The sequence below is a fragment of the Nycticebus coucang genome, chromosome 2, assembly GCF_027406575.1.
Source record: "Nycticebus coucang isolate mNycCou1 chromosome 2, mNycCou1.pri, whole genome shotgun sequence".
Taxonomy (NCBI): domain Eukaryota; kingdom Metazoa; phylum Chordata; class Mammalia; order Primates; family Lorisidae; genus Nycticebus; species Nycticebus coucang.
The window spans coordinates 135,701,816-136,278,531 of NC_069781.1; the positions used below are offsets into that span (position 1 = coordinate 135,701,816).

Below are 576,716 nucleotides of genomic sequence, written 5' to 3' on the forward strand. Positions count from 1 at the left end.
TACGAGACATGATCACCAAGATCCTCCGAAATATTCTCCTTCTAGCCTGTCAGTCAGGGTTCGGTGTAGACTGGGCTTTGGTGGGTAGGGTGGACTGCAGAGGGCCTTGAATAACAGGTTGGGCAGAGTGTCATTTATTCTGGGGACATGGGTAGCTCGATTCCCCCAATCAAACCCCATCTGTGCCCTGATAAAATTCCTGCATTGGCACCATGCCCACAGTCTTCTGAGTTAAAGCAGTTTAATGAGGAAAGGTGTCCAGCGGCATCCAGCTGCTCCTGGCCGGTGGTCTATCTCTGCACCCACTGTCCCCACAGTCAGAGATCAGAGACCAGGAATCCATAGTGGTGGTCCATAGGACAGGCAGGTGTGGACAGTAGATGACATTGGAAGCCCAGGGCCTGCTAATTTCCTGTTGCTGCTGTAACACACCACTACCAACAGTGGCTTAAAGCAACACAAGTTTATTGTCTTAACACCCTGGAGGTCAGAAGTGCAAAATGGGTCTCACAGGGTTAAAGTCAACATGAGTCTGCAGGTCCGGTTCCCTCTGGAGTCTTTTCCTTTCCGGCCTATAGAGGACACCTGCATTCCTAGGCTTGTGGCCCCTTCTTCCATCGTCAAAGCCTGCAGGGTTTGCATCCTTTCTGTTCTTCCTAACCTCACTCTAGGAAGGGCCCTTGTGATTGTGTCAGGCCCACCCAAGTAGTCTAGAATAAGCTTGTCACCTGTCCCAGCTGTAATGTCCTTCCAGCACCCCTGAGCCAGGCTACAGCTGGAGAAATGCAGGGCTTGAGGAACTCCTGCGTGGGCAGGAGCCACCACCACACCTCCTGCAAGGGCAGCAAAATGTGGTCAAATTAAACGGGACTGAGCATTCCTTCCACCTGTGTTTTGTCAGTCCTCATAGTATTTCCCTTCAATCATTTAACTTTATAAAGTAGAAATAGTAAAATAATAATCACTTCATCACAGCCTTTAAAAACTTTAATCAGTCCTCATAGACCTGCAGTCCAGTTGACCTGTCACTGCCCACATAGCTGTCACCCAAGGCAGCAGCCACAGGGTGCTGGGGAAAGCACTGTGACACTCAGCCCACCAGGGCCTGACCTCCAGCCCCACACGCTGCTAGGAAAGGAGTCTCTAGGAGGTCAACCCTGCTGGGCTATCACTATGCGGATGGACCTGGGACAGACCTGGGACACAGGAACAAGCTAATGCACACTGCAGCTCCCTGCCCCAAGGGGTCTGCCGGATTCTGAGCTAGAAACTCACTTGTTGAGTTGTGCCCTGTGGGCGCTCTCAGAGGAAGGTATGACTAGTTTTAATTTAGGGGCACAGAGGATATGAGGCTTAGAGAGGTAAAGTGCTTTCCTAAGGTCACACAGCTAACAAGTCAAGGAGGGACCCTGGTCTGACTGGCCCACTGACCACAGCTGCCATAAGCTCTGGGTTAAAGGCTAATTCTAACCTGTCTGGGGAACTCCTGTCTATTTTCTGGTATCATCACAGGGCTGGGCCAGTAGGCTGGTAGGCCACATGGCCTAGGGCTGGCTGCTACATTACAGGGCCAGATCACCAGCCAGACTGTGGGCCTGTACCTGGAAGCCTAGCATGTCCTCCAAGACAGAACCAGCTGCCTGCAGGGGGACCCAGTCTGAGGCACTGTGACGTTCAGGCCTCCCCTTTGGGCCTTCCAAGCCCCCAACCCTTTCCCCCACCCAGCCATGACTCCCCATGTCCAGAGACCAGCGGCACAGAAAATAAAAATCTTTTGATAACAAATGTTAAGTTTGTTCTGTCTCTGAAACCCACCCCTTTTTCTATGCATATAAGTATGTAAACATAACATAACTATAAAGAAAAATGTTTTTGTAAAATGTGATTGTACCTTGACAGGAAGGGAATTTAAAATATGGATGATAAAGACAATAAAAGGAATAAATGAGAAAATAGAAAGACAAAACCAAAACTCAGATGAGGGCAGAGCTTAAGGAAATGAAGGAGACAATCAGGGACTGTAAAGATGCAGTAGAAAGTATTAAAAATAGGTTAGACCGATTAAATATGGAAGGACAAGTCTTTCTTTGAGACAGGAAGAAAAGAGCTGGAGAAGAACTGCACCATGAACATGATCAGCGCCAGCCCGGACCTCCATAAGAGCTGCACCTTGACTGCAATTGGCGCCCTCCTGGATCTCCATAAGAGCTACGCTGGACCACTATCAGTGCTTGCCCGGACCTCAGTAAGAGCTGCGCCACGACTGCTGGGTGCCTGCAGGGCCTCCACACACCCTGACCAGGAACTGCGGGAGCCACGCAACCGCGCATCCTCCCTCCTGGACCCTCCTGACCTCCACACCAGCCCCTTGTCTGGCCAGGAACTCTGGTAGCCGCGTGAGCTCCGGAGCCCTCCGTGCCTCTGCCCGGAGCCCTTCTCCTGGCCAGAGACTGCTTTAGCCTTGGGCTCTCTATGCCAAAGTCACTGGGCGCCAGGCATTCCCAGAACCGTGTGCACCACAACCTGCCCAGTTACTGGATCCGGGTGTGTCACACTCCGGAGCTGCTTCCACAAGCAGAATTCCCTGGCTGGGGCAGCCCCAGAGGAACCACACAGGGTCACTCCCTACAAAGATCCAGCAACAATAGAGTGATCCCGCTGGGGTCTAATCTTGGAGAGACACCTTCCCAACTCTGAGGATGGCTAGAGGCAATGGTGAAAAACAATCATGAGGTGAAATCAACAGAAAAACTCTGGCAATATGAATAATCAGAGTAGATCAACTCCCCCAAGGATCAACGGGGCAGACACAGCACAAGATCCCATGCACAAACAAATAGCTGAAATGTCAGAAATCGAATTCAGAATCTGGATAGCAAATAAGAACGAACTAGAATTCCAAGCAGTAACCCAAAAGATGTCTCAAGAATTCAACGAATTCAAAGACCAAATGACCAAAGATTTCGACACATTGAGACAAGAAGTTGCACCCCCTCAAAGATCTGAGAAACACGTAGAATCCCTCAGTAACACAATGGAACAAGCAGAAGAAAGGATTTCTGACATTGAAGACAAAGCTTTCGAATGCTCCCAAACTCTCAGAGAGGAAGCGAAATGGAGAGCAAAACCGGATAACTCCCTCAGAGAGCTCTGGGATAATTAGAAGAAAACCAATATTAGTCTTATAGGGATCCACGAAAGTGACGAAGAGGAAGGCACAGAGTCTCTTCACAAGGCACAGAGTCTCTTCTCCATGAGATTATGAAGGAGAACTTTCCAGACATGCCAAGAGATTCTGAAATTCAGATAGCAGACAATTTCAGAACTCCAGCACAACTCAACCCAAATAAGACATCCCCCAGATACATCATAATCAATTTCACTAAAGTTAATATGAAGGAGAAAATTCTGAAAGCAGCCAGACGAAAGTAAACCATCACCTACAAGGGGAAGAATATTAGAATAACTGCAGATCTCTGCTGCAACCTTTCAAGCTAGAAGAGGATGGTCATCGAATTTTAATCTCCTAAAACAAAATAACTTTCAACCCAGGATCCTGTACCCAGCTACACTGAGTTTCATTTATGACAGAGACATTAAACACATCAATGACATTCACATGTTCAAGAAATTTGCCATAACTAAACCAGCTCTCCAGGATATTCTCAGACCTATCCTCCATAAAGACCAGCGTAATCCTCCACAACAAAAATAAACCTACCCAGAAAATTTTGATCAAATTCCAACTTCCACAGTCGCAAAAGGATTAAAAATGTCCACCGGACTCTCGAAAGGCTTATCAATGTTCTCAATTAATGTGAATGGTTTAAATTGTCCTTTAAAGAGGCACAGGTTGGCTGGCTGGATACAAAAACTCAAGCCAGATACCTGCTACATACAAGAATCTCATCTTACATTAAAAGACAAATATAGACTCAAGGTGAAGGGATGGTCATCTATACTCCAGGCAAATGGAAAGCAGAAAAGAGCAGGCATCGCTATCCTATCCGCAGACGCAATAGGCTTTAAACCAACCAAAATAAGGAAGGATATGGATGGAAATGTCACATTTGTTAAAGGCAATACTCAATACGATGAGATTTCAATTATTAATATTTATGCACCCACTCAGAATGCACCTCAATTTATAAGAGAAACTCTAACAGACATGAGCAATTTGATTTCCTCCAGTTCCATAGAGTTGGAGATTTTAACACCCCTTTAGCAGTGCTGCATAGATCCTCCAAAAAGAAGCTAAGCAAAGAAATTTTAGATTTAAACTTCACCATTCAACATCTGGGCTTAAATGACATCTACAGAACATTTCATTCCCAACAAAACTAAATACACATTCTTCTCATCAGCCCATGGAACATACTCCAAAATCGACCACAACCTAGGCTACAAATCTAACCTCAGCAAATTTAAAAAAATAGAAATTATTCCTTGCATCTTCTCAGACCATCATGGAATAAAAGTTGAACTCAGTAACAATAGGAATCAGCATACCCATACAAAAACATGGAAGCTAAACAACCTTATGCTGAAGGATAGATGGGTTATAGATGAGATTAAGAAGGAAATCACTGGGCGGCGCCTGTGGCTCAGTCGGTAGGGCACCGGCCCCATATACCAAGGATGGCGGGTTCAAACCCGGCACCAGCCAAACTGCAACCAAAAAAGTAGCCAGACGTTGTGGTGGGCGCCTGTAGTCCCAGCTACTCGGGAGGCTGAGGCAAAAGGATCGCTTAAGCCCAGGAGTTGGAGGTTGCTGTGAGCTGTCTGAGGCCATGGCACTCTACCAAGGGCCATAAAGTGAGACTCTGTCTCTACAAAAAAAAAAAAGGAAATCACCAAATTTTTGGAACAAAACAACAATCAAGACACGAATTATCAGAACCTCTGGGATATGGCAAAGGCAGTCGTAAGAGGGAAATTTATATCAGTGCCTTCCTCAAGCACCTCAAGCCTTCCTCAAGCCTTCCTCAAGAAAACGGAAAGAGAGGAAGTTAATAACTTAATGGGATATCTCAAGCAACTGGAGAAGGAAGAACATTCCAACCCCAAACCCAGCAGAAGAAAAGAAATAACCCAAATCAGAGCAGAATTAAATGAAATAGAAAACAAAAGAATTATACAACAGATCAATAAATCCAATAGTTGGTTTTTTGAAAAGATCAATAAAATAGATAAACCTTTGCCCAACCTAACCAGGAAAAAAAGAGTAAAATCTCTAATTTCATCAATCAGAAATGGTAATGATGAAATAACAACAGACCCCTCAGAAATTCAAAAAATCCTTAACGAATACTACAAGAAACTCTACTCTCAGAAATATGAAAATCTGAAAGAAATCAAGCAATACCTGGAAGTGCGCCACCTACCAAGACTTAGCCAGAATGAAGTGGAGATGTTGAACAGGCCTATATCAAGTTCTGAAATAGCATCAACTAATCAAAATCACCCTAAAAAGAAAAGCCCAGGAACAGATGGCTTTACGTCAGAATTCTACCAAACATTTAAAGAAGAACTAGTACCTATACTACTAAACCTCTCCCAAAATGTAGAAAAAAAGGAATATTACCCAACACATTCTATGAAGTAAACATCACCTTGATCCCCAAACCAGGGAAAGACCCAACAAGAAAAGAAAATTATAGACCAATATCACTAATGAATATTGATGCTAAAATACTCAATAAGATCCTAACAAACAGAATCCAACAACACATCAAAAAAATTATACACCATGACCAAGTGGGTTTTATCCCAGGATCTCAAGGCTGGTTCAATATACATAAATCTATAAATGTAATTCAGCACATAAACAAACTACAAAATAAGGACCATATGATTCTTTTTTTTTTTTTTTTTTTTTACATAAAATTTTGACATTTTTATTTAGAAGTTTCTTTCATGTTTTCAACAACTCTATTAAAATGTCTCTCTTTAATTTGTGATGTATTACTTCTTTGTAAAATAATATTTTCTTTTTTTTTTTTCTTTTTTTTTTTTATTGTTGGGGATTCATTGAGGGTACAATAAGCCAGTTACACTGATTGCAATTGTTAGGTAAAGTCCCTCTTGCAATCATGTCTTGCCCCCATAAAATGTGACACACACTAAGGCCCCACCCTCCTCCCTCCATCCCTCTTTCTGCTTCCCCCCCCCATAACCTTAATTGTCATTAATTGTCCTCATATCAAGATTGAGTACATAGGATTCATGCTTCTCCATTTTTGTGATGCTTTACTAAGAATAATGTCTTCCACTTCCATCCAGGTTAATACGAAGGATGTAAAGTCTCCATTTTTTTTAATGGCTGAATAGTATTCCATGGTATACATATACCACAGCTTGTTAATCCATTCCTGGGTTGGTGGGCATTTAGGCTGTTTCCACATTTTGGCAATGGTAAATTGAGCTGCAATAAACAGTCTAGTACAAGTGTCCTTATGATAAAAGGATTTTTTTCCTTCTGGGTAGATGCCCAGTAATGGGATTGCAGGATCGAATGGGAGGTCTAGGATGAGTGCTTTGAGGTTTCTCCATACTTCCTTCCAGAAAGGTTGTACTAGTTTGCAGTCCCACCAGCAGTGTAAAAGTGTTCCCTTCTCTCCACATCCACGCCAGCATCTGCAGTTTTGAGATTTTGTGATGTGGGCCATTCTCACTGGGGTTAGATGATATCTCAGGGTTGTTTTGATTTGCATTTCTCTAATATATAGAGATGATGAACATTTTTTCATGTGTTTGTTAGCCATTCGTCTGTCGTCTTTAGAGAAAGTTCTATTCATGTCTCTTGCCCATTGATATAAGGGATTGTTGGCTTTTTTCATGTGGATTAATTTGAGTTCTCTATAGATCCTGGTTATCAAGCTTTTGTCTGATTGAAAATATGCAAATATCCTTTCCCATTGTGTAGGTTGTCTCTTTGCTTTGGTTATTGTCTTCTTAGCTGTACAGAAGCTTTTCAGTTTAATGAAGTCCCATTTGTTTATTTTTGTTGTTGTTGCCATTGTCATGGCAGTCTTCTTCATGAAGTCTTCCCCCAGGCCAATATCTTCCAGTGTTTTTCCTATGCTTTCTTTGAGGATTTTTATTGTTTCATGCCTTAAATTTAAGTCCTTTATCCATCTTGAATCGATTTTTGTGAGTGGAGAAAGGTGTGGGTCCAGTTTCAGTCTTTTACATGTAGACATCCAGTTCTCCCAACACCATTTATTGAATAGGGAGTCTTTCCCCCAAGGTAAGTTCTTGTTTGGTTTATCAAAGATTAGGTGGTTGTAAGATGTTAGTTTCATTTCTTGGTGTTCAATTCGATTCCAAGTGTCTATGTCTCTGTTTTTGTGCCAGTACCATGCTGTCTTGACCACTGTGGCTTTGTAGTACAGACTAAAATCTGGTATGCTGATGCCCCCAGCTTTATTTTTGTTACTAAGAACTGCCTTAGCTATACGGGGTTTTTTCCGGTTCCATACAAAACGCAGAATCATTTTTTCCAAATCTTGAAAGTACGATGTAGGTACTTTGATAGGAATGGCATTGAATAGGTAGATTGCTTTGGGAAGTATAGACATTTTAACAATGTTGATTCTTCCCATCCATGAGCATGGTATGTTCTTCCATTTGTTAATATCCTCTGCTATTTCCTTTCTGAGGAGTTCATAGTTTTCTTTATAGAGGTCCTTCACCTCCTTCGTTAGGTATATTCCTAGGTATTTCATTTTCTTTGAAACTATGGTGAAGGGAGTTGTGTCCTTAATTAGCTTCTCATCTTGACTGTTATTGGTGTATACAAAGGCTACTGACTTGTGGACATTGATTTTATATCCTGAAACATTACTGTATTTTCTGATGACTTCTAGAAGTCTTGTGGTTGACTCTTTGGGGTTCTCTAAGTATAAGATCATGTCGTCAGCAAAGAGGGAGAGTTTGACCTCCTCTGCTCCCATTTGGATTCCCTTTATTTCCTTGTCTTGCCTAATTGTATTGGCTAGAACTTCCAGCACTATGTTGAATAGTAAAGGTGACAGAGGACAACCTTGTCTGGTTCCAGTTCTAAGAGGAAAAGCTTTCAGTTTTACTCCATTCAGTAAAATATTGGCTGTGGGTTTGTCATAGATAGCTTCAATCAGTTTTAGAAATGTGCCACCTATGCCTATACTCTTCAGTGTTCTAATTAGAAAAGGATGCTGGATTTTATCAAATGCTTTTTCGGCATCTATTGAGAGGATCATGTGATCTTTATTTTTGCCTCTGTTAATATGGTGGATAACGTTTATGGACTTGCGTATGTTAAACCAGCCTTGCATCCCTGGGATGAAGCCTACTTGATCATGATGAATGACTTTTTTGATGATAAGCTGTAATCTACTGGCTAGGATTTTGTTGAGAATTTTTCCATCTATATTCATGAGTGAGATTGGTCTGAAGTTCTCCTTTTTGCTTGGGTCTTTTCCTGGTTTTGGTATCAGGGTGATGTTTGCTTCATAGAATGTGTTGGGGAAGAGTCCTTCTTCCTCAATTTTTTGGAATAATTTCTGCAGTACAGGAATAAGCTCTTCCTTGAAGGTTTGATAGAATTCTGGAGTGAAGCCATCTGGACCAGGGCATTTTTTAGTTGGAAGCTTTTTTATTGTTTCTTTGATCTCAGTGCTTGAAATTGGTCTGTTCAGGAGGTCTATTTCTTCCTGGCTAAGTCTAGGGAGAGGGTGTGATTCCAAATATTGATCCATTTCCTTCACATTGTCAAATTTCTGGGCATAGAGTTTCTGGTAGTATTCAGAGATGATCTCTTGTATCTCTGTGGGATCAGTTGTTATTTCCCCTTTATCGTTTCTGATTGAGGCTATTAGAGATTTTACTTTTCTATTTCTAGTTAGTCTGGCCAATGGTTTATCTATTTTATTTATTTTTTCAAAAAACCAACTCCTTGTTTCATTAATTTTCTGAATGATTCTTTTGTTTTCAATTTCATTGATCTCTGATTTGATTTTGGATATTTCTTTTCTTCTACTGAGTTTAGGCTTAGATTGTTCTTCTTTTTCCAATTCCATAAGATCTCTTGTGAGATTGTTGATGTGCTCTCTTTCTGTTTTTCGAATGTAGGCATCTAAAGCGATGAATTTTCCTCTCAAAACTGCTTTTGCAGTATCCCACAGGTTTTGGTAGCTTGTGTCTTCATTGTTGTTATGCTCAAGGAAGTTAATGATTTCCTGTTTTATTTCTTCCTTCACCCATCTGTTATTCAACAGAAGATTGTTTAATTTCCATGCCTTTGGGTGGGGTTGAGCATTTTTGTTAGAGTTGAGTTCCATCTTTAGTGCCTTATGGTCTGAAAAGATACAAGGTAAAATTTCAATTCTTTTGATTCTGTTGATATTTGTTTTGTGTCCCAGGATATGATCAATTTTGGAGAATGTTCCATGGGGTGATGAGAAGAATGTATATTCTTTATCTTTGGGGTGGAGTGTTCTATATACGTCTATCAAGCATAGTTGGTCTAGGGTCTCATTTAAATCTCTTACATCTTTGTTTAATTTCTGTTTAGAGGATCTGTCCAGCTCTGTAAGAGGTGTGTTAAAGTCCCCTGTTATGATGGTATTATCAGATATCATATTGCTCAGACTGAGTAAGGTCTGCTTCAAGAATCTGGGAGCATTTAAATTGGGTGCATAAATATTTAGAATTGAAATGTCTTCTTGTTGTAGTTTTCCCTTGACCAATATAAAGTGACCATCTTTGTCTTTTTTGACTTTAGTTGCTTTAAATCCACATGTATCTGAAAATAAGATTGCAACTCCTCTTTTCTTCTGAATTCCATTTGCCTGAAAAATTGTCTTCCAACCCTTGACTCGGAGCTTTAATTTGTCTTTTGAAGCCAGGTGTGTTTCTTGCAGACAGCAAATGGATGGCTTGTATTTTTTAATCCAGTCAGCCAATCTATGTCTCTTCAGTGGGGAATTCAAGCCATTAACATTTATTGAGATAATGGATAAGTGTGGTAGTATTCTATTCGTCTTATTTGGTGAGAGTCCATTGCTTAGTTTTATCTTTTGCATCAGTGCGGAGGTTAGGTTCTGTCCTTTGGTTTCTGAGTTCTTACTTTGCTGCTGATCCATTGTGGTGGTCAGTGTGCAGAACAGGTTGAAGTATTTCCTGTAGAGCTGGTCTTGTTGTGGCGAATTTCCTCAATGTTTGTATATCCGTAAATGATTTGATTTCGCTGTCAATTTTGAAGCTTAGCTTAGCAGGGTACAGAATTCTGGGCTGAAAATTGTTCTGTTTAAGTAGATTAAAGGTAGATGACCATTGTCTTCTTGCTTGGAAAGTTTCATTAGAGAAGTCTGTGGTAACTCTGATGGATTTGCCCCTGTAGGTCAACTGGCGCTTACTCCTGGCAGCTTGCAGAATCTTTTCTTTTGTCTTGACTTTGGACAGGTTCATCACAATGTGTCTTGGAGAAGCTCGGTTAGAGTTGAGGCGACTCGGGGTCCGATATCCCTCTGAAAGCAGTGTGTCAGAATCTTTGGTGATGTTTGGGAAATTTTCTTTTATAATATTCTCTAGTATGGCTTCCATTCCTCTGGGGCATTCTTCTTCCCCTTCTGGAATTCCTATAACTCGTATGTTGGAACGCTTCATAAAGTCCCATAATTCTGACAGTGAACGTTCTGCTTTCTCTCTCTTCTTTTCTGCCTCTTTTACTGTCTGAGTTATCTCAAGAACTTTGTCTTCTACCTCTGAAATTCTTTCTTCTGCATGGTCTAACCTGTTGCTGATACTTTCCATTGCATCTTTAAGTTCCCTAATTGACTGTTTCAGTTCCTTCAGCTCTGCTATATCCTTTTTATATTCTTCATATCGTTCATCTCTTATTTGATTCTGTTTTTGGATTTCCTTTTGGTTATTTTCCACTTTATTAGCAATTTCCTTCATTGTTTCCATCATTTCTTTCATTGTTTTCAACATGTGTATTCTAAATTCCCTTTCTGTCATTCCTAACATTTCTATACTGGTGGAATCATCTGCAGTAGCTACCTCATGGTCCCTTGGTGGGGTTGTTCTAGACTGGTTCTTCATGTTGCCTGGAGTTTTCTGCTGATTCTTCCTCATGAGTGATTTCTTTTATCTGTTTGCTTGCCCTAATTTTCCTTTCACTTCCTCTTGCTCTTTAAGTTCTTGTGCCTGTGGACTAAAGGTTACAGGACCAGAAGGGTGAGAAGGTTGAAGAGCAAAAAAAAAGGGGATGAAAGAAAGGAGGACCGAGTGATAAGAAAAAAAGAAAGATAGAGAAAGGAGAGGGGGTGGGTATAAGGAATATTGACAAAAAGAAGAGAGGCACAGAAAGAGGGAGACAGGGCAATATAGGTGTACAGTAGGGTACTTTGACACAACCTTAAAAAACCCCACCTTCTGGGGGTGCCCAGTTGCGTGGTTCCCTTGAGGTCAGCAGCTGTTTGCTAACCTGATCAGACACAGTACCCCACCTCCACCAAGTAGAGAGGAAAGACAAAAATGCTATAAATCAAACCAAAAGAAGCAAACAGAAAACTTTACAGGGATAAAATTGGGTGAAAAACCAAATTATATCGGTAGAAACACTAGCAAAAATGAAGTTGAAGTTATTAAAAAAAGCAGCAATGGGAAATTATAATTAAACTAGGAAAATTGAGAAAGAAAAAGGGATCTGTGTGGAAAAGATTGAAATTAAAAAAACAAAAGAATATCAGCAACGTCAAAATAAACAAACAAAAAAAACAACCAAGCAAAAAAAGAAAGAAAAAAATACACAACCAAAAACAAAGCAGTTTGTATATGTTATTGAATATTGTCTGGGCAACACGTGGTCTTCTGGGGTATGAGATGTTAGTCACAGTTCAGATACGACTGGAGGCTGCTGATTACTCAAACCCCAGCAGGTAGACACCCTGAATCTCTCTCTCTTCAGCCTACTTAAAAGGCACTTCGAACTTGTAAACTTGTTGAGCAGAAGCTTTCCCAGCTTTCTTGCTAGAATGGCTGCTGAAGTGGCTATCCACTTACTCAGTGTGCCAAAACCGGTCTCACTCTGCCCCTGAGGGTTAGGGCTGCAAGGCGGCTCAGACCCCACCCTTAGGCTACTTGGTTGCTGGGTTACCAGCTCCCACCCGTTTCTAGCTCTGCGACCCTGAGGGCGGAGCTTGCCGGGGCAGATCGCTGACAATGGATCCGTGTGACCCACCGCCAAACACTATTAGCTCCGTCTGGCTCAGCGGCTCAGACTGGGGCCCTAGACAACAGCCAAAGTTCTCGCACTCCCGCTCAGGCCTTCCCCAAGGCAGTTCAACTCAGTGCCAAGTCCAAGGACATCAAAACAGTTCACAGGTAAGGCCTTTCTGGTTTGCAGTCTCGCTGCTACTGAACTTACAGTTGTGGGCGGGTTTAGACGGATTGAACACACGCGACCACTTGCCGGTTTTCCACGGATTTAGTCCTCCTCTTGGGGTCCAGAAGTCTCTCGCTGACTCCCTGTATCCTCATAGGAGTGGTGATAGGCAGTTCCCACCAGCCAGAGACGCCTGGAGTCCTATCTCCCCAGACTCACGGTGCCCAGATGCAAGGAAGCTGTTACTCGGCTGCCATCTTGCTCCGCCTCCCGACCATATGATTCTTTCAATTGATGCTGAAAAATCAAGAAAATTGGTATAGAAGGGACATTTCTTAAACTAATAGAGGCCATCAACAGCAAACTCACAGCCAATATCGTATTGAATGGAGTTAAATTGAAATCATTTCCACTTAGCTCAGGAACCAGGCAAGGTTGCCCATTGTCTCCATTGTTCTTTAACATTGTAATGGAAGTTTTAGCCATTGCAAGTAGGGAAGAAAAGGCGATCAAGGGTATCCACATAGGGTCAGAAGAGATCAAACTTTCACTCTTCTCAGATGATATGATTGTATATCTGGAAAACACTAGGGATTCTACTACAAAACTTTTAGAAGTGATCAAGGAATACAGCAATGTCTTAGGCTACAAAATCAACACCCATAAATCTGTAGCCTTTATATATACCAACAATAACCAAGCTGAAAAAACAGTCAAGGACTCTATTCCTTTCACAGTAGTGCCAAAGAAGATGAAATATTTGGGAGTATACTAACAAAGGACGTGAAAGATCTCTACAAAGAGAACTATGAAACTTTAAGAAAAGAAATAGCTGAAGATGTTAACAAATGGTAAAACATACCATGCTCATGGCTGGGAAGAATCAACATTGTTAAAATGTCTATACTACCCAAAGCAATATATAATTTTAATGCAATTTCTATTAAAGCTCCATTGTCATATTTTAAAGATCTTTAAAAAATAATACTTCGTTTATATGGAATCATAAAAAACCTCGAATAGCCAAAACATTACTCAGCAATAAAAACAAAGCTGGAGGAACCACGCTACCAGACCTGAGACTGTACTATAAATCGATAGTGATCAAAACAGCATCGTACTGGCACAAAAACAGAGAAGCAGATTTCTGGAACAGAATAGAGAACCAAGAGATGAACCCAGCTACTTACCGTTATTTGATCTTTGACAAGCCAATTAAAAACATTCAGTGGGGAAAAGATTCTCTATTTAACAAATGGTGCTGGGTGAACTGGCTGGCAATCTGTAAAAGAGTGAAACTGGACCCAGACCTTTCACCATTAACTAAGATAGACTCTCACTGGATAAAAGATTTAAACTTAAGATATGAAACTATAAAAATACTTGAAGAAAGTGCAGGGAGAACTCTTGAATGACTCAGCCTGGATGAATATTTTTTGAGGAGGTCTCCCCAGGTAATTGAAGCAGTATCAAAAATACATTACTGGGACCTGATCAAACTAAAAAATTCTGCACAGCCAAGAACATAGTAAGTAAAGCAAGCAGACAGCCCTCAGAATGGGAGAAAATATTTTCAGGTTATACCTCTGATAAAGGTTTAATAACCAGATTCCACAGAGAACTCAAACATATTAGCAAGAAAAGAATAAGTGATCCCATCTCAGGGTGGGCAAGGGACTTGAAGAGAAACTTCTCTAAAGAAAACAGACGCATGATCTACAAACACATGAAAAAAAGCTCATCATCCTTAATCATCAGAGAAATGCCAATCAAAAGTACTTTGAGATATCATCTAACCCCAGTAAGAGTAGCCCACATAACAAAATCCCAAAACCAGAGATGTTGGCATGGATGTGGAGAAAAGGGCACACTTCTACACTGCTGGTGGGAATGCACACTAATTTGTTCCTTCTGGAAGGATGTTTGGAGAATACTTAAAGACCTAAAAATAGACCTGCCATTCGATCCTATAACTCCTTTACTAGGTTTAATCCCAAAAGATCAAAAATCACAACATAACAAAGACATCTGTACCAGAATGTTTATTGCAGCCCAATTCATAATTGCTAAGTCATGGAAGAAGCCCAAATGCCCATCAACCCACGAATAGACTAGCAAATTGTGGTACATGTATACCATGGAATATTATGCAGCCTTAAAGAAACATGGAGACTTTACCTCTTTCATGTTTACATGGATGGAGCTGGAACATATTCTTCTTAGCAAAGCATCTCAGGAATGTAAGAAAAAGTATCCAATGTACTCAGCTCTACTATGAAGCTAATTTATAGCTTTCACATGAAGGCTATAACCCAACTATAGCACAAGAATATGAGGAAAAGGGCCAAGGAAGGGGAAGGGAGGGTGGAGGTTATGGTGGAGGGAGGGTAATGGGTGGGGTCACACCTACGGTGCATCTTAGAATGGGTACAGGCGAAACTTACTAAATGCAGAACACAAATGTCTACATACAATTACTAAGAAAGTGCCATGAAGGCTACGTTGAACAGTTTGATGAGAATAGTTCATATTGTACATGAAAGCAGCCCATTGTACCCCTTGATTACACTAATGTACACAGCTATGATTTAACAATAAAAAATAAAAAGAAAAATAAATAGGTTAGATCATGGAGAAGAAAGAACCTCAGAGATACAGGATAAAGTTTTTGTGTTAACCCAGGTAGTCAAAGAGGCAGAAAAGAAGAGAGAGAAAGCAGAACAGGCACTTAGAGAACTATGAAACTCCATGAAGTGTTCAAACATATAAATAATAGGGATCCCTGAGCAGTGGTTCTCAACCTTCCTAATGCCATGACCCTTTAATACAGTTCCTCATGTTGTGGTGACCCCCAACCATAAAATTATTTTCATTGCTGCTTCATAACTGTAATTTTGCTACTGTTATAAATTGTAATGTAAATGTCTGATACACAGGATATATTTTCATTGTTACAAAGGGGTCACGAGCCACAGGTTGAGAACCGCTGCCTGAAGGGGAAGAAGATTGTCCCAAATGTATGGACACCCTACTGGAGACTATCATAAATGAAAATTTCCCAAATTTTACTAAAGGTCTTGACACACTCCTTTCAGATGGATATTGAAATGCAGGTCATCTCCACTCAAACAGAGCTTCTCCAAGACACATTGTAATGAACCTGTCCAAAGTCAAGATGAAAGAAAAAATTCTGCAAGCATCCAGGAGTAAGTGCCTACAGAGGCAGAGTGACTAGGATCACAGCAGACTTTTCAACTGAAACTTTCCAAGCTAGAAGAGAATGGTCATCTACCTTCAACATTCTTAAACAAAACAATTCTCAGCCTGGAATTCTGTATCCTGCTAAATTGAGCTTCAAAACTGATGGAGAAATCAAATCTTTTGTGGATACACAAACACTGAGAAATTTGCCACAACAAGTCCAGCTCTGCAGGAAATACTTAGACCTATTCTCAACCCTGACAATCACAATGGACCACAAGCAAAGTAAACACCCAGAAGGTAAAGGTCAAAACTTAGCTTCCAAGATGGTGCAAAGGATAAAACTACACAATTGACTTTCACAAAATAAGATGAATAGAGAACTCTGCTACACTTATCAATTTTCTCCATAAATGTCAATGGATTGAATTTACCACTGATGAGGCACAGGCTGGCTGATTGGATAAAAAAAAGCACAAGCCATCCATATGCTGTCTCTGGGAGACACATCTAGCATTGAAGGACAAATCAAGAGTCAGGGTTAAGGGATGGAAAACATTATTTCAAGCAAATGAAAATCAGAAGAAAGGAGGAGCTGTAATCTTATTTTCAGATACAAGCAGATTTAAAGCAACTAAAGTTAAGAAAGATAAAGATAGACACTTAATACTTGTCAAAGGAACAATACAACAAAAAGACATTTCAATTATAAATATCTATACACCCAACTTAAATGCTTCTAGATTTATGAAATAGACCTTGAAGGGTCTGAGCAATATAATATCCCATAACAACACAATTCAGGGGGTTTTAACACCCCTCTGACAGAACTGTACAGATCCTCTAAACAGAAACTAAATAAAGATTCAAAGGACTTCAATGTGACCCTAGAACAAATGGAATTAATAGACATATACAGAACATGCCCTCCCAAAGCTAAGGAATATACATTTTTCATATCAGCCCATGATACATACTTTAAAATAGACCACATCCTAGGATATAAATCAAACCTCAGCAAAATTAAAAGTATAGAAATTATACCTTGTATCCCCTCAGACCACAAAGCAATAAAGGTGGAACACAAGTCCAACAAAAACATTCATCCCCACACAAAGACATGGAAATTAAACAACCTTATACTGAATGATAGTTGGGTTCAGGAAGAGATAAAAGAGAAAATTCTTAAATTCCTTAAACATAACAACAATGAAGACACAAGTTACCAAAACCTGTGGGATACAGCAAAAGTAGCCTTAAGAGGGAAATTTATTGCAACATTTGAAAAACAGGAAGAGAGCACATCAACAAACTCATGAACCATCTTATGTACTTGGAAAAGGAAGAATATTCTAATCTCTAACCCAGCAAAAGAAAAGAAATAACTGAAATTAAATCAGAGATTAATGAAATTTAAAACAAAAGAATCATTCAGAAAATTAATGAAACAAAATGTTGGTTTTTTGAAAAAATAAAATCAATAAGCCTTTGGCCAGATTAACTAGAAACAAATGTAAAATCTCTAATAACCTCAATCAGAAATGACAAAGGAGAAATAACAACAGATGCCACAGAGACAAAAGAGATCATCTGTGAGTACTATAAGAAACTCTATGCCCAGAAGTTTAACAATGTGGAGGAAATAGATCGATACTTGGAATCACACCCTCTCCATAGACTTAACCAAGAAGAAATAGATCTCTTGAATAGACCAATACCAAAAACTGAGATCAAAGAAACAATAAAAAAATCCCCCAATAAAAAAGCCCTTGTCCAGATGGTTCACACCAGAATTATATCAAACCGTCAAAGAACTTATATCTATACTGCAGAAATTATTCCAAAAAATTGAGAAGTAAGGTATCTTCCCCAACATGTTCTATGAAGCAAACATCACCCTGATACCAAAACCAGGAAAAGACACAACTACAAAGGAGAACTTCAGACCAATTTCCCCAATGAATATAGATGCAAAAATTCTCAATAAAATTCTAGGCAATAGACTACAGCTATACATTAAAAAAATCATCCATCATGATCAGGTAGGTTTCATCCCCGGGATGCAAGTCTGGTTTAACATTAGGGCACCAGCCACATACACCAGAGCTGGCAGGTTCAAACCTGGTCCAGGCCTGCTAAACAACAATGACAACTGCAACAACAATAACAAAAAATAGCCGGGTGCTTTCGTGAGCATCTGTAGTCCCAGCTACTTGGGAGGCTGAGGCAAGAGAATCACGTAAGCCCAAGAGTTTGAGGTTGCTGTGAGCTGTGATGCCACAGCACTCTACCAAGGGCAACATAGTGAGACTCTTTCTCAAAAAAAAAAAAACCAAAAATCAGAAGCAAAAACAAAGACCATATGATCCTCTCAATGGATGCAGAAAAGGCATTCAATAAAATTTAGCATCCTTTTCTAGTTAGAACATTTAAGAATATAGACATAGGTGGCACATTTCTTAAACTGACTGAAGCCATCTAGGACAAACCTGCAGCTAATATTATACTGAATAGAGTAAAACTGAAAGCTTTCCCACTCAGAACTGGAACCAGACAAGGTTGTCCTCCATTGCCACTACTATTCAACATAGTGCTGAAAGTTCCAGCCAATTCAATCAAGCAAGAGAAGGAAATAAAGGGCATCAAAATGGGGGCATATGAGGTCAAACTCTCACTCTTTGCTGATGATATGATCTTATACTTAGAGAACCCACCCCAAAGGCTCAACCACAAGACTCCTGGAAGTGATCAAAAAATATAGCAATGTCTCAGGGTATAAAATCAATGTCCACAAATCAGTAGCTTTTGTACATGCAAATAACAGCCAAGATGAGAAGCTAATCAAGGACACAATTACCTTCACGGTAGCTCCAAAAAAGAGAGAGAGAAAGAAAAAAAAAATAAAAAGAAAAGGAAAGAACAGAAAGAAAAGAAAAAGAGAGAAATACCCAGAATATACCTAACAAAAGAGGTGAAGGACCTCTGTAAAGAAAATTATAAAACCCTAAGAAAAGAAAAAAGATTTAGGGGGAAAAAAAAAAAAAAGAAAAGAAATAGCAGAAGATAGTAACAAATGGAACAATATACCATGCTCATGGCTGGGAAGAATCAGCATTGTCAAAATGTCCATACTTCCCAAAGCAACCTACAGATTCAATGCAATCCCCATTAAAATACCATGATTATACTTCCAAGATTTGGAAAAAATAATTTGTCGTTTTGTATGGAATCAGAAGAAACCCCATATAGCCAACACAATTCTTAGTACTAAAAACAAAGCTGGGAGTATTGCCCTATCACATTTTCATCTATACTACAAGGCTGTAGTGATCAAAACAGCATGGTATTGGCACAAAAATAGAGACATTGACATTTGGAACCAACTAGAAAACCATGAGATGAAACTAACCTCTTACAGCCACCAGATCTTTGATGAACATACGCTGGGGAAAGAATCCCTATTCCATAAATGGTGTTGGGAGAACTGGATAACCACACATAAAAGACTGAAACTGGACCTGTACCTCTCACCACCTATAAAAATTGATTCAAGATGGATAAAAGATTTAAATCTAAGGCATAAAGCAATAAAAATTCCTGAAGAAAGTGTGGGGAAAGCACTTGAAGATATGGGTCTGGGGATAGATTTTATGAAGAAGACTTCTGGGGGCAATTGGAACAACAACAAAAATTAACAAATGGGACTTAATTAAACTGAAAAGCTTCTGTCCTGCTAAGGAAACAACAACCAAAGCAAATAGACAACCTTCAGAATGGGAAAAAATATTTGCATATTATGAATCAGACAAAAGCTTGATAACTAGGATCTACAGACAACTCAAACTAATCAACAAAAAAGAGCCAACAATCCCTTATATCAATGGGCAAGAGACATGAATAGAACCTTCTCTAAAGAAGACAGACGAATGGCTAACAAACATGAAAAAATGATCATCGTCCCTAATCATCAGAGAAATGCAAATTAAAACCACCTGAGACATCACCTAACCCCAATGAGAATTGCCCACATCACAATGTCTCAAAGCTGCAGATGTGGAAAGAAGGGCACACTGCTGGTGGGACTGCAAACTAATACAACCTTTTTGGAAGAAAGTATGGAGAATCCTCGAAGAACTCAAATTAGACCTTTCATTTGATTCTGCAATCCCATTACTAGGTATCTACCTAGCAGGAAAAAAAAAATCATTTTATCGTAAGGACATTTGCACTAGACTATTTATTGCAGCTCAATTTACAATCGCCAAAATGTGGAAACAGCCTAAATGCACACCAACCCAGGAATGGATTAACAAGCTGTGCATTATACCGTGGAATACTGTTCAGCTATTAAAAAGATGGAGATTTTACTTCTTTTGTATTAACCTGGATAGAGGTGGAACACATTCTTCTTAGGAAAGCATCAAAAGAATGGAGAAGCAAGAATCCAATGCACTCAATTCTGATATGAAGGCAGCTAATACAAGGGGGAGGTGGGGAAACGAGCAAGTGGGGAGGAGAAAGGGGGATGGAAGGCCACAGTGCATGGCACACCTCTTGGGGGTAGGACACAATTGCAAGAGGAACTTTATCTAACAAACGCAATCAATGTAGCCTAATTCTTTATACCCTCAATGAATCCCAAACGATTTTAAAAAAGAAAAGCGTCTTCTGCATCAGACCAATATAAATGTAAATAGTCCATGACAGTCAGTCCTCTTGCCTTCCTTTTTCCTACTTCCTATGATTCCAACAGTTGCCAACTTACTGCACCCCATTTTTTTTTAAACAAATGGTTGTCAATATGAGCATGATTATTTTTTAGAGCTTTATGGATAGGCTATATCCCCCAGTATCTACTAAATGCCTATATTTTATAAAAACAGCTCACCATTTCTTTCTACTACTTTTTGGACAGGGAAAAATGCATACCTTATACTCTGCTTTGAACTTGAGCAGAACCAGACAAGCAAAGAAGTTTGGTTGCAGCAGGTGACTGGGTGTTTATGGCTTTCTTTTTTGCTTTTTAGCCAAACTACCCATCATCAAGGGAGCTGATTTTTGATGAGCTGATTTAAGTCAAGGTTTAGGAAGCTAGACTGAAAGTCAGATGAAGCAAAAACAAGTAAACCTATTAATGATCTGCAAACATGGGGTTTTATAGCTTCCAAAATGTATCTAATGGCTCTAGGTTTTGTAAGACATAGTCTAAAGGATGATGGCAAAACCAACTTGGACGGCAAGAAATAGACCATATTAAACCCAGTAGGTTCAGAAGTATCTGAAAATGCAAATGGCTGCTGCATTTGTTAATGAGGCTGCTATTTTTCAAGGCACTCTAATGAGGCCACTCTATTTCATAGCACAAAGTAACTTCCTTGTTATTGTTCTTTCTCTTCTTTATTTTTTCCTTTTTATCACTTTCTTCTACTTACACATTTTTACCTTTTTTTTTTTTTTCTGGTAGGCTCCACTCAGATACTGTAATTGGGCTAGAAGGACAGATTAGGAAATGTGCGTGGTTATACTAAGCTGGTTATTTATAAAGAGGCATCAGGGATCTCCTGGCCGGGTTCCCAGAGGTGAGCGTGGTCATGTTTGGAAAGGCTTGGATAAATGCTATTACAACCATAACACCAAACATTATTGATCACAGGTTATCCTAGAAGACATAATAATCATAAAAACTTCAAAATATTGTGAGAATTATCAAAATGTGACACAAAACCACAAAGTGAGCATGTGCCATTGGAAATACGGTGCCAATAGACGCCCTGGACTCAGAGTTGCCACAAACCTTCCATTTATAAAACATACAACATCTATAAAGCTCAGTAAAGTGAAGCACAAGAAAATGAAGTATGCTTGTACATAAAAAAAAGATATTCTTTGCTATATTGTTTATATCATTAAAAGATTGGAAGTAGGGCGGCGCCTGTGGCTCAAAGTGGTAGAGCGCCGGTCCCACATGCCGAAGGTGGTGGGTTCAAACCCAGCCCCGGCCAAAAAAAAAAAAAAAAAAAAAAAAAAAAAAAAAAGATTGGAAGTAGCCCAATAGGGGATTGGTTCAATAGATTTTGGTATATCTCCACTACTGAATATTGTACAGATGTAGGAAAGAAAGAGGAAATTCTCCAATACTGACATAAAAGATGTCTATAGTTAAATGACAAAATGAAGGTTCAAGATGAGGTGTAATGTGCAATCTTGTTTAAAAGACGGACACAAAAAGGAACAATGTATTTTCTTACTAATGCACAGCAAAACTTTGGAAGGAAGGGGATACAAAGCTAATTGAGAACCAAAGCCACCTACCCCTATTCTCAGCCTGACACTAACAACAGAAACCACCCCTACTGTCTACATGACTTCTTCTACCATCACTGTTATCGTTTCTTTACTCTACTGCAACTGTCCTGAAAAGGAAGTTTTCAAGAAAATGGTCTGATTGTTCATTATAACAACCTCTACTGGCTTGGCACCTGTGGCTCAAGCGGCTAAGGCTCCAGCCACATACACCTGAGCTGGCGGGTTCGAATCCAGCCTGGGCCCACCGAACAATGATGGCTGCAACCAAAAACAGCCAGCCGCTGTGGCACGTTCCTGTAGTCTCAGCTCCTTGGGAGGCGGAGGCAGGAGAATCTCATGAGGCCATGAGTTGGAGGTTGCTGTGAGCTGTGATGTCACCGCACTCTACCCAGGGCAACAGCTTGAGGCTCTGTCTCAAAACAAACAATCAAGAACCTCTACTAAGTCTTTCATTGGACAGGATCGATTGTTTGTCCTCTTATATTCTTGGAATCCTTTGCTCTCAAAAGCTCCACCTTGATTTCACCAATCCTGGACTATTGTATTGTGATTCTTATTTGGTCCTCGTCCTTATTTTGAAAGACCCACCTTAAACCATCCTTGCAATTTTCAATACATTTCTACTTTACTTTATGCCATCTGAGACACTGCTAAGCAGATGTGACATTCTAAGCTCGTCTTGCCCACAAGCTGTGTTGGTGATATTAGGGCAATCAGCTTTTGATATAATGAGAAATGGGTACCCATTGGTGGGTGTATGTGCGTAAGGGAACTAGACAGGTGATGGTAGAAGAGTGGAGAAAAGGTATGGTTTGTTTTGCCATTTGTATTTTTCTTCACTGAAAATTTTTTATATTGCTGAATCATGTGAATTGATTATCTATTAAAAATTGAATTAAAAAGCAAATATTTTGCATGAAAAAAAAAATCAGAGGCCTGAGACAGATGATCACTCTCCCAGCTGTGTGTGGATACGAGGAGAAGGCGGCCCTCTGCAAAACAGGAGGAGAGCTCATCCCAGGCACGGACTCCTCTGCCTCCAGAGCTGTGGGAAGTGAATGTTGTTTGCGCTGCCCAGCCCGTGCTGTTTGGTTTTAGTAGCCTGAGCTGACTAATACCTACAGACCAAAGTACGAAACCACAGGGTAAAGGTTAACCCCAAAGTAAGGACGAGATGACTCAGAAGAGCCCACGGGGGTTTCAACCAGGCCTTCAGTGTGAGTTTAACTTAGAATTTACAGGCTCACTTAGGTTTACTTCGAGGCACTTGATTGTACTTTGCAGATACTGTATTTTTTATAGACTGAAGGTTTGGGCAACCTTGCGTAGAGCAAGTCATTTTTCCAACAACACGTGCTCATTTTGTGTCTCTGAGTAACATTTAGGTAATTCTTGCAATATTTCAAAATTTTTCTTTTGTTTTGATGTTTTGTTGTTGTTGTTTTTTCCAGACAGAGTCTCACTCTGTCACCCTAGGTAGAGTGCTGTGGCATCATAGCTCATAGCAACCTCAAACTCCTGGGCTCAGCCTCCCCAGTAGCTGGGACTATAGGTGCCCACCACAATACCCAGTTAGTTTTTTAGTAGAGACAGTGCCTCACTCTTGCTCAGGTGGGTCTTGACCTCCTAAACTCAAGGGATCCATCCACCTCAGCCTCCCAGAGTGCTAGGATTATAGGCCCGAGCCACCACACCCAGCCTTTTTCATTATTATTATACCTGTTTTGGTGATCTGTGATCAGTGCTCTTTGATGTTATGGTTGTGATTGTTTTGGGGCACCATGAACCTTGTCCACATGAAACTGTGAACTTAAGCAACAAATGTGTGTGTTCCAGCTGCCCAACTGACTGGCCGTTCCCCCATCTTTCTCCATCTCTCTTCTTCTCCTTGGGTCTCCCTAGTCCATGAGACACAACAGCATTGAAATTGGGCCAGTTAATAAGGCCACAGTGGCCTCTAAGTGTTCAAGTGAGAGTCTTCGAAGAGTTGCACATCTCTCACTTTAAATCAACAGCTAGAAATGATCGAGCTTAGTGGAGAGGAATATCAAAAGCTAAGACAGGCCGAGGGCTGGGCTCCTTGCACCAAGCAGTTAGCCAAGTTGTGAATGCAAAGGAAAAGTTCTTGAGAGAAAAATTAAAAGCATACCATTCCGATGAACATGCAGGTGATGAGAAAGCAAAATGGCTTTAGTCAGCAATAAATTCAGCTGATAGAGGGAAAGCTTCAGTAGTCTCGATAGATGATCACACCAGCCACAAGGTTCCCTTAAACCAAAGCTTAATCCAGAGCAAGGCCCTGACTCTCTTCAATTCTGTGAAGGCTGAGAGATGTAAGGAAGCTGCAGAAGAAAAGTTTGAAGCTGGCAGAGGTTGGCTCATGAGGTTTAAGTAGGAAGCCATCTCCTTTTTTTTTTTTTTTGCAGTTTTTTGCTGGGGCTGGGTTTGAACCCGCCACCTCCGGCATATGGGGCCAACGCCCTATTGGCCATCTCCTAACATAAAAGTGCAAGGTGAGGCTGCAGGTGCTGATGCAGAAGCTGCAGCAAGTTATCCAGAAGATCTAGCTGAGATCACGGATGAAGGTACCCACACTCAACAACACATTTCCAACATAGATAAAATAGCCTGAGGCCTGCTGTGGTGGCTCAAGGCTATAATCCTAGCACTCTGGGAGGATCCCTTCAGCTCAGGAGTTCAAGAGCAGGTTGAATAAGAATGAGACCCTGTCTCTACTAAAAATAGAAAAACTAGCCTGCCATTGTGGCAGGTGCCTGTAGTCCCAGCCACTTGGGATACTTGGGAGGCTAAGGCAGGAGGATCGCTGGAGCCCTGGAATTTGAGGTTGCTGTGATCTGACCTTGATTGATACCATGGCACTTAAGCCTGGACAACAGAGTGAGACTCTGTCTCAAAAACAAACAAACAAAAAAACCTAAACAACAATAACCTCCCACTCCCCCCCAAAAGCCCAGCTAATATTGGGAGAAAAATGCCACCTAAGACTTTCACAGCTAGAAAGGAAAAGTCAATGCCTGGCTTCAAAGGACAGGCTGACAGTCTTCATTAGGGGCTAATGCAACTGATAATTTTTAAGTTGAGAATAATTTACCATTCCAAAACTCCTGGGTCCTTAAGAGTATGCTAAGTCTACTCTGCCTGTGCTCTGTAAATGGAATAAGAAATCAACAGCTAGAAATGATCGAGCTTAGTGGGGAGCTGATGATGACACGCCTGCTCATAGCATGATTTACTGAATATTTTAAGGCCACTTTGAAACATATTGTTAAAAAAAAAGATCTCTTTCAAGATATTACTGCTCACTGACAATGCACCTGGTTACCCAAGAGCCCTAACAGAGACATAAAGGTGATTAATGTTTTCATACCTGCTAGCACAACATCCATTCTGCAGCCAATAGATGAAGAAGTAGACTTTTAAGTCTTACTATTTAAGAAACACATTCCATAAAGCTCTAGTTGCCACACATAGTGATTCTTTTCATGGATCCAGGCAAAGCCCATTGAAAACCTTCTGCAGGCTGGGCCAGGTGTGGTGGCTCACACCTGTAATCCTAGCATGCTGAGAGCCTGAAGCAGGTGGATCACTTGAGCTCAGGAGTTTGAGACCAGTCTGAGCAAAAGCAAGACCCCATCTTTACTAAAAAACAAGAAAAAAAATTAGCCAGGTGTTGTGGTGGGTGACTGGAGTCCCAACTACTGGGAAGGGTAAGGCCGGAGGATCACTTGAGCCCAAAAGCTCAAGGTTGTGTGAGCTACATGATGCCACAGCACTTTACCCAGGGTGACAGAGTGAGAGTCTGTCTTTAAAAACAAAACAAACAAACAAAAAACAGAAAAAAAATCTGGGCTCAGCGCCCATAGCACAGTGGTTATGGTGGCAGCCACATACACCGAGGCTGGAGGGGTTGAACCCATCCTAGGCCAGGTAAACAACAATGACAACTGCAACAACAACAACAAAGACATACCAGGCATTGTGGCTGGCACTTGTAGACCCAGCTACTTGGGAGGCTGAGGCAAGAGACTCGCTTAAGCCCAAGAGTTGGAGGTTGCTGTGAGCTGTGACGCACAGCACTCTACTGAGGGTGACAAAGGGAGAGTCTGCTCAAAAAAAAAAAAAAATCTTCTGGGAAGGATTCACCATTCTAGATGCCTTTAAGAACATTTGTGATTCATGGGAGGAAGTCAAAACATCATCAACAAGTGTTTAAAAGAAGTTGATTTCAACTTCTTCTAAAGGGCAAGAGGCTCGAGACTTCAGTGGAGGAAGTCACCGCAGATGTTACAGAAATTGCGGGAGAACTAGACTTGGAAGTGGAGCCTGAAGGTGTGGCTGAGTCGTTCCAACTTCCCTGTAAAACCTGAATAGATAAGGAGTTGCTTCTTACAGATGAGAAAAGAATGTCATTTCCTAGATGGAATCTCCTCCTGGTGAGCATGCTGTGAACATTGCTGTCATGATAACCGAAGAGTTAGAACATTATGTAAACTAAGTTGGTACTAGGTAAAGCAGTGGCAGGGTTTATAGAGGATGGCTCCAGTTTTGAAAGAAGTTCTGTGGGTCAAATGCCACATGATGCTACGAAGAATCTATCAGAAAGAAGAGTCGGTCTACATGGCACACTTCACTGCTGCCTTACTTTGAGAAATAGCCACAACCACTCCAACCTTCTGCAGCCACCACTCTGATCAGTCAGCCGCCATCAACATGAAGCAAAAACCCTGCACAGCAAAAAGATTGCAACTTTTTGAAGGCACATATGATCAGTAGCAATTCTTAGCACAAAAGTATTTTTCAATTAAAGCATGTACATTTGGGCCAAGTGCAGTGGCTGACCCCTGTAATCCTAGTACTCTTGGAGGCTGAGGCATGTGGATCACCTGGGCTCAGGAGTTGGAGACCAGACTGAGCAAGAGCGAGGCCCCATCTCTACTAAAAATAGAAAAACTAGCCAGGTGTTGTGGCAAGTGCTTGTAGTCCCCAGCTACTCTGGCGGCTGAGGCAAGAGTATCACTTGATCCCAGGAGTTTAAGGTTCTTGTGAGCTACGACACCATGGCATTCTACTCATGGTGACATTTATTTAGACATAATGCTATTGCACATTTAATAGTGTACCACATGGTATAAACATAACTTTTATAAGCACCGGAGACCCAAAAGACTAGTGCACCTCAAGTCACTGTCATATTTGTTTTATTGATTTGTTTTATTGGGGCAGTCTGGAAGCAAACCTGCCACATCTCTGAGGTGTGTGGGTGTCACAACTGGGTGATGGCAGCAATAGCATTTGTTTTTCCTTTCTCTGTGTTTGCTCTAGGTTTGAAATGTTTGACAGTTTGACAGTTTGTGACATGGCCCACAGATGTCGCTCCTGCGTGTCATCTGAGCTCATCCAAGCAGGCCTGGAGACTGACTTCGCAAAGTACAGATTTAAGTGTTTGCAGATGGCTATGACCTGGCTGTGACCAGATGCTGCTGCCTGCACTGAACAGACCTTTGCCCCAAAGCAGGGGAACTGCCAGGGAGTCTGGCACTGGAGCGCAGCCACTGGCTTGGACACAGCCAGCCAGTAGCAGGAGTAAAAAGAGAACTGCTCCTGCCGGAGAGAAAAGGGAGCCAAGCTTCTCTCTACGAAGCCTCTAAAAGAAGAGGGGTTTCATTGATCTGAGACTACAGAAGGCTGCTGCCCTGAGTGCCAGCAGGAGTCCCTCCCTACCCTGGTACCTGGAGGCATCTTGACATTGTGCTCTTAGGGAGGCACTGGAAACTTTTGTCTTCATGTAGATAATAAAGAAGTGTTTTCCAATCTTTTTTAATCCCATGGCACACTTGAACCTATAGATAAACTTCCAGGGCACACTTAAATTACGTGGACCAAAAAAAAAAAAAAAAAGTAAAAAAAGAATATGTTTGTTGTGCTTTGAACTTTTTTGAAAATAATTTAATGAATAATCTTTATAATTTTTCGCAGCACAGCTAAGATCCTCTCACTGCACAACAGGGTGCCATGGCACACAGGTTGAAAATCACTGCAGTAATAGGCCAGGTGTGGTGGCTCACGCCTATAATCTTAGCAGTCTGGGAGGCCAAAGCAGGTGAATTTCTTGAGCTCAGAAGTTCCAGATCCTATCTCTAAAAGGAATAACCAGGCACTGTGGCAGGCCCCTGTAGTACCAGCTAACTGGGAGAATGAGGCAAGAGGATTGCTTGAGCCCAAGAGATTAAGGTTGCTGTGAGCTATGATGCCACAACACTCTACTGATGGCAACATATTAAGACTCTGTCTCAAGAAAGAAAAAAAAAAAAGGAAATCACAGCAATAAAGAATGCATGCTCTGTATACAGCTGGTCATAAAACTAACTGAGAAAGTACCAGTGAAAATGATTTTAAAAATGAAACAGGGTACACCGTAAGGGCATATGGCCCACATCCTGGGTGGGGGACACAACTACAACAGGGACCTTACCTAACAAATGCAAACATAACCTAATCGTTTGTACCCTCGTATTAATCTGAAATTTAAAAAAATGAAATGGCAAAATACGTTTTTTTAAGGAATGTTGAGTCACAGTGTTCAAGGACTTTGGAAGTAATCTGATTATTGTTTTTATTTTTAAAATTTAGGAATTCTGTTCAAAGTAATACATATGAACAAGGTTTCAAAACTCAAATAATAATAATAATAATAATAATCATAATGATAATAAAACCCTAACATTAGAATGTCTCTCCTTCGCCCCCTCCCACTCCTGACTTCCTCCAACCAGTTCTAGCACCCAAGGCTACATTTTTTTTTTTTATTGTTAAATCATACCTGTGTACACTAGAGCAATCAAGGGGTACAATGTGCTGGTTTCATATACAATCTGAAATATTCTCATCAAACTGTTCAGCGTAGCCTTCATGGCATTTTCTTAGTTATTGTATGTAGACATTTGTGTTCTGCATTTAGTAAGTTTTGCCTGTACCCATTCTAAGGTGCACCGTAGGTGTGGCCCCACCCATTACCCTCTCTCCACCCTAACCTCCCCCCTCCCTTCCCCTTCCTTGGCCCTTTCCTCATAGTCTTGTGCTATAGTTGGGTTATAGCCTTCATGTGAAAGCTATAATTTAGCTTCATAGTAGGGCTGAGTACATTGGATATTTCTTCTTCTATTCCTGAGATACTTTGCTAAGAAGAATATGTTCCAGCTCCATCCATGTAAACATGAAAGAGGTAAAATCTCCATCTTTCTTTAAGGCTGCATAATATTCCATGGTATACATGTACCACAATTTGCTAGTCCATTCGTGGGTCGATGGGCACTTGGGCTTCCTCCATAACTTAGCAATTATGAATTGGGCTGCAATAAACATTCTGGTACAGATGTCTTTGTTATGTTGTGATTTTTGGTCTTCTGGGTATAAACCTAGTAAAGGAATTATAGGCTCGAATGGCAGGTCTATTTTTAGGTCTCTAGTATTCTCCAAACATCCTTCCAGAAGGAACGTATTAGTGTGCATTCCCACCAGCAGTGTAGAAGTGTGCCCTTTTCCCCACATCCATGCCAACACCTCTGGTTTTGGGATTTTGTTATGTTGGTTACTCTTACTGGGGTTAGGTGATATCTCAAAGTAGTTTTGATTTGCATTTCTCTGATGATTAAGGATGATGAGCTTTTTTTCATGTGTTTGTAGATCGTGCATCTGTCTTCTTTAGAGAAGTTTCTCTTCAAGTCCCTTGCCCACCCTGAGATGGGATCACTTGTTCTTTTTTTGCTAATACATTTGAGTTCTCTGGGAATTCTGGTTCTTAGACCTTTATTGGAGCTATAACCTGCAAATATTTTCTCCCATTCTGAGGGCTGTCTGCTTGCTTTACTTACTGTGTCCTTGGCTGTACAGAAGCTTTTTAGTTTGATCAGGTCCCAGTAGTGTATTTTTGATACTGCTTCAATTGCCTGGGGAGTCCTCCTCATAAAATATTCACCCAGGCCAATTCCTTCAAGAGTTTTCCCTGCACTTTCTTCAAGTATTTTTATAGTTTCATGTCTTAAGTTTAAATCTTTTATCCAGTGAGAGTCTATCTTAGTTAATGGTGAAAGGTCTGGGTCCAGTTTCAATCTTCTACAGGTTGCCAGCCAGTTCCCCCAGCACCATTTGTTAAATGGGAATCTTTTCCCCACTGAATGTTTTTAATTGGCTTGTCAAAGATCAAATAATGGTAAGTAGCTGGATTTATCTCTTGGTTCTCTATTCTGTTCCAGACATCTACTTCTCTGCTTTTGTGCCAGTACCATGCTTTTACAGTCTCAGGTCTGGTAGAGTGATTCCTCCTCCTTTGTTTTTATTGCTCGGTAATGGTTTGGCTATTCGAAGTTTTTTCTGATTCCATATAAAATGAAGTATTATTTTTTCAACATCTTTAAAGTATGACAATGGAGCTTTAATAGGAATTGCATTAAAATTATATATTGCTTTGGGTAGTATAGACATTTTAACAATGTTGATTCTTCCCAGCCATGAGCATGGTATGTTTTTCCATCTGTTAACATCTTCGGCTATTTCTTTTCTTAGAGTTTCATAGTTCTCTTTGTAGAGATCTTTCACATCCTTTGTTAGGTATACCCCCAAATATTTCATCTTCTTTGGCACTACTGTGAAAGGAATAGAGTCCTTGACTGTTTGTTCGGCTTGCTTATTGTTGGTATATATAAAGGCTACAGGTTTATGGGTGTTGATTCTGTAGCCTAAGACATTGCTGTATTCCTTGATCACTTCTAAAAGTTTTGTAGTAGAATCCTTAGTGTTTTCCAGATATACGATCATATCATCTGTGAAAAATGAAAGTTTGATCTCTTCTGACCCTATGTGGATACCCTTGATCACCTTTTCTTCCCTAATTGCAATGGCTAAAACTTCCATTACAATGTTAAAGAACAATGGAGACAATGGGCAACCTTGCCTGGTTCCTGATCTAAGTGGAAATGATTTCAATTTAACTCCATTCAAAATGATATTGGCTGTGGGTTTGCTGTAGATGGCCTCTATTAGTTTAAGAAATGTCCCTTCTATACCAATTTTCTTAAGTGCTCTGATCATGAAGGGATGCTGGATATTATCAAAAGCTTTTTCTGCATCAATTGAAAGAATCATATGGTCTTTATTTTTAAGTTTGTTTATGTGTTGAATTACATTTATAGACATGAATCCTATGTACTCAATTTTGATATGAGGACAATTAATGACAATTATGGTTATGGGGGGGAAACAGAAAGAGGGAAGGAGGGAGGGGGGTGGGGCGTTAGTGTGTGTCACACTTTATGGGGGCAAGACATGATTGCAAGAGGGACTTTATGTAACAATTGCAATCAGTGTAACCTGGCTTATTGTACCCTCAATGAATCCCCAAAATTAAAAAAAAAAAAGTCACACAAGACAGAAAAAAAAAAAAAAAAAGAAATGTCCCTTCTATACCAATTTTCTTAAATGTTCTGATCATGAAGAGATGCTGGATATTATCAAAATCTTTTTCTGCATCAGTTGAAAAAATCATATGGTCCTTATTTTTTAGTTTGTGTATGTGCTGAATTACATTTATAGATTTACGTATATTGAACCAGCCTTGAGACCCTGGGATAAATCCCACTTGGTTGTGGTGTATACTTTTTTTGATGTGTTGTTGGATTCTGTTTGTTAGGATCTTATTGAGTATTTTGGCATCAATATTCATTCGTGATATTGGTCTATAATTTTCTTTTCTTGTTGGGTCTTTCCCTGATTTGGGGATCAAGGTGATGTTTGCTTCGTAGAATGTGTTGGGTAATATTTCTTCTTTATCTATATTTTGGAAGAGGTTTAGTAATATAGGTACTAGTTCTTCTTTAAAGGTTTGGTAGAATTCTGACGTAAAGCCATCTGTTCCTGGGCTTTTCTTTTTAGGGAGATTTTGTATAATTGATGCTGTTTCAGAACTTGATATAGGCCTGTTCAAAATTTCCAACTCATTCTGGCTAAGTCTTGTCTGGTAGGTGGTGTACTTCCAGGTATTGGTCGATTTCTTTCAGATTTTCATATTTCTGAGGGTAGAGTTTCTTGTAGTATTCATTAAGGATTTTTTGAATTTCTGAGGGGTCTGTTATTTCATTGTTACCATTTCTGATTGATGAAATTAGAGATTTACTCTTTTTTTTTTTTTCCTGATTAGGTTGGCCAAATGTTTATCTATTTTATTGATCTTTTCAAAAAACCAACTATTGGAATTATTGATCCATTGTATAATTCTTTTGTTTTCAATTTCATTTAATTCTGCTCTGATTTTGGTTATTTCTTTTCTTCTGCTGGGTTTGGGGTTGGAGTGTTCTTCCTTCTCCAGTTGCTTGAGATGTCCCATTAAGTTATTAACTTCCTCTCTTTCCATTTTTGTGAGGAAGGCTTGCAGTGCTATAAATTTCCCTTTTAGGCCTGCTTTTTCAGTATCCCAGAAGTCTGATAATTCATGTCTTGATTGTTGTTTTGTTCCAAAAATTTGGTGATTTCCTTCTTAATCTTGTCTATAACCCATCTATCCTTCAGCATGAGGTTGTTTAGCTTCCATGTTTTTGTATGGGTATGTATGTTTTTGTAAGTTTTGTATGTTTTTGTATGTTGTTATTGAGTTCAACTTTTATTCCATGATGGTCTGAGAAGATGCAAGAAATAATTTCTATTTTTTTAAATTTGCTGAGGTTAGATTTATGGCTTAGGATGTGGTCGATTTTGGAGTATGTTCCATGGGCTGATGAGAAGAATGTGTATTCAGTTTTGTTGGGATGAAATGTTCTGTAGATGCCTGTTAAGTCCAGATGTTGAATGGTTAAGTTTAAATCTAAAGTTTCTTTGCTTAGCTTCTTTTTGGAGGATCTATCCAGCACTGCTAAAGGGGTGTTAAAATCTCCAACTACTATGGAAGTGGAGGAAATCAACTTGCTCATGTCTGTTAGAGTTTCTCTTATAAATTGAGGTGCATTCTGGTTGGGTGCAAAAATATTAATGATTGAGATATAATCATATTGAGTATTACCTTTAATAAATATGAAGTGTCCATCCTTATCCTTCTTTATTTCAGTTGGTTTAAAGCCTATTGCATCTGCAAATAGGATAGCAACGCCTGCTTTTTTCTGCTTTCCATTTGATTGGAGTATAGATGACCATCCCTTCACCTTGAGTCTATATTTGTCTTTTATTTTTATTTATTTATTTATTTTTTTTTATTTTTGGCCGGGGCTGGGCTTGAACCCACCACCTCCGGCATATGGGACTGGTGCCCTACCCGTTTATTTTTTTTTTTTTGTAGAGATAGAGTCTCACTTTACTGCCCTTGGTAGAGTGCCGTGGCGTCACATGGATCACAGCAACTTCCAGCTCTTGGGCTTATGTGATTCTCTTGCCTCAGCCTCCCGAGTAGCTGGGACTACAGGTGCCCGCCACAGCACCCGGCTATTTTTTTGTTGCAGTTTGGCCGGGGCTGGGTTTGAACCCACCACCCTTGGTATATGGGGCCGGCGCCCTACTCACTGAGCCACAGGCGCTGCCCTATTTGTCTTTTAATGTAAGATGCGATTCTTGTATGTAGCAGATATCTGGCTTGTGTTTTTGTATTCAGTCATCCAACCTGTGCCTCTTTAGAGGACAGTTTAAACCATTCACATTAATTGAGAATATTGATAAGGCTTTCGAGAGTCTGGTGGACCTTTTTAATCCTTTTGCAACTGTGGAGGTTGGAATTTGATCAGAATTTTCTGGGTGGGTTTACTTTTGTGATGGAGCATTACGCTGGTCTTTATGGAGGATAGGTCTAAGAATGTCCTGGAGAACTAGTTTAGTTATGGCAAATTTGTTTAACATGTGAATGTCATTGAAGTATTTAATTTCTCTGTCATAAATGAAACTCAGTTTAGCTGGGTATAGGATCCTGGGTTGAAAGTTATTTTGTTTTAGGAGATTAAAAGTCGACGACCATCCTCTTCTAGCTTGAAAGGTTTCAGCAGAGAGATCTGCAGTTATTTTAATATTGTTCCCTTTGTAGGTCAGGGTTGTCTTTCGTCTGGCTGCTTTCAGAATTTTCTCCTTCATATTAACTTTAGTGAAATTGATTATGATGTGTCTGGGGGATGTCTTATTTGGGCTGAGGCGTGCTGGAGTTCTGAAATTGTCTGCTATCTGAATTTCAGAATCTCTTGGCATGTCTGGAAAGTTCTCCTTCATAATCTCATGGAGAAGAGACTCTGTGCCTTGTGAAGTCACTTTGTCGCCTTCGGGGATACCTATAAGACGAATATTGGTTTTCTTCGAATTGTCCCAGAGCTCTCTGAGAGAGTGATCTGTTTTTGTTCTCCATTTCTCTTCTCCTTTGAGAGTTTGGGAGTGTTCAATAGCTTGTCTTCAATGTCAGAAATCCTTTCTTCTGCTTGATCAATTCTGTTGCTGAGGGATTCTACTGTGTTTCTCATATCTTTGAGGGCTGCAACTTCTTGTCTCAATGTGTCAATATCTTTGGTCATTTGGTCTTTGAATTTGTTGAAGTCTTGAGATATCTTTTGGGTTACTGCTTGAAATTCTAATTTGATTTTATTTGCTGTCCAGATACTGAATTCGATTTCTGACATCTCAGATATTTGTTTGTGCATGGGATTTGTGCTGTGTCTGCCCCATTGATCTACTCTGATTATTCATATTGCCAGAGTTTTTCTGTTGATTTTGTCTCATGATTTTTTTTCACTGTTGCATCTGGCCATCCTCGGAGTTGGGGAGGTGTCTCTCCAAGATTAGATCCCAGCGGGATCACTCTATTATTGCTGGATATTTGTAGGGAGTGACCCTGTGTAGTTCTCTGGGGCTGCCCCAACTAGGGAGTTCTGGTTGTGGAAGCAGCTCCGGAGTGTGACACATCTGGATCCAGCAACAGGGTGGGAGGTGGTGCGCAGAGTTCTGGGAGTGCCTGGCACCCAGTGACTTTGGCACAGAGAGCCCAAGGCTCCAGCTGTTTCTGGCTAGGAGAAGGGCTCTGCGCAGAGGCAGGGAGGGATCTGGATGGCACACGGCTACCAGTGTCCCTGGCCAGACGAGTGGGCCGTTGTGGAGGCAGGGAGGATACAGGAGGGAGGAAGCGGGGTTGTGCGGTTCCCGCAGTTCCTGGTCAGGGCATGCAGAGGTTCGGCGGGCACAGCTCTTATGGAGGTCTGGGAAGTGCCAAGCACAGGAGTTTGAGGTTGCTATGAGCTGTGACACCACGTCCCTCTACCTAGGGCAACAGCCCAAGGCTCCACTGTGCCTAAACCGGTCTCACTCTGCCCCTGAGGTTTAAGGCTGTAAGGCGGCTCAGTCTCCGCCTTTAGGCTGCTCAGTCACTAGGTTACTAGCTCCCACCCGACCCTTGCTTTGGTACCCTGAGGGCGGAGCTTGCCAGGGTAGTTTTCTCACAATGGCTCCCTGCAGCCCACAGCTGAATACTATTAGCTCCGTCCAGCTCAGCAGCTCAGTCTGGGGCCCTAGGCAATGCCCAAAGTTCTCCACACTCCTGGTCAAGCTCTCCCCAAGGCAGTTCAACTGAGCGCGAAGTCCAAAAACACCGAAACAGTTCACAGGTAAGGCCTTTCCGGTTTGCAGTCTCACTGCTGTTTGTACTTACGGTTGCCGGCGGGATTCGGTCGATTGAGAAGGCTACATTATTTTTTAAAAATCATTTCTGGTTTTAAATATTTCATTGGTTATTCCTTTAAGCCTTAATGAAACGCTTATCTTTTGCTTTGTGATTTATGAGTGTTTGACAAAACATGATGGTTTCTTTTTATTTATTTATTATTATTATTTTTTTATTATTGGGGATTCATTGAGGGTACAATAGGCCAGGTTACACTGATTGCATGTGTTAGGTAAAGTCCCTCTTGCAATCATGTCTTGCCCCCATAAAGTGTGACACACACCAAGGCCTCACCCCCCTCTCTCCGTCCCTCAACATGCTGGTTTCTTAATATGAAAGGTGAATATAGTTGGCCCTTGGCCAACGCAGGTTTCAGCTCTGTGATTTGACTTATGTGTGGCTTTTCTTCTGCCTCCACTACCCAGAAACAGCAAGACCAACCCCACCTGTCCTCCTCCTTCTTAGCCTACACAGCGTGAAGACAACAAAGATGAAGGCCTTCATGCTGATCTACTTCCCCTTAATGACAAGTAAATCAATGTTCTCTTCCTTATGATTTTCCTCCTAACATTTTCTTTCCCCTCTGCCTTCCTCAATTGTAGCAAAACAATGTATAATACATCTAACAAATAAAATGTGTGTTAATCAACTGTTTATGTTATTGGTCAGGTGTCCAGTCAACAGTGGGCTAAGCAGTTAAGTTTGGGGAGAGTCAGAAGAGTCACGAATTTTTTACTTCTGTGGGAGTGTTAGCATCCCTATCCCACAATGGTTGTTCAAGGTCAATTGTAATTACCTCCATCTCCCTTCCCTACTTCCTTCCACCCCTTGCTCCTCTGTTTGAGAGGAGTGTTCTAAGGCTACTGTAGGTGTGCTATGCACCTTCCCATCACACTCCTCCTAATGTCTGCTACTACACTTTCATCCTGTGTCTTGACTCCCCTTCACAGGAGAGTAAGGGACTGAGGGTAGGGCAACCCATGCCTCCACTCTTCCTATCCCCCACTACCTGCCCCAGGCCTCCTCAGGCTTTACTTTTGCAATTTTGTCTTTGTCTGTTGCAAAAAAGGTCCCAAAGGTGAGAGCCTCTGTACCCTCAAGGCTGAGCATGTCACTGTTACGTGTTACTGTACAGCTAAACCATGGGTCAGGGACAGGTCCTTTCTGTGAATCTAAAGACATTACCTTCTCCTCTGACTACTGGAGGTAGCTAGTCTTAGCATCAAGAGAAAAGAGGATGACCCCATTTTACATTCTATCCATAGCTGAAAATTCTAACACATTTTAGTTTGCTTTAGTGTTGAAGCTTAATTTTGTTACATACTTTTTTTCTCTTTAGCTTTTAATTGGCTCTCTTCCTTTTTGTTAACAGAATAATAATGTGCTTCTGCCATCCGTTCAGTTTTACCCTGTTTTTGTTCCCGAGACCTCCTTCCCTGACCCCTCCAGCCCCTCCATTTGGCTCCCTGTCCCTGGGCCTGCTAAGGCCTGGGACCCCCTTCACCATATCCTGGACACAGTATTCCAAACCTCAAGTCTTTCCTTTTCTTAGCTTTCTTTCTCATTTTGCTGGAATACATCCTCAAGTAACCATCCAAGAAAGGATGCATGGGAAGTGGGTTTTGTTAAATTTAATTAGTCCTTGGAAGTCTGAAAGCATCTTTATTCTGCCGCATAATTGATTGATAATTTGGCCCAGTATAGAAAACTAGGTTCAAAATTACCTTCCGATTACCTCCCTACATCCATTGCCACTGATGGTTTAAGTTTGATGTTATAGAGTTCTGGGCCTTTGCAGTGAACATCTTATTTTACCCTGTTTGAAATCTGATAGCCCTGTTCCTCTACACTTTCATGCAGATATTTCCAAGGGCAGGTCTTTGTCCTTCCTTGTACCTTCCGTGAACCACCACTCTAGCTGAAGACACCACAGTCTCTTCCGGTTAGGAATGTTTCCTTCTAACATCTTCCTGGCAGGTGCCCTCCCTCCACATTCTTTCCTTTTGGGGATTCATACTAGCTGAAGCAGACACAGATAAGGATATTCCTTATCTCTTCTTTCAGGATTAGCCCTGTGTTTATTTTTCCTCTTTCCTCCTCTTCTGCTCCTGGAGCCAGAACAAGCTGTTTGACTCGAATCTTACTCATCCTCTACAAAGACCGTATGTCCTGTGTGTTGAAGGCTCACCTGGCATCCTCGTCCCCAGGCACCCCGAGGCTTGGTCCCTTGTCCGGACCCTTAATAGGCTGCTCAAACGGGAAAGGGTACACCATACACAACTCCACGGATCTTCTCCAGTAGGGGGCGTGCTGGGGGCGCAGTGTGTGGTGGGGCCTTGGGGTCCCGGGGACACTCAGGGTGAGAGGTCAGGGTGGGGAGGTGGAGAGGATGTAGAGGAGAGGAAGGGAAAAGCGGGTGTTCCTGGGCTTTCCAAAGCTCCAGAGAATTCTTGGAATTCACCACCACCTTGCCAGAGAGGAAGGTTTACCTTGGACACCAAGAAGGCTCCGGATTCCCGTGTGGGCTGATAAGCCGAAGTGGCACTGATGGCAGCAGGGCCAGAGGCAGCGGCAAGGTGACCCCCAGGCGAGGCGGGATCCTGCTGACCAGCCGCTCCCTCTGAGCTGGCCTGGCCCTCGCTGTCCAGGTCGGACGAGCCCTGCTTTCCCTCACAGCACCACTGACCGCGGTGCAGCATTCTGCAGCCACCCCCGGCGGCAGGAGAAGCCCGAGAGCAGGTGGCCTGCCACTCCCGGGGGGTATCAGTGCGGGCGCCCTGCGGGCCACGCTGCCACCGCTGGACTCTGTATTTCTGACCCTCCCAATGCTTTTCTGCCCCCCTGGTTCTGAGAACGCATCAAACGCACTTTGATTCTGGCCATCACGTGCACTGTTCTTTGCAGTAGTAATTTTAAGGTGCTTTTACTCCTGCGAAGTCTTTAACAGACCATGACCCAGAGAAAGAGGGAGAGTCGCCAGCCTTCTTCTTTACAGGGCAGGACAGAGTTGTGGAGGGTCACGGGTCACGTGAGTGCGGGACAGGGCGAGCGAGCCTGGGGTCACTCGGTCGAACTGCCCAGCTCCGGCGTGGCCACGCCCCTTCTCCGCCCTGCCCTCGCCCTTGTAACTGGAGTCCCCGGGTTTCTGTGTCCTGTGACTAAGTGACCTCTGCGCATGTGAACGCACTGCCCTTGCAGGGTTTATGAGGGACACCGTCTCTTCCTGCCTGTCCCCCTCAGGCTGTTGCTGCTCGGCTACCCCAACCCCTGGGGCTCCTTCCTGGGGCAGAGGGACAGGAGGATCCCAGGAAATATCTTGGGCCCTAGCGGGGACGCAGAGCACAGTGACTTGGGTGATGTTTTGGAAATTCAGGGAAGCGTGCTCGTAGTGTTTTAGCAGCGCTGCCTTCCTTACTGGCCCCAGACATGAACCCTCCTGGGGACCTCTACTTATTTCCATCACTGCCTCCCCAACGGCCCCAAAACACCCGCCCCCTAACCTAGATGCTTCCAGAAGGTCTTTGTGCTGCAGACGTGCGTGTTGCTTAACAGTTATAGATGCGTGGTCGGGCTGCAGACCCTGCCGCACACCAGGGCAGAAGCAAATTCCATGGGCTCCACCTTTGCAGCAGGTCCCACTCTGCACCACCCACAGTGGTGGCTCTGGGGCAACGGCCATCTCCTCCCTGGACTAAGACTGCAGTCACCACCTATGTATTCCCAGCGCCACCTCTCCAACGGAGGGGTCCTTTTCAGAGGAGAACTCTCAGCTGGCTTCCATCCTCACTACCAATGGCCTCTATCTCCCACCTCACCTGGCATCTGCTTTGCCTCACCCCTGCCTTCCAGACAGCCTCCACCCTGCCGGAGCTACCCGGCTTGTCCGCAGCTTCCTGTACAACCCCTTCCCCAATCCCCCAACCCTGTGGCGGTAGCCTGGCCTGCGCCCAGCCTGGTCCAGATAGCCAGGCATGCTCCCAGTCTCTCCAGGCTCTGCTCTCATGCTGCTCATTAGAGGCCTTACCTGAATCTCGCTAAAGCTTGCCCACCCCACCACTCCCAGCCCCTCCCGGTGTCACCCTGGACCTAGGATTCCCTGATCCCCTACAGGTCTCAGTGCCGGGAAAGGGGTGCCAGCTAATGAGTCCCCTCCCAGAACCCTGTGTTCCTAGATTGTACCAGTCGTTCACTAGTTCGCCCACCCCCCACGACGCCCACCGGGCTCAATCCCCCTAGACTGGCGTCACAGCTCAGTGGGCAGCCCTTTCCCAGCCAGGCTTCAGCTGCCTTGGCCTTGAAAGGTGATAATAATGAGTTCCTGCTGAGATTGTGTTTGTTACCACCCAGGCACCATTCGTTCTAAGTGGTGGGTCTATCTGGACTTCCTTCCTTCCCACTGCAACCTGGCCCATGAGGCGCAAATAGAGGCTCTGTGGGGAACTAGGAGACTAGTACACACACACACACACACACACACACACACACATTTTAGCAAAAAGAAGCCCTGTGGGCGGGGCGTGGTGGCTCACGCCTGCACTCTGGGAGGCCGAGGCAGGTGTATTGCACTGAGCTCAGAGGTTCCAGACCAGCCTGAGCCACAGTGAGACCCCATCTCTACCAAAAAAAGAAAAAATGGGTGGGCACCTGTAGTCCCAGCTACTTGGGAGGCTGAGGCAAGAGAAATGCTTAAGCCCAAGAATTAGAGGTTGTGTGAGCTGTGATGCCATAGCACTCTACCAAGGGCCACAAAGTGAGACTCTATCTCAATAAAAACTTTAAAAAATAAAATAAATAAAAGAAGCCCTGTGGATATGGGCAGCTGGGATAGGGGTAGAAACAAGACTCCTCCTGGTGCATTTTTCTACAAATTTGAGATATAATTTTCACATCATATGATGTAGCCGTTGAATGTATACACAGTGGAACCTTCATGAGTTGACCACTCAAGGGGCTGTAACAAACTGGTCAATGTGCAGAGGTGGTCAGCCTCAGGAACGAGGCCTACTATCCTGAGACGTACATGGTATACATGTCAACTTTGGAGGTGACCAGCTATGGGGGTTCTACTGTAATTCAGTGGATTTAAGTAGATTCACAGACGTGTACAACCATCGCCACAGTCAGTTATGGAATATTACCTGAAAAATAAACCCTGTACCCTTTAGCTTTCACCCCACTGACGTCACACTTCCCAGCCCTGGGCAACCGCTAATCTACTCTCTGTCTCTATGGGTTTGCTTCTGAATGTGTTAAATAAGTGGAATTGTACAATGTGCGATTCTTTGTGTCAGCTCTTTCCCTCAGCATAGCTTTTCAGGGTTCACCCATGTTGCAGCAGGTCTCAGCGCTTCACTCCCTTTCAGGGCTGAATCATAACCTAGTGTATAGATGTATCACTTTTTAAAATCCATTCATCCATTGATAAGCGTTTGGGCTATTTCTGCTTTTCGGCTACTGTGAATAATGCTGCTATAAAACTTTGTGTACAGATTTTTGAGTGGACATATGTTTTTATTTCTTTGGGGTATGTACCTAGGAGTAGAATTATGGGGTCATGTGGTATCATTACCAGTTTAGCTGTGAGGAACTGCCAGGCTGCATCCCTCTGCACTGTGTTGAACCCCCACGGGCACTCTCTCAGGGAGCCTACTTCCCTCACCCTCCCCAACACCTGTTACTGTTGGACTTTTTGATAATAGCTATCCCATCAGATGAGAAGAGGTATTTTATTGTGGTTTTGATTTGTGTTCCCCCGATGGCTGAGGAGAACATATTTTATCTACAGTTTTGACATGCAATTTAATAAAATAACATCAAAATTAATTTGATAAAATTACATAAAAATTGAGGCACTAGGGAGTCCCCAAGGTATCAAGAATTGGGTCCCCCAGGTCATGCTGCTGCTTGGGGATGAAGCCAAGGTCCCAGCCCAGGAAGTCTGCCTCAGAGTCCCCATTCTGAGCCTTGATGCTCTGCCTCGTGGACATTCACCAGCTTTTCCTGGCTGCTGTCTCCTCAGGGGCCCTGATACAAGTGTCTGAGGACAGGGGACCGTCCTCTGACTTGGTTAAACCAGCCGTCGCAGGCCTCCTCCTTCTGTTGCCAGCCAACTTCTCCAGCCTGGGAGGAAGGCATTTGCTCTTTGTCTAGGACACGGAGACTGGGCACTCCCCACACCTTCTTTGCCTGGGTATTAATGGTCAGGCTGAGAACCCCCTCCCTACAGCTCTTCAGGACCCCTAAGAGACTGATGCTTGGGGATACCTCCTTTTCTTGTCCACAGCTCAACAGTGGAAGCACTGGAGGGAGGGATGCAGGAATGTCCCTATGCAAGTGGAGCAAGGAGGGGATTTTTCTGGGAGAGCCCACAGCTGGTGAATAGGGCTTGCTCTCAACTCAGCTTTTTACTGGGACAGAGGACTGGGATATCCCTCTCCTGTCCCTGCTGGTGGACATCTGGCCGGGGAAGTCTGGTACGGCCTGAGTAGGAAGCGATGACCAGGGCTCAGGGGACTAGCATGACCAAGCAGCTACAGTCAGGTGTCCCTGGTGGGGGGGGTGGGGGAGGAGAGTCAGCCAGGTGCCATTTACACACCTGTTGGCTCTGCTAACAGGACATCCTGGAAGCAAACCCAGAACTGAAGCAAGTGGCAAATAGACCGAGGGGATGCAATTAGGTGTGCAGCCACTAGAGTGGGGACAGCGAACATGTGTGTTTTAAAAGCAATAGGAATTAGGTAAAATGGGATGGGTATCCAGGGACTGGCGTGGGAGGCCTCAGCCTCTCCTTCCATGTGGAAGGGATCCACAGAACGACAGAAGGAACTCAGCCTGTTGTACTGATACATAAGTATGTGAGGTGCATGTCAGGCCTATGAAAATGAGGTCAACTTAAGGAGGTGGTCAGTGTAGGGAGGTGGTCAGCTATGCAGGGTATACTGTAATTCAGTGGATTTGAGTATATTCACAGACGTATGCTCAGCCTCCCAGCCCTTAAACACTTTGTCAGCCCAGAACCTACCGCAGCATTCCTTGGTACCCTCTTGGTGACAAAATTGTAGAATGATTCATCCAGGTGCTGATGAGAATCAAAGCAATAACTTTACCATGGTTAAATATGTGTGTTTGTTCTTTTTAGCATTTGTCATGTTGAAGATTATCTGCCCTGTTAGATTCATGAAGCAGCCTTGTAATGAGACTTTAAAATTATAATTGGATAATTAATTTAGACTTGAGATTTTAACTTGAGATCTAAGTTCTTATACTGGAACACTCAGAAAAATCGAGTCACCATATTTTAATGTTATTAGATTTGTAAATAGTACTTAAGTACTTGGGAAGGGGTTTTGTGTTTTGGTCATTGAGATTAGTGAAGTGCTGTACTTAAAAAGCAAATTAAAAGTTAATTGTACAAATAGAGTTTACTATGTTTAAAGAGATTTAATTAACAGAATATGTGGATGGATCAAACATAAATCAGCGTCTCTCCCTCCCTTTGTGAAATGATGTTTAAAAGTTGCTAGGCTTTTTCATAAGAGCATAAGAAAGTTGAATTTAAAAGTTTAAGGAAGAACTGGGCCTTTACATTTATAACTTCAATGAATTGAATGTTAATTTTAAAACTTTAAAATTTAAAATAAGATAAAGTCTGAATTTCGTGGACAAAAACACACCCCTGGAAGATGTCAACACCTTCCCATTGAACTGGGGTAGAGTAAAGGTTGAGGGCTTTAGGGAATTCCTGAATTCCCTGACAACAGGACTGAGCAGGAGCCCTAGGGCAAGCAGGGCCACTCAGCTATCGGCTTGGCCCACAGCAGTGTACTGGGTCTTAAGTCCATCCCCATTGCAGCTTCAGCCCATAGGGACATTTAAAATGTCACCCTGCTTATTAATCCCACTAATGTGCCCCTGTCACCCTCAAAATAAACCCCACCTCTGCACTCTAGCTCTGATGGTCCCAGCACCCTGAGTCCGCTGCCCTTTCTGTCCATCTGTCCCCCATCAGCCTCCCCACTCATCTGCTGTAGAATCCTCCAGGGGCTCTGGTCTAGGTGGTGCGCGTGCTGCTCCCCCCACAGTCCGCTCTTTCCTTCCCACCTCTCCCCTCCTCTGCAGAGCCCCGACCCCCCAAGTCTAGAGGAACCCCTGTTGCTTGCTCATCTTCCTCCACTCTCATTTCCTTCTCTCCTCACTGTCCTCTGGTTTTTGTCTTTTTTGCTGTTTTTGGGTGTCAGATGTCTCCATGTGGAGTGCGAGCTGATGCCTCCTCCGGGCAGATGCAGCACCCAATACCCTACCTGGCAGGGGGCAACACGCGTGGGGTGAGTGGGTGAGGCACATCAGAAGCACCACATTATAGGCCCGAAAACAGCCCCCAGGCTCACTGGGCCTCTCTGACTCATGCAACCTTATGTGCCTGGATATGCAGCAGGGGCTGGGGGGATGGACTCAGGGAGACCACAGGGACACCATAGGGATACGAGGCATATTCCAGAGGAAAAGAAACCAAGACCCAGGCAAGGCACAGAGTTGGCACCTGGTGAGGAAGGACTGTGGTCTGAGGGCTTCCGGGGAAGAGCGCTGGCCTGATGTGGCTGAGTGACGTATGTGAGGGCCAGTTTGGCTGGTTGTGGGGACACAGAGAAGGCGAGCAAGATGATGGGGCCCAGTGAGGGACTTGGGGATCCACCCTGGGGTTGGGCAGTAAGGCAAAGCAGCCCCTGTGGCCTTTTTCTGCCAGGTCAGTTGGACGTGGGCCCAGGCTGGGCCGTGAAAGGGCCTCCCATTAGCAGTGACATGTGAGTGGCTGGTCCGGGGCCCCCACCCCGCACATGACCTTTCTGTTCCTTATCTCTCCGGGGGACAGGGGTTTCAGGGTCCCCAGTTCTGTCCCTGCTCACACACTTGGTGCTGCCTTTGAAGAAAGCAGAAAGGTAGGAGATCTGATGCCCGGGACCCACCTCTGGTGACAGGGCATGTTCAGGCAGATCAGGAGTTCCAGGGATCGGTCTGGAGTGGCTCTGAATGGGAGAAGCTCGTGGGTGTACAGGAAGTGACAGCATGTTCGGGGGCAGGGGACGTCTGAGGGTGGGAGAGGGAAGGTATAGGGTCTCACACCACACCAGGCACCAGGCTCTTCTGCAGGGTGTATTAAAGCAGACTATCAGGTTCAGTAAGTCTGGGAATGGCCTGCTTATTCCAGAAGCTTCCTAGGTCAGCATCGCAGCTGGTTCTGACAACACCGTGAGAATCAAGGCTGTAAACCAAGGCTACGTCCCCTCCTCCCATTTTGAAACCGGCTCCACAAGCCCCTATATGTTTTCTACAACCCCCCTCTCTTAACTAACTGCTAGAACAGAAATAATGGACTCCAACTCCTGGCCTCAGGAGAGCCTCCAGCCTTGGTCTTCCAATGTGTTGGGATTATGGGCACGAGCCACTGTCCCTGGTCTAAAACAATAGGTTTTCTAGGAGCTAAGATTTTGAAGGGCCTGGGGCAGACTTCCTAACACCAAGATTCACCATCCCCTACCAACCGCCCCCAAGGTACGTGGCCCTTGTGAGAATCCTTACACCTGCCCTAAACCACGGGGCCCATGTTATACCTTAGTCAGAGATGGATTTGAGGTGGCTTCTCCCATTCTCCAGGGAAGACATCTGTCATATTAAAAATTCCTTTCTTCCTTGGCGGTCTTCATTGTCTCAATAATTAGACATTTTTTATGTTAAAATATTAAGTGGGTACAAATGTTTGTGCAGTGAGTGACTGGACACAGACTGAACTCCTTTGTGGTTTCAACAATTTCATGCAAACAGAAAGCTGTTTTCTGCAGACATGAAAGGTGATGGGCGAATATGTTCCAGCTCCATCCATGTAAACATGAAAGAGGTAAAGTCTCCATCTTTCTTTAAGGCTGCATAATATTTCATGGTGTACATATACCACAGTTTATTAATCCATTCGTGGATCAGTGGGCACTTGGGCTTTTTCCATGACTTAGCAATTATGAATTGGGCTGCAATAAACATTCTGGTACAAATATCTTTGTTATAATGTGATTTATGGCTTTCATATGAAAGCTATAACCCAGTTATAACCTAAGAATATGGAGAAGGGGGAGAGGGAGGGGAGGGAGGAGGGAGGATGGGTGGAGGGAGGGTGATTGGTGGGATTACACCTGAGGTGCATCTTACAAGGGTACATGTGAAATTTGGTAAATGTAGAATATAATTGTCTTAACACAATAACTAAGAAAATGCCAGGAAGGCTTGGTCAACCAGTGTGATGAAAATGTGTCAAACTGTGTATAAAACCAGTATATGGTGTCCCATGATGGCATTAATGTACACAGCTATGATTTAATAATAATAATAATAATAATAAAAAGAAAGGCAATGGCGAGACTAGTGAAGTCTGCTGGGTGTGGCTTGGAACGTAATGTGCCCCCTGCTGTTCCTAAACACCCCAGGCCTGGTGGTTGTCCTGAAGTCACAAGGACCTTGGGGAAGGAGCTGGAGTTTCTGAGTGATCCTGGGTGGCCCCCGAGGGAGTGGTCCTTTGTCTTCTCCCTTTGTCTCAGCCTGGCCAGGGTCTTGGAGGTATGAGTAGCTCCATGCTTGTTCTCCAGCCTTCCCAGCCCACAGGAACACTAGGTGGGAGTGAGAGGCTGCACCTTGGAGATCTCGGGCTGTGAGGGTGACTCTGGGTGCTAGAAGAAGAAGGGGACCAGGTGACAGGGTGTGGTGGGCCTTCTTCCCAGAGGGACCAGGCTGAGCCAGGGGCTGTAGGGCCAAAGGGGGGGCTGGTTGGATGGAAAGGCACTCTCATGAAAGCTGCGGGCCATGCATGGGGACAGAGGAACCTGTGCTGGCCACCCTGCGGACATCCTCCCTCCTCCAGTCTGGATGGAACAGAGGTCATTTGCCATGCAGTTTGCAACTGATGGGGGCAAGGAGCTGCAGGGTCAGGCGGGAGCCCAGAGGTGGATTGGGGGAGGCACTGGGCCCCACCTATGCCCTCCTGAGCTGACCTGGGAGGCGAGCAGTGTGTCCTCCCTCACCCTGGGGCCCTGCGATGCTCTCAAGCATGGGGCATGGCACTCTCTTCTCAGTGACTGCCAAGGCGCTGGCCAAGAGGTTCAGCTGCCTTGGAGTGGGAGGGCCCTGGCATGGTTATCTGTCCTTGAGCGAGGCAGCACCCCACGACCCACCAGCTTATATGTTCTGGGAGGTTCCTGGTCCTGTTTTCCCTTTAGGGCCCAGGGTGCTTCTTTCTTTAACATCGCTGAACCTCAGTTTCTCTATCTAAAAAGTGAAGATGAGTTTGTTTAAGAACTAAATGATCTGTGTACAGAGCCAAGCCAATCCATCAGTGATATTATTATTATTATTATTATTATTATTACCAACCATACCTGGTGGCCACACCAGAAATATTAAAGGGATGAACTTTACGGATGAGGAAGTGGAGGGAGGCAGTTTGCTGCAGACTGTAGGATCCCCGTCCCCCATCGCTTCTTCCATCTTGCTTTCCCTCACCTCAGCCTGATGAACTTCAGCCTCCCTGGGAAAACATCCCCTCCCAGCTGCTCTCTCCACCCCGAGTTTAGCTTACACAGTGTCTGCAGCAGGCAGCAGCAATTAGTCTAATCAGGTGTCTGCCGTGTGTCTGCCCTCTGCTCTGCTCTGGTGGCTCCGCTAATTTGCCTAATCCCTAGTCTCTAGGAGAAGCCTCTGCCTGGACAGGCTCCCACCACAAAGCCCACGGTGCTCAGGCTCAGTGGGTTGGTACTTGCTGGTGATCTCAGTGCTCCCCCAACCCCTGAGCCCTAGGGAGCCCAGGCTTCGGAGGCAGGACCACTTCACCAAGGAAAAAGCCTAAGTGTTAGGGGACAGGGCTGCACTGGGACAGAGCAAGTCAAACTCCAGTTGCATCCACACATTACAAAGGGGGTAGCGGGGGGAAGAGGCAGCGGAACCAAAGCCTCTGCTGGCATTTATGTGCCCAGAGCGTGGTGGGCAGTGGCAGAGCTGCTCTGGCACCACAGCCAACCTCACAGCCTGTACCCAGGCTTCTGTGGGCGCCTGTTCTGGGGACACGTCAGTGCTGCTGCCCCTGCCACCTTCTCTCTTGGGCCCCAACAGAGAAGGAGCGATGCCCCATCCCAGGGCATGAGTTTTGGGCTCTGGGGCCACCAGGCCCCTCAAGGCACCTTTCCCCTCCAGGCCATAGCCTCTAGTCCTCAGCAGGACCCCCAGCCCTGGAGAGACCAAGCAGGAAGCCAGGGCTGTCTGAGACAAGAAGCAGGAGGAGTCTGCTGTGGGCGGGAGGAACCCCAGCCAGGCCTGGAAGCGACTAACACTCACCCCCACAGCTCCCTTTGATTTGCTTGGCTGGGCGGGGCACATCAGCTGCCAGGTTTTCCCTGGAGACTGTGCCCAGGGAAGTTCAGTGTCACTCTGGCCAGAGTGTCCCTGGCAGAGTGGGAGCCCCCCGACCCTGCCTTCGCGGAGAACACGGTACCAGCTTCCCTAGAGTTTGGCAGGAGATAGGGAAGTAGAGCAAGTCTCCCCCCACCCCTAAGGCCTGGGGGGGTCAAACCCCCTTGGAGAGGACCTGGACTCTTCCTCTGAAAGCCAGAGGCCCCTTAGCCCCACCTATGTGGGGGACACCCACTGGCAGGGTATCTCCATCCCTGAGTTTCCTGCAGTCATCTGTGCCAAGCCACCACGTAATTCCCTTGGTTTCCCAGAGCCATTCTGCCATGCAGGTGCTAAGGCCACCTTGGCACCCACTGGTCCAGGTCCAGGCCCAGGTCTGCCCATGCTATTCTCAGACCAGGTCCCTCCGTGGCTGGGTGCATGACCATGGCTGGCTCACCTTAGGTGAGTGCACCAGGGTGGGGTCACTTGGGTGTGGAGGGGCACCAGCCTCTGGGAGGGAGGGTCCTGTGGCTCAGGGGCTTTTTGGGCAGGTGCACACCTGCCCTGCCTGGTGTACTGGGGTGAGAAAGATGGAGAGCCTGGCTCTGGGCTCTGGGCTTCTGCCACATTGGGCTTCACACCTCAGGGCCACGTCCTCTCCAAGGCCTCTTCCATGGACGGCTCCTCAAAGCTTCAGCTGTCCTTCTTTGAACTTGGCTTCTGCCCTTCACTCATGGGCTTCTCACTGTGGAGGCAGACTTACACCCCAAAACTACCATCAGCACCCACTGAGGCCTCCCCTAGGGGCTGCCAGAAGCTGAGTCCTGCTGTCTTCTTCCATCCTCACTACTCCTGGCCCCTACTGCCCACCCCTGCCTGACCTCCCTCAGTTGGGAGGGGGCTTCCTGCATCCATTTACTCCCAGGAATCCATGAAGTGAGGGCAGCGGACGGTGATGACAAAGCCCTGCCCTCACTTTCCTGCTTGCATTTTAATTGGGGAGGGGGCAAGGAACATCAGGCGAAGGGCATGTGTCAAGTGGCAATCAGGAAATAGGAAACTGACAGACAGAGGGGGACCCCAAATGGAGAGGGTGGTCTGCAGGGGGCTCGGAGAGGCCTCCTTGAGCAGGAGACACATTTGAATAAAGGCCTGAAAAAGACATGTTGGACAGCCTTGTTAGGGGTCTTCCAGGCAGAGAGAGCACAGATGCCGGGTCCTGAGATGGCAGTGTCTGGTGCCCAGTGTGGGTAGGGGCCAGGGCAGAGGGAGGGGGAGGGGGAGGCTAGGGTGGGGCAGGCACCCCTAGGTAGGTTTCTGGCAGGGGTGAGCAGGCCCCACGCTGGGTGTTAACCCATCAGTCTGCCACACAGGAAGTGGAAGCAGCGACCAGGAGAGGGAGGACCCAGGAGAGCCATGACCTTGTCCTGGCTGGGGGATGCTGCAGGTGGGTGGGGGTACTGACAGTGGTTGGGTGCCGACTGCCTGTGAAGGGACAGCAGGTTGGGTGTGATGGATGTGGCGTTTGAGGGGGAGGGGTATTCGAGCTACCTCCGAAATTTGGGCTCAAACACCCAGAAGGGTAGAGTTGCCATCAACTTTTTGAAGTCTCTGGGGGAGACCTTCTGAGGGAGGCACTGTAACCCTTCCCTCGGCAGGCAGAGACAGATCTTCTGGCCTGCAAAGTTATACTCTTTGCACAAAGTCACTGCCCATTCACCTGGGGACCTCTGATGTCACATCCAGAGCAAAGCTGTCAGGTGGCGCAGGGAAGGGCCAAAAGCCCAGATATGGGTTCAACTCCTGACTCTGACGCTCCCAAGTTGTTGACCCTGAGTGGGCCTGTGGCCTCTCTGAGAGGACCGCACGGTGGGGAGATGCCTCCCTGCTGGCCTCCATAAAAAAGGACAAGGTTTAGATGAGGTCAGGAGGTTGGGAGGAGTCTCTGGCTGACCACCCACCCCACAGGGCCACCTCTGGGGGTGGGGGACAGAAGCAGTGTGCTTGGGACACCTCAGATGTCCTGGAGATGAGGCTGGGCTGAGACTCCAGGCTGAGGTTCCCCAGGTGGTTCCAGGTGACCAAGACCTGGAAAAGCAATTCCATCTGGGGGATGAGTGATGGCTTAATTTGGAGAAGACACTCAAGGATCCGCTGAGTCCGAACGAATATCCCCATCTGGAGCAGGGCATAGCGCTCGTGTTCCCCCTGATGGTCAGCAGCCCTGGACCACGTGGCTCCCACACTTTCCCACCCGCCAGGGTGGAGAAGGCCCCATCTCCGGCAGTAGCTGCACGGAGGCCAGCGTGGGGCTTGGGGAGGCAGTCCCTGGTTCTCTGCTTACCATACACATTACTGCAGCCCATTAGTCTGGAATTCTCTCTGTGGGGCAGGCCCTCCTTCCCCCGGCCTGAGGCGGCTGTTCTGGCTCAACCAGCAGCAGTAAATGGGCCTTATCAAAACACGAGATGCTAGAATGTGGGAGAAAAATACTTTTAGAAATGTTTGCATTAGAGGGACTGGCCAGAGTACTTGTGGATTGTTTTCTTCTTTCAGCGGCAGCCTTGCTGTCGTCAGTTGCTACAGCAGAACTGATGCGCTGGGCGAGATCCCTGGGGACCCGGCAGGAAAAACGGATGAGGAAGGGTGTTCTAGCCAAGGCCCTGGGAAACAAGTTGTTTTCCATTTTCTTTCTCTCTACAACTCCGTTGCCAGTTCAAACTGACTGTCTCTCTCCATCCTCAGAATGTTTGAGTACAGATACGTCTCTGATTCTTTTAGTGTCTTTTCTACTCTGAACCAATTTGGGGCAAGATCTTTTGCTCCAGTCTGGGTTACCCTGGACAACAAACGTATTCAAAGCTAAAGGCTACAATGAAACTGGGTGTCCAGCAAATAATTAATGAACCACTACTCCAGAATTCTCGTCTCCAGACTGAGGACTGAGGAAAATAAAACCACAAAGGCGAAAAGGCCACTGAAGAGGCTCCTTCAGCACAACACCTCTCCCCCACTCACTCACCCGCCCACATGTTCCCTTCTTTGATAATGGAACTGTTGACTTTAAGTTGGGCACATGGCTATGTGCACCAATTCTGAACAATGGGGAGTGAATGACAGTGAATGGCAAACTCTATCCCAGGAAGCAACTTTAAAATGAATGGGCAAGCCCTTCCTCTTTCTTTCTCTTCCTGCTGGCTGGAATGTGAACATGATGGCAGGAGCTGCCGCAGTCACATTGGACCACGAGGTAATCTTGGAGATGGGAACTTCCATAACAGACTTGGACTCCCTCCCTCCTATACTGAGTAAACTGCCATATTGTGTAAGCCACTGTTGTGTTAAGGTTTCTTTAACCTATAGCCAGAGATAATCCTGAATGATTCACCACGCTCAGAGTTTACAGTCAACTATGCTTCTCATAAAAAAAGTTAGTGATTCTAAGTGATCTTATTGGACTGGAGCACCATAGCTGAGCGAAGGCAATTCCTTGTCAAGGAAGAGTCCCCTCCTATACACGGACGCATTCTCATGCATGTATTGATAACTGAGTGTCCCAGAGGCTGCATCAACTTAGGCACCCTCCCCTTTCCAGACTCCCTGGAAATAGCGTAATCTCAAGCAGAGCTGGCAAAGAGAGTATCAGTATGCCCATGGCTTTTGTAGGGAGAATGGGGACTCAAGACCCCATTCTTGGCAAGGGAAAACACCCCCAGAAAAGGGGAAAAATAGGGAAATAAGCTGAGCCGCTGTTTCCACAGGTCTTAAAGGACCCTGCCTCCAGGACAGGACCCCAGCAGATTTCATGGACTTCCAGAAGATGAGAACAGGCATGACTATGCTGATTTGTAAACCAAGGCAGAGGCAAATACATCCCAGTAAGTGTGCAGGAAAGACTGAATGCTGCACGGAGAAGGGGGCTTGGACAGAGGTGCTCCCCTCTCTGCCCACCCTGGAGAGGCGACAAGCTTATGGTTCACAGTTTGAGAACAGCAGGCTGGGGGCCTTCTCAGAGGTATAGAGGGAGGGATTGTCCACAGAACAGCAGAGTGAGCTCTTTCTTTCCTTGCCTCTAACCGTGCCTAGACAAAGAGGCTAGCAGTGCTGTTTACACTAGGATAGAATTAATAATAAGCTTGTGCAAGAGAACAAGGGTCTGTGTCCCCTCAAAACTCATATGTTAAAATCGAACCCACAATATGATGGTATAAGGAGGTGGGGCATTTGGGAGGTAAGAACAGAATCCTCATAAGTGACATTAGTGCCCTTATAAAGGGGAGCCTGGAGAGCTCTCCCACCCCTTACTCTATTTAAGGACAAAGCAGGAAGATTATCCACTCTGAATCAGGAAGCCATCACCAGATGCTGAATTTCCTGGCACTTTGATCTTGGACTTTGCAGCCTCCCAAACTGTAAGGAATAAATTTCTGTTGTAAATAAGTCACCCAGTCTATGGTATTCTGTTACAACAGCCCAGATTCACTAAGACATCTTGTTAAGAAATTGAGTCAACTGGGGAGAAGTGTTAATTTCCCTCATTAGTAAGGTCTTTTTGTGAAGATGAGGAAGCAGGCACCCTCTAGTGAGGACTGCCAGGTAAGATGACTCATGGCTCTGTGCGGAAAGCCTGCCTTCCCAGGCAGGGGTGAGGCCTGCTGAGTAGACAGACCCAGAACCACAAAGGGGACCCCCGCCAGCTACCTGTATGCATCAGCCTTGTCGTTCATTTGTATATGTAAACAGGCAACCAAGGCTATAATCACCATGGAACAGAAGAACCAAGATGAGCAAACATAACCGCTGTCCCTGGAAGCAGGAGATAATCAAAGGCAATTTGGGATCTCCAATCCTCTGGGATGTTTGAGGAGATACTGCATCCATGAAACAAGAACAGGAACCTGGAAAAAGGAAAAATCAGAGAATAAGAAAAAGTTCAGAGATTAAAAATATGGTTGTCAAAATAAAAAAAAAAGATTAAGAGTAGGATTGGAAAATGTAGTCAAAGTAAATTCCTAGGGGGCGGCGCCTGTGGCTCAAGGAGTAGGGAGCTGACCCCATATACTGGAGGTGGTGGGTTCAAACCCAGCCCTGGCAAAAAAAAAAAAATCTGCAAAAAAAAGTAAATTTCTGAACTGTAGGGCAGTAAGACAAAAAGACGGGGAGTCTGAGCGGACAGTTAAGAGATGAGCAGTGTCCATGCAGGGTGCCCCAAACGTGTCTCCTAGGAGTTCAGACAGAACGAACAGAAAAAACAGAAAGAATGGAGGGAAGCACACTGTATTGTTGCTGTAAGCAATGACCACAGGCTTAGTAGTTTAAACCAGCACAAAGTTATTTTCTTACAGCTATCAAAGCCAGGAGTCCCCAAACCAAGGTGTCACCAGGACTATATTCCTTCTGGAGGCTCCAGAAGAGAAATTGTCCCCTACCCTTGCCCAGCCTCTGAAGGCTGCCTCAATTCCTTGGCTCATTTTCCAAGCCACTGAGGTGGGCGCCTTCCCATCTCTCTCTCTGACTGTGGCTCCTGCCTCCATCTTAGCCTCATCGTCCTTTGCTGCTTCGGTCATGAGACCTTCTCTGACTTTCATCCTTTTGACTCCTTCTTTTTCTTTAATTTTTTTTTTAAATTTGAGAATATTAGGGGGCACACAGGTTTTGTTTACATGCTGTTTTTGTACAAGTTGAGTCAAAGTTATAAGTGTGCCCTTCACCCAGATCGCGTGCACTGTACCCAACAGGTGTGAATGTACCTGTCCCCTCCCCCATCCTGATTTTCCTTGAGATTTATTTCTATGCATGCACTTCAGTGTCGATCAACTAATTTTAATTTGATATTGAGCACATGTGCTTGTTTCTCCGTTCTTGTGATGTTTCAATTAGGAGAATGGTTCCTGTTTCACCCAGGTCTCCATAAAAGATACTAGATCGCCATTTCTTTTTATGACTGAGTAGTACTCCAGGGAATGCATATATCACAACCACATTTTTAAAAATCCATTCATGTCTTGGAGGGCATGTGGGTTGTTTCCATGTCTTTGTGAAATGTGCTGCTATAAACATTCAAGAACAGGTGTCTTTCTTTGGCCGAGGCTGGGTTTGAACCTGCTACCTCCAGCATATGGGGCCGGTGCCCTACTCCTTTGAGCTACAGGAACTGCCCAAGGTGTCCTTTTTATAAAACGACCTTCTTTCCTTTGGGTATATATCCCGCAGTGGGGTTGCTGGGTCAAATGATGGGTCTTCTTTAAGTTCTTTGAGGTCTCTCCCTGCAACTGTCCCTGGAGGTTGTCCCAGTTCTCAGCCCCACCATCAGTGTGTAAAAGCCCCTCTTTCTCCACATGCACACCACCGCTGGCCTTCTTGTCACTAGGTTGGGGTCACAAAAATAATTCAGGAAAATCTCCTCATTTCCAGATTTAAGTCTCCCCTTCCAGGAGAGAATATATACTCATAGGCTCCAGGATTAGGCCATGACAGCTTTCTTTGGTGGGCGGTTATTTTGTATTCTACAGTAGGAAAGAAAGAAATGGTGAGTGCATAATTCCCCAGAGCTGGAAAGGGGGGGATTTTTTTTTTTTTAATTTAAACTCCTTCATGTTATTTAATAGAATGAGAAAACATCAACATCTTTTTAGGTACACAGAAGGCTTTTGAAAGTTAACTTCCACGAGCTTATTCTGTGGAAATATAACATGAAAAGTACTCTGGCCATGGGAATGTGGAAATTAAGAAAAATAAAAATAAAATTTCACAAACTATAGAACTAAATCAATATTACAATGAAATGAAATTCTACACAAGGAATACAAAGATGAATCAATAATAAGAAATCTGTTAAAATTGGCCACGTTAATAAGTTAAGGGACACTTGTGTGATTATCTCCACAGATGCTAAGAAAGCCTTTGAAAACATTTAACATCCTTTAGAACTTTGAATCTTGAAAAAACAGATGGATTCTCCTCACCATTATGAAAAGATACATCTATCCATACCTCAACCAGTTATTTTCTTAATGGGGAAACATTCTTAGCAAGGTCAAAAACAAAGCAAGAAGTTTAAAAATTCTACTAGAACTTAACACATTAGCAAAGCAATTAGATTAACAGAAAACAGCTCTCAGACCTGAGGAAGAAGTACCTAGAACCCTCTCTGCAGATCGCAAGGCCGTGTGCCTAATAAAAGAATTCTACTATTAAGACAGGAGGTTGCAAAATAAACAGGTTGCAATCAGTAGATGTTGTATGTTGCATATAATTATATAACAGGTACATATGAAGTTACAAGTTAAATGTGTCCCACCAGATACAGGGCAGACCAAGGAGACTCTTGAGAAAGGGTCCCAGTATTGCAATTACTTCTCCCCTGGCCTTCCCCATTCCCACTCCCACCTCCGAGGGGAAAAAAGCCTTAAACTGTGGGAATGGAGGAGGGTAACACACAGGATCATCCCCAGGAGAAGAGGGAATAAAAGTTCTAGCAAAATAGTCCCCATCCTAAACGCAAAGTAACACGGGAATTCGAAGTCTATTATGAGGACAGCCATTGCGCATTAAATCTCCAACCTAGGCCGAGTTCTGACTGGATTCACAGAACTCCTCCATTAAAGACCTAACAGAAGGAAGGGCAGGCTCATTACCAAGCACAGAAGTTATTCATCTCAACCTCTACTGTCTACTGTCTATCTTTGTAACAAAGATTAGGAGCTGACACAAGAAAGCAAGAGCTGTTAGAACTGTCTGACAGGGAACTTAAAATGATAATGATTAATATGTTAAAGGCTCAGTAAGATCAGATGGATACTGCATACAATTTTGGAAGGCTCACCCAATTATGAAAAAAAAATTCTTTCCAAGTACACATAGAACATTCTTTAGGCTAGAACGTACGCTAAGCTATAAAACATACCTCAATACATTTAAAAGGATTGAAGTCATACAAAGTATGTTTTCTGATCACAAAGGAATAAAATTAGAAATTTATAGCAAGAGAATAATTTAGCAAACTTATAAATATGTGGAAATTCTACAAAATACTTCTGAATAACTAGGGGGTCAAAGAAACAAATTAAAAGGGAAATCAGAAAAACATCAACGTGCATTAAAATGAAAATACGATATCCCCAAACTAATGGAATGTGAACATAACAATACTCGGATGGAAATTTATAACTATAAATGCCTCTATCAAGAAAGAAGAAAGTTCTCAAATCAATAATCTGACCTTCCAACTTAAGACACTAAAGCAGAAGGAAGAAAATAATAAACAACATTAGAAGATACATTAATACAATAGAGAATAAAATCCAATGAATGTAATAGAAAAATAACAGAGAAAATTGGTGAGACCAAGAGCTGGTTCTTTGAAAAGGCCTGTGAGATGGACAGATGTCCAGATAGCTTGACCAGGAGAAAAAAGAGAAGGCTCATATTATTAGAATCAGAAATGAAAGAAGGGGCATTACTGCTGATTTTACAGAAGTAAAAGGGATTTTGTTTTTATATATTTGAGTGTCCTGCTATTAGGTATACATACAAGGTCTGACAATTAAGTTCATGAACTCATCCTAGAAAAAGTGCTACATACCTCATTGCTGAATATTACTAGGGTGACCTTTGAAGTACTGTCCTTGGGAAGCTATGCACCAAGGTCAGGACCTAGTCCACCCTTAAAGCAATTTTGGAACTCTTTTTCTGGAGTGGCCATCGAAGCTATCATCATATTACCCTTGAGGTCCTGAATATCATCGAAGTGCTGTCTTTTCAATATTTCCTTTACCTTCAGGTAAAGAACAAGTCATTGGGGCCCAGGTTAGGTGAATTGGGAGGATGTTCCAATACAGTTACTTGTTTATTGGCTAAGAACTCCCTCATGGACAGTGCTGTGTGAGCTGGTGCATTGTAGTGATGCAAGTGCCATGAGTTATTGGTGAAAAGTTCAGGTTTCTTTTTTTAACCTTTTAATGCAGCTTTTTAAGCACTTCTGAATTATAAACTTGGTTAACTGTCCACTTGGTACAAATTCATAATTAACAATCCCTCTAATATCAAAAAAGCATCAGTAACATCATTTTTACTCTTGATTTGGATTGACAGAATTTTTATGGCCCAAAACATTGTCTCGCTGCCCTAAAATGTTTCAAAAAACTTTGACTCTCCTTTGCTTTTATTCATTGGTGAGCTCCTTGGGGACCATTTTTGCACATACCTTTCTCATGCCAAGTTTTTCAGTTAAAAATTTCCTGTTTCTCTATCAATGTTTACTTGGTCTACTATGCTTTTCATAGTCAGCCAACAATTTTGATGCACAATTCAGTGCATTTCCTGGCCACTCTGACCTTTCTCCATCAGTGATCCTTTCCCTCCTGTCACAAAAACATTTAATCACTTTGTAGGCTGGTATTTTCTTCATGGCATTATCCCCATACACCTTGACCACCAAGTCTCACATTTCACTTCCACTCTTACACAGTGTAACAAGAAAATGCAATGCTTGTTTGTTGCTCTAATTCAAGCTCTAACATTCCCATGAGGGTACACAGAAACATGCAATGATAAATGAGTACTACTCGTTGAGACGCCACCACACATCAACACAGACACAGCTGTGGGACGCCGATATACCAAGGTTATGAAACTTACTGCACTGTTTGTACAGCTGCCAACTTGAGCACACGGTGGTGAGTTCAAGAACTTAATTGTCAGACCTCGTATAGAACAGCAGAAGGGAAGCGAGATCTTGGAAATAAAGCTTCACACAGTCAGATGACGTTCGATGAGGGTGGCACCAGAGCAGCACAATGAAGAAAGGACAGTCTTTCAGCAAATGGCATTGAGAAAACTGGATATGTACATGTAGAAGCCAACATTTAACTTATATACAAAAATTAACTTAAAATTGTAAAAGACCTGAATGGAAGAATTTAAACTACATGTAATACTCATAGAAGAAAATATGGAGAGAAAGCTTCATGACATTGGATTTGGCAATAATTTCCTGGGTATGATATAAAAAGCACCAGCAATAGAAGCAAAAATAGACAAATGGGATTATATCAAACTAAAAACTTCTGTTATATCAAAGGAAACAATAGACAGAGTGAAAAGGCAACCTACAGTCGAGGAGGGAATACATGTAAACCACTTATCTAAGGGGGGCTGAATATTCAGACGATATAAAGAACTCTTACAAACAAAAAAACCCAAACAATGTGATTAAAACATGGGCAAAGAACTTGCATAGAAAGCAAGAAAATATGTGTGAAGAAGAATATTACCTGAATGTATTAAGAGTACAAATGTCTTAACTCAACAAAGAAGTAAGTGAGGTGAAGGTTATGTTAACCAGTTTGATGTAAGCTTTCCAAATTGTACATAAAATCAGCACATTGTACTCCATAAATGCATTAATATACACAGTTATGATTTGATTAAAAAAAAAGTAAAGTGTATCTACAAAAGCCCCACAGCTAACATCATACTCAATGGTGAAAAAATTTAGGGGTAAACTTGAGTGGGTTAAGGATTACCCAGAGAACTGGTAAAGCATTTACTTCTGAGTGTGTCTGTAGGGACTGACGTGAGTCGGGAAGACCTGCCCTTGGTGTGGTGGGCACCACCCAATTAGCTGGAAAAGGCAGAGAAAAGATGAGTTTCTCTGTCTCCTGGAGTTGGGATATTGTTCCTCTACTGCACGTAGACCTCAAAACTCCAGGCTTTCTGGCCTTTGGACTCTGGGACTTACAGCAGGGGTCTCCCAGGTCCTCAGGCCTTTGGCCTTGAACTAGGAATTATACCATCGATTTCCCAGATTCTGATACTGTCAGATTTGGACTGAGCCATGCCACTGGATGGCATCCCAGGGCCTCCAGCTTGTAGACAGCTTATCATGGAACTTCTCAGCCTCGTTACTGCATGAGCTCTAATCATTCTCTCATGTATTTATCTCTCTCTCTCTCTCTCTCTCTCTCTCTCTCATCTATCTATCCTTTTGGTTCTGTCTCTCTGGAGAGTCCCAACAAATACAATATACAAATGGCCAACAAGCATGTCAAAAGACACTCAGCGTCACTCATCAGGTAAACGAGTTCTTTGGTTCTTTGTGTGTTTAATGACATCTGCCCTCTCAGCCCACCCCATCGTCCCCTTCTGCTCTCTCTGCAGGGCCCTGCGTGGCCAGATCCACTTCTCGCTGTGGGCCTGTCCATCTTCCTGCCTCCTCACATTCCTGGTCGTTTCCATTGGATGCTGGCTATGTAAATTTTACCATGCCCCTGCTAAGTATTTTTGTATTTTTATAAATAATCTTGAGCTTTTATTTTTGTCCTGAGATGCAGGGAAGTTTCCGAGAAACCATTTGATCTTGTTGCGTCTTGCTTTTAGGATCTGTTATGAGGATTTGGGGCAGTGCTCAGTCCAGGGCTAAGTCTTAGATACCCCACCTCCCCCCGAGTACTCTGCTCAGCGAGCCGGAATGTGTGTGGTCCCACACAAGGGGGCACATGGGGGAGCCCAGGGCTGTCTCTTGCCAGCTCTTTCCTTTTTAGTCCTCTGTCCTGAAAACTCCAGTCACTTTGACCTCCCTGGATGGTCAGGTCTGTCTCCTCTGCAGAGGAGAGTAGCCCATTCTAGTCTACTGGGTTCCCTCCCCTGGCCCTCTATTCAGCAGTCTATAAATGCTCTCAGGGCAGGAAGCTGGGATTATTATTAAAGGGCTCACCCCATCCACATCCCAACACCCAGGGACCCCTGTCCTTCCTTGTCTGATGTCCTGTTGTTCTCATATTTTGGATGGTTGTGTTGGTTGCTCCAGGAGGGAGGATAAATCTGGCTCCTGCTGCTCTGTCTTGGTGGGAGGGGAAGGCAGAGAGGGTTGGCTTTAACCTGGAAGTTAACTAGGTCCACTAACTCCGGGAGAAATAAAAAATTGATAATGCAGATGGGAGAACCAGCAAGTGATGCCCTTGAGTGGACAGGGGCAGGATTGGGTCTACCAGGAGAGGTGTCCATACCCTGGGGAAGGGAACCTCCTATTTGCAGTAAAGGACAAAAGCTTTGGGCAAAGGGAAATCTGGTAGAGGTCTTGGAATTTCTCTGAAAGTGGAGCGCTAATGGACCAGGTTCCATGGTGACCATGGCATGGAAGCCACCGGGACTCCTGTTGGTCTGGCTCAGCTGCCCAAGCCCAGGCTGGATGCTCTGGAAACCCCTATGATCACCATGGAAATGAGCCCCCACTTTTCACCTGCTGAGATCACCTTACAGCGCTTGCTTTCAAGTGCGCCCCTTTCCTCGGCCCCAGTACTGCTGGTCTGCCAAGGGACTGGCATACTCCTGGAGACCCTGCTCTGCAGGCCTTTTTCTGTCAATCGGATCTGAGAATATCCCTTTTGTTTGGGAAAAGCCAGAAACACTCAAGAAATCTCTGTCCTGAAATTGTCAAGAACAATGTGCCTTTGTCTGGAAGATTCAGGTGACCTCAGTGGTGTGATTTGAATACATTTGTCCCCCTAAAACTCAGTTTGAAACTTAATCCCTAATGTGGCAGAACTGAGGCCCTGGTAAGGTGGCTGGGCCTGCCCTCGTGAGTGCATTGATCCGTTCAGGGGTTAATGGATTCCCAGGAGTGAGGGACTGGTGGCTTTACAGGAAGAGGAAGAAAGGTCTCACTCTGAGCTTGCAGGCTCAGCCCCTTCACCATGTGGTGTCCTGGGCAGAGCCCCCACCAGCAAGAAGATGTCACCAGATGCAGCCCTGACCTTCGACTTTTCTGTCTCTGTAACTGTAAGAAATAAATTCCTTTTCTTTACAGATCACCCAGTTTCAGTATTTCCTTTATAAATAACAGAACATGAACAAAGATACCCAGCAACCCTGCTGGCGGCAGCAGTAGGATTTCCCAGGAAGCAGCTTGGACCCCTCTCCCTTCCCCTCTGGACATTGGCCTCTTGGGACACTGCGTGCTGTCTGTATACAAGCTGGAGTGCAGCCCCCATCAGGGCGTCTGGCCTCACTGCCTGGTGGTGGCCAGGCTTCTTGTGACTTAGGGCTTTCATAAGACACAGGACAGGGGCTTACCTATGTCACAGCCCTTCTTTCTGCACAGAAATGTGGGCTTGGACTACAGAGGCTTTGTGGGCCCTGGGGAACATCCCCCACACTGAGAACTCAGCCCCGTGAGGTCTTCCTGCACCTGTGGTCAGGATGCAGCCTGTCCCCCACACTGCCTGGTGTCATGGGCTCATGGGCTCTGTGCAGTGGATGTTGGTCCCAGGTCAGTTCCTGGTAGCTGAGGCCACAGCCACCCCCGCCTGCTCTTCTTGCCCCTTGCTCACCTTGTCCTGCAGAGGTGCCTTGGCTTCCATCTGCCCTCATCCATGCAGAGAATCTTTTGGCCCCAGACCATTGGAGACATCCACGTCACATTTCCTTTTTGAGCACCTGTTGTCTGATGCAGGACAGAGTCTGCAGGCACTAAGGGAAATGGAGAGAAGATGAGTCCCACTCTGGAGCTATTACCACCTAGTGGAGGATAAAAGGTCATTGTCGTCATCATCATCGTCATCATCATCATCATCATCACTAGTGGAGTCCCTCAGCCGGTCTGATGACAATGACGGAGCTGGCAGTGTGTTCCAGAGATATTCTTAGCATTCATGACTTCCTCTCACCTGGTAGCTCTCAAGGTCCCCATCTAGGATCAGAGAGTTGGAGTGGCCGGCTCCAGCTGGACATGCAGCCCCAACACGGTAAAATGCCCATCAGTGCCAACAGTGGGGGAGGCGGACTTTGCAGGTGGGGAGACAGGGAAGGTGAACAGAGGAGGTGGCATTGGGCTGGCTCTGGGGATGGGCAGGCCTGGGACAGAGGTCAGGGAGGCAGGACAGGGGGCCAGCAGTGCAAAGAGAGGTGCAAATTTGATGCTTGCCTCCAATAGAGCCTGGGTCTGGGCACGCAAAGGCTTGGACAGCAGGAGGCTGTGGGCACAGGTGGGCAGGCCCAGAACCAGGTCCTGTGGGTAAAGCCTCGTGGATTACAGGGGCGTGGAAGGGACTTTTGTGTTTGGGATGATGTGCCTGGAGCTACCCTGGTTCCACAGGGCTAGACCTGCTGGGGCCTGAAGCTGGTCATGACCAGAAATCAAAAACAGGTTTTTTGGTGAGTCAGTATCTGAGAACACACAGAGGAACAGGCCTCCCAGACTCCATGGCTCCCCTCCGCCCTGCCAGCCAGCCCTGTGCCCCGACCATAGCCCTCCCTGCATGCTGCCCAGCAGCAGCTGTCCTGGGCCTGCCTGGTCCGGCCCCTGTGCCTTGGAGCAGCAGCTGAGGGATGCCTTCCTGCTGGGCGTTCACCAGCAGCCGTGTCTAGACTGCCCACCCTGCTGGTGCCGCGGGGGGCCGGGTGGGAGCCGGGGGGCAGGGGTACTGGCCAGAGCTGACTCTGAAATCCTGTTCCAAACCACAGCCAGGGCAGGCTTGTCGGAAAATATTCCTTTCCTCAAGACTTTGCAGCTCCGCCTCCTTGAATCACCCAGCCACTTCCTTCCTGTGTGGATCTTACATACTAGGGGACAGGGGACAGGGGACAGGGCAGGCTCCGAGTGTGTGTGTTTGTTTCTTTTAAGTTTTTGTCTATGTTTTGTTCCTTTGGTGAGTTGTAGGCTACGATGGTGGGGGTGGACCCGAGGGGCCTTTGTCACTGTAAAGGACACTGGGGACGGCTTGGGCTTCTCTGCAAGTTAAACCCCTTTGGTTGGGAGAAGGACGAGAAAGGGTCCCCGTAGGGCCATACTTCAGACCCTTCACACATGATGTTTTTAATCTCAAAACGACCTTAAAGAGACTGGTGATCCTTTACTGGCAGACGAAGAAGGCGGAGGACTGGGGAGGCCAGGGAACTTGGCAAGGTCACGGAACCAAGGCTTCCTGCAGCCCAGGTCTAGCTCCACCTGGACATCCGCAGGCAGTGTCCACAACCCCTCTAGCGCCAGCCCCCGCCTTCCCCTCCTGCCCCGAAGATGTCTGTCAGTGGTTTCCTGAGAAGCCCAGGGGCTTTGGGCTTGTTACTTTTTCTTTCTCTTGAAGTAAACAGAATAAAAGAGTTGCTCAATCATCTGTGGTTGTGACCCACAGGAGGTAATACAAGTTACATGAGACCCCCCTGCATATATATATGTGTGTGTGTGTGTGTGTGTGCACATGTACACATGTAAACATGTAAAAGTGTCTACACCTGATACTATTTTCATGAAAAAAACACCCTCGTGTATATAGTCACTTTACTTGTGACACATTCACATCACTGTATGTAAGACTGTAGCCATGTATAGACGTGTATATACACACACATACACACACACGTGTATATCTGTCACCGATACCATCTTCATGTAACAGCATTCACCCAGTATGTGATATGCTCCATTTCCTCCGTCATGGCTCAGCTTCTGTGCAGCCCGCAGTGGATCACAGGCCAAGTCTGGGAAACCCAGAACAGGGAGGAGTGGAGCCTGTGGGGCTGCTATGGTCCCACCTTCCATCCCACACACTGCTCCACCCAGAAAGCCACATGTCTGCTTGGGGCCTGCTAGGAAGTGAGAAAGGGAGGGAGGGCGGGAAGGAAGGGAGGGAGGGAGGGTGGGAAGGAAGGAAGGGAGGATGGAAGGGAGGGAAGGAGAAAAAAGGGAAGGAAGGGAAGAAAAAAGGAAGGGAGGAAGGAAAGGACAGAGGAAGAGAAGGAGGGAGGGAGGAGCACCTCGGTCTCAGGTGACAGGGCCTGCCAGAGCAAAACTGTGACCCAGCAGCTCAGAACCACCCTGTGACTCTGGGGTTTCTTAGAGAGTGAAGTGTTTCTGGGGTCCCAGGCAGGAGGAACTCACTTTCTCCCACTAGTGTTGCTAGGATTATATCAAATAAAAATACAGAATAGCCAGTTATATTTGAATTTCAAATAAATTCAAATTTATTTGAACTCCTCATGAGTCACAGGTGAGCTCCTAATTCCTGTAGGATTTCTGCCCCCCCGCCCTCCACCTCAGGTCCCTCCCACCCAGGACTCCACAGGACAAGGACATAGAGGGGAGGTGGGGATGCTGAGCCCAGTGCACTACTCAGCTCGGCTCCACTAAGACAGGTGTGGCCCGGGCTGTGGGCCCTTGACTCCAGGCCGAGTGACAATTTTCTGTCTGGGACAGAACCAGATGAGCCCTTTTTGGTAGTTACTGCCCTGGAAGGCCAGCACAGGCAGGAAAAGAAGCTAAACATCCAGAGCTCAGGCCATCAGGCTCCAGGGACTCAGCTGCCCCTCACTGGCCATGTCACGCACTGCTACAGGCCTAGGCCTCAGGGTCAGCAGGTGACCCCTGGGGCAGGGCTAGGGGGAAGGCTGCCCAGTAGGCTGCCCCTCTGCAGGGTGCCCCACAGACATGTGGGCCCCAGGTCCTGATCTCCGGGGCCACCCGAGGAGGACTGTTTTCCTCTGGGCACTTACATGGAGTGTTGGCAAGGGCAAGAGGGAGTGGACATTTATCCTCCTTTCATGGAAAGACAGTCACTGCAGAGGTTAGAGGTTGGCACCCTCAGTGTAACACCCCAAAGCCACAGTGGGTTTCACACAGTCCTTGCTGGAGTGGCTTCTGCCCAGGGACAGGACCCAGGAGAGCTGGTCATTAGAGTGACCTGGCAGGTGACTGGGCTAGGAACGGGGAGGAGCAGCTGGGTGGCTCTTCTCCACTGCACCCCATGCCAGGTGTGGTCTGGGTAGCCCTGTCGCCATCTACAGCTGCCCCGGTGTGGCCTGCTTCAGCCCTTCTCTCTGCTGGGGCTTTCTCCTGCTAGTGTTGCCAAGATTATAGCAAATAAAAATACAGAATAGCCAGTTACATTTGAATTTCAAATAAACATTCAGAGAAGATTCTAGGATAAGCATGTCCAAAACGCTGTCTGGTGTCCGGCATTTTATCTGGCAACTTTGCCTCCCAGGTCTTGGGCTCCGTGGCTGGGCCTGTGAACCTGCAGTCTGCACAGAGGGGGCTGAGGTTGACAGCCCAGGTGTGTCGTGCCGGGCGTGTGCCAGAGAGCCTGGGTGCGACCTGGACATGGGAAGAATGAGCTAGAACTGCCAGACCCCACTGACCCAGTAGAGAGAAGCCCCGTGTGCTTCCCAGAGCCCACAAGTCCTCAGCGGGTGGGCTGGGATCTCTCAGGGCCTTCTAGGAAAGCCCCGTGAAGGCGTCTGTTCCCCAAACGGCCCTGAACCAGCTCCAGATGCAGCTCTGGCTCGTGAGTCACAGGTGCTCTTTCATGCTCGGAGGATCTCTGTCAGTGGCTCCCGTGCCTCCCACACCAGAAGGGATGGGACTCTCCTGCAGTCCCAGGGAGCCTCATTTCTGTCATGTCCCAATCCCTGGGCTCACAGGACATGAGACTGAAGGGAACGGGGAATATGACCCTGAGAGGCCGGTGCTGGGGACAGACACCCCTCCCCATTAGAAGGGCCTGTGTCTTTTCTGCTCCCACCCTAGGGCCAGGTAACTGGCAGTTTTCACTAACAGGTTGGCCTTAAGGGGAAGGGGAGACCCCTCAAATTCTACCCTGAGCTGAAGGAGGAATACTGGTGGTACTGCCAATTTAGGAGAATTCTATGTGGGGTTTTTACAGCCAATGGCCAACTAGTAATGGATGTTTTCATTTGTAATGATTTGAAGATACGGTCAAACTAGCTTCAACAGAAAGGAAATTCACTGGCTATCTAACTGGGTCTTATCTCTAGGTACGGGCCACTCATGTTGCCTCCATAATCTCTCAATCTCTCTCTCCTCCCTCCCTCCACAAGGCTACTGACCGGACTGTGGGTTCCTGGAGGGCAGGCGGGCAGCGCAGCTTCGCCCCAAGCATACGGACTCCTACGTTAGCAGAACTGTGGCTGCTTTAGACCAGCGGGCAAGTCACTTGGGACTAAGACACCCAAACCCACGGTGTGGGGACACGGGGAACCAGCGCCCAGCGCAGTTCCCCTGTTGTGGCCCACGTGGCCGCAGGAGCTGGACAGGGCAGCCTGCGCTGGCCCTGCGCCCCACGCTCCCTGGAACCGCGGCGGAACGAGCGGAAAGGGCGAGTCAGAGTTGGCGCCCCCTCAAGGAGGCGGTGACCCGCCAGGGAGCGCCAGAACCTCTTTTTTATTATTTATTTATTTATTTTTTGCAGTTTTTGGCCGGGGCTGGGTTTGAATCCACCACCTCCGGTATATGGGGCCGGCGCCCTACACCTTTGAGCCACAGGCTCCGCCCAGCCAGAACCTATTTTTAAACCTGGAAGCTGTCTAGGGACCAGTTTGCACAGAGAGCCCTTTAAATATTTTTTTTTATTTTGCAGTTTTTGGCTGGGGCGGGGTTTGAACCAGCCACCTCCAGTATTTGGGGCCAGCGCCCTACTCCTTTGAGCCACAGGCGCCGCCCAGCCCTTTAATTTTAAAAGGAGTTGGTGAATGAAAGGAAAAGCAAAGGCATCAGTGTGGGGTATTGTTGGCCGCAGAAGGGCTGGCGGTTTTTCAAATGGGCAGGTCAGATAATTTTTTTTACGCATAGTGTTTTTACATACGGTGTCTCCCATCTGACTACAACCCCAGGGATATACAAATATTCATTCTGTCATCAGAAAAGAAGCCATATTCCGTAAGATAATTTGAGGAGGTTTATTCTGAGCCACTTTGAGGACCATGACCCGAAGTCACAGTTGAGAAGCCTTGGGTGTGTGGACTCAGTGGTGTGGAGGTTTTAGTTTGGTCTTACACATTTTAGGGAGAGGGGGATTATAGGTGAGGTCAGAAGTGAATACGTGGAAACATGCACTGGTTTGGCCCCAAAAGGTGGGACGTCTGGAAGCAGGGAGCTCACGGGTACAGGTGGGTTTAAAGATTCTTTAGCTGACAATTGACTGAGTTAAGACCAGGAGTCAGGGGTCCTCAAACTACGGCCCGCAGGCCACATGACGCAGTGTGATTGTATTTGTTCCCGTTTTGTTTTTTTACTTCAAAATAACATATGTGCAGTGTGCATAGGAATTTGTTCATAGTTTTTTTTTTAAACTATAGTCCCGCCCTCCAAAGGTCTGAGGGACAGTGAACTGGCCCCCTGTTTAAAAAGTTTGAGGACCCCTGATAGAGTATGGGAGACTCAGGTGGTTCGTTATGTCTGTTGAGGCCCTGTGGGAAGGTCCTGTATAGCTTTAAGCCTGTAGTGGGCGTCTCTAAGAAGGAGAGGGGGCATGATGGGGCACGTCTGATCTCTTTTCTCAGGGCTACCAACTCAGTTTTAGGGATTTTTTTTCGTCAAGAGGTAGTCCAATAACTCAGTTGCTGAGTGGAGAGAACCTTAAGATTTATTTTAGTTCACAATTCTTAGCTTAACAACAGCCTTTTCTTTGTTTCTTTCTTTTTTGAGACAGAGTCGCACTTTGTCACCCTCGGTAGAGTTTCATGGAGTCACAGCTCACAGCAACCTCAAACTCCTGGCCTCAAGCTGCTCTCTTGCCTCAGCCTCCCGAGTAGCTGGAAGTACCGGTGCCCAACACAACGCCTAGCTATTTTTAGAGGTGGGATCTCGCTCTGGCTCAGGCTGGTCTCAAACCTGTGAGTTCAAGCAATCCACCACCTCGGCTTCCCAGAGTGCTAGGATTACAGGATCATGAGGCACCAGGCCTAACAACAGCCTTTTCAGTGAGGTATGACATGCATTAGTTAAGGCTCCCTTTCTCTGCCTCAGGCTTCACACTTTTTTTGTTAATTTATTTTCCTTATTACTTCCCTTGTCATTCTGGCTGTGCAGCAAACTACTCCAAAACGTAGTGAATGACATTTATTTTGCTCATGAATCTGCATTTGAAATGACATTTATTTTGCTCATGAATCTGCAAATTGGACAGGCTCGTTGGGGGATCTTGTTTAAAGGCCACACCCTCTCCCAGGAGGTGTTCTTCCAACCTTTCTACCAGGCTTGGCTCTTAGGGGTTGGGGGTAGGGTGGGGTGGGGTGGTGGTGCCAGAGCCAGTGAGCCACGCTGTGTTTGGTAATTGTGCACCCTGTAGGAAGGGTTGACCAGGAGGCTGAGACCTACAAGAAACAAATGACCCAGCCTATAGTCATCCAAGATTATTCAAAGCAGTCAAATTACATAGAAGGGGACATGCATAGAATGGGACAAATTGGTAACAGAGGCTTCTTTACAAGTGGTTCCCAAGGCATTCTTCAGTACCAATGCCCTTTTTACGTGACCTTGAACAACTCCTGCTGGGCCCCAGAAGATGGAGAAAGACAGGAAGTGAAGAGAGGCCCTGATGCCAACAGCTGGGAGGGGAATCTTAGTCCCCATACCACGTGGCTTCTCAGAGAAGGCCTTTGTTTTATTTATTAAGAGTAGATACTTTTTCTCAGCAAATTAATTTACTACTTTTGTTTTTGTCTTGACATGTGTATCAGAGTAGATTTTTTTCTCAGCAAATTAACTTACTACTTTTGTTTTTGTCCTGACATGTGTATCTTTTAAAACATGTTCCTGGGCGGTGCCTGGGGCTCAACAGAGTAGGGCACCGGCCCCATATGCCAGGAGGTGGCAGGTTCAAACCCAGCTCCAGCCAAAAACTGCAAAAAAAAAAAAAAAAAAAGTTCCTCACATCTTATTTCTGTTTTTTGAACTTCTTCTGTTGACTACTCATCTCATTTCTATTCATTCCTTCTCACTTAGTAAAAAAAATGGCCTGTGGCTATGGCCTGTGAATTTTGCTGGGACATTTCCTCATTATTTCTATGTAATTGCAGTTTCATTTTTCTCTGTGAGCTGGTATTTCTTTAGGAAAGTGACTTTAAAGTTTCAGAGGGTTCGCATTTAAAAATCAAGGTGTGATTGACATATGGGGTATTTTTTAATTAAACTTCAGTGGTAGACTTGTGGATTCATTGCACTGAGATTTTAGTGCCTTTTCTACTTTTTGGTACTTATTGATGTTTTCTTTGTGCCCCAAATACAAAATCAATGTTTATACGCATTGCTTGAATGCTGGAAAGTGCTATTTTTTATATACAATTGGATGTTGATATGTGTCACTAGCCTATGGCCACAAAGAAAAATGCATCCATGATATAGCCCAATTCTGAAGGCATGATGAGACCCCCAACCCCAAACTCTGTTACTGCCTCTCCAGAATATGGTGCATTCTCTTTGCAGTGGTGGAAAGATCAAGGGCTGTCGGTGCTGCTGTGGTACCCCGTCACCGTGCAAACAAAACAGCCTGGACACGGATAGAAGTACAAATGCTTGCAGGAGGTGGACTTCCCATAGGTGCAGGGAAGCCTTACACAACAGGTGTGGGGGGCCCAAGTACTAGGACCACGTGCTTAATGATCCCCACATGCTCTTTCCCCAGGGGCTCGACTCCCACCCTGTTGTGCCACAAATGTCCAAGGTTCAACACCTGCTTGCTAACAAGCCACCCATCTTATCTCATTAAAGCACTCAGTTGCTTGAGGGCTTGTCTCTGGGCTGCAAACCATCTCTATGCCAGCTGGGAGATCGTCCCGCTCCCAGCGCCTCCCTCAAGAACCGGTGACCGTTCTTACCAGCCTGGTGCTCAGTCTACTACAAAGGGCTCCATATCCAGCTTTAAGCCACACTTTGTCACTTGGACCAAGCAGAGCTTCCTTTGTGTCCCAGCCTGGCCTGTAAGACTTCCATGACCTTATAGCTCAGAAATTTACTGGGTTGCTCAAGAAAACCTTATTTCTTAATTTTGGGCCTTTGGTCTTAATCCCCAGGGCACAAAGAAAACATCAAACCCAGTCTAAGGGGCCCGAGAGAGAACCTTTGCCATAGTGTCCCCTCTACCCCACCCACCCACCAGTGTGTATCTGGTCACCAAAAGGCTGCTCCCCTAAGAAAAGAAAGAGTTCATGTGACATCCAATGTTAGGAGATGAGCGCTGATGTCACTGGCAGTATCTGCCCGACTGGCATTATTGTTGATTAGGCTGCTCCAGGCCTCCGCGTGACGGCTGTTGTTCAACATTGTTTCTACACTGTTCAGGGCTTCCATGTGCCTGGTATTGTTCAACATACTGCCTTTAAAAGTGTGACGTGTCCCACTGGGGCTGCATTTTTGCCAAACTTTTCACTTTATACATTTGAATGGAATTGATATTTCACATGTAAGAAGAATCGTGGAAGTTACCATGTCATGATTTATTTATAAAATAAAATTATTTTCTTTGCCCTATTTTCATAATTTTTGTTTTGGATTCTGTTTTCCTTTTTTTTGAAAAAGTTGCGATCGACTTTTCCCACATGCTTGTTTGCATTGACCTGGTACAGTTTTGTTCAGCCCTTTGCTTTCATTAGCAAATACACACTGAGCACCTGTGTATACCTCATGGTGTCTCCGGACGGGGGTCCACAGACTGACATGGGGACACAGTCCTTGCGTTCATGAATGACATATCATGCCTCATTCTGTTTTGAGTGGGTCTCATCTATACAACATGTATTTGGACATGGTTTTTTGCGTAAAGGTAACACATTATGTCTTATTATAGAGGTATCTGAGCTATCCACATTTTTCTTCATAACTGATACTTTCAGGATTGTTTTTGTTGTATTGTTTTATATGTTATGACTTTTATGCTTATTTATTCTTTCCTCTGTTTTCTGTCTTTCGGTACCTGGATTTTGCTTTTTTGTTTGTTAGATTCTCCTGTGTTTTGGATGGCATCTTCTCTGATTTTATCCTGTTAGTCGGGTTCTTTTAGAATATTGACTAAAGAGAAAGATTTATTCAATCTGAAGAGAAACTGGCGTATATTAACTATGTTAAAATGATAAATTTAGAAAAGGTTTCTCCTTATCCGGTCTCTTATTCAGTCACTTCTTGATACTTAACAGACTGGCCTTTACATCCACACCACTGGCATGGCACTATTGCTATGATGTTATGGACTTTTGGTCTCAAGAATGATTCTCAGCATTCACATTCAGTATTTTAATCAGATTCACAGCACCTGGACAGGTTGCTCTCTTAACTGGTTCATGTGGTCTTTATCAGCCTTTTTCAGAGTATCTTTACCATTCTTTTGATCCTTTAAGATGTTTTATATATTATTCAATTGGGGTTGTGCCTTCAAGAATTTGTAGTGGCATATTTTCTGAGCAAGCTTTTGCATATCTAAGAATGTCTTGCAGTTAACTTTTTCACGTGAGATACAACTTAATTAACTATATAATTCTTGGGTTATAATCATTCCTTTGAAAGTTTCTTAGAAGTCGCTCCACTGAATTCTGTTATGGAGAAGATTGAGCACCATCTGATTTTTATTTCTTTGTACAGAGACTTTTATTTTTTTTTTTTTTACTGCTTAAATGTTTGAAGGATGCTGCAGGTGAGAAAGTAAAGTCATATAGCCACTCTAGAAAGCAGTTTGGCAGGCCTTTTTTTTTTTTTTTTGAAACTATCCAGCTTTTTACTTCATTGATTTTTTTCTATTCTCTTGTTTAAATTTCATTGATTTTAAAATACAACAACTATATTGATATATACCATTTGTATGCCATATAACTCACCCATTTAAAGTGTTCAATAGTTTTAACATAGTCAATGAACTGTGCAACATCACCACAATTTCAGAACATTTCTTTCACTCCAGAAGGAAGTCCCATGCCACTGAGCAGTCACTTCCACTTTTCCCATCCTCCCCTAGGCCTAAGAGAACCACTGATCTCTTTAGATTTTTCTATTCTGGAAATTTCACATAAATGGAATTATAGAGTGTGTGGTCCGGGCTTCTTCAATTTAGCATGTTTTCAAAATCCATCAAGTAGCATGTGCCAGCATTTCCTATCTGGATATACTCCATTTCATTTACCCACTGATTGAGGAACATTTAGTTTGTTTCCATTTATTTTGCCTAAGATGAGTAATGCTGCCATGAACATTAGTGTACAAGTTTTTGTGTAGGCATGCCTTCCTTTCTCCTACGGATATACATACCCAGGAGAGGAATTACTGTGTCATGTGGGAAACTCTGTGTTTAACTATTTGAAGAACTACTACTGTTTTCCAAAGGGATGGTATTATTTTACCTTTCCCCAACAATGTACAGGGTGTCCATAAAGTTCATCTGTAAAATTGCACACGGACTGTGTGGACACCCTGTATAAGGGTTCGATTTCTCCACATCCTTGACAATGTTGAAGGATGACTTTTTCATTCTAGCCTTTTTCAGTATCCCACTGTGGATTCAATGTGAACTTCCCTGATGATGAATGACGTTGAGCAGCTCTTTCTGTGTGTGTTGGCCATTTGCATATCTTTGCCTAAATGTCTATTTAGATCCTTTGCCGATTTTCAGTTGGGTTATTTGTCTTTTTGTTGTTGAGCTGTCATGGTTCTTCATGTCTTTTAAACACAAGCCCCTTATCAGATATAATTTGAAACTATTTTCACCTCTTTGGTGCATTGTATGTTACTTTCTTCTTGGGATTCTTTGAAGCTCAAAAGTATTTATTTTTGATGAAGTCCACTTTATCTATTTTTTCTTTTATTGCCTTTGCTTTTGGTGTTATATTTCAGAAGTGTTTCCCTAACATAACAGTGATTTTATTCCTAGAGCTTATGTATTTCATTTTGAATTAATTTTTGTGCATAGCATGAAGAATATGTCCAATTTAATTAGTTATTTCCTTTGCAGCTGCACCAGGTCATACCACATTCTAAATTATTAGTGTTAGTTACATACTTATACTAGATTAATTACAGTATATAAACATTTCTCCTATAGAGTTCTGGTCCCTTTAACCCCTTTTGTGATGTTATTGTTATATAGACTACATTACTGTTATAAACCCAAAGACTTATAAGAGCCTTTGTTACTTTATATAATTTTTATAATTTTATATCCTGAGACACTACTATATTTTGTGATCACTTTCAGGAGTCTGTGATTGAGTCTTTGGGGTTCTCTAAGAGCTGGGGGTAGAGACAATGGTATAATTCTCTCCAGGTGACAGTCCCACTGTAGGATCTGGGTGACAGATGGATGGACATGGGCAGTAGCCTCAGGTTTTCTCAGCTTGTCTCTCCCTGGGCGGGGGGGGCACTATTCTCAGTGTCACTGTACCTAAGGTAGAGCCATCAACCTAGGATGGGTGGCGGAGCATCAGGGCACCCACCTCTTAGTCACACTCAGCTAGAACTTAGCCTCAGGCAGCTGCCACCCTAGAAAGATACCGTAGCTCCGTGTTTTTCAACCTTTTTTTTAATCTCACGGCACACTTGAACCTATGTTAAACTTCCACAGCATACTTATGTCGATCAGGAGGAATTCTGGGAAGATGGCTGACTAGTAGCAGCCCTCAGCAGAGGCTCCTGACCAGAGGGAGAAACCCTGGACAGAATCAGACTCTACGAAGCCAACAGTGAGGAGCTGAGTCAAGAAAGAAGTTCGGCAAGCTGTGACTCCAAGGAAGAGCATTAAAGAAAACAAATTTCAGGTACAAAGCCTATCAACTAAAGGATGGGAGACCCCTCCCCCAAGCAGGAGGCCCACCATGGGCTCTCTGTAAGTGAGCAGGGAACAAAAGACCTCACATTTTACCTCACTGGAGAGAGCCACTAAACAGAGTCTCTTTCTCCAGGGGGATCCCACTTATGAACCTAGACACCACCCCGCTGGGCATAAAATTGAACAAATGTTTTTCCCCATAATTCCAAACTCCCAGTCCTTTCTTTCCCCCTCACAAGGTGGTCTGAAGTTCTGTCCCCTGCAGAATGCAGAGTGTTTGGTCTTTTACTGAGAGATCTGGGCATAGTGTGGACTGCTAAACATCAGGACGGAATCTGTGACTAGTGGGGAAGAAAGAGGGCGTGGGAAGAAAGGGACACACGGCAGGAGGAGGAGCAGTCCCCTGGTTATGACTTTGCCTGGCCAGTGGTGGTGTTGACCCTCAGTTTGGGCTGTGTCTGGTGGAAGGACGTGCAGAACCCCTTGCTCTGACAGTACCCACAAACAAAAGGGTTGTTGCCTGGTATGGACTGAGTTTGGTGGGTGGGGCTGGTCCCTGGCTGGTCCCTGGTCCTTGGTGTGGACCAAGACTGGAGGGCAAGAACGTGGTCCCCTGATTCCAAAAGAGCCCCTGACCAGAGGTTTTCCATGTGTGGACTGAGACCTGACATCAAGGGCATGGTTCCCTGACTCCAACCAAGTTGGCAAGCCTCCAGATATGAACTGAGACCTGCAGGTGGGGACATGGTCCCCTGACTCCAACTGGGCTGGAGAGCAGAGAAGCAGACACCAGTGTGGACTGAGTCTGAGGGTGGGGACATGGACCCCTGGCTCCAATTGTGCTGTTGGAGACCCTTGGATCCCTCTCTCTTGAGCAGGGTTTGTACCACCCAAGACAATTTGATTGGAACTCGTGTCTGGGGCTGTTTACCCAGGGACATTCTGAGGTTGGCCTTCAAAGTTCTGTAGTGGAAAAGACTGAAAGGTGGGGGCTGGGTGCCACAGCTATCTATATCTCTTCACAGCCTAGATTTAAACCTAATACCATGGCTTCTTAGGATAGGGTAGAGATTGGCTGATTTCAAACAGAGCCAGCTCGCACTATCTCACCAAGTTGGTCCTCAGAGTCTCCAGCCAAAAATCTGAATGGGGCTTTTGTAAGGTTGTAGGGGATAAGCCACAATTACAAAGCCTAGTGCTTTGGTAAGGGGCTGATTATCTCTACTATCTGGGAACCCCAATTCAATCTCACTCTACCAGTTCTAATAACCAAATGGTGCAAAATGAGCATGCTGTGGAACCAACGAAAGAATTCTGGCAACATGAAGAACCAGAGTAGATCACTATCCTCCAAGGAATGACAAAGGAGATACAACTGAAGATGTCATGCATGGACAAATGGCAGCAATGTCAGAAATAGAATTCAGAATATGGATGGCAAATAAGATGAATAGAATGGAAGAAAAGTTAGAAATTGAAATCCAAAGAGTAGTTCCAAAGTTGTCTCAATAAATTAATAAATTCAAAGACAAAATCACCAAAGATATGGACACAAAGAGAAAAGAGATAGCAGAGCTCAAGGAAAATGAAAAGCTCCAAAATACAGTAGAATCCGTAAGTAATAGAGTTGACCAGGCAGACGAAAGGATCTCTGAAATTGAAGACAAAATTTTTGAATGTTCCCAAATGCTCAAAGAGGCAGACAAATGGAGAAAAAGAACTAATCGTTCCCTGAGAGAGTTGCAAGATCACTCCAAAAGATCAAACATTTATCTTAGAGGAATTCCTGAAGGAGAAGAGGATGGTCCTAAAGGTACAGATTCCCTATCCAAGAGATTATGGAGGAAAATTTCCCAAGCACTGCAAGAGATACAGAAATTCAGATAGTAGACAGTTTCAGACCCCCAGCAAGACTCAATCCAAATAAAGCATCTCCTAGACACATTGTAATTAACTTTGCCAAAGTTAAGATGAAGGAGAAAATTCTGCAAGCAGCCAGACGTAAGAAAAGCATCACCTACAAAGGGAAAAATATGGGAATGACTGCATATCTCTCAGATGAAACATTTCAAACCAGAAGAGGATGGTTATCAACCTTCAATCTCCTAAAACAAAATGACTTCCAGCCCAGGATCCTATATCCAGCTAAAACTGAGTTTCATTTGTGATGGAGAAATAAAATACTTTAATGATATACACACATTGAAGAAATTTGCCATAACTAATCAGCTCTCCAGGATATTCTCAGACCCATCCTCCATAATGACCAGCACAATGCTCTACCACCAAAGTAAACTCACTCAGAAATTTTTGAATAAGACCCAACTTCCACAGTGGTGAAAATGTCCATTAGACATTTGAAAAACATGGCACCCAAAACACTACCAGGCTTATCAGTTCTCTCAATTAATGTGAACGGTTTAAATTGTCCTCTAAAGAGGCACAGGTTGGCTGACTGGATACATAAACTCAGACCAGATATCTGCTGCATGCAAGAATCTCATCTTACCTTGAAGGATAAAAATGTACTCAGGGTGAAGGGATGGACATCTATAATACAGGCAAATGGAAATCAGAAAAAAGCAGGGGTTGGAATTTTATTTGCAGATACAATTGGTTTTTAACTAAGAAAGATAAAGAAAGATAAGGATGATCACTACATATTCCTCAAGGGAAACACCGAACATGAAGCGATTTCGATAATTAACATTTATGCACCCTATTAGAATGCTCCTCAATTTATAAAGCAAACCCTAATGGATATGAACAACTTGCTATCTTCCTGCACTATAATCGTTGGAGATTTTAACACCCCTTTGACAGTTTTGGATAGATCCTCCAAGAATAAACTAAACAAAGAAATATTAGACTTAAATCTGACCCTAGAACGAATGGACTTAATAGACCTCTACAGAACATTTTACCCTAAAAAAACTGAATACACAATCTTCTTATGAGCCCACAGATCATCCTCCAAAATTGATCATATCTTAGGACACAAGTATAATCTCAGCAAATTTAAAAGAATAGAAATTATTCCTTGTATCTTCTCAGACCACCATGGAATAAAAGTTGAACTAAACAGCAACAGGAATCTTCATACTCAAACAAAGTCATGGAAACTAAATAATCTTAGGCTGAATGATAGCTGGGTCAAAGATGACATTAAGAAAGAAATCACCACATTTTTGGAACAAAGTGATAATGAAGACACAAATTATCAAAACCTGTGGAATACTGCAAAGGCAGTCCTAAGAGGGAAATTTATAGCATTGGAAGCCTTCATCAAGAAAACAGAAAGAGAGGAAGCCAACAACTTAATGGATCATCTCACACACTGGAAAAGGAAGAACATTCCAACCCCAAACCCACCAGAAGAAAAGAAATAACCAAAATTAGGGCAGAATTAAATAAATTGAGAACAAAAGAATCATTTAGAAGATCAACAAAACAAAAAGTTGGTTTTTTGAAAAGATTAATAAAACTGATAAACCTTTGGCCAACCTAAGCAGAAACAGAAAAGTAAAATCTCTAATATCATCTATCAGAAATGATAAAGGAGAAATAACAACAGACATTTCAGAAATTCAACAAATTCTCAATGGTTACTACAAAAACTCTATTCCCAGAAATATGAAAATATGAAGGAAATGAACCAATAGCTGGAAGCATGCCACCTTCCTAGACTCAAACAGAAAGAATTAGAAATCTTGAATAGACCTATATCAATCACTAAAATAGCATCAATGATAGAAAATCTCCCCAAAAAGAAAATTCCAGGACCAGATGGCTTCCCATCTGAATTCTATCAAACCTTTAAGGAGGAACTCGCACATATATTATACAACCTTTTCCAAATCATAGAAAAAGAAGGAATATTTCCCAATACATTCTATGAAGCAAATGTCACCGTGATCCCCAAACCAGGAAAGGATCCAACAAAGAAAGAAAATTATAGACCAATATCATTAATGAATATTCATGCAAAAATATTGAATAAGATCTTAGCAAACAGAATTCAACAACACATCAAAAAAATTATACACCATCATCAAGTTCATTTTATTCCAGTGTTACAGGGTTGGTTCAACATATGCAAATACATAAATATAATACATAAATATAATGCATCACATAAATAAAATAAAATACAAAGATCACATGATCGCCGTAATTGATGCAGAAAAAACTTTTGATAATATTCAGTGTCCTTTCATGATCAGAACACATAAGAAAACAGACTTAGAAGGGACATTTCTTAAACTGATAGAGGCCATCTACAGCAAACCCACAGCCAATATCATATTGAATGGAGTAAAATTGAAAATATTTCCACTCAGATCAGGAACTAGGCAAGGATGACCATTGTCTCCACTGCTATTCAACATAGTAATGGAAGTCTTAACCATCACAATCAGGCAAGAGAAGGTGATGAAGGGTATCCAGATAGGGTCAGAGGAGATCAAACTCTCACTCTTTGCAGATGGTATGATCCTATACCTGGAAAATCCCACTGACTCAACTATAAAACTTTTAGAAGTGATCAAGGAATAAAACAGCATCTCAGAATACAAAATCAATACTTACAAATCAGTAGCTTTTATATATACCAACAATAGTCAAACTGAAAAAAATAGAAAATTCTCTGATAAAGACAGGCGCATGTCCCACATGAAAAAATGCTCATCATCTTTAATCATCAGAGAAATGCAAATCAAAACCACTTTGAGATACCATCTAACTCCAGTAGGAGTAAGCCACATAACAAAATCCCAAAACTATAAATGTTGGTGTGGATGCAGAGAGAAGGGAACACTTCTACACTGCTGGTGGGAATGATAGCTAATATGACCTTTTTGGAAAAAAGTTTGGAGAACACTCAAGGAACTAAAAGTAGACCTAACATTGGATCCTGCAATTCCTCTACTAGGTATATAACCAGATGATTAAAAATCATTTTATAACAAAGACATTTGCACCAGAATGTTTATTGCAACTCAATTCATAATTGCCAAGACATTGTGGTATATGTACATCATGGAATACTATACACCATAAAAAAGATGGAGATGTCACATCTTTTATGTTTACCTGGATGGAGCTGAAACATATTCTTAGTAAAGTATCTCAAGAATGGAAAAAAAAATTTAAAAAAAATCAATACTACTATGAAATCTACATATAATCACCTACACATTCATATGAATGGTAAAACATAACCATAGTCCATAAAGTAGAAGTGGGGGGGTGGCGGTGGGGGAAGAAGGGAGGGTATTTGGGAGTACCTCACCTAATGTGCATGATGCAATAGTACATTTCAAAACTCTTACAAAAAGAGTATAATTGTGATGGATGTGTTAATCAGTGCAATGTCAGCATTTCACCTTGTATATCAAATCAGTAGACTGAACCCCATAAATGCATCAACGTATACAATTATGGTTTAATAAAAACAAAAAAATTATGTTGATTAAAAAAAGTGAGGGATGGCACCTGTGGCTCAAAGGAGTAAGGCGCTGGCCCCATATACATGAGGTGGTGGATTCAAACCCACCCCTGGCCAAAAACTGAAAAAAAAAAGAAAGTGAGAAAAATAATATACTTACTGTGCTTTGAACTTCTTTTGAAAATTAATGATTTAAAAAAAATTTCACAGCACACCTAAGATCCTCTCATGGTACACCAGTTGAAAAATCACTGCTATAGCTCTTGAAATGAGTGTGAGGAAACCCTGGGGTTTTGGATGCACCTACTTGGAATAGAGTTTCTGCCTTGCTGAGGTGGGAGAGGGAGAAGGGAGCAGATCTTAGATACCACAGACTCTCACTCTTCTCACAGAATTAGAGTAGATTCTACTGAATATTTTTTTTTTTTTATTATTCATTTGCTGGATACCATTACAGGGTGCTTTAAGTTGTTGGCTTTTAAAATGATTTTTACCAGTCTCACTGCAGAGTGGGTGCAGGGAGCCCCTCATGTTCTCATGCCAGGAGCTCTCCTCTTTTCTAATGTTAAGCATTTAGCAGTTACAAATTTCCTGCTCAGCACTGCTTTAGCTGGGGCCCACTAATTTAGATACATTGTATTTCCCTTTAGGCAAGGTTGTCCAGAGAAACAGAACCAATAGGAGATAAGGTAATCTTTCTTCTCTGGTAGGAGACATGTTCTAAAAACCCCAGTGGATGACTGAAACCAAGGAGGGTCTCAGACCCTAAATGAACCATGTTTTTCTGTTTTGATCTGATAGCCAGGACAGCGATCAAATGATTAATTGGGCAGGCATCATATACAGCATGATTCATGAATCAAAGGATGCTCACTTCCCAGGCAGGATGGAGTGGGATGGTATGAGACTTCATCATGCTCAGAATGACATGCAATTGAGCATTTATGAATGGTTTATTTCTGGAATCTTCCACTTGTGTTTTCAAACAGCAGTTGGCCATGGGCAACTGAAACTATGGAGAACAAAACTGTGGATAAGTTGGGGACTACTGTGTGTTTAAATTTATCACAATGTATTAGTTCATGCAATTACAGAGGCTGAGAAGTCCCACAGTCTGCCATCTGCAAGCTGGAGGCCAGGAAAGCCAGTGTTGCAGTGCAAACGCCTGGGAGCTGGAGGGCCAGTGGTGTGGACTCAGTCCAGGTCAGAAGGCCTGAGAACCAGGAACACTGGGGGAGTGGGAGATCCACATTCCAGCACAAGCCGGTGGCAGAGTCAGCTCAAATTTCTCTGCCTTTGGGTTCTACTCAGGAACCTCACTGGATTGGACTTTGCCCCCTCACGCTGAGGAGGGCCACCTGCTTCACTCAGTCTGCCGATTCAAATGCTAATCTCTTCCAGAAACACCCTCACAGAAGCACACAGAAATAATGTTTAACCAGCTATCTGGGCATCCTGTGACCCAGTCAAGTTGACACAGAATTAACCAACACATTTTTCAATCAGTTCCATGCTTTAATGGTTTTTCTTTGAGATTTCCTCTTTGATGCATGGGTTATTGATTTATTATTTATTTATCTTGTTGTTGAGACAGAGTTTCACTCCATCACCCTGAGTAGAGTGCTGTGGCATCGTCATAGCTCACAGCAACCTCAATCTCCTGGGCTGAAGTCATCCTCCTCCCTCATCCTCCCAAGATCAAGGCACCTTGGGACTATAGGTGCCTACTACAATCCCTGGCTAGTTTTTCTATTTTTAGTAGAGACATGGTTTTGCTCTTGGTCAGGTTGGTCTCAAGCTCCTGAGCTCAAGCAATCCACCCACCTGAGCCTCCGGGAGTGCTGGGGTTATAGGCGCGAGCCACCTCACCTGCCAGATGCATGGATTATTTAGACATGGATTATTTAATTTTCAGTGTTTATAAAATCTGCCTGTTGTGTTTTTGGTACTGATTTCTACTTGGATTCCATTGCTGTCATGGAACATATCAATACTTTCTATGATTGTATTCAAAATTCCAAAAATAAGTTTTGAAGGAGTAGACAGTCATCTCCACAATTCCCTCGCTGTTCAAATGTGCAGGTGAGACCGAGACAAGTTCTGCAGGAGCAATTTCTAGGTCCAGAGGAGCTGGAGCTGTCACTGTGTCTTTCCTCAGTACCCACCCCCGACAACCTCAGATGAAGATGGAACCCAGGGGGATGGAGTCCTGACCTTGTGTAGGGTTACCATGCAGACACGGGGCACCAGACTCCAGTTTGCTTAGGTCTGGTCTGACATACACCAGTCGGTGACAACGGGAGTTGAGGGAGCCTCACAGCAGCTCTGCGTCCTGGGGAGGAGTATTGCCACAGCTGCCCTCTAGGTCTCTAGGGGGGTTCAAGACACTCTGGGGAATCCCACAGGAAGTATTCCCTTTGCTAGGGTAGCTTCATCCCAGCAAGCATGTGGGATGTGGGACCCAGAAGACAGGTTTGTAAACAGGCCAACACTGGGAGGGATGAACCCAAAGGAGGAAGGGGCTATGGTTGAAGAATCAAGCTGCACATTTGCTCCACCTTTCCAGGACCAGGGAAATGAAGCCTCATCCCTCTCTTGTGCTCACCTGCTGCCTCCTGCTCCTTGGGACAGAGGATAGAGAAGACTGGATTCGGCGTCTCCTCTGGTCCTCTCAGTCTGGTCCTGGGCAAGCAAGCATCAGGGGAACCTCCTCAGTCTCATTTTGATGGCTAAGTCTCTTCCCAGCCTCCTCCTTCCCAAGGTGGTGCTCCCCGTAGGTAGACACCTGTCACTTCCTCAGGTCCCCACTGGGGTGTGGCTGAGGTCAGTGGCTTAGTGGCTGGTTTCTGGCCATTCTCAATGTGGAGCCCTCGGTGGGTTCTGCCCACCTCCACTCCCCATGGTACCAGCGATGTCACTCAGCATGTGTTTACACAGGTGACTTGGTGATCTCTTCTGTAAGACTTTACCCTACAAGTGAGCTCACAGCTGAGTGAAGACAATGACAAAGGTGTTCACTGCTATGGTGCTTTTGACAAAAGTCAGGAAACCTAATGCCCACCAAAGTGTCATGGATTCACATAAAGGCATACCAGAAAGCAAGATTCTGAAGATCAAGGTATTTGGATATGTGTACAGTATGCTCCCACATGGGTGAAAGCGTTCACATAAACATCCTCGTCCATGCTGACCTATGCTTGGGCACCCGGAAAGACACATGTCACACTGCAGGCTGCAGCTGTCTTGGGGTGAGTGTTCCAATTCTCTGCATCACTCGTTTTCTTTAACTAAATTTGGATTCCATCCCTTTTAAGCCTATATTCCCTATCCTTCTATTATATATGTTTAAAATTCATGCACAACTTTATAAAGTTTCTCTTTGGGAAAAAAATGAGCCTGGGAAGAAAGTATGAATTACAAGTTTTACTCAAGACTCTCCATTTTCACCCTACTATTTGAAAGTCTTGTTCATGAGCAGCTTGGGAACTTCCTCCTTATTTACTGTGGATTCCAGACAAACCCAGACTCTGGCACTGTGCAGCCCAGCCAGCAGCAGCAGCTGTGACCTGAGGAGCTGTCTGGGCTGGCAGTGTGTGACTCACCTGGGACCTACTTTCCCCCACCTGTGCAGCTGCACGGGAAGATACTGGACACCCAGAGACTGAAGGGATCCCCCCAGGGTGCCTTTTGGCTGGAGAGGAGAGCTTCTGGCTCTCTGCCTGAAACTGTGAGACATGAGGAACTGGCTTTTTTCTCCCCTTGGGCTTTGTGGGCAGACACCCAGGGGCAATGATAAAGAAGAAAAGCAACCGCTGGTGCAAGCCTTTCCCCCACCTGGTGGCCTGGTGAGCCATGCAGAACAGGCCCAGCAGCTCTAGGGCCCTGCAGGCAGGGGTGGAGGTGGGGGGATTTGGTAGGTCAGAGGGCCTCAGGGCAGCTCTAGTCCCATCTTGTCCAAGTCTTTATGATGCCAGCACAAGTGGCTTTTATCAGATGGACCTGAGCTGAAGCAGGGAGACATGAGCTGCAGCCAGGCCCAGGCCACCTCGGGGGTCTCCCCGTCTCAGGCTGTGCTACAGCCTCCTCTCTGTTCCCTGTTCTGCTTCCCAGAGCCAGAGACGCTGGAGCCTGGGCCCAGCTGCTGGAGCCCAGAATCAGCCATTTCCCCCCAAAGACTGTTTCCTTTCCTTGGAAACTGTTACCAGAAGTCAGAATCTGGGTGTGGGAGTGCTTCTTTCCACTGGGGTGCTGCTGTTGTAGCCGCTCTCAGTGGAGAGACCTAGGAAACGTGTGCCCGCTCACCCACTTCCACGCCCTGTGTCTCTGGTAATTTCTCTGTATCCCTCTGACCCACACTGAGGCCCCAAGGACCCATTCCTCCCTCCCTTGCTGCTATGTACCCCCCTCTCCAGCAGTGGGACAGCAGCTCCCACCCCCCCAATCTGCCTGTACCTCTTTGTTCAAGCCCAGTGTACCTGTGAGGTAGTTTCACAGTTATTAATCATTCACACTCCTCCACGTGACCTGACCATGCTACTGCAGCACTGTCCTGTCTGTAGGATGTGTCCAGTTTAACATTTAAATGGTCAGTTCCTACTGCCGACCCCCTCCCAGAAGCCACATCACAGGTTTATAATACAATGACAGTTTCTTATCCCAATTCTGCCTTCCATCCTAGGATCTCCCAACCTCCTTGTTGATTTTTTTGTAATTTGCATACATTACTCTTTGTGATGTGTCCTGTTCTGTAGGTTTTGACAAATGCAGAGATTCTTGTATCCAGTACCGGAGAGAACAGTTCCATCACCCTAAAAGTTATCGTTAATTTCCTTTGTAATAGTCGATCATTCTCCCATCCCCTACACTTTGTAACCACCACCATGTGTTCTGTCCTTATAGATTTTGCCTTTTGCATAATGACACAGGAATGGAATCATACAGTGCATAGCTGTTTGGGATCTGGCTTTTGTCACTTATGCTAGGCTATTCAAATAGACAGTTTCAAGCTCACCAAAATTCTTAATCATATGTTTTATCTTCTTGAAGAAATATCTTTATGTGGTATCTTCACTACCTGGAGCTTGTGTGGGTCTATTTCTAATGCCTATTGTTTCTGCTAGTTTTGGTTTATGTCTTCTTAAATGCCTGGTTATCTTTTATTTTGAGTTGGTGATTGTATATGAAAAACTGTTTGTAGAAATACTTCGAAGCATAGGATGTTTTGGGTTTTTTTCTTTTAGTTTTTTAATAGACAATTCTTGATTGCTTCCTGCTTCCCCTTCAATTCTCTTTAACTCAGAAATTGAGGTCTCCCGGGCCACCATGATGACTTAAGGTAGGCCCTCTGAGGGTAGGCCCTCTTAAGGTCCCTCTGAGGGTTCATTTTCTTGTTTTCTCCTAGAAGGTAAGTGGCTCCAGTGGTAACTGGAGCTTCTATTCCTGATGGGCCCTGAATGCTGATGGTTGTCTCCTTAACCCTACAGATGTTCTTCACGTTTCTTTGCCACTTTTTCAGCATCAGCAATCACTTCTAGACCAAAAATGGACCTTATAACTGTGTTGCTAATCTGGCATCTTTAGCAGATGTTTCCTGTATTTCTGGCAGTTTTTCTAGTTGCTGGCTGGATAGATGGGTGCATGGATCAGTGGGTTGATTCAGATGCCTGAGCTCACCTTCCTGGCAGAAGAGACCTCTGCACTTGTCTCAGGCAAGTCCTCCCACCCACAGTCACAAGGAAAGGGTTGGGATCTGGATCTGTTCTTCACTCTGGACCACCGAGACCCATTCCCGAGAGATCCGTGAACTGAATCTGAGGAATGTTCTTGAAGAGATGCCCCAGGCATTTTGATGCCCTGAGGCTGTGCTGCTTGTGTGCAGGGCCAGCATTCTAACTGCCCTCAGTGGGTCCTGGCCTGCCGCCAACTTACCTCCCTCCTGACATTCCCAGTGGCCCCCTCGGGGCTTGTTTCTTTTTTTCCAGAAAATATATCAGTAATATTTAAATTTGTTTTATACTTCATGATGCAAAATTAAATATTTGAATGTCTACATGGAAAGGAATGAATATTTCCACTATGTTACCATGTACAGCTTTATATAACACTATAGAACACTATCTCATGAGCTCAAAGTCAGAGCAACAATGACAAATTCATTTCTTAAAGGCTTGGCAGGGAAACACAGCAGAGCATCGTAACTGTCACCCTAGGGTCATTTGGCAGGGGCAGCAGTAGTGTCCTGGATGACAGCCAGGTTCTGCCTGGGGCCCCTTCCCTACCCTGCCTCTCTGTTCTTTGCTGTTCATCCTTCAGCCTGATGGGCCTCAGCACCCTCCAAAGCAGTGGGTGTCCCTGACTCCCCATCTGCAGTGACCGAGCAGCTACTGCACAGCTGATGAGAACGGAAGTGTCCAGGGCAAGAAATAACCATGAGCACCAACCGAGCAGGAACAGAGAGGGGGAAAGGGTCGTAGAGCAAGGTCCAAACCCTAACCCTCAGGCCCCCTGAGGCCATAAAAACCACATTTAAACCATTGTTCCTGGGGTGGAGGTGGGTCGTGGTTAGTTTTTCCATCTACTGCACCTGTCTTGGTGATATTTTTCTCAGGGGGCAGTGTGAAGGCACCCAGAAGAGGATTTTTTAAAACATGGTGTGATATACAGGGTGGACATACAGTTTCTGTGTGATTTAAACTAGTTGTAACTTTAAGTTGCACTCAAACTTTATGTCCACCCTACATATATGAAACTAACGATGTTGATTATTCTTAAAGAAATTGTTCTTGAAGTTGATGTGCTTGGCATCATCACTCATTTCTATTTTTCAGCAGGCAAATGTATGGATTGAGTGTTTCTCTCCAACCTCTAACAGGTGGCAAAGGACCAAGGACTTTATTCAGTTTATTTATTTCATCAGTTCTAAACTAAGTGTCAAACCCGGCCTGTGACTACGGTCGGACATGCCACAGTAAGTTACGGATTTCAGGTTGCAGGTTACAGATCAAAAACCACAGTAAAATCTACAGCTACAGAATTGAGCAAGTGGTCAAGATATCAGATCTGAAAGGTGAATTAAATCACTGGGTGGATGGAGGCAACTTAAATGTTTTTGGTTTTTTCTTCTTCTTCTGTAAGAACAAAGAAGTGAACCACCCTGATGTGGCTTCTCTGGTACTTTAGACATTTAAGGAGTAAAGAGCCCAACGGATGCCTCACAGCACCCCCGCAAGGCCTTGGACCCCATGGGGCGGCCCTGACCATGGCAGGCAGCATATGGCCACCCCGGGCTCCAACACTGTGTGGCTGTTTTATCCTCCCTCTGCCCCACATGGCAAATACATTAGGGTTAAATGTGAAGGGCAGAAGTAACATATTTGCTGTGGTAAAAATGTACAATTATTAAACAAAGATTTGTAACCAGCACCAAATCCCAAGAAAAAGTGACTGAGATGTTCAGATGCTCTGAGACAGGCATGATTCACACCTTACCTGACTCTTAACATTTCTCTCTACTGTCTTAAAATTTATAGAGAACAGAAAGCCCTCTAAGACTCACAGTCTAAGAAAAGAAAATGACACTCACAGTTTTCTTATCATCCTGTCGGGCTCCCCCACCCCACAATTGAAACAGAACTTCACAGGCCCTAGCAAAGAGCAAAGCCTAAATCCTCAGTGAGCAGCAAAGCCGTTTTTTGTTTTTTTGTTTTTTTCTTTTTTTAGAGACAGAGTCTCATTTTGTCACCCTTGGTAGAGTGCTGTGACGTCACAGCTCACATCAACCTCCAACTCCTGGGCTTAGGCGATTCTCTTGCCTCAGCCTCCCGAGTAGCTGGGACTACAGGCGCCCACCATAACGCCCAGCTATTTTGTTGCAATTTGGCTGGGGCCGGGTTTGAACCTGCCGCCCTCGGTATATGGGGCCGGCGCCCTACTCACTGAACCACAGGCACCACCCAGCAAAGCCGTTTTTATAAGCAGATGAGCCAGCCACCTCCCATCTGGGCTATCTGAGGATGGGAGCCACCCAAGCCTGATTTCATCAGCTTGGAGTTGGCTGCATCCAGAGGTCGGCCTCTTCTAGATGTGGCACCAGGGAGGGACAGTGCGGGCAGATGCAGTGCTGGGCAGGTGTGGCGGTCGGTGTGGAAGGTATAAAACGATGGTGCCCAGACACAGGCTGCAGAGCAGACGATCAGGCCAGATTTATATAAAGGGGGAGAGTAACTGCCTGGGCAGTACCAATGTGGCATCTGCACTCAGGGAGACAGTTAGAGACCCCTTTTATTTGGGGTTATAGGCGGTGGGCTAATTCCATAGCTTGGCAATGAAGTCTTTAGGTGTGAACTTCTCAGGGGGTGGGCTGGCCAGATCCTTCCTGTCTTTGTCTGAGGAGGAGGGGAATGGGGAGGGAGTGTATGGCTGCATTAGGCCCCCCAACAAGCACTGTAGACAGCAGGTCCCAAGTGGAGAGGACACTGCCAGCCGCATACCCCAGTGACAGACTTCAGCCCCCCCCCCCCATGCCGCCCCGTGGCTTCCTTTCTGGAGTCCATCTGTCAGTCACCACATCTGCCGTAGGTTGTCTTGGGCCCAACCCCACAATGTCTCTGTCGTCTTGAGTAAAAAACCTCTGGAGCCAGTGGATCTTTCTTTTGCTCTGGGCCCTTCCCCGGGGCGGTCCTCCTTCAAAGGCCACCCAAGGCTGCACCAGTGACCAAGACAGTGTTCCCTCCACTCACTTGCCCACGTACGTGCAGCAGGCACCACAGCCTGGGATCTGTTCCTCCACTCACCTGTCCAAGTGTGTGCGGCAGGCACCACAGCCCTTGAATCTTTCTTCCCCACAATGCTCACAAGCAGGTCTTGAGCTTCACCTGCCTGCTTAGGGCAAAGGATTTTTTGCAAACTTGGGAGCTCCTACAGCAGCTGTTCCTTGGTCTGGCAGGAATTATTCAGAAACCTTGCTGGGCCCTACTCCTGACCTGGAGGTGCTCATCATGGTCTCCAAGGCTGACAGTGGACAGGGCTTCTGCCAGCTACTCCTCCAGGACTCCTTCCTGCACCCTGCTGTGCTAGGCCCTCACGAGGGGCCTCACAGGTGCGGCACCCACCCAGCCCCCGGGGAGCCCACCATGCTGTGACTGAAATCTGGAAAATAAAAAATACACCTATATCTCAAATCTGGACTCTGTCCAGACAGAAGAACAGAGGATGGGGGAGGACGGTCCCTTGGGCTGTCACGACAGAGCAACCAGGTCCCTATGGCTCAGACTGCAAATCCTCAGAGGTGAACCAGGCTGGCACAGATGGGAGTCTTCTCTGCTTTACATCACAAAGGGCGACAGCTTTTCTCCTTTCCTGACCCTGGCACTTGTCGGACGCCTCCTGAGTAACCACCTGGCTGGTATTCCTTGCCCACATTTGAGGCAGATGGTGCCGCCACCATGTTGCAGTCACCAAACTCAGGCAGGTTCTGTGGCCCCTGCATTGTCACATGGGTGCGGGCACTGCTCAGGGCGCTGGCCCACGGACGAGAGTGAAATACGTGCAGCACATTGCCTGTCACAGGTGTCTAGTGCTGCCCAGCTCTCAGGTGCAGCGAGGCAGGGACAGACCCGAGTGCAGGGACGGCCACTATCTCTTCCTGCAGGGACAGCCTGCTAAGGGACGGGCGCCATGCTGGTCACACTCCACTTGCCCTGGTGGCCTCTGCCCTGTGATGACAGTGGGGAGGTGCAAGGGCCAGAGGGCCTGTCCTTTTCTGCCTATCTCACTCTGATGATTTCCAGGGCTGGCCTGTCCTCTCTTAACTCTAGCTTCCTGGTCCTCTGTGGGTGTGGTCAGGACAAGCCCAGACTTAGGGGCCAGGCCCAGCTCCTTCCTGCAAGACCTGGGCAGATGATCATCACTGGGAGCCTTAGTTTCTTCATCTATAAGGCCGCCAAGGTCAGGGCAGCAAGAGTAGCCATGTCAGGCCAGCCTGGGCCCCCACCGGAGCTCCTAGGAGCCTTCCCCAGCCCTAGCCCCGAGGGTGAGCAACCACTCCCCGGCTCCCCTCGACCCTGCCCCTCCTCCTACGTCACCTGCGCTAACTTTCCTGCTTCTCTCTTATGAGGGAGGAAACTGGCTCATGTCATCCCTGGGCAGATCCCCAGCACTTAGTGCACTGGGCATGAGGCTGCTGGGTGAGCCTTCACCCCTTGTCTATTTGTCTGGCAAGGTCAAGGCCCCGTGCAGCTCTCTCCACCCCGTCAGAAGTCTTCCTTCCCAGCTGAGCCCAGTGCTTCGTGGAGCTTCTCCCAGGCACACCCAGCCACTCCCTGGAAACTGCGCAGCAAGAAGTCACCTTTGATCCTGGGCAAGGGGCATGCCCAGGCTGGAGCTGCTCGCCCAGCTCACCCAGGCTCACAGAGTGAGGGCAAAGGTGCTGACCACACCACAGATGGGTCTTTGTAGGCACTGGGGCTGATCCCGACATCCAGGAAGCAGATGAGACACACTGGAGGCTGACTAGGACAGAGGAGAGAATGTGAGCTAAGCAAGAGAAAGGGAACAGAGGGAGGCAGGAGACAGGGCAGGATCCTGCGGGGAGGGACCACAGTGCAGGTCCGTGCCAGCACACCACAGGGCATGGTGGGATTCTGTGCTTCTGTGCAGGTGCCTAAAGCCCCGTGGGCAACTAGCAGACATCCCTCCGCCTGGGCTCCAAGTAGGGGGTGATGTAAGGCTGTGGCGCTGCTGTCTGGGCACCAGAAAAGTTCAGGGTCAAGGCACATTCCTGTCTCAGGTGACTAAAACCATTTGCTGGTGGGATGAGAAACTACACAAGCACTTCAGAGCATTGTTTGGCAATTTCTAATCAAGTTAGCTATATACTAATTTGATGCCTGGGAATTTCACTCTTTGCATTTATCTAGAAGAATCAAAGGCCTATGTCCAGTAGATGTTCACAGGAGCCTTATTCCTAAACTATAACTGGCTCCAGGAACAAATCTCAAAGATCCCTGTATGTTTTTTATAATTCTCTCTCTTAACTACTTGAACTTTTAAGTTGTTTCTAAGAAGTGATGGGTTTTCTGCAGGGCATAGGAGTTGAGATTCTGAAGTCCTTTGGGCAGAATTCCTGTTGCCAGGACTTATCAACTCCTCAAGCTGCCCCCAAAGCAAGAGGACCCTCCTTAAAACCCCCTGGTGTGGGGACCGTAGTGTCACTCTACGGCACCCCACCCACTTCTGCTACCCGGAGGGCACCGCCCACCAGCTCCCCCACCCAAGTGGCCATAGTCCTGCTCCTGAGACCTGCCCCTGGCCAGCGGTCAGCAGCTCCACACTCCAGCTCCCTGCCCAGCTCCTGCAACCTGGGGCTGGTGGCCAGAGGACAGAGGCCCTCTGGCTCCTGCAGCTGGTGCCACCTGTGCACAGCAGTACCCCAGACTGTAAGCACCACCCCTGACAGTGGCAGTGCCACCCCTGACAGTGGTGATGGCTCCATGGTCCCTCCCACTGGGGTCAAATTTGGGAGAGACACCTCCCCAATTCTATGGAACATGGAGAGAACCTGACCTGACCTGCAGGGGTTCCAGAGGTGGAGTGTGGCCAAGGTAGAGGTGTGGTCTCTGAGGGAGAGAACCACACTCCTCAACGATAACCCCCAACTGGGTACAGACGCAGGTGGAACACTCCCCAATTTCTAATGATCACCGGAGGGAATGAGGCCTGAACTCCTCCTGCCTGCAGGACGCACAGTGAGATGCCCAGTTGGAGAGGCATTGTATCTTCTTTGACCTAGGTGCAAATCCCTGGTGTACTTGAGTATCAGAGAGAGCTGGGCTGCAGCCCTGTGGGGTAACCAGTGACTTGGGGGTGACCGTGATGCAAAGTGGGAAAAGAGGCACCAGCCCCCCGGAATAATTCTTTTGCTGGGCAGGCTTTTCTGACTCCACGGATCACCAGAGGGAGTTACATTCAAGCTGCCAGTGGACCCCTGCTGTCCCATTGCCAGAGACCTTTTGAACTCTTCCACTTGATCTGTGTTTGTGCTGACTAGGACAATTGGTTTGGAACTTTTGATCTGGGCCAATCATCCAGGGACTCTCCAAGGTTATACCCTGGTTGTGTTGTAGAGGGAGTGTCTGATTCTCCTCTCCTAGTTATTGCCAGTGGGGGGCAGGGTGTCTTAATTGCTTGTATTCCTCCACAGCTGAGATTTCAACCCAAAGTCACTGATCCACTAGGATTGGTCAGAGTCTAGCTAAATACAAGACAGACCTACCTAACCACATCATACCAAGCCAATCCCCAGAGTCTCGGGCTGTAGTACTGAATGGGACCTTGGTAAAGCTGTAGGGGAAAAGCCGCAGTCACCAGTCCCAGCACTATGGTAAAGGGCTGATTAATTATATCTCCGGAGCCCTCAATTTAATTCCACTTTACCAGCCTCTCTAAACAAATGGTGAAAAATAAACATGGGCAAAATCAGCAGAAAAACTCAGGCAACATGAAAAACCAGAGTAGATCAACTCCCCAAAGGTACAATAAAGGAGACATAACAGAAGATCCTATTCATAAACAAATGGCTGAGATGTCAGAAATAGAGTTCAGAATTTGGATAGCAAATAAGATCAACAGAATTGAAGTAAAATTGGAATTAGAAGTTCAAGGAGTAATTCAAAAGTTGGCTCAAGAATTCAATGAATTCAAAGATAAAATCACCAAAGATTTAGACAAATTGAGGCAAGAATTTGCATCCCGCAAAGACCTGAGAAATATAGTAGAATTCCTCAGTAATAGGATGGAGCAGGCAGAAGAAAGAATCTCCAACATTGAAGACAAAGCTCTTAAACACTTCCAAATGCTCAAAGATGAAGAGAAATGGAAAACAAAGATGGATCATTCCCTGAGAGAGTTGTGGGACCACTCCAAAAAAGCAAAATTTGCCTTATTGGAATTCCTGAAGGCAATGAGAATGATCTGAAAGGCACAGATGGTCTACTCCAAGAGATTTTAGAGGAGAACTTTCCAAACATGGCAAGAGATACTGAAATTCAGATAGCAGACAGTTTCGGAACCCCAGCATGACTCAATCCAAATAAAGCATCCCCTAGACACATTGTAATTAACTTCACCAAAGTTAATATGAAAGAGAAAATCCTGCAAGCAGCCAGACGTAAGAAAATCATAACCTACAAGGGGAAGAAGAATGACTGCAGATCTTTCTGCTGAAAGTTTTCAAGCCAGAAGAGGATGATCATTGACCTTCATTCTCCTAAAACAAAACAACTTTCAGCCCAGGATCCTGTATCCAGCTAAACTGAGTTTCATTTATGATGGAGAAGTCAAATACTTTAATGACATTCACACATTGAAGAAATTTTCCATAACTAAACCAGCTCTTCAGGATACCCTCAGACCACCCTCCAAAGTGACCAGCACAATGCTCTACCACCAAAGTAAACTACTTAGAAATTATTGATCAAAACCCACCTTTCACAGTGATGAAAGGATTAAAAACATCCATTGGTCTTTCAAAACACTTGACACCCAAAATACTACCAGGCTTATCAATACTCTCAATTAATGTGAATGGCTTAAATTGTCCTCTAAAGAGGCACAGGTTGGCTGATGGGATACAAAAACTCAGGCCAGATATCTGCTGCATACAAGAATCTCATCTTATCTTAAAGGATAAATATAGACTCAGGGATGGACAACTATAATCCAAGCAGATGGGAAACAGAAAAAAGCAGGGGGTGCAATTTTATTTGCAGGTACATTAGGCTTTAAACAAATAAAAATAAGGAATGACAAGGATGGTCGCTTTGTATTTGTTAAGGGAAATACTCAACATGATGAGATATCAATTATTAACATTTATGTGCCCAACCAAAATGCTCCTCAATTTATAAGGGAGACCCTAAGAGACATGAAAAATTTGATAACTTCTAGCACCATAATAGTCAGAGATTTTAACACCCATTTGGCAGTGTTGGATAGATCCTCCAAGAAGAAACTAAGCAAAGTAATTCTGGACATAAAATTCGCCATACAACAATTGAATTTAATAGACATCTACAGACCATTTCATCCTAACAAAACTAAATACACATTCTTCTCATCAGCCCATGGAACATCCTCCAAAATTTATCACATCTTAGGTTACAAGTCTAACCTCAGCAGATTAAAAAGAACAGAAATTATTCCATATATTTTCTCAGATCATCACAGAATAAATGTTGAACTCACAAATAACAGGAATCTGCATACTCATACAAAGACATGGAAACTAAATAACCTTATGCTGAAAGATAGTTGGGTCAAAGATGAGATTAAGAAGGAAATTACCATGCTGTTGGAACAGAATGATAATGAAGATACAAATTATCAGAACCTCTGAGATACTGCAAAGGCAGTCTTAAGAGGGAAATTTATAGCACTGCAAGCCTTCTTTAAGAGAATGGAAAGAGAAGAAGTCAACAACTTAATGGGACATCTTAAGAAACTGGAAAAGGAAGAACACTTCAACCCCAAACCCAGTAGAAGAAAAGAAATAACCAAAATTAGAGCTGAATTAAATGAAATTGAAAACAAAAGAATTATTCAAAAGATCAATGAATCAAAAAGTTTGTTTTTTGAAAAGTTTAACAAAATTGATAAACCCTTGGCTAGCATAACCAGAAATAGAAAATGAAAATCCCTAATTTCATCAATCAGAAATGACAAAGGTCAAATAACAACAGACACCTCAGAAATCAAAAAAAATTCTTTTTTTATTTTTTTTTATTGTTAAATCATAGCTGTGGACATTAGTGCAATCGCCTGTACCCATTCTAAGATGCACCATAGATGTGGCTCCACCCATTACCCTCCCTCCACCAAAACCTCCCCCCTCCCTTCCCCTTCCTTGGCCCTTTCCCCATAGTCTTGTGCTATAGTTGGGTTATAGTCTTCATGGCTGAGTACATTGGATACTTTTTCTTCCATTCCTGAGATACTTTGCTAAGAAGAATATGTTCCAGCTCCATCCATGTAAACATGAAAGAGGTAAAGTCTCCATCTTTCTTTAAGGCTGCATAGTATTCCATGGTATACATGTACCATAATTTGCTAGTCCATTCGTGGCTCGATGGGCACTTGGGCTTCTTCCTTGACTTAGCAATTATGAATTGGGCTGCAATAAACATTATGGTACAGATGTCTTTGTTATATTGTGTTTTTTGGTCTTCTGGGTATAAACCTAGTAAAGGAATTATAGGATCGAATGGCAGGTGTATTTTTAGGTCTCTAAGTATTCTCCAAACATCCTTCCAGAAGGAACGTATTAGTGGACATTCCCACCAGCAGTGTAGAAGTGTGCCCTTGCCTCCACATCCACGCCAACATTTCTGGTTTTGAGATTTTGTTATGTGGGTTAGGTGATATCTCAGAGTAGTTTTGATTTGCATTTCTCTGATGATTGAGGATGATGAGCTTTTTTTCATGTGTTTGTAGATTTTGCGTCAGTCTTCTTTAGAGAAGTTTCTCTTGCCCACCCTGAAATGGGGTCACGTGTTCTTTTCTTGCTAATAAATTTGACTTCTCTGTGGATTCTGGTTATTAGACCTTTTTTTTTTTTTGAATACTTCTTCCATGATTTTTTTCTTTTTTTTCTTTTTAATTAAATCATAGCTGTGTACATCAATATGATCATGGGGCACTATACACTTGGTTCATAGAATATTTGACACATTTTCATATCAAGAATGGAAGAAAAAATATCCAATGTATTCACCCCTACTATGAAACTAACTTAGGACCTTCACATGAAAGCTATAACCAAGTTACAACCAACCTAAGAACAGGGGGAAGTGGTTATTAGACCTTTATCAGAGGTATAACCTGCAAATATTTTCTCCCATTCTGAGGGCTGTCTGCTTGCTTTACTCACTATGTTCTTGGCTGTGCAGAAGCTTTTTAGTTTGATCAGGTCCCAGTAGTGTATTTTTGATACTGCTTCAATTGCCTGGGGAGTCCTCCTCATAAAATATTCACCCAGTCCGATCCCTTCAAGAGTTTTCCCTGCACTTTCTTCAAGTATTTTTATAGTTTCATGTCTTAAGTTTGAATCTTTTATCCAGTGAGAGTCTATCTTAGTTAATGGTGAAAGGTGTGGATCCAATTTCAATCTTCTACAGGTTGCCAGCCAGTTCCCCCAGCACCATTTGTTAAATAGGGAATCTTTTCCCCACTGAATGTTTTTAATTGGCTTGTCAAAGATCAAATAATGGTAAGTAGCTGGATCCATCTCTTGGTTCTCTATTCTGTTCCAGATATCTACTTCTCTGCTTTTGTGCAGTACCATGCTGTTTCGATCACTATGGATTTATAGTACAGTCTCAGGTCTGGTAGTGTGATTCCTCCTGCTTTGTTTTTATTGCTCAGTAATGTTTTGGCTATTCAAGGTTTTTTTCTGATTCCATATAAAATGAAGTATTATTTTTTCAACATCTTTAAAGTATGACAATGGAGCTTTAATAGGAATTGCATTAAAATTATATATTGCTTTGGGCAGTATGGACATTTTAACGATGTTGATTCTTCCCAGCCATGAGCATGGTATGTTTTTCCATCTGTTAACATCTTCGGCTATTTCTTTTCTTAGAGTTTCATAGTTCTCTTTGTAGAGATCTTTCACGTCCTTTGTTAGGTATACTCCCAAATATTTCATCTTCTTTGGCACTACTGTGAAAGGAATAGAGTCCTTGACTGTTTGTTCGGCTTGCTTATTGTTGGTATATATAAAGGCTACAGATTTATGGGTGTTGATTTTGTAGCCTGAGACATTGCTGTATTCCTTGATCACTTCTAAAAGTTTTGTAGTAGAATCCCTAGTGTTTTCCAGATATACGATCATATCATCTGCGAAGAGTGAAAGTTTGATCTCTTCTGACCCTATGTGGATACCCTTGATCGCCTTTTCTTCCCTAATTGCAATGGCTAAAACTTCCATTACAATGTTAAAGAGCAATGGAGACAATGGGCAACCTTGCCTGGTTCCTGATCTAAGTGGAAATGATTTCAATTTAACTCCATTCAATATGATATTGGCTGTGGGTTTGCTGTAGATGGCCTCTATTAGTTTAAGAAATGTCCCTTCTATACCAATTTTCTTAAGTGCTCTGATCATGAAGGGATGCTGGATATTATCAAAAGCTTTTTCTGCATCAATTGAAAGAATCATATGGTCTTTATTTTTAAGTTTGTTTATGTGTTGAATTACATTTATAGATTTACATATATTGAACCAGCCTTGAGACCCTGGGATAAATCCCACTTGGTCATGGTGTATAATTTTTTTGATGTGTTGTTGAATTCTGTTTGTTAGGATCTTATTAAGTATTTTAGCATCTATATTCATTAGTGATATTGGTCTATAATTTTCTTTTGTTGTTGGGTCTTTCCCTGGTTTGGGGATCAAGGTGATGTTTGCTTCATAGAATGTGCTGGGTAATATTTCTTCTTTTTCTATATTTGGAAGAGGTTTAGTAATATAGGTAGTAGTTCTTCTTTAAAGGTTTGGTAGAATTCTGACGTAAAGCTATCTGGTCCTGGGCTTTTCTTTTTAGGGAGATTTTGTATAGTTGATGCTATTTCAGAACTTGATATAGGCATGTTCAACATTTCCACTTCGTTCTGGCTAAGTCTTTGTAGGAGGCGTGTTTCCAGGTATTGGTTGATTTCTTTCAGATTTTCATATTTTTGAGAGCAGAGTTTCTTGTAGTATTCGTTAAGGATTTTTTGAATTTCTGAGGGGTCTGTTGTTATTTCATCATTACCATTTCTGATTGATGAAATTAGAGATTTTACTCTTTTTTTCCTGGTTAGGTTGGCCAAAGGTTTATCTATTTTATTGATCTTTTCAAAAAACCAGCTTTTGGATTTATTGATCTGTTGTATAATTCTTTTGTTTTCAATTTCATTTAATTCTGCTCTGATTTTGATTATTTCTTTTCTTCTGCTGCATTTGGGGTTGAAGTGTTCTTCTTTCTCCAGTTGCTTGAGATGTTCCATTAAGTTATTGACTTCCTCTCTTTCCATTTTCTTGAGGAAGTCTTGCAGTGCTATAAATTTCCCTCTTAGGACTGCCTTTGGAGTTTCCCAGAGGTTCTGGTAATTCATGTCTTGATTGTTGTTTTGTTCCAAAAATATGGAGATTTCCTTCTTAATCTCATCTATAACCCGTGTATCCTTCAGTATAAGGTTGTTTAGCTTCCATGTTTTAGTATGAGTATGCAGGTTCCTGTTGTTATTTAGTTCAACTTTTATTCCATGATGGTCTGAGAAGATGAAAGGAATAATTTCTATTTTTTTTAATTTCCTGAGGTTAGATTTGTGGCCTAGGATGTGGTCGATTTTAGAGTATGTTCCATGGGCTGATGAGAAGAATGTGTACTTAGTTTTTTGGGGATGAAATGTTCTGCAGATGTCTCTTAAGTCCAGATGTTGAATGGTTGAGTTTAAATCTAAAGTTTCTTTGCTTAGCTTCTTTTTGGAGGATCTATCCAGCACAGCTAAAGGGGTGTTAAAATCTCCAACTACTATGGAAGTGGAGGAAATCAAGTTGCTCATGTCTGTTAGAGTTTCTCTTATAAATTGAGGTGCATTCTGGTTGGGTGCATAAATATTAATAATTGAAATCTCATCATATTGAGTAATACCTTTAACAAATATAAAGTGTCCATCCTTATCCTTAATTATTTCGGTTGGTTTAAAGCCTATTGCGTCTGCGAACAGGATTGCAATGCCTGCTTTTTTCTGCTTTCCATTTGCCTGGAATATAGATGACCATCCCTTCACCTTGAGTCTATATCTGTCTTTTAATGTAAGATGTGATTCTTGGATGCAGCAGATATTTGGCTTGAGTTTTTGTATCCAGTCCGCCAACCTATGCCTCTTTAGAGGACAATTTAAACCATTCACATTAATTGATAAGCCTTTCGAGAGACCGGTGGACATTTTTAATTCTTTTGCAACTGTGGAAGTTGGAATTTGATCAAAACTTTTTTGGGTGTGTTTACTTTTGTGGTGGAGAATTATGCTGATCTTTATGGAGGATAGGTCTAAGAATGTCCTGGAGAGCTGGTTTAGTTGTGGCAAATTTCTTCAACATGTAAGTGTCATTGAAGTATTTAATTTCTCCGTCATAAATGAAGCTCAGTTTAGCTGGGTACAGGATCCCGGGTTGAAAGTTATTTTGTTTTAGGAGATTAAAAGTTGATGACCATCCTCTTCTAGCTTGAAAGGTTTCAGCAGAGAGATCTGCAGTTATTCTGATATTCTTCCCCTTGTAGGTAATGGTTTTCTTTCGTCTGGCAGCTTTCAGAATTTTCTCCTTCATATTAACTTTAGTGAAATTGATTATGATGTGTCTGGGGGATGTCTTATTTGGATTGAGTCGTGCTGGAGTTCTGAAACTGTCTGCTATCTGAATTTCGGAATCTCTTGGCATGTCTGGAAAGTTCTCCTTCATAATCTCATGGAGAAGAGACTGTGCCTTGTGAAGCTGCTTCATCACTTTCGGGGATCCCTATAAGACAAATATTGGTTTTCTTCAAATTATCCGAGAGCTCTCTGAGAGAGTGGTCTGTTTTTGCTCTCCATTTCTCTTCTTCTTTGAGGGTTTGGGAGTGTTCGAAAGCTTTGTCTTCAATGTCAGAAATCCTTTGTTCTGCTTGCTCCATTCTGTTACTGAGGGATTCTACTGTGTTTCTCAGATCTTTGAGGGATGCAACTTCTTGTCTCAATGTGTTGAAGTCTTTGGTCATTTGGTCTTTGAATCTATTGAATTCTTGAGATAACTTTTGGAATTCTAATTTGATCTTATTTGCTATCCAGATCCTGAATTCAATTTCTGACATCTCAGCTATTTGTTTGTGTACGGGGTCTTGTGCTGTTTCTGCCCCATTGATCCTTGGGGGAGTTGATCTACCCTGATTATTCATATTGCCAGAGTTTTTCTGTTGATTTCGCCTCATGATTTTTTTCACCATTGCCTCTGTCTGTTCTCAGAGTTGGGGAGGTGTCTCTCCAAGTTTAAACCCCAGCAGGATCACTCTATTGTTGCTGGATCTTTGTAGGGATTGACCCTGTGTAGTTCCTTTGGGGCTGCTCTAGCTAGGGATTTCTGGTTGTGGAAGCAGCTCCGGTTTGTGACACACCCGGATCCAGCAACAGGGCTGGGGGTGGTGTGCATGGTTCTGGGAGTGCCTGGCGCCCAGTGACTTTGGCACAGAGAGCCCAAGGCTAAAGCAGTCTCTGGCCAGGAGAAGAGCTCTGAGCAGAGGCAGGGAGGGCTCTAAAGGGCACACAGCTACCAGAGTCCCTGTCCAGACGAATGGGCTAGTGTGGAATCTGGGAGGACACAGGAGGGAGGATGCAGGGTTGCGTGGCTCCCACAGTTCCTGGTCAGGGAATGCTGAGGCCCGGTGGGTGCGGGTCACTCTTCAGGGGTCGCTGCACAGCTCTTATGGAGGTCTGGGCGGCACCAAGCCCAGGAGTTTGAGGTTGCTATGAGCTGTGACGTCATGGCACTCTACCCAGGGCAACACCCCAAGGCTCCAGTGTGCCAAAACCGTCTCACTCTGCCCCTCAGGATTAAGGCGGTAAGGCAGCTCAGTCCCCGCCTTTAGGCTGCTCAGTCAGTAGGTTACTTTGACCCACCCAATTCTTTCTCTGAGACCCTGAAGGCAGAGCTTGCCGGGGCAGTTCTTTCACAATGGCTTCCTGAGCCCAGCTGAGTGGCTCAGTCTGGGCCCCCAGACAATGCCGAAAGTTCTCCACACTCCTGCTCAAGCTCTCCCCAAGGCAGTTCAACTGAGTGCCAAGTCCAAGAACACCGAAACAGTTCACAGGTAAGGCCTTTCTGGTTTGCAGTCTCACTGCTGCTTGTATTTATGGTTGCCGGCGTGATTAGGTCGATCGAACACACGCAACCACTTGCCAGTTTCCCACTGTTTTTGTCCTCCTCTTGGGTTCCAGAAGTCCCTTGCTGGCTCCCTGTATCCTCAAAGGGATGATTATAGGCAGATCCCACCCGCCAGAGATGCCTGGAGTCTTGTCTCCCCAGACTTGCTGTTCCCAGTTGCAGGGAAGCTGTTACTCGGCCGCCATCTTTAATGTCTCCCCCCCAAAAAATTCTTAATGAATACTACAAAAAACTCTATTCTCAGAAGTATGAAAATCTGAAAGAAATTGACCAATACTTGGAAGCATGCCACCTTCCTAGACTTACCCAGAAAGAATTAGAAATGTTGAACAGACCTATAACAAATACTGAAATAGCATCAACTACACGAAATCTCCCAAAAAAGAAGAGTCTGTGATGAGATGGCTTCATAGGAATTCTAGCAAACCTTTAAAGAGGAACTAGTACCTATATTACATAACTTGTTCCAAAGCATAGAAAAAGAAGGAATACTTCATAACACATTCTATGAAGCAAATATCACCCTGATGCCCAAACCAGGAAAAGACCCAGCAAGAAAAGAAAATTATGGACCAATATCTTTAATGAATGTAGACGCAAAAATATTCAATAAGATCCTAGCAAACAGAATCCAGCAATACATTAAACAAATTTTACACCATGACCAAGTTGTTTTTATCCCAGGGTCTCAAGGATGGTTCATTATACGTAAATCTATAAATATAATACATCACATAAACAAAATAAAAAATGAAGACCATATGATTCTCTCAATCGATGCAGAAAAAGCTTTTGATAATATCCAGCATTCTTTTATGATCAGAACATTTAAGAAAATAGGTATATAAGGGACATTTTTTAAACTAACAGAGGCCATCTACAGCAAACCCACAGCCAATATCGTATTGAATGGAGTTAAATTGAAATCATTTCCACTCAGATCAGGAGCAGGCAAAGTTGCCCATTGTCTCCACTGCTTTTTAACATTGTAATGGAAGTTTTAGCCATTGCAATTAGGGTGGCAGAGTCACACAATGGAGCACTGTGTGTCAATGAACAATGCTAACCACTGATGCCACAACAATCCAGGTGAGTCTCAGAAACATCGTGTGAGCAAGTAAAACTGCCATCGACAGCACAGACTGTGAGTCCATCTGTGTGAGGTGTAAGAACAGACAGAATAAATCCAAGGTAAGCAGAGCCTGGGCAGTGGCTGCCCCTGGGTGGGGCGCCTGGGGCAGTGGGAATGCTCCCCACCTTGACCGTGAGGACCAGGGGGGATACCTTTGCCAAAACTCAACAAACTGTACATCTGATATTTGTGCATTTTCCATTATACATAGAAAATATAATTCTATATTCTATATGGAATTTATTTATATATGTAAATATATGTAATTATTCTATTTTCTAATTGATTTTATTGAGATATGCAAAATATAACTCAAAAGAGTTAATTTTATTAGAAAACACTTCAGGTTTAAAGGCAACATTCTTTAGTCCAGGAGCCATCAGGTAGGGTCACAGAAAGTCATTGAGTTTCTAGATCTGAGCTCCTTAACAAGTGCAGAGCACCCTGTTTACATGTGAGCCAGGCCCCTTTCAAGAAACGACCCTAGTAAGGCTGAGTACATTGGATACTTTTTCTTCCATTCTTGAGATACTTTGCTAAGAAGAATATGTTCCAGCTCCATCCATGTAAACATCAAAGAGGTAAAGTCTCCATCTTTCTTTAAGGCTGCATAATATTCCACAGTGTACATATACCACAATTTATTAATCCATTCGTGCGTTGATGGGCAGTTGGGCTTTTTCCACGACTTAGCAATTATGAATTGGGCTGCAATAAATATTCTGGTACAAATATCTTTGTTATAACGTGATTTTTGGTCTTCTGGATATATACCTAGTAGAGGAATTGTAGGATGGAATGGCAGGTCTATTTTTAAATCTCTAAGTGTTCTCCAAACATCTTTCCAAAAGGAATGTATTAGTTTGCATTCCTACCGCAGTGTAGAAGTGTTTCCATATGAAAGCTATAACCCTATTATAACCTAAGAATATGGGGAAAGGGAGGGGAAAGGTGGGGAGAGGATGAGTTGAGGGAGGGTAATTGGTGGGACCACACCTACAGTGCATCTTACAAGGATACATTTGAAACTTTCTAAATGTAGAATACAAATGTCTTAACACAATAACTAAGAAAATGCCAGGAAGGCTATGTTAACCAGTGTGATGAAAATATGTCAAATTGTATATAAAACCAGTGTTTGGTGCCCCATGATTGCATTAATGTACACAGCTATGATTTAATTAAAAAAAAAAAAAAAAGAAAGAAATGACCCTGCCATGTTCTTACCCCAGGGTGACTGTGTCCGGCAAAAGGCTTGTTCTAATAAACGTCTCCTCCTGCATATGGATGGGAGGAAAGGAGTATCTTGATAATTCAGGGGCTACTCTGCCCTGGCTCTGAGATGTCACTAATTTTGGGGAACTTATAAACCCTCCCCTGACCCACTTGTCAAAATGGGGACTGAGGGCATCAGATGATAAAAAGAATTTAGCCCCAAGGGTGGATTTCCATGGCACTGGTTTGTCTGTGGGCTCCCAAGTTTCTGAGCATATGGCTGGAACAGTTACCCCTGCACTGGCTCTTCCAAGGTGAAGTGAACCCTATTAATATTTTGGTAGGAAGTGGAAGGAAAGGGAAAGTTTTGGGATTTCCCCTCCTTACCATGACAGTAAATTGAAGGTAATTCATTCTGAATCTTAGGGCAATTGCAGAGATTAGTGTCACTACCAAGGGTGGAAGATCCTATTGTGTCCCTGTGTCCCTGTGTCACTGGCCTGTGCGACCCCTACAGAAGACAGATGCACCTTGGAGAAAACTGGCAGATCACAGCAAACATAACCAACTGGTGATCCCTCTTGAAGCAGCTGTTCTAGAGAAAGCTTCCTTTCTGGAGCCGCAGACACAGCCCCAGGCAACTGAGAATCGGCTCTTGATCTCTTTGCCAATTTGCAAGGACCAGCAGAAACAGTCTGCTGGTGTCGGGGCATGCACACGGCACAGCTTCCCATTCTGTGACAGGGATACGTCGGTTTTCTTGATGTCTGCAGAGATGCCATAGAGAACCACATTGGGTCACACCACGGGGTAGCGAGCACATCTATTGCCTCAGGAAGACACAAAAGCGTGAGACTAACCCCATAAATATTCAGGGCCCCCCCCACCTTGGTGAGATTTCTGGGGATTGTAGGGAGCATTTCAAGACATCCCAACAAAGTGAAAGATAAGTTGTTATACCCCCAAATGAGGCATGCTGCTTGCTGAGGTTTTGCATTTTGAAGGCATCCTACTTGCTATTTGAGTGCACCATCCCAATGCGTCTACCAAAGAGCCTTCCAGGGTACCATTTGCAGCTGGGGACCTCTGCGCTCATCATCTAACAGGTCTAATGCTGCCCAAGCATTTGTGGCCAACAGCAGTTTGGCAGAGAGCCTCAACAGGGGCCGGAACAAAGCCATGCCTTCTACTGTCACTGTTGTTCTTCCTAAGAAACAGCTCCTGGTATACCATGGCGTTCTGGTAGGACCTGGACAGATGGCCAGGGGTCATCCACTCTGTAGTCCTGAGCTGGCTATCAGGGATAGGCTGTCATCAGACCCATCCCTCTGTAGGGTGGGCGTATACAGCTGCAGCCTGTCACTAGGTGGAGGGGAGCTGAGAGCGTGGGCTGGAGAGAACCCAGAAGGCACATGTCATTGTGTGAGCAGGCGGCACAGACCCCCATGCTTGGTCCTCCTGCTGCTGTCGTCTCCTCTCCCGCAGGCTACGTCTGTGGCTCATGGGAAGTTGCCCACAACCAGATGGCCCAGGAGAGCTGCCTTCACAGGGTTCTCTGGGATATGCTGGAACCAGCTGAGTGGGGCACAGAAGCTTTACAAGGCCCTTGTGCACTGTCCTTGAGAGATGACGGGAAAGGGAGACAGTCCAGTGGATGAAGCTTGAGCAGAGCAAATGGCATCTGCTTCTCTGGACTGAAAGAGCCAGAATAATGGACCCACAGCAGGGCTTCTCAACAGTGGACAACCCAAAAGACGGTCAGGAGAATGGACCCAGAGCAGGGCTTTCCAAAAGTGGACGACCCGTGCACATCTCCCAGGGACATCTAGCCATGTCTGGAGACATTTCTGTTTGTCCCAAAGGGTGGGGAGTGCTGCAGGCATCTCGTGGGCAGAGGCCAGTGTATTAACCAAGGTTCTCCTGAGAAACGTAACAGGCTATGCAGAGGGTAGATCCTAAAAATGTCTATACATTTGTAATACTCAAGTCCTGCTTGACTTCTGTTACCATGATTTGTATTCATCTTCTGTCATTGATATGTACTGAGCATAATTATTTTAATTCCTTAACACATGTATACACTTATTGCTGCCCTCTGTGCATAGATACGTGGAAGGAGCTTTATTATGTGGGATCATTGAGTTCCTGGGATTATGGAGGCTGAGATGTCTCACTATCTGCCATCTGCCCACGAAGCCCAGGACAGCCAGTGGCAGGGTTCTGGTCCAAACCCAAAGCCCAAAGAACCAAGGGAACCAGTAGAGTTAAGTCCTGATCTGGGTGCAAAGGCCTGAGAACCAGGAGGAGGGCCGGGGGAGACGGGCAGCTGACCTCACGCAGAGGGAGTACATTCACACTTGCCCTGCCTCTTCTCAGGGTCTGGATGCTGCCCACCCACACTGCTGAGGCCAGCTCTTCATTCAGCCTTCAGTTCCAGTGCTAATCTCTTCTGGAAACATCGTACAGACAGAAATAATGGTTTACCAGCTATCTGGGTATCCCTTATCCCAGGCAAGTCGACACATAAAATTAACCATCACAGTCAGCCAGCGATGCTGCTGACATCTTACAGAGCACACAGGACAGTCCTCTACAGAGAAGAATTATCTGGCCCCAAATAGCAACAGCACCATTGCTGAGAAACCCCAATCTACGCTGGATGGTGAGGACTTGGAAAGAAAAGATTCACAGACTGATGACAAGAAGGCACGGCAACATACGTCTGTATGAGGAACGCAGGGGAAAGATGTGTGCGGCTGGGTCTCTCAGAATGTATAAAGAGCACAGAGACATTTCGGTGGTATGTTCAGGCACCCCAGAGGCTCCCTGTGCAGAGAAGGCTCTTAACACTCAGGTGGACAATCTGGTCCACACTTCCACCAGCCATCCTTGCGTTTACTCAGTGGGCCATGGTCCGTGACAGGCTATGGACAAGCACAAAACCACACATTTCCTTGCACCAAGGCCAGCCTGGAGGCCACCACTGCTGTGCCTGAGTCACCTTCCGACAGTGGACACCTCCGTGGAGCCTCCCCTTTGATGCATTCCTGGTGCAAACCAGTTGGAACCCGGTGGCCTGCTGACTACTCTGCACCCCTTTCCTTAGGAGGGAAAACAATTCTTCCTCACCGGAATAGATGAAGCCTGGAGTCCCATCTGCCGTCCTTGCCTGCCGTGCTTCTGCCAAAAGCTGCCACCACAGACTTCAAGAAGGCCTGATTGGCCATGATGGCATTCTGTACAGTGTGATTAAGACCTGCAACTTCACAGCAGTGAGATCAAGCACATCATCTTCACTAACTACACATCCCAGGGACCCAGAAGCAGTCAGCCCGTTAGAGCCATGGACCCACCCCTGAAGATTTGGATCTGATACTAGCAAGGAGATACCCCCTAAAGGCGGGAGCTCCACCTTCCAGATGGAGTTTGGGATTTGAATCAGCAAGTGCCATATGTCCACCATATGGAGGTCCCGTGGCCAGAACGCATGGTCTGGGGAGTGAGAGGTGGGCGTGTACAGCTCCTGTCACCGTGATGCCTCACACCCCCGAACATGTGCACCCCCCTTCCCCGCACCTTAGTGCTCCTCTGCTTTGAAGCTCTTGGTTTCCAAGAAGAGCTTCCAATAGGCAGCTCAGGGAGCTCACCAAACTGGAAGCGGAGGCCTGACCATTCAAGCTCCTCAAGCTACTGAACCAACACAGATGAGGCTGTTACTGCACTGAGTCTGTGAACCTATCATTAAGGGATGATTAAGTTGCTGCTACACAGGGGAGCTTGAGGGGACTCTTTGGGGTGCTTTAAATTCTGTCTACATCCAAACAGTTATGTTAAAGGTAGGCTGGGCACAGTGGCACATGCCCGTAATCCCTGCTACCTGGGAGGCTGAGGCAGGAAGATTGTTTGAGCCCAGGAGTTGGAGGCTGCAGTGAGCTATGATGATGCCACTGCACTCCAGCCCGGGCAACAGAGTGAGACATTACCTCAAAAAATAAATGAACAAATGAAGTTAATAACAAACAACAGCATCCAACCAAAAGGACTTGTGAGGACTCAGAACCTTCAGGAATGAAAGTTTGGATTATCTACTAGGCAAAGAATCCCAAGGTCTGGCTGGGAGGACAGGAAGCATGGAATGAGTATGGAAGAAGACAATTATGAGTAGCAGCCACTCCCAGTTCCGCGGGGATGGCTGCAGAGAGGCTTGTTTTCTTCCCTGCTCCATGGCACGTGTGCACATACGCCTGCACACACATCTGTACACACACAGACATGCAGTTGTCCATCTGCAGGAGGCCCCCACACTATACATATTTTAAGAAAGGAAAAAATTGTATCAAAATTGTGACACTCAGGCTGGGTGCGGTGGTTCATGCCTGTAATCCCAGCACTGGGGGAGGTTGAGGCAGGAGGATTGCTCAAGCCCAAGAGTCTGAGGATGCTGTGAGCTGCACCAACACCACAGCACCCTACTCAGGGTGACAGAGAGAGGCACTCTGACTCAAAAATAAAAAGTGGTAACACTTAAGTCACATTTGACTTCTGCAATTACAAGAGATACAAGATACAGCATATAAGGTAACACAGGTTATCAGTACATATTGAGTATTACCGTTTTAATACACTATTTTTCCTTTCTTAAAATGAGTATGCATTTTTTGGTGCCCATTTCATGTGTGTGCACATGTGTGAGCATGTGTGTATGTGTGTGTGGTGTGTAAGCATATGTGTGGACATGTGTGGTGTGTGAGCATGTGTGAGAGCCTGTGTTTGAGCCTGTGTGTGGTGAGTGAGCATGTGTGTACACATGTGTGGTGTCTGAGCATGTGTGTGCACGTGTGTGGCATGTGAGCATACGTGTGCACGTGTGGTATGTGAGCATATGTGTGCATGTGTGTGTGTGTGGTGTGTGAGCATGTGTGTGAATGTGTGTGGTGTGTGTGTGAGCACATGTGAGAGCATGTGCACCTATGTGTGGTGTGTGAGCAAGTGTGTGTAAGCATATGTGTGCGTGTGCGTGGTGTGTGAGCATACGTGTGTGGTGTGAGAGCATGTGTGAGAGCATATGTGTGTGCCTGTGTGTGGTGTGTGAGCATGTGTGTGCATGTGTGTGGTGTGCGAGCATGTGTGTGGTGTGCACGTGTGTATGGTGTGTGAGCATGTGTGTGGATGTGTGTGGTGTGCGAGCATGTGTGTGGTGTGCACATGTGTGTGGTGTGTGAGCATGTGTGTGCATGTGTGTGGTGTGCACGTGTGTGGTGTGTGAGCATGTGTGTGGATGTGTGTGGTGTGCAAGCATGTGTGTGGTGTGCACGTGTGTGGTGTGTGAGCATGTGTGTGCATGTGTGTGGTGTGCGAGCATGTGTGTGGTGTGTGAGCATGTGTGTGAATGTGTGTGGTGTGCGAGCATGTGTGTGGTGTGCACGTGTGTAGGCAGCTGAGACACACAGGGACCCACGGCTGCCTTCTGCATCTGCTGTCTGCCAGCACTGTCCTAGCCCCAGTTCTCCACTTGCCAGCTACAGACTGTCTTATCCACCACGTGGAAGCACCTGCCACACAGCACATGCTCAAAGATCCTGGGATCGCATCCTGGGGATCTCACCAGCCCTGGACACCTCCTCCTTGGGCACCTGCTGGGCAGAGCTCCCTTCTTAGGGAGTCTGAACTTTGCTCCATGGAGCCCCAGCCTCTTGGTTTGTGGCTTTTGACACACTGGCCTCTTTGCTCTGCGACAGCCTGAGGAGCTGCTCCCTGACATATCACCCCGATATCTCCTTTCCATAATTTTCATTCTTCCAATCCCTGCTTGGCCTGTTCTTGGAGAACTGAATTCTCTCTGTTAGAATAGCATGGGGGACTTCTGTTTCCCTGAGTGGTACACATATTCCTCAGTTGGATGGGGAACTTTGAAAACCTTCTCTTGAGTCCCTCATTGCACAGAACAGAAACCTGGGCCCTGAGGGGAGAGGTGCCTTCTCAAGGTCAATTTGGGGGGACTTTCCACCCTCCAACCCGGGGTGCCTCCCACCAGCCTGCAATCTTGAAGCACATTTCCAGGCTTCCAGGGGAGTAAACTGCCTTTCCTGTGTGATTCTCTGCCTTTCCTCAAAGAACTCAGAACTGTTTCATATTTCTTTATGTAGAACATCAAAGCCAGAAAGGGATGGTGACTCATTGGCCTTCAAATGGTCCCAGGAGGTCACAGACCCCAGAGGACAGCCAAGCACCTTCCTGCTCAGTCTTCCAACTGTGCCAATTTACTCCTCTGACTCCACCTGCCTCCGAGTGAGACGAAGCCTCGAGTGTCACCTTCCCCTGAACCGTGAGTTCCTCCTGGACAGGGGCCTGGCCCTTGCCCATTTCTTGGGAGAGCGGAATCATGAAGTATGATCTGGGTCTGGGAGAATCCCAGCTTCAAGCCAACCTCGCCAAACCGTACTTTTCTTGTCTACAAGATGGGGACTTGGAAATCGAATTCACAGGGTAGCTGCACAGATGGAGTTCCACTGCTGCCCCACTCGGGTTGGCCATCTAGTGCGTGAGGCCCTGTTATTCGTCATTGCCTCCGTCACCGTCCCTGGCGCCCAGTATAGTGCATGGCACACACAGGTGCTCAACCCATGAGCACTGCCTCTCTCTCACTGCCTCTGCTCCACAGAAGAGCACGCTCAACAAAGATTCACGACAAAGGCCGCCTCCTCCAGTTTGCTCCCAGCCACATCCTCCTGCTTATAGTTGCAGCCTCTGGGAGAGATGTGAAAGAAAACCCTGCCTGGTTTTCACCCAGATGGAAAGTGTCATGGCCATTTAAAAATGGAGAGAAACCATTTCTCTCATATGAACAATACTGGCATAACGGGCTTGCAGCTCATCTGGTTGGGAAAACACTTCTATTTTTAATTTTTTAAACTAGTGTGGATGCATGCCTGCGAGAATCCTCTTCCTCTTGGCCATAAAGCCTTTCCTAGATGGTATTTTACCAAGAACATAAGACTGAGCAGACAAATAATCAGATCAACCAATGCTTTACAAACACGTTAATTTTATTAAGTAGGCATCAAAGCTTCTCTCTGTGTCAAGTAATGGAGAAGCCGTGTCACACAGATTACAGAGCTAGTTTCTACTTGAAATAATCTTTCATAAAAGAAAGAAATGAAATACAGTTCTTCTATAAAAAGTGCAGTAGTCATTACTGGAAGTTTTCCAAAATGAAAGCAAGATTTACTATATATTGCAAAAATTGGTTTAGTGCTTTAATACTTCACAAAGTAACAACCCAACCGCTGAAGACAGCTCTTACAACGGGTTTCTTCTCCAAGGATGGACCAAATTAAAAAGAATATTTGCATTGAATCAGAATGAACATTTGCAGGTAGAAAGGGTTCTGAAAAGGGTCAGAGTAACATTTTTGCCTCAATGTTTTCCTTTGCCCACAGTAATCAAGTGGGTGAAAACAAAGTAACATTTCCTCCAAAAATCAGTCAAATAAACTCAAAAAGCAAGAAAGAAGAGGAACATTCACTGACTTCCGTAGGCACGTCTTAGAATGGGCCAAACACCAGGTGAGGATGGTTCCTCATTGTAACTAATCTCAACAATCTTCATTTAAAATGAGACCAATTTATCAAAGAGGATGTGAATGGAGTTCCTGTTCTGTAGATGGGGTGGTGATGGACCAGAGAGGAGTATAAGCCTGCCCCAACCATGCCTTTATTTGTACAATTAAGAGCCTAGCATTTCCCACCTGGGGGTCCCAGAAGACAAACTCCTGCTGAATGGTGCATGGTTCAGTGAGAGGTGGGCTTGGTCTCTGTGAGTACCAGGACTAGAGGCCACCACTGATCTCCAACACGGGCTCATGGTGAGTTTACTAGTTTCGGTCACAATATAGAGGAGACAAGTTGCCCTACTCCCACCTGCCAAATCATCATTCCAAATCAGAGGTTTCAATTCCAATTCCTCCAAGTGGGAAGAATGTGTGCAAAGAGCTGGACAGCTCATAGGGGCCTGGGAGACGTCCATGGGTGCCTGCCATGGAGAAAGGTGTGCACGGGCCACGGGGGCGGGTGCTGGCACGTGCGTGCCCTCCCTGAGTGCTGGCGGCAGCGTGGCTCCAGTCTGTTAGGGCTGCCATGGAAGAGACGCTATTTGGCAATTCAAACACAGGGATGTATGTGTGTGTGGACCTCCTTCCCGCTTGCATGATGAGGGACCCAAAATATGGCATCCAGAGGTTTGACAGCAAAAACACAGAGGAGGATTAAGAAGGACAAAGCCTTTTAACCAGGCCACAGGAGGACAACGGTCCTATAAGTATTTTGTGTAACAGTATTTTGCCAACTCTTAAAGGAAAACACATTTGGCCAAAGGGCCTAGAAGTAAACACCAAGATTAGGTAGTTGTGAATGTCATCCAGTAAGGGCAGGAAGTTAGAGGAGGGCCGAGACCACCCATGCTGTGAGGCGCAGGAAGCGTGAGGTTGAGGTCTGCAGCGCCAAGGCTCTGATCTTACCATGCACGTCCAGCAGGGACTGAGGGCAAGAGCCACGGAGACTCGGCTCGCTGGCCCTGCTGCTTCCAGATTTGTCAACACAGCCTTTCCCTCCTCACCAGTGCGTGTGACCAGCTCCTCTTCCTCTGTGGCTCTGCTTTGGTGACTCAAGAATGAGTCCTTTTAGTGGTCAGGTGGACCCCTCTCCCTGGGCTGGGCCATCCACTGCCACCCGTGTTTGAGCTTCAAAGGACAGGAGACACTCAAGGACCAATTTCAAAGCATTCTCTGGAAGGTTCAGGTCCACAGCGACCTCATGGAAGGGTGTGACAGAAGTCCACCCCCATGCACAGCTCCAAGAGCTCCTGTTTCCACTGCAGCTTGTTCCAGGATGCTCCCCTGTGAGCAGAGGAGCCTCACATCTGGGAGAAGGGCTAGCCCCAGGGCAGGTGTTTCCAGAGACAGAAACCACTGCTGCCATCAGGCACGCTCACTGCCACATCAAGCCATCCTCTGCCAAAGACTGGAGCAAGAACCAGGCTCTAGCTCAAAGTTCTCCACGATAGGGGGCAGCAGTGGAATCTAGATTAGGTGAAGGCTACAATGGACCTCTTTTCCGGCCTTTTATGTGTGTAATAGCTAACAAATCACTGATTTCATTTCCTTTTTTCAACGAATATTTATCAGGCCGACTATATGTCAGGCACTGTTGTAGGCACCAGGATACAGCAGTGAGAAGGACACACAAAAATCCCTGCCCACACGGAGCTTACATATAATAAGTGAATAAATGACTAATTAACATGTCGCACTTGGATGGTGGTAAGTGCATAAGGACAGGATGAGCAGAGAGGTGGGGAGGTGTCGTCCCTTTAAATAAAGAAGTCAGGGAAGGCCTCACTGAAAGGTAAGGACTAGAGCAAAGACTAGAAGGTAGTGAGGGGCAAACCATGTGGCTCTCTGGGGGAAGAATATTCCAGGTAGCAGAAATGGCATGTGCAAAGGTAGCAGAAATGGCATGTGCAAAGGCCCCGAGGCAGGAGGGTGCCAGGTGACTAGAGACAGCAGGAAGGCCGCAGTCTCTGGGAAAGCAGTCAGCAGAAGGAATACTGGCTTGGGAGTGGTCTTTGTAAGACTTGGCTTTTACTCTGGGATAGGAGCTGTTTCTTTGCTTACAGTGGTCCTCTGGTGTCAGGACATATTCTGAAACAGCTGCCTTCTCTAACTTGTCCTTACTAAATTAACAGGTTGAGTCTTGAGTAAATTCAGCCTATATTTATCCTTAAAACCAACTGTTACTCCTCACCTTAAACTAACACATTTTACATAATATGTGTATGCATCCTTGAGATGCTCTCTGGGAGAAATAAAAAGACGTAAGTAATGTGTATCATTTTGTATATACATAATTAGGATTGCTGGGGTCCCTTTTTTTTGAGACTAAGATACTAAAAACGTAAATTTCAACAAATTATTTGGCAAAATAAGTAGGAACAGTGAGCTTCCTAGCACGGTCTGAAGTCACGGCTTCTGTGCTGCTCCCGTCATAGCATGTCTTCAGCTCAGCCCTGTGGAGCAAAGTTCATACAGCACAGATTGCACACACCTGCTGTTCCCGAGGGGTCCCTGAAAGGCATCGCCCTTGCTCTTCTCTGCTGGGGGTGGCATAGGAAGAAGCCCCCTGTGTAACTGCTAACAGACCATTCTGCTTATGGCCCCAGAGCTGTCATGAAAGACTTGCAAAACAGCAAGTGTTTTGCTGGAAGTGCAGCGGGGTCTGCTGGGCTGAGTGTGGGCACTGTCTTCGTGTGTGCTGGACCGTCTCGCTGCTGGATGCTACAGGATGAGCTGCTCCAGACCCTCCCCCATATCAGCGAGGCAGCACTGGCAGAAATGCACTCTGGACCAACAGCCTCACCAGGGCGCAGTGGACATGGGCAATGGGATCCAAGCTGAGTGCCCGGTCACTGTCCTGGACAGCCACAGTAAAATGGGCCAGAAAATTGGGAGTAGAAAAGAGGTGAGAGTCAGGAGTTAACAGGGAGGTGTTGCCTGGAGGTCTGCAGACAGCCACCACTTTAAGGCTTTTTGGAAAGGGCTGCCTGTTCCTTGGCACCTGGTGTGCCCGTCATCTCTGGGCCTTTCATTCAGTGTCTTTGCAGGTGACAGCAGCTCTAGACCCTCATCCAGAGCAGGCTGAGGGGGCAGAGGCCAGAGCCAGTGAGGTCTGCCAGACAAGGCAGGGCTCACTTAGCTATGGAGACACGTTTTCTTCCCTGTTATTAGAAGCATTGGAAGAAAAGAGAAAGAAAAGAATCCTGGAGGAACTTAATTTGTAAAGTCCACACCAAGAAGAGGAAAAGAATAATCATGTTATGAAGAAAGAAACCCCAAACATGCAGTAAATGCCTTCAGCTTTTACTCCAGATCTCCCAGTAAACGAAAGGACTCACAGAGAATGGGACTACACACACGGGTTTGGCAAAGTCTTTTTTTTTTTTCTTGCACATATTTCTCAACCACTGATAGGTACAGCCTTTTTTTTCTTAACTAATGTGAAATATATTTTGCTAGGTTAAGTTTATTTTTGCAAAGTAGAGTAATTTGCAAAAGAGGCTTGTGGACATGAAGGGTGGGGGGTATCTATGTCCCCATGACCCCTCTCCAGAGACACAGTGGACATGTAAAGGAGAATTTCCACACCCTGAGGTGTGCACCTGGGCAGCACAGGGAGTCCTTTTACCTCAAGCCACCCGATTCTTGACAGTAAGCTACTGGAATTAATAAATTATTTGGAAAAAAAAACAACATTCAATTTGCGAAGTAACTGATTCCAATGTCACAGGGTGGGAACAGGTAAGAAAAAGTCCACAGTAACTTAGTGAATATAAATTATTCGTTTAAGAGAAAAGGTGCAGTACCAAAATCCATGAACAGAAAAAAGGAAGTCGACCTTTCAATGAAAAAAAAAAAAAGACATTTATACATTCCTGCTTTCAGAGGGTATATGAACAAACAGCAAAAAGCATTTAAATCCCAAGAGCCCACGGTGGAGCCCTTTTCCACCTCAAGTTACGCTTCTAGGGGACAACCCTGTGACAATAAAGGGTGCAAAATATTGCTCTGTGGCATATCCTGAAAATAATATAAAAATAATTTCTATAGTACAGTTTAAACTTGGCTTGCAAAATTTCAACATAACACAGCATAAAATCTACAAACAGAATACACTGAAAAACACCTTCTCTTAACAATATATTATTTTTTTTAAAAAATCATTTATCCAGGTAACCCATGTGTAGGAAATGGGAAGTCGGCTTCTGAAAAAACCTCCACAGGGGTTTGGAAGTACCTGCGGTCCTTCTAGAAACTTGCTGTCACCGAGGGACATCTGTCCTTCTCAGAAAGGAAAGTTTGGCCAGATCAGATGGGGAAGGCCACTCACACTCTGGACTCACCCTGTTCCCTCTTCATTCCTGTCCCACAAAAGGTCCCCACATTATAAAATATGAGGGAACCGCTTGGCCCACATGTAAGCAACACAGTTTCTAACAGTTTCTACCCAGCCTGATGAACTAATTTGGTGTCTGACCAGGGTTCAGGTCTGCAGAGCTCTGAATGTGGATGGAGCATGCTTCTGGAACACAGGACTAGTGCATTTAAAATAACCACAGACTCTCTGGCTTTTGTATTTTTAAAAACTACCTAGAGGAAGGATGGATCCAGATCTCTCACAAAAGGAAATGGCTATTCTTAAATGATACCGACTCAGCGGTTATGTGTCAGCCAGGAGCAGGCACTGACAGCCAGCCAGGAGCAGCTGCCCTGTGACCAAACCAAGCAGCGGGGGCCTCTGGTGTGGCCAGTGGCTGTGTCTCAGGCTCTCCCTCAGGGTCTGTCTTATGGTCAAATGGCAGTAGGATGGAGGTAACTTGGAAATGCAAGGACAGAACAGGTCACAGGTCCCCACTTTCTAATATGTCTGCTAGGTTAAGAAGGTTTTCTTCTATTACTATGAACCATTTTTACTTTCAGTTTGCCCATTCTGTTCTTTTTTAAACCTGACAAAGAGCATGAGAAAGAGAAAAGGTTTGCATAGGCAGTTTTGGAAATTTCTGATTGGCTGTTTTAACATTATAGAAACAAACACCAATTGACTCTATGCCTAGTTGACTTGTGTATGTGGGTTTGGTTTCTGAATGCACACGAGTGTTTTTAAGGTTGGGCATCTGAGCCTTCTCTAAATCGGCAGCGTGAGGGGTAGCTTATGTCTACACCTGAAGCAAAACCTTCTGTGACCCCACAGCGTCAGATGACAAAGCAGCTGCTTAGCGTGACATTAAGAATCAGTCCAAAAAGCTGCCACAGACCCTCTTGGATGAGAGATTTGTTAAAAACCACTTTTTTTTTCTGGAGTAACAAAAGAAATCCCGGCAGTATCAGGGACATGGATGTTAGTACAGTAATTACCATACAGTGAAAACACTGGTCAGCAGGAAAAGTAATACGTTCAAAAAACTTCTTGAAGATTCTATTTAATAATTTTAAGGAACCATTAATGCAAAAACCTGAATAAATTACTGAAAATGCCACGTGCTGTGGAATAATTAAAAACAAAAAGAAATTACTCATAGGTAACACTATTTGGTTATAATTCTTAACAAGTAAAAAGAAAAAAATCCTCTCTTTTTTAAACTTTTTTTTTTTTTTTTTGCTTTTGCTGCTCTTTAGGCAAGGGGGGTAAAGCATCTTTTCTGGAGGAGAAGCTGGCTCCAGTGACGAGATGGTCTGTCTACCTCCTGCATTTTCTGAGGATACACTCAGGGCAGATCTGGGCACATCTCCTTTCCTTCTTAGGATTATTCCAGGCTATTCTAAAGCTCTCACAAGGTTCAAGTGTTCTCTTGCGAGTGACTATTTCACTCAGCTTATCCTTAGTGAGGCAGGTTTGGCTCCGCAGTATCCTTGGCCAAGAATGGTATTTTCCAGAGGTAATCTCGGGAGGAAGAGGCTGCATATTGCTGCTCAGAACAGGGTAGCTAAGGACACGCTTTTGTTTTTTCCTCAAGAAATATAGGAGGCACCAAAAAAGAGATCGCTCAGGGATCAGGCTGCTCCCTCAACGTCGTCAGGGAGGCAGGGACAGGGTCATCCTGCCCTGGGCATCCCAGCGAGGTTCTTGACCTGGCTGAACCCAGACAGATGCAGGTGTGTGTGTGGGGGTGGCTTCCTTCAGCCCCTTCCTCGTGCAGCCTAGTGGGGGCTCACACAGTGACCAAAGGGTCGACTCCTCACCTGTCTCCTGGGGCACCAATTGATGGTCACCTCTTACGAGCCCTCCAGCGACAGTCCACTGTGGAAATGTCTTCAAAGGAGAATGTGAGGAGGCTGTCCTACTCATTCATACACGGGCAAATCCAAATTGTGAGGGCAGAACCTTGGTTTTTGGACCCGAGGTGTCTTTGGAAAGCTCCTGTCACCTAAGCTGCCTGGTACCGGCACCAGGAGAGATCGCTATACCTCACTGTGCCCTGCGAGGTAGGTTGTGCGATGCCCTCTCTACGGACACCCGCGGCGTGGATGGCAGTGTGAATGTTGCTCGAGCCAGGGGCTGCGGGAGGAGGCTTCCGCTTATGAAATGGAGACGTGTATTTCTAAAGGGCCACAGTGACCACCAGAGTGCCAGAGGGTGGCAAGGTGCCTGCCCTCTCTGAGGACCCGGGATGGGAAGCAGGTGGGTGCTCGCGGAGGGGCTTCCACCAGTCCTGGTGCACGTTCACTGCTACATCCCGGGTGGTACCAATCACGCACAAGTGATGGTTACCTGGAAGAGGTCAGTCGCTAGATTAGGAAAAAAAGGGGGAGGAAAAAAGCATGTAAAACACTCCCTTCTAAAAACAAAGGGCTGTGAATTTCTTTATTTCTCTTATTGAGGAACAAAAATACTCTTGCAATGGCTATTGAGTTTCCACAGGTACGAGGCAGAGGCTAGGCTAGCACACCCACTTCCAACAGTATGACTTGTTTCCTATCCGTCTACTACCTGAGTGGCGTCAGTGTAGGTTCAGGCACCATTAGGAACGTTTGACCAAACACGTACACGGCACTAACAGAGGAGGCGCCGGCCTTTCGGTTGACCAGGGCGTGTAAAAAAGACACCCACAGAATGGAACAGAGATCCTCCGGGACGCCGCCGCCCCGCAGCGCGCTCAGGGCCGGGCCCCGCGCACGTCACGCCGGCGCCGCAGCTCCTCGCGGTAGCAGTAGGAGCAGAAGTGCTCGGTCTCGGCGCGCCCGTAGAAGGCGCAGTTCTCGCGCTGGCAGCGCCGCTGCGCCGGCCCCGGGCCCGCGCGGCCGCACTCACCGTTCGAGCGCGCGGCCGGCGCGTCGGCGTCGGCGAACTCCAGGCCGTCGCGCGCGGCCCCAAAGCCGTTGGTGTAAGTCTGCGACTTGGGCTCGGCCGCGCTCCCGGGCACGGCGCGCGCCAGCGACTCCACCGTGTTGACCGTGCGCAGCGCTGCGGAGCGCGCCGGGCTGTAGCTCTGCGACGACAGCGAGCGGTTCTGCTGCGGGTAGGTGGCGCACGGCCGCAGCGCGCCCACCGCCGGCGCGCACGCCTCGTCCCGCGCGCCCGCGCCCTGCACGTGGATGACGCTCTGGCGCGCAGGCGCCGGGGGGCTGCGGCCCGGGACTTGTCCGCCCGCGCCCGCCCGCCGCGCGCCCCCGCCCGTGCCCGGGGAGGCCGCGCCGCCCGCCGCTGCCCGCGCCGCCCGCGTGCCCGCCGCCGGCCCAGGGCTGGGGCGTTCCTTGAACTTGAGCACCAGCTGCGTGGGCTGCCCGGCCGCGGGGCCCGGCGACGCGCGCTCGGGGCCCGGCGCGCCCTCCACCTCGGGCCTGCGCGGCAGCCTCTTGGCCGTGGACGCGGCGGCGGCGGCTGCGGCTGCTGCTGCTGCTGCGGCGGCGGCTGCGGTGGCGGCGTCGCGGCGCCGCTGCTCCTGCTCGGCGCTGAAACGCTCCTGCGCGCTGGTCAGGTAGTAGCCGATCATCTCCTCGTGGAATTGGTGCCGGTGGCTCGTGAGCAGCAGGCCAGCGAAGATGAACTTGCGCTCGCCCTGCATGGCGGCGCGCAGGATGTTGAGGCTCAGCTTCACGTCCGTGCTGTATTTCCAGGCGTCGCCCCGCAGTCCGCCGCCCTTCTCGGCCGGAGACGCGCCCGCCGCCTTGTCCGTGGGCGACGGCGTGGTCTTCTCCGACGGCGAGGTGCTGGCCGACGCCCCCGACTCCTCCTTGCTGCCCTTGCGCGCCTTGGCCCGCTTCTCCTTGCCGCGCTCAGCCGCGTCCCCGTTCTTGCCGTTGGCGGAGTTGGCTCTGCCCATCTTGCCGTGCACCAGGCCGCTGAGGCCGCCCATGTTTTTCTTCAGCTTGATGCCCAGCGTCTTACTGAGGCTGCCCAGCTTGTTGGCCACCGAGTCCGCGCGGGTCTTGTCCTTCTCCTTGCGCTGCTTCTCCTTCTCTTTCTCCTTGCCGTTCTTGCCGTTATTGCTGTTGGAATTACTGCACACCGAGTCGCGATCCGAGTCCAGCGAGTCGGCCAGGGACTGCACATCCTCCCCCGCCGAGGCCGTTGGGGACTCTGGCTGTGCCAGGGGCGCCTGTTGGGAGAGAGGGAGTGCAAGGAAGGAAAGTGGTTTAGAGAAGAGGTATCCTGGGTAGGCCGAGGAAGACTGACCTCCTACGTGACTGTGACTTCACTACGCGACTGCGTGCCTCGCTGTGGTGCAAGCTGCCTGAGGAAAAGCAGCAGACACGGGTGGGGCCGTGGACCTTTGATCTGCGTTCTCTGTCCCCCTCTCTCCCTGTCTCTCTCTCACTCAGGTGCCCAGTAGCCTAGAACCCAGAGTGGAGGAGCGAGGCAGCGTGTGGATACCTCACCTGGCTTTGAGCCTCAAAGCCTGGGCACAATTTAGAAAGAATTACTCGGCCCAGACACGGCACTGCTGCCTGCTAGACCGGACACAGGTGCCAGGCAGGCCGCTCCCTAAGGTGGCAGCTGTTGGGGAGAACACCTTACTAGAGCAGAAGTGTCTTTCCTACAAAGGCGTTTCGCCTCCTCACCCCAGCCAGGGGATGGAAACCTAACGACTTCACCCTCTGGATGTTGGAACAGTTCCTCCCTAGATTTAGTGACGACATAGCACCGTAGGGTCCCCTTCTTAGTTTAGCCATGTAGAGGGCTGAGAAGGGGTCTGAAACAGGACCAGGCTCGGCAGAAAAAATGTTCTCCTTCCCAGAAAAGTTATGCAGGGGGATGGGGTGGGGGGACACCAGGCAGGGACTGTCTCTCTGTACACTTGGATGAGACCCACTGGTCGGGGTCAGCCAGCCAGAGGAGGGCAGGTGGCTACAGAGGACAGGCAGAATCTACTGCTGTTTAGTGCAGGTACTTGCCGGGGAGAGGACAGAATTTCTGAATGAGCACCCCCGGACAAAGGGGAGGGTCCTTGCTTCCAGCAGCTGGGTATGGCAGGAACTATTGCTCACACCTGAAAGGCTTTCCAGGCCGCCTGGGTGGGGGTGGGGGAGGTGTCTCTTGCCCCTCCCAAAGGTTTTATTTTCATTCTCCCCTGCCAAGCCACTCCAAGAGATAGGGACCTTCCTGTAACCAGGTCACCAAGAAGTAAAGGTGGGCAGAACAGGCCCTCAACACCTCCCATCCTGAAATTTCTTCTTTCTCCTTCCCACCTAGGTGTGGAAGGAGCAAAAGGTCTCTAGCTGGGGCAGCAGAGACACCAACAGCTAGAAATGCAGGGGCTGTGCCCAGGAAGGGGGATGTGCTTGGTGCTAGGAGGTGCCCATTGTGAGCACAGTTGAACTAGGAGCCCCGCTGGGAAGGATCCTCACCAGGGCTGCTTACTGAGAACCTTGCATTTGACTTGGAGGCCACCAAAGCCTGGCCAGGGCCCTGCTCATTGCAGGGCAGAGTCATTGTCAACCCAGGAGCCTTCTGATTCTGGACCTAGAGCTGCTGCTGTCACGCTCCATGCAGTGGCAAAAAAACATCCACTGCACTGCTGGCATACTCCAGGCCTTTGGAAGGCAGGACTCAGACTCTGTTCCCGACAGGCTGTCACTTATGCCATCAGGAAAGTGGGGTACTAGTACCTGGCTTCTGGAGCCTTGTGAGGATGGAGGCTGAGGTCTGAGAGCTTGCTGTGTGGCACTGACTGTGCCAGGAACCGTTCACTACTCACATCACTCCCTGAATGATTCCTTGTGAGCCCTGCTTTTATGTCTAAGTAAACTGATGTCTAGGAGGACCAAAATTATTTGTAAGCAACTTTTTACAAGTCCTTTTCCCTGGCAGTTCACTATTGAGATTACAAAACATCAGTCAGACGTGGCATTTGCAAGCAGGGACAGCACCCACCCTCTGGCGGTGGGGGCAGGTACCTCCTGGGTTGGGTGGGCCCTCTCCTCGTTGCCCTGTCTGCTCTACCTACCAGCCCACGGCCTTCATGTGCACGTGGGGAGGAGGAGGGGGCATGAGGAATTGCAGTCTTGGTTCCCTGGCGTTTCTGAGGGACCCACACAGTTTATAATTAATTCCGCTCTGTGGCAGCACATCGTGTTCCGATCTCAGCAGAAAGAGTTGGGTGTTGTGACTTGCCTTTGGTTTATTTTCTGAGTGGGTGTGTTTATTCCTCTTTGCAGAAATTTGGGACAAAAATCCTCTAGCTGGAGTGTGTACTCATGAGCACCCACACCTACACACGCGTGCACGTGTGTACCCGTGTCCAAACAGTTACTTCAAACCAGAGCCAGTGTCCCATGTGCAGCTGGGACAGCTAGGACAGGGGGGTGGGGCGAGCTCCTGGGCTGCAGATGTAGCTGGGAGTCGGCAGCTAGAGCACGCAGGCTTTTGGGAGCCTGTGGGAGGATGCACTCTGGCCAGGCTCCGGCTAAGTGGCCTTGACCCCACCCCCAGGTCCCACTCCTGTGTATGCCAGGCTCACCCGGGTCTCCGAGGGGATCCGGATCCAAGTCACATTCATGTAGCTGTGTAGAAGGTTCAGCTTGGCTTCCAGTGACAGGATGAGGCTGGTGAGATAAGAACACCTAGTGAACTGGGCTCTGAGCTGGCCCTCAACCCCCCCGCCTGCATGCCCGCTGTCCCAGGAGGAGTGAGGGGGTCTAACCCTGCCCAGGAAGCCCCAGCAGCCGCTCTCCCTAGACCACGGTGAGGAGTGGCTGCAGAGCAGGGTCTTACTGGGCCAGCCGGGCATTGTCGTTGTCGTCTTTCCCCCACTCCCAGTCCTTGCCGGGATCCACTGCAAAGTGCAGAGGCAGCAGCTTGTGCTCAGAATCCGTCAGAGGGATCACGGCTGGAACAGAAGAGGAGAGGGAGCGGTGCTGGGAGCCCCAATATCCCCAGGGGGTAGGAAGGGGACTCCAGTGGCAGATAGCTCAGTGGGCATCAGGATAGGAAATGCTATTGTTGATTTTGTGATTTCTAGGAGGGACCTGGATGGGCTTCATGTGAGCCACCCACCTTGTCCCATAGAAGGATGAGTGAGTTTGCAAGTCAGGTGAGCAAGGCTGTAGCTGACCTCTCCTGGTTTGTGATTTCTTGCAGCATGTCTGTATCAGTGCCTAGGATCCCGGGACCCACCCAGTAGGGGCCCACAGGGAGATGGTCTGTGCTGTGGACAGATAAGCAGGTTGGCAAATATCTCATGAGGTCAGGTAGTGATAAGCCCCTAAAGGGTCAGCAGCAGAAAAGGCAGTGATGAGGACAGCTTTCTAGGGTGGGGCAGAGGAGCCTGTTGATGAGGTCACATGTAGGTGGGGACTGCAGTGAGGGGGAGGATGCATCATGAAATCTCCTCAGTGAAACATAAACCCATGGGAAGTCTGCTCACTCCAGAGGGCTGGGGTGGAGGGGGTTATTGACAGGTTTGTTTGGGATCTTCTAGGAGCTTCTATGGGACCCAGTGAGAGGGGGTCCCTAGTGACATGGCTGGGCTGGCTCTTCCTAAGGGCTTTGTCAGAGGTGAGCAGGAAGAAGTGGGGAGATGCCACTCCCAATGATGCCTTCCAGGCAAGCAGCAGCCTCCGCTCTGGGTTCCACTTGGCTCCCCTGCAAGCCCCACTCCTGGGAATCATACCATAGCGGAGAAACACAGCCCCGGGCCCCTGGTCCCCTGCCATGCTCCTTGGCTGGAGCCCAGGACCCACGGCAAGGGTGCCACAGGCAAGAACAAAAAGGCAAATAAATACATAAAATCTAAGGCTGAATAGCATTGACGTTTTGCTAAGAAATTGGAACAGTTGACTGAATGCTGCCCTCCAGTGGTGTTAGAGAAGATGCAAGTGCAAATAATTCCTCTCCTTGCTACCTCCCCCCACGCCCCCACCCGCCACCCCCGCAACCCGCACCATGTAAGGGAAACACAGCTTTGCTTAGGGGTTTTCATTTAATTTGGGTTGGCCCAGGGCCTGGTTTGGAGGTCAGGGGAGGCTCAACCTGCTTTGGCTGCAACCTGCTAGGGGCTTGCCTCAATGTGGTAGCCTTCCCAGGGCTGAACTGCAGAGCGGACACACCCAGGGAGGGCTGCAGGGCTGGCTCCGGGACAGGCCTGTCTTGGGTGATGTCCAGCAGCCTGTCCCATCATTCTATGAGTCACCACCCGGTCAGGGGTTGGTCTGGCTTCCTACCCGTTGTGGGATGGTGGCAGCAGAGGCTCTCCCCCCTCAACACTGTTTCCCTGACTTTTTAGCTTAGCACAACTCCTTGGAGTTTCTGGCCCCCATGCATAGATGGGCCAAGCTGGAGCGTGCAGGGAGAGTACATTTTACATAAGCATCCCCTGTGATTCTCAAGATCAGGCAGATTTATAAAATACTGTTCTAGAACAATAATAATTTGTTAGAAGCCGTTCCTGTGGGTGCAACTTGGGCTTTTCAGGTCTGGTCAGCCACCCACTTCCCAGGATAGAGCTGCCATGGAAAGCACCTGCCTGGCTGCGATCATTTCCCAGCCTCCCCCTCCCACCCCAGCATGCACAAGGGAACAGGTTCCCAACTCCGCCCATGGGCTGTGAGTAGAAGCCATGTGGGCTGTCCTGGGTGACATGGTTAGGCATGGGGGTCCCTCTCCCCACTCTCCTCCTGCAGCACCTGCAGAAGATGGCGGTGCTATACGACAGCAGGAGTGGCCTCCTCATCTCTGTGTGGAGAAGAGCCGCCTGCCAATCAGGAACACCTGTTTGACACTCCATTCGCATAGGAACCAAGCTTCTGTGTTAAGCCCCTATGATTGTGATTTGTTTCAGATAAAACTACCTGAGCTAGGACAGTACCATAATCCTGTCCCCCTCACCTTCAGGCTCCTGGGAACTCCTGCCCTCCACAGCTGAGCTGGAACTGACCTCCTGGGCTGCCCCTGGCTTGAGTATGGACCTGACCGTGCGAGTGTCTGCCCACACACTGGGTCCTGGCAGGCTCTCAGCCTGGGTCTTGGTGGGGTGAAGGTCAGGCACTGAGAGAGGCTCTAGGGATGTGCCTGGTCCCAACAGGGGAGACACACAGGGTCAGCTGAGGCCTGTGGCTGCAGAGGCCGGAGAGTACAGGCTAGTGAGGCTGAGGAAACAGGCCCTCTTTGGGAGTATCCATGTCTTTGGATGCCTGTGCCTCAGCCCATACAAATGACATTTCCCTACTGCTAACCTGGCCATACCCAGTAAGATGGGAAGCCGTGCAGTGGGTGGCCCTTGGTGACACATGCCATGAACAGTACATGCTTTTCAAAATAAGCCTGGAAAGGTAGGGCTTTTGTTGTTTTGTTTGTTTGCTTTGAAAACACTCTCTTGTCTTTTAGCCAGGGAACATGCCACCTTACACTAGCCTGAACATATTTTGATGATTTACTTGCCAGAAAAGAATGGAGATTTCTAATTCTCTTTGGGATGTGAAAAGCTGGAAGGGCTTGTTCCACCACAGAGACAAGAAGTCAGACAAACTGCAGATTCACAACATCTGCTTAACCCATCAGAGGGCTGAGGTCATTGGGAACCACTAGCCCCACATCTAAGGAAATTCAGGTGCACCCAAGGAGAGACAGACATGAGCCTAAGAGGGGGTTGTCTTGGTAAGACCCAGTGAGAAGAATTCAGCTAAAATTGTCAATTTGGTCAAGGAAGAGTATTAGCTAGTTAATAATATATTAATAGGAATCTGGGGGCTGAAGATATAAAGGAAATTCACATGCATTTGCAGGCTCCTCTCCACGGGAACCTAACCTCCTGTTTCTAAAAGAGATTGGCAAGAATGCTGAGAAAGTGTCCTCCACAGATCTTTCTCTCCTATTTCTACTGAGGAACAAAAGCTTAAATTGGAGAGGGTAGGGTGGCAACACACTCTGGGTGCACCAGGGGAAATGTTCTCTGCCTCTGCCTTAGGCAGGCAGCTGTGTTCCTGGATCTGTGGAGGGAGGTGACCTTCCTCAGTAGTCCTGACTAGACTGATTCAAATCCAGCTCTAAATCTAGAAAAAAGAAAGGAATGTCTCTTTCCAAAATAAAAGTGATATACCTCAATCTTCACTGTCCTGCTCAAGATATTTGGCTTTCAACCAAAAACTATGAGGAATAAGAAAAAACAAAAACGCTATATATTGACAAGAGACCAAGCAGCTGACAGAATAAGACTCAGCTATGACACAAGTGTTAAAACTAACAGACAAGGAATTTTAAACAACTGATTAGTAATTTAAAGACTCAAATAGAAATGGTAGATACTATCCAGGATTTGATGGTTAATTTCAGCAGAGAGAAGAAATCTATAAGAAAGAATTAAATGAAAATGCTAGGGGAAAAAAACTCACAATAATAATGGTGAAGAATGACCTTGAGGGGCCAGTCAGTAGACTTTACACAACTAAGACTAGAACCTGTGAACATTAGGCCATAGAAATTGCCCAAACTGAAACACAAAGAGAAAAAAGGTGGTGAGAAACAGAACAGTGCACCTAAGAGCTGAGGAGCAATATCAGATAGTCCAAGTTCTATGTAAAGATAAATCCTTGAAGGAGAAAAGAGAAAAAAAACAAAAGGAAAATTGACTAGGGATTTTCCAACATTAGTGACAAATACCAACACAGACCCAAGAAGCTAAGAGAACACCAAGGAGGAAAAATAATAACAAAAACATTCCTATACTTCTGAAACCCCCAAAGAGAAAATCTTTACAGCAGCCAGAGGAAAAAAATACATTATATAGAGAGAAACAAAGATAAGAATTACAGTGGAATTTTCATGATAAAACAGGTAAGCCAAAAGATAATGGACTGATATCTTTAAAGTGCTGAAAGTAAAACCTGCTAATCTTGAATTCTATACCCAGCAAATATATCTCTGAAACCATGAAGGAGACATAAAGACTTTTGCAAAAAGTCAACAAATTCATTGTGTATAAGACCTGTCCTATAAGGAAATATTAAAGGAAATTCTTCAGGTGGAAGAAATAACCTACCAGCAGAAACTTGGATTTACACCATTAAGAGTGATGGAAATGGAATCAATGAATGTGAAAATAAAATTCTTTTTTTCCTTACTTTCATTGCTCTGATAAATAACTGTTTAAAGCAAAGAGATCATCAGTGCATTTTGTGTTTATAGCAGATGTAAGATGAGAGCCAGGGACTGGGAACACACGGTCATAATATCCTGACACAACACATGAAGTAGAATCAATACTACTACTTGAAAATAGAATCTCATTAATTAAAGGTGTGTATTTTAAACCTTAGTGTTTAGGAAACTACTCACAAATAGAGGTATAAGAAGTCAATAATAGTGATAAAACGGAGCCACTAAAAAACAAACAAATAGAAAAGGGCTGGCAGTGTGGCGAATTTTAATCCGGTCATCATTAATACTATTAAATGTAAAGGCTCATATCATATCAAAAGATAAATTATCAGATTGGATTGAAAGGTGAAACCCAACTGTGTATTGCCCATTATAAAGACACGGATAGCTTAAAAGATATTCACTAATAAAAATCAAGCTAGAGTAGCCACACTCACAGCACACTAAGTAAACTCTAGAATAAGGCTGTTACCAACACACAAAACAGGAACGTTACATAATGATAAAGGGGTTAATTCTCCAAGAAGACATAATTCCATATATGTGCATGCACCTACTTAAGTACTGTGTATGAAGCAAATACTAAAAAAAAGATAAACATTATAGTCAGAAATGTCAGCACTTTGCTCTCAGTAATTGGCAGAGCAAGTAGGCAGGAATCGGAGGGATCTAGAAGACCCGAGATACACTATCTGTGAACTTGAGCTAATCGACATTCATAGAACTCACAAGAGAAGGATACACATTCTTTTCAGGTGTATGTGGAATATTCACTGACCTAGCACACACACTTAGCCAATCTTAGCACATTTAAAAGAATAGAAATAAAAATATGTTCTCAGGTCATATAAACCAATACAAAAATTTCAAGAATCCACAAATATTTGGAATTTAAGCAACCTGATTCTAAATAACCCCCGAGACGGAAGACACCTCACGGAAACAAAAGAATAGTTTGAACAGAATGAAAATGGAAATAGGACACATCAAAATTTGTGTGATGTAGCTATAGCAATGCTTTAGGGGACCCAAATTAGTAATCTAAACTTTGGCCTTAAGAAACTAGAGGAATAATAGAAAATGAAACACAAATCACAGAGGGAAATAACATCAATAGAACTAAAACCAGAAACGTAGTAGACAAAAATCAGTGAAACCAAAAGCTAGTTCTTGGGAAAAGACTAGGAATGGATTATCCAAACTGCTGCCCCCTAATCTATGTTTTAAGTAGTTAGGAAAATTGGTAGCCTAGGCTTTTTAATAATTTCAGTCATTAATATTCCTGCTAGTCAGTACATGCTTATCATATTCAGAGCAGATCGAACTTCCTATTGCAAGACAGTTGTAGATTGCCATGCAATTCTGAGATGGAATTCAAGGAGGTGGTGTGGGCACATCTCCCAGCCTCTCCATGTTAACATCTTGCTAACCATAGTACAGTATCACAACCAGGGTACTGACTGTGACATCCTCCGCTGGTTGTATTCACATGACACCAAGTTTTGCATGCACTCATCTGTATCTGTGTCTATTTAGTTCTATGCAATTTTGACTTAGATAATTTAGACTTAGATAATAACCTCCATCGAGACACAGAACAGTTACATCACCATATGGGTCCCTGACATGCTTCCCTTTTATGAACACCCACCTTGCTCTGCCACCCTTTCTCTGTTCTGAATCCAGGGCCACCACTAATCTGTTCTCACATCTCTAGAATTGTGTTGTCTCAATAATGCTTGTAACCAGAAGCATATAGTATGTAATCTTTTGGGACTGGCTTTTTTCACTCAGCACAGTTCCCTTGAGACACATTCAGGTCACGGTGGGTGTCCTAGTCCTTCTTTCTACTGTTGAGCAGTGTCTCAGGGTGTTGATGGACTACGGCTCATTCAACCATTCACCTAGGAAGAATGTTTGGGTTGTTTCTAGTCTTTGGCTATTACACAGCTACCATAAAACATGTACGTACAGGTTTATGCATGAATGTAAGTCCTCCCAATGACGTGGAATTTGGCCAATGCAGAGGGAAAAGGGACAAGGGAGTAAGAATTCCTGACTCCTGCTCTGGGCTGGGAAGTCTGTGCCCTTGTGAAGCAGGCTCCAGATGCTCAGGCAAACAGTTGCCATTATTTTTGTGGACTCAGAGCCCTGTCTACCAAGTCCTGCACTACTGGAATGGCCAGAAAGCCACGTCCAGGGGCTGACTGCTTCACTGAGGCTTGTGGTACAGCCGTGCACAACATTTACAGAATGAAATGGAGATTATTTTATTACAGACTGGCTTCTTTTTATTTCTCCTGATGTCAGTCAACTGACTTTATTCCAAAATAGGTAATATTACCTATTCATGAATTCCATTTCAGGGTGACAAAGAGCACACAGGACAATGTCAGTTATAAAGAGCAGGGGAGTGGGGTCTGTTGGGCTACATGATTTCCAGAGTTCTTCCCATGGTTTCTGAGTGTCAGCCAGCCACGGGGGACCTCTTCTCTTGTTAATTGGTTTGATTTTTTTTAACTCATACGTCTGCTCAGTGGCTAGTGTGAACTGCTGTGAGCTTGGCCTTGAGGGAACACCCAGCTCTGTGTTATGGAGGGCCTCCCAGAAGCCATCTGAAGACAAGGCTGCAGGGGGGCCAGTGGGGAGAGCCTATGGGCACCAGGAGGCTGATTCCTGCAAAAGGTGATTCCTTTGTCATGGGGCAAAGGACTAATACCCTCCCCTAGAGAAAGCAAGTGACCGTCATCTGTGGAAACTATCAAGAAAGTATATTCAAGTTTTATTTCAAAGTCCTAAAATGAACTGGCAGAGCCTTGCCCACTCAGCCTGCCGAGTGGTGACCAGTCCCACCAGCTCCTGACCTGTCCCAAGCCCTCCCTGCTCCCCATGTGCATGCTTGGATTTGAAGAGGCTAGTCATGGCATCAGCCATGGTCAGTGTGGCTATGGGAGCTATAAGGACACCCAGGTCCCTCCAGAGGGTGCTTCAGCACAGGGAAGGCAAGTGTGAAGAATGCTTCATGCATGTTAAGTCTCCAGGCGCTTGGGCACGTGCAGACCAGACGCTATGGACCACATACAACGAGGAAAGGAGTGGTGGGAGGAAGGGAGAAGCACCTCATAGCCCAGAAGGCATTTTTCTCTCATTTCCAGGATCTTAAAATGCTATTCCTCACCCACAATAACAAAGTGCTTTGCCTCTCTGGGCCTTCTGTCACAGAGTGCTCCCCTACGTGGCACCCTTTGGGTAGGGCAGGTTGCCATGGCAGTTGTGTGGCATCCTGAGCCTCCCTGTACCTGTGGCTCCCATCTCCTGCCCCCTCCAGGCTGGTGACTTTGCAGTGTAGACAGCTCACGCCAGCAGGCCCGAGCCTCTGACTGTGGTCTGAGAGTGTCTTATTTTGTGATTTAGAGGATGCCGGGTTCTATCCTGGAAACTGCGGGATTACTGTGCTTTCTCTGTCCCTTTCCTTGCTGGGATGTGGTGTGACTTGAGGGCACAGTCTGGGCCTTTGACCTCTCCCCAGTGTCCCCCTCAAGGCACCCATGGAGGACTGGAGATGTGAAGGTCCCAGAGAGCACAGAGGTATGTGATGAAGAGTCTGGCTGCAGCACCTGCCCTGAAGATGCTGTTGGGGACTGTCTAGTGAATGTGCATCCTGGTCACGCAGTGGTGCCGGAGGCGGGGACCCACATCTCTCCTAGGAATGAGTCAGCTTTGAGAGCCCACACCAGCTACCCTAATGGTGCCTGGGGACCAGCTCCCATTTTTTGGAAAAACACTTTGAAACCACCCACATCCTTTGCAATATTCCCCTGAGAGGGGCTGAACCGTAACACCCTCCACATTCATCCTTTATGGAAGATATTCATCTTGAAAAAACCAAAAAGCAGAAAGCAGCATCTGGGAGCCCTGGAAGGGAGCCCTGTGCCTATGTGAGAAGGGGCAGATGTCCGGACCCTGTGCTCAGCAACGGGAGACTCCAGACCCAGGATCATCGTCCATCTCTGACCACGCACACTGCCTTAGGGACTGGAAAGAGGGCTCCCAGGGACTGAGAAAGGCCCCTCTTGTCTCTCCAGAGCTGCAGTGAGCTCTGGGAAGAGCTAAGAACCCACAAAGGAGGCATAGGCTCTACTGGACAAAACTCGGAGAGACAACAGAAAAGACAGCCACGCCTCCTGGGCCTAACGATGAACTCTTCCTTGGCCAGTGAGATGTCTGTAAATAATAAAGAAAGGCCACTCCCAGCACAGCTGGCTGCTGGCTGCAGCCTCTGGCCTGTGCCCCCTTCCTGGGACTCAGGTCCCTCTCAGTTTCACATCAGCGCTGGGAAGGGGTCAGTGATGCCCCACATTGCCCTCACTCCTGGCTTCTCCTGTACAGCCCCGGCCTTTCTCCCCAGCTCCTGGTCATGCCAGGAAGTAAATGTTCTGGGCTGTGCCTCGCTGGGCCAGAGGGAGGCTGCGTTCCACTCCCTGGGCTGTGTCCTCCCCTGGGCGTCTATAGGAAGGGACAGCATCTGAGAGTCCTGTGTGGGGCAGTTCTGCTGCTGTATTTACTTCTCCCAATGCCTGCTCAGTGTAAAAGATCAGAACCAGACACCTCTGAGCTTCCTGCCCTGTGGTGGGCCTGGACAAGTCACTTCCAGTTCCCTGGGACCACACGCAGTGGAATAATTTTGGACCCTGAGACTTCCTTTTGCCTGTCCTTCAGTCTCCACGGGGATTCTCTGCTCCTACCAGAAACAAGAGCAGCAACAGGAAGGCTTTCCCTCTCTACTAGGTCTCACATCCATCAGTAGCTAACACGAGAAAACATTAACTGTTCCAAACAAAATCCCATTTCCCCAACAAAGACATCAACTAATCGGTGTCCTGGAATGGTGCAGCGCGCAGCTTGTGGGGTCAGCCTGGCCAGTCGAACAGCAGCACTGAAACGCGTACTTGTAGGAAACTCAGCTATAATGATTTTAAAGGAAATATTGGCCTTTTGATTTGAAAGCTCATTCTAGAACAGGGGTTGGCAAACTTTTCCCATAAGGCACTAGTGAGTAAATAGTTTAGGCTTCGCAGGTCATAGTCTCTGTGGCTACTACTCGACTCTGCACTGTGGAGCAAAAGCAGCCAGGGACTGCTTCAGTGAGTGAATGTGGCTTTGTAAATAAACCTTTATATACAAAAGTAAGTGGTGGGCTGTAGTTTGCCAGTTCCTGGTGTTGAAGAGGTGTTTTCTTTTCTTTTAACAAAAATTTATATCACTTACATCCATATAAAACTTACAGATGTGTGAACAACAGAAAAACCTATTTCAGGGTGCTGGAATTATGCATTTTTTTTAGTATTTTAAATTAAACATGGTCTTTAACATTGATATTTTCAATGTTTTATGCAAAACCCATCTCTGCTGGGTGTGCACAGGCATGCTTCAAGGGGAGCTCTCCACATGCCACCTGCCCGTGCTCTCCTATGCCCACCACCCATATCCCACTGACGGCTCTGACCCTACCCCGTACCCTGTGCCCACTGTCTCTCAGGAGCTGAGCATACCTTGTTCTCTTTGCTGGTCTCTCTGTTCCATGGACACGAGGGCAGAGAAATGCGCTTGATCATAAGCCAGAACCAGAGGTGAGCAGTGGCACCTGTTGGGAGGGACCTCCAAGGGCAGGTAAATCCCCCCGAATGGGATTGGCGCGAATGCTGCAGACAGATGAGGGTGAGGCGTGAGGAGCGGGAGGGCGGAGCTGGGAGGGGCTGGCCCCCACCATCCCGGGAATGGAGGGTGGACACACACAGTGTTGAGGGATGGGCTGAGGGCCACCACAGTGATCTGCCCCGTGACACCTGCAGTCCTGAGACCCGCACAGGTGATTGGAGCCCTGTGGTTGGGATGACACCGTCCCCTGAGATGGTCAGCAGGCACAGCCTGGAAGCCCAGGTTTCCCTCGATGTACTTTTCCTAGTGCTCATTAAAGCATCTGAGGACAAAACTATACCTGAGTTTCTAGGAAATGTGCTTGTTCTATATTTTAAGAACCTCTTCTACAGAATCCAAAGAAACCAACAGGGGCCAGCCAGAGAGCTCCAGCCAGGGCCAAGTCATATGTCAGATGGGGAGTGAGAAACAGGGACTGGATCCTCTAGTGATTGTTCCCCCACAATCTTGCTAGTTTTCCTACTCATAAAAAAGAGGGAAGAACAGCCTAAACCCTCCCTGGAATAGAGTAACTTCTGAAAAAATCTGCTCTAAGCAGCATCTGCTCTTTGGTCATAAAGAATCTGGCCTTGTGGCCCCAGTGTCAGTGGGTGGTTCTCTGCTTTGAGTGGAATGCAGGAAGAGTAGTTTCAGTGCCACCTTTGATGACTTCTCTACCCTCACTTTGTTTAAACTGGCCAGTGTTTCTTTGTCCACAAGAAAAGCCTGCTGAGAGGTGGCAGGGGAAGGCCCACCTGCATGAGGGAGCCAGGCAAAATGGAAGGACCTGTGGGCACCCCCACACCTGGAGATCTGGTAACCCTGGGAGCTTGGCCCTGGGCTTACACAGTAGGGTCCTAGTGTGAGTCCCGGCTTTGCACCTAGGAGCTGTGGACCTCAGCAGGCCCGTGTCCACCAGCTCCCTGGCCATGTCACAGGCTGGACGGACACTCCAGAAGTTTTAGGCCCAAGGGAGGACAGGCTTTTAGGGAGCAATCTCTGCCCAGGGATGAACCCCTTCGGGGACATTCCCTAGGCACTCTGGCCTTCAGTTTCCTCATCTGTAGTGTGGGGAGAGTAATGTCCACCCTGGGAGGTTGTGGCGATGGCCAGAGGAGGGAATATTTGAGGAGGTCAGAAGCACCTGGTTCTACCCCTGCCTCATTCTCGGCTGTCTGTGATTCCACCACAACCTTGCCAAGTGCCTCTACACTTTCCATCTTTAACACTTATGTAGCCTGCAGAGGGGACAGGAGGGCTGCGTGGCTCTGGGACATGGCCCAGGGCTGTTGGGGGGGTGCAAGTGCTCTGGGCACATGGTGGGGGTAGTCTTTGCCCTCATGAGGCCAGATTTTTCATGGCCACCTTGCTGCTGACACGCAGGGGCTGGGGGGCCAAGAGCACTCCCTGCTGCCATTGGTGGTGGTGGGGAAGAAACACACCAAGTTGAGGAGAGATGAGGAGAGAGAACACAATCTTTGTCATTGCAGAGCGATGTTCTGTAGCCTTCCAGGAGCTCACCCTTTAAGTTACACCATATGTTCTTTAACTGGGACGCTACGTTTCTGTGTCACGAGTAGAACACATCTCTTTGTCTCTTTGAGGAACTTACCTTCTCCGCCTGAGTCTCTTAACATTGTATCTGCCACGACGACGATTGGTCTTCTTAATATATGGGCTAAAACGAAAACGTGGAACTCCTCCAGGCTCTCATACACAGGGTCCTCAGAGTTGTCCACGCTAGGAGACAAAACAGAGGGAGCCCTTCACTGGACTAAGTTAGGATGGAGGAGGGGAATAGTCTGTGTGGGCCCTGAGCCTCCCCTGCCCTGGGTCTTATCTCTGTGGACCCCAGCAGCCACACCATCCAAGGTCACCTCTCATGACATCTGCCAATGGCAAAAGTACAAATCCCAGTCCCCACCCCCACCCTGGGTGGTGGTGGCCTCAGAGGCAACCTGCAGGGGAGGCAGAGGTCACCCCGAAGCCTGTGGCAATAAACCTGCTTCTCTGAAGGGTGGTGGGCGTCCCTCTTCCCTTCAGTGCCACATATGGCAGCCTAGGCCAAAAACCTTGTTCTTCAGGGACTCAGGGAGGCTGAGAGACATCCGATGTGCTGGTGGGGTCATTACCACCCAGACCCAAGGAGCTCTCTAGGAAATACTTACCCTGAGGGAAGAGAACAGTGAGAGCTGCCCGGATTTCCACCCAATGCTCAGACCCTCCCCCGGCTCAAGTTTGAGGCCCAGGAAAGAGCAGGCTTCAAGGGCTGCTTTCACTCAGACTAAGATGTCTGGGCAGAAGACCATAGCTGTGATGTCCCTCCGCAACAGGGCCCCCCCAGGATAGGACAGCTGGAGCTCACAGTGTGGTGGGGCCTCACTGGGCCCATAGTGCCTGCAAGTGGAGGTGGTAATACCCAGCCATGACACACCTTCCCCCCACCCCTGAGGGGGCTCTTGGGCTTGTCCAGATGAGTTCAGGGAGCTCATAATGACTGATCAGGTGGAGCCAGAGCCAGAGCCAGAGCCAGAGCCAGAGAACTGTCTGAGAATGCAGGCTGCTGGGGACTGGTGCAGGAGCGCCACAAACATTCCCAGCTTACCCCCTGCTCCCATTACTACTATTGTTTTTAAATTAAATCATAGCTGTGTACATTAATGCATTTATGGGGTACAATGTGCTGGTTTTATATACAGTTTGAAATACTTACAAGAAACTGGTTAACATAGCCTTCACTGCACTTTCTTAATTACTGTGTTAACACATTTATACTCTACACTTAGTAGATTTGACATGTACCCTTGTAAAATGCACCTTAGGTGAGGTCCCACTGATGACCATCCCTCCCTCCTCTTCTTCCCCCTTCATCTTGGGCTGTAGTTGAGTTATAGCTTCCATATAAAAGTGTGGGTGATTATATATTGGTTTCATAGTAGAGCTGAGTATATTGGATACTTTTTCTTCCATTCTTGAGATACTTTGCTAAGAAGAATATGTTCCAGCTCCATCCATGTAAACATAAAAGAGGTAAAGTCTTCATCTTTTTTAAGGCTGCATAATATTCCATGGTGTACATATACCACAATTTATTAGTCCATTCGTGGGTCAGTGGGCACTTGAGCTTCTTCCATGACTTGGCAATTATGAACTGGGCTGCAATAAACATTCTGGTGCAAATATCTTTGTTGTTAAGTGATTTTTGGTCTTCTGGATGTATACCTAGTAGAGGAATTCTAGTGCAAATATCTTTGTTGTAAAGTGATTTTTGGTTTTCTGGATATACACCTAGTAGAGGAATTGCAGGATCGCATGGCAGGTCTATTTTTAGATCCCTAAGTGTTCTCCAAACATCTTTCCAAAAGAACCATATTAGTTTGCATGCCCACCAGCAATGCAGAAATGTTCCCTTTTCTCCACATCCACGCCAGCATCTATAGTTTTGGGATTTTGTGATGTGGGCTACTCTTATTGGAGTTAGATGATATCTCAAAGTAGTTTTGATTTGCATTTCTCTGATGATTAAGGATGATGAGCATTTTTCATGTGTCTGTAGGCTGTGTGCCTGTCTTCTTCAGAGAAGTTTCTATTCAAATCTCTTGCCCACATGAGATGGGATCACTTGTTCTTTTCTTGTTAACACATTTGAATTTTCTATGGATTCTGGTTATTATACCTTTAAGGCTATAAACCCTGGGGGACCCCATCACGATGGATCACCTGGGGATTCCTGGTGTTACACCACTTATATTTTTTTCTTGTTTATTCTTTTATTCGTGATTCACTTTGCCTCATTTTAATAGTTCAAAAAAATTGGCAGCAATTAAAAAACTTAGAATAGTTACAGATAAAGTAAAAATAGCTTTTATTTTGCTAAATCATTTGAAAATAAATTGCAAAGCTGATGCCCCATCACCGTGGAAGAACTAGGTGTGTATTTCCTACAACTGGAACATTCTCCTATGTAACTACAACACGGCTGTCCACATCAGAAGTTCACACAGACGCCTCTAATCATCAGACCCGATGCAAGGGGTGCCAGTTGTCCAGAGGTTCTAGTTCAGGATCACCTGCCTCACTTAGTTGTGGTCTCCCCTGAGTCTCCTTCACCCTGGATCACTTCTCAGGGTATCCTTCATTTCTGCAGATCTTGGCACTTCAAAGATTACAGGTCAGGGATTCTGGATTCTGCCTGTAATCCAGGTTTCTCTGTTTCTTCACAAGAGCCCGGACTGTGTTGTGCTGAGTCCTCCTTGTGCCATCCTACCAGGTCGTGAGGGCCACAGATGGTCCTGTCACTGGCATGTGGATGTGGGTTGCCCCTAGAGGTCATCTGCTGGGCCTTGGCCCTGCAGAATCCCTCAGTCCCCCTTTGAAATTTGGTGGGAGGACACAGATGCGCAGTCCTAACTAAACCTTTAGGCGGTTTTTATAATAATATCACTATGGATTCTTGGTTTGCTATTAATATTTTATTCCAAGGGGTTATAATCCATCAGTGCAATTATGTGGGTGCTCAAATACACGTTGATTTGGTCAGTGTGACTATTTCAGCAGGATCTATGTCCTAATGACATCTTCTCATCGTTTTCGAGGACACTTCCTTGCTTCCTGGTACAAGAAGATGGTCCAAATTCACACTCAAATTTGCATCTTTATTTTCATCTCTTTTTCTTTCTCTACATCTATCTATCTATCTCAATACTTACAGAAAACTTTGAGTTTAGTGGTACCTCCAATTTTAATCCAACCCCACAAAATTCATTCTGTTTGTAAATACTTTCACCAACAATGAAAAACTTCCTTTCCTTTCACCTTCAAGTCTCCCTGGGTGTAAGCAATCTCCCACCTTTGTGGCTGCCCTCCCCTAAGGTTTCCCTCTTCGCCCTGCCTGGCTCTGACACCCCGGCTATGGCCCTTTGCACCCTCCTATGCTCCACCCCACTGCAGGTGACTCCCTTGCTTTGCCCCCACCTAATGGCTTTAGGATGAAAGTTTTATGAAGGGAAGGGTAAGGAAGTGGGAGAGGAATGTTTTAAACATGTACGGTTTGACTGTGTCTACACATATGCACACACATATCATTATCTGTACATAAGCTCCTGGGTGGCATTCTCAGACATCCGAGGTCACTGTCCTGCCCTGAGAGCCACGCTGCTGTGCTTGGCGGCTAAGTTCTTCTGGAAGTTGCTTGTTGATCCTTGTCACACAGTATGCACCAATGAAGAGCCAGGCAAGCAGATGGTTGGACAAGATAATAAGCAGCATGGAGGAGACAAGACGGAGTTAGAACCTACACCCTCAGAGACAAAGACCCTCCCATTAGAAATGGGGCGCACGTCCCTTCCCCGAGTCAGGGAATGGAGAGGTCAACACTGGAGAGAGATGAGCCGCTTAGGAGTCAGATATCAATGCTAGGAAGAAGGAAGGGCAAGGTCAAGGGGAACCCTCGCAGCCCAGAGTTCAGAGTCATATCTCCTCTCCTTAATGGAACACTCTGGTATTTGAACAGCTAAACAGAAGGGGATCCACAGTAATGACAGTACAAAGGCTAAGTATCAGGTACCAGTGTACTAGCAAGGCTTTCTTCTCATACAAAATTTAGATCAGGGTCGTTGTATTTCAAACTGAAAAACCAGCAAATATTTATCAGACACTTACCATATATTGCTTCTGTGAAAGGCACTGTAGAGACCCTAAGGTGACTCTTATGCTCTTGTAACTTCTTCCCATTCATCCATCTTCGTCCAGCGATATACCCATCCACCTCTTTCCCTCCCTCCATAGATCAATACACTCACTCATTCATCCACCCATCCATGTTGTTTGTACATCTATCCAACCATCCATTCATCAATCTTCTGTCCAAGCATCTGTCCATCCATCCACCCACCTGTCCATCCATTCATCCATCTATTCATCCATCCATCCTTCTACCCATCTATTCATCCACACATCCGTCTATCCATTCATCCATCCACCTGTCCATCCATCTACTGTCCATCCACAATACACTCACTCATTCATCCACCCATCCATGTTGTTTGTACATCTATCCAACCATCCATTCATCAATCTGCTGTCCAAGCATCTGTCCATCCATCCACCCACCTGTCCATCCATCCATCCTTCTACCCATCTATTCATCCACACATCCGTCTATCCTTTCATCCATCCACCTGTCCATCCATCTACTGTCCATCCATTATCCATATATCCATCCATCTATCTTTCCACCCATCTATTCATCCATCTATCCATCCATTCATCCACCTGCCCATCTATCCATCCATCCATCCACCTGTCTATCAAACCACCCATCCATCTACTCACCCTTCCATTCATCTATTCACTCACCCATCCATCCATGTACCCATGCACACATCTATTTATCCACCGACCCATGCATCCATTTGTTTGTCCATCTGTCCATCTACCCATGTCTATCTATTGTCTGTCTGTCCATCCACCCATCCATTCATCCATCCATCCATCATCTCCTCATTCCCAGTTCTGTGCTAAGGCCAAAGCATGGAGTTGGGCCATACACCACATGGAGCCTTATGGCTGGACATGGGCAGCATTGATTGGGTGGCAGACTCAGCTGGGAAGAGGTGAGGGAGGAGAGCCTGGAGCAGCAAACTTTCTCCACTCCAGTTCTGGTGTTGAGCATGGGAGCCAGGTGAGTGACTAAGAACCTTCTCTGTAACCTGGGAGACGGCAGAGAGGTTCCAGTTCTAACCTGGGGCAAGTGGAGCATCATGATGTCCTTCCCTACTTGCTTCTAGCTATTTTCACATGATTTAGGGAGGATCCTGGTTCTGTTCTGGCCCCTAAACACCATAGCTATGCCCTGCCCCAGTGCTTCTGGGAGCCTCAGTGTTGAAGGTAGGCAGAGAACATGGGCTCAGTGGCTCCTAAGGCTCCCCTGGGGAATGACAGGAATGGCACAGCAGTGATTATGTCTGGGCATTAGACACAGAACACCACACTCAAAGGGACCAAGTCAGTGGCCAGTGATAATAACTTAGAGGTTTCTCTTCTGCCTCTCACTTTGACACCACTTCTTTTAAACTGGCCATTCAGGCATTTACCCTTGAACTTCCAAAGGCCCACACCTTATTGCACTATTTATACTTCCAGGTTCCCTTCTCTCTCTACTTTCACTGTCCCTCCCTGTTCCACCTGACTCTTCATTTCTGCCTCCTATGATCTGGGGTTGGAAGACTGTCCTCCTGACTTATGGTACCTCTCTACCCAGGATCTGTTAGCAAACATCTTTCAACTTGTTTCCTACTGTGGTATATACTAAATTTGTGTCTTCCACTAGAAGGAAGGAAGGGACCAGGGCCCACTCCAGGGCAGGTGCCAAGGAGAACACGGGGATAGGCTCCAATATCAGAGTAAAGGTCTGGCAAGAATAAACTAGACACGGATCCAACAAGAGGACATCTGCTGGTACAAACACTTTCCCTAGGTGAGGAACCCTGGTCACAGGTGGGACAATAAGGCAAGTGGCTGTCTGCCAGGTTAAAGAAGTAACCATGAAAAACACCCATGTCCAGCTCCCTTTCATCTCCCATTAGGGCAGGGTTGTTAGTCACTCTGGTATAGGAGCCCCAAATTTGTTGGGATGGATATAGAGGTTAGACATGTCCATGATGCTGATGAGCTGTGAATGCCTTACGAATGCCTCTCCCACACAGCCCTGTGCCATTGGGAAGGAACCCCTGCCTGTGCTGGTCTGTAGATTTCCTTTGTGCAACTGTGCATTGTTGCTGCGGGGTGTTGCCCTGTCATTCTAGACCAAACTGTCAGATTCCCCTGCACTGTCTGACCAGTGGTCCCCAGCGTGGGGCAGGAGTGTTTTTCCTGACGCCTTCCATAGAGACACCCCGGGGTCAAGTATGAATGTTATTGTTTGGTACACAGTGCACAGGCAAAGTCTCCATGGCAAGCTGAGAAAAGCTAACAGGGACATGGTGTTCTACCCCCACTTTTTGGACAAAACCTGGGCACTGGTATTGGTCCTCAGAGCCCAGGACCGTAAGTCAGAGGTACTGTAAGTCAGGAGGACAGTCTTCCAGGAGAGCCTCCCAGTTAGTGCTGTTTGGAGAAGCCAGCTGTAGGCCACATGATGTTGGTGTTGGGACCAGAGGATCAGTTTGAAGTAAGCCCTAATCCATGAAAGAGCTGATGTTGTACCTGAACAGGTACACTCTGCCAGAGTGAGCCCTCCTGCCCCTTACTTTGCTGCAACTCCTTGTTCTGTCATCCCTCGTCACTAACCCCATGGCATGTCATGAGTCTGATCCCTGGCACCGTGTGGCTAAGATTCGAATGGGCAAATATAAATGTCCTGAACACCTGTCCCCTGTTCCCCAAAGACACCATAAACATTACTTAGACAAATGCAGAGCTCTGAGGAAGCTGCAGGAGCTGGACCCCGTGCAGCTGCTGACCAATATGCACAGCTCCAGTGATGTGTCCCAGGGCTCAGGAGCCAACCTGAACGATAATTTTAAAAAATTGATTGTGCTGGTGGATACTGCCCCTGATCCCTCCAAAGTTGATTAGGACACTGTGAAATTGGAGTCAGCAGCACATGAATCTGGGAAAAGGTGATATCCTCCTCTTCAGGTGTTTGCAGTAACAAAACCAAGCAACCCAAGATAATCAACAGGACTGAGACACAGGAGCCACACATGGAGAGCTTCTGCTCACCACGGAGCCCGCCTCCTACCCCTAGGAGGAGCCACGTGGAGAGCTCTGCTCACCACAGAAGCCGCCTCCTACCACTAGGAGCTCCTTCCTTATCAGCCAGCGACAGAAACTAAGAACCTTAGGCATTAAGGAAAGAAATAGGAAACTGGAACTTCACTGAGCGAACACCAGGTCTACCAAACATAATGCTAGCTGCCCTGCTAGCTACTTAATGACTTATGAACAAACAGGGAGGAAATAAAAGACATAAATAGTTATATGGATTATATATATATATATACACACACAATATTTTAATATATAACACAGATAAATTATGTATAGGTATTTATAATTTCCTTAATTTGAACCAATTAGAAATTTAAAATCCATATGCTAATTTATATACTGAAGAATTTATATAATGAAAAAGATTACCAAGGGCACTGACTGGCTTTTATGCCTCTTACAACATAGGTTCTAATCTAATCTAATCTAATCTAATCATAACATTTGTTAAAATGCACTAATTCACAAAAACTCATGAACTTCATACTAGGGATCAAATTTTAGTTATATCTGGTACCCCACTATATTTAATTACTCAACGCATATAATCTTGAGAAGGTCGCTAAATAGAAAATAGAAAAAGTGAGTATGCCTTACTTTACCTGCAGCCTTCCCTACAGCTCCCCATAGTCATACACCCATTGCTGGAAATATCCTATGTTAGACAGAGATGCTGACGTATAATTAAAAGGAAAGTTTTTGATACTTGCAAACTGGCTTGATGCAAAGGGACCTCATGAAACCCCAGTTATGATAGTTAAGATGGCCTGATATAAGTTACAGCACAGCATCCACAATAAAAATTATTATGTAAAACCTAATAAAGGGGTGATTATCAACACTCTTCTCCATTTAACAGCATGATTTTTTTTTTCCTGTTCTCAACTCTGGGCAAAAAAGGGATGCCACCTGGTGATTGATTACTACAACCTCTATGCTGTGGTCCTGTCATCCAGCAGAGCCCCATACCCAAGACCTCATATCATTAAATTCCTGATTCTATTCAATAACTAGTCAATATTTTGTGGTGATAGATTTGGCTAATACATTTTGTTCAGTGCCGAATTTCAACAGCCTGTCATTTGCAGTTTCTTCCATCTCCTAAGGGACAAAACGCACCTTGTCCAGGCTACCCCCGGGAGCCCTCCCAACTTTGTCTTCACAGACAGAACTGCAGATGAGATCCGCCTTCTCTGGAGCACAGCATGCCATGACTCTGAGAATGTCCCCTTCCAAGGAGACGGATTTGACACAATCATTAAGAACATCTAAGCCTAATACTGTGTGGTGGCAACATAATTCCCCAGTTACTAATTTTACTTCTAAATTAAAATCAGCACGAACTTTTGTGAGTGTCCTCAAAATTTCTCGTAGAGGCTCTGGTCACTGTTGTAATGCCTTCTGTAATCTCTGGGTTATCAAAAATGGCCATCAGTTGACCTGGAGCTTCTGATGCAAGAAATTGTCCCCCTGGACCTCTTGCTAGACACCATTAAAACAAAAGGTGACAGGCTACCTACCTGGCTGTCTCACAGGCCCTGAGGCTGTCCATCAGAAACAGCCTCCCATGGAGCTCCACACCCTAAGACAGGATGAAACTAAACCTGACCTCTGGAATAGTCACCTACAGGAGGAGGTGACTTCCCTGTGCTCAGCGCCTTGCCAGATGCCAGGGTGTTGGAGGTGGTCGCCCGTCCCAGACTACTGGCCACCCGGAGAGCCCCTGGTGATTCCCGGAGTGAACAGTAACGGGAGTGTCAGACCCCGTGGACAGCAGTGCTGACCGTCCTACGTGGTGGAGCTTGGTGGAATGTTGCCGTTTCCCATCACTTAGCTAAGATGTGCCTGCTAAACAACAGGATCCAAGAAACAACACGTTGGCCAAACTTTGGGCAGTCCTCTGAGCACTGGGTGCCCTGGCCAACAAATAACATCATCTTCACCTTTGTTATAAACGATTAGGTTGTTACCTAAAAATTATCCCTCTTGAGGTAAAAAAACTGTGGGACTCTCTAACCTCACAAATCACCATCACAGGTCACACACATCAAGGCCATCATGCAAGGCCCTGCTAGGACATTTCTTATTCTTGACAGATTTATAGACATTGCTGATAATAACAAAAGTACACATTCCATTTACAATACTGAGAATGCCCAACTCTTGAGAGGAGATTCACCAAAACTTTCATGTCCTTGGTAGGTCCCCAATAACTGGGAGATACAGTAATGTCTTCAAACAAATACACCTCCAAAGTTCTTTCTCCCAGGCCTTAATTTGTTTTTTAATGATTTTTTTCCCCTCCGGAGGCAGCCTTAGTCACTCTGGGGTGTTGAGTGCCATACTGTCATAGCTCACAGCAACCTCAAACTCTTGGGTTCAAGTGATCCTCCTGCCTCAGTCTCCCGAGTAGCTGGGACTACAGGTACCTGCCACAACGCACAGCTATGTTTTAGAGATGGGGTCTCTCTCTTGCTCAGCTGATCTCAAACTCCTGAGCCCAAGCAATTTACCCTCCTCGGCCTCCCAGAGTGTTGGTATTACAGGCATGAGCCACCATGCCCAGCCTATATTTTTAAATAAATTTTTGACCTTACTCTCATTCCATAAAGGCTGGAGGCTGGATCGAGGGAGGAGACACACTCCTGGGACAGTCCCATGGGCCAGGCAGCTGCCTACCTCACGTGGGGCCCATTTGGACCTAAATCTCCACCCCAAACAAAGCCTGTCAGGTGAAGCTGTGCACTGCTGTGTCAATTGTGGGTCTTATTCTCCTGGTGTGGTGCTTTCATTGGTTTATATATAATCTAGAGGCCCGAGGCTTACAGAAAACTGTGGCTTCACCCGAGCACAGCAAATGCAGAGGCTCACATCAGATGGAGTGGGTACTCACTTGAAAAGATTGCCACATCTCAGATGACATGGCCGTGGCCTACAATCTCACCACTGGAGATGACATTGCTTTGGACATCTCCCCAGCCTCAGACCTTGACATTGGAGATGATTTTGCCCCTTGCACTAAACCTCCACTCTAGAGCACCCCTGGACTGCCTCTCCAGAGGCACACGTGGTCAAGGGACATGTGTTTTTCTTCCTGAACTTACTCTTTGCTCATCCCATGATCCTGGTACCCTCCCTGCCCTCTGTTCAAACACACACCCCCACACTTCCATATCTGAAGGGATGTCTGGCCAAGTACAAGCCGACCCAAAAACCGTGGTTCAAATGCTATAGGTAATTCATGACCTCACGTGGGTTTACTACAACATTCCTTCCCTCACTCTGGGTAAAGGGATTGATCTGTTTACCTGACTCAACCTCACAAAGTGGCCTGAATGGCTGCCCTCAACATTTCAGATCACAGTGGATGAGTCTGTCCTGCCTGTCTATATAATTATGCTCATCAGATGCCTTGCTAGGTGTCTACCCAGGTTTCCCTGGTAGCCTTTAATGTCCCCACTATCAAATAGTACCTGTCACTATGCGCGAGGTCAGTGCCTAGGCATCCCGGGGTCCCTGGTAGTAGGAACAACGCAGGAAAGGCTGCAGCGGGGCACTGATGGAAGTAGGACACCATAGCCGCTGGCTAGAGATGAGAACCTGGTGGGATCTCTCCCACCTAGCAGGCCAGCCTCCCCACTTTCCTTCAGGGTCCTTCATTTTACTTATTTATGTATTTATTGCAGTTTTTGGCTGGGGCCGGGTTTGAACCCGCCACCTCCAGTATATGGGGCTGGCGCCCTACTCCTTGAGCCACAGTGCCACCCCCGCAGTGCCCTTTAAACCGACTCTTCTGGTGGCTTCGTTCTCTCTCTCTCTTTGCGCAACTCTTCATTCCAGCCTCACGTGGCCCTGGGTGGGGCCCTGCCCTCCCAAGCCATTGTGCCCTACCTCTGTGCCCAGGGTCTGTAAGTAAAAATCTTTAACCATTTCAAGTGTGGGCCTTCCCCTGAGAGAGCCAGGGGCTTGCCTCAGGCTGGGTCCCCCTGGCCCCGATGTTGGTGAAAACAGAAGGTCGGGCTCCAGCACCAGAGTGATGGCCTGGCAGGAAAAAACTAGGCACAGGTCAGACAAGATCCACCAGGGTGTCTGCCAATATAAACAAAGTTTTGGTGTGTGGGACTCCCCGGTCCTGGGCAGGACAACTAGACGTTAGGCCTTTGCCAGGTGAATGACGTGTCCTGTGAAAGGTTGGCTGTGAATACCCACAGCTACGCCCCTGGACTTCCCAGCAGGGCGGGGTGGTGCCGCTCTGGGGCTGAAACCCCCACTTAGCTGGGGGCTCTCAAAGGGAGAGGTGGATGAGATCACGTCTGGGACCACACTTTGGAGCCGTGACCTGCATGTGTGAGTTACTGTAGCCAGAGTCCAGTGGTGGAAACCAGCTCCAGGAAAACAGAAATTCATTCCCGCTTTTTACCCCCAGGCTTCACATTCTCTTCCTGTGAGCGTGAGGAGAAAAGGCCAGATCTGGGACTGGGAACAGAATCTGGCCTCTGGGCAAAGCACAGTCCAGAGAGTCAGTGTTTACTGCAGAGACGGCTGATACGCGGGATCATGGCTTCATCTTCAAAGACGCGCTGGCCTGGAGCCCTTCCTCACGTGCCCAGTGCCACGCATGCTGGCTTCTCCAGGACAACCCCCCCCACCTCCCGGTGTGCACCTGAGGAAGGACAGCCGTCTTCCTGGTGAAAACCCCTCCAGGAAGGGGGGGGGAAGTGCCCTGAGCCGAGGCTGGACTGGGAAGCCCCTCCTGGCAGGACTGGGGAACAGTGGCAGACAATGACTTGGTTGCAGCTTAAGCTGCAGCTTCAACCCTCAGAGACCACCCTCAGAAAGAGCCCCTGTCCCAGCCAGTGAAGCCAGTGTGGGGGCGGCAGTGTGGGGACAGGCCTTGCAGAAGGGAAGCCCCCCAGCCACACAGTCGGGGTCTTGCATGCAGCCTCCTGGGCCATCCCCTCCTCCAGGTGGGGTGACCATACCTCCCTTTTGCTTGGACTTTTGAGTGGTTAACGTCCACTTTCTCATTCCAAAACAAACCAGTTAGGACAATAAATTACAGTCCCTTCATCTATGGGGACATAGTTACCAATTCTTGGTATAACTTTCATTTGAATACCCAAGTGCTTGCGTGCCTGGACAAATATGCAGGGGCACAGAGTCAGCTGGCACACGCGTCCTCCACTGCAGGCAAGAGGCAGTCTCATCTTTGCTTTCCTCTTCCCAGTGGGTCCCTGAGATACCTCCAGGGTGGCATGCGGGGGGCTCCTTGCCACAGCTGCGAGGGTCTCCCCAAGCACAGACCTCATGGGCAGCCCTTCTGAGTGGTGTGACTTGTCCCATGTCCAGGCAGCCCTGCTCTGCAGAGGGGGACTCAGGAGGCCGACAGGGGGCCCTGCCCAGACGGAGGCCTTCACAACAGACCGTCCAGAGGCACAGTGTGGACCGGCAGTGGCTGTGTCAAGAGCTACGGCCTGGGAAGCCAGAGTGGAAGGAGCAGGTCCCCCTGGAACCCTGAAGAGACTGAATAGGTGTTGGGCTCTGAAAGGAGCTTCTCAGCAGTGACCAGTGTGGCCTGAGGGAGAAGACTCGTTTTTCTGCTTGGAATCAATAAGTTGAGGTCATTCTTATAATGACCATTTATTGATCATCTGCAGAGGGTCTAGCACTACACTGTGCGTGCACACTCACTGCTATGGGTGCACACAGTGGGATAAAGCTGGAGTCTTCACATAGGACAATTAGGGAAGGCTCCGACTTGAGAATCGCTCACAGGTAAAGTGTCAGCTTTGGTCTTATTTTCATTTAGAAATGTCTTTAAGATTGCAAGAGGGACTTTACCTAACAATTGCAATCAGTGTAACCTGCCTTATTGTACCCTCAATGAATCCCCAACAATAAAATAAAAAAAAAATGTCTTTAAATATCCAACCTGGATCCCACACCTGCAGAGTGAAGACACTTTGCTGGAACAGAGGCCTTTTCTGCTCAGGGTGCCAATGAACGTCACAGGGCCCTAAGGAACATGCACAGGACGCCTCCTCCCCACGCAGGGCTGCCCATGGCCTGGGACTGCCAGACTATGGTGTGGGCACTGCCCAGGGATGAAATGCCACTTGCTTTTGACTCAGAAGACTGAAATTTATGCCTCTCAGGCTGGGTGTTAGGAAATCATTTAAGATTGCAGCTATTCCTGAAAAAGGCCAGTAAGAAAGGAACGCAGTGAACGCATTGCCGGTGAGAAGGCAGGGCAGGGGGCAGGTAAGGACAGCTGGGAGCTGGGACGGAAGGTGCCCCACCCCGCAGCTCAGCTCTGCTCCCCTCAGCTGCTGTGTAATTTGTCTTAGCAAACAGAAAACAAGCATGAGGTTCTTTTAAAAGGTAAAAGGACGCAGAAGATCATTTCCAGCAAATAATCATATTGTTGATTCCCACTCCTGACACCTGCTTCGCACATGCAGAGGGTGTGGTGAGTGTTCCCACTCTGAGTTCAGAGTCTGGCTCTGTCTCCAGGGACTGGGGGACACAGGGAACGAGCCTGCGCTGGGCCTTCACAGCACATGCTGCAGGCGGCAGGTGTGCCCACCCCAGGCTTAAGCACGACACAGTCTTAATAAACATTACTTCTGTGGGGTAAGAGAGCCCTTTGAAGCACTTTGAACTCTGATTTCACCACCCCACACCCACAGCTTCCGAGCATGTGGTGCTCTGTTCTCAGGGTGGCAAGACCTTCCCTCCCCTGCCTGCCTCTTTGCCACATGGCAGTGCCCCTCCATCTGTCCAGAGACAGAGCCTTTCTCTCCACCTTGAGGCTGGTTAGGCTGTGTGACTTGCTCTGGCCCTGGACGCGAGTGGATGTGATACAAGAAGCCTCTGCTTGGGGTGCACCTGCACCCTGAGAGCTGCCCAGGCCTGTGTTGCCTCTGCAAGGACAGAGGTGCTGCGTCTTCATTGCTGTCTCCCCAGCCCACAGGGGTGGCCTGTTTCAGGCTGACCCACTGCTGAGGTTTTGTAGACTTCATTGTATGTGAGGGTTATAGAGCCCAGTTAAAAGAGGAGACAATAATTAGAAAAGATTTTGACTTCTTGGCTCCTGCATTTATCTTTTGTGATCTTGGAACAGTCACTTAATCCCCTCGGGGCTCAGTTTTCCAGTCTGTGAAGGGGGCACTCCAGGCTTGCAGGTGTAGAGTGCCCATACAGGGCCTGAGCCTGGTGCCACTGTCCCCTTCCCCGCCCCGTGCCCCTTTTCTTAAATGGGAACATGCCCACCCCATCCTTGGTTGTCTGGTTTTCCCTCTCGTGATTCTTTTCTCCTGTGACATGGCCACCAGAACTGCGGATTCCAGATCCAGGGGACTGCACTGTCACAGGATGGGTCAATATCTGGGTCATCACAGAGATTCACAAAGGGACCTCAATCCTTTAGTCAGATTATGGTTAATCGCTCAGATCCTACCATTTGATGCTTTGTAAGTAAGTATTTTCACTGGCATTTTTTAATAACAAAAGAAATTCATGCTCATTATAAAAAGAAAAAAAATACAGAAATGTAAAGAGTGAAAAGCAAGACCATCTCGTGGGAAACGGACTAAAAACAGAAAATGGTTGTGTAAGGGGACAAGTTTCACGGAGCCTGGGGACCATCATCGTGAGTGGTCCCCTGCTCCCAGCAGCTCCTAAGATACCCCCATGTGCATTCTGGGGGCAGGGACTTTGTGCTTATCTATGCGTGCAGACCATGGTCCCCAGGACCCATGACCCATGATCCAGGATCTCCCACTCAGGAGCCCTGAATGCCGGAGAAGTTGGGACCCACGACCGAGAAGCCTCTCCTGGGGGTGGGGAAGAAGCACCTGGGGGTACCCAAAAGGGAGGAAAAGGGTGGGCAGGTCATGTGAGAGAACAAAAAGGCCAGTCTTGGGGGAGCGGCCTGACAGAGCCAAACAGTCTTGGCTTCCTTCTGTAATTTACCTGCTGTCATGGGGACTGCCCAGTGAAGGCTGCAGAGTCTGGGCCAGACAAACCCGAGCCCTGTGTGGGAGGGTCATGGGGGAAGGATTTGAGCCCCTGGAACCATTTAAAATCCATTCAAAGTTCACGAGAGCTTGGACACCATGCCAGACAGAGCTTCCTGGCCCCAATCTGTGCAGGTGACGGAGGAGGGGTGCTCCTGTGGCCCAGGTGTGAGTCCCCACCCACAATGGGCTGCTGTCTGGCCCTCGCCACTCCCCACTCCGCCCCATCCGTGGGAGGAGGGCACCCATGGCTCTGACATCCAGCTCCCCACACCTGGCCTGTGTCACAGCAAGGGGCACTCAGACGACCAGGTCATGTCTTGGGAAAAAAATAACATCTTCTACCCACTACTGTTTGCCCCTGACTTGGGAGCATTTTCATCATTATAACCAAGATGATGGGAGGGGACATTGCAAGGTCTTCAGGAGTCCAGAGAGGAGGGGAGGGCGTCAGAGCACAGGCAGAGTGCGGCAGCTGTGACCGGACAGACAGAGGAAGTCTTAGAAGGTCCCCACCATCAGCTCAAGGCCCTTGGCTCCCTCCTCCGCTCTGCGCTTAAGGTGTGAGGGTAGGAGAAGGGATGGAGAGAATAAGAAGGCTGCCATCTGTCATCCAGGAGGCCCTTGCTGTTGTGACTTGTAAGGGGGAGACAGGGGTAAGATGCCCCAGGTCCCCTCTGCCCCATTCACATCTGAACCCCCAAGAGGCCCAGGGATCAGGCACCAGGGGCCAGAGCCATAGCCCTAGAAGTCAGGCAGGCTGACCAAGCACAGACTGTGGGCCCAGCTGCTCCCGGACAGGGCACTCTGGGAATGTGTATGTGGTGACGGTTACCCATTGTCATTGTCACTACTGCGACTGTCTTTCCTTTCCTCCCACTGGGCAGAGACACGGGGACTGCATGCAGCCTGCCAGAACCTATGGGATGTCTGCCGTGTGGCAGGAGCTGGAGAGGCAACAGAAGAAAAGATGTCAAGGGGCAGGGAACCTGTGCCCTCAGGGCCACACGTGGCCCTCCTGATCCCCGACTGCAGCCTCTCACTGAATCCAGGTTCTTTATTAAAAGGATGTGTTCTGTAAAACTTGGATTCTGTCAAAAGGCTGCGCACAAGGATCCGGAAGGCCACAGGTGGCTCCAAGTCCCTGTGTTCCCCACCTGTGCTGGAAAGCAGAGTTTCCAGGAGTCTGCAGTCTTCAGAATGCCTGTCCTCAAATATCCTAAGCAAGACAGACTGCCGGCGATGACATGCCACCCCATGAAAACACGACGACAACAGAACCTTACAGGAATTGTGCACTTGGGTGTATGGCTTTCTGAGGGTCTCATCTTTGGATATTGTCCCAGGTGCTGCTGGTCTGGGGGCTCTGTTGGAGCCCGTCCCGCAGCTGGGGGCCACCAGGCCCCACTGTGGTGGGCCGGTGAGCACCCGATTGGCTGCTGAGAGCCTGGCGGTAACCCAGAGCTGCACCTGTTCTCTGGTCCCTCCATGGGGCTCTTTGGTGTCAATCCTCACATTTGCCCACGTTTGGCGAGACCTTCTAGAAGCAACTGTTTTTCTTCCAGGTTCAAAACAGTGTGAGCCCCAGAATACATCATGGCCAGGGCCTCCACGGCTGCCTCATTTGACCACATTCTTCATTCCATATGTAGGTCACTACGGAAGTTTTGAGACAGACTCTGTTATGTTCCGTTATTTCACTTCCGAGAAACATAGTCAACAGCGTCCTTTCTGATTCAACTTGCTTGTCTCATTGGTGTTGCTGTGAGGGCTTCCTTTGTATTCATGTGGATTTTATGTTCCTCAATTTTTGTGCATCTCAAAACTTTATTAATGACTTATGTATTTATTTGCGGAAAAACCCAAACTCAGCAGCCCAGGCCTGCAGAGCCTGGCTTGGCAATGGCAGTGTGTGGGAACGACCACCCTCACGCGCCACCCCCGGAGTTGGCTGTGTCTTGCGCCCCCACCATGGCCTGCCACTGTCCACTCTGCATGGCGAGGTCTGAGGAAGAAGACCTGGGGACAGCCTGGGAGCTCTGCCTGTGAAATGCCTGTGGGGGCTGTGCACACTTCCCCCAGTGTCTGAGTGGTGCCCACAGCCCTCTGCGTGTCCATGTTTGGAATCTAACGCTCAAGAGACGGAGGCATTCTGTCTTCCACAGCTCAGGGAGGAGCCTCCAGGCTCTGCCCACAACCACCCGCCATGCCGCCAGCAGCCCTGGTTGGCCAGCAGCTCAAGGTGACCTCTAGAGAGAGCATGGAGTGCACTTACCCACCACCCGTGCCTCCGTTCTTGCCGAAGTGTGTGCGTGGCTCGCTGGAGGCCAGCTTCAGCAGCTCTGTCCACTCCCGCTCCCATTCCTCCTCTGTGTACACCAGCCCTGACTGGCACAAAGGGGAGCAGCAGGGTGGGGATGGGCCCCATGTCCTCACCCTCCCCACTGGGATAGGCCTGCCCAGCTTTGTCAAACTCACCAGAACACTCTTTAGCATGCTGGGCACACCTGTCAGCGGCCACTGCCTCCCCCAGCCCCCTTGATATGGACAATATGTTTTTAGAAACCATAATCCTAATTTCAGAGCTGTTTGGAGTCTACCCACCAACAAGGGTCATTCCCATGCTGTGGGAATGCACCAAAACTCCTGGGCATCCCCTAGCTCAAGGCTGACCATTGAAAAGTTGACAGGGATATGGGGACAATTTCGGTCAGAAAGAAGCAAAGTCTTTACCTGGGCAAAGTGCTAAGATTTACCATGGCTAGTGATGACTGAGGTTTTCTTTGGACTGAGCTCACACATGGGGGCTGGGGCCCTGGGCTGCGCTGACGGTGGGGAACCATGGACTTCATAGTTCAAGCTGGGGCACTTCTGTGGGTGAAGGAGGGCAACTTGCATAACTGTGCCTTCAGGGGGTGTACACGGATGAGTGGTTGAACCACTGGGCATCTTCATCGTTGGGCCTTAGGGTCACTCGCTGGACTCCAGCAGGGCCTGAGGTGGGACCTGGAGAGTGTCAAGGCCCCAACCAGGCAGCAGGTACCAACCTCTTTGTTCTGTTGCGTCTGCTGCCATCTCCACCTCCGCTTCAGGGCTTCCCTTTCAGCTCCTGTCCTCATCATGGTGTATAGAGCTTTCCGCAACACCAGGTCCCGGTCATGAAACCCCCACATTCCTGTAGTCAGGATGTGGGGAGCAGGGGAGAGAAAGGACACAAGGAGGGGACAAGCAATAGATGACTCAAGCTACCCTGACCTGCTGGGCTGGTGTCCCATGTCTGCACGCACAAAGCTGTCTCTTTCATCCGCTGTTCATTTTATCACTAGCTCATAATTCCCCTCTATTTTAGCTCTTCCTGAGAGACCTAATGGTTACCATCTATGTCTCACATCGGGGAGACTTTTGCAGATGTGTCCCCACATACGGCCATTAGCATCCTAGTTTCTGCCACATCTGATGTTGGCAGTCCTGGGGCATCTCAGCTTCCAGAGTGTCAGTGGACATCACTGCACACATCTGGCCCAGGAAGACAGCCCCATTATCTTTGAGCATGTGCCCTGGATGGCTCAGATGTGGTCAAGAAACCCAAACCATGCGTGCAGTGCTGAAGAGAGGGGCAGCTCTGGCCACAGGGAACTATCCATTCATTCATTCACCCCATTCATTCACCCCATTCATTCATTCTCAGCAGTGACCAGGACACACTTAGCTCCTAAAATCTCATGGAACACACTTTGTGAGGAATGAGGCAGCCGTTAAGTTAATACACAGCCTCTGCTTCTGGGAGAGTTGGAGTGGTGTAAATGGAGACTTCATCCCTTGGAGTGAAGCCTCAAACAGGTGAGAGAGGGAGCTGAGTGGCTGTCCCAGGCATGAGGAAAGGCTGGGGCCAGGCCTAGATGCACTTGAGAAAAGGCAGGCGGGATGGGGGAGAGGTGGGGCTTGGTTGGAACCTGGGAAAGGCTGCAGAAGAGGGGCCTTTCTCTGGAGCTGCCTGCTGGATTTAGGGCTCATGTTGACTATGTACGCTTGGATGTCCAATAAGCAAGGGCTGCTGTGGGCCTCCTGGCAAGCGAGGCTTTTTCCTTTCTCTACAATGATGGGGGAAGGTTGTGGCCATTGCTGTTCCCTGCTTAGGTCAGTTTCAGCTGCCTTCTGGGACTCCTTGGGTAGTCTTGGCTTCTGAAGGGAGGGTCTCTGTGTCCTATATGTGTCTGCCTGCAGACCTGACCCAGTCATTTCCATGTGTGTCCCTGATCCTAGCTCAACGGCAGGCCTGGCCAGCAGTTTCCAACAAGCACTGCTGGTGAATGGCACATGGCCACTTTGGGCAGTCCTGGTCATGGGGAGTTTCGGTTTGTGAGCACAAAATGCAAACCAAGCACTGGGATAAAAGGCATAGCCAGTTAGGAGCTCTGGGCTCATTGCTGTGTGGGGCTTCTCAGGGTAGCTGTGGCCTGGCCTCTCCTACAGGAGGACCGAGGCCAGCCTGAGGGATGCTCTCCCCTTCCAGGCAGGCCTGGCTTGCTTGTGCTCACAGGGACAACGCCTGCCATGAGAGGACAGTGCAGTGTGCAGTGTGGATCCACCCCTGTGGGCTGACGGGGACAGCATCTTAAGAACAAAGGCGTTTCCACACCTGAGAGCAACAAGATTTTTTCTTTTGGTAAAATAAGTTCTATATTAGGGGAATTATAAGAATTAACGATTATGACAAAATACAATCTAACTACTAAAATCATGTTCAGAGAATAACAATAGCATGGAAAATTCTCAATTAAATTTTAAAGGGAAAATGTTGGCTTCCAACTGTGAACGCAGTAAGATCATCATTTCACTTGAAGAACGGACCAAAGCTTGGAACAATAGGCCACACTGGTAGAAGTGGCACAGCTTGGGGGTGAAATTCTTGACTTTCATTTCCCTACCTGATGAGCATGGAGCACCTTTGTAATGCCAGCAAGCAGACCCTGCTCCTTTTGATGCGAGAGGAAGCAGGCGAGCGGCTATCTCTGCCCTTCTCACGGCACAGGTCCTGCCTGTGGAGTGTTCCTCTGGCCCTCAGGCAGCCTTCTCCTCTTGGCCCTGCTGGGACCTTCCCAGACTCTGGTAGGTGTTCCTTTAAGCCCTTTATAGTCTCCTCTCAGTCCAAAGATAGGCCTAGGGACTGGCCCTGGCTCTGGGTCACAGATCAAATTAAGTCCACATTGCCTGGGGAATCACATTTGATGGATGAGGACCACGTCCTTGTTTGAGGGTCCTGTCTCCTGGAGAGACTCCACCCTTTAGGGCTGAGGAAGAGCAGCTAGCCCAACTAGCCCTGATGTCACCTGTCAAAACTGTCTCACCCTTATACCTTAAGGCCCGGCCTATGAAGGGAAAATTGAGCTTGAAGAAAATCTACTGTGACCCCTCAATCCAAATATTGCCATCCTCGCCTCCTGGTGTAGTTTTTTGTGACCGGGACACTCACGTCTCCAATGGAAGAGGTTGCTGACTCTCTGCTGAATGTTCCAACTGTGCTGATTTCTCCTGTGATTTACCCAAGCAGTACCTTCGTCTGTGTCCCGGTCAGGGCTGGGAGATACTCCTCTGAGCACCCCACATACAACAGTGAGCCCAGAGCTTATAACCTGTTGTACCTTTTGTGCCCAACCCCATTACTGGCTGCTGCCATGAAAGTAGCTCCACATCTTCCCAGCCTCATGCACCACTCTCCAAACTTCCTGCTTGGACTGCCCCTAGCTCAGCCCTGCCTCCGAACACCCTGTGCTCTCCTGCCTTTATGCTTAATGCATGTGGTCTCCCCACCTGGGAAGTATTCTTTTCTATTCTCCTAAATCTTCAAATCTCAGTAAAGGTCCCACCTCCTCCAGAAAGGCCTCTTTGGTTGCTCCAGGCCATGGTTTCTAGTTCCCAACCCTGAAGCTCAGGGTCAAGCCCTCCTCCTTTCAGGACACACCTCTTCTCATGTATGCCCTGTCCCTCCATCGAGTGTGAGCTACTTGACAAAAAGGTCAGGATTGTTGTGCTCCGTGTCTTAGGGACTCTTCCAGATGACATGGGTGGTTCTACTTTGCATATGTCTGCCCTTTAATAATGCATTGAGCAGTCTGGAGCCCTGCCACTATCTATCTGTGCTGTGGAGCTTACCCAGAGAGGCGGCATGTAAAAGGCAGTTCCCATCCCCTGTAGTGGCCAGAGGAAGAAGCCGTTTACAGCTCGTGCACACAGTGGACCACCAGTTGAGGCGACCTGGAACAGAAGCTCCCTTTAGAACAGAATTCCAGAAAAGACAGGAATCATCGGGAGTGCATTTGCTAAACAGGTACAAACATCAGTGAAATACTTTCTAGAGGATTTCAGGAGAAAGGCAGAGCATGATAGCTACTTTTTTTCTCAAATAAAATACAGATTTCTCTTCCCCCGAAGATAAGGAATGGTCAAATTCTCCTTTCACTTAGCAAGAGGATTAAGAAACTCAAAACCAACCCCTTGGTTTGCTCCTTGAGTCTTGTAACATATTTTACAAAAATTATACAATTTCTTTGAATACTGTTTCTCCTCTTGAAAGTTATTTTTTCCTTCAATCATCCTTTTTTTGATGCATACATACCTTTGAAAGTACAGTTTACATTTCATTTAATACATCAAAACCATTATAGCTTCTTAGGTGTAGTCATGTTACATTTCGTTAACACTTCATTTATTTCTAGGAAGACAGAATAGAGGTAGTTTTCCCTATTCTTCCTACTAAGTACAACTACAACCCCCAGCCATTATGTATAAAATAATAGAGGAAGCCCCTGAAGAGTTAAGAGAAGGCGGTGGACTGGCTGGAGCGATGGGACCTGAGAAACAACATAATGGGATGGTCCCTTGTTTCTTTTTTGCCCTGCATATCTCAGACTAGATACCAGAGAGACTGGCAACCTAGAAATACCTGTGAGAGCAGATAGAAAAAAAAAAAAAAAGGAAAATGAAAAGCATGTTCCCTCTAGACAGAATACCTGGAAAAGGGTAGCTAAGCGAGACTAGAAGAGCTTAGACATTAACCACTCTATTCCAGTCAAACACTAAAGAAAAAAATTATAGCCTCACCACCATCCCTGCCAAGAAGGCCTGGAAGGGAGCCCAGACTTCTGTTCTTGTTGGCTGTAACAAGGTGTTCACTGCTGCCTCCCCCACTGCCTGGGCAATGTCAGAGAAGGCTTAGTGCAGAACCAGGACTTCTACCCTGCCAGGAGGTAACAAGTACCTCACCCACCCTCTGTCAGCAGAGGACATAAAAGGATCCTGGACTTTCACACTCATCGAGTGGTAATGACACTACCCACCTCCTCTCAGCTAGGGTGGTATCATCAGAGGCCCAGGTAGGAACCTGCAATTCTTCCTCTTCCCAGTAGTACCAAGAGCCCATCCTGTACCAGACAGCATCTGAATCACAGCACAAAACCTGTACTTCCACTCTCCTCTGGAAGATGTGAGGCAATGGTTCCTGCATCTACCAGAGTGATATCAGAGGAGGTCTGCTAAAATACAAGATTTAAATAAGATCCAGAGTCCTATAACTTAATACTCAATATGTACCCTTTTTAATAAAAAAATCACTTATACCAATAACTGGGAAAATTTCACATGGAATAAGAAAAGACAATCAATAGACAAAAAAAACCTGATGTTAGAATTATCTGACTGAGGTTTAAAAGCAGTCATATTAAAATTCTTCAACTAGGAATTACAAGCATGCTTGAAACAAATGAAAAAATAGAAAATGTCAGTAAAGAAATAGAAAGTTTCACTAAAACAGGAGAAGATACAAGTAAAAACCAAATGAAAATTTTGTAATTGAAAAATACAATAACTGAGTTTAAAAACTTAATGGACATATTCCAAAGAAGAGTGGTGAGAAAAGAAGAAATAATCAGTGAATATAAAAGCAGAATGTAAGAAATTATCCAATTTGTGTAATAAAAAGAAATTAGACTAAAGCAAATAAACACTAACACCCACAACTTCAGGAACATGTGGGACTACAACAAAAAATCTGATATTCATATCACTGGAGTCTCACAAGCAAGGAGAAATAGAGTGGAGTTAAAAAGTATTCAAAGAAATAATCACCAAAAATTTCCCATTTCTTACAAACAAACAAACAAATAGATTCAAGAAGCTGAGAAAACCCAAAACAGAAAAAACACATGGAAATTCATGCCAAAATATATATAATCAAACTTCTGAAAACAGAAGACAAAGAAAAGCTTTAAAAAGTGACAAAGAGAAAAAAATACTCTACTTACATAGTATATGGGAAAAACAACTCGAAAGACAATGGACTTTTCATATTTAAAAACTCCCATAAAACTAGGAATAGAATCGAACCTCCACAACTTGATAATAAAAATCTATAAAAACCATACAGTTAACATAACAATTAACAGTGAAAGACTGAATGCTTTACCCCAGGATTCAGAAAAAGGCAAGATAACCCATTTTCACTGTTGCTATTCAGCACAATACTAGGAGTCCTAGCCAGCAGAATAAGTCAAGAAAAAGAAATAAAATCTGTATTCACATATCAGAAAAGAATAATGAACACTATCCTTATTTTCAGATGCCATGATAGCATACACAGAAAATCATAAGGAGGTTACCCCCAAAATTATAACTAATAAGTAATTTTGTCAAGGTCATGAAATATAAGATTAACATACACAAATCAATTGTATAGTCATCCTTCAGTATATGTGGGGGATTAATTCTAGGACTTTCAATGTATATCAAAATCCATGAATACTCAAGTCCTATAGTCAGCCATGTGGAACTCATGTATACAAGAAATCAGCCTTCTGTAAACATGAATTTTGTATCCTATAAATACTGTACATGTACTGATCCATGTTTGGTTGAAAAAAGTCTTTGTATAAGTGTACCTATGCAGTTCAAACCTGGATTGTTCAAGGGTCAACTGTATTTTACATATTAGCAATGAGCACATGGGATTTCAAATTAAAAAATATACCATTTACAATAACTCAAAAATTTAAATACTTAGGCCAGGTGCAGTGGCTAACACATGTAATCTTAGCACTGTGGGAGGCTGAGGTGGGTGAATTGCCTGAGCTCATAGGTTCAAGACAAGCCTGAGCCAGAGTGTAACCTCATCTCTAAAAATAGCTGGGCGTTGTGGCAGCACCTGCAGTCCCAGCTAGTTGGGAGGCTGAGGCAAGAGAAGCCCAAGAGTTTGAGATTGCTATAAGCTGTGATGCCACAGCACTCTACCCAGGGTGACAAAGTGAGACTCTGTCTCAAAAAAAAAAATTAAATACTTAGGTATAGATTTAACATAACATATTCAGTATTTGCATGCTGAAAATTCTTATGAAAGATCACAACTATAGCCCAGGATGAAGGAGAGAAATGGAGGGGGAAGGGAGGGGAGGAGGGAGGGTTTGATAGAGGGAGGGTAAATGGTGGGACCACACCTATGGAGCATATTGCAAAGGTACAAGTCAAATCTATTAAGTATAGAACATAAATGTAGTAACATAATAATGAAGTAAATGAGGTGAAAGCTGTATTAATTAGTTGGATGTAAGCACTCCAAATTGTATAAAAAATCATCACATTGTACCCCACAAATGCATAAATGTATTCATGATCTATGTGTAAATGACTTAATAAAAGGGAAAAAAAAGTTTAAAAAAAAAGAAAATTTTGATGAAATGTTGATAAAAGAAATCAAAGATCTAAACAAATGGACCTACCATGTTCATGGATTGGAAGACTCTTAACATAGCAAAGACATAAATTCTCTTCAAATTGATCCATAGATTAATGCAATCCCTATCAAAACTGTATCAAGTCTTTTTTAAAGGCAATTATTAGCAATCTAGAATTCTGTACCTTAGGTAAACCGAAAGAGAGAATTTGTTACCCTTAGACCTACAGTGAAAATATTAAAAGCAGAAGAAAAACGATCCTGAAAGGAAGGAGAGTCAATAAAAGTAATAAAGCAATTTGAAAGAGCAAATATGTTGGTAAATATAAATAAATATTGACTATTTAAAGCATTTGTAGATTTGTATTTATATTTATAGATTAAATTATATGTAGAATTAAAACATGTGACAGCAATAGCACAAAATGTGGAAATATGCAATAAATGACACAAATCTAAGGTTTTTACATTGACCTTAAGTAGTAAAAGCCAACTAAAGGTAAATTCTGATAACTCAAAGATGTATTTTGTAAACTATAAGGTAACCACTAAAATTAAACAAGTTAATAGAAGGGATAATGGGATGATAACCATCCTAGATAATTCAAATGAGTACAAATGAAAGAAAAAAAGAAAGACAACAACTTCAATAGAACAAACAGCAAGATAAGATTTAGATTTAAACCCCAATATATTGGTATATTATATGTAAATGAATTACATACTCCAGTTAAAGACAGAAAGTTTCCCTTAGCATGATGAACAAGTTCCAAAGATTCAAGTGTATATGTACAACGTGGTGTTATAGCTAATAGCTGCTGATGTAGCCACCTAGTTTACGGCATTTTGTTATCACAGCCTGAACAGCCTAAGACAGGTACACATGGAGAGAGCCTGAAGGAGGTAGAGTCAGAAATCTTTTTCAGTCTAATTTTTAGAAGGCCACCCCACCACTTAGCTATACCAGGTGCCCATGGACTGTGGAGAACCTGGAAAGGCCACTGATCACCTCCTATATTGTCCACTTAAAACTCACTAACAGAGTCGATCTTACATGTTCTTACCACCTCCATGTGGGAACCATCACCACACTATGTGAGGTGATGCTTATGTTAATTAGCTTAACTGTGGTAATAATTTCACAATTCATCTGTATATCATGCCATCGTGATATACCCCATAACCATACACAATTTTTATTTGTATATTTGCATAATTTAATTATACCACAATACGTCTGGAATAAAAATAAATAAAAATTTAAAATGTTGTAGGTACACGAATAAAACAATAAAATTTGTCATCTCTGTTTAAAAAAAAAAAAGACTATATGGGGCGGCGCCTGTAGCTCAAAGGAGTGGGGCGCCAGCCCCATATGCTGGAGGTGGCGGGTTCAAACCTGGCCCCAGCCAAAAACTGCAAAAAACAAAAACAAAAACAAAAAACTATATGCTGCTAACAAGAAACACATAAATATAAGGCACAGAAATTTAACAGTAAGTAGGTAGGTAGAAAAAGATATAGCACTTAGAAACTAAGCAAAAGTAATGCTGGCAAGGTTCCATTGATACTGGATGAAGATGACATAAGGAATTACTGACAATACAACAACAACTACTCAATTCATTTGGAAAATATAACAATAATAAATGTGTATGCACCTAAAACTTAGCCTAATAACACATAAAGCAAATATTGACAGGATCAAAGAGTAGATAAACCCACAATCAAAATGAAGAGATTTTAACAGAAATCTCTTAATAAATGATGGAATTAACAGACTAAAAAACCAGTAGAGATTAAACATAATGAAAGACCCAAGTGACAGACACACAACACTATACCAGTACACCGCAGAATAAATATATGTTCTTTTCAAATCATGTGGAGAATTTTCCAAAATAGGAAATCATCTGGATTTGAAATCATTCAGAATGTGTGCTTTGACCACAGTAAAGATAAGCTAGAAATCAATGAGAGGTAACTAAAAAAGCAGAATGCCCCAGCACCCTGCCATATGTTGGGAATTATGCAACGTCCTTCAAAGAACTCATGAATCTAAGAAGAAATCACACAGGAAATGAGAATATATTTCAAACGGAATGATAATAAATAAATATATGAGCTATCAAAATTTGTGGGATATAATAAACCCATGTTTATAGGGAAGCTTATAGTTTTGAATGCATATAAAGAAGGTGCTAAAAATGTATACATATTTTAAGAAAGAAAAAACAGGTATTAAAATCATAATACTCAATATACACTGATAGCAACAGATGAATACAAGCTTTGTTTGAGCACCTCTTGTAATTGCATAAGTCAAATGTGACTTGAGTATTACCATTTTAATACCTTTTTTTCCTTTCTTAAAATGTATATAATTTTTTTTGGCACCCTCTGTATTAAAAAAGAAAAAAGGCTCAAAATAAATGTTGCAAGTGTCCACAAAGCTAGCAACAGCAAATTAACAAAAAAAAAAAAAAGAAAGAAAGAAAGAAAGAAAGCAACATGTAGGCTAAAGTAGAAAAGGAATCTATGGTGTAGAAAACAACCATACAATAGTGAAAATCAAAGCCAAAAGTTGGTCCTATGAAAAAAGAAATATAACTCTTCACCAGACTTACCAGAAAAAGAGAGAAGTGCAAATTTTCAATACCATGTATGAAAAATGAAACATCATCACATTTTCTACAAATAAAATCTTTATGTAAACATAACATGCATCTTATACATTATTTTATAACACATTTGGAAATGCTAAATAAAATGGACAAATTGCTTAAAAAACGCCATTTACCAAAACGATTCAAGGAGAACTAGAGAATCCGTAAGATTCTCTGTCCTTTAAAGGAACTGAACATGTCATTAAAAACCTTGCCCCTAAAGAAAAACACCAGACCCAAAGAGCTTTATCTATGAACTTCTCCATACATTTAAGGGGAGAAAAGAGAACAGGAAATCTGAGAACTTTCCCCAGTTTGTTTTATGAGGCCTACACAATTTTGATGCCAAAACTTGATGGGGACATTATAGGAAAGGAAGATTCTAAGTCTGTCTTTCATGAATAAATCTGACAACAATGACAAGCAAAATTGCTAAATATGAAATATTTAGCACCTAAATCCAGCAGTATACAAAAATTTACCACATCAACAACTTTGAAGTTGGATTTATTCCAGAGATAGGAATTGGATTAATATTCAAGAATAATCCACCAACAATCCCCTGCTTCCAGGAGTCAAAGGGTAACCGATGGGAAACCTGCGTGTCTGCTATGAGAAAACTGATAAAATCCAGAAATCATCTTTAGAAGGGCAGTTGAGAATTAAAGGCACTAAGAAACCAGAGATATCCAGAAGAACAAAAATCTTTTTACCACAAGGACATTTGCACCAGAATGTTTACTGTAGCTCAATTCGTAATTACCAAGGCGTGGAAGCAATGGAGGTGCCCCCAACCCACGAACAGATTCACAACCTGTGGCGTACTTATATCCTGGGATACTATTCAGCCACAAGAAAAGATGGAGATTTCGTATCTCTTGTGTTTACCTGGATGGAGTTGAAACACATTCATCTTAGTAAAGTGTCTCAGGAATGGAAAAAAAAAATTCCAATGTACTCAATACTAATATGAAGCCAATATATAAACAACTACATGCCCACGGGAAGGAAAAACACCAGTATATTCTAGCAAGGGGAGGAAGGGTGACTGGGAGGGTCTCACCTAACGTGCACAACGTGAGGGTGTTCAGCATGGTCCCTGGGTGAAGGGCTCAACTACAACTTGAACTTTACCTTAGAATCGAAAACAATGTAACCTGAACATTTGTACCCTTATACTAATCCGAAATAAAACAAAACAGAAAAACCTCAGAGAGGTGAGCCAGCATTTGCTGCTGCTTCTACACTGGGGTATCTGCAAAATCTAAGCAGGGGCAGAAGGCTGAGAACAAGGAACCAACGGTGGTGCAGAGCCCAGTGGGGGCTGCTTGGAGGAGAAAGAGAATCCAGTAAAGCTTCTGGCTAGACTTTGGGGGGTCTTAAGATGTTGTATCTGGTAAACACCTAAGGTCCTTTGCCAAATAAGGGGTAGTGGCTCAAAACATGGCAGAAAGTCTTAGAAAATGCAGCAGAGTTTGGGACCACCATAGGGCCCCACCCAACACAGCATGCCCTTGGATGAGGATGGAGATACTGTCTCTGCTGCTCATTCTCCACTAAAGTAGAGGCACTGTCTCCCTCTAGGACAAAGGTTGGGCAGGTTTGCTTGCAGTCCATTCTAAAAGCTGAGGGTTTCACAAACTCGGGGCTCCTCCGCTGTGACACAAACCCTCTGAGGGTACCAGAGCTGCCTGTTGTACTTCCGCATCACCCCCATGAGAACTGGGGAGCAGGAGGGACAGACGTAGGACTAAGCTCCCTCTCCCACCGGCTCTGGGTAATACCCTGCTTTGTTTCTGAGGAGTCTTGCATCTTTTCCCAGAGTCCAGGAAGCCATGGCAGGCAAAGAGTTGGCTTGCAAATATGATCTCAGACCCTTCACAGGGGGCAATCGCTGTGGACAAGGATGGGATGCCGACGGGGATGTGGCTTTCAGGAGAAGGGACGCAGGGCCTCCTGGACTAGGTTAGAGGATAGAAGATGGTTTCCCGGGATCCCAGAGGGGACGGTCTCACCCAGGTGGTGGGCGAAGGGGCAGTGACTAAGGGCCCCCACTGTCCGGTCTGTTAACAAAGGTTTAGAGGCTGGGCAGTGAAGCACATCAGATAGATGTGGTCAGAGTCCCCTCCCCCATCCTGTGAGAAGGACCAAGAGGCCCCCCAGCAAGGACATAGGGCTTTGGGTGGACCAAACACATCAAAGTTTATTTGCTTCAGCTGTGCAGCCAGGGTGTTTCTCAAAAGTGAGATTCAATGAGCCCTGTTTACTGGCTGGGGCTGCTCCCTCCCTCGGCAGCCCCCAACCCTCTCTTCTTCTTTATCCCAGCATTAGCTGCTTTCCGGAAAGGTCATCAGGGATGAGGTTCAGGTGTCCCTTCTCCAAGAGGGGCCAAAGTCCACATGTACCCGTCCAAGTTGGTAGGGGACTGCACTGGGGTGGGGGGCTCTAACTTTCATGGCTGCATTGGATAAAGGCACTCACAGCCCACCCACCCCATTATAGGAGAAGGGGCATCTGAGTCCACAGATGGGGTTCAGGCAGGAAACAGAAGCTAATGTGACCTTGTGTGTGGTGCCCTTTGGCCAATCCAACGGACTCTCGTTGCTGTTTCTATGGCTGAACGTCCAGTGGCAAGTGAGGTGTTACAGGCGTGTAATCCTGTCACATACGTCCCAGGGAGAGTCTCAGGATCAAGAAGAGCTGAGTGTAGAATGAGTTGGGAGAGGTACTTCTCAATATGTGCCACCGATGGGGGGTGTGTGTGTCAAGATTCACTGTGAACACTCTACTGTCGGATGTCCATCCTGCAGATGGTGTCCTGTTGGCTGGCATGTCAGAACCTCAGCTTCAGGGGCCCAGCTACAGTGGTATCACATTCTGACTTCTGGGCTAGCTGGCAAACACCAGAGAAATTCAGGGACTGTTGGCCAAGTGTTGGGATTGGTAATGCTCAAGCCTCTGACAGTCAGGGAGAACCTGCTGGCTCTTTGCTTCCTCCCCCCTAAAGCAGGCTCAGCATCCCATTAGACACTGGATTTTGGAGGAAAAAAGATGCCTCACTTGGGCATTATACTGGTTCCTTAGGCCAGCCAGCCTGTGGGTCAGCATCCTGTGAGTGGAGCCAGACCACCAGGCTTCACTTTAGATATTTACAATCGTATTGTAAATATCTGATATGCAGGATGTATTTTCATTGTTACAAAGGGGTTGCGACCCACAAGTTGAGAACTGCTGCCCTAGCTAAACTCAGTAAAGGACCAGCTGTACAAATACTGCTCTGGTGTATTTTTCTGCCTTTGAGGCCTTACATCCCTCATGAGCCCTGTGCCCTACGAGTGTCTGTGACTCATGGCTTTGCTGATTGGACCCTCTGGCAGAGGGAGGCAGACTCCACCCAGAGATGCCCCTTGGAGTTTCAGGCTTGTCATCTCCCTGATGTGGCTACTAAATTCATCCCTTTTGAAAAGCAGTACCTGGCCAGCAACTGGGCTCTTGCTGACACGGAAGCCCTGGGGCCCTGGTGACTCAGCCTCAAGGACCGACAAGATGGGAGGAGACCACCAAGTCTCATTTGTCAAATGGAAATGGTGTTTCTAAGAATACAGCTGGCACGGTCCCAGCAGCATCTTGGGTTTACATAAACAGTAGCAGCTAACCCCTCTGGGAAACTTTATCCCCTGTCCTACCACCTGCAGTAAAACCACTGGCCATGTGGGGCCCTGGGTGCACAGAGTCACCTAAGTCCCTGGACCTGCCTCTAGGTGCTTTGGCTAAGCTGACACCTGGTGGTGTCTGCTAGGCTGTGGCAGCTGTGCAGCCCCACTGCCAGCTCTGCAGAGCTGCAAGGGACCCTGGTGGCTGTGTTCACCGGGCAGGACTCAAGGCTACCCTCCCAGCTCTGGCCAACACTTCCCTTGAGGAAGCTTATTATATTTTTGCTGACAGATGGGCTGCTGTCATTGTCCTAGTGATTTGATCCACCACCTGGAAAAATACAGACTGGAAGATGAAAGACTCTCCTGTGAGCTGAGAAACCAAAATAGATCCCTCCTTTTTAACTAAGATGGACCCTAAGGTTTAGAAAGCAAAAGTTACCTATGGCCCAGGGCCAAGAGTTCAGGGCTTGGCTGGTGTGGCAACTGCCTAAGTCCCTGTGTCTGCTAGAAAAACCTTACCCCAGCTCAGTGCTTCTCAACCTTCCTGATGCCTCCTAATGCCTTTAATACAGTTCCTCATGTTGTGGTGGCCCCCAACCATAAAATTATTTCCGTTGCTATTTCATAACCATAATTTTGCTACTGTTATGAATCGTATTGTAAATATCTGATATGCAGGATCTATTTTCATTGTTACAAAGGGGTTGCGACCCACAAGTTGAGAACTGCTGCCCTAGCTAAACTCAGTAAAGGACCAGCTGTACAAACATAATTTCTGATAAGTGACCAAGCGATCGCAGACATCAAGCCAGTTTTAGGCAGCTTCCCAGCTTATAGAGCTGTGTGAACTGCCTTTGTGTCCTGTAGCTCAGCTTTTGACATGAAGAGCCAAATTCCACCTTGTTTAAGGCTAAAACCCCATCCCAAAGGGAACACAGGATGTATGTTACATGCCCTCATACATACATGTAGCTTCCCCAAACCTGCTGGCCGTACACTAGGTGTGATCCAGACCCTGCGAGGTGCAAAACCCAACCTGCCCTTTCCCTCTTGAAGACAGGGATGAGTCCATGCCAGGGACGAGCTCTTCCCAGTTTGCAAACTGGTATCACAAATAAAGCTGTCTTTTCTATTATTTAGCCATCTGGTGGTCTTTTGGATAATACCCCTCTTGGGGCCACACAATGTGACAGCAAGTTGTAGCCTCTGATCAAACTATCTGGGTCACTGGCATGGATGTGCCTGGTGAGGGCCCATCCCCTGATGAGGCTGAGTGGAATCAGTGGTTTGTGGAGCCTGCACCTCTCAGACAGCCACCATTGCTGCCTGGACACCCTCCCACCCTGCTGCAGGTGGTAATGCTCCCACCATCCAGAGGTGCCACATTTCCCCTGGCCCATCTGTCTCATGGTGGAGGATGCAGTGCTTGGAGGCTGGCTCTACTTGCTCGGGACAGACTGACTTTGGGGCTATCGGCACTGCTTCACCAGTACTGACACCTTTTCAGGTACCAGAGTTGCAGTTCTGGCCATACTCTCATGACCTCTGGAAGAAGTGCGTGCTATGCTTTTGGGTTTCCAGGCCATCTTCAGTCTGACAATGGTGTGCAGTTTCACAAAAAGCCGCGTAACAGGGGGCTGACAGTGGGGGTGATCGATGGCCTCTCCAGGTTCCCCCTTGTCCACAGGCACCTGGTTCAGCTAGGTGTTCAGGTGGCTGCTTCCCTTCCCCTCCCCCTGAGCACCTGTCGCAGTGATAACGGAATGCCACAGACGGGGCAGCGACAACAGCAGACATTTCTCCCATCTGGTTCTGGAGGCTAGGTGACCAGATCAAAGTGCTGGCAGATTTGGTTTCTGACAGTGGCTCTCTTTCTGGCTTGCAGAGTTACCTCCTCACATGTCCTCACGTGGTACAGAATGAGCAAGCTCTGATGGCTCTTCCTCTTCCTGTGAGGACACGAGTCCCCTCGTGGGTCCCACTCTCAGGACCTCATCTAAACCTAATCACCTCTCAAGGGCCCATCTCCTAAACCCACCACATTGGAGTTAGGGTTTCAATGTGTGCACTTCGTAGGGGCAAATACCCAGGCTATACAGTCTCTGGTAAGTGTTTTCACTGAAAGCGGCTGTCCCAGAAAGGGATCCTCCCCCTCCACCTGTTTCCTAGGTAACAAGATGAACTGAGGAGGGGTTACCTAGTCATGTTTGGAAAATTCAAATTCCACTTTGATCACTTCTGGCCACATCGATGGTTTCTTTTCCCTAACGGCAACCCCAGGCTGGCCCTATTTGGAATGCCCTCAGGGACAGCCCAGCTGACAGGGGCTCAAGGGATTCAGACTTAATTATGGTTCACTTTTATAAAAATAGCAACATTTGGACAGATGATTGGATGACAGACGCAGATTTTAGAAGGTCTGTAAACCCCTATGAGAGTAAATGCACAGTAAACCATACTGAAGCATAGAGTAAAACAGTTGAAAATTAAAGAGAAAGCTATCAAAGCAGAGAAGAAAATGGATAATGTGGGAACTAACACAGAAGTCTACACACAGTGGCATGGAAACGTTAAATTGCCGAGAGAAGATAACCTCTGATGGAGAGCTCTGTACACAGCAAAATTGCCCTTCAAAAATGAAATCGCTAGAAATGGAAGGTAACTTCTCAGTCTGATACGGGTGTTTTACAAAACCCTCTAGCTAACGTGGTACCTAATGGTGAGATGCTGAGTGCTTTTAACCTAAGGCAGGAGGCCGTACAGTACTGCTGAAGGGTGGAGCCAGTGCAACGTGAAGAGCACAGGAAGGGCATGCAGGAGAGATGGGAATGAGCAAAACTGAATTTACTAGTAGACAGCATGATTTTATGCAGAAAATACTCAGGAATCCTCCAGAAGATTCCCGGCCCTAATAAGTGAATTTAAATTTAGCAAGACCTCAGGACATAAGACTGATATCCGAACATTACTTATATTCCTTTATACCAACAAGAAACAATGAAATTAAGAACACAAAATGGCTCGGTGCCAGTAGCACAGTGGTTACAGTACCAGCCACAGTACACCAAGGCTAGGGTTCAAACCCAGCCGGGGCCTGCTAAACAACAATGACAACTGCAACAAAAAATAGCCAGGTGTTGTGGCAGGCACCTGTAGTCCCACCTACTTGGGAGGCTGAGGCAAGAGAATCTCTTGAGCTCAGGAGTTTGAGGTTGCTGTGAGCTATGATGCCACAGCACTCTACCAAGGGCAACATAGTGAGACTCTGTCTCTAAAAAGCAAACAAACAAAAACAAAAAACAGAACATAAAATATTTAGGCATATATTTAATGCAAGACATGATATCTAAACGGAAAACTACAGTATAAAACATTTCTGACAAAATGTAAAGAAGAGTTAAATAAGTGGAGAGATTTATCATGTATCTGAAGATCAGACTTCTTACTGACATGACTGCAAACTGTTCACACATTGAGCTACAGTCGTAACAGAACCCCAATCAAATTCCAGAAAGTTACTTTTTAAGAAATTGAGAAATTGATTCTAAATTTACAGGAATATGCAAAAAAACTACAGCAACCAAAATAATGTTAAAGAAGAACAAAGTTGGAGCACTTATAGTCCCTGATTTCATAACTTATTTATAACTCTATAGTAATCAAGATAGTTACAAATCCTTTCTCAAATATATATATGAAATCAACAGTGTTGATTTCAAAAACACATATAGATGAATGGAACAAAATATAGAGACCAGTACAGTCACACAGTTATGGACAAATGATTTTCTGTAAAGGCTAAAAGGGCTTTCAATGGGAAGAGGAAGGTATTTTTCAATACATGGTGCTAGAATTATACTTCCAAACACCACCCCAAACCTTCAATACCTACCTCACACCATAACACAAATTAATTTGAGGCATATCATAGACATAAATGTAAAAATAAATTTATAAAGATTCATGGACCGAAATATAAAAGGTAAAACTATAAGATATCTCAGAAAAAAGAATTGGGATAGGCCAAGGGAAAAAGTAATACAGTTGACATCATCAAAATAAAACAAAGTCTGTCCATCAAACGACACTATTACAAAATGAAAAGGCGAAACTCAAACTTGGAGAAAATACATGCAAAATATATATTTGAGAAAGAATTTGTAACTAGATATATTAGGAACTACAAACTAACAAGAACCAGATAACCAATCCTGATAAAAACAGGCAAAGATGGGCAGCACCTGTGGCTCAGTGGGTAGGTGGCTGGCCCCATATACCGAGGGTGGCAGGTTCAAAATCAGCCCTGGCCAAACTGCAACAAAAAAATAGTCAGGTGTTGTGGCAGGCACCTGTAGACCCAGCTACTCCGGAGGCTGAGGCAAGAGAATCGCCTAAGCCCATGAGTTGGAGGTTGCTGTGAGCTGTGACGCCACAGCACTCTATAGAGGGCGACAAAGTGAGACTCTGTCTCTAAAAAAACAAAAACAAACAAACAAACAAACAAAAAACAGGCAAAGATATTTCATTGTGAAGGATTTACAAATAGTAAGAAAAGAGTCCCAGTGTTTTGATCATCAAGGCAATGCAAATTAAAACCACAGTGAGTCCTCACATCACACCCTCCCAGACCAGGAATATTAAAGAGACTGATAACAGCAAACGCTGGGGACACGAAGCAACTAGAACTTCCATACTTTGCTGTTGAGAATGTAAATGGCACAATGATTCTGGAAAGTCTTTTGGCAATTTCTAATACACCGACATATGATCCAGCAATTCCATTCCTGGCTATTTACCAGAGACACATGAAAACAAAGATACTCACAGCAGCCTCATTTCTCCATAAGACTAGTTGCTAACAAATCTCAGATTTCGTCTCTGAAATGATTAGCCCTTAATAATTAACTTGGGCTTTGTTTTTCTAGCAAACATGTGCCAAGACATCTTCACTCATTCTTTCTTAGGAAGCTTCTGGAGGATGTAATTCACCAAAATGAGGGTGAAAAGCAGGGAAATACAGAAATAGGAGGGAGGGATGTGGGACCAGCAACACAGGAGAGGGGCAGAGGCAATGTCCCGGGTGATGCTCACAGGAGACTCCTTCCACCTGGACGGCAGGTGCAACTGTGCTCATGGCTGCTTTTCAAAAGAATGTTCCTCTGAAAAGGATATATAGGCTGGCTCATCTGAGGACAGCGTCTTGTGTGCTGTGTAAGTGACACAAACAGCATCTTACATGTTGCTTCTTAATAATATTAAAATTATCCACGTTTATGAGTGGTTGTATCAAGTTCGTATGTATATATGTTTTTTAATCCGGGGGATTAAATATAACATTACCTCTAAGGGCTTTCAACTCTAAATTTCTAAAAAGTGAGAATGTTAATAACAGATATTTCCAAGAAGTTGCAAACATGTATTTTAGTAAAAGATTCTTTGCTTGAAAAAGAGAATATTATTAGGACTCGAACAATCGAAGGGACAGCATACATGTATTATTTACATTTCTACATTTCATCTAATATTGTCCAGAATTAATTTTAGTTAAAGGTGTTACTGCTTTTAGAACAGAAATTAACTATGAAAGATAAAGACTGCAAATAATGCTTGAAAGTTAAGGCCTCCCCAAGTGTATTTGAGTCAGAGAGTTACCGCCTCACATGCCATCATATTAACAAAGTTTAATGTAATAAAACTTGTCAGTTAAACTTGGTTTAAGCCGCTCTCAAATGATTTTGGTTAAGACTCAATAATTCTACTTTAATGATAAGTGGTCTTATTGATATAAAATAACTGTGCTCTTAATCCTAAATGAAACACATACTAAAATTAACATAACTAGCATCTATTATATGAAGATGCTGATACTTATACTAACAAATTGGTGTCTTTTTACCACCTGCAAATCATCTAATTAAAACTAAACGAGAAATGCAATTAAGGGCCTTAATTGATAGCACACTGCCTGGCCTAGTGGGGACATCATTGGAAATAGCGTGCAATTACTTAGTAACTTTTTCTCCAGGCTGTGAAATAGCCCTTATAATCGGACTTTTAACAAAAGTCTTCATAAATGCCCAGACTGGGAGTTATTAAAACTGGGTTGCCACGAAGTAAAAGAAAATTACAGGATTCTTGCTTACAAAGGCATAAAACTCAACAGAGTGGCTGTTACCACCCGAGAGCCTAGGATATTTAATATTAAAGAGGGCTGGCCTTGTTCATCCTCTGGACTAAATCTCAGCTGCCACCAGCTGCCAGCAACAGTCACCTGGTTCGCCACTTGCCAGCTTTTCCCTCCTGTCCTTGCAGACAGAGCCCCACTTCCATCTAGTGTTTTCAGCCAGGCCTCCTTCCCTGCCCTGTAGGGTGAATGTTGATAGGCCCAGGACTACCTATGCAATCCTGTTCCCCTTGTCAGGGATTGGTGCTGCGGTGGCCCTGTGCTGTCACCTGGTCTCAAGACAGAGGAGGACATCTGCTGGGGCAGCTCCCAGTGTAATCGGTCTTGCAAACTGACCTTCCCAAAATGACCTTCCTCCCGGGTTTTGGTTTTGTTGTTGGTCTCTCCCCAATACCTCAGACTTTCAGACCAATCAAACCTAACAGGGTGAACACTGCACTCTTGTGTACGTGACTTCTGCACAGGACCTCCTGATGACCAACATACATCACCAGCCGCTGACTTTCAGTGAGACACCTGCAGATGCCAGGACTACAAACCCCATGCAACCTGACCTGCTTTCTGTAACTCGCTATGAAAGCTATTGCCATTGGTTAATCAGGAAGGTGGGTTTGAGAAATATCTTCTCTCTCCTGGCTGCCTCGGCCATAATAAAAAACCCTTTCCTCACTGGAAATACTTGACTGATTCAGTAATTGGTTTTCTATGTGGTGGTGACTGGACCTAGGCCAGAGCCCATTTGGGTTTGGCAACGCCAGGATAGCAGTGCCCATCCTTGTAAGGGACAGAATCAGGGGCTCGCTCTTGCTGCCCCAATAATGTTCCCGGAGGCACCTGACCCCTGACATTGCAGCCCTGAATGGAGCTAGTGCTGACCCACTGAGGAAGGAAGGGCAGGGATCAGGGTGAGCCTGGGTCCTCAGTCACTCCAGGGAGCTGCCAGGCGGCCATGGACTTCCCTGTGTCCAGAGAGTTGTGTGGGATAATGATGGACTCATGGCTGAAGCTCCGGCTGCCTGTGTTAGTATGTCTGACTCACCATAGTACCCACAAGGAATCAAGCAGCTGTGTGTGTGTGTGTGTGTGTGTGTGTTGTTCCTCACCCCATTTTACAGGTGAGGAAATTGAGGCACAGAGCGAGAAAGTGATCAGTGCCCATGACTGCTGAATCCTGATAGGGTCTCCTTGTTCATCCAGGGCCAAATCAGATCATGAAAAAGGCCTAATCTAATTTTGTTGGTTATGGTTGAGTTTGTGACAAGCTAATTTTAACTTCTCTAATGTGTATGATTTCAAAAGCCTTATTACTTAATTAGGAGCAGGAGTGGAACTCAAATTCTGTAGCACACCATCACCCAGAACCAAGTGAAATATCAGCCCTCAGCTATAGCTGCACCAGCTTGTTCCTTTCAATTTGAAAGAAAAAAAATAATGAAACTGGTGAAGATCAAGGTGAAGTTTCATTTACATGCCTCCCCTATTTCATTCTCAATCCTTCTTCCCTAGGTGCCATCAACATGAATTCAGTAATTTTTTTGTTATTATAACATGAAGACAATCTTAAAAATATAAATTCAGACCTTCAGATAAATGGTACCATTATACACTGAAAAATATACTGTGTACAATGTTCATTCTTCTGCCTCTGGCTTCTGGGGGGCTTTGGCTCAGCTTCTCTCCCATAGGAGAGGTAGTGATGTTTCTCTCTGACTGCTGACTTGCTTCTCTGAGTCAGAGAGTGAACATCCAGTGGGTCTGTGTAATAAGCAGGTGCTCCCAAACCATATTATTCCACTCCCTCCCACACTCCTCCCTCCCTCTTTTCTTCCTTTCCTTCCCCGTCGGCTGTCTCCTCCTAGTCCCACTATGGGATTGCAAGTCTCCGGTGTAGTAGGCCCCCCACTTCCCGACTCCATGAAGTGCACGGGTCAGAAGTGCCTCTCCTTGTTATGAGCCAGAATCATGCGGACCCTAGGTCTACCTCTGGGAAAGAGAGTAAGGAATTAACCCCATTGAGTCATTCCAGAATGGATCCTGGGCACTGCATAGGACAAATGGCTGGGATGCTTCAAAAAAATCATTTTTGTGAAAAACTAAACAAAAGATAGGGCAATCTTTAGAAGAGTAAAGAGTCAGGGTGACCAAATGCAATGCATAAACCTTCATTGGATTTTGGAATGCCAAAAAATTACAAAGGAGATTTTGTGGCTAATTGGGAAAATCTGAATACGGACTCTATATTAGTTAGCATTATTAAGTTAGCGCTAATTTTCTAACGTTGTTGTAGTCATGTAGAAGAATGTCTATTTTCAGAAGAGAAATCCTTTAAGGGAAAAAGTTACCTGCAATAAACATTCAAATGGTTCAGATAAATATATATATGTACACACACAAAAAAAACTATACTTAAGAGAGATAAAGTAAATGTGACAACCCTGAAAACTGGTGATTTTCTGGTGTAAACATAGGTACTAATCTTTTGATTTTCCTATAGATTTGAAAATGTTCAAAATAAAATGATACCATGTGGTTCGTTCTGCAGTTTTACACTTATACAGAAACACACTCTATTCTGGTGCCAAAGACAATTTCTATGTAAATCAACTCATCTGTCTTGATTCAGTTAAAAAAAAATTACTTGAATTCAGTTAAACACACTATGGGGAATTTGACTGGTGCTGTTCCTAGTTGGACTAATTTTTTCTGCTTTTGCGATAGATTGAGTTGGAATTTTTACAGTTTGGTTATAAATTTCCCAATTTTTCAGAGGCACGGGGCACTGAAGCTGCCAGGTGACTTCTCTGACGTGTCTCATAAAACCCCTGCTGCACCCCCAGCAGACAGCCTGATAAATCATCATATTTTCCACAGCAGACATGCTGATCAGTCACTATGCTTCTCACAAAGGAGGCAAAACACCTGATTATTCTTTTTTCCCTCAATTCGGAGCTCTGTGCAATAATGACCAATTGTTTCAAGCTCACAATGGGGATGAAACAAATGATTCACCCATAATGCAACCAGCATATCTAAGACTGTCGACGGTTTAGAGAGGCAGCCAGCACAGGGGCTCCAGAGCTAGACATCCTGGGTTCAAATCTCAGTTTCATTATTTCTTAGCAGTGTGACAGTGGGCAAGTTATTTAACCTCTCAGTCCTCAATTGTGAAAAATGGGACAGTAATAGTACTCACCTAATAGAAGTTTTTATGAACGTTAAGTTACTTAATATTTGAAAAGCAATTGTGATAGGGGCTTGCATTCAGAAAGAACCACGTATGTATTATATGTATACAGGTTGAAAACTCTGGCTTAGACAGAGGAATGTATTTGTGAAGATACATATAAATGAATGAACCCAAACCTTTGGCTTAAAAAGTACCTTTGCACACCAGGGTCCCTTTCAGGGTAAACATAATTTCATTGACATTCTGGAGGGAAGACCAAGGGGCCCTCCTCTCATACACAGTGCCCAAAGGCAGGCTTGCTGGTGTACTATGAGGAAAGTTCAGAAAATGAGAGCAAGTGCTTAGCAACCTTTATAGCAATGAGTATTGCAACACTTTTTTTTATATGTGCATATTTGAAGATTTATTCATTTAATGCCTGTTAAATGTGATGCAAGAAGCCAAACTCTTTCATGGCTGCATTGGCGGTGTCCCTCAGGACCATCCCCTGCCCCCCTCACGTAGCCTCCATCCTTCACTACACTTGCAAAGGGTACCTTCTGCTCTTGGCACACCCCACTGCCTTGCCCATCTTGCCCTGAGCTGTTTCTGTTTGCTCAGCCTGTACCCAGAATGCCCTTCCATTCTGTCAAGTTCATGGCAAAACCGATCTCCCCAGAGTAGCAGTCAATGCTCCCTCTGTGTCCAGTGTCTATTTGTTTTCTGTTATGATGCTCATCAGCTCATGTCCAAGGCTGTAGATCCACGGACATCCGTGAGGAGGGGAAATGGGGAAAGGGATGTTTCATTCCAATACTACCTTGCCTAGAGTTTGTTTTCAACCAATACTTATTTTGGTAAATTACAAATGCTAAGCTTGTCACAAAATGATATAAACTCTAAAAGAAAGTGTGCTGCAATATTTTTATTAAATTTTATAAAAGTTGACAGTGAATTTGACTTAAATTGGTCCTTCAATAAAGATAGCTTGAAAAGTACTGCCCAGAGGTTGCTCAGAAATGCAAATTAACCTCTTGAATGGAGTAGGCATCTAAATACAGCATGGTAATTTTTTTGCCTATATTCATTGTCTAGGTTGTAGTGTTAGGATAAACAACATTAAAAGAAAAAGTTAAGCCTGGGTTATTGTACCCTCAATGAATCCCCAACAATAAAAAAAAAAAAAAGAAAAAAAAGAGAAAAAGTTAAGTATGGCTGAGGGAAAAGAAGTTATATAAAAATTTTAGAAAGACCTGACCTTATGGGTGTTAAGCCTAATGGACCAAAGGTAACAATTCCTTAAAATCACTGGAAACAGTGCTTATATTCCTACAACCTCTCAATGATTGTTGCTTTTGTTAGTGAAATAACAACATTTTTAATTATCCTTGATTTCCATGTAACATTTAGCAAGAAATAATTTAAAATAATATTTATGTGCACTTGTGGAAAAAAGAAGAGAAAATGGGAACGGAAGGCTTTGTCCACAGCCGTTCAAAGAGAGAAGTCCTCTTCCCTGGCATGAGTGGGAGGGGCCAGATTTAAAGAGGAAAAGATGTAACAGGAAATAAAAACACCCTTTCAACAATCCTTTGAGATGTACGTCCATACCTGAAAGAAAGTGTAATAAATCCCCAATGACCAAAACAGAAATATAGAATGGAAAGTAGTTAAAAGTCTGCATCCACCCTGCAACTGCCTATAGGTGGAGACATTTTGCTTGTTTAATCACATCACGTGAGAGCCTGCAACGTGGGGGTTTGGGACCAGAGATACCTCTCTCCTTCTACATAAAGTTAGGACCCTCAAAAACTATCTCCTGAATGCAAGGCTTAGACATAATTTTCCCTCTGGCAAAGGAAGCTTAGAAAAAAAAAAAGTGTCTCTTCTAACTTGAGCTTAGCAGAGGAAAGTAAAAAGTCTCAGAAATGCTCCAACTAGTGATATGGCACTGCTGAAGATTTGAGCTAAAACTGATTTGTACCTTGGAACTCCTAAGCCAAGAAATTAACACAAAACTGTTTCTAATCACCAATAGCAATTTCTCTTGGGAGACTGGTATAAACAAACAAACAAATCTCTCTCTTTAGAGGAGTATGCCCTCAAAACAGAGCACACAAGATTCTCACAGAATATGTTCTACATATGAGCTACAACTCAGAATTATAAACACAAGAGGAAAGGAGCCATTGTAAAGGCCACAGACACAAAATCAAAAGTTTATGGATACCTATGAGCTTAAGGTTAAAAACTGTCAGAGATTATAAATAAATACGTTTAAAATATATAAAATAATAAAAAATGACCAAAGAATAAGAGTCAGATTTGGAAATTGAGAATAGAACTTAAAAATGAAAGATATAAAAATTCAAATTAAAAAAAATCAGAATCAGTTTAATATCAGATTAGATACTATTGAAGAGAAATATGAATGTACTTCAATATAAATCAGAAGAGATTATCCAGAAAGCAACTAAGAGGGAAACAGATAGAAAATATAAAAGAGAGGTTATGAGAGGTAAGAATAAAATGGAATAGAATAAAAAGATCTGTCATTATCTAATCAACATTCACAAAGGAATGAGCCAGAGGCCATACTGAAAAGGTACTGAGGATATAACGATTTTCCAAAAGAAATACATAAAAATAAATTCACAGATTTAGTAAGTCTAAGACATTCCAAGCATAAAAAAGAAAATAAATTTATTCCTCAACATATCCTAGTGAAATTGCAGAACATGAAAGACAAAAGGAAGATCTTAAAGCAGAGAAAAGAGAGAAGATCAGTGGTTCTCAACCTTCCTCAAGCCACGACCCTTTAATACAGTTCCTCATGTTGTAGTGATCCCCAACCATAAAATTATTTTCGTTGCTACTTCATAACTATAATTTTGCTACTGTTATGAATCGCAATGTAAATATCTGATATGCAGGATATATTTAGGCGACCCCAGTGAAAGAGTCGTTCAACCTCCAAAGGGGTCGCAACCCACAGATTGAGAACTGCCAGAGGAGATTATCTTCAAAGGAGGGGCAGACTGACAGACCACTTCTTGAAAGAAACAATGAAAACAGAAGCCAATGGAAAAATGCCTTTAAGTTGCTGAATGAAAATAACTGCCAACCTATGATACTATGCTCAGCAAAAATGTCTTTAAAAAAGGTGGGCAAAACAAAGAAAGTTTAAGACTAATAAAATCAGCAGATATTCACCCAACGAAATTCTAAAGGATGAATTTCAAACAGAAGGAAGATCTGATATGCAGGAAGAAATAAAGAAAAACAAAAACAGTGAACATATGGGTACATGTGAATGGACTCTGACTGTATAAAAATGTCTGATGAGACTAAAAGTACAAAACTAAAATAAATGACAATAAGTTATAAATTAGGACTGAACAGGAGTAGATAAAATTAAATTAGCCTAAGATGCCTATATGTCTAGGGGGCAATAGGTTAAGATGTTGATTAACTTGAGAAGTGATTTGGATATATGTTGCATGCCAGGGTAACCTTTCAATAATAAAAAGAGAGTATACAACTTCAAAACTAGTAGAAAAAAATGAAATGATTAAATAATATTTAATTGATTTAAAAGATGATGTGAGAGAGAAAATACCCCACACAGAAAAAGGACAAACAATAGTTATACTAAAAAATAAATGTACCTGTTAAAAGACAAAGGTTGGCAAAACACTTTTAAGAATAAATTAACTATGCGTTTTATAAGAGACACATGGGGAAAATACAAAAGTGCTAAACATGAAAATATAGAAAGTAGTAAGTGGTGCATCATGCATATTTTAGCTATCGGATAAAATAAACTGAAAGGCAAAAAGTAATTACTACAATTAAATAAGCACCCTTTATAATGTTCAGCTATTCAATTCATGAAGAAGATATCAGTTTAACTGCTGTTATCAAATAACACAGGTTTATATTTATACATGATTGAAAAGTCAAAGGAATAAAAGGAGTTATAGACAAGTGAACAATCATAATGGAAGATTTATTTTTTTTTTGAGACAGAGTTTCAAACTGGGTAGAGTACTGCAGCGTCACAGCTCACAGCAACCTCAAACTCCTGGGCTTAAGTGATTCTCTTGTCTCAGGCTCCCAAGTAGTTGGGACTACAGGTGCCTGCTACAATGCCCTGCTATTTTTTGGTTGTAGTTGTCCTTGTTGTTTTAGTTGGCCTGGGCTGGATTCGAACCCGCCAGCTCCGGGGTATGTGGCTGGTGCTCTAGCTGCTAAGCTACAGGCACTGAACCCATAATGGGAGATTTTAACATGTCTTTCTCAGTAACTGAGAGAATGAATAAAAAATGAATTAGTAAATATATTAAAGATTTGAAAAACATTATAAATTACCAGATGGACATACATGAAATAATGTAGCCAACATAGAAGACAAAGATAACATTAAAAAAAGAAGAAATTACTTTCAATAATTCATGGGTCAGAGAATCAATCAAAATAAAAATTTGAAAATATTTTGGAAATATATAATAACAAAAATATTTCAAAATTTATGGGCTATAGCTAAAATAATGAAAAGAAAATTAATAAACCTAAGTGCTCATAAGAGAAAAGAAGAAAGGCTAAGAGTTGGTGATCAAGCATCCCTATCAAGAGGTTAGAAAAGGAACAGAAAATAAATCCAAACTATAAAGAAGAAAATAATATAGATCATGTGTCAGTAAACGCTGGTCTGTAAGAGGTGTGGAAGAAGGGAGGAGAGAGAATAAGTATGTTACAGAGAATGTACGTGACCCGCAAAGCTCAGATATAACTCTTAAATGTTAAGAAAACCTGAGGATTCATTGCCACCAGGCCTGCGCCTGAAAACAAAACTCAAGTTATACCATACCAGTATGATATAACAATTCTAAATGTGCATGCACAGCAAAAGTTGACAGATTAAAGGAGAGAGAGAAACTAGAATCATAGTAGGATGCTTTAATACACCTTTTCCATAGCTAGTAGAGTCAGGGGACAAAGGCTCAGTCAAGGAAAGAGAAGATTGGCTTGGCACCCGTAGCACAGTGATTATGATGCCAGCCACATACACTGAGGCTGGTGTGTTTGAACCCAGCCCTGGTCTGCCAAACAACAATGACAACTACAATAAAAAATATTTATTGTAGCTGGGTGTTGTGGTAGGCGCCTATAGTCCCAGCTACTTGGGAGGCTGAGGCAAGAGAATCGCTTAAGCCCAAGAGTTGGAGGTTGCTGTGAGCTGTGACGCCACGGCACTCTACCAAGGGTGACAAGGTGAGACTCTGTCTCAAAAAAACAAAAAACAAATAAACAAACACACACTACACTTGAGAAGGACAGAATTCCAAGTGGCCATGGAATATTTATAAAAATTATCTGCTGGGTCATAAAGCCAATATCAACAAATTTGAAATGCTTGTAATTATTCAGTGCACATTCTTTGCCCACAGCAGAACTAAGCTAGAGGGAAAAAAAATCATCTCTAGAGAGAGTCCCATTTTGTTGGACATTAAGCAATGTATTTCCAAGTAACTTATGTCCTGAGTCTCAAGGACAGACAAACCAATAGAACAGAAAAGCCTAGAATCAGAACCACACACACAGGTCACTGGCTTTATCTTACAGTATAATGGAGAAAGGATGGTTTGAACCTGGTCAGGATGACAAATGCATGGGAAGAAAACTGACTTTCCTGGGCCGTGCCTGTGGCTCAGTGGGTAGGGCGCCGGCCCCATACACCAAGGGTGGTGGGTTTGAACCTGGCCCCTGCCAAACTGCAACAAAAAATAGCCTGGCGTTGTGGCAGGTGCCTGTGGTCCCAGCTACCTGGGAGGCAAGAGAATCGCCTAAGCCCAAGAGCTGGAGGTTGCTGTGAGTTGTGACGCCATAGCACTCTACCGAGGGTGACATAGTGAGACTCTGTCTCAAAAAAAAAAAAAAGAAAGCTGACTTTCCTTATATACCACACCATACACGTATAAAAGTCAATTCTAGGTGGATTGCAGATTTAAATGTGAAAGGCAGGAGAATATCTTCAGGACCTTGGGGTAAGTGAAGGTTTTTTTTTTTTTTTTTGTAGAGACAGAGTCTCACTTTACTGCCCTCACCCTGGGTAGAGTGCCATGATGTCACAGGACTCACAGCAACCTCCAGCTCTTGGGCTTCTGCGATTCTCCTGCCTCAGCCTCCCGAGCAGCTGGGACTACAGGCGCCCGCCACAATGCCCGGCTATTTTTTGGTTGCAGTTCAGCTGGGGCTGGGTTTGAACCCGCCACCCTCGGTATATGGGGCCGAAGATTTCTTAAACTGAAACAGAGGCTCTTGAAGTACAGGGGGGGAAAGAGATGAACTGTGCTACTTTAGTTACAATCTTCTGCTCATTAAAGTGTATCAGTGAGGAAGTGAAAACTCAGCCAGCAGAGTGAGCAAACATTACCTGCGGTAGCCATGGGACGAAGGCCCCAGATGCAGAATATGGAAGGAATTCCCACCAATCCATCAAAAAGGCAAACTTAAAAATAGGCAAAATGCCTTAATAGGCACCGAACAAGAGGATATCCAAATGACTAGTAACATGAAAAAGTACCCAGTTGTATTAGTTGTCAGAAAATAAAAATTAAAACTTCTATGTGAATATCACTACGTTTCTAACACAATGACTAAAATGAAAAGATAAAAAATGTAGAGCAACTTTTTTTTTTTGAGACGGGGCTTGCTGTGTCACTTGGGCTGGTGTGTGGTGGCACTAACACAGCTCACTGCAACCTCAACTTCCCAGGCTCAAGTGATCCTCCTGCCTCAGCCTTCCGAGTGGTTGGGACTATAGGCACTGCCACAATGCCCAGTTAAATTTTTTGTTTATTTTTATAGAGACAGGGTCTCAGTATGTTACCCAGGCTGGAAACACCCAGCCTCAAGTAATCTTCCCACTTGATCTCCCAAAGTACTGGGATTACCGGTGTAAACCACTGTTCCCAGCCAAGAGCAAGTCGTAATAGTGAAAGAGCAAACTAGTCCAACCACTTTGGAAAACTACTTGGAAAATTGTTATAAAGCTGAACATATGCAAATCCGATGATCCAGCAATATCACTTCTAAGGGTAGTAAGCCCTCCGTCTCCATGGGTTCCAAATCAAGAAGCAAACAACTGCCCATAGAAGTTACTTAGAAAAAAAATTCTGTTAAGTTCCAAAAGGCAAAATTCAATTTTCTGTGTGCCAAGTAAGAACGGTGAACCCACAAGAATGAAGTGACGTGTAGGAACTCTGTCAGGTATTATACGAAATCTAGAGATGATTTAAAGTATACAGGAAGATGTATATAGGTTATATGCAAATACTATGCCATTTTATATAAGGGACTTGGGCATTTAAAGATTTTGGCACTGTGAGAGGGCGGATGTCTTGACACTAATCCCCTATGGATACTGAGGGTTAACTTATATTCCAAAATATTCGTGTGCATATCAAAAACAGGTATAAGAGGCTCGGCACTTGTAACTCAGCAGCTAGGGCGCCAGCCACATACACTGGAGCTGGCAGGTTCAAATCTAGCCCAGGCCTGCCAAACAACAATGACAACTACAACCAAAAAATAGCCGGGCAGCGTGGCACCTGTAGTCCCAGCTACTTGGGAGGCTGAGGCAAGAGAATCGCTTAAGCCCAAGAGTTTGAGGTTGCTGTGAGCTGTGACCCCACGGCACTCTACCCAGTGTGACAGCTTGAGACTCTGTCTCAAAACAAACAAACATACAAACAAACCCCCCAGTTATAAGAATACTCATAGCAGCACTATTTCTAGTAACCAAAAATTGACAGTAGTTCAGACATTAGGGACCCAATGTGTCCCCAACTCATACATTGAAACCTTAATCCCCAGTGTGACTGCATTGGGAAATGGGGCTCTAAAGAAGTACCTCAGATGAAATGTGGTCCTTGTGTGGAGCCCTGATGTAATAGGGCTCGTGGGCCTATAAGAGACAGCAAAGTGCTCTCACCCTCAAACTTCCGCATAGAGAACAGTTTGGGGCTGGTGAGAATGTGTGCTATGGGAAAGGGCAGACAGGCCACCGCAGCCTGCCCAGGCAGCTGGGCCCAGAGATGGCAAGGCTTAGTGGTTTGATGCAAGCAGCCTTCCGGAAGTCAAGACTCCCACCCAGGTGAGAGCATTCCAGGCGCTGCAAGTCAGAATCACTCTGGAAAGGCGCCCCAGCCAGGTCAGTGCTTTGCAACCTCTGAAGATGCAAAAAGGGACGAGTGCTATGCTGACATCTCCAGCTGAACCCAGAGTGGGGGCTCCAGGTGATGCCGATTTTCACACAAGGAGGGCAACAGGGAGGGTTTGAAAATCTTTCACAGTTCAACCTTCCTATTCCCTCCTTGGACAGAGCGGCCATGCACCTTGCCCACAGAATAACTTTGCTTAAGAACAGGAAAAAGACATGGGAACCGGCATTGTGAACACCTTCGAAACTTGGATTCCCACAAAGAAGAAGAGTGCAGGTGAGCTCCACCGAGGGAGGCTGGCAGCTTCACACGTGAGGAGTGATTAGTCACTTATTCTGACTTTTCCAAGCAACAGGCCTCTGATTCAGACATGATAATGGGACCAATTAACTTGAGCTTTTAACAGATGGTTACCACACTGTTTGAAATAAGATGTCATTTTGCTCATCACTCCCCGAGACACCTCAATGAAAGAAAGAAAACGTGACAGTTCTCTAGGAGAAAGATGAGTGAATTCTGGCTCTAAAGGTGACCCTGTGATTCCTTTTTTTTTTTTTTTTAAAGCTCGAAATTAGTGTCATTTATTTCATTCATTAAAAATCATTACAGAGTACCTACTGTGTGCAAAGCACTGTATACACAGCACCAAATAAAATAGATATGACCCTTTGCCCTCTTAGAGCTTTCAGTAATTAAGTAAGCAAATTATAAAGCAAATCACCATGGTATAAGATAATAAATGTTACTGACAAAATGAAAGCAGAGAGGGAGGATATGAAGTACCCCTCTTTCCAAATGTGATGTAACTAAAACTAATTCGACGCATCAACCATGGAAGCTACAGAAGCAAGATCTGTTTTAGAAAGAGGTGTAGACAGATGGGGCGTGCCTGGCGTATGCAAGAAAACGTGTCGAAGGCATTTACCTAAAGAAAAGAAACCAAGGAGCATAATAGGTGTCGGTAATGTCAGAGAAGTAGTGGGAGGAAGCATGCATGATCACGTAAGTCCTGGATAGCATTATAATAAGAGTTTTCACTTTTACTTTGAATTAGATTGAAGTGATTCCTTTTAATATCACTAGAGTGCACCCACCCACCTCCCAGGCTATCGGACCCCCCCTCCTGGCATCACTGTGTCTTCTCCTGCTTCTGTGAGAGTTCCCTTCACCAGCCCCTGGTGCTTTCAGCTGGGCCTGCCTCCTGTCTTTGGAGCCTCCTCCCCCAGGGCTGTGTGGTCCTTTACTTGGTCATCCTTGATACTAACTGTAGTGCTTGGCACAACAGTTGCTCGATGGATGCTTACTAAATGAAAGAACGATAATGATTGAGACAGTGACTTAATATTTGGTCAAAATATATATCATTATAGCAAAAATTAAAAAAAATCACTCTGTGAAAATAACAAATGAGTAAAGGAAGCCATTTGTTCAATGTTTAGTATGGACCCAGCCTGTGCAGACATAACTTTAGTTAATCTTCACGGCAGCCCTTCCAGGTAGCTACTTTATCACTATATCACAACTGAGAATCTGCAGCCCCTTGAGGGTGACTGGACAGTGACCACACAGTGACCACCATGCACCTAAGAGATGAACCCCAGAGGGACTGCAGCAAACCATGGGGGAGCTGCACAGGGAAGGAAAAGGGGGAGGGGAGCCTCTTCCTGACCGTCCTCTGCATTGGTATGGCACAGCTGCCCTGAGAACTGCGGCCTCAGCAATCAATTCCCAGAGCACAGGTTCCTTTGACTTACCCGCACATTTGACACCACTGATCACTCCCTCCCCCTCGAAGCGCCTTCCCCAGGCCTTGGGGCACACTCCACCCCTTTCTCCCTACTCCCGGGTCATGCTTTCTCCATCTCCCCTGCTGGATCCTTCTGTCCCTGACCCCTTGTCACTGCAGGGCCTCAGCTTGCACCTCTGGACTGCTTCTCTGTTCTGTCTGAACTCCAGACTAGCACATCCAACTGATGCTCAGAGGTGGGGGGTGGGGGCACAGTGGATGGTCTTAGGAGCAGCTTATCCGTCCATCCCACCAGGCCCACATACTGACACCACGTGCACCTACTCAGCCCAGATCTTTCCTCAGTGCAAGATGCATCTGCTCTTCAGGCAGCAGAATCACAGCTCTGCCTGATGGTCATGGCCTCTGCACCCGCCTCCCCTCCCCTCCCCCCACCGTGTCTCCATCTCTCAGGTACCATCATCTGCCCACATGTTATGGGCAACCTTCTCAGGGCCATGCTGGACTCTTCTTTGTCTGCCACAACCCCGGTTACTCCATCAGCAAGGCCTATGCTTCCACCTTCAGAACACAGCCCCCTTCAGCATCTCGCCGCTCTCGCCCCCAACACCCTGGCCACCCCTCTCCCCCAAACTGGAGCAGCCACTGCCTCCTGCTCTTCCCACCTCATGATCCACTCTCACAGAGCAGCCAGGACATGTCCAATACCAATCAAGACTAGTGACTCCCTGCTCAGAACCCCCCAGGCTGCACATCCTACCCCATAGTTAAGCTAAAGGTTTCAGGAGGACTCCCAGCCCCCTGGCTCCCTTTCTCCTGCCTGCACTCCACCGGCTCCTGTGACACTGGCTTCCTTAAATACACTGAGCTTTTGGCACTAGGCTCCCTCTGCCAGGAATGCCTGGGCCCTGATGCTGATGTTGCCATCACTTCCTCTGTCCCTGCCTGCCAGCACCATCCCCAAGACGACGCCTCAGCCCCTCCCATCTGCCCGTACCCTCTACCTTGGCAGTTACCCTCTCTGGGGCAGCTACGCTGCCTTACTTCACCTTTACAGATTACCTGTGTAATGGCTTTCTTCCTAGAGGAACTAAGTCTCCATGAGGGTGGGGATGTCATGTGCTTGGTGAGCAGAGGAGTCCCAGACCCAGAGGGGGCATTCAGTGGGAGTGAGTGCAGGGTGACACTGGGGCCTCTGTCTCCATTTGGCAGCTGTCACATAGCTCTGACTTTTAGATGGAAGACAGAGAAGCTCCCCCACGCCAAATAACGTGGCCGACCTCTCCCAGCTGATCCCAGCTCTCCCAGCCTATCCAAGACCGCGGCCTGAGTGGGGCTGACTCCAGAGCCAGTTGGCCTCCTCAACATCTTACGGCTTCTCGGGCAGTCTTGCCCCACTGCAATCATCCCCTATGGAAACAGACTTGTGCTTATACCATAGCTCAGAGGTGTCCCTAAGTGCTTTCTGTCGGGCAGTCTTGCTCCACTGCAATCATCCCCTACGGAAACAGACTTGATACCATAGCTCTGAGGTGTGCCTAAGTGCTTTCTGTCGGGCAGTCTTGCCCCACTGCAATCATCCCCTATGGAAACAGACTTGATACCATAGCTCTGAAGTGTCCCTAAGTGCTTTCTGTCGGGCAGTCTTGCCCCACTGCAATCATCCCCTATGGAAACAGACTGGATACCATAGCTCAGAGGTGTCCCTAAGTGCTTTCTGTCGGGCAGTCTTGCCCCACTGCAATCATCCCCTATGGAAACAGACTTGATACCATAGCTCTGAGGTGTCCCTAAGTGCTTTCTGTCGGGCAGTCTTGCCCCACTGCAATCATCCCCTATGGAAACAGACTCGATACCATAGCTCTGAGGTGTCCCTAAGTGCTTTCGGTCGGGCAGTCTTGCCCCACTGCAATCATCCCCTATGGAAACGGACTCGATACCATAGCTCTGAGGTGTCCCTAAGTGCTTTCGGTCGGGCAGTCTTGCCCCACTGCAATCATCCCCTATGGAAACGGACTCGATACCATAGCTCTGAGGTGTCCCTAAGTGCTTTCTGTTGGGCAGTTTTGCCCCACTGCAATCATCCCCTATGGAAACAGACTCGATACCATAGCTCTGAGGTGTCCCTAAGTGCTTTCTGTCGGGCAGTCTTGCCCCACTGCAATCATCCCCTACGGAAACAGACTCGATACCATAGCTCTGAGGTGTCCCTAAGTGCTTTCTGTCCGGCAGTCTTGCTCCCTGCAATCATACCCTACGGAAACAGACTCGATACCATAGCTCAGAGGTGTCCCTAAGTGCTTACTGTCAGGCAGTCTTGCCCCACTGCAATCATCCCCTATGGAAACAGACTTGATACCATAGCTCAGAGGTGTCCCTAAGTGCTTTCTGTCGGGCAGTCTTGCCCCACTGCAATCATCCCCTACGGAAACAGACTCGATACCATAGCTCGGAGTTGTGCCTAAGTGCTTTCTGTCGGGCAGTCTTGCCCCCTGCAATCATCCCCTATGGAAACAGACTCGATACCATAGCTCAGAGGTGTCCCTAAGTGCTTACTGTCAGGCAGTCTTGCCCCACTGCAATCATCCCCTACGGAAACAGACTCGATACCATAGCTCGGAGTTGTGCCTAAGTGCTTTCTGTCGGGCAGTCTTGCCCCACTGCAATCATCCCCTACGGAAACAGACTCGATACAATAGCTCAGAGATGCCCTGAGTGCTTTCTGTCGGGCACTCTTGCCCTACTGTAATCATCCCCTATGGAAACAGACTCGATACCATAGCTCAGAGATGCCCTAAATGCTTTCTGACATCTATTCTTCAAGTTCCTGGGTGTGGGCTACCTTCTAAGTCACACAAAAATGCCTCTGCGCTTTACGCTGGAGAGCCACACACCACCCCGCCCAATGGGGTCAGCTTCCAAACGAGGCACCAGAGGCCACTTCCCAAACCCAGAGACCCTGGCCTCTGAGTCCTGTGTTTTCTCATGTGTGAAAGGAACAGGGACACCCTGTGGAGGGCTGGGGGGAGGGGTTCCTGTGTTCTCAATGACAGGGTAGGAATGAAAAGCACCTCCCTTCCTCTCTCAGGAGGTCAGCTGGGCCCTCCTGAGACTGTCATGGGTTGGGAGTGGGTTGTACCCACCAAGATCTTAAGGTGTAAGGAAAATGAGTCTCCCCAATATGTGGGTTCTGTGGGAGTTCAACACTGGGGTCCCACCGATGTTGAAAGCTTGCAAATAGAGGGGCTGTCCATGGGCCCTGGAAGGCCAGGCAGACACGTTGAACACCCTCACCATGCAGGGCCCCAGGAGGGCGGATTCAAGACCCCAGGACAGAGACTGACAGCAACACTGACCAAGCAAAGGCCACTATTTGCCACTTTCTGAACCACCTGAGCTTGGGGATCTATGCATAGTCCCCAGGGAAGGGATGTCTTCCATTGAGGCCTTAAAGCAGAGATGGCATTTCCTGCCAATCCCAGCTAGAACTGTCCCTGAAACAAGTGGGTATTTTTCGCTCTATAAATATTTTTGAGGTCTACATGTTAATCTTCCATGTGTAAGTAAATAATATTGCATATAAACAATCTATTCATAACCATCCCGAGCATTTCCATCCTGAACTATTAAAAAGAGGAATTTGCACTTTGCACCCAGCTGCCCTGAGTGGCTTTCTCAGACCGTGGTTTCGTGATGCGACTGTCCTCCCCACGGATAGCCCCAGCGGAGTCTCGGGGCCACAGCCTGGCAGCACTGGGAGATGCTGGCATTATTCAATGGCCAGATGCCTCACCCAGATTGGGTGGGGACTTCTCAGGACTCGCTTAGCTTCAGCTAGGGGTCCCCACCAAAATCCAGGACCAGGAAGGCCTGAGAGGTCGTCAAGCCCGGTGACTTTGCAGCCCATGAGAGGATCTTAGGTGTGCCACAACAATTTTTAAATATCATTAACTATTATCAAAAGAAGTTCAAAGCACAGTAAGTATATTCTTTTTATTAACCTTTTTTTTGATCCACATAATTTAAGTGTGCATGGAACTTTAACTAAAGGTTCAAGAGTGCTGTGAGATAAAAGAGGTTGGAAAACACTGATGGAGCCCAAGCCCCTGCTTGAGAGCTGAGAACAAGAGAAGCTTGGAGAAGTCAGACAGACAGTGGGCTACAGTTAGGTCTATTCCCAAGCACAGGGGCCACCTCGCCCACTCAGGGACAAACTCTGCTGCCTGTCTTTCAGTTCTGTCAACTCCGAGGACTCCTCCTCACCTGGGTTGGAGCCTGATCCCTGATCTCTGCTGCCAGTAATTTCTACAAATGAGCTGTAATCGAATCAACCTCTTAACCCAGTAAGTCTGGGTTTTTAAAAGGAGTCTCTCAGCATGGATGGTTGAAATCAAATAGCATCCATTTAAAATGTAGTCTAGAAGGTAAAATCTAAGTGATAAAAATGAATATGTAAAATATGGAAAAAATAACAGAAAAGACATTCAAAAGAAGTAAGGTGTTTGTTAAGCATGTAAGGCCTAAAGATGAAGGTCAACGTGGTGGGCTGTACCTAACCCCTGAGCCGGGCTCTGCCGTCTAATGAAGAAGAGCATTTGGGCACTGGGGGCGGGGCGCTAGGGCACAGGGGGTCTGAGCTGCCTTAGCATTCAACAAAGAGGAACTCACAAAACCTGTTTCTTTCTTAACCCATACTAATTTTCCCTTCTGTATGAAGAGTGAATCTTTTACGGAAATGTTCCCCATTTACCCCACAGATCTACTCCTTACCCTGACCCACACTGCTCTGCGCCCACATGGTGACCCGCAAGGTTCATGGTAGTGAGCTCCCTGCAGCCTGCCCTCTGCCAGTCAGAGGTGCAGGTCAGAGCCTGGAGGGGCTGAAGAATGTTCTCAGAGAACTTACTTTTCTCCCGCATCTTCTCTCTCCCAAAGCCACTCCCTGTGCCAGTGGCTGTCACCTCACTTTCATCCTTTGCCTCTTTGCCAGGCCCTAAGGGTAGCAATGGTCCCAGGAAGGGTACGGCCCTTGCTGGTGTCCTTAAAACCTCCCCACTCCTAGGCAAACAGTCCCATCTCTTTAGTCTTGGTTTGCTACCTATTCCCTACTTCTGAGAGCCTGACTGCCCATCCACCAGTGTCAGGATCATACCAACCTTTTTTTCTTTTGTTTCCTTCTGAAACACTCAAAAATGCTTGGCAATTGTCACTGGGCCTTGGCCGAGAGCTGAAATAAGCTCTACTCCCTAATAGGGCCTTGTTGGCGGAGTCCTAAACAGAATCCTCTCATGCCTGTGCCAGGCACAGCCTTCCCCACCTGCTCTCCTGGGACGTTACACATGGGAGCATCTCCACGGGCCAGGCCTTTGGGGGTGGCGGCTCCACTCCATGGCAGACAGTAAGAGCTGGCTGAAGGGTGGGTCAGACGGAAAGTGGAGCAGAAGTCCCCCTGACTGAGGTCATGCTCCGTGTGTGTGCTGACAGCCCATGCAGGCAGGTGTGGCCCCCACTGGAGGGGACAGTAACAGAGTCTCCTACGTGTGTCTGAGGAGCCCCCCAATACGTGATGTCACAGCATTTGTAATGCAGGTGATTGTAAGTGAAATGGGCATTGTCTAGGCAGAAACTAAATCTGCTTTAGATGTTTGCTTTAGACTAAGTATTTTCTTCTTAGAAACTCTAAAGAAGACCAGGGTGGCTTGCTCCTTGAATCTCTTTCTCACTGGGTGGTGATGGGACATTCTGGAGGAAGAAGGAGACTGAAGTCAGGTTTCACGCTCCCTCAACCTTGCATGGCCGGTGGGCACGTGTCACTCAGCACTCAGAAAGCTCACTGGCCATCAGTCTTCTCATCCTTGCAGATGGGGAAACTGAGGCTAAGGAGGTAACAGGACCTGGCACGCCCAGAGAAGTGACAGAGGTCTCCTATTTTCTCTAAGGCTTACAGAGTGTCTTACCTTTACTTCAATACCAGTGGAGGAGTTGGGTGGGGACAGAGGGAAGCACAGAGGTCTCGGTAGGGAGGACTGGGATTCAGGAGCAAGGGGAAATACCCAAGAGACTTCAGCATCACCTGCTCAGGGCCCTCCCGTGCCGCCGGTGCTGGGCTGGAGCACAGTCTTCAGAACTCCAGTTGGGTGCAAGCACCCAGAATCTGAGTGGAGTGCTGTCCGGGGTCTGAGACCTGGGTGCTTCTACTCACCAAGTCGGGCCAGCTTGAGCATTCACTGAGCCCAAAGAGCACCAGCCGGCTGGTGGGAGCCACTCACCTGCCTGCTCCAAGGCGACCATCGTTGCCTGCTCGATCAAGTCCCGCTCGATGAAGCTCCGGAAGTCCTCACTGTACACGCTCAGGTCCGGCAGCTGGAAGGTGTAGATGGGCATCTCCAGGGGGAACTGCTCGCTGTTGCATTCGCTTGCCACATGGGAGCGGGCCAGGGAGACGATGGCCGAGCTGGCATGGGAGATCCCCCGGGAAAGGCGTTTTTCTGCAGGGGGCGGAGGAAGGATGGCCATAGGGACTCAGTGGTGCAGGCCTGGCTCTGTGTGCACACCTGCACACGCACACGCACACACACAGGGCACACATGTACATGCACATGGCAACACACACGTGCCTGTACGTACACCCACACACAGACACAGGTGCATGTACAGTGCACACATGCACCGCCTTTATACGCACATATGCACGTAGCATTTATATACACACATACACGAGAGTACAGACAAGTACACCTGCACCCATACACTGGACACTACAGTGTATACACATATGTGCACAAAGACACAGACTGTACACGTGTACACACATACACTACCCACATGAACACACATACACACGTGTTTATAATACAGTACACAGATACACACTGTATACACACATTCTCGTGCAGACCACACAGTGCGCACATACACTGCACACACACAAACATGATGCACCACACACACCCATATACACACGAGCACACACCATACCCACGCGCACACCTGTACACATACACACAAGCAAATATACGACACACCACATATACACACACGCACACCTGTACACATACACACACCCGTATCCCTCCACACTGCCCCATCCTATAAGCCTTTTCTACCCCACAGGCCGTCCTGCTGCTGGACTAACATCACCACCGCCCGGAGCATAGCATTCCCGTGATTCATTAAAGGACTTGGGAAGAGGCACACTGCGAGCCCACTGCACAAGCACACACCAGCCGTGGCAAGAAGCCTAGGGCTTTTGGGTCTGGAGTTGTATTTCACTCACTCTGCAGAGCTGCCCTGTCCTGCACTGCACAGTAAGAGGGAGCCAGCGCTGCCTCTCTGCACTTACGCAGCTCTGCACTGCACGGTACGAGGGAGCCAGCTCTGGCTCTCTGCGCTTAACGCAACTCCGCACTGCACGATATGAGGGAGCCAGCGCTGCCTCTCTGCACTTACGCAGCTAACGCAGGAAGCAGTCTGCCCAGTGTGCTCACTGTGGCTCACAGTCAAACGCAGGTTATTTCTGCTAAAGTTACTGTGACAAACGCACCCCACATGACCCTCCCCAGGACACACATCTGAAGTCATTTAATGTAGTTCTTTCCGACTGGATGTTCTTTTGTCACAGCAGTCTCATAAATGATGGTCTACTCTGCTCTTATTCTTCTGGGGCTTTCTAGCCAAGGCATGAGAAATGGAGGGAGAATTTCTTTCAGGAACAAGGTGTTACCTTGCTAGGAAGCTGATCACCACAGAGTGGATGTATTTTGTTCTCTTGATGCTGCAAAAGCATGCTTGTTTTCTTGAGCCCTGTGTTTAATGGCTAACATTGAACATAATACAAGAATTCTTCAATATATAATGTTAGGAATGGGCGATTTTTTTTTTTAACAGTATTTGCAATAATGGAGAATCCCTTTAGCAAGGCAGTAGCTCTCATTTTGCTCAGGAAAACACAGACCCTGGTGTTTGAATATGAACATTGTCCAAAGCTGTGGCAAATTCCTAAGTATGTTCACACCGGTTCCAAGGACCTCACTTGGTGTCAGATCAGCCTGCTCCCTGGTAAAGTCTGTGCCCCTGCCATGCCCCTCTGAGCCACACTGCTGACCCGCACATCACGGCCATACAGAAGACCCCAGCCCACACGTCATCAACAACCGGACCTTCCTGCTTCCCTCATTTGCAACAGTGCCAGAAAGAAATGGCATTCCAGAAAAGAAATTTTGTTAGACTGAAAAGCAGAGTGTTCTGATCCTGTGGCAAGTTAGTTTTAAATCCAGAGGTAATTTTCGGGAGCCTCATGGATTTTTGCCCATTGAAATGAATGGAAAGCCCTGGGGTCAGACCATATTTTCAAAATGGACGATTCCGATTCACCTTTAGTTTCATTCTGAGGCCAATAGGATTAAGTTCTTATATTTTGAGGAAAGGCAAAAAGGGAAGTTGAACCGCACAGGCCATCAGTGAGAAGACAGACGTGTGCTCACAGCTGGGTTTCTATGTGTGCATTGTCCAGGGTCAGCTCCACGGCTTCCTGCACTGGGTCCAAGTCCTTGAGGGCAGGAGCAAAGGAGAACCCACGTCTCTGCCTCTTGCAAGCCATATTGAGGTCACACACCTTGATACAAGCTACCTTTCTTTGCCTGGAAAAGAAGAAATGGTCGCATCCTTTGGGATTCCATGGAGATGGGCATCAAGCATTAGACCATGGAGCTGCAGTGTACACTGGCTATCGGGGTCAGACCACAGGCTGCTCTCAGTAGTGGGAATCAGGGGCATCCACGCCGGCTCTGGGCTTACCAGCTCATCACCACCTATTTGCCAACCCATGAGATGCTGCTGGGGCCTTCAAATGTTGCGATTCATAGAACAAGGCCATGCCATTAAGCAGTTCCAAAATCATGAAATAGTTGGAGTCTGAAGGAAAAATTCATTTTTAAACTAAAAACTGATCATGTTGAAGGTCAAATAAGGAGAAATATATGTAATTAACTTAACAGTTCCTCAACATCACCTCTGTGGGTACACATGTATAATCTCCCTAGCACACACACACCTCTCACTATCACACGCATGCACACACACACACACACACATTTATAAACACATACAGACTGATTCTTGGAACATGAACTTGGTGACTTTTCTTTTACATGTATAAGTGAAATGTTTTGCAGGAATTACCATGATCAAAGTTGTGCCCCAGAGAAACACAGAATAAAGAAAAACAACCCACACTTAGTGGAAGAATGAATAGAATTTCTGAACCACTGACAAAGCCAACTCAAATGTGAATGGGTTAAGCCAGGGAGGTGTATTAACTATATTTCTATACTTTTTATGCTCTTGGCACCCAGGACCTCCTGGACTGTGGAGAGCTTGCCCCTCACAGGGCTAAATAGTTCTTAGAGATAACAAAAGACTCTCCTAGGAGCCCGCCTTTCATGGCCCAGCCAGCCAAGCCAGAGTCCATACTCTGAATACCTCCTCCACCCCGCAGGCAGCAGATAACAAGAGACTGCCCAAGGACCTACGGCCACTAAAATATTCCAACTAGCCAAGGCAAAGGTCACAGAAACCACAAAAAAGGCTCCGGCCCACTTTCCCTGTCTCCCTCTGCCTGCCAGGTCCCTGCTTCTAGGGAACCAGGGGTAAACCTTTCCCTTCGTCACAGTCATTTCTGTGTGTGCCTTACGGCACCTGATCCACTTTAAACAGGTGGGCAAACCTTTCCCTAAAGGGATGGATATAAACGTTTTAGTCTCAGTGTCACCTCTCAACTCGTCTGTGTAGTGCTAACACAGCTGCAAGTAACACGCGCAGACAGGGTGGGGGTGTTCTAGCAATACGTCATGTAAAGAATGGGCAGTGGCCAGATTCTGATCTAGAATATGAGATATTTCTCACAAGAATGGAGAAGCAAAAATCCAATGTACTCAACACTAATGTGAAGCCAATAGATAGATGATCTAATACATTCCCACATAAGAGAAAAACTCAGACCAATTTGGGGTGGAGGGTGGTGGTGGTGGGAGAATGAGGGAGCAGGGGGAGGGGATGGGTGTGCTCCCACTTAATGGGCACAATGTCGGTGTGTATGACACACCTCCTATGAGTGCGACACAATCATAAGAGAGACTCTACCTAACAAATGCAAACATTGTAACCTAATTCTGTGTACATTCACATTAACCTGAAACAACAACAAAAAGAAAGTAAAAAGAAACAAATAGGACATGGGATACTCCAAATGTCCATCAACCCAGGAAGGGATAAAGTGCCGCAGGTGTGTACCATGGAGTGCTCTTCAGCCATAAGAAAAGATGGAGGATTTATATCTCTTATGTTTATCTGGATACAGCTGAAAAACATTCTGCTTAGTAAAGAATCTCAAGAATGGAAAAAAATACCCAGTGTACTCAACACTAATATGAAATCAATATATAGACAACTTCATGCCCCCACAAAAGGTAAAACACAAACATAGTCTAGCAATGGGGGGACAGAATGGAGGAGGGGGGACAACTGGAGGAGTCTCACCTACTGGGCACAACGTGAGGGTGTTCAGTACACCCGCTGGTGAGGGGCTCAACTACCATTTGAACTTTACCTTAGAATTGCAAACAATGTCATCTAAACATTTATACCCTTATATTAATTTGAAATAAAACAAAAGAGAACATGGGATACTGGGTTTTCGATTTTAGTACACCATGATTTTAGGAAGAACTCAACTGAGGGATATGAAAATCCAATTCAGAAATTATTATTCCAATTTTTTAAAAATAAATAGGATCACTCACAAGGCTCAATTAATAGGATTATGCTACAATGACCCTCCCCCTTCTAAATGATACCTGAAAAAAGTCAGATAGTAGCAAGTGACAGCTACACTTATCAGGTCCCGGTTTCTGTGAACCTCCCTTGATGCAGCGAGGAGGGTCCTCCCAGTCCCCTCAGCCAGAGGATGAGATAATACGTTGGTCTGTTTGCTGCCAGCCCCAAAGAGCAGGAGCTGCCCTGGTGTCCTGTCTGGATTGCTGCTGTAGGGAAGACACCAGGCACCTGACTGGGAACTACTGAAGGAATGCACAGTTGGGGAGGCCTGAGAACAAGGCTGGAAGAGGGGGTGCCTCTGAGTCATGTGACACCCACCCAGTAAGAAGGACAGGACAGTTAGCAGGCCACAGTATCCTCTCTCTGAGCCCGCCCTGGGGCTCCCTAGGGGCAGAAGACGAGGCCCTATGGACAGGGACTGGGGGCATTCTGGCTTTGCCTTTCCTTTTCCTGGAACCCCCTGCCCAGGTCACTGCCACCCCCATCATCCTAACAGAGTGGGCCCAGGGCCAGCTGGAGAGACATCAGATGATACTGGAGTGTGGGGCGGGTGGGGGGAGTCCAGTGAGGAGCACAACCTTCCTGCCTCTGTCCCACACACCCCAGGAGCCTGACACTTACACTGGAGGAAGCAGCCCCAGAAATAGGCCGTTTCTACAAGAGAGGTGCTGGGAGCATCCCTCAGAGAAAAGGCCGACTGAGGGAAGGGAACACGCAGGGAACGTTTAGGACCCACATTAAGACGATCAAGGCTCTCCAGCTTGAGGACACCGACCAGAGCCCAGGCTCCTGTGCCTGTCACCCACTGGTGCCACTGTGAGGACAGCTGAGGACAGGGAAACCAAGGAGACTGCCCAGGAGGGCAAGTGTCAAAACGTCCTGAGGCTGGGGCAGCTAAATAAACAGGCCAGGAGGACTAGACTCAAAAAGGAGCCTGAGCAGCAAAGGGAACGCCGAGTCTCAGGATGGGAAGTAGCAATGACGACAAAGAATGGACTTGGAGAAAAAAAGAAGCGAAGGGGACCAGCAGCACGTTCGTGGGAGAGTGAACAGGGGTCTCAGGTCGTCGGGTCAGGGGGATCTCTCTGTACCCCAAGTAGGAGCTGCAAGAATGCAACAGGAGAAGGGGCAAAGCATCCAAGGAAAATAATTTTTACCTAGAAATTTCATTCTGCCAAACAAAAATTTAAGTAGACGATGTAAACCTTTGTAGGCACTTAAGGCCTTAGGAGATTCACTAGGAAGAAAGGTCTTTTTGGAAGTAGTCCTTGAAGGAGTTTTCTGTCAGCAGGCAGAAATGAACACATGTAAATGAAGACATTAGCTACTGTCTAAATAAGCAAAAGGTAACAAAAATAATCTAAAGACGATGAGGGCAAGGAGAGGAAGAGAGGGAGAATATGAAAGCACATGAAGACATGTATTTTTCAGGGTAAAATGCAGTTGTTGGTAAGCTTTTAGAAATAATAGGAAGAAAACCAAAATACTAGTTTTAAAAGAATAAAAGGAATTGCAACATGAGTAAAAGTAGAATGCATAACTTTCAAATCAGTAGAAAAATTTTATTAGCTAATTACAAGGAAGATAGGAAAAAAGAATGGATTAAGTTCACTACTCAAGAGATAGAGAGTCTTGGATTGAGTAATAAAATAAAATAACAACTGATGATAAATTACCTATAAGAATCACATTTAGTATGAAAGCATAAAAAAGGCTGAAAATAACAGTATAAGAAAGATATTCTGGGTATGAGTAAACCAATAGAAAATCAAGGTAGTGGTTTAGTATTAAAAACAAATTTCAAGATAAAAAAACACTATATCAGATGTTTTGACAAAGAGGCATCCTATGTATTGGTAAAAAAGAATCCTAGTAAAAGATAACCTAAGAATTATGAATATGCATACACCTAACAACATAGCTTCAAAACAATACAGCAGAAAGGACAGAACTAAGAGGAGAAACAGATAATGGTTACTTAAATTTCTAACTCAATTGTGGCTTTTCTAGAAAGCAGAAGGAACAGGCAAAAATATTCCAAGAGACACTGCAAACTAATACAACCGTTAAGGAAAGAAGTGTGGAGAATTTTCAAAGAACAGTCAACCTTCCGTTTGATCCTGCAACTCCATTATTTGTTATCTACCCAGAAGAACAAAATTATTTTATAACAAAGACATTTGCATCATAATGTTTATTGCAGCTCAGTTCATGATTGGCAAGTCACAGAAGCAACCTAAATGTCCATCAACCCATGAATGGATTAAACTGTGGCGTATATATACCATGGAGTACTATTCAGCCATAAGAAAAATGGAGACTTTACATCTTTTGTGTTTACCTGGATGGAGCTAAAACACATTCTTCCTAGAAAAGTATCTCAAGAATGGAAAAAAAAAATCCAATGTTCCCAATACTAAGATAAACAATTACATGCCCACAGGCATAAAACATAAATAAAGTCTAGCAAGGGGGAAGAGAGAGGAAGGAGAGGGCGAGGGGTGTGGGGAGGGTGCATGGCACAGGGAGGCAGGGGCCTCCCTAACGTGGGGTCTCACCTAACGTGCACACTGTGAGGGTGTTCAGTAGCCCCCCAGGTAAAGGCTCAACTACAACTTCAACTTTACTTTGGAAATGAGAATGTAACCTACAAATTCATACCAATACATTAATTTCAAATTTAAAAAAAAGAAAAAAAAAGAATAATCCAAGATGCAGATTCAAATACAGCTTGAATGACAGGCTGAAACGTTTTCATCATAGAAACGTTTATTCATCACAGTTGAGGAGAAAACACAACAGGACAAGAAACTGAATTAACTGCGTAAATAGGAAGAAGAATATTAAATCACTTCAGATGATAGGACTGTATGTGTGGAAAACCCAAGTGATTGTCTTAGAATAAACTATTAGAACTAATAAGAGAGTTTATAAAAGATAAAAGATAAATAAATAAATAATGAATTTATTTTTCTCTATGCCTGAAGTGTTAATAGGATCTGGATACATGGAGGGCTGTGTGCAACGTTCTTCAATGGAAGAGCAATATTACAAATTTCAATTATTCTTAAAATGAAATTTAAAAATCCAGTTCAATTCCAACCAAAGTTATAATTTTAAGGTTTATATGGCAGAGTAAGTACTCAAAAAAAAAAAAAAGCACATCAGTAGAGGGGTTTGCCGTAGCAGAGAGTCATACGATACGAAACTTCTAGAGTTGGGTATAACAGGTGGGCAGCCACACGGGTGGGCAGAACAGAGCCCAGATCCAGGTATGTTCAGGAATGTAATCTATGGCAAAGTTGGCTGAACAGATTTGGAGATAATGTTACTTGGGAAATAATCAAAGAGACTAGAGCTTTTTGTTCTGGAAAAACCAGGACTCCAGGAGGAATGCTGGTTTTTAATCATGTGAAAGGCTGCTGGCTCATAGGGAATGAACTCGCTCTTCTGCTATTCTGAGGGCAGAGGTAGGAGCCAGGAAGGGAAACTGCCAAGGACGTCTCCTCAGGTGTACAGACTGATGCAGCTGGAAGGTAAGGACCCCGCCACTCTTCATACCACCTCACCTGCCCACCAGCCGTGGCTCGCCGGCCTGGTGCAGCCCCCTGCCCAGGCTCCTGCCCCACGCCATACCTTGGGCAATGTCGTCCTGCCTCTGCAAGCAGGGCCGCTCCACCTTGTGCCCAGGCTGGGGCGGCTCTCGCTCCGGCTGCTTGGGACACCTCCCTTCGTTGAACACATGTGGCAGGTTGGCTGTGTGCACCTGTCGGAGCTGCTCATAGTCGCTCAGAGCGGCCGTCAGGTCCCAGTTTTTGCCTACAGACAAGAGAAAGCAAGAGATTACAGTGTGAGTGCATGAAGGACGGTCTTCTTGTAGAGGAGAGCTGTGACAAGAAACGTTTCCCATTCCCACATGAAATAACGAACTTCCTACCAGTAGCTCTTGTGTTTGAAAGGGGTAAAAAGGCCTTCTGCGTGATCTCTGATAGTAGAATTTCACATCCATATCTGATGTCCATCTGATTACACATATTTCTAAACATTGCATCCCTAATTATCAATATCATATCTCCCTTTGAAAATCAAATTGTAGAGTTTGTTTACCCTCTGAGGGGAGCAAAACATAAAGTAAAATAAATAAATAAATAAAAAATAAAAAGAATTCCTAAAGTTTCTTTGGATCTTTGCTCAGAATTTCACTTTTTCTCTTAAGTTTACTTAACATGGGGAGTGCAGAAGCTTGGGAGGGCTTCTCTGTTGGAGCCCTTTGGAGGAGGCAAACTGTGGCAGGCAGGCCCTGTGATGGGGGGCAGGCTAGACTGGGTGCCCAGTGTGGGTGAACACTCAGCAGGACTCCCCACCCTCCCCAGAGCTGGAGCTGACACTTCACAGCTGACACTTCACACCGGGGGCTAACTGGGGGAGCACAGGGGCTCTGGTTCCTGACTCTGAGAGTCGGTGGACGCCTAACAGTAGAAGGAGCCAGCACACATTGCATTTCATTCAACTAGGCATTGTGTGTCTTTTGCAAACCTAGAATTAAAAGCTCAGCCTCAACTGTAAGGAGCAAATGAAATCTCACCCTCTCTTGGTTAGCTCTGCACTGCTGGTATTAACTGCCCTGATTACACTGTGAATGCTGCTGTACGTACAGTAGGATGAGGTTTTGAACGTATAAAACAGTATCTGAATATCTTCCTTTTTTCTTTCTTTTTCCCATTGAAGACTTGATATTATCAATCATGACATTCATTTTTTTCCAGTCATGACATTTAAATCACATCACATAGTTGCTTTACTATTCAGTCATGTTTTCTCCTCCATAGTCAGCTAGCAGAGACTATAATACAAACATCTCTGTGTCATCTAGGTAGGTAAGAACAGCAAACTAAAACCATCTGGGTTACCCACCCAACACGAAAAAGCGACAGTGGAATTTTGTAAGTGATACCAGGAGGGGCACGGCTATAATGGAGCCTCTGTCACTATTAGAAATACCAGTGGAGAGGTGGGTGGGGGCACTGACTTGGTTTAGTCAAACAAAACTAAGTAAGAAAATTAGAGCATCACTCTCATTCTTATAACAGTAACAGTCAGGGTGCAAAACGGCATGTACGGACACTACCTGCATGGCCCATACCTGCCATTTGGGGGTCTAAGTGGCAGTAACTATCAAATGGGCATTCGTGTCCCAGGCCCAGAAGGATGGGCCCTGCCTTCAGCTCAGCAGCTGCAGCGGCCTCATGTGCACCTCACTCTAATGCAGGGCTTGGGGTCACGGGAAGGGAGGCAGAGGAAGAGCCCTCCGGACCCCGCTCCTGTCATGAGACATCGCTGTGTGTCAGACAGCGCTGGACCCCTGGCCTCTGGCCATGCAGAGGGGCAGGGCAAAAGAGGAGCAGCCTGAGTGCAGCAACCGAGGGTCCTAAGTAGAGCAGGGGAGGCGGTGTCCTCAGCCACAGGAGGAGCAGGCATCGTCCTGGCATGTCACAGATGGAACACGAGGCTTGACGTGGTTCTAGCAGTGGCCTGCCATCACTTGCTGGACACACCCCCATGTCTCAGTCCTCTTCACGGAGCTGCTGCCCCACTGCAGGACTGCCAGGCACGAGACCCTGCTCCTGGGAGCCACCCCACTCCACCCCACTGTGCTTCTCCCAGACCGGACAGCTTTTCTGCTGCTCCTGGGAGCCAGCCCACTCCACCCCTGGACAGCCTCCCTGCTGCTCCTGCCCAGTCCCTGTGGCAGACCCCTCCCGGGGGCCCATCCGCTGTTCCCACCGTGAGCCCTTTCAGGCCACATTGAAGGCAGGAGCAGCTATCACAGGGAAGCCAGGGGAGGGCCTGGTGTGGCAGCCCGCACAACAGAACAGTCTGTGTCCCCACCACAGGCACCTGTCAGAGGTTCAACTGTGACACAAAGAAGGCCATTTATGAAGGGCTGTCCAGCTATCCTCCCAGGGACTCTCACTCTGCCGACCTGCTGGACCCCTCTGGATGTCCCATCCTGCCTTGGGTACACACTCCCTTTGCTACACACCTGCCCTGTGTCCCTAGCCAGTGAGCATCCTGGTCTGTCCTCTCCCACTCTGGTAGCGACAGGGATTCGGTAAGTGTGAGGTGGGAATAGGACGGAGGTGAGCAGGGGCTGTCCACAGTTACTTAGCTCCCAATGGTTCCCTTCCTAGGTTCTAAAGATGGTCCGAGGGACTCTGTATACTAGCGTCTATGTGCATGTAAAGGGTCCCAGAGGCCACTGGAATGAGAAGAAAACAGGACGGGCTGAAGAAATCAGGCATGTCCATCAGTTCTTTTCTACCCTGGGAGACTCCACAGACCCAGGACTACAAGTGCTCGGTTACGGAGGCTTGGGCTGGAGACACTGGGAGACGATGTGGCACTGGTGAGTGTGGCACAGGCTGTCTCTAAAACCAGGAAACCTGGAGGATAGTGAGGGGTGGGGCGGTGGTGCGTGGTGGCCTGGACGAGGGCTCTGTGCTTGGGGCCTCGCGCAGCCTCTGTCTTTCTCATTGTTATAAGTTCCTGGAGCCCTGACAGACGTCGCATCAGGGCAGCAGGAAAGGGAAGGGCAGGGAGGCAGAGCAGCGCCAGGCCCCCCCCTGGCATCCCAGGTGGGGCCCCTGAGGTGAGGATGCTCTTTCAGGGGAAAGAAGTGCAGCCTGGCAGAGCAGTCAGGAACACCGGTTTCAGAGCCTGGTTTCCAGCCCTGGCTCCCCTTCCTAACTCATTCTCCCAGAGTGATTGTCTCGCCCCATTGTGCTAAGCCCCAGATTCCCTTTCTGTACAAGTGGGATAATAAAACCCATATAACGAGAATTCTTATGAGGGTTAAATTAGACAGTGAGACAGTGTTTGTAAAGTTCTTAGTAGATGAAAAGCACGTGGTAGTTATCACGGTTCTCATTAATGACAGGGGTTTGCTTATGCCTAATTTCTATCACTCAAGGTTAAAATCCAGCCAGTAAGTGGTATAGCTAAGATTCAAATCCAGATATGCTTTGAATCAAACCTGAGCTTCTGGGAATACTGTCCCTGTAAAGCTGACCTAGCTATGGGTGCCCCAGCTCCTGGTTGCTGACACTTCCCCCTGCCCCCCCAGCCCAGCACAGCCCGGCTTGCCCCTTCTCCTCTTCACCAGGCCCCTCGCTATCCACCACCCTCCCCACCCCAGCAGCGCTCTCAGCTGATGGGCTCTTATTCTCTTCCCATGGACTTACCTTTACTGTGTGGCATTCTCAGTCAAGTGCCACTAATGCCATCGCCCGGACACAGGCAGCCATCAGCCCACGGAGGGCGCTAGCCATCCTGCCTCTAACATGGGCATTTTCACACCTCTTCTCCTGCTTCTTGGAGACCCTCCTGTCCCCTTTTCCTGCCATAACAACACAGTAGTTCACCTAATTTTCCTTCTTGTTCTTTTCTTCTCTTAATTTATACCCTTCCTTGAAGACTCAAGTCCAACGCTGTGAAGAATCTTAAATTTCACAGCCAATATATCTATCAACAACAAGGACCAACTGACCACCCAGTGTCCATTCAAACCCTGATTTACTATGGGCAGCAATGCATACAGCTAGGATTACTTATTTTTTTCTGTTCACTCTGTTCTTTCTTCCAGCGACAGTCCCTCTAAGTAGCAGGACTGTTTAGCCATACAAAAGACGTTAAAGACTGAGAAAGTTGCCTGTGAAGTTTTCCTTCCAGGCTACACCTCAATCTTTGATTGCCAAAGAAAGCAAGTTATTGGATTATAGGCAGGCATGGGTTACATGGTAAGGCCCAAAACCTTTAAACTCCCTAAATAATTTGATTTTTTTCAAAGGGGTAGTTTGGGAGTTAAACCTCACACTGGAGGGGGAAGTGGGGCTTTGATTTGCATAAAAGTATCACAGCTTTAAAGGGAAACTAGTATCACAGGGACATGGACTCACAAGAGGAACTGACTAAAGTGTTAGAAATGAGGTTAAATTATAAGTGAGCTGGGGTGGTGCCTGTGGCTCAAAGGAATAGGGTGCTGGCCCCATGTGCCGGAGGTGGTGAGCTGGGTTCAAACCCAGCCCCAGCCAAAAAACTGCAAAAAAAAAAAAAAAAAATTATAAGTGAGCAAAGGGAAAACAGCACATATAACATGGGTAAGAATCACAAAAATAAGTAAAGTGGAAAATATACAACAGAAAAAGACATAGCATTAAGAAGTAGCAGATATAGAGTAAAAGAAATTTAATATCCTCATAATTATGGCCCCAAATAAGGAATCTGGAATAATGGAAAAAAGAATTTAAAAACTTCAATTGAAAATGCAAACTTCCTTAAAATAAAGATTTGATTCTACATATTTTAAGGGCAAAATGTAGACAGAGGGTCCCCCCAAAAATGCATATACAGTTTTTCCTTTTCTTAAAATACGTATACATTTTGGCACCCTCTGTCTAAGGAAACTGTTCTAGTATCGTCAATACCAATTTATATCCTTGTAAAATTATGGTCCTTTAAAGATAAAGAGAATCCTTGGACAATTTAAGCAAATCAGGTTGGTAACATACTTCCTGGCAGCCAATATTCAATTTTTTTTCAGCCAGAAAAAATGGGGCCATCTCTACAAGGTACTGAAAGAAAGAAAGCAGAGTGAGATAAGAAACTTTGTGCCTCTGCAAGCTCTTCTTTCATGTATAAAGCCTACAGACAGACCATTTTTAAACATGGGAGAATTCAGGAAACTTTGTTCAAATGGACATTTCCTGAGAAAAAAATCACTAGAGAATGAACTCCAGCCAGTCAAGAGATGAATGGAAGTTTGGCCAAGGACAGTCAGGCAGCAGCAAACTTACTTAACTGCACTTCTAAGAAAAATCAAAAGTAGAAACACAGAGATGGAAGAGATTGTCAACATTCTGCTAAGTGCTGTCATAGGTGGTAGTACAAAGATAATGTTTCAAACTGATACATATATAGGTCAAATACATACACCTATATATGTAAGCATAAGACAATAAAATAAGACACAAGATACAGTATTTGTTAAGCTGGATGGTATAAGAGAGAGAGGTGACTGGAGGAAGAACTACAAGCTAAGTTTACTGAGACCCATCACAGGGAATAAACTGATATTAACTAAAGAAAAAGGGAAATAGTATACTATATAAAGGCAAACTTCACTCGATAATAAACGTAAGTTTCTTTTCTAAAGACCAGAAAAAGCACTATTACATAACAAACTGAATAGAACATAGTGAAAGACATTTAAATTATTTGCACATAAAAACTAGAAAAGATCAATTGCGATACCAGAGGGACAGGACTTGGGGCTCACTTCTGACCCAGGGAAACAGGGGGCAACATGTTGAGTGTCTTGTTTAGAGAGCACATGCAGTGAAAGGAAGACGGGCCCATGCCGCACAGCTGGTCTGGTTGGTTGAGGTCCAACGTGACCTTCACCTCACGTCTCGTTGCTTCGTAAATTCAGGTGTAACCTAAAAGTCTGTATCTCGAGTAGTTGAGGGCAATCGATTTAGGAGATTAATTTTTAAATTAGAAATGTTGTTTTGGGTCATGCGTTATGGTGATTACTATTTAAGATAAAGGTTAATTATTGTTTAAGATAAGGATTAAGATGGTGTTTGCTTTGAACTTTTATGTATAAAACTGTGGTTTTGGGAATGGAAGGGCATACCAGTTTTGGAGAGGCTACTCTCACTGTTCTCCAGAATGTCTGGCCTTCTGAAAACAAAGCTGGTTGGACCAAATCTCCATCTCTGCACATTGGCTTAACCATGACAGCTGGACAGACTCTCTTTGTCCACTAACATTTGATCATTTTTGTTCCTTTGTTTTCCACTCTTTGACACTCCACCTTGGCTGGAAGCAGAGATTTCCTGGTCCTGTCTGATTTTAAACTTTTTACTATGGAAATTTTCATAAATACCCAGCAGTAGATGAAAGATTGTAATAGACCTGTTTGTATCCACTGCCCAGCCTTAGTAATAATCAACTCACAGCCAAGCTTGTGTCATTTCTATTCCCACTTGTAAACATGGTCAGTCTTTAAAGTAAAATAATAGAAACATTATAACTGATAGTTTTTTGGTAAGGACTAAAATGAATCTCTCTCTCTACCTGCTTTTTTCCTCTTTTTCCTGCTAGCAGCACCTCCCTCTCCCCCTCCCCCTTTTCTGTTTTCATAAACCACGGAGGAGCCCAGCAGAAAAAAGGGAATGGAAACTCTTTCTTTTCATATTTCATCAACTCCCTTGTCTTTCAGAATTTGTTCCTTTAGCTTCAATAGATTCCTGAGCGCCCCACTAACAATGGGGTTATGTGTCAGGCCTCAGGTTCAGGAACACCTGGAAAAATGTCTGTCTTCACCCTTGCTGGACACAGCATTTGAGAGCACATGGAGAGAGAGAAAGACGGAGTCACACCGCTGGCACGGTCCGTGGAGGTCCAACGTGACCCTTACCTCATGTCTCCCATTCTTGCTGTTTTTGTAAATTCAGCTTTAACTTAAACGTGTGCATCTTGGCGGCACCTGTGGCTCAGTGAGCAGGGCGCCGGCCCCATATGCCGAGGGTGGCGGGTTCAAACCCAGCCCCGGCCAAACTGCAACAAAAAAAAGATAGCCGGGCGGGCGCCTGTAGTCCCAGCTACTCGGGAGGCTGAGGCAGAAGAATCGCCTAAGCCCAGGAGTTGGAGGTTGCTGTGAGCTGTGTGATGCCATGGCACTCTACCAAGGGCCATAAAGTGAAACTCTGTCTCTACAAAAAAAAAAAAAAAAAAAAAAGTGTGCATCTTGAGTAGTCTAGGGCAATTGATTTAGGAGATTAACTTTTAAATCATAATGTTTTGGGTGACAGATTATGCTGATTATTATTTCTCATGGGTAGCGGCTTATGCCAATTATTATTGTTTAAGATAGGGATTAACATGGTTTTTACTTTGAACTTCCATGTACAAAACTGTGATTTTAGAAATGGAAGAACAGACAGCCTTGGCGAGGCTACACTCACTGTTCTCCAGGACTGCTGACCTTCTGACAAATCAAATTTGGGGACCCTATCCCTGTCTCTGCATATTGGCTGACTGGCAGCCAGACCTTACATTCACATCTATAATACCTTATGAATTTGGCGGCAATGATCTAATTCTCTTTGCCCCGCTTAAGTTCACCCAGCCACACCTGTGGACATTCTCTCCTTTTCTCTCAAGGGTGCCATGCCATCTCCCTGCTGTCTGCTCTCCCTCCCTTTACTCCCTTTCTTTTACTAAGATAAAATAAATTTATACTTTTATATCCCAGTCTTGGTCTAAAGAAATTCTTTCCCAGTCCTGTGCATAGCACCTGCTGAGCTTCTTGCCCTTACACTACCCATCCCCAGACGGATAAAATCACAGCATATTATCCGTCCATGTGTATTTCAGTACACTGCCACAGTAAAAACATCTTATCTAATACGAATTAACTATAATTCTTTAATATCATCAAATATCCAATAATTCATCTTTCCTAGATTGTTTTATAATTTTTCTTTTTTACTGTTTGCTTGGCTTGAAGCAGCATTCAAATAATACTATTACTCTTTGATGGGCCTCCTAAATCTTTTTTTTTTTCTTTGTAATCTATAGCACAGATTGGCAAACTACAGCCCATAGGTTAGCTGGCTGCCTGCTTTTTTTTTTTTGAGACAGAGTCTCACTCTGTCCCCCTCGGTGGAGTGCCGTGGTGTCAAAGCTCACAGCAACCTCAAACTCTTGGGGTTAAGCCATTCTCTTGCCTCAGCGTCCCAGGCAGCTGGGACTACAGGCACCCACCACAACGCCCAGCTATTTTTTGTTGCAGTTGTCATTGTTTAGCTGGCCTGGGCTGGATTCGAACCCGCCAGCCTTGGTGCATGCGGCAGGTTCCGTAACCACTGTGCTATGGGCCCTGAGCCGTTTTTTTTTTTTTTTAAGTTTTATAAGAACTGTAAAGGAAAATAAAAATCTCAGGATCCTGCCCACTTCAAGTAGCAGGTTGAGTCACGCAGCACCCCTCCCAGATGAACTGCCGGTACAGACATTATGCATCTGCTGTTCCCGGGGAAAGGTCGAGGGCCCACAGATCATCCGTAAGGAAATTCCTTGCTGGTCTCCCATCAATAAGGACATGCAAATTGTACATGTGGGTCTGCAGGAGAAGCCTAATTCCTAACACTAAAGTCTGCTGGATTCCACATTAATAATGTCGATTACAAGTTTATCCTCCAGGTTCAGAGACAGGACAAGATCAAAACGTCTCCTGCCTGCCTAGGGACCTCTGCGTAATTGATTCCCCCTCTACTTCTTTTTTCTCTTCAAACATTCATCTTATCTTTCATAAAACGGAGCTTTCCTGGGCTCTAATAGGAGCCTCACTGCCCACCCCCCAGGCCTCCTCCTTTCTGAGTGCCCTCTCCCTTACATCCCTGCATCCCTGTTCTGAGAGGACGGGTCACAGTCGCTTCTGTGCTTTGTGCTTTTCCTAGGCACACCCTCACACTTAGGCTTAATAAACCTGCACTGATTGTCCCTGATGCTGGATCGTGGGAACACAGCTGTGTCTAACTGCCCAGGCAGGAGGGACGTGGAGGCCAGAGCCCTTCGTTCTTTCTTCCCCACCTCCCTCCATGTGTGCTCAACCACCGGCAACATGAAAGTTTTGCTTAAGTGGGAGTCCTTTGTCTGTAGCAGGCTCCTATTTAAAAATTTCAGTTTGAAATAGAAAATATTTTACATTGGGCCGAGCATGGTGGCTTACACCTTTAATCCTAGCACTCTGGGAAGCTGAGGCAGGTGGACTGCTTGACCTCAGGAGTTCAAGACCAGCCTGAGCAAGATCATGACCCTGTCTCTACTAAATACAGGAAAACCAGCTGGGCATTGTTGTGGGCACCTGTAATCCCCACTAATTGGGAGGCTGAGGCAAGAGGATCCCGTGAGCTCAGGAGTCTGAGGTTGCTGTGAGCTGTGATGACACCACAGCACTCTACCCAGGGTGACCCAGTGAGACTCTGTCTCAGAGAAAAAAAATTTTTTACACGTTGATTTTAGTTTGCACAGTTACTTTTCAACCTTAAAAAGTGTTTAATTACAGAGGCGGCGCCTGTGGCTCAGTTGGTAAGGCACCGGCCCCATATACCGAGGGTGGTGGGTTCAAACCCAGCCCCGGCTGAACTGCAAACCAAAAAATAGCCGGGCGTTGTGGCGGGCGCCTGTAGTCCCAGCTACTCGGGAGGCTGAGGCAAGAGAATCACTTAAGCCCAGGAGTTGGAGGTTGCTGTGAGCTGTGTGATGCCATGGCCCTCTACTGAGGGCCATAAAGTGAGACTCTGTCTCTACCAAAAAAAAAAAAAAAGTGTTTAATTACATATGACTCAATCTGAGCCATGATTTCTGAGGGCCTCCTGCCTATGTCTGCTGTTCTCTTTTTTTTCTTCGTATTCAACCTGATTCAGCTTAGTCCACATTCTGAGTGCCCACCTCAGAGTAGCTCATTTATTAGGGCTCTGGGGGACATGAAAGGGCAGTTTGACCCATGTGTAGACATCCGCTGAGACTGTGATGCAGGTGGCTGGCTTTCCAAAGAGGAAATGTTTAATATACAGCAGCCACGATGGGACGGACTTCTGAGTAAAACCAATAAAGTAGGCCAATGATGGCACCTGGCGGTTTGACTTTCCCCAGTAGAAAGGAAATGAGGGAAATAAGATCTACTTAATTGATCAGTGTGACAAAAGGAAACTCACCACAAATGATCTTAATGGGTCTGTTTGTTTTTGAGAGTATTTAAATATACACATCTATCTAAAGGGAGACTGTCTTCCTGAATGGAGCCAGGCCAGACGAGGTGGCTTAGCAATCTGATCCTGGAGAGGTTTTCCCCCTGATTTTATTTCAGATGTGTGCAGTCCAAAGGCAGTGCTCGCCCCAGTGGGGCCAGGACAACGGGAAGAGCAGCTGACAGTTCCATTTCAGTATTTCTACAGCCTCTGATAAGATAGTCCCAGCCCTGGCCACCACATCTTCTACTTAGGAGTCACGGTCACCAGACCACCTTTCTGTTTCCATTCATGAATGTGGGACTTGCCTATAGCATTCATCCAAAAGAAAAAGTCAGAGCACTGAATTCTGGTGACTTGATGGCAGTGCTAAAGACGATATTGCTTGATAAGCAGGTGGTTAGGAAGGTTCAACCAAATATACATTACATAGAAACCCAGAGTTCTGGGGAAAGGCAAGGAGTAATCCGTTAATCCTTCCTCTTCCTAGAAACTTCTGCCCCCCAGATAGCCACGTGTCTCACTTTCTCACTTCCCCAAATATTTGCTCAGATCCCCACCTTTTTTTTAGCGAGGCCTTCCCTGATGACCCTAATTTAAACCGGCACCCCCCACCCTCTGTCCCTTCCCTCGATTCAGTTTTCTCCACAGCATTAACTGCTCAACTTGGGGTTGCCCACTGTCTCCATGTGGGGAGGACTTTTGCCTGGTTGCTTAATGCTGTACCCCTAGCAGCCAGCTCACTCTGTTGACAAACTAGGTGTGGCAGGTGTTGGGAACAACAGCATACAAATCCATGTGTGATCTTGGCTTGAGATGCACCGTGGAGGAGAAGGCAATTTCAACCTGGAGCTGAGTGTGTGCAGGGGAGTGGGTGGTGGCGGCAGGGGGCACAGAGGTGGATGCGGTGCTGGGGGTAGTGATGGTGAAAGGATGGAGCGGGTTCTACAAGGGGTAGAACAGGCAGGTGCTGGAGGACCCGGTGGAGGAATTTATTCTTCATCAAAAGACTTTGGAACAAGAAGTCACCGGACCCAAATTTGTTTCAGAGGGACCCTTTAGGGAACCTGCAAAGGGCTGGCATATAGAAAGCACAGCAGGCAGGACTGCCCTCGTCCTGGACGAGATGAGTAAGAACTGCCACCCTCTCCCCTGCTAGGCACAACCCTGACCCCTGGGCAGAGCGTGCTGAGCAGCTGCTGGGCTCAGCAGCGGTGGGGGAAGAGGCCAACATTGCAGAGTGCCACTGAACCACTGGCAAGGGGGACGCTTTGCCCTCCCCTTCCCCCAGTGTAGACCCAGTGCAGGCCCAAACCCAGAGCTGGCCTACGTTCCAGGAGAAGCCTACCAGCTCTGGCTCAAGAAGCAGGAAAGGGGTCTCTGACATTCATAAAAACAGTATGGAGATCCCTCATTTATCTTTTGCTTTTTTTCTTCTAATTTTTTTTTCTCAGTTCCCTGTGGCCTAGACCTCAAATAATTCTGTAGCCCCAAGGGGGAATAGCCAGAAATTAAAGCTATCAAGATAGGGAAACTTCCTTTCCAGTCAGAGGAGCTGGGGTCCCGGGGTCCCCAGAGGCTGGGGAAAACCCTAATGCTCTCTTTTTCTCTCTGGCTTCTGGTTGCTGGACGTGATGTAAGTCAAGTCACGTGCAGCAAGGGGCGGCGTAAATGAAGCCCCCAACAATGCTGGCTGGCTGGGGGGCTGCCAAGGTGGAGCCCTGGGACCCAGAACTGTTGAAAAGGTTGCAATGAGGCAGGAGTTCGTGAGAACAATCCCTTATGAACTGTTGGGCTTACCCTTGAGCTCTCCAAGTATGGATCTGACCATAAATGGATGATGTACATAGACTTGGAGCACTGAAATACCATCCAAGAAGACTGCCAGAGACCCAGGCTGGCCACCAGGTGGCACCCATGAGCAACAGAGCCAAATGGCCCCGGTAGACTTTTTGTTGGAACCACACACAATCCACAGAGGTCTTAGGGAACTTGGAACGAGTGGTGTGAACACAACTGGGGAGATTATCTTCTAAAACAACAATAACAATATTCCACCATGAGATTTTTAACAAATGGAATCTCAAAATGATGTACAAAGTGCCTAAGATGCAATTCAAATGATTGGCACATGAAAAACTAGAGAAAGAGTCACACAGATACTGGAATTATTTGATAAAGACTTCCAAGCAGCTCTTACCAGTCTTTTCCAACAAGTGAGTGAGTATACTTTTGAAAAATATATAGAGTCTTGGACAAAGAACCAAATGTTAGAAATAAAAAAGTTCAATTAAAATAAAAAGCTCATTGGATGGGCTCAATAACAGAAAGGAGGTCACAGAGGAGAGAATCAGCAAACTTATAAAGAGATCAACAGAAATGTATCTGAACAAGAGACATAAGAAGGGCTGACAAAGGAAATTACTAGAAGCACAGGACCTGAAACAGTAACAAAAGGTGTAACCTGTGTGGTGCCTGAGTCTCAGAGGACAGGGAAACCACAGCAAGAAATGGCTGAAAGGCTGGTTTACAAGCAGGAGGCAATTGATGCAATCTAGTATTTTAATGGTATAAAGCAAAACAAAACAAAACAAACAGACAAAAAAACACACAAAAGTCCTTGATCTACATTGAAGATATTAAACATCAATGCATTATAAAATGCTCAGAAAACTTGGATTAGAAAGAAATTTCCCCTACCTAATAAAAGGCACCTACAAAAACCGAGAGCCAGGATTCTACTTAACTGTAAGAAACTTGAGTGCTCTCTCCTCAGATGAAGAACAAGGTCCCTACTCAACCTTTTACTGGAAGTCTTAGGCAGGCAAATAAGTCAAGAAAAATAGAAAGTCACACTGAATGGAAAGGAAGACAAAAAACTGTCTCTAATCAGAGACAACATGATCATATAAGTAGAAAATCCCAAGAACACACACACAAACATGCACACACACACACTCAACAGAATCCTCTGGGAATAAATGAGTTTACCTTTAGCTTCAAGATCAATACAAAAAGACCCAGAAATGGGTCAATACAGAAGTTTTGAGACATGGCCAGCTGAGGTAGCTCACACCTGTAATCCCAGCACTCTGGGAGGCCTAGGCAGGTGGGTTGCCTGAGCTCAGGAGTTCAAGACCAGCCTGAGTAAGAGTGAGATCTTGTCTCTACTAAAAATAGAAAAACTAGTCAGGCATCGCGGTGGGAACTTATAGTCCCAGCTACTTAGTAGTCTGAGGCAAAAGGATCGTCTGAGCCCAAGAGATTCAGGTTTTTGTGAGCTATGATAACGCCATGGCACTCTACCCAGGGCGACAGAGCGAGACTCTGTCTCAGAAAAGTGAGACAGACTGTGTCATGGCCCATTATTTCCAAGAAACACAGTTGACAGCGTCCTTTCTGAGTCTCCTGTGCAAGTTTCACCTTGCTCAGCTTATCAATGTTGCTGAGAGGATTTCATTTGCTCTTGTCCATGTGGCTTTTATGTTTCTTGATTTTTGTGTATTGAGACTTTTTAAATGACTCATATACTTCCATATACTAATAATGAACTGAAACTGAAATTAAAAAAAATACCACATGCAAGAGCTAAAAAAAACCTCTTAGATATAAATCTAACAAAGATGTGTATAGGATTGATATGCTAAAAGCTATAAAAAGTTGATAAAAGAACTCAGAGAAGGCCTAAATACCTAGAACTATGGGTATAATTCATGAATTGAAAGATACATCATAGTTAGGATTGACTTAAAGATTTAACCAAAATCCCAGCAAGACCTTTTATAGATTGAGGTAAACTAATCCTAAAATTCTTAAGGAAAGGCAAAGTAGGTAGAATAATTCTAACACTTTTGAAAAAGGAGAATAAATTGATAAGAATTCCATTGCCTGACTTTAAGACTCACTACAAAGCTATGGTAATAAATCTGGTTCAGTGTTGGCAAAATAACAGACATAATGATCAGTGGAACAGAACCAGCATCAAGAAATAGATTCCCACAAATATTCTCAGTTCTTTTCTGTCAAATGTGTGAAGGCGATTCAAAAATCCATGAAGGAATGATTATATTTTCCACAAAGGATGTTGAAACAATTGGATATCCACATGCGTAAAAATGAACTTAAACTATAATCTCCCATGATTATACAAAAATCAACTCAAATGGATCTACATGTAAAACATACAAGTAGAAAGCTTTTAAGAAACTACACATTGAAGAAAATCTTCATGACCTAGAGTGACGAAAAAATTCTTAAGATAAGTCACCCAAACCATGATCCAGAAAAGAAAAAAAATAAGTTGGACTGCCTCAAATTTAAAACTTTGTTCTGCAATAGGTGCCTGCTAAGAGGATGAAAGGTCAAGAGCAGACTGGGAGAAGACACTTGTAAACTGCGTGTCTGGGAAAGGACTTAGAGCACACAAGAGCTCTCAAAACTCAAGTGTAAGAAAACCACTCAACCCAGAAAAGGCAAAAAGAGACGTCTCATGAAAGAGAACATACAGGTAGAAAATAATAATAATATAAAAATGTCAACATCATTGGATATTAGGAAAATGAAAATTGAAACATTCAGAAATACCACCATATACCTATTCGGACAGCTAACATTAGAATTAAAAAACAAGACAGAAATACCAAGCACTGGCCAGGATGGGGAGCAGCCAGAACCCTCAGACATTGCTGGCGGGAATGCAAAAGGGCACAGGGCTCTGGAAAACAGGCTGACAGTTTCTTACAAAGTTAACGTACACTTACCAGGTGATTCAGTGATCCTGTCCCTTTGAATTGACCCTAAAATAATTAAAGCTATATTTGTAAAAATCCTGTTCTTAAATGCTCATAGAAGCTCTGGTCATAACTGCCAAAAATTGGAAAAAACTGACGTGCCCTCCAACAGATGAATGGACCAAAAAAGTGCAATGCATTTTGGGGATGGAATATTACTCAGCAATTAAAAGGGACAGGCTATTGACATATAACTCAGATGAAACTCAAAAGAATGATGCTGAGTGAAAGAAGGCAGTTTGCCAAGATGAGGCTCTCTATGACCCAATTTATGTGACTTTCTTGTGGAGACAAAACTAGTGATAGAAAACAGAGTTAGCTAAGGGATAGAATGGGAAAGGGTCCAACCATAAAAGATAGCAGGACAGAGAATGTGGAGGTGATGAAGGGTTTCTGTGTCCTAATAGTGGTAGTGATAACACAAATCTCTATCTGCATTAAAATTCATAGAACTAGACACAAAAGGTTGATTTTTCTGTATCGTAATTTGAAAAATAAAATTAAACAAAAAGAAAAAAGATGAGAATGCTTGCTTCCTATTTAAAACTGTCTAGAAACTAATACCAATGTTAGCGCTAGTTACAATGACAGATGATCTGTCTACTTTGAACATCTGCTCTGTGCCGCACACTTCACCATTTCTAATATTTGCAATAACTTAGTAAGGTGAGTTAGGCTCAACTCATAGAAAAAAATTCAAGGTTAGGGGAAGTAAAATAATTGTCCCTATGTCTCATAGCTGATAAGGGGCTGAGACTGGGCTCAGACTCGGATCTCACTGCCAAACCTCATTCCAAACCCACTTCTGTCTGGCATGGTGGCTCACGCCTATGATGCTAGCATTTGAGAAACCTAGTGGGGACGCCTGCTGGAGGCCAGGAGTTTGAGACAAACCTACTTCCCCACACTGCTGCCCACTTTAATAAACAACCACTGTGGAAACTGGCGGGGAGACATTATTTAATACAAATAGCAGGAAGTGAGAACTGCATTTTGATTCCCCAAAACCACAAAAATTCTCTGAGCACATTTCAGTCTAAACCCTTAGTTGGTTTGAAATTCTCGGAGGATGAGGGAAAATTAAGTGCTATGCTATTGCCATTGCTGTTTTCTCTTAATCCTCCAAGAGGTGGTTCTTTAACAGTCACCTCCACTCACACGGATGCACCAAAATTCACATTTTTCCCTGAGTGTCTTAAAGAAACACTGTTACTTACGATGCTTGATCAACTATTCACTAACTCCACAAACTGCAGTTTATAGATTTGGGGTTTTTTGCTTTTCTTTTGTTTTTTTCTTTGCGTTTTTTTGGCCGGAGCTGGGTTTGAACCCACCACCTCTGGTATATGGGGCCTACGCCCTACTCCTTGAGCCACAGGAGCCACCCCCGTTTATAGATTTGAAGCAAAGAGTGATTAGAAAATTCTTTCTTCTAAAAAATAAATAAATAAAGGAAATTCTCTCCGCTCACATATCTGACTGTCCCGAGAAGCTGCAACTGGCTCTTCCCTCCTGTTTCCCTTGTCCAACCACCATCAAACATAAATAAATAAAGTAAATCCATTTTAGAGAAAAGAACTTTAATCTTTGGTCTATTTTGATTACAGCTAAAAATCTGCAAACATCACACATATGGATACAGACTTTTTTCATGTAGCAAATGATCTTTACGTGACAAGTGGGGCGATGAATGTTGGCTTCCTGCTCGTGTGTTATTCCCAACTGTTTCCCGACTAGTTGGTATTTTTTCACCAAAATATTTGGCCTAAAGTATTTTTGTCTAAGGTCTCCAACAGAAGCATTTTCTTAAATTTTTCATAATTTCTGCTCCACTAAACATTTTCTTAGAAAAATAGGTATTGATAAAGCTTGACTCAATACCTTTACGATTTAATATGAGGTGAAGCCCAATTAGTGTCTGATGCAATTTTTATTATAGAGTTGGGTGATCTATTCCTATTTCATGCCCCAAATAAAGATAAGAATAACAAAAATAATTTCATCATCAACACTTTCTGTCACTTTTGAAGGAGTCCAAATACTGTCTAAGCACAACTGTTGTTGGTCAGGTAACAGAAATCTTCTTTTCTGGAAGGTGGTCATGCCTGAGGATGGTGTGGGGGGACAAGGAGGAGGGCTTACCTTCCAGCAGGTCTCTGGCCAGACCAGGTTCTGCCCCTGTGGACCGAACAAAGTCTGACAGGACTGCGTCCATATCAAGAGTCATATGATCATGTAGGAGTGTTGCCCAGCACTCGGCTGAGGTGGGATTCGGAAGCAGGCTAGAAACCATCCATCTGCAGGAAAGGAGAAGAAAGGCCACTTACCAACCAGTGGAGACAGGTGTGAGTGTTGCCATTCACAGAGACTCACTGGAGACAGGTGTGACAGCCACCATTCACAGAGACCCAATGAAGACAGGTGTGAGAGTCACCATTCACAGAGACCCAGTGGAGACAGGTGTGAGTGTCACCATTCACAGAGACCCAGTGGAGACAGGTGTGAGTATCACCATTCACAGAGACCCAGTGGAGGGAGGGAGAAGTTTCCATCTGCTGCCTCACATTGTTGAACTTGTTTGGGCCAACTCCTTTATTCTTCATGCAAATTATATTATATTATAAAAGCCAAACTAAAATATAATCCCTTTCCATATGCCATGTGAGAGAAGGGATTATGGTCTGAGTATTTCTATCCCCCTAAAATCCACCATGTTGATACTTAAGCCCCCAGTGATAGTGTTAGGAGGTAGGGTGTCTGGGAGGAGATTGGGTCATGAGGGTGGATGCCCTATAAGTGGCATTAGTGCCCTTATAAAAGACCTCCAGAGAGCTCCCTTCCACCATGTCAGGACACAGTGAGAAGGAGCCAACAATGAAGCAGGAAATGGGCCCTCACCAGACACCAGCTCTGCTGGCGCCCTGATCTTGGACGTCCACCCTTAAGCACTGTGAAGAACACATTTCTGTTGTTCATAAATCACCCAGTCTACAGTCTTTTGGTATAGCAGCTCAGACAAACTGGGCAAGGGATTGTCACCCACTCTAGTGCTTCTAACCTTATAGTCTATCGATTCTAATAACAACCAATGGGGGAACAAATGAATAGATTTTTAAAAATGTTTCGAACACCCGTGTGTACTTAATTTGGAGTCACTAGATTTCAAATCTTCTTCTGAGATGTACAGATGTGTAACACTTCCACAGTGTAATGTGTGTTACCCTCTACCTGCCAGTTATGCCTTTATCAGTGCACCATCCCCTTGCCCTTGATCCTCACCCCTCACCTGGATATAAGGAAAGACTCCAGGTTAATCCTTAGTTGATTAAAATACCAGACTTGTTGAAGATGACTACTAAATGATCTGAGTTGACACGTTCACAGCAGCAAGCCAACAACATTCTTAAGTTAGATTTCCTAAACTGAATAAATCCCAATCAGAGGGGAACACTGGGGACCTGGCAGCTTGACCACAGCTGACTGCAGCAAACTGCTTCTGGAGAAAAGCTACATGCTACAGTGACTCCCAGGTGAACTGTCTGGGGCCCTCTGGCAGGAATTCAGTCACACTAATAAAGAGCAAGAACATAGCACGCTCCCTGAGTGGAGGACTCAACTACAAGGTGAACTTTACACTAGAAGTGAAAACGATGTAACCTAAACATTGGTACCCTCACATTAATTTAAAATAAAAAATTTACAGAAAGTATTCATGTACATGAAAAAAAGAGCAAGAATAGCCTTCTGTTCGTATAGATAAGGGGTCAGCAAATCATGCCCCGTGGGCCCCATATGGGCCTCCACTAGCTTTTGTATATAAAGTTTTACTGAAACACAGCCATGACGGTTCACATTGTCTCTGGCTGTTTTGCACATGGCTGGGTTGAGCAGTTAAACCAGAGACCATAAAACCCACATGACAGGAAATATTTACTTTCTGGACTTTCACGGAGAAAGTTTGCTGACCCCAGTATAGATGATGGGAATGTTTTTACTAGCAATCGTGCAATTAATTTTGCACACTGTGGGGCAAGTTTGCACCCCATGGTATTAATGACGATCCTTTTTTCACTTTTTGGAGAGGACAGCTGGGTGGGCTTTGCTCGGTGGTGTAGATTCTGGGGCAGTGGCTCGTGTGTTAGGGCTGGGCACTGCAGCCTCCTCTGAGCTCAGCTCTGCTGGCTGGCTGTGACGCAGTGCTCCACCCTGCAGAACCCTCCTGTACCTCCGTGTAAGAAGGAACACAAGCTCACCTAATGCACAAGATCCTGAGGACCCAGGGCGTCAGGCGGCAAGGTCTGTAACCTTGGGGACCTTCACTTTGATTATCCCAGCTGTAAACAGCTCTTACTTGGGTATAATGTTTTGTTGGTATGGCTGGAAAATGAGAAAACTATCTGACCTGATGTATGTGGTACCAATTAGGAAATCGCCTTCTTCCTTCCCTCCATGAACCGGGGCCTCGGCCGGGAGAGTCTCTCCTTTTGTTACTGCCACCTGGAGACAAATCAGAGAAGAAGAGTGTATTACTCTCCTTACCCTCAGACAGAGGCTGAAGCCTTTGCTTCTTGTCACAGGAGACTGCCACTGGGTTGGGGCCCACTGCCCACGGCATGTCCTCTGCTGTCCTGGGCAGCACAGGCCCCTCTGCCTGCCAGTTAGTGGCCACCAGCTCCCACGCAGGGGGTGGGACAAGGGTGTCTTGATTCTCCTCGTTTTGGCAAGCAGTTCTTTTTCTTTTTTTTTTTTTTTTGTAGAGACAGAGTCTCACTTTACTGCCCTCGTAGAGTGCCGTGGCGTCACACAGCTCACAGCAACGTCCAGCTCCTGGGCTTAAGCGATTCTCTTGCCTCAGCCTCCCGAGTAGCTGGGACTACAGGCGCCCGCCACAACGCCCAGCTATTTTTTGGTTGCAGTTTGGCCGGGGCTGGGTTTGAACCCACAACCCTCGGTATATGGGGCCGGCGCCTTACTGACTGAGTCACAGGCGCTGCCCAGCAAGCAGTTCTTTTTCAACTGAGTGCCACTTTCTCGGTGCAGAGCTGTTTTCAACTTTACCAGTGAATACCACATCAATCCCCTTAACCTCAGCTATTATGGTAAAACACACATAGCATGAAATTTACAACTTTAATCATTTCCAAGAGACATTAAGCATATCACATTGTTGTGTAACCAGTATGACCATCTCTCTGCACTTCTTCATCTTCCCCAAACTGAAACTCTGTCCCCGAGAAATGCTAACTCCCTTTTCTCCCCTCCCCAGACCCTGGCACCCACATTCTACTTTCTGTCTGTGATTCTGGCCACTCTAGGGACCACATATAAGTGGAGCCACACAGTATTTGTCCTTTTGCAACTGGCTCCTCAAGGTCCATCTATGTTGTAGGATGTATCTGAATCTCTCAGCGCTAAGGCTGAGGGCTGTTCCAGTGCATACACAGATCACATTTTCTTTATCCTCTTGGCCATCCGTGGACACTGAGGCTGCCCACCTATGGCTACAGTGGACACAGTCTCAGCCCAGGGTGCTGTGCTGTGGACCTGACGAGCTTTCCCCACTGTGGGAGGGAAGACTGCGCTCCGTCTCCTCTGCAAGTTGCCTTTCCTGCAGAAATTAAAAGGTGGGCTACAGATGAATTTTTTACATAGGAAAAAGCCACTGGGCACCTCCACTTCAAGACCTATTTTTTTGTTCTTTTTTTTTTTTTTTTTTTTTTAGAGACAGAGTCTCACTTTATCACCCTCAGTAGAGAGCTGTGATGTCACAGCTCACAGCAATCTCCAGCTCTTGGGCTTAGGCAATTCTCTTGCCTCAGCCTCCCGAGTAGCTGGGACCACAGGCACCCACCACAATCCCGGCTATTCTTTTGTTTTGCAGTTTGGCCAGGGCCAGGTTCAAACACGCAGTGCAGTGTGGGGTCAGGTGGCTGGCCCTGTCATCATTCCCTCAGGGAAAAAATGACCCCACCACTTATTGTCTGTATACACCTGTGTGCTATTTCACCTCTCTGTGCCTCAGTTTTCTTGCAATAATAATAATAATAACACTATCTCATAGTTATATGAAATCTTAAGGAATTCATGTATGAAATGTACAAGTGTACTATACAGCTCAATAAATGTTAATGATTTACTGAACCAGTGAGTGAAATCTCAAGTGGGATGCCGAGACATCCCTTACCTTCCTGGTTCTGAGGGACAGACTGCTGCCGCCAGCCTGCTCAAGGCAGAAGGAAGGGCCTTCTTAGAGCACCATGGCTTAGGGTCACAGAGGCTCAGTGCTAGATGGGGCTCCTGCCTCCCAGGCCATCCGCCCCGAGACCACCATGTCCATGCATCCCAAAAGCCCCCAGTCTTCCTGAGTCTGCAGGCCACTGTCATGGGGCTGTGTGAGAATTATGAGCCCCCCTCAGATGTGCAGACAGGTGCAAGCCTCAGAGACTGACCGCCAGACTGCGGAGAGGCAGAGGGGAAGAACTGATCTAATCAGAGAGAACACAGCTGCAGGACAGGGGTCCCGCAGGAGAAAGACCAGAACTGCTCAGGACTGATTTTCCATGAACTTCTTTATCAATAGTGCCCCAATAAAACATGCCTGCGTTATACCGGGTGTCCATAAAGTGCGTGTACAATTTAAAATAGTCGGCCACTTTAAATTGCACATGAACTTTATGGACACCCTGTATTAGCCTGCAGATATAACCAGGATTGGAGGCTGACAGATGGGAAGAATGGAGACCCAGATTGAGGGTTGGAGGCAGAGAGGCTTGTGGTCTGACCTTGGGGGACAGGCAGAGGGAGATTGTGGTGACTGAGTGACTGGAGTTTGCTCTCTACCGCAGAGCAGCAACCAGGGCTGTCTTCTGCTGCGTGCACATCTCTCAGCTGCCTGAGAGCCTGCGTCCACTTTTATCTTACTCTCCTGGTCACAGTGCCTGGCAGGCAGCAGGGTCAGGGCTCAGGCGAGTGCCCGCCACAGTTACGGAGCTTAAGCAGGCGTAAAAGCATTCAGGAACGAAGAATAATATTTTAGTTAAAAAAAATTAAATTGGTGCAAAAATATCCTTGATGAACAATGTATCAGTGTTTCACATAAAGGCAGAAGCAGTGTGACCGTTCTTCCTTGCTTCAGGCTCTGCTGAGCTGGCAGGCCAGCTGCTGACTGGGGGTGGGGGGCTGAGTGGACACACAGCACAGCTGGAGACACTGACGCTCAGAGAGGGCAAGTGAACGGGAAGCAGGGCCCTTGGCCAGGTCTGCCTAGTGACGCAGTCTCCTGGACATGGAGATGAAGGATGAGGGAAGAGCAGGTCCGGGGTCGAGCACAGGCATGGGGAGCTGATGCCCTGGCTGGGCGTGAACCCCGGACTCCCTGGGAGGGTTGCTTTGTTTCTTGCAGCCTTGCTTTACTCCTCTGAACAATGAGGGTGAGAAAAATCCTGCCTCTAGAACTGCTATGAGGATAAAATGAGAGACACAGAAGGGTGGTGCTTGTGGCTCAGTGAGTAGGGCGCCAGTCCCATATACCATGGGTGGGTTTGAACCTGGCCCCGGGCAAACTGCAACAAAAAAATAGCCGGGCGTTGTGGCAAGCGCCTGTAGTCCCATCTACAATGAGGCTGAGGCAAGAGAATCACCTATGCCCAAGAGCTGAAGATTGCTGTGAGCTGTGATGCCACGGCACACTCTATGGAGAGTGACAAAGTGAGACTCTGCCTCTAAGAAAAAAAAAAAAGGAGAGAGGACACGGAAGAAATGTGCTATCACTATTATTTAACACTGACTTATAATAAAATGACTCAACAAATGTATTGTTCTGGAATTGGGAATCCCTCTACCCCATGTCCCACACTCTCAAACAGCCCTGTGGGAAGGAGGGTGGCAGGCTTCAGCCTCACCTCCCCGGGCGCACCACGGGAGCAGCTCACAGACATACGGGCTCTGTTGGGAAATGAGCTGGATGTCGGGACTCAGATGCCAACATTTTTCTTTCTTGATGTCTGCTTGGTTCATCCCTTGCCAGCTGCCATTGTGGCCTGAGGCAGTGTGCTGGACTTGGGGACACAGGTGTCTATGGATGTCACTTTAGGGAAACACACTTCCCAGGGCATCTTCCTGGTTCAGAGGGAACTTAAGGGAGCAGGGGGCCCTCCAGTGGAGGGGCTGAGTTCTGGGAAGTGCAGCTCTGAGGAGCATTCCCCAGCACAGAGCACTTACCAGGGACAAAGCTTGGTCACGTACTTTACCCAAGCCCCACAACACAAGCCAGATATGAAGACGCGTCTGAGAGTAATTTTGACTGTGACAAGGCATTTTCTCCAGAAAATTCAACCTGCAAGCCCTGGATGAAGAGGGGGAGGGCTTCTTACTGAAGAATAGGACAGCTCTGGCCAGACAGTGAGGCAGGCCTACCTGAAAGTCACTCTGAGCTGCTGCAGGGCCCCCTTGGCCTTTATCTTTTCGTTGGTGAAGCTAAACTCTCAAATGCCCCACGTTGAGCCTTCCTGGGGCCTGGGGAAAGCTCCAGCAGCAAGGGCCAGCAGTGCCAGGAGCCACTGCTTGGGCCCAGGGCTTGGAGGAGCTGACGTGTGGGTGCTGAGCTTGCCACCTGCCCATCAGGTGCCCAGGGTGGGGGCACACGCTTTAATCTGAGGGCCACTGCTGTGCCCCATGCAGCTTTCAGAGCACAGGTGGACACTGGGTGGCTTAACTGCCCTAAGAAAGTAAGATGCTAAAATTTGTAAATGGCATGTCAATGCCCTAATGGCTATCCTCATAAGCTTAGATTTTTTAGGCTGAGAAGGGAAGCACAGAACGAAACCATGGCGTATATTTAAAAAGTATTTTTCCAGTGAAAAATGTTTAAATGTGTATAAACATAGGCAGAAGAGATAATTAATGCCCGGGTACCTGTCACCTGGGTGTAATTAGCAACTCTTTGCTAACCTTGTTTCTCCTCTGTCTCTAACAAGTATCCTTCCCACATTATTTTGAAATAAAATCCTAATAATGTATTATTTCATCCAGGAATATTTCAATATCTCTGTAAAAGACTCTAATCACATTACCACTGTCATGTCCAAAAATTAACCATTCTTTAATGCAATTAATATCCAGACAGTGTGAAAATTTCCAATGCTCTCAAATGTTTGAGTTAGTATATTTTTAGTTTTAAAGTTCACTTGAACCAGAATGCAAATAAGATATACTCACTGTAATTGGTTCATACATCCATTTTAATCTGTATGTTTTGCCTCCATCTTTTTTTTTTTCCTTTCTGTTTGTGGGAAAACGTGATCATTTTTCTTGCAGAGTTTTCTACGTAGGGTCTGGCTTTTAAGGACTGTTCCTGCCCTGCCATGTCACTCACTCCTCTGTCCCCTGTATTTCCTGTTCATTAGCACTTGGATATAGGACTTGATCAGACTCAGGTTCAATTTTGGGCAAGTTTTGGGTCTTTTTCCGTGAGGTGGTGCCAAGGATCTGAAAGTGACAGACATTCACCAGACCCAGCAGTGCACCTGTGGCCTGATTCTGCTACTCCCTCTCCATCTAATAGCTGTAATCCTTACACGAGGGCGAACTTCCAGTCGTCTGTTTCGGCACCCTGTGGTTGACTTCTAATAAGATAGGCAAGATAAGTGCTTTATTTATGTCTTTTCAATTCATCATTTTACTTGGACAAGTTGGTTCTCACACGTCCTCCAGAGGTGATCAATCTGTTCTCCTTTTTTGCATTCACTTCATCCAGTGCAGACACAGTTACACATTTACTGATGCTCAGATCGCCTCATTTTGGCTGGTGAGAGCCGTTAGCCGCTCCTGAGTCCTGAATTTGCTTTGACTCCGTCTAGTGTAGCTGACAGTTTCTTTTCTATCAGGTATGACAAGACGTTTCAGATTCCTCTTGCATATTTACTGCTCCAGATCTGGAATCCAACATCTCTCAAGAAACCGCGCGTCTTTTTTGGTGAGAATGGTTTTTCTTTTCTTTCTTTTTTTTTTTTTTTATTAAATCATAGCTGTGTACATCAATATGATCATGGGACATCATACACTTGGTTCATAGACCATTTGACACATTTTCATCACATTAGTTTACATTGCCCTCCTGGCATTTTCTTTGTTACTTTGCTAAGACATTTACATTCCACATTTACCAAGCCTCACATATACCCTTGTAAGATGCACCACAGGTGTGATCCTTTCAATGCCCCTCACTCTACCTCCCTCCCCCCTCCCTCCCCACCCTTTCCCCCTTCTTCCTATTCTTAGGTTGTAACTGGGTTATAGCTTTTATGTGAAGGTCCTAAATTAGTTTCATAGTAGGGGTGAGTACATTGGATACTTTTTCTTCCATTCTAGAGATACTTTACTGAGAAGAATATGTTCCAGCTCCATCCATGTAAACATGAAAGAGGCAAAGTCTCCATCTTTCTTCAAGGCTGCATAGTATTCCATGGTGTACATATACCACAATTTATTAATCCATTCGTGGATCGATGGGCATTTGGGTTTTTTCCATGACTTAGCAATTATTAATAGGGCTTCAATAAACATTCTGGTACAAATATCTTTGTTATGATGTGATTTTTGGTCTTCTGGGTATATGGCCAGCAGAGGAATTACAGGATTGAATGGCAGATCTATTTTTAGATCTCTAAGTGTTCTCCATATCTCTTTCCAAAAGGAATGTATTAATTTGCATTCCCACCAGCAGTGCGAAAGTGTTCCCCTTTCTCCACATCCACGCCAACATCTCTGGTCTTGGCATTTTGTGATATAGGCTAGTCTCGCTATTGAGTTAGATGATATCTCAAAGTAGTTTTGATTTGCATTTCTCTGATGATTAAAGATGATGAGCATTTTCTCATATGTCTGAAGGCCGCGTGCCTGTATTCTTCAGAGAAGTTTCTCTTCAAGTCCCTTGCCCAGCCTGCGATGGGATCACTTGTTCTTTTCTTGCTAATGCGTTTGAGTTCTCTGTGGATTCTGGTTATTAAAGGCTGCCCATTGTCTCCATTGCTTTTTAACATTGTAATGGAAGTTTTAGACACTGCAATTAGGGAAGAAAAGGCAATCAAAGGTATCCACATAGGGTCAGAAGAGATCAAACTTTCGCTCTTCGCAGATGATATGATTGTATATCTGGAAAACACTAGGGACTCTACTACAAAACTTTTAGAAGTGATCAAGGAATACAGCAACGTCTCAGGTTACAAAATCAACATTCATAAATTGGTAGCCTTTATATATACCAACAACAGTCAAGCTGAAAAAACAATTAAGGACTCTATCCCATTCACAGTAATGCCAAAGAAGATGAAATATTTGGGAGTTTATCTAACAAAGGATGTGAAAGACCTACATAAAGAGAACTATGAAACTCTAAGAAAAGAGATAGCCAAGAATGTTAATAAATGGAAAAACATACCATGCTCAAGGCTGGGAAGAATCAACATTGTTAAAATGTCCATACTACCCAAAGCAATATATAACTTCAATGCAATCCCTATTAAATGTCCACTGTCATACTTTAAAGATCTTGAAAAAATAATACTTCATTTCATATGGAATCAGAAAAAACCCCAAATAGCCAAGACATTACTCAAAAATAAAAACAAAGCAGGAGGAATTACTCTACCAGACCTCAGACTATACTACAAATCGATAGTGATCAAAACAGCATGGTATTGGCACAAAAACAGAGAAGTAGATGTCTGGAACAGAATAGAGAACCAGGAGATGAATCCAGCTACTTACCGTTATTTAATCTTTGACAAACCAATTAAAAACATTCAGTGGGGAAAAGATTCCCTATTTAACAAATGGTGCTGGGTGAACTGGCTGGTGACCTGTAGAAGACTGAAACTGGACCCACACCTTTCACCATTAACCAAGATAGACTCTTACTGGATTAAAGATTTAAACTTAAGACATGAAACTATAAAAATACTAGAAGAGAGTGCAGGGAAAACCCTTGAAGAAATTGGGTTGGGTGAGTTTTTTATGAGAAGGACCCCCCGGGCAACTGAAGCAGCTTCAAAAATACACTATTGGGACTTGATCAAACTAAAAAGCTTCACACAGCCAAGAACGCAGTAAGTAAAGCAAGCAAACAGCCCACAGAATGGGAGAAGATATTTGCAGGTTATGTCTCTGTGAGAATGGTTTTTCAAGACCACAATCTGGGTGCTTGGTGTGCCCACTGCCAGTGGGATAGTCATTGTTTAATAGGACTTTTAGGGAACAGAACTAAAATTTACCTTTGTTTTAAGGCAAAGTACATCTTGAGTTCATTCTAGTATTTCCACTTGTAATGGGAGACTTCATAGTTTTTACTTAACCTTATCTATTTTTGCACCTGAATTCCCCCCACCCTACCCTGTTTCCCCGAAAATAAGACAGTCTCTTATTTTAAGGTGTGCTCCCAAAGATGCGCTAGGTCTTATTTTCAGGGGACGTCTTATCTTTCCTGTAAGTAGGTCTTATTTTCGGAGGACGTCTTATTTTCGGGGAAACAGGGTAGTTCTTACTAATACCACGCATATCATACACTTTCTCATTCAATTTATCCTACCAAAATCAAAGATACTGATTTCTGTATGTTAAATTATATGCTGCTTTTTTGCTAAATTCTTAATGTTTGCAATGAATTTTCCATTGTTTGTTTGTTTTCTAGGTATATGATCACATTGAATGCAAGAATATTGTGTTAACTCTTTAATTTTCATATCTTCACTCTATTTTTTCTCTTCCAGATTGCACTGATTAATACATTAAATATAATGTTAAATAATATTAGAAGTAATGGTCATCTTTGCTTTGCTCCTCACTTAGTGGAAATAATTTTGGTTGTTTTCTTGTGGAGTAAGCTGCTGAATGTTGACTTTTGGGGTACCCCCCACACGTTTTAAAAGGCACCCACAAACATCTTCTACTGAGGGGTTTACCATGGATGGATGTTGACTTTCATACTATGTTTCTCTTAAAATCTATTATTATGATGAACTCTATTAATGGACTGCCTAATATTGAACCTCACAGCTGCAGAATAAATCTCCCTTAATTATTTACTGGTGTTTCTCATTTTGTGCTTCTGATTCAATTTGCTAGTTTTTATTTAAAATTCTCATATGAATGAACTAGATTGATCTATGGTTTTTATTGTTATGGGCAATCTTTGTCGGACTTTATAGTCAATATTATATACATAAAACAAACTGGAAGTTTCCACTTCCTATCAGTGCTTTGGATTAACCAAAGTAGCCCTGGGGTCATCTGATACATTATATTTTCCTAGATATCTACACTTTTTATCTTGGTTTTCAGATTCATTTGAATGGAGCTAAACAATAAAAGAGATTCTTTCCTCAGGACTAAATCCTCTGTCTCAATGACAAAAATAAATGGAACTTCCTTGCTGAGTGTCCACGGTAACACTGACTGGGCTTGGTACGGTATGAGTGAGTTAGATCTCATGCAGACAGCTCCACAGGAAAGTGGCTTTGTTCCATTTTACTAACGCCCAGTGACAGTAATGATTCCCATACAGACCCACTTTTATCCCAGTGTCACCGTTCTTCTACCACACAGCACTGTCCCTTTATAACAGAACAGAGTGTCTTCGAAAGTTTTCAGGTCAAAACATTTGGTGCCTTTTGAAATCCATTATGGGCATAGATGTTCAGTAGCAAAACACTTTCTGCACCTTTTCATGATTTCCTCCTGGTACTAAGAGATGGAAGTGTCTCCTAAAATCTGCATATTTGGGAGCAGTAGAAAGCATAGGATCTGCTGAGGTTTTCTCTCTCATGCACTGAGATGATGTGCTAATCAGTGATGTATCAAATTCTTTAAGGGCTGTTACTATGAGAGCAGGTGGCTCAGCGCCCACAGCACAGTGGTTACGGCGTCAGCCACATATACGGAGGCTGGTGGGTTCCAACCCAGCCCGGGCCAGCTAAACAACAATAACAACTGCAACAAAAAATAGCCAGGCATTGTGGCAGGCACCTGTAGTCCCAGCTACTTCGGAAGCTAAGGCAAGAGAATCGCTTAAGCCCAAGAGTTTGAGGTTGCTTTGAGCTGTGATGTTACTGCACTCTACGGAGGGCAACAGCTTGAAACTCTGTCTCAAAAAAAAAAAAAAAAGTAAGAGCAGGTGTATTGCTGTTGTCACAGCCATAGACCCATGAACCTGAAAGTTACCAACTGTTCTTTACAAGCCATTTTCTGCTTTAAACTCACATAAAGACTACAGATAGACTTCTCCATTTACCACAGGTTATGTGCTGTTAAGTTTATCATAAGTTGAAAATATAATAAGCTGAAAATGCATTTAATACCCGACAAACCCATTGAAAAGTCCTAAGTCAAACCATCATAAGTCAGGGACAATGTGTAGACAATTCCTAAAGAATCCCCAAGGAATAATAATCACTAATTTTAAAGGTAAGACTTGAACATAGAAGTGAACTTGGTAAGGCCACGGAATGTGGCAGTGCTTGTTTTGACTTGTAGAGAACGTTGCAGCTGTATAACGTGTCCATGTCCTGGAATGGTCACCTCTCAAGGGGACCTCAGTGTCAGAGACATTATCTCATTCTTGCAAATCCACAGCAGAGCTTTCCGGCACAATTCTAAACCTCCAGCACTGGAACGCTCGCAAGACTCCCTTGCTCTGAAAGATTTGTTTTTATTCTCTAGGCTCACAAATCTACTTGTCACACTGGCAAAAAATACGTGTCTGAATCAGACCAACGTGCCACTCACAAGGGTTTAACAAAAATCCAAACAACTCACTAATCAGGTTTATACCTCTACTACTGATTTTAATCATTTTACACAGTCCTTCTCTATGACCAAAAAAAAAAAAAAAAAAAAAAAATAGCATAATGGGTTAGGGCCCAGGGGTCCTCAAACTGTGGCCTGTGGGCCACATGAGGCAGTGTGATTGTATTTGTTCCCGTTTTGTTTTTTTACTTCAAAATAAGATATGTGCAGTGTGCATAGAAATTTGTTCATAGTATTTTTTAAAAAAACTATAGTCTGGCCCTCCAACGGTCTGGGGGACAGTGAACTGGCCCCCTGTCTTCCCCACCCCTGCCCCTGCTGTCACTGTGGGGTAGGAGGGGTGTCTTGAGCAGTGAGCTGCCCCACCCCAATCTTTCTACCTCCTTTCTGGCCTCTGTGAGGGCCACTCTAGAAGGCAGGGTTCATGTCTGATTTGTCTTAATATAACCCAGGCTGGAATATAGCTGATAATAAATATGCTGAGTGAATGAACAAAATTAAATTGAAAACACTAAACTAAACTTCCTACGCCACTGTGATGGGTGGACATGAAAATAACCACAATTCAAGTCAGACTGGAATCAATACCCAAATATTGTTTACAAGAAAATCTATTAGCGGCTTGGCGCCCGTAGCCAATGGTTAGGGCACTGGCCACACACACTGGGGTCAGTGGGTTAGAACCCAGCCAGGGCCTGCTAAACAATGACAACCTACAACAACAAGAAAAATAGCTGAGTGTCGTGGCCAGCACCTGTAGTCCCAGCTACTTGGGAGGCTGAGGCAAGAGAATCACTTAAGCCCAAGAGTTTGAGGTCACTGTGAGCTGTGACGCCACAGTACTCTAGCGAGGGTGACACAATGAGACTCTGTCTCAAAAAAAAAAAAAAAATCCATTAGAATGGGAGAAAGCAATGGCTCCCTGTGCTGGCAGAAGGAAGGTGAGTTTGTGGGGATTTAAAGGGCATTTCCACGCTGGGGGAGCAGCATGGGTGGAGGGGCCGAGTCCAGGAGACCCAGAAGACAGGGCTGAGGGCGGCGCCTGTGGCTCAAGGAGTAGGGTGCCGGCCCCATATACCAGAGGTGGTGGGTTCAAACCCAGCCCTGGCCAAAAACTGCAAAAAAAAAAAAAAAAAAAAAAGTCACACTCAGAAGACAGGGCTGAAGGCTGGACCTTCATGCTGTGGCCGGCAGAGGAGATGGACAGTATTGTGAGGCAGGGGAAGCCCCTGAGAGTTTCTGCAGAGGGACTGACAGCATGACACATGCTCCAGGAAAACAAACAACGGCATAAAACCTTGGGAACAGGGTAACCCAGGCATCCAGAGCATAGGAAAACGGGAGAGGCATCCACTCAGGTTCCTCAGTGTTGACCTCCTACCTTCCTGAGCCTACTAAGGACAGAATCCCGGTTCAACAGGGGGCTGTACGGACCCTGGATTTCAGGGCAGACAGACAGGATTCCCTAATACCCGGGATGAGTGATAACTGGCGAAAACCAGGCACTGCTAAGGTCATTCCCCTTGCCCTGGGATTCACCAATCTGCACATGGCCATGCTGGACAACTCAGTTCACCTGATGGGAACCAAAGCCAGTCCAGTGGCTCGGGGTTACGGGAAAGTGTTTGCTCACATGATAGAGAAGGACATTTTTAACATAGTTCTTTAAAAATCCCTCTCTAATATTAGTAATAAATTGAATATAATCACTACAGAATTTTTCATGAAGTGGAGAAACAGTTTCTAAAATTTAGAAAAACAAGCAAAAAATTCCAAGATGACTCTGATGAGGAACGAGGTAGAAGAAGTTTATCTTACTGCTCTTCATACATAAAAGCACGTGGTGGAAGCATTTGTAAACACAGATGTAAAACTGACAACGAACAAATAGCAAACAAATCCAAACGGCTGCAAAAGACTTCAAAAGACAACGATGGGCCCTGGAGCTGCTGCAACCACTTGGGCCCTAAGAAGGGAGGCTGTTAAGGTGGAAGAAGGCCAGTGCATGGGGTGCTCTGGGGATTAAAGCAGTGTGGTTTAGGGGCAGACAAAAGCGACTGGACCAGTGGGAGAGAACAGCAAAGGCAGGTGTGTGTGTGTGAGACAGACAGACAGACAATTTGGTACATAACGGAGGCAGATGCCCTCAATGTCCTATCCCATAGCCATTCTCCTTCCCCATCATCAACACATAATTTACTCTTTCTTGTGGTTGCAATGTACTCAGCCCTGCCTAACAGGTCACGACTGGTCTAAGTGAATCAAAACAATTCTGATCTCTGCTTCATGTGTTTTTCTTACAACTAAAAGTAACCATGTGGCCACTTAATTCCCCTTTCCTGAGCCTCCACTATGGCCCTTACCTGGATATTTCTATATCATATTTCTGGTCTTCTTTACAGCTTGATATGTCCACGTGACTGTAGGTCAATGGAATGTGGCCCAGAGGGGATGTGCATAATCTCCAGGCCCATCCACAACCTCCCACTAGGTCCCTCTCTCCCTATTATCTCTCACTAGGGAGCTCAGTACAGAGCAGTCAGTTAAGTGTCTGCGGCCCCAGGAAACGGTGGGACCACCTGATGTAGGAAACTTGGGTCGTCATGTGGTCTTGTGAAGCTGGGCTCTCCTGCTGCCTGCACTGGTCTGACCACAGCAAGAAATAAAGCCTCCTGGTGTTAAAGCACCAAGATGTGCAGGGAGGGGGATGTCTGTTTCAGGATTTAGCTGGTCCCAGCAGAGAAAGCTTTCTTAAAAGCTGAAAAGCAAAAGCCCATCGAAGAAAAATTTGATAAAATGGATAATAGCCAAGAAACAAAGATAAATGAGAAAAAATACCATAAACATTTCAAAGTTATATAACAAAATAGGAGATTTTGGAAAATGGATAATAAAGAAGGGATAGTCCCTCAGAATATACAAAGGGCACCCCCAAATAAATAAGATAAAGGCACACGGACCAACGACACAGCAGCGTATCATGTGTATGTGGGATTTACAGGAAACTTGAATGTCCAGACAACCTTAGCAATACTGAGGGACAAGCAAACAAAACTACATGGAAAGGTCACCAGTAACCACCCCTGGCCACTGCCTCACACAGCAGGCTGACCTCTGAAAAGATCAAGTCTGGGGGAGGCGAAATAGCAGTTTTTCTCTTTTCTTTTTAAAATTTTACTTTCCTTACCTTAGTGACAGAATGAAATGGGGATTTTTTTTTTTTTTTGAGACAGAGTCTCACTATGTCACCCTCAGTAGAGTGCTGTGGTGTCACAGCTCACAGCAACCTCAAACTCTTGGGCTTAAGTGATTTTCCTGCCTCAGCCTCCCTAGTAGCTGGGATTACAGGCGCCTGCCACAACACCCAGCCATTTTTTTTTTTTAAATTGTAGTCATCATTGTTGGTTAGCAGGCTTAGGCTGGGCTCGAAACCGCCAGCCCCAGTGTCTGTGGCTGGTGCTATAACCACTGAGCTACAGGCACCGAGATGAAATGGGGACTTTTTTTTTTTATTGTTGGGGATTCATTGAGGGTACAATAAGCCAGGTTACACTGATTGCATTTGTTAGGTAAAGTCCCTCTTGCAATCATGTGAAATGGGGACTTTTTAACACTGCTAACAGGGCTAGTGGTGAGGTCAGCTGAAGACCGATATTTTCAGTATTTAATTTTTTTTATGTGTATATCCTGTAACTGCGATTCCACTGCTCAGTATCTTCCCTGGAGACAACCTCGTTCATGTGCATGGAGAAGCACCTGTAAGGATGTTCCCCTCAGAACATCTAGAAATATCAAGAAATGACCGTCCATCAGAGAATGGTGGGATCAAAGGTGCTATAGGTCCCTGTGAACCACACCACAGCAACGATGTGGAAACCCGTCTAACACTGAGAATAAGCACGCGTTACAGTGTGACTGAACAATACTAGCTGGAAAAATACCTCACATTTAGGAAAAAACAGAAGACATGCTGGTGGTGGCCTTGCAGGCCTTTCCCGGGAGGGACGAGCGGCAGGCTCACTTGTACGCCATGGCCTTCCTAGCGCTTTGCCCTGTGCTCATATAACATACCACACACAGTTCAAGTATGATTTTCCACAGACGCTACTAAGTAAGATAAACAGGCAGTGATGGGAGCGTGAGACTGAACGAGATACAGAGTGTGGCGGGGGCTGTACAGGAACCGTGGGAGAGGTGGGGAGGGGAGGCTCTGAGCTACGCCTTAGCCCTTCTCTTTGGGAAGTCACTAAACCCCTGTGAATCTGCTTCCCCATCTATACATGGGGACGACAGCACAGCTTTCTTAAAAATTTGTTAAGCTCCGATATGCTTATCTATCTATCTGCTGGTCTGCCCCTCTTCTACCTTTAATCTGCATTCTGTCTCTCCCTCTTCAATCCCCTACCTACCTACACACCCATCTCTCTCTCTCGGTTGTCGGGCTATCTGTCTCTGTCTGATTACATCTTATCTGCCTGCTAACCTACCTACCTATCATCTATCTGTTATTCATCCACCAGCTGACATCTAATTATCTACCCATCATTTACTATCATCCCTCTGTAATTTATCTATCGTGTTTATTATCTGTCTGTTTTTCTCACTGTCAGTCTGTCTTCCTTCCTTCCTGATTTTCTGTGACTATCTGTCGTGTGTCTTACTACTGAGTAGAGTCTAACTATCTATGCTTCTGTCATTTCTATCTGTGCCCATCCACCTGTCCCTCTACCCTCCCGCCCACGCATACAGGTGTTTCCTTGTGTCCACTGTCAGGATGTCTGTCAGTCCTTGTGGCATTTATCTGCCTGCCTGTCTCTCTATCCCAGGGATTCTCCATTTTCTTATCTGTCCATCTGTGGACCTCTGTGTCTGTCTGTCTCTCAGCCTGTCTTTCTCATCTGCAGATCCATCCACATGCCTACAAAGGCCCCAGCTGGTCCAGTTACTCACAATCTGTCTGTCTCTCTCCTTCCTTCCTTGCCCTCCTCCCTCTGAACTTCCCTGTCTTTTACTACCTACCCTGTTTCCCCGAAAATAAGACAGTGTCTTATATTAAGTTCTGCTCCCAGAGATGTGCTAGGTCTTATTTTCAGGGGACGTCTTATCTTTCCTGTAAGTAGGTCTTATTTTCGGGGAAACAGGGTAATGACTGTGTCTCCCTGACAGTCTAACTTCTGCCTACCAACTTACTTACCTGCTACTGCAATAACTGTTAGTCTATTCTCTCCTTTTTCACTTCCTTTCATCCTTCATCATTCCATTTCTATAATCAAGTGTCATCATCTGAGCCCTTGCTTGGATAATCCTTGTAGACAAGAATTACAGGTCCTATGTTAATACGATTGTGGTGGCAATTACATAGCACACTGCCGGTTGAATACAGAAAGGTTAGGTATGATGATAACAGTTGTTATGATCTATGCATTTATTTGCAAACATATCCTTAAACTAATAACCTTAGAAAACTAATAAAACCCTCTGGAGTTCCATTTAGAACTTGTAAGTTTTTTCTCTAAATAACAAGGAAATAAATTTAATTTTAACACTAATATTATAATCAATGCAATTTTCTTTAATTCTGAAATCTGTTTGTAATCCTAAGCACACATCAAGGTTATCATTTGTAGGCTCAGCGCCCATAGCTCAGTGGTTACGACACCGGCCACAAGAACAGGAGCTGGTGGATTTGAACCAGGCCTGGGCCTGCTAAACAACAATGACAACAACAACAAAAATATCTGGGCATTGTGGTGGGTGCCTATAACCCCAGCCACTTGGGAGGCTGAGGCAAGAGAATCGCTTGAGTCCTAGAGTTGGAGGTTGCTGTGAGCTGTGATGCCACCGCACTCTACCGAGGGTGACATAGTGAAACTCTGTCTCAAAAAAAAGAAAAAGAAAAAAGGGTTATCATTTGTAATACCAGAAAAAAATAGTTTATTATACTCTAGTGGCTTGATTGTAAATAAATGAACATGAATTATGTTTGTGTTTGTATGGGTAACTATGTCTCTTTCTTTATATTTACTTTTTTATGTTCTATATAGAAGGAAGAGATTTTTTAATTTCAGACTAATATAAGAGCACATATGATTGGGTTGCATTGTGTTTGTTAGGTGAAGTTGTGGTTGAGCCCTTCATCCAGAAGTGTGCCGCGTACCCATCAGGTGAGAGCTCTCCGAGGTTCCTCCTCTCTGCCCCTCCCTACTTCTTCTTCTTCTTTTTTTCTTTTTTGTATTTGCAGTTTTTGGCCAGGGTTGAGCTTGAACCCGCCACCTCTGGCATATGGGGCCAGCACCCTACTCCTTTGAGCCACAGGCGCGTCCCGTTTTTTTTTTTTTTTTTGTAGAGACAGTCTCACTTTATAGCCCTCGGTAGAGTACCATGACGTCACAGGACTCACAGCAACCTCCAGCTCTTGGGCACAAGAAATTCTTTTCCCTCAGCTTCCCAAGTAGCTGGAACTACAGGCACCCACAACACTCAGCTTTTATTTTTTATTTATTTATTTATTTATTTATTTTTTGTAGAGACAGAGTCTTACTTTACTGCCGTAGGTAGAGTGCCGTGACATCCCAGGACTCACAGCAACCTCCAGCTCTTGGGCTTCCACGATTCTCCTGCCTCAGCCTCCTGAGCAGCTGGGACTACAGGCGCCCGCCACAATGCCCGGCTATTTTTTGGTTGCAGTTCGGCCGGGGCTGGGTTTGAACTCACCACCCTCTGTATATGGGGCCGGCGCCCTACTCAACTGAGCCACAGGGGCTGCCCACTTCTTGAGTTTACCGTGTCTCCCTCTCACGCGGCCATGTAGTTGTTCACCTACTAGCTTCACGTTAGTACTGAGTATATCATTTCACAAGGTTGGTTCTATAGTAAAACAGATGACTGTGAAGCACAAGTTTACAGGATCAGCTGTTTGAGGCAAAAAAGAAACTGCATTTTTCAGCACAGCAGCATCTGTCCACACTCCCCTGAGGAAATAACGGTACAACCAACCTCGCTCGAACATTAAGCACTGGCTTAAGGCCAGAGAGAAAGCGCTGCAGCCCAGAGGAAACCCTCACGGCAAGGGAGAGGCAGCTGAGCTTAACAAGGAAAATTCCTTCGCGACCGACCAAAGATGGGGTGCTTTCTGAACTGCACGCGGTCCCCACAAACAAGCTGCCTCTGATTTCTAGTCTCTGTAATCAGTGGCCAGGGATGCAAACGGAGCTGCAGAGAAGGGGGCCCTAAATGGAACAGAAATGTTTTCTCATTAATTTCTTTTTTTAATTTCAGGTTAATGTGAGGATGTAAAGAATTAGGCTCCGATGTTTGCATTTGTTAGGTAAAGCCGCTGTTGTAATTGTGCCCTTCCCACCCACACTGTGCCCATTAAGTGAGAGCACACCAATCCCCTTCCCTCCTCTCCTCACCCCCCTTCCTCCTTCTCCCCCCGCGCCCCCCTTCTTAAATTAAATTGAGTTTTTCTATTGTCTGGCTTCATATTAGTATGGAGTACTTTGGATAATTGCTTTTCCATTCCTGTGGTACTTTACTAAGAAGAATGTGTTTCAACTCCATCCAGGTTAATACAAAAGATAGAAGGTCTCCATCATTTTTTATGGCTGAATAATACTCCATGGTGTGCAGATACCACAGTTTATTAATCCATTCCTGAGTTGATGGGAATTTAGGTTGTCTCCACATCTTGGCAAGTGTAAATTGAGCTGCAGTAAACAATCCAGCAGAACTATTTTTGAGGGTCATTGAACTTAGAGCCTCTGCTTCTTGCCACTTTGGCCTTTCCAGAGGTGAGATCCCAGAAGGCCAGCAACCCTACGAGAAGAGTCAGGGGGTGTCAGCAGGAGGGAAGTCACAGTCTTTGTAACCTGATCTCAGAAGTGACACCCATCACTTCTGCTGTATTCTATTAATTAGGAGCATGTAACTGTGTGGAGCCCACAGCCATAGGCAGGGGACAACATGAGGGGATGTCAGGGTCCAGGAACGGGAGCTATGTCAGAAGCCATCTTCCACAGACGCTCTTCTATTTACAGGATCGATGCTGGAGCTCCAGCTAATCACATGGGCCGAAAAGCAGCACCTTCAGATGGTGCCATTATACATGGTCCCCGGTAATCTGTCAGCTATCGCATGTTAGCTAAATATTACAGAAAAATTTATCCCAAACTGGCAGAGGGATGAAGCTAGGCCTGAGCACAAGTCCAAGGCAATGGACAACTCAGCCCTGAAACATCTGGGTTTCAAGGGGACATGAACATAAGGAGCCTTTTTTTTGAGACACAGTCTCACTCTGTTGCTGGGGCTAGAGAGCTGTGGCATCAGCCGAGCTCACAGCAACCTCAATCCCAAAGTCCTGGGTACAAGCAATCCTCCTGCCTCAGCCTCTTGAGTAGCTGAGACTGTAAGAGCCCACCACAATGCCCAGCCAGTTTTTCTATTTTTAGTAGAGATGGGGTCTCGCTTTTGCTCAGCCTGGTTTTGAATTCCCCAGCTCAAATGATCTTCCTACCTCAGCCTCCCAGAGTATTAGGATTGTAGGTGTGAGCCACTATGCCTGGCTACATAGAAAACTTTTAAATAATCAATTTCTAAAACCTCAAATTCCATATGTAATCTGTCCTAAAATTTGTCTGTGGGGAAGACACCTGCCCCGCAATTTCCGCTTTCCCATCTGCTGCTCTGCTGCGGGTGGGAAGCTCCCAGCTCCACACAAAGTGATTCCTCAAGTCTGATCTCTCTTTCATTCACCTTGTTAAGAGACTCTTTTCTGTTATATTTTACTTTTTAAGCACTAATGTTTAGGTCAAGTATGCACTAATAATAAACCATAAATTATGAACTGTAACGTCTTATCACATACACACATTTTTATAGGCCTGTATAAAGACATATGTATATACACACAAAGAAATATGATAGGCTGGTTGGTAATGACTTTCAAGAAAAATTGTAATAAAGCTCAGTGGGGGATATGGAAGAGAAATTCGAGGTGCAAACAAAAAGTGTAAAATTTCAAGGTGAAAGGAGCCCTTGCCAATGTAGTTTGAATGAAATGAAGGAGAATACTTGTATTCCACTTTGTACATTACAAAGTGAGAGATAGCACTTGTGCCATTTTAAAGTGCCACTGCTTATGAATGTAGTACGCTAGAAATGACATCTTTGCATCCATTTAAATTTATGATACACAATGTTAGATGTCCACTTTGATGTGCAAACTTGGGAACACAGGATTCCTGGATTAGCTAAGGGACAGCACTGAGTCACATGGGGACCTGTCCTTTGAAGGAAATTCTTCCCACACAGTTGGCTACTCCTGCAGTCCCTGGAACTCTCCTGGGCCCTGGGTAAGAGTCCTGTGGTCAGGATGGGGAGGCCAGGAGAGGGCCCAAGAGCTGAGGAAGGACAGTATGGGGTGAGGAGATGGGAAGTTCCCATGGGGCCAGATGCCAACCTGCCAACCAACCACCCAGCTGGGTGGCAAGATGTGGCTGGTGGCACAGGGCATGAGCTCAAAGGAGTCTGAAGTGCCTGACAGAATGTTGGCACATGGGAAGTGCTCAGCAGACAGAATGGGCTCCTCATTCTGGGTGCCCTGACATAAGAAAACCACAAAAAGGTGGCTAAAAATGTTAAATCACTGCTATCTGGGCCTGCACTTGGGGGCACAGCCTGATCCATTGCAAAATGCCTCCAGTTTGCAGCCTCACAGCATACTAGAGGTTCATCCTGATGACTGAGGAAAAAGTTGGGGGCAGGAGAGGGAGCTGTGCCCTAGGCCTCCCACCCCCGAAACTTCTGTAATCACTGAGGCTTCCAGCATTCTCAGCAGGGGCCGCTGCCCTGAGCAGCCCTCGCAGTCATGGGCACTCCCATTCCATCCATGTTTCAAAGCTGAGGGAACTGAGGCATGGAGACCCACATACACCCCACATTTAGCCCCACATCCAGGGCCCAGAGTGTCCAGGAGCTGAGCTTGAGCAGATTCTTGGCAGAAACCACTTCTGCTCATACTTGGCAGGATGCCAGCTGGGGAGGGCTGGTGGGAGACTCAGCCTCTGTCCTCCTCGTCCTCCACGAGGAAACTCAGAAGGGGACTCAGCTGCCACCACCTCTGCCCACAGAAAGGCAGGTTTAAAGGATTTTCCATTTAAAGAAAATGTCACAGCTCTCTAACAAACAGCCCCTGAGTGCCCCTCGGGTTTCAGCTCATGCTCAGCCCATGACAACTGTGGAACCCTGGAGGGCCAGGAAAGGGGTCCCCTGTGTGGCTCCTTTGTACCTGGTGATTTTAAAAGCATAAATACAAGCATGCAGAAAAGGGGGGCTGAACTCATTGCTACACCCTTAGATCCTCTGAGTACAGGACCACAGGGACACACCATCCCAAAACCACACCAGGAGAATGACTCAATATGAACTGCTGGTCCTACTGGGCAGATGGGAAACCGAGGCTCCAGGAAGCTCATGGACATACCACAGCCACCCATCTAGAAAGCAGGGGGTCGGCCCTCGAGCCAGGACCCTGGAACCACAAACAAAGCAATGGCTAATGTTGCACACAGGCTGAAGGGCAAGCCTGACCCCACCAGCACTGTGGGCTGTCCCTCAGCCAGTGTGGCATCAGTGATCAGAGCCTGATTCCCCAGGCAGACCTCCTGCTTCCAGCCCCTGGTTGTGCCACCTGGCACTGGTGCAGTCCTCCTGGGAGCAGCTGCAGGACAGGGCTGCTACAGAGCAGGGGACAGGAATGGGAAGAGTGAGACAGGCGGCTGTGCCCAGGGCTGCATGGAGGGCGCCTTCTTCCTTGGTGCCACCCAGGTCCTGCAAGCCTCCCGGGAGAGGGTTTCTCTGCAGTGGGCGTTTCCTCAGCTTCAAGCCTTCTCCCTCTGGTTTTCAGCACCCAGGCTGGGGGTGTGGTATACACTCAAGACCACATAATGCGTGTTTCCAAGGGGTCGGAAATGCCATAGCATGTTTTATCTGTGCATTCAGATGAAACCCAAGTGATCTCCTCAGCATTCATGCAGAAGCAGAGATTTGATTTTTACCTGCACTTTATGCATCTTGTTAACTATTAGGTCATGTCTGTACCTGGGAAAACAGAAAAGGCATAGAACCATCCCCAAGGAGTGGATCCAGAGGACAAGGAGCCAAGAGGGTCCCTGACACCCAGAGGGCTCAGAAGGAGCCAGAAGGAGGTGGTGGTGAGACTTCAGGGAGGGTTGGGGAGGAGCCAAGCAACCTGCTGATGTCACCACCAGGTCTACAGCTATCACCCTTTGTCCTGGCTGGCTGGGCTGGCATCACCCTGGCAAGCAGGGGAACCAGTGACCGTCCCTGACCCCTGTCCCAGCTGGATGCAGGGTGCACAGTGTTGATAGTCACTGTGTGTGAACGCCAGCCCTTACCTGCTTTTAAGAATTGTGGGGAAGAAAACTAAGCAAGTAAAATTTTGAGAGGAAGTAATTTTAAGTTGCTAACACATTTACCAGAGGTAAAGTTTTTTTTTTTTTTATAATTTATTTTTATCTACAGCTTCTTGTATTTTCACAAGCTTTTATTGGTAAAATATCCCAAATATTCTCAAAGAAGATTCAGTGGCAACGGAGTGCAGCTAAAACCACAGGGACTTGATCTAAACAGAAAGACATCTAATAATCTCTAAATAAAAAATCCAGTTGGTTACTGGCCATGGAAAGGCCAAACTACCCACAGACCAGTGAGGTCTAGGCACGGTGTGGGGCAAGGGGGCAGAAGCAGCCAGCAGGGGAGTACCCTTCGTGGTCTTATTCCTCCATGGATGGAGGTCTCCTGATTTCCAACCGCCAGGACTTACACCTGGGATGACTCTCTCAGCTCTCAGAGCCTCTGCACTGTCACTCAGGTTCCTTAGCACGTTTGCTATCTACCCACCCTCCCGTGTCTGATAATAATTAACAGTTAATACTTAGTGAGGACCGGCACAAGGCTCCTCCTGCCACCAGATGCCTCATGCAATGACCACTAGCAGTCTCCCAGGATTTATTTATTCATTCATTCATTCCTTCATTTATTTTTGAGGCAGTCTTACTCTGTCAACCTGGGTAGAGTGCCATGGGGTCATTATAGCTCACAGCACCCTCAAATTCCTGGGCTCAAAAGATCCTCCTGTCTTAGCTTCCCAAATAGCTGCCCGCCAAATAGCTTTGTGCACCTGCCAAATGTCCAGCTAGTTTTTCTATTTTTAGGAGAGATGAGGTCTCTTGTTCTGGTTGGTCTTGAACTCCTGAGCACAAGTGATCCGCCCGCTTCAGCCTCCCAGAGTGCTAGGATTACAGGCGTGAGCCACGGTACCTGGCCTGGTCTAGTTTTAAATGATAAGAACACTGAGGGTTTGCAAGGTGAAGTATTTGCTCAAGGTCATCCAGTTGGTGAGTAACAGAGATGAGATTCATGTCTACCCGCCTACCTAGATGTCCTAATTTCCTGACTTCCTCAATATACACAGTGGCCATAAGCTGCACGCTATTTTAAATTGCACACGAACTTTATGGCCATCCTGTATAATCTCTTGTGTGATAATCTCACGACCACAGTAAGTATGACAAATGAAGGACTATGTGACAGGAGAGTCAGTCAAAGGTCCTGATTAACTGATGCATTAAAAAATCACAATAATATACAATCATCCACAGATGCTGGGAACACGGGGTGAAAATTAACCAGGGAAGAGATTATTCCCAAGGTTTCAAAGCTCTCCTCCCCCTCATTACTTATTTTATTTTTTTTTAATTTTTTTATTAAATCATAACTGTATACAATGATATGATTATGGGGCATCATACACTCACTTCATAAACCATTTGACACATTTTTATCACAGTGGTTAACATAGCCTTTCCGGCGTTATCTCAGTTACTGTGCCAAAACATTTACATTCTACATTTACCAAGTTTCGCAAATACCCCTGTAATATGCACCACAGGTGTGATCCCACCGATTCCCCTCCCTCTACCCACCCCCCCCTTTCCCACTTCCCCCTATTGTTAAGTTGTAGCTGGGTTATAGCTTTCATGTGAGAGTCCCAAATTAGTTTCATAGTAGGGCTGTGTACATTGGGTATTTTTTCTTCCATTCTTGGGATACTTTACTAAGAAGAATATGTTCCAGCTCCATCCATGTAAACATGAAAGAGGTAAAGTCTCCATCTTTCTTTAAGGCTGCATAGTATTCCATGGTATACATATACCACAATTTATTAATCCATTCGTGGATCGATGGGCACTTGGGCTTTTTCCATGACTTAGCTATTATGAATTGGGCTGCAATAAACATTCTGGTACAAATATCTTTGTTATGTTGTGATTTTTGGTCTTCTGGGTATATGGCCAGCAGAGGAATTACAGGATTGAATGGCAGATCTATTTTTAGATCTCTGAGTGTTCTCCATATATCTTTCCAAAAGGAATGTATTAATTTGCATTCCCACCAGCAGTGCAGAAGTGTTCCCTTTTCTCCGCATCCACGCCAACATCTCTGGTCTTGAGATTTTGTGATATAGGCTAGTCTCATTGGAGTTAGATGATATCTCAAAGTAGTTTTGATTTGCATTTCTCGGATGATTAAAGATGATGAGCATTTTTTCATATGTCTGAAGGCCGTGCGCCTGTCTTCTTCAGAGAAGTTTCTCTTCAAATCCCTTGCCCAGCCTGCGATGGGATCCCTTGTTTTTTTCTTGCTGATGCGTTTGAGTTCTCTGTGGATTCTGGTTATTAAACCTTTGTCAGAGTTATACCCTGCAAATATCTTCTCCCATTCTGAGGGCTGTCTGCTTGCTCTGCTTACTGTGTTCTTAGCTGTGCAGAAGCTTTTTAGTTTGATCAAGTCCCAGTAGTGTATTTTTGAAGCTGCTTCAATTGCCCGGGGGGTTCTCCTCATGAAATACTCACCCAGACCAATGTCTTCAAGGGTTTTCCCTGCATTCTCCTCTAGTATTTTTGTAGTTTCATGTCTTAAGTTTAAATCTTTAATCCAATGAGAGTCTATCTTAGTTAATGGTGAAAGGTGTGGGTCCAATTTCAGTCTTCTGCAGGTTGCCAGCCAGTTCACCCAGCACCATTTGTTAAATAGGGAATCTTTTCCCCACTGAATGTTTTTAATTGGCTTGTCAAAAATCAAATAGCGGTAAGTAGCTGGATTCATCTCTTGGTTCTCTATTCTATTCCAGATATCTACTTCTCTGTTTTTGTGCCAATACCATGCTGTTTTGATCACTATCGATTTGTAGTAAAGTCTGAGGTCTGGTAGTGTGATTCCTCCTGTTTTGTTTTTATTTCTGAGTAATGTCTTGGCTATTCGAGGTTTTTTCTGATTCCATATAAAACGAAGTAATGTTTTTTCAAGATCTTTAAAATATGACAGTGGAGCTTTAATAGGGAGTGCGTTGAAATTATATATTGCTTTGGGTAGTATGGACATTTTAATAATGTTGATTCTTCCTAGCCATGAGCATGGTATGTTTTTCCATTTGTTAACATTTTCAGCTATTTCTTTTCTTAGAGTTTCATAGTTCTCTTTATAGAGATCTTTCACGTCTTTTGTTAGGTAAATTCCCAAATATTTCATCTTCTTTGGCACTACTGTGAATGGGATAGAGTCCTTAACTGCTTTTTCAATTTGACTGTTGTTGGTGTATATAAAGGCTACCGACTTATGAATGTTGATTTTGTAACCTGAGATGCTGCTGTATTCCTTTATCACTTCTAGGAGTTTTGTAGTAGAGTCCCTAGTGTTTTCCAGATACACAATCATATCATCTGCGAAGAGCGAGAGTTTGATCTCTTCTGACCCTATATGGATACCCTTGATCGCCTTTTCTTCCCTAATTGCGGTGGCTAAAACTTCCATTACAATGTTGAAAAGCAATGGAGACAATGGGCAGCCTTGTCTGGCTCCTGATCTGAGTGGAAATGATTCCAATTTAACTCCATTCAATATGATATTGGCTGTGGGTTTGCTGTAGATAGCCTCTATCAGTTTAAGAAAAGTCTCTTCTAGACCAATTTTCTTGAGTGTTCTGATCATGAAGGGATGCTGGATATTATCAAAAGCTTTTTCTGCATCAATTGAGAGAATCATATGGTCTTTGTTTTTTAATTTGTTTATGTGCTGAATTACATTTATAGATTTACGTATATTGAACCAGCCTTGAGACCCTGGGATAAAACCAACTTGGTCATGATGTATAATTTGTTTGATGTGTTGCTGGATTCTGTTTGTTAGGATCTTGTTGAATATTTTTGCATCTATATTCATTAGTGATATTGGTCTATAATTTTCTTTTCTTGTTGGGTCTTTTCCTGGTTTGGGGATCAGGGTGATGTTTGCTTCATAGAACGTGTTGGGTAGTCTTCCTTCTTTTTCTACATTTTGGAACAGGTTGAGTAATATAGGTACTAATTCCTCTTTAAAGGTTTGGTAGAATTCTGACGTGAAACCATCTGGTCCCGGGCTTTTCTTTTTAGGGAGGTTTTGTATAGTTGATGCTATTTCTGAACTTGATATGGGTCTGTTCAACATTTCCACTTGATTCTGGTTAAGTCTTGGAAGGTGGCGTGCTTCCAAGTATCGGTCTATTTCCTTCAGATTTTCATATTTCTGAGAATAAAGTTTCTTGTAATATTCATTAAGGATTTTTTGGATTTCTGATGAGTCTGTGGTTATTTCGTCTTTGTTGTTTCTGATTGATGATATTAGAGATTTTACTCTTTTTTTCCTGATTAGGTTGGCCAGAGGTTTATCTATTTTATTGACCTTTTCAAAAAACCAGCTTTTTGATTTATTGATCTGTTGTATTATTCTTTTGTTTTCAATTTCATTTAATTCTGCTCTAATTTTGGTTATTTCTTTTCTTCTACTGGGTTTGGGGTTGGAATGTTCTTCCTTTTCCAGTTGCGTGAGATGTCCCATTAAGTTGTTAACTTCCTCTCTTTCCGTTCTCTTGAGGAAGGCTTGCAGTGCTATAAATTTCCCTCTTAGAACTGCCTTTGCAGTGTCCCAGAGGTTCTGATAGTTTGTGTCTTCATTGTCGTTTTGTTCCAAAAAATTGGCGATTTCTTTCTTAATCTCATCCCTGACCCAGCTATCATTCAGCATAAGGTTATTTAACTTCCATGTTTTTGTATGGGTATGCAGATTCCTGTTGTTACTCAATTCAAGTTTTATTCCATGATGGTCCGAGAAGATGCATGGAATAATTTCTATTCCTTTAAATTTACTGAGGTTAGACTTGTGACCTAAAATGTGATCAATTTTGGAGTAAGTTCCGTGGGCTGATGAGAAGTATGTGTATTCAGTTTTTTTGGGATGAAATGTTCTGTAGATGTCTGCTAAATCTAAATATTGGATGGTTAGGTTTAAATCTAAGATTTCTTTGCTCAGCTTCTTTCTGGAGGATCGATCCAACACTGCCAAGGGAGTGTTGAAATCTCCAACGATTATGGAGTTGGAGGAAATCAAGTTACTCATGTCTGTTAGAGTTTCTCTTATAAATTGAGGTGCATTCTGGTTGGGTGCATAGATATTAATAATTGAGATCTCGTCATATTGAGTATTACCCTTAACAAATATGAAGTGACCATTCTTGTCCTGCCTTAGTTTTGATGGTTTAAAGCCTACTGTATCTGCAAATAAAATTGCAACACCTGCTTTTTTCTGATTACCATTTGCCTGAAATATGGATGACCATCCTTTCACCCTGAGTCTGTATTTGTCTTTTAAGTTGAGATGTGACTCTTGTATGCAACAAATATCTGGCTTGAGTTTTTGTATCCAGTCAGCTAACCTATGCCTCTTTAGAGGACAGTTTAAGCCATTCACATTGATGGAGAGTATTGATAAGTCTGGTGGAATTTTGGGTATCGAGTTTTTCAAAGGTCCAGTGGACATTTTTAATCCTTTCGCCAGTGTGGAAGTTGGAGTTTGATCCGAAGTTTCTGAGTGAGTTTACTTTTGTGGTATAGGATTGGGTTGGTCATTGTGGAGGATAGGTCTGAGAACATCCTGAAGAGCTGGTTTACTTATGGCAAATTTTTTCAACATATGAATGTCATTGAAGTATTTAATTTCTCCATCATAGATGAAACTCAGTTTAGCTGGATACAAGATCCTGGGTTGAAAGTTTTTTTGCTTTAGGAGATTAAAAGTTGATGACCAGCCTCTTCTTGCTTGAAAAGTTTCAGCAGAGAGATCTGCAGTTATTCTAATATTCTTACCTTTGTACGTTATAGTTTTCTTTTGCCGGGCTGCTTTGAGAATCTTCTCTTTCATGTTAACTTTAGTGAAGCTAATTATGATATGTCTGGGAGATGGCTTATTGGGGTTGAATCGTGCTGGGGTTCTGAAGCTGTCTGCTATCTGAATTTCAGATTCTCTAGGCATGTCTGGAAAATTTTCTTTCATAATTTCATGTAGAAGGGCCTCTGTGTCCTTGGCAGCCACTTCATCATTCTCCGAAATTCCTATAACCCTTATGTTGTTTTTTTTCGAATTATCTGAGAGCTCTCTGAGTGAGTGATCCGTTTTTGCTCTCCATTTCTCTTCCTCTTTGAGAGATTGGGAGCGTTCGAAGACTTTATCTTCAATGTCAGAAATCCTTTCTTCTGCTTGCTCCATTCTGTTACTGAGGGATTCTACTGTATTTTTCATATCTTTGAGGGCTGTAAGTTCTTGTTTCAGTGTGTCTAAGTCTTTGGTGGTTTTGTCTTTAAATTCGTTAAATTCTTGAGACAATTTTTGAATTTCTCCTCGAATTCCTAATTCCATTTTATTAATCTTGTCTGCAAACCAAATTCTGAATTCGACTTCTGACATCTCAGCCAGTTGTTTATGAATGGGATCTTCAATCACATCTGCCGTATCTTTTCTTGGGGGGGTTGATCTATTCTGGTTATTCATGTTACCAGAGTTTTTCCGCTGATTCTGCCCCATGGTTTACTCCCTTTGGTTTTTCCCCTGGGGTTTTATCGAGGGCCCGTACAGTGTTGTGGCCTGAGAAACTGGGGCCCTGTCTGGTGTGGTGGAGCAAGGTGGTTCTGTCTTGTTTCAGCTGGTTTCTGTTCGATCCTATTGCAACTTCTACTCTGGCTTGAAGTCTCAGCTTTTGTTTGCGTCCTTGTGATCACAACTTGCCTCAGCGGTGTTGATGTGCGTTCTTCAGCCTTCTCTCTTGGTGAGGCTCAAGTCCACCAGGATACTTACTAAATTCCTGTCCCTTAACTCTCCTTCTGGACGGGAGCCTTTGTTGAAAGCTGGCTTCCTCATTACTTATTAATTACAAGGAATTTAAAAGGTGACTTTTCAAAGGGACCACCTTAGCAAACTTGTCATCGCCAGTAACAGGGCAAATGATGTGGCAATGCCTACTGGTGAGCTGGAAAGAGACATGGACAGAATGTTTATCTGAATCTGGATATGAGGAAACAATCAGATAAATCCAGATAGTGGGACACTCTACAACACAAGTGGCTTAGATTCTTCAAAAACATCAACATTGTGGGGCAGCGCCTGTGGCTCAAAGGAGTAGGGCACCCATATGCCAGAGGTGGCAGGTTCAAACCCAGCCCTGGCCAAAAACTGCAAAAAAAAAAAAAAAAAAATCAACATTGTGACAGATAAAGACAAAAGCAGGGCTTGGCTTAGGTTGAATGAGACATCTCCAAATTTAGGGCATGATACTTAATTGAATTCCAGATGGGGGAAACAGCCAAGATGAATGCTTTGAGGGACAACGAGGGGCATTCGAATAGGAAGAATACATTTGACAATATTGTCAATGTTCAATTTCACAGTGATAAGGGTATTATAGTTTTGTAGACGATAGCTGTGTACTTAGGAGATGACATCAGAGCATGTGATGGTGCCCACAACTTTCAAATGATTCATACAAAAGGGTATATGTGAAACTTGGTAAACGGTCTGTGAAGCTAGTGAATGATGCCCCATGATCATATCAATGTACACAGCTATGATTTAATAAAAAGAAAAAAAGACTTAAAAAATAAAAAAAAATAAAATTACATGTGTAGCTAGAATAAAAAAAAAAAACCCACCACACATACAACACACACCCTAGTACATATATGCAATCTGTGTGAATGTGTGTAAACGACCATTAAATATGGATGAAGAATTATGGGTAGTCCTATTCTTTCAACTTTTCTGTAAATTTGAAGTTTTTCAAATAAAAAGTAAGCAAGAAAGTAAATAAAAATGTTTGTTCCAAGAGTCAAAGGCAAAGGAAGCACTATGCTGTGTTGTTAGCCACATAAAAGTTTGATTTCGGGGACAAGAACTAAAAATGAAAATAATTAGTATGTGAAGATGATGGGACTATTTTTCTTTTGTTCACATTACTTTAAAAATCAGGTCAGGCACAGTGGCTCATGCCTGTAATTCTAGAACTCTGGGACGCTGAGGCAGGTGGATCCCCTGAGCTCAGGAGTTCGAGACCAACCTAAGCAAAAGTGAGATCCCCATCTCTATTAATAAAAGACTTGTGGTGGGCACCGATAGTACCAGATACTCAGGGGCTGAGGCAAGAGGATCTCTCGAGCCCAAGAGTTTGAGGTTGCTGTGAGCTGTGATGGTACAGCACTCTACCGAGGACGACAGAATGAGACTCTGTCCCTAGGTATCTACCCAGAAGAACAAGTCATTTTACAGCAAAGACATTTGTTCCCAAATGTTTATTGCAGCTCAATTCATAATTGCCAAGTCATGGAAGCAACCCAAGTGCCCATCAACCCTTGACTGGATTAACAAACTGTGGCATATATATACAAAGACTTTACATCTTTTGTGTTTACCTGGATAAAGTTGAAACACATTCTTCTCAGTAAAGTTATCTCAGGAATGGAAGAAAAAATCCAACATACTCCATACTAATATGAAACCAATATATAAACAACTACATGCCCACTGGAAGATAAAACACAAATATACATATAAATAAAAATAGTTGCCTATTTTAAATCGCACACAAACTTTATCGCCACTCTCTATAGTCTAGCAAGGGGAGGGAGAAGAGGGAGGCAGGGAGGGTGACTGGTGGGCTCACCTAATGTGCACAATGTGAGGGTGTTTGGCACACCCCATGGGTGAAAGGCTTAAATTACAACTTGAACTTTACGTTGGAAGTGAGAACAATGTAACCTAAAGATCTGTACCCTCCTATTAATCTGAAATTTAAAAATAAATAAATAAAATAAAAATCCATCATGGTTGCCATAGATAGCAACAGAGAAAGTAAATTTTGTACAAGTTTAAATCAAGGCACTTGTCAGTATAGTCAGGTTCTTTTTATGAATAATGTCTACTATTCTAACCTCAAACTCTAACGCAATCTGAAATACATTTCATGCTTGCTTCGGCAGCACGTATAATAAAATTGAAATACATTTCATGATTTTTTTTCTCAATGGACTTCAGTGGGTAGACTACACTAATTCATCTAGGGTTTAGAGCTGGTTTCCCAGCTGACTATTCCCAGAATCACTACCAGCTCTGTCATTAGCGGTGTTGATGGCAATGTCATCAGCAATGTCACTTGGACTCCAGGAACACAGGACTTACTTTTCAGATGCCCAGTTCTCTGGAGGCGCACGGCAGTCAGGTACACAGGTCGACACTGCACCGTCCCTGCTGAAAATGGCCCATGGTGGCCCCAGTGGAAGGAGTGAAACCACAGTCCCTGAGAACTCTGGAAAAGACAAGAATAAAGGAGAATGCTCGCATTTCATGAAAAGTGAGAACTAAAAATTTCACCCTTAAGAATCAATTTTTTTATATTTTTAAAAATATGAATATTTCAAATTAAAAATGATTTTAAATATTTCATATACACTTGAAATGGGTTCTATTTTATTTTCAGCTGGCCCAGGCTGGGTTTGAACCTGCCACCCTTGGTGCATGAGGCTGGCGCCCTAACTACTGTGCTATGGAAGCTGACCCTTGAAATGGGTTCTAGATCAGTGATTTTCTTTTTCTTTCTTTTTTTTAAATTAAATCATAGCTGTATACATTAATGCAGTCATGGGGTACAATGTGCTGGTTTTATATACAATTTGAAATATTTTCATCAAACATAGCCTTCACAGTATTTTCTTAGTTATTGTGTTAAGACATTTATACCTTATATTTTGTAAATTTCACTTGTACCCTTGTAAGATGCACCGTAGGTGTGATCCCACCAATTACTCTCCTTCCACCCATCCTCTCCTATTTGGAGAAAATACATTATTATAAAGGAGAAATTATAAACATATGTCACTTATAAATGAGGAGACAATATCCTAAACAACATATTACCACGTTAAGTTAAAAATTAATATTTAAGTAGTATACTTTGATCAAAATTAAAACCAATTTATGTGAAGATTAGTCACTATTTTCTTTTTTTTCCCTTCTTTTCCTCTCCCTCAGCCCTTCCCTCCTTCCCTTCCCTCCTTCTCTGTCTGCTCTCCCCTTCCCCCTGCCCCACCATGTCATTAATTGTCATTAATTGTCTTCAAATCAAAATTGAGTACATAGGATTCATACTTCTCCACTTCTGTGATGCTTCACTAAGAATAATGTGTTCCACCTCCATCCAGGTTAGTAAAAATGCAAAAAAAAATCTCCATTTTTTATGGCTGAATAATATTCCATCGTATACATATACCACAGCTTGCTGATCCATTCCTGGGTTGAAGGACATTTAGGTTGTTTCCACATTTTGGTGATTGTAAATTGGGCTGCAATAAACAGCCTAGTACAGGTGTCTTTATAATAAAAGGTATTTTTTCCTTCTGGATAGATGCCCAGTAATGGGATTGCAGAATCAAACGGGAGGTCTAGGTTGAGTTCTTTGAGGTTTCTCCATACTTCCTTTCAAAAAGATTGTATTAGTTTGCAGTCCCACCAACAGTGTAAAAGTGTTCCTTTCTCTCCACATCCACGCCAGCATCTGCAGTTTTGAGATTTTGTGATATAGGCCATTCTCACTAGGGTTAGGTAATATCTCAGGGTGGTTTTAATCTGCATTTCTCTAATAATTAGGGATGATAAGTTTTTCATATGATTGCTAGCCATTTATCTGTCATCTATGGAGAAGATTCTATTCATCTCTCTTCAATTAATTCACAAGAAAAAAACCAACAATCCCATACATCAATGGGGGAAGAGAGATGCCCCCCCCAATTTTTAAAGATCATTAATTAAATTATTTTCAAAAGAGGTTCAGAGCACAGTATGCATATTCTTTTTTTTTTTTTTTGAGATAAGCCGTCAACCTGGGTAGAGTGTTGTGCTGTCACAGCTCACAGTAGCCTCCAACTCTCGGGCTTAAGCAATTCTCTTGCCTCAGCCTCCCAAGTAGCTGGGACTACAGTGAGGAGGCCACAATGCCCAGCTATTTTTTTTGTTGTTGTTGCAGTTGTCATTGTTGTTTTAGGTGGCTCGGGGCCGGGTTCAAAACCTCCACCCTCAGTGTACGTGGCTGGCACCCTGCCGACTGATCTACAGGCACCGTCCTTTACTCTTTCTTTTTGATCAACGTAATCTGAGTTTGCCACGGAAGGTTAACCATAGGTTCAAGTGTGCTATGAATAAGGAAGGTTAAAAAACACTGGTCTAGAGGGTGAATTCCTTTCTCTTCCTGTGTTACCTGCTTTATTTTGTTGAAATCATTTAAAATGTTAATTTGAAATTGATTTTAATTTCCATTTTTCTACTTTCTTAGGAATCGTTTCTTAATTGTTTTAATCTTCATGGTCATTCTAGTCATAACTGCAACATGAGACTGTGTTTTAGTTTTTGTTACTTGATCACAGGTAATTTACATATCTTTTGTTTCTCCTTTCTTAAATTAACTTGTTATTTTGTTAGAAGGAATCTTTGAATAGTTCTTTCAAAATGGTTTTGTAGGCAATAAATTTTCTGAACTTTTTTTTTTTTCTGGTAGAGACAGAGTCTCACTTTATGGCCCTCAGTAGAGTGCTGTGGTGTCATAGCTCACAGCAACCTCCAACTCCTGGGCTTAGACGATTCTCTTGCCTCAGCCTCCAGAGTAGCTGGGACTACAGGTGCCCACCACAATGCCCGGCTATTTTTTTGTTGCAATTTGGCTGGGGCCGGGTTTGAACCTGCCACCCTCGGTATATGGGGCCAGCACCCTACTCACTGAGCCACAGGCACTGCCCAAATTTTCTGAATTTTTGAACAGAAAGAGGAAGAGACTGAATGAAAAGAATGGGTATCAATAGACACAGCCATCTTGAAAACGAAGAACAAAGTTGGAGGTCTCATACTTACTTATTGAAAACACGCTACAAAGCTATGGTAATCCGAGAGGGGTGGTATGGGACAAAGACAGACTTACAGTCCACTGAGATACAAGTGGGAGAAACAAATCCTCACACTTAGAATTAAACGGTTTTCCAGAAGGCTACCAAGACCGTGTAATAGGGGAAGGACACTTTCTTCATTTTTTTTATTTTTTATTTTATTTTTTTTATTTTTTTTTATTTTTTTTTTTTTTTTATTTTATTTTTTTATTTTTTTTAATTTTTTTATTAAATCATAAGTGTATACAATGATATGATTATGGGGCATCATACACTCACTTCATAAACCATTTGACACATTTTTATCCCAGTGGTTAACATAGCCTTTCCGGCGTTATCTCAGTTACTGTGCCAAAACATTTATATTCTACATTTACCAAGTTTCGCAAATACCCCTGTAATATGCACCACAGGTGTGATCCCACCGATTCCCCTCCCTCTACCCACCCCCCCCTTTCCCACTTCCCCCTATTGTTAAGTTGTAGTTGGGTTATAGCTTTCATGTGAGAGTCCCAAATTAGTTTCATAGTAGGGCTGTGTACATTGGATATTTTTTCTTCCATTCTTGGGATACTTTACTAAGAAGAATATGTTCCAGCTCCATCCATGTAAACATGAAAGAGGTAAAGTCTCCATCTTTCTTTAAGGCTGCATAGTATTCCATGGTATACATATACCACAATTTATTAATCCATTCGTGGATCGATGGGCACTTCGGCTTTTTCCATGACTTAGCAATTATGAATTGGGCTGCAATAAACATTCTGGTACAAATATCTTTGTTATGTTGTGATTTTTGGTCTTCTGGGTATATGCCCAGCAGAGGAATTACAGGATTGAATGGCAGATCTATTTTTAGATCTCTGAGTGTTCTCCATATATCCCTCCAAAAGGAATGTATTAATTTGCATTCCCACCAGCAGTGCAGAAGTGTTCCCTTTTCTCCGCATCCACGCCAACATCTCTGGTCTTGAGATTTTGTGATATAGGCTAGTCTCATTGGAGTTAGATGATATCTCAAAGTAGTTTTGATTTGCATTTCTAGGACACTTTCTTCAAACAGTGGTGCTTAGAAAACTGAATATCCACGTGCAAGAGAATGACGTGCATCCTTATCTTATCCTACATACAAAAATTAACTCAAAATGGTTAAAAACCTCAATATCAGAGAAAAAACTATGCAGCTCTTGGAAGAAAATACTGGGGAAAAGCTTCACGTTATTGGATTTGGAAGTAATTTCTTGGGAGTGAAAACAAAAGAACAAGAAATAAAAAAATAAATTGGACCTCACCAAAATTGGAAACTTCTACGAATCAAAGGACACAATCGATAGAGAGAAAAGGCAACCGTAAGGGTGGGACAGACTATGAGCAAATCACGTATCCGATAATATCCATAATACGTAACGAATTCCTACAATTCAAAGCAGGAAGACAAGCAACTCAAATAATAGACATCAACGGTGCAGGATCTAAAACCATACCATTCATGGAAAGAAGCAAGTCATAGAAGAATAAATACGAATACAATCTATTTACATAAAGTGCAGATAACAGGCAGATCAAGTGGCAATTTGTTTGGAGATACCTGTGTGTGTGTGTGTGATTTATATAGTGGTTTATACATTTATACACGGGTGGGGGAGGCCAGGGTCAGAGGTCAGATAGGGGCATGCACACCATGACTCCTGGGGGACCGTCACATTCTTGATCCGTGCTGTGAATGTGTGGTTTATTTTCAATGGTTCACATGGTTTTTAATGCAGTCTTTGATTGTATGCTATAGTTTACAATAAAAAAAAGAGGGAGAAATAAAAGTGTTGTATGCATAACAAAGAGATCCTAAAAGGCACTTATGAAAAAGTCTAATGAGAAAAGTACAGAAATCATTTGAAAAACCTATAAAACTTCACCAGAAAATATAAAGGAAATAGAACAAAGCAGCAGATAATATTGCTGACAGGTAGATAATACTGCAATATCAATGGTTCTCCAGTTAACCTTTAAAATCAATCAATCTTAGCAAATTTCCAGAAAGCTTTAAAAGCCATTGCTAAACTCATAGGGAACAAGGCTGAGCCAACGCTACAGAGATAAGGGGTAGTTGTACCAAACTGTACAAAGGATAGGCTTGCTTAGGGCAATGAACCTGTCAGCATAAAACCCATGGAGCTTCTGGACCACTGTCAACTTTATCTCTCTACACATCACTTGGCCCAAAGGAGAGAAGAAGAAGCAATTGGATTCCAAAAGGTCCCAGCGGGAGACACAGCAGAGGGCAGCCTGGGCAGCCCTGGCACCAGCTGGGGTGGGGTTGTAAGGCTGCACATGGCGTGGAAGTGAGGATGACATGGACCCAACAAAACATGCATCTAGCCAGCCAGCAGCCCCCGGACAGAACTGATACACTTCAGGCTCAAGTCAGGAAAAAACTCTGCAAAGAGGTGACTATGCTTGTGGCCACAGGCAGGTAAAAAGTATCCCATGAGAACACTGAGTCCAGGGCTGTTTCTCCCTCAGGGATCAGCATCCAACTTTATGCCAGCAGGTGGCACAGAAACCCTGGATGGGGTTATAGGGATAGTTACTGGTTTTCAATGTGGCTGTCATTTACTAAGCACTTTCTACACCCTCGGAACCAGGCTAAATGCATCACATGATGTCTTTCAGTTCCAGAAGAAAACTCACAGGGAGGTCTCCCTTTCTTCAGGGTAACTTGTATCATAAACAGCCAGCAGCAAGTGGCAGCTGGGCCAGAACTTCCAGGCTGGTGACACTGCCCTCCTCCTGTGTCCTCCTTTCCTTTCTTTGGTCACATTTTTCCTGGAGGATTTTCATGTTCTTCTTACTGTCCTGGTTCTCCACAAGACCCAGCTTAAATACCATGCTCTTTACGAAGCTTCCCTAATATATTATAACAGCCTCCACCAGAAACCCCGAGTCCCCTGGCCCCGAGTGTGCCTGCACTCCTGTGGTGTAGCCCCTGGCTGAAGGAAAGAAGGGAGCCCCTCTATGCACCCCCTTACACACGGCTGCTGGGGCAGACATGTGGAGGGTGGCTTTAATTCCCAGTTTTTCTAAAAGCTTCAAGAGGAAAGTGAATTTCTAGGAAAGGGGCTTTAATTCACAGACTGATCCCTGATCCTCTCCAGGAAGGCAGGTGCTCTTCTCCTCCTCAGGCCGGCCAGCGCATGGTGTTGTTTTCAGTTCTCTAATGGAATAAAAAAATTGCAGCATGTCCTGGATAAATTTTCAGGAAATTTAAATTCAAGGAAAGTCTGTAAGAACATCTGGAAATAAAGAGGAGATTCTCTCTGCACCATTAAGAGGCTGTAAGTCCAAGTCATGTCAGTAATGAATTATGTAAAGATCCGGAAGGCTGAGTGCTTCTCAAAATGCAAGTTCCTCCAGAGAGAAAGACAGGCAACAAAATTGCCATTGGCTTAAATCAAGTTCAGATCAACAACAAAATAAAGGAGCAGGGGAAAGCTTGGACCTTAAATACTACATAAGAATGCCCCAGAGAAGAAAGAGAAGGGCCCCCGAATGCCTGTTCTGTGCACACCCTGGGCGGGGCAGGCTTTTAGAAATCTTCTCAGGTAATTCTCACGACCACAGCTGAGGAAGGGGACGGGGGTGGGGACAGGGACGGTGGGGGGACATAGGCCCGCCCTTCCAACGTCCCATCAAAGATACCTCTGCAGAGAGAATCTGGGGAGTAAAGTTGTGTGGGGCATTTGGTGGTCCGTGCATGGAGTCACTGTGACATGGGCCTGGGGAAGGCCACTGCAGGTGCAGGACGGGAGTGCGGAGAGGGTGGAGAGGCTCAGTCGGCGTGCCCGCAGCACTATCACGGAGAATTTGTGTCTGTAGAGGAGCTGTGGGTACCTTGAGACCGGCCAAGATGCAGCCTGGACACCTCCAGTCCCCGCACTCAACACACAAGTGCTTGAGGCATCAGTGGCGACAGAAGGGACAGCAGCTCGCAGCTCTCACCTGCTTCCCTCTGGTCTGTAATGTCTGTGCCCAGCCTGTGGCAGGGCAGCCTCTGGGGATCATTGCTGCCTTTTCTCTCTAAATGACACCTGCCTGTTGTGTCTCTGCTCAGGGCCTCCTCCTCCATCCCATGTGGCGCAGGCCGGCTCACAAGCCCATCTACGTGCCTCAGCCACACATTTTGCACCTGGGCTCCATCAGGGTGTGGATGTGAGAACCCCGAGCAAGGCAGGCTGCCCAGCGGCTCCAGAAGATGAGGCTTTATACGGCCATGTGTCCCAGTACTCAGAAGTGGCACACTGCTCAGAGTCCCACCCAACAGCTGCTGGTCCCAGGTGCACCTGTCATCTGGGTGGCACAGAGACTCAGAGTGGTGACGGGAGATCCCATTGGCAGGCCACAGCACCTCCACCTGGCAGGGATTGGGCCCAGCATGGAAGGCCCAGGATGGTGACTGCAGCCCTTCAGAGCAAACCAGAAAGGAGCGCTGGAGTCCAGGCATCTTGCTACTCAGCAGAAGACCTTCGTGTCCAGGGAGCAGGGCCACGGAGAAGAGATTGGTGAGCCATCACCTGTCATGTATCACGGGCCTTGGCAAATTCTGCTCATTTCTTCCCTGGGGAACTGTTAATAAATCACGTTTAAGTCTCCCAAGAGGAAGAGAGTGCCAGCCACCCTCCCGAGTTTCCCGAGTTTCCACTGCCGACCTTACTCCTTGTTCCCAAAGTGGATGATCCTTTTTCTTTCAGGTTCTACTTGTTTTCTGTTGGCTAAGCACGATCATCATTGTGTTTGGGCTTTACACCAGTCCTGAGGCCCCGCCCTGGGTACTGGTGATAAGAGGATTTCAGAATGGTTTCCTCCCTCCTAAGGAGGCCCCATCTCACCTTCAGGTCTAATGCTCTACCACCTGGGGAAGGCCACTCCTGACCACCCTCCGTCAATGACATTCCCCAATCCTTATCATCAACCATTCATCCTCTTTATTTTTTGTGGATAATCTGCAATCATCCTGTTTATCTGTTTACTTCTGTGTGGCCCCACGAATCTTGCTAGGCTGGAATCCCATTTGGGCTGTGACCAGGGTCTTCTCAAAGCCATGCCAGCAGGGGGCCACAAAGACCCAGGGTCTGTGGTTTTATGGTTTTATGTAGGATAATATTTAGAAATAAACATATCCTACATCAAGCACCCAAAGTGAACTCAGTGTGAGTTTAAAATGACTTGCTTTTCTTCCAGAGGCTTAAGGGATTTGGGTCCCCCTCTGGAATACACACAGAGTTGGCTTCCCTGGAGTTAAACATTCCATAAGCCATTTCTCTGAAGCTGTACACCCCGTGAAGCCTGAGATCAAAGGGCATGCCGCCCTTCCTCAGAGATAGGGGCCAGAGAGTTGACGTATGTTTAACAACATATTGTCAGAGGTCTATAGGTGCTCTGCCCTGAGGGAAAGTCATAGTCGTTACTTCATACTGAGTAAACTGAGTGAACGCTTAAAGATGTTCTTCCATTAACTCTGTTCCCCTGTGGCTACTTTCTTCTTTGTGATCTTTATTTACATACCTGCCCAGAGATTAGTCAGTGTTTAGAAGAAGAGGTTTACTACAAAAGTGATTGTATTGATATGATAACAAAATATTTCCTTTCAAGTTAATTTCAGATAGGTAAAATAAGATAATGATGGAACCAACAGATGATAGATTAAGTGTATACATGACTAGAAAAGTATAAAATCTAAATCTTGAATAAAGAATTTCGCTACACACACTATCACATTTTGTGTAGTCTGTTTCTTGACTTAGTAATTACAGGAGTGAGTTTACACCCACGGCAAAGCTGCTGCTCGTTTGCGGCTCCATTCACGCAACACTTTAGGAGCCGCAGAAGACAAAGATTTGAGAAGAATTAGAGCTACTTGGGGCTCAGCGGTTGAAAGTGAAGAGTATACTCTCTGACCTGGAGGCAGAAGAGGACATCTTTGTGTCTCCATGTATCAGCCATGTTCCGTATACTCTATTCTTATGTTTTCCCCCAATCCTATGCATCAGAACCAGCTAGTATGTCTGCTTTAAAGACCCCTCTTGGGCCCAGAGGAGTTAAACAGCCTGCCCCGGGTCACACAGCAAGTTAGTCACCTGTTATCTGAATGGCAAAGCCAGTGCTCCAACTTTGACATTATGCCACTTCTCAAATTGTGCTGCCATACGAACAGTGCTTTATCCTGGCTCTGTGAAGATGCTGGTTGCCTTATCCCCAGGGTTCCTGAAGTCTCAGAGGTTTCTCGCCCATCTGAAAAGTCCTTCCCTGATAACTGAGCCCTTGGCGCTGCTTACCAGACACCCCCACGTGCTCCCACCCACATCGGCAGCCACGGGTCTTTCTGTCCACCAGAGACAGTCTTTCCCAAATTCTCTCTCCTCTACCTAGCATAAGCTCTATTTCAAAATGGTTGAAATTATGTTGGTGTCAATTCCGTCTCTTATTCAAGACGAAATATTTTCCTCACGCTAGGAATGAAAATGGTTCATTTTTCTCTGGTTATTTGTTAAACTGGGAATTTTTCACACCAAAGCTAAGCAGTTGAAGTGCATTTAACTTGAACACCTTGGCGTTTATCCTACTTTGTATTTTTTTTGCAGTTTTTGGCTGGGGCCGGGTTTGAACCTGCCACCCCTGGTATATGGGGCTGGTGCCCTACTCCTTGAGCCATAGGCACCGCCTACTTGGGACCTTTATGTTGTTTCTCCAGGATGATCTGTTATGATACTTCTGTTTCCAGATCACCCAACCCATGGGGTACTGACAATCCTGAGCAGAGGTTCTCAAAGTGGGGCCCCAAACCACAGCATCAGGATCACTGGGAGACATGTTAGAGATTCAAGTTCTCAGGACCACCTGGACCCGCTGACTCAGAAGCAGGCATGCTGCCCAGGAGCTGGTGTTGGCACCACACCTGAGTGGAGAACCACTGAGCTGGAGGCTGTCCAGAGTCTGGGCAGCAGCCCTGCCAACAGCCTCACACGCTCTGCTCCTTCCTCCCGAGGACTGCACTTGTTCTTGCTTCTCAAGAGACCCACCGTTCACACTTATTCCCTTGTGCCCCTGAAACCTACAAGCCCCTGCCACTACCCTTCTCTCCCTGTTTATTTCAATGAGATACACCCGTATCTCCCATCTCTCTGGCTGTGTCACCGTGGCAAGTGACTCACTCCTTTTGCTCATCACGTTGCCCCTTTAAAATGCAAGAGCATCAGTATCTAGTAAACAGGATGGCTGGAAAGACTTACTGCGATGAAGTTAATAGAGTTGAAATGGGAGGGTCCCCTCCAGCAGGCCCAGAATTGGCTTGAGCTGTTTTGCTGGAGTAAGAGATGTTCTTCATCTGAGTAGGAAATGCAGTGATGACTCCTGGTGTTTTTATGCACAGGGGCCGAGGTGAGTTTCAGAGCAGGTTGTGTCTGTGTGTTAGCACCGCTCACTGACCATGTGAGGCTGATGCTTTGCACCTGTGTGTGGGGATGGCCTGTATGTGACAGCCTGTATGACCAGCTGGTGTAAAAAGCCCCAGCTGAGATGTCATTGGGCTGCTTGGTTCTGAGGTGCTCCCTGCACAAGTGGGAGGTTCTGAGATAGATGATGCATCTGGCTGGTTGCTGCTGAGGGAGGACGTTGGAGGACGCCGGTGCCGGCCTCAGCTCCCCACGCTGCTGGCTGCCAGCAGCCTCTGGCCGCTGTGCGGGGCCTCCCCTTCCTGTTTGTTGTTGTCTTGTATCTTTTTCATCAATAAGCCACACATTTGTAAGCAGTGTCCTTAGGGAGTTAGGGCTAGGAAAGGGGCTGTTCTTAGAGTTGACACCAAAAGCACGAGCCAGAAAAGTGAAATGTGATACATTTGAATTCATCTAAATAAAAAGTTTTGCTCTCATAAAGAGAATAAAAAACCCCAGCTACTGGCTGGGAGAAAATATTTGCAGACTACATATCTAACAGAGGACTATTATCTAGACTATCTAAAGAATTCTCAAAATTCAACAGCAAAAAAGAATTAGAAAATCAGCATAAAACACAAAGTCATTTTAGTGGAGGATCTCTAGATGGCAAACCAGCATGTAGGAGGATGTTCAGTGTCCTTAGCCATCGGAGAAACGCCAATTAAAACGCAATCAGCAACAATAAAAAGCAGCAAAAACACCAAATGCTGACAGGGGTGCGGAGAAATAGATCATTCTTGCATTGCTGTGGGAATATACAATGGTAAAAGCCATTCTAGAAAGCAATTTTACAGTTTCTCATAAAATTAAACACGTCACTGCCATGTACCCAGCAACTAAACCCCTGGGCAATGACCCAGGGGAAGGAATCTCATGTTCATACAGACACAGGGACATTCACCGCAGCTTTTCTCGTAACAATCCAGAACTAGAAATGTCTCAGAGCCTCCGAAGGGTGAATGATTAAACAAACTGCGGCACACCCTTCCCAGGGGATGCCACACAGTGAGAAAAAGGGGTGAACTCCTAATACCCACAACAGCTGGGATGAATGTCCAGAGGACTATGCTGAGTGAGAAACCCAATCCCCAAAATTACATATTGTACAATTCCATTGATGCAACATTCTCGAGATACATGATTATAGAAATGGAGACCAAGAAATGGTTGCCAGGGGTTAAGAATGGGCACGAATCCATGATTATGGGTATGAGAGAACCACTAGGGGTGTTCCCAGCTGTAACACTGGGCTATAGTTTGTAAGATGCTCTTGTACGGGGAAACTGGGTAAAGGGTACACTGAAACTCTATGTTATTTCTTACAACCATGTATACACCTACTATTATTTCAAAATAAAATGCTTAGTAGAAAAACATATTTTGGGCTGAGAGTATTCGCTCACGCCTATAATCCCACACTTTGGGAAGTGGAGGTGGGAAGATCACTTGAGGTCAAGAGTTTAAGACCAGCCTGGGCAATAATGAGACCCTGTCTCTACAAAAAATAAAAATAATTATCTGGGCACAATGGCACATACGTATAGTTCCACCTACTCGGGAGGCTGAGACAGGAGCATTACTTGAAAACAGGAGCTGGAGGTTGCTGTGAGCTAGGGTGATGCCACTGTACTCCAGACTGGGTAACAGAGATCTTGTTTCAAAAAAAAAAAAGCATAATTTGCCCACTCCTGGACCTGCATTTTAACCGTATCTCCAGAGATGCACATGCTCACATGCACAATGAAATTTGAGAAGTGCTCACAATGTTGATGTGAGGGTGAACGGAACACACAGCGACTGCTCCTTTCCTTCCCATCACAGCTGACCTCGTGTCAGGAGGTTATGTCACTGGAGTCTGTACCTTCCTCGCACTGGCCAAGAAATGGAAACAACCCTTCAGACACCATCTGGCCCACAGGATGGAGCACCTCCATGCCCCTGTGAGCTGAGACCCAGGTATCCCATGCCAATTTCCTCTAATGAAGTTACTGGCTAAGTGGCGGCTTTTGCCTCCCACTCAAACAGCTGTTTTTCTGTTTGCTTCTTTGCCTTTATCTTACAGTCTAAATTCACCATCTCATTTTCATCCAGACTGAATTTCATCTTGTTGCATTGAGTTCACTGAAACCCTGGACTAAGAGAAGCCATCCTGACAGCCACCTTTCAGCCTCACATGTCTGCCTGAGCCTCCAGGTGGAATCTGGCACTCACCACTCTGTGCACTCCCAGCACTGGACACACACCCAGGCGTCACCCTACCTTACCGACCATCCCTGTCTCATTCTGGGAAGTTTCTGGAGGTCAGAAATTGACACATGTGCTTTTTCAACCCTGAAACTCAGCACTAAATAAAGCCTAACCAAGAAAATGACGTTCTATCTGGAAGCCACAAAAGTTCTTTCTCTCCAATAGCAAGTGTCAAGGAACCCGCCCTGCCCTTCTGCTGCTTATTTTTGTAAATAAAGTTTTATTGGGACATGAGCACACCCACTCATTTATATGTTGTCTAGTAATACATATTAATTTAGTTCTATTCCAACTAATTAATTGAATAATTATTAATTCAGTTCTATTCTATTCTAATAGAATAATTAATTCCAATTACTTCATAGAATCATATTCTACCCAAATTAATAGAATAATTATTAATTCCATTCTTAAAACAGAATTAAATTATTTTTAATTTAATTTTTTAGAATAAGTATTAATTCTATTCTATTCTAATTAATTAACAGAACTATTATTTATTTTATTCTATTCTGTTCTTCCCTGCAGGGCTGAGTTGACTATTGTCACAAAAAGCACAGGGCCTCCAAAGGCTTAAATATTTACTATCTGATCCTTTATGAAAATCTTTGCCAACCCTTGTCCTACAGCATTTATGAAACGGCAAGACAGGAAGGCAGACACAGCCTCACAGAAGTCTACTAGAGACCCCCTTCTAGGTCTAACTGGAGGACCTACAGATAAATGGTTGTGATCACTGACGACAGTGAATCCTGTCCCACCAAACTGACCGGCTACCATTTTCAATCTTTACCAGAGGATTATCATGAAGACTTTATAACAGTAGAATGTATTACAGGCACAAAGGGCTTTGTAAGAGCAGCTTGAAGGGAGCTTAGAAACTACTTAGAAACCAACACCTCCACTTTATAAATGGAAAACCTGGACTCTGAAGTGAAGTGACTTCTTCAAAGCCAACAGCAAGTGACACTTTAGCGATCTGAACCCAATTCTTCTGATTCGAAATGTGTTTTGTTTTTTTTTTTTTTTTTACAAAACACTGTGTTACCTCTTTAATCAAATGCCCTGCAAAATCCAGATGTATAATGTCCCCAGTCCTAAAAAAACTAAAAAAAATCCTAAAACAACTCTGTCCAGACCCTACGCTGACTTCCAGCCAACATCACTCCTTCGATTCGTAACGACCACAGATGTGCCCCTTTCTTCTGCCCACGAACATTTTATAATGTTGACATTACTGACACAACTTGCAGAACCAAATTTCCATTAATCCTCTTAAAACTCCTACAAAGTATTTATTTAATGAAAACTCTCAGGGTACCATCAAAGAAAAGTCTCCTGGATATTTTGCTCATTTTATTCGTTAATTTTGCCACATATCTGTAATCAGTGCCTGGTTCCTGGGGTCTGTCTCCTCCACCTTCTGCTCATCTGTAGGTAGATACAGGGAACGGAACTAACAGTTTTCCTGCTAGCTTATACTAAATGATGCTAACACTTCTTAAACTTGTTCTCGCACCAAGTTCTATGTATGAACATAAGGTTGAGTCCACCATTCTGTTAATGGTTCAAAGGTCACACTCAGGGTGGGAACATAGCTGTGACTCAAAAAGAATCAGATTTAGGGTGATAAAAAGAGTCCTATGCGTCAGGCACGGTGGTTCACGCCTGTGATCCCAGCACTATGGGAGGCCAAGGCGAGTGGATTGCTTGAGCTCAGGAGTTTGAGACCAGCCTGGGCAAGAGTGAGACCCCATCCTTATTAAAATTAGAGAAATGAGCTGGGCACTGTGGCAGGCATCTGTAGTCCCAGCTACTTGGGAGGCTGAGGCAAGAGGATCTCTGGAGCCCAAGAGTTTGAGGTTGCTGTGAGCTGCGATGCACAGCACTCTATCCTGGGTGACAGAGGTAGACTCTGTCTTAAAAAAAAAAAAAAAAAGGGAGTCTTATGTTAAATGTTGTTAATGGAATAGGTCATAAGCTGATAAAAGCCTGGTTTGCTAAACCAGTTTGTCAGACAAAGGTGTGAGCCACCACAAAGTCTGGCTTGACAGGAACGTCAGGGGGCCCGGGACCGTGGGTGCTCAGTGACTCCTGTGGGCACACAGCAGTGTGAGCGATCTGCTCCCTGAGTCAGCACACCTCCCAGGAGCGGGTCCGCAGGGCAAGCCGTGCACTCAGTGCCTTGGTACAATGTGCCGTGTTCAAACATCCTACTTCTTTCTTAAGCTTTCGATGGCACAGCCTGATCCAAAATCTTCTGCTCAAAATTGTTGTCCTTCCTTTCTCTCCTTTCCTCCTACCTTACTTTTCATTACCACTCTCCCTAATGCCACAAATTTCACTTGCTGTAAATCACCTTGAAGGCACATGACTTTCCAGAAGGCTTAAATTCTAAATTGCATCATGATATCCTTAATATCTACAGCGTTTTGAAAAATGGAGAAACACAGGCCCAATGGGGAAGGCTTTACCTCCCTAACTTCTCTTAGAGCAAGTATTTTGCATAACTCTACTGGGTTTCAGTTTGAAACTGGATGTCATGGTTTGCCCTGAGGTTCAAAGAACACAGGAGAACGAGGCACAGTTGAAATAACTGGGAGTAAGGAACAGGAGTGTATTTTATATCAGCTCGGATTAAGATGCATCAATTGCGTTATTTTAAGTGGCTGGGTAACCACATACCAGGACAATGGCCTGAAAGGGGTTTTACCCTGCCTCCTGGGCAGATGGTTATTGTGTTCCTGTGTTTCTCCCTAGTTTCTTTGGCTTGAGTACCCACACTGTGGTTATGCCACAGGGCAAAAGGCCCTTCTGGGCTGACAGGTGTGACGGGCCCTGAGTGATCAGGTAAACCTGCCCAGAGCAGCACTGAGTGTCAGGAGCGAACTGCTCAGATAAAGGAAAAATGAACGAGCATGACGCAGGGAATGCCGTCAGAATTCAGCTTAATTCTCATCTCCTTCTTCTTTAAAATGCGTTCCGTTGGAGGAATTAGAATTCCTTGCATGAAGGGATCTGCCTGGCACTCATCTCTGGCTGGGGGTGCAGTGGCCAGGGGGCAGTTTGGCCGAGGGTGCTGCTCCATGCCCTGCCTGGCCTGCCCTCCTGCGCATGCTCCCTGCTTCCTGGACAAATGCCCTGGTAATACACACAGCAAATGCACTATGTGTTTCCATTCATCACACTGAGTTTGAAAACAGGCAAATATAATCCCTCGGGTAGAATTTGCCAGAGTAGAAAGAGCAAATACAGGAAAAAAGATGAGGATGGAGTACAGGGCCAGGGTGGCTGCAGGGGACGCTCTAATCTGGGGGCTGAGTGGTGATCACAGAGGCATGGGTCAATTTTTGTGAAGCCATGCACTATGATGTGTGTTTTTCTTTGTATGCGTTATTCATCAGTAAAAATGAAGGGCAATAAAAATCTCTGGACCAGCAAGAGCCCTTCTGCAAAGCTAACACTCAGGCTCAGGAAGGACTTCCCCAGTGCAACTCCTGTCTACACACAGCTTGAAAAACGGCCTTCCTGGCATTCAGCGGAACATCTGCTAGTGTACACCTGATCATTTAATTCAGTTTCACTGGTTTTACTAACATCGGCAGACCAGTCAGCCCTTCCTCCAGTCCCTTCTCAATGTAGCCAGAAAGATCTCTAAAAGATGTGAATTGTATGTTATTTGCTGCTTTAAACCCACCAATAGCTCCCTACTGCACAGCAGTGAAATCTAAACTTCTCTGCAAGTCATCATCCTTCCCGCATACCTGGCCACTACTCCAGGTTCACCTGGGGCACGGCTGTCCTAGACCAGCACTGCCAGATGGGCTTTCCTGCCACTCTCAACACATGCCAGCTGCCGTGCGGACCCCTCCTTGCACCGTGAATGACTTTGCCTTCTACAATGATCCCATCCTCTCTTACTCCAAGGATCTGCTGCAATTTCATCACTGCTGAGAGGCCCTCTCCGACTCCACTGCTCAACTATCTTCCCCATTATTTCATTACAGTGCCAACTACTTCCTCTGTGGCACTATCATTATCTGTAATAACATTATATATCATCCAGACAATCATCCATCCCTCCACCCATCTGAGAACTTAAGTTCCAGGAACCTTCTTGCTTTGTCTTCCCTATCCCTGAGGCCTAGCACATTGGCGAATAACAGCTTCTCAGTAAAGACATGTCAGAAGAAATAAATAAGAATTATAAAGGCACTGACCAGTCACTGCATGTCTCAGCTTTATATCTGGACATTTCAGCCTTTTCTGAAATGCCACAGTAACCCCTTCTTGAAGGGTTCACTCCCATTTCTATTCAACAGAAGTGTGTGGAAGCCTGCCCACAGGTGCTCGGCGTGCACTGTGCTCTGAAGGTACAATAAGACCTGGGTGGAGCCCACATTTTAGGGGTGAAGTGAGATGTGTCTGAGAACCCCAGAGTGGAGAATGCTGTAATGAAATTTGGTCTATCAACTTCAATGGAACATTTTTCAAATTGTAAATTATGGGAAAAAATGCACACTTTCTCATGGTGCGTTCCTTGTGTCTCTGCTACGTAGCATCCATACGTGTGGACAAAGGGAAGAATTGGGGTGGGTCACGCCCTGCTGGCAGCTGCCAGGGACCTGTACTTTGGAAGTGACCCATGCAGACTGTGGGATAAGTCACACACGCGCCTCCACAGTGCGGCATGAAAGGCCTTTTTGATTTAACTTTGTCTATTTCATTTAAATTATTGAGATCATTTTAGACATACAGAAAAGTTGCAAAAATAGTATAAGAAATTCCCATATACCTCGCACTTACATCCCTTTCAGTCTAATGTTTGACACTTATTTTATTACTCTCTCCTGAATAACCTACAGACTTAATTTTTGTTACTTAATTTTTTTTTAATTGGTCAGTGATTTACTGAGTTCTTTGGAATTCTTTCAAAATGGTGCCTTCTTGACTTGTACTCTGTTTTGTAACAGGTTATTTCATTAAACATGGATTATTGATTGTCCTAAGAAATAGTGTGAAATCTACTTATAAAAAATGCTTTGGAGTGGACCTTACCTAATGTGCATCATGCAATAGTACATTTCAAAACTATTAAGAAAAGAGTATCATTGTGATGGATTTGTTAATCAGTTCAATGTAAGCATTTCACATTGTATATCAAATCAGTATACTGAACCCCATCAATGCATCAATGTACAGTTATGATTTAATAAAAACAAAAATTAAAAAAAATGCTTCAGTAGGTAAACTATCTTAGTTTTTCCTATACTTCCTTGTAATTTTGTCTAAATTCTTTTTTTTTTAAGCTTTTTATTTTGGGCTAATTTTAGATTTTCAGAAAAGATTCAAATATGGTACGAGAGTTTTCTGATGTCCTTTATACAGCTTCTCCTGAATTTTAACATCTTACACAGTCATGATACTTTTTTTTTTAATTAAATCATAGTTGTGTACATTAATGTGATCATGGGTACCATACACTGGTTTCATAGACCGTTTGACACATTTTCATCACACTGGTTAACATAGCCTTCCTGGCATTTTCTTAGTTATTGTGCTAAGACATTTACATTCCCCATTTGCTAAGTTTCACATATACCCTTATAAGATGCACCGCAGGTGTAATCCCACCAATCACCCTCCCTCCTCCCACCTCCCTCCCCTCCCTCTCCCCCTTCCCCCTATTCTTAGGTTGTAACTGGGTTATAGCTTTCATGTGAAAGCCATAAATTAGTTTCATAGTAGGGCTGAGTACATTGGATACTCAAGCAACTGGAAAAGGAAGAACATTCCAACCCCAAACCCAGTAGAAGAAAAGAAATAACCAAAATTAGAGCAGAATTAAATGAAATTGAAAACAAAAAAATTATACAACAGATCAATAAATCAAAAAGTTGGTTTTTTGAAAAGGTCAATAAAATAGATAAACCTTTGGCCAACCTAATCAGGAAAAAAAGAGTAAAATCTCTAATCTCATCAATCAGAAACGACAAAGATGAAATAACAACAGACTCCTCAGAAATTCAAAAAATCCCTAATGAATATTACAAGAAACTTTATTCTCAGAAATATGAAAATCTGAAGGAAATTGACCAATACCTGGAAGCATGCCACCTTCCAAGACTTAGCCAGAATCAAGTGGAAATGTTGAACAGGTCCATATCAAGTTTTGAAATAGCATCAACCATACAAAACCTCCCTAAAAAGAAAAGCCCGGGATCAGATGGTTTCACATCAGAATTCTACCAAACCTTTAAAGAGGAATTAGTACCAATATTACTCAACCTGTTCCAAAATGTAGAAAAAGAAGAAAGACTACCCAACACGTTCTATGAAGCAAACATCACCCTGATCCCCAAACCAGGAAAAGACCCAACAAGAAAAGAAAATTATAGACCAATATCACTAATGAATATAGATGCAAAAATATTCAACAAGATCCTAACAAACAGAATCCAGCAACACATCAGACAAATTATACATCATGACCAAGTCTGTCTTATCCCAGGGTCTAAAGGCTGGTTCAATATATGTAAATCTATAAGTATAATTCAGTACATAAACAAATTAAAAAACAAAGACCATATGATTCTCTCAATTGATGGAGAAAAAGCTTTTGATAATATCCAGCATCCCTTCATGATCAGAAAACTTAAGAAAATTGGTATAGAAGGGACCTTTCTTAAATTGATAGAGGCCATCTACAGCAAATCCACAGCCAATATCGTTCTGAATGGAGTTAAATTGAAATCATTTTCACTCAGATCAGGAACCAGACAAGGCTGCCCTTTGTCCCCACTGCTCTTTAACCTTGTAATGGAAGTGTTAGCCATCGCAATTAGGGAAGAAATGGCAATCAAGGGTATCCATATAGGGTCAGAAGAGATCAAACTTTCACTCTTCGCAGATGATATGATTGTATATCTGGAAAACACCAGGGATTCTACTACAAAACTCTTAGAAGTGATCAAGGAATACAGCAGAGTCTCAGGTTCCAAAATCAACATTCATAAATTGGTAGCCTTTATATATACCAACAGTAGTCAAGCTGAAAAAACAGTTAAGGACTCTATCCCATTCACAGTAATGCCAAAGAAGATGAAATATTTGGGAGTTTATCTAACAAAGGACATGAAAGAGCTCTATAAAGAGAACTATGAAACTCTAAGAAAAGAAATAGCTGAAAATGTTAAATGGAAAAACATACCATGCTCATGGCTGGGAAGAATCAACATTGTTAAAATGTCCATATTACCCAAAGCAATATATAATTTTAACGCAATCCCTATTAAAGTTCCACTGTCTTACTTTAAAGATCTTAAAAAAAAATACTTCATTTTATATGGAATTATTACTTAATTTTTATTACTCTCTCCTGAATAGACTACAGACTTAATTTCTGATAATGTTCTCTGTAGCAAGACAGATGTTTTCTGGTTAGGGTCTATCCAGCATAACCTGCTGCATTTCATCCTTATGTCTCTAGTTTGGTTTTTAAAAATCTGAAAAAAACAGTTTCTCAGCCTATCATTTCATGACCTTGGCATCCTACTGAAATGTAGATACCTCTCAGCTTGGGTCTGTCCTGTGATGCCTTGCAGGTAGACTGTAATGCCTCATGGATAGACTGCAATGCCTCATGGGTAGACTGCAATGCCTTGTGGGTAGACTGTAATGCCTCATGGGTAGACCGTAATGCCTCATGGGTATACTGCAATGCCTCCTGGGTAGACTTCAATGGCTCATGGGTAGACTCCATTATGCATTTCTGCTGGAAGAGCCTCAGAGGTGATGCTGTGTTTCCCGGGAACATAGCAGGAAGCATATAACGCCTACTGGGCCAAGACTGATGATGCTACCTGGGACCTGTTGGTTAAGGTGATTTCTGCCAGTTTCCTCCACTAAACAGTTACTATTTTTCCCTTTTGTAATTAACCTATACCTACAGAGAAATCACTGCATAAATATTCTATTTCTCACTAAATTTCCTCCCACTGGATTCAGCATTTGATGAAATTCCTGTTTGTAAAAAAAAAAAAAAAGAAAGAAAAAAAAATTCCTGTCTATAACAATTAGTGCTTGGGAGTTGTCAGATGGTGACTTTCCAGTTCCTTCCTTCTACTGTTGTTGGCTGGCACTGCACTATGAAAATGCTGTCCCTTCTCCTCCATTTAGCTCCATATTTATTTATTTCTACTAATATAGACATACATTTTTTTCCTTTCTTTTTTTTTTTTGTTAAATCATAGCTGTGGACATTAGTGCAATCAAGGGGTACAATGTGCTGGCCTCATATACAATCTGAAATATTCTCATCAAACTGTTCAACGTAGCCTTCATGGCTTCTCTCAGTTATTGCATGTTTGATGCTAAGAATCATCACCTAATTTAATAAGTGATAAGTAATAACTTGCTATAATGATTCTTTTGAGGCTCAAACTGTCCCAGTGGTCATCTGACAAGCTCATATCACTCTTTGGAGACCTGTTTTTTCTGGAAGTTCTAGTCCTGCAAACACATTAGGCTTCTGTTCATCTCCTCTTATGGTTTGTCCATCCCTCCCTCTCTCCTTTCTTTCTTTCTTTTTTTGTTTTTTGAGATAGGATCTCACTCTGTCACCCAGGCTAGAGTTCAGTGACACAATCATAGTTCATTCAGACTTGAACTCCCTGGCTCCAGGGATCCTCCCACCTCAACATCCCTAGTAGTTGGGACTACAAGTGTGCACCACCACCCCCAGCTAATTTGTCTTATTTTTTTGATGGATTTTGCTGTGTTGCCCAGGCTGGTCTTGAACTCTTGACCTCAAGTAACCCTCTTGCCTCAGCCTCTCAAAGTTCTGAGATCGCAGGTGTGATCCACTGAGTATGGCCTTTAAAGAGTTAGCTTAGGATGTTTTCCTAACTTCTCTCTTCTCTTCCCAAATCTTATTGTGACCAAATCACTCCATCATTATCCACTCCGCATTATATCTACTTGTTAAGGTGTAAACAGTTGGTCTGTGACTTAAATTTGTCTACCTGGTCTTTATTATTAGGGTTGTAATATTCTCAATAAATGTCTATTAAATAAATGAACAGGAAAAAAGTCTAGTGTAAACCCTCTGACTCTACATAGCCTGCACTTCTACAAGGTTGGACCTAATAGATCGAGCCTCATCATTACGTTGTCGAGATCCTCTATATCAGGGGTCCCCAACCTTTCAGCACCAGGGACCAGTTTCATGGAAGAAAATTTTTCCACATGCTGGGGGTAGGGGGTGGATTCAGGATGATTCAAGCACGTTGCATTTATTGTTGGACTTTATTTATATTATTACACTGTAATATACAATGAAATACTCATACAACTCTCCAAAATGCAGGATCAGTGGGAGTCCTGAGCTTGTTTTCTGGACACCTGGTGTTGGCATTACCACCTCCACTCGCCCTCAGATCATCAAGCATTAGACTCTCATAAGGAGCGTGCAACTCAGATCCCTCGCACACACAGTTTTCAGTATGAGAATCTAACACTGCTGCTGATCTGACAGGAAGTGGAACTCAGGGGATCAAGGCATAGGCAGCAGCTGCAAATACAGATGAAGCTTCCCTTACCAGTCTGGCACTCAGCTCCTGCTGTGCCCCTGGCCCCTGACAGGCCATGGAGAATGAGGTTGGTAATTGTTTTTCCCCACTGTTTTGAATTACCAATAAAGGTGCATCAGTCTCTCACTATAACTTACATGTGTCTGTTTCTCCTCATTGCTCATATTCTGAAAGTTGTGGGAAGTTTTCTTTCTGAAAGTTACTTTCTTGGAAATTTGGATGTGTAATACAAAAAGGGATACATTTCAAAGTAAACCTGCCAAACTCAGCTGCAGGGAGACTAGTCCTCCCTTGCAAATCACACCCTCCTGGACTCCTCCGCTTCTCTCATAAGAGCAACCTCAGGCTGCCATTCGTTCAGGTCAAAGATGCAGGAGTCCCCTTTAACGTTTTCCTTTGACACTCTGCATCTGACCCATCAGCAAGCTCACTGGATTCTGACTTTGACAAGAGGGGCTTTCACTCATCACTGTCCCCCAGACATTGCCCCATCCAAACACCAACATTCCTGCCCCACCCGCTTCACTGCAGCCGCCTCCTGGCTAGATTCCCTGTCCTGCAAGGCTGACATGTAGTTTGAAAACAACAGCCATGGTGGGTGATCTCCTTAAACCTGAGTTGTTGGATGGAGTCCCTCCGAACCTCCAATGATGCGACATCCTACAGTGTGCTGAATGACTGGTCCTTTGTACCCCTCTGATCCCATGGCCTCCTCCTTGCTTCCCTCCCCACCAGCCACAGCCCCTCTGGCTGTTCCTTGCAAGTTCCGCCCACCTGCACACCAGCCACAGGTCCTGCCCTTCCTCCCCTTCTGGGGATAGCTCATCTCCCCTCCCCGAGAGCCTCGTGGTCTGCTTCCAATCCACCTCTGGGAGAGGCTTCCGGGGCTTCCTATCTCCATGTTTCACTCTCCTGGTACTTACACTTCAGTGTAAACAAGATTGAGGAATCATCCTCAAGCTTCCTCTTCTTGTTTTATTTGTTCTGTTTAGCATTGATCACTAACAGTCTATATATTACATATGTCTATATATATATTATTTGTCATCCATTTCTCCCATAAAAGTGTGATTCCCATGAAGACAGGGAATTTCATTTGTTCATTTAAAAAAATGCAGTGCCTGGCACAAAATAGGTACATAATATACACTTTAAAAATGAAATTGAAATGCAATGAGTTCTGCATTTTAAAGGATGTTTCTTCCATCTTATCTGGACTTTCTAGTTAGAAAAGCAGGTTTTAGGATCTAGAGTACTGTACTTTGGGGAGCCTGTGGGGCATTTTCGATACAGAAGGTTAACAGGTAGGCTTGGGCTGCTCTTTAAAGTCCAGTGACTTTGAAAAACTGTAAATGTTTGCTTATCTCTAATCCAAGAAAATCCAATAGCATCATGGTATAGACAATCAGATTTTCTCCATTGCTCTTTTTTGCTTTTAAGCTTAGATGCTAATACATTTTGCATCCAGAGATTAATTAAGAAATTCAGCTGCTCTCTGTAAAGGCTCAATAAAAATGTAAATGGTAATATTAATGCAAATTAATTGAAACGCTCCAAAACAGAGAAATAATTGTGGAAGAGTTTAAAATTGCTCACAAGATGCTAATGAAAAAGGGAGCCCAGCGATTTGCTCACGTTTTATAGACTATTGAAGTGAGTTCTGTCTAAGACACACGCAGTAATGCTCCTGTGTGCGGCCACATAATGACAGTTCCGTGAAGCACAGACAGCACACATGGTGGGGGTCCCCGAAGATTACAACAGAGCTGAAAAATCCTGCTGTCTAGGGACATTGTAGCCATCGTAACATTGCAGCAAAATTACTTTAATAAATATAGTGTAGACTCAGCCGTGCAGGGTTCACAAGGGTAAGCCGGTGCTCAGCACAGCCTGGGCCTTCATGTTCACTCACCCTCAGCATCTTCCAGTCCTATCAGCTCCATTCACAGTAAGTGCCCTGTACAACTGTGCTATTTTTGTCTTTCTGACGGCATTTTCACTGTCTCTTTCCTATGTTTAGATACACAGATACCACTGTGTCCCAGCTGCCACAGTATTCAGTAGAGTACCGTGCTGCACCACGTGGCCGAGCCATGCAGCAGGCTTTACGTTCTAGGTCTGGGTAAGTGCGCTTTGTGGGGGGTCCCACAAGCACAGATTTAACGACACATTTCTCAACATGTACCCGTTTGTTAAGCAACTCTGCTGCTACAGAATCTGCATGTGTGGTGTGCGTACGCGTGTGTATGTACCAGAGGCACCAACAAGACGCAGACATATTTTATGAAATGCTGCTCAAGCCGCAGTTCTCTGTACTCAGAAGAGTCTGGGTGCCAATGAGGGCCACTTTGAGCACCTCTCATCATTGCTGAAGTCCAGCATGAGTTGTGTTCATCTTTTGTTACCAGTATACATTATCACAATTTTAATACAGTTTGTACCTTTCTTAACATGTGCATACATTTTGGGGCCCCACCATGTACACATGCATGTGTCTGTGTGTGTGCACACGTGTGTGAGTATCTCTTGAGGCAATCTGGAGTGTGATGTTGCAGTGTGAAGCAGCAGACGGTTTTATAATCGGGGAGAAGGCATTAGAGCAGTGATTTTCAACCTGCATGCTGTGGCACACCAGTGTGCCATGAGAGGATCTTAGGTATGCTGAGAAAATTTTTAAAGATCATTAAATTATTTTTAAAAGAAGTTCAGAGCACAGTAAGTAGATCCTTTTTTAAACTCTTTTTTTACAACAAGTGTGCTGCAAAAGTTTAACTGGAAGTACAAGTGTGCTGTGAGACAAAACAGGTTGAAAAACATGGCATTAGAGCAACATCGTCAGCTTTGCACATTGTAAGAATACAGGGCCTTTGTGCCACCACTTGTGTCCTGTGCAGTAAAATAAGTGGCCTCAGGAGATTCCTTCCACTTGAGGCACCCCGCTCCTTCCTTCCCCAAAGCATCTTTTGTGCTCTCCTCCCTCAATTTTCAGCTTTCGTTAACCTTTTGAAGCATTTTTAAGGAATAAATGTAGAAAACCAAGTGAAAAAAAGAAAAACCCTACCCTTCACTTAATCCAGTATCCTGTGTGAAATACATTAAGAGCTCCTAAGCGCTTCTAATATACGAAAGAATGTAATGATTTCTAAATCAATATGACTAATACTTGGTTTCCTTTTTTTGCCCATAAGATTAAAATTTTACCTTAAATTAACAGGCCATTGAACAATCACGAGCAGGTTCCCCACAGAGACACCACCGGCTGCTGCCACCCACGGCGTGGCCAGGTTGTGGGAAGCCTGCTGCATGGCAGCTCCGCGTGGACGGAGGTCCCTGGGCTCAGGGCTACACCTTTCCTTATGCTCCCCATGCCTAGCTCAGCCTCTGACTCCGAGCGAGTGCTCAGTGCATCCCTGTTGACCAGCTGCCTGGGTGAAGAAACAGGTAACTGAGGGGGAAGATGCGGGAGCCGCTGTGTGAACTGCAGAGTGAGGAAGGGTCTGCTGGGAATGCGCCACTGAATCTTGGTGGCAGTCTCAGCCCTTGCAGATTCTGGGCTCTGAGCAGAAAAAACACAAAGGAGCAATGTCCCTGAGGTTGGGAGCCCGCAGCAGAAACTCTGGTAGGGTGTGGGAGTGTTGGGTGGGCAAGGGGTTGGGGGGGCCGAGTGGCACTACCGGCAACTTGGTGACCCAGGATCAGCCCTAAAGATTCTGAGGCTGTCCTAGTTCCCACCTTGAGAAAATCAAGCTGCCCAGGGCCTGCCCGGGTGCGTATTCTGTGGCTGTGACACAAGGCTTCCTGGAAGACGCTCACAGCTCTCTCAGGAATGGGATAACTCCTCAGAGAACAGGCTGTGTGCCCACTAAACCGAGGGGACATGGAGTGACAGTTTGAAGGGAGTGCTGGCCCCACAGGGAGATGAGGAATATGACAGAAAGGGTGAGGGGACGCCAGCTTGCACGTGGGTAGACTGCAGGCAGGAAAGCTGCAGCCCAGGGCAGTGACCAGTGACCACACCTGGGTAGACTGCAGGCAGGAAAGCTGCAGCCCGGGGCAGTGACCAGCGACCACACCCGGGTAGACTGCAGGCAGGAAAGCTGCAGCCCGGGGCAGTGACCAGCGACCACACCCGGGTAGACCGCAGGCAGGAAAGCTGCAGCCCGGGGCAGTGACCAGCGACCACACCCGGGTAGACTGCAGGCAGGAAAGCTGCAGCCCGGGGCAGTGACCAGCGACCACACCCGGGTAGACTGCAGGCAGGAAAGCTGCAGCCTGGGGCAGTGACCAGCGACCACACACGGGTAGACTGCAGGCAGGAAAGCTGCAGCCCGGGGCAGTGACCAGCGACCACACCTGGGTAGACTGCAGGCAGGAAAGCTGCAGCCCGGGGCAGTGACCAGCGACCAAACCTGGGTAGACTGCAGGCAGGAAAGCTGCAGCCCGGGGCAGTGACCAGCGACCACACCTGGGTAGACTGCAGGCAGGAAAGCTGCAGCCCGGGGCAGTGACCAGTGACCACACACGGGTAGACTGCAGGCAGGAAAGCTGCAGCCCGGGGCAGTGACCAGTGACCACACACGGGTAGACTGCAGGCAGGAAAGCTGAAGCCCGGGGCAGTGACCAGAGACCACACCTGGGTAGACTGCAGGCAGGAAAGCTGCAGCCCGGGGCAGTGACCAGCGACCACACACGGGTAGACTGCAGGCAGGAAAGCTGCAGCCCGGGGCAGTGACCAGCGACCACACCTGGGTAGACTGCAGGCAGGAAAGCTGCAGCCCGGGGCAGTGACCAGCGACCACACCTGGGTAGACTGCAGGCAGGAAAGCTGCAGCCCGGGGCAGTGACCAGCGACCACACCTGGGTAGACTGCAGGCAGGAAAGCTGCAGCCCGGGGCAGTGACCAGTGACCACACACGGGTAGACTGCAGGCAGGAAAGCTGCAGCCCGGGGCAGTGACCAGTGACCACACATGGGTAGACTGCAGGCAGGAAAGCTGAAGCCCGGGGCAGTGACCAGAGACCACACCTGGGTAGACTGCAGGCAGGAAAGCTGCAGCCCGGGGCAGTGACCAGCGACCACACCTGGGTAGATTGCAGGCAGGAAAGCTGCAGCCCGGGGCAGTGACCAGCGACCACACCTGGGTAGACTGCAGGCAGGAAAGCTGCAGCCCGGGGCAGTGACCAGCTACCACACCTGGGTAGACTGCAGGCAGGAAAGCTGCAGCCCGGGGCAGTGACCAGTGACCACACACGGGTAGACTGCAGGCAGGAAAGCTGCAGCCCGGGGCAGTGACCAGTGACCACACATGGGTAGACTGCAGGCAGGAAAGCTGAAGCCCGGGGCAGTGACCAGAGACCACACCTGGGTAGACTGCAGGCAGGAAAGCTGCAGCCCGGGGCAGTGACCAGCGACCACACACGGGTAGACTGCAGGCAGGAAAGCTGCAGCCTGGGGCAGTGACCAGCGACCACACCCGGGTAGACTGCAGGCAGGAAAGCTGCAGCCCGGGGCAGTGACCAGAGACCACACCCGGGTAGACTGCAGGCAGGAAAGTTGCAGCCCGGGGCAGTGACCAGCGACCACACCTGGGTAGACTGCAGGCAGGAAAGCTGCAGCCCGGGGCAGTGACCCGTGACCATACACGGGTAGACTGCAGGCAGGAAAGCTGCAGCCCGGGGCAGTGACCAGCGACCACACACGGGTAGACTGCAGGCAGGAAAGCTGCAGCCCGGGGCAGTGACCCGTTACCACACACGGGTAGACTGCAGGCAGGAAAGCTGCAGCCCGGGGCAGTGACCCGTGACTGTGCAGGTCCGGGGAGGAGGTGAGGGAGTGAAGTCTGGCCTCAGAGTGTTCCCATCTCCTTGGAATTCTTTCTTTGATCTTATTCCTTATTGTTATTTTTTCAAAAATCAACTAAGTCACCCAAGATCTGGGTAAAACTCAAACCACAAATGATGGGGAGAAAAAAGCAAAAATCCTCCTTTGCTGGGCTCTACTCTGATGGCAGAGGAATCTGGGTAGGAGCTGGTTGGAGGCCAGCAGAGGGGACTGGCACCCAGCCTCTGTGGGCCCGGCTGGGCTGCAGGGTGTCTGGGTGGAAAAAACCCAGTACCAGCCTCAGCCATCCATTGATCTCACTGATGGCCAAACGGAGAGATCACATTCCAGGGGCAGTGACATTTACCAAGGCACAAAAAGGAAAGTTCTGGGTCCCAGCCTGTCTGCTGGCCCCAGACAGCTGGGACCCACATGCCCGAGCCCCTTGTCAGCAGTGTGAATGGCAAGAGAGCAGAAAAGGTGTTGCTGGCCTGTAGCCCCCCTTACCAGGATAGTGACCCAACATGGGAGGCTGGACTGGGGGTGGGAGGGGAAGAGTCAGGAGAGTGGAGCAGAAACGGAAGACAAGAATGCAGGAGGGAGCGGAGGAGGAGAAGACAAGGACAGGGGTCCAGTCACCTGAACAGCCCGGGGAACTCAGGCAGGAGCTGGAGGCTGATGCTGCCCGGGGCACACGGGGGTCCAGACAGCTGCCTCTCCTCTGAGACCCCTCCGTGCTGGCCTGGTGCCCAGCCTGACAGCACCCCCGGCCCAGGGGTGACTCTGCTGCCACTCACACAGCACTGACCTGCTGCCTGCTATTACTCTCTGCTCCTCCCCTCACTTGCATGAAATTGGGGGTGGGGGTGGGGGTGGGGAGGGCGGGAAATTTCAGCTAAGTGTCCAGCCCTGCTGAAAGAAATGGGAGTCAATTGTACGTCCTTCTGGACTTCCCTTTACACACAGGCCCTTAACTTTTTCAATGATATGATTAAAATGACGTTATACATTCTAGGGTGATTTGTTTTTTCATATACTATGGACGTTTCCCCATGTCATTGGACAGGGGTAGTTCATATCTACCCACTGGCTGCATCCATTTCCCTTGTGTAGAAGTATTGTGATTTATTTAACTGTTTCCATTTAATGGGCTATGTCTTCTTATTACAAAACGAAAGTACAACTGGGAACTTGGTCTGGCTGCCTTAGCTAGTGCAGGCAAACGCTGCTGTAGAAAAAAAAATTCCTTGAAGTAGAGTTGCTTGGCTCAATGGGATTACATGTTAAATTTAGATAGATGCTGCCACGTCTTTCAAGAATCATACACCAGCTAATCCATCACCTGCCAGTAATCATGAGAGTGTCTGTCTGCCCACACTTTCCACAAGACTGCGCACCTTTAATATTTTGTTTGTCCACCTAGTAAACAAAACAGGGTGCCTCAGAGTTTGGCTGCCGTCTTACTTTTCCCTTCTCCGATTACTCCTGATATTGACCTACCATTCACATGTTTATGGGACATTGGCACTTTTTCTTCTTCTGTGAAACACCTATGTATACCCCCCGATTAATTTCACTTGTTCATTTTTCTTACTGATTTGAGGCACTTTGTTCATTATGGACAGTACATTTTAAATTCATTTCTCATCACTTTACATTTTCGTATAAAATCTTTCACTCACAGAAGTTGAAAATTTAAAGAAATAAAATCTGTGCTGTTTCTCTCTTACAGCATATGGGTTTTGTGGCTTGCTTAGAAAATCCTTCTCCCAAAATAAATACTATTCTACAATGTTTTCCTTTACTAGTTCTAACAGTTCTTTTTCTCCTTACATGTCCACACCTTAATACATCTGGAAGGAACACTTGTAAATGGTAGATTTAGCTCGTGAATTGCTTCCACAAGGATGACCAAGTGTTACTACACAAGTAGTCTATCTTGTCGTCACTGATTTAAAATACCACATTTAATATGCACTAAAGACATCTTTGATGACATCCTAAGGGGACACGGAAGCTGGGAGGGCAGGGTGAAGGCCTTAAGGGATGGAGCTTATTTCTGCTTTTACTTATAGAATGGGCGTCTTTCAAGGAAACAGCTACACACATTTCTTTTGCACACTCAAGATCATCCTTCTACAGTTGCAATACAGGGCAGGGTAGTGGGGTCTCAAAGGCACACTGAAAGGAGTGACCAGCTTTTACCTGGAGGAATGTCCTCTAGATTACAGTTGTTTGAAGGCTGACATACAGAGAGGAAGCACTAGGCATGATGGTTCAGGAAAGAGAGCGTTAGGGCGGGTCCTCCCACTGAATCTACCTACAGTGAAGTCCAGAGAGAGGGCCACCGTGTGGGGTGAGGAGAGTGTGGGTGAGGGGGAAAGAACACAAAGAAACCCAACGTATCTGAGACGGCTCAGGAGGAATGTGGATGTGACGGCTCACACTTGCAGCTGACCAGGACCCATGGGATCCATCACCTACTGGGCAGTGAGTGACCACAGGGCAGAGGAACCATGAGCTTAAGTAGCAGGGAACTGAGACTGACCCACCCTTAAAATGACCAAGAACCCTGAACCTTCTGCAGGTAGGAAGCAGGCTGAGAAAGCTGCCACCCTCAGAGATGCCACTGACGCAATACCCTCTTCTCCAAAAACAGAGGGTGGTGAGGCCCCTGCAGGAAATAGGATGATCAGGGCAACGGGTCCCCCAGTCTCTGCTCAGTGGGACTCAGGATTTCTAGGGCCAGAGACACCAGCTTCTCATGTATATGTGTGTGTGTGCATGTTGTGTGTGTGAGCATGGTGTGTGTGCTGTGTGTGTGCACGCTGTATGTGTGTGCACACTGTGTGTGTGATGTGTGTGCACACTGTGTGTGTGTGCATGCTGTGTGTATGTGCACACTGTGTGTAATGTGTGTGTGTGACTGGATGGTTGTGTGCTGTCAGCTGACTTGTTCTTGTAGTCCACTAAGAGAAGCTGTGTCTGCGTCTTACAAAGACACTACAGGACATCTGGCAGAAATCCCTGACTTTGTGGTTGATGGGACTTTAGGATGCTTCCCACAAGGAGCAATTACATTTGATATTATCTGACTTCAACTAACTGAAAGCATCTTCATTCATTGCCAGGGATTCAGATATCATCTCCATATTGATGACTCTCAGATTTATGTTCTAATGCAGTCCTCTACCTGAGCTAGAAACTATGATTTTTAAGGCTCATCGGATTTTTTTTTTTTTTTGCAGTTTTTTGCAGGGGCTGGGCTTGAACCCGCCACCTCTGGCATATGGGGCTGGTGCCCTACCCCTTTGAGCCATAGGCACCGCCCTCAGCCTTTTTCAACCTACAGAAGTTCAGGTGTCCATGGTTCAGTTTTGGACTCCGTTTTCTTCTCTGCTTTTTCCTCCTCTGTAATCTTACCCCATGCCAGGCATTAAATGTCATTTATGCACCAGCATCTTCTAAACTATCACCTCTCTAGAACGCCTTACTTCATTCCTGAATAGTGCCTGCCATACTCTGGACTGTCGAAATAGAAAACAAATATTTCCCTGTCTTCTGAATTTTACTCTTGAATCAACCATTACTATCTAATATAAAAAATTTCTTAAAAACATCAAAACACACATGGACACACTTCATGAAAATGCATTTATATTTTTCCCCACTTGAGTAATAAAAATGGAGCAAATATAATAATTCAAAATATCTCAAACAGGGTCTAAGAAAGGAAGGAAGGAGAAAAGAAGGGAAAGGTGGATGCGAGCTTGACTGCATCAAATGGAAAACGCAAACACTAAAAACAACATTATTACGCTCCATTCACAACCATTTTCAATGCTTCATTTTTGAGAAACAAGAGTCAGAATCTAAGTCAGCCCCTTTTCCCAAGACGTATGCCCTTGATCACCTGTTCACAATAGGACACTGAAGTCCTCAGGCAGCATCACTGGGGTCCTAAAGGTTACAAGGATTCATGCACCCCCAGCCAAGAGTGGATTCCCATGGAGATTTGAATGCTGAAAGTGATGCCAAGGCTCTCTTTGTCAAGAGTTTGCAAGGGGGGGATTATTCTTTCATCAGCCAATTTCTAGGACCCGCAACCTGAATTCAAGGTGAAAAACAGCAAAACAACAACAGTAAAACACGCTTGGCCTGACGATGCACTGGAGAAATCTGAAATCTTTACTTCCATCTCCATCAAACCTATTCCGACTCATGATTAGAACAGTGAAGCCAACTAAGACGGAGCCAAGCAGGCCGGGCGTCTGGGTCGGGGCCTCGCCATCCTGTGCAGCCTGCAGGAGCAGGTGCTACGTCCGACCACGCATGCTCCTCTAAGACTCTCTGCCCCTCTGGGGCTTGATCCATCACCTCCAGCACAGCTGACTGTGTATAACCTCCCACCCTGGGCTCACCATCCTCTTGGGGGCTCATTTCTCCCTGCCTTTCTCCCCCTTCCCACCTAACTTGTAAGGCTGCCTCTGTTTTGTACAAGTTCACGTCTCTTCCTAGGTCTGTTTGCAGGGTCTCCAGCTTCTTCTGTCATCTGTCCCACACAGGAATACCACATATTGTACTTACTACTAATTTAAAATGCTGATACCTCCATCTACCTTTCTTCTTCTTCTTCCCACTTTTCCTCCGCTACTTACACCTTTACTATTACAAGGGTATTTAGAATTAGTTTCTCAAGTTACATGAAAAGCCATGTTGAAATTGAGGGATGTGGACTGTATTTATAGATTGACTTGTGAGAAACCGCCACCTCGATGCACTGAGTCTCGCATTCTAGAAGGAGACGGCTTTGACTGACCTTTTCTCATTCATTCTTCAACTTGATGCCAACTGGCTCCAGCTTTGGCCATTCCTCCAAAACTAGTAGCTGATCCACAGGACAGCCATGTTTCCAGTCACCTGGGGTTTCATCCCTCACTTTATCAGATCTCTGAGCAGTGTTCACTGCCTCTGATGCTCTCTTCCTTAAACATTCTCCTCTGCTGACTCCATAACATCTCATTCTCCTGCTGTTTTCTGCTACTTCCCAGCTGCCCCTTTGCAGTCTTCTTTGCTGGCCCTTCCATAGCTATCTGATGTGAAGAAGGCACAGTTTCCAAAGGTGCCACTTCGAGCTCTCTCATGCTCACTTAATGCTTTCTCCCCAGATGAAGCTGTCAGTAGCCATGTCTTTAAATATCATCCCAGTGACAGCAATTCCCAGATTTATAGTTCCAGCCCCAAACGCTCTCCTGAGCCTTATCTCGGTTGTACAGATCCAACCAGCCAGTGGCATCTCTGCTTAGGTATCTCACAATTACCGCAAACATGAGGAGGCTAAAAAATGCTCCCTGCTCTCCTGATGAATCGGCCTCTCCTTCAGTGCTCCCAATTTTAGTAAACAGTTCTTTCATCCACTCAATTGACCAAGCCGGTGTCCCAGGAGTCCTTCCTGACCTGCCTGGTCTGGTTGCGACACATCAGTAACTTGGTGACTTCTCCTCAGGTAGCGCTGAGGCTGGTTTTCCTCCCACCTGCACTTCTGCCAGCTGCCCCAGTACCCAGCAGGGAGCAGCTGAGATAAGAGCTCCCTACCCCTGCTCTTCAACCCCACCCAATCCACTCTGCACCTAGTCACCTGCGTGACCTCTTAAATTAGATCACACCTTTCCCTCACCTTCAATTCTACAGTGGCATCCCATCACACAAGAGATGAAATAGAAGCTCCTTTCAGTGATCTGGGAAGCCCGCGCTCAGCTCCTGCCTCGCTGAATGCCACCTTCCTTCTTCACTACGCCACCGCCGCCTAGGCTGGCTGCCTTCACCACCTTCAGGGCTCCTCCTTCTGGCCTGCATTCTGTCCTTGAGGACTCACACACAGCCTTTAGACTCAGGCCCCATGTCACTGGCTCAAAGGCTTCCTGGGGAAATGACCTAAACGAAGGCCCACCTGTGTTTGGTCATAGACCTGCCTTTCCCCTTTACTGTACTCCACATTCACTACAGGTCTGTACATGTGTGTGTTAACATCTCTGTCTCCCATTGTACTGTGAAATTCCAGGCAGGAATGGACCATGGACACCAATCTCCAGTGGACATCCATCAGTTGGAGGAACACCTAAAAAGCTCCGAGTACGCACAAAAAAAAAAAAACAAGTACACAGACGTTCCCCCTTATCTCAGATTTCACTTTTCATGGTTTGGGTTACTCATGGTCAACCACGGTCCAAAAATAGGTGAGTACAGCACGTGGTGGTGGTGAGGGAAACCACATTCATGTAACTTTTATTTTAGCCTATTTTTATAATTGTTTCATTTTTTTTTCTTTTTTTTTTATTAAATCATAACTGTATACAATGATATGATTATGGGGCATCATACACTCACTTCCTAAACCATTTGACACATTTTTATCACAGTGGTTAACATAGCCTTTCCGGCGTTATCTCAGTTACTGTGCCAAAACATTTATATTCTACATTTACCAAGTTTCGCAAATACCCCTGTAATATGCACCACAGGTGTGATCCCACCGATTCCCCTCCCTCTACCCATCCCCCCCTTTGCCACTTCCCCCTGTTGTTAAGTTGTAGCTGGGTTATAGCTTTCATGTGAGAGTCCCAAATTAGTTTCATAGTAGGGCTGTGTACATTGGGTATTTTTTCTTCCATTCTTGGGATACTTTACTAAGAAGAATATGTTCCAGCTCCATCCATGTAAACATGAAAGAGGTAAAGTCTCCATCTTTCTTTAAGGCTGCATAGTATTCCATGGTATACATATACCACAATTTATTAATCCATTCGTGGATCGATGGGCACTTCGGTTTTTTCCATGACTTAGCAATTATGAATTGGGCTGCAATAAACATTCTGGTACAAATATCTTTGTTATGTTGTGATTTTTGGTCTTCTGGGTATATGCCCAGCAGAGGAATTACAGGATTGAATGGCAGATCTATTTTTAGATCTCTGAGTGTTCTCCATATATCTTTCCAAAAGAAATGTATTAATTTGCATTCCCACCAGCAGTGCAGAAGTGTTCCCTTTTCTCCGCATCCACGCCAACATCTCTGGTCTAGAGATTTTGTGATATAGGCTAGTCTCATTGGAGTTAGATGATATCTCAAAGTAGTTTTGATTTGCATTTCTCTGATGATTAAAGATGATGAGCATTTTTTCATATGTCTGAAGGCCGTGCGCCTGTCTTCTTCAGAGAAGTTTCTCTTCAAATCCCTTGCCCAGCCTGCGATGGGATCCCTTGTTTTTTTCTTGCTGATGCGTTTGAGTTCTCTGTGGATTCTGGTTATTAAACCTTTGTCAGAGTTATACCCTGCAAATATCTTCTCCCATTCTGAGGGCTGTCTGCTTGCTCTGCTTACTGTGTTCTTAGCTGTGCAGAAGCTTTTTAGTTTGATCAAGTCCCAGTAGTGTATTTTTGAAGCTGCTTCAATTGCCCGGGGGGTTCTCCTCATGAAATACTCACCCAGACCAATTTCTTCAAGGGTTTTCCCTGCATTCTCCTCTAGTATTTTTATAGTTTCATGTCTTAAGTTTAAATCTTTAATCCAATGAGAGTCTATCTTAGTTAATGGTGAAAGGTGTGGGTCCAATTTCAGTCTTCTGCAGGTTGCCAGCCAGTTCACCCAGCACCATTTGTTAAATAGGGAATCTTTTCCCCACTGAATGTTTTTAATTGGCTTGTCAAAAATCAAATAGCGGTAAGTAGCTGGATTCATCTCTTGGTTCTCTATTCTATTCCAGATATCTACTTCTCTGTTTTTGTGCCAATACCATGCTGTTTTGATCACTATCGATTTGTAGTAAAGTCTGAGGTCTGGTAGTGTGATTCCTCCTGTTTTGTTTTCATTTCTGAGTAATGTCTTGGCTATTCGAGGTTTTTTCTGATTCCATATAAAACGAAGTAATGTTTTTTCAAGATCTTTAAAATATGACAGTGGAGCTTTAATAGGGAGTGCGTTGAAATTATATATTGCTTTGGGTAGTATGGACATTTTGATAATGTTGATTCTTCCTAGCCATGAGCATGGTATGTTTTTCCATTTGTTAACATTTTCAGCTATTTCTTTTCTTAGAGTTTCATAGTTCTCTTTATAGAGATCTTTCACGTCTTTTGTTAGGTAAATTCCCAAATATTTCATCTTCTTTGGCACTACTGTGAATGGGATAGAGTCCTTAACTGCTTTTTCAATTTGACTGTTGTTGGTGTATATAAAGGCTACCGATTTATGAATGTTGATTTTGTAACCTGAGACGCTGCTGTATTCCTTGATCACTTCTAGGAGTTTTGTAGTAGAGTCCCTAGTGTTTTCCAGATACACAATCATATCATCTGCGAAGAGCGAGAGTTTGATCTCTTCTGACCCTATATGGATACCCTTGATCGCCTTTTCTTCCCTAATTGCGGTGGCTAAAACTTCCATTACAATGTTGAAAAGCAATGGAGACAATGGGCAGCCTTGTCTGGTTCCTGATCTGAGTGGAAATGATTCCAATTTAACTCCATTCAATATGATATTGGCTGTGGGTTTGCTGTAGATAGCCTCTATCAGTTTAAGAAAAGTCCCTTCTAGACCAATTTTCTTGAGTGTTCTGATCATGAAGGGATGCTGGATATTATCAAAAGCTTTTTCTGCATCAATTGAGAGAATCATATGGTCTTTGTTTTTTAATTTGTTTATGTGCTGAATTACATTTATAGATTTACGTATATTGAACCAGCCTTGAGACCCTGGGATAAAACCAACTGGTCATGATGTATAATTTGTTTGATGTGTTGTTGGATTCTGTTTGTTAGGATCTTGTTGAATATTTTTGCATCTATATTCATTAGTGATATTGGTCTATAATTTTCTTTTCTTGTTGGGTCTTTTCCTGGTTTGGGGATCAGGGTGATATTTGCTTCATAGAACGTGTTGGGTAGTCTTCCTTCTTTTTCTACATTTTGGAACAGGTTGAGTAATATAGGTACTAATTCCTCTTTAAAGGTTTGGTAGAATTCTGACGTGAAACCATCTGGTCCCGGGCTTTTCTTTTTAGGGAGGTTTTGTATAGTTGATGCTATTTCTGAACTTGATATGGGTCTGTTCAACATTTCCACTTGATTCTGGTTAAGTCTTGGAAGGTGGCGTGCTTCCAAGTATCGGTCTATTTCCTTCAGATTTTCATATTTCTGAGAATAAAGTTTCTTGTAATATTTTTAAGGATTTTTTGGATTTCTGATGAGTCTGTGGTTATTTCGTCTTTGTTGTTTCTGATTGATGATATTAGAGATTTTACTCTTTTTTTCCTGATTAGGTTGGCCAGAGGTTTATCTATTTTATTGACCTTTTCAAAAAACCAGCTGTTTGATTTATTGATCTGTTGTATTATTCTTTTGTTTTCAATTTCATTTAATTCTGCTCTAATTTTGGTTATTTCTTTTCTTCTACTGGGTTTGGGGTTGGAATGTTCTTCCTTTTCCAGTTGCGTGAGATGTCCCATTAAGTTGTTAACTTCCTCTCTTTCCGTTCTCTTGAGGAAGGCTTGCAGTGCTATAAATTTCCCTCTTAGAACTGCCTTTGCAGTGTCCCAGAGGTTCTGATAGCTTGTGTCTTCATTGTCATTTTGTTCCAAAAAATTGGTGATTTCTTTCTTAATCTCATCTCTGACCCAGCTATCATTCAGCATAAGGTTATTTAACTTCCATGTTTTTGTATGGGTATGCAGATTCCTGTTGTTACTCAATTCAAGTTTTATTCCATGATGGTCCGAGAAGATGCATGGAATAATTTCTATTCCTTTAAATTTACTGAGGTTAGACTTGTGACCTAAAATGTGATCAATTTTGGAGTAAGTTCCGTGGGCTGATGAGAAGTATGTGTATTCAGTTTTGTTGGGATGAAATGTTCTGTAGATGTCTGCTAAATCTAAATATTGGATGGTTAGGTTTAAATCTAAGATTTCTTTGCTCAGCTTCTTTCTGGAGGATCGATCCAACACTGCCAAGGGAGTGTTGAAATCTCCAACGATTATGGAGCTGGAGGAAATCAAGTTACTCATGTCTGTTAGAGTTTCTCTTATAAATTGAGGTGCATTCTGGTTGGGTGCATAGATATTAATAATTGAGATCTCGTCATATTGAGTATTACCCTTAACAAATATGAAGTGACCATTCTTGTCCTTCCTTACTTTTGATGGTTTAAAGCCTACTGTATCTGCAAATAAAATTGCAACACCTGCTTTTTTCTGATTACCATTTGCCTGAAATATGGATGACCATCCTTTCACCCTGAGTCTGTATTTGTCTTTTAAGTTGAGATGTGACTCTTGTATGCAACAAATATCTGGCTTAAGTTTTTGTATCCAGTCAGCTAACCTATGCCTCTTTAGAGGACAGTTTAAGCCATTCACATTGATGGAGAGTAAGGATAAGTCTGGTGGAATTTTGGGTATCGAGTTTTTCAAAGGTCCAGTGGACATTTTTAATCCTTTCGCCAGTGTGGAAGTTGGAGTTTGATCCGAAGTTTCTGAGTGAGTTTACTTTTGTGGTATAGGATTGGGTTGGTCATTGTGGAGGATAGGTCTGAGAACATCCTGAAGAGCTGGTTTACTTATGGCAAATTTTTTCAACATATGAATGTCATTGAAGTATTTAATTTCTCCATCATAGATGAAACTCAGTTTAGCTGGATACAAGATCCTGGGTTGAAAGTTTTTTTGCTTTAGGAGATTGAAAGTTGATGACCAGCCTCTTCTTGCTTGAAAAGTTTCAGCAGAGAGATCTGCAGTTATTCTAATATTCTTACCTTTGTACGTTATAGTTTTCTTTCGCCGGGCTGCTTTGAGAATCTTCTCTTTCATGTTAACTTTAGTGAAGCTAATTATGATATGTCTGGGAGATGGCTTATTGGGGTTGAATCATGCTGGGGTTCTGAAGCTGTCTGCTATCTGAATTTCAGATTCTCTAGGCATGTCTGGAAAATTTTCTTTCATAATTTCATGTAGAAGGGCCTCTGTGCCCTTGGCTGCCACTTCATCAGTCTCCGAAATTCCTATAACTCTTATGTTATTTTTTTTCGAATTATCTGAGAGCTCTCTGAGTGAGTGATCCGTTTTTGCTCTCCATTTCTCTTCCTCTTTGAGAGATTGGGAGCGTTCGAAGACTTTATCTTGAATGTCAGAAATCCTTTCTTCTGCTTGCTCCATTCTGTTACTGAGGGATTCTACTGTATTTTTCATATCTTTGAGGGCTGTAAGTTCTTGTTTCAGTGTGTCTAAGTCTTTGGTGGTTTTGTCTTTAAATTCGTTAAATTCTTGAGACAGTTTTTGAATTTCTCCTCGAATTCCTAATTCCATTTTATTAATCTTGTCTGCAAACCAAATTCTGAATTCGACTTCTGACATCTCAGCCAGTTGTTTATGAATGGGATCTTCAATCACATCTGCCGTATCTTTTCTTGGGGGGGTTGATCTATTCTGGTTATTCATGTTACCAGAGTTTTTCCGCTGATTCCGCCCCATGGTTTACTCCCTTTGGTTTTTCCCCTGGGGTTTTATCGAGGGCCCGTACAGTGTTGTGGCCTGAGAAACTGGTGCCCTGTCTGGTGTGGTGGAGCAAAGTGGTTCTGTCTTGTTTTCAGCTGGTTTCTGTTCGATCCTATTGCAACTTCTACTCTGGCTTGAAGTCTCAGCTGTGTGGAAAAATCAGCAATTAAGTCACCCCGCCTGCCCACCTCTGGCCCCAGTTGGAAAAGGAGAATCAAACCTTCCTACAATCGCACACCCAGGGCACCACCTGAAAAGTCCTCAGTCTATTAGCCCAGTTCAAAAGGTCCGAATCAACTGTCTCAATCGGCACTTGTCTCAGGTGGAAGGGTTCAAGAGGTCTCTGGGAACTGGATCACAGGGGCCTGGTGACTCCTCTGACACAGCTCACCCCAGTGCAGCGTGGAGTCAGGAGGAGCCACCCTGCAAACAGAGCAGTCTGGGAAGGTTGACGTCTCCTTCCCCACTTTGCCCCTCCGTCGGACCCAGTCACTGGTATCTCTGCAGATGGCTAACCCAGTTGCCTGCAGTGAACAGACACTCCAGGGGTTTGCACCTGCCTGAATCGCGAGGAGGTCTGCCAGGCCCCCGCAGACTGCCGCTATCTAGCAGGAGGAGATGGGGCCTGACATCTTTGAGTGTTTGATGCAGGTGATGGGAAGGAGGTGTTCACTCAGGCTTAGCCCCGTCCCTGATGGATGCTGCTAACAGAACAGAACAGAACAGACAACTTTGTGAGGTTCTGTCTCTGTTCCTGTCGTCGCCTACAGGAGACGGGCTGTTTTGAGTTCAAACGTCTTTGCTGCTGGAGAATTGCGTCTGAACACCTCTCTGGGTCGGCCCCGCCCTGGAGGCTTCTGGGTTTGTGAGCCGTGTCACCGGTGGCCTCCTCTGGTTGCCCAGGGAGACAGGGGGTGTGGCCTCAGAATATCCAGAAGTGAGCGTTCTGCCGTTAAAGAAAAAACGGCTGTTGATCTACCTCCAGGGAACTGCTGCTCTGGTGTGGGCACTCAGGCGACCCTTTTCTCCTCTGTCCCGCGCCCCAGAGTCAGCATTGAGCGGCCGCAGTTTGTGCTGGGTCCACACCCCTTAAGAGATCCCCCAAGAATCAGAACTCTTGGGGGATGGGCCCCCAGACCCGGATTGGGAGTGGGGCCGGGGGAAGCTAGAGTTTCATTCAGTTTCACGCAATACTACGGTCCGGGGAGGGCTCCTGCACTGCACCGCAGGGAAGTGCCGCCAAGGCTTGATTTCCCCTCAGCAGAGTGCCCTCTCCTCGCTCACGTGTCCCAGAGTCAGCGCTGACCTGACGCAGCTCAGGCACTGTGCACTCCCCTCGAGAAATCACCCAAGGAGCCGAACTCCTGGGGGATAGGCCTTCAGACCCCGAGTGAGAGTAGGGGTTCTCAGCTCTCAGCGGGGAGGCCAGAGTCTGATTCAGTCTTGGGGCCCCTATGCCCGGGGAGGGTTGGTGCACTGCACTGCAGGGAAGTGCCGCGAGGCGTGACTCCCCCTCAGCCCGGTGCCCTCTCCTCACTCGGCGCGCCTCAGAGTCAATGCTGACCAGTCGCAACTCGGGGACTGTCCACTCCCCTTGAGAAATCACCCAAGGATCCGAAGTCCTGGGGGACAGGCCTCCAGACCTCAGTGGGCGGGAGGGGAGCGCCGGGGATTCAGGGTTGCCGGCAAAGGATTCCCAAAGTTTTATTCAGCCCTATGTCCGGCAGGAGAACGCCACGGCACCCCAGTAGGGGAGGTAGGTCCAGTTTTTAGAAGGTCTCTCCCGTGGAGTGTAGTGGGAGGGGCTTTAATTTCTGCCCGCTTGTTCAATTGTGGGGCTCCAGAGCCGGTCTCATGGGGGAGGGGGACTCCCGTCCGCTTGGTGGTGGATTTTGTACCTTTTGTTTGCGTCCTTGTGATCACAACTTGCCTCAGCGGTGTTGATGTGCGTTCTTCAGCCTTCTCTCCTGGTGAGGCTCAAGTCCACCAGGATACTTACTAAATTCCTGTCCCTTAACTCTCCTTCTGGACGGGAGCCTTTGTTGAAAGCTGGCTTCAGTCCGCCATCTTGTCTCCCCTCCTCCAATTGTTTCATTTTTTAAAATTTCAGATTAATCTGACTAGGTTACATTGTTTGCATTTGTTAGGCAAAGCTCAAGTTGTAGTTGAGCCCTTCACCCAAGGGGTTCTGTTGTATGAGGTGAGAGCTTACTTATCCTCCCCCTCCCCCGTCCCTACCACTTGAATTTGTGTTTTTTTTTCTCATGTGGGTGTGTAGTTGTTTATCTATTGCTCTCATATTAGTATTGAGTACGTTGGATGCTTGCTTTTTCATTTTTGTGATGCTTTAATAAGAAGAATGTTCTTCCATAAAGACATTTGCACTAAAATGTTCATCGCAGCTCAACTCACAATCGCTAAGACATGGAATCAACCCAAGTATCTATTAACACATGATTGGATTAAAAAAACATGGTGTATGTATATCAACCAGGGAATATTATTCAGCTATGATCATTTTATTTTAAATTATTGTCATTTTAACATAGGTATATACATGTGGGGGAAAAACTCAATATACATACAGTTTGGTACTATCTTTAGTTTCAGGCACCCATGGAGGGTGGGTCTTAGAACCTACCCCCCATGGATAATGGGGGACTACTGTATCTGTTTTGGGGGGGATTTTTTGCAGTTTTTTTTTTGACCAGGGCTGGGTTTGAACCCACCATCTCTAGCATATGGGGCCGGCGCCCTACTCCTTTGAGCCACAGGCGCCACCCTGTATCTGTTTTTTAAACAAATTACTGGAGTTTGTAGTTGTGATGCCCCATAAACCAGGAAAACAAGCATGGACAACTAGGCATGGTCTGTGTCTTAACTTTGACATTGACCGTCACGAGAAAGAAAAGGTAACAAGACCGTGAGTTCAATGACGGGCAACTTGGCTACGGGCATAGTCAGTCATCTTACAACAGAAGCTTGAATGCAGTATATCAGAAAAGGTGGTTACTGAGTGTGGTCCTTTAATTGATTTTCATTTTAATGTTAAAACAAGATAACAAATCTCATACTCAGTTTACTTTCAAGGGCTCCTAAAAAAAAAAAAAGCAGCTAAAATTGGGTATTATTTCACTTTCCACTTTTAGACTTTAATCCCATTTCCCATATAGCTCACCTTCCTAGTGGGAACTTGTTCACGTGCCTCCCTGAAGGTTACCTGCACCTTTCCATAAGCATAACTCACACTGTGCCGGAGCACAAGGCCTCCCCATGCTGCAGGTACGGCCTCCAATCACTGTCAGATGTCTCGACCTTAACCTTCCACATCTGCTCTATCCTGTCCCTCTCTGCCATTTGTCTTCTACTCTTATTTTTCCCACTGGTCTCATTTATGCTTTATTTTTCCTTTCCTCTTCCGGGTACGACTAATGATCCATGCTATAGACTGCATGTTTATGTTCCCCCACCCCCAAATTTATACACTGAAACCCTAACCCCCAAGGTGATGGTATTTGGAGATGATGCCTGTGGGAGGTAATCAGGTCATGAAGGTAAAGCCCTCAAGACTGAGATTAGTGGCCTTACAGGAAGAGATAGGAGATAGCTTGCCTCCTCTCCCTCTCTCTCTTCTATGTGAGGACACAGTAAGAAGGTGGCTTTCTGCACATGAGGACGACAGCCCTCACCAGAACCCAACTATGCTGCACTCTGACTTTGAGACCTCCCAGATTCCAGAACTGTAAGAAATAAATGTCTGTTGTTTATACCAGCCAGTCTATGATACTCTGTCATAGCAGCCCACAGAGAGTGAGACTAACCCCTGCACTTAAAGCTTTTGCCTTCCTTTAGGTTATTGTACTCTTATTCCCTTCTCCCTGGCACCCACTTCCACCATCTTTAACACTGGCTCACTCCCTCCTCCAATGGCCTTTCTCTGGACCTCTGTTGTGCCTTGCTAGAGAGAGTTCATCCCTCCACATCCAAGGTTTTGAATACCCCCTATATGTTTGGCCATTAGATGTTGACCTTCCAGCTGGCCTTTCAGTTCAAACTCAGTTCATTCTTCCATTGTCTGTGGAGGATTTTGTTTTCTGGAGCATGCTCTGGAGCACCCACACCATCCGACAAGGGGTGAGGTCTGCTGCTGTGAAGGCTTGACAAAGAACAGGCTTGGGCAAAGAAGACCTGCACTAAATGCTAAGGTTACAATTTCTTAACTGCGTGATCTTAAGCAGGATCATCAGACTTTCTAAAACCTGGTGTTCTCCAACGTGGAAGTAGTCACAGGATTGCTGCCACCCCCAGAGCTCTGAGCCAATAGCCAAGGCAGAGTGAGCCCCATGGGTCTACCAGGAGGGCAGTGGTGGGTGAGGAAAGAGGAGCAGGGAGGACTATGGACAATTCAGGCTCATACTTGAGATGTTTTCTCCTAGAGAAGAATTTGGTAGAACCTTGGTCAAGCCGCTGTTTCATGGAAGACAACTTTTCCATGGATGGGGGAAGTGGGTGTGAGATGGTTTCAGGATGATTCAAACACACTGTGCCTCTACCTCAGGTCATCAGGTGTTAGATTCTCAGAAGGAGCATCCAACCCAGATCCCTCGCAGATGCAGTTCACAGCAGGGGTTGAACTCCTATGAGAATCTACTGCTCATCTGACAGGAGTCAGAGCTTGGGCAGTGACGCCAGCAGTAGGGAGTGGCTGTAAACACAGATGAAGCTTCACTGGCTGCCCATCACTCACCTCCTGCTATGTGGCCTGGGTCCTATCAGTCCACGGATCAGTGCCTATCCTCAGCCCTGGGGTCGGGGACTGCAGATATAAACCATGGACTCTGGGGGTGACGATGTGTCAGTGGAATGTCATCATCACTTGTAACAAATGTGCCTCTGCTGGGGGATGTTGATAACACTTGTGGGGGGAAAGAGAGAAGTGGGAAATCTCTGCATCTTACTCTCAATTTTGCTATGAGCCTAAAACTGTTCTAAAAAAGAAAGTCTATTTTATTTTTATTTTTAATTTATTCATTTTAGACAGGGTCTCACTCTGTTCCCCTGGGTAGAGTGCTGTGGTGTCACATCTCACAGCAACCTCAAACTTCTGGGCTTAAGCAATCCTATCCCAGCCTCCCCAGTAGCTGGAACTATAGGTGCCCACTATGCCTTGCTAACTTTATTATCTTTAGTAGAGATGGGGTCTCACTCTTGCTAGGCTGGTCTCAATACAAAGTCTATTTTAAAAGAGACTAATCTAAGAAGTTATTCCCATTGAAAATGTAAGTCCATAATCATGACATTCCTCTTTCAATAACGCATCAGGGACCTGCCTGAGTCCCTTAGGGAGCAGAATGCCAACAGGGAGGACCTCAAGGCCGGGGCTGGAGAGCACATAGCTCACACCACTCTCTGCGGTCTTCCTGGTCTTCCTGGGATTTCCACTTGGATGTTATAATTGCATAAAAACCAGAATAATCATCCTCTTAGTACCTCTCACACTCCATGGCCCCAATTTCTGCGTCCATTTCCTTTACTCTCTTGTGCAAACACAGCTCCTGTAGTCCACGGAATGTGTTAAACAGCAGGGACACAGCAGGCGCATTCCACTGTGGTCAGAGAGGCTGCTCCTGTCCCGGCCACCTGTGTGGAGCTGCTCAGCTGAAGGCAACTGTGAGGAAAAGGAGGCTCTGAGAGATTCCTGGCCTGGGCCAAGGGGAGAGCCAGGTTATAAGAGCACACAGTCCTGGGTGGCGCCTGTGGCTCAACAGAGTACGGCGCCGGCCCCATATGCCAGAATTGGCGGGTTCAAGCCCAGCCCTAGCCAAAAACTGCAAAAAAAAAAAAAAGCACACAATCCAGCCTTCTAGTTAAATGTGCTGTTAATGACACCATGTTTCATACCTCTAGTGGGGAGAGGATTCATTTATTTACATGACTTCAGCTTAATTAGCCACTGAAACATACAATCGTATTAGAAAGCTGTCCCTAATATACACCTAAAATAAACAAAAAGTTGTTCTTGGAGGAGAAGCCCACTTCATTTACCTGGAAAAGTCACATTGTGGATTTCAACTAGCAGTGGCATCCAACCTTTTTATTTTTTTCTCTGCCACATGTTGGAAGAAGAGGAGTTATCTTGGGCCACACAATAAAGACACAAATGCTAATGAAAGCTAATTAGTTAAAAAAAATTTTTTTCCTTGCATACTTTTTGTGATTTCCAATGCCACAGATAAACCAAAAATGTCCTCACAAAATCCACATGTGACCTGCAGGTCACAGGTCAGACATCCTACACCCTATCAAACAAGCATGTGTGTCACAAGCTCCTTTATAAAGGTGGCTCTCCCAATTGCATCTGACACCTTCATAACATACAATAGGACAAGGCTGGATCAGTGAAGCTGTGTTTAGTCTGATGGCTGACTTTTATCATTCTTTCTATTCCTCACTTCTAAATATGTCTCTCTGTGCTTTTCCTCACAGAATATTCGTGTTAGTTTGTTTGCTTTTAGTGTGATATCCTCCTTTGCTAGTTATACTTGACTTTACTTTTACCCCAAATGTGCCCCTGATGTCCTCCCCTCAACCACAGCTTCAATCTCTAATTGCTCCCCAACTCAGCAGCTAAAACATACAGAGTGAAACTCCCCCAGTCTCCTGCTGACAGCTCTTCTGCAGTGTCTAAGCGCGTCCTGGGGAGCTCCGGAGTCCAAGCATCAGTGTTGACTTACGATCCCGCTGGCTGGCCGGCCAAGCTGGAGCCTCACTGGGCTCCACCTGCCTTATGTCTTGTTTTGCTGGGTTGTTGTGAGGGTGAAATGAGACACACACAATGGGCTGATAACAGACTCCAACCCACAGTGGGTCTCACCAGATAATGGCAACAATGAGGACATTTGCCATCACTGTTTCCACCAAGTCTGGCCCTTTCTGGCTGTTTTTGATCCCCCTCTGCCACCTTCATGGGCCACTCATTCTCAGGGAGCCTGCAGGATTTGTGAATGCCATTCCCACCTTATACCTCCTCCCCTCAAACATTCTCCTGTCCTGTTCTTCTGCCTGGCTAATTCCCATTGGCTCTTCTGAGTTCAGCTTTACCAAACATGTCTTCCTCTGGGAAGCCCTCCCTGGCTACCTCAAGACCAGCTCAACATTCTCCTCTCTACCCCAAGGGCAGCCTCGGCTCAATTAGGGAGCAGAGATGACATCTGGATTGTTCACCACTGTCTGTCCAGAGCCTCACTTGCACAGAGACATTCATGAATGCTCCACAAATACTTCTGAATAAATGAAGTCATGGCTAGAACCATCACCTTGGAAGTCACCTATACAGGATGCTGTCTGAGTACTCTCAAACAGTAAGTCTGGCAGAAAAAGAACTCAGGCTTCTAGTCTCAGCCATACACAGAAGAAATAAAATCAGAAGTGAAGGGTAAGAGGAGATACCAGCCAGCCATGCAGGCCACAAGGCTCAGAGTATGCCTGAAGACAGCAGAGACAGGACAAGGGGGGAAGCCAACCAAGTTCCACCAGGGGAAACGCTGTCATCACAAACATTTTAATTTTTTTCCAAAAGGAACACAAAACTGGAATGTAATGTCAGAGTTCTAATGTCATACAGTTTGGGAAATGGATACAATTACTTTAAAGTATGAAGGAAATAACTGGTAAGAACAGTGGCAATGTAATAAAAAGCAGTGAAGGTTTGTGTACTTGCATACCCCCAATGGGTGAGGGTGCAAAACATCTCCCCAGGGTTGGTCAAACTTGATCATTATAGAAGCCAGGTGATGGACAAATGGGATTCTGTATATTATTCCGTATACATATATAGAGTTTTGATTTGAGACAGGTCTCACTCTGTCATCACAGCTCACAGCAACCTCAAACTCCTAGGTTCAAGTGATCCTGCTATCCCAGCCTCCCAAGTAGCTGGGACTACAGGTGCCCAGCATGATGTCCAGCTAATTTTTCTATATTTAGTAGAAACAGGGTGTTGCTGTTGCTTGGACAGGTCTCTAACTACTGACCTCAAGCAATCCTCCTCCCTTACCCTCCAAGAGTGCTAAGATTACAGGCATGAGCCTCTCTGCACAGCCTCAATGTTTAATATTTTCCACAGTTAAACATTTAAAGATCTAAGTAAGATAAAATAAAGTTAGGAGAAAACAAAAAAGAAGCACTATCCTAAGCTCTTTAAATCTACTTACGCATTTCTAAAAACAACAAGGAAATCTGTAGAACAAAACAGCTTAGGAAAGGGGAGTTTGTATCACCATAAAGCTACATGAATGGTTGGCTTGATGCCCGTAGCTCAGTGAGTAGGGCGCTAGCCACATACACCAGAGCTGGCGGGTTCGAATCCAGCCTGGGCCCGCCAAAAAACAGGGACAACTACAACTAAAAAATAGCCAGGCGTTGTGGCAGGCGCCTGTAGTCCCAGCTACTTGGGAGGCTGAGGCAAGAGAATCACCCAAGAGCTAGAGGTTGCTGTGAGCTGTGATGCCATGGCACTCTACCCAGGGTGACAAAGTGAGACTCAGTCTAAAAAAAAAAAAAAAAAAAAGACATGAATGGCAGTTTACAGAAAATGAAATCAAGATGGCCAGTGATGCATAAAAAAGTGTTCAATCTTAGCAGTTGTCATGAAAAAACAGTCTAGATTGCCAATGAGATATCATTTCACAAAAACTGCCAACAAACCTGGGGATGACATCCAGGGTCACAGGGGCGATAGTGAACCCTCTGCATTCTTCATAAAGATGATAATTTCTAGACCCTTTTTAAAAAGCAATCTGGAAATAATAATTCAAATTCAAACTACAAGAACTTGTTGGCTCAGTGGTCCCATTTTAAGAAATACATGTTAAACAAGTAAAAATGACAGTATATTAGAAAGTGTTTAATGGCGAGCTCTCACCTAACAGGCACACCTCCTGGGTGAAGGGCTCAGCTACAACTTGGACTTAACAAATTCTAAACAATATAACCTAACTGTTTGTACCCTCATACTAAGCTGAAATTAAAAAAAGTCAAAAATTTTTAAAAAAGAATTTTTGAAGTCGCAGGAAATGGAGAAAATTAGACTGCTTCTCAACAGGGAATAGCTGGAAAAACTGGATGTGTATACATGGGGTTATTAGACAGTATTTAAGAATAAATTAGATTTGATTTGCTGATCTGGAAGGACATACACTCTGTACAGTTTACTGGGGAAGGGATGTCTCGGAATAACATGTAGGGAAATCATAGTAGACATTTGGCTGTAAAAAACTTATATTTTTTAAAGTACATATTCATCAACGTACAGATGTAACTGGTAATTTGTGCATTAATATCTTAGCTTGAGGAAGTATAAGTTGGCATTATCAACACTTTTAAACCTCTTTTCATTATTTCACTGGCTATAAAAATGTCAATACTTTTGTGATAAAAATTAATTGACAGCATTTTGGTGAAGGTAAGAGTTTGCCAAGGAAACTAAATGAAAGAATTCCAAAGAGGGGGATTAGAGGGGTTAAGTAGGAGCCACTAAAGACAGCGCCACAGAGGAACTGCTTGGGCTTGGAGGTGAATGGACACAAAAGGAGTCATGGGGATTCAGGACGAATGGAGAGGATTCCACCCTGGCCAGGGCTGCCGGGGAGCCTTCTCTTCCAGCTCTGTGACTGGCATCCCAATGTAGAGAGAGATGGTGGATTTGATGGACACTCCAGTGTGAATTAAGTCAGGGCACAAGGGAGGGAGGAACTTCAGGTCCCACCATGACCAATGCTACCCAACCAGCAAAGGTGGTCCAGGGAGACAGAACAGCTGCCTGCACCCCTTGGAAGGTCCTAGAGGCATTCTGATAGAGTGATCCCTAACTTTAACAATACAGGAGGGTTATCTGCTGTATCAGCTTCCTCCTATAAGAAAGGGAGGACAGGTGACCGTGCTCTGGTCAGCCCTGTTACCATCTGCGCGCACACACTGCCCCTCTGAACATCCCTCTCTGCCATGAATGGCGTGTACCATCCTAAAATCTAGCCCGCCAATTACCCTAACCCAGAATACATATGTTTCCTGGTATGGTACCGGCAGATGGCTGCTGCTCCATGAAGGATCTGGGAACCAAAGCCTCACCGCACTCAGGAGCAGCAGCAGGTGGGTGTTCCCGGACCATCCCTGACCTGCATCCTTCCCACATTTGCACTCAGCACCCTGGATGTGGAGATGCTTAGTGGCAGCCTTCCCAATTTTTAAGACTATTTAAATTGTTCTTCAGATGAGGATTTTAAACATTCATTTATACTTACTAGATTCCCTTAAAGTAGGGTATTCCCACACGGAGGCTGGGACTCCCTCAAACACTGTGCATACCGGTGGGGTCAGAGATGAGTGCAGAGGCCTCAGGCAAGCTGGGGTGCTACAGTGCGAGAGAAGCTGGGGTGCTGCAGTGCGAGAGAAGCTGGAGTGCTGCAGTGCGAGAGAGGCTGTCCACATGGTAGGGGCCTCAGATGTGCTCCTGGGGAGCAGCCTGGACCAGTCAACAGGGAATTTGGGGGAACATGTTTTTACAAGCACCCCAGGTATTTTTATGCTACATTTCTTGGATCAAACAGGTTTGGAAACCACTGAAGGCTCTCATGCCCCTGAGTGTGTGAAGCCAAAGCAGAGACTCCAAAAATACCTGCAGGTTGGCTGATTTCTATAAAGATACAATTTCAGGGCTGTCAGAGGTGACCAGCTGCTGTGGTACAGAGGGCGCAGAAGAGGGCAGCGAATGGAAGAGGCCCAGGTTGTGTGGACACGTGTTAAACGGGGTGGTGGGAGCAGGCCTCCCTGAGAAAGTGATTCTGGAGTACAGGCATGGAGGGAGTAGCCAGAGGGGCAGGAGCCTGGGCTGAGGCCCAGGGTTGCAGGCTCCAAGGGGCAGGATAGTAAGCAGTGCCTGCAGCAGAGGTGCAGGCCAAGCTGAGGCGCAGGCCCTGACAGTCACAGCTTTCCCTCAGTTGAAACCAGGAGTCGCTGCAGGCTTTTGAGCTGAGGTGCACAGGCAGGAAGGAGCATACAGCTTCCCAGGCTCTCGCTGCCTGCAGCTCAGTGAGCAGATGGTGGGGGGAGAGGGAGGTGGGAGGAAGGAGAGAGGCAGGGAGATGAGTCAGGAGGCCATTGTCTTCTCCAGAGGAAGGAGACTCACGGTCTGGGCAGGATGGCAGGCATGCAGTGCTACAAGGTGGTTTAATTCTCAACATACTTTAGAAAATTGATCTTAAAAAGAATCCCAGGAAGGCAATAAACAAAAAGGGGGAAAATACCCCAGTAGATGTGACACATGTAGAAAGTGAAGAGGAAATGGATAGGGGTAACCTAACTGTGCCACCAATTAAATGTAAAGAGAATAGACACTCCAGATAAAAGCAATAAATTGGCAGATTGAATACAAAATTCAACTATCGCTGTTTATAAAAGATATTACAATACAGAGATACAGAAAGGGTAAAACTAAAAGGGTAAGAAATACAGTATGGGAATTAGAACCAACAGAAAACCGGTGTTGCTATACCACAGTCAGACAGAATAGGCTTTCAGGTAAAAAGCATTTACTAGTGATGAAGATAATTATTTCAAAATGATTAAATCAGACAAACTAAAAGCAGGACACAGATTTGAATGTACTATTGACAAACTTTACCTAAAAGGACATATAGAATTACACTCTCCAAATGCTTTTAGCATACATGAAACATTTATAAAATGTTTATCTTTTTTTTTTTTTTTAAGAGACGGAGTCTCACTTTGTCACCCTCAGTAGAGTGATGTGGCATCACAGCTACAGCAACCTCCAGCTTATAGGGTTAGGTGATTCTCTTGCCTCAGTCTCCTGAGTAGGTGGGACTACAGGCACCCGCCACAATGCCTGGCTATTTTTTTGCTGCAGTTTGGCCGGGGCCGGGTTTGAACCCGCCACCCTTGGTATATGGGGCCGGCATCCTACTCACTGAGCCACAGGCGCCGCCCAAATGTTGATCATTCTTTAGGCCATAAAGAGCATCATTAAACAATTTCAATGGATGAAATCATACAGACCATGTTCTCTGATCATTATGTGGCTAAATTAGAAAGGTAACTAGCAAATCCCCATAGGATTAGAAGATTTAACACATACTAATAAATAACCCATAGGATTTTCTTCAGAAGCAAAGGTTATTGTTGCAGTGGGCAAGGGTGTAGCAAAACAAGATTGGTCATAGCTGGGTGATGATTACATAGGGATTCACTATACTATTCTGTACCCATTTATAGATATGCAGTATTTTCCATAGTTAATTGTTCAAAAGTGTAAGTAAAACAAAGACAGTAAAAAACGCCACCATGTAAAATAAAATACTATAAATAACCCAAGAGTGAAAGAAGAAATTACAACTGAAATAATAAAATATTTTAAACTAAATGATAATAAGACATCTTTACCAAAATTTTGGGATACAATAAAGATAACAGGAAGAGGAAATTTTATTGTATAGATTTTATAGAATGTATATAATTTATAGAATGTATGTATTTTATTTCTATAAAAATATTTATTTTTAGAAATATATTATATAAATATATTTATAAATATTTATTGATAGAAATATATTTCTATATAAAATAAAAAATATTTATAGAAATATATTATATTTCTATAAAAAAATATAAAAGACCAAAAATTTAGGAGTCAAGTATCCATTTCAATAAGTTACAAAAAATAGCAAATAAATACATATAAATTAGGACATATTAGGACATATATTAGGTCATATATTAGGACATATTAGGACATATAAATTTATTATAACAATAATAAATATCAAAGAGAAATAAAATGGGAAACATACAATAGCTGGGATCAACAAAATCAACCATTAGTTTTATGAAAAATAAAACTATTATAACCTCTAAAAATACCATGCAAATAAATCAGCAAATATGAATGAAATGGAAAAATTCCTAGAAAAAGAAAACTTAATAAAATTGACTTAAAATAATAGAAAACCTTTCTAGCCCTGTAACCCACTGAACAAATTAAATCAACAGAGAAATGTTTTTTTCTACAAAAGGATCTTCAGGTGTAGATAGTTTTTTCAACAAATTAAGAAATTTAATCTTACAATCTAATCCAGAATGGAGGAGCAGAGGGTACAGGGCTCGGTTCCTGTTACGAAGCTAGCGCATAATCTTGGTATGAAAATGTGACAATGGGTAATAAGATGAGGAAAATAAAGAAAATTACAGGTCAATCTCAGTCACAAATATTTATTATCTACAGTTATTATATAATATGTCATGGGAAACTTGGGTTTATCACAGGAACACAAGGATGGTTTAACATTATAAAATTTTCCACATCAAAAGATTAAAGAATCCAAATGTTGGATGGTTAGGTTTAAATCTAAAATTTCTTTGCTCAGCTTCTTATGGGAGGATCTATCCAACACTACCAAAGGACTGTTGAAATCTCCGACTATTATGGAGCTGGAGGAAATCAAGTTGCTCATGTCTGTTAGTTTCTCTTATATAAATTGAGGTGCACTTTAGTTGGGTGCATAAATATTCATAATTGAAATCTCATCATATTGAGTATTACCCTTAACAAATATGAAGTGACCATTCTTATCCTTCCTTGCTTTTGTTGGTTTAAAGCCTATTGTGTCTGCAAATAGAATTGCAACACCTGCTTTTTTCTGGCTACCATTTGCCTGAAATATGGATGACCATCCTTTCACCCTGAGTCTATATATAAAAGCTATAACCCAGTTATAACCTAAGAATACGGGGAAGGGGGAGAGGGAGGGAAGAGAGGGGGGAGGATGGGCAGAGGGAGGGTGATTGGTGGGATTACACCTGTGGTGCATCTTACAAGGGTACATGTGAAACTTAGTAAATGTAGAATATAATTGTCTTAACACAATAACTAAGAAAATGCCAGGAAGGCTATATTAACCAGTGTGATGAAAATGTGTCAAACTGTTTATAAAACCAGTGTATGGTGCCCCATGATCGCATTAATGTACACAGCTATGATTTAATATTAATAAGAAAAAAAGGATAAAAGAAAAAAATCAAATGATCGTGTTTCAATACACACACACAGAAAAAGCACTTCAAAAACTTGACATTTATCTGAGATTTTACGAACCCTGAAAACCAGATATAGAAGGAAGTATTGATACATGGTTCCTTAAAAAGAAAAAACCTGGCACAAACATTTATTTATAAAATGTTATAAGTTTCCCTACCACAGGAGACAAGAATATAAATTCTTTTCAAACAAATATAATTTTAGTTGGTCCCATAAAACAAAACTAAATTTAAAAATAAATAAATAAAAATAAAAATAAAAATAAATGTTAATGGCTAAACTGTAGAATATTCCTTCCATATTGCCCATCAGAACATTCATTTCCATTAAGTCAGAGATTTCACATTATATATAAAACCAGGACCCAGCTATATTCTATCTACAAGAGACTCACTTTAAATATAAAGACATGGGTAGCTTAAAAGTAAAAGGGTGAAAACATATAGACTATGCAAACTGTGAGCAACAGTAAGCTGGAATGTATGCATTACCATCAGACAACATGGATTCCAAGAAAAATAGTATTGCCAGAGATAAACATTTCATTATCTCATCAGTGACATGACAAGGATAAATATACAACTTCAAAATATATATAAAAACCCAAAATATATAACAATTGACTAAAAGGAAATGGAGGTTGATCCATAACCACAACAGATGATTTTAATGTCTTTGTCTCAAGGTTCTCAAGGAATTGCTAGAACAAGGGAGGTTAAAAAACAAGGAGGAAAGGGCGGCGCCTATGGCTCAAAGTGGTAGGGTGCCGGCCCCATACTCCAGAGGTGGCGGGTTCAAACCCAGCCCTGGCAAGAAACTGCAAAAAAAAAAAAACAGTAGGAAGGGGAGGGGAAGGGGGAAGGAGAGGATGGACGCAGGAGAAGGAGCAGAAAAATAACCCAGGACACACACAGAAAATCTGAACAATGCCATCAACAAATATAATCTAATTGTCATTAAGATTGACTTAAAATAATAGCCTTTGTAGGTCATGGAACACTCTACCTTAAAACTACAGAATATAAATTCTTTTCAAGTGCAAAAAGAGCCTTTGTATCTTGGTGAACAGACCATGTGCTAAGCCCCCAAACACATTTCAATAAAATTCAAAATGCTGAGATGACATAGAATTAGTTCTATGACAACAACAATGGAATTAAATTGGTAATCATTAACAATAATACATCAGGGCGGGGCAGGGTGGCTCATACTTGTAATCCTGGCATTTTAGGAGGTCGAGGTGGGTGGATTGCCTGCTCTCAGGAGTTCAAGATCAGCCTGAGCAAGAGCAAGACCCCCGTCTTGAAAAATAGCTGGGTGTTGCAGCAGGCGCCTGTACCCAGCTACTTGGGAGTCCGAGGCAAGACAACAGTTTGTGCCCAAGAATTTGAGGTTGCTGTGACTATGACACCACGGCACTCTACCAAGGGCAACATAGTGAGACTCTGTCTCAGAAAACAAATAAAAAACAAAACAATAATATATCAAAAGAGAATCCCATGTATTTGGAAACTAAATAAGCCACAGGTAAATAACTCATGAATCAGAGGGGAAGTGAAGAAATGTGAAGATAAGGGTGGTGCCTGTGGCTCGGTGAGCAGGGCGCCGGCCCCATATGCCGAAGGTGGCGGGTTCAAACCCAGCCCCGGCCAAACTGCAACAACAAAAAAAAATAGCTGGGCGTTGTGGCGGGCGCCTGTAGTCCCAGCTACTCAGGAGGTTGAGGCAGGAGAATCGCCTAAGCCCAGGAGTTGGAGCTTGCTGTGAGCTGTGTGATGCCACGGCACTCTACTGAGGGCCATAAAGTGAGACTCTGTCTCTACAAAAAAAAAAAAAAATAAATAACAAAATTTTGGCCATGCAGCTAAATTGTCCTTTCAGGGAAATTTAGAGTACCGAATGCATATAGCACTTATAAGAAAGTCTTCAAGTCAATGATCTAAATCATCTTAATTATGTTTCAAAGATGACTGAAATAAGTAGAAGGAAGGAAAAATAAAGACGTGAAGTCAGTGGAATAAAGAAAAAACAATAAAGAACATTATTAACAAACCAAAATTTGGTTCTCTGAAGAGGTAAATAAGATTGTAAACATCTAGCAAGAGTGATGAGAGAAAAAAATTGCATTTTTGTGTACTATTAGTTGAAAGTTAGAAAATTAAATTAAAAGAAATCAATTTACAATGGCTTTGAAAACATAAAACAATAAAGAATAGGCTGGGTGTGGTACTTACACCTGTAATCCTACCACTCTGGGAGACCAATATAAATAAATAGCCTGAGCTCAGGAGCTCAAGACCAGCCTGAGTAAGAGCAAGATCCCGTCTCTACTAAAAACAGAAAAACTAGCTGGGCCTGGTAGCACACTCCTGTAGTCCCAGCTACTCAGGAGGCTGAGGCAAGAGGATCACTTGAGCCCAAGAGTTTGAGGTTGCTGTGAGCTGTGATGTCATGGTACTCTACCCAGGGTAACAGAGTGAGACTCTGTCTCAAAAAAATAATAACAGGCTCAGCACCAATAGCGCAGTGGTTACAGCACCAGTTACATGCACTGAGGCTGGTGGGTATGAACCCAGCCCACACCAGCTAAACAATAATGATAACTGCAACAACAATAAAAACAAACAGCTTGGCATTGTGGCAGGCACCTGTAGTCCCAGCTACTTGGGAGGTGGAGATAAGAGAGTCGCTTGAGCCCAAGAGTTGGAGGTTGCTGTGAGCTGTGACGCCATGGCACTTTACCAAGAGTGACATAGCGAGACTCTGTCTCAAGAAAAAAAAATAATATTTAAGAATAAATTTAGCAAACTATGGTGAGCCTTAACTGAAACAAAAATCTCTGCTTAGAGAAATTCAAGAAGATTTAAATAAATGGAGAGATATATCATGTTAGTGCAGCGGTTCTCAACCTGTGGGTTGTGACCCACAGGAACTGTATTAAAGGGCTGCGGAATTAGGAAGGTTGAGAGCCACTGTGTTAGTGGATTAAAAAGTTCAGTACTATGGTCAGTTCTCCAAACATTGATCTACGATTCAATGCAATTACATTTAAAATATTCCACAGGCAGAGCATGATGGCGGACAGGATGGACGTGTAGCCCACCTCTCCTAGGTCATCAGATGAGAGGAATGGGGGTCTGGACCTTTTCCCCACATGGATTTCGGTGTGGACAGACAGCTGGAGGTATGCAGTGAATCGGCGGATTGCTGTATATGAGGTGTAATTTAAAACCACGGACTCTGTTGTAGAGATTTTTCATGCTTGGCCATGCTGGCTGGCAGGCCCCTCCCTCATGGAGGACAGCAGCTTGCAATTCCTGGGCAAAACCCAATTGACGAAAATTTATTCCTGAGCTGAGTTTACCGACTTGAAAGGGGCCCCCGCTCAGAGCCACAAGGGGCTAGGTAACCCGACAGAAAATTGAAGGGAAGGGATCCTGCCCGGGAAACAGACATTTTGAATCGTCCGAAATAGCAGACACCTTCCCCCCAGAACAAAAGGAGTGATTAAATAGACTGGACCATTCCTGGTGAGGAATATTGGTGTGGGCTGGCAGTTCAGGCTGTGCGGTGAACTGGCGGGTGGTTGGACTCAAAAGTCCAGATTCAAAAGTGAGACTCTGAGCCACAAAAACTGAGGATAAGGTCTCCGTGTGCTGCAGCCACGGGAGCCAGCAGCAGCTAAAGCCAGCGGCAGCCAGCAGCCTCCCCCACAGCTGATTGCAGTTGCCACTTTACAGGAGTACATGGGAGCAGAGTGGAAAGATTTGTGAAGCATGGACTCCTGCATTGAGTTGGGAGGTCAGACAGGAGTGCTGTCTGGAACAAAGCAGCTGAGGTTGAACAATAATTAGGTAATAAACTTTTACAGAAACTCCAAAATGGCGATCAGCCAGGTAGGGTGGTTACCATGGTAACAGTGTAAACTGTGAACCAGGTATAAGTCTGGGAAACCACTCAAAGCGCCACCTGGTGTCCAGAAAGCATATTGCATTATAAATATATTCCTATGAAAGTTGATCCCCACATCATACATATAGATGTATATTTCTACATCTATACAAGAATAATATTTTTGTGGTTGGTGCCTTTTTTTTCTTTTCCTTTCCTCATCACTTTCTTGGAGGAGCTATTGTTAATTTTATTATTATTAGTAGTAATATTTTTATACATATTTTTAATTTTTATTTTTTCTATTTTTAATTTTTTCTTTCTACATTTTTCACTTTTTTATGAACACCACTTGTTTTTTTCTCCCTTTTCCCTTCTCTCTTCCTCTTCTTCCCTTCTTATGGTTTCTGAGAGTGCTTACATCAGATTTATAGAGGTTTTTTTGTTTGTTCATTTTGTTTGGTTTTACCTTTTTTTTCTTCAATTATCTTACAATTATCATTATTTTTATTGTAGTTTTTTGTTGTTGTCTCTATGTCTATGTATTTCTGATTGTTTGTGAATCTGTGGGCTTGTGTGTCTGGTAGCCCTTCTATCTGTCTATTTGCTCATTTGGCCTCAATGAGTTTGGTGTTTTGCAAAATCCTCAGGTTGGCTATTTTCCCCAACTCCAATTTTCACATTCAACAAGAACAAGCAGGAGGCTAGAGCTGACAGCTAACCATGCTGTAAATACAAACCTTCAAGAGTAAAGACAGGGCCTGAGACACAGGTTCTGGGAACTCAAAACAGCTTCTCTTCTGCAGAGGAATTTAGCAGGGACAGAAACAATTCCCACAAAGTTGTTCTGTCCTGTCAGTAACATCAAGCAGGGGCGGGGCTGGAACTGAGTCAACACCCCCCCAGCCTCCATTAAGCGCCCAAGGTTGTCAGGCCTCACCAGTCCCAGCTGGATAGAGACAGAGAGCAGCAGCCTGGCTGAGCAGATATAGATTTACTTGTGATTCAGGCAGGTGCAAACCCCTGGAGTATCTGCTCACTGGAGGCAACTGGGTCACAGCCCTGTGGGGCTATCAGTGACTGGGTGTGACAAAGGTGCAAGGTGGGGAAGGAGGCATCAACCTTCCCAGACTAATCTATTTGCTGGATGGCTCCTTCTGAATCCATGGAGCACTGGAGCAAGCCATAATAGAGTAGTCACCAGACCCGTGTGATCCAGTTCCCAGAGACCTCTTAAACTCTCCCACCTGAGACAGGTGCTGACTGAGACAATTGATTTGGACCTTTTGAACTGACCCAATCGACCGATGACTATTCAAGTGGTTGCCTGGGTGTGTGGTTGTAGGAAGGTTTGATTTTCCTTTTCCAATAATTGCCTGTGGAGGGCGGGGTGACTTAATTGCTGGTATTTCTCCAAAGCTGAGACTTCAACCCATAGAAACTGTTTCACTAGGGTTGGACAGGGACCAGCTGAAAACAAGACAGAACCACTTAACCCCACTACACAAAACAGGTCCCCAGTCTCTCAGGCCGTAGCACTGTATGGGTCCCCGACAAAGCTTCAGGGGAAAAGTCAAATGGTGCAAAATAATCATGGGGTGGAATCAGCGGAAAAACTCTGGTAACATGAATAACCAGAATAGATCAACGCCCCCCCCACCCAAGGAAAGATATGGCAGATGTAACTGAAGATCCCATTCATAAACAGCTGGCCGAGATACTGAATTCAGAAATTCAGAATTTAGACTGCGAACAAGATTAATTGAATGGAGGAAAATTTGGAATTAGAAATTTGAAGAGCAATTCAAAAGTCAGAATTAGAAATTCGAGGAGAAATTCAAAAGTTGTCTCAAGAATTTAATGAATTTAAAGACAAAACCACCAAAGATTTTGATGCACTGAAGCAAGAATTTGCAGCCCTCGAAGATCTGAAAAATACAGTAGAATCCCTCAGTAACAGAGTGGAGCAAGCAGAAGAAAGGATCTCTGACATTGAAGACAAAACTTTTGAATGCTCCCAAACTCTCGAAGAGGAAGAGAAATGGAGAACATAAACAAATCATTCTCTCAGAGAGCTCTGGGATAATTGGAAGAATGTTAATATCCGCCTCATTGGAATCCCTGAAAGTGATGAAGTGGCCTCGCAAGGCACAGAGGCCCTTTTCCATGAATTTATAAAAGAGAATTTTCCAGACATGCCTAGAGATTCTGAAATTCAGATAGCAGACAGTTTCAGAACCCCAGCACGACTCAATCCCAATAAGACATCCCCCAGGCATATCATAATTAACTTCACTAAAGTTAATATGAAGCAGAAAATTCTGAAAGCAGCCAGAAGTAAGAAATCCATTATCTACAAAGGGAAGAATATTAGAATGACTGCAGATCTCTCTGCTGAAACTTTTCAAGCCAGAAGAGGGTGGTCATCGACTTTTAATCTCCTAAAACAAAATAACTTTCAACCCTGTATCCTGTATCCAGCTAAACTGAGGTTCACTTATGATGGAGAAATTAAAATACTTTAATGACATTCATATGTTGAAGAAATTTGCCATAACCAAACCAGCTCTTCAGGATATCCTCCATAAGGACCAGCCCAATCCTCTACCACAAAAGTAAACTCACTCAGAAACTTTTGATCAAACTCTAACTTCCACAAGGGCAAAAGGATCAAAAATGTCCATTGAACTTTCGACAAACTCGATACCTAAAATCTTACCAGACTTATCAATATTCTCCATTAATATGAATGGCATAAACTGTCCTCTAAAGAGGCACAGGTTAGCTGACTGGATACAAAAACTCAGGCCAGATATTTGCTGCATACAAGAGTCACATCTTACCTTAAAAATAAATATAGACTCAGGGTAAAAGGATGGTTGTCCATATTTCAGGCAAATAGTAATCAAAAGAAAGCAAGTGTTGCAATTCTATTTGCAGACACAATAGGCTTTAAACAAATTAAAGCAAGGAAGGATAAGAATGGTCACTTCATATTTGTTAAAGGTAATACTCAATATGATGAGATTTCAATTATGAATATTTATGCACTCAACCAGAATGCGCCTCAATTTATAAGAGAAACTCTAACAGACATGAGCAACTTGATTTCCTCCAGCTCCATAATAGTCAGGATTTCAACACTCCTTTGGCAGTGTTGGATAGATCCTCCAATAAGAAGCTGAGCAAAGAAATTTTAGATTTAAACCTAACTATCCAACATTTGGATTTAGCAGACATCTACAGAACATTTCATCCCAACAAAACTGAATACACATACTTCTCATCAGCTCATGGAACATACTCCAAAATTGATCACATCTTAGGTCACAAGTCTAACCTCAGTAAATTTAAAAGAATAGAAATTATTCCTTGCACCTTCTTGGACCACCATGGAATAAAAGTTGAACTCAGTAACATAGGAAATTGCATACTCATACAAAAACATGGAATTTAAATAATCTTATGTTGAATGATAGCTGGGTCAGAGATGAGATGAAGATGGAAATTGTCAAATTTCTGGAACAAACCGACAATGAAGACATGAATTATCAGAACTTCTGGGATACCACAAAGGCAGTCTGAAGAAGGAAATTTATAGCACTGCAAGCCTTCCTCAAGAGAACGGAAAGAGAGGAAGTTAACAACTTATTGGGACATCTCAAGCAACTGGAAAAGGAAGAACATTCCAACCCCAAACCCAGTAGAAGAAAAGAAATAACCAAAATTAGAGCAGAATTAAATGAAATTGAAAACAAAAGAATTATAGAACAGATTAATAAATCAAAAAGTTGGTTTCTTGAAAATGTCAATAAAATAGATAAACCTCTGGCTAACCTAATCAGAAAAAAAAGAGTAAAATCTCTAATTTCATCAATCAGAAATGACAAAGACGAAATAACAACAGACTCATCAGAAATTCAAAAAATCCTTAATGAATATTACAAGAAACTTTATTCTCAGAAATACGAAAATTTGAAGGAAATTGACCAATACTTAGAAGCACATCACCTTCCAAGACTTAGCCAGAATCAAGTGGAAATGCTGAACAGGCCAATATCAAGTTCTGAAATAGCATCAACCATACATAATCTCCCTAAAAAGAAAATCCTGGGACCAGATGGCTTCACGTCAGAATTCTACCAAACTTTTACAGAGCAACTAGTACCAATATTACTCAACCTGTTCCAAAAGGTAGAAAAAGAAGGAAGACTACCCAACACGTTCTATGAAGCAAACATCACCCTGATCCCCAAACCAGGAAAAGACCCAAAAAGAAAAGAAAATTATAGACCAATATCACTAATGAATATAGCTGCAAAAATATTCAACAAGATCCTAACAAACAGAATCCAGCAACACATCAGACAAATTATACATCATGACCAAGTCTGTCTTATCCCAGGGTCTAAAGGCTGGTTCAATATATGTAAATCTATAAGTATAATTCAGTACATAAACAAATTAAAAAACAAAGACCAAATTATTCTCTCAATTGATGGAGAAAAAGCTTTTGATAATATCCAGCATCCCTTCATGATCAGAACACTTAAGAAAATTGGTATAGAAGGGACGTTTCTTAAATTGATAGAGGCCATCTACAGCAAATCCACAGCCAATATCGTTCTGAATGGAGTTAAATTGAAATCATTTTCACTCAGATCAGGAACCAGACAAGGCTGCCCTTTGTCCCCACTGCTCTTTAACCTTGTAATGGAAGTCTTAGCCATCGCAATTAGGGAAGAAATGGAAATCAAGGGTATCCATATAGGGTCAGAAGAGATCAAACTTTCACTCTTCGCAGATGATATGATTGTATATCTGGAAAACACCAGGGATTCTACTACAAAACTCTTAGAAGTGATCAAGGAATACAGCAGCATCTCAGGTTACAAAATTAACATTCATAAATTGGTAGCCTTTATATATACGAACAATAATCAAGCTGAAAAAACAATTAAGGATACTATTCCGTTCACAGTAGTGCCAAAGAAGATGAAATATTTGGGAGTTTATCTAACAAAGGATGTGAAAGATCTCTATAAAGAGAACTACGAAACTCTAAGAAAAGAAATAGCTGAAAACATTAAACAAATGGAAAAACATACCATGCTCATGGCTGGGAGAATCAACGTCGTTAAAATCATACTACCCAAAGCAATATATAATTTCAACGCAATCTCTATTAAAGCTCCACTGTCATACTTTAAAGATCTTGAAAAAATAAAATAATACTTCATTTTATATGGAATCAGAAAAAAACCTTGAATAGCCAAGACATTACTCAGAAATAAAAACAAAGCAGAAGGAATCACGCTTCCGGACCTCGGACTATACTATAAATCGATAGTGATCAAAACAGCATGGTACTGGCACAAAAATAGAGAAGTAGATGTCTGGAACAGAACAGAGAACCAAGAGATGAATCCACCCACTTACTGTTATTTGGTCTTTGACAAGCCAATTAAAAACATTCAGTGGGGAAAAGACTCCCTATTTAACAAATGGTGTTGGGGGAACTGGCTGGCGACCTGTAGAAGACTGAAACTGCACCCACACCTTTCACCATTAATAAGATAGACTCTCACTGGATTAAAGATTTAAACTTAAGACATGAAACTATACAAATACTAGAAGAGAATGCAGGGAAAACCCTTGAAGAAATCGGTCTGGGCGAGTATTTCATGAGGAGGACCCACCAGGCAATTGAAGCAGCTTCAAAAATACACTACTAGGACCTGATCAAACTAAAGAGCTTCTGCACAGCCAAGAACACAGTAAATAAAGCAAGCAGAGAGCCCTCAGAATGGGAGAAGATATTTGCAGGTTATGTCTCTGACAAAGGTTTAATAACCAGAATCCACAGAGAACTCAAACGTATAAGCAAGAAAAGAACAAGTGATCCCATCGCAGGCTGGGCAAGGGACTTGAAGAGAAACTTCTCTGAAGAAGACAGGCGTATGGCCTATAGACATATGAAAAAATGCTCATCATCCTTAATCATCAGAGAAATGCAAATCAAAACTACTTTGAGATATCATCTAACTCCAGTAAGATTAGCCCATATCACAAAATCCCAAAACCAGAGATGTTGGCGTGGATGTGGAGAAAAGGGATCACTTCTACACTGCTGGGGGGAAGGCAAATTAATACATTCCTTTTGGAAAGATGTTTGGAGAACACTTAGAGATCTAAAAATAGATCTGCCATTCAATCCTATAATTCCTCTATAGGTATATACCCAGAAGACCAAAAATCACATTATAACAAAGATATTTGTATCAGAATGTATATTATAGCCCAATTCATAATTGCTAAGTCATGGAAAAAGCCCAAGTGCCCATCGATGCACGAATGGGTTAATCAATTGTGGTATATGTACACCATGGAATACTATGCAGCCTTAAAAAAGATGGAGACTTTACCTCTTTCATGTTTACATGGATGGAGCTGGAACATATTCTTCTTAGTAAAGTATCTCAATAATGGAAGAAAAAGTATCAAATGTACTCAGCCCTACTAGGAAACTAATTTATGCTTTCACATGAAAGCTATAACCCAGTTAAAACCTAAGAATAGGGTTTAAGAATAGGGGGAAGGGGGAGAGGGAGGAGAGAGAGGGTGGAGGGTGGGTGGAGGGAGGATGATTGCTGGGATTACACCTGTGGTGCATCTTACAAGGGTACATGTGAAACTTAGTAAATGCAGAATATAAATGTCTTAACACAATAACTAAGAAAATGCCAGGAAGGCTATGTTAACCAGTGTGATGAAAATTTGTCAAACTGTTTATAAAACCAGTGTATGGTGCCCCATGATCGCATTAATGTACAAAGCTATGATTTAATAATTAAAAAAATAAAATATTCCAGAAGGCTTTTTATAAAAACTGATAAAAGTTATTCTAAAATTTAAATAAAAATGCAATTGATCAAGACTAGACAAATTTATCTTCAAAAGAGTTATTATAAAGCTACTGTAACCAAGACAAAAATACAGGTCAATGAGACAAAATACAGCCTGCTGGGACAAACTGACAATAGTTCAGAAATAAACCCACAAACAAGCCAGAGCAATTCACTGACGAAAAGAAAGACTTCAACAGATGGTTCAGGGAAGAGCTTCATTCTCATACAGAAAAAAACAAAAGTACATCAACCTATGTCTAATACCATACACAAAAATTAACTCAAGATAGATAACAAAATAAACATTTAACCTAAAACCACAACTCTTTTCAGAAGTAAACACGGTCTTCTACCTTTGCAAAGGGAGATTGTTAAGAATTTTTAGGACACAGAACACAGTGACCATAAAAGAAGAAAATGGTATGTGTATATTAGACTTTATCAAAATATAAAAACTTCAAATCATCAAAAAGTACCATTTGGAAAACAGGTAAATCACAAATTCAGAAAAATTATTCATAAGGCATATACTTGAAACATGACTTATTTCCAGCCTCTATAAGAAACTTGTATGAAAATAACAGAAAATGGGCAGCACCTGTGGCTCAAGAAGTAGGGCACTGGCCCCATGTACCGGAGGTGGAGGGTTCAAACCCAGCCCTGGCCCAAAACTGCAAAAACCCTAAGAAAATAACACAATTCTTTAAAAAATAGGCAAAAGTTTGGAATAGCAACTTCAAAGGAAGATATAAAAATGGCCAGGAAAGTGCATAAAAAATACTCAACATCATTAGCCATCAGGAGAATGGAAATGACAACCACAAAGAGATATCATTAGAATGGCTAAAATGAGTCTGACGACATCAAGTGTAGACAAGGAGACGGAGCGTCTGAAACTCTCACGTTGCTGGAAGGAGCACGGAGATGATGTGTCTCACTTGGAAACAGATGAACAGTTTTCTAGAAAACTAAGCCCACATTCTGTGATCCTGGGGGTCCATTTCCAGGCATTTATGCCAGAGAAATGAGAAAGTGTCTACACAAAAATGAGCAAAGCAGCTTTACTGACAGTAGCATAAAACTGAAAATAGCCCAAATGCCCATCACCAAGAGAATGGGTAACTGGTTGTGGTCTATTTTTTTTTTTTTTTTTTTACAGTGAAATCCTTACTATTCAACAATAAAGAATGAAGTATGAATACACTAGTCTGTAAAGATGGATCTCACAGAAGCTGGAAACAAGGGCAATCAAACTGCATGTTCTTCTTACATGAAATTTTAGATTTGGCAAAATGAACATACTCTAAAAAGCTTTTGGAAAAATGATTGCCACTCAGCACCTGTGTGTAGCTCAGCAGCTAGGGCACCAGCCATGTACACTGGAGCTGGTAGGTTTGAACCTGCCAGGACCTGCCAAACAACGACGACAACAACAACAAAAACAACAACAACAACAACAAAAATGATTGCCCTTGGAAGGTATTGACTGGAATAAGGCACAGTGAAACTTTCTAGGGGGAAAGAAAATTGTACATCTTGATAAGAGTGCCATTTACACAAGTATATGCATTTGCCCAAATTTATTGAACTGTGCCCTTACAATGTACATTTCATGTATGTAAAATATACCTAAAAATACTATTATAAAAATATTGAACCCTAGTTGTTTTGTTTTCTGTTTTTACTTTGGTATCTGATCATAATCCTGACACCACTCTCTGTGTATTTTAGATTCGAATAAATGAGTAAATAATTACAGCTATTGAAAGCAAAGTGTTTCAGTGCTGGTAAAAGGAGTAACAAATATAGAAAAGGCAGTGGACTAGTGTTGAAAGTATCAATATGAATTCTCATTTTTCATACAGATATATGTTTCTTCATCTGACAAGACCAAGAATCAATAGGCATATCCAGCACCCACATTTTGATTTCTGAATAACATTCTCTAATAAAAGAAAATAGGACTTCTTAAGAAATGGCTTATTTTAGGGGCAAAGCAAAGAATGAAAAATTTGATCCTAATATACTTCATTGCACCAGAAACAAAGGAAGTGTTAAAAGTAATGATGGGCCCACAACTACAGGATACATAGCCAGGTGAAGGGACGCTGCTCAGCCAAACCCGGGGCAATCTGAGCATGGAAGTAAATGAGGGTAGTAATCGTATATAACCCACCGGATAAAATAAGATCCATAAGTTCATATAAATGGGTGAATCAGTAAGTGGAAAGGAAGATAAAGCTCTTCTATACAGAAGGCTAATACAGGAAAAGTAATAGAGTTAGAAATTCATGAATGACTGATAAAACTATTTTCTCCTTAATTTTACAGGGAGAAATCTACGCACACTACTATAAACAAGTGATCAACGTCAACATCACCAGTAATGGGACAAATCAACATCTTGTGCCTTTTCTGTACCACGTGCTAGAAGGGACGGAGCATCACTCCTGCAGTTGTTCAAAAATGCATAAAGTGACTTTAATAATTAAGAAAACTCAAGATGGGAGACGTTCTATACATTAACTGGACAATATTCTTGAAAAATGCCAAAATCAAGAAAGACAGAGAAAAGCTAAGGACCAGTAATGTGACAGTTAAGTACAGCTTAAGATCTTGGCTTGAACCTTAAACCAGGAAAATAATACCTGCAAGACATTACTGGGAGAATGGATCAAACTGAATATGGAGCCATGTTAAATTTGATGATTTTCATAATTGTACTGTGAATATGAAAGAGTATATTTTTAAAGGAAATATACACTAAGGCTGGACATATTGGCTCACGCCTGTAATCCCAGCTCTCTGGGAGGCTGAGGCAGGTGGATTACTTGAGACCAGCCTGAGCGAGACATCATCTCTAACAAGTAGAAAAATTAGCCAGGCATGGTGGCTGCCTTTAGTCCCAGATACTAGGAATCTAAGGTAAGAAAATCACTTAAGCCCAGGAGTTTGAGGTTGCTGTGAGCTATGATGCCATAGTATAGCACACTAGCCTGCGTGACAATAAGACTCTGTCTCAAAAAAGAAAAAAAAAACTTACCAAAAATGACTCAAGTGAACAGGTGGATTCTCTATAATGTAATACTAAATTGGCAATCCCCTCCACACACACACACACACACACACACACACGGAAATACACACTCAAGTGTGCAGCAATGTGGTAGAAAGGTATGATGTCTAAAACAGTTCAGGAAAAAACCACAATGATAAATCTATATCCACACATACAAATATATATTCATATACATACACATTGCCTCTCTCTATATGTATACATATATACACACACATACATTCCACCAAAATATCCGTTTTATATATAAATATATATCTGTGTGTGAGTATGTACCCTGTTTTCCCAAAAATAAGACATCCTTCGAAAATAAGGCCTACTTACAGGAAAGATAAGACGTCCCCTGAAAATAAGACCTAGCGCATCTTTGGGAGCACACTTTAAAATAAGACACTGTCTTATTTTCGGGGAAACAGGGTGTGTGTGTGTATATGTATATATCTTCCTGCAACTTTTCTGTGCATGTGGAAATATATCAAAATAAAATTCACAGAAAGGTTAATTGCACTGATGGGAGTGTAAGTTAGGACAACTACCTTAGAAAACTCTTTGGCAGTATTTACCAAAACTACAAATATCCTGTGAAGCAGCAGGCCCGTTCCTAGGCATTACCTCAGTGGAAGTGCACACATTCAGTCATTCAAAGACACGCACAAAGTCTTCCCAGCAGCACGGTAAAAGCGTAGCATTCGCTGGCTCAGTGCCCAGCCATCTATTTATACATTCTACCTTGGATGGACATTCAGATTCCTTCTAGTGTGGGTCTATTACAAATAGTAATAAAGGTGCTGAACTGCACTACTTATCAGGGAAAGAAATCCACTATGGCAGCACAAATTTTAAAGTCTGTAAAACCAAGTTTTGGTAAGGATGTGGAACGAAAAGTTCTCTCCTACAATGCTGGTGGGAGTATACACTCTGGAGACAGTTTGGCAGCCCCATGCACATCGCTGCAGACATTAGCCTCTGTGGGCCAGCATGCTACCTTGTTAAAGGTGCCGAGAAAACTCACCCACTCACACCACACCCACTCCACTCACACCAGGGAACAAGTCTGGAGAGGGTCACGGCAGCATTATGAAAACCCCAAAATGGCAAAGAATCTGAATGCTTATCCGATAGCATGCATTTAAAAAGTGGCATGTTCCCATAACTAAGTATTACAAAAGTGATCCATGTAACCGAAAACACCTGTGACCTCTTAATATACTGAAATTTTAAAAAAATGGCATATTCATATGTTGAAATGCTATCAAGCAATGAATATGAAAGAACTCTAGATACCTACAATACTGCAGATGTATTTCAAAGTACACGTTGGACAAGAGGAGACAGACACCAGTGTGATTCCATTCATATGAAGCTGAGGGTATGTAAGGACACACAAATGTGGTGTGGCTACAAAGAAGAGCTGTGATTTTGGTTGCAGCATATGAAGAAAATAAAGCCTCAGGCACATAATGGGGTTAGAAAAAGTATTGTAGTAGTTTTTTCAAATAATTCTAGGATATTCTTTGATACCACAACAAAACTCGACAAGTGATAGTTGTTTAAAATCTAGTGGTGATGTGGCATCCAAAGTGACATTGGCGAACATTTTCTACTGTGTTACTCTGAAATCCATTGGTCTAGCATTCGCTTCAAATGAATCTTTTATTCACGAATGATTTACTGCAGCATGCGTTACTCACACGCCAAGCCAGTTCTCAGGTTCACTTGAAAGCTCACTTTTTATCACTGGCAGAAAACACTACTGTTTTCTTTTTTTAAGTGGGGGTCTCACCTCATTTTTTCTTTTTTTAAATTGTTTGGGATTGAGGGTTCAAAGAATTAGGTTGCACTGATTGTATTTCACCTCTTTGTTTTTGAAAGACAGTATCTGCCAAATAATAAAGTCTGAGGAAACACAGTCTTAAAGTCACTCTTTTAGGTAAAAATGGGTTTTCATAGGAAAAGTGGCTAGTTGAGCTTGCAATTCAAACAAATGTGCACATGACGGTTTTGTTTTGAGACCACTATCATATGCAGCAGAAGTACTTAGAATATTAAAATTACTTGTATTCAAAAGTTGATATTTAACAGCATTAACTACTTTCTCTGTTTCATCAGGAATATTACTAAGAGAAATTGGCTTTTAGCTTCACACTGAAAAGTGGTGGGAAATACAGTGAGTGGTAGTACAGTCGGATGCCACAGGCTTGATCAAAGCTAAGTTGCCACTTTAACATCGTGACTGCTTGTACCATCAGTACAAATGTCAACATGGGGAAGAAAGCCAAACCATGTTTTAATATTATTTGGAAATCATCTTGACATCATGAGCCTCTTGAAAACTTCTGGGGGACATGCAGGGGTCCAAGACCACACACAGAGAAGGGGAGTGAAGGAGCCATCCCGGGGACTCTCTGGTTTCCTGTGAGTCTCACAGAGGGGCAGTTGGCTGGCAGAGAAGAGCATATGTATGTATATGAGAAATCTATTTAAAGAGGAGAGGGATGGGGGGGAGAAAGCAGGGAGATGGGGGGATCTGGGAGGGAGGGGAGGAGGGGAAGGAGAGAGGGGATCCAGGGAGAAACGCATGTCACTTGCATTTTCCAGCCTGATAGTGCCAACATTTGGAAATACAGGAAGGCTTCTTGTTCCATCCACTGTAGGCAGGCAACAGTGCTTCAGGGCGAGAACTTACCACAGGGCCTGCTCTGTCTACCAGCATCAGATGGGAGATGTCATATACAGGAAAACCTGTGCTGTCTTTAAACAAAAGGGCTGGTCTTCACTGCCAAGGAAATTTTCAACCAAGAATGATGTTTTAACTAAAATCCTTCTTAAGCTACCTTAACGCTTCGGCCTTGCCTGTTTGCTTGTTTTCTGCACAAGCAGGCCCAGGGTTGTCCTCAGTACAGACTGGCAGCCAGGTGGACAGGGCATGTAATGGCAGGAGGTGTCTATCTGATGCCACCTGGCGGGCGTGAAGGCCTGCTGCTCACTGGGAAGGGGTCACAGGGTAAGAAAGCTCAGCCAAGGACTCCAGGCCTCAGCTGCAGTGGGGACTCCCCTGGAGATGGCAAGCCCATCTTCTGCCCCTTGTCCTGTTCTTTCCCTGTGGGTCAGAGAGCCTGCTGTGTCCAGGCACACCCAGTGACCCCCAGGCACCTGCTATCAACCCTCCCATCTCTGACTCATGACCGTCTTGTGAGTCCCCTGGCATTTTTTCTTTTTAAACACAGAATCACTCTTTTATAGTTTGTCTTTTTTTACTTTTTGATAATTTCCAAAATTATCATTATTATCACTATTTTATCTGCCTTCTTACCTTTGAAATTGGGACAGAAAGTTCCATGCAAATAATATGGCAAGGATAATCTTCCACACTTTAAAGAAGATCTTTTTTCTCCCTCCTCCATGTGTCTTTCAGGGCCCTGGTAATGCCTAAACAGTGTCTGTGGTCTCAGAGAAAGTTGTCAAATAATCATCACTGACACATGATCCACTGTCCTCACTAACCGACTACGTCCTCAATGCTCTATCTGTCGAGGCCATCATGACCAAAGCAACAGAAACAGGGTGCTCTCTCAATTCACCCACTGAGTCCTCCCTAAGGACAGGAGTGCATAAACCTACTGCACCCAACACACACACACACAAACACACATACACACATGAATACTTCAGTTTTTATTAACATTGGACTAGTTCAAGTGAAAGAATAATCTGGGGATATTTTTTTTTTTTGTAGAGACAGAGTCTCACTTCATGGCCCTCGGTAGAGTGCTGTGGCCTCACACAGCTCACAGCAACCTCCAACTCCTGGGGCTTAAGCGATTCTCTTGCCTCAGCCTCCCAAGTAGCTGGGACTACAGGCGCCCGCCACAATGCCCGGCTATTTTTTGTTGCAGTTTGGCCGGGGACGGGTTTGAACCCGCCACCTTCGGTATATGGGGCCGGCGCCCTACCGACTGAGCCACAGGCGCCGCCCAATCTGGGGATATCTTATGCAAGATAAATCAATTAGATTAGACAGGCTTAAAGTAGATCAATATTTGAAAATTGGACAAAACTTCTGGCCTCACACAACAGCTGTTACAGACCTAACCAGTACTTAGTATTCCCTCTTGCTTCTAAGGAGGAACGTGACTAAGAGAACAGCAAAGACCGTGCACTGGATACGTGGGTGCCACTGTGGTTGCTCCACACCACAGAAAGGCTGGCAGGAAACTATCCTTTTTTTTTTTTTTTAAAGAAGGACAGAATGCCAGAATGGGGTGTGTGTGTGTGTGTATGTGTCCTGAACATGATGGCCCAGGCATACAGGGCGTGGAGGCTGTTCACCAGCTAAGCCTGTCCAGAGGAACTCAGCTTCACTGCGGCCTCATCGTCACCCTCTCACCCCACCTCCTGTCTCTCCTCCAGGGCAGAAGCAGACCTCACACATCCTGCTGCTCCAGACCTGCCTGGCTGCCAATTCTTGGGGGAGCTTAGATAGCAGCACAGGTGGCCAGGGTTCCTCCTAAAGCTTAGGCAAGTTACTTAGCCTCTTATTTTCTGCAATGACAACTGAAATGGCACCTTGCTCGTATATTATTGTAGAGATGAAATAATATCAATATCTGCAAAGACAAAGATTTCCTGGCACAAAGAAAGGAATGGGGATAGGTTAGGTCTTCCCATGTCACTGCTAGCACCACTGCTACTGCCACCACACAGTGGTCTAAGGGACACTTGCAGTATTATTTCAAACAATGCAGGAACACACACAAATGTAAGACAAAAACAGCCTCACCAGCAAAGCACAGAGGAGGCTTGGGAGCCACCCATACAGCAGAGATTTTCAACCTGTGTGCTGTGACCATTTTTAAAGATCATGAATTAAATTATTTTTGAAAGAAGTTCAAAGCACAGACTCAGCGCCTGTAGCACAGTGGTTATGGCACTGACCACATATACTGAGGCTGGAGGGTTCTAACCCAGCCCAGGCCTGCTAAACAACTGCAACAAAAAAATACCCGAGCATTGTGGTGGGCATCTATAGTGCCAGCTACTTGGGAGGCTGAGGCAAGAGAATCATTTGAGCCCAAGAGTTTGTGCTGTGATGCCACAGTACTCTACAGATAGAGTGACATAGTGAAATTCTTTCTCAAAAAAAAAAAAAAAAAAAAAAAAAGAAATGAAAAGAAAAAAGTTCAAAGCACAATAAGTATATTCTTTTTTTTTTTTTTACTTTTTTCTTTTTTTGGATCAACATAATTTAAGTGTGCCATGGAAGTTTAACTATAGGTTCAAGTATGCTGTGAGATAAAAAAGGTTGAAAAACACTGCCTGAGGCGGTGCTCATTGCTCAGTGGTTACGGTGCCAGCCACAAACACCGAGGCAGACGGGTTTGAACCCAGCCTGGGCCTGCTGAACAATGGCAACTGCAACAACAACAACAAATAGCTGGGCGTTGTGGCGGGTGCCTGTGGTCCCAGCTCCTCGGGAGGCTGAGACAAGAGAATCGCTTAAGCCCAAGAGTTAGAGGTTGCTGTGAGCTGTGACGTCACAGCACTCTACCCGAGGGCGGTACAGTGAGACTCTGTCTCTCTCTCTCTCTCTCTCTCAAAAAAAAAAAAAAGGAAATAAAAGAAAAACACTGCTCTAGATATTATTAGCCTGTTGGAACATTTTCCCTGGAATTGTACCATGGGCAACCCTGCACCCAAGGGGATAAAATCTCTGCTTCAAGGAAGAAGCCCATAGTCACTATAAAATGCCCATTAAATTTCTAAGTGTACTTATGGGTCAATTTAATCTGGGCAAAGCATTTTACAGGGCAAATTAGAATTTAATAATTCTGTAGAATGCTTCGAGCATTTTCAATGCTTTGAGTAAAGAAATATTCCACAAAAATAAATGTGGTAACGTGAAGCATCCCCCACAGTAAGTCTGACCCACAGACGATCTCTAGAGAAAATGAGGCAAGCACTTTGTGACCCCAAAACAAATGCTGAATTGTCACTTTGGACGACTGCCATAATGTACACTGCCAGAGCAGTTTGACGCATTTTAAGGGAACTCCAAAACATTTTAAATGTGCTGGATTTTTATTTCATATGAATCAAAAAAATGCAGACTTTCATTTCCTTTTAATGTTGATAAATTATCAAAATGGACTAACGAACCTAAAAGGTCATACTTGGAAACTTAAAAAATGACTTCAAGACAGCAACTTCCTCTTACCTAGATGGAAAAATGTGGAAACGGGGTAGTATCATCTGGATATACCAGGGAAAGGAAAATACCAATATGGGTGTCATACAAAAGAAAACACACAAAGCAAACACACAAACAGATGAAACAAGGAACAGCAGCTCCTTCCTGCCAAGTACGCCGTCATGTCTCTGAGTATGTGGCCACGGATGGCACTGCAATGCAGCTCACTCTCCTGGGTCGCTCACAATCTGGGAGTCTGACTTTAAAATTAGCATGTAGGATCACACCAGCTCTCCAGAACCCGTCCTTCCTTGGCACTCCAGGACTGTGGGGTGTAAGCAGCCTGCCTGAGCGCCAACCACCGGGCTCCCCTCTCAGGTTACATGAACGCTGCTCAGAGCAGAGCGCGGACACGTGGTTATTTATAAAGACTACAGGTTTCAATGGAACGTCACAAAACTAAGATGCTCTAAAAATACACAGCAATCAACAATGCACCAGAGTAAGGAGAATTATCCTGCTTCAGTTCTGACTCCTGTCCTGAGCTTCAGATATAACAGCCTCCTTGACATGTCTATCTAGATAAAGCATAGCTCCCCCGAACCCCCAAAACTCAACACAAGCCCACTAGAAATCTCCACCCAAACCTACACCCACCCAGTGGTTCTTGTACAGAAAAACTGGGGAGGTTTTTAAAAGTCCTGATTCAGCCTAGGCTTCACTCACAGTGATTTTGGGATAATTGTTCCTAGAGTGCTATCTTGGCATTGAATTTTTTTCTTAAAGCCGCCCCTCCCCAGGGTTGAGAATTGCTGCTCTAGATGTTTTAAATTCTCAGCACTTTAATGGCTCTGCTCCTCTTCCCATGGGTCTTCAACCTTAGGCACTCTAAACTGCTACAACCTTCTGACCAGAGCTTCCACATCCCACATCATTGGTGCCGCCAGGAGCTGTGCAAGGTGGCAGCTCCAGTTTCCGATCCTAGGGTCCCTGGCACGCTGTGCTCTTTTGTAACAGGTATCAGGTCTGTGGGCATATTAGAAACATCTATGCATCCTTTAAAAGACAATGATACTTGGCGATTTGGAATCAATTGGGTTGGAGCCCACTAATACATTGGTCAAGGTCCCCAGGTGATTACAAGGTGCAGCCAGGGTCACATGCCACTTATTTAGTAGGCTGGCACCTGTTCCAAAGAGAATCACTGGGGCCAGGTGCAGTGGCTCACACCTGTAATGGTGGTACTCTGGGAGACCAAGGTGACTGGAATTCCAAGCTTGAGCTCAGGAATTTAAGACCAGCCTGAGCAAGAGCAAGACCCCCCTCCAATCTCTACTAAAGAAAACCCCCCAAAATAAATAGAATCACTAGTTTCTGCAAGGCATCCAATGGCCTCTTCTCGAAGCTTCCAATCTGCTGGTCTTGTCACCTTTCACACTTAATCCTCCAGAGTCCTGACTGTCGCTGCCAAGCCCGTAGGGCACAGCTCCACATGCAGCGGGGCCTTTCCACGTAATCTTTATGCCTCACTCATTCTTCCTTCCACTCCCTGCCACTCAGGCTGCACTTGTACGAAAGCATTCGGACACTGGGGGACAAAGATCTTAAAACTCTAACGACTGGGCTCTTCAAACATTTATACCATACAGGCCCTGAAAACTTCCCAGCTGTATTATTTCCTCAGAAGTTTCACTTTGCCCTTCTCTCGGATGACGGTTTCATACTTTTCTGTTCCTCTCAAATCTCCAGCAACCTCTCCCCTTCAGTCTCCTGGATGACCTTCCTGCCTGCTCTGCACACGGGTCTGTGGAGAACCTCTCGACCTTCCCATCACCCCGGTTTCTTAGGCATCATCAACTTCTCCTTCACTGCTTGACTGTGCTTCAAATTGCTCATCCTAATAACCTGCTGCTCACATATCTCCAGCTGCCACTCCCTCTGCTGCTTCCTTTATGGCAGCAATCTCTGAAGATGCACTTATATCTCTGTCACCAAATGCTCACTTCTGTTTCCTTCATTTTATAAACATATTTGCACTGGGAATAGGAGTTTAGATTTGTAGGATTTTGCACTGAACACGGGAAGTTACCATTCTATAGTCTTCCCCCTCTCAGTGCTCCTGTGGAAAGACATCCCATGTTGGGCCAGAAAAAGATCACTAAGATGGCAACACTCTTGAAATTGATGTGTAAAATCAACACTTCCCCTTTCAAACTCCCAGCTGGGTTTGTTTGCAGACATTGATGAGCTGATCCTAAAATTCACATGAAAATTTAAGGGGCCAAGAATAGCCAAAACAATCTTGAAAACCAAGGAAAGTGTTCACATTCTGACTTCAAATTTTACTATAAACCTACAATAATTAAGATAGTGTAGTATTTGCATAAATCCTTACACGGGTAGTCAATTTTTTTTTTTTTTTAACAAGGATGCCAAAACTATTCTGTGGTAAAAGAAACATCTTTTTAATAAACAGAGTTTGGGAAACCAGGGATCCACATACAAGGAAAATAGTTGTATCCCTACTTCACCCAACATACAAAAATTAATGCAAAATAGATCACAGACTTCCTAAAAGTAAGAGCTAATACTATATAAGCTCTTGGAAGAAAACACAAGAGCAAATCTTTGTGATTTTTGGTTATGCCAGGAGATTTATAGATGTAATAACCAAAGCACAAGCAACAACAGAATAGATTAATTGAACTTCATCAGATTATAAATGTCTGTGATTCAGAGGAAACTTGCAAGAATGTGAAAAGACAACTTTCAGGATGGAAGGAAATACTTGAAAATCATCTATCAGGTAAGCGATTTGTATCCAGAATACATAAACAACTCTTGTAACTCAATAATAGACAAATAACCAATAAAAAACAGGAAAAGGATTTAAAGAGACATTTCTCCAATGAATATGAACAAATGCTCAATCACACAGGAAGATGTTCAGCATCATTCATTAAAGAAATGTAAATCAAAACCACAAGGAGATTCTACGGCACACCCAGTAGGATCGTTATAATCAAAAAGGATAATAATAACAAGTGTTGTTGCTAAGGATGGGGAGAAATTGGAACCCTTATAGGCTGCTGGCAGAAATGTAAAATTATACAGTCACTTCAAAAAATATTAATAGTTAGACGGTTCCTTGAAAAGTTAATCATAGAATTTCCATCTGACCCAGCAATTCTACTTTTAGGTAGACATCGAAGAGAAATGAAAACACACTTGTACATGAATGGTCACAGAACATTATTCCCATTCACCAAAAGTAGAAACACTTAAATATTCCTCAACTGATGAACAGATACATACAATGTGGTATATTTATACAATTGAATATTACACAGCAATAAAAATGAGGAAAATACTGGATCCTACCACAGCATGTAAAGTCTCACAATTAAGTTCATGAACTCATCCTAGAAAAAGTGCTACACATCTCACTGCTGAATATCACGATGGCCATCGTCAAAGTCTTCCCTTTGGGAAGTTATCCACTGATGGCCCTGCCTAGTCCACTCTTCAAAGCAATTTTGGAATTATTTTTCTGGAATGGCCATCAAAGCTGTTATCATATTATTCTTGATGTCTTAAATGGCATCAAAATGTCTTCCTTTCAATACTTTATCTTGGGTAAAAAAAAAAAAAGTCAACTAGGGCCAGCTCAGGTGAGTAGGGAAGCTGTTCCAATATAGTTATTTGTTTACTGACTAAAACCCCCCACAGACAGTGCCATGTGAGCTGGTGCACTGCTATGATGCAAGAGCCCATTTTTTTTTTACACATCTTTCTCACACCAAGATTTTCAGTGAAAATTTTCCTGTTTCTCTATTGATGTTTACTTGGTCCACTACGCTTCTCACTGTCAGCTGACAATTTTGACGCACAATTCAACAAATTTGGCAATGTGTTCGTCAATTCTGGTCATCGCTGACTGCTCTCACCTACCCCTCTTCATTAGTGATGTTCTCTCTCCTCAGAAAAACACTTAATCCATTTGTACACTGCGGTTTTCTTTGTGGCATTATCCCCATAAACTTGGACTAACATGAATCTGACTTCACTTCCACTCTTGCCAAGTTGAACAAGAAATTTATGAATGTTTATTTGTTGCTCTAATTCAAGCTCCAATGTTCTCACCACAGACACAAAAATATGCGACTACAATAACGAAGGCCACTCAGCAAGATGCCGCCACACATCGACACAAACACAGCTACTAATACACCAAGGTATGAACTTCACCAAGTTGTTTCTACTGTGCTGCCAACATAAGTGCATGGGGGCGAATTCCTGAACTTAATTGTTACAACTTGTAGATGAACCTCAAAAATACCATTCCGAGTGAAAAAAAAAACCCACAAAAGATAATATATTGCATGACGACATTTGTAGTGAAATGTCCAGAATAGGTCAATCTATAAAGATAGGAAATAGATTAATAGCTGCCTACGCTTGGAGGGGTGAGTACATGAGAATTACTGTCAATGGGGAAGGAATCTGAATTGTGCTGTTGGTCGCACGTATCTTTGAATGCACTAAAATCATGAATTATACACTCTAAATGGTCAAATTTTACAGTGTGTAGATTATATTGCAACCAAATTGTTTTTTGCAAAAGGACCTAACTCTTTGAGAGGACCCCTCTCTGCCCACCAGAGCTGCAGTCTCCAGGGTTTGGGGAAAAGCCACATTGCTGCTTTTTCTCTCTCTGCGCTCTCCCCACTCTGCCCCTCACACAGTTATAGCAGTAACAGAGTTGCAGCCATCACAGGGACACTAAAGCTCTGGCCATGTGACCAGAGACAATGAAAGGAGCCAAGAGCCAGAAGACTGTGACAAGGAGGAGCCGAGAAGAGAACCCCATGCAGCTCACCTCACCCCTGGTCTGTGCATGCACGAATGCACCCTAACCAGTACCCCAAAGGCTCTGGTCCCAGAATCACAGGACTAACTGTCTCCAGGTCTCAGACTCGCCACTGAGGGCTCCAGAAGCTGGAAAGACCCAAACAGCATCGCAAAGCCTCTGAAAACAGACCTGATGTTGGAACCACACCCCAAGAAGGGTCAGAACTTGAAGCCTACACCTAACTTCCTGATAAACAAATAAACAGAGACCCTGACTGTCGTAACAGAATATTCAAGATGTCTGGGATTCGATCCAAATTCCTTGACATAGGAACAAGCAGGAAAACCTCAACTTGCAAAGACAGAGACAGACGGCTCCTGCCATTCTGAAGTGACAAAAGTGTCGGCACCGCCAGACAACAGCAGCTATCCCAACCACACTCCAGGAGGGACACATGTGGAAAAATAGAAAGTCTCACCAAAGACACAGGAGTGAAGAACAGTCAAATGAAAAATACAATAAATATAATTAAAGAAAAATTGTTTGGATGGGTTAAAGGGCAGACTGAAGATGGCAGAGGAGAGAGAAGAGAGATCAACAGAAACGGTCTAATTTGTTTCCATAGAGGCTGTACTAGTTTGCAGTCCCCCCAACAGTGTACGAGGGCTCCCTTCTCTCCACATCCACACCAGCATCTGCAGCTTTGAGACTTTGTGATGTGGGCCATTCTCACTGGGGTTAGATGGTATCTCAGGGTGGTTTTGATAATTAGGGACAATGAGCATTTTTTTCAAAACTATACCCCTACATGAGAGAAAAACAAAATTAAATTCAAGTGGGGAAGGGGGAAGAGGAAAGCGGGAGAGAAGAGGCAGGAGGAGGACTGGTGAGCTCCCACCTAGGCCACAACGTGAGCGCATACAGCACACCCCCTAGGTGAAGGGCTCAACTACAACGTGAACTTCACTTAACAATGCAACCTAATCATTTGTACCCTCATACTAATCTGAAGTAAGAAAAAAAAGAAGTTGGCTAATATGAACATCTGAGAGAGAAAAAAATGGAAAAAAATTAAACATGACTCAAACTGAGGGAAACAAAAATCTCAAAAGGCTGAATGTTTGTCCCAGAAAGGAGTGAGAGCCTGGTGCAGAGAAGAATATTTGAAATAATGGTGACTTAAATCTTCCCCAATTTAGTGGAAGACAAATGTATAGATTCAAGGAACCCCAAACAAAAATGAAATCAAAGAAACCCAGTCCCAGACAAAGCACAATCACACAGCTGAAAACCAAAGATAAGGTTTCTGTCAAAAAGCTTGAAAGCACTGGGAAAGAATACCAAATGATAAACAGGGAACAACCATTTGATTGAGTGTAGATTTCTCATCAGAAACCACAGAGACACAACATTTTTAAAGGGATAAAAGAATTCTTAACCCAGAATCTATATTCAGTATAAATAATCTTCAAGAATGAAGAGGAAATACAGATATTCTCAGATGAAGGGAAATTAAGATAATTAGTTACTGGAACTGCTCTGAAAGAAATGCTAAAGGAAGCTTCTCAGACAGGAGGAAAATGATATGGGAGGAAAGCTAGAATTTTAGGCAGAAAAGTGACAGAAACAGAACATATGTGGATAGAATACTAGATTCTTCTAATAATGTCTACAAAATATCTATGATTGCAAATAAAAGTGAAGCACTGACTGATGGAATTTTCAGTGTCTGTAGATGTGATTATAAGTAAGACACTCTACATAATAACACGTAAGGAGTACACAGACCTATATGGTGGTAAGATTCCCATAATACACTCCACAGACTGTGGAAAAGTAAGTATGAATACTCATTTAAAATTATAGAAAGAGACCCAGTAAGATTAGCCGACATAACAAAATACCCAAACTACAGATGTTGGTGTGGATGTGGAGAGAAGGGAACACTTTTGCATTGCTGGTGGGAATGCAAGCTCGTACGTTCCTTTTGGAAAGAAGTTTGGAGAACACTTAGGGAATTAAAAGTAGACCTGCTGTTCGATCCTGCAATTCTTCTACTACGTATATACCCAGATGACCAAAATTCACTTTATAACAAAGACATTTGTACAAGAATGTTTATTGCAGCCCTATTCATAATTGCCAAGTCATGGAAGCAGCCAAGTGCCCATCGACACTTGAATGGATTAACAAACTGTGGTATATGTACACCATGGAATATTATGTAGCCATAAAAAGATGGAGACTTTACTTCTTCTATGTTTTACATGGATGGAGATGGAACATATTCTTCTTAGTAAAGTATCTGAAGACTTGAAAAAAAATACCCAATGTACTCAATACTATTATGAAATCAATATATAACCATCCACACTTTCATATGAAAGATAAAACACAATTATAGCCCAGAAAGGAGATAAGAGGAGGGTAAGGGGGGGGTAGGTGGAGGGAGGGTAATCAGTGGGACCTCACCTACTGTGCATATTGCAAGGGTACATGTCAAATATATTAATAGTGGAGCATAAATGTCTAAACACAACAATTAAATAAGTGAGTGAATGCTATCTTAACCAGTTTAATGTAAACATTCCAAATTGTCTATAAAATCAGCGCATTGTACCCCATAAATGCAGTAATGTACACAGTTATGATCTAATAAAAAAGAGACAGAATATAAAAACATACAAATTAAAATAAAATACTTAAATAAATGAAATATAAAAAAATTGAAGCATTCCAAAGGGAGACAGAAAAGGGGAAACAGAGGTACTTAAAGAACAAACAATAAACTAAAATAAAACTGTCCACCTAATCCAAACATATCAGTGATTCTATTAAATGCAAATGGTTGAAAAACACCAATTAAAAGACAAACACAAAAGGAATGGATCAAAAACTAACACCCAACAATATGCTGTCTGCATGAAAGCCATCTTACGTACAAGGAGACAAGTAAGTCAAAAGCAAAGCATGGGCGAAGATATATACCAAGAAAACATTAAGGGGAAAAAGCCTGGAATAGCTACATTAATATAAAAAAATAGACAGACATCAGACACAGTGGACTTTACAGCAAGGGAAAGTACCAGGGATTAAGACAACATACTAGCTAATGATAAAAGGCTCACTTCACCACGCAGACATAACAATCCCAAATGCTTCTGCACCTGACAGGAGGTTTCAAAATACATGAAGCAAAAAACACTTGGGATATAGTTTGATAGTTTCTTATAAAATTAAATGTATATTTACACATGACCCAGCAATCTCATTCCTAGGTATTTATTCTAGAGAAATTAAAATTTAGCTTTCTCAGAAATCTGTATGCAGATATTAATAGCTACTTTATTTATGTAGACAGTCCCCAACTGGAACCTTCCAAATTCCTCTAAAGTATGAATAAATAAACAATGGTACATCCATACAATGTCATATGATTCAGCAATAAAAGAGACTGAACTACTGTTTCACACAAGAATAAATCTCAACTATGTTGTGTTGAGTGAAAAAAATTAGTCCCAGCATCCTGCATAGTGTATGATTCCATTTGTACAGCACTCTAAATAAAGCAGAGCTATAGGGACAGAAAATATAATGAACTAAACACCAAAGCAGATGAATGAAAATAATGAAGACCAGAATACAAATCAATAAAATGGAAAACAGAAAAATAAAATGTCAAAAGATTTTTCCTTGAAAGTATCAACAAAATTGACAAAACATTAGTCAGATTACCAAGAATTCAAAGAGAAGACTGATAGAATCAGGTGTACATGCCCAAATAAATTTGCCCCGCCCAGGCAGGGTCAGGGTCAGGTTCATGTCCCTCCCAGGAAATAGGAATGCCACCAATTGCTGGGCTCCCTGTCCCTTTAAATCCCCATCCACCATAACCACGTGTGGAATTCCTTTCATTTCACCCCACCTGCCTCCAGTGGGAATAACCACATGATTTCTACAGAACGGGGATTCCGTTTTCCTTTGTTTCACACCTTGGAATAATCTTTCTTCCTTGGGTCCAGAATCTTTCAAGGACAGAAACTGGAAAATCACACATGTAAGAGGGGATACCACTTTCAAATCCACAGTTATTAAAAGTATTAATTATAGGGGAATATTGTGAACAACTGTATGCAAAAAAAGTCAGGGGACTCACATGAAATGTACAAGTTCTTAGAAATACACAAATCGCCAAAGATTATATGAGAAGAAAATAGAAAATCTGAAATAAATAATAAGTAAAGGAATTAAATTCGTAAGAAAAATTCTTCCCAAAAGTAAAGGCCAATTTTAAATGGTGTCACAGATGCCTCCAGTCAGGCATTTCAAGAAAATATAATACCAGTCCTTCACAAAGGCTTTCATAATATAGAGGAGGGAAGACTGCTCACCTCATTCTGCGATGTTAGTGTTACCCCCTTATCAAAACCAGACAAGACATCACAAAAAAAGAAACTGCAGGCCAATACCCTTCATATAACACAGACATAAAACCCTTGAACAAGATATGAGCAAGCCAAAAATAGCAACATATTAAATAAAATTATACCCTGTGACCAATTCGGATTTACTCCAGTAATACAAGTTTGGTTTAACATCAGAAAACAAATTACGTGACACGGCATTTTAATAGAATAAATGAAAAAACAGTAGATGCAGAAAATGCTGGAAAAGCATTTGACAAAATCCAACATTCACTGTAATAAAAATTCCTAACAAAGACTATAAGGGAATTTCCTCAACTTGATAAAAGCCATCTTGAAAATCCTACATCCAGCATCACAGCTAGTGACAAAAGTGTGAATGTTCCGTACCTATGATCAAGAACAAGGCAAAGGGCAGCTCTTGCCCCTATGGTCAACATCGTAATGCAGGCTCTAGCCAATGAAACAAGAACAAGCAGCTACGACAAAGTAAAGGTATCTGGGGCAGTGCCCGTAGCTCAGTAGGTAGGGCACTGGCCACATACACTGAGGCTGGCTGGTTACAACCTGGCCTGGGCCAGCTAAAACAACAATGGCAACAGCAACAACAACAAAAAATAGCGGGCGTTGTGGTGGGCACCTGTAGTCTCAGCTATTTGGGAGGGTGAGGCAAGAGATCACTTAAGCCCAAGAGTTTGAGGTTGCTGTGAGCTGTGAGCTGTGAGCTGTGACACCACGGCACTCTACCCAGGGCGACAGCTTGAGACTCTGTCTCAAAAAAAAAAAAAAAAAAGTATCTGTTGTTTTGTATACATGTTATTATACACCTAGTAAACTACAATATAATGTGAATGTAACTTTTATACCTATAGAAAAATTTTTTAAAGTAAAAAAAAAGGTATCTGGAACACTCCTATACCTCTGGGCAGCCAAGGCAGGTGGATTGCTTAAGCTCAGGAGCTTGAGACCAGCCTGAGCAAGAGTGAGACCCTGTCTCTACTAAATAGAAAAAAACTAGGCGAAAGTGGTGGGTGTCTGTAGTCTCAGCTACAGTGGGGAGGTTGGGGCAAGAGGATCTCTTGAGCCCAAGAGTTTGAGGTTGCTGTGAGCTGTGATGACACCACAGAACCCTATCCAGGGCGACATGAATGAGACTCTGTCTCAAAAATAAATAAAGGTATCCAGAGTTTAAATGTAGAAATTCTAAGAATTCTATATAAAAATTACTAGAAGTAATACATGAGTTTAACAGGAGCAGGACATTGCTGGTGATAGGGCAATGTTCTATTTCTTGTTCCGGGTACCTGTTTATTCAACTGCCTATTTGTTAGCTCTGTATAGATGTCTAACAGCTATCTTGAAATTATTAAGACAAATAGAATGATTGACTTTACTCCCAACTTCATACCAATGTCAACTTTCCATGCATCATCTCTCTTCCAACCAAACAGCATCAAGATTCACCTAACAGGCCGGACTCAGTGTCTCACACCTGTAATCTCAGCACTCTGAGAGGCTGAGGCGGGTGGATTGCCTGAGCTCAGGAGTTTACGATCAGCCTGAGCAAGAGCAAGACTGTCTCTACTAAAAATAGAAAAACTAGCTGGGTGTCATGGCAGGAGCCTGTAGTCCCAGCTACTCAGGAGGCTGAGGCAGGAGGATTGCTGGAGCCCAAGAGTTTGAGGTTGCTGTGACCTATGACGATGCCACAGCACTTTACCCAGGGTGACAGAATGGGACTCTGTCACACACACACACACACACACACACACACACACACACACAGGCCGGGCTCAGTGGCTCACGCCTGTAATCCCAGCACTCTGGGAGGCCAAGGTGGGTAGATTGCTTGAGCTCAGGAGTTTGAGACCAGCTTGAGCAAGAGTGAGACCCCATCTCTAGTAGAAATAGAAAAACTAGCTGGGTGTCGTAGCACACACCTGTAGTCCCAGCTACATGGGAGACTGAGGGAGTAGGATCACTCAAACCCAGAAGGAGGCTGAGGGAGTAGGATCACTCAAACCCAGAAGTTTGAGGTTGCTGTGAGCTATGGAACCACGGCACTCCACTTGGGATGATGGAGACTCTGTCTCAAAATTTCGAAAAAAAAAAAAAAAGAGAGAGATTTACCTGATTGCTCAGGCCAAACACTTACAATAACCTTTAATTCCCTTCCTGCCCTGGTATCACACATGCACTTCACCAGCAGCACCAGTGAGGCCTATCTTCAAATATATCAAGAATCCATATCTGTTACTCCACCACTCTTCAACCACTATCATCTCTCACTTGTATGATGCCTCAAAGAACTTCTAAATGGTTAACTGCAATCTTGATTCTATCCCACTTACCCCAGCTTCCTTGATTAAAACAGCCAATAGCATCACAATGTTCCAGGTCCGAGTGCAAAGTCATTGGTATGGCTGAGAAACCCCTGCACCAAAAGCCTCTCTCCAACTTTTTATGCCTCCCCCATGGGACACGTCAGCCTTCTGAGTGGCCCTAGAACCATAATACTCTCCTCTGCCTGGACTCACATTCATTTTGTTCACAACCTCCTCATTTTCCATAGTCTTTCATATAAAACATTTTTAGATTGTTGATTGATTTACCTGTACACGGTCTTTCTTCCTCTGCTAGATCAAGATTGTAGGAGGCAGCGCTATGCGTTTTTCATTCACATCTAAGTACCCAGCATCTGCACAGTGCCTGGTGGATAGTTGGTGTTTGTTCATGCAAATGCAGTGAATACAGGAGTAAAGCAGTAAATCCTGAGTTGTAGGGCACACTCAGATACTAAATGAATGATTCTTTATACAGTGCATATGCCAGGGCTTCCCAAACTTTGCTGCACACAAGAATCACCCAGGTAGCTGTAAAATCCCAATATAAAGATTAAATCTTATACTTAAATCAGAATGGCCAGGGGTCAGGGCCATATACTAATACTAAAGGGACTCCACTGCAAAGGTAGAGAGAGAGCCACTGACTTATACTCTTTGAAAAAAAATCATATTAATAAAGAACTCTTCAAAACAAATATATATCCCTTATATTTACACCACACACGTGTGAAGTTTGAATGGCTCCTGCAACATATGTTATAGTCCAAACGCATCAAGATGTGTGTTAGATTCTAACCACGGTTAGTATGATCACCACCTTCACTTGTTAATTTGTAATGTATTTCAGGAGCTTGTATAGAATTCAAGTTATGCTACAGAAACACTTGCTTTAATATTAACAATGTTGAAAGTGGTGTTTTCCTGTACTACTTTCAACTTTTAGCTTATTTTATTACTATTGATATTATCTGGCTAATATAAAAAAATATATAGCCTGGCAGCACCCATGGCTCAAGGAGTGGGGCGCCAGCACCATATACCAGAGGTGGTGGGTTCAAATCTGGCCCCGGGCCAAAACCTGCAAAAAAAAAAAAAAAAAAAAACATATATAGCCTATCTGTATTTCTTTATAGATGAATTCCACAAACACTTAATGAACAAATATTATTTGGCAGATACTTGGTTCAGTATTACATGATGTAGAAAACTGAAGATGGAGCTTTGCTTATATAAGACATTTACATGTGGACAGTTTGATAAAATGAGCAATACATTCTTTGATAGACTCCACATCCGGGGAAGCAAATTTTCCAGACCCAATCCAGTTGTCTTAATCTGCGTGGGGTGTTACAACAAAAAATGCCATCAACTAGATGGCTTAAAAAACAGACATTTCTCACAGTTCTGGCAGCAGGAAGTCTGACATCAGGCCCTTGCAGATTCTGTCAGCTTTCTGGGTTATGGACGGTGCCTTCTCCCCAAGCCTCACAGGGTGGGAGGAGCAAGGGAGTCTCAAAAGTCTCTTTTCTAAGGGCACTAATTCCATTCATGAGGGCTCCACCCTTATGACCTAATCACCTCCCAAAGGCGCCACCTCCTAATAACATAACCTGGAGGGTTGTTAGTTTAACATATGCATTCTGGCAGGTACAATTGCCCAATCTGTAACACTAGTTCAATCCCCAGCTCCATGTTAACTATCTGTATAAATTCGGGTGACTCTGTGTATATTTGAGTTTTAGTTTTTCATCTGAAATGTGAGAACAATAAGGCAGATGCTGGAGTTTTGAGTAGGTTTAAGTCATATGAAATATACAAACACATCATTCCAACTTTATCCACGATATTCACGTAAATTAACTCTCCCAGTCCCACGACATAATTCCCTTGCCATATAAACAGGGATTAGGGCAGTGGGAGGCTGGGAGAGGCAATTTATAATCATATCACAATCTGGTGATCAGCACCTTTAAAATAAAGAAACCCAAAGGACTGATCATCAGTAACTGTACTGCTTTACGGTCAAGCTGAAAACGTCCTATGAACCTTACTGAAAGGGAGCTAATAACACAGCAGGCATGAAGAAACCAGGCTACCTGAGCTGAACCAACATGCAGTGAGAAAACCAACAGGCTGCTTTTCGTCCCCCCGTAAAGCCACCAGTGCTCCACAGAAATGCTTGCTGGAGTTAGAAGCTGCTCAGCAGTTTGGGGAAAGCCACACCCAAAACCTTTGGGTCAGCATCAAGGTGAGAAGAGCAAGGTCCCCTCTGCAGCCAGGAGCAGTTAACATAGGTCACTCACTGCCAGCTGGGTTTCAGCTAGCCCAGGGCCAGCTCCATAACCAACCCTGTGGTCACCCTACACCTTACACCTAGGAGCCACCAGTTCTTTGTGACTGCTTTTAGATGTCTTTCATGACTAAGAGGTTCCAACACCTTGGAAAATACTGTCGTCTGAAGAGGAAAAAAATGGTACTAAGAAAGACCAGCCCAGAAGAAAAGTGAATGGGTATCTCCACATGATGAAATGTTTTGGCTTGAAATAAAGACCCAGCACAAGTCTGCCTGGGAGGACTTGTTAATATCTGGCACATAAAGGCAATCAGGAATACCTGCAGAGGGGGGAACCTTGGATACTCACTGCTAGCTGCTGACCACAGCAATGCCAGTGACCACGTGGCATGTAGCGATCATTCAGTGTATCTTCTACTGAGTCTTTGAAAGGGATCTTAGTTGTCTAGGAGACTCTGTCAGCCCCAGTAATTTCCCTTCAATTTAGGAAAGGAAGAGACCTTTGCACTGTGATAGCAAAATCTTGCAACAACTCACCCAGAAGGACACACAACCTCCTTGTGGGACCAGGCCATTTCATCAGGCAAGGAGGCGTGAGCACCTTCTCAGTGGGACAGTTTTGATTGTAAAGAGTAGAAAAGATGGTGACAGTACCAGAGAGGGACGCGAGTGTATCCTGTGGGAGGGCGGACTCCGCACTGGCTGGGCCTGGGCAGAAGTGAAACCACACCCAGGGGAGAGCCTCGATTTCTCAATCTAGTTGCTTGATTTCCAGCAGCACTGCATCCAAAGCTTAATTTCAGCCCAGAAGCCACACAATTAACATGTGAGGTTAAACCACCCAGCAGACAAAAAGCTGAAGAACATTTCCGGGGAAAAATACACAGGGCTACGTGCAGTGATTTTCTACTGGTGTGACATGAAAAATTTTAAAGATCATTAATTTAATTATTTTTAATGAAGAAGAAGTTCAAAGCACAGTAAGCATATTCTTTTTTCCTTTCCTTTTTTTTTTTTTTATCAACATAATATAAGTGTGCCGTGGAACTTTAACTACAGGTCCAAGTGTTCTATGAGATTAGTAAGGTTGAAAAACACTAGTCTAAGGAGAGGGCATCACTCACACACTTCCTCAGGGGCCTCTGGAGCCATCTGGCGAGCAGTGGCAGCCACTCTGCCCTAAGGAGGTTCACCTTTCTTTTCTTGGAGTTCAGATTTACTGTGATCAGATTTACACAATAGGACAGTGGCATCCCAGCATCAGTGGGAACCTGCTTGGCTCTCCTAGCACAGGGCATGGGCTGTGTGGAGCCCAGTGCTGGAGGCCGGGGTGCTGGTGCTGGTGCTGGTGCTGGTGCTGATGCAGGCTCCCTTCCCTCAGGCCAGGCCTGCAGGCAGCCAGGCGGAGCCCTCCATGTCAGCCGCACACTGAGAAGGCCTCACAGAATCCCCTGCAGTAAATGGGCAGATGGGATCTACCTAAAGGGGACTGAGTGGGGGAGTTCTAGGGGCAGAGCAGGAACTCTGAAAGCTGGGGGCAAAGAGGGGGAAGGCGGGAGCCCAGTGAGAGGATGGTGGCAGAGGCAGTGCCAAGAACCCAAGGCAGTGGCAGAGGGCGGTGAGGGAGGCAGAAGCACTGCAGGTGATGACGGGCCAACTGGGCGGGGAGTGAACAGTTCTTAGACATGGAGTTTCTCGTGGCTGGTCACGTGTGGGACAGCAGGATCCAGGGGTGTCAGTGTCAGGAAGAGGCTTGAGCTAGAGGGCTAGATTTCTGGAGTCACTAGCACCATGGGACTGGCAGAATGGGCAGAAATAAGAGACCTTATCTAAGGATAAGAGCCCAAGAAAAGGGAGAGGGAGAGCTACACCCTCCCCTGCAAGGTTGCTCTGCAGAAGTTCTGGGGCTCTGCACAGTCACTTTGTAGCAATAATATTCACAGAGACAAATGGCAAAGAGAAATATGCCACGGGAGTAGGATGGGGGGAAGCTCTAAGATCTGGACCCCTGAAAGTGAGGAGAAGGACTGGGAATACGAAACCAATTGTATTTCCCAAAGAAAGAAAGATGGGAAACATTTTCCACTTGCCTAACAAAATAAGCGCACATTCCCACACTCTACTTGAAGGATGCCCACAAACCACATGCAGCATGCGCGCTGCCAAGGAGGCAGCGCTGGGAGGCCGCCCCACGTCTGGTCTGCTCGCCCTGACGCCTCATTAGACTACAGAGTGCCTGCCTGGATTAGCGGAGCCCCTGACCGCCTGGGAAATCTCTGTGCAGCCACAGGGCACGAGGGAAAGATGAAATACAGGCAGTCCCCAGGCTGCAAACGAGGTAGGTTCTATAGGTCTGTTCAAGGCGAATTTGTATGTAAGTTGGAACAGGTACATTTACCTACTACATGTATAGTCTCTGTTCATAAGTGTGAGTTGCATATAAGTTGGATGTTGATAACTTGGGGACTGCCTGTAAGTTCTTTGAAAAAAAGTCACGTGTCCATATGACAAACACACAAATGTGGAGGAAGGCGCCTCCTTTCCTTCTCTTCTCTCGCTCTTCCTCTTGCCGTCTGCACATCTACCATCACTAATAACATCATCACTATTCAGTTTAATAATTCAAACATCATCAATGGCTGTAGATCAATGTGGGCATGAGTTTTGATGGTAAAAATGCAATAATTCAGCTCTGTGAAGGGAAACAACCTGCACAGACCCGGAGTGTGGGGGAACAGTACATCTTCAGTGAACAAACTTTACTTGGTGAAAATGAAGTTATTTTAGGAATTTTTAATACAGCTAAACATTTAACTTCCACAGATTTTGGGTCATTTTTTTGAAGTACTGTCTTCCCTTCTCAACTCTCTTCCAGAATCCTCGTCAATATTTAAGACTGTACTTTCTTAACCCAGGTGCTCTCTTTAACCCAAAGGCCAAGTCTATCTCCTGGAGTCTCCACATCCACTATCACCTCCGAAAATAATGCAAAACACAGCTCCCTTCAGAATCGTCACACTGGCCACGAATGCAATCTCAACAGTCTGCTTCACGGACATAAAGGTCCATGGGACGGCAGCCAGACCACATGTACTTTTTATCCACGTTCTTAGAGGCTGCGAGAAATCTCTGCTTTTCATAAGGCCAACTGTTATATTAGAACTGTCCCACTGGAAAATCTTTTCATATAAATAGAATTTGCTTTACAAGAAAAAACACACTGTTGCTGTGTACAAGGTAGTTTATGAGAGAGAAAGAGATAGAAGAAGGGACCTTTCCACGGCATCTATATATTGTATTCTGGAAACAGAAGTCTGTTCAAGTTCTCAGAAAGGGCTCTCAATGTATTGTTGTACCTTTTCTCCCCTTTTATTAAGTCATATATACATAGATCATGAATACATTTATGCCTTTGTGGGATTCAATGTGTTGATTTTTTTGTACAAATTGGAGTACTTCTATCTAACTAACTAACATAGCTTTCACCTCATTTACTTAATCAATGTGTTAAGACATTTGTGTTCTTTACTTGACAGATTTGACTTGCGCCCTTATAATATGCTCCATAGGTGTGGTCCCATACCCTCCCTCTATCAAACCACCGCCGCTCCATCCCTCTCCCCTTCCCTCCCTCATCCATACTGTTGTACTTTGTAAAGCATAGCTTTGGGCTCCTGGTGAAACCTCCTAAACTCGTGCCCCAGTTGTGACTGTCAAGCTCTGGCTACCAGAGCCCTCTTCCAGGGCCACCTGGAGGCCTAAGGAGGAGGTGAGAGGGAAATGGGGGTGCTGGGTGGAGAAGGCTAAATACACAGACACTGAGGGACCCCATCACTGTAAGATGGGGTCTGGAATTCATGCTTTTCAAGGTTTCCGCCAACCTGGACCCATGACTTGGAATCAGACATTGCACCTGCTTCTGTGAGGGCCTGTGAAATCTTAGTGAGCAAGAGAAGGCTCCAGAACCCCCACCCAGGACAGAGCAGCCCGGATCCGAGATCTGCTCCCTCCTCAGAGGGAGCTTGTCACCCCCAACAGAGGTGAGAGCAACTGGCATGGCTAAATTACAAGGATGGTGGAAGCGGACTGGCCGAGACGGGGTAATCTCACTGCTCTTTCTGCAGTGTCTGCCCCTCTGGTTTATGGGATCACTTAAAAATAAAGCAGCCATCATCCATTTGGCTCACCCAAATGAGTCCCCACTGTTTTCTTCACTTAGTTCTAATTAACATACCACATACACAATAAGCACGTAACATTCAAAGTAGCTCCTACATTCTGTATATGAGGGCTATCCAGAAAGTATCCAGCCATTGTGAAAACCATGTTTTCATATTGCATGGATCCATCTGTATGTGTGTGTGTATTTTTAAAATAGGGTGTCTGAAATATTGAGAAACAGTCACCTGTCTTTTAGAAATGAAGATCAACCTCATTCTGGATTAAATTTGTGATTTAAACTAAAAAGTAAAAGAAACCTAAACTGAGCCTTAATTGTAGGCAGGCATTCTACCCTGTTTCCCCGAAAATAAGACAGTGTCTTATTTTAAGGTGTGCTCCCAAAGATGCACTAAGTCTTATTTTCAGGGGATGTCTTATCTTTCCTGTAAGTAGGTCTTATTTTCGGAGGATGTCTTATTTTCGGGGAAACAGGGTAGTACTTGGAGGTGCTGGCTGGAGCCGGCAGCCCCTGTGCCAAGGTGACTACTTGAGTCCAGGTCCGCTGACCAGTGCCCCCAGCTCTCAGTGCTCCTGGAAGATACCATGGCCTGGGAGAGGGACCCATAGGGATTTCTCACAGAAAGTCATCCCATGAAGTGGGGATGAAAGATGAGCTGAAAGGAGTTGTTAAAAGGGGTCTTCTTTACTACGGAGGTCAGACACCAAGAATAAGCTTCTCCCACTGCCCTTCACATGGGAGAAGGGCAAGAAGCCTCTGAGTCTCCAGCAACTTCACCTGCCAAGTATATTTCTACAGAAAATCTGGGCTAGCATTGGATCTGATGGTTGAAGACGCCAGTCACTGCCATTCAATTCCTTGCATTCCCCATTCTAAGAAGTCAACAGCTTCTGTAAACTTACTGCAGGGGAAAGAATGTTGTGACTATAGGCACAAATATTCTGGATCTACCTTAGCAGTTACCTTTTTTTAAATGGTAGATTTAAAAAGTGGGTTATGCATCAGTTTCTGTTTGGTTGGTCAATGTTAGTAACACCCGTGTGTATTCTCTTTTTTTTTTTTTTTTAAACGTGCTAAAATTATCTGGTTTTATTCTGGAAATTTTTCATATAAAATGCAAACATGAAAAGGGTTGACATTTTTAAATAAATGCATAAATAAAATGTTTACATTTTTCTCAATTTTACTTTCTAATACAGTAAACATTTATAGATATAACACAAAAAACAAAAACTCTTTAGAGTTCTTAATAATATGATTTTTAATATGGTAAAGGGGTCCTAAGACCAAAAAGTTTAAGAACTACTCCAAAAGTACCCCATTATAAATAACCCCTGGGATTTAGCAAACAGATTATATTCACCCTAAATAAGCCCCTCTTAACTTTATGGCAGTGGGTGAATAGGCAAAGAAGGTAAAAAACTTTCTTACTATCTTACTTCAGACCATCCTTTCTAAAATATAGTTTTATTTCTTTTTATATCATCTCCAAACAGAACCCACCCAACCTCCTGATTATATCAACCGCCCTTTTCTGAGCCTTATCCTGCTCAGCTCTGACTGCCCCTTAACTGAATTGTGAAAATCATAACCATATGTTGAATTCCGAGAGTAAAAAGACAGTCTTATACAAAAGTAAAATAAACATTATATATGGTTGTTAAGTAGTAGCAACATTTAAACTCTAAGTACCAAAGAATACTGGGACTCTAACCTCAACGTGGAATTTTAACCCCAGCTCTGCAGCTGCAGCCATGTAAATTATATAATTTCTCTGAGTACAGATGTTGATCTCTGCCTACTGTGTAATATTTACAAACACCAAGACTATATATATATATATGCACCTTGTAAATTAAAAATCATATTTTCATGCTTAATTTAGTTTCTCTGATTCAAGTCCAAAATTTAAATTCAATTCAACAAATGTTTATTAAGCATACACCTTGTAAAAACCAACATGAACTTTAGCCAAAAGCAGGCTCACAATTCATTTGAAACCACTCTCTGGTCCCACCTTGCATAATAGGTCTTCCAATTGCAGGCAATAGAAATAAGCTTCAACAAGAGTTGCACACAAGAAAGTTTGAGGAAGACTTCAGCTGGTTCCCAACACAGCTGCGCTGGTCCATATTCTATCAAAAACTCCATCATTTCTACAATCTGTTCATGAGTATATGAACATGCCTTGTATGGGGGTTGAGGGTGGACAAGAATGCCACTCTCAGTCCTCTAAAGTGACTGCTCCACTTGTTCCAATTTAATAGCTGGGTGAACCTCAAAGTACTTGCACAAGGCTATGCAGGTATGTTTCCAAGTTTGGCGGCTAGTAAATATTTCATCACCAGAAGTGCCCCCTGATCTTCCAAATTTAGAATTTCCAATCGAGTTCACCAGACTGCGAAGACCATCATAGTGGTCAAAGAGCTCCAAGACAGCCCGGAAGGAAAAGCAAATTGAGAAAAACATAGTAGCATGGCAGCATCCTGAAGCATGAGAACACTCCATTAACCACAGGGTATAGTTCACCACATCAGACAGAACACTGTGGGGATGCATGCAAACTCTTTCCATGGCATCCTGGTTGTAGGAAAGGTAATACAAGCACATGGATACACCAGTTGCAGCCATAGAAGGACGAGGAATTTCCAATAATTTCTGTACTCCACCATGTGCAACAAATTCTGTGGCAAACTTGTTATGGAGCAGAAGAGATGCAAGATAACTTGAGTGCCTCAAATGTAAGTAGGACATCATTAGTTTGTTTTAGGTCAATATAGAACATCATTAACTCCCATGATCCAAGCTGCATGAATGTGGGAAGTAACTCCTGATATTTTCCCAGAGGGGTCAAATATTGGAGAACGAGCCGCTGCCCAATAGCAGGAGTCATAGGATAAAGAGTATAATTGGTGCCAATCACCCAGGGAGACATTTCTGACCAGCTGCTATTAGACAGCTCAACAAATATGCGATCTGGATCAGCAGACGAGAAACCCAGTTTTTGCTTGGCTTTCCTAAAGTTCTCTCTCACCCTGTTTTGCTGACTTGTTTTTCTTCGATCCTCCTTCCTCAGGTTTGGTTGCTGAGTTCACTCTACTACTGGTCTTGTGGCCTGAATCAAGATGAAAAGAGATCTCCATGTCTCCAAAAGCTTCCTCTTAGTCTCCATCAACTACATCCACAGCCATGTCACCAATAGTCCATATCCACAGCTTCCTCATCCAGAGGCAAAAGGGGTTCAGAAGAGAGCTTCCATGGGCTAGGATGCTTATTTTCTTGCCGCAAAGCCACTTCCTGAAGCTGTAGCTCCCTCAGTCTTTGAAGGACTATTCCCACCAGCTGTGAATTTTCATCCCTATAGTCCGTGTGTATTTTCTAAAGATGGTCATTGCAACATCTCCCCTCCTGTCTGCTCTTCTGCACTACGGCCTTGCCACCCCTCCCACTGTGACCCTTCCCCTTGATCAACAGAATACAGTGGAAGGGACACAATGTGACTGCAGAGATAGGTCATGATGGGTGACTCATCCTCGTTCACTGATACTCAGGTGCCTGGGTCCTGGGGCACCATCTAAGAACACCTCCGGTGGCCATGCTGTAAGGAAGCCAGGCCACGTGGAGAGGCTGCATATAGGTGTTCCAGCTGGCAGTCCCAGTCTTAGAGTCACCCAAACCCAGGCATTTAAAAAAAATTAATAATTTTGAATCTGCAGATATCTTCATTTGAAACATTTATCACTTTTCTCCTTTGAGACTGTTCCCTTCACTCCGAGATTGTAATAGATTGTATTCCTTTTCTTTTTTAGAGAGAGGAACAGAAAAATTTTGAGACCTGCCCCCAGAGAACCCCAGGCAACTTTCTCCGAGATCTTATCCTCTTCCTGGAGTGGGTAGGGCAACATGGCTCATCCTGGCCACCTTGGAGACCACTGGGGGAGACGGCCAGGCCCGAGAGGCTGGGCACCCTCTGTGATCCTGCCGCCACCTGGAGCGTCTGCTTCAGCCAGGGCAGAGCAGTGCAAGCCTGTTCTACCCAAGTTGTGGATCAACTGTGAGACTTTGGACAAATAAGATCCTCTACTGTCCTTCAGTTTCCCCACCTATGAAGGAAGAGGGGCTCCCCTTCCTACTAAGGTTGGTCAGAGGATTGAACGATACGTGTAAAGTACACAGAGCAGGGCTGGTGTGATGGTCTGAGGGCCCCTCCAAACTCATGTTGGAACTTCATCTCCACTGCAGCTGTGTTGAGAAGTGGGGCCTTTACGAGGTGTTGGGTCGAGAGGGTTCTGTCCTTGCAAGGGGATGAGCCCACCCATGGAGGGATGGGTTATCACAAGTGGGGAACTGACAGTTTCATAAGAAGAGGATAAAACGCTCAGTCCCTTCACCACGTGATGCCCTCAGTCACCTCAGATCTCTCCAGCGTCCTCAGCAGATGCAATCCCCTTAACCTACGATATCCCTATTTATTTTATTATTATTTTTTTTTTTTTTTTGTAGAGACAGAGTCTTACTTTATTGCCCTCGGTAGAGTGCCGTGGCATCACAGCTCACAGCAACCTCCAACTCCTGGGCTTAGGCAATTCTCTTGCCTCAGCCTCCCAAGTAGCTGGGACTACAGGTGCCCGCCACCATGCCGGGCTACTTTTTGTTGCAGTTCGGCAGGGGCCAGGTTTGAACCTGCCACCCTTGGTATATGGAGCTGGCACCCTACTCACTGAGCCACAAGCACTGCCCAACAAATTCTTTTCTTTATTAACTACCCAGTTGCAATTATAAGCAGCAGAAAACAGATTACTAACATGGCCAGGCAGGTGGTAAGCACTAAATATTAGCTACTGTTGTTACTGTTGTTATTTATAATAAGTGTCATTACCCAGCAGAGCAAGTCCTCCATCCTCCAGCACTGCTTCTTCACAAATCTGCCTGGAGTACAGACAAAGCGTCTCATTACTGGAACCTCTTTTGGTGTGTGAGACACATGTCAAGTGTGTGGCAGGGGCATATGTGAGAGGCAGAGTGTGTCTGGGCAAGGGTGTGGGTGTGGCGGGAGCTGTGGGCAGTACTTGTGTGATGGGTGAGGGGTGGGTAGCTTTATGTAAGTGGGTGCTGTGAGGTGTGTCACAGGCTTGCAGACAAGTGTCCCTAAGAAGCAAAGCAGCTAGTGAGCCCTAGAACAAAGGTTTCATGCAGGAAGGTATAACACACTCGCTCTGGGACTGGGAGGACTGAGTAGGATTCCCCTCAGAGCTCTGAAAGGGCAGCTGCCTGGCTCTTAATCAGTGTCTCCAGAGCACTGCCCAGAGACCCTGCAATGACAGCAGAAACAGGCCCCAGGCCCCTTTCTCATTCTATCTCATTATGTGTATATTTCCTGTCGTTCTCCAAAGGAAGAACCCTAAAAAGATGAAGGGAGAAATGCTATTCTTTATCTAAAAGTCAATGTTTATAGCTCTAGATGTGTTTTGGGTTATGTCTCTATTGGAGACTCCCAAGGGAGACTGGCCAGATCTTGCAGGTCAAAAACCATGCTCTAGAGGTCAATGCCAAGCAGAAATGTAGATGGGGCTGTCTGGACCTGCTCCTAAGAAGAGGCTGTGGAGCTGGATAACTGGCAGGGGACAGGGGGCCCTGCCAGCCATCAGGGAAGGAGCAAGGTGACAGTACAAGTCATTTGCCAGCTCAGCAAGGGCAGCTCATTGGTTACCTTGAAACTGAGTTCTTAAATGAAACAAGAAAGTATTTTATTTTCTAATACAAAGTGACTCCAAATTGGGAGTCAAGGTATGAGCTAATCAGGTATGAAAACTGATTAACCTTCAGTTAGTGGGTGGGCCTTCCCACCGGCCTTCTAAAAATGTTTTGTGACTCTTAAACTTCATATGGAGGCTCAAGAAGGGAAACAACAGCTGGACGAGGCAGCTCATGCCTGTAATCCCAGCACTCTGGGAGGTCAAGGCAGTTGGATCTCCTGAGCTCAGCCTGAGCAAGAGCGAGACCCCATATCTACTAAAAATAGAAAAACCAGCCACGTGTTGTAGCAGCCTGTAGTCCCAGCTACTGGGGAGGCTGAGGCAAAAGCATAGCCTGAGCCCAAGAGTTTGAGGTTGCTGTGAGCTGTGATGCCATAGCACTATGCAGAGCAACAGAGTGAGACTCTGTCTCCAAAAAAAAAAAAAACAAAAAAAGTGATAAATGTGGGGATTTCTTCTGAATTAAATTAACTCAACTCAAAGTACATCATAGAATTCACGATGGTAAGAAATGTTCTGAGTAAAAATGACGCAGGGAGACGGCAGGCCATGTCATATGCACCACGAAATTCATAGCAGTGCAAACTCCATTCAGTACAATGTGGAAAACTCTTTAAACACTGTTCAGTCCTTAGGAGAAATCAGGAAAATGCACATGGGCATAAGGCCCCAAAATATATCTAAACATGGGAATCCCCAGCAACAGCCCGAACCCTGACATCAAAGAATTTATAATATGCTTTGTTTAACACGAAAAGCCTACTGTTATATAATTATCTTATAATTGGACACTTTACTTAACACTCCTATAATTCCAAGTCAGCTACTCAAGAATTAATTTTTGAATAATTGGGTGAATGAATGGGATCTCTTGGATTCTCTAGGTAATTTATCATATTGATTCAAAGAACAGTAGTTTCGTTTCTGTCTTTGCAATATTTTTACCTCTTTTTTTCTTTTGTGTATGAATGCAGTAAGTCAGCCTTCTAAGCAGCATGCGTAAGAATCTGCACTAACCTGCCTAACCATCCTGTCATCAGGCCAAAGGACTCTGGGCTACAAACCACAGAAACCCAAGTAAGCAAGTGTAAGCTGACAAGGAAGGACAGCTGCTCCGTGGGCTACAACAGGCTAGTGCTTCATGACTGGAAAGGCAGTAAGGTCTACAATTCCACGAGGCAGGCATTTAAATGCCTTGATTTCTCTTTTCTTGTTTTCCATCCAGTGGCTATTGATAGAAACAAGGTTGTTTTCTTTGCCTATGTTACAAAAAAGAGCAAGCATTTCTATCTTCCCATAAAAGAATGCATTACCCTTCAAGTGACCTCCAGTGGGCCAATCACCTGTAGGCCATGGTGGGGAATGTGCTGGCCCCAACCTAGCAAAGGTTGTGGCGGTAGAGGGGGGAGGAGGTCAAACCCCTTTTAAGGAACATTACAACACTGAGAATGAGGAGGAAAACCACATCCCTACAACACAGGTGCTTAGAACAATACCCCAAAGTTATCCAGAGCAGAAAGTAAGGCTTGCAGAACCCTGCAGCTTATAAAGAGCTACTTCTATTATCTCAACTGCTCCTGCCCCTCAGGTTACAGAGGCTTCTTTAGAATGTTCATTTTGCATATGAATGGATGGAGGCTCTAGGAGGTTCAGAGTGACTTTCTAAGGTCTTAGAACAGTGATTTTGAACTGGTGTGCTGTGAGAGGATCTTAGGTAATCTCTGAACATTTTAAAGATTATTAATTAAATTACTTTTGAAAGAAGTTCAAGCACATTAAGTGTATTCTTTTTTAACTCTTTGTTTTTTTGAGAGTCTCACTTTTTTGCCCCGTAGAGTGCAGTGATGTCATAGCTCACAGCAACATCAATCTCTTGAGTCAAGTGATCCTCTTGCCTCAGCCTCCCAAGTAGCTGGGACTACAGGCACCTGTCACAACAACTGGCTATTTTTAGAGATGGGGGTCTCACTCTTGCTCATCCTGGTCTCAAACTCCTGAGCTCAAGCAATCCACCTGCTTCAGCCTCCCAGAGTGCTGGGATTACAGGCGTGAGCCACCGTGCCCAGCCCTTTTTACTCTTTTTTCTGACCAACATACTTTAAGTGTGCTACTGCGGAAGTTTAACTATAGGTTCCAGGGTACAGTAAGATAAAAAAAGGTTGAAAAACATTGCATTAGAATAACTAAATGCTGGGACCTAAACTATAGATTCCATTCTCTATTCACTCTGTCTGCTGCGGTCCCAGAGTAACTATCATAATCTTATAGCCAGTTAGATCATTAAAGTCTTGAAGAAGTTGGAAATGAACTTCAGACTGTTAACCCCCAGCAGGGAGCAGTACACCATGGTCAGTGCTATATGACACACACACACACAGGTCTGCTAGCACTCACTCTCTGAACATCTCCCAAGCACCCTCCTTTCTCCTCAGGGTGGAAACCAGGAGAAAGTCCTGGGTCACAGTCACATTCAGCCTCATGTTCAGTTGCATGGGGGCAATTTCGGGTTCTTCCTTGCTATGGCATATCCCCAAGAATTACCATCATTCTCAAGATGTTAGAAAGTGATCCTCACCAAATTTTAACACTGTAAATGTTTCTAATACTAAATGTGCACTTTAGAATAAAAAAATGAAGCCAGATAATTTTTACATGTCTCTGAAATGAAAAGGGCAACACATTTGTCTTCTTTTATGATTTGTTTCCTAAAACTCAAATTCTTCCAGCCAGTTCAGTGTCAGGGAGGTTCAAGGTGACACAACACATAGGACCTGGCTTCTCTGCTCATGCCCTACGGCTCAGGCTCATCTCAGCAGGGCGGCAAGTTCAACAGAAACTCAACTGCCTCTAGAAGAAATATCATTGTGGCACTTTCCCTGAGAGTGGCAGAGAGCAGAGTCCTGCCACATGGTACCGTGGGTCTGGGCCACCTGTTTAGTGCTTATCTGGCTTCCTAATGTCCAGAATCAGCTGCCCATTCAGCTTCAGGGCTCCCCCTAAGTCCTGTTCTCTTTCTCTTGTCCCTGCTCCTCTGCCCCCTCAGTCTCTTCTCCTCCTCCTCAGTAGCTCTGCTCATTTTGTAGCATGAATTATTTCAGCCTGTGATGTCCTTTCCCTTGTCAGGCTCACCCATCCACTCAATACCGTGATGGGCACAACTGGTCCCAGCACAGAGCAATCCAGATGGGGAAAGGGGGCAGAATATCCTGGTCCTCGTGATCCTCTCCCCTCAAAATCACATCAGCAGCAAGAGACCATCGGTCCTACTCCTGGGAAAGGCAGAGGTTGAACCATGGAAGACCAGGGTTGTATTTTAACCCACCATCCTGGCCCTACCACTAGTTTCTGTCACCGCCACTTTAATGCAGTTAGAGCTACAGGGGGCCGGAGCTGAGGGACTTACTGACCAATACCAATCAAGCCTCAGGATTCTTAACAGCTACGAGAAGAGGCGAGGACATAACTTAAATTCCACACCATGTTGAGGTGTGGCCACCGCTGCCCTGTGAAGTCATCCTGGTGGGAGGAGACCGTACTTCCCAGATGTGTCAGGGACAACAGCAGAGACCTCTGCCATCATGCCTGGACATATGATGGGCAGCAGGGTCCCTGGGGGCCTGTGAAGAGCAGGTGGCGAGACCCACTTCTGGAGAGTCTGATTCTCCAGGACTGGAGAGGCCCCCAAAACATGCACTTCTGCCAAGTTCCCTGGTGATGCTGAAGCGGATGCTGCAGGTGCAGGGGCCACACTCTGAGAACTCCTGCCCCAACACATCCCAAAGCGTTCATTCCCTGAGAGCCTGAGACTGGAACACCAACACCCTCAGAGGAGAGGCCAGGACTGGAGCCCAGGTCTCCTGACTCAAAGACTAGAATTCTTTACCTAAAAGTTAAATAAAAAAGCAGAAAAGGAAGAAGAGAGGAAGGGAGGGAGAGAGGGAGGGAGGAAGAAATAGATGACCTTAACAAAAAAGAACACAAAACAGCTCACTGCAGTTTGAGAGTGTGTGGGGGAGCACACAAGTTCAACCTGGAATAGGGAGTTTCTAGGCTTGACACTAGCCTGTGACTTCAGTTCTGGTACCTACAAATGAGCTGTCAGACAGTCCCACTGCAACAGCCAGATAAAGTAAGTGACTCTCACTGCCACCACCCCACCCCCACCACCTCCAACAGATACCACCCAGTGTCTGTAGTCTCAACCCCCTAACAGCAGCTTGATGACCACAAATACAGCCCAGCAGGGGGCAGCCCCCTTTATGGAACTGCCCAGAGAAAGTCTCAGTGAGACACAATTGGAGGTCAAGGTCCTCTTTTTAGGCTAGAATGTGAATCAACAATTGGGACACCTACCAAAGTGCCATTTTCCAGGACCGTGATGGTAGAAACGTGGACTGAGAGAGGAAGAAGTCTCGAGCTCTAGTCCTGACCTTACAACCTACCAGGAGTGGGGGTCGCTTAGTCACCTGGAAACTGAATTTTGTTAAATATAATGAGTGGGCTGATGGTGTTTCTGAGATTTTTCATATTTTCTATTCCATCATCCTGCCTTTGTGTGAGTTTGTTTTCTTGCTTTGTGCCCTCTTTTTTAAGTAGGAAGGTCAACGAAATGCTCACATCTCTGCTTCTAGTTGTTTAAACAGATAGTTGGAACATAGGCACATGACAGACAAGTAAGGGACACAATGTCCCAGACCGGCTCCGGCATCTAAAAGGCTTTCTGTTCAGCTCTGTGAACACTGATGTGACTCGGGTTTCTACGATCAGCTATGAAGTGTATCTCATACGAATTAGCCCCGAAGAGCGCTCTCAGCAGCTGGCCCCTCCTGCTTTTGCTCTTGTTTTTTGTTTTTGAGACAGAGTCTCACTCAGTCACTCTGGGGTAAAGTACTGTTGCATCATAGCTCACAGCAACAACAAACTCTCAGGCTCAAATGATCCTCTTGTCTCAGGTTTCCAAATAGCTGAGACTATGCAGGCACCTGTCACAACACACACCTAGTTTTTCTATTTTTAGTAGAGACAGGGTCTCCCTCTAGCTGGTCTCAAACTCCTGAGCTCAGGTGATCCACCTGCCTCAGTCTCCCAGAGTCCTGGGATTATAGATGTGAGCCACTGAGCATGGCCAGTACGTGAGCTTTTCAAAGAAAGCTGTAAGTTAGTAAATGAATGATTGATTCATTCATTCAACAAATATTTACTAAGCAGCTACTATGTGCTAGCTGGCAATGTACTTAAGGCTTGGAATAAAAAAGTAAACAACAAAAAATATCATGCCTTCATGGAACTTACATTGGAGTGACAGAAATCAGGAAATCATTTCAACGCTTCCCCCACCACCCACTGTAGGGAGGACACTTCCTGGGTAAGAGCCCACTCTGACTCCATGACTGAACGTTTCATGAGTAAGAGAGTAAAAGAGCTGATCTTAATCTTTAATAAATAAACTTCATTGTTTCTCCTGGAGAAACCCAAATATAGGAATTAATTTACTCAAAATTTAATTTAACAATAAAAGTCAATGTATTTAGCTTAAGTGAAAAACAGGATATTTCTTTTTTCTCCAGTGTTTAGTTGTCAGTCTGATTTTGAATAAAGATCTATAAAATAGAAAATAAAACTATTACTGCTATGAATCTTTTAAATAATAAAATCTAGCTATTCTCATGATGCTCTAATACAGCAAATGAGACCATTCTTTAAAGAAATCAACCAACTTCTTTATGTCTTAGAATTTAAAGAAATATAGACAAATCCAGATCTGACTGTTCATTCTTTTAAGACAGGATGTCACTCTGTTGCCCTGGCTAGAGTGCTGTGCTGTCACAGATCACAGCAACCTCAAACTTCTAGGCTCAAATGATCCTCCTGCCTCAGCCTCCCAAGTAGCTAGAATTATAGGCACTCGTCACAAAGCCCCACTGGTTTTTCAATTTTTAGGCACTCATCACAAAGCCCCACTAGTTTTTCAATTTTTCACTCTTGCTCAGGCTGGTCTCCAACTCCTGTGCTGGAGCAATCTACCTGCCTCACTTACTGGTGGGCTCTGCCTGTTCATTCTAATCTTTGGATGAAGGGTTACTGAGTATCAACTCAGCTCACCAGGGCCTATGGGGAATTTCTCTGTAACTGGCCTCTCCCACCAGTGGGTGCTTACGAGGTGACTGAGGTTTTCATTCTACTAGACCCTCATCTTGGAAAAGGTTGAGGACAGTTGTGAACACCACACTGGTTGCACTTCCAGTTTGCAGTCCCCCAAAACCCTGCTCAGACATCTTCACTGGCCTCAGCCTCTGCGGGTACCATATAGCTAACTTAGGGGGTGCTCTGAGAATTAGGGGGGAATGAGAAAACTGCAGACACTTAGCTCGCAGTATGACCGGCTGCTATATCTCTTCTGTCTTTCTAGGAGGTAAAAACAACATGTCAGAGGGCCTGGACAGGGCCCACTGGGTAACTCAGCTTCCTGGGGAAAGGGGGTGGTCGGAGGGTGAGGCTCAGCGTAGCAGAATGCCGGCCACGTCCACACCCTCCTGTGGCCAGCAGGTTCTTCTCTCTCTTTACAGAGCTCTGGGGTAGGAGCCTGGAACCACACAGACGCAGGATGCCACTTCTCACCTGGGTGACTGGAGCACGCTTGGACTTCTCTGGGCCTCAGTTTTCTCTGAGAAGTCTGCTCACACATAGTCCCCCAGGGCACAGACAGCAAGGAACGCTGTCACACATGCCATCTGTCCTCCCCTGAGCCTGGCCCCTGGGTAAATGCTCTCCCTTGTCTCCTGAAACCTGCATGAGGACCTTGTGAGGACAGTGCATCGTCCTCACCTCATAAGGCTCAGTGGAGGCTTGGACAGCTTGTAGCAGAGGCAACAAGATTCACAGCAGGGACCCCTACTATGTTTACTGAACCTGATTTCTCCAATAGTCATGGTTCTCCAGAGAAACATAACTGGGCAAGGGTATGTGTGTGGGTCTGCCTACTTAGCTAGTTAGCCAGAGAGATGCATGCAGGTGAGTCTAGAAAATGTTTATGGTCCATAAAGTCACTGTAATCCTCCCCTTCCCGTGTTTCCCCTGCCTGCTGCATCTGCTCTGGATCTGCATCACCCAGTTACGGAGGCTGGCAAGTCCCAAATCTGCAGAGCAGATGGGCAGGCTGTAGCCCCACCTTCAGGGAGGCAGTTTGGGGATAGATCTCCTTCCTTGGGGGCCTCAGTCTTTTCCCTCCAGCCTTCAAATGATTGGACAAGGCCCACTCACATGATGGACAGTAATTGGCTTTCCTTAGCATCTGCTGATTGAAATACTAATTTCACCTAAAAAATACCTTCCCCAGCATATTCACATGTGTTCCACATATCAGGGTCCTATGACCTAGCCAAGCAGACATGTAAAATTAATAATCACCATCATAATTGTAGACAAGGTATTATCATAAAAGAGCATGAAGGAAAAGCAGCCGCCAAGTCAACCATGACCCAGTGCTCTTCTTTCACTTCCAGTCTTTATTCCATACTTCTATTTAGACAGAGGCTACTTTCAAACATCACGCTTATGTGGCATGAGAGAAATATGCAAGCAAAATAAATTGGTTAAGACGTCTGAGAAGCTCTGAATTCTGAGCTGCCTCATGTAGGACATCATGTCCCTGGAGTCTCATCCCTGGAGCTCAGGGCTGCCCGAGCCTCCTCTGAGATGGGGCTCCAACCTGCCAACCTCCCCCAAAGCTGGGCAGGTGGTGGTGTTTTCTCGCTCGGGGTGAGCTAAGCGATATTTCTGTATGCATCTCCCTTAGGAAACAGAACACAAACCTTTGTACTTGCAGGCACCTTTCCACTCTGGGTTCCACAAAGCAGCTTACGTTGATTAGAAGTGCTGGGAATGTAGACTGGTGGGTGCCTCCCACGACTCATTCTTGCTCCATTAACGTCAAGTCCGAGTGCTGCTGCTGAGTTTGTGTGTCTTTCTGCACACAAGGCAGACTCAGGTGCCACCCCTCTCAAGACACCACCAACAAATCAAGCTCATAACATACAAAGGGCCCCCCTTCCAGTGCCCATGAGCCTGCAGCCTGCCGTCCTGCACACAGCTCATTCTTTCATGACACTGGACTGTAGTGGCCGTATTTATACCTGCACGGGCTGTGGTGACCATCGCAGCTGCTTCCTGGACTTTGGTGGTGCAGCTCACCACAATTGGAGAGATGATGATAAGATGTGGGAGAAGGTGAAGCTTGAAATCAAGGAACTATGGCACTGGTTTTATTACTATCACTGCTGTTTAGTCACTAAAAATGCAAAATCTTCCACGGTGTCCCATCCTCTTGACACTGTGGCCAGGGTCTCTCTGGCAGCCCTGAGTCTCCTAAATCCCTCTGTTCTGGCTCATGCTTTGGTCCAGCTGATCTGAGCCTACCTCAGTTTCCCAAATGCACCCTCTCCTCTCGGGGGGATGTGGAGTACTGAGGAGGGGGAGTGGCCTGGGGGGAGGCAAGGGAGGGAGGAGGAAGGGGAGGATTGTTCCGACTCTACACATAAGGATTTCCTAGAGCTCATCCATGACTCACACTGTGAGCGCGAAGCCACCTTGAGCGGGGCAGTGCTATCCCACGAGCTCATATTTACCTCCTATCTTTCCGTCTTCTTATCATATTATTGAAAACTACTAATTTCTAGCTGACGTTTCATTACTTCAATATATCCCTCATAAACAGGCTGACCCCAGAGCCCAGTTCTCTTGGAACACCAAATTGTCAATGCTGCCTCTTTCCCACTCAAAAGTGGTCCATTTTGGACAATTCCTACCTGTAAGTCCATCAGCTATTGCCACTGGAATCAATTAATCAATTCACCGTGCAGTCCTTGAGAGCTTCTCTCTTTACTCTCCAGGGACTCACAAGTCAAGACATTCGAGCTGGACTCTGTATGCAAAAGACTTTTCTCCCCATTTCCAACCAAAGTTTTCATCTGCTGTTTTCAGCACCAGGTATCACTGGAGGTGACAGCCGGGGGACTGACAGCCAGAGTTGGGCAGCTCTGATCACATCCCCTTCCCCACAGCGAGGGCCTGAGCTGGGTGGGTGGCCTCAGGCCCGGCTGGAAGGACAGCCTCCCCCCTCAGTGAGCACGCATTCCTTCCCTCCTCTGTGTCATGGAAGACTGACCTCATTAGCTCCACGCTCCTCAGGCGCAAGAAGACATTCATGGGACGCTTTTCTTCAAAGCCAGAACCTGAGTCTGACAATCCTAACCTTCTATTCCATGTGCTCCCAGAAAGGCCTTCCCCGCTGGCCCTCTGCAGCCCACCTGTTCTCTCACCACCCCCGCCTTTGCTCTCAGTATTCTCTCCACGCTGCCTCTCTGCCTCCCCAGGTCCTACCCTGCAGAGGGCACGGCCCAGGAGGCCAAGGCCTCACCCCAGTCTTCCCCCATGTGCCTGTGCCCTCTGCCTGAACAGCCCCCATTCCTCGGGCGACACCTGAGAATCACACGCGCAGGGAGTCAGCTACCTCACTCCCACATTCTACCCTAAACCTGGATTCCTACTGACAGATTTTGAAGCACCCTCCCAAAAAACAAAGGTGTGCTCCCATCAGCCCACGAGTTCTGACTGCCTGGCTCTGTAATTCCTCAACCCAGCATGTTTCACAGGGAGTGCTGCTCTGGTCTGCCAGCACTGCCACACTCAGTACCACAGACACGGGGCTTGAACAACAGACATTCACGTGTCACAGTTTGCAGGTTGGAAGTCCAGGATCAGGTGCCAGCAGCCTCTCCCTTTGGTTGGCCTTCTCACTGTGTCTTCACATGGCTGTTTCTCTGGGCCTGGGCATCCCTGGTGCCCTTCTCTCTTCTTATCAGCACACCGCCCTGTAAGATTAGGGCTTTCCCATATGGCAATGGCCTCATGTTAACACAACTACCTCTTTAAAGACCCTATATCTCCATGTGTATGTAGGACTTCAACATATACATTTTCAGGGAATGCAAATCAGTCCATAACAAATGTGATCTCCCCTGAAATTCTGAGATACGGGTGGCCCCCCTTACAGTGCTCATGAGCCTGAAGCCTGCTGTCCTACACACAGCCTATTCTTTCATTCAGCATGTGCCCACTGTGCGCATGCCATTCAGGAACCCAGGGTATGGCCAATCAGAACATACTGCTGGTCGGGCATGGGGGCTCATACCTGTAATCCCAGTACTCTGGGAGGCTAAGGCAGGTGGATTGCCTGAACTCAGGAGTTCGAGACCAGCCTGAACAAGAGCAAGACCCCATCTCTACTAAAAATAGAAAAACTAGCCAGGCATAGTGGTAGGCACCTATAGTCCCAGCCACTCAGGAGGCTGAGGCAAGAGGATCATTTGAGCCCAAGAGTTGCTTGAGGTTGCTGTGAGCTATGATGCCACAGCACTCTACCCAGGGCAACAATTAGCTAGCTGTATGAAGACAGAAACACACAAGATAAACGAGGCAGCTTCTAGCCCTGATGATTATTATGAAGCCTACTACACAGTGTACAGAAGCAGAGGGTGCTGGCCTGAGAATTGACTTTCCCTGTTTGCTGCACTGATCTTCCAGAGAAAAATCAAAATCTCACTGAGGAGGACAAGGTGTAGGCTTGATGCAACCTCACAAAAGTCAAAAGTCAATAGTGAGGCTCGCTGGCCCTCAGCAAGATAGCTGATTACTCACAGCAGGGCAGACAGAAGGACACCAACCAGGAGGCCGAGGGAGGGCCCCATGAGGGGAAAGGGAGGGAGGGTATGTGGGCACAAGGGGTGTGGTATACCTTTTGGGGGCGGGACACAATTATAAGAGGGCCCTTTTGTAATAAAAGTAATCCATGTCACCTGGTTCTGTGTACCCTCAATGAACCCCAAACAATTAAAAAAAAATTATCCCCTGCATAAAGATCTCTGAGATGCAGCCCCAGTGGAAGAGCACCCAGGCCTTTAGGGAAGGGACAAGGTGTGGAAGATCCCATGGCCAGGAGGCAGCCACACAATGGGTCTGGAGAAAGAGTTGTCTGAATAGAGCAAACAGCAAGTGCACAGTCCTAAGCCAGGCATGAGTGTGGGGTGGCTCCTAGAACAGGTAGCTGGGGGTAGAATCAGCAAAGATGCTGGGGAGAGAGAACTCTGGACAGGGACCGTGGGCTGGGCTATGTGTGCCTGCAGGCCACAGAAGGGATTGCCTCTCTTATGATCCACACAATAGCCTAGAGCTATATAGTTTTATTCTCAATTTGCAGATGAGAAAATACTCTCAGAGAGGGAAGCAGGAGTATCCATCACAGAGTTCCTGAGGCTTAGGGATGTGTTAGGGGCTGAAAGTTAGTGTCCTCCCCAAATCCATAAGGTGAAGCCCTAAACCCCTGATGTGACTAAGCCCCATTTGGAAATGGGGCCTTTGGGAGGTAAGGTTAGGATAAGTTTCATCTTATATTTAGATGAGGATATGAGGGTGGGGTCCCCTTGATAGGATTAGTGCCCTAATAAAAATAGGAGGACCTCTCCCCTCTTCCAACTTCCTTCTCCCCTTATGCACACATGGAAGACAGGCAAGGTGAAGACACAGAGAGAAGGCATCCGTTTACAAGTCAAGAAGAGGGGAGACACCAAATCCACCAGCACCTTGGGCTTCTCAGCCTCCAGAACTATGAGAAATAAAGGTGTATAGTTTAAGCCACCCACTCTGTAATACAGGTAGTCTCTGAGTTACAGATATGCGACTTTCATACAATTAGCACTTATGAAAGGAGGCTTTCTATATTACAGGTAGTAGGTAAATGTACCTATTCCAACTTGCATACAAATTCGACTCACAAACAAACCCACAGAACCTATCTTATTTGTAACCTGGGAATTGCCCATTTTGCTCTGACAGCCTGGGCTCACCAGGACAGGTCAGAATCCAGATACTCTGGCCTGAATTCCAGTTTGTTCCAAAGGACTTAGGGCTTCACTTCAGCCAAGAGGGTCAGAGGCTAGGGCAGGCCGGAGGGATGAAGGCTCAGGGGAGCACCATTGGGTCAAAGATCTCTCCACATGCAACAAAACACCCCTCAGGTTAAGGGAAGGAAACCATACATCATACTCTAATCACAGAAACCAGACCTTAGACAAGGCAAGGAAGGTGTTTATCACACTAGAAACCGCAGGGAGCGAGCAGGCTGGCACGAGGTTATGATTCAGGCAGAAATCTGGCAGTAACATTAGGAGCACACATCCTATTTGTGGCCAGATGATTATTAATAACTCAAGGCAGTGAAATCTCATCAGTGTGCAGTGAAATCTCATCCTGGAACAGAAGCCCAGAAGTCCTGCCCCAAGTATGGGCTTCAGGTACCAGATGGAAGGGGCTCCGTCTTGCTGATGCTCAATGTCTTGGGTGGGGGAAGTCTTCACCTGCCTCAGGACTTGCAGGATCTGCTGAGCACAGTTCCAAGGCTGGCTCCTGCTCACCTGGCATCTGCACTTGACAACACGCCTGCCACACTCTTCCTCACATAATCCTCACACTGCACTTGGTGGTAGGTACGTTTAGCCCCATTTTGCAGATGAAGAAATCAAGAATGAGAGTTGGAAGTTGCTTGCCCAAGGAAAAGCAGATAGGAAGCAGATAGGATGTGGTAGAATAACAACTCAAATCCAAGTCCAGCATATGCCCTCTCCCCACAGAATGTCCAGCCACCACCCACGTTTCCCACCACACACCTGCTGTGCCTGGGGGCTAGGCTCAGGAAATCCTGCAACACTGACCCCTCCATCAAGGCCTGGAAACTGGAAGCTCACCAGGGAAGCACATGGCATGGCTGTATTTTCAGAGTGGTCACATCCAGGGACACACGGGTGAAGCCTCGGGAGTAGGGCAGGACTGGGAGGATGTGAGAGGTGGAGACAGCTCAGGAGAGTGGGGGAGGAAGAAACAGCTTTAACTATACCTCTAAGCCAAGCACCACCTCCCACAAGGACAATGGGGACAGCCCTACTTTACTCCCTGCCCAAGCCAGGCAGCAGAAGGGGCCCTCTTGAAACATAAAAGAGAATCCTATTCTTTGAATGCAAAGCCATGGACACTTTCATCACTCAACTCCTGAGGTGCAGGCAGACCCGTGCCCAGCACCCAGCATACCCGAACCCCCTCAGCCTCCTGCTGCAGCTCCCCTTCACCTTTGCGTTCAGCTAGCTGTGCAGTCTCTGCACAGACTGTGCCTGCTAACCAGAGGGACACTCTTTTCTCTTCCCCTCCTTCACACCTACTCATCACTTACAGCTGAGAACACGGGTCACTTCCTCCAGGAGCCTTCCGGGATTTCCAAGCTCTGCTCTGAAGGCCTGTGAGTCAGCCTTCTTCCCTTTCTGTAGCTCCCAAAGTCACCATTTTACACACAGGGTTACTAATTCCTGCCCCCCAAATTGGCAGATGCATGAAATTGTGAATTTTGTAGGACTTCAGTAGAGCTGGGCTGAAGGGTGAGTGGATGGACATTCCCTGCAGAAGTTCTAGGCAGCTGTGCATCAGCCGCCCCAAGTGTGGGTAGGGAAGGGAACGTAAAAGAAGGACTGGAAATGCTGTGGGCAGGAAGAGAGAACAGGGGCTGAAGACGGCCTGGGCTGGGCCCCCAGGGAAGCCCAGTACCTATCGAATCCCAGGAAAAATGCTCTACACTCTCATACCTGAGGCTCAGGAAATCACACCTTGGTCTAGCCAAGGAGAGGCCAGATCCCTGTGTCTTGGGTCTTGGCGTCCCAAAGCCTTACTCCCTCATGTGCCGGGCTGCCAGGGCAGATCAGGGATGCTGGGCGCCCAGCTTAGTGGGTGTACCTGGGAGGGGGCATCCCCAGGACTCTGTGCCGCTGTCAGGATACAGCCAGCTTCCCAGCTGCCCATAGGTGGTCACTGCTGGTGGCAGCCCAGACCCTGCAAGGCCTGCCTCAAGTTCCCACCCTCTGCTTCAGACAGCTAGGCCAAGGTCCCAGCCTGGCTACCACTCAGGGGTTCCTCCAGGTCACAAAAGCTTCTCACCACACAAACAAGGAACAGAGAGAGAAGTATGTGTGTGTGTTGTGGGGAGGAGAGGGGGGTAATGCTACATTTGGTCCATAGCTGAGGAAAACTAGGCCCAGGGGGTTCTTTGATCTATCCTCAGACCCCTGTCCAGTGGGCAGCTCATCTCTTGGCTGACCTCTGTCAACAGGAGCCACAGTGGCACCCCCACAACGTGCACAGGCCTGGGAACTGCTCTCAGGGACTCTGAGTGCTGAGCCAGAGAAACAAACCAGGAAACAACAACCAAAAGAAAACATACACAAAACTCAATGCACAGCATTCTCCAGCAGCCTCATTATTCAAAGAGAACAGAATCAGGTTTCCACAAATCATCTGAAAAGCAGATACACCAGGAACTCCTGCTCCTTCAGGCCTGAATCGAGAGTCAACATGAACAGTCAACATGAGTCAACATGAATTAGTCCTCCTAATGAACAATCACTGCGGCGTTCAGCTCCAGCGCAAGCGGGCTGGGGCAGAGCTGAGTCAGCCCTGCACTCCGGGGCAGCAGAAGGCCAGGTGTGGGGACAGTACACCAGTAGAGACAGAGCAGCCAGCTCCCCAGCTGCCCACAAACGGTCACTGCTGGTGGCAGCCCAGACCCTCCAAGGCCTGCCCCAGGGTCCCAGCCTGGCTACCACTCAGGGGTTCCTCCAGGTCACAAGAGCTTCTCATCACACAACAAGGAACAGGAGAGAGAAGTGTGTGTGGGCTCTCAGCAGGACAGATGTGCTGCTCTCACTGGGGCCAGCCAGGCCTGTGAGACTGGGAGAGCTGGAACTCTGGAGGCCTCAGAAAACAGAACTCCCAGAACCCAGCCCAGGTGGCAGCAGCTCGGAGTGCTGTCAGCACAGCCCTGGCACCAGTTGACACCTGCCACATCCAGGCCCGCAGTGAGCATGTCACCACGGATACACAGGTGTCTTCTCAAAATGCATAAAATTCTACTTCTGGAGCTGCAGTAACATTCTAAAGTATCATTTTTTGTAAAATAAGACAAATTATACCAAAGCATCACTTAGCAGGGTGTGGCAGAGGATGCCTGCAGTCCCAGCTACTCAGAGGCTGAGCAAGAACGGTCACTGGAGCCCAGGAGTGTGAGGTCACAGTGAGCTGTGCCTGCACCACTGCATGCCAGTTTGGGCAAGAGAGTAAGACCTCACCTCTGAAAAAAAAATCCGCTACTTCATGGGTTCCAAATTTTTTTTAATTGTGGTTTATGTGGGTGAAGGGTGTATATGTGTGTATACTAGGAATATGAGATTACTATCAAGTTACCAAGAGAAATCAGAATGGTTTTAAATCCTGAACCTATGATGTGTGACATATTTGTATATAAGTAAATAAATAATATGTGGTAAATCTGTATGATAAATATGAAATTATGCATTATTTCTTTTTTTCTTTCTTTCTTTTTTTTTTTTTTTGCAGTTTTGGCCGGGGCTGGGGCTTGAACCCGCCACCCCCAGTATATGGGCCCAGTGACCTACTCCTTGAGCCACAGGCACTGCCCTATATTATTTCTTTATATAGCTAGCTAACAAGACAGAGCTGAAGAGGTGTCACCCATACAGGACAGGCTCGGGAAACACAAATGATGTACTTTAGTATCATATGAGCTGCCTGTGCTGGCAGTGACATTATCTTCCATTTTGCCACAGCTTTCACATAAAATCACCAAAAGAAGGTATAATAATCTTCAACTTCTCACACTTAATTATGCTGATATTCATATCAGTAATAACTGCTTATGTAGTAAGTTTAATGTCATTAAACTTCAGTTTTGTTGCACATCTGAGATGTGGGATTAAGTATGCTTTGAGCTACCTTGAATATCTCATATCTTTTTTTAATAGATTGGCTTATTTTATAGAAAAAAATTAAGAAAGTCAGTCATTTCCTTTTTTTTTAGCTCAGTCTTTGAAAAGCAATCACTACCTCTCTAATACAAAAATACTACAAAGATTATCTCAGGTTTGCTCCTTCAGGCCTAAATCGAGAGTCAACATGAACAGTCAACACGAGTCAACATGAACAGTGCTGAAGTTTGTCTGGCTCTGCAATGATCTGGCGTGAGTGGGGTCCCCGGAGACTGCACCGTCTGGAGACTCTCCCACCCTCTAGGCATGTCTACATGACCTTTTGGCTGAAAGAGAGAAGGATGGACAGATAGGTTCATCCATTGACTTTTTGTGAGTAAGACTTTTCTTGACAAAAGCATTCCCAGACAAACGAAAATGATACAGCCAAACTCCACTCCCCTACACAAACAATGATCGTGTTCTAGAGAGGAGACAGAAGCTCCAAGTGGCCCGGGTCACCAAATCCTTCAGCAGCAAACTCCAGACTGGGACTGGCATTTTTGAAATGACAGGACAGAAAGTGTCTTGCCCTTATGCCACACTGCCCGTTGCTCAGAGTACGGGGATAAAAAACATCTTTCCATATCAGTCTGTATAACTTCAGATCCTTAGTAGAATTGTAAATTAAAAAGTCATCTGCTAAAATGTCCTCTTCCTTTCATCTCTTTCCCACTCTCAAAACATTCCTTAAAATTTGAAGCTTGCTTCTCACTGTCCTCGAACCCCCCTGCAAATACATCATGATGGTGCCACGTGCACCAGGGCCAGCTGCCCGGATGCTGCCCCCTTGTCTTTCTGAGGGCTCAGGGGAAGCGCAAAGCCGGCAGGAGCTCCAGGAGGAGCAAAGACTCTATCCCTCTTCAGTAAGTGCTGCTGAGCCCTCTGCTCAAGTCAAAGCCAGCCTTTTAATTATAACTTCAAAGACCGGCTGTCTGAGGTCTGGTGTCCTGTGCTGCAGTGAGTCACTTAAGTGCTCTCCACTGTGACCCTCCAGGAGCAAAGCTCTTACACAGTGATCTCTAGGGCAAACTAGTCCTGCCGGGGTAGGGGCCAAGGAAAAGGCTGCAATCAGGTATGTCCTTACAGATGCATGATAGAAGGAGCACCCCCCACACCCAGGGCACAGCTGCTCCACAGCCCGGAGCTTCCCCTGGGGACTTCAGATCGGGGTGGTGCAGGTGATGAGCTTAATCTCCTTAATGCTAGGTAGGTGGGAAGTTTCCATTAACTCTGGTGAAGGAGACTAGAGAGGCGTGATGAGAAAAATCATACTCAGTCCTGACTGAAATGAATGAACTCCTTTAATTCAATCATCACACAGTCCTCGGCCTTTGCCTACTGCTCACTGCCCCTAGCGTGGCAGATGGCTTCCAAACTTTTCCAGGAGCAGATCCTTTCTCCAACTAAAATCATGTGAGCATGATGTCAGAATATAAAATGGCTTGAAGAAAAAATACAGAGTGGGGCAGTGAGGAGGGGCAGCCCCCATTGCTACCAAAGTGTATCTGGGGGAAGCTCCTGGAGGCAAACTTAAAATCACGACTCTGATGGGGCTCCTACTACCATGGTTTATGGGAAATACCCAGGCCCCACCTAGACCCTGAGTTAGAATCTCCTAGGAGGGACCCAGCACCTCTCCCTCCCTAAAGCCTAGGGCTTGTTCCTTCCTCTGACCTGGGCCTGTCCCCTCCTCTGCTCTCCATGTCCATGGACAGGACGTCAGGCTGTGGCACTGCCAGAGGTCTAAGCATTTCTGCCTGGCTCTCCTACTGACCTTCTCTCCACAACAAGCCTCATGGCTGGTGCAGCAAGCGAAGGTAGCTTTCAGAGACCAAGATCTCGCTTGTGCTGGGCTTGGTGGCAGAGAGGATTCATCAGCTATGTCAGAGGGAGCCCAAGAAGCCCTCCCCTCTGGAGGTGCCACCACCATGGAGGATCCACAAACACCATCCCCCCTGGGCTGGACATCACCTGCCTAAGTGCAAGATATTTCTCACCTGGAAAGAAGCTAAGTCCCATGTTTGCATAGAACACTCTGGCACTCAGTACTGCTGCTGCGCTCTTTCTGTCAAGCTCTAGAACAATATGCACAAAGCAACAGCGAAAGAAGTAACAGGCATGACATGAAGTAACATCATGACTGTCCCAAGCACCATGTCACGAGGTTAGTGAAGACCACAGGCGTCAGAACGCGGCTGTGTGCACAGGCTCCTTGGCCAGCTGGCCGTCCCGATCTAAAGAGCTGCCAGGAGTCATCCTTGACCTTTTCCTTCCTGCCCCCCACATACACATGGGGAGGGAATGAATTAACTTCACAGCAGGGTCCAGGGTCAGTTTGAAGGTTAGAGGATGGTCCCAGAGAGGCCCTGCCAGCCCGGAGGCTGCAGTGTACAGAAGGAAGTGAAAGAGGCCTGATTTGCAGGCAACCTGGTGATCAGAGAGGGTGGGCAGCTCAGGGATGACCTGACTGGCAGGGTCCTGGAAGTATGCTTTGGCAAGGCACAGGCCTCGGTGCCCCAGCCCTCTGCTGGCACCACTGAACACCCAGAGCATCAGACAACCACCGGGGAGCCTAATCGTGCACGGCTGCCCAGTGGCAGGGCGGTGCTCCACAGCCACATATGTGCAGTCCCTGATACTTCCCCTTCCACACTTTCCTGGGACAGAACAGCGTCACCTCCAGAGGGAGGCCCGTGACTTCCCAAAAGGTCACCTGGAGAGAGGCACACGTAGATGACACCCCATGATGTCACACCCAGTGCCTTTACTCGGATCCAGATGTGTATAAAGCCACATGGACTTCTTAGAGCTGACATTTCAAGGCTGACCTAACTAAGACACCATTGGTGATCCCTGGAAACTGTCCTCCTCCTAAGTCCAACAGCAGGAACAAGAAATATCTACGTTTACTCAATGAACAAACACCAGTTAAAATACTCTCAGCAACCAAGCAGGGGAAGAGATGGGAGCAGGGTAAATGTTTCCAAGGCTCTCTGGCCTTGCAAAGATATCCATAACGTCCTATTGTTTAAAAGACAGTTTTAGTAAGGTTCTGTATACAAATATACCCACATACATTTTAGAGGCTTGGAATTTTTCTACAAGTTTAGAAGTAATATTCCAACTCATCTACCATGATTTTAAGCAATTAAACTGTGTAACACTTAATGTAAAACTCTCGTTGTCTTCCAATCTCTGAATCTCTTGAGGCTCATTCAGTCCAGAGAGCTAAGTTCATTTTCTACTGTTAAGAGTTAGAATAAGATTTTTGCTTGTGCTGACACAATTTTCTGGGTCTCATTCAACCCGAAGTGCACATGGCTCATCCTCCAATAATTGGTGCGTCTCTGGACAGCTGCTTTTCCCTGGAGTCTCATTTGTATGCCTCTCAGAAGTTTAAGGAAGTACGAGAGACTCAGTAAGTCTGCTGATGTTATCAGGCAGCACATTTAAGCAAAGACCATCCAAGCCAGCCCCTCAGACCCACTGGAAAACGAGTCCAAGCCCTGTCTAGTGGGTTTAATAGATTGAACCAGGCCTTTAAGGCTTCTGTGATTAAAAAGACCATTAAAATTTTTATTTAAACTCTGTCCTTCCCTGAAGACCCCCCTGGAGGTCTAGTGAGTTGCTGCACAGTCTGTGAGCACCTCCAGTGACGGCTGCTGGTCGTGAGTTAAACAGCCACTCAGCCCACCCTTTAGCCACCACCTGTCCATCAAGTACCAGAGCTAAAGTCTCTTGTCCTTGGATCATGTATAAAAAAATAATTCTTCTTGATAAAAATAAATATCATTTATCAAAATATGTTATCAATAAAAGTGACCACAGACCTTTTCACATCCAACATGAATGTTAACCAGGAGAAAAGAGTTTCTCCCTGGAAAGGTGTTTTGGCATCCTCACCCGACCTCTGGGAAACACACTTTGAATACACAGTCTGCAACCTGGTTGTGAGGAGGTTAAGACAGCAGGGTCCACAAAGCCTTGCCACTGTCCCCAGCCCATCACCCAGCACCCCAGAGATGTGTGCTAATTCACTTCTCCAAAAAGCAGGATGGCTTTGGCCACAGGTGCCACCCCACCCCCTTTTCCCTCTCACGTGTCCATTTCAATCCAACCTGTTTAATCTCCTTTATTTGCCAGTTCCTGTGGCCAGGCAACACAAACGCAGCCTCATTTAGAGTCTATCCAAACTTGGTAGGGTCAGTAATAATATTCCCATTTTGCAGGTGCAATGGGGTATCAGAGGCTAAGTAACTTGCCCACATTAGCTGTGGTTCAGACTAGGTCTGCTCACTGCTGAATTCCAAGTGTTTCACTCTATCTCCCAAGAGACACAGTCTCACAGGGACAACACGGTGCAGCACTTACACTCAGACACATGCGCCTTTGAAAAAGGCTCATGTGGGTGTGTGGCTGCACGCGTTGCTATTGAGTTACTACGAGTCATTATAATTTATGACTGTGGGTGACGTCTATGTTTCTGAGTCTAATTTTAAGTTCCTATTATTAAACTCTTCCATGTTATTTTATTTAACTGCACCTGATTTGCACACAGATTTGCAGCAGGGAAGACAGAAACATTCTCAAACTCTTATTTGAGTTTAAAATCATTGAGGAGCCAACATTTAAGGTCCCAGCTTCAGTCTGGACAGGATTATAGGTGAAGAATGTGGGAAATACCTGTGGTGTGTGTGGTGGCCTGAGGATCTCTGCTATGCTCAAGAATGCCTGCCTGCCAGAGAGGGCTGAAAACCATCGGCAGAGCCCACGGGAGCTCTTCCAAGAATTCTTTCAAGAATTGTAATGCCATACATTTGATTTAAGATGCTTAGATTCTTAAAACAGTAAAATGGAATCCTGAAATCATAGACCAAAAATAAAAAATAAACAGGAAAAAAAGAAAAGAAATAAAGTGATTAGAATCTCACAGGCACTTGGTCTGAACTCTTCCCAAGAATTCAGGGAAAATTATCCAACTCAGAGAACCTCTGCTACCAAGATGGGTTTTTTTATTTAATGATCCCAAGAAAGCCGCCCTGCCTCACGGTAACATTTCTATGCTTTTATAGAGAAGAGGAAAAAAAATCCAAACATAAGTTATGCAATTGACCTAATGAATGCCAATGGGGTAAAAGTTATACACACACGAAGGAAAAAAAAAAAACTTCACAAGACTTTTCCTTCACAAGTTGCAATTAAAACACCATTCAAGAATTGACGAACCATCAGCATGTGGCAGGGTAAACTGCCAAAGCAAAGAAATCAAACAGCAAAATCATCTTCCTACCTGGGCAGGACTCGGCCTTTCTGCCATGTGCCTGGGTGTGGAGCGTCACACTTCTGTTGTACAGTAAGCATCTGAAACAACCCTCCTCGTTTCCCAGCATAGACCCATTCAGGTGAGCGCTTTCAGGAGCATTTACGGGGACAAACTTTCCAGAAGGCAGGCTCTTTGACAACAGAAGAAGGCACCTGGCTCAGAGTTCCCTCTCTCACTGCAGGCCTTGGGATCACCCTCCCAAGTGTGACAGACCCTGGCACACTTCTCCTTTGAGGACGCTGGAGCATGGCATCTGTTGTGCCTCTCTTTCTGGATGGTTCCAGACAGGATGGCCCACAGCCTCACCAGACTCTGCCCACAGCACCACTCACGCTAGGGCAAGAGTGAAGGAAATAATGAGCAGAAGACACGTCCTCTCCCCTACGCCACACAACTGCAGCACAGCAGGTGAGCCTGTGGCTGCGGAGCCACAGGGCTGGACCGAGGGAGCCCACCTCCAGCCTTCCCAGGCCCCACGAGGGCTGAGCCACCTATGCTTCCTTTTACGATGTAATGTGTGTGTGGCCTCCTGCCTTCCTTTTTCAAACTTTCTGGACAATTGATGAAAGTGGAGATTGAAGAGCAAAGTCGTGGAAAAGCCAAAGGACCGAGAGACACCTGGGCACCAACAACGGTGAGGTAGACGGGACGAGAAGCCAAGAGTGACGGGAGCGGCTGGGGCTGGGAGCACAGAGGGCACGCTTGCTGGTCAGCTTTAACACATGTTCCAAGTCAGGTTCAACCTGACTTCAAACCAGCCTAACCCCTGTTCTCTGCATCCCAGGTGTTGCTTTTCCTGAGAAATACCGGGAGCTTTACTTTAACAGAATCTAATACTCTCTCCACTATTGGCAATTCTGAATTCCGGCTCTTTAGGAAATAGAGCGTATACTGAGAGAGACATAATGTCATTTGCTATCTAAGTCTTATCCTTTCCTTCTACCTTCCTGTCAATCAGAGCTGGTTTGGGTTGTGGTGGTGGGTTACTGTGTCCAGGCTCAGGTGAGGGATGTAGATTATTATAAGCCTTGGTGATAATACCATTTCCTGCTTCCCCTGCCTCCCTTGCAGCTACTGGAAGTGCAATAAAACCTGAGCAGAATCTCAGCTCAATAAAACCTAAGAAGAATCTTGCCCAACAGAGGTGTGTGACATCCATGGCATGTATGTATGGGTATGCACGTGTGTGTGTGGGGTGTGTGTGATCCCGTGTGTATGTGTGTGTGTGTGACATCCATGGCATGTGTGGGGTGTGTGTGTGAGCCTGTGTGCATGTGTGTGTGACATCCGTCACATGTATGTATGTGTATGCACATGCATGTGTGTGTGTGTGTGTGTGCGTGTGGCAGGGAAGGAGACACAGACAGAAGCCGCAGGAGTGAGGAAAATCTCTACCATACTCCTGGGCCTCCAGGTGCTGGTTAACGGGTATTCCAGGGGTACCTTCCTCCCACCACCACACCTGCCTCCTGTCTTTACTTTATGGGGAGACCTGGGGAACAGGAAGGGCTCCCAGCTGCCCAGGCTACAGGCAGTTCAGCGTGGCCTGAACATGCTCTCCTGCATGAAGCAGCCAGCTTTTCCCTATCTGCCTCTTAGGGCTATGCCCAGAGCAATGAGTGAGCATTCATTCATTCATCCACTCACTCATTCATTCCACCCAGTAGCAGGAGCAGGGGAAAGGGTCAGCTTTACTCTCACCAGAGACCATCCAGGCAGGTCACTCCCGAGATCTGTGAGGAGCAGAGCCAGGCAGGATGCCGGGCAGCTGCTGCCGAGACAGGGCAGAGGAGGCATAGACTAGAGCAAGGGCTTCCATACCAGTGGACAGAGAAGGGGAGCATTACCAAGGGGGCTGCAGGTGGACCCCAGCCCTAGGACAGTGTTACAGCCTCAAGCCCACATCACCAGAGTCTCACTTCCCTGGATGTCGCCCAGCTCAGGGTGCTGTCCTCACCAGAATGCTCCTGGACCTGTCCAGGGGAGGCCCTCTCCATATCTTCCCACTTTTACGTGGCCCCCGGCTCATTGCACTGGCCTGCTAGAGAGAGTGGGGCAGTTACAGTATACACTGCCCTCAGTGCCACCTCCCACATCAGCCACCTGAGGTAATTTGAACATAAAAGGGACAGAATTTAATTTACTCTGCCTCCTTTACTTCTGCCCTTGCTGGAGGAGAGAAGAAACTGCCCTGGGAGAAATTTCAGGTGAAGTCTAACAGGGCTCCCAAGGAGATGCACGCCCTGAGGCCACAGTGTCAACTGAATCCCACTCTTCACTGCTGGGACAGATCCAGAAGAAAACCTCATGGAAGTCAGTATTCTGGGCCTCAAGAACCCCCCTCATGATATCTAAAATGACAGGCACTGTCCAGCTGCCATCCACTGACCCCCTCACCGCTCCCCCTCAGTGCCGTCTGCAGCTGTGTCACCTTCTGAGTGTTACCAGGGAGGAGACACCGCTACGAGTATGACAGTTGGAGCCATCAACTACAGGATGGACGACATTTGAGAGTCCAATCCACGCACCCCAGGTCCTGAGTCTCTCTGGGTCCTCAGCACCCTTGGCCTGAACATGCAAACAATAAGCCTCCTGTAAAGTGTAAGAGTTTCACTCTGTTGCCCTGGGTAGAGTGTCATGGCATCATCACGGCTCACAGCAAACTCGAACTCCTGGGTTTGAGTCATCCTCCTGCCTCAGTCTCCCAAGTAGCTGGGACTACAGACACCTGCCACAACACCTGGCTAGTTTTTCTATTTTTAGTAGAGATGGGGTCTCACTCTTGCTCAGGCTGGAGTGAGCTCAAGCAATCCACCCACCTCAGACTCCCAAAGTGCTGTGATTACAGGCGTGAGCCGCCACGCCCGGCCTAGCTATCACTGTTAAGAGCCCTAAGCTTATCCACACAGACACAGGCATGAGGTCTTGCCACATGACATGTGTTCTCTCAAGGCCAGGCCTTTCCCCAGCCACTTTCACAACCCAGCCCCAAACAGAGGTAGAGACATCTGGTGCTGCCGCAGCTTTCAGGTCCTGGGAGCATGAGCCTCACTGCTGGCCTGTGCCTGATGCACAGCCCCAGGCGCTGTGCTGGGAGAGCTCACTCTGCAGGTGACAGTGCCGGCCAGGCAGTGCATGCACACACGTGCCCTCTCGACTACAAATAACATGGCCCAGCTTTCTGACATGAAGAAGCACTATTTTATTGCGCCACAATACTGCAAATTCCATATTCGTGGACTAACCTTCCCATGAACAGTGGGTGTGATAAATTTGTTGGGGGTGGGGTGTTCACTAAAAAGGACGTTCTTGTTCAAATAAGTTTGAGAAATACTAGATTCCACTGGAATACATGATTTCTATGTTGCAGGCCTTCTCAAAGCCTTTGACATGTTAATAGACATTATGCATGTTTAAGAAGAAATGATAGTATATATACAACATTTCCCAAACTTACTGGATCAAAGGACTTTATTTTGTAATGGCACATAGTCTAACATCATGAAATATAACCTGGGAAATTTCCAGTCTTACCCTTTCACAATACTTTCTAGTTTTCAAAATCCAAGCTCAATTCCAGCCTCTATGGTGACACCCAGACAACAGTCCAAAGGCTCTATTTGTGTTCACTTGAGAATGCCTGAAAAGATTCCTTAACTAAGAATTCTGGAAAACGACCAGAGGAATTATCATAACGCCTTGACTCTAGGACACGTGATCAGCCTGATAGCAACTTGCAGAAAAAAATAAATAAAAAGCAGAGAGAGCTGAAATCTGGTGGACTAGGTCAGCCTGGGGTAACCAGCAGATGCACCTGTGCCCTTGTGACTCACACTCACAGCAGCTTATTGATTCCCTGTGCTCAGGAGTCACTGCACTCAGCTGGGGGCTGTGCTCACTCTGGGCTGTCGGCTGATGGAGCAGACCCCTAACACTGGCATCCCCGCGCAGCGGGCGAGAGAGCTCTGAAGGGCACACACCAACGATTTACTCCAGCCGGAAGCGACACAGAGCACTCCCACTCACCACTCAGACAGAATCGGGCCCCAGACAAGCCCCACCAGGAGAGGCCCAGGAGTCAGCCGTGCTGAGCACCACAAGAGGAACAGCTGGGGATACCACTGCAGTGTGATGACAACCTGGTGGGCTAGGCTGCCACAAGTCCATTCATCTGACACAGCCTCACTTCAGCAATACTAAGATAAAAAGAAGGACCTTAACATTCAAGAAAATGGAATTCAAAAGCCATCCATGCTTTAAGTCTATCTATGTTTACTGAGCAGTTAACTTTTGCACAGATATGAGTCTGTGCACACAGTGGCCAAGTATTTATTTGCTATACAATAGCTCCCAGTGAAGTTTGCCTTGCCAAGACTGGAATGAACTCCCCAGTCTGGGCCCTGAATGTCCCATATCCTCCGTGCCACCTGCCCTGATGCTCGAATCCAGGCTAGATGCAAAGGAAACAGTGGCTTCCCTCAACTTTTATTCCGTGTCTTTACAGCGTACCCAGAACTCCTGAGCCTTTCAGTACCTCTCAGGCCCGCCTGGGGCACTATATCCAAGTTTGCAAATGCACAAATCCATGCAGTGTGAAAACTCCCCTCCAAATATCCCCTGCCAGGGCATCTGTGATGCCGTGGCAGGGGGAGCATTATTAACAGGTCTGTGATCTTAGTAGGGAGAGCCACGTGCCCAAGCACAGAGCTATGAATGAGAGGGCTCCGAGCACAACCACCCTGCTGCACAAACTGAGAGCCTCTCAGCTTCTTGGCTCAATGGGAGTGACCATTCACATTTGTTCTATGCAATCATCATAGCCATCCCTTGGGGTGGCAGGGGAGGTACACACTCTCTGTCTTACAGATGAGCAAACATCTACCCCACATGGACCTAGCTCAAGGTCACTTGGCTAATTTGTGTCAGAATTCCCTGGATGTCTAGTGCTTTTGACCCCTCTGGCACTGGATGCTGTGAGAGTTCACTTTGCAAAGATCCTCAGACTAGGCCCCCCAGTCCAGAAGGAATTTGGTTGGGGTCCTTCCCAACACACAGCACCAGGACAGGAGGTGGGGGGAGGGGGAGAGCAGTGTGGAGCCAGGCAGACGGCCTCTACCATCTGGTGCCCTCATCCCATGAAGACACAGCATACCCTCCCTGAATCCCTCAGGGGTGTTCTGTAAATTGTAACATATGAGAATGACTCAGCAGCTGTCTCACTGATGGGGCTGCTCTCCAGGGAGCATATAGGTAGCTCCTTCTCTCTGCCCAGAGGCCGGGTCTTCTAGGAGAACAGTCCCTCCCATGCTCCCAGCCGGCACAGCAGGTGCTGGCTTATGCCATTTACCATGATCCCCCTGCAGCCTGCAGCGAATGAGGTGGCACGTGCCCTACAAACGCTGGTCACTGACTGCTCCTTAGCTCCCTATCAGCCTCAGGCAGAGGGTGGACAGGTACACTGGGAATTTCAGCATGTCCTTGGAACTCACAGAGGAGATACTTGAGTCCTTCCTCACACAGCCAGACGTGGGAAGAAAGAAAAGAGCCGTCTAAAAACACTGGTCAGCCTTTCTCCGCCCTTAACAATTAATCCTGTTACATTAAAGGAAATAATTTTATCTATTAATTTATTCTTAGGATATAAAAGTGTAAGTTTATTTTACATTAGAGAAAAAACACTGGTCAGTTTTTCTCTCCCCTTCACAATTAATCCTGTTACATTAAGGGAAAGTATTTTATCTATTAATTTACTCTTAGGATATAAAAGTGTAAGTTTATTTTACATTAGAGAAAGGGAAGAGAGTGGGGAGAAGAGATGAAAAAGGGAGAGAAGAAAGTAAAGAGCAGGGAGTGAGAGAGGGGGAGACGGAGAAGGGAAATTATTTTAAAAATCAGACTCACATGTTACATGTACATTGAGATACTTAACTGCTTAAAAGAATCCTGCAGTAAATCCTCTGGCAAACAAACGATTACCACTGGAATTCGATTCGTGTATGTTAGATATACAACTGCTGGAAGCTTTTAAGATGCACTAAGGCCTGCCCAGGAAGGCCGCTCTGAGAGGGACGGCTGAGGGGCACGCGACGACACACTAGTAACGGACAAAAAATAACCCCCGCACCTCTCTCCATTAGTTGGGATCACCATGAAGAAAAAAAATTGCAGAGCCACATTTTAGGAATCCAAATCAGAAGAATGAACAGTGATGTAGCTCTCAGGCACATTTCCAGAACATTCTGGCGTCTACTAGGAGGGTCTCCCCGGGTCCCCTGGCTGGTGGGTTTTCAAGGCCTAAATTTTCCAAGGTGACTCTGGTTGTTGGCCACAGCGTTGCCCTCTGATCTTCACTTACTGACACCCATTTTCTCCTGTTTCATTAATACCACCCAAGCTCCTTTCCCATCACTCACAGCTTGTCAGTGAGAGTTGACTGCAAGTCTGGAGAGCTGCTCTGTGGCCATGAATGACTAACAACTCTACTTGAAGGAAGGCAGCTCCCCTTTCACAAATGAGAAATCAAACACCACGAGATTCAGTGCATTTGAGTCACATTTTTCTGTTTTGTGCTCTATCCAGAAATTCACTATAACTTACAGATTAGAATGAATTCTGCAGAATAAATTTTGAAACCCCCAAGGCTTCTTTCTGTTCTCCTGTGGGCCCCACAAGTCAGGACACTTTAGCAATTTTTGAAAGCATGAATTGACTCTGGATGGTTTTGGTGAGTCCTGCCCATAGCTAAGAAAGTGTACTGTCTGCCCCTATCAGGGGCTGCAGAGCCCCAAATCTGGCCACCACCCACCTGCCAAGCCACATCCCTGGCCTGGGCTGTGAAGGGACACAGCTTTCCTACTCACACCTCTTATACATCGTGTATACAGAGGCACTGCTGTAGGTTGAATGCATGTGTCCCCTCCAGAACTCACATGTTGGAATTTAAGCACAAAGGTGATGGCATTAAGAGGTGAGGCCTCTGGATAGAGAGGGTCTCCTTCTCTTGAACGGCAGTGGTGCCCTTACAAAAGAGATTCAGAGAGCTGCCTCCCCTTCCATCTCTTCTGCCAGCGAGGACACAGTGCCCATCCCTTTTGCCCTTGTGTCTTCCATCTGAGAAAGCAGTAACACAATCTGTTAGCACCTTGATCTTGGAGTTCTCAGCCTCCAGAGCCGTAAGAAATACATTTCTATTACTTATACAGGCAGCCCCTGAGTTACAAGCATACATACAATTCACACGTTACAAACGGAAGCTACTACAGTTAAGTTCCTAAGTTATAAACATCTGACTATGTACAACTCACACTTACGAATGGAGTCTATTACGGGTAATAGGTAAATGAACCTGTTCCAATTTGCAAACAAATCCAACTTACAAACAAAGCTACAGAACCTAGCTTGTTTGTGGCATGGAGACCATTTATAAATGACCCAATCTAAGGTACTTGGCTATAGTGACAGAAAGAGATTAACACAAGCGCCATCTGGGTTAGCAACAGCCCGGAAGTAAAAGATGTTAACCCATTAATTGCATGTGTTCTATAAATTTATCCTTGGAAAATAACAGGACAGGAACCAACAGAGGTGTGGACTGCGGCCTCCTTGTCTGTTCCTGGGAGATGAGGCCACCACAAAGAGTAATGAATGCTTCTGGGTGAAACCTGAGAGCTGTCTCCCATGCCCCCCTCCCTGGCAGCTACCACATCGTGGTGCAGAGGCTGCCCCTTCTGTTTGCAGCCAGTGGTTCCACTGACCAGGGATGGACAAGGAACAGGGAGAGAGAAGTCAACTTTTGTAAGCTCCTGAGATTTTGAAATTTTTTGTTACCAAAGCATACAGAGACAATGGTGATTGCTACAGAAATGGGCGCCCACTAGTGCTCTATCTCTGGTGTCGGGGCTGGGTGAAGGGTTCCGTAAAACTATTCCCTGTAAGCATCTGGAGGGGAGGTCCTGTGATGGAAGGGAAGAGGAGGAGAAGTGAGGGGTGGTGATGGTCGGGCGCCGTACGGTGGATAAACACAAGAAAGAGACAGGCTCACAGGAAAAGTGGAGAAGGGAGGCAGTCATAGTGTAGGGACTCATCAGGTTGGAATCTGAAACAGCTTCTTAGCTCTAAATAAGAAGAGATTAAACCAAGGATGGGCTTTTGAGTTACAAGACCACATTTTAAAGGCAAGGACCTCCTAAAGGATAGAGTACTGACACTGTCATAAAGAACGCATGTACTGAAAGCCTAGTCATTTCTTTTAGTTGGACAAATAGCTATCAGGAAAAATGAACCTAAAAATTAAGAGTAAGAACTTTTGTGGAAGCCAGATGGGCCCAACAAGGCTGCAAGTAAGTTGAGTGCTGGAGAGAGGGAAGCAAGCACTCTCTTTGCAACTCTTCTGGTAAGTCTAAAATTAGCTATAAACAAGAAAGTTTTAGAAGATGATGGAGCTCTGCATTTATTAATGCGCATGGATCTTTAGCAAATATTCAGGTGAAAAAATAGTAGGACTGGTATCATCCTTTTACTAGTAGAGCAATAAATAAAATCTGGGAGGATAGATGCCAATTATGGATGTCTGGGAGCATGAAATTTCTAGATTTCAATTTTTTTGTTGTGGTTTATCTGCATTGTGTATTTTTCTAAAGTAATTATATGTACATAATTCAAAAGCCACTTAATTTTCATATAAATGTATGTATGCTTTGATATTATATATGAGTAATATAATTACTTATATAATATGCACTATAAATATATTATATATGACCAATAAATAAGTAATACATTGTGTAAATATTTATCCATTATTATTAAAATCATAGCCATGGCATTTATGGTTTGCGATTATCTCCTGTGTATGCAGGTATTTTAGACGCCCAGTCCCCTTGACCCTCATCTCAACACTGTGTACCGGTGTCATCTCCACAGCAGATGACAGAACCTAAGAAGTTGAATCTAGCTCATGCTCTGAGTGCCAGAGACCAAGGGCGACTGTAGGAAGCCCACTCCCACTCCCCTCTGCCCTTAAACATTCTTGGTATTTGCTTCTGGTGGCAACCACTTACTACACAGTATCACAGGAAACAGCGATGGGCAGTTCATGACAGTACCATACAGACAGAAATCAGTCCATTCTCACAGCAGCCGGCAATGGAGCGTGTACATTACTACTGAAAGGTAAATGAAGCTCTGTCCATAAGATGATTTAAACCTACATATTTAAAGTACAGTAGCACCTCTGACATTGACCCATCCAGGGAACTCTAACAAACTGGTCAACATAAGGAAGTAGGTGTTAGTGCATGGGGTGCGTGTCTGGTCTATGAAAATCAGGCCAACTTAAGCAGGTGGCCAGTGTAGGGAAGTGGTCAGCTATGGAGGTTCGACTCAATAAGGTACAAATGTATCCCACTTAAACAGTCAAGCACTCACCACGGACTGGCTCTCCCAAATGATAAAGTTAGAGTTTCAATACCCTTTTCATTGTCAGGTTTTTCTTCATGTTCTTTTAGGTTGAGTTCATCCCTTAACTATTTTGAGAGCTGTAATTTGAATGCTGTATCTCACAGGTCTTCCAGGTGCAAAGTAACATTGATGTATCCATCACAGGCAACACAACACATTAAACGCTCCACGTTCACTGACTCACTTGGATCCTAATGCTCCCCTACATGGCAGACACCACTGCCATCTTCCTGCACCGATGACATTGCTTTCCCTGCTCAGCCCTGGTCTTCCTGCTTTGCCAAGGACACAGACCCATCACTTCCTGGTCACCACACTCTTACCACAAGATCCAACTCTGGGTCCAGCAGTTTACTCCCCACAAGCTAGGACAAATCTTTCCCCAGGAGTTTTGAATCAGGGTTAAACAATTATTTTTATTTTTTTTAATTTAAAAGTTTTTTATTTTTATTTATTTATTTTGGGGGGGCGGGGTCTTGCTCTATTGGTGAGGCTGGAGTACACTGGTGTGATCACAGCTCCCTGTAACCTCTAATTCCTGGGCTGAAATGATCCTCTTGAAAAAAACCTTGTGAATAGGTGGGACTGCAGGCAAGCACCACCACACCTGGCTAATTTTTAAATTTTTTGTAGAGAATAGGTCTGTTGTCCAACTCCTGGCCTCAAGAAATCCTCCCCCCTTTGTCTTCCCAAGTGCCGTGATTATAGGCATAAGTCACCATGCTCAGCCAAGATTTTATGTTTTAACCTGCTTTACTAAGATATGATTCACTTTCCATACAATTTACCCATTTAATGTGTACAATTCCATGGGTTTTGGTATATTCACAGAGTTGTGCCACCGTCACCGCAACCTAACACTGAAATAGTTTCATGATCCTAAAAGAATCCCTGAGCCCACAGCAGTCACTTGCCCCTCCGTCCAAGGCTCCTAGGCCTAGACAACCACTGATACACTTTCTGACTCTACCAAATTTTTCTATTATGGACATTCCAGATGAATTGGATCACACAATGTGTGGCCTTTTGTGACTGAATCCTTTCACTTGGCATGTTTTCAAGGGCTGAACATGTTGTGGCATCGTCTGTTGTTCATTCATTTGTGCTGCTGGATAATCCTGCAATACACAATGTACAGTCATACACTACACTTTATTTAACCTTTCACTAGTTGTCAGGTCTTGGGTTCATTCTACTTGTTTGTTATTATAAATAAGGCTAGTAAACATTCCTATACAAGTTTTTGTGTGGACAGATGTTTGTATTCCTCTTCTCTATGAGAATAGCTGGGTCCTATGAACATTCTACGTTTAACTTTTTGAGGAACTGCCAAACTCTTTTTCAAAGAGCTGTACCATTTTCAATTCCCACCATCAACTCATAATAGTTCCAATTTCCCCACCTCCTGATCAACATTGCCTGTTTTTATTTATTTATTTCTTTGATTGTAGACATCCCAGTGTGTAAATGATATCTCATTATAGCTTTTATTTTTATTTTTTTATTTTTGCACTTTTTGGCCAGGGCTGGGTTTGAACTCGTCACCTCCGGTATATGGAGCCAGTGCCCTACTCCTTTGAGCCACAGGTGCCACCCATATCATTGTAGTTTTGACTTGCATGTGCCCAGTGACAGATGATGCTGTGAATATTTTCATGTGTTTTTTGGCCATTTGTATGCCTTCTTTGGAGAAACATCTATTCAAATGTTTTTCCTATTTGTTACTAGGCCCTTTGTCTTTTTATTATTGAGTTGTAAGAGTTCTTTATATATTGTGGATATGAGTCCCTTATCAGATATGATTTGCAAATATTTTCTCCCATTATGTGAGCTGTCTTTTCACATCCTTGAAGGTATTGTTTGCAGCACAAAAGTTTTCAATTCCTATGTTGTCCAACGCGTCTATTTTTTCTTCTGTACTCTTGGCGTTGTCAGGGGGCAGCTGTCTGATGTAAGGAAGCTGCTGGCGGATAGCTGCTCCCATGTCCATGAGGAAACTCAGGAGGGAGCTGGACAGCAAGGAGAGAAAAAAGTGACACATTCATACTCTGAACAATGGAGCCACGTGGGCAGACATGGGCCTGGCTTCCCACAGCACTGCTGCCTGAGGCATGTCCGAGACCCCACTGTATCTGACTGGTAATCCCCGGGCCCAACTCCCCAGATCCATCCAGTTTCTGCTGTTTGCTAGCAAAAAAACATGAAGTCACAAAGAAAACAAGAAATACAACTAAGGTACCTGGTTTACAGATGAGAAAAGCGAGGCTCTGAGAGGGCCTGGTCAAAAGTGGGTACCCTCAAAGAGGGCCTGGTAGTCAGACACAGGGCTGTACCCCACAGCCTGGCCACCCCACCTCTCTGAGGGCAGAGAAGGAACAAATAACCAGACAAGCTTCTCGTCACTTGCAAAGAGATTCACAGAAAACTCTCTTTAAATAGCTCACTGCAAGTGTCAGTTGCTGGGACTTTCTTACATAAGAAAGATCAGTAAGCACAGAGCTTGGAGAGACTTTATTTATCTCACATGCAGGCTGACCCCTCAGGACTAGGTGACACGTTTCCAGGGAATATCCTTGTACAGCCTGGACCTCAAGGTGAAGGGGAAGGCTGGGTACCTTCATTAGAAGCCTCTAAGATCTCCACAGAAATGGTTAAAAATGGTTTAACCAGAAATGGTTAAAAAAAAAAAAAAAAAAACCTCAATACCTCAATTTCATGAATTTTCTATGTGGAAAAACTCTAAAGGATGTACTGTTCTAAGCGCAAACTACAAACTACAGACAGTAAAATGGAACAAAAAAGTTTTGGCCTATGAGGTATGGATTTCAAGAGATTTAAGAACAATGTTCAAAGGAACAATGTTAAGCTATATAATAAAAACTTCCTCAGTCTCTCTGAGGCCTGTGTTCCAAAAAGAAAAAGTACTGTACACACAGCCCTGCTGTCCAACATCTCCCTAGGATACATCTTTTGGAAGGAGGTAGGGACATCAGAGAACTTCCACTGATCTTACTAAGCTGAGCTTCCAGGGAGGAGAACGTCTTTGCTCCACCTCCACAGGGTGTAGACTTCCACAGCAGAATTCCACATTAGCCAGCAAATCACAGTACCTTAAACAAAATAACAAATCTATATATTTGATTGCCAAAATGCAGACTCCATGCCAACAAAGAAGACACATTTATTTTAAAGGAGCTAAAATTACTCATTGTCCTGTTTCCAAGAGTCCCTATATCTGTTATTAAATATCCTCACAGCAAAGAATAGATAAACATAAAATTATCCAAAGTGTTACCCTGAAGTCTTCCAGAAGGGTGCTGCTTTCTGAACCTGATGGAAAATATCTCAACTTATTTCCTTCTCAGATAAATATAGATGAGGATCTTGGCTGTGAATTTAATTTCTCTGATTGCACATGTACCTTAGAACCTAAGACTCTTAGGAGAGAAATTACCGTGGGTCACGGGAGGATGCCAGAATATAGGCTGCCTAGTTGTCCACCATCCTCTTAGTTTAAACCCCAGGCTGGAAAATGTGCATTTCATGGTGTTTCAAAAAGGAAGTCCACTTTAGAAATACTAAATTTTAAAATAAGTAGCAATTCATGGCATAGACTGTGATATGTCATTAATCTGATACCCTCAAAGAATTGACTCATTCATCCATCCATCCAACCTTACACAATCCCTGAGCACCTTCCTGACAGTCCTAAAGGGTGGGTGGGTAGACAGAAAGACTAAGACACAGACCAAGGGATAAAGAGGAGACAGGATTAGCCACCCAGCAGACCACCTGCTAGAGCACCAGCAAAGCTGGGACACCAAACAAAAGGCCTTTGTTCTGTGTCTGGAACAAACTCCTTCCTGTGCAGGACTCGGAAGCAAGCTCGCTTAGCCAGGGGGCTCCACTCCGCACCAGGCCTTCTCTAAGTCCCTGGGCACAGCGGCCTTCTTGAGCTCCCTCTCGCCTGACCCTGCATCACTTCACCTGCTTCATTTCCATAGCAACACTGCGCAGTGATGCTCCACGCATGAATGCCAGCTTACCAAGGACTCTCAACGCCAACAATATACCATTCGGGAAGTTGTATTTTTCACCAGAAGAGTAATGAAAGGAAAGGAAAGATGGGACAGCAAAAGTGAAAGAACTGCTAAATTTCAGAGAAACATTTCTTCAGTGTAAGATAGCTTCGTAAAAGACTGCTCTGTAAGAAGATGATAAAAACATTAGGCAAAACCTTGAAGTTATAACCCTCACTTTTTAAAATAGCCCTTTCAATGTAGTGACCTTCAACTGTTTTGCTGAGAAAGATGAGGTCACCACAATATTCACATCTCCCCTCCCCCAGCCAGAGATTTTCCTAAATTATAACACTGTTTGCAAGGTTTGCATCATTTATGTGCACATTACATGCTGCGTTACAATCTCGGCAGATGGCCAATCTATCTTATTTTTAAACCTATCCAAGGTTCATCACCCGTCTTACACCAAGCCCTGTACTTACATTCACTTCTACTTTGGCTGGATTTGGACATTCACTTTTATTCACAATCCTTATTCAAAAGTGCTCACAGGAGCGAAGATCTCTGATTCTGGCAGGCCTGAGAGCATCTGTCCGTTGTCCTTGTTCTTTGTACTTAGGGCAATTTAGCTAAATAAGGAATTGCTGGGGTCCCTACTGTTCTACCCAGAATCTCTCAGGAACTAGTTTTTCGGTATCTTTCAGACGGTGCTGCCTGACAGAGGGTGACCTGTAATTCCATCCACTCGGAGTGGGAGTGTTTCTGCCTTGATGCCGGGTGAAGATCACCAAGGAAACTGAGATAACAATGTAAGGATATAAGTCTTTGTTTTTCACGCTTACCTAAACGCAACTCTTCTTTTTGAATGACAGGGTAAACCAGGCCTGGATATTTAAATAATTTTCTTGCATCATATACTTATTTTTTTTTCCTTCTTTTCTAAAACCCTTTGTTAGGAAATCAAATTAGGATGCAGCTTTGCTCCTCCTGTGCTGTTTCCTCCAGCCCGTCCGGAGGGTTTGCATTTTCAAGGCCGCTTCCTGTTCTGTACCTTCTGCGATACTCTGTGCCATATCATTTCACACTTTGCTCTTCTGGGTTTTCCCCCTGCAAGCTCGGGCCCTGTTTTCTTGTGTCTCACTCACTCCTCAGAATCTTTCTTCTAAGCTTGAATTCTATACTTGAGATTGTATTACCAGCATTTTCTTTGAACATACAAAAGTTTACTTTTCTGAACTCTTTTTTTTCCTTTTATTAAGTCATATACACATAGATCATGAGTACATTTATGCATATGTGGGGTACAATGTGTTGATTTTTTTATACAATATTTGGAGTGCTTACATCAAACTAATTAATACAGCTTTTGCCTCATTTACTTGATTATTGTGTTAAGCCATTTATGTTCAATACTTGATAGATTTGACTTGTACCCTTGCAATATGCTCCATAGGTGTGGTTGCACCATTTACCCTCCCTCTATCAAACCTCCCCTTCTCTCCTCCTTTCCGCCTCCACCTCTCTTCTTCATCCTGGGCTATGGCTGTGATCTATCTTCCATAAGAAAGAGTGATTGGCTTCATAAAAGTACTGAGCACATTGGATACTTTTTCTTCCATTCTTGAGATACTTTACTAAGGAGAATATGTTCCAGCTCCATCCATGTAAACATAAAAGAAGTAAAGTCTCCATGTTTTTTTAAGGCTGCATAGTATTCCATGGTGTACATATACCACAATTTATTAATCCATTCACGGGTTGATGGGCACTTAGGCTTCTTCCATGACTTGGACTGAGCTGCAATGAATAGTCTGGTGCAAATATCTTTGTTGTAAAGTTGTAAAGTGATGTTTGATCTTTTGGATATACGCCTAGTAGAGGAATGGCAGGATCAAACAGCAGGTCTATTTTTAGATCCCTGAGTGTTCTCCAAACTTCTTTCCAAAAGGAATGTATTAGTTTGCATTCCCACGAGCAGTGCAGAAGTGTTCCCTTTTCTCCACATCTACACCAACATCTATAGTTTTGGGATTTTGTGATGTGGGCTACTCTTACTGGAGTTTGATAATATCTCAAAGTGATTTTGATTTGCATTTCTCTGATGGTTAAAGATGATGGGCATTTTTTCACGTGTTTTAGACCATGTGCCTGTCTTCTTCAGAGAAGGTTTTGTTCAAGTCTCTTGCCCAGAATGAAATGGGATCACTTGTTCTTTTCTTATTACTAAGTTTGAGTTCTCTGTGGATTCTGGTCATCAGACCCTTGTCTGATACAGAAACATAACTTGCAAATATTCTCTCCCATTCTGAGAGCTGTCTGCTTGCTTTACTTACTGTGTTCTTGGCAGTGCAGAACTTTTCTGAATTCTTGAGCTGAATCATATTCTTCCTCAGACACTGGCATATGTCTTTTTTGTTAGTATTTTTTCTTCATGTGAACTTTGAATTGACGTAATAATTATCCATATTTGAGAGGTACAGTGAGACGTTTCCATACATGTCTACTTCATGCAATGATCAAGTCAGGGCAATTAGCTCACCCATCACCGTAACACCCACCATTTCTTCCTGACGGGAATATACAAAACCCTCTATTCTGAGTAGTGTATCACACAGTAGGATGACATCAACAATAACATAGGATATGTCATTTTCTTTTTTATGCTGAGGTTTCTCTGCTTGCTAGTGCTTTCCTAGTCCTTATCTTTGAGATCAGCTATTTGTGGAAGAACAGTGTAGAGTCAACTGGGGAAGTAAGGTGAGAGAGCGTGTGAGTTTGATTCAAACTTGCCTGGAATATTTTCTCACTTATCTGCACTTCCTTCCGTCCTGGGAATGGGCCTTCTTGACATTTTGGTCCTCAAGGACTGGTTACTATGTAACTTTTATTGTCACAAATCCTCTGGGTGGACAGTAGTCACTGCTGCCTCCTACACCCCCTCTTCTGCTGTGCCTTGGGCAGAGCCCTAAGCCAGGAGCCAAGGGTGGATGCCGTGGACAGAGGCGGCACAGTTCTTCTCATCACTGTGAATGTCCAGTGGCACTGAACTGGCTCTGTCGGAGCAGGGAAAAGCACGAATTTACCTCTGCATTTCATGTCCCCTGTCCACAGAACATGCTCTATAAACATCTGTCAAATGAATGAATGATTGTGATTGTGCCCACTGAAGATAAAGAGAGCCCAGGAGACTAACAGGGAGGTGGATGTGGACAGAAGCGAGCAAATGGGAGGCAGCAGCAGGAGGGCACCCCAGACAGGTCTCCAGGTGGGAGGATGTCCTCCCGACAAGGAGCGGCTCCAGATGGGGAGGCTCCCTACACTTTCTCTCTTATCCTTACCAGGCCTGACCTGGCAATCACAGCCTCAGCAGATGAAGGGAGGCTCCCGCCATCTTCATCATTGAAGGCCTCGGCCAGTGTGAAAGCACCAGAGAGTGGAGCCCATCTCGGTGAGATATGAAGACACTGGGGTCATTACTAGAAAGATGCCGACCATGGCCAAGGCATACAGGCCCGCCAAGCAGGAGCATGGATACTGCGGGCTCCCATCTGTGGGGACCCCTTCCCCTGAGGGACGGACCCCTTCCCCTGAGGGACAACTCCCCTTTCAGTTCTAAAGATCCCTTTCCAGCACAACCCAGGGCCGCAGAGAATACCCAAAATGACAGTGGCACAGGCTGTGTGGAATGGAAGCCCAGAATCAGAATCTAAGCACCGGATGGAAAAGGAAAAGTGCTGTTCTCTGACACCTGACTCTGACCTGAGATCCAAACACACTGACCCAACACAGTCCTCAAAGCCACTGCTCTGGGCTCCAAGCGACTCTGCCCCCATGGAGCCTCTTCCTGCCCTTGCCCTCATCCTCCCTGTGCCCAGCCCACCCACCCCTGGCCTGGGGTACTAACCCTCCTCTGGGCTAAGAGATTTTGTGATCTTCCAAACACACCTGGAGAGGCAGGGCTGGCTTGTGGCTGGCTGTACAGCCTCACCGCCACCACCTGCTCTAGTCTGAGTGTCTGTGTGCCCCAGTAGTTATAGCTGATGTACACCTGCCCCAGTTTGTGCCTAAAATCAAAACCTTCAAGAAAGCAAGAGCTGCCCAGGTGCAGTGGCTCACACCTGTAACCCCAGCAGTCTGGGAGGCCGAGGCAGGGGGACTGTTGGAGCTCAGGAGTTTGAGTCCAGCCTGAGGAAGAGCGAGACCCCCATCTCTACTAAATATAGAAAAATTATCCGGGCTTTGTGGTGGGCACCTGTAGTCTCAGTTACTCAGCAGGCTGAGATGGGATTGCTTGAACCTAGGAGCTTGAGGCTGCTGCAAGCTTGTGATTCCAAGGAACTCTACCCAAGGCACAGAACAAGACTCTGTCTCAAAAAAAAAAAAAAAGGAACATGAGCTCTTTTTTGTTGTCTCTAAACACTTCTAGTAAATGATTTTATTTTATTTTTTTATTTTTATTAAACCATAGCTGTGTACATTAGTATGCTCGTGGGGCACCATCGTTTGACACATTTTCATCACATTAGTTAACATAGCTTTTGTAGCATTTTCTTAGTTATTTTGCTAAGACCTTTACATTCCACATTTACTAGGATTCACATATACCCTTGTAAGATGCACCGCAGGTGTAATCCCATTAATCCCCCTCCTTCCCCCTTCATCCCCCCTCCCTCCCCTCCCTTTCTGTTCATCAATGCCAAATCAATACCCAATCAATGATGTGAGACCTCATAAGTAAACCACAAAAATGGAAAAAAATACATGTGTATGTATATATATATATATATATATATATATATATCTTCTCTGCCCTCTGAATGTTCTCAATCTCAATGGAAAAAAAGGTCAAGATAACAAATATGCTGTTATGCTTTAGTTCTTACAACATGTTTTCATATGCCTGCATGCATCTGTCTGAAAATGACCTTGAGGGGTCAGACAGATCAATTCTAAAAGGTTAGAGAATGCTACAAAATAAAATGACAAAGGTCAACACTGGAACTCAGTAGATTAGAGCTCTATTTATTTTTATTCTGCCACTGAATCAAAGACCTTAATTAAAATTATTTCACCTTCACATTGACTCCCCACCTATGGCACAGTGGTGTGGTGGTCAAACCCAAAGATGTGAACCCCCTTCCGGAATCAAAGGTGAGGACAATTGACTACAGCTGTGCTCACGAGACCTCACTCAGCCCTCACCGTCACTCGGGGACATCATCACTCTTTTGTACATAGTGAGCCCATCACTTGTGATATCACTGCCACTTTACACATAAGGCAAGTGAATGTGAGCAATGTTAATATGATCTACTGTAGCACGCTGATGCCCAGCCAAGAAAATGTGGCAGTCAGAAGCCTGGGGTGCTCCTGAAATGGTGCAGTGATCAAGGCAGTGTGGTAATGGTGTGATAGACAAATTGCTCAAGGAATTAGGAATAAAGAGCTCAGGAACAGACTTACATGACCATTTGATTTTCAACAAAGCCACCATTGTAATTCAACATGGATAGGACAGTCTTTTCGACAAGTGGTGCTGAAAAACTGGAAATCCACATAGAAAAATAATAATCCTCACCCCCTCATCTTACACTATACATAAAAATTAATCTGAGATGAGTTGAATCTCGATATAAAAGCTCATAAAAGTTTTTGCACACTCATTGTACACACTAAACTATAACTATTTAAGAAAAACTATGGGAAAATATCTTCATGCCTTAAGGTAGGCAAAAGTTATTTAGGATACAGAAATAATTACCACGAGTGAAAAAAATGATAAATTAGGCTTCATAATAATTTCAAAAATTCTACTTACCAGAAGATATAACTACAACTCAACAATTAAAAGACAAACAACCGGGCGGCGCCTGTGGCTCAGTGGATAGGGCGCCAGCCCTGTATACCGAGGGTGGTGGGTTCAGAACCGGCCCTGGCCAAACTGCAACAAAAAAATAGCTGGACGTTGTGGCAGGTACCTGTAGTCCCAGCTACTTGGGAGGCTGAGGCAAGAGAATCGCCTAAGCCCAAGAGGTGGAGGTAGCTGTGAGCTGTGACGCTGTGGCACTTTTCTGAGGGTGACAAAGTGAGCCTGTGTCTCTAAAAAAAAAGACAAACAACCTAAGAAGAATCAGTGAAAGATAAATCAGCGAAAGAGTTGAGTAGGTAGCTGACAAAAGAAAAGCACAGGATAATGATCAAACGTCTTCAACATCACTGGACATCAGGGAAAGCAGATTAGAACCGCAGTAACCCATCACTGCACACCCACAGTGACGCCTCAGAGGCAATGAAGCTGCCAACGGCAAACGCCGGAAAAGATGCACCTTCAGACCTGTGGGCAGGAGCAGAAGATGGTCTGGTGGTCTTTTGTAAACTGCCCTATGACCTAGTAATTCTATTCCTAGGTAGTAATCCAAGAGAAACCAAAGCATCTGTTCACAAAAGGCCTTGTGTAAGAATGTCCACAGCAGCCTTAGTCACAAGAGCCCCAAATTGGGAACAATCCAGGGTCCAGTAACAGGAAAGTAGCCAAACAGGCCCTGGCACAATGAGACGATGGAATGCAGACAGTAACGGAAAGAACAGGCCACAGATAAATAAACAGCACCGGCAAACTGCAGAGCATCATGGCCTTCCGCCCGCCTTGTTCCTTGTGTAGGAAGTTCTACAATAGGCAACGTTGATCTGTGATGGAGACAGCAGGAAGGGGGCTGCCTGGGGCCAGGGCTGCAGAGGGCAGGAGGGAACTCTTCAGTGTGACATTAAATGACATTAATGTTCTGTAACTTTACAAGGACTTGGATTACATAGGTGCACGCATCCTTCGAGACTCATAATTTCTGCATTAAACTTTACCTCAACAGAAAAATTAAAAGTTGGGCTGGAAGGTTGAAAACCTAGGACAGACTTGGGGAGGAGACCCCTTTCTCATAGGCACTTTAGGCATCCTGCCCCCTCGACTGGCGTGCCCTTGGCCAAGGCAATGGAGAACTAAAGAAAAACCTATATGCTCAGCTCAGTGCCTGTAGCTCAGCAGCTGGAGCGCCAGCCACATACACCCAGCAGCTGGAGCACCAGCCACATACACCAGAGCCGGTGGGTTCAAACTCAGCCCTGGCCTGCCAAACAACAACAAAAACTACAACCAAAAAATAGCCGGGCTTTGTGGCGGGCGCCTGTAGTCCCAGCTACTTGAGAGACTGAGGCAAGAGAATTGCTTAAGCCCAAGAGTTTGAGGTTGCTGCGAGCTGTGACACCGTGGCACTCTACCAAGTGTCAGTCTCAGACATACTGAGACTCTGTCTCAGAAAAAAAAAAAAAAAAAAAAAACCAAAAAACCTACATGTTCAAGGCAGTGACCTAACAGAGAACCTAATGTGCCTGCGGGGGTCACATGCAGCCTGAGAAAGAACACAGGCCACTTCCATCCAGGAGCATCTGTCTGGGCGTGGGAAGGCATGAGCGGTCATGAGCATGTCTCCAGACAGGCACACATCCTTCATACATTTTAAAGAACTGTGATAGAAAACACACGACACTAACCATCTTAACCACTTTTCAGTATATTCACATTGTTGTACAACCATCACCAGAACTCTTTGCCTCTTGTAAAACTGAATCTCTGTACCTGTTAAACACTAGTTCCCACTCCCCGAGCCCCCGGCCACCACCAGTCTGTCTCTGTGACTGTGACTGCTGGAGGCCCCTTACGTGAGAGAAATCACACCACACTACTGCTTTCTGACTGGCCGTTTCACTCAGCGTAAGGCCTTCAAGGTTCATGGGTTCTGCGGCAGGTGACAGAATAACATTCTCTTGTGCGTGGAGACCACGGTCTTTACCCACTCACCCACGTGTGGCCACCGTGAATCATGCTGCTATGAACATGTGTGGGCAAATGCAAGTTTCCGCTTTTAGGTCTTCCATACATATAATCAGAAACGGGACTTCTGGGTCATATGGTGATTCTACGTTTAATTTCTTTCTTTTTTTTATTCTTTGAGACAAAGTCTCACTTTGTCACCCTTGGTAGAGTGCTGTCGCATCATAGCTCACAGCAACCTCAAACTCTTGGGCTTAAGCGATTCTCTTGCCTCAGCCTTTCAAGTAGCTGGGACTATAGGCGCCTGCCACAATGCCCGGCTATTTTCTGTTGCAGTTGTCATTGTTTAGCTGGCCCCAGCCAGGTTTGAACCCACCACCCTTGGTGTATGTGGCTGGCGCTGTAACCACTGTGCTACGGGCACCAAGCCAACGTTTAATTTCTTGAGGCAGCTCTACACCATTTCTTGGAGCTGCTGTTCCATTTCATATTCCCACCAACAGGGCAGGAGGACTCCAATTTCCCCAGGCGTTCACCAGCACTTGTTTTCTAGCTGTTTTTGTTTTGTTTTATTGATAGTAGCCATTCTAAAGAGTGTGAAGTAACATTTTTGACACTTTATTTTTTTATTTCAAATTAATATGGGGGAACACATTTTTAGGTTATGTTGTTCTCATTTCCAAGGTAAAGTTCAAGCTGTAGGAGCTCCCTTGTGCTAAGTACCCTTGCACTGTGCACATTAGATGAGATCCCACTAAATACCCTCCCTCATCCCACCAATCGCCCTTCCCCCACCCCCTCCTCTCTCCATCCTTACCTCTCCCCCACTTGCTAGACTATATTTGTATTTTATAATTTATGTGTGTGTTTATATACTGGTTTCATATTAGTATTGAGTACATTGGATACTTTTTAACAAATTGTGGTATATGCATACCATGAAATACTATTCAGCCATAAAGATGGAGACTTTACATCTTTCACTTTCACCTGGATGGAGTTGAAACATATTCTTCTTAGCTAATAAATATCTCAAGAATGGGGGCGGGGGGAGTGTCCAATGTATTTTGATACTTTAAAAAGAAGGGAACTGGAGTAATTCTGTGTGTGGATCTTTCTCTGGACATTGATTAAGCAAAAAACAAGGACTCCTCTTGCTTTTCTTGTTCTGGTAAAACAGTCCTTCCAGGTTACAGATTTCCAGTAGATAACCCTGCAGCCTTTTAAGGTCTCCAGCAGATGAGCTCTGATCTCTGTCCTGGCATGCCCACCCCCTCCTGAGCTAACTGCTTACAGAGAGGCCCCTCACCCTAATTCAGGCTGTCACTGTTTCCCACTTTCAGTGGCAGCCCACCTCCATGCAGACACTCTTAATAAATCTCTGCTGTTAACTCTGCTTGGCCTGTTTCTTTGCGGCACTTTTCCATCGTTCAACATCTAACGCTATGCTCCCTTCACAGAGAAAAACCAAAGAGGGTGTTTTAAAAATTATGATTTCTCAGTAAAGGGCTGAGATTCATAGTTAAAAATGGAAGCACAGAAGGCCCAGGTGACGAAAACGGAGGCCCGTTCTCCATGAAACACCCAACTAAGGCAAGTTCCCTGTATATTTGCCCATGAGGTTTGGCCAGTAACCCTTGATGCTAGCATTTGTGGACCCCAATTGTACCTGCCTATTAGAAACCAAGGCTATTTCTTTATGCTTAAGTGTAAAAGGTAAAGCATAGAGGATATTTACACAATAATCCATTTCCATTTGAAAAATTTACATACAGGTTTGAGGACAGCAGAAACATTCTCAGAAATGGTAACAGAATTGCAGCCAGAGTTATTTTTTCACTTACTATTACAACATCAAGATGGAAGAAAAATATCCATCCTGAGCACTGAAAAATTAATTATTAGCAAATATATATTTATGTAATTTTACCAGTAAAATACATTTAAGCCAACATAAAGATGTAGCTACAATTTACTAACACTTTTAGAACCAGGCTAGAATTAAATATTTCCCGAATTTCAGAGGTATTAGCAATTATTACATTTCTCACTTTCATATTTTGAGTGAATAAAATAGGTTATCACGAGGAATATTCTAACCTGACCTGTATTTTAAGTGAATTTAGTTGCAAATAGTAGAAATGTGAGAATCAATCACAAACTTGGGAATAGTGAGTTACGTTTTCAGGAGACATAACAAAAATGGCCCTAGACACCCTTTCTGCTTTTGGGTAGGGAGTCCTCACCAGCTCATCCACAGCCAGAACCCTACATCCTTTAGATTCTTCTAAATGCAACAGGGAAGCCATGAGAGACTTTAGGTACTTTTTCTGACTTCAAGGTAAGGGTATTTGGCCTGAAAGAGTATCACTCCCCAGCTTTTGTCTTTGGCAGAGTTGTAATTCAAAGGGCCTCAGGTGCCCTAAAAACAATCAAAAACACAAAGCGTCAGGGGCACTTCCTTTCTCTGAGCTGAAACAAATTTAAACAGATGAAAGAATGTGTTCAGGGCAACATGGTTCCTGGTTCCAGTTCACAACTGCCTGTTAACAGCACACGGCAGAAGGGAAGGGAAGGGAGGCTCTGGGGACCAGCACGGAGCCTCGTAAAGAGAGACACAGAATAGCTGCTGGGAGTTCTATGCCCAGCTGGCCTCCTCTTGCTGGTATCTGATACCTTGGGGCGTTGAAAGAAAAGTTCTATTTCCATTTTTATATAATAATTTCAAATTTATATATATGATTTTTTTCTTTACACCTATCATTGACTCCAAGCACCACCCATGATGTCCGGACAATGCTTACAGTGGTGGACAATTTAAGTAAAGCAGGCAACAGATAAAAATCTGTACCTGCTTATATATCTGACCCAGGAAGTACAGAAAGTTTGTTATCTGTAGTTTAGGGACACTAATTTAGGCAGCATCCTAAAAGGGTAATTGCAAATAGGACTGAAGGGCGGATGTGTGCATGAGTAAGAATCTTTCTGAATAATTAGATGCTGGCAAGATGCAGTGAGATCACTGTGAACAGAAAGCGTGAGTGGGCACCGAGGGTGCGGGACACACCAGTGGTGAAAGCACAGCCATCACGGGGGCAGCGTTACGAGCCCCCACACTCGCACCCGGGGCTGAGCACCTCGCTATAGGCACCAATTAGAAAAAATGAAATATTACACAAAATTCACCATCCTGTTCACCTGCCAGGAAAAGACAGCCATCTTACTCTACTGTTGTAGGTTTTTGCTACATAAAACTATTACCACACAATTTTGACACATTCTGTAACTTACTTTGCTTTTACCTTGAATGAAAATAAGCAAGGTTCAAAGACGGGGGTGGGTGGGGGGGTGCGGGTGAGTGGGGAGGGAATGTGTAAAAATACTAGGTTGCCAGATAAAATACAGGACATACAGTTAAATTTGAATTTCAGAGAAACCGTGAATGTTCCAGTATAATTATTTTCCATCTAGTATTTGAGACAAGCTTATACTAAACCACTACTTGTTATTTACCTGAAACCCAACTTTAACCGGGCAGCCCATATTATTATTTTTAGATGCCAGGCAACTCTACAGGACGCACCAAGTTCTTTGGCCTTCCTAAAACTCTCTGCTTGTCACTATACAACACGGTTTTCCAACCTTTTTATCTCATTGGACACCCAGAAACTATAGCTACACTTCCCCGGCATGTTTAAATTATGTTGATCAAAAGAAAAAAAAAGGTTATACTTACTGTGCTTTGAACTTCTTTTGAAAATAATTTGATTAATGATCTTTAAAATTTTTCATGGCACTGGTTGAAAACCCAGAACAAGGGTTTTCACTGTAAACAGTGCGCCAGAGGCAGCCACTGATAAGAAATGTAATTACTTTGTTTCGTTAATTTTTTAAATTATATTTTTCACTCTGTTCTTCAAACTGTCCTATTTTTTTGGACATGACCTAAATTCAAATATTTTATGTATATATTTTTTTCCTTTTATTAAGGTATATACACATAGATCATGAATACATTTATGCACTTGTGGGGTACAGTGTGTTGATCTTTTATACAATTTGGAGTGCTTACATCAAACTAATTAACATAGCTTTCACCTCATTTACTTAATCATTGTGTTAAGACATTTATGTTCTATTCTTGACAGATTTGACTTGTACCCTTGCAATATGTTCCATAGGGAGGTCCCCCGTTTGCCCTCCCTCTATCAAGCTTCCTGCCTCCCCTCACTCCCCCTCCACTTCTCTCCTTCATCCTGGACTATAATTGTGATATACACAGGTTGAGTATCACTTATTCAAAATGCCTAGGACCAGAAGTGTTTCAGATTTTGGACTTTTTTTTTTTGGCTTTTGGAATATTTGCAATATACTTATTGGTTGAGCATCCCTCTTCCAAAAATCCAAAATCTGAAATGTTACAAGGAGTATTTCCTTTGAGTATCATTTCAGTGCTCAGAAAGTTTTGGATTTGGGAGGATTTTAGATTTCAGATCTTTGTTTTAGGGATTCTCAACATGCATAAACTATATAAATTTAGGTGACCAACCCAATATTTAAAGCATATCCCCTGTGACAATACCACTGAAAAAACAACCTTTTCTCAGAAACCCAATACTATTTTACAACTTGCCTCTGAATCAAGACACAAGTTTCAAGCATATTCTAAAGGTGATATTTGGTGCTAACATTTTTAAATGCTCTCTTTAGTTTTTAAATACTTTCTCTAATTTGGTGCTAACATTTAAAATTGTCTAATGCAGAATTGTGGTACAAATGCAGTCTTTCACAATTATCTCTGGGGCAGGACATTTTAGAACCTAAAAGAAGGTACTTGTATAACTTCTATATTCCTTTTTTCCTCTCTCTCTCTTTGTCCTTTTCATGAATTTAAATCATGCTATATTGATAGATCTAAAAAATTTTTACAGTGTGGAATTTAACTCATAATTCCTTTCTTAGAAATCAGTTAGAATTACCAAGATATCAAGACCAATCTAGGAGAGTAAGAAAAAGCGGAAACCTCACCCATAAACTCAGCCACAACAATCCCATGGCCAAGAGGGCCTTATTCCAGGAATGCAAGACTAGTTTGGCATTTTTAAAAAACTTAGTCAGTATAATCTTCTGTATTAACAGGCTAAATACAAAAACTACATGATTGTGTCAACCATCTCAGAAAAAGCATTTGATGAGATCCAACATATAGTCATGATAAGAACACACAGCAAATTACGGATAGAAGGAAACTTTCTGAAACAGATTAAGGAAATCTACAAAAATCCTACAACTACCGTCATAAGGATGCCTGGAGACTGAGTGCTTGCTCTCTAGAATCAGGAACCAGAGAGAGATGCCGACTCTCACGACTGCAATTCAATGCACTAGACTTTCTAGCTAATGCATAAGACCTGAAAGGGAAATAAAAAGGCATGCAGATGGAAAAAGAAGAAAGAGAGTGCTCCCTATTTACAGATAACATTGTCTACATAGAAAATCCTAAGGAACCTACAGAAAATCTTCTAAACTAAATGAATTTAGGAAGGTCAGAAGATATAATCTAATACACATAATCTAATACATGCCCACCTAAGAGAAAAACTCCATTCAATTCAAGTTGGAGGAAGGAGGCACAAAGGAGGAGATAGAAGAAGGGAGGGGACTGGTGTGCCCCACCTCGCGGGCACAATGTAAGGGCATATGGCACACCTTTTGGGTGTGGGACACAACTATAAGAGAGACTCTGCCTAACAAATGTATATATTGTAACCTAGTTGTTTATACCTTCCCATTAACCTGAAATTAAAAAAAAGAAAAGAAAGAAAAATTAATTGTGGGGCCAGGCATAGTGGTTCATGCCCGTATTCCCAATACTTTGGAAGAATAAAGCAGAAGTCTTGAGGACAGAAGTTTGATGGTAGACCCTATCACTACAAAAATAAAATAATTTAAATGTGTCAAGCGGTCTATGAAACCAGTGTATGGTGCCCCATGATCACAATGTACACAGCTATGATTGAATAATAAAAATAAATAAATAAAAATAATAATAAAATAATTAACTAGCCATGGTATTTCATACCTGTAGTTCTAGCTACTAAGGTGGCTGATGTGGGATGATTGCCTGAACCCAGGATTTGAGGTTGCACTGAGCTATGATCAAGCCGTTACGCTCCGGCCTGGGTGACAGAAGAGTAAAACCCTGTCTCAAATAAAAAAAAAAAAATTGTGTTTCTATACACTAGCAATGCACAAATGGAAACAAAACACAATATGACTTATAATACTTCAAAAGTACTAAAGAATAAACTGAACAAAGAATGTACTGGACTTGCATATTTAAAATTACAAAAATGGAGAAACCTACCGTGTCATGGACTGGAGGACTCAATCTAGGAAAGATATCAATTTTCTCCAAATTCTTATCAAAATCCCAACATGTTTTTACAGATAAGATTAATCTAAAGTATTTATGGAAAGCAAAGGAGTTAGAATAGGTAATAAAATTTTAAAAAGAGGAATGAAATAAGAGGAATAATATCTGATATTCAGGCTTACTATACACATGTCACTACAAGACAATGTAACCAAGAGAGCATGGTGTTAGCAAAGGAATAAACACAGACCAATGGAACAGAATAAAAAAAAATAAAAACAGGAATAGATCCATGTAAGTACAGCCAACTGATCTGTGACCAAAGTGAAAAAGTAATTCATTAGAAGGCAGTGTTTTCCAAAAGAGTCTTTTCCAAATGCAGCAACTTTACATCCACAAGCAAAAAAAAAAAAAAAAAATTGAGCTTTGACCCTTATCTTGTTAATAATCTTCCCTACTAATCACATCTTATTTTTAAAAAGTCAAAATGAATCAACACTTGACATGTAAAATGCAAAACTAAGAATTTTAGAAGAAATTAAAAGAGAATATCTCCAGTACCTAGCATTAAGTAGAAAAAAAGTTCTTAGATTTAATACTAGTCACTTAAAAAATGCATTAAAACTGGATTTCATCAAAATTTAAAAAGCCAAAACAATAACAACTTTTAGCCAAGAGCCAAGGCTTAGGCATCCCCACATCACCCACCTGGACCACCAGCACAGCCTTCCCCCCAGGGACCAAGCCCAGAAACTTTGACAGCATCTTCCATCCCACCTTCTACTTCTCAGCATTAATCTACCTCAATCCCATAAAAACCAGACCTCAGGCTCGGCACCAGTAGCTCAGCAGCTAGGGCACCAGCCACATACACCACTGGTGGGTTTGAACCCAGACCAGGCCTGCCGAATATCAATGACAACTGCAACCAAAAAATAGCTGGGGATAATGGTGGGCACCTGTAGTCCCAGCTACTCGGGAGGCTGAGGCAAGAGAATTGCTTAAGCCCAAGAGTTTGAGGTTGCTGTGAGCTGTGATGCCACTGCACTCTACCAAAGGTGACAAAGTGAGATTCTGTCTCAAAAAACAAACAAACAAACAAAAAAAACACAAAACAAGACCACAAAGTCAAGCCTCTCTTTCCCTCTCCACCTACTAGTGTAAAGCTGTCAACATTTCTTTAGGGGAAACCCACAGCACCACTGATCTCAGGGCAGGCCACCCCCACCCCCTGCTCCTAATGATCTCAAGGGCCACTTCCTACTGCCCAGTGATCTGGAGGACACCCCACTACTCCTAACTGATCTTGAGCGTTCCCTTTAGAATGCACTTGACAGCCAGACCAAGAGAGACCTCTGCCACATGTCTGTTGGGTCATGATCCAGCCCTTCTCCTTTGATGTCCAGGAACACCAGAGTGGATGTGATGAACCAGGTGACCCCAACAGATAATCAGGTTGGAGTGGGGAGCTCTGGACACTGGTGCACTGCCCCCACTGGCGCCCAGCTCCGTGGCACTCCAGGGGACAGCTAGTGAGAGAACCAGTAAGCTGGTGGGTTGAGCCGTGGGCCTTAGGAACCCAGGCTCCGCTGGCTGTGATCACCCTTCTAAACTCAACACTGGGGCAAAAGGCATGGTTCTCTGGGCCGGCAGCAGCCACAGACCACTTTTCACAGTAGGCAGGCGCTGGCCCCTACACTGGGTGTCCATCATGCAGTGACAAAGCCACAGGGGTGACTACTCTGGGCAACAGGACCCTCGTTCCCTTTCCTGATTCTTCTTCTATCTATTTGCTGGTAGGATGGGCCCTCTAGGTCTGGGTAAGCACTTTGAGGGTCCTTGGACCAGATACAAAAGAGGGGACCTACTGTGACCAACAGGATGGAGGCTCACAGTGATTTTATTTTAAACTCTAAAGAGCAAGTGACCTTATCTGAGGCTCTAACATAGAGGAGACAGCTATATCCTTCCAAAGATGCACCGCCTGTCCTGGTGTCCACTGAGCATGTTCACACGGGTAGGAGTGATCACCTTGGATCTCTGTTATAAAGTTCTGTGGTTCTATGTTCCAGGGACAGCCCAGCAAAAAGTGGGATGAGAAATTAATATGTGTGTGTGTGTGTGTGTGTGTGTGTGTATGTGTATGAAGGGATTTGAACAAGCTCTAAGGAGCGTGGCTACTATAGGAGTCTCAGGTACAAACAACAGCATTGATCTTCACGAACGAAACTGCTTGGACCTGAGCTGGTGTGTAAACGCTTCCATCAAAGCTGGACTCTTAAAACAACACTAAACATTGTCATCACTTTTCTGGGAGATACTGTGAGTCGTCACTTAGATAGATGCAAAACATAAATGATACAGCAAGTGGCATCATTCACTTAAAAAAAGAAACTTAGGATTTTGTTTTGGTTGTTTTATTAGCTCTTCAATTTGATCAGACATTAAGTAAATTATGTATAGAAAATAAAATACGTCATTATAATAAAAAGAACCTACTATGACTACTACTCCACATTAAAAATCTCAAGAACACAGACAGCACTTTCTGAAATAGTTTATAGAATATTGTAAAATCAAAGCTCAAATCTCACTCTCCAAACAAGGGTAGTCTATGTTCTAGGAGAACTACCACACTGGTTGTTGAGTGTCCTTCAATGGCAGACACACCATGAAGTTACCCAGGATGTTTTCCAGCCTTTTTTTCTTTAGTAGACATTGGGTAGTTTAACTCTCAGGTTTCAGAAAATATTACATATGAATAAAGAAATGTTAAAATTGAAAATACTGTCAAAATGTTCTTGAAAATGTAGATTTCACATTACTCTATCTAGAGTATTGGAGTTTCCTAAAATAACTTTTTGAATGGGCACCAACTACGACAGCAGAGGGATCCCCAACATCCCAGGTTTCACACTGAGAGGGCTTCTGCTGGGCAGTCACATCCTTCTGCCAAGGAACATCCAGCTGTCTGTGCAACCGGGGACTGTCATGGGGAGCCTCTGCAAGCACCAAAGGGGCCTGCTGCCTGCGCGGACCTCTGAATAATCACTGGAAAATAAATCACTGCCTCCTTGGAACAAAGAGGGTGTGAGGTGGCAGGATCACGTGGTGTTTGTGGGCAGAAGGCTCAGGCTGGGCTCTAGCCCCTTTCTCTGAGTCATACAGTCTGTGGGCAAAGGCACTGAACCTGAACTTCAGCCTCATCATCTGGGGCAGGAAGACACCACTGCCGCTGCTCCCCAGTGACTCAGAGGGCATGAGAGGCAGTGTGGACAGGAGACAGGGCCTGAGTCGAATCACGAACTGCTCTGGAAATGAGGTTTCTGAGTGATGGCTGTCCTCAGCCCTCATGGGCTACTCTGAACACAAGGAAGCCTCAGAGATGTGTGTGACAACTTGGGGGCTCCTCTGCGCCTCCCCTTGTCTACATAACCAAGTCTCTTCACACAGCGGGAGCGAGCTCCTCAGGGACAGGACCCTGCTGGAGGATGACATTGAGCACAGCTGGAAAGATTTAACCGAGTTACCAGAGCAGTGGAAGGTCCTCATTTAAATGCAGAATCTGCCTCTGTGAAGACCAGTACTCCTCTCTCAGCTTCAAAGAATATTTGCTTCCTAAAGTGACTTTGGATTCCTGCTTGACCTGTATCAACCTAAAATACACTCTACTGCCATCAAAACTTCACGTCCTCTGCTTGGAAAACCTCCTTCTGGCTCCTACCTTTTGGAAAGAGTGAGTTTTTGGAGAGCTGATGTATGTCCTAAGCTGAGGACATGTACACCTTTGACTTCACAACTCACATCCAGGGATTGACCCAGCAGACATGCATCCAAATGTCCCATGAAAGATACAGGGCACTTGTCACAGTGGCGCAGACTGGAGACGACCCTGGAGCCCAGCCCCAGTGAACACTGCACACGTGCCCTGCACTGGTGATTCCTGCACACCTGTAACTTGAGTGTCGGGAGTCCCTGTGTGTAAAGTGCAAGGCAGGCAGAACAGTGCACAGTGTCAGACGTGAGGGAGGCAGTCACTCCAGGGGTGCAGGGACTCCAGAGAGCTGCATGTCCTGTGTTGTGATCTGGGTGCAGATCTCGAGGTGTGTTCAGTTTGCGAACACACCTGCAATGTGCGCCGTTCTGCAGGACGCTACGTTTCCCTGCGGAGCGGTGCAGGCAAGGAAGAGGGGCAGCCCAATTCATAATTGCTAAGTCATGGAAGAAGTCCAAGAGCCCATCGATCCATGAATGGATTAATAAATTGTGGTATATGTACACCAGGGAATATTATGCAGCTTTAAATAAAGATGGAGACTTTGCCTCTTTCATGTTTACATGGATGGAGCTAGAACATATTCTTTTTAGTAAAGTATCTCAAGAATGGAAGAAAAAGTATCCAATGTACTCAGCCCTACTATGAAACTAATTTATAGGTTTCATATGAAAGCTATAACCCAATTATAACCTAAGAATATGGGGAAGGAGAAAAGTGGGGAGAAAGGAGGGGAGGGGAGGGGGGAAGATGGGTGGAAGAAGGGTGATTGGTGGGACCACACCTACAGTGCATCTTACAAGGGTACATGTGAAACTTACTAAATGTAGAATATACATGTCTTAACACAATAAGAAAATGCCAGGAAGGCTATTTTACCAGTGTGATGAAAACATGTCAAATGGTCTATAAAACCAGCGTACGGTGCCCCATGATTGCATTAATGTACACAGCTGTGATTTAATAAAAAAACAAAAATTAATAAAAATTAAAAAAAAAAGAAGGGGGCCAGCAAGATGGCATGATGATCTCATGTTCTGCTCCCAAGACTTGTTTTTTCCCACCTTTTAAGCCAACAAGAGGCCCGAGATTCCCAGCCTCTGGGAGAGCTGGCCCCGCTGAGGGCTGGTCTGTGCTGGATTCAGCAGACCGCACCGTGTACTGGGTATGTGTGCACGTGGCGGGTGGGGACAGAGAGGACACACCACAGTCTGCAGGCCAGTCACTAGGTTGGCTATTTAACCAAATCACAAATGTACTCTGAATTCTGACAAGATTCGTGATTCTCCAAATTTACTGTGACTCACCTGTGATCTCAAAACTGTGACGACATCCTGACCTACTTAGAGCTGGGAACAGCCTGCAAATGACATCGCTGCCTCTCTATTTAAAGCTTGTCTCTCACGACTTAGGCAATAGTAGAACAGAAAAAAATCCCAAGTTCATTGATAGGCCCCACATTCTAAAGGACGGGCTTACCTTTGCTGCTGGCTCTGAAAACCCCAAATGCCAATGCAACATGCGTCCTAGGAATTCTCAGGGCTCCCAGCAGCCACGGAACGAGTGGGTGATGGGTGGCTGGGCCTGGCCTGCTCCACTGTCCACATGCCCAGTCTCACACCACTGCCCTGCAGACCTTCGCTCCCATTCAGCAACAAAAGTGAGGAGGAGGAGAAGCCAGCCTGGCTGCCCTGGCCTGCTCTGGAAGCCAGCGTGAGGAAGTGAAAGTCTGCCCCACCCCTTCACTCGCCTGATGGCCTAGGGGCCAAACGCCCTAGAAAAGTCCTCCCAACCCAGGAAACACATATCTCACTTAACTTTTGGTATAATTTCTCTTGGAATCTTTAATATTCTCAATGACAAGAATGTTTTTAGCATTTTTCAGAAAAAAAAAAAAAACCCTACCATCAAGCCTTAACACAGTCTCTTTAAAATATGTTCTGAAAGTGATTATTTTTTGACAGAAAGCTTTTTCCCACCTATGCTATTTTTCTAGCTCTTCCTTTAAAAATACACAGTTTTGAAATGATAGACTGTACAATATCCACTTCACACAAATTACAGCAGCCTTTCAGGCCCAGAAGCAAGGCAATGTCCATATTCTCTGCAAACATCTGTAACATAGCCGATGAGCCCTTGCTTGGCAGAGCCCGTGCCGAGCTTGGTGGCAATGAACAAACCCTGGCTGGTGTCACAGTCATTCTTTGTGGCTTCCCCCTCCCCATTCTGCTGAGGATTGAAACATAACAAGTCAAGAACTGGCAGGGCCAGCTGGTGTCACAGAATGCTGAGAAGTCCAGAAACCCATATCTGTTCCCTGTGGGGTGGGCTCTAAACTCTGCACAAGGCAGTCTTTGATGGGCTTCAATCCTCTAAAGAGTAATCCTCATACCCAGATAACCCACATAGCCACCGTGTAGACTGTGTAGCCAGGCCAGGAGGGTTGTCCGCTTAGGGGAACAAGGACAGGCACCAGAGCTTTCAAATCAGACTTTACTAATTATCTCTGCAAAGTCCACCTACAGTATCTTTCTTTCTCTTTTTTTTTTTTTTTTTTGAGCGAAGGTCTCACTCTACCTCCTTGGGTAGAGTGCTGTGGCATCATCACAGCTCACAGCAACCTCAAACTCTTGGGTTCAAGTGATCCTCCTGTCTCAGCCTCCTGAGTAGCTGGGACTATAGGCACTGCCACCACACCTGCCTAGTTTTTCTATTTTGGTAGAGGCGGGGTCTCACTCTTGCTTAAGCTGATCTATCCACCTGCCTTAGCCTCCCAGAGTGCTAGGATTACAGGTGTGAGTCACCATACCCACCCTACCTATAGTTTCAAAAACATATTAACATTGAGGGAAAATTTGAAAATCAGGGAAATACTGTGAACTTTAACCATCTTCTGATTTGGATACCTCTTCCACAACTTCCCAGACTCAGTTTTCTCCTTTACCCTCAACTATACACTCGGCCCACGTAGCCGAGAGCTGGCCCTTCCCTGCTCCCTCTGGCCTCTCCTTCCTGGGTCTGAAGGAGGGGCCTTGTCCTGTACTCACTGACCTGAAGGCATCCACACCGCAGCACATGAAGTGACAGAAAAGAAAATCAAGAATCAAACAGGTTCTGCGAGCCACCATTCCCCGTGAAACCTGTGATGCCTCCTTGTCCTGGGCCTCTGCCAACCTGATACAAAGGCATCTGCGTGGGTCTTCATGCACAATCCCAGAAGTCCTGACTCCACGGCCACTTAAATGTTCCATCAATCATTCCTGTTAATTCCTCCAAACAAATAAAAAAATCACTAAATATGAAAGCAAACACCCTCAACCTTCCATAAAGGAAAAGGCCTGACACCAGGCAGGCCAGGAGGTTCCAAGGAGGCCAGAACAGATGCTCTGCTCGCCCTCACGCTTTCTTCCTGCTACTCACTGATTCCGTGACCAGACTGTGGCCACAGTTGTCCCCCACAGTTGACCCTGTGAGCTGGAGACAGGGTCACTACTGACAGAGCTCGTATGAGAATTAACATGGGACACATGTGGGGAGATTCCGCTGTCCTGCAGTGAGCAGAGAGCCTCCTACGGGAGCTCTTCAGCTCCTCTGCCCAGCGTGAGGAGGTTGCCCTCTTAGTGATGGGTTCCTAAGAGAGTCCAGAAATAAGCCATTTCTTGCCATCCTACCTTCCCATTCCCATGCTGCTGCTCGTTTTAAAATAACAATGAAAAAGCAGGAGTCTTTGACATGCCAGCCTTCCCTACTTCTCAAAGCACCTACATCCTCTTACCTACATGGGAGGATGTGAACCTGTTTCCCTGGTGGCTCTGCACACATCTGTCCCACACCCTGCACACACCTTGTCCCACGCCCTGTACACACCTGTCCCACGCCCTGCACACACCTGTCCCATGTCCTGCACACACCTTTCCACGCCCTACACACACCTGTCCGATGCCCTGCACACACTTTGTCCCACGCCCTGCACAAACCTGTCCCACGCCCTGCACACACCTTTCCCACACCCCACACTTCTCTATCACAAGAAGAGTAGAAATTTAAGAGGCAATTGCACACTTGACCCCTACTCCTGCCCTGGCTCTGCCCCAGGGTTCCAATGGGCAGAGTGGATGCACAGCACACTGGAAACCACTGACCATGGCACCGGGAGCCTGACATTCACATACACCCACCATCTGGCTCCCGTCCTCTGTGGAGTCGGCCACATGATGTCAGCTACTGCCCCTGGCCAGCAGGCTTGGGCTGCTTAGTTGGTAGTGGGCTCAGGAGGGGCAAACCTGGGGAGTCTGTAACCATTCACTGCCCTTCCTACCAAGCCCCTCTGCACGTCTCACCTGCTCCCAGCAGAAGTCCCGGGACCCTGCATTCTAACCTGGTCCCACTCACCTCCCCAGGAATGGCCTGAATAAACATGGAGAACGGAACTGGGACAAGGAAGAGGAGTTCTGGGACTCCACGAGGCCCCGTGCACAGGTGGGCCCCAAGACCTGTGGCCGATGGGCAGCGGCTCTCAGGTCAGCAGCTTGGGAGCGTGGATCCCGCTTTTCTCTGCACACACTGGCTGCCTGCATCCTGCGCTGGTCTGACCCTGCTGTACAGGCCCTGCTCTCCCACTTCCACCCCCACCACCCCCACCCCTGGCTCGCACCCCCCTCCCCACCTCTCTCCACTTCCTGCCCTCTGGGCCTCTCCTCTGATTTCCCATTACCTGACTTCTGCCCAATTCGAATCCTTAAGAATCCACCTTCAGTAACATGATCAACAGGACTCTTCCCTGTGGGGTGAGCTCCACCATGGGCTGCTACGTCGGCCCCCTGGCCAGTCTTGCAGCCCACGGCCTAACCTCTCTATTTTTTTCCTTCTTCTCTTCTGGTCGAGGCTTATGGAGGAAGAAAATGGGATTGCATAAAGACTCTCTGGTGTGCTGCCAAGCGCTAAGTTGAGGGAGCTGGAATGAATGCATATGGCGGAGGTTAGAGTGAAATGGAGACGGAGCCCACAGAAAGTTCTGAGGAACAGGCACTAAAGGAGAACTCCGCCGATGGCCCAGGAGTGGGCAAGAAGCGCGGCTCCCCCCTGCAGCGACCGCCAGGCTGCAGGCAGGATCCAGCTACTCAGCCTGGAGTACGGCTAGCCTGCCCGAGAGCCGCAGGCACATCCGGTCAGCAGAGGGCCCTGCAGCCACTGAAACCTCGGGTCAGGAAGGATATTTGATAACATGGAAAGGCTCAAGAAATGATGCTGGGTAAGGAAAAGAAGCAAACCAAGTGAAACGTTTTTTGCACCTTTGAAAACTGCCTTCTTCTTCCCTGTGTTAGCTATTTTGTCAAAGGGTATTTGATACTTTGATGAGAAAAAAATGTTTAGACAGAAAGCCTGTTGGACGAATGAGAAGATACAGAGCCAAGGGTAACAAGATTTAGTGACAAATTAAATATAGTGACAGAGATAACAAAAAAAAAGCCAAGAGTCACCCTGTGGTCCCTGCTGGACCAGGCAGTGAAGGACCCCTCGGCCCGTCCCTGGCTGGGAGGAGGCAGCTGCAGGCCCAGCAGATGTGTGCGACACAGCGTGGCAGCCATGTGCAGATGCACATGCAAGGAGCTGGCACATCAGGGCAGGCGAGGGGCAGGAGGGGACTGCAAGGAGCTTTCATGCGAAAGTATGTCCCTTCCAAGTTTCCCCAGAAGTAACGACAGACCAGTGGTGCTGTCTGCTCCTGGGATAATTCCACCTCATTCTCAGCACTGAGGAGAGAAGCAACCAGAGCCAGGCCACTGTGCACACAGGCCCCCAGTGAGGCAATGCTCAGAATGTGACAAAAACAAGGAGGCACAGGGACGTGTCAAAGAGCAAGGCAGGCGGCCTTCTCCACAGGGACGAGTAGTAGCACTCCTACTTTTTACTAGTTTTACCACCAGGAGAAAAAGATTATTTTCTTTTTCTTTCTTTCTCTCTCTCTCTCTCTTTTTTTTTTTTTTGTATGTGTGTGTGTGTGACAGTCTCACTTGGTTGCCCATAGGTAGAGTGCCATGGTGTCACAGCTCACAGCAACCTCAAACTCCTGGGCTCAAGCAATCCTCCTGCCTCAGCCTCCTGAGTAGCTGAGACTACAGATGCCCACCACAATGCCTGGCTAGTTTTTCTATTTTTAGTAGAGATGGAGTCTTGTTCTTTCTCAGGCTGGTCTCCAACACCTGCGCTCGAGCAATCCACCCACCTTGGCCTTCCAGAGTGCTAGGATTACAGGCACAAGCCACCACACTTGGCCCAAAGAAAGACGTTATTTGTAAAGATCCAAGGTCACGTGAACTTGGTAACACTCCCTCCCCCACCTCCAAAAAAGCAGTAAAATGACTTCAGAATCTTAAATCTACTGTGTATGGGAAGAGGGACTTATGGCAGGGCTTGGGTGGGGACACTGAAGGTGTAAGGAATTGCAGCACAGGAAAGTACACTCCTTTACTTCCTTTTGGAAATCTGAAGAGCCCTTCCAATGTCCTGACCATGAAAATCAGCATAGCCGTGGCTGAGATTCACAAAGACATGAAGACCTGATGCCCGCTCTGCAGGAGCCAGGAGGTGACTACAGAGTCCCCCAGAGAGCACATTCTGTGAAGTGAGGTCACAGCTTACTGGGCGTGAGGGGCCTCATGGCCCTCAGGTGCTGAGCAGGAAGGGAAACCACCAAAGGTGCTGCAGGAAAGCAGGGGTTAGTGTCCTGAAGAAAGGCGTAGCTGGGCAACCAGGGATGAGCAGTAGCCAAAAGTGGAGTACTCAGCTGGTGGCTGCTATGTGCAAGGGACCAGTCTCCCTAGGGCAGCGTCTAACCCTGAACTGTTACTAATGGTTCTTCAGATTTAGACAATACTCTAAAAAAAAAAAAGAAAAATTCTATGCTTTTTATTAAAATGAAAACATTGCCTGTAAATGAGCTTGCAGAAGTTAAGAAACTTTGGTGAGATATCGTCTGTATACGAAGTTCCAGAATGATGGTCTAGCCATCAATGTACAGAATACCTCTGTCCCTTCTCTGCCCTGACCTAGCAGTCATCTCCTGGGGTATCATGTGCTCGCCCACATCCATTGCTTGGCATTTTTAATCTCAGTGATATAATAAAAGGAAACAAACAAGTAAACCTCCAGAAAACGTGCTGAGTTGCACAGGGCTAGCAAGTACTCTCCTTTTGCCCAGCTGAGAGAGCTCCTAAAATGTATGATGTTGCTCTAACCATGGCCAAGTGCTCAGGGTCAGAAAGCTGCTCATTGGACACTCTGAGGCCTTGGCCACAAATGCACTGGTTTGTGCTCTGTCCTTTGGCTCCACTTTCCAGCTATCCCCACCTTCAGAGTGCCCCAGGCTCCAGGTCTGCAGGGTCCCTATTTTGGGGTCAACCCTTTTCTGACACCCATGCCCACCACATCCCTAACACATACAAAGCACTTCTACAACCCTTGTTATAGGCAGGACAATGCAAAGATAAAGGGCGCAGCTTCAGAGGACCCTCAGCTCACAGAGACCTTTAAGTGTCCAAACCACCAACCTAGGGAGTTAACTTGCAAAGTGCCCCATAGGAGACCAACAGAAAGAAACGCAACCTCACTGGTCCCACACGCCCATCCTGAGGCCAAGAGAAAAATGAGACCAAAACATGAGACGCAGCAATTCCCCTGGAATAGGGGCCAGGAAACTCAGCAAACAACAAGACCAGACAACAGCCTGCACTCCCTCACCACTAGGAAGTTCTGGTAATAAAGGATTGCTCAGAGACTAGAAAATTATGCTTTTGGTGATAAATTAGAGCATTTTTAAAAGTTATCAAACCCTAAGTAAACTATCAGGGTTTACTATATTCTGGAACAGTTTATTTGCAATAATTTACAAGATTCATTTGTTTTAAATATTTAATTAAAATGGTTATATGTGAGCAGCCATCAGTTGGTCAAAGTTCTGCTATCTGAAAAACTTAGTTTCAAAGGCCAGGACAACTTAAACTGTTTCAGAATACAGACACTATTAAAAAGACCAGGATAGGGCGGCGCCTATGGCTCAGTGAGTTGGGTGCTGGCCCCATGTACCGAGGGTGGCGGGTTCGAACCCGGCCCTAGCCAAACTGCAACAAAAAAAAATGGCCGGGCATTGTGGTGGGCGCCTGCAGTCCCAGCTACTTGGGAGGCTGAGGCAAGAGAATCGCCTAAGCCCAGGAGCTGGAGGTTGCTGTGAACTGTGACGCCACGGCACTCTACCCAAAGTGAGACTCTGTCTCAAAAAAAAAAGACCAGGATAATGATAAGTTAAGAGAATTTATGGAAAAGAGTACCATAATCACAGAAATCAAAGACCAAGCAACTGATTTTTACAGCGGATCTGATACAGACTAAGAAGGGGGAATCAGTGAAGTGGAAGGCAGCATTGAGGAACCTCCAGAATGTCCTTCTGGAAGCTGTGAGAGGACGGCTGAGAAACAAGAAGATGGAATGAGAGAGACTAATACACGACTAAGCGGAGAAGGAAAGGGAAGAAGAAACAGCAGTTGATTTACAAAGAGCTAACGGCTAGCAATGTGCCAACTATGAATCTTCTACTTGGGGAAGCGCCGAAAAGCCAATAGATAGATAGCTCATTCTCTTTTCTTCCCAAATATCCAAAAAATATCAGGAAGGCTACACTTTCCAAGATCTGACTTTACAGGGGACCTCAGCATGTAACCTTCCCTCAACACCAGGTATATCTTGCCTCTTCTCCACATTTGTCACAGCACCATGACGGCTGCAATCACATGAACTGGCTGTTTGAGTCCTGCTGGCTTCCTTTCTATTTACAGGGATATGCGAGCTCAGCCCTTCTGACTTCTCTGAAGCCACAGTTCATCAATTACTCATAGTCATGATTAACAATGCCCTGTGAACACTACAAACAGTGAGGCAGGCACAGAAAGAAGAAAAATATTTAGTGAGCTCAGCCGATTGTCTTTTTAACACTTGGTAGACTTTCCCCCAGCAACTGAAAAGACAGAGAGTGTGGTGCCCTCTCCTTGCCGGCAGGTGCCCCGGGTGGCTTTCCTGAGCAGTGACACATAGGATAACACAGTTCCTGACCCAGGTGAAAATCCTCACAGACTCCTGCCTTTGGGGTTTAGGATTTCCCTCTTTTAAGTTGTCCTGGCCTTTGAAATTAAGTTTTTCAGACAGCAAAACTCTCACAACCTGATGGCTGTTCACACAGAACTATTTTAATTTAATATTTAAAACAAATGAATCCTGTAAATTATTGCAGGTAGACTGTTCAGAATGTAGTTTGGATCCATAAATGTGCATGCACAGAGAGCTTATAAGAAGATACTCAAAAAAAAAAAAAAAAGAAGATACTCAAAGGTCTTAAGTTTCAATTCCACCCAGCAAGGTTAACTAGGTATCTGCTTAGAATAAAGGGTTGACTCAGATGTTTGTGAAGACAGCCTGTGTGTGCCACACCAGGAGACACCCAATGATGCTGGGAGCCGTGGAGGGCTCCTCTATGAAGTCGATACCAGGAGACGCTGGGAGCCGTGGAGGACTCCTCTATGAAGTCGATACCTGCCTCACATGGTGGCTTTAAAATTTTAAAATAGCTAGTACAGTTAAAGCACTTGTTAATCAGTGATAGCTATTCTTACTGCTTAGAAATTATAGCATTAATTTAATATTCATTAAATTGATGATTTAATTAAACTACTGATCGACGTCCAAAAGTCACACAGATTTCCAAGATGCAGGCAGTCACTCCAAGGCCCCCAGGGCCAGACAGGGTGCAGGATCAGGCCGTGGAGGTGGGGGAAGAGTGGGACGGATGTCCAGTGTGGTTCCTACCTGCCCCACTTCCCTCCAGGCTGCTCGGGCTGCTGTCCAAGGAAGGGCCTGTGTGGCCTTTGGGGACGCCAAACCTCTAATACGGTAGCTTGTCTAATCCCGCAAAAGTGCTTTTGTGAGGAACCGTTCTGGAGTGAAACAAAATCTCTTCTTGGAAGAGGAACCCCAAAGTTACTACCTGATGCCTCATCCTTCTGTAAAGGGTGACCCTTTTCTCTTCCTCAGAGCACAAGGAGTCTCCCCAAATTACAAGCAAAAGCCCTCAGCAACCACACAATCCTCCACCAAACAACAGCTCCCCAGCCTCTGGGGAACAATGCACTCCTCCACACTTTCTCTGAAAGCCTCACAGACAATGGAAGGAGGAAAAGGAGAGAGACAACTAAAAAGAGAAATATATTCCACCCCCAATAAACCAAGGAGACAGATACAACCACAAACCACAACCACTGAGTGCACCAGAACCAGCGTGTCATCAGCAATGAAGCCGGCGAGCAGGAGCCTCCATCCGGAGCCCTGGCAGGGCACACGCGCTGGGAGAAACGCCCCGCCGTGATGTGTGGACGGCCTTGAAAGATTCTGTAGATGCAAGCACAGAGCCACCATGTAGGCCTAGGCCTGGGGACCTGGCTTCAAACAGAGAGAAAGGAAGGCAGCAAATGCCAGCAACATGAAAGGTGTGCTGTGCGCAGCATCCACCTTAAACCCTGACCTGGGGGAACACGGCCCGCCTCAGGGAAAGGAGATCGACTTGGAGAAGTAACACCATACACCACAAACTCAAACTCAAATCAAGTGTGCACCCTCCCACATCCATCCTCACCCCCATCCTTCAACAAAGACCTGACTATATTCAAAAATGACTTGAATCACAAAGCAACCAGCATGGAAATCAGGCCCAAAAAGTGGGTGGGGAAGGAGAAATAGCAAACGCAGATATAGTACAAAAGACTGACAAGGAAATGGCAATACCACATTTCCCGTTTGCTCTATTAGTTTCCTCTTAGGACTGTAACAACGACCACAAAGATGGTGGTTTAAAACAGCAAAAATGGGCCGGGCGTGGTGGCTCACGCCTGTAGTCTCAGCGCTATGGGAGGCCAAGGAGGGTGGATTGCCTGAGCTCAGAGGTTGGAGACCAGTATGAGCAGCAGTGAGCCAAAGTAAGACCCCGTCTCTACTAACAACGTCAAAAAAAGCCTGACGTTGTGGTGGGCGTCTGTAATCCCAGCTACTGGGGAAGCAATGGGAAAGAGCATCGCCAGAGGAAGAAGAAAATGAACAACAACAAAAAAGAGTACTTCAAACAAAGAAGAATGAACAAGCAAGCTGAAATTAAAAATAAAAAAAAATTAAAACAGCAAAAATGTATCATCTTGTAGTTATGAAAGTCAGAAGTGTGAAATGAGCCTTCTGGGGCTAAACACAGGTGCAGTGGGTGGGGCCAGGCTGGTTCCTTCTGAAGCTCCAGGAGAGAATCTGCTCCCTGACTCTGAGCCTCCCGCTGCCCCCACGGTTACCTGGGGCCCAGCTGGACAGTCCAGGATTGATCCTTTCCACATTGCAAGGACCTTACCTTCATTATACCTACAAAATGCCTTGTACCATATGAGGTAACATGTGCAGAGGTCTGGGAATTAGGACATGAACATCTCTGGGTATCATCATTCTTCCCACCACAGGGAGAATATTTGTCCTCACCTTTCCCCGCTTTTGCAGACATCTCCGTGCTTCAGCTCATGGTCCTCCTCCCCAACAATGCTGGGTCCAGTTCTTCTCAGGCTGCCATCTCTCTGGTTCTCCTCTGTCTCCCACCACCAACTCTGAACAAAGATCTGTCTAATGACACTGGGCCCACGTAGATAATCCAGGATAATGTCTCTATTTTAAAGTCAGTTTATCAACAACCTTAATTCCAACTTTTAGTTTTTTTTCCTCAATTCCAATTCTCTGTCAATGTAAGGAGAGAAATTCACAAGTATTGGGGATTAGGATATTAGCATCATTGAGGGGCAATTATCCTACCTACCACACTCTCCTCAAAAGGGAAAAAAAAACTAAAGAAGAGATTATAAATCAAAACTAAAGAAGAGATTACAAATCAACAGAAAGAGAAGCAGAGCTTGGGAAAAAACGAAGAACTAAAAACTAAATGTAATACAGGTGAACACCATATTAGAAGCAATTAAAAAATAGAATGAAATCAACGAGAGATAAGTAAAATGGAAATAATATGAAATACCAAGCTCATCAAAAAGATGACAGATTTAAGACACAGAAGAAGCAACGTACATATAATTAACATACTTGAATTGTGAACAGAAAAAAGGTCAATGATGTAATATAAGAAAACTTCAGAAATAAAGTTTCTTATTTCTGCCAATTACAGAAAAATATATTGTCAGGGATGGCTGGAGAACAGAGTAAGAAGGAAAAGAAAAGTGGATAATTGCTGAGACAGAGGAAACAAACAGTTCCTTCGCTTACACGAGAGCCAGGTAGGAAAGACAGACTATTACGGATGAATACTAAAGCAGAATGAGCCAAGATGGGGTCAGAAAGCTGTGAAATTTAGACACTGCTCAACTCCCAAGACCCCTGCCGATGAGTGATCGGAAGAAACATTTTAAAGAAAACGTCAGTGAACATCCCATGATTACCCAATGTCCTATGAATATCTTGGAGACTTTCCAAAGGAAAAGTTAATTAAGAATAGTGTAAAGTCACCTTGATCAAGGTGAAAAAAAATTTTTTCCACATTAAAAAAAGCATAAATATGAATTAAGAAATGCATAAGTACTGTAAGTAGGCAGAGAAAAGCTAGGGATTGGGGAATAAATGCCAGGGGATAAGTTTGTAAGGGGTCCTTCCTCTTTCATGAGGAAGAGAGCCACACTTCCCTCTCAGGTGTGTTCTAGCTGCTTCTAAACTAAAGTGTGTTTTATATACTTAAAAAAATTAAACTTTGGGGCAGCACCTGTGGCTCAAAGGAGTAGGGCACTGGCCCCATATGCCAGAGGTGGCGGGTTCAAGCCCAGCCCTGGCCAAAAGTTGCAAAAAAAAAAAAAAAAAAAAAAGAATTAAACTTTGCTGTTAAATGGCCACTGCTGCCTGCCTTCCTCTTTCCATTCCAGCTCTGCGGTGTGGCTTCCTCTTCCCATGCCAGCAGAGCCAAAGTGCTTTTGGATTCTTGGGGCCACTTGCTAGTGGTACCCAAAGAAATTCCAAACCAGGACTGGGGTCTTCATAGCCTTCTGACATACACTGTGCTTAGTTTTAAAGAAACTGATACAGAAAGACCGGCAGAAACATGCTGGTGCAATTACCAAACTGAAAGAATCACATGAACATCTGGGCAAGATACAAGTTGACTCCAAATTTCACCTCAGTGATAACTCAGTGCTAGGAAACAACAGAAACATTTCTGCACAGTTTTAATGAAATTATGTGACTCGAGAACTTTAAAATCAGGTAAGAGGTGGATTAAACTGTACAATTAACTCCAAACAATTGAACGACAAATAGCCAAAAAACAAACAAACCAAAAACCCCTATCTTGTAGAACTACTGATCAAAAGACTGATACTGTGTGATCCTAGAATCTATTTGCATAAACAGTAACAACAAGTAACTGTGGAAATTGAGGTTACCTAAGAGACAGCAAATGTTATGAGACTTGACAATGTAAGAAATTGTAAGATAAGTAACAAAACAGGGAACTAGATGAGAGGGTTTGAAAGGAAGCACTGGTATTCAAGCGTAGTCTTCCTTTAAAGCCCAAGTGACAGGCAGTGCCTGTGGCTCAAAGGAGTAGGGTGCCAGCCCCATATGCAGGAGGTGGCAGGTTCAAACCCAGCCCCGGCCAAAAACTGCAAAAAAAAAAGAAAAGCCCAAGTGACAAGATACCTGCCCTAGACACACAGCAGGCAGCAAACAGCAAAACCAAGCAAACAGGTATTTCATAGTTTTCCCCTAACTCACCAGAGATTGAATGGAGATAGTAGATGCTCCCCAAATTCACCTTCTCTTTTTCCTGGGTACTTAGCTAGCTCACATAGCTGTGATCTGAGCGGCTGGGGACACTGATTCCCACACACTGACCCGCTCTGCTGCCCAGGAGGGGCTACTACATAAATAAATAACCACTGTCCGGCCCACCCAGACCAAGAAAGGGAACCTTTAGGAATGTCAGTGCTTCAAGAAACAAGACATTTAGCTTAAATTCAGCAAATCCTTTATTACTGAACAAAAACAGAATTTAACAGAGTACTTTTTAGTTAAAATAAGACATAGCATAGACTAAAAATGTGATCGTCTCAATAGGTTACCCCATATTCCTATGTATTTGAACATGGGGAAAAAAGAAGATGCCTACATGGGCTGCCTATGTGGGCCTCCACAGAACACTCCCAGAAAGATGGCCAGGGAGCAGGGAATGCCTCCTGAGATAGTGATCAAGAATCAGGAAAGGACTCACATCTTATTATGGAGTCTGGATTTATTTGGATTTATTCTTTTAGCCTGTGCAAATATTAGCTTTTTCATGAAAAAAGAAAAATGATCAAGAAAGAAGAAAAGAGCTCTATTTTTAGAGTAAAGACCACCCTCCTATCTTGCCTTCTGCATAGGAACGAGGGTGACGGTTAGATTTTCAGGCCAGCCGGGCTGGACCCCCAGAACCTATAACTTTCCACTAACTCCTTAGCCTTTGAATTGTCTACCAGAAAAGGTAAAATTCCTGCAGGACAAAGGAGGTGGGATTCCAAAAGGCCCTTGCACAGTCTCCCAGATGCCAATCCTCACCATTCATCACACCCTACCTGGGCGGGGGTGGGGTGGGGTGGGGGGGGACAGGGTCCCTTGTCAATTTCCCCACAAACTTGCCCCAAGGCACACAGCCCCTTGTTAGTTTCCTCTCTCTAAAAATCCCTGTCTCTCCTGCTATTCTGGGAGAAGGATTCAAGACTACTTCTTGTAGAGGACTCCAAGAGCCAGAGGACCTCTGAGCAAGATAATCTGCGGTTGGGGGACAGACCCTTGGGCGATTCGTCCGCAGGTGCTCCTTGCAGAGAAAGAGCCCAGCCCATGGCAATCCTTAGGCATGTAGTCATTGTCTAATACTCCCCTCACCTGTCCTGTACTGTCTCAATAAAAGGCTACTGCAGAGTTTGCTCAGAGCTACCCTGCAATCTAGGTTAGCCCGCCTTCTGCAAGCTTGTACTTCTAATACCTGTCACATCTGGTTCCTTCCTGCCGCGATTGAGACCAGGGCCATAGGGGCCACTAGGGTCTGCGACAGCTTCTCCCATTCTCCTGACAAGACACCTTTGTTATTGAAATTTCCTTTCTTCTTCAGCTGGGTGCCTGTAGCTCAAGTAGTTAGGATGCCAACCACATACACCAAAGCTGGAGGGTCCGAATCCAGTCCGGGCCTGCCAAACAACAATGACAATCTCAACCACAAAATAGCCGGGCGTTGTAGTGGGCACCTGTAGTCCCAGCTACTTGGGAGGCTGAGGCCAGAGAATCACTTAAGCCCAGGAGTTTGAAGCTGCTACCCAGGGCGACAGCTTGAGACTCTGTCCCCAAAAAAGAAAGAAATTTCCTTTCTTCTTTGGCAATTGTCATTGTCTCAATAATGGAATACTCTGTGTGGCCAGCAGCAGGACCTAGGTGGCAATTCCCTTGCAGTTTTATAATAGTTTTATTCTTACAGATGTAAGGATTTCTTAAGGAAAAATTTTCACAGAAAGTGCCCCCCAAACAGATAGTAATTCTCAAAACGCCAAGAGCAAAGCAGAAGAAGTTTACTCAGAATCACCCTCTTCTCAAACTCCCACCCCCAACTCCACACACATAAATTAAGCACATCAATAATCCATGTAAAAATTAAAGTTGATCATGCACATTGGACAAAGTTTAAACAATCCTTTGGTACACTTCCTAAAAAGGAAAGAACACAAAGCAAATTCTGACCTCTACCCCAAGGGTCCAGATTGCCTTTTCTGTCCCTGAGCCCTGTTCTGTCCTGGAGCATCACAGCAGCCAACAGCAGTGAGGCCTGCTGGCCTTGGCTCTGGAGCACTGGCCCACCACTCCCTGGAGCCTATCCTTGATGATAAATGAACCCCTCCCTTTTCCCAGGTGATCTCTCTCCAATACAATCCTTCCTTCCTCAGTATTTATGGGGGACTGGTTCCAGGACTCCCCATAGATACCAAAATCCAAGGATGCTCAAGGTCCTTATAGAACATGGTGTATCATTTGCATATAAGCTACCCACATGGCCCTATACACTTTGTCAACTCTTGATACCTAATTCAATCTAAATGCTAGGTAGACAGTCATAACACCGTATTGTTTCGGGAATAATGAGAAGAAAAACAGAGTGAGTAGGTGTTTAGCCTAGACCCAATTTTTCCAAATACATTCCATTGGTGACAGTTAAATCAACATATGCAGAACCCACAGACGTGGAGGGCTGACTGTAGCTAACAGCAGGCACCTGCCAGCCGTCCTCCTGTCTTCCTCACAACAATCCTGTGAAGTTCATGCTCTTTCCCTCCTTCCACAGTGTAGAAATGGAGGTTGAGAGCAGTGAGGTCTTTGCTTGAAGCCTCTGAGATCCCAAATGATGGGGCAGGTCTTAGACCGAGCTCCTAGCCCACACTTGCTTTCCTGAAGGAAAGGAATTAATGTTCAGAGAAGGGCTGGAAAAGTAGCTGACCTGACTTACAGGTGCTGCCTTGGCCCTGCTGTCACGGGTCAGGCAGGAGTCCCATGCAGGGACCTTGACAGTGGGAGATGAACTGATGTAGGCAAGGACTTGCAGTGGGAGGCAACACAGATGCAAAGTGAACCAGGGTGGGGCCAGGGCTTGGGGTGCCTCACCCAGACCTGGCCTGGGCACGCGGACCCTTGGCTGCTTATGCCCTCTCCAGGCCCAAGCACAGGGCCCATTCAGCAGACACTCCTCAGACTGGCCTCTGTGGAAACACTCAGAAGGAGTGAAGAGGCCAGAAACAAGGCTCTTCAGGTGTTACCAACCCTGGGATTGGAGTGCAGCAGTAACCCATGGGGAAGGTGTGGGGCAGACCCAGGGGTCTAGGCTGGCAACTTCATGCCTGCTGAGTCCTGCAGAAATGACCCTCAGGCCTTATTACAGTTGACCTCCACCCGCTTTCAGCCATTGGAGACCAGCACCAGCCTCCTGGGCCATTCTTCTCCAGCAGCCACCCCCAAGCCAAAGAGAGGGGTCCCCTGACACCTGCATACCAAATTCTACATGGTTCCCAATGCCTTATGCTCAATCCTGCCACATCTTCTCCATGCTCTTAGCACTGCTTCTGAAAGGTATTCAGGGGAAACATGATAACACTAGAAAAGTTTCTTGGACTTGTATAATCCACGAAGTGCGGCCTCCTGTCTGTGTAAAGAATTTGGGCTGGAAGAGCCCTGCCTCTGCCGGAGGACACCCCGGGGCTGTCAGCACCACCCACTACCCCCAGCCCCACCTGGCCATCACGGGGAGGGAGGTCATCTCTCCTGCCTGTCCCTGCTCTGCCCATGGGACGCCTTCAAGTGCAGCCTCTCCCTACCCTGAGAGCTGCCAAATGCTGTGTCTCCTTATGTTACCTCTACTGGGCCTGGACCAGCACCTGAGATGGTCAGCAGAGGTCTGTTGATGGCGCAGCTGGCGGTCCATCCTAGGGGCATTCCCTCACATCTTTCTCCACTGGTCACAGTATGCCACCTGGAATCTGGGGCAAGGGCCACAGCCTGCCTCCTGGCAACATGAGGGACTAACGGGACTGTCAGCTGCAGTCCTGCCCCTGCTCCAGGCTCAGCAGCTCTGGGAACTCAGACAGGCTGTCCCAGCAGAAAACACATCTGCTTCTTTCCTCAGTGTTAGGAAGATGGTGGCATAAGGAGCACAGGTTGTGAGATAGGGGGATCTTGGTATGATTCCAAGTGCCTACCGTGTTCTTAAACGCTCACCTTTCCCCCTCTCTGATGCCCTGGGCACCGCCCTTACCTGGGAGGGTTGACAATTGCAATGCCTTTTCTTAACAAGGTTCACCCTGAACTTTCCATTCTGAAGAAGGGTTTTCTGCTAAGACCATAGGACTGAACCGTGAGCCCTCACTTTATTTCAAGGTGTGCAGTAGTTCAAATCCTTCTTGGGCAACATTTGCAGAACAGTGAGCATCGAAAGGGAAACAGAAAAGCAACGAGCAACAGAAAAGGTTAATTACTTAAAAGAAAAATTTCCCAGCAGTACTTTACCCAGAAAGCATGGTTTCCCACTCAATACCTTGGAGATGAAGGCATGTATAGCATTGTGTCATGGTACAGGAAAGGGTAGATCTTACTCTCTTGCCAAATAACAATGAGGCAGAATCAATGACAAAGAATCTTGCTCAGGAGCACAGATGTGAGGTTCAGAGCTCTCACAGCCCCTGGGAGCCCTTAGAGCAGGAAGTGAGCCCTGAGACAGGGCAGGTAGCCGGAGGGCAGTCGTGGTAATGAGGATGCAGGGGACAGCACAGCCGCTGGCCAGGGTAGTCACATTCAGATGTCCAGGGAGGCCCAAAGGAATCATTTGCCCTGAGGTTCCCTGCCTCTGGCTATGTAGCCTGGATGGTATAAAAGGATTCATTCAAGGGCGGAGCCTGTGGCTCAAAGGGGTAGGGCGCCGGCCCCTATGCCGAGGTGGCAGGTTCAAACCCAGCCCCGGCCAAAAACCGCAAAAAAAAAAAGAAAAGAAAAGAAAAAGGATTCATTCAAGACGCCTGTGACCTGTGTGCACTTTCCAATTGCTCAAGCACTGGGGGACAGGACCAAACCCTGCAGGACAGGGCAGCAGAGTCTTGGTTCAAAGAAAACATTCTTAAGGAGCCAAAGATACTTGCTCCCACAGTTGTATGATGCTACAGAGAAGCTGCTGCCCCAAAATTCGGCCATGCTAGGGACACAGGAGAATGAGGGCCAGCATGACAAGGAGAGCAAAGGCTGGCTGCCAGGCCTGGCTCATACCGTCACCCCAGCCTTCCTTGCCAGTCACTCAGCCAGGCTTGCCTCAAAGCAGGGTCAGTCTCAAAGGAATGCCCTTGTCTCAGCCTCCCCTACAGATGTTGTTAAAGTAGCAGGAAGCGGTGATGGGGGCTCAGTAACCAGGTGAGGGCAGTCGCCGGGGGCCCAAAGACTGGGCACCCTGGGTATGCAGGTAGGTCTCACCTGTAGGATGGGGTTCGCTTCCTTCCTGAAGATAAAAAGTTACCGATAAGATCATTTTTCAAGATAATATACACAAAAGCATTTTGAAAACTGTAAAGTGCATGATGATACATCTTATGCAAATTAATAAACGTGATGAAATAGTTTGGTTCCCTTCTGCGTGCCTATACCTTCTACTATCCTTTATATTTTTTTAAAGTTTTAATAACAGAATTTTATACTATTTTTGTTCTTATTATTTTTTAACTTGACAACTAACAAATGTTTATATGTATGGTGTACAACATGATGTTTTGAAAGATATAGACATTATGGAATAGCTAAATCAAGCTAATTACCTTACAAATTTACCATCGTGTTGTGGTAAGAAACACTTCAAAACTACTTTCTTAGCAATTTTCAAGGATATAATACATTGTTATTATGTATGTGGTTACCATGTTGTACAATGAATCTCTTAAACACAAACATTTGAACGCCCGCTGCTCAATTAAATATTCATTATTTCCTGGTTCGCTGTTTTATCAATATTCAGTTAAATGATATATAATTATTTGATCAAATGGTGAATGTTTTCCAGGGTTATTTTAAAGATGCCTTTCCACTTCCTGCTTCCAAGTTTCTTTCTCACTTGTGGGGATAATATGCAGGAAGGGAAGAAGGATTCCTAATACTTCCTGTTTTTCTTTGGTCCTTCTCTCTCCCTTTTGAAACTTATAAAAGAACCACCTTAAAGTCAGGGGTTACCAACCTCAGAATGACCTGAGAGCTTCTATAGAAGTCTGAGTGGGAGCCCAGGCCCTGGCTCAGTGGCTGACATCAGAACCTCTAGGGGGATGCCCAGACACTAAGATTTTCAAAGCACCCACCTGGGTTCAATGGGGAGCAAAGGACCCTGGCCTGTGCCTTTCAGAGAAACAGAAAAGCCCCAGACTCAGGGTTCCAAGCATCCAGAGGTGACATGGGCCTAACAGAGTGATCCTCCCTGCTGGGGACATTCAGAGGGTAGGGGCATCATTTTTCAAAAATTTAACAAGTCAATATAAGCAATCATTTTAATGAATCACAATATGTCTGTTTTTTTATCCTATTGTCAATTTTTTTCTTCCCTTAAGCATTTCTTCAAATATGACCCACTCATGTGACCTTCCATTTTCTCTTTTCTAACATTAATATTTTTAAGACAGTGCAACTAACTTATGTTTAGTTTCACTATGTTAAAAACCTATAGTGAGAGAATGTGTCATATTGAACATATGTAGCTAATATTCCTTAGGACCACTTACAATGTTGAGGATACATGGATTGGAATATATGAAACTATAATTCTTCTTAGAACAGACATGATGCTGTGTGACAGCAAGTCCAAGTAGGGTTAATCAGTAAGTAATCTGGTTTTTGTTTATTTGCAACCCAAGCACACACAATTTTGCATGGTACTTAACTGGGAGCTAAAGTTCGAAATGTTTCAAATTTTATAGAAGCAACATTCTCAACTACAGCTTCTGAACTCATGGGAGCTGAGCAATTCTAGAAAGAATAATTAAATTTCTAATTTTAATTCCTATAGGGCTATTAAATGCATTTAACAAACATGAATGGAGAGCTTGTGCTGAACGAGGTGCCTCGGAGATGTAATAAGGACTAATGTGCAGGCTTCTCTTCAAGGGCTTAAGAATCAGAGGGAGGAACGGCGGCCACACAACTCATATCTAATTACAAACACTTGTTCAGATGCTCCGGATTCTCCTCAATGCTACAAATGGAGGCAATTGTTTTTATAAGACATCTAACTTTTCCTACTTATTTTCTCATACCGTTGAGTAGGGCTTTCTTTCCCTTGATTAGTCAGCACTTAGTGAGAACTAGGAAATTAATTTTACACAGAATAATAGAGTGGAATGGGATATCGGAGTAGATAGCTACACCACTTCATTTCTCCACGTGAAATTAAGACCTGGAGAATATACCCACGGCGGGACCAAAGCCACAGAGAGGCCTCCTCCATGCTGGGAGCTCTTTCTTTCTACCAAGGCTGGGCCAGGCCCCCCAGACGCCAATCCACAGGCATGGAAGGAGTTTAATGTAAATGCAACAACACATTGATCTCCTCCTAATAAACCCTAAGTCCTATGTGGGATGACTCCCCCATATCCACTCCTCCCGTCCCTTGAGCCCTCAAGCATCCTTTGTGATCACACACTTCTGAACACACATGGCCTCCTGCATTGTAGAAGCCTCCTTCTTTGGTAGAAGAAATGCCCTTCTTCTTTGGTAGAAGTAATCTTGCTGACCTCACCCAAGGCAGGCAGAGGACCCTGGAGAGATGCTCTAGCCAAGGGCACACGCCATGTCTGATAACCTAGTCAGTCGTCACTGATGGCTAAGTTCACAGCCAATACCTCAGATGAGACAGGCTTTACAAACAGAATAGATGAGAGATATGAACATGAAATGCAGCCCATCCTTGAAATTCCTTCCCAAATGATCTAGTTCTGCCTTTCAATCTGGCTACCCAACAGCTAGAGACCAACGGCACCAAGCTAATCAGATAGCAACAGAGTTAGCACTCAACCTAACGAGTAGCAGCACTTGCGAAGGACCCAATCCTTCCTCATGGGGCCCTGCCATCCCAGAGGTGGCATACAGTCGATTCTGACAACAAAGGATGCCCTGTGGTCAGAGCCAAGGACTTCCTCTGGGAATGGCACCAGGCTGCACGAGGGCATGTGCTCGGGGGGTGGGGGGCAGTGGTACAGACCCTGGCATGGCCACACACCATCCCCAGGGGAAATGCCAAGACAACCCTCCCTGGCAGGCCCTCAGGTCACGGTCTCTGTTCCCTGATATCTCCCCGAAGGACTCCACCTTTGCAATTTTTCCCTCAAGGTTTTCAAGCAAAGGATTAATCTCTCATCATCTCCAAGAAAAAGCAAGTATGTTCTGTAATGATCCTATCCAGTGAGGTCTTGGTGGCCCACTATTCACATGCCCAGCAGTACCTGAGGTGTAGGAGACACAGATCGATGTCAGAGATTTCACTGATTTAGAGGAACTTAACAGAGCTGGCCAAAACTCTAATTAACTCCATAAATCACTAAGCCATGGAAGACCCTCCCTCCTTTTACCCATGCTCTTTCTTCTTCCACAAAGAAGAGTCAAAGCCAAGTTCATCCAAGCAATGCAGTTCCACGTACAAACTGCAGCAACATCAACTGTCAAAGGACAAATGTAAACTAGTGGCTAGGGAGGCAAAGATTCTGTGTCCAAGTCCTTTTACTGGAATGACTTATTCATCACAATATTTTAAGAACTCACTGCATACCCTCCTTAACTGCTCGATCCCAAATATCTCTGGGATGATCAAAGAGATATTCTGCCCTTAGGGCCACCTGGGACTGGGCCCAAGTTCACACATCTTGTCACTACGTCCAAGACAGCCAGCAACTTGTCCCATTTATTTTTACCATTTAGGATGACTCCTTCAAGAGATGGTATACTGTTCAAAACACAGGCCATACAAATACTCCAATTCATACATTTCAAAAATAAAACATTAATTATGTGCATCTTGGATATTAAATTATTTTTTTAAGGCATGAAAAATTATACCTGCCCACAGTTCAATGATATGCCTTGTCGTCAAGCCTCAAATTCTCCCTATGGCAGTGGTTCCCAACCCTCCTAATGCCATGACCCTTTAATACACTTGCTACAAAAATAATTTTATGGTTGGGGGTTGCCACAACATGAGTAAACTGTATTAAAGGGTCGCGGCATTGGGAAGGTTGAGAACCACTGCTCTAGAGGAACTGTGGGGAAATGGGTTGTAAACATGGCGTGGTCCCATGCCCCAAGAGGGTATTGCATTAGCTTTGAGGATGCGGTAGAGTGCACTGGGGAGGAGGGCCGATGGGTCCCAGGACATAGTGCATTGTATGGCCTCTTTGGCAACAAGGACAGGGCTGGCCAGCCCTGTGTTTTGCTGTGAGAATCAGGAGAGCCTGAGGTCATAGTTCCCAAAATGGCAGCACAAAGATGATTAAATTCTTCCCGGATGGGTAGGTCAGCTCCAGGGACAGCAGCAATGGGGTCTTTTCAGAGGTATCAAGGCTCAACCTGGCAGGGACCAGGACAGATGTCTGCTCCTGTTCCCTGCAGCTGCCTTTTCTCACACGAGCTCCTAAATCCTGGTCTCAGTAACTGACATACTTAATTTAATCTCACAGAGAGATGGGTGTGGAGTCTGTTCACACCAATCCCTGGCACCACATGAAACTCTGCAGTAATCTAATAAAACAAACGAATGAAATGCTCAACAGACAAGGAAATGCATTTCAGAGGTCTAATTCTATATTTCATACACGTCAATACTGCATCCTACTCATGTATATTCATTCAGACATCAAGTTTCTATTATATTTATAAAGAAAACAAGGTAAGAATAAACTATGCTCAAACAGAAAGTATTTCCTTGGAAAGAGAAATTCAAACTCTGTCAAACCTACAAAATAAGTTTACTTCAGACTTGTCTACTTAAACCAAGAGAGATGTATTTAAAACTCATATTAGCGTTAATGTGTACTTAACTTCTCAGAAGGTGTGATGTTATATAACAAAAATCTCTCATAGTAAGAACTGGGGTTTTGTGGAATCAAGCAACTTGACCAGACATGGTTTTAGAGATGTGGAAGGGTAACTATCTCCTTCTGCCATAAGTCACGACTTGTGTAGAGGGGCTGGCTGTGGCTGAGGCAGGACCATTCCCCCACAAGCCCAGTCTATCCTCCTCACCTCCTAGTCCAACACTGCTGTGTGCACACCAGCCAGCTAAACACGCCTCCACATCACAGGCACGTTAACAAGGCAACTTCCAGCCCTTCTCTCAATTTCAGCATTTTAAAGATTTATTTTTAACCCAGTTCTCTCGTCTGTTACTATGAATGATAAAGAATTCCATTCCCAAAGTGTGGTGAAGGCAGGCCCCTCTTGCACCATTCTGTTGCGTCCGTGTTAAGGCCATCTTATTCCTGGCCCTGCACGTGAACTTCTCGGGGGAAGTAGCAGTCTACCAAAGGGAAAATAAAATTCTTCAAAGTCTTAAGGGTAAAATATTTTCACGTTAAATATATTACAAAATGGAACCAGCATGTTTTATTTCCACTTAACCGCCTGTGGGTTGCAGGAGTCCGTTGAGTAGGATATTCTATTGTTGGTCTCAGTGATAGCTTTGAGGGATTTGGGGCCACTTGTTTTTATATCTAAATGGTCCTTCTCCCCTGTAGCCATTCCCAGAGCTCAAAGTGAAGAGCCAAAGGAAGAAAAACACATTATTCCCATTTGCCCCCTTGAAATCAGTAAGTCAGTTTTCCATATATAATTCCAATGGAATAAGAAGCATAAAGAAATACTAGTTATACACTTGGCTAGTTCTCCAGCAGGGCTTCTACGAAGCTCCTTTTCTTTTAAAAAATTTTTAAAATATTTTTATGAGCCCAAGAAATACGTCTCTGGATCCTTTCCTTTCAAGGCATGATGGCTCCCTTTTACATGTGGGCTCCATGAAGACCCTCAGGAGGAGAGAGGAGTCCTTGAACTTTGGTAATATATCCAGACATTACAGTGATGCGCTAAGCCCAGCTCTCCAAGATGACCCTGGGAACATGAGCCACTTCTCTGAACTCAGTCCTTGCAAGCAAAAGCATCACAGGAAACATGGGTTGAAAACCCCAGCACACACTTGGAAGTCAGATTAAGCACAGTTGTCTTTTTTCTCCCATTTTCTTTTTTCTAGGGGAAAAATAAAAAGTACGATAACAAAACATTTGCTTTTCTCCATTAGAGAAACCTGGCAGCCAATAATAACCCTGGAAAGGAGGGAAGGAGGACTCCCTGGGAAGTACCACCACACAGGGTCCCAGGGCTTGAGTCAAACATGAAGCATGGCTGGGAGCACAGTCGTTCACACCCTCACTAGGACACAGGCCCGTAGTGAGGCCAACTCCCTCTTCCCCAAACCAACACTCTCATTCCAGCAGTCTGAGAAGGCACTGAATCCCCAGACTCATAAGAAGAGCCACAAACACATAGAGCCACAATCTACCTGCCCCATCCAGGGAGGCCCACATTCTGGATGCCACAACCTCTGCTCATTCAAGTGTGTATCCCCAGTTTCCTTCAGTTTCCATCTCTTGGGCCACAGGAACACACTTGGGGCTGCAGAGGGAGAGGAGGTGTAGTGCACCTAGGCAAGTGCACAGGCGAACACACAGGCATACACATGCACTCCCCCACCCACCCCCAACTCTCACACCTCCCTCAAGGAGGCTCTGGCAGAGGCCCGCCAAGCCACGTTTAGACGCCCCCTGCTGGCCCGGCAGGAGCTGACTCAGCCTTTATTCTGTGGGCGGAAGATGTGAGTAAATGACCTTAAGATGCAGAGGGAACTAAAAGAAAAGCAAAGGCAATCACGGCTATTTAGAAACAGAAGACACCACACTCTGAGCATAAAAGAGGGGATGAAGAGGTTTTAAAGAGATTGTCTTTAAATGTTTAAGAAGTAAGTAGCTAACACCTAAAGGTTTAGTGGAAACACTTTACTATTAGTGACTTCAAAAACACTATGGTGAATATTTTCACAGGTTGACCGGTACCCCCTCCCCCCAAAAAATGGATACAGGGGACAGAGTGGTTTCATAGACTCAATTTTCAAAGAGCTCACAATCCAAAGCCTTAAAAACCAATCTTCCTACTGTTTGAGATATTTTAAATGTTAAAGAATCTCTCAAATTCTAAATACCTATGTAGCACCAGAATAAAGCCATAAAAAAGTGGCATTTTTGGAGCCACTTCCTCTGAACACTTCCCTTCTCATTTACCCGTAGCTTTAGGAATAAAAATGGCACTACCAAGAGGTCAGAGGTCAAGACTTACACACTGCTTATTTAGAAAAAAGAAGCTCCCTCCCCCCAGAAGTTACTTCCTAAGAGGACACCTGCCAACTATGATCTAGACCCAGGAGAGACTTTTACTGAACAAGACCTCATAAAGCACCGATTACCACCCATTATCACCCTGAACACCACCTAAAGTAAACCACTGGGTTATTTCCCCTCCACACCAATCCAAGGTTATCTAAAAATTCACATTCCTAACCAGTTTCAAACCTTTGTGTGGCATATAGTATTAAATTCCTTACAGACCCAATATGATCACACTAATAATTTAAGGCCTGTTTCTCTGAACCAATTAGGAGTTGTCATTAATTATTAAATACAAAAAATGTCAATATTTTTGTCTCTTATTGGACATTCCTTCAATACGATAGGAATATCGTAGATATTCCGACTGTGTTGGGAACTTGATTACTTTGTTCCCGTAAGAGTTGGTACTAATGGCACACTCACTCCTGTGCACACACTCACTCTAAAATGATGGCGTCTTGCTCCCGTTTAGGGAGGAATTGTCCCCAGAACTTGGTGAGCCCTGCAGATCTACCTCTGCACTCCCCGGCCCTCTTTGCTTGTTGAAGAGACCTCGAGGCCAGTGGGGCACAACGCTGAGAGGATCCTTCCACAGGGCAGGCCTCTGCCAGGCATATCCTGGAAGGAATGATGGAGACAAGGGGCGACCTGCAGATTTTCCGGAAGCAAGCAAGGCCTGTAAAGATTTAGGCCCCACTGTCCACCTTTTCCAGGACGCATCGTATGCCTCATAAAATAGAATATTTTAAAAATCTGTTCCTCTTACAGTTCATTTTCATTTACATAGACAAGCGTGCGGTGTCGTACATGACTTTCCTCGGGATCTTTGTGCTGTGGATAAAGCGATTCCCGGATCCATGGGGATCTAACAAGTTTGCCTTCAGCCACTCTTAAATCTATTAATTCTCAGGCCAAAGGACAAAAACTGTTTTCACGGGTGTGAGGCTGCTGAGTTTAGAGAGCAGAGGCAAATCCATTTCATTGCAAAGATTCTCAGAGGGATGCAATAGCTGCACCGGGCGGGAGGAGGGTACACTGGAGCGGTTGTGTCCAATGAAGGAAAGTTTTAGTTAATGATGACATCACTGACATCTCCCAAATTTAAAGGAGCACTTAAAGCACACCAGATGCAAATTATTCCCCTCCAGTGAGGAGATACCAGGGAAGGCCTCCGGGTTCATAGCCAAATTGCATTAATGATTCGCCTGCTGTCCAGCTAGAGACTCAGTAAAATGAGCGAGCGAGCGAGCGAGAGGACAGCGGGGCCGCGGTGGCCCACGCAGCCGCCGCTCCAGAGCCGAGGTAGCGGCCTCGCGTGTGCTTGGGGCCGAGCCCTGCCCGGGCGCCCACCCGTGCCGCGGGACCCACGACGCGCCCTCACGGACCGGGGGGCCAGTACCCCCACGGCTGTCATCACGTTCCAGTGCGGACAACTAAAGGACCGACAAGAGACAGCAGCCAGCAGGAGCGCCGCACCCTGCCCGGGAAACGCGCGCCGGGCCGGAGCGGGGTCCGGAGCGGAGCCCGCAATGCAGACGCGCCCAGGAGCCCAGCGCGGGGCCCGCGCCGCCGGGCCTCGGCGTCCACCTGCCTCGCCGCCGAGCCCAGGAAGGACCCAGCGCCCGCGCCCGCGCCCGCCCGGGACAGCGCACCTGCCTCGTCCGCGAGCCCGGCCCCGCCGCCCGCCGGCAGCACCTCGGCCAGCGCCGTCTCACCTGCCGCGCCGCGCCGCCAGCTCGCAGTTCCGCAGTTGCTGCTACCCGACTTCCATTTTCTCTGGCTTTAAAGGAAAACCAGATCAGCTGTTTTGCTCACGCTCCGGCTCGGCGGCCCCCTCCCCAGCTGCCGCTCGCAGTCCGGGGGCCTCTCCTCCCCCGCCTCCTCCCGCGCTCCGCTCCGCCCCTCGCGCCCCGCCGCTCCGCCCGCGGCTGCGCGCAGTGCCCGCCTCCCGGCTCCGCCTGCGGCCGCGGGCACGCGCCCTCCCCCTGACGTCAGCGGTCTCGCCCCCGCCCGCGCGAGCGTGCGCGCGCCTCGTGCGGCTCCCGCTCCTCCGGCGCCGACCCCGAAGTGCGAGTGCTCGCGGACGCGAACCGCGCCGCAGCCCCGCGCTCCAGTGCACGCACGCCATCCCCGCCCCGCGCCCGCGCGCGCACGCTCGCCCCTGCTGGCGCCTTCTGGTCGTTGCTCTAGAACCTGCCTGCTCCTCCAGCGGCTTCGCACCCTCTGCGGCCGCCCACCTCACTCTTTCCTGAGCTCTCCAAACTTTCTCCCATTCTCACCGCCACCGCTTCAGTGTCCACGCCCTGCTCTGTGGGGCCTGTGCATCTTGCCTAATCCGAAAATGGTGCTTTTGCCTCCCAAACCTGCTATTCTGGCCTTTGCTCATTTTTTGCCTTTCTTTTTATACTTTTTCATACCAAGGCTCTGAAGGTTCCGGTCCCTGAAGCCAAGGCCTGCTGGCTGCTGTGTGTCCCTCACACGTCACCCCGTCTGTGTAACCACGCCCCCTAATGAGAGAGGTTATATTGCAGATAACGCGTACAGCCTGGATGCATTTCTTGGCAATTGTTATTTTACTCCTAGTTTAGGGCTGAGTGCTACTTGACTTTGAGCATTTTATGTGTTTCCTGGTGTTTAGTACTTAATTTTAATTTTTTTTTTTTTTTTGCAGTTTTTGGCCGGGGCTGGGTTTGAAGCCGCCACCTCTGGCCTATGGGGCTGGCGCCCTACTCCTTTGAGCCACAGGCGCCACCCTATATGAATTTTTATTTATTTTTTATTTTTATTTTTTTTTAATTTTTTTTAGCTTTCATAGCATTTTCTGTTATTTTGCTAAGACCTTTACATTCCACATTTACTAGGATTCACATATACCCTTGTAAGATGCACCGCAGGTGTAATCCCATTAATCCCCCTCCCTCCACCTACCTCCCCCCTCCCTCCCCTCCCTTTTCCCCCTTCTCCCTATTCTTAGGTTGTAACTGGGTTATTATTTTCATGTGAAGGTCCTACATTAGTTTCATAATAAGGGTGAGTACATTGGGTACTTTTTCTTCCATTCTTGAGACACTTTACTAAGAAGAATATGTTCCAGCTCCATCCATGTAAACATGAAAGAGGTAAAGTCTCCATTTTTTTTAAGGCTGCATAGTATTCCATGGTGTACATATACCACAATTTATTAATCCATTTGTGCATCGATGGGCACTTGGGCTTTTTCCATGACTTAGCAATTATGAATTGGGCTGCAATAAACATTCTGGTACAAATATCTTTGTTATGTTGTGATTTTTTGTCTTCTGGGTATATGCCCAGTAGAGGGATTACAGGATTGAATGGGAGATCTATTTTTAGATCTCTGAGTGTTCTCCATATCTCTTTCCAAAAGGAATGTATTAATTTGCATTCCCACCAGCAGTGCAAAAGTGTTCCCTTTTCTCCACATCCACGCCAACATCTCTGGTCTTGGCATTTTGTGATATAGGCTAGTCTCACTGGAGTTAGATGATATCTCAAAGTAGTTTTGATTTGCATTTCTCTGATGATTAAAGATGATGAGCATTTTTTCATATGTCTTAAGGCCGTGCGCCTGTCTTCTTCAGAGAAGTTTCTCTTCAAGTCCCTTGCCCAGCCTGCGATGGGATCCCTTGTTCTTTTCTTGCCAATGCATTTGAGTTCTCTGTGGATTCTGGTTATTAAACCTTTGTCAGAGACATAACCTGCAAATATCTTCTCCCATTCTGAGGGCTGTTTGCTTGCTTTACTTACTGTGTTCTTGGCTGTGCAGAAGCTTTTTAGTTTGATCAAGTCCCAGTAGTGTATTTTTGAAGCAGCTTCAATTGCCCTGGGGGGTCCTTCTCATAAAAAACTCGCCCAACCCAATTTCTTCAAGGGTTTTCCCTGCACTCTCTTCTAGTATTTTTATAGTTTCATGTCTTAAGTTTAAATCTTTAATCCAGTGAGAGTCTATCTTAGTTAATGGTGAGAGGTGTGGGTCCACTTTCAGTCTTCTACAGGTTGCCAGCCAGTTCACCCAGCACCATTTGTTAAATAGGGAATCTTTTCCCCACTGAATGTTTTTAATTGGCTTGTCAAAGATTAAATAATGGTAATTAGCTGGATTCATCTCTTGGTTCTCTATTCTGTTCCAGACATCTACTTTTCTGTTTTTGTGCCAGTACCATGCTGTTTTGATCACTATTGATTTGTAGTATAGTCTGAGATCTGGTAGCGTGATTCCTCCTGCTTTGTTTTTATTTTTGAGTAATGTCTTGGCTATTCGAGGTTTTTTCTGATTCCATATAAAACGAAGTATTGTTTTTTCAAGATCTTTAAAGTATGACAGTGGAGCTTTAATGGGGATTGCGTTGAAATTGTGTATTTCTTTGGGTAGTATGGACATTTTAACAATGTTGATTCTTCCCAACCATGAGCATGGTATATTTTTCCATTTGTTAACATTCTCAGCTATCTCTGCTCTTAGAGTGTCATTGTTCTCTTTATATAGATCTTTCACGTCCTGTGTTAGATAAACTTCCAAGTATTTCATCTTCTTTGGCACTACTGTGAATGGGATAGAGTCCTTAATTGTTTTTTCAACTTGACTATTTTTGGTATATATAAAGGCTACTGATTATGAATGTTGATTTTGTAACCTGAGACACTGCTGTATTCCTTGATCACTTCTAAGAGTTTTGTAGTAGAGTCCCTAGTATTTTCCAGATATACAATCATATCATCTGCGAAGAGTGACAGTTTGATCTCATCTGACCCTATGTGGATACCCTTGATCACCTTTTCTTCCCTAATTGCGGTGGCCAAAACTTCCATTACAATGTTAAAGAGCAATGGAGACAATGGGCAGCCTTGTCTGGTTCCTGATCTCAGTGGAAATAGTTCCAATTTAACTCCATTCAATATGGTATTGGCTGTGGGTTTGCTGTAGATGGCCTCTATCAGTTTAAGAAATGTCCCTTCTATACCAATTTTCTTAAGTGTTCTGATCATGAAGGGACGTTGGATGTTATCAAAAGCTTTTTCTGCATCGATTGAGAGAATCATATGGTCTTTGTTTTTTAATTTGTTTATGTGCTGAATTACATTTATAGATTTACGTATATTGAACCAGCCTTGAGATCCTGGGATAAAACCGACTTGGTCATGATGTATGATTTGTTTGATATGTTGCTGGATTCTGTTTGTTAGGATCTTGTTGAATATTTCTGCATCTATATTCATTAGTGATATTGGTCTATAATTTTCTTTTCTTTTTGGGTCTTTTCCTGGTTTGGGGATCAGGGTGATGTTTTCTTCATAGAACATTTTGGGTAGTCTTCCTTCTTTTTCTACCTTTTGGAACAGGTTGAGTAATATAGATACTAATTCCTCTTTAAAGGTTTGGTAGAATTCTGACGTAAAACCATCTGGTCCCGGGCTTTTCTTTTTGGGGAGATTTTGTATGGTTGATGTTATTTCCTAACTTGATATGGGCCTGTTCAACATTTCCACTTGATTTTGGTTAAGTCTTGAAAGGTGACGTGCTTCCAAGAAAAGGTCAATTTCCTTCAGATTTTCGTATTTCTGAGAGTAAAGTTTCTTGCAATATTCATTAAGGATTTTTTGGATTTCTGAGGCGTCTGTTGTTATTTCGTCTTTGTTATTTCTGATTGATGAGATTAGAGATTTTACTCTTTTTTTCCTGATTACGTTGGCCAAAGGTTTATCTATTTTGTTGACCTTTTCAAAAAACCAGCTTTTTGATTTACTGATCTGTTGTATTATTCATTTGGTTCAATTTCATTTAGTTCTGCTCTGATTTTAGTTATTTCTTTTCTTCTACTGGATTTGGGGTTGGAGTGTTCTTCCATTTCCAGTCTCTTGAGATGTCCCATTAAGTTGCTTACTTCCTCTCTTTCCGTTCTCCTGAGGAAGGCTTGCAGTGCTATAAATTTCCCTCTTAGAACTGCCTTTGTGGTGTCCCAGAGGTTCTGATAGTTCATATCTTCATTGTCATTTTGTTCCAGAAATTTGGCAATTTCCTTCTTGATCTCATCTCTGACCCAGCTATCATTTAACATAAGGTTATTTAGCTTCCATGTTTTTGTATGTGTATGCAGATTCCTGTTGTTACTCATCTCAAGTTTTATTCCATGATGGTCTGAGAAGATGCATGGAATAATTTCTATTCCTTTAAATTTACTGAGGTTAGACTTGTGACCTAAGATGTGATCGATTCTGGAGTAAGTTCCGTGGGCTGACGAGAAGTATGTGTATTCAGTTTTGTTGGGATGAAATGTTCTGTAGATGTCTGCTAAATCTAAATGCTGGATGGTTAGATTTAAATCTAGAATTTCTTTACTCAGCTTTTTGTTGGAGGATCAATCCATCACTGCCAAAGGAGTGCTAAAATCTCTGACTATTATAGAGTTGGAGGAAATCAAGTAGCTCATGTCTGTTAGAGTTTCTCTTATAAATTGAGGTGCATTCTGGTTGGGTGTATAGATATTAATAATTGAAATCTCATCATATTGAGTCTTACCCTTAACAAATATGAAGTGACCATTTTTGTCCTTCCTTACTTTTGTTGGTTTAAAGCCTATTGTATCCACAAATAAAATTGCAACTCCTGTTTTTTTCTGGTTACCATTTGCCTGAAATATGGATGACCATCCTTTCACCATGAGTCTGTATTTGTCTTTTAAGTTAAGATGTGACTCTTGTATGCAACAAATGTCTGGCCTGAGTTTTTGTATCCAGTCAGCTAACCCATGTCTCTTTAGAGGGCAGTTTAAGCCATTCACATTAATGGAGAGTATTGATGAGTTTGGTGAAATTTTGGGTATTGAGTTTTTCAAAAGTCCAGTGGGCATTTTTAATCCTTTTGCCATTGTGGAAGTTGGAGTTTCATCCGAAGTTTCTGAGTGAGTTTACTTTTGTGGTAAAGGATTGGGTTGGTTATTATGGAGGATAGGTCTGAGAATACCCTGAAGAGCTGGTTTGGTTATGGCAAATTTCTTTAGCATATGTATGTCATTTAAGTATTTAATTTCTCTGTGATAAATGAAACTCAGTTTAGCTGGGTACAAGATCCGGGGTTGAAAGTTATTTTGCTTGAGGAGATTAAACGTTGATGACCACCCTCTTCTGGCTTGAAAAATTTCAGCAGAGAGATCTGCAGTCATTCTAATGTTCTTCCCTTTGAAGGTAATAGTTTTCTTTCGCCTGGCCACTTTGAGAATTTTCTCCTTCATATTAACTTTAGTGAAGTTAATTATGATATGCCTGGGGGATGTCTTATTGGGGTTGAGTCATGCTGGGGTTCTGAAGCTATCTGCTATCTGAATTTCAGGTTCTCTATGCATGTCTGGAAAATTCTCTTTCATAATTTCATGCAGAAGGGCCTCTGTGCCCAGTGAGGCCACTTCATCTGTTTCAGGAATTCCTATGAGACGGATATTTGCTTTCTTTGAGTTATCCCAGAGCTCTCTGAGTGAGTGATCCATTTTTGCTCTCTATTTCTCTTCCTCTTTGAGAGTTTGGGAGCGTTCAAAGGCTTTATCTTCGATGTCGGAGATCCTTTCTTCTGCTTGGTCCATTCTGTTGCTAAGGGATTCTACTGTATTTTTCATATCTTTGAGTGCTGCAAATTCTTGTTTCAGTGTGTCTAAGTCTTTGGTGGTTTTGTCTTTAAATTCGTTAAATTCTTGAGACAGCTTTTGAATTTCTCCACAAATTCCTAATTCCATTTTGTTAATCTTGTTTCCCATCCAAATTCTGAATTCGATTTCTGACATGTCAGCCAGTTGTTTGTGAATGGGATCTTCAATTACATCTGCCATATCTTTCCTTGGGGGGGGGGGTTGATCTATTCTGGTTATTCATGTTACCAGAGTTTTTCCACTGATTCCGCCCCATGATTGTTTTACTCCCTTTGATTTTCCTCTGGTGTTTTGTTGAGGACCCGTACAGTGCTGTGGCCTGAGAAACTGGGGCCCTGTGTGGTGTAGAGGGGCTAAGTGGTTCTGTCTTGTTTTCAGCTTGTTTCTATGTGACCCTAGTGAAACAGTTACTCTGTGTTGAAATCTCAGCTATGGAGAAATACCAGCAATTAAGTCACCCCACCCACCACAGGCAACAAATGGAAAAGGAAAATCAAACCTTCCTACAACCACACCCCCAGGGCACCACCTGGATAGTCCCCAGGTGAGTGACTCAGTTCAAAAGGTCCAAGTCAATTTTCTCAGTCAGCAGCTGCTTCGGGTGGGAGAGTTCAAGAGGTCCCTGGGAACTAGATCACAGGTGTCTGGTGACTGCTCTAAAGTGGCTTGCTCCATTGCTGCTTGGAGTCAGGAATAGCCACCAGTAAATAGATCAGTCTGGGAAGATTGATGCCTCCTTCCCCACCTTGGAGCTCTGTCACACCCAGTCACTGCTAGCCCCTCAGGGCTGTGACCCAGTCAGTTGTCTGCAGTAAGCAGATACTCCAGGGGTTTGCACCTGCCTAAGTCACAGGGTAGTCTGTGTCTGCTCGACTAGGCCGCTATTCTCTGTCTTTATCCAGCAGGGAGTGGTGTGGCCTGTCAACCTCGAGCACTTGATGGAGGCTGGAGATGTTCACTCAGTTCCAGCCCCACCCTTAGTTTATGTTACTGGGTGAAGGGAACAACCTGTGGGAGTTTGTTTCTGACCTTGCCAGATTCCTCTGCAGAGGAGAGGCTGATTTGAGTTCCCAGACCCTGTGCCTCAGGTCCTGTCTTTAGTCCTGCGGGTTTGTATTCGCAGCACAATTAGTTGTTGGCTGTAGCCTCTTGGCCTCCTTTGTCTATAGGCTGGTGATCTCCTAAGGGCCAGGTGCGTCTTAGGCTCAGTAGAGCGGTCCTCTGGATCAGCCCCACCCTGGGAATTTCCCGGCTCTGCAGGTGTGTTTTCTAGTCCCCGTGTTCCACCCAGGTCAGTACCATCTCAGGAAAACCCTTTACTCATGGGGCCTGTGTTTCAGTCCCAGGTCTGTTCCATGGTGGTTGTCATCTGAGAAGATGCTCGGCCTCATCTGGTTGCCCAGGAAGACAGGAGGAGAGGCTATGGGTTATCTGGGGGTGGGCCTTGTTATTGCTGAAGACGGCTATTGCTCTGCACCTTGGGGCACCACCGCTCCAGTGTAATTCCTTCTCAGCCAACCATCGTCTTCTCACTCCTTTGCTACAGAGTCAGCACTGGCCAGCTGCAGTCCAGGTCCTGTCTACACATCTCGAGAGTTCACCCCAGAATCTGGCCTCTTGGGTGGGGCAGGTCTCCAGATCACGGAGTGAGAGTGGAGGGGAGTGTTAGGTGCTCAGAGTTGCAGGTCGTAACACCAAGCTCATTGAGACCAAATGAAGAAACAAACAGATACAAAGGTTACCAGGCACATGGGCCCATAGATACAGAGACAGACAGAGACACATAGACATACAGGTAACAGCCACGACAACAGCAATATAAGAACAACTGCAATAAAAATAGTGATAATCGTAAAATAATTGAAAGAAAGGAAAAAAAGAGAGAGAAAAGTGGTGTTAGAAGGAATGTTAAATGAGAAGAAAGAAGAAATTAAAATTAGAAGACATAGAAATAAAAGATATATCTATATAAAAAGTAATAATAAAAAATTATTGAAATCTCCTCTAAGAAAATGGTGAGGAAAAAAGACAAAAACAAAACAAAACAAAACAAAAAACCCCACAAAAACCAAAAACAAAACAAAATGAAACAAAACAAAAAAAAAAAAGGCACCAACTCCAAAAGTATTCTTGTGCGTAGAAATATACCTATAAATATCTATATTTCTGCTGTAGGGATCAACTTTCATAGGAATATATTCATACTGCGATATACTTTCTGGACACCAGGTGGCGCTGTTAGTGGTTCCGAGACTTATACCTGATTTACAGTTTATACCGTTACCATGGTAACCACCTTCCATGGTTGATGGCCATTTTGGAGTTTCCGTAAAAGATTGTCGCCTAAGAATTGTGCAACCTTGGCTGTTCTTTTTCCAGACAGCACTTGCAACCAACTTTCCCACTCAGTGCAGGTGTCCACGCTTCCTAAGTCCCTCCAGTCTGTTCCCAGGTTCCCCTGCAAACTGGCGACTGCAATCGGCCATAAGGGGAGCTGTGCTGAGTTAGTGCTTTCGTTGGCGGGCTCCCGGCTCTATCTCCTGTAGCTGGTTCCTGCGGTTTCAGCAGCCAAAGCTGGTCCGTGGCTTCAGTAGCTTCGCGGCTCCAGAAGCCAAAGCGGGGTCCTAGGCTTAAAGCCAGTTCCTGTGGTTGGAGCACTCGGGGGACTTATTCTGAGTTTTATGGATCAGAGTTTCCCTTTTGGATGAGCGCCCGCCAGTTCAAGCGCAGCCTGAACTGCCAGCCCCCTCCAACGCCTGGGGGAAAGGTGCCCACCCTTTTGGGTAGTTCAAAATGTCTGTTTCCCCGGCAGGATCCCTTCCCTTCAATTGTCCAACAGTTTGCCCAGCTCCCCATGGTTTTGAGTGGCTCTCCTTTCGGAAGCCTCCCTCAGTTCAGGATTAATTATTTGTCAATTGGATTTTGTCAGCATTTACAAGCTGCTGACCTCCATAGGGGAGGGGCCTACTGGCCGGCACAACCGAGCAGGGAAGAATCTCTACAACAGAGTCTGTGATTTTAAATTACCCCTCATATATAGCAATCCGCCAGTTCGCTGGGCGTCTCCAGCTGTCTGTCCACTCCAATAATCCACACACAGGGAAGGTCCAGACGGCCTTTCCTCTCACCTGGTGGCTTGGGAGAGGTGGGCTACACGTCCATCCTGTCTGCCATCATGCTCCGCCTCCCTATTTGAATTTTTAAATTAATGTTTAATAATATGGACTTATTTTGATATACAGTCCAGTGATGTTGAACATTCATTTGGATTCATGTAACCGACAGTATAATAAAAAACTCCATAGCCCTGCACTTTTATAAAAATAGCCACCTTTGGTAACCCCTGATGTGTGCTTCATGGCTATAAATTTGTCATTGTGAGAATGCTATGGACATGGAATTACCTGTATAAAACTGGTGACATTTTGAAACTGACTTATTTGCTCGCCATTATGCCTTTGCAATTTTATGTTGTGCCATTATGCCTTGTTACTTTGTGTAGCAATAGTTCTTTTTATGGTTGAGTATTGTCTGGACATTTCGGTGGTTTCCAGTTTGGGGCGATTGTGACAAGATAGTCTTTAAACACTTACGTGCAACATTTTGTATGGGCAAAGTTTTCAAATTACCTAGTTGTGCATATTGCTAGGTTTTACTGTAAAATTAAGAACCAGATAGCTTTCCACGGCGTCTGCAGCATTGTTAAAACCAAACCACCACCAAAATGTGAGTCTCAGTTTTCCTGCATCCTCAACACCACTTGATATTGGAGATATAGCTAGATGGATAGAATAGAATAGATAGATAGATAATATATATAGATATCTATATATCGTTTTAGACATCTTACAGACATGCTATTTCATTATTTGAATTTTCAATTTCCTAATTTAAAATATTGAGCCAGTTTTCATACTCAATTTGCTATTTGTATATCTTCTTTGGTGGAATGTTTGTTCACATCTTTTTCCCATTTTTTAAATTAGGTTATCTGTTTTCTTGTTGAGTTTTAAGAGTCCTTTGTATATTTTGGATAGAAGTACTTAATCTAATATATGTTTCAAATATTTTCAGCTTCTGTGAAGCTTGTCTTTAATTTTAGTAAAGTCTAACTTAGCATTTTTATTTTCTTTCATAGATGATACTTTTGGTGTTTGTATCTAAAAAATTACCAAACCTGAGGTCACATGGATTTAATTCTATATATTCTTCTAGAAAGGAGAAGTTTAGTTCTTCTTATATTTATATATTTTGTCTATGATCAATTTTGATTTTACTTTTGTGAAAGGTGTAAGGTAGTGTTTTTCAACCTTTTTTTATCTCACAGCACACTTGAACCTATAGTTAAGCTTCTACGGCACACTTAAATTATGTGGATCATTAAAGAGTAAAAAAGTATATACTTACTGTGCTTTGAACATCTTTAGAAAAAAAATTAAATGAGGCTGGACACAGTGGCTCACACCTGGACCTCTTACATATGCTTCAGGTAGAGTTTGTGTTGTGTTGTTATCTGATAGCCACTATGATGGCAAGGTGTGGGCAAGGGGGATATTGTATAATTTTGCAATTAAATCTCAGTCTTTTAGTAAGCTTGTGTCCCTAGACCATGACTTTCACAAGTATTTTGTCTTCTCAACCCCTCCGCCCCCCAACTTCCTCCTCCCCGCTTAGGTCAGACACAGAGGTAGGCTAGGGGAGTGTGGATTGAAAGGAATGTCCTTTTCCACAGTTGACTCTGATAAAGCCATTTTTCTACTGAAAGAATCTTTTCACACAGAAAAGGCTCTGGATATTTTTCACAAGGTTTATTCTTTCCTTCTTCTTCCTTCTAGATCCTAGAAGGGAGTCTTGCTTCACTCTTCATTGTGAAATCTGGTGAGATTCCCTGGGGCAATGCTGGTGAAGGTGTGAGGGTCTCCTAAGAATGAGCTGCCCAGGTAGTTCTCACTCTCAGCCTAGTCCACAATCAGCATCCAGGAATTTGTTAAAATTACCACTTGGGTGTTCCTATCAGTTTATAGTTCCAGCAGCTTCTCCAGAGAGCACATCTCAACTGTGACTCTCTGGTTACCTGTCTCTTCGGACTTCTTGGTGGCAAATTGTCCTGAAACCTCAATTCTATATTGGGCCCAAGGAAAGTCATTGTTTTCCCATCTGTCCAGTTTTTCCTATTGTAACATCAGCTGCAACAACTTCCAATCTTTTTCCATGTCAAAGACCAAACCAGAAGTTTCATTTTCATTGTGAAGTCTCAACCTGCATTTCCCTAATGATGTTGACCTTCTTTTCATGGCTTACTTGACGTCCTTATAATTCTCTTTTGTGAATTTTCTGTTCAAGTATTATCCATTTTTTATAGGACTTTTTTAATATTCTTACTGTTGAGTTTTGGAGGTTCTGATTTTAAAAAAGGATAAACATCCTACATCAGATATGTGATTACAAATATTTTCTTCAATTCTGTAGCATCTTTTCATTGTTTCTTTCATAGCAAACATTTTTAAATTTTATGAATCCACTTTAGATTTTTTTTTTTTTTTATAGCTTGTGCTTTTGGTGACATTTCAAACCACTTTTTGCCTAACTCTAGGTAATAAGTATCTTCTGCTACATTTTTTTTTGAAAAATTTTACAGTTTTATACTTCACATTAGATGTATGGTCCATTTTGAGTTCATTGTTCTAACATAAAATAGGCATGAGGATTAGTTTCAGGCACATTTTCTTTTGTCATACAGAAATCTAATTTTTCCAGCAATGTTGTTGAAAACGCTATGGCTTCTGCATTGATGTGCCTCTGTGCCTCAGTGAAGTAAACTCAGTCATGTGGGTTTGTTGCTGAATTTGTATTCTGTTTCATTGAGTTATGTCTCTGTCCCTTCACCACTTGACAACTATAGTTTTATATTGATTTTTAAAGTCAGATAGTGTGAGCACTCCAATTTGTTCTTCTTTATTGTCAAATGTTGGGTTATATTAGATCCTTTGCCTTTGCCTTTCCAAATAATGTTTAGAATCAAGCTTGTGTTTCTCTATAAAACTCTTGCCTAGATTTTGAAAGAATACATTTAAATCTGTAGCTCAATTTCAGGAGAATTAATATCTTAATTACATAGAGTTTCCCAATCCATGTACTTGATGTGTCTCTCAATTTATATAGGTATTCTTTAATTTCTTTCATCAATGTTTTATAATTTTCATCATTCATATCCTGCACATGTCTTTATAGATTTATTCCTAATATTTGCTTTTTAAAAGTTGTGAATTTTTTTAAGAGTTTTTCATTGTCATGGATTGCTGGTATATAGAAATATGATTGTGTGTGTTGACCTTTGTGTAACCTTATTAGTTTGCTTATTAATTCTAGGAGCTTTCCTATACCTTCCATTAGATTTTATATGTAGATAATTTTGTGTTCAGTGAATAGGAACACTTTTTTTTTTTTTGCAGTTTTAGGCTGGGACTGGGTTTGAACCCACCACCTCTGGCATATGGGGCCAGCGCCCTACTCCTCTGAGTCACAGGCACCACCCTGAATAGGAACACTTTTCTTTTTCCTTACCAATCCACGTGTCATTGTCTTGTTTTTCTTGCTTAATTACTGGCCAGGACTTCCAGCAAAATAATGAATAAAAAAGGTAAGTATGTGAACATTTTTGTCTTCTTTCTAATGTTAGGGGCAAAATTCAATCTTTCACCAGTAAGTATGTTGTTAGCTGAAGGCCTCTGTAGATGCCATGTGTAGCTGGGGGTTACTTTTGATCTTCATTTGCTGCATGTTTATTTCAGGAGTGAGTACAGAATTTTGTCAAATGCCTCTTCTGTATCAATTGATAGAGTCATGTGTTTTTTCTTTATTAATCTGTTAATACAGTGTATTATATTTTTCATTAAAAAATTAATTTCATAGTAGGGCTGAGTACATTGGGTACTTTTTCTTCCATTCTTGAGATACTTTACTAAGAAGAATATGTTCCAGCTCCATCCATGTAAACATGAAAGAGGTAAAGTCTCCATCTTTCTTTAAGGCTGCATAATATTCCATGGTGTACATATACCACAATTTATTAATCCATTCGTGGATTGATGGGAAGCGAGTGTATTATGCCCCATGATCATATCAATGTATACAGTTATGATTTAATAAAAAAAGGAAATACCATACAAAATAATAGTAACTTGTAAGACACTAAAAAAAAAAAAAAAAAAGAAAAAGAGGAGAGCCAAAGAGAAGAAGATAGAGAAAAAGAAAGAGAGAAAGAGAGGGAAAGAAAGGAAAGAAAGAAGGAAGGAAGGAAGGGAGGGAGGGAGGGAAGGAATAAGAACCAAAAAAGGTATGTGTGTGTGTGTATATATATATATATATATATATATGAAGTTATTTAAAAAGCAATTTGCCTCTTTCACGTTTACATGGATAAAGCTGGAACATATTCTTCTTAGCAAAGTATCTCAAGAATGGAAGAATAGTATCCAATGTACTCAGCCCTACTATGAAACCAAGTTATAGCTTTCATATGAAAGCTATAACCCAATTATAGCCCAAGAATACAGGAAAGGGGATAAGAAGGGGAGGGGAGGGGGGAGGCTGGGTGGAGGGAGGGTAGTGGGTGGGACAACACCTATGGTGCATCTCACAAGGGTACATGTTAAATTTACTAAATGTAGAATACAAATGTCTTAACACAATAACTAAAAAAATGTGGTGAAGGCTATGTTAACCTGTTTGGTGAAAATATTTCAAATTGTATATAAAACTAGCACATTGTACCCCACGATTGCATTAATATACACAGCTATAATTTAATTTAAAAAATAAAATAAATAAAATAAAAAGCAAACAAAGAAAAAATTAAACCAGCCTTATACTCCTGGCTATATACAGAGTGGCCATAAAGTTCCTGTGGTCACCCTAGATAGCTTTGTCATGGCATTTTGTTCCTTGTAATATTTTACTTGGATAAATTTGGCAGTGTTTTGTTGACGAATTCTACATCTGTCTTCATGGAGGGTATCCGTGTATTATTCTCTTGTTCACTCTTTGACTAGTTTTGGGATAAAGGTAATGCTAACCTCATAAAATGTTCTGTTTTCTGGAAAATATCATATGGAATTGACCCCATGTCTTCTTTAAATGTTTGGTAGATTTAGCCAGTGAAACTATGTGGGTGTGGAGCTTTCTTTTTCAAAGGGTCTTAACTACAAATTTGGTTTCTTTTTTTTTTTTGCAGTTTTTGGCCAGGGCTGGGTTTGAACCCACCACCTCCGGCATATGGGGCCGGCACCCTACTCCTTTGAGCCACAGGAGCTGCCCCAATTTGGTTTCTTTTATACATACCAGACTATTCAGCAGTTCTCGCACAATCTTATGGGATTGCTTTCTTAGTCTCCCTCCTCTCCACAATTTCCCACACACTTTCCAGCTTCCTGGGGTCTTCCTTCTTGATCTTCCAGGCATAAGACTGGGACTATAGCTTTGCTACTTTGCCAGACTTCTCTTCCCAGCTGGTAGTTTTTACTGGGTGCTTAGTGAAAGACAGTCCTGCCAACGGCATCTTACGCATAACCTCTCCCGTTATGAGGGCAACTGTAACATAATGTCACATGTCTCACTCTCCCAGCACCTTGGGAGATTTAATGGAAATTTCTTTCCATTCTATTTTAGTGCATTAAATTGTGTTCCCATCAAAAAAAATATGTCCAAGTCCAATTCCCTGGTCCCTGTGACTATGCCCTTTTTAGGAAATAAGGGTTGTACTGATAAAGTTATAGTTTTTGAGATGAAATCCTCTGGATTACCTTGTAGGTCTCTAATCCAATGTCTAGAGTTCTTAAAAGAGAAAGAAGAGAAACAATACAGAGAGAAGGCCATGGGAAGATGGGCACAGAAGTTGGAGCAATATGTGCAGAGGTAAATGTATTAGTCTGCTCTGGATGCCATGACATAATAATACAGATTAAGTGGCTTAAGCATAAGAAATTTACACAACATTATTATATAGTATTAGCTTATGACACTATGTTGACCAGTTTGTTACAATCCCTTGGTTCAACTTACCAAGGTTCTTCTGTATTCTGTGTGTAACGTCAGGCCTTCTAACCTGTGAACTCCATGCAAACTAGAACACGTCTGCTTTGTGAGCTGAGGTAGTCTTAGTTCCTAGGCAGTGCCCGGCATCTATGAAGTGAAGGGGTGCATGAGAAATATTATTTGTTGAATGCAGAATGTGTCCATTAGTTCATATATTTTTAAAATCCCTTCACTTGAAAAAAATATAATCTTCAGTTTAGTAGTGAGCCTTGGGACATTTAACGGGGATGAAATCTGGTCCATGGTAGAGAGTATAGTTAAGGAACACATTTTATTTTAATGAACACATCAATGGTTAATGACATCCTAAATTGAATACAGAATCGAAATGGGGGGATTATGTCTTTAAAAAATAATTAAAAGTTTTCCAGTACAGGCAAAATTATGATACATTTTCAAAGAAATTTGTTCATTATAAAAAGCATAGAGTTAGAATATCCCTAACTTTTCCTGATAATAGAGAGCAACTAATAGACCAAAAACACTTAAAGAATATCTGCAGTAAACTTAGAGACAATATAATCCTCTCAATATCAACGTCACACAGGAAGGGGGCAAACTATCGAGAGACTGTAGTCCAGGGCAGCTTCAGAAACTCCATGACAGGAGGGGGGCAAACTATCAAGAGACTGTAGCCCAGGGCAGCTTCAGAAACTCCATGAACAAGTGAAGGGAAGACCAAGGAAAGATGAAGATACTGCAGGTTGAGGTGAATCCTTTCCTTTTTTTTTTTTTTTGAGACAGAGTCTCAGTATGTCACCCTCAGTAGAGTGCTGTGCTGTCACAGCTCACAGCAACCTCAAACTCTTGGGCTTAAGTGATTCTCTTGCCTCAGCCTCCCAAGTAGCTGGGACTATAGGCACCTGCCACAATGCCCAACTATTTTTTTGTTGCAGATGTCATTGTTGTTTAGCTGACCCAGGTTGGGTTTGAACCTGCCAGCCTCAGTGTATGTGGCCGGTGCCATAACCACTGTGCTACGGGTGCTGAGCCTTTCCATTTCTTTTTTATGAAGAGTGTTTACCATTCATATGTGTTGACTTTTTAAAAGTTTTATTATAGTATAATTGACATGCAGTAAACCAAACATCTTTAAAGTATACAGTTTGAAGAGCTTGACATATATGTATACTCAAGAAACCATCACCATAACCAGGATAGTGAACATTGCCGTCACCCCTAAAATTTCTTTGTGCCCCTAAGTAATCCTTTCCTCACACTTCTCCCTACTCTTCTCCCACCCTGTCCCCAGAAAACCACTAATCTGAGTTCTGGTATATAAAATATATTGGTATATATTTTTTGAGACAGTCTCACTTTGCCGCCCTCAGTAGAGTTCAGTGGTGTCATAGCTCACAGCAACCTCCAACTCTTGGACTCAAACAATTCTCTTGCTTCAGCCTCCCGAGTAGCTGGGACTACAGGCACCCGCCACAAGGCCGGGCTACTTTTAGAGATTGGGGTCTGGCTCTTGCTCAGGCTGGTCTCAAACCTGTGAGACCAGGGCAATCCACCTGCCTTGGCCTCACAGAGGGCTAGGATTACAGACATGTAAGACTCATGCCCGGCCTTGGTATTGATACTTTAAAAAATATTTTTCCTGCATTCACTGAAATTGTTTTTCTCCCTTCATCTTTAATAATTTTTTCTACTGTTAAGCCATACTATTTTAGATCTCTGTTAATATTCTGCTTAGGACAGTAGCATGTGTATTCATAAATTAGGTTGGCCTGTGATTCTTTCTTGTGATCTTCCTGTCTGATTTGGGTATCAAAGCTATGCTGGATGCAGGAAATACTCTGGGGAGGGTATGTAAATATTAATTTTCCAAATGGATTTTTGTCAGTATAAAGAAATATGATAAATTCCATAAATTGACTTTATGTACTGTAACCTTACTAAATTCATTCATTAATGGAATATTTTTCTTGTTATGGGTCCCTTAGGATTTTCTACATAGATAATCATGTCATCTGTGAGGAAAGGCAGTTTCGCTTCTTTAATTTTCCATTGTTTATGCTGTTATTTCTCTTTCTTGTCTTAATGTGCTGACTAGAACATCTAATACAATACTAAACTGAAGGGGTGAGGCGATATTTTGCCTTGTTTCAGCTCTTATGAAGATGGCATTTGTTTTTTCACCATTAAATATGATGTTAGCTATAGGGTTTTTGTTTTTGGTATATGCCCTTTATTAAATTGGGAAAGTTTTCTCCTATTTTCACTGTCCTGATAATGTTTTATTGTGAATAGGCACACAATATTGCTCAATGCTTTTTCTTATCCATTATGATGATTTATGATATTTTCCTGTTAATGTGGTAAAATACATTGATTTTTAAGTAAATAAACCAACAATACCTTCCTGGATACACTCCACATATTATTGATGTATTTTTATATTTTGATAGGTTTGATTTTCCAGAGTTTAATTAAAGATGTTTTCATCTTTCTTCGTTGTATTTGGTCTCTAATTTTTCTTTTCTGCAATGTCCTTGTCTGTTTTGGTATTAGGGTATACTTGTCTCATAAAATGAGATGAGAAGCATGTCTGTTTTGTCTATTCTCTGAAAGACTTTGTGAATACTTAATCTTACTTTTAATTAAGAACAGTATTCAATTTCTTTTTTTTTTTTTTTTTGCAGTTTCTGGCCAGGGCTGGGTTTGAACTGGCCACCTCTGGCATATGGGGCCAGCACCCTACTCCTTTGAGCCACAGGCACCACCCAAGAACAGTATTCAATTTCTTTGATGGATACATACAGACTTTGTGTTTCTTGTTTCAGTTTTGTTCAGTTGTACTTTACAGCTTGATCTCAGTTGAATTTATTTGCAAAAATGTTTGTAATATTTTCTTATTATTCTTTTTAATGTCCACAGAATCTAAAGGGATGTCCTTCCTTTTTTTTTTTTTTTTTTAGCTGATATTAGTGTTGTTTTTCTTTTTACATTTTTGTCTTTTTTTAAATTGTTGTTTGGAATTTATTGAGGGTACAAAGAATTAGGTTACACCAATTTCTTTTCTTTTTTTCTTTTTTTTTTTTGAGATAGAGTCTCACTATGTCACCCTCAGTAGAATGCTGTGGCATCACAGCTCGCAGCAACCTCAAACCCTTGGACTTAAGTAATTCTCTTGCCTCAGCCTCCCAAGTAGCTGGGACTACAGGGACCCACCACAATGCTCAGCTATTTTTTGTTGCAGTTGCCATTGTTGTTTAGCTGGCCTGGGCCAGGTTTGAACCTGCCACCCTCAGCGTATGTAGCTGGTGCCGAGACCACTGTCCTATGAGCGCCAAGCCTACACTGATTTCACTTATTGGATAAAGTCCCTCCTATAATTGTGTCCCCCCCCCACAAGAGGTGTCCATACACCACCACCAAGGGGTGATCCCCCACTCCCTTCCCCCTCCCCTCTCCCTGTTTGCTCATTCCCCTACCTCCCCTTCTTGTATTAGCTCATCTCCTGCCTTCATATTAGAATAGAGTATGTTGGATTCTTGCTTCTCCATTCTTGTGATGCTTTACTAAGAAGAATGTGTTCTACCTCCATCCAGGTTAATACAAAAAATGTGAAGTCTCCGTCTTTTTTAGTGGCTGAATAGTATTCCATGGTATACATATACTACGGCTTATTAATCCATTCCTAGGTTGGTGGGCATTTAGGCTGTTGTCACATTTTGCTGATTGTAAATTGAGCTGTGATAAATAGTCTAATGCAAATGCCCTATGATAAAAGGATTTTTTTTCTTCTGGGTAGATATCTAGTAGTGGAATTGCAGGAATAGATGGGAGGTCTAATCTCTATACTTCCTTCCAAAAATGTTATATTAGTTTGCAGTCCCACTATCAGTGTCAAAGTGTTCCCTTCTCTCCACATCCATGCATCTGCAGCTTTGAGAGTTTGTGATGTGAGCCATTCTCACTGGGGTTAGGTGATATCTCAGGGTAGTTTTGATTTGCATTTCTCTGATGATTAGGGGCAATGAGCATTTTTTCATATATTTGTTAGCCATTCATCTGTCTTCTTTAGAGAAGGTTCTGTTCATTTCTCTTGCCCAGTGATATGTGGGATTGTTGGATCTTTTTTTGTTGATTAATTTGAGTGCTCTATAAATACTACTTATCAAGCTTTTGTCTGATTCATAATTTGCAAATATATTTTCCCATTCTGAAGGTTGTCTTTTTGCTTTGGTTGTTGTTTCCTTAGCTTACAGAAACTTTTCAGTTTAATCAAGTCCCATTTGTTTATTTTTGTTGTTGTTGCAGTTGCCAGGAAGTCTTCTTCATAAAGTGTTTCCCTAGGCTGATATCTTCAAGTATTTTACCCACACTGTCTTGGAGGATTTTTATTCTTTCATGCATTACATTTAAATATTTTATCCATCTTGAATCAATTTTTTCTAAGTGGTGAGAGGTGCGGGTTCAGTTTCAGTCTTTTACATGTGGTTATCCAGTTCTCCCAGCACCATTTATTGAATGCGGATTCTTTTCCCCAGTGTATGTTCTTGTTTGCTCTATCACATGGCTATAAGATTTTAGTTTCATCTCAGGGTTTTCTATTAGGTTCCAAATGTCAATGTCTCTATTTTTATGCCAATACCATGCAGTATTGATCACTATGCCCTTGTAGTATAGCCAAAAGTCTGGTAGAGTGATACCAGAGCTTTGTTTTTATTACTAAGAATTGCCTTGACTATATAGGGCTTCTGATTTCATACAAAATGAAGAATTGTTTTTTCCAAATCTTGAAAGTATGATAATGGTATTTTCATGGGGATTGCATTGAATCTGTAGATTGCTTTGGGTAGTATAGACATTTTCACAGTGTAAAGTCTTCCCAGCCATCAGCATGGTATGTTCTTCCATTTGTTAATATCTTGTGGTATTTCTTTTCTTAAGAGTTTTGTAATTTTCTATGTAGAGGTCCTTCACCTCTTTTGTTAGGTATATTTCTAGGTATTTCTTTTCTTTTCTTTCTTTTTTTTTTTTTGAAGCTACTGTGAAGGGAATTGTGTCCTTGATTAGCTTCTCATCTTGGCTGTTATTTGCATGTACAAAGGCTACTGATTTGTGAACATTGATTTTATACCCTGAGACATTGCTATATATATATATTTTATCACTTCCTGGAGCCTTGTGGTTGAGTGTTTGGGGTTTTCTAAGTATAAGATCATATCATCCACAAAGAGCGAGAGTTTCACTTCATTTGCACCCATTTAGATGCCCTTTATTTCCTTCTCTTGCCTGATTGTATTGGCTAGAACTCCCAGCACTATATTGAATAATAGTGATAACAGAGGAATCTTGTCTAGTTCCAGTTCTAATTTACTCTATTCAGTATAATAATAGCTGTGGGTTTGTCATAGATGGCTTCAATCAGATTAAGAAATGTGCCACCTATTCCTATATTCCTAAGTGTTCTAATTAAAAAAACATGCTGAATTTTATCGAATGCTTTTTCTCCATCTATTTAAAAGATCATATGGTCTTTGTTTTTGCTTCTGTTGATATATGAATTACATTTATGGACTTGCTTATGTTAAGTCTTGCTTCCCTGGAATGAAACCTACTTGATTGTGATGAATGATTTTTTTTAATGTGTAGCTATAATTTATTGGATAGGATTTTATTGAGAATTCTGGCATCTATATTCATTAGTGAAATTGGTCTGAAGTTCTCCTTTTTAGTTGGGCCTTTTCCTGGTTTTGGTATCAGGGTAATGTTTGCTTCATAGAACGTGTTGGGGGAAGATTCCTTCCTTCTCAATTTTTTGGAATAATTTCTACAGTATGGGTATGAGCTCTTCTTTGAAGGTTCGATAGAATTCTGGTGTGACATCATCTGGATCAGGGCATTTTGTTGTTGGGAGTTTTTTTATTGTTTCTTCCATCTCGGTTCTTGAAATCAGTCTCTTCAAGAAATCTATTGCTTCTTGATTAAGTCTAGAGAGAAGGTGTGATTCCAGGTATTGAACCATTTCCTTCACATTGTCAAATTTCTAGGCATAGAGTTTCTTGTACTCAGAGATGATCTCTTGTATCTCTGTGGCATCTGTTGTTATTTCCCCTTTATTGTTTCTGATTGAGGTTATTAGAGATTTTACTTTTTGTTTCTAGTTAATCTGGCTAAAGGTTTGTTGATTTTATTTATTTTTTCTTTTCTTTTTTTGAGACAGTCTCATTTCATCACCCTCGGTAGAGGGCTGTGGCATCCCAGCTCACAGCAACCTCCAACTCCTAGACTTAGATGATTCTCTTATAGCCTAGGTAGCTACAAGTAGCTGGGACTACAGGCGCCCACCACAATGCCCAGCTGTTTTTTTGTTGCAGTTTGGCCAGAGCTGAGTTTGAACCTGCCACCCTTGGTATATGGGGCTGGCGCCCTATCCATTGAGCTACAGGCGCTGCCTGATTTTATTTATTTTTTTTTAAAAACAATTTGTCTTTTTATTGTTGGGGATTCATCAAGGGTACACTGATTGCATTTATTAGGTAAAGTCCCTCTTGCAATCATGTCTTGACCCCAAAAGGTGTGGCACACACCAAGGACCCACCCCCGCCTCCTTCCCTCTCTCTGCTCTTCCTTTCCTCACCCCTCCATCTTTCTTTCTCTCTCTGCTCTCCCGAACCCCCATAATGACCTTAATTGTCATTAATTGTCCTCATATCAAAAGTGAGTACATAGGATTCATGCTTCTCCATTCTTGTGCTGCTTTACTAAGAATAATGTCTTCCACTGCCATCCAGGTTAATACGAAGGATGTAAAGTCTCCATTTTTTTTTAATAGCTGAATAGTATTGCATGGTGTACATATACCACAGCTTGTTAATCCATTCCTAGGTTGGTGGACATTTAGGCTGTTTCCACATTTCAGCGATTGTAAATTGAGCTGCAATAAATAGTCTAGTATGAGTGTCCTTATGATAAAAGGATTTTTTTCCTTCTGGGTAGGTGCCCAGTAATGGGATTGCAGGATCAAATGGGAGGTCTAGCTTGAGCGCTTTGAGGTTTCTCCATACTTTCTTCCAAAAAGGTTGTTCTAGTTTGCAGTCCTACCAGCAGTGTAAAAGTGTTCCCTTCTCTCCACATCCACGCCAGCATCTGCAGTTTTGAGATTTTGTGATGTGGGCCATTCTTGCTGGGGTTAGATAGTATCTCAGGGTGGTTTTGATTTGCATTTCTCTAATAGATAGGGATGATGAACATTTTTTCATATGTTTGTTAGCTATTCATCTGTCTTCTTTAGAGAAGGTTCTATTCATGTCTCTTGCCCGTTGATATATGGGATTGTTGGCTTTTTTCATTAATTTGAGTTCTCTATAGATCCTAGTTATCGAGCTTTTGTCTGATTCAAAATATGCAAATATCTTTCCCATTGTGTAGGTTGTCTATTTGCTTTGGTTGTTATTTCCTTAGCTGCACAGAAGCTTTTCAGTTTAATGAAGTCCCATTTGTTTATTTTTATTGTTGTTGCAATTACCATGGCAGTCTTCTTCATGAAGTCTTTCCCCAGGCCAATATCTTCCATTATTTTTCCTATGCTTTCTTTGAGGATTTTTATTGTTTCATACCTTGAATTTAAGTCTTTTATCCATCTTGAATCAATTTTTGTGAGTGGGGAAAGGTGGGGGTCCAGTTTCAGTCTTTTACATGTGGATATCCAGTTCTCCCAACACCATTTATTGAATAGGGAGTCTTTCCCCCAAGGTATGTTCTTGTTTGGTTTATCAAAGATTAGGTGGTTGTAAGATGTTAGTTTCATTTCCTGGTTTTCTGTTTGATTCCAAGTGTCTATGTCTCTATTTTTGTGCCATTACCATGCTGTCTTGAGCACTATGGCTTTGTAGTACAGCCTAAAATCTGGTATGCTGATGCTCCCAGCTCTATTTTTATTACTAAGAACTGCCTTAGCTATACGGTTTTTTTCTGGTTCCATACAAAACGTAGAATCATTTTTTCCAAATCTTGAAAGTATGATGTTGGTATTTTAATAGGAATGGCATTGAATAAGTAGATTGCTTTGGGAAGTATAGACATTTTGACAATGTTGATTCTTCCCATCCATGAGCATGGTATGTTCTTCCATTTGTTTATATCCTCTGCTATTTCCTTTCTGAGGATTTCATAATTTTCTTTATACAGGTTCTTCACCTCCTTCATTAGGTATATTCCTAGGTATTTCATTTTCTTTGAAACTATGGTGAAGGGAGTTGTGTCCTTAATTAGATTCTCCTCTTGACTGTTATTGGTGTATACAAAGGCTACTGACTTGTGGACATTGATTTTATATCATGACACATTACTTTATTTTTTTGATGACTTCTAGGAGTCTTGTGGTTGAGTCTTTGGGATTATCTAAGTATAAGATCATGTCATCAGCAAAGAGGGAGAGTTTGACCTCCTCTGCTCCCATATGGATTTCCTTGTCTTGCCTGATTGTATTGGCTAGAACTTCCAGCACTATGTTGTATAGTAAAGGTGACAGAGGACAATCTTGTCTGGTTCCAGTTCTAAGAGGAAAAGCTTTCAGTTTTACTCCATTCAGTAAAATATTAGCTGTAGGTTTGTCATAGACAACTTCAATCAGTTTTAGAAATGTGCCACCTATGCCTATACTCTACAGTGTTCTAATTAGAAAAGGATGCTGGATTTTATCAAATGATTTTTCTGCATCTATTGAGAGGATCATATGATCTTTATTTTTGCCTCTGTTAATATGGTGGATAACCATATGGTGGATAACCATATGGACTTGCATATGTTAAACCAGCCTTGCATCCCTGGGATGAAGCCTACTTGATCATGATGAATGACTTTTTTGATGATCAGCTGTAATCTATTGGCTAGGATTTTGTTGAGAATTTTTGCATCTATATTCATGAGTGAGATTGGTCTGAAATTCTCCTTTTTGTTTGGGTCTTTTCCTGGTTTTGGTATCAGGGTGATGTTTTCTTCATAGAATGTGTTGGGGAAGATTCCTTCCTCTTCAATTTTTTGGAATAATTTTTGCAGTACAGGAAAAAGCTCTTCCTTGAAGGTTTGATAGAATTCTGGTATGAAGCCATCCGGACCAGGGCATTTTTTGGTTGGAAGCTTTTTTATTATTTCTTTAATCTCGGTGCTTGAAATTGGTCTGTTCAGGAGCTCTATTTCTTCCTGGCTAAGTCTAGGCAGAGGGTATGATTTTAAATATTGATCCATTTCCTTCACATTGTCAAATTTCTGGGCATGGAAATTCTGGTAGTATTCAGAGATGATCTCTTGTATCTCTGTGGGATCAGTTGTTATTTCCCCTTTATCATTTCTGATTGAGGTTACTAGATATTTTACTTTTCTATTTCTATTTAGTCTGGCCAGTGGTTTATCTTTTTATTTATTTTTTCAAAAAACCAACTCCTTGTTTCATTAATTTTCTGAATGATTCTTTTCCTTTCAATTTCATGATCTCTGATTTGATTTTGGATATTTCTTTTCTTCTACTGGGTTTAGGGTTAGATGGTTCTTTTTCCAATTCCATAGATGGTTTGTGAGTTTGTTGATGTGCTCTCTTTCTGTTTTTCGAATGTAGGCATCTAAAGTGATAAATTTTCCTCTCAAAACTGCTTTTGCAGTATCCCACATTTTTGGTAGCTTGTGTCTTCATTGTTGTTATGCTCAAGGAAGTTAATGATTTCCTGTTTTATTTCTTCCTGCACCCACCTCTCATTCAACAGAAGGTTGTTTAATTTCCATACCTTTGTGTGGGGTCAAACGTTTTTGTTAGAGTTGAGTTCCACCTTTAATGCCTTATGGTCTGAGAAGATACAAGGTAAAATTTCAATTCTTTTGATTCCGTTGATATTTGTTTTGTGTCCCAGGATATGATCAATTTTGGAGAATGTTCCATGGGGTGATGAGAAGAATGTATGTTCTTTATCTTTGGGATGGAGTGTTCTATATGCGTCTATCATGCACAGTTGTTCTAGGGTCTCATTTAAATCTCTCATATCTTTGTTTAATTTCTGTTTAGAGGATCTGTCCAGCTCTGTAAGAGGAGTGTTAAAGTCCCCTGTTATTATGGTGTTATCAGATATCATATTGCTCAGACTGAGTATGGTCTGTTTTAAGAATCTGGGGGCATTTAAATTGGGTGCATAAATATTTAGAATTGAAACGTCTTGTTGTATTTTTCCCTTGACCAATATAAAGTGACCATCTTTGTCTTTTTTGACTTTAGTTGCTTAAAATCCACATGTATCTAAAAATAAGATTGCAACTCCTCTTTTGTTCTGAATTCCATTTGCCTGAAAAATTGTCTTCCAACCCTTGACTCAGAGTTTTAATTTGTCTTTTGAAACCGGGTATGTTTCTTGCTGACAGCAAATGAATGGCTTGTGTTTTTTATCCAGTCAGCTAATCTATGTCTCTTCAGTGGGAAATTCAAGCCATTAACATTTATTGAGATAATTGATAAGTGTGATAGTATTCTATTCATCTTATTTTGTGAGAGTCCATTGCTTAGTTTTATATTTTGCATCAGTGTGGAAGTTAGGATCGGTCCTTAATTTCTGAGTTCTTAGTTTGCTGCTGATCCATTGTGATGGTCAGTGTGTTGAACAGGCTGAAGTATTTCCTGTAGAGCTGGTCTTGTTGTGACAAATTTCCTCCATGTTTGTATATCTGTAAATGATTTGATTTCTCCATCAATTTTAAAGCTTAGCTTATCAGGGTATAGAATTCTGGGCTGGAAATTGTTCTGTTTAAGTAGATTAAAAGTAGATGACCATTGTCTTCTTGCTTGGAAAGTTTCATTAGAGAAGTCTGCAGTCACTCTGATGGATTTGCCCCTGTAGGTCAACTGGCGCTTACTCCTGGCAGCTTGCAGAATCTTTTCCTTTGTCTTGACTTTGAACAGGTTCATCACAATGTGTTTTGGAGAAGCTCGGTTAGAGTTAAGGTGACCTGGGGTCTGATATCCCTCTAAAAACAGTGTGTCAGAATCTTTGGTGATATTTGGGAAATTTTCATTTATAATATTCTCTAGTATGGCTTCCATTCCTCTGGGGCATTCTTCTTCCCCTTCTGGGATTCCTATAACTCGTATGTTGGAACGCTTCATAAAGTCCCGTAATTCTGACAGTGAATGTTCTGCTTTCTCTCTCTTCTTTTCTGCCTCTTTGTATCTGAGTTATCTCAAGAACTTTGTCCTCTACCTCTCAAATTCTTTCTTCTGCATGGTCTAACCTATTGCTGATACTTTCTATTGCATCTTGAAGTTCCCTAATTGACTGCTTCAGTTCTTTCAGCTCCGCTATATCCTTTCTATATTCTTCATATCATTCATCTCTTATTTGATTCTGTTTTTGGATTTCCTTTTGGTTATTTTCCAATTTATTAGCAGTTTCCTTCATTGTTTCCATCATTTCTTTCATTGTTTTCATCATGTGTATTCTAAATTCTCTTTATGTCATTCCTAACATTTCTTTATAGGTGGAATCCTCTGCAGTAGCTACCTCATGGTCCCTTGGAGGGGTTGCTCTGGACTGATTCTTCATGTTGCCGGGAGTTTTCTGATGATTCTTCCTCATGAGTGATTTCTTTTATCTGTTTCCTTGCCCTAATTTTCCTTTCACTTCCTCTTGGTCTTTATGTTCCCATGCCTGTGGAAGCTGCCAGTGGGATTAGACCAATCAAACACACACAACCACTTGCCAGTTTTCCACTGTTTTTGTCCTCCTCTTGGGGTCCAGAAGTCTCACGCTGACTCCCTGTATCTTCACAGGGATGATTATAGGCAGATCCCACCAGCCAGAGATGCCTGGAGTCTTATCTCCCCAGACTCACAGTGCCCAGTTGCAGGGAAGCTATTACTAGGCCGCCATCCTGCTCTCACCACTAACTTTTTATTTTGTTAATTTTCTGAATGATTCTTTTGTTTTCAATTTCATGCATCTGTGATTTAATTTTGGTTATTTCTTTTCTTCTGCTGAGGTTAGGATTAGATTGTCCTTCTTTTTCTAATTCCAAGGATGGTTCACGAGTTTGTTAGTGCACTGTCTTTCTGTTTTTCAATGTAGGCATCTAATGTGATAAATTTCCTTCTTAGTGCTTTTGCTGTATCCCACAGGTTTTGGTAATTTGTGTCTTCATTGTTGTTATATTTGAGGAATTTAATGATTTCCCCCTTATCTCTTCCTGAACCCAACTATAGTTCAGCATAAGGTGGTTTAATTTCTTAGTCTTTGTGTGAGGATGGATGTTTTTATTGGAGTTGAGTTCCACCTTTATTTCATTGTGGTTTGAGAAGATATAAGGTATAATTTCTATTCTTTTAATTTTTCTGAGGTTTGATTTGTATCCTAGGTGGTTGATTTTGGAGTACATACCATGGTCTGACGAGAAAAATATATATTCCTTAGCTTTGGGATGCTATATTCTGTATATTTCTTTTAATCCCATTTGTTCTAGGGTCACATTTAAGTCCTTTGCATCTTTGTTTAGTTTCTGTTTAGAGCATCTATCCAATTCTGTCAGAAGGGTGTTAAAGTCCTGATTATTATGGTGTTATGGGATATTATATTACTCAAACCCATCAAGGTCCGTTTCATATATCTGGGAGCACTTAAGTTGGATGCATAAATATTTAAATTGAAATGTCTTCTTGTTGTATTATTATTTGACCAGTATAAAATGTCTATCTTTGTCTTTCTTTAGTTGCTTTAAATCTGCTTATATCTGAAAATAAGATTGCAACCCCTCATTTCTTCTGATTTCCATTTGTTCGAAATACTCTTTTCCATCCCTTAACCCCGAGTCTTTATCTTTCAAGGATGGATGTGTCTCCTAGAGACAACATATGGATGGCTTGTGCTTTTTTATCCAATCAGCCAGTCTGTGCCTCTTCAGTGGTGAATTCAATCCATTGACATTTGTTGAGAGGATTGATAAGTGTGGTGGAGTTCTATTCATCTTGTTTTGTGAAAGTTTGTTGTGTAGTTTTATCCTTTGTGTTATTGTGGAAGCTAAGTTTTGACCTTTAGCTTTTGGTGTTTACTCTGCTGGTGTTCCATAATGATAGTCAGTGTTGAAACTAGGTCTAAGTATTTTCTGTAGATTGGTCTTGTGGCAAATTTCCTCAGTGCTTGTATATCTGCAAAAGATTTGATTTCTCCATCAATTTTGAAGCTTGGTTTAGCAGGATACAGAATTCTGGGCTGAAAATTGTTTTGTTTAAGAATATTGAAGGTGAATGACCATTCTCTTCTAGCTTGGAAGGTTTCAGTTGAAAAGCCTACTGTCATCCTAATGGCTCTGCCTCTGTAGGTCAGTTGGCGCTTACTCCTGGCTGCTTGCAGAGCTTTTTCTTTCATCTTGACTTTGGACAGTTTCATTACAATGTGTCTTGGAGAGGCTTTGTTTGAACCGATATCACCCAGAGTTTGATATTTATCTGAAAGGAGTGTGTCAGGCTCTTTAGTAAAACCTAGGAAGTTTTCATTTACGATAATCTCCAGTAGGGCTTCCATTCCTTTTGGACAATCTTCTTCCCCTTCAGGAATCCCTATTATTCGTATGTGTGAAGGCTTCATGGAGTCTCATAGTTCTCTAAGGGCTGGTTCTTCTTTCTCTCTCTTCTTTTCTGCCTCTTTAACTACCTGGGTTAACTCAGAACTTTTATCATCTAGCTCTGAAGTTTTTTTCTTCTCCATAATCTAACCTATTTTTGATACTTTCTACTGCATCTTTACATTCCCTGATTGTCTCCTTTATTTCCTTATGCTCAGCCATATCCTTTCTATATTCTACATAACTCTTGTCTGACCCTCCGTTCTGTCTTTCTATTTTCCTGTCCATTCCTTTTATTGTCTTTATCATCCATATTTTAAATTCCCTTTCTGTCAAGTTCATTAATTCTTTATAGCTGCCTCATGATCCCTTGGGGGAGTTCCTCTGTTTTGGTTTTTCATGTTGCCTAAATTTTTCTGTTGGTTCCTCCTCATGTGTTCTTTCTTCTTGTTCACCTTTTTGTCCTCCTTTTTACCTGACTGCTCCTTTGTTTTAAACAGAAGTGCTTGCTTTTGTTGATAGTATGTTGCAATATGTTGCTGGGATACCAAGTAGTACTATGGATTTATTAGAAGACAGCACAACCAGCAACCTCTATGGTCCTTATTCCAAACTTAGTTGCTTTCAGTGATCACCTTATTGATTCCTCAGCATTCAGACCCTGCCAGGTTGGGATCTTAAAGCTCATAAGAATCCTTAGGGGCAGGTCTCACAGTGCCCTCTGACTTCTGTTCCCATGGGGTGTGGGAGTTTCTCAGCCTGTCCCAAGAAGGGAGTTTTGATCACAGCAGATGGAATTAAGACAGCTGTGCTTTATGCCTCTGCTAAGACCATCTTCCAACCTTCCCACAATGGCAGCTCCTTGGCCACCAGGACCTTCTCAGTATGGCTATCTTGCCAGCCATCAAACCTATGGCAAATCCACTCCAACCGGCATTCAAATCTGGTTGCTGTATACTGTCTGAGTCTGCCCATTTTTTCAAGCTTTCCACTCAATGTGCAGCTTCCCCCAACAATTGAAAACTCTGGAAAAGCTTCCTCCCATTCCAGACCTCTGCAAGCAGACAGCCAATCCTAACCAGTGGCAAATTTCCACTGTTCTGTATCCAGCTCACCACCTCCTTGCTGTGCTCCCTGAGCTATGACTCTGGGGAAGGTTCCTGTGCCAAGTATGGCTGACTTCTCTTCTTTTTCCCCAGTCATTCTAGGAGAGCTCAGTTGAACGATCCTTCTGGTCTGCCATCTTGTTCCACCCGTACTTTTTTGTCTTGATCTGTCTTGCTAGGGTTAATTTTACAAATCTTTTCAGAGAAACAATGTTTTCTATTTTGTGTCCTTTTATTTGTTTGTTTCATTGATTTCTGCTTTTATCATTTTTCCCTTTCTTGCTTTCTTTTGGTTTTTTTTTTCTTTCTTTCTTTCTTTTTTTTTTTGAAACAAAGTCTCACTCTGTCAGTCTGGGTAGAGTGCTAGGGCATTATAGCTCACAGTAACCTCAAACTCTTGGGCTCAAGAGCTCCTCTTGCCTCAGCCTTCCAAGTAGCTGTGACTACAAGTGCCCACCACCACACCCAGCTAGTTTTTCTGTTTTTAGTAGAGATGGTGTCTCTCGCATTGCTCAGGCTGGTCTCTAGCTTGTAAGCTCAGGTGATCCACTCACTTTGGCCTCCCAGAGTGCTGGGATTACAGGTGAGAGCCACTGCTTCTGGCATTCTTTTACCCTTATTAATTCCTTCCTTCTATCAAATTTAGATTTTACTTACTAATTTTTATCAGTTCTTATGTAATATAGGTATTTAAATTTATACACATTCTTCTAAGTACAACCTTAGGTGCAATCCATACATTTTGATATTTTTTAAAATTATAACTTATTGTAACTTCCTTCTCATTTCATTTTGACCTTCTGAATTTCTAGAGAGTTCTCAGATATTCCTCACCCAGTTTCCCTGGTTACTAACATGGTATATTAATATGGTCCATTTGTTACACTTAGTAAACTGATATCAGTGCATTATTTTTAAGTAAAGTCTATGGTTTGTTTAGATTTCTTTAGTTTTCACCTAATTATCCTTTTTTATTTCAGTTTTAAGATCTCCTCTGATCATAGGATATCACATTATATTTAGTTGCCATTTCTCCTTATGTTTCTCTGAGACTGTTTCTTAGACTTTCCATTTTTTATTTGATGACCCTGACCATTTTAAGTATTCAAGTATTTTGTAGGATGCCCCTTTATTGGAAGTTGTCTGATTTTTTTTTCTCCTCATAATTAACCTTTGGTTGTGGTTTTTAAGACCACAGGGGTGAAGTGACATTCTCATCCCATCCTATTGAAGGCACATAACATGGACATGATTTATCACTGCGAATGTTCACCTAAATTACTTGGCTAAGACAGTATCTATTGGGTTTCTCCACTAGCAAGCTACTCTTTTTTTTTTTTCTGCTTCCTCATACTGTACTCTTTGGAGGAAACTTAGCTGCATAGCCAACATTTAGGGAATGAGGTGTTATGTTCCATCTCCTTGTGGGTAGAGTCTATATACGAAAACTGTTTGAAATTCTTCTGTGTAGAATATTTTTCCCTTCTTTCCCATTTATTTATTTATTTATTTTCTTTCTTTCTTTCTTTCTTTTTTTTTTAGACAGAGTCTCAAGTTGTCACCCTGGATACAGTGCCTTGGCATCATAGCTCACAGCAACCTCCAACTCAGGCTCAAGCGATCCTCTTGCCTCACTTTTTCTATTTTTAGTAGAGACAGGATCTCACTTTTTCTCAGGCTGGTCTCAAACTCATGAGCTCAAGCAATTCACCTGCCTCGGCCTCCCAGAATGTAGGATTACAGGTGTGAACCATCATGCCTGGCCCTAATTGATTTCTTTAATCATTTCTTTAAGTCTGTATGGACATATGAATGTTTACTTTATATTTAGGGTAATTATAATAAAAAATAAAACTTCTAAAATTTAGTGTATAAAATTGTTCCAGTGTTGACCTTTGGGAGTACTTTTTGTTATTTTTATGAAAAATTTTTTTCTTAATGAAGTATGCTAAAGTGCACAGACTTAAAGTGAACAATTTGATAAGTTTTGAAACTTGTGTATACACCTATAAAATTGTTACCACAAGCAAAATAACAAAGATTTCCATCACACCAAAAATTCTCCTGCTACCACTGTCCCAAGACAACTAGTGATCTCATCCAGTCACTACGTTAGTTTGCATTTTCTAGAGTTTATATAAATGTAATCATAAAAATGCGTATTTACCTTGCTTTTCTGCTCAGCATACTGGTTTTGAGATTCATTCATTTGTTGCATGAGTTGCTGAATAGTATATTCCCTTGTATAGCTATACCACAGTATTTTTATTCATTCACTAGTTGATGGGCATTTGACTTGTTTCCAGTATCTGGTTATTATAAATAAAGCTATTATGTACATTTATCTGTAAGTCTTTGTGTGTACACATGTTTTGGTTTCTTTGGATAAATGACTGGAATTGGAACATTGGCTTATATGACAGGTGTATGTTTACATTTTCAGGAAACTCTCAGATTGTTTTCCAAGGAGAATGCCAGTTTATTCATATTCTTACTAACACTTGGTAAGGTCAATGATATTTTAATTTTAGCAATTCCAATGGGCATAGAATGGTATCTTATTGTGATTTTACTGTTGAGCATATTTTCTTGGGCTTATTAGCTGTTTATATTTCTTTTGTATGAATCTTAACTTCAGATCTTTTCCCCATTTTAATATTAGTTTGTCTTTAGCTATTGTTATATAAAAATACAACTCCTTTGTCTGACATGTTCATTGTCTATATATTTTTTTCAGCTTATAGGTTGCCTCATATTTTTTTTTTCCCCTTGAGACAGAGTATCAAGCTGTCACCCTGGGTAGAGTGCCATGGCATCATAGCTCACAGCAGCCTCCAACTCTTGGGCTCAAGCGATCCTCTTGCCTCGGTTTTTCTATTTTTCTATTTTCTGTTTTTAGAGATGGGGTCTCACTTTTTGCTCAGGCTTGTCTGGAACTCATGAGTTCACACAATCCATCCACCTCAGCCTCCCAGAGCACTAGGATTACAGGCACGAGCCGCTGTGCCTGGCCTTAAAATTTTCTTTATGGTTACCTTTGAAGAACAATTTTTTAATTTTGGCAAAATTCAATGTATTCGTTTATTTTAAAAATGATTTTGTATTTTTGTGTTCTGAGAAGCCTTTTCTGAGTGTGAGGTAACGAAGTTTTTTTTTTTACTGTGTTTTCTTCTAGGAGTTTTTGTAGTTTCAGGTTTAAATTCAAGCTTTAGATCCATTTTATTTGTGTTTGAGGTAATGGTTGATGTTCATTTTACTATGGATGGCTCTCCAAGTGTTACAGCACTCTATAATGAATATAATTTTTCCCCCAGGAGTTGACTTGAAACCATTGTCAAAAATCAAATCTAGACTTTCCATTGTGTGCATTTATCTATTTCTCTGTCTTGATGCCAGTACCATAGTATCTTGATTATCATTGCATTATGTGAAGTAGAGTAAGTCTTCTGAACTTTTTTTGTTTGTTGTTGTCTTATTTGTTTTTTAAAAAGTCCACTGCATTGTCTCATACATTTTAATATTAACTAGTCAATTTATTTTTCAAAAGATTTCTAGAATCTTTAAATCTATAGACTAAGAGATATTTGACATATTACTAATATTAAATCTCAGTGATATTGTATCTCTTTTCTCCTAAGATAGATTCCTCAATATCTGGATTCTAGCTCATTTCAGTATCTTTGCTCTTAATTCTGATGTGTTTTGGAAACTATGATTTTGTAGGTCAGTTGATTTCTTATCTTGTACTTTCTAAATCTCTGGTGACTTTCTTTGTCCTAAGTAGAAGCAGAAATCATGCTGTTATTTTCTATGAGTATATTTTAACTTGTGGTTCAAATACATTATTTCTTCTTTTAAAAATTGGTTATTATTAATTTTTTAAATAAATTTCTTTATCGAAGTATAGTTGATGTATAATAGTTTACACATTTAAGTTGTACAATTTGGTACATTTTAAGGTATGTATACACCTGTCAAACTATCCTCACAATCAAGGTCATGAATATATATGTATATGACATTCTCCCAAATTTCTATTTTTTTTTTTGTTTCTTTTTGAGACAGAGTCTCACTTTGTTGCCCTAAGTAGAGTGCTGTGGCATCATAGCTCACAGCAACCTCAAATACTTGAGCTTAAGCAATTCTCTTGCCTCAGCCTGCCAAGTAGCTGGGACTACAGGTGCCCACCACAATGCCCAGAGATTTTTTTGGTCGTAGTTGTCATTGTTGTTTGGCAGGCCTGGGCTGGATTCGAACCCACCAGCCTCAATGTATGTGGCTGGCACCCTAGCTGCTGAGCTACATTTAAGTTGTACAATGGGCTCCTGTAGGCACGGAGCCCATTCTCCCAAATTTCTTCATGGCCCTTTCTAACCATTCCCTTCCATCCCTGCCATCCCCACAGATAGGCAACCACTGATCGGCTGTAACTACATATTGGTTTGGATTTTGTAGAGTGTAAATAACATTCTGTTTCCTTCACTTGTCATAATTACTGAGATTCATCCATGTTGTTGGATGTATCATTTGCTCATTTCTTTTGGTCATTGAGTAGTATTCTGTTGTATGAGTACAACTGTTATCTATTCAACTGCTCATGAGGAACTGGGATATTTCTGGGTTTGAGGTATTATAGACAGACCTGCTATAAATAAACATATCTGTTCAAATTTTGATATGGATCTATGCTTTTATTTCACTTGGAGAATAAATGCCTAAGAGTGCAAAGACTGAAATACATGGTGCATTATTTAATTGATTATTAGGTGTTAAATCGACCTTGTGTGTGGTATTGCTAGGATAAATTCAGATTGGCCATGCGTGTAATATCCATTATATGTTACTAAATTTGGTTTGCTTATACTTTGTTAAGGATTTTGTGCCTATGTTCATGTACAACAATTTTATCTGTAGTCTTTCTTGCAATATCTTTATCTTGTTTTAGTATCAGAGTAATTCTAGTCTCCTAATAGGAATTGGAAGTATTTCTTCCTCTTCAATTTTCTGTAAAAGTTTGTATAGAATTAGTATTGTTTCTGGTTAAGTTTCTCAATGAATGTGTTATATTTGGGCTTGGAAGATTTTTGTTTTTGTTTTTGATTGTTTTGTTTTAAGGCTCTAAAATGTGATTTTAATTTCTTTCATTTATCTATTTCTTCTTGAGTGTGCTTTCTAGTCTGTATATTTTTTAAAATGTGTCCATGTCATTTAGCTTATCAAATTTATTGATAGAAAATTGTTCAGGTGGTGTCTGTGGCTCAAAGAGTAGGGTGCCAGCCCCATATACCCGAGGTGGTGGGTTCAAGCTGGCCCCGGCCAAAAAAAACTGCAAAAAAAAAAAAAAGAAAGAAAGAAAATTGTTCTAATAATCCATAATGTTTTTATATCTATAGATCTATAGTGACATCCCATGTCTCATGTTTTTTATTTTCTATTTTTAGAATACAAAAGTATAAGTTCATTTTATAGCAGAGAAAGGGAAATAGAGGAAGGAAGAGATGAGAAAGCAAGAGAAGAGAGCAGAGAACAGGGAGTGAGAGAGCGGATTGTAGGGGCAGGGGAGAGAGAAAGAATGAGAGAGAAAGGCCGGGCCTCCCAAAGAAGGGAAGACTGCCCCCAGGTTTCATTGACACTGGAAGTTTGTGTCTTTCTTTCTCTTTTCCTGAATAGTCTGGCTAGTGGGTTATCAGTTTCATTGAGCTTCTCAAGGAACAAACTTTTTATTTCGTTGACTTTTTTCCATAGGTTTTGTTTGCAATTTCATTGTTTTCTACCTTTAACTTCTGTAGAGTTTCCACTTTTTTTTCTAGTTTCTTAGAGTGGACACAAAGGTCATTGATGTGAGACCCATTTCTTTTCTAATACAGTTGTGGTGGAAACCCAGAAATATGACACGTTACATTTCCATTTTTTTCACTCAGTTCATAATACTTTCTCATTTCCCTTTAGATTTTTTTTCTTGACCCATGTGTTATTTTGAAGTGTGTTACTTAGTTTCCAAATGTTTAGGGATTTTTCCAAAGATCTTTCTATTATTGATTTCTAGTTTAATTGGTTTATGGTTAGAGGACTGTGTTGGACTTGAATCATTTTAAGCTTGTTAAGACTGGTTTTGGAGCCTAAAATATTGTCTGTCTAGGTAAATGTCCTGCATGTGGAAAAAATATATATTCTGATGCTGCTGGTTGGAGTGTTCTATATATGTCAACTGGGTCAAGTGGGTTGGCAGTGTTATTAAAGTATTCTATATCCTTGCAGACTTGTCTACTTGTTTTATTGTTAAGAGAGGAGTGTTCAAATGTTTGCTTATAATTGTGTGTTTGTCGAGGAGTGTTCAAATGTTTGCCTATAATTGTGTATTTGTTGAGGAGCGTTCAAATGTTTGCCTATTAATTGTGTGTTTGTCTATTTTTCCTTGTAGTTCCATCAGTGTTTGTTTCAAAAATTTTGAAGCTCTGTCATTTGGTGCATACATTTGTAGGATTTGTATGTTCTCTTGATAAATTGATTCCTTTATCGTTGTGAATTAAAGTTAATTTTGATGTTAATAGCTTATGGTCTGAAATCTATGCAGTTATTAATGGAATAACTGTGTCAATCTTTAAATTATTTTTAATACAGTACATCATTTTGTATTCTTTTTCTTTTAAATGTTTTGTGTCTTTATATTTAAAGTGATTTTATTTTGTAGACAGCATATAATTGGGTCTTGAACTTTTATCCTATCTGACAATTCCTGACTTAATTAGAGTGCTTAGACAATTTAAAATTACTCTGATTATTAACATATAACAATTAAATATATTGCTATTTGTTTTCTGTTTGTCTTTTCTGTGTATTTGTCTTTTCTCCTTATTTTCTGCCACCTTTGGAGTAAAATGAGTATTATTTATTATTCAAATTCAACACCCGTTGTCTTATTTGCTGTCACTCCTTGTTTTGTTATTCAGTGATTGCTTTAGGGTTGGAGAATACACAGCTAGTTTTTCACAGTCTGTCTTCAAGTGATGCTATTTCACGTTAAGTGTAGCATAAACACCTTACAGCAATATATTTTTAGGTGCCTTGACTTTTGTGCTATTCTTATGATATACATCATACACATTTTATTTTATAAACCAGACACTATGTTCTTGCTGTTATCGTATACATAGTTGATGACTTTTTAAAGCGATTTAGACACTAGGAAATAACCTTGTAAATTTACCCCATGTAGTTACCATTTAGGGTTCCCTTCGCTCTCTTGTGCAGGATCATATTACCAACTGCCTTCTGCCTCATGGACTTTTCTAGAGCACTTCTTGTTATGTGAGCCTCATGGTGAAAGATTATTTTGGCTTTGCACTTCTAAAAATGTCTTTATTTTATCCTCATTTTGAAATGTATTTTCTCTGGGTATAGGATTCTAAGGAGTTGGGTTTTTTTATTTTTCAGTCCTTTGAAGATGTTTTTCCACTGTCATTTTGTCTTTCTTTCCATGAGTAACTTGCTGTTGTCTCTATTTTTGTTTCTGTGTGCATAACAAATCTTTTTTCTTTCTGAATATTTGTAAGATTTTCTTTTTATCAAGGGTCTTGTACAATTTAATATTGGTGTGTCTTGGTATAATTTTTCCATATATCTTGTGCTTGAAAGCTGTTAAATGTCTTTGATAGTTGGGTTTGTAATTTTCATCAAATTTGGGGAGTTTGGGCTGTTATTTCTTCAGATTTTTTTCTGCCTTTCCCCTTTCATTAATACCAACTACATACATACCAGGCTACTGAAAGTTTTGTTATGCCATTCACCCATGTTTTTCTCATGTTTATATCGACTTTTCTTTTTCCCTTTCTGTGTTTCTTCTTGGGTAGTTTCCATTTACATTCTTCATATTTACAGGGTGGCAATGTCTCACATGCTCTTACTTTTATCCAACACATTATATTTTTGTATCTCAGTCTTGTAGTTTCCATTTCTCAAGTTCAACTTAGGTCATGTCTCTGTTTAACATTTTGAACATCTGGAATAGAGTTATAATAACAATTTTAGGTTTCTTGTCTTCTAATTCTGACATTTGTGTTATTTGTGCACAGTTTTGATTGGATATTTGCCCTTCTCATAATGGGTCACATCTTCCTGCTTCTTGTATGCCTGATAATTTTTGATTGGTTCCACAAATTGTGAGTTTTTCTTATGGAGAGTTAGATATTTTTGTATTGCTATAAATATTCTTGAGCATTGTTTGCTATTAAGTGACATGGAAACAGTTTGATCTTTTTGGATCCTGATTTTAAGATTTGTAGACAGGACCTAGTGTTCAGTTTCTGGCTAATTATTCCCCACTACTGAGGCAAGACCCTTCTGAGTGTTCTGTTACATCAGTCCTTTTGTGCTGCTATAACAAAACTCCGAGACTGGTAATTTATAAAGAACAGGAAGGAATCCATCATAGTTCTCCAGGCTGAAGAGTCCGAGATTTGGTGTCTAGCAAGGATATCTTCTCATGGTGGCCTCACAGAGCCCCAAAGGCAGAAGTGATAGAAATGACAACTGCTGTGTCCTCATATGCCAGGAGAGTTGGAAGGGCTACAGGCACTAACGTACTTCTTTACTCTTACTTTAAGGGCACTAATCCATTCATGAGGGTCATGCACTTGTGACCTTCCCAAGGCCCCGCATCTCGATACTACCTCAGAGGAGTTCAAAGTAACAATCTTTAAATTTTGGAGGAACACATACTTTCAAGCCATAGCATCTACCCAGTGTCTCCTAATTTATCCACCAGTTTGGACACAATTTTGGCCTGGTATGAATGCCAGTCACTATTTATTCTAATCCTTTTGGGAGAATTTTTCCTTAGTATATTAGTCAGGATTCTCCAAAGAAACAGAACCAAAAGGAAATATGTAGGATATACTCTTCATATGAAGTAGAATCTTCCTACGGTGACCACCTCCTTAAATGGACCTAATTTTCATAGACTGGACATGCATCCTGTGTACCTATCAGTACAGTAGGCCTAGTTCCTTATGTTGACCACCTCTATGTCTTTACCAGTTTGGTACAGTCCCTTGGATGGTCAACTTACCATGTTTCTAAAGTATATTATAATTTACATAACACATTAATATTAATGTATTTTTATGTATATATAACTATGTACATATATACTACATATACTACAATTAATAAATATGTTTATTTACTAAACATGAGGAATTGGCTCACATCATTATGGAGGCTGCCCAGTCCCGGGGTCTGCTGTCTGCAGGCTGGAGCTCGGGGAAAGCGGGTGGTGCAGTTCATCCTGTGTCCGAAGGCCTGACGACCAGGAGAGCTGATGGTATATATCCCACTGGAGAGGAGGAGAAGAGAAGAGGATTCATCCCAGCTCAAGCCTTGAGGCAAGAAAAGCAGGACAGATTTCTTTTTCCTCTGCCTTTTGTTCTGTTTGGGCCCTCAGTGGATTGAAGGATGCTGGCCCGCCTTGAGAAAGGCAATCCACATTGCTGAGTCCTCTGATTCAGAGGCTGATCTTATCCAGAAACGCCCTCACCAACACACCTAGATACTTGTTTAATCTGGGCATTTGGTCAGCACTCAAATTCACACATAAAACTAAACACCATACTCAGCCTCCCATCATTTATTCACATGCCTTCATCAGTATTCTGGTAAATAGTCACAGAAGTTACCGTGCTAATCTCGAGTTTCCCTCTGTGTAGCTCTCTCCTCTGGTGCTCTGTCCCATGTATTCTCTCTGCCTTGTTTCCTGGAATCCAAGTTTCATCTCCTCAATTCAGGGGTTTTAAGGGTTCTGCCCTCACTTTCACATCTCTGTACAGCAGCGTGGTGACTGTGTCAAGGCCATTGTACAGTTCACTTTTATTTTTGTATCTCTTAGGAATCACAGTCTTCTGTTGTCTAATGTCCCCAGACATATATATTGTGTCTGTTTTTTCTTGGTTATCTCAGGCATGGGAATAAATCTTTTTCTTGTTACTCCATCTGAGCTGGAAGATACAGTGAGCATTTCTTCTTTCTGGAGATAATTATGGCCCTGACACCTGGCGTGGCCTCCTTTACGAACATGGTTCATCGCCTTGGTGAGCAGAGCACCCCCATTTTCTGTTTGTTATTTCAGTGGGCTGAGGAGCCTCAAATTTAGGTCTCCAACTCAAAATATTGATCCATTTTAAATATGTATAACTCAAATTATTCTAAAATGCCATCTGTCCTGCATATCTTTTGGAAGCTTGAAGACAAAGAAAGTGACTCGCTGAGGGACAATGAAAGCAGTGACAACAGTGATGTCACACATTTGCTGGGTGCCCAATGCCTATGATCTCATTTGTTTCTTGCCCCATGAAGGGTCAGTTACTATCTCCACCTGACAAGTGAGGAAACTGAGGACACAGTGTATGAAAGGAGGACATGAGACTGATTAATAATAAACTCTCGGCTTGCTGAAAGCAGGATGGCCTATTGGGAAGATGAAGGACCTGGGATAGCTGTGTCTCTGTTGGGTGCTCAGTGGCAAGGCTGGCATTGCTGGTGGGAGGTGGTCCACTGCTTTCCCACCCCTCCCTTCCTTATCTCAGAGGCTAGGGGTCCTAAACAAGCAGACCCCATCTCTAGGAAGACTCTTTAATAAGGGGGGGGACCTCTCCCATCCCCATTGCTCAGTGGCCTACTGCAAGTGGTGGCATTTCAGCCTCCACCTCTAGAGAACATGCACGTAGACCATGGATTCTCAAACACAAGGCCCAGGACAGATTGACCACCATCCCCATATTCCCAGGACCCTTCTATAGTGGGCGTGTTTCTATTTTCCCATCACCATTTCCCTCCTAACTTTTAAGCCACTTCTGGGGGTAAACCAGTTGTAGGGATATGTGTGGATTGCCCACAGTGGGAATCTCTTGTTCTGGGTCTGCCTGGATTCCACCCCAGCGATGGTGCTTGGCTTAGGGATATGCATGTGATACACATTGGGGTGATCTGAGTCCACTCCAAGCTTTTGTATGTTTGTTTTTATTTTAACCAAAACTATTCAAAAGACTCTCTCTCCTAGGGTTGAGAAGGTGGACATGAGGCTGTGCTGCCACAACAAAGAACGTGCAAGAGCCCAGGTGTCACTCGGTGTCTGGACCCAGCATGTTCCTGGACGTCCAGGTTATGGAAACCAACACTGCTTGCTCTTGATGAAGCTCGTTTGGGCTCAGCTTCTGTTTCAAGCATACTCATTTCAGCTTCCTCCAAGGGTCTTTCTCTTCTCCCGTAGCTGTTTCAGAAGTGATCAGTCACCTTGCCAGGAAACATCTGGCCTGACTTCAGTTTTCAGACTGTATCACCATCATCCCAACATTCACAGGAGGTGGAGGGGAGCATTCCGAGACTGGACATAGCAGTGGTCCCAGAGCACCTGGTGTCACCACGCCAGCCCAGGCTTGCTCTTCCCCTTGTTCACCATAAGCCCAGGGGAAGAGGGACATAAGTTGAGCGGGAAGGGTGCTGGGCCCGCAGAACTTTGGCTGGAGGGTGGATGCAGAGCACTCAGTGGACCTGAACTAGAACTGAACAAAGGTCAACATGTCCTTCTATGGATATTAGACATTCATCTATGCAGGCTCACCTAATTGTTTATAGGCATGGATTCCTGTGATAATGAAATCTATGAAGATTGAGGCCAGGTGTGGTGGCTCACGCCTGTAATCCTAACACTCTGGGAGGTTCAAGCAGGTGGATTGCTTGAGTTCAGGAGTTGAAGACCAGCCTGAGCAAGAGCAAGACCCTGCCCTGTCTCTACTAAAAATAGAAAAACTAGCTAGGCATATGGCCAGTACCTATAGTCCCAGCTCAGACAGGGAGGCTGAGGCAAGAGGATTACTTAAGCCCAAGTGACTGAGGTTTTTGTGAGCTATGAGGATACCATGGCCCAGGGTGACCCAGGGTGACAGAGTGGGGCTCTGACCCCCACACACACAAAAAAAAAAAAAAAAGAAAAGAAAGGAAATTTGCGAGGGCTGTAGTTAGTGAAAAAACTGGGAAATGTTCATCGGAGCCCTCCTGTGTGCTGTTATCCTAGGCTGGGTGCTTCCTCAAGTCACATCTCATCTTCACAAGCTTTCTAGGGGCTACTGGATTGTTCATTTTGTAGATACGCAAACTGAGGCTGAAAGAGTTGATAAAAGTTGTGAGACTTGCTCAAGGTCATGCAAGTCAAAAAATGTCTCAGCGGTTGAATTGGGACTCCGTCCTAGGCTTTTCATTCTGAGTCCTGTTTTCTCCTAGTTTATGAAGTGGGCCCAGGGGCATATAATGAAACACCCACAAAACAGTGCTTCAGATGAAGTATAGGCTTTATTTTTAAAACAATAAAAAGTCAGGAGATAGGCAGCCTAGATACTGAAACATCAGCAGGGACCAAGGATCTCTTGACCATCTGCTCTGCCATCCTCATCCTCACACACAGAGGACAGAGGCTAAACTCCAACCACCTTGTCCATATTTCACACAGAAAGAAAAAGTACAAAAATGGGGGTCCTAGCAGAGTCTGCCTCTGCATTAAATTTCTAACATTAACCTGTTGTCATAACTCGTTACCAAAATGTAGTCATATCAAGCAATGCAAAGTTCTTATCTTAGCTTCTATGGGCCAGATATCTGACACATGTGTCACTGAGCTAAATCAACAGAACAAAGGGGGCTGCATGTCTTTATCTGGGGGGAAGAGACCAGTGGCATGTCTTGGCACTTGACCTCATCTTACAACATCGAACCCTACAATGGCAGGTTGGGTCCTCCCACTGCCGTCTTTCTGTCACTGCTTCTGTCATCTCTTTCTTTCAATACAGCCAGGAAAGGTTCTGTACATTTAAGGGTACCTATGAATAGTGGAGTCCACCTGGGTCATCGAAGAAAACCTTCTTCTCCCAAGATCTTTAACTTTAATCCCATTTTCAAAGTCACCTGTACCCTGGGAAGTAACATACCCTCAAGTCCTGGGGATTGGGACGTAGGCAACACTAAGAGTCCGTTATCCAACCTGCCATAACCCCTTCCAAGGGAGTTTGCATGTGAGATTCATGTCATATATCATTGGTTGCAATAGAGTCACCTAATTATTCCTTCAAGGGAAATTGAGAAAAGTAATTTTTTTCTTAACTGGGCACATTGACAACACCACGGGCAGGGAAGACTGAACATTAGTTAGGCCAACATTAGTTAGGCACATTGACAACACCACGGGCAGGGAAGACTGAACATTAGTTAGGCCACTTTGGAATGTAGGCCTGGTGTTACCAGAGATACATTGGGGCATTAACTTTTTCCCCTAACTCTCTGGAAAGAATTGTTCTTGGTATTATATCTCCCTCCCTTTACCCTGCCCCCAGTATATGCCTCATGGTAGATATAGCTACATAAGCCTATCTATGTATATAACCCTCTATGACCTCATGATAAATCATTCTGTAAATGCCTATCCATGTCTATCTATCTATATTTGTATAATGTAGACAAAGAGAAAATATTTGTTGAATAAATGGAGATTTGACGTCCTCCTACAGCTCATGTATTTATCCTGAAAAAAATGCTGAGATTCTTTTAATTTTACAGGTTATGATATGGATCTATGATAGAATGGAAGTAGCACTGGAGTCCAAAGAGAAGATTTGAATTCAATTCTGTCTCTGCCACATGCTAGGGTGGGTGACAAGAGGAAAAATGTTTTAGTGTCCTTAACTGTAACGTCATAATAATGCCTCTCCTAGAGGACCATTTAAAAACTTAGACTAAATGGTTTATGGAAGTTGTCCATTTCCAGCAATATTTTGCTTTATATAACCTGAAATCACTCTTACAAAAAACTCCAGAAATACTGTATAAAATAGGACAGACATGTTTTTAAATGTACAACCAAGCTTTCAAAAAGGAAGAAGAAATCTTCAGGTGATAGAGTCAATGAGGGAGTGAGAACCAGAACAGGGAGCACAGAATGCTGTAGATGGGCTTCTAATTCCTTAATTCTAGGGCCTATGGGAGGCAGGTTTTAACAACAGAACTGAGAACTCTGAAAGAATTGTGGACCATCAGAGGGATGTACCCCTAGAAAAGGGTGGACGATCAAGAAACCGAGCCACCAGACCAGAAAAGCACCCCCCAAACTCTCATCTATCTCTGCCTGAACTCTGGGTAAGAAAAAAAGGTCAACATAAGCATTAAAACCCAGAATTTGCATTGCATGGATTTGTGGTGGTCACAGTTGCAGTGTCTCTTTCATTTTTCTTTTTTTTCTTTTTTTTTTTTAATTAAATCATAGCTGTGTACATCAGTATGATCATTGGGCACCATACACTTGTTTCATAGAATATTTGACACATTTTCATCTCATTAGTTGACGTAGCCCTCCTGGCATTTTCCTAGTTACTTTGTCAAGACATTTACATTCCACATTTGCCAAGGCTCACATGTACCTTTGTAAGATGCACCACAGGTGTGATCCTTTTAATCCCCCTCCCTCTACCCACCTCCCCCCTCCCTCCCCACGCTTTCCCCCTTCCCCCTGTTCTTAGGTTGTAACTTGGTTATAGCTTTCATGTGAAGGTCCTAAGTTAGTTTCATAGTAGGGGTGAATACATTGGATATTTTTTCTTCCATTCTTGAGACACTTTACCAAGAAGAATATGTTCCAGCTCCATCCATGTAAACATGAAGGAGGTGAGGTCTCCATCTTTCTTCAAGGCTGCATAGTATTCCATGGTGTACATATAAAAAGAAACTTCTCCGAAGAAGACAGGCGAGCAGCCTTCAGACATATGAAAAAATGCTCATCATCTTTAATCATCAGAGAAATGCAAATCAAAACTACTTTGAGATATCATCTAACTCCAGTGAGACTAGCCTATATCACAAAATCTCAAGACCAGAGATGTTGGCATGGATGTGGAGAAAAGGGAACACTTTTGCACTGCTGGTGGGAATGCAAACTAATACATTCCTTTTGGAAAGATATATGGAGAACACTTAGAGATCTAAAAATAGATCTCCCATTCAATCCTGTAATTCCTCTGCTGGGCATATACCCAGAAGACCAAAAACCACATCATAACAAAGATATTTGTACCAGAATCTTTATTGCAGCCCTACATAATTGCAGTGTCTCTTTCAGAAACTCCTAAGCTAGAAATGTAACGTAAAAATGGGTCCCAAGCCATTGATAGCTAGAGACCCCTAACAGGAGAAAATAGAACAGATCTCTTAGAAGGAAAATTTATAAGCCAAAGTTATTCCACGTATGAGGAAACAATTCTTCACAGTGAATGAGAAACTGTGGATGCAGAGCATTGGAGTCTCCCAGGGATACTAGAATTGACAAAGATATAAAATAACTAATTTGAACATATGGATGAAATAAAAGGAGGAACTAGAACGTGAGAAAGAAAAAGCAGACAGATGTGGAACATAATTCAATGTAAAACTCAAATCAGTGTTTAAAAAGCAGATTAGATGCAAGTAAAGAAAGATATGGTGAACTGGAAGATATGGACCAAGAAATTACCCACAAGATTAAGAAGCACCAAGGACAGAACAAGAAGATGTAACACATGTAGTTGAAGAAAACAGGAATAGGAAGAATGAAAGAAGAGCAATATTCAAAGAAAAAAAGGTAAACATAAGGAAATATATGAATCTACAGATTCAATACTCATAATGGATCCTGGGACAAATAATTAAAAATTGGTTAACACCTGGGCACATAAATGGGTCAACATTTATACAGTTTTTTTTCCTGTTAGTTTTATTTAACAGTATTCCTTAGCATTTTCTATATATCATTCACTTATATCAAAACATTTAGGGATTTTCCCCTAAAGTATTATTTTTATAAATAGCATTATGGTAATTATCTCTGCATAGAAAACTTTTTTCTTTTCTTTTCTTTTCTTTCTTTTTTGAGACAGAGTCTCACTATGTCACCATTGGTAGAATGCCGTGGCATTACAGCTCACAGCAACCTCAAACTCTTGGGCTTAAGCGACTCTCTTGCCTCAGCCTCCCAAGTAGCTGGGACCCACCACAGGCACCCACCACAACATCCTGCTATTTTTTGTAGCAGTTGTCATTGTTTAGCTGGCCTGGGCCAAGTTCGAACCCGCCAGCTCTGGTGTTTGTGGCTGGAGCCATAACCACTGTGCTACAGGCACCAAGCCTCTGCATAGAAATCTAAAACATACAAAATTTACTTAAAATTCTAAAATTAAAGCTCTTAAAGCAGAACTACTAAGTTATATGATATCTTTTTATGGCTCTTGTAAAAACATTTTTTTAAATTCAATGATTAGTTTGATAAACACTATGCCAGTAAACATTAACAGTGAGAAGTTATTTCAATGGTATGTTTTCATATGATATAATGAGATGAGAATGACCCTTTAACTCTGTGGTCATACACCCTAAATCAATGACCCTAATATAATCACAAAAAAACCATCATGCAAATTCCATTTGAGGTATATTCTATAAAATACCTGGCCTGTACTCCTCAAGAAGGTCAAAGTCATCAAAAATAAGAAAATACTTGGTATATGTTTATTATTGAATAAGGTTTAGCCATTAAAAAAGATAGAGACTTTACATTTTTTGTATTAACCTGGGTGGAGGAGGAATACATTCTTCTTAGTAAAGCATCACAAGAATGGAGAAGCAGGAATCCAACGTACTCTATTCTAATGTGAAGGGAGTAGATGAGCTAATACATGGGGTGTGTGGCGGGGGATGAGGGAGGGGGAGGGGGAATGGGGGGACTCAGAGTGTATGGAGCACCTACCGGGGGCGGGACACATTTGTCAGAGGGACTTTACCTAACAAATGCAATCACTGCAACCTAATTCTTTGTTATCCCCTATGAATCCCAAACAATAAGAAAAGGAAAAAAAAAATAAGAAAATACTGATAAATGGTCACAGCCAAGGGAAGTCTAAGGAAGCATGACAGCTGAAGATAATGTAGTATCCCCCAAACTAAGGGAATCTGAATAAAGGATGGGTTTTCATCGAAAATAATGTATAATTCAGTGTGAGGCCATCTGGGCTGGGGCTCTTCTTTGTGGGAAGATTTTTGCTGCTAAATTCAATCCTTTTGCCTGTTATAGGTCTAGTCACCTTGTTTCTTACTGAGTTTTTTTATATATGCATGTTTTTTATTTTTTTAACTTAATTTTTATTAAATCATAACTGTATACATTTATACAATGTGATGTTTTAATATGCAATGTGGAATGCTTAAATCAAACTGATTAAGATAACCATCACCTCACTTTTATTTTTCCTGGTAAGACATACGTAATATACTCTAGTTGTTTTGAAATGTATCCTTGCCTATAGTTTGTGTCTTTCAGGAAATTTGTTTAACTTGTCTCATTTGTTGGCATGCAGTTGTTCATAATATCCCTTTATATTCCTTTTTATTTCTGTAAGGTGAGTACTAATTTCCTCTTTTTATGTTTCTGATTGTATCAACTCAACTCTTCTCTTTTGAAATTTTAATCAATGTAACATAGCCTTCACTGCATTTTCTTAATTATTGTGTCAAGACATTTATACTCTACACTTAACCAGTTTGTTGTATTTCGAATTGTATATAAAACCAGAACATTGTACCCCCTAAATGCATTAATGTACACAGCTATGATTTAATAAAAAAATGAAATTTTGATCAACTTAGCTAAAGTTTCCCTAATTTTGTTGACCTTTTCCAAGAAGCAGTGCTTGGTTTTATTTATTTTCTCTATTGTTTTTCTAGTCTCCATTTCATTAATTTCCGCTCTGATACTCACTCTTTTCTGCCTTCTGCTTGCCTTAGGCTTAACTTGCTCTTCTTTTTTGGGGGGACCTTTATTGGAAGCTTATGTTATTGACTTGACATCTCTCTTAATACAGACATTTAAAGCTTTCCATCTCCATTTAAGCACTGTGTTTGCTTAAATCATGTAAGTTTGGATATGCAGTGCCTTCTTCATGCGTATCACAGAATTTCCTGATTTCTCTTTTGATTTCTTCACTGATCCATTGATTATTATGATGGCCAGTACTCCCCAAACTGATCTGTAGATTCAGTGCATTCCCTATCAAAATTCCAACAGCCTGGCTTGGCGCCTGTAGCACATTGGTTATGGGGCCAGCTATATGCACCAAGGCTGGCAGATTCAAGCCCTGCCAGGCTAGCTAAACAACAATAGCAACTGCAACAAGAAAATAGCCAGGCATTGTGGCAGGCACCTGTGGTCCCAGCTACTTGGGAGGCTGAGGCAAGAGATTTGCTTAAGCCCAAGAGTTTGAGGTTGCTGTGAGCTGTGACACCACAGCACTCTACTGAAGGTGACATAGTGAGACTCTGTCTCAAAAAAAAAAAAAATATCCCAACAGCCTTTTTTGCAGAAATAAAAAAACTAATTCTCACATTCATGTAAAGCTTCAAGGGATCATAATAGCTAAACAATCTTGAAAAGAAGAATGAAGTCAAAGGAGTTGTGCTTCCTGATTTCAAAACCTGTTACAAAGCAGTGGGGATCAAGACACTGTGATGCTGGCACAAAGGCAGACGTGGATCAGTGGACACACCTGAGGTCCAGGCAGACGTAAATCAGTGGACACACCTGAGAGCCAGGGAGACATGAATTGGTGGGGCAGACCAGAGGGCCAGGCAGGCGCAGTTATTGGACAGACCAGAGGGCCAGGAGGCGTGGATCAGTCAGTGGACAGACCTGAGGGCCAGGCAGACGTGGATCAGTGGACAGACCTGAGGGCCAGGCAGGCATGGATCAGTGGATGGACCAGAAGGCCAGGCAGACGTGGATCAGCATGACAGACCAGAGGGCCAGGCAGACGTGGATCAGTGGATGGGCCAGGCAGGTGTGGATCAGTGGACAGACCATAGGGCCAGGCAGACGTGGATCAGTGTGACAGACCTGAGGACCAGGCAGACGTAGATCAGTGGACAGACCTGAGGGCCAGGCAGGTGTGGATCAGTGGACAGACCTGAGGGCCAGGCTGGTGTGGATCAGTGGATGGACCAGAGGGCCAGGAAGACATGGATCAGTGGACAGACCAGAGGGCCAGGCTGACGTGGATCAGTGGACAGACCAGAGGGCCAGGCAGACGAGATCAGTGGGACAAACTTGAGGGCCAGGCAGACTTTAATCCGTGGACAGACCTGAGGGCCAGGCAGATGTGGATCAGTGGACAGACCTGAGGTCCAGGAAGTAAACCATGTGACTGTGGTTAACTTAATTTCACCAGGGTTTTAAAACTACCCCCTGGGGGAAAAGTAGTCTTTTTAACAAGTGGTCCTGGGACAACTGGATGTCCACATATAAGTATGTGATTTTGGAACAATCATTGCACCTCTTTAGGCCTCTTTGAGCATTTTTCAGCAGCATCCACATCTCAGTTTTTTTGTTTGTTTGTTTGAGACAGAGTCTCACTTTATTACCCTTGGTAGGGTGTTGTGGTGTCATAGCTCACAGAAACCTCAAACTCTTGGGCTGGAGCAATCCTCTTGCATCAGCTTCCCAAGTATCTGGGATTATAGGTGCCCACCACAACACCCGGCTAGTTTTTCTATTTTTGGTAGAGACAGGGTCTCACTCTTACTCTGGCTGGTCTCAAACTCCTGAGCTCAAGTACTCCCGCTGCTCAGCTTCCCTTACAGTCATGAGCCACTGCAATTGTTGTGCCCAGATAATGAAGTCCCCAAAGGCCACCAGGGAGCCGATTCCGATGCAAAAGCAAAAGAGCCTTTATAGTTACAAGCTCGAGCCTGGGCTCGTGGGGGCTCCGCTGCAATGGATCCAAGCCAGGAGCCCCAAGCTCTGAAGCAGGGGATTTTTCTAATGCAGCACAGCAAAGGGGGCGTATACAACTTGAACAAAGGGACTGCTTCTGGATTGGCTGCCACTGGGCCTGCCATATGGCCTGATCCAGAGGGCGGTTCCTGATTGGGGGCCGGTGACTCATGATTTCAGTTAAATGCCTGCTTTTACAGGAAAGTGAAACTTTCGCAACAAAATGGCAGAGAAAACGAAACTTAACTCCTTCATCCAAGATGGCGTCAGTCTGGTTCTCTCATTCCCCCCTCTGCTTGTGAATTCAAGGGCTCAATCATGGGCCCGGCACCCCTTCTTGTTCTGACAAGGGCCGATATTGACCTTTGAGAACTAACAGTTGTACAGCTCCTATACGTTCTTGTACAAATGTAATAAGCTTATTGATAATGCAGGGGCCTATGGTGAGGAGCAGGAGTAATATTACCAGGGTTTCAGCCAAGGCTGATATTAGTGTCATTAACCAGGAAAATCAATTGAAAAGGGATTCATACCAGCTCTGACTATTTTCTTTTTCTATGTTGCACTTGTGCAGGTTTTCTTGCACAAGGGCCATTGACTCCTTTACTACACCTGAATGATCAGCATAGAAACAACATTCTTCTCCTAAGGCTGCACACAGCCCTCCTTGTTGGAGAAATAGTAGGTCTAGTCCTCTCCGGTTCTGCAAAACTGCTTCAGAAAGGGAAGTTAAGGACTCCTGAAGGAGAGTAATAGATTTTTCTAATTCTTTTATGTCCAGATCAATCACGTCCCGGAGGGCACCATAATTCTTATCTTGGAGGACCAGGGCAGACACTCCATTCCTAGCCCCAGCAATACCTAATCCTAATTAGGCTGCAATGGTGAGAGCAGTGATTACCTCTCGTTTTCTGCATGGGGCTGGGCCTAAGGTGCCTGAGAATTTCTGGAGTATCATACTTTCCTCATGATAAATTATTCTTGGTATAAGCTGTACTAGGACACAATAATCATTATTCTGGTCTAAGATCCCCACATGTATGCACAGGGCCAAACCTGTTGAGCAGGCCCTCCAGGTATCCCTCGAGGGTATTAGATACTTGGTTCCATTCCATGGGACAGTGGCATTACATAGATGCTGGTGGGAAATGGGCACCTTTACAATGCACAAGCCCTTCCCTACTACTGTCTGAACAATGAGTCTAGGGTGGCTTTGATGCCATCAGCAGGCTGTGGCTTTCCCAGAAGTATATTACCCTAGGATGGCAACAGCTTCATAATAAGGAGGCTTTACACTGAAACAGAGCCAGCAAGCTGCTGTTAGATCTGGCTGGGTTAAGTTCAATACCTGATATGTGCTGGTGAGCAATTCCCATGTAGGGTCCAGGTATTCAAATTGACCTTTACTGGCATTGGGTGGTGGTGGGGATGTCACAGGGGCTTGGGTTATTGATCTTGAGAATATCTGGGCGCTTGCTGGGTAGGGGAGGATACTATCTTGCCCAACTTGGGTGGGTTTATCATGAACTGGGCTATATTCTACTTTTATCTTAATAACCCCCCCTCCTGTCGTGCACAGCAAAGTCCACTGGGCAGAGCTTTATGGATGGAGTCCCCAAATTTTCCCAAATTCCCAAGTTCAGTAGCAATTGTCTCTGTCAACTGTATGTGGCCAAGGACCAGGGCTTCTCTTTACCTCAATTAAATCTGGGGTGTTTTGTGGTGTCCACCAGATTTGGCCTATGGATTCACAGCTCTAATGTTGACAGAAAAAATAGTCTCTTCCTCTACACTTGTCTGTGTTGTGGCCTGGGCATATATAGTATGAGCTGTGTCGGGGACTCCAGGTGCTCTGCATAAGACCCACTATTTGGTCTAGGTCTATATATAAATCTGGGTACCAGGTGTTCTTAGGATGAATACCCCAGGTTGAGTTTAACAGCGTCCAGTCTCCAGACTGGATGAAGGTACCCCCGAACATCCCGCGGATGGGTCCCCCATAGACATGCCAGGTGACGTTATATGGCTGATGAGGATTAGGGTAAGGGAAGGCACAGGAGGGGGGCACATACAAGTAATAAAATCAGCAGTGCGCAGGTGGGGAGCACTTCAGCTTGAGTTTTAAGGGGTTGTCATCGTCCTGCTGTATTTTCTAATGTGGAATGAAGTCCTCTTGAATAGCGAATGTGTCTGCAAGCTTGATGTGAGTGTGGTGTACCCAGGAGGCGATTCCATCCACTTTGAGAGCAGTGGGTGTCGCCAGAATCACAACATAGGGGCCTTTCCACTGGGGTTCCAGAGTCTCCTGGTGATGTCTTTTCACGTAGACCCAATCACCAGGCCGAAACTCGTGGGGCTCAGGTATGGGACCAGCCTCCTAAGTAGCCTGCAAGTGGTGCCAATTCTCTTTTTGTACCTGCTGATAACACCGAAGGGAGAGGAGGAAATTTTCATCATCTGCTTCAGTTAATAAATCTATGCGAGTGTTGGGAATGATGGTGGGTGGTCTCCCATAGCGTATCTCATAGAGAGTGAGCCTGAGCTTATAAGGAGAATTTCTAACCTGGTACAAGGCAAAGGGAAGGAGAGCCACCCAGTCTCTGCCAGACTCAAGAGTTAATTTGGTTAAGATCTCTTTTAGGGTACTATTCATTCTTTCTGACCAGAGCTCTGGGGCCTGTAAGTACAATGTAATTTCCAGGTTGTTCCCAGAGCCGTAGCTACCCCCTGTATTACCTGAGACATGAAGGCAGGGCCATTGTCTGAGCTGATCAGGGCTGGCAATCCATACCTGTGGAGGATGTCTTCCAGCAACTTCTTGGCCACTGTCTGAGCGGTCTCATGCTTTGTGGAGAATGCTTCAACCCACCCAGAAAAGGTATCTATAAAAACTAAAAGGTATTTATATCCATACTGTCCTGGTTTAACTTCTGTGAAATCCACTTCCCAATATGCACCGGGCTTATCTCCTCGTTCCAGGGTTCCTTGGGCAGCAGGTCCTGACCTGCCATTAGTGAGTTGGCAGGCCTTACAGGCCCAGATGACGTGGTCTATTTTGGTGTCTAGTCGCTCTATTTTGATCTTTGCATGATGGAACAGGTCTTTTAGTTTTCTGTTGCCCATGTGGGTGGCTTGGTGGATACACTGGAGCACTTCCATACCTAGTTGTGCCAGGAGGATGGTTTGGCCATCCACAGTGCACCACCAGCCATTGTATTTCACCGGGCAATGTGCTTGAGGGATGGTGTGGAGCCAGGCCAAGTCTTCTGGGGAATACCTGGGTTTCTCTGGTAACACCAATGCTCCTGGATCTGGTAGGTTGAGAGCCAGCTCCTGGGTCACGCTGAGGGCTACATTCTTGGCTACCTTGTCTGCACGGTGGTTGCCCCTGGCCACTAGGATATTCCCCTTCTGGTGACCCAGGCAGTGAATAATGGCTAGCTTCTTCAGTAACCAGATGGCTGTTAGGAGGTCCAATATCTCTTGCTTATCCTTTATCGTTTTTCCTTCTGCCGTCAACAACCCCCTTTCTTGGTAGATGGCGCCATGAATGTGGGCCATGGCAAATGCATAACGGCTGTCTGTATAGATGTTAACTTTCTTTTCTTTTCCCAGAACTAAGGCCTTAGTGAGGGCAATGAGTTCTGCCTGCTGGGCAGAAGTACCACTTGGGAGGGGCTCAGCCCACAATGTTTCGGTTTCTGAAACCACCGCCGCCCCTGCATACCTGTGTCCATCTCTCATGAAGCTGCTGCCGTCAGTGAACCAGGTTTCCTCAGCGTCAGGCAGCGGCTGATAGGTCAGGTCTTGGCGGAGGCTGTGAACTTGCACCAGTATATCTTGGCAATGATGTAGCGGCACCTCTGCATCCAGGTTGGGTAAAAGAGTGGTAGGATTCAAGGCTACACTGGGTAAGAACCGAATCCTTGGTGGATTCAGTAGTTGGCCTTGATAATGAGTCAGTCGTGCGTTGCTCATCCATCGATCTGGGAGCTGTTTTAAGACTCCCTCGATGGTGTGAGGGGTTGTTACTAATAGTTCTTGCCCCAGGGTGAGTTTATCTGCATCTTTTACTAAGAGGGCAGTGACCGCTATAATACATAAACAAGGGGGCCATCCCGAGGCTACTGGGTCACGTCTTTTGGACAGGTAAGCTACTGGGTGAGTCCAAGGTCCCAAAGTCTGGGTTAATACCCCCTTTGCCACCCCTTTGTGCTCATCCATATATAGATGGAAAGGTCTGGTAATATCGGGGAGGCTTAGTACAGGAGAGGTTAACAAGGCAGTCTTGAGGTTTTTAAATGCCTAGTCCCTTTCTGCTGTCCACTGGGCTGCCCCTTTTTGGTGGCTTCATAAAGGGGCTTATCAATTTCAGCAAACCCCGGCACCCACAGTCTACAGAATCCAACTGTTCCCAAAAATTCCCGCACTTGCCTGGGAGTAGTGGGAATTGGAATTCTGAGTACAGTGTGCTTTCTGGCTTCACTAAGCCATCTCTGCCCATCTTTAAGCACATATCCTAAATAATTTACAGTTTGCTGACAAATTTGGGCTTTCTTTGCTGAGGCCCGGTATCCCATGTCTCCCAGGGTAGCGAGCAGATCCTGTGTTCCTTGCAGGCAATCTTGCTCTGTGGCAGCCGCTATTAATATGTCATCTATGTACTGGAGGAGGGTCAAGCATGGGTGAGACTTACGGAACTCACCTAAGTCTGCATGTAGAGCTTCATCAAAGATAGTTGGAGAATTCTTGAAGCCTTGCGGTAGGCGGGTCCAAGTCAGTTGTTCACTGATGCCCTCCTCCGGATCACTCCACTCAAAGGCGAACATAGCCTGGCTTTGTGGGGCTAGAGGCAGACTGAAGGAGGCATCTTTTAAATCTAATACTGTGTACCATGTTGGAGTTGGGGCTAAGGCACTGAGGAGTGTATACGGGTTAGGCACCGTGGGGTGGATATCCATCACCTGCTTATTTACCTCCTGTAAATCTTGTACTGGACAGTAGTCATTCATAAGGGGTTTCTTGATAGGCAACAGGGAAGTATTCCATGCCGATTGTCAGGGGATTAAAATTCCTGCTCATAGGAGGTGTCTAATGTGTGGAAGTATGTCTTTCTTCACTTCCACGGCCATGGGGTATTGCTTTACTTTTATGTGTTCTGCTCTGGGCTTAAGTTCTACTAATACGGGAGGCCGATGAATGGCTAACCCTATTCCTCCTGTTTCAGCCCATGCTAATGGGTAGGAGTAGAGCCAGTCATTAATGTCAGCTTGAGCCCCGGGCAGTTGTTGGTGGAGCGTGTACTCATCTTCTAGCTGAACAATTAGAACTTGTATAAGGCACCCTTGATCATCTGTGACCTGAGGTCCATCCTGCTTGAAGGATATCTGGGCCCCAATTTTAGTTAATAGATCTCTTCCAAGTAAGGGACATGGGCAGTCTGGGATAACCATGAATGCATGGGATACACAGCCCATGCCCAGGTCTACAGTTCTTTGGGTAGTCCATGAGTATTGTTTCATCCCAGTTGCCCCTTGGACCCAAGATTTTCTTGTATCTAGCTTACCTTGGTCTTTTAGAAGCACCAAATGTTGGGTGCCAGTGTCCACAAGGAAATCTATCGGTGTCCCCTCCACTTTGAAGGTTACCCTGGGTTCAGGGAGGGGTGCTGAACACTGACCCCTCTAGTCACCCAGTTCCCCCAGTTCTAAGATGTGGGCTTCACCATGGGAGGTGGGCCTGCCGGTTCTCCATTTAGGGCATTCTCTGGCCAGTGCCCTATCTCCTTGCAGTAGGTGCACTGGTCCCTCTGTAAGCATCAGCGTCCTCCCTCCCAGGGTTTCTCCTCACCTTCAACTGTTAGTTGCCTTAGTCGAGCCTGCCTATCCTTTGGCTTGGTGGCAGTGGCAGCCAGCAGGATTTTAGCCAGATCTTGAGTTTATTTGGCCCGAGCCCAAGTCTGCTTTTCCTCTGGGGTTTCTCTATTATTATAAACTTTCTCGGCCACTGCAAGCAAGTCCTGTAAAGATTTTTCAGCCAGCCTATCTAGTCTCTGAAGTTTCTTTCTTATATCAGGGGCAGATTGATTGATTAACAAAAGCCATAATAACTACGGCTTTACTACCTTCTGCCTCAGGATCCATGGGCGTATAGATACGGAATGCTTCCATGATTCTTTCTAGGAAGGCAGCAGGAGACTCATTCTTTTCCTGCTGCACATTACCTACCTTAGCCAAATTAGTTGGCTTGCAGGCCGCTTTCTGGAGACTCCTCATTAGAGTCTGGTGGTAAGCTTGGAGACTGACCTGACCATCTCACCTATGAAAATCCCAATCAGGATGGGTAAGGGGAAAAACAGCATCAATCACATCAGGATTGGTAGTCACAGTCCCATTTTGCTTGACCGACTTTCGGGCTTCAGACAGAATCCTTTCTCTTTCTTCCGTGGTGAACAGTACCTGTAAAAGCTGCTGCCAATCATCCCAAGTGGGCTGACGAGTACAAAGAACAGACTCTAAAAGATCAATTAAAGCACTGGGTTTCTCAGAAAATTTAGGATTCTGCATTTTCCAGTAAATCACTAGTGCAAAAAGGCCAATAGTAAAGATCTTGAACTCTGAGCGCATGTGGGGGGCTCATGGCTCTCAAGGGAAGGACGGTCAAGTCAGCATTTGCCTCTTGCTGGGCTCTTTGCCTTGTGTATGGTGGACTTCCAGCAGCAGGTCTTTCTGCAGTCTCGGCTTCAGCAGTGGGCTCCCTGGCTGCCGCTTCCCCGGGAGGCACAGGCTCAAACTGTGGAGGCGCAGGAGGACAATACAGAGGAGGACAAAAAAGATCCTGATCCATACTGTCCTGAAAAACAGGGTACAACAGTGCAGAGGGTTTGGGTTTGGTAAGTTTGGTGGGTTTCTCAGTGAGGGGCTTCTCGCGCACTGCGAGAACCATTGCACTGTTTTGGACATTGTCTGCCAGGGGCAGAATTGCTTTCAGCCAAAGAGGGGGATCTTCTACCAGGTCCATCCATGTGGTAATGTATGGAACGTGGTCAGGGTGATCAGTCTGTGAATGGTAGACAATGTCTTTAACCTGGAAAATAATGGGAAGGTGAAAGATCCCCTCGGGAGGCCAGCCAACATTGAAGGTTGGCCACTCGCTCCTGCAAAAAGTAATTGGTTTAGCTTTCTTCACCACAAGTCTCAAGTCTTGAGCTCTAGACTTGAAATCTGAAAAATAATCAAGGAAAAGAGAAAGAGGGATTGTTTGAGTCTGTCCCATATTTACATTCAGAGTTGCCCTGTTAGGACCAACCACACTGAAACACCAATAAAACACACAGCACACAAAAGGACAAACAAGACTGATGGTCCACAGAAACAAAACTGAAAGTAAGCTGATGGTCTCTGACTGCACTGCAGGAGCGACCCGCTACACCCAGGCAAAAGAACCACGAGAGGGTCTGCATCCACACCGCGCCCTGGGGATTCCACGTCCCAGTCTGGGGACACAGTCTCTCCAATAGACACTGAATCTGAGTTCTCTCTGCCCCCTTGGGATTCCACGTCCCAGTCCAGAGGGATTTGGACTTCTCTATCAGAGGAGGCTGGGATGTCTCCACAGCACTCCTGGCCGGCAGCCTCCAGCGTGTCCGCCTTGACTTCGTGCCAACAACACCTTTTACAGACTTTCAATTTCAAAAGTAACCACGATAGACAAGATAAACACTTGCCACTTAATGGCTCTTCAGGTTGGGGGTCCTCAGGGGGTCTTGGGGATCCTGGACGAGCCCCCAAATGTTGTGCCAGATCACAACGTCCCCAAAGACCACCAGGGAGCCGATTCTGATGCAAAAGCAAAAGAGCCTTTATTGTTACAAGCTCGAGCCTGGGCTCCCGGGGCTCCGCTGCAACAGATCCAAGCCAGGAGCCCTGAGCTCTGAAGCAGAGGATTTTTTTTTTTTTTTTTGTAGAGACAGAGTCTCACTGAGTTAGAGGTTGCTGTGAGCCATGTGACATCATGGCCCTCAGGTAGAGTCATGATGTCACATGGCTCACAGCAACCTCTAACTCTTGGGCTTACGCGATTCTCTTGCCTCAGCCTCCCGAGCAGCTGGGACTACAGGTGCCCGCCACAACGCCTGGCTATTTTTTTGTTGCAGTTTGGCAGGGGCTGGGTTTGAACCCGTGGCACATGGGGCCGGTGCCCTACTCACTGAGCCACAGGCACCACCCAAAGCAGGGGATTTTTATAATGCAGCACAGCAAAGGGGGCGTATACAACTTGAACAAAGGGACTGCTTCTGGATTGGCTGCCACTGGGCCTGCCATATGGCATGGTCCAGAGGGAAGTTCCTGATTGGGGGCTGGTGACTCGTGATTTTGGGGAAATGCCTGCTTTTACAGGAAAGTGACACTTTCGCAACAAAATGGTGGAGAAAACGAAACTTAACTCCTAAGATGGTGTCATTCATCCAAGATGGTGTCAGTCTGGTTCTCTCACAACCAGTCCACATTTAACTTCTTAGTCTGCAATGCTGGATTTCCTGGGCACTGTTTCTAAGGGTTTCCTTGGGTCCACTTCAAAAGTCCCAGGGTGCAAGTAGCCAGATGAACCCCCAGGTCTGAAATGGTGGCATAGTGCTTTGTGACAGCCAGACTGAGTGAGGCTGCCTTAGTAGAAACAGATAGTTGTAATGTACCACAGGGGTGAGGGATGTTTTTCCCCTGAAAGTTCAAAGACCAACTCACTCTGTTGCCCTTGGTAGAGTGCCATGGCATCATTATAGCTCACAGCAACATCAAACTCCTAAACTTGAGCAATCCTTTTGCCTCAGCCTCCTGAGTAGCTCAGACTACAGGCACCTGGCACACACCTGGCTAGTTTTTCTGTTTTTAGTCAAGATGGACTCTCATTCTTGCTCAGGTTGGCCTCAAACTCCTAAGCTCAAGCAATCCACCTGCCTCAGCCTCCCAGAGTGCTGGGATCACAGGCATGAATCACTGTACCTAGCCCCGTGAGTTATATTTTTAGTATTCTAAGTGCTTGAGATACCCATCACATCATAGTTTCACTGGCACATTTCTTCTCCCTATTCATCCCCTCCAAATTTCAGACTTGGTGAGCCCAGATGCCTTCTGGTGCACCTCACCAGCCCCCACCTTAGCTACTTCTCACTTCTCTGGGGTTGGGGGGATACATGTGATTTTCACCACTCAGAGCCCACAGCACGCCTGCCCTCAGTTGCAGTAGAAATTCATCACTCAGGTGAGGTCAGGAGACTCCACACACTCCATGGTTAAGATGCACCCCGAACTCAGAGAAGTACCAGGTCCTCTAGAAATGCTTTGGGCTGAATTATTGTGTCAGTGTAGTTCTGCAGGAATAAGAGAAAGAGATACTTCAGGATATCTGAACCTGAAGGAAGTTGGAGGGCTGGGGGCAGAATGAGGAGGTCAGGAAGACCTGAGTCCAGGTGAATCACACATATTGCTCTCCCCAGGCCTGCCTGGAGAGTCCTGGAGAAAGGAGCTGAGCCATGCCCTTTGTCCCCAGCTGTGCCTGTCACTCACTCCTTCATTTATAGAAGGATAAGGAGGGAGACCACACAAAGGGCACACTTTTACAAAATGTCTCCAAGTCCTGCTATTTCCCCCTGTCCAGACCTCTCAGGCCACTCCAGAAAGCATACCACAGTCCTAAGCTTCCCAAGGACACCTGGCCTCCTAAAGTGTCCCAGACCATGATCTTCAACCATTCAAAATTCTGTCTGCCATTAGTGCTAGCAATGAAGCTGATAGAGGTAACAGGCCCTTTTCGGATGGCATTTCACAGTGGGTAGGCCATATTTTGATTCACAGAAAGAACAGATTCTCTCCCCACAGTGCTGCTGGGAGGTCCCCCAGCCTCGCCCCCACTGAGGACTCAGTCAGACCCAGCAGAAGGAACAGAGTTAGGCTTTCGGAATCTACTTTTAAGGTTTCAGTGGTTTGAAATTCAAGTCTAAAACGTAGAGTCCAGGATGAAAGCATTTCGAGTCTCAAAAGTTGGGCCATGAGAAAGAGTACATCCTCATTTTGAGTCCATTTTTCTCCCTCTGGAAAGCAGGGCTGGAGGAAGAATACAAAGGATGTTGGAGAGGAAGGGGGAGAGGATCAAGTTGAGGGACCCTGAGCACCAGACTCAAGACTCTTTCCGCATGTCACACACAGCCTGGCAGGGAGGATGAGGTGGGGATGGGGGAAAGGCAGGAGGGCAGGGTGCAGGAGCCTCACTCTGGAGGGTCTCTGAGGGCCCACTTCCCCTCAACAGTCTCAGGCCTGGCTGTGGGGTCACAACGGCTAATGGCCCCACACATTGTCACAGAGTCCCCTCCCACCTGGAGCTTCCTAGGAAGCAGGAAAATAGTTTCCAGTTTTCAGGAGTCTCCACAAGTTTCCTGTGTCCACAGAGCAGCACAGGCTACAGAGGGCTCCTTCCAGATCCTACAAATGGCCAGAAGCAGCTGGGAGGGTGCTGGGCTGGAGGGGCCCTGAGGCCCAGAGTGAGGTGACTACGCAGGGCCCTGCACACATGGACATCCACCCTGACAATACACCCAAGAGGTGACAGAACAGACACTTGGCCAAGGATCCCCATGGCCCCAATGGCCATGCACCAAAGAATCATCAAAAACATACCCACACCCAGGGGAAGAAAGGATGAAGTGTGTGCACGTGTGTACACATGTGCGCGAGGCCTGAATCACCTTGAATTTCATTTCTGCTCTCAGCAGAAGAGAGCTGAAAAAATAAATTCTGTTGTATATGCATAAACTACATTTATTGAAAACGTTGAGATTCATCTTCTACCACTTTCTTTTATTTATTCCTTAGAGCAAATTTTAAAGCACATGAAAAGCAGAGATATTGTTGAGAGTAAACTTTATTGCCAGTGCTTTAAAGTAGAAATAAATATGATCTCACTTGTAGTTGAAAAATTATAAAAAGTCATTAGGGAGTGAATATTTTCCTGCTATGGAAACTGCAAATAAACAAAGACACATAAAAATACCATACATGTTTATTCCAATGGCAGAAACATCAACCAGAATAAATAAATACACTAGACTTTCAAATCACAATAATAATGTTGGTAACAATTTTCTTCTGTTGTACCCATAAAACTCCATATAAGAAATGATCTCATCTTGCTCTCTCTCTCTGTCTCTCTCTCTCTCATTCTGTCTCTCCTTTCTTTTCTTTCTTTCATCCCGTTCCTTCCTCTCTCTCTCACTTTCTCTCTCTTTCTCTTCTACAAATGCAGGGAAATGACTGTAGCAACAAAGGAGCAACTACACCAGTGATCCCTGAAAGTATAGTCTTGAACTGTATATTTTAAATGGGTGAATTGTGGAGTGTATTAATAGTCTCTGAATAAAAATGTTATTAAAAAAAGAAATTATCTCATCTGTAGAATTAAGGTGATAAAAATTTATTCTCCTTGGTGCGAAGCCTGCACCAACGAGGTTTGGAGAGGAAATTGTGTGTTCACAGGCAGGAAGGCTGTCGTGGAGAGAAAGCAAACCTTTACTTAAGAAGAACAGGGAGAGATCAAAGCCACCCACCCTTCCATGTGGAAGGGATCCCTTTTGAGAAGTGTACAGGTCACTTGCAAATAATAAAACCCAATAATGGACATAAATTGAATGGAGACTAAGGACCAGAGTACTTTACATGTCTTACTTGTGCAATTCCTGAAGTGGCCCCTGTGAGGAGCCCTGGGCCAGCTCTTCCCTTATCACCTGACCCCTACATGGTCCCCAGCAGGGGGCATGAAGATGCGTCAGGACCCCAGGCATCAGCGGTCCCTCAAAACTGTTCCTGCACCTTAATGTTCTCTGAGACTTATACCCCATGGACCCCTCCTAGTTTGGGGCCTGTGCCCTGGCTTCAAGGGCCTACCATATGCTGCTTAGCCTGCCATAACAGAACCCCAAAGCCTGGCTGGCTTAGACAACAGACATTTCTCCCTCACAGTTCTGGAGGCTGGGAGTTGGGGCCAGGGCACCTGCATGGTTGGGCTCTGGCGAGCCCCTCTCCTGTGTTGCAGACAGCCACCTTCTTGCCTTATCCTTACACAGAGGGCAGAGGGAGAAAGCCATCTTTCTGGTGTCCCTACTTATAGGGCACTAATCCTATCAGGAGGGTTCCACCCTCAAGACCTCATTAGACCTAGTCGCTTCCCAAAGGCTTCAACTACTCAGAAAATCTCATTGAGGATTAGAACTTCACACTGTAAATTTTTGGGGAACACAGACATTTAGTCCATGATAGCTGCAAAGAAAACAAAGATAGGCAAGGGTTTCTGTCACATGGCAACCGTAGAACACACCCCTATTGTTTCTGGTGACAACCGGGGCTAGCCCCTGGGCTATTTAAGACCCCGGAGTTCAGGATCTCATGTGAAGTATAGGCTTTTTCCTGGGACAGTTGGTAGTGTCAGGAATGTTTTCCATGTTGGGAATGTTGGGAGTGTCAGGAATGTTTTCCATGTTGGGAGCCTTGGGAAGGGGTGAATCACCTCATGAATTCTCATCTTCACCTTGGGAAGATGAGAATGTTGGGAATGTTGGGAGCATCATGAATGTTTTCCATGTTGGGAATGTTGGGAAGATGAGTATGCTGGGAACGTTGGGAGTGTCAGGAATGTTTTTAATGGTGGGAGTGTTGGAGTGTTGGGGAGCCTTGGGAATGTTGGGAAGATGAGAACGTTGGGAATGTTAGGAGTATCAGGCATGCAGACTTGAACCCTAACAGTGGTTGAGATGGCCTGTGAGTGGCCACACCTCTGCCACCAGGAAATACCTCCAGAGCTAGCGTGGCATCACTTGCAGGATTTTATTTTGTTCCTGATCCCTGTGTGATGGAGACCCCAGGTACGAGTGGGCATATCCTGGGCGACGCTGACAAGTTGCCTGCGCTCACACATCCTGCCCTGGGAGCTGCAGCCCTTCCCTCCATACACATCCTCTTGTTAATCTTCCCGGCCAAGTTCTGCTCACTCTGCAGCATCAGTTCAACTGTCACTTCCTTGTGACACCTTTCACAGTCCCTGAGGCAGTGAGAGAATCAGTAGGTCTAGAAACTTACTTTTGCTCTTCCTCTTTAATATTTTATTGTAACTCCTTTCTGAGTGCACTCTGAGCTCCCTGAGAGCTGGGGATTGCTTCTGCGATTCACCCCACGGTGCTGCTGGTGTCCTGGCTGCACCGAGAGCTGCTTGCTGCACACACCTGAGGTGATGACTTGAAGCCCTGTGCTCTGATGTTGGGATATGGGGACCCACACCCAGGGTGACTGGAAGTGGCAGGATGTGAGTGCCCTGAAGCAGCGCTCAACCAGAGAAGGCAGGAGCGTCCGGGGTGAGCACCTCGAGTGGGAAGACTCCAAAGTACGCTCACAGTCTTACGTCAAATTGTCCTCAGTGGAACCCCAGCTCAGACATGTCTCCAGAGCTTGAAGCCCGACTTCAGTCAGGTTCTTAACAAACATTTGATGAATAAAATCATCCCTGTAGTTGATCACAGATTTATTCATCTATGCAACGAACATTTATAGAGGACCTATCACCTTTCATACACTGGACTTGAGGCAACATGATATATTTGAATCTTTGTTTTAAAGAATCTATTCCCTAATGTAGCAGATAACACATGCAAATATGTATTATTACTATAGTTATCTATTTTGGTGTAACAAATTATTTGAACATTTAGTGGCTTACAACAGTAAACATTTATTATCTCACCTGGATAGGGTTCAGTGTGGCTTGGCTGGGTATGTCCAGCTCAGGGACTCCCCTGGCCCTGCATCATCTGAGGGCTGGACTGGGGCTGGTGGGTCCTGGTTCACAGCAGCTGCTTGCAGAGCTGGAGAGCTGGTGCTGGCTGTTGGAAGGAAGCTTCATTCCCCCACGGGCCTCTGCATAGTCTGCACATGCTTGCCAACAAGGATTCTAACAAACCTGGAGAGAAAGGTGTGCTCTTAGCTCTCAGCTTTGCTCTGTCACTCTCTTGGTACCTCGAGTTCAGCAAACACCATAAGGAGCATTTCACATATTTCCCTGGATGATCACTAACTGGGGGCTAAAATTCTAATAACAAGAATGTTAGAGGTGGGGTCCCCACCCAGCCCCTCATTCCTGGGGAAGGTGGGATTTCCCAGAGAGCCAGGGAAGAGCCCTGCTGGTGCCTCCTTCTCTCTGTACAAGCTCTGAGCCTGAATGTGGCTGAAACAGCTGGAAATGAGCACTGGCTGGGCCACCTGCCAGCTATGTGACTTTGGAGAGGTTATTTAGCCTCTGTTCCTTAGTTCCCTCAGGTGCAGCCTAGTGGTGCCTATCGGCTGGCACTGACTGGAAACAGACTGAGTTAGCACATGTGGCACACTGGGTGCTGGAACACAGAGCGCCCCCTACAGGTGACCTTGCCTATTTCCCCATAGGCGAGATTCTACCTCAGCTGCAAAAGGCCTTTCAGACTGACACCGCTCAGACGTCAAGAATCTAATCACCAAATGCTGATGAAATATAAATATGATGATCTAAGTTATGGGCTTTCTTGGTAGGACTTTCTAATAGGGAGGCAAAATTCATTTGCATAAATCAAGACGGAAAAATTCAAAGGGATGCGTGAGCATCGTGAGGCACACAGGAGTGCTGTTTGGACTGTAGGTGACTTGCTGCATAGTGGGTGGGGACACATCTGCAGGCAGGGCTGGAAATTCACTTGGCCCATCTTCAAATAAAGTGATAGAGGGAGGAGCTGCACTTCCCTGAGGATGGGGATGTCCTGGAATGTTGGGGACATAACCTCATGCTCTGCTGGGCTGTCCCATCTTGTGTCTCCCTAGGTGGAGAGCGAATGGGCCTGCACTCAGCTCAGTGACTGCTTCCTCATGTCCGAGGAGGTCCTTAATAAGATATTTGACTTGAGCTTGAAGAGCACACACACAAAGGTGGGGCCAGTGTGTGGTACAGTGATTGGGCTCTCCGGGAGAGGAAGTAGGGCACACAGGCAGCATGTGGCAGGCTGTCTCTGGAGGCAGAGGTGGTGAATGGAGGGAGATACTCCCCTGGGTCAGAAGCCAGGTGCCCGGATGAGGCACTGCTCAGTGTTTCAGCAGGAGTGAATGGTGCTTTGGGCACAGGGACAGCAGGGGCAGTGGTGGAGAGAGGACTGAGCTGCAGCTGTTTGTTCCCTTCTCAGGGAGAGACCCTGGAGTAACTGCTTTCCCACCCAAAGAGCCTCCTGAAATGACATGCCCTATCTCCTTTCAGTGGGGACTAGGGATGGGAAGGGGGGCCGATCTGAGCCCGGGGGGACAGAGATAGGAAGTACAGATATCTAGAAGGCTGGGGGAATGACTGCAGAGGAGAGGAGGGCAAGGAGCAGACCTGTCACCTGGCTTTCTGGAGTGGGCAGCAGGCACAGAGGCTGGTGGGATTCTGGCAGAGCTGGGGGCTGCTGGGTGCAGCCAGAGAGTCTGAAGGGGGAGGCAGGAGGATGAGACCACAGGGCCCAACTGGGATTTCAGGGTGACTCCGGTGGGACCTGAGGGGATGTTGGTGCCATTGCCCCACGGTCACCATGCCAGGAAGACACCACGTGGGAGAGCAGGACTGTGGCCAGGAGTGATGGAGGGGCAGAGGTGGAAGTAGCGCTCCAGGAGTGGCTGCAGGGCGCTCGCTCCCTCCTAAGCTGCCCCCTTCACCTCCTCAGTGTTTAGTCCCATCAGTTCCATCCTCCAGTGGCTGTTGTTGCTCAGGTGCTAGGGGCCACGCTCCCATGCACGCTCTTTCCTTCTTTCTGTTCTCTTCTTCCTGTGGGCAGACCCATCTTGGCTTCCAGCCCAAACAGGGACCCAGCCGTCCTCGGCTCCTCCCAGAACTACCACTCATGCCCACCCTGGGGCTGCTTTCTCTGAGCTGGGCCTTGTGTCCTTGGCAAGGGGTTCTGTGGGCTGAGCTGATCAAACACTAGATTCTGCACTAATTTCTGATGACATTTCAATTTGTAAATTGCTCTGACAGCTCTGACAGGTCCCCCCCACAACCCATCCCTTCTCCATGCAGATCACTCTCTGGCGGCTGAGAGACAGGGGGGCAGACCAGCCTGTGCCCCACCTTCCAGCTCAGGAGGCTCCAGTCACCTCTCTCCCTGACTGTTCCCTGTGCACTGGGGCTCCTACCACCAGGTGGGTGGCCAGTGGGGTGCAGGCAAGAGGCCTTGGGGAGTCCCCAGTACCTGAAGCTCCACAGAACAGTGTGGGCTTGTGGCAGCAGAGAGGCTCACCCACTTTCTTTTTCTTTACCCTTTACTTCCCCCATCTTAAGATGTGTATTTCCTTTCGCTTTTTCTTCTGTTAGAATTCACTTTGGGACATTTTACTCAGATAGTGTGTATGACTTATATATTTTTTCTCTTAATTTTTTAATTAAATCATAACTGTGTACATTAATGCATTTCTGGGGTATAATGCACTGATTTTATATACAATTTGGAATGCTTATATCAAACGAATGGTTAACACAGCATTCACCTCACTTAATTGTTGTGTTAAGACATTTATACTCTACTCTTAATAGATTTGACATGTACCCTTGCAATACGCACCATAGGTGAGGTTCCCCCATTACCCTTCCTCCACCTGGCCTGTCCCCTCGCCTCCCATCACCCTCCTTTTCCCTCCTCCATCCTGGGCTATAGTTGTGTTTTATCTTTCATATGAAAGTGTGGGTGATTCTATATTGGTTTTATAATAGTACTAAGTACATTGGCTAATTTTTATTCCATTCTTGAGATACTTTACTAAGAAGAATATGTTCCAGCTCCATCCATGTAAACACAAAAGAGGTAAAGTCTCCATCTTTTTTTAAGGCTGCATAATATTCCATGGTGTACATATACCACAATTTATTAATCCATTCATGGGTCAATGGGCACTTAGGCTGCTTCCATGACTTGGCAATTATGAATTGGACTGCAATAAATGTTCTGGTGCAAAAACCTTTATTGTAAAATGATTTTTGGTCACTTGGATAAATACCTAGTAGAGGAATTGCAGGATTGAATGGCAGGTCTACCTTTAGTTCCCTAAGTGTTCACCAAACTTCTTTCCAAAAGAAACATATTAGCTTGCATTCCCACCAGCAGTGCAGAAGTGTTCCCTTTTCTCCACATCCACATCAACATCTGTAGTTTTGAGATTTTCTTATGTGGGCTACTCCTAGTGGAGTTAGATGATTTCTCAAAGTGGTTTTGATTTGCATTTCTCTGATGATTAAAAATGATGAGCGTTTTTTCATGTGTCTGTAGGCCATGAGCCTGTCTTCTTCAGAGAAACTTCTGTTCAAGTCTCTCGCCTTTGATTAGCCTATCAAAAATGTAAATTGGGGGAAAGATTCCCTATTTAACAAATGGTGCTGGGTGAGTTGCCCAGAGAAAACTGAAACTGGACCCCCCCCCACCTTTCACCATTAACAAAAACTGATTCTCTGGGCAGTGCCTGTGGCTCAAGGAGTAGGGTGCTGGCCACATATGCCAGAGGTGGCGGGTTCAAACCCAGCGCTGGCCAAAAAAAAAAAAAATCAATTCTCACTGCATAAAAGATTTAAACTTAAGACATGAAACTGTGAAGATACTTGGAGAGAATGCAGGGGAAACACTGGCAGAAATTGGCCTGGGAGAATATTTTATGAGGAGGAACCCCTGGGCAATTGAAGCAACACCAAAAATATATTACTGGGATCTGATCTAACTAAAATGCTTCTGCACAGCCAAGAACACAGTCAGTAAAGCAAGAAGACAGCCCTGAGAATGGGAGAGGATATTTACAAATGTTTCTGACAAAGGTTTGATAACTAGAATCCACAGAGACCTCAAGCTAATTAATAAGAAAAGAACAAGTGATCCCATTTCATTGTCGGCTTATATATTTTGTGAGGGTTCTTTTTTCACTCAGCTGAAGCCAGGAATTGTAGCTCTTACTGATTTTTCCTTTGGTAATCTTTGGATAATGTTTCACTGCCTTTTAGCATTTTGTGGTACGGATAAGATGTCTGGGTACTGTTTCTTTCTTATTTCCATTTGGGAAATCTGTTCTTTCTTCCTACCATTCCAACAAGGATGGTTCAGGAATTGGCCCAGAATATATTTGGGTTCTTGTTTGTTTGTTGTGTTTTCATGCATCCTGTCTGGTTGACAGTGAAATCTTTCAATTTGGAATTCAAGACTCTCTTTTGCCTCCAAAAATTTTTTTTTCTGTAATCATGTCTGTAAATATTACTGCTCTGCATTTTCCTTTTTATCCTCCTAGAAAACATTTATTTTCTTGACAAGCTTCTCCTATCTCAGTTCTATAAAGTCCCTTATCTTTGCTCTTGTGATGTATGGGCCTTGTCTTGAAGGGGTGATTTCTTTCGTTTCATCTTCTAGAATGCTAATTTGGTCCTTAGCAGTGACTTATGGCTTTTAACTTCATGTGTTACAATTGAAGATAGAAACTTTAAAAACACCTGTGTTGCATAATGCAAGGGTATATGTCGGATCTATTAGTATAGAGTATAAATATCTTAACAACAATTAAGTAAACGAGATGAGGTATATATTAACCAGTGTGATGTAAGCATTCCTAATTCTATATGAAATCAGCACATTGTACCACATTAATGCATTAATGTCTACATGATCTATGTGTTTATGATTTAATAAAAATAAAAAATAAAAAAAGTTGACTATTCCATTTTACTTCTGTTCTGTAATTATTTGCCATAGGAGTTCTGTTCTCTTTTGCCTCTTCCATTTGTTCTCCCAACAGAAGCCACCTTTGTCTTTGCCTGGCTTGACCTCGCTGTTCCAGGAACTGAGGTTCCAGAGTTGGGCTGGGATACTTCTCTGCCTGACTTGGAACTTTCTCTACCACCCTCCAGAGGCAGCAGCTTTGACTCTGCAGAGGTGGCTCAGAGTCTTGGGGGCACTCGGGAGAGGGGGGAGAGGATGGCGCGGGGCCCTCAGGACCTCTGGGTGTCAGATGGGAGGATGTCAGCCCAGGGTAGGCATCCCTCAGAAACCACAGCCTGGGGAAACTGCTTCCCGGCAGACACTGTGATCAGCTCATACCTAAGGGTGACTTCTAAAGATAGACTTGGAAGAATGAAATCCTTTTCTGATAAATACACTCTTAATATATCTTACTACTATGCCATTATTAACATTTATGATTGTTTTTATTTCATTTTTGTTCTCTGAATTTAAAACTACACTTCTTTTCCAGAAGAAAAAAATACCAAAAACTATATTGATGTGGAACTTTCAAAATTGTATTTTCTTTCCTCCACAGTTGGATACCAAGTAAGAGATTCAGCTATGTAAATTTACGGAAGAGCATTTGTTAGCTAATTAACCAGTGATGTAGGGTGATGTACGTACCCATATGCAACATTATAAATGGAAATGCTCATTGCTTGATTGCAAGTGAAGCTTTCTTGGATTGTATGGATGCTGTTGAATCATCTTAGCCAAGATGCCAGAAGCCAGCATCACTGTGGCATTATTTGTTCCCCTTGCTTTGGTGGCTGGCCCAGGTGGCACACTCACAGGGAGAGCCATTCTCAGACCTCTCTGAAAGCCACAAAGGAAGCGACTCATCCACTGGGAATGGAAGTTACCAGGAAGGACCGTGTGCACCTGCAGCCTCCCAAGGCTACCTCTCCTGCATCACAGAGAGGACCTGCCATCATCCTTCCAAAGACAGAAACCAACAGAGAGGAAACAAGACAGTCAGAAACTAACAATCCCGCTGGCTCCTAGACTGCTCAGGGTTATCAGCCAATAATGTCCTTCTCAGCTCAAATTAGTCTCTACTCATTTTCTGTCATGCAAGAATCCAGACTATTAAACACACACACACACACACACACACACTCTTTCCTGCTAACTCATTAAATACACATTAGCCAAATTTCTAGTGTGATTACAGAACAGGGCTAGATAAAGGAGATGCAAAATAATATAAGATCCGTCCCTTCCTGTCAAAGACGTTATGTGTCTCTTGATGAGGTGAGACATGTTTTGGATTACATGTATAGTACCAAAGAACAGGTCCCTTTAGAAGAGATGGTCAAGGCTAGAACAGGAACCTTCAATTACTGGTCTTTGCTCTTCGGGTTTCAGGGTAGTAACAATGGCTAGTTCCAGGGAGTAGAATCACAGGTAATTTTTTACTAATAGTATTTACCTAGAGCCATGATATATCCAGAGTTAGGACTCAAACACTCTCACTTTTCCGCAGAGGAATCTGAGGTCCAGGGTATGAAATTGCCCCAGGAAGGCCCCTGGTGAATTTTGGTAGCTCTGCAATGCTCTTGGCTTTCTTCTTTCCAGGAGAGCATTTTGCCACTCTGCTTTGCTTTCAGCTGGTATTTTTGCTGTACAGCTAGAATCCAAGTACCCTGGTATAGCTATCCAGCCAGACACATGATAAAACCATTGCTGGATTAACATCATCATCATCACCATATTTTACTAAATACTATATTATGCACATTGTGTCTGCCCCCTGCATTGTGAACTTAAAGGAGCACCTCATTGCTGGTACTTGCTGTGTTTGTTTGCTGGGGCTTCCATAATATAGTGCCACAGAGTGAATGGCTGAAACAACAGAAATTATTTTCTCTCAGTTCTGGAGGCCAGAGGTCCAAGATCAAGGTGTCAACAGGTCCGGGGTCATCTGAGGCCCCTCTCTTGGTCTTGCAGATGGTCACTTTTCCCCTGTGTGCTCACATGGCCCTTTCTCTGAGTGCATGCCTGAGTCTCCAGATGCTCTTCTTATGAAGGACACCAGTCCTATTGTATTAGGGCCCACCCTAGGGATGTCATTTTTTTTTTTTTTTTTTTTTGAGACAGAGTCTTAAGCTGTTGCTCTGGGTAGAGTGCCATGGCATCATAGCTCACAGTAACCTCCAACTCTTGGGCTCAAGCGATCCTCTTGCCTCAGTTTTTCCTATTTTTAGTAGTGATGGGGTCTCATTTTTGCTCAGGCTGGTTCAAACTCATGAGCTCAAGCAATTCACCTGCCTCGGTCTCTCAGAGTTCTGGGATTACAGGCATGAGCCACAGTGCCCAGCCCCCCTAGTGATGTCGTTTTAACTTAATTACCTCTTTAAAGAGCCTTTCTTTATCTATCATCACATTCTTGAGGTACTGGGGACTAAGACTTTAACGTAGGAATGAGGGAGTCAGAATTCACAGTCATTTAAAATTTTCAAAATAACATGATTGCTTGTACACAGTTGGTGGGAACATAAATCAGTACAACCATTATGGAAAACAGCATGGAGTTTCCTAGAAAAACTAAAAACAGAATTCCCATCTGATACAGCTACCCTACTGCCGGGTATATATCCAAAAGGAAATTAGAATACTGAAGAGATATTTTCCCACTCATGTTTATTGCTGCACCATTCACAGTAGCTGAGACAGAGAATCAACCTGAGTAGCCATTGACAGAAGAAAGATAAAGGACCTGTGGGGTAGACATAGTGCATTCAGCCATAAAAAAGAATGAAATCCTGGCATTTGCAGCAACAGAGGTAGAACCGGAGGACATTTTTTAAGTGAAGTAAGCCAGGCACAGAAAGACAAATTTTGCATTTTCCTTCATATGTGGAAGTTAACATAATTGATCTCACGACTACCCGAGGCTGGGAAGGGAAGGAAGAAGGGGAGGATGCAGAGAAGCTGGTTGATGTGCACAAAAACATAGATTGAAGGAATGAGTTCTAGTACTCAAGGGTATCAATAGCATAGTAGGAAAATTATGATTTGTTGTGGGCCAGGTGTGGTGACTCACATCTGTAATCCCAGCACTCTGGGTGGATCACTTGGGCCTGAGCAAGAGTGAGACCCCATATCTACTAAAAATACAAAAACTAAGCAGTGTGGTAGCAGGTGCCTGTAATCCCTGCTACTCAGGAGGCTGAGGCAGGAGGATCTCTTGAGCCCAGGAGTTTTGAGGTTGCTGTGAGCTACGATGCCACAGCACTTTACCCAGGGCAACAAAATGTTACTGTCTCAAAATAAATAAATAAATAAATAAATAAATAAAAAGATATGTTGTATATTTCACAGTAGGTAGAAGAGAAAATTTATCTTCCCAATACAAAAAAATGATAAATGTTTTTTTTTTTTTTTTTTCAGATCTCAAAAAAATACTTTATATGTAAGTCAGTGAACTACAAAAGAGTGATCGTCAGGAAGAATGATAAATGTTTGAGTTGGTGGATATCCTGACTATCCTGATTTGATCATTACACATTCCATATAGGTATCAAAATATCCCATGTCCCCCCAAATATGTGAAACTATTCTATATCAATAAGAAAAGAAAAAAGAATCTAGGTACTACTAGGGAAAAAAGATTCCAAATTTAAAGGAAAAAGCATCGTTCTGAGTTCCTGTGCTGTGGCCCTCTATACACTGAGGACTAAACCTCTGGACAGAGACCTGCCCTCACCTAAATGCCTCAGCCTGCCGTCTGTCGGCCTCCAGTGATAAGAGCCCAGCATCACCCACTCGCCTGTGCTGGGGAGTGTGAGGCCGTCATAAGACATGGCCCTGGCTGTGTTCACAGGGCTGAAACTGCCTGGGCTATGGAATAGGTGAGGCCCTTTATCTCATCTCCTGTGGTTTTGTTGTTGTCAAGGGAATAGTAATGTATATATCAATATAAATTACATTAAATATTATATTTGCAGTTAGTAAGTACAATTCATATGCATCAATCATCCATTTGGGTCTCTAAACATTAATCTATGTCCCAACTATCACTCTGTTATTTATGAACACACATTTCATGCTGGGCAAGGCTCTTAGGTTTTTTAAGCCTCTCTGAGCCTTAACTTCCATATTTTCAAAATGAAAACAATATCAATTAAGAAAACCAACTGTGGTAATGGTGGATGTTGCCTGGGTTGTAATCTAGGAAATGCAAATCCCATAAAAACAATAATGTTCTGCCCATGGAGAACCGACGTGAGCAGTGGGTCAACAGCAGCCTGTCTCGCGGCAGAAGTACAAAGAGATGTATAGGCGTGACTTGCAGACAGCACGGAACCTCTGGAAAGAAAAATATGGTTCAGTTCAGAGTGGGCAAACAATCTCAGCTCAGCTGTTCATATGGAGGGTTGTCGTCCACGCTTAACACCACAACGATGTGAATGATCTCAGCAGTTTTGCTTGGGAAATTAGAAGCTGGAGATAGGTAGAGAAAAAAAATATAATGAGAAGGAATGTGTGTACACAGCTATGATTTAATAAAAAAAAAAAATTGGTAATTCCCCCGGCAGACTCAAAGGCAAGGGCTCACAAGCCTGTACCTCTTCTTGCCTGGGGAAGTTTCCACAAAAGATATTCCAGGTCCACTTGTCACCAAGTACAGCAGAACCTCTGTAAGTGACAACCCAAGGGACTGTAATGGACTGGTCAGCATACAGAGGTGGTCAACATAAGGGACTAGGCCTGCTGTTCTGACACATGCGTGTGGTGCATGTCCGGTCTATGAAAATTAGTCAACTTACCGAGGTAGGCAACTGAGGGAGGTGGTTAATGTTAGGAAGGGGTCAACTATGGAGGTTCTACTGTAGGTTAATTTCTAACAGAGTAGAAATGAAGAAGATAGGATTTAAGTTCAAAGGGCTGTTAAAATGGAAATCAGTGAGAAAGTAAAATTGTGTGGGAGGTACCTGTTATTATGGGAATTGATTACATTGTTGTTAACAGCTGCTGTATGATCCAGAGCTGCCCTGGGCAATGCACTGACAAGGCCTGTTTCGTGTGGTGCCTCTAGTTCTGACATTGCAATACTAGCCATCTCTGGCACATAGTCCACCCTCGAAAGCACTTTTCCTAGGGCGAGTTAATTGTCACGCCTGTGTGACAGCTCTAATGGTCATTCCAGGAAGAGTTCCAAAACTGCGTGGAAGGGTGCACTATACCCTGGTGTCAGTGCCCAGCTTCCAAGCAGGAGACTTCAAGGGCGACTGGACTATATTCAGCAAAAGGCATGTAGCACTTGCCCAGGATGAGTTCATGAACCTAATTGTCAGAACTCAGTGTGGATTTTCTTCTGCCACCCCTGAGACAGCAAAACCAACTCCTCCTCTTCCTCCTACTCAGTGTGAAGATGATGAGGACGAAGGCCTTCATGATGAGCCGCTTTCACTTAATAACTAGTAAACACATTTCTCTAACTTATGATTTTCTTAATAACAATTTTTTCTCTAGCATACTTCATTGTAAGAATACAGTATATAATATATTGCCATACAATACATGTGTTAACCAACTACTTGTGTTACTGGTAAGGCTTTTGGTCAACAGGAGGCTATTCATAGCTAAGTTTTTGAGGAGTCAAAAGTTATATGTGGATTTTTGACTGAGCAGGGGATCAGTACCCCTAATCCGTACATTGTTTAAGGGTCAACTGCAATTTAAATAAATGCCATTTAAAGGCAGTGCCTGTGGCTCAAAGGAGTAGGGTGCCAGCCCCCTATACCGGAGGTGGTGGGTTCAAACTCAGCCTCGGCCAAAAACTGTAAAGAAATGCTATTTGATATATATTATATTACTATAGCATTATAATATTATGACTATATTATAAAGTATTTTAATATCTTATTTTATAGTATTTTATAATATAGCATAAAACAAAAGAAGAAAAAATAGTATTCATCAATTACATCTATACCTTAACCTGGCAGTCATCAACTTTTTTGGAACCCAGAACCAGCTTCATGGAAGATGATTTTTTCATGGACCAGGGGGAGGAGTGGGGATCAGTTTCAGGATGATTCAAGCCCGTTGCCTTTCTTGTGGACTTTATTTCTATTATTATTACATTGTAATATATAACTAAATAATTATGCGACTCCCCTTAATGCAGAATTAGTGGGCGCCTTGAGCTTGTTTTCTGGTAACTAGAGCGTCCCACCTGGGGATGACAAGAGACAGTGACAAATGAAGCTTTGCTTCTTTGCCTACTTCTCACCTCCTGCTCTGCGGCCCAGTTCTTAACCAGTGACTGACCCCTACCCGCTGTGGCCTAGGGGTTGGAGACCGCAGCCTGAGCCCTGTTCCCCTCCCATGCTCTCTCCTTATTAGTGTAGTTCAGTGATTTTTTTCAACCAGTGTGCCCTGACACCTTGGTGTGCCATGAAAGTTTTTAAAGACTATTAATTCAATTAGTTTCAAAAGAAGTTCAAAGCACAGTAAATATATTCTTTTTTTTTTTTTTGTAGAGACAGAGTCTCACTTTATGGCCCTCGGTAGAGTGCCGTGGCCTCACACAGCTCACAGCAACCTCCAACTCCTGGGCTTAAGCGATTCTCTTGCCTCAGCCTCCTGAGTAGCTGGGACTACAGGCACCCGCCACAACGCCCGGCTATTTTGCAGTTTGGCCGGGGCTGGGTTTGAACCCGCCACCCTTGGTATATGGGGCCGGCACCTTACTGACTGAGCCACAGGCGCTGCCCAATATATTCTTTTTTTAACTTTTTCCTTTAATGAACATGATTTAAGTGTGCCGTGGAAGTTCAACTATAGGTTCAAGCATGCCGTGAGATTAAAAAAGGTTGAAAAACACTGGTGTAGTTGATGGAAAAGTCCATTATTTGCTGCATTTTAAGGAGATAATAGAATACCAATACCACTTACCTGGGCACAATACAGCCATCAACAGGAGGGAAATACTTTTGCTACATTGTCTCATATGGTAATTAAGTGCAAGATGTGTTACTTTTCTAACCTCAGATGTCTGAGAAAGCTCAGACATGGCAGAACTTAGGCACTGTAAGGGCAGAGGCGGAGTCTCTGCAGCGGCCTGTGGTGGACATTTCCAGAAGGGGAACATGAGGAGCCCAGCGTGAGGAGCCGCCTTGCAGGAGCCATGAGGACCTCCAGAAGCTGGGCTTGTCTTTCAACTACTGGGAAAGATTTAAATCCTACATCGTCAAAATGCAGAAAGCCACGGCTGAGAGTGAGTGTGGGTTTTATTTACATTCCAAATTAACATTTTTGACACCTGGATTTGTTAAGACTTTACTGTGTGGAATATTCATGGGGCTTGCTGAACATGCTGATCTCCCACACCTGGCAAGTTGACCTGTCACGTGGAAGTAACACGCAGCACGCAGCACTCAAGCCTGCTTGTTCCAGGAATGTCCATCCAGATGAAAGAAATGATAATGATGATGAAAAGGAGTCCTTCCTTCCTTCCTTTCCTCATTCCTTCCTTCCCTCCCTCTCTCCCTCCCTCCCTCCTTCCTTTCTTTCAAGGCAGAGTTTCACTCTGTCACCCTGGATAGAGTACCATGGCATCCTAGCTCACAGCAACCTCAAACTCCTGGGCTCAAGTGATCCTCTTGCCTAAGCCTTCTGAGTAGCTGAGACTACAGGTACTTGCCACAATGCAAAAATGCCTGGTCAAATTTTCTATTTTTAGTAGAGATGGGGTCATGCTCTTGCTTGAGCTGGTCTTAAACTCTTGAGCTCAAGCAATCTTCCCACCTCGGCCTCCCAGAGTGCTGGGATTACTGGCATGAGCCACTGTGTTGGGGCCACAAAAGGAGATCTTTCTGGTGGTGAGTGCACTGGGAATTGTCAAAAGGCCTCATCAATGATAAAGTTACACACATGCACATCCATAAATACACATCACTGCTTAGTCTTTTTCTCCCAGCAGAGAACTTCAACAGTAGATTTATTTAGAGAAAACTTTTCTGTAGAATATATTGCTTCTACTCTAGGAAATAAATATCTGGTGTAGCTTAATGGGACTGCGTTAGGGAAAAAAGCAGCAGGGATAAGGGGAGCCCAGGATGGAGAGTAGATTTGGGGTTTGGGCTTCTCAAATGCAAAAGGGAGAGTCTGTCTCCTTCTGTGAGTGGTATCTGTCTGACACCTGCTTTTTCTCATCCTCTTAGTGAGATCTGAAGGAATAGAAAGTGATTCCATGCTAATGGGATTGGCCAAGAGAACACATGCTCTCTGGAGAATGGCATTTTCCTTCGGTGGGGCTGTGAGTATTCCTCACCGCAGTCAGTTCATTTATATTTTAAGCATCTGCGAGACTACAGTGAAATGAACTCCCTCTTAATCATCATTACAGAGAATGAATAAATACGTGCATTTATCTTGCACCAGGTAATTGGCTGTGAAGCATTCTGTGATCCTTTCATTAGGGTGATGAGATCCAGAAATAGCTGCCAAGTCTGTTTATTAGAAACTGATAGGCCTTTCTGAGCTATAAAACTTCCTGTAAAATGCAGAGTTTTACAGCAGTTTGTGTGTGAATTGTGTGTGACTGTGTGTGTGCATGTGAGTCCTGGAGGAAGCAATGGGGAAGATGAAAACAGGAACTAATCCTTTCTTCCACCTGCCTTAGATCCTTCTTTGGGGTGAAAATACAAAAGCAGTGTAAGTCGCTCTTTTTGTGATGATCCTTGGGTGTTTCTCCTTTTTCCTCTAATGTTCCCATGGGCCCAGCACACCTGGTCTTCCTCTGTTCCCATGAGCCCTCTCTCAGCAGCATCCAGTAACATTTCCTCACTTCACCAGATACGTGGCAGGTGACACGGCACTCACTGTCTTTCTCCTTTTGCAGAGTTGCAGACTACGTTTTGCTTAATTATAATCTGCATATTCAGAGAGCTTACTTGGGGCTTAGTGAGGGTGACAATGTAGTAGACAGAATTTTGGCCCCTGTGGTTCCCTACCCCCCCAACCTGGTGTTACATCTGCTAATATGATGTTGTGGCAAATCAGTACGTGGTAGTGAGGTGCAACTGTGAGAGATACCTGTAAAAGTAATCAGGCAGTGAGAAGAGGCTGAAAGATGATTTTTTCAAGCCTAAATTGCTTTCAGCAGAGAGTAAGATATGGATGTTAAAGATTCTGGTGGTGAGAACTTAAGAGAAAGTGATAGAAATCTTAAATCCCTCAGAGCAGTGGTTCTCAACCTGCGGGTTGCGACCCCTTTAACAATGAAAATACATTGCGGCATTAGGAAGGTTGAGAACCGCTGCCTTCGAGAAAGCCCGAGGCACCACACACAGAATGTTCACGGCAGTCTGGGTTACGGACTGCGGGGGAGAGCTCACAGGCTGGACTTCAGGAATGTTGCCTGTGGGCACTTGGTTGGAAGTAAGGAAATGTTACTGGACACTGCTGAGAGGGGACCCATGTTATGTATTGGCAGAGACTCGTGAAATTGTGTCCTGAAGTTACGTGAAATGAATAACTTCCGAAGGACAAACCTGGTCATGTAGCGGAAGAGATTTCCAATACAAGCATTGAAGGTGTAGCCCAGATTCATCCTGTTGCTTATAGTAAAGCAGGAGAAGGAACTATAGAAAATCAAGGAGGAACTATTAAACAAAAACCAAACAGCACTGGATGATTTGGGAAATTAGCAGCCTGTTCAGACAGCAAATACTGCTACAATGGAGAAGTTGTCTGTTAGGAAAGCATGTTGTTGAGAAAAGCAGAGTGTGGTTGAACAACCTTCTGAAGGAGCAAACACCTGACTTTGACATCAAAGGGTGATTATTCATTCATTCATTCAGAAGGGTTTTGGAAGACATCGAGACTGTGCAAAATCAGTAATTTCAACAAACTCAGAAGGGGAAAGGGCAACAAGTTAACATAATTGTGTCCATAAAAATGAGGTGAGTGAAGACCACAGGTGTCATTTACCAAATCGAGCAGAGTCCAAGATCTGTCTCCTTCCTGGTGGAGGCTCCTTCTGGTGCACATAACCCTGCAACATAAAATTCTGCATTCTCCTGAGGGAAACTCACGCACAAGCACAGCCTTCGTGATTTTTGCTTTGTCTTTGGATTTCAGTTCTTTGAATATAGTATGGCTCAATTTTTTTTTTTTTTTTGTATTTATTCTGCTTGTTATTTTCTGCTTCCTGGGTCCTAGTTTCCTAGTTGTTGTTTTTTCAAACGCGTCTTCTCTCTTGTTCTGTTGTTCAACTTTTTCTGGGATTGCAATTACATGTGTGTTAGAGTATTTGATATTCTCTTTCACCTCTTCAAGTTGGGTTTTTTTCTTTATTATTATTGGTTGGTTTTCACTCTGTTTTACTGTTTGCATTTCAGTTAGATAATGTCTACTGCCCTACCTTCAGTTTTATGCAGAACACGAAGCTGGGTCTCAGGACTGTGCCATGCACAACCGTTACAGCTCCTCCTCTACTTGAAATGTTGAACTGGTATTTCTGCTGCCTCTCTGACTACAGCTCCATTTATATTCTTGTTTTCTTGCTTCTGCAGTGGTTTTCTCTACTGCAGTGATTTTCAACTGTAAGAGGATGTTAGGTGTGCTGTGAAAATTTTTAAAGACCATAAATTAAATTATTTTCAAAAGAAGTTCAAAGAACAATAAGTATATATATATATATATATATTTTTTTTTTTTGGATCCACATAATTTAAGTGCGCCGTGGAAGTTTAGCTATAGGTTCAAGTGTGCCATGAAATAAAAGAGGTTGAAAAACACTGCCCCAGTGCCTCAGACTGCAGTTTTTCTTGCTGTTTCCTCTGCAAAGTCTGACTCTCATGTCATAGGGAGATACTTTCTAGGCAAAGTTTTATCAATGGTGGCTGTCCCATCCCCAGGTAGTATTATGAGGGAAGCTTTCTCAGGAATCTCTGCAGTCACCCCCATGAGTACCGAGTGGGGTTCCTGGGGGCAGCTGGGAGAGGTGGTAGCTGCCCTATGTCTGCAGCCCCCAGACCCTGCACACTCTTACAGAGGCTGCTCTCTGGCTCTCCGGTGTCTGTTACTGCCATTGGGAAGCAAATCCTGGTATACTGTGTGTCCGCCTGGTAGCTGTGTTTCTGTAAATGCCAGTTTAGTGGCTTGGCCTGTGACCTCAGTCCTCTGAAGAGTTACAGCAGCAGTCTCCAAACTTTTTGGTACCAGGGACCGTTTTCATGGATGACAATTTTTCCATTGACGGGGTTGGAGGAGGGTGGTTTGGGGATAATTCAAGCGCATTACATTTATTGTGCACTTTATTTCTATTATTATTACATTATACTATATAATGAGCTAATTGTATAACTCACCATAATGGCGCTCTGAGCTTGTTTTCCTGCAACTAGACAATCCCATCTGGGGTGTTGTGGGGGACAGTGACACCCAGAGTGTGTTGCTCATGTCCTCAGTTCCACCTCAGATCTTCAGGCCTTAGATTGTCACAAGGAGCGCACAGGCCAGACCCTTCGCAGTGCAGTTTGCAGCAGGATTCATGCTCCTGTGAGAATCCAGCGGCGCCACTGGTCTGACAGCATGCAAGAGCTTAGGTGCCAGATGTGGCTTCATGGTTGGAGCAAATTAGCACGTTCCCTGGAGCCTGGTGTGCTTCTACTATTCTGGAAAATGCCTTTTTCTCCTTCCCTGTCCACAAGGCCCTACTGAAGCAGTTTTCTTTCCATCAATAAACCTTTGCCATCTGACCTTAAGGTCATATCAGCTCTCTAGCTCTATGGTATAACTTAGTTTGCAGGAACTCAACCACCTTGCCATCCCTCTGACGTCACAGTGGTCCATGATATTGATGCTGGTTGGACCTAGTGAGTGAGAACTGCAACGGCTCTAGGTTTGTTGAGAAGACTTTTTTTTTCTTGAGATAGAGTCATACCTTGTCACCCTCAGTAGAGTGCTATGGCATCATAGCTCACAGCAACTTCGAACTCTTTGGCTCAAGTGATCCTCTTGCCTCAGCCTCCTGAGCAGCCAGGACTATAGGTGCCTACCACAACAGCCAGCTAATTTTTCTCTATTTAGTGGAGATGGAGTCTTGCTCTTGCTGAGGCTGCTCTTGAACTCCTGAGCTTAGGTGATCCACCTGCCTCAGCCTCCCGGAGTGCTAGCATTACAGGCTTGAGCCACTGTGTCCGCCTATTGGAAAGACTTTTGCATGTCAGAGGGTGATAAATAAGTCTCACTAAAATGCAGAAGTCTTCTTGTACCTTATTAAGATGTCTAGGGCCCACTGGTGCAGGGCCTTTAGAGATATCTCTCTGAGATGGAGGAAAGGTCGCTGCATCCGGAGTCTCCTACAACCAAGAGAGATGCACAAAGCTGAGAGGGCTTATTTTTGGAAGCAAAACATCTCTCACTTCAGTGTGTCACTCTGGCCCGTCTACCTTGTGACTCAAAAAGCTGTGACAGGTGCAGGCTGGACAGCAACCTGCTCTGCCACCAAGGTGGTGGGCTCTAGCAAATCCAGTGGTGCCCGAGGTATCCGTCGCAGATAGGGACGCTACCTGGAGCCGTTGGTATGCCCCTAGAGAGGAAGCACTGCGCAGGCCCTTGGGATTTCAGAGCAAAGGTTTGTCATCATTTACAGATAGCTGCTTCCTTTTGAGAAACAGCTCCTGACCTGCTGCTGGGCCTTCACAGAAACTCAATGATTGACCACGGGCTACCACATTACCACGCGATCTGAGCTACCCATCGCCAGTTGGGTGTTATCTGACTCATGAAGCTGTAAAGGTGGGGGTGCACAGCAGTGCTGCATCGTCACACGGGAGTGGTGCACACATGGTCAGACCCCAGTGGGCCCTCACGGCTCAAGTCAGTTGCATGAAGTGGTCCGATGCCCGTGGCCCCGGCTCTTGCTGTACTGCCCTCTCCCAGCTGGACCCACTGCCTCCAAGGGAGTTTCCTGTGATCAGTCAACAGAGAAAGAGAAAACGATGGCCTCGTTTTGTATAAAATGAAGGCTCCTCTTGCAAAAGGACACAGCAACAGCACTGCAGCCCCTCTCTGGGACACTCCTGAAGGACAGTGGTGAAGAGAAATCTGCCTAGTGGAAAAAAACTTTGGACAGTGCACCGGGTTGCGCACTTTGCATAGAAGGAGAGATGGTTAAACATGTGATTATATACTGATCTAAGGTCTGTAGCCAATGGTCTGGCTGGATGGTCAGGCCCTTGGCAGGAACTTTTTTAGAAAATCGATGACAAAGAAATTTGGGGGAAGAGGTATTTGGAGAGACCTCTCTGAATAGGCAAGGCAGAGCCAAATCTTCCATCCATGCCTTATCCAGCAGGAGAGTATTCTACACAGCTTCATATCTGACCCAGGAATGCACTTCATAGCCAAAGAAGTAGGACGTTGGGCCCATGTTCATTGAATTCTCTGGTGTTACCAAGTTCCCCATCATTGTGAAGCCGCTGGCTTGACAGAGGAGCGGGATGGCCTTAAAGTTGCACTCTCACCACCAGCCAGGTGACAATTCCCTGCAAGGCTGGGCAAGGTTCTCCAGGAGGTTGTCATGTACTCTGCAGCCTCGTCTGATCCTCAATCCTGTTGCTCCAATATCCAGGATCGGCTGGACCAGGCATCCCAGGGCGGAACTGGGAGGAGCCCTACTCACCATATTCCTGTTGGCCCTCTGACAAAATGTTTGCTTCCTGTTCCCATGACATATGTTCTGCTGGCCTAGGAGTCAGGTATAGTAGTCAGTAGTGCTTCCACCAGGAGACACAGCAAGAACTCCATGGCACTGGTGGCTAAGGCTGCCATCTGGCCACTGGGGGTCCTCATGCTTCTGAGTCAACAGGCCAAGAGGGAAGTTATGACCTTTGCTGGGCTTGATTAATTTGCACCACCAAGGGGGAGATCAGACGACTTTTCCACAACAGAGATAAACAAGACTATATCTGGAATACGAGTGGTCCCTTGAAGCATCTCTTAGCACTGTCAGGCCCTGTGATTAAGGTCAGTGGGTAACCACAGCAACCCAATCCAGGCAGGACTGTGAGTGGTCCAGACTCTTCAAGAATAAAGCTTTGGGTTACGCTGCTCGGTAAAGAATGTGACTAACTGAGGTGCTTGCTGAAGGCACAGGGGATACAGAATAGGTAATAACAGAGGAAGGTAGTTACAAATACTAGCTATGACCAAGCGACCAGTTGGTTACAAAAACCAGCGTTGCAATTGTCATCTTCTCCCTATTTTTTTAAGAATGTTTGTGTGCCTACAAACATGTATTAAGCAATATCTTTCTTTTCTTTCCTGTCTTATTCCTTCAATTTGTACCATAATGTGTACCAACTTTACATCAGTGTCTAAGTATCATTGACTTCACATCATAGTATTTAAGTTATGAGATATGATATGAGGAGGAGAATAAACACCCCTTAAAGGCTTTACATCCTCTTTTGGGACAGGGAATAGTGCATTGTTGGTTGTTCACAGGGTAGCTGTACCACATTAGGGGGATTTACAACCTTACTATTGTCTTTATTTGGAGATTAGGTAAGATTTAATGAGATGTACGTGGGTGCCAGGTTGATAAGGAGGAAGGAGGCTTGTGATTGTTACTTTTAGGTGTCAGCTTGGCTGAACTAAGGGACACACCTGCAGCTGGTAAAGCATTACTTCTGGGTATGTCTGTGAAGGTTTAGGAAAGAGATTGGTGCTTTAATCAGTGGATGGAGTGAGGAAGATCCACCACCCAGTGTAGTGAGCACCACTCCATTGGCTGAGCGCATGGATAGAACAAAAATGCAGAGGAAAAGCAAGTTTTCTCCCTCCTCTGGAGCTGGGTCACCCTTCCTCCCCTGTCCTTGGGTATTAGAAGTCTAGGATCTCTAGTCTTTGGACTCGAAGATTTACAACAGCACCTCCCAAGATTTCAGGCCTTTGGCCTGGGACTGAGAGTTACATCATCGGCTTCCTTGGTTGTGGGGCTTTCTGACTTGGACTGAGCCACATCACCAGCTTCTCTGGTCCTTCAGCTGTGCAGTCGGCCTATTCTGGGCATTTTTAGCCTCCAAAATCATGCAAGCTAATTCCCCTCAAACATACCCTCTCATCTGTCTATCTATGTATCTATGTATCTATCTATCTATCATCTATCATATCTATCTATCATATCTATCAATCAATCATATCTATCTATCTTCTGTTCCATTGGTTCTGTACCTCTGAAGAACCCTGACTAATATATCAACTTTATTACATATTCTATTTCCATTTGCATTTAGGTATAGTTTAGGATTTTTTGTGGTGTTCTGTTGTTTATTCATGCACTAATATCATGCCATTCTAATAGTAGATTTACACTATATTTTTATGTCAACTAGGACTAGGTTTTCTATTGTTACCTTTTTAAAGAAAAATCAAGCTGTTCTTGCTTCTGAATTTTCCATGTGAACTTCAAAATCAACTTGTCCAGTTCTACTAAATTAAATTAAAAACACTCAGTGTTGGGCAGCGCCTCTGGCTCAAAGGAGTAGGGCGCCAGTCCCGTATGCCGGAGGTAGTAGGTTCAAACCCAGCCCTGGCCCAAAACTGCAAAAAATAAAAAATAAAAATAAATAAAAATAAAAAACAAAAAACACTCAATGTTGACATCTTTATGATACCATGCTCTCCCATTTAACAACCTAATATGTTCACGTCAACCTTTTTGTCCATCAGAATAAATAATTTTTAAATACATTTCCTCAGGTAAGTTTTGCACTATTTTTGTTAAGATACTTTGTGGCATTTTATTTCTTTTTATATTGCATAAGGTCTATTATCTTCCATTATATCTTCTACATGGTTACTATTTGAATATATGAAAGCTAGTATAAATTTTATTTTCTGAACATTTATGGCTGAAAAATAGTAATATAATTAACATTAGCATTTTTGTATCTAGAAATTTATTTATTCTAATAATTTGTCACTAGTTTCTTTGGGATTTTCCCATTGTATTAAATGTCATCTTCAGGCTGTGATAGTTTTAGTTGTTACTTGGTAATTTCTTTATTTCTTTCTCTTGACGTGATGTGCCTGTATGAGCAAGAATGATTGAAACTAGCAGTATGAACGAGAAGTCTTACTCCTGACACCAAAGCAAAAAGCAAAGCTACAGCAAAGCTTCTTCATTAAGTGTATTTGCTAATACTTTCTTTGTTTGTCAACACCAAATAACCAATGGTGGTAAAATGCATTGATTGGTTTTCAAATGTAAAACCAATCTTGCAATCCTGGCATAAAACCACCTTGGTCATGATTAATAATAGTACTTTTTATATATTGGTAGATCTAAATTTCTAATATTTTAAACAATATCTTCGTTATGTACATAAATGAAATTGGCCTTTAATACTCTTCCTAAATTGAACTTGGAAAATATTAATATATGGATTTTTCAGGTTGTATAAATATTTGGGGAATACAATTTCTGTTATACTCTCAAAAATCTTCTTTAACATTGTTATTATTTTTCCCACAACTATTTGGTAATGCAAAGAGATCAAGCCATTGATCTCTGTTTTCATCGGAAGGCTATTTTTGGGTAGTGTTAAGCATACATTTATTCTATTTCAAGCATGATAGTTTGCATTTTTCTAGAAAGTTGTTCATTTTATTTAATTTGCCTGTTGGAAGGGCAGCAAGTTGTTTTCTCCTTTTTGAAGTTCTCATTTGTTTTTGCTACTCTTTCTTTTTTTGCAATTAGTTTTATCAAGAATTTATCAATTTTATTAGTCTTCTCAAAGTAGAAGCTTATTCTCTATAGTATATGTTTAATTTCTATTACATTAATTTCTGTTTTCATTTATAATTTTTCTTTTTCCATTATATATGAAAAATGAAGTGATATACCATGCTCATAGACTAGACACTTAATATTCCAATGCAATCCCAACAAAAATTCCCACAGATTTCTTTATTTTGTGAAATTTGATTCTATACTTTATATGGTAGGTAGGTATGAGCAAACAAAAAGAGAAATGACACCTTGGGGAACATATTTGCATCTTTTATAATAGAAAAATAAAAGTTTCTTTTTAATCATTTCAAATGAATATGAAGAAGATTGACAAACCAATTGACAAACCAACATGAAAAGGATATGAGTAGTCAGGTCATGAATGAGGAGAAATAAATGGGTCTTAATCATAAAAATGATGTTCAACCCCATTTAAAATATTTACGATGAAAATTAATAAAGTAAAAATGTACAGAATTACAACAAAAATTGAGAAGCCCATGAACATGAAGGAAATTTTAGTAATGAAGAAGCCAATCACATCAAAAATTAGTTGGGATAATTTAGAGTATCCAAGGTTAAGGAACATTTGAATAGCATAATTAGCAAGCTGGCATTAATGAATATATGTAGGAATTTGTACCAATTAGAGAAGATATAAAATTTTTACTAAATGAAATTGGAAGGTGGTAGACTACAAAGGCAAGCTCCATGAAAACCAAATAATCAACTTTATATACATAATATATAGCCTCCAATAACAATTTGAAGAAAAAAATCAATGCTAAAATATAGCTAAAAAGCCATATTCCTTTGGAAATGAAAAATCATGCTACTAAATAATTCAAAGGGTGTGGAAATCATAATGGAAATCATGAAATATTTATAAGTGAATGATAAAGAATGATTACATATCAATACCTGATTGATGCTGCTAAAATGGTAATTAGAGGGGAATTTAAAACGTCAAGGGCATCCATTAGCGAAGAAGTATTGACCATAATTGAACTAAGTTTTCAGATCAAAAGAGTATAAAAAGAATAAAATAATCTCAACAAAAACAGAGTAAAGTAGACAAAGCACAAAGAGATATCAGTGAAGGAGGAGGCAAAAGAGCTATGAAAATGGTCAGTAAAGTCAAGAGTAAGTTCCTCAAAGGGGCAAGTTATAAGCTAGACATCTGCCATGACTAACCAAGGAAGAAGGTACAAGAAAATAATATTAGAAGAACTGTACCATCAGATAAAATAATAAGAGGAAATCTTTGCCATTACTCTTGACAAATTAAATGAAATATATACTTTTCTAGAGTGTATGAAAGTACCAAACTTGCCCCCCCAAAATAAAAAAGAGGAAACCCAAATTGTCCGGTAGCATTGAAGAGATTAAATCCAGAAGCTCTTCCCCTTGGTGCACATTGTCCCCCAAATGGCACCAGACTTATGGTGTTTCAAGTGGGTCTTAGAGAACTTTCAAATCACAAATAATCATGGTTTTAATCAAATTGTTTCATAAGACCTATAGAGAAGCAAAGCCAATGAATTCGAATGAGTCTAATACAACTTCCATGCCAAAGGCTGAGAAAGATAGAATACCATTTTAACTAAACAGAGTAATATGGGATCTGGGATAGTTTATCCCAGGAATGGTTGAACCTGAGAAAATTGGTCAGTGTAACTTACTGATTAAAACATGATGAGAACAAAAGATCTAATTATCTCAATAGTTCTTGAAAATGTGCCATAAAAAGCCATTCATAACAAAATTTTTATTATAATATAGAATTTTTAACATATGTATTTAAAACTAATATTATATAATAAAAATCACAGCAAATATACTTAATGGCTAAATTTCAGAAGCATTTTATTCAGGACAGAACAAAAATGTCTGTTATGATCAATTTTTTTCAGCCATATCCTGGAGATCTTACCAAATGCAATAAGAAAAGAAAAGAGACATAGATTTGAAAGAAATAAAGTATTTATTCATACACAAGTTTTGTTTTTATATTAAAAACTCAAAAGAATCTAAAGACAACATATTTAGAACTATTAACTGAGTTCATGTTATCAGTTGCTAGATTCAAGTGCAGTATAAAATATTGATATTTCAGGTGGCGCCTGTGGCTCAAAGGAGTAGGGCACTGGTCCCATATGCTGGAGGAGGTGGGTTCAAACCTAGCCCCAGCCAAAAACTGAAAAAAAAAAAAAAATTTGATGTTTCAACACTTGGCTAGCAGTGAACAATTTTACCTTCATATATACCTTCTTTAATGGGTCTGCTTTCTTTATGTGGATCCAGGTTCTGTCCCCTGTCATTTTTCTTCTCTCTAAACAACTTATTTTAACATTTCTTGCAAGGAAGCTCTACTGATGATAAAGTCCTTGAATTTTTGTTTGTTTAAGGAAGCGTTTATTTCTCCTTCACTTGTAAAGAACAATAGCATAGGGTAAAGAATTCTATTCTTCTTAGTAAAGTGTCTCAAGAATGGAAGAAAAAGTACCCAATGTACTCATCCTTATTATGAAACTAATCTAGGACCTTCACGTGAAAGCTATAACCCAGTTACAACCTAAGAATAGGGAGAAGGGGGAAAGGGAGGGGAGGGAGGGGGATTGGTGGGATTACACCTGCGGTGCATCTTACAAGGGTATATGTGAATCTTAGTAAATGTGGAATGTAAAGGTCTTAGCAAAATAACTAAGAAAATGCCAGGAAGGCTATGTTAACTAGTGTGATGAAAATGTGTCAAACGGTCTATGAACCAAGTGTATGGTGCCCCATGATCATACTAATGTACACAGTTATGATTTAATAAAAAAATAAATAAATAAAAAGAATTCTAGGTCGGTGGGGTTAAAAAAAAATTTTTTTTGTCTTAACACTAAGTATTTCATTTCACTCTCTGCTAACTTCCCTGTTTCCTAAAGAAAAAATATCTGATGTAATTCTTAGTTTCATTGCTCCATAGGTTTCTATTGTTCTCTGACTTCTTTTAAAGATTTCCTGTTTGGGCTCGGTGCCCGTAGCTCAGTGGCTGCTGGGTTCAAACCCGGCCCAGGCCTGCTGAGCAACAATGACAACTGCAAATCACTTAAGCCCAAGAGTTAGAGGTTGCTGTGAGCTGTGATGCCATAGCACTCTACCAAAGGTAACATAGTGAGACTCTGTCTCAAAAAAAAAAAAAATGTCCTGTTTGTCATATGAAAAAATGCTCATTGTCCCATTAGAGAAATGCAAATCAAACCCACCCTGAGATGTTACCTAACACCTAACACCAGTGAGAATAGTCACATCACAAAGTCCCAAAGCTGCAGATGCTGGCATGGATGTGGAGAGAAGGAAACACTTTTACACTGTTCGTGGGACTGCAAACTAATACAGTTTCTTTGAAAAGAAGTATGGAGAAGACTCAAAAAACTCAGAATAGACCTTCCATTTGATCCCATAATTTCATTACTAGGCATTTACCCAGAAGACAAATAATCATTTTATCATAAGGATGTTAGCTCTAGATTGTTTATCATAGCTCAATTTACAATTACCAAAATGTGGGGAGAACCTAAATGCTCACCCACCCAGGAATGGATTAACAAGTTGTAGTATATGTAGACCACGGAATATTATACAGCCATGAAAAAGATGGAGGCTTTATATCTTTTGTATTCACCTGGATGGAGGTGGATAACATTCTCTTTAGGAAATTATTGTAAGAATGGAAAAGCAAGTATCCAATGTACTCAATACTAATATGAAGCCAGTAGATGAACTAATACATGCCCATATGAGAGAAAAACTCAACTTAATTCAAGTTGAGGGGAGGGAAGAGGAGGATTAATGTGTTCTCACTTAATGGGCACAATGTAAAGGCATATAGCACACCTCCTGGGTGAGGGGCACGACTACAACAGGGACCTTACCTAACAAATGCAAACATTATAACCTAATGATTTGTACTCTCATATTAATCTGAAATAAAAAGACTTCCTGTTTGTTTTCCATTTTATTCTATATGAATATGATTTGCCTACACATAGATTTTTTTTATATTAATCCTGGTTGGTGTTTTCTGAATGTTTGGATCTGTGGGTTGGTGTCTTTTTTGATTTTGAAAAAGTCTCAGTCATTATTACTTTAAACATCCTTCTTTTTCTCTGTCTGGCACTCTCCCTGTTCATATGTTGCACCTTTTGAAATTGTCCAGTGAGTCTTGGATGTTTTGTCCTTTCTTTTCTGTCTTTCTTTCTCTTCTAGGCATTCCAGTTTTGGAAGCTTCTTTTGGCATTTTCTCAAGTTTGCCGATTTTCCCCTTAGCCACATCTATCTCTTGATGAACTCATCACAGACACACTTGTCTTTACAGTGTTTTTGATCTCCAGCATTTCTTTTTCATCCTTGGAGTGTCTACCTCTCTGATTAAATCACTCATCTGTTCTTGCCTGCTGTCTACTTTTTCCATTAGAGCCATAGCATATTAATTATAGTTGTTGAAATTCTGGTCTGATAATTCCAACTTCCCTGCCATGTCTGAGTTTGGTTCTGATGCTTGCTCTGTCTTTTCAAACTATGTAAATTTTTGTTGGCCAGACATGATGTATTGGGTAAAAGGAACTGGGGTAAATTAGCCCTTGTGTAAAGCTTTATGTTCACCTGGCCAGGAGCTAGGCTGTGTTTACTGTGTGCTGTCCTTGTAGGCATCAGAAACTGAAATTTCCTCTTGTTTATGGCTCTCATTTGGGGGGGGAGTTTCCATAAAGATTTCTTTTAAAATAAAATCTGAAGTACATAGTTCCTGTTATTAGACAAGGACCCTACTGATAACATGACAAGAAGTGGGTGGAGGAGAAGTGGCCTGGGGTCCTAGACTAGGTCTCAGTATTTCAGTGAGCCACTGATTCTTATTCTCCTTCCCGGGTGTGAGAGGCAGGCTAGAGGGAGCTGACTTGTGTCTTTCCCCAATTGATTTAGGCTCAAGACCACAGTCATAGGCTGTGGTAGTATGGTTTCCCTCTGGGGCAGTCCTTAAGAACGGAATGTTCTGGGTTTATTTCAGAATGGCTACTTTCTTCATCTGCTGTTGGAGCCTGAGAGTATTTTTCTCTGTTCTCACTGTGAGAACTTAGCAAAGCTCCTGTAGGGAAAACTCATAAAAGTGTGGGCTCCCCCGAACCAAGACTTGGCACCTCTGGAGTCTTCAACTCTCAGGTTTGTCTAAGGCAATTTTAACTGTCAAGTTGTCCTCTAGCAATTCATCAGTGACAGTTCTGGTTTCCTACCCTGGCACTGACTATAGTGGTAGTTTCTGATCCAGGGTTTTTTTCTCCTGTAAGATGTGATTCTCTGTATTTGCCTGTTCACCTTTCAAATTTTGGAGGAAGTGTTTTTTTCTGTGACCTCAATTCCATGTTAGATCGAAGAAGAGGTGTTTAAGTTTCTTCAACATTTTTCCTATTTTTAGGACAGGAATGATGACTTCCAAGCTCCTTATATGCCAGCCCAGAAACCAGAAGTGTAGCATTTAGTTGAATGACAATAATCTTTTAAAATGTGCTGGTCATATTATCAAATAAAATTAGAGTCAGCCCTCTATGTCTGTGGCCTTCATATCCATGACTTCAATGAACTGCAGATTGAAAGTATTTTAAATAATAATAATTAAAGAATAATGCAATTTAAAAGCAATGAAGTATGACAGCTATTTACATAGTGTTCATGTTGTATTAGGTATTATAAGTAATCTACAGATGATTTAAAGTATATGGAAGGATATGCCTAGGTTATACACAAATACTATGCCATTCTATGTCAAGGACTTGAGTGTGAATTTTACTTTTCTTGGGTGCTCCTGGAACCAATCCCCAGTGGATACCAAGGTTCAACTCTATTAGGTAAATCCAGGACAAAAATATGCAATACTTTTATCAACAGTAGAAAATTTTATTAAAAGACATGGACCAATAAATACAAGGAAGGATGTTTGTGGCCTAGAGAACATGAAGATCAGACCACATAATACTGAAATATTATAAAGACCATTCTCACCACACCTACAAATTTACAAATACAAAGCTATTTAGACAAAATGCCAGCAGGGTTTTTTTTTTTTTTTTTTAAAGATTTATACAGAAATGTAAGTACACATAAAAGGCAGCTTTTTAAAAGGAACAAAAAAGAGGGACTAAATCTAATACACAACATGAATTATTATGAAAGTATGCAAGTTAAAATATTAGCAGGTGCATAGATAGCCAGCTCAATAATGAAATAAAAAGGAGAGCACAGAATGGAAAAAATGATAATATCGATCAAATAAAAATAAATCTGGACTTAGGAAGGAAATATTTTATTTGAAAGCATATTGCCAGGATGAGGGGGAAGGAATCACCAAAGTAGGGGAAGGGAGTATTCTGATAGAGAGAATGCTCTGCATCTAAGATCTGTGAATGTCTCAAGAGTTAGGCTAAAATGGAAGTGACATCAGATGGACCAGAGCTCATCCCTCACAGAAACATAAACTGGGGCGGTGCCTGTGGCTCAAGGAGTAGGGTACTGGCCCTGTATACCGGAGGTGGCAGGTTCAAACCTGGCCCTGGCCAAAGAAACATCAACTGTCCACACACAAAAATAGCTTCACAAGAGCTAAGGAATCCAAGTGAGGATGACAGCACCTGACCGGAGATAGGAGGGTAGATTCTGGTTTCATGTTGAAGAGGGTAAAAGGGACGATTTTACTTTACCTCTGTCCTCTGCCTCCCAAGCCCGGCAGCATAGCCGGGAGAGAGATATCCTCCCCATGGGGGAAGGAGAATGAAGTGGACACTCAACTTTGCTATGGACTCCAGCACCAAGCTTGTTCCAGTGAGCCCTAGTAACAGGCCATACCCTGTGGTGCCAGTCTCTGAGTTGGCTCCCATGGTCCCAAACACTAGGCTGGAAACTGAAGACCAAAGCTGTAAGCCATCCCCCATGTCCCCGGGCCAGCAACCATGGACCCAAGCTCTAAGCCAGTCTCAATGCCTTTATTCTTTAGGCCCCAGGCACAAGGTCAGAACCTACATATGCAGCTTCTAAGCAGGACTCCATGGACCAAGGTTGCATGCCTACCCACAAACCATACCAGCACGCCTAACCCAGGATCCAGGCCAGTCACTGTGGAGCTGCCTGCTCCAACTCCAATCTGGCTTCTGCAGTTATAGGCTCCAGGCCGGTACCCACAGACCCTGGGTCTAGTACTTGGATTGCCCTTGTGGACCCCAGTGCCAGGGTGGCTCCATGGACTCAGAACCAGTTACATTCCTATGGACCAATGTGCCAAGACTATCCTAGCACCAGAACCCCCCCACCATGGACTTATGCTCAAAGCTTTCTCCATTGACAGGTGAGCTGCAGCTGAACCCAGGATAAAAGTCTTCTCCTATGGACTAAGTTGCCAGGCCTGTCTCAGTGGATCCTAACACGAGTTTGGTCCCCATGAAACCAGAATCTAGGTCTACCGTAGTGGACTCAGGATCCAGGCCAGTCTCTATAGACTTAGGGAACAAGCTGTCCCCTGTGGACCCAGGTTCCAGTATTTTGTGGTTTCTTACTATGCACCTAAAGAGCAAGAAACCATAAAAAAGGGCTAAACAAATTCTAAAGCTGAAGATTACATGTACATATTTAAACTGAAAAATCCCACACAGTACTCCAACAACAGACCTGATCAAGCAGAAGAAAAAATCAGCAAGGTTATTTGAAATTTCACTGACAGATGAACAAAAAGAACTAAAAAGAATGAATGAAGGCAGCATGCAAGGTTTATGGGACACATCAAGTGAATCCCTTATAGTTTTCCAAGGAGCAGAGAAAGTGAAAGGGAAAGAAAGCTTATTTAAAGAAATAAAAATGGAAAACTCCCCAAATTTGGTGATGAAAATGAACATACAGATCCGTGAAGCCCAAAGAATTACAAATAGGTGGAATTAAAGAGATCTACATCATGCTCAATGGTGATCAGGAACCAGACAAGGATGCCACGTTGTTACTTCTATCCCATACAGTACTGGAATTCCTAGCCAGAGCGATTAGATAAGGCACAGAAAAAGAAAGACATCCACATCAGATAGGAAAACATTAAATAGTCTCTGTAGATAACATGATCTAGTTAACAGAAAATTTTAAAGACTCTATTTAAAAATACAAATGCCTACATACAGTAACTAAGAAAATGCCATGAAGGCTACGTTGAACAGTTTGATGAGAATATTTCAGATTGTATATGAATCCTGCACATAGTACCCCTTGATTGCACTAATGTACACAACTATGATTTAACAATAAAAATAAACAAATTAAAAAAATAGAACATTAAAAAAATCAGTAAATTTTCAGGATACAGGATAGTAATACAAAAATAGTAATAGTCCTATAGTCTAATTACAAACTATCTGACACAGAATTAAAGAAAAAAACCCATTTATAACAGCATCAAAAAATACTTAGGAACATATTCCAGGAAATGAAAATCTGTATACTGAAAACTATAAAACTTGATCCCAGAAATTGAAGAAGACACAAATAATTGGTAAGATATCCCATGTTCATGGATTGGAAGACTTATTATCTATAGTGCTAAAAGAAAATGTGGTTTAAAAACCACAATGGAATAGTATTTAACCATAAAAAGTATGAAATTATGTCTCTTTCAGCAACATGAGTAGAATGGGAGGCTATTATCTTTTTTTTTTTATTAGATCATAGCTGTGTACATGAATGCAATCATGGGGTACAATGAGGCAATTATCTTAAATGAAACAGCTCAGACACAGAAAAACAAATACCGCATGTTTTCACTTATAAGTGGGGGATAAATAATGTGATGTGTACACATGGAAGCATAGTGTGGAATAATGGACCATGGAGACTCGAAAGGCTGTAGAGAGGTGGGAGGATGCTGGATAAGAGGAGGTAGCTTGGTGAGTACCATGTGTGTTGCTTCACTGATGTGTGTACTGAAGTCCCTGACTTCCCCACAATGCAATATATCAATGTAGCAAAATCATACTCATACCCCATGAATATATACACATAAAAATAAATGGAAAAATAAATAAAAGGCAAAGAAATGAAAGAATTATCTGAAAAAGCGGTATACATATTCAGCATATTCCTATCAAAATTGCAATGATATTTTTCACAGAAATAGACAATTCTAAAATGCATAAGGAACCACAAGAGACCCGAATATCTACAACAACAACAACAACAACAAAATAAGTTGGAGGCCCCACAGTACCTGATTTCAAAATACTCAGGAAGCTATAGTAATTAAAGCAGTATGGTATTGGCACAAAAAAATAAACAAAGGGATTACATCTGTCGCAGCCCACTGCTGCCACCACTTGTCAGGGCCGGGGACTGGCCAGGTCTCCGGCAGCTTAACTAGGTTCCTGACGCGGACGCTAAGCTACCTCACTCAGGAACAATTTCCCTTAGGTGCCTGAGGGCTATCTACTTTAGCTGATGGGTGAGAGAGAAAGAGAGAGTCTTAGAGAGAGTAAAGCAGTCTTAGAATAGATACCCTGTTTCCCCAAAAATAAGACATCCTCCGAAAATAAGACCTCCTTACAGGAAAGATAAAACGTCCCCTAAAAATAAGACCTAGCGCATTTTTGGGAGCACACCTTAAAATAAGACACTGTCTTATTTTCAGGGAAACAGGGTAGATCTTAGTCTTTAGTAGAGCATGGTAATCTTCTGCAGGCAGGAGAGGAGTCAGAGTCAGAGTAAGGGGGTCCGTGATAGAATGCGCATGCTCCCAACTGCCTTCTGCTCCAGCCTAATATAAGGCTGATCTCGTGCCTCTCAACACCACAGGTGTAGAGACTGCCAATTCACCACTGCTCTCATCTCGCGAGCTCTCATGCTTGTTAGGAGAGCTAAATCCCTCTCCATGCCCTTTCCACCAAGGTGTTCCATTATTGAGTTATACAGGTATTTCTTATAACTCTCACTCCTCCCAGCCGTAGGCTATATGGGCTGCTACAACATCAAACATGTTTTTTACTTGCTCTAGAACTATTAACATTTTCCTACTTCTTTTGAGGTCAGTTTTGGTAATCTGTGTTTTTTGGGGAATCCGATCAGAGAATGTTTTATCAGAGGTCAGCCTATTTGCAAGAAGGGACTATATATTGGTTCAGGAGAAGGGCCGAAGTTCATCAGAGGCTTGGAGGAAGAAGTGTCATAGAAGTTTGATGACAAGAATTTTGTTCTGAGTGATCTGGTGGACAAGCAACTTGTCCTTGTTCATAGCTCACAGCAACCTCAAACTCTTGCACTCAAGTGATTGTCTTGCCTCAGCCTCCAGAGCAGCTGGGACTACAAGTGCTTCCCTCCTCCCCCAATAACCAGCAATTTCATTGATTCACTTGTTGAGGCAAAAAGTAGGAATTTGGAGAGTCAATGTCTGACCTTGTCATAGGTAAACAAGGGGACTTTTGTGTGTCTTATCAAAATCATAGGGGGAAGGATGCTTCTTTGCAGTAGCCCTTTATTCTGAACACAAAGGGTAGAAACATTAATTAAACTTTGTTGTTTTTTGGGATCTCAGGACTCTGAAAAATTCAACAGTGTTGTGTTGTATAAGAAAGGTAAGAGAGTAGATTCTGGGGAAAACATGAACTATTCTAGAAATGGTTCCAGAACAACTGGCATTACATGTGGAATAATACAGATCAAAAAATTAATATCATTCACACCATAAATAAAAACCTATTCCAGAAAGATTATAGATTTAACTAGAATTCTATTTTAGGCAACGTGGCAGGATTTTATTATATGGTCTGCAAAATCTCTCATGACAAAACTCCTTAGAAATATTGAATAAAAAATGTTAATTTTGGGTGGTGCCTGTGGCTCAGTGAGTAGGGCGCCGACCCCCATATACCAAGGGTGGCAGGTTCAAACCTGGCCCTGGCCAAATTGCAACAAAAAAATAGCTGGGCGTTGTGGTGGGCACCCGTGGTCCCAGCTACTCAGGAGGCTGAGGCAAGAGAATCGCCTAAGTCCAAGAGCTGGAGGTTGCTGTGAGCTGTGATGCCACAGCACTCTACCAAGAGCAACAAAATGAGACTCTGTTTCTAAAAAAAAAAAAAAAAGTTAATTTTATTGTAGTCCCCTGTACTTGATGAGTCATTTTTCTCTTGCTGCTTCAAAGTTTTCTTTTTCAACAATTTGATTGTGATTTGTCAAGGTGCGAATCTGTTTGAATTATTTTAGTTGGCATTTGTTGAACTTCTTAAATGTGCAGATTAGTTTTTCTTTAAAAAAATTATAATTGGGATGTTGTCAGACACTCTTGCTTCAAGTATTTTTTCTGCCCTTTCCTGCCTCCTTTTCTCTGAGCTGTGCTCAATTCTTTAAAATTTTTTGTGTTCTTCAGATTGGATGGTCTGTATTGATCTATCTGCAAGTTTGCTTATTTATCCTGCTAGCTCCAACGTGCTGCTAAATCTTTCCAGTGAATATTTCATTTCAATGACTATATTTTTAAAATCAAGAATTTCATATTATTTTTGTAATTTTTATATCTTTAATGATATTTTCTATTTGATAAGACTCATGGCTATCATACTTTTCTTTTTTTAAATTTTGAATTAATATTATACTTTTCCTTTTGAAAATTTCAGATTATGGGGCAGCACCTGTGGCTCAGTGAGTAGGGTGCCAGCCCCATATACCTAGGGTGGCAGGTTCAAACCCGGCCCCAACCAAACTGCAACAAAAAATAGTCGGGCATTGTGGTGTGCACCCGTAATCCCAGCAACTGGAGAGGCTGCGGCAAGAGAATCACCTAAGCCCAAGAGTTGGAGATTGTTGTGATCTGTGACACTACAGCACTCTACAGAGAGCGACAAAGTGAGACTCTGTCTCAAAAAGAAAGAAAGAAAAGAAAATTTCAGATTAATATCACACTTTTCTTCTTTTTTAATTTCAGATTATATGAGGGTACAAACAATTAGGTTACAATGTTTGCATTTGTTCAGTAAAGTCCCTATTGTAGTTTATACTTTTCTTTTGTTCTTTAAATATCATTTCATTTGGTTCTTTAAATATATTTACAATGTTTGTTTGTTGCCTTCGTCTGCTGAGTCCAACATCTGGGGCGTATCCCTTTTAACTCTACATCGGTTTCCATTGACTGCCTTTTCTCCTGTTTATAGCTAATACTTTTCTGTTTTTTTCTTTTTTCATGTTCTCTAATTTTTGTTGTTGTTGTTGTTGTTTAAAAACAGAAATTTTAGATCACAGATTGCAAAATGTCTATCCTTTCTTCCCCCCAGAGTTGTTGTTTCAGTCTTATAAATTTTTGATTCACCTGTTTACTGACCCGTCTGTACTGATTCTTTAAGTTAGTCTCCTCTGAAGTATGCCACTAACGATGTTTCTGCTCATTAAAAAAAATAAAACTTGTTTTCATTTTTAAGCCTGAGTTCCTAGGTGTGCCAATGGGTCAGCATCACTTAGTGATTAGCCAACAATTGGTCAGCTTTATGCTTAAACATCTTGATTCACTAAGGCTGCTGGTTCTCTGTCTGAGGTAGGAAATAGTCAAATGCTTGGGCACTTTACAGGCCTGCTCTGGCCTCTGCTTTCTGCCAGACATTCTTAATTGTCCTTTGAACATTATATTCAGCTAGAGATGGGAGGTGTCTTACTCCTTTTAGAATACTTGAGACTGGGTCATTCATAAGGAACAGAAATTTATTTCTCATAGTTCTGGTGATGGGGAAGTCTAAGACCAAAGTGCTGGCAACTGATGAGGGCGGGATCTCTGCTCTCAAGATGGCACCTGGCAGGTTGCACCTCCCCAAGGGAGGGACATTATCCTGTCATCACCTGGCAGAAGAGCCGGAGAAGGCAAATCCACTCCTGCAAGCTTTTCACACAGCAATGTTAATCTTGATCCAAACAGCTCCCATCCCCACCTCCCAACTCCATTGCATTAGAGATTAAGTTACTAACACATGAATTTGGGGGGCACATTCAGACCATAACAGGATAGCCAGGGTCCTCTTCTATATTGTCAGACACATAATAAATATTAATAAATATCCATAAATATTATTTGAAAACACAGCTACATAATATTTTATATTATTTTAAACATATCCCTTTTAACTTCAATATTTTAAATCATGTTCAGACTGATTTTTTAAAAAGCCGTATTCATATTTTTCTTCTTTATAACCTTGAATTATTATGAATATACTGCCAATGGAGCGTGACCAATCTCAGATACCCACAACTTTAACAAAAGCCTCTTCAGCCTTAATCCCCCTCTCTCCTGTGCCTGCAAAGTGAAAAATTCAGTTCTTCCGTTTTCAGGGGCCCATAGCTTATAGTTCTCTTTTGGCCTTTTCACCTCCTTCTTCCCAGTATCACATTTGCCTGTATCTTAACTCCTTAACTTCACGGTAAGGTAGAACAGAGGACCACCTCTTCCATCATCTCTAAGCGCACCCTGTCTCCTTCACAGCCTCACAGCAATCCTGCATTGCATGTGTAACCAGTTAAATGGTGTTCTAACTTGCGGACAGCCCTGCGCCTCCAGCTCCCCTTCCTGATTATGGGCCACAGGGCCCGTATTTCCAAGGCCCTTCGCATCTCTGACATTCTCCAGTTTATGTCTCTTGGGAACATTTGTGGGGTATTAGTCATCTTATGTAGAACAGGATATATCTGTCACTTCTCCTTTGTGAAACCCTCCCTTCAACAAGATTTATTTTGAGAACTGTGTGAAAAGAGAAAATTTCACAGGCCACCCTGTGAAAATCCATTCATTAGTCAACATGTGGGATTAGGTGCCCCGAGTTCCCATCTGGCTGCTCCAGCCCTGCCCCCCAGGGGGCAAGTCTCCTCCGAGGGGTCATCTGGGTCCCAGGTGGCCTCCAGACTGGGGTGTTGGGGGACTTTGCCATGAGGTCATGTGTCCCTGCTCTCCGGGGCTCCCGGCATGGTGAGCTGCACCTACCCTTGAGCAAGTGGCTGAGGAGCGCAGGCGTCACCTCACTGAATCCTAAAGGCTGCCTGTCTCGTAAAACCCAAGCGGTCCACCGCAGAAGGGAATCCTGGGGACACAGTGCTGGAACATGGGGGAGCCCGGCGCGGAGAGCAGGTATTTGTCTCTCCATCCAAGGCTCTGTCCACAACCAGGGCCCGGTTGTGTAAGACTGAGCTTCTCTGTGCAGCAGGGAGCACTTGCTTTCTCTGGAACTGACTGTGGGGAAGCTGATCATCTGCAAAACTTCATTGACTTTGGAGACAATGGCGCCAAATGGCTTTTGGGCAAGAACCAGCGGTCCCTGAGGGGATGCAGAAGGGAAGAGGTTATCACCCCAAACCCAGCTGGGGTCTAGGCTTCCTGACCCCCATCCTGTCTAGGCGCAGAGTGGGGCAGGTGGCCCTCTGTGGGGGAGCTGGGGCAGGGTGATCTCTGACACCCAGCCAGCTGATGGCCACTCTGAGTCTCCCTTCCCCATCTCTGAACTGAAGCGCTTGGGCTCAGGAAGCCTCTTCTTCCCTCCCCCCTCCCCCCCCCCCCGCCCTGACCCAAGATCAGACAGAGGGAAGGTTCTCTTTTCTCTTCAAGGCTGGAGTTAACAGAAAAGGAGTAGGGTGGTTTCCTCCTCCGCTCTCTGGGACCGCACATGTTGGGTGAGAAATGCTGGGGGCCTGATTTGGAGCTGCCACGCTCATTGCGCTCGGCTCTGTACATCAGCTGCGAGGATTCACACCGTATCCTCCAGACACCCCCGCCGGGAGTTTCTATAGCAACTTTCTCCGAGGAATTTCCAGGGCTTACAGATTCTATCATAGTAACCCAGTGAGGGAAGAAAGTGCGAGGTGTGTGAGGAAGGGGCAGAGGATGTGTACGTAGGTGGTGGCTGGGTGGGTGCAGCCTTCAGAGAGGCCCTGAGAACAGAGCGGGTGGGCTCTGGAGCGGCGGCCCAGAGCTGAGCGGTCAGGAGCTGGTCCAGTCTGTCTGGTCCAGTCTCCACCAGCTCCTTAACAACAGTTGGATCACAACAGGTCATCCCTGGGCTTCTTGCTTTAGCTGATAAAATGTGCCCCAAAGTGTCTGTGATGATGAAACACAGAAGACCTGCAGGCTTCTCCGTTAGTCTTTCCTGAGGATTAGGGCAGGACAAGCCAGGAGTTTGATTCCAGAGGAGGGCTGCTCGTGGGTGTCTATAGAATAGAAATGAAATTGTGCAAGCAGATGGTTTGATGAAGAGACAGAAAGATGAATATAAAAGCACTCTAGCCATGGAGAAGCTAATCTTTTTTTCTTTTTAATAATGGCACAACTTTGGACATCCAAGGTATCTTCTAGCTTTTGGCTATCTTCAGGCCTCAAAATGAAACCTTTCCGCAGCACCCTGCTCCCCACCCCGCTCCCCACTCCACACACTAGCATCCCGAGTTGGGGACTGCGTGCCGGCCTCCCTGCAGCAGGTGTTGGGCATGCGCAGTGCGCTCTGGGGCTCTCTGCAGGCGCAGAGCTCCAGGAAGTGGGAAATGGAATACTCACCGGCCGGCCTGGGAACTGTTAGGGAACAGCTGGGGAGATTAGGCCTACTCACTTCTGCAGAGACTGCTCAGTGCCTTTAAACAAAGACAGAAATACCTCTGGCTGGGCTTCAGGAAGTTTTCCTGAGGGTGGTGGGGCTTCAGCTGGGTCTCCGGAGCTGGGACTGAAGACAGCTGCGGGGCAGGGGAAAGCACTGGGCGGACACAAAGCGGCGTGGGCGGCGGTGGGCGGCGGTGAGGCCGCCTCTGGTAATCCCTGACCGGTTGGCCTTGGCTGTTCTCTCCAGTGGACGGCAACAATCCTTCCTCTTTAAGCCTCTGTGGGGATTAATTAAGTCAAGAAGTCATCCCAGGTCCTCACACACAGCAAGCATGGAAAAGATTATAAGGGAAAAAGAAGTAAAATGTCATGGAAGTTGGAAGTGAATTTAGAGCCTTACATTACAATATTTGGGGTTAGGGGGTTAAAGAGCACTGGGAGTGTGGGGGATGATTGGATGGCTAGCCCCTTTGGGGGGATTTCTCCGCAAATTCTCTGATAAAACGCCATTTGTCCTCTCACTCTCAGCCACACCATGTACCCCTCTGCCCGGAGCCTTCCGTAAGGACTGACAGGGAAGGTCTCGCTTTCACAGTCAGAAGCTTGGGTGACAGACCAAAGCTTTGCACATAGACATTTTTTTAGTAGAACCATTTCTTTGTCCCTTAAGCCCACTGGGCAGCATTTTTACTGAGAGGCCTTAGGGAGGATATGGGGAGAGGATGCGTCCTGCCTTCGAGGAGTTCAGGTAAGATAAGACAGGGGGGTCCTGGGGTGGGGGGGCTGCTGGGAGTGGGCCAGACAGACTGCATCAGGTAGCTAGCTCTGCTGCTGCTTCACCCAGACTCCTGGGGGTCCTTTGCTCAGCCCTGGTTCTCTCCCCGGTTGTTTTCGCCTCTGACAGCAGACACCTGCCACACTTTTTCAGTAGACTTCCACTGGGCTCCTGCAGCCAGTCTGTCAGCAAGTTCAGAGGACACTGTGCCATGACAGTCCTCAGCCGGGCTAACTGGTGTCTACATGGAGGTATAATTTACATTCCAGACTTTATGCAGGGGTCTGTTGAAGAAGGTACAGGGATTACTACTGCGCTAGGGTTGTATAGTAGGGGAGACACACTGGGCTCAACTCTGAATGCCATAGGGGAATGGGAATTTATGGCCAAGGAGCAGGGTGGAAGTCAGGGGGTAGATGATTACTAAGAGGAAACATCAGGGGTGAGGGGTTCTGGCTAAACTGACCTAACAGGGTTCTTGCTGAAGATGGGCCAGGGTGAGCAGACATCACTGAGGAGATGGGGAGGATGAAGAGCCTGGTTAGATGTTAGGGTTGAGGTTCTGGCTAAACTGACTTAATGTGGCTCTTACTAAAATTGGGTGATACAAAGATGGACTCAGATGTACAAAGGCAGTGTCTGGTGGGAGTAAGAACTCACGGAGCCTCGTTAGAGTTAGGTCACCCTCTGAGATCAGCCTGAGACTACTTTTCATAGGACTTTGTCTGAAATCTTACCCTGTTCAGCCTCTTCCCATCCCCTGCTCTGCATAATCTCCCTGGGGTCTCGTGGAGGCATTTTATTCACAAATCACTCTCACAGAAATCCCTATCTCAGCGTCTGCTCCTGGGGACCTCCACCTGAGACACCGGGTACAGAAGCAGTCCTGGGAAGCAGATTCTAAGGGAAGGATTGTGAAGTCAGAGCCCATCCCTGCTGAGAGATGGTGTGTTGATAGCTGTGGTTCATCTGAGGTGAATTAGGACAGGGTATAGTTAGAAAGAGATACACTAGCTTACGTGATAACTCTGGTATTTAGGACGCGTGGAGAAATGGCAACTATAAGGACAGTGAAACTGGTTTGTTGTTGGTTATCATTGCTATACATGCATTAAAAAGAGAAAACCAAAGCTAAAGTCAGTCACTTCTGACTTTAAGGACCCGTGGACACTCCAGTTGCAGCTGATCTAGGGTGTTCCATACAGCTTCTGTGATAGTATATGGTGTGCACCTGTTCATTTAGAAAATGAATTATTATTTTTTATTAGACTTTATTTTTAGAGCAAGTTTAGGTTCAAACAAAATTGAAGGGAACCACAGAGAGTGCCCATATACTTTCTGCCCCACCCCAAGCCTCTTCCACTATAACTTCCTACACCCAATACCATTCTGAACAAGATACAGATCTTAAGCTCCTTTATACCCATTTACCTGCTGCCCCTTATAACATAGTTGTCTTGAATATTTTCTCTACATACATTTAAGACCATGTAAGATAGTATTATAATTTTTGCTTCAGCTGTCAAAAATAATTTAGAAAACTCAAGATAAAAGAAAATTATTATTTTTACCTATTTTAAAAATTCTTCCCATCGTTGTTTCACTCTCTCTGGTGTTCTCAGGTTCTTCTTTTTTATCATTTCCTTTCTGTTTAGAGAGCTTGGTTTAGTCATTATGTTTTTCTTTTGAAAAATTGTCTTGGGGCAGTGCCTGTGACTCAGTGAGTAGGGCACTGGCCCCCACATATCAGAGGTGGCACGTTCAAACCTCGCCCTGGCCAAACTGCAAGAAAAAATAGCCAGGCATTGTGGCAGGCACCTGTGGTCCCAGCTACTCAGGAGGGAATCCCCTAAGCCCCGGAGTTGGAGGTTGCTGTGAGCTGTGATGTCAAAAATAAATAAATAAATAAATAAAATAAAATAAAACCTTAAAAAAAAAAAGAAAATCTGACTTAATTTTTCTTTATCTGTGAATTTCTCCCCTTACGTCTGAAAACTATTTTTCTCTTGATACATTATACAATTCTGAACTGACTATTCTTTCTCTTTGTTGGTTTGTTTGTTTTCAGCACTTTATAAATTTTGTGCCACGTCTTTCTGGCCTCCAGTGTTTCTGTTGAGAAATCAGTGGTGATTCGTATTGTTTCCCCCATAGGCAATGTGTCGTTTTCTCTCTGGCTGCTTTCAAGAATTTTTGAATTCTTTGTCTTTAGTTTTCAGAAGTCTGACTGTGCTGTATCTTGCTGTGGATTACTTGAGGTTTCACATTTAGAATTCACTCAGTGCTATGGTTTGGTTTCTTTGATCCCTCCAAACCTCATGTTGGAATTTGATCCCTGATGTTGGAGGTGGGATCCAATGGGAGGTGTCTGGGTCATGGGGGTGGATTCCTTGTGGTAATGAGTGAGTTCTCGCTCTGTTACATCTGGCAGTTGACAAGAGCCTGACACCGCATCCTCTCTCTTGCTTCCCTTGTCACCTTGTAATCTCTGCACACACCAGGATCACCATCCTCCAAGAAGGGAAGCCCCTAAGCCCACACTAGATTCAGATGCTGAGACCAGGCTTCTTTTACAGCCTGCAGAACTGTGAGAAAAGTATACCTATCTCTTAACAAATTGCCCAGCTCCAGATATTCCTTTATAGCAACAGAGACTAAGACACTCAGCTTCTTGGCTCTGTAGGTTTATGTCTTTCGCTAAATTTTGGAAAAATTCAGCCATAATCCTTTGAATTCTTTCTTAGCTTCCCCATCTTTCTCCTCTTCTTCCATGACTATGATGACACAATGATCAGATTTTTGTTATAGTCCCACAACTTTGTGATGCTCTGCTTCTGTCTTTAACAATCTCTTTTCTCACTGCTGTTTGGAATGGATTATTTCCATTGCTATATCTTCCAGTTCACTGATTCTTGTTTCTATTTATTTCTACCTGCTTTTAAGTGCATTCATTGAGTTTTCTAAATTTTATTTTGGTCATTTTATTTTTGTGTTCTAAAATTTCTGTTTGGTTCTCTTTTATATCTTCTGTGTCTCTGTGGACACTTTCTCATTCCTATTTTTTTTTTCTTTTGCTTCAAGTGTGTTTATATTGCCCAATGAGGGATTTTTATTATGCCTTCCTGTATTTTTAAGCTTGTGTCAGACAATTCTAACATTTTGATCCTCTAAGTGCTGGTATTTATTGATTTTTTTAAAATTTTTTTAAAACTCAAGTTTATATTTTCTTGCCTTTTGGTATAACTAGCAACTATGTCAATTGAAAACTGGATATTTGCGGTTTTATGTTATGAGAGTCTTAGTTCTCATTCAAACCTTATCTTGCTGATGGCTTCTTATGACATTACTCTGGTGGGGGAAGGGTGTGGTTCTCTCTTGCTGGAGCTTGTAGGTGGAGAAATTCAAGCCCTTTAACTCAACCTCCATTCACATCCAGGGGACTCCTTATCACTGCCAGGTGGACTCTGGATAGTAGGAGTAAGAGTGGATCATTCCTATCCCCCACAAGACCTGCACTGACACCCCTGGGGGATGGCTTGATTATGCCTAGGGGGGTGGGGAAAGCCTTGTCTTACTCTTTGGCAGTGTCCACTAGATCTGACCACGTAAATATGTTTGTAGGTATAAATGCCCCAGAAGAATGCATCACAAGTTGTGTGTACCAGCATTCATAGCAGCCTATTCATAATAACCCCACACTGGAAACTACCAATGGCACAATAAGTATGTACTACATTCTTAGATGAGCGCAATAGAATACATAAAATCCCTGAAAAATAATTAGCTGTTTGTACATATATCTCCATATATCCAAACTTAATGTTTTCTAAACTTGATGTTCATCATAAGATGTCAGGCACAAAAAAGAATATACTATACGATTCCATGTATGTAAAGTTCAAAACAGACGAGTAATCGACGTGGGTATATACAATAGCTATGGATCCCTTTTTAGGATGGGTTTGGCACTGTGGGAGGATGCAAGAAGCGCCTCTGGGGTGTTAGTAATGCTTTATTTCTACAACTAGGTGTTGATTACTTGAACATGTTCAGTTTGTGAAAATTCTTTGAGATATAATAAGATTTGTGTGTTTTTTTGTATGCAAGTAGAAAATGCATTATACTGCAATTAAAATGATATTAAAATGTTCTATACTCTTATTTTTAAAGCACAAGAAGTTTATGAATTGCATATTAAAAACGCTTTTTCTTACCTCCACCCCTGCCACCCATCATATCCTTGGAAATGCCAGGTTTATAAGAGATCCCAGTGATGTTTCTGGATTCACAATGGTTTAGGGCCCTTGAAACCTTACAGGTAAATGTTTATCCTCAGAGTCTTTAATAAGCATTGTAGTCATTGCTGCTGGTTAAGATCAGTATCTTCTTGGTTGTTATTTTAGTGGAATATTTAAAAGTTATTTTTCTAGTTCTGCTTGTTGCTGATTTTTCTAATTATTTTAGTGGATTTTTTTAAGAAGAATTATATTGGATTTTTAATGTGAAAAGGTAGTATAAGCTAATTGTAACAAATCAAAATAGCAAAGTATATAAAGAAGGTATTAATAATTCCCTCTGTTTCCCTTCCCAGACCTGTGTGTAATGACCCAAACTATTCTTTATTCTCAAACACATAAATATGATTTACATGGATAGCCTTCTTCCCCAATTATTTTACACAAATGGATTTAAATCAACTACATTATCCTTCATTTGCCTTTGCACTTAATCATGAGTATGATGAGGACATAATAGCTGGATACAGGTAGAACTTCTCCATAGTAGTGGCATTAAAGAATGCCATACACTGTTTGCTAAATCCTTCCATTAAGAGGTGTAATGTCCCTCTAGTGATGATTTCCTTCATCAGTAGAATAAGGCAGAAGTCATACTGCTTAAAGCATCTGCTTTGATCTCTGGGGACACAGGTGTCATGTTATGAGGAGGGCCAAATAGCAACATGGAGACTCCCACGTGGAGAAGACTCAAAGCTGCTGGGCATTGCCCTGTCTAAGCATCAGCTAACTATCCACACGAGTGAATTGTCTTCAAAGTGAATCCGTCAGCTGCAGACAAGCCACCCAGCTGATGTTCTAGAGCAGAGGTAAGTTGTTCCTCTCATGCCCACTCAAATTTTAGGTGTCTGAGCAAAATAAACAATGATTTTTATTTTAAGCCACTAAATTTTAGGAAGTTTGTTTACGTCAATATGTAACCAGAATACAGAAAACCCCAGCATATCTTAAAGTGATCATTACCTAACCAATATGCTAGGCATAACTATTTCACCTGTTTTTAGGGATTGTTTTACCTTCCAGCTTCTAATAATCCTGCAACAAATACCTTTGTGCACTTGCTCCAATTTCTGCAATTTGTATAGCACCACAGGATTTGCTGACTGCATTTTATGCTTTTATCCCATGCTGCTAGTTTTTCTTCACATGTCTCGTGACTTGGATTTTGTGGTGTGTGATTTATGGAAAATAAATAATATTTGGGATAATTCTAAGCTTTCAGGCTTGCTATGCGTCTTTCTCAGTCTTTCATGTACCATTTTTTGATGTTTTTACGAATGACAGGTGCTGATTCCTTTTCTTACACATTAAGAAAAAACACTTACTTGATTTTTTAAAAAAATTAACAAGATGAGTCATGACATCCTTTAAAATTTAATCTCTTTTTGAGAACCTTTCCAATTGCCATCTTGCCGCATTAGTCTCCTGGATGTTTTAGGAAAATCGGTACAAGCAGTAAAAGTAATGATTTCTTGCAAGTGCTTTCTGAGACCACAAAACAGGGGTTCTTTGTCATTTATCTAAACTTTATTTGGACAAGAAATAAGGAAACTATTGCATTTATTTCTTTCTCCTGTCCACTGGGAAAAACAATGTTTGAGAAAGTTTTTTTCTTTCTCTTTTTTTTAGACAGAGTCTCACTTTGTCACCCTCCGTGGAATGCTGTGGCATCATAGCTCACAGTTACCTCAAACTCTTGGGCTCAAGTGATCTTCTTGCTTCAGCCTCCCAAGTAGCTGGGACTACAGTCACCTGCCACAACGCCCGGCTAGTTTTAGAAACAGGGTCTTGCTCTTGTTCAGTCTGGTCTCCAACTCCTGAACTCATGTAATTCACCTACCTCAGCCTCCTAGAGTGCTGGGATTACAGGCATGAGCCACCGAGCCCAGCCCTTATTCTTTTCATCATTAATATGATTTCAAAGCATAAAGCTGGCAGGGCTGTACAGTCAATTTTAACAAAATTTGTTTGCTACTTTCAGATCTAGCACATCGGAACTGATTTGCTGTAACATTAGGACACCCTCGTACTAGTTTCTTTCAAGCTCCATACAAACTAATGGTAGCGATTTTTCATTTGATTCCTATCATTTTGTCATTTTAAATATGGAAATAAAAGTTCAAGCTTCTCCTGGTGCTTGCCCTTCCGATCTTTTCTCACAGGGAGAAGATTCCACATACAAATGTGAACTAAAGATGCCAGTGAGACTGGGGAGTTGCCAGAGAAGGCTAACTGCTTGCCGACGTTGTACAGGGCAGCATTTACTTCAATATGTTGACTACAATGCAAAACCAAAGTCTCCCCTTGGCAGCATTTTCTTTTCTTTCCTTTTTCCCAGTAAATGGAATTTTTACTTAAATGTCATCTACATCTGAAATGACTAAATTGAAGGTGTTAGAAATTATTTGTAATGATTTCTTTTAAAAAAAATTGTAAGTGCATAATGGGGTTTTCAGAAGCTGAGGAGGTTCTGCTGTTAAAATTAACAAATGGAACAAAACCCAACAGCACACTCCTCTTATGTTCTGGCTGGAGTGCCTAACATTCCATGGTTAGAGCCGCCTCCTCTCAGCTGCACTTTTTCTGTGTCACCTTTTTTTACACTGTGGACGACTACTACAGGCTAACTCGATATGAATCACTTCTGAAACTTTCCTGAGGATAGGTTATGATGGAGAAAGAGAGGATAAAACACCCTAAAGAAAATTCACTTACTTTACCTTTTAAACTTTTAAGGAGTCATGGATGGTGGAAAGAAAGACTGTGAAGAGAATGGAAAAGTGCTAACATAAATCATCTTGAACAGGAGTAGTGCAATCATGGGTTCAGAAGGACTAAAATTGAGATTATAGTTTGACTTTAAGGGAGTATGAACTAGTAAGAATGACAAACAAATAGCGTTCTGAAGGAAAGCTTCTCTATATCCTCTTGAATATTTGAATTATATCTGGAGTTGTTTTGATTAATATTAACAGTGTGAATTAGAGAATCATAGTCAGGAGAGTATCACATGTGTGCTCTTGGGTCCTATCCAGACCTACTAAGGAAGAATCTGTGGGGCAGGGAGGATCCTGTCATGTGCATACTACACATCAGCAGTTTCTCCCTTTTGCTACATAAAAGTTAGCACTGAAAGAGTAATGTCTAAGGCAACCATTAAATAATCTATACAAAGAAATATACTCAAAACACTATAGAAAAATAAAAATGGAATTAAAAAAATTCAAATACCCTGTAGGAAGGAATGAAAAAGAAAACATAGAAAAAGCCCCCCCCATACAGAAAACATAGGAAATAAACAGAAAACAAACAAACAAAAAAATAAAATGGCAGACTTACCTCCTAACATATCAGTAATTGCATTAAATATAAATTGTCTAATATAAATTGTCTAAATACACCAGTTAAAAGACAGATATTGGCAGAGCTAATTAAAAAGTGACCCAACTGTATGCCAGCTACAAGAAACTCACTTGAAATATAGGAATATAGTTAGGCTGGGAAAAAATGGGTAGAAAAAATACTACGTATGAACATTAATCAGAAGAAAGCTGAGTGTATACACAGGACAGACTTTAGAGTAAAGAAACAGAGAGGGACATTTCATAATGGTAAGAGGGTCAGTTCATCAGGAAGGCATAGCAATCCTAAAACAACAGAGCTACGAAGGCATAGCAATCCTAAAACAACAGAGCTACAAAATATATGAAGAAAAAACAACAGAACTGAAAGGAGAAATAAACAAAGTTATAGTTGGAGACTTCACCACTCCTACTTCAATACTCCTTTCTCAAACATTGATAGTTACCCTAACCAACAGGACCCAAACATTTGGAGCACAGCCCATCCAACAACTGCAGAATAAACATTCTTCCCAAGTACCAATGGAACAGCTACCAACTTGGACCATATTGTGAGCTGTTAAATGAACATCAACAAATGTAAAGCAATAGAAATCAAACAGAGTTTGTTCTATGGCCACAGTGTATTCAAGCTAGAAATAAATAATAGAAAGATAACAGGAAAATCTCCAAACATTTGGAAACTACAAAATGTGCACCTAAATAATCTGTGACTCAAAGAGAAAGTACCAAAATAAATTTTAAAAATATACCGAACCTAATGAAAATGCAACATGTAGGGCAGTGCCTGTGGCTCAAAGGAGTAGGGCACTGGCCCCACATGCTGTAAGTGGTGGATTTAAACCCAGCACTGGCCAAAAACTGCAAAAAAAAAAAGACAGAAAAGAAAATGCAACATGTAAAAATTTATGAGATGGAGACTTCTGCTTATAGAAAAATGGAGTAGACTTTTTTCCTGTTTCTCCTTCTAAGTGCTGCTAACATTATATATAAAACACTAAGAAAAACAATTCTGAAAGGAGGAAAAAAGAGGGCAGATAATTTAGGGACCTTGTGTGCTGAAGGATGACCTGGTAGTGGGTTCCTTAGCTTTTCTCTTTGCCTCACAAACCTGTTGTCTGCAACCAAAGAATAAGGAACGGGGAAGCCATACCAGACAGAACTCTACTTCAGCCAAACTCCACAAAAATAACTGCAGCCCCAGCCCAACCCCACCCCTTGAATGTAAAAGGCCAACTGGTGAGTCTAGACTTTCATCCTTCACCCCTTGTGTAAGAAGATGATGCATCTGCTTTCCCTACTCCTTGTGTGGTAGAAGACCAAGTGGGAGGTCAGGACTGTCATCCTCAGCAGTGATAATTGGGCTCATTCGTCCTGCAGCACTGGTGGAGGCCACCTGTGAAGTCATAACAAGGCTCCTGCCTCTAAGCACAGTGGGGAACTGGGACTCCCACCCTTGCCCAGCAGTAATGAGAAGCCCAGGTGGGAATCCGGACTTTGACCCGATGGAATTCCCTCCATTCATGGGAGGGGTGCCAGAGGAAGCCTGCTGAACCAAAAGATTGAAATAAGACTCAGGCTCATAATATCTCAAATGTCCATATTTCAATTGAAAATTACTCATCATGCTAAGTACTAGGAAAATTTCAACTTGAATGATTCAAAGCCATCAATAGACATGAATACAGAGGTGACAAAGAGCTTAAAGCAGCTGTCATAAAAATGCATTGACTAAAAATCGTCAACATCAAGAGTGAGACAGGGGCTATCAGGATAGGTCACACAGATGTCTTAAAGATAATAAGGGGATATTGTGAACAGTTCTACACACGTAAATTTGACAGCCTAGATAAAATGGAACAATTCCTCAAGAACAACAAAGTACCATAAATCACTCAATATGAAATAGATAATTTGAATAATCCTATCATTACTAAGGAAGTTTAATGTGTAACTTTATTATTTATTTATTTTTGAGACAAGTCTAAAGTTGTCACCCCGAGTAGAATGCCACCATACCATCATCATAGCTCACAAAAACCTCCCGCTCTTGGGCTCAAGTGATCCTCTTGCCTCAGCTTTTCTATTTTTAGTAGAGACAAGGTCTTGTGCTTGCTCAGGCTGGTCTTGAACTTGTGAGCTCAGGCAATCCACCCTCCTTGGCCTCCTAGGGTGCTAGAATTACAGGCATGAGCCACTGCACCCAGCCTAATTTGTAATTTTAAACTCCTTCAGAAAGAGATCTTCCAGCCCAGATATTTTCACTGTGTGAAAATTCTACCTAAAGTTTAAGAAGAATTAACATGAACTCTACACTATCTCTTCCATTGACTAGAAGAGGAATAAACACTTTCTAATTTGTTTTAAAATATGCATCAAATCTGGTATCAGATATTACTCTGATATCAAATCCAGGCAATGAAAGTAATAAAAAGGGAAAGTAGAGATCGATATTTCTCATGAATCTAAACATAAATACCCTAACAAAATATTAGCAATTAAATCCACCGATGGATAAAAAGAAGTGGGGTTTGTGCTAAGGATGCAACGCTATTTCAGTAATCAAAATCAATCAATATAATGTGTTGTATTAACAAGCTAATGAGGGAAAAATGACATGATCAAATGATGCAGGACAAAAATTGTTTGACAAATTCAACACCCATTCGTGACAAAAGCTCTCAGCAATCTAGGAAAAGGCAGAACTTCCTCGATTTGTTAAGAAGTATGTACAACATTCCTATAGCCAGCCTCTTCCTAAATGGTGAAAGAATGAATGCTTCCCTGAGACTGAGGACAAGGCATCAGGTCAGCTCTCAACAATGCTACTCAATATAGTGCTGGAAGTTGTAGGGCCATGAGGCAGGGAAAGGAAATGAAAAGGCATTTGGAAAGAAAGAGAGAGAGGAAGGGGGAGGGAAGGAAGAAGGAAAGAAGGCAGGAAAAAGGAAAGAAGAAAGGAGGGAGGGAAGGAAGGAGAAAGAGAGAGAGGGAAGGAGAAAGGAAGTTAAAGAGAAATTTTGAAACCAAAACAGAGAAAGGGGGAGGGAGGAAGAAAGGTAAGAGAGAAAGAAGGAAGAAAAGGAGGAGATAGTTGAGGGAGAGAGAGAAGGGCTGGGTGCCATGGCTCACACCAGTGATCCCAGCACTCTAGGAAGCCGAGGCAGGTGGGTTGCTTGAGCTCAGGAGTTGGAGACCAGCCTGAGCCAGAGTAAGACCCCGTCTCTACTCAAAATAGAAAAACTAGCCACGCGTTGTGGTGAGGGCCTGTAGACCCAGCTACTTGGGAGGCTGAAGCAAGAGAAACACTTCAGCCCAAGAGTTTGAGGTTCCTGTGAGCTATGAGGCCACAGCACTTTACTGAAGGTGACAAAGTGAGAGTTTGTCTCAAAAAAAAAAAAAAAGAGAGAGAGAGAGAGAGAGACAGAAGGGACAGGGAAAGAAAGAAAGAAAATGTTCTTTGTATTCAGATGACATGATGGTTTTGGTAGAAAATCCAAAGGAATCTTAAACAAAACAAAAACCCCTGAACTTCTAGAACTAATAAATGAACTTTAAAAGTTTGTATGATACAAAGGCAACATAACAAAATTCATTTGTGTTTATATGTACTAGCAGCAGATACCTGGAAACTGAAATTAAAAATACAATACCAATTACATTCACCGAAAAAAATAAGAAGTACTTATGTGAAAAACTAACAAAATGTGGAAGACTCATATTGAACTCAAAAAACTACAAAATTGTCAGGCGCAGTGGCTCATGTCTGTAATCCTAGCACTCTGAGAGGCCAGGAGGAGTTCCAGGCCTGCCTGAGCAAGAGTGAGACCTCCTGTCTACTAAATATAGAAAAACTAGTGGGGTGTCATGGTGGCGCCTATGGTCCTGGTTACCTAGCAGACTGAGGGAAGAGGATCGCCTGAGCCTGGGAGGTTGCGGTTGCTGTGAGCTGTGATGCCCAGCACTCTATCCAGGATGGTAGAGTGTTCTTACTTCCAACAACAACAAAAAACAAACAAACTACAGAATTACTAACACTATACACACACATCCCACTTACACATATACGTAACTTGTACATATAACTTATTTTATACAAAACTTCTATGCCTTGCTGTAACTATGTTGATAATATTTTGTAACTTCAGTGCTCTGTACTACCATTTTCTCTTTTATAATTCACATATTTTAAAAAATGTAAGAGAAAGTAAGATTGGGTGAGAATATTTGCTGATACATGAATTGGTTCAGCCAAATCAAAGAACCCCCGACATGATCACTGAAATGCATAGATTAGATCTGAATAGGCCTGACGACACAGGTGAAGCAGCACTTGATGCTAGGCGCAGCTCCAAGGGCACTTTCTCTGCGTCGGTTTGTTTAATCCCTCTGACATTATGAAGTAGTCACTACCATCAGCCCCATTTTACAGTTGAGAAAACTGAGGAACAAGGGGGTTAAAGAATTTTTCTCAAGATGAAACATCAAGCAAGTCACAGAGCTCCAAACTGAAGTCACTTTGCTCTACCGTTGACTCCCATGTCCCCTCTCTTATACAGCTCCTCAGCCTGTGGCCTCCAATCTCACTGCCACGTCAGAGCTTTTCAAGTTTGCTCCAGGAAGTGTGTTCAAGAATGTGCATCACAGCATTGCTTTGGGTAATGTGTAGACAACTTAATTGTTTATAAACAAAACCATGGAAAACTCTATTGCAGTGTTTTTCAACCTTTCTTATCTCATGGCTCACTTGAACCTATCATTAAACTTTGGCAGCACACTTAAATTATGTGGGTCAAGAAAAAGAGTAAAAAAAATATATATATACTTCTGTGCTTTGAACTTCTTTTGAAAATAATTTAACTAATGATCTTCTAAGTTTTCACAGCACACCTAAGATCCTCTCACGGCACACCGGTTAGAAATTGTATGTGATACATCCACCCGTTGAATCTTATATGGAAGTTGAAATTAATGTACTATGATTACATGCAGCAAGTATACAAATTTTAGAAACATAAATAGTATGTGAAAAAGTGAAAAGCTGAAGATAGTTCATAGTATAGGAATATTTAAGTAAAGCAACTAATATATTATTTAGGCATATATATTATGTGGTAAAAACTCTCTTTAAGAAAACAGGGAGGTGGGGTGGCGCCCGTGGCTCAAAGGGGTAGGGCGCCGACCCCATATGCCGGAGGTGGCGGGTTCAAACCCAGCCCCAGACAAAAAAAACTGCAAAAAAAAAAAAAAAAAAAAGAAAACAGGGAGGTGGCTCCGTGCCTGTGGCTCAAGTGGCTAAGGCGCCAGCCACATACACCTAGCTGGTAGGTTCGAATCCAGCCCCGACCTGCCAAACAACATGCAGGCTGCAACCAAAAAATAGCCGGGCGTTGTGGCAGGTGCCTGTAGTCCCAGCTACTTGGGAGGCAGACGCAGAATCACTTAAGCCCAGGAGTTGGAGGTTTCTGCGAGCTGTGATGCCACAGCACTCTATCCAGGGTGACAGCTTGAGGCTCTGTCTCAAAAGAAAAAAGAAAAAGAAAACAGGGAAGTGAAAAAATAGTAACACCAGTGTTTGGCTGTGATTGAAACAGGAAGACGGAGGGTGCTGCCTTGGTTCTTATGTTCGGGGTGGGCTCACTGGTTGGCATTGATTTGATGATCACATTTCCTAACTTGATAAATGGCAAATATATTCTTTGCTTTGTGTCAGATATAATAGAATGCAAATCTTTAAAAACTAAAGTAGAGGCCAGGCGCAGTGGCTTACATCTAAAATCGCAGCACTCTGGGAGGCCGAGGCAGGAAGATTGCTTGAGCCCAGGAGTTTGAGACCAGCCTCAGCAAGAGGGAGACACCATCTCTACTAAAAATAGACAAACTAGCTGGGCATCATGGTGGACACCTGTCTTCTCAACTATTTGGGAGGCTGAGGCAAGAGGATCGCTTGAGCTCAAGGGTTTGAGGTTGCTGTGAGCTATGTCGCCATGGCATTCTACTCTGTCTTAAAACAAATACTAAAAAGTGGAAAACAAATAAGAATAAAAGCAAAGAGGAGAGAGAAAAAAGTTAATTAAGAACAAAAGCTGTTTCTTAGAAAGGGCAAAAAGGGGTAAACACTACAGAAAAAGTACAGGCTGGCAAGCCTAATACAAATAACAACAACAACAAAAAAGATGATATCAGAACAACAGTGACAACATTAGAAGGAAGGAAATATGCCTTATTAATATAGAGGAGATATGCTAAAATGTATAAATATGTAAGCATTATTTTAATACATTTGGAAAATCTATAAAAATTAATTCTTAAGGAAAATATACAGGTGACCAAAATTGATTCAAAACTGATTTTTTACAAAAGCTTGGAATTTACTAATTCCCACAGGCCACTGTAAGCAGTCAAGCAGTGAGTGTCCCAGTGGGCCCTTGAGCCCAGGTGGTCTGTCTCCAGAACCTGGGGTGGTGCCCATCCTGTCGTGCTGTTGCTTACCAGCCCGGGCTGCTAACCCCTCCAAACACCCCATGACTATTTGGGTCCTAGACCTGATATTGTGGCTTCTTCTTTTTTTTTTTTTATTGTTGGGGATTATCGAGGGTACAAGAAACCAGGTTATACTGATTGCATTTGTTAGGTAAAGTCCCTCTTACAATTGTGTCTTACACCAAAAGGTGCATCCCACACCAAGACCCCACCCCCCTCCGTCTTTCCCTCTCTCTTCCTTTCCCCTCCCCATCCTCCCTTCTCTCTCTCTCTCTTCTCTGCCCTTCCCCTACCCGGCACCATGTAATTAATTGTCATTAATTGTCCTAATATCAAAATTGAATATATAGGATTCATGCTTCTCCATTCTTGTGATGCTTTACCAAGAATAATGTGCTACACTTCCATCCAAGTTAATACAAAGTCTGTAAAGTCCATTTTTAATGGCTGAATAGTATTCCATGGTATACATATACCACAGCTTGTTAATCCATTCCTGGGTTGGTGGGCATTTAGACTGTTTGCACATTTTGGCGATTGTAAATTGAGCTGCAATAGACAGTCTAGTGTAAGTGTCCTTATGATAAAAGGATTTTTTTCCTTCTGGGTAGATGCCCAGTAATGGGATTGCAGGATCAAATGGGCGGTCTAGGTTGAGTGCTTTGAGGTTTCTCCATACTTCCTTCCAAAAAGGTTGTCTGAGTTTGCAGTCCCACCAGGAGTGTAAAAGTGTTCCTTTCTCTCCACATCCACGCCAGCATCTGCAGTTTTGAGATTTTGTGATGTGGGCCATTCTTGCTGGGGTTAGATGATATCTCAGCGTGGTTTTGATTTGCATTTCTCTAATAATTAGGGATGATGAACATTTTTTCATAAGTTTGTTAGCCATTCCTCTGTTTTCTTTAGAGAAGATTCTATTCATTTCTCTTCCCTATTGATATATGGGATTGTTTGCTTTATTCATGTGGATTAATTTGAGTTCTCCATAGATCCCAGTTATCAAGCTTTGGTCTGATTCAAAATATGCAAATATCCTTTCCCATTGTGTAGGTTGTCCATTTGCTTTGGTCGTTATCTCCTTAGCTGTACAGAAGCTTTTCAATTTAATTAAGTCCCATTTGTTTATTTTTGTTGTTGCAATTGCCATGCCAGTCTTCTTCATAAAATCTTTCCCCAGGCCGATATCTTCCAGTGTTTTTACAGTGTTTTCATTGAGGACTTTTATCATTTCATGCCTTAAATTTAAGTCCTTTATCCATCTTGAATCAATTTTTGTGAGCGGAGAAAGGTGTGGATCCTGTTTCAGTCTTTTACATGTGGATATCCAGTTGTCCCAGCACCATTTATTGAATAGGGAGTCTTTCCCCCAAGGTATGTTCTTGTTTGGTTTATGGAAGATTAGGTGGTTGTAAGATGTTAGTTTCATTTCCTGGTTTTCTGTTCGATTCCAAGTGTCTATGTCTCTATTTTTGTGCCAGTACCATGCTATCTTGAGCACTATGGCTTTGTAGTACAGCCTAAAATCTGGTATGCTGATGCCCCCGGGTTGTTTTTATTACGAAGAACTGCCTTAGCTATACAGGTTTTTTTCTGGTTCCATACAAAATGCAGAATCATTTTTTCCAAGTCTGGAAAGTATGATGTTGGTATGTTAATAGGGATGGCATTGAATAGGTAGATTGCTTTGGGAAATATAGACATTTTAAGAATGTTGATTCTTCCCATCCATGAGCATGGTATGTTCTTCCATTTGTTAATATCCTCTGCTATTTCCTTTCTTAGGGTTTCATAACTTTCTTTGTAGAGGTCCTTCACCTCCTTTGTTAGGTATATTCCTAGATATTTCATTTTCTTTGAAGCTTTGGTGAAGGGAGTTGTGTCCTTAATTAGCTTCTCATCTTGACTGTTATTGGTGTATACAAAGGCTACTGACTTGTGGACATTGAATTTAAATCCTGAAACATTACTGTATTTTTTTATGACTTCCAGGAGTTTTGTGGTTGAGTCTTTGGGGTTCTCTAAGTATAAGATCATGTCATCAGCAAAGAGGGAGAGTTTGACCTCCTCTGCTCCCACTTGGATGCCCTTTATTTCCTTCTCTTGCCTAATTATATTGGCTAGAACTTCCAGCACTATGTTGAATAGTAAAGGTGACAGAGGACAAACTTGTATGGTTCCATTTCTAAGTGGAAAAGCTTTTAGTTTAACTCCATTCAGTATAATATTAGCTGTGGGTTTGTCATAGATAGCTTTAATCAGTTTAAGAAATGTGCCACCTATGCCTATACTCTTCAGTGTTCTAATTAGAAAAAGATGCTGGATTTTATCAAATGCTTTTCCTGCATCTATTGAGAGGATCATATGGTCTTTGTTTTTGCTTCTGTTGATACAGTGAATAATGTTTATGGACTTGTGTGTGTTAAACCAGCCTTGCATCCCTGGGATGAAACCTACTTGATCATGATGTATGACTTTTTTGATGATAAGCTGTAATCTATTGGCTAGGATTTTGTTGAGAATTTTTGCATCTATATTCATTAGTGAAATTGCTCTGAAGTTCTCCTTTTTAGTTGGGTCTTTTCCTGGTTTTGCTATCAGGGTGATGTTTGCTTCATAGAACTTATTGGGGAAGATTCCTTCCTCCTCAATTTTTTGGAATAATTTCTGCAGTATGGGAATAAGCTTTTCTATGAAAGTTTGATAGGATTCTGGGGTGAAGCCATCTGGACCAGGGCATTTTTTTGTTGGGAGGTTTTTTCTTTTGTTTCATTGATCTCAGTGCTTGAAATTGGTCTGTTCAGGAGATTTATTTCTTCCTGGCTAAATCTAGGGAGAGGAATGATTCCAAATATTGATTCATTTCCTTCGCATTGTCAAATTTCTGGGCGTAGAGTTTCTGGTAGTACTCAGAGATAATCGCCTGTATGTCTGTGGCATCAGTTGTTATTTCCCTTTCATCATTTCTGATTGAGGTTACTAGAGATTTTCCTTTTCTATTTTAGTTAGTCTGGCCAAAGCTTTATCTATTTTGTTTATTTTTTCAAAAAGCCAACTCCTCGTTTTATTAATTTTGTGAATGATTCCTTTGTTTTCAATTTCATTAATCTATGATTTAATTTTGGTTATTTCTTTTCTTCTTCTGGGTTTAGGTTTAGATTGTTCTTCTTTTTCCAATTCCATAAGATGGCTTGTGAGTTTGCTCATGTGCTCTCTTTCTGTTTTTTGAATGTAGGTATCTAAAGCGATAAATTTTCCACTCAGGACTTCTTTGGCTGTATCCCACAGTTTTTGGTAGCTGTGTCTTCATTGTTGTTATGCTCAAGGAAGTTAATGATTACTTTTTTAATTTCTTCCTGCATCCAAACTGTCATTCAGCATAAGGTTGTTTAATTTCCAAGCCTTTGTGTGGGGTCGAATGTTTTTGTTGGAGTTGAGTTCCACCTTTAGTGCCTTGTGATCTGAGAAGATACAAGGTAAAATTTCAATCCTTTTGATTCTGTTGAGGTTCCATATCAATTTTGGAGAATGTTCCACGGGGTGATGAGAAGAATGTATATTCTTTATCTTTGGGATGGAGTGTTCTATACATGTCTATCAAGCACAGTTGTTCTAGGATCTCATTTAAGTCCCTTATATCTTTGTTTAATTTCTATTTAGAGGATCTGTCCAGCTCTGTGATAGGAGTCTTAAAGTCCCCTATTATTATGGTGTTACAGGATATCATATTGCTTAGACTAAGTAAGTTCTGTTTCAAGAATCTGGGAGCATTTAAGTTGGGTTCATAAATATTTAGAATTGAAATGTCTTCTTTTTATATTTTTCCCTTGATCAATATGAAGTGAACATCTTTGTCTTTTTTTGACTTTAGTTGCTTTAAATCCACATGTATCTGAAAATAAGATTGCAACTCCTCTTTTATACTGGATTCTGTTTGCCTGAAAAATTGTCTTCCAACCCTTAACTCGGAGTTTTAATTTGTCTTTTGAAGCTAGGTGCGTTTCCTAGAGACAGCAAATGGATGGCTTGTGTTTTTTTAATCCAATCAGCCAATCTGCCTCTTCAGTGGGGAATTCAAGACATTAACATTTATTGAAATAATTGATAAGTGTGGTAGCAATCTATTCATCTTATTTTGTGAATGTCCATTGCTTAGTTTTGTCTTTTGCATCATTGTGGAAGCTAGGTTCTGTCCTTTAATTTCTGGGTGCTTACTTTACTAGTGGTCCATTGTGATGGTCGGTGTGTATAACAAGTTGAAGAATTTCCTATGGAGCTGGTCTTGTTGTGGCAAATTTCCTCAATGTTTGCATATCAGTAAAATATTTGATTTCTCTGACAATTTTAAAGCTTAGCTTAGTGGGATATAGAATTGTGGGCTGGAAATTGTTCTGTTTAAATAGATTAAAGGTAGATGACCATTATTTTCTGGCTTGAAAAGTTTCATTAGAGTAGTCTGAGGTCACCCTGATGGATTTGCCCCTATAGGTCAATTGCACTTACTCCTGGCAGCTTGCTGAAAATTTTCTTTTGTCTTCACTTTGGACAGGTTCATCACAATGTATCTTGGAGAAGGTCTATTTGAGTTGAGGCAACCTGGGGTCTGATATCCCTCTGAAAGGAGAGTGTCAGAATCTTTGGTGATATTTGAGAAATTTTTATTTATAATATTCTCTAGTATGGCTTCCATTCCTCTGGGGCATTCTTCTTCCCCTTCTCAGATAGCTATAACTTGTATGTTTGAATACTTCATAAAGTCCCATAATTTGGTCAGTGAACATTCTGCTTTCTCTCTTCTTTTCTACCTCTTTAACTATCTGAGATATCTCAAGAGCTTTGTCCTCTACCTTTGAGGTTCTTTCTTCTGCATGGTCTAATCTGTTGTTGATGCTTTCTATTGCATCTTTAAATTCCCCAATTGACAGCTTCAATTCCTTCAGCTCTGCTGTATCCTTTATATATTCTTCATATCATTCATCTCTTATTTGATTCTATTTTTGGATTTCCTTTTGGTTATTTTCCACTTCCTCAGCAATTTCCTTCATTGTTTTTTGGTTATTTTCCCACACTTTCTCAGTAATTTCCTTCATTGTTTTCATCATCTGTATTTTAAATTCCTTCTGTCATTTCTAACATTTCTTTATAGGTGGAATCCTCTGCAGTAGCTACCTCATGATCCCTCGTGTGTGTGTGTGGGTTGTTCTGGACTGGTTTTTCATGTTGCCACAATTTTTCTGCTGATTCTTCCTCATGAGTGTTTTCTTTTATCTGTTTCCTTGCCCTACTTTTCCTTTCACTTCCTCTTGCTCTTTAAGTTACTGTGCCTCTGGCCTAAGATTTTGATGAGTCCTTTTGGTACAGGACCAGAAGGATGAGAAGATTGAAGAGCAAGAAGGGAAAAAATATTAGACAAAAAAAGAAAAATGAAAAAGAGAAAGGAGAAGGGGTGAGTAAAAGGGAATACTTACAAAAGGAAGAGAGGCACAGAAAGATGGGGACAGGAGTAATAAAGGTGTACAGTGGGTAATTTGACCTGACCTTAAAAATTCCCAGCCTCTGGAGGTGCTGGGTTGGGTGGTTCTCTTGAGGTCAGCTGCTCTTTGCCAGCCTGTTCTACACAGTACCCCACCTCCACCAAGTAAACAGGAAAGGCAAAAATACTATAAATCAAACCAAAACAAACAAACAAAAAACCTTATGGGATAAAATTGGGGGTAAAACAAATAATAGGGTCAGAAACACTAGCAAAAATGAAGTTCTAATTGTTAAAAAAAGGCAAAATGGAAAATTATATTCAAACCAGAGAAATGAAGAAATAAAAGAAAGAAAAAGAAAAAAAAAAGAAAAATCTAGAGGGAAAATGTTGAAATAAAAAAAAAAGCAGTATATATATCATGCTGAATATTTCCTGGGCAGCAGATGATCTTCTGGGGTATGAGATGTTAATCCCAATGCTGATACAGCTGTATGAGATGGAGACCGGAGGCCTCTACTGATTTCTCAAACTCCGCAAGGTTGAGATCTTAAATCTTTCCTTAGCCTGCTTAAAAGACACTTTAAACTGTTAACCTTGGCTAAGCAGAAGCTTTCACAAGAAAGCACTTATCACTGAGAATCTCTCCTGAAGTGGCTGCCCACTTATCCAGTGCACCATAACCTGTCTCATTCAATGCCCCTAAGGGCCAAGGCTATAAGGCAGCCCTGTTGCTGCCAAACACTGAAATCTCCACTCTTCCTCAGTATCTCAGTCCTCACCTTTGGGCTGTTGAGTCACTCCATTACTAACCCAAGGTCTCCCTGCCTGATCCTCCCTCTATGACCCTGATGGCGGAGCCTGCAGGGGTAATTCTCCCACAGTGGCTGCACTGCCAGCCCACAGCCTAACAATATTAGCTCCATTTGGGCTCAGTGGCTCAGAGTGGGGCCCTAGACAATGATTAGTCATTCCCACTCTTGCCCAAGTTCTCCCAAGGTAGTTCAACTGAGTGCCCAAGTCCATAAAAACAAGACAGCCCACAGGTAAGGCCTTTCCTGTTTTCAGTCTCAGCTGCTGCAGTTACAGTGTTGGCGGCCTCTGACCTAACAAACACATGCAACCACTTGCCAGTTCTCCACTGGTTTTGTCCTTGTGGGGTCCAGAATTCTCTCTTTGTCTCCCTGTGTCCCCAAAGGGATGTTTCTGGGCAGATCTCACCAGCCAGAGAAGCCTGCAGTCTTCTGTCACCCATCTCACCACACCCGGTTGGAAAGAAGCTGTTACTCGGCCGCCATCTTGCTCCTCCCCTCTGATACTATGGTTTCTTAGAGAATATGGTAACTACGGCAGAGAGGCAGAGAGACAGTATCAGAGATAAGAGACAACATGTGGAACTTCCTGTCTCTCATTCAATGGGAAGACACACTTGCTGGAGTAAACAGAAGCTGGAAACTGGTTATTGCTCATCATGACACACACAGCCTGAGCACTCACTACCTGCACTGTTGCACCCCCACCACCTCCTGCATGAGAAAATTACACAAAACTTCCTCAAGACAGACAAATATGCAACAGTGTCTGGTATCATATTCTTAATTGTGTACTAAGTGGGATCAGAAGTAGAGGCTGGGTGAGGTGACGTTAGCTTAGTAGTAGATATACTTCTGTTTTCTTTCTTTCTTTTATCTAAGAAATGTATTCATGCATTATGCAATTAAAAAAACTTATGAAAAGGGATGGTACTATCTATATAACAGAGTAGCTATAAAAGTTTAAATTAAATTATCTGATAGCTGCAGTGTCTGGGACGTAGTAGGTGCTCAAAATAAACATTGTTTTGCAAATTGTCATGGTCTATTTGGGTTACTGCAACAAAAATACCACAGACTGGGAGACTTAAACAACAGAAATTTATTTTTCACAGTTGTGGAGTCTGGGAAAGATCAAGATGCTGGCAGATTTGATGTCTGATGAGGGTTCACAGATGGCTGTGTCCACTTGCTGCGTCCTCATGTGGTGGAAGGGACAAGGCAGTTCTCTGGGATCTTTCCAAAGGGCACTAATCCCATTCATGAGGGCTCCACTCTCATGCTCTACTCAGCTCCCAAGGAGCCCTTCTTCTAATACCATTATATTGCATTAGGTTTCAACATATGGGTTTGGGGAGAACACAAACATTCAGAACATAGCCTGGATTTAAAATGGTTTATGGAAGCAGATCAAGTGAAGTGGCAATGGGTTCTCAGAAACTTGTGGTTCCCTGTGAACCATCTTCAAAGAAGATCTGGTGGGGCTGCAGAGTGGAAATTACAGTCAGGACTGTAGCACGTCAGGACACTCCCCCTCACCTACATTAAAGAATCCTGGATGGATGTGGCCAAGGGTCTCCCCAAGTTGCAGTTGTAACCTTTTTGGTGCCAACAGCCCCACACGTTCACCACAGCCAGGGCCAGGTTTCTTCCACTCAACCCATGCAGAAGGCAAGGGTTCCATGTGCAACTCTGTCCACTCCAGCCCTCTGTTCAGTTTCTCCCAGCCACTGAAATTGCTTTTTTCAAATTAATAAAGGAGTGCATGGCAATAACTGTGCTAAGAGCCTAAAACTGAAAGGGCATGGTTCTAGCTAATAATGATAATAACCAGCTCCTGTTCCTTGTTTGCTTTCCTATAACTACTGCTCAGGAGTCACAGAGTTGATAGCGATAAAGATTCTTAACTTTCTCCATAGACAACATCATCCTTGGGAAACTGAAGGCAAGTTTCTAAGACATTTCCAGGCCCTGCATTCCAGCAGAATGGCTGACCCACCCAGAGCAGTGGCCCATACCAAGGAACTGACTCAGTTGGTACAGATTGCTGCCCTTACCCAAGAACCAACCCAGCAAAGAAAACTATTCCTACACCCCTATGGTTCCATTGCCTAGGGTTTTGCCTGCCAAACTGTCTTTTAAAAAACCTCTTCTCCCAAATTTTTGAGGAGATGGATTTTAGAAATTCCTCCCATCTCCTCACATGGTGCTTGTGATATTAAACTCTCTGCTGTAACACCTGCTATCTGGGGGTTCTGGCTTCCTCTTGAGCACTGGGGTCCTGGGCCCTGAATGGGACCCCCTCCCTGCACTGCCACCCAGAAGTTTGCTTGTTCTCAGGGAATCACACTTCTGCACTATCTGTGACTCAAAGTCTGAAAACAATGGTTAAGAAAATTTTCACAACAACTAAGAAAATACCAGGAAGGCTATGTTAACCAGTGTGATGAAAATATGTCAAATTGTATATAAAACCAGTGTATGGTGCCCCATGATTGTATTAATGTACACAGCTATGATTTAATAAAAAAAATAATAAAAATAAAATAACTTCTTTGCGGGAAAGAAAGAAAAAGAAAGAGAGAGAGAGAGAAAGGAAGGAAGGAAGGAAGGAAGGAAGGAAGGAAGGAAGGAAGGAAGGAAGGAAGGAAGGAAGGAAGGAAGGAAGGAAGGAAGGAAGGAAGAAAGAAAGAAAGAAAGAAAGAAAGAAAGAGAAAAGAAAGAAAATTCCCTGTACTTTTCCTCCGAAGAGCACCTTCTCCCTGGGACCCACAGGCGAGGGTGTGGCAGAGTGAAAAGCTGAACATCTTTACTCGGCACCTGCACTGGGCCTGGACCTTTCTTCTTGTTTGGGAAATAATCTTCATTTCACTGAGGAGGGAGCTGGGGCTGCAGACTGTGGAGTGAAGGCTCCCTGTAGTTTGGAGAGTGGGCAGTAAGGACCAGACCCCAAATCACCAGACAACAATCCCTTAGGAGTCTTTAGTCTGAGATAGCCCCAGTAAAGCATGTTAGGATAATGTTTGTCATCTTGGAAGAATTCTAGAAAGGCTGAGCTCTGGGTCTGAGCCTCAAAATCTCATGGCCTCTCTGAGAGGGGCAGAGGGGCAGTGAGGGAGGGAGACTTGGGTGGCCTCCCAGCCTGAAACCTCTCTCGCAAAGTGACGTGTGCCCTGGGCCTGCAGGGAGGGAAGCCCCAGGTTAATGTCCATGATTCCTGAAGAACCCCGGATCCTATCTGCTTTTGCTTGCCAAGAGTCTTGCTTTCCTGCTCCCTATAAGTGCCATGTGACATCTGGAGAGGGTCCCTCAGGGACTCAGGCCTCTGGTGGCACTGCGGGAGCTCCGGTGAGGCTCAAGGGAGGGCTGTGATGTCCAGGGAGGCAGTGGTGTCCAGGGAGGCCGGGGGCGGGCGCATGGCCTGCCCCGAGCACAGCAAGCCCTGGGGTCGGGGGCTGCTGACTTCGCTGCCTACAGACCTGCCTGGCAGCTTCCCTCTTGGCTCACAGGCTTAGTAAATGTTTATCGACCACTGGTTCTGGGTGCCCAGAGGGCAGCAAGGTCATCCAGGCCTGATGGGCAGATCATCTCGCCCGGCACGTGTTTATCATTATCGATTTGTCTATCAGGGAGCGTGAAGAATTGTATACAGATGGTTCAGATCCGCTTCGGACGTCCCTACTCTCCCGGGAGAAAGGGCGGACACTTGGACGCCGGAGGTCCGGGATACCTTGCTTTGTGGCGCCACCTACTGGCTCCAGGTTAAATCGCAAATCTTAAAGATTCCTCTGGCAAAGGGAGAGAGGAGGGAGCCTGGTGTGGGCAGGGTAAGGCGACTGAGGTCTTGGGAGGGACCTCTGTTCCTGATGTTTCCTGCTTTCAGACCGGAGAAGAGCACAGGTACCCAATGTGGCAGCAATACAGCCGTCTTCTCCGGCACTCTCAGACCTTGCCGGGAGAGGGACACGATAAGCAGATTCATTGGCGATACCGAGGAAAATCACATGCGCCTTTGACCTAGTACTCCAGGACACCATGGCAAAGATACTCTAGTAAAAAAAAAAAAAAAAAAAAAGTGACAGGACGTACACTCGCAGCACACACTGCAGAATTATTAGTCATGCAAAAGACTCAGAATTACTCAAATGTCCATCAGGAGCGGACGGATGAGATAAACCTTCCAGCATGCTGCTCATACAGCCAGAATGGTTCAGCTGTGCAGAAGTGGCGGATGGCCCTAGGTCCCAGGGCGGTGCTTTTCACTCTTTTTTATTTCACGGCACACTTGAACCTATAGTTAAACTTCCATGGCACACTTAAATTATGTTGATAAAAAAAAAAAAAGAACAGAAGAAAGAATGTACTTAACTGTGCTTTGACCTTCTTCTGAAAATAATTTAATTAATAACCTTTAAAAATTTTCGCAGCACACCTAAGATCCTCTCATGGCACACCGATTGGAAGTCACTGCCCTAGTGGCTTGGCAACAGCTCTGCCAGAGGATCTTCATCTGGAGCCCGGCTGGTCCCTGGGCAGAGGGGGACCAGAGAGCCGTGAGCCTTGAGCTGGTGGCTAAGGCTTCTGCTGCTCACACTATGTTGCTCAAAGCCAGCTTTGTGTGCTGACTTTCTGCGACCACCTGAGCTTCTGGAGGCTGTGTTCGGCTTGAGTACCTGCCCCTGCGTGCCTGACAATGTGTGTCTGGCTTTGTGCACGTGGCATTGTGCACCGGTGCTGTGTGCCTTGTGTCCGCGTCGGGCACTGTGTGTGTTTTCCCAGGGTTGTGGCCCAGCCGCGTGCTGCGTACACAGCATTGTTTGTTCACCTTTGTGTGCTTTGTACCTAACCCCAAATCCTGAGCCTTGCGTCGGGTGCCTGTGTGTCCCCGCTGCTTTGCGCCTGTGTACATGCCCAGCTGTGTGCCTTGTGCTGGTAACCTGGCTCCAGAACTGTGTGTACCTGGCTCCATATGCCTGGTGTTGTGATCCCAGTTCTGTCCAGCCACATGTGCCTGTGGGGTGTGTCCGGCACTGGGTGTCCTGCCTGTGTCCTGAGGTCTGTGCATCAGGCTTTTCGAGTCTGGCTCAGTGTTTTACTCCTGGCATGTGCCCGAGCCTGATGTGCCCAGGGCTGTGTGCCCTGCGTGGCATTCTCAGAGCCTGTGCTATTCTGTCTGGCTTTGCATACCCTTGTCATGTACTCACTGTGTGTGTCCAGTGTTGTGTGCCTGGTGTTGTCTTCCCAGTTCTCAGTGCTCATGACTATATTTCCACACTGTGACTAGCTGTGTGGCTGGGATAATGTGGCTGGTGTGTGTGCCCAGGGTGTTAACCCAGCCCCGGGGCTCAGCGTTGTGTTCCTAGCATTTGTGCCTGGCCTTGTGTGCCTGCCAGTGTGTGTCCAGCATCGTTTGCCTGAGGTTTTATAGATAGTGCTGTGTCCAGCCTGTGTGCTACTGTTAAGTGTGTGGGGCCGTGTGCCTGGCACTAGTGCTCAGAGTTGTGTCTTGATGTTGTGTATCTGACAATGTGTTCCTGGTAGTGTGTGTACACAGGGTGTGTGCCCACCCTGTGAGAGTGTGTTGCATGCCTGTCTGCGTGTGTGTCTGACCAGTGTGTGTGCCCAGTGTGTGTACACAGGGTATGTGCCCACATTGTGAGAGTGTGTTGCATGCCTGTCTGTGTGTGTGTCTGACCAGTGTGTGTGCTCAGTGTCTGTGGACCAGGACGTGTGCCCACATTGTGAGGGTGTGTTGCATGCCTGTCTGCGTGTGTGTATGAGTGGTGTGTGTGCCCAGGGTATTGCCTGCAACACATGCCCGGTGTGGGCGCCTGGTTGCCTCACGTGGGGCTCAGTCACGCACCTACTGTGTCTCTGTGAATTCCTTCTTGGGAAGCCACCATGCAGACAGGGCTGTCCTCACCTCTGCTCAGGGCAGAGCTTATGACCAGGCTGTGGTCTCTGTCCTCCCCTCACCCCAGGTGGCCTCTCCTTCCTGGGCACACTTTTCTGGCTGGCAGTCCTCATGTTCAGTCTCTTCAAGTGATCTTCCTCCCAGGTCTGTAATCTCCTTACTTATCTGGGGGCCCCTTAATGAGGTCCCTCTTCACTCTCTCTACTGAGTGAGTGGGGCGTGGCTTGGAGGGTGGGCCCTGCTTCTTCTCCTGTCTAGACCCTTTCTGTAGTTCCCCTTGCAGATATGGCCCAGGCAGGCCTCAGGTTCCTGGCGCTTTGTCCCCATGAAAGCATAAACTCCCCAGGGCCTTGGAGACCAAGCTCTGCAGACTTGGCCAGTGCATGAATGGCACGGCGAGCCCACTCGGGCAGCACCACAGCCAACAGTTGGCTGAGGGTGATACTGACAAAGCCCGTCTCTTAACTCCTGTGGGCTCAGTCTGGCAGCGTGACCCTGTGAGTGACAGTTGCTTAAGGTGGCCACCAGAGGACAGAGCTGTCCTTGGTCCACAGTCACTGGCCCTCCATCTCTTCAGTGTCAGGGTGAGGCATCCTTGTCTGAGGGTTCTCTCACTTCCCTCCTATGAGGACCAGGGGGTAACCTCTTAGCAAACAGAAAGGGTGGCCTTCACACAAAGCAGGGACATTTAAAAAATGTAAATATCTGAAAATACTACAAACTCAGGGGTGTAAAGCTGCCTTAGAAAACCTTTGATTATTAACTTGTACTTTCAGATTATCAGAGAGCAAAACATTTACCTTGGGATATTGGAAGCTTGAATTTTGCTGCCTCTTTTCTTCATGTTATCCTGGGGCACCTGGCTTGGAGGGGACGGGGCTCCACCGGGTGAATTCTCTGGGGATGTCTGGGTGAAAGGAAGGCAGTCAGAGCTGATATGTGCTGCGTTTGCCAGGGCCGTCTGGAGGCGGAAGAAGCCCCCACCCCGCCTGCTCCAGGAGACCGTCCCTGCCTGCTCCTGGGGTCTGCACTGCTGTCCTTCCTGCTCCTTTCTGTGTCCTGCAGGCTATGCCGCTGCGATGCTTCTTTTCAACACTACTGTATCTGCTTTTCTTCTCAGTTCTGATGATTTGGAGTCTGAGCTGGGTGTGAAGAACAGATGACTGGGCCACACTGCAATCTTCATGGATTCAGGGAGCCTGAGTTACCTGCACTGTCATCTTTGAAACCTTTCTGTGTCCCCAGGAGGAACTCCCGGTTTCTAAGCTCATCTTCAAGAGCCCACATAAGAAAGATCTGCAGCCAAGAGTCTGGTCCTTGATTTTGCAGTGGTGTGAACATCCCCTCCCAAGGCCAAACACAGAGGATCAGGCTTCAGTGTTCCACTACCTTGGGCAGGTTTGTAAAATAAAACATGTCATGGTTTCATGGGTCTCCAACCTACATTTTCTGCATGTTATGATTTTATTGAAAGTACAAAGAACATAGAAGTCACTTTAACAAAAAGGACTGGGCCACACTCCCTGGACTGTGGACAACCCTGCCCCTAAGGAGCAATGGTCGGAATGTTGAGAGCAAAGTGAATTTAGATATTAACAGGACAAAACATGGGCGTGTAGGCCAGGGAACATTAGACTTACTGTGGGGATTTCCAGAGGACAGTAATAGGACAGTAAGTAGAGACTGGTGGCATAGATGAAAGTGTGAAACCAGCACATGACAAGGACATAGCACAAAGAATCCATGTCCCAGCTACTGTCACAACAAAGTCTGTTCCTGTGAGACCAGAGCTTGACAGAGTGTGCTCACTGCTGGTGTCTGCATCAGTGAGAACAAGTCCTCAGTGCATGATGTGTACTGAGTGACTGCTCCTGTGAGGACAGGGGCCCTCAGTGTGTGATCTGTACTGGGTGTGTCCTGTGAGGACAGGGGCCCTCAGTGTGTGATTTGTACTGGATGTGTGTTCCTCTGAGGACAGGGGCCCTCAGTGTGTGATCTGTACTGGATGTCTGGTCCTCTGAGGACAGGGGCCCTCAATGGGTGATCTGGACTGAATGTCTGGTCCTGTGTGTGATATGTACTGGAAGTGTGTTCCTATGAGGACAGGGGCATCAGTGTGTGATCTGTACTGAGTGTCTGCTCCTGTGAGGACGGGGGCCCTCAGTGTGTGATCTGTACTAGGTGTCTGCTCTTATGAGAACAGAGGTCCTAGTCTGTGATCTGTACCGAGTGTCTGCCTCTGTGAGGATAGGGGCCCTCAGTGTGTGATCTGTAATTAGTGTCTGTTCCTGTGAGGATGGACCCTTCAGCGAGTGATCTGTACAGAAAGGCTACAAATGATGGAAATTCTGAATATCATTGTTGCATTATATATTGTCTGTATTAAAATGGGAGTCTTCACTTTACCATCTGTATAGAGAGTTAGGACATATGAAGCCTAGGTTGTTTCAATGTTTTACTATCAGTATTATGTGTCTGCCTGTGTGTGGCCAGAACCTTTAGTTTTTGTTTTCTACTAATATCCTGCACATTTGAGCACCAGGGTCCCTCTTTGGGGTTTCTGCTGACTGTAGCACATAGTAACAGGAGCTTTCAGCATGTGATCTTACTGGTCTTGTGCATTTGTGCAGGGAGGATGAATTTTGGACAGTTCATGGACACCGGTTTTGCACAAAGATGATGAATTTGCTTTTCTTTTCTCTAAGCTAAAGACATCCCACAAGGTTTACTTGCTTTGTATATCAATTAGGTAGTCCAAAGTTAAGTTAACTCTTTTTTTTTTTATTAAATCATAGCTGTGTACATTGATATGATCATGGGGCATCACACACTCGATTCATAGACCATTTGACACATTTGGGGCTTTCACATGAAAGCTATAACCCAGTTACAACCTAACAATAGGGGGAAGTGGGAAAGTTAACTCTTAATAACAGGAAGTCAACATCTTAGTAACTCACACAACGAGCTTAATTACAACCTTTTATCTTAATGCTTTGTCCTGGGTATGCACTAATTATGAGTCATCTGGTTTGTGTTTCCATATTCTATTGTTACATAGACAATATTCAAACTTTCCGTGTTGCCCGATAGTCAGTTTCAGGACAGGGCCAGGCCGGACAGTGCATCATGAATGTGGAGAAGCCTGTCCAGCTTTCCTGGAATGTTCATGGAATGAGCTTGTTTGGAATCTTGGAGTGGTATAGGAACTTGCAGATGGATAAGAGAGATTTTCCCTTCCAGGCAACAGTGGAAGCATGTGACGGTTGTGGACATGGGAACGGTCTGGTGTGCTCAGGGACCAAAATGGTTTTCCATTCAATTGGAATAATCCTGATGTTGTGAGGAACAGGTGGAGTCAGGCATAGGAAAATGTGACCTAGAGCCAGATCCAAAACGGCTCACTAGAATTGGAATTGTGGAAGAGTTCAGACATTTGCAAACGTGTTTGGTTTTTTTGGTTATGCACATCAGTGTGTGTTCAACTAGAAGAGGATTATAGGTGTGAAGCTGAGACCCACTGTCCTGGTGGGCCCACGGTGCATGAGGAAGCCCCCACGTCAGTGGTCCTGATGGGAGGACAGCCATGTGGGAAGCTGGTGTGGAGAGAGGATGACTGTTTCCTTCTTCATTAGTTGTGGGAGAGGCAGGGAGAGAGGAGGAGGTCAACTCCCCCCACCTCACCCCATGTAGCGGCAGGGATCAGTGTAGGTCTAGCCAGCTCTTCTATTCCAGGATTGTGCTGACAGCTACAAAAATGCCTCACATGGCGCTTAGACTGACTTCATTCAATTTCCTGCCTTTTGTTTAGCTAATCTTTCTTCAAATCTTAATTTCCAGCACTATTATGCTGCTTGCTGAAAGGCGTAGTCAGCTTCAGCGGAGATCCCCTGGATAAGTGTCTACTGAGATTTTATCAGAATTTCTTCCCTAATTATGAACCAGTGTCAGAGTCTCTCTGGGTGTTTGGCACTCCTCTAAGGCAGTGATTTTCAACCTGTGTGTCAAAAAAGGATCTTAGGTATATTGTGAAAATTTTGGAAGATCGTTAAATTTTTTCAAAATAAGTTCAAAGCACAAGAGTATGTTCTTTTTTTTTTTCACTTTTCTTTTCTTGGTTGACATAATTTGAGTGTGCCATGGAAGTTTAACTATAAGTTCAAGTGTGCTGAGAGATAAAAAAGGGTTGTAATACACTGTGTTAAGGCAAGGTTTGGTAGGGGCCCCAGGGAACAGGCCTAGAGAAAACCTTGGATGTCCAATCTTGGAGAGAGGCCCAGGGCTTTCCTGGCCCCTCTACACAGCTCAGGGAGGCGGGGCTGGACTCTGGGCCCTCTCTGTTCCCTCATCACTGGAACCTTACGGCAGTTTGGAAGGGACTGAGGAAACTGACACACACCTAGGATTTCAAAAGCACTTTTTATATCCACTTTTACAACCACTGGCTCTCTCTTCCCTTGACCCTTCCTTCCTGGGGCCTTGGCACTAAGTAAAGTTTTCCCAACATACCTAAGATCCTCTTTTGACACACAGGTTGAAAATCCCTGCCTTAGAGGAATGCCAAACACCAAGAAAGGTCTTTAAAGGGTGACCAATCAGCATGTCAGAGATAAAATTGGACCCTGTGCCCATCACAGGCCAACAAACAGTGAAGAAGAGGGAAGCTTCCAGATATGCCCCCTTCCTGGAGATACTCCCTGCTCCACTGCACATTTGGGGTTGACTCAGAATCCAGGCAATTTTCAGTGAGTAGAAAAGATTTGCAAGACTCAAGCATGCACAGCAATGCTGACCCCAGCACAGCAGTGTGCATGGTGAACGGTGCCCCTGCCCCAGTGTCCAGGCCAGCCAGTCTGTCAGGTGCACCAAGGCCCTGTGCCTAGATTCCTGCTGGGCAGCCTGTGACTGACAGGGCTGAATGTAGGGACCCACCCAGGAAGGAAGGAGTGGGCCAACCCCTCCAAACTCTTATATTCCCATCTGCCTTAATCCACATGTTAAACTTCTTTTTCGAACTCAGCCTGGTTGCGCCTGAGTGAAATAAAGGCCACGTTGCCCACACAGAACCTGGACTCCACTTCCTTTCGTTCACATCTTGGAATAACCCCTCAGTTTTGGTCCTTCACCTCTCATTTTGGTGCCAAGAACCTGGGACAGGGAGAAGCCCCCTTGGGGGGCTGAGATACACCCTGTCGAACCCACTCCCAACTAGATAGACTCTTGTGCCAATGAGACAAAGGGAAACGGGGGACCCCTCTGACCATACCTAGAATTCATCCATTTAATAGTGAGGTGAGCATTCTTCTATCACTCTTTCTGCGCCTTTTAACTCCATGCCAACTTTTCTCTCCCTCTTCCTCCATTTCTAGGCCTTTTAAGCATTTGTATATAAACCCTCTCTGAGCCTTTTTAACTTCTCCTCCCTTTCCCTACTCTGGGCTGAAAAACTCCAATAGTCGGTGCCTCTTAAATCTGGCACCAGTCATGAACCAACCCTGGCTAGTCATACTCACCTGTCCAGCGCCTCCAGCATGGGGATGCCCTCCTGTGGACATGGACCACTGTTTTCTGGCTGGTTACAGGTCTTCCAGGGAAGCCTGGTAACCTCTCCAGCCCCAGCCTTGGCTGCTTTCTTCCTCCTCCCCTTGGTAAGGTCTTTTTCATCCTTGTTTTAACCTTCTTTATTTTCTACCTCCAGTTTCTGATATGGGGACTGCTCAGTCATGGATTCCCCCTTCTTTACCTTTAAGCTACCTCTTAACTCACCTCAAACCTCTACACCTTTATCCTGACCTTAAACCTAAATGCCTCATCTTTTTCTGTAATACCACTTGGCCTACGTATAAACTAGACAATGGCTCATGATGGGCTGAGAATGGCACCTTTGACCTTTCAATCCTCACTGACCTCGACAATTACTGTCAGAGATTGGGCCAATGGTCAGAAATCCCTCACATCCTGGCCTTCATCCTCCTCCAAAATATTCCTTTGTTTGTGTTTGTCTTGTGAACCTTCTCAAATTTTCCTTGCACGGGCCAAACCAGCCCTCCCTGAACCCACTGATTTTCCAGTGTCCCTCCCTCTTCTGCCCCTGCACAATCTCCCAACCACAACCTCCTCCTTACCTGCAGAATTCCACCCCATCCGGCTATCTCCACCGCCTCCCACCTACTTTCCATCACACGTGAATGACAAGGAAAGGATGGCGGACCCAGATGGGAAAGGAAAGATGGCAGACCAGATTTCCCCACCTCATACTAGGTCCAGTCACACCTTTGGGTCTTACAGTTCCAGACCACCACAACCTCCATACCCGCTCCAAGAGGTGGTGGGAACGGAAGGTATCATCAAGGTTCCCATCCCCTTTTCTCTCTCAGATCTGTCCCACATGAGTCAGAAACTAGGTTTGTTCTCCAGAGATCCCACAAAATACTCTTAAGAATTCAGATATCTAACCCAATCATATGATCTGACCTGGCATGATTTATGTCATCCTCACCTCCTCCCTAATTTCAGAGGAGAGGCAGCAGGTCTGGACCAGACCCAGGGTCTTGCTGAAGATCTACGGAGGACAGACCAACCCTGCTGGAGGGGGCTAGGGCCATCCCCCAGGAAGACGCCAATTGGAATTGCTAATCTGACACTCCTGGACTCCACCTCCATAACCACATGGTCCAGTGTCTTTAGAGGGACTAAGAAAAGCAGCCCATAAGGCAGTCAATTATGACAAATTAAAAGAAATAACTCAGAAATGGGAAGAAAAACCTGCCCAATGTTTAGCCCATCTTAAGGAAGCCCTCCACCAGGACACCATCTTACCACTAGAGAGCAACGAGGGCGGACTCGTTATCAACCTGCATTTTACTTCTCAGTCTGCCCCTGATATCCAGAAAAAGCTCCAAAAATCCCCTCTAGGACCCTCAGAGCCCCCAACTAGATCTCACTGACCCTTCAAGGTCTTTAATAACTGAGAACAGGCCTTTTAGCTGTAGCACCTCTCAGAGCTCCAGTTACTGGCTTCCACCATTACCCAAACCCCAGCTCCTTCTCAAAACACCTCTGGACAGTCTGGGAAAAGAAAACCTCCTCTGGGACCATGCTTCAAGTGTGGTATACCTGGTCACCAGGCCAAGGAGTGCCCAAATCCAACCCCCTCCCAAGCCACGTCCAGCCTGCGGAGGTCCTCCCTGGAAGACTGACTGCCCAGGTCTTTCTGAGGATCTGGTTTGCAGTCACTCCCAGGGCCTGGCTGAATTCCCCAACCTCTTAGGCTTGGCTACTGAAGAGCGAAGATTCCTGGAGAGTCAGCAGGCTGCTTGGATGATCACTAGGACTGAGCACTGGATATCTTTGCTAGTGGAAGTTAAGCCAATCTCTTTTCTGATTGATACTGGGCCACACATTCCACCTTACTCTGCTATAAGGCTCCTGTACAACAAACAGAGACCTCGGTGTTGGGTATTGACAGCAATTTGTATGCCCTCATGCCACTTCACCCCTATGGTGTTCATTTACTGGACACTCTTTCTCACATTCCTTCATGCAGAATTCCCCTACTAGGCAGAGCCATCCCTTACACCACTGCCCACCCCAGAAGGCCAGTACTTGTCCTTTGATAAATTCTCTCCAGTCTACTCATCCGAAGAACAGGACAATTAATGGCATCTTCCCACATGAGGAGGATGGTTTCTTCAACAAGGAAATTTTATTCTACCTTCCTCCCAAGCACAAAATATCCTCTCTTCTCTCCACAGTAGCCTTCACGTTGGCTTCAAGCCTTTTTACACCATTCTTTCTCCGTTCCTTTCTCACCCACAATTTATCTTTCATTTTAAAACAGATAACCCAGTCTCGCACAATCTGCAACTGTGCCTCACCCTGGGGAGCCATAAAAACACCCCCCTTTCCCACACATCAGTCCCAGAGCCAAAACTCCAGATAAGACTGGCAGATTAGAAGTGCTGAGTACATTGGATACCTTTTCCTCCATTCTTGAGATACTTTACTCAGGAGAATATGTTCCAGGTCCCTCCATGTAAACATAAAAGAGGTAAAGACTCCATCTTTTTTTAAGGCTGCTTAGTATTCCATCGTATACATATACCACAATTCAGTACTTCTATGAAACCTACTTATATTTACTCACACTTTGTTATGAAAGAAAGAACACAACTATAGCCCAGGATGAAGGAGAGAAATGGAGTGGGAAGGGAGGGGAGGGGGGAGGTTTGATAGAGGGAGGGTAAAAGGCAGGACCACACCTATGGAGCATATGACAAGGGTACAAGTCAAATCTGTCAAGTGTAGAACATAAATGTCTTAACACAATAATCAAGTAAATGAGGCGAAAGCTATGTTGATTGGTCTGATGTAACCACGTCAGATTGTATAAAAGAAAATCAACGCATTGTACCCCACATAGCATAAATGTATTCATAATCTATGTGTATTTGACTTAATTAAAAAAAAAAGACTGGCAGATTAATGTCCCCCACATGCCTCCTGTACAAAACTACAAGCTTCTGCTAGTTTGGGTCGATATTTACTCAGAGTGGGTTGAAGCCTTCCCCACAACAAGCAAGAAAACCAAGGATGTTGTCTCTACCCTCCTCAACCATATTATTCCTAGATTTGGTCTTCCCAGCTCCATTCAGAGCCACCATAGCCCGGCTTTCATTAGCTAGATCACCTCCCAAACTTCACAAGCCCGAGGAATTCAGTGGCGCTTACATGTGCCTCACAGGCCTCAATCATCAGGAAAAGTAGAACAAATGAACAACACCCTTAAACAACATCTCACTGAATTAGTGCTCCAGCACAAACAAGATTGGTTTGTCTTTCTAGCTACACAATGGACTAGGACTCACACATGCACACACAGTAGCACCTCTGTAGGTTGACCACTCAGGGGACTACAAACTGGTCAACATACAGAGGTAGTCAATGTAAGGAAATAGGCTTTGGTACATGTGGTGCATGTCCAGTCTATGAAAATTAGGTCAACTTAAGGAGGTGATCAGCTATGGAGGTTCTATTGTGCGTGTGTGTGTGTGTGTATGTGTGCACACAGGGTGCCAAAAATGTATACACATTTTAAGAAAGGAAAAAATAACGCTCAATATACACCAATAGTGTTTGTCATCTTGTATATTGTATTTTGCACCCATTATAATCACAGCAGTCAAATGTGACTCGAGTATTACAATTTTAACACAGTTTTTTCCTTTCTTGAAATGCGTGTGCATTTGTTGGCACCCAGTGTATACACACACACAAGCACATACAAGGACATTTACTATAGGAATTGGCTTGCCTGGTTATGGAGACCAATATGTCTTGCAATCTTCTGTCTGCAAGCTGGAGAACAGGAAAGCTGGTGGTGTAGTTTAGTTCAAGTCCAGAGTCCCGAGAACCAGGAGCTCCAGTATCCAAGGGTAGGAGAAGATGAGCATCTCAGCTGATGCAGAGAGAGCTAATTCTCTCCTCCACCTCTTTCATCCCATGCAGGCCCTCCATGGGTTGGGTGATGCCCACCCACACTGGGGAGGACCCTTTCATTTCACCAATTAAAACACTAATTCTCTTTTGGAAACATCTAGACACTCATTCTAGACACTCATACCAAAAATAATAGTTTATGGCACAGTGCCCATAGCTCAGTGAGTAGGGTGCCAGCCACATACACCGAGGTGGGTGTATGTGGGTTTGAGCCTGGACCAGGCCTGCTAAATAACAATGACAACTGCAACAAAAAATAGTTGGGTCTTGTGGCGGGTGCCTGCAGTCCAAGTTATTCAGGAGGCTGAGGCAAGAGAATTGCTTAAGCCCAAGAGTTGGAGGTTTGTTGTGAGCCGTGACACCACAGCACTCTACCCAGGGCAATGTAGTGAGACTCTTGTCTCAAAATAATAATAATAATAGTTTACCAGTTATCTGGGCATTCCCTAGCCCATTCAAGTTAACACCTAAAATGAGTCATCACAGATGGTAAAATGTGATATTAGGAGGGTCATAGAGGCCTTGAAGTGGGTACTCAAGTTCACACCTCTGACTTTAGCCAGGAAGCCAGAGGGACTTAACAGTCTAGCTGAGGGGCAGATGTAATGAGCTAAAAGGAGTTGAGAGTCAGGATCCAGCCTCCTGAAACCTACGGCACGAAACTGCCACCAAGAGTGTTGATCTTGGGGCTTTGCTAAGGTTTAATTTCCCCCAGCACCTCGGCCTGGATGAACACCGCATGGGCTGCTGAGCAAAGTGATTGGGGCTGCACCCATCCACACCTTCCTTCCAGCCTGCCAGGGTGAGCTGAACAGTTTCCAATTCTGTAAAGGAAGCTGAAGATAACTTGAAGTTCTATTGAATTGAGTCTTTTTCAGAAGTAAAGAACCTTGAAGTAGATTACAATGTGATATTCTTGGCCATTTTCTGTGGAAGGGAGGAGAGATGGGAGGTAGTGTGTAACTGAGTTGCTTCACAAGGTGGAAAATGGCTTATTTCTGGCTCATCTGAAGTTTACGGCTATTGTGATATGATTAAGCAAGGCAGAAATGAAGCACTGGCACCTGTTCAGTTCAACCATCTATTGTATGCCAGTAACTGAGCTGTGTTCTCAGGATATAAAGCTGAGGGAGGCGTAGTCATCAAGATGCCAGCCATCTCTCGGCATCGCTGCAGGACAGGGAGCATTGGCACTGCAAGGAAGAGAGAGCAACCAAAGCTTCCAGATGAGTGGTTCAGGGAACACTGCGGGGAGGGGCAGCCTTTGCCCAAAGCTTGAGATGAATCGCGTGGTGTCCTGGACAAAGGAGGCAGGCGGCCATGAGTCCTGTGGCTTGTTTGAGAAGTGGTTGAACACCACAGTGGACAGTGGGGGGCTTTCCAGGGGAGTGGCCATTGGAGAAAGGGGAAGCATAGAGAGAGAAGCAATGTGGCCTGTGTGTCAGAACAATAGCTCTGGACGCAGCAGGGAGGGGGCATGTGGGCTGCTGCCGTTGCACAGGGGTCAGGGACTTGTACAGAGGATGCTACAAAGCCTGGCTATGTGGGCGGTGAGGGGGGTGGGTGGGATGGATGTTCCCAGGGCAGAACAGACAAGATGGGGTGTGCAGAGAGGGAAAGGTGGAAGCCCCCAGCTCTCGAAGAATGGCACCTCCTAACAGCACAGGGCAACTGGTGGAGATGACAGGTTTGGAGAGGAAAAGGCTCATTGAAAACAAACAGCAACCCCCAAACCCTTCTTATGTTAGAATGATAAGACTTATGGGAAAATGTCAAAATAGTGTAGAGAATACATCTAAGCCCATCACCCTGTTTCCCCCAATCGCAGGAAATGGATGCTGACAGCTTTATCATCAGAACTCGGGACTTTCTTCAAATTGTACCAGCCGAGGTGGTTCATGTTTAGTTCTCTGGGGGAGGTGCTCAAAGACATACTTGGGGGCCAGGTCACTACATGTATAATGGGACTTTTGTTTGCCTTTTTTTGCCAAGATAGCATTTTATTTTCTCTGTCCCTTTGATGTCATTTTATTTTAGGTTATGGTGTTTAAAATCTAAATTCCTCCTCCTCTCTGTGGTCTCAGTTTTTTTTTTTTTAACGTGCTGGACTTAAATCCACTTACCTCATTGTGTCTTCCAAGAGGAGGGTCAGCTTTCATGCTTACTGAGTACATCTGGGTGCTGGCACAGGCCTCACCCCAACCCTGCAGCACAAGCCGGCTGGCAGGGAGGTCCTGCCCTAACTGTTGTGTCCACAAGCAGTTTGATGCATGCTCTCCTTTGCACTTCTTTCCTTGTATTTTTTTCTTTCTTTCTTTCTTTCTTTCTTTTTTTTTGAGACACAGACTCACTCTGTTGCCCAGGTTAGAGGGCTATCACACCATAGCTCAAAGCAACCTCAAACTCTTGAGCTCAAGTGATCCTCCAGCCTTAGCTTCCCGAGTAGCTGGGATTACAAGTGCCCACCATGACACCTAGCTATTTTTTCTATTTTTAGTAGAGATGGGGTCTCACTCTTGCTCAGCCTGGTCTCAAACTCCTGAGCTCAAGCAATCCTCCCACCTTGGCCTCCCAGAGTGCTGGGATTACAGGCACAAACCAGGGCAAGCAGCCTTTCCTTGTTATTTTCTCTATTTTTCTTCATATTGATATAGTGTTAGGCACTTTTTCTTTCTCTCATGATTGTGAAGGTGACATTATTCTCTTCATGCTACTAGTGGGTGCCTTTGTGCTATTGTAACTTTCCTGCACGTTCTTATCAAGTCCTCCACACTGTCCCGTCCGTGGATCTGCAGTCCTCTGTGACTCAGCCTCTGAGCAGCTTTGGGGATGGGGGACCACTCCTCCCTTTCCCAAAACATTTCCCTTGCACTTCTCCTGACACTGGAGTCGCGCTTGCCTGGTGCCAGCCTCGCCTCTGCCACCCCACTCTGCAAGTTGGTTTGCTGTCAGCTGGGGCTGGCTGTCTTCTCTGCACCTGTCCTTCTCTGGTCTCCTTCGGTCCTGTGGCTCTGAGTCCCACTCCCAGTCCGCAGCCCTAGCTGCCAGCTCTCTTTTGAAACTGACTGGCCTCTGGAAAAATGCTTGGATTTCCCACTGGGGACCCCACCCTGCACTCCTGTACCCTGCTGCTCTCCTGTCCTACAACCCAAGATATCACTCTTTTCTCCTCCCCCCCCAACCACGTCACCATCATCAGCAAGTTCTGCAGATCCCTACAAAATATTCATTTCTCATGCTTCCCCCTGTTCCCCTGTACCCACCAATAGCTCTTCCTGGATTAACTGCAGAAGCCATTTACATGTTTGCCTCTGCCTCCTACCCAACCCTCCACTCAGGAGGCGGAGTGGGCTTTTGTCATGGTAATTTAAAGTAGGTTACTTATTTGCTTAAAGAAACAGGTGCTTTTTCTGTTGCTGGTGGGAACATAAAATGTTACAGAACATAATGCACGGTCATTGGAAATTTTCATCAAGATCAAACTTACATCCCAGCAAATGTACCTATCTTTGACTCAGAGGTGCCCCCAGGAATCTGTCTTCCATGTCTGTCTTAGCACACACACAAAGTGATGCATGTACAAACTCACCCTGAGCATCACTGAAACAGCAAAACATTACAAACAACTCAAAACCCCGCCAAGAGGAAACCAGATGCACAGTATAAGCTAGGGTACGGGTCACACGACAGCATACTTCAAAGCAGTGAAAAACATTTTTGAGGAAGGCCTCCATATGCTTCTATGAAAATACCTTCAGAATATGCTGCTATGTGAAAAGGAAAATGGAAAATAGTACTTTGTTGTAGGCTGTCTTTTTTAGAGGAAAGAAGGAGAAATAGGAATTTGTATTTGCTTGAGGGTAAGTGGTAGGGAAGCCACCATGGGGGGAAGAAGTGAGACTTCTCATTTTATCCCTGGCTACAGTGTTTTGATTTGACTTTTGGCTCTTGTTGATGTGTTACTGACACCACACACAAACACCTGCACACAGACTCTGGAGACTCCTACCAGCTCCTGGTGGAGATGCACAGCCCTTAGCACAGGCTCTGGGGCTGCATAATCAGGTCTCCAATCTTCTGCCCTCTCCTTAGGTGGCTGGAACTTCTCAGGTTTCAGAGCACACAGGTCACTCTTTCAGAAAAGGCCTTGTTGGCCAAGCAGTGGCTGAGACGTTGACTCCTGCCTTTTAACTCCCCACATGCCATATCCCTGCAATATGTATACTTTGTACACTTTGTAATTTTCCAGTTTCTTGTTAGTTTCTTGTTTGACTTCCCTACTGGTCAGTTTGCTCTAGGAAAATGGACACCACTTCTTTTCATTCAAAAATCCTGGATGATGGGAAGATGGCGGACTGAAGCCAGCTTTCCACAGAGGCTCCCGTCCTGAAGGAGAGTTAGGGAACGAAAATTTAGCAAGTAACCTGATGGATTCGAGCAACACCAAGTGAGAAAGTTGAAGAATGCACATCAACCCTGCTGAGGAGAGCTGCAACCACAAGGAAGCAAACAAAAGGTACAAAACCCATCACCAAGTGGACGGGAGTCCCCCCACCCCCACCTGATCAGCTTAAGGGCCCCACAAACAAAAGGGCAGAAATAAAAGGCCATCCCACTACACTTCACAGGAGAGACCTACTACAAACTGGACCTACCTCCCTTACTAGGATGCCTAGGTGTTCTCCTGCCAGGCATAAAACTGTATAAATCTGTAAATATCCTTTGCCGGCAACTCTGAACACCCAGCCTTTCCCTCCACTCTCTCTGAGGTCTGAAAGCCTGTCCCCCAGGAGTTCGGATTCTTGGGTCACTCCTTAAGGGGAAAGGACAGTCTCCGAGCTGCGGCTGGTCAGCGCTGATTCTGGGGCACGGGAGAGAGGTGAGGACAGTCAGCGAAGGGAGACCCTCACCAGGGCGGTGCTTCCTGAGGTGAGGTGCAGCAGCCCTCCTTGGGCAACAATACAACTAGGCATATAACTGAGTGGAACTCGCTACCAGCTGCTCTGAGCTCCCTGCTGCTCTGAGCTCCTGGCGCTCCCCCCGCCCTCGCTCTGTGTTCCGGAGACCTGAGCGCTTGCCGTGTGACTGGGCAGGGAGCTGGGTGGAGCTGAGTCTGTTTTTCGCTGCCCGGCGGTTCTGGGCTCCAGCCCCTCCCTCCACCCCACCCCCACTCTGAAGCCTGAAGGCTTGAGCTGCGGAGGTACAACTGGGCGAGAGACTGGGAGGAACTGAATTTGCTCACTGCCGAGTGGGCTCCCTGTGGCTCGGAGCCCCTGCTGGCTCTGGGCTCCTGGCACTACCCCCGCCCCCACTCTGTGCTCTGGAGACCTGAGCGCATGCTGTGTGGCTGGGCAAGGAACTGGGTGGAGCTGAGTCTGTTCGCTGCCTGGCAGTTCCGGGCTCCAGCCGCTCCCCCCACCCCGCCCTCACTCTGAAGCCTGGAGGCTTGGGCTGCAGTGGTGTGGTGGAGCCAAAGATTGGGAGGAATTGAGTGAGCTTGCTGCCGGTGGCTCTGAGCTCCCAGCATCCCACCCCACCCTCACTCTGGGATCTGGAGGCCTGTCTCCCGGGAGTCCAGATTCTTGAGGGATTTGTCGGGGTGTGGACAGTGCTGCGGCTGGTCGGTCCTGGCACTGGGACACAGGAGTGAGGCTAGGGGAGACCCACATCAGAGCGGCAGTTCCCTGAGGCGGCTGAAGCCATACCCCCTGCCTCCCTGGGCAACCAGAGGAGGCCACCCCTGAGTATAGGATTTTCCTGAGGTGACTCACAGACCCCAGAAACATCCAGGGTAGGGCCAACTCAGAGAACTGAGACTTCAACCCAGAGTAAGTGCTTCACTGAGGTCAAACAGAAGGCAGCTGACAATAAGTCACAACCACTCAGCCCCACCACACCAGACGGGGCCCCAGTCTCTCAGGCTACAACACTGAACGGGCCCTCAACAAAACCCTAGGGGAAAAATCAAAGGGAGTAAAACAACCATGGGGCAGAATCAGCAAAAATCTCTGGTAACATGAATAACCAGAATAGATCAACCCTCACAAGGAAAGAAATGGCGGATGTAAATGAAGATCCCATTCATAGACAACAGGCAGACATGTCAGAAATCGAATTCAGAATTTGGATTGCATACAAGATTGATAAAATGGAATTAGGAATCCGAGGAGAAATTCAAAAGTTGTCTCAAGAATTTAACGAATTAAAAGACAAAACCACCAAAGACTTAGACACACTGAAGCAAGAATTTGTAGCCCTTAAAGATATGAAAAATACAGTAGAATCCCTCAGCAATAGAATGGACCAAGCAGAAGAAAGGATTTCTGACATTGAAGATAAAGCCTTTGAATGCTCCCAAACTCTCAAAGAGCAAGAGAAATGGAGAGCAAAAATGGATCTTTCTCTTAGAGAGCTCTGGGATAATTCAAAGAAGGCAAATATATGAATAATAGGAGTTACGGAAAATGATGAAGTGGCATCGATGGGAACAGAGGCCCTTCTGCATGAAATTATGAAAGAGAATTTTCCAGACATGCCTAGAGATTCTGAAATTCAGATAGCAGACAGTTTCAGAACTCCAGCACGATTCAACCCAATAAGTCATCCACCAGACATATCATAATTAGCTTCACTAAAGTCAACATGAAGGAGAAAATTCTCAAGGTTATCAGGTGAAAGAAAGCCATTACCTACAAAGGTAAGAACATTAGAATGACTGCAGATCTCTCTGCTGAAACTTTTCAAGCCAGAAGAGGGTGGTCATCGACTTTTAATCTCCTAAAGCAAAATAACTTTCAACCCCGGATCTTGTACCCAGCTAAACTGAGTTTCATCTATGATGGAGAAATTAAATACTTTAACGACATTCGTATGTTGAAGAAATTTGCCACAACCAAACCAGATCTTCAGGATATTGTCAGACCTATTCTCTGTAATGACCAACCCAATCCTCTACTACAAACGTAAACTCACTCAGAAACTCCTGATCAAACTCCAACTTCTACAATGGTGAAAAGATTAAAATTGTCCACTGGACTTTTGAAAAACTTGATACCCAAAATTTCACCAAACTTATGAATAATCTCCATTAACGTGAATGGCTTAAACTGTCCTCTAAAGAGACATAGGTTAGCTGACTGGATACAAAAACTCAGACCAGATATCTGTTGCTTACAAGAGTCACATCTTAACTTAAAATACAAATACAGACTCAGGGTGAAAGGATGGTCATCCATATTTCAGGCAAATGGTAACCAGAAAAAAGCAGGTGTTGCAATTTTATTTGCAGACACAATAGGCTTTAAACCAACAAAAGTAAGGAAGGACAAGAATGGTCACTTCATATTTCTTAAGGGTAAGACTCAATATGATGAGATTTCAATTATTAATATCTATGCACCCAATCAGAATGCACCTCAATTCATAAGAGAAACTCTAAAAGAAATGAGCAACTTGATTTCCTCCAGCTCCATAATAGTCGGAGATTTTAACACTCCTTTGGCAGTGAGGGATCAATCCTCCAACAAAAAGCTGAGTAAAGAAATTTTAGATTTAAATCTAACCACCCAGCATTTAGATCTAGCAGACATCTACAGAACATTTCCTCCTAACAAAACTGAATACACATACTTCTCATCAGAAGTATGAGTACGGAACTTACTCCAAAATTGATCACATCTTAGGTCACAAATCTAACCTCAGTAAATTTAAAGAAATAGAAGTTATTCCATGCATCTTCTTGGACCATCATGGAATAAAACTTGAGCTGAGTAACAACAGGAATCTACATACTCATACAAAAGCATGGAAATTAAATAACCTCATGCTGAATGATAGCTGGGTCAGAGATGAGATCAAGAAGGAAATTGCCAAATTTTTGGAACAAAACGACAATGAAGACACGAATTATCAGAACCTCTGGGACACTGCAAAGGCAGTTCTAAGAGGGAAATTTATAACGCTGCAAGCCTTCCTCAGGAGAATGGAAAGAGAGGAACTTAGCAACTTAATGGGACATCTCAAGCAACTGGAAAAGGAAGAACACTCCAACCCCAAACCCAGTAGAAGAAAAGAAATAACCAAAATCAGAGCAGAACTAAATGAAATTGAAAACAAAAGAACAATACAACAGATCAATATATCAAAAAGCTGGTTTTTTGAAAAGGTCAACAAAATAGATAAACCGTTGGCCAACCTAATCAGGAAAAAAGGAGTAAAATCTCTAATATCATCAATCAGAAATGACAAAGACGAAATAACAACAGACTCCTCAGAAATCCAAAAAATCCTTAATGAATATTACAAGAAACTTTACTCTCAGAAATATGAAAATCTGAAGGAAATTGACCGATACTTGAAAGCTCGTCACCTTCCAAGACTTGACCAGAATCAAGTGGAAATGTTGAACAGGCCCATTTCAAGTTCGGAAATAACATCAAACATACAAAACCTCCCCAAAAAGAAAAGTCCAGGACCAGATGGTTTCACATCAGAATTCTACCAAACCTTTAAAGAGGAATTAGTACCTATATAACTCAAACTGCTCCAAAATGTAGAAAAAGGAAGACTCCCCAACACGTTCTATGAAGCAAACATCACCCTGATCCCCAAACCAGGAAAAGACCCAACAAAAAAAGAAAATTATAGACCAATATCACTAATGAATATAGATGCAAAAATATTCAACAAGATCCTAACAAACAGAATCCAGCAACATATCAAACAAATCATACATCATGATCAAGTTGGCTTTATCCCAGGGTCTCAAGGCTGGTTCAATATACGTAAATCTATGAATGTAATTCAGCACATAAACAAATTAAAAAACAAAGATCATATGATCCTCTCAATTGATGCAGAAAAAGCTTTTGATAACATCCAACATCCCTTCATGATCAGAACACTTAAGAAAATTGGTATAGAAGGGACATTTCTTAAACTGATAGAGGCCATCCACAGCAAACCGACAGCCAATATCATATTGAATGGAGTTAAATTGGAATCATTTCCACTTAGATCTGGAACCAGACAAGGCTGCCCATTGTCTCCATTGCTTTTTAACATTGTAATGGAAGTTTTAGCCACCACAATTAGGGAAGAAAAGGTGATCAAGGGCATCCACATAGGGTCAGAAGAGATCAAACTTTCCCTCTTCGCAGATATGATTGTATATCTGGAAAACACTAGGGACTCTACTACAAAACTCTTAGAAGTGATCAAGGGATACAGCAACGTCTCAGGTTACAAAATCAACATTCATAAATCAGTAGCCTTTATATATACCAACAATAGTCAAGTTGAAAAAACAATTAAGGACTCTATCCCATTCACAGTAATGCCAAAGAAGATGAAATATTTGGGAGTTTATCTAACAAAGAATGTGAAAGATCTATATAAAGAGAACTATGAAACTCTAAGAAAAGAGATAGCTGAGAATGTTAATAAATTGAAAAACATACCATGCTCATGGCTGGGAAGAATCAACATTGTTAAAATGTCCATACTACCCAAAGCAATATATACCTTCAACACAATCCCTATTAAAGTCCCACTGTCATACTTTAAAGATCTTGAAAAAACAATACTTTGTTTTATATGGAATCAGAAAAAACCTCGAATAGCCAAGACATTACTCAAAAATAAAAACAAAGCAGGAGGAATTACGCTACCACACCTCAGACCTCAGAGTATACTACAAATCGATAGTGATCAAAACAGCATGGTATTGGCACAAAAACAGAGAAGTAGATGTCTGGAACAGAATAAGAACCAAGAGATGACCCCAGCTACTTACCATTATTTAATCTTTGACAAGCCAATTAAAAACATCCAGTGGGGAAAAGATTCCCTATTTAACAAATGGTGCTGGTTGAACTGGCTGGCAACCTGTAGAAGACTGAAACTGGATCCACACCTTTCACCACTAACCAAGATAGACTCTTACTGGATTAAAGACCTAAACTTAAGACATGAAACTATAAAAATACTAGAAGAGAGTGCAGGGAAAACCCTTGAAGAAATTGGGTTGGGTGAGTTTTTTATGAGAAGGACCCCCCGGGCGATTGAAGCAGCTTCAAAAATACACTTTTGAGACTTGATCAAACTAAAAGGCTTCTGCACAGTCAAGAACACAGCAAGTAAAGCAAGCAAACAGCCCACAGAATGGGAGAAGATACTTGCTGGTTATGTCTCTGACAAAGGTTTAATAACCAGAATCCACAGAGAACTCAAACGCATTAGCAAGAAAAGAACAAGGGATACCATCACAGGCTGGGCAAGAGAATTAAAAAGAAACTTCTCCGAAGAAGACAGGCGAACGGCCTTCAGACATATGAAAAAATTCTCATCATCTTTAATCATCAGAGAAATGCAAATCAAAACTACTTTGAGATATCATCTAACTCCAGTGAGACTAGCCTATATCACAAAATCCCAAGACCAGAGATGTTGGCGTGGATGTGGAGAAAAGGGAACACTTTTGCACTGCTGGTGGGAATGCAAACTAATACATTCCTTTTGGAAAGAGATATGGAGAACACTTAGAGATCTAAAAATAGATCTGCCATTCAATCCTGTAATTCCTCTGCTGGGCATATACCCAGAAGACCAAAAACCACACCATAACAAAGATATTTGTACCAGAATGTTTATTGCAGCCCAATTCATAATAGCTAAGTCATGGAAAAAGCCCAAGTGCCCATCAATCCACGAATGGATTAACAAATTGTGGTATATGTACACCATGGAATACTATGCAGCCTTGAAGAAAGATGGAGACTTTACCTCTTCCATGTTTACATGGATGGAGCTGGAACATATTCTTCTCAGTAAAGTGTCTCAAGAATGGAAGAAAAAATATCCAATGTATTCACCCCTACTATGAAACTAACTTAGGACCTTCACATGAAAGCTATAACCAAGTTACAACCTAAGAACAGGGGGAAGGGGCAAAGCGTGGGGAGGGAGGGGGGATTGAAAGGATCACACCTGTGGTGCATCTTACAAGGGTACATGTGAGCCTTGGCAAATGTGGAATGTAAATGTCTTGGCAAAGTAACTAAGAAAATGCCAGGAGGTCTATGTGAACTAATGAGATGAAAATGTGTCAAATAGTCTATGAACCAAGTGTATGGTGCCCCATGATCATATTGATGTACACAGCTATGATTTAATAAAAATAAATAAATAAACAAACAAACAAAAAAAAATCCGAGGCACTTCTGGGAGTGGTGGCTAATGCCTATAATCCTAGCACTCTGGAAAGCTGAGGAGTTGGAGCCCCTCCTGAGCAGGAGCCAAACCCATCTCTAAAAATATCCGGGCATTGTGGAGGGCGCCTGTAGTCCCAGCTACTGAGGAGGCTGAGGCAAGAGAATCGCTTGAGCCCAAGAGTTTGAGGTTGCTGAGAGCTGTGATGCCACAGCACTGTACCCAGGGTGACAGAGTGAGGCTCTGTCTCACCAAAACAAACAAACAAACAAACAAACAAACAAACAAAACAAGTCCTAGCCACTCAATACATTTTTTTTTTAAACATCATTCAAATTAATGTTGATACAACATTTAGGTTACATTGTTCTCACTTCCAGGTTAAAGTTGCATTTGTAGAAGAGCCCCTCACCCAGGGGGCGTGTTATACACCCTCACGATGTGCACACACATTAGGTGAGATTCTGCCTCATGCCCTCCCTCCTTCTCAATACAGTTTTTGTATATACTAAAAAAAAAAAAAAAGAAAGAAAAGAAAAATAAACTGTTTTAATCTAATTAAACTATTTCTAGCAGACTCTATGAAAAATGACTATTTTTTCACACTTTCAATGAAGAATTTTGTTCTTTTTTGCTTTTTTGGATATTCAATCCCTCCTAGGGCACCAGCCCTCCCCATAATATACTAGGAAATCTTTGGAAGTTTGTCGATTTTTTTTCTGCTTTGTCTAATGGACATTTGATATTTACATGTTCTTTTTAAAAAATGAATTTTCCATGCAGATTGTTACCATGTTTCTGATATTTATTTATACCTAAATCTGTATGTTCAAACTGTTTTGAGACTATACCAACAATTCTGTCCTTCTTATCTTTGGGTTTTTATTTTCGTGTTTCCACCCCTCTGCTGAAGCATGCCTTCTGTCTTCATCCGCTCAGGCTGCTTTAAGGAAATACCACATGCTGGGAAGTGTCAACAACAGAAATTTATTTTCTCACATTTCTGGGTGCTAGAAACCTATGCTCAAAATGCCAGCAAATGTGATTTCTGGCAAGGGCTCTTCTTGGCCTGTCAACAGCTGTCTTTTCACTATGGGCTCACATGGCCTTATCTTACACTGTGGGCCGGGAGGCAGGGAAGAAGGGAAGGGTGGTGGTGGGAGAAAGATTCTTCTTATAAGGATACTAGTTCTATGAGGGCCCCTCCTTTATGACCTACTTAACCTTAATTATCTTTTTGAAGGGCCCATCTCCAAATACAGTCACCCGGGGGTTAGGGCTCAACATACATAGGAATTTAGGGGGCACAATTCATTATGTAATATTACACCTTCTGGTCTCCTCATGTTGATGTCCTTCTCACCTACAAAATATACAAACAACCATCTTAACAGCCCCCCAAAGTCTTACTTCATTCCAGAATCAAATCTAAGTCCAAATTCTCTTCTAGATCCATCATCTAAATCAAGGATGGATAAGATAAAAATTTTTTGCTAGCTGCAATTCTGTGGAACCAGACAAGTTCCGTTATTTTGAAACACAATAGGACTCTTCCTTTCATGAAGTATTCAAAGATTTGACTCAGCGCCCATAGCTCAGTGGTTAGGGCACCAGCCACATACACTGGGGCTGGTGGGTTTGAACTCAGCCGGGCTAAACAACAACAACTACAACCAAAAAATAGCCGGGTGTTGTGGCGGGCACCTGTAGTCCCAGCTACTTGGGAGGCTGAGGCAAGAGGATCACTTAAGCCTGAGTTTGAGGTTGCTGTGAGCTGTGGCGCTATGGCACTCTATCCAGTGTGACATAGTGAGACTCTGTCTCAAAAAAAAAGAAAGAAAGAAATATTGAAGGATTTCTCTGCAGGAGCGTCCAGTCTGCTTCAGGGTGTGGGTGTTGGATGGGTTGAAATGGGGGGTAGGGAATTGGGGGGACCCAATGCTGATTTTGTGAGGAATTTTTTTGTTTTGCTTAGTTGTAATTTGTGATGTGGGATATTGTGAAAAGTACGCATGTTTGTGTATTTAATGTGTGGCCCAAGACAACTCTTATTCTTCTAATATGTGGCAGAGAAAAAAGATCTATTCTTTTAGT

At 44.2% G+C, this 576,716-nt stretch overlaps 1 protein-coding gene across 3 annotated transcripts; it reads right to left on the reverse strand.

Annotated features, from left to right (window-relative positions):
• Positions 1 to 112,330: 112,330 nt before the first annotated feature.
• Positions 112,331 to 427,605, reverse strand: OTUD7A (OTU deubiquitinase 7A). Of its 3 annotated transcripts, none has more exons than XM_053581980.1 (14): positions 426,081 to 427,605; positions 248,129 to 248,255; positions 217,113 to 217,207; positions 214,853 to 215,007; positions 197,743 to 197,925; positions 189,543 to 189,761; positions 154,062 to 154,163; positions 150,956 to 151,083; positions 150,184 to 150,296; positions 132,731 to 132,858; positions 130,974 to 131,123; positions 121,042 to 121,156; positions 120,788 to 120,872; positions 112,331 to 118,426 (listed from the first exon to the last, which is right to left on the reverse strand). In XM_053581980.1, exons 4-14 carry the CDS (start codon positions 215,001 to 215,003, stop codon positions 116,984 to 116,986), a joined length of 2,817 nt encoding a protein of 938 aa, XP_053437955.1. In that variant the 5' UTR covers positions 215,004 to 215,007; positions 217,113 to 217,207; positions 248,129 to 248,255; positions 426,081 to 427,605; the 3' UTR covers positions 112,331 to 116,983. The 3 variants fall into 3 exon arrangements, with proteins under 3 accessions (XP_053437955.1, XP_053437957.1, XP_053437956.1); XM_053581982.1 differs by having other exon boundaries at positions 426,018 to 426,086; XM_053581981.1 differs by lacking the exon at positions 426,081 to 427,605 and adding an exon at positions 336,195 to 336,221.
• Positions 427,606 to 576,716: the final 149,111 nt, after the last annotated feature.

Coding starts and splice junctions, on each gene's coding strand:
- OTUD7A (XM_053581980.1), bottom strand. CDS start 215,003: ATGGTTTCTAGCCTGCTTCCGAATCCCACCTCAGCCGAGTGCTGGGCA. Junction 154,164..189,542: donor GGTCGCCTTGGAGCAGGCAG/GTGAGTGGCTCC, acceptor CTTCTGTTCCAG/GTCGCCTCAACTGGTGGTCC. Junction 150,297..150,955: donor AGACGCAACAGAACAAAGAG/GTTGGTACCTGC, acceptor CCTTTGTGCCAG/TCAGGGCTGGTGTACACAGA.